The sequence below is a fragment of the Ascidia mentula genome, chromosome 2, assembly GCF_947561715.1.
Source record: "Ascidia mentula chromosome 2, kaAscMent1.1, whole genome shotgun sequence".
NCBI classification, from domain to species: Eukaryota; Metazoa; Chordata; class Ascidiacea; order Phlebobranchia; family Ascidiidae; genus Ascidia; species Ascidia mentula.
Genome location: NC_138567.1, coordinates 9,547,679 through 10,091,808, shown reverse-complemented (window position 1 = coordinate 10,091,808; position 544,130 = coordinate 9,547,679). Strand labels below are relative to the sequence as shown.

The 544,130-nt window shown below is 41.8% G+C and overlaps 69 protein-coding genes, 1 non-coding gene and 4 pseudogenes across 89 annotated transcripts; 41 read left to right on the top strand and 33 right to left on the bottom strand.

Moving 5' to 3' along the window:
* The first annotated feature begins 2,961 nt into the window (after positions 1–2,961).
* On the top strand, positions 2,962–8,757 carry LOC145889276 (alpha-(1,6)-fucosyltransferase-like). The gene is made up of 10 exons (XM_082980209.1): positions 2,962–3,209; positions 3,350–3,442; positions 4,176–4,276; positions 5,241–5,391; positions 5,452–5,560; positions 5,886–6,120; positions 6,282–6,525; positions 6,988–7,179; positions 7,485–7,635; positions 8,143–8,757. Exons 1-10 carry the CDS (start codon positions 3,121–3,123, stop codon positions 8,485–8,487), a joined length of 1,710 nt encoding a protein of 569 aa, XP_082836335.1. The 5' UTR covers positions 2,962–3,120; the 3' UTR covers positions 8,488–8,757.
* A 182-nt stretch (positions 8,758–8,939) lies between these two features.
* On the bottom strand, positions 8,940–18,983 carry LOC145890398 (protein transport protein Sec23A-like). Its single transcript, XM_082981387.1, has 18 exons — positions 18,722–18,983; positions 18,331–18,388; positions 18,109–18,264; positions 17,688–17,855; positions 17,377–17,453; positions 17,148–17,292; positions 16,815–16,973; positions 15,795–15,910; positions 15,214–15,337; positions 14,200–14,370; positions 13,645–13,751; positions 13,138–13,291; positions 12,352–12,429; positions 11,901–12,062; positions 11,028–11,114; positions 10,207–10,331; positions 9,826–9,925; positions 8,940–9,212 (listed from the first exon to the last, which is right to left on the bottom strand). The coding sequence occupies exons 1-18, from the start codon at positions 18,940–18,942 to the stop codon at positions 9,123–9,125; spliced, it is 2,298 nt and encodes a 765-aa protein (XP_082837513.1). The 5' UTR covers positions 18,943–18,983; the 3' UTR covers positions 8,940–9,122.
* Positions 18,984–22,277: 3,294 nt separating this feature from the next.
* On the top strand, positions 22,278–27,023 carry LOC145890056 (muscarinic acetylcholine receptor M3-like). Its single transcript, XM_082981097.1, has 5 exons — positions 22,278–22,672; positions 23,980–24,136; positions 24,537–24,673; positions 25,169–26,101; positions 26,300–27,023. The coding sequence occupies exons 1-5, from the start codon at positions 22,278–22,280 to the stop codon at positions 27,021–27,023; spliced, it is 2,346 nt and encodes a 781-aa protein (XP_082837223.1).
* A 1,155-nt stretch (positions 27,024–28,178) lies between these two features.
* Positions 28,179–35,930, top strand: LOC145888465 (uncharacterized). 2 transcript variants are annotated; one of them, XM_082979217.1, is made up of 12 exons: positions 28,179–28,731; positions 30,406–31,074; positions 31,448–31,597; positions 31,677–31,766; positions 31,833–32,132; positions 32,382–32,555; positions 32,672–32,869; positions 33,072–33,228; positions 33,504–33,702; positions 34,230–34,566; positions 35,046–35,261; positions 35,639–35,930. In XM_082979217.1, exons 1-12 carry the CDS (start codon positions 28,351–28,353, stop codon positions 35,762–35,764), a joined length of 2,997 nt encoding a protein of 998 aa, XP_082835343.1. In that variant the 5' UTR covers positions 28,179–28,350; the 3' UTR covers positions 35,765–35,930. The 2 variants fall into 2 exon arrangements, with proteins under 2 accessions (XP_082835343.1, XP_082835342.1); XM_082979216.1 differs by having other exon boundaries at positions 34,227–34,566; positions 35,639–35,929.
* An 84-nt stretch (positions 35,931–36,014) lies between these two features.
* Positions 36,015–38,872, bottom strand: LOC145888466 (fibrous sheath-interacting protein 1-like). The gene is made up of 10 exons (XM_082979218.1): positions 38,632–38,872; positions 38,178–38,465; positions 37,945–38,089; positions 37,802–37,884; positions 37,589–37,738; positions 37,413–37,511; positions 37,142–37,315; positions 36,954–37,082; positions 36,338–36,707; positions 36,015–36,268 (listed from the first exon to the last, which is right to left on the bottom strand). Exons 1-10 carry the CDS (start codon positions 38,752–38,754, stop codon positions 36,252–36,254), a joined length of 1,578 nt encoding a protein of 525 aa, XP_082835344.1. The 5' UTR covers positions 38,755–38,872; the 3' UTR covers positions 36,015–36,251.
* A 527-nt stretch (positions 38,873–39,399) lies between these two features.
* LOC145889212 (EKC/KEOPS complex subunit TP53RK-like) lies at positions 39,400–40,156 on the top strand. Its single transcript, XM_082980113.1, has one exon. The coding sequence runs from the start codon at positions 39,458–39,460 to the stop codon at positions 40,148–40,150; it is 693 nt and encodes a 230-aa protein (XP_082836239.1). The 5' UTR covers positions 39,400–39,457; the 3' UTR covers positions 40,151–40,156.
* Positions 40,157–40,592: 436 nt separating this feature from the next.
* On the bottom strand, positions 40,593–41,038 carry LOC145889213 (uncharacterized; annotated as a pseudogene).
* A 287-nt stretch (positions 41,039–41,325) lies between these two features.
* LOC145888667 (double zinc ribbon and ankyrin repeat-containing protein 1-like) lies at positions 41,326–46,513 on the bottom strand. The gene is made up of 15 exons (XM_082979468.1): positions 46,324–46,513; positions 45,940–46,087; positions 45,680–45,815; positions 45,394–45,493; positions 45,245–45,326; positions 45,061–45,172; positions 44,881–44,994; positions 44,553–44,759; positions 44,060–44,277; positions 43,613–43,794; positions 43,433–43,536; positions 43,005–43,116; positions 42,804–42,943; positions 42,326–42,609; positions 41,326–42,030 (listed from the first exon to the last, which is right to left on the bottom strand). The coding sequence occupies exons 1-15, from the start codon at positions 46,430–46,432 to the stop codon at positions 41,832–41,834; spliced, it is 2,247 nt and encodes a 748-aa protein (XP_082835594.1). The 5' UTR covers positions 46,433–46,513; the 3' UTR covers positions 41,326–41,831.
* A 7,418-nt stretch (positions 46,514–53,931) lies between these two features.
* LOC145888481 (hypoxia up-regulated protein 1-like) lies at positions 53,932–61,478 on the top strand. 3 transcript variants are annotated; one of them, XM_082979235.1, is made up of 26 exons: positions 53,932–54,039; positions 54,102–54,195; positions 54,317–54,395; positions 54,553–54,698; positions 54,760–54,848; positions 54,910–55,038; positions 55,235–55,339; positions 55,405–55,526; positions 55,600–55,725; positions 55,782–55,916; positions 55,977–56,059; positions 56,120–56,252; positions 56,468–56,586; positions 56,663–56,731; positions 56,797–56,944; positions 57,222–57,300; positions 57,497–57,562; positions 58,356–58,463; positions 58,536–58,653; positions 58,793–59,003; positions 59,221–59,313; positions 59,602–59,727; positions 59,878–59,985; positions 60,107–60,203; positions 60,267–60,392; positions 61,036–61,478. In XM_082979235.1, the coding sequence occupies exons 1-26, from the start codon at positions 53,976–53,978 to the stop codon at positions 61,122–61,124; spliced, it is 2,862 nt and encodes a 953-aa protein (XP_082835361.1). In that variant the 5' UTR covers positions 53,932–53,975; the 3' UTR covers positions 61,125–61,478. The 3 variants fall into 3 exon arrangements, with proteins under 3 accessions (XP_082835361.1, XP_082835360.1, XP_082835362.1); XM_082979234.1 differs by having other exon boundaries at positions 60,264–60,392; XM_082979236.1 differs by lacking the exon at positions 57,497–57,562 and having other exon boundaries at positions 60,264–60,392.
* Positions 61,479–63,074: 1,596 nt separating this feature from the next.
* LOC145889629 (poly(A) polymerase beta-like) lies at positions 63,075–69,945 on the top strand. 5 transcript variants are annotated; one of them, XM_082980619.1, is made up of 17 exons: positions 63,075–63,545; positions 63,687–63,878; positions 63,977–64,030; positions 64,275–64,476; positions 64,951–65,089; positions 65,160–65,343; positions 65,543–65,694; positions 65,771–65,893; positions 66,060–66,147; positions 66,326–66,388; positions 66,609–66,704; positions 66,927–67,508; positions 67,851–68,084; positions 68,405–68,506; positions 68,569–68,652; positions 68,979–69,039; positions 69,297–69,945. In XM_082980619.1, exons 1-16 carry the CDS (start codon positions 63,333–63,335, stop codon positions 69,018–69,020), a joined length of 2,550 nt encoding a protein of 849 aa, XP_082836745.1. In that variant the 5' UTR covers positions 63,075–63,332; the 3' UTR covers positions 69,021–69,039; positions 69,297–69,945. The 5 variants fall into 5 exon arrangements, 4 of the variants coding, with proteins under 4 accessions (XP_082836745.1, XP_082836743.1, XP_082836742.1 ...); XM_082980620.1 differs by having other exon boundaries at positions 63,076–63,545; positions 68,569–68,651; positions 68,993–69,039; XR_014399520.1 differs by having other exon boundaries at positions 68,569–69,039.
* Positions 69,946–70,517: 572 nt separating this feature from the next.
* Positions 70,518–72,622, bottom strand: LOC145889552 (centriole, cilia and spindle-associated protein-like). The gene is made up of 5 exons (XM_082980529.1): positions 72,350–72,622; positions 72,140–72,264; positions 71,829–71,974; positions 71,291–71,401; positions 70,518–70,930 (listed from the first exon to the last, which is right to left on the bottom strand). Exons 1-5 carry the CDS (start codon positions 72,550–72,552, stop codon positions 70,778–70,780), a joined length of 738 nt encoding a protein of 245 aa, XP_082836655.1. The 5' UTR covers positions 72,553–72,622; the 3' UTR covers positions 70,518–70,777.
* A 786-nt stretch (positions 72,623–73,408) lies between these two features.
* On the top strand, positions 73,409–86,889 carry LOC145888817 (RNA-binding protein Nova-1-like). 2 transcript variants are annotated; one of them, XM_082979680.1, is made up of 5 exons: positions 73,409–73,620; positions 77,084–77,266; positions 79,555–79,691; positions 82,200–82,292; positions 82,480–86,888. In XM_082979680.1, exons 1-5 carry the CDS (start codon positions 73,503–73,505, stop codon positions 83,617–83,619), a joined length of 1,671 nt encoding a protein of 556 aa, XP_082835806.1. In that variant the 5' UTR covers positions 73,409–73,502; the 3' UTR covers positions 83,620–86,888. The 2 variants fall into 2 exon arrangements, with proteins under 2 accessions (XP_082835806.1, XP_082835807.1); XM_082979681.1 differs by lacking the exon at positions 73,409–73,620 and adding an exon at positions 76,791–76,935 and having other exon boundaries at positions 82,480–86,889.
* A 655-nt stretch (positions 86,890–87,544) lies between these two features.
* Positions 87,545–89,568, bottom strand: LOC145889737 (protein stum homolog). 2 transcript variants are annotated; one of them, XM_082980754.1, is made up of 5 exons: positions 89,453–89,568; positions 88,581–88,741; positions 88,419–88,518; positions 88,269–88,351; positions 87,545–87,926 (listed from the first exon to the last, which is right to left on the bottom strand). In XM_082980754.1, exons 1-5 carry the CDS (start codon positions 89,562–89,564, stop codon positions 87,780–87,782), a joined length of 603 nt encoding a protein of 200 aa, XP_082836880.1. In that variant the 5' UTR covers positions 89,565–89,568; the 3' UTR covers positions 87,545–87,779. The 2 variants fall into 2 exon arrangements, with proteins under 2 accessions (XP_082836880.1, XP_082836881.1); XM_082980755.1 differs by having other exon boundaries at positions 88,581–88,732; positions 89,453–89,539.
* Positions 89,569–90,507: 939 nt separating this feature from the next.
* On the bottom strand, positions 90,508–93,107 carry LOC145889263 (uncharacterized). The gene is made up of 7 exons (XM_082980185.1): positions 92,674–93,107; positions 92,411–92,531; positions 92,107–92,343; positions 91,819–91,953; positions 91,423–91,744; positions 90,935–91,154; positions 90,508–90,870 (listed from the first exon to the last, which is right to left on the bottom strand). The coding sequence occupies exons 1-7, from the start codon at positions 92,925–92,927 to the stop codon at positions 90,783–90,785; spliced, it is 1,377 nt and encodes a 458-aa protein (XP_082836311.1). The 5' UTR covers positions 92,928–93,107; the 3' UTR covers positions 90,508–90,782.
* Positions 93,108–93,602: 495 nt separating this feature from the next.
* On the bottom strand, positions 93,603–95,964 carry LOC145889242 (protein dpy-30 homolog). Of its 2 annotated transcripts, none has more exons than XM_082980149.1 (5): positions 95,845–95,964; positions 94,815–94,903; positions 94,666–94,749; positions 94,399–94,538; positions 93,603–94,015 (listed from the first exon to the last, which is right to left on the bottom strand). In XM_082980149.1, exons 1-5 carry the CDS (start codon positions 95,852–95,854, stop codon positions 93,934–93,936), a joined length of 405 nt encoding a protein of 134 aa, XP_082836275.1. In that variant the 5' UTR covers positions 95,855–95,964; the 3' UTR covers positions 93,603–93,933. The 2 variants fall into 2 exon arrangements, with proteins under 2 accessions (XP_082836275.1, XP_082836274.1); XM_082980148.1 differs by having other exon boundaries at positions 94,666–94,752; positions 95,845–95,954.
* A 511-nt stretch (positions 95,965–96,475) lies between these two features.
* On the bottom strand, positions 96,476–97,720 carry LOC145889624 (mammalian ependymin-related protein 1-like). Its single transcript, XM_082980609.1, has 6 exons — positions 97,624–97,720; positions 97,533–97,567; positions 97,326–97,460; positions 96,909–97,101; positions 96,703–96,805; positions 96,476–96,638 (listed from the first exon to the last, which is right to left on the bottom strand). Exons 1-6 carry the CDS (start codon positions 97,688–97,690, stop codon positions 96,569–96,571), a joined length of 603 nt encoding a protein of 200 aa, XP_082836735.1. The 5' UTR covers positions 97,691–97,720; the 3' UTR covers positions 96,476–96,568.
* Positions 97,721–98,334: 614 nt separating this feature from the next.
* On the top strand, positions 98,335–99,592 carry LOC145888556 (ependymin-1-like). The gene is made up of 6 exons (XM_082979329.1): positions 98,335–98,435; positions 98,527–98,561; positions 98,639–98,773; positions 98,838–99,018; positions 99,090–99,174; positions 99,461–99,592. The coding sequence occupies exons 1-6, from the start codon at positions 98,369–98,371 to the stop codon at positions 99,525–99,527; spliced, it is 570 nt and encodes a 189-aa protein (XP_082835455.1). The 5' UTR covers positions 98,335–98,368; the 3' UTR covers positions 99,528–99,592.
* A 284-nt stretch (positions 99,593–99,876) lies between these two features.
* Positions 99,877–103,379, bottom strand: LOC145888555 (atypical kinase COQ8B, mitochondrial-like). The gene is made up of 12 exons (XM_082979328.1): positions 103,187–103,379; positions 102,683–103,127; positions 102,561–102,626; positions 102,325–102,447; positions 102,169–102,254; positions 101,994–102,083; positions 101,684–101,816; positions 101,527–101,620; positions 101,083–101,224; positions 100,910–101,017; positions 100,507–100,659; positions 99,877–100,180 (listed from the first exon to the last, which is right to left on the bottom strand). The coding sequence occupies exons 1-12, from the start codon at positions 103,328–103,330 to the stop codon at positions 99,902–99,904; spliced, it is 1,863 nt and encodes a 620-aa protein (XP_082835454.1). The 5' UTR covers positions 103,331–103,379; the 3' UTR covers positions 99,877–99,901.
* A 441-nt stretch (positions 103,380–103,820) lies between these two features.
* On the top strand, positions 103,821–104,991 carry LOC145890691 (serine/threonine-protein phosphatase 2A activator-like). The gene is made up of 2 exons (XM_082981826.1): positions 103,821–104,105; positions 104,232–104,991. Exons 1-2 carry the CDS (start codon positions 103,889–103,891, stop codon positions 104,840–104,842), a joined length of 828 nt encoding a protein of 275 aa, XP_082837952.1. The 5' UTR covers positions 103,821–103,888; the 3' UTR covers positions 104,843–104,991.
* Positions 104,886–105,398, top strand: LOC145890692 (general transcription factor 3C polypeptide 6-like). The gene has a single exon (XM_082981827.1). The coding sequence runs from the start codon at positions 105,018–105,020 to the stop codon at positions 105,396–105,398; it is 381 nt and encodes a 126-aa protein (XP_082837953.1). The 5' UTR covers positions 104,886–105,017.
* Positions 105,399–105,496: 98 nt separating this feature from the next.
* LOC145890690 (WD repeat-containing protein 54-like) lies at positions 105,497–108,115 on the bottom strand. Its single transcript, XM_082981825.1, has 10 exons — positions 107,977–108,115; positions 107,720–107,916; positions 107,404–107,501; positions 107,222–107,332; positions 106,571–106,656; positions 106,329–106,488; positions 106,073–106,164; positions 105,836–106,010; positions 105,692–105,757; positions 105,497–105,628 (listed from the first exon to the last, which is right to left on the bottom strand). Exons 2-10 carry the CDS (start codon positions 107,808–107,810, stop codon positions 105,497–105,499), a joined length of 1,011 nt encoding a protein of 336 aa, XP_082837951.1. The 5' UTR covers positions 107,811–107,916; positions 107,977–108,115.
* A 1,576-nt stretch (positions 108,116–109,691) lies between these two features.
* LOC145888542 (BRO1 domain-containing protein BROX-like) lies at positions 109,692–117,059 on the top strand. Its single transcript, XM_082979315.1, has 12 exons — positions 109,692–109,909; positions 110,122–110,336; positions 110,578–110,668; positions 110,828–110,923; positions 111,225–111,297; positions 111,356–111,461; positions 111,535–111,624; positions 111,864–111,949; positions 112,030–112,111; positions 112,429–112,579; positions 113,731–113,893; positions 116,076–117,059. Exons 1-12 carry the CDS (start codon positions 109,809–109,811, stop codon positions 116,160–116,162), a joined length of 1,341 nt encoding a protein of 446 aa, XP_082835441.1. The 5' UTR covers positions 109,692–109,808; the 3' UTR covers positions 116,163–117,059.
* A 4,622-nt stretch (positions 117,060–121,681) lies between these two features.
* On the top strand, positions 121,682–124,098 carry LOC145888991 (uncharacterized). Its single transcript, XM_082979860.1, has one exon. It carries the CDS (start codon positions 122,653–122,655, stop codon positions 123,781–123,783), a length of 1,131 nt encoding a protein of 376 aa, XP_082835986.1. The 5' UTR covers positions 121,682–122,652; the 3' UTR covers positions 123,784–124,098.
* Positions 124,099–125,140: 1,042 nt separating this feature from the next.
* On the top strand, positions 125,141–127,777 carry LOC145888366 (protein YIF1B-like). The gene is made up of 9 exons (XM_082979098.1): positions 125,141–125,177; positions 125,379–125,451; positions 125,566–125,795; positions 126,264–126,368; positions 126,451–126,529; positions 126,595–126,652; positions 126,708–126,863; positions 126,931–127,024; positions 127,134–127,777. Exons 2-9 carry the CDS (start codon positions 125,424–125,426, stop codon positions 127,290–127,292), a joined length of 909 nt encoding a protein of 302 aa, XP_082835224.1. The 5' UTR covers positions 125,141–125,177; positions 125,379–125,423; the 3' UTR covers positions 127,293–127,777.
* Positions 127,778–128,030: 253 nt separating this feature from the next.
* LOC145890674 (axin interactor, dorsalization-associated protein-like) lies at positions 128,031–129,828 on the top strand. The gene is made up of 9 exons (XM_082981811.1): positions 128,031–128,190; positions 128,246–128,303; positions 128,366–128,474; positions 128,534–128,612; positions 128,666–128,751; positions 128,808–128,933; positions 129,005–129,127; positions 129,428–129,545; positions 129,611–129,828. Exons 1-9 carry the CDS (start codon positions 128,084–128,086, stop codon positions 129,708–129,710), a joined length of 906 nt encoding a protein of 301 aa, XP_082837937.1. The 5' UTR covers positions 128,031–128,083; the 3' UTR covers positions 129,711–129,828.
* Positions 129,829–129,972: 144 nt separating this feature from the next.
* Positions 129,973–143,566, bottom strand: LOC145890671 (uncharacterized). 4 transcript variants are annotated; one of them, XM_082981801.1, is made up of 26 exons: positions 143,407–143,566; positions 142,843–142,976; positions 142,462–142,557; positions 141,960–142,019; positions 140,262–141,894; positions 136,749–140,153; positions 136,448–136,576; positions 136,076–136,294; positions 135,901–136,020; positions 135,612–135,836; positions 135,473–135,543; positions 135,311–135,415; positions 134,050–134,295; positions 133,735–133,812; positions 133,556–133,666; positions 133,331–133,471; positions 132,790–132,978; positions 132,661–132,729; positions 132,362–132,488; positions 132,164–132,302; positions 131,899–132,097; positions 131,732–131,799; positions 131,567–131,670; positions 130,877–131,500; positions 130,306–130,349; positions 129,973–130,249 (listed from the first exon to the last, which is right to left on the bottom strand). In XM_082981801.1, exons 1-26 carry the CDS (start codon positions 143,513–143,515, stop codon positions 130,103–130,105), a joined length of 8,592 nt encoding a protein of 2,863 aa, XP_082837927.1. In that variant the 5' UTR covers positions 143,516–143,566; the 3' UTR covers positions 129,973–130,102. The 4 variants fall into 4 exon arrangements, with proteins under 4 accessions (XP_082837927.1, XP_082837928.1, XP_082837929.1 ...); XM_082981802.1 differs by having other exon boundaries at positions 135,901–136,008; XM_082981803.1 differs by having other exon boundaries at positions 136,749–140,057.
* Positions 143,567–144,525: 959 nt separating this feature from the next.
* LOC145890677 (U2 small nuclear ribonucleoprotein B''-like) lies at positions 144,526–145,717 on the bottom strand. Its single transcript, XM_082981812.1, has 5 exons — positions 145,590–145,717; positions 145,346–145,518; positions 145,179–145,283; positions 144,912–145,054; positions 144,526–144,847 (listed from the first exon to the last, which is right to left on the bottom strand). Exons 1-5 carry the CDS (start codon positions 145,651–145,653, stop codon positions 144,688–144,690), a joined length of 645 nt encoding a protein of 214 aa, XP_082837938.1. The 5' UTR covers positions 145,654–145,717; the 3' UTR covers positions 144,526–144,687.
* Positions 145,718–145,734: 17 nt separating this feature from the next.
* Positions 145,735–146,698, bottom strand: LOC145890675 (serine/threonine-protein phosphatase PGAM5, mitochondrial pseudogene; annotated as a pseudogene).
* Positions 146,699–146,883: 185 nt separating this feature from the next.
* On the bottom strand, positions 146,884–147,655 carry LOC145890676 (serine/threonine-protein phosphatase PGAM5, mitochondrial pseudogene; annotated as a pseudogene).
* A 1,637-nt stretch (positions 147,656–149,292) lies between these two features.
* On the top strand, positions 149,293–150,762 carry LOC145890055 (equilibrative nucleobase transporter 1-like). The gene has a single exon (XM_082981095.1). The coding sequence runs from the start codon at positions 149,293–149,295 to the stop codon at positions 150,760–150,762; it is 1,470 nt and encodes a 489-aa protein (XP_082837221.1).
* Positions 150,763–150,925: 163 nt separating this feature from the next.
* On the bottom strand, positions 150,926–154,012 carry LOC145890678 (mitochondrial inner membrane m-AAA protease component AFG3L2-like). Its single transcript, XM_082981813.1, has 5 exons — positions 153,858–154,012; positions 152,941–153,060; positions 152,563–152,676; positions 152,258–152,332; positions 150,926–151,459 (listed from the first exon to the last, which is right to left on the bottom strand). Exons 2-5 carry the CDS (start codon positions 153,046–153,048, stop codon positions 151,259–151,261), a joined length of 498 nt encoding a protein of 165 aa, XP_082837939.1. The 5' UTR covers positions 153,049–153,060; positions 153,858–154,012; the 3' UTR covers positions 150,926–151,258.
* On the bottom strand, positions 153,913–159,327 carry LOC145890673 (uncharacterized). Of its 3 annotated transcripts, none has more exons than XM_082981808.1 (7): positions 159,019–159,327; positions 158,410–158,543; positions 158,029–158,124; positions 157,505–157,564; positions 155,806–157,438; positions 154,435–155,697; positions 153,913–154,054 (listed from the first exon to the last, which is right to left on the bottom strand). In XM_082981808.1, exons 1-6 carry the CDS (start codon positions 159,125–159,127, stop codon positions 154,475–154,477), a joined length of 3,255 nt encoding a protein of 1,084 aa, XP_082837934.1. In that variant the 5' UTR covers positions 159,128–159,327; the 3' UTR covers positions 153,913–154,054; positions 154,435–154,474. The 3 variants fall into 3 exon arrangements, with proteins under 3 accessions (XP_082837934.1, XP_082837935.1, XP_082837936.1); XM_082981809.1 differs by having other exon boundaries at positions 154,435–155,601; XM_082981810.1 differs by lacking the exon at positions 158,029–158,124.
* A 781-nt stretch (positions 159,328–160,108) lies between these two features.
* LOC145890508 (U2 small nuclear ribonucleoprotein B''-like) lies at positions 160,109–161,427 on the bottom strand. The gene is made up of 5 exons (XM_082981605.1): positions 161,201–161,427; positions 160,957–161,129; positions 160,790–160,894; positions 160,523–160,665; positions 160,109–160,458 (listed from the first exon to the last, which is right to left on the bottom strand). Exons 1-5 carry the CDS (start codon positions 161,262–161,264, stop codon positions 160,299–160,301), a joined length of 645 nt encoding a protein of 214 aa, XP_082837731.1. The 5' UTR covers positions 161,265–161,427; the 3' UTR covers positions 160,109–160,298.
* A 23-nt stretch (positions 161,428–161,450) lies between these two features.
* LOC145890506 (serine/threonine-protein phosphatase PGAM5, mitochondrial-like) lies at positions 161,451–162,343 on the bottom strand. The gene has a single exon (XM_082981603.1). It carries the CDS (start codon positions 162,278–162,280, stop codon positions 161,483–161,485), a length of 798 nt encoding a protein of 265 aa, XP_082837729.1. The 5' UTR covers positions 162,281–162,343; the 3' UTR covers positions 161,451–161,482.
* Positions 162,344–162,348: 5 nt separating this feature from the next.
* On the bottom strand, positions 162,349–163,267 carry LOC145890507 (serine/threonine-protein phosphatase PGAM5, mitochondrial pseudogene; annotated as a pseudogene).
* A 10,328-nt stretch (positions 163,268–173,595) lies between these two features.
* Positions 173,596–182,350, bottom strand: LOC145890490 (mitochondrial inner membrane m-AAA protease component AFG3L1-like). The gene is made up of 18 exons (XM_082981581.1): positions 182,309–182,350; positions 182,076–182,216; positions 181,593–181,704; positions 181,398–181,531; positions 181,142–181,312; positions 180,667–180,735; positions 180,466–180,584; positions 180,114–180,220; positions 179,646–179,821; positions 179,130–179,267; positions 178,362–178,515; positions 177,656–177,886; positions 177,179–177,289; positions 176,546–176,742; positions 175,620–175,739; positions 175,242–175,355; positions 174,937–175,011; positions 173,596–174,138 (listed from the first exon to the last, which is right to left on the bottom strand). Exons 2-18 carry the CDS (start codon positions 182,154–182,156, stop codon positions 173,938–173,940), a joined length of 2,310 nt encoding a protein of 769 aa, XP_082837707.1. The 5' UTR covers positions 182,157–182,216; positions 182,309–182,350; the 3' UTR covers positions 173,596–173,937.
* A 928-nt stretch (positions 182,351–183,278) lies between these two features.
* Positions 183,279–210,334, bottom strand: LOC145890626 (A disintegrin and metalloproteinase with thrombospondin motifs 18-like). 2 transcript variants are annotated; one of them, XM_082981744.1, is made up of 24 exons: positions 209,975–210,334; positions 208,631–208,724; positions 205,755–206,116; positions 201,855–202,017; positions 197,582–197,907; positions 195,390–195,473; positions 194,313–194,469; positions 193,528–193,633; positions 191,530–191,667; positions 190,658–190,817; positions 189,565–189,666; positions 188,541–188,753; positions 188,235–188,349; positions 187,996–188,126; positions 187,712–187,835; positions 187,494–187,605; positions 187,281–187,422; positions 186,843–187,005; positions 186,060–186,186; positions 185,766–185,973; positions 185,379–185,552; positions 184,719–184,991; positions 184,507–184,654; positions 183,279–184,349 (listed from the first exon to the last, which is right to left on the bottom strand). In XM_082981744.1, the coding sequence occupies exons 1-24, from the start codon at positions 210,056–210,058 to the stop codon at positions 184,231–184,233; spliced, it is 3,825 nt and encodes a 1,274-aa protein (XP_082837870.1). In that variant the 5' UTR covers positions 210,059–210,334; the 3' UTR covers positions 183,279–184,230. The 2 variants fall into 2 exon arrangements, with proteins under 2 accessions (XP_082837870.1, XP_082837871.1); XM_082981745.1 differs by lacking the exon at positions 185,379–185,552.
* Positions 187,140–187,211, bottom strand: Trnae-cuc (transfer RNA glutamic acid (anticodon CUC)). The gene has a single exon. It is a non-coding gene; the product is annotated as a tRNA-Glu (tRNA).
* A 6,311-nt stretch (positions 210,335–216,645) lies between the features above and the next one.
* Positions 216,646–227,585, top strand: LOC145890610 (disintegrin and metalloproteinase domain-containing protein 10-like). The gene is made up of 18 exons (XM_082981726.1): positions 216,646–216,778; positions 216,845–217,114; positions 217,191–217,341; positions 218,067–218,188; positions 218,267–218,462; positions 218,653–218,737; positions 219,043–219,285; positions 219,775–219,949; positions 220,545–220,708; positions 221,118–221,301; positions 222,017–222,179; positions 222,548–222,646; positions 222,928–223,024; positions 223,220–223,334; positions 223,894–223,998; positions 224,769–224,884; positions 225,502–225,628; positions 226,088–227,585. The coding sequence occupies exons 2-18, from the start codon at positions 217,057–217,059 to the stop codon at positions 226,177–226,179; spliced, it is 2,292 nt and encodes a 763-aa protein (XP_082837852.1). The 5' UTR covers positions 216,646–216,778; positions 216,845–217,056; the 3' UTR covers positions 226,180–227,585.
* Positions 227,586–229,046: 1,461 nt separating this feature from the next.
* On the top strand, positions 229,047–239,131 carry LOC145889797 (septin-7-like). 2 transcript variants are annotated; one of them, XM_082980831.1, is made up of 13 exons: positions 229,047–229,081; positions 229,211–229,316; positions 229,527–229,633; positions 229,803–229,903; positions 231,507–231,641; positions 232,003–232,120; positions 232,357–232,449; positions 232,530–232,626; positions 233,059–233,110; positions 233,283–233,402; positions 233,929–234,064; positions 235,516–235,658; positions 238,668–239,131. In XM_082980831.1, exons 2-13 carry the CDS (start codon positions 229,307–229,309, stop codon positions 238,696–238,698), a joined length of 1,143 nt encoding a protein of 380 aa, XP_082836957.1. In that variant the 5' UTR covers positions 229,047–229,081; positions 229,211–229,306; the 3' UTR covers positions 238,699–239,131. The 2 variants fall into 2 exon arrangements, with proteins under 2 accessions (XP_082836957.1, XP_082836956.1); XM_082980830.1 differs by lacking the exon at positions 238,668–239,131 and adding an exon at positions 237,423–238,644.
* Positions 239,132–241,242: 2,111 nt separating this feature from the next.
* On the top strand, positions 241,243–266,585 carry LOC145890672 (E3 ubiquitin-protein ligase HECTD1-like). Of its 2 annotated transcripts, none has more exons than XM_082981807.1 (48): positions 241,243–241,531; positions 241,695–241,929; positions 242,303–242,407; positions 242,494–242,616; positions 243,200–243,321; positions 244,129–244,282; positions 244,510–244,568; positions 244,840–245,066; positions 245,379–245,455; positions 245,928–246,150; positions 246,495–246,642; positions 246,905–247,091; positions 248,216–248,423; positions 249,262–249,519; positions 249,762–249,937; positions 250,583–250,732; positions 251,283–251,439; positions 251,663–251,805; positions 251,880–252,013; positions 252,318–252,525; positions 252,991–253,127; positions 253,505–253,674; positions 253,972–254,125; positions 254,953–255,160; positions 255,489–255,597; positions 256,085–256,299; positions 256,532–257,017; positions 257,232–257,344; positions 257,854–258,097; positions 258,554–258,649; positions 258,838–259,003; positions 259,229–259,387; positions 259,461–259,576; positions 259,857–260,100; positions 260,465–260,693; positions 260,928–260,976; positions 261,107–261,403; positions 261,845–261,972; positions 262,289–262,538; positions 263,127–263,264; positions 263,367–263,516; positions 263,810–263,929; positions 264,145–264,281; positions 264,563–264,712; positions 264,847–265,019; positions 265,329–265,479; positions 265,541–265,685; positions 266,097–266,585. In XM_082981807.1, exons 1-48 carry the CDS (start codon positions 241,392–241,394, stop codon positions 266,232–266,234), a joined length of 8,106 nt encoding a protein of 2,701 aa, XP_082837933.1. In that variant the 5' UTR covers positions 241,243–241,391; the 3' UTR covers positions 266,235–266,585. The 2 variants fall into 2 exon arrangements, with proteins under 2 accessions (XP_082837933.1, XP_082837932.1); XM_082981806.1 differs by having other exon boundaries at positions 251,877–252,013.
* A 434-nt stretch (positions 266,586–267,019) lies between these two features.
* Positions 267,020–269,169, top strand: LOC145888785 (tRNA (adenine(58)-N(1))-methyltransferase catalytic subunit TRMT61A-like). Its single transcript, XM_082979630.1, has 5 exons — positions 267,020–267,232; positions 267,304–267,445; positions 267,564–267,706; positions 267,770–267,893; positions 268,175–269,169. Exons 1-5 carry the CDS (start codon positions 267,050–267,052, stop codon positions 268,690–268,692), a joined length of 1,110 nt encoding a protein of 369 aa, XP_082835756.1. The 5' UTR covers positions 267,020–267,049; the 3' UTR covers positions 268,693–269,169.
* Positions 269,170–270,738: 1,569 nt separating this feature from the next.
* On the bottom strand, positions 270,739–278,019 carry LOC145888712 (uncharacterized). The gene is made up of 10 exons (XM_082979534.1): positions 277,814–278,019; positions 276,731–276,853; positions 276,425–276,654; positions 276,049–276,194; positions 275,795–275,980; positions 275,556–275,735; positions 275,361–275,481; positions 275,057–275,195; positions 273,400–274,966; positions 270,739–273,324 (listed from the first exon to the last, which is right to left on the bottom strand). The coding sequence occupies exons 1-10, from the start codon at positions 277,834–277,836 to the stop codon at positions 273,280–273,282; spliced, it is 2,760 nt and encodes a 919-aa protein (XP_082835660.1). The 5' UTR covers positions 277,837–278,019; the 3' UTR covers positions 270,739–273,279.
* Positions 278,020–293,509: 15,490 nt separating this feature from the next.
* On the bottom strand, positions 293,510–299,565 carry LOC145888791 (uncharacterized). The gene is made up of 10 exons (XM_082979647.1): positions 299,319–299,565; positions 299,010–299,250; positions 298,822–298,945; positions 298,246–298,449; positions 297,782–298,003; positions 297,497–297,646; positions 297,144–297,304; positions 296,306–296,404; positions 295,867–296,146; positions 293,510–295,383 (listed from the first exon to the last, which is right to left on the bottom strand). The coding sequence occupies exons 1-10, from the start codon at positions 299,467–299,469 to the stop codon at positions 294,400–294,402; spliced, it is 2,616 nt and encodes an 871-aa protein (XP_082835773.1). The 5' UTR covers positions 299,470–299,565; the 3' UTR covers positions 293,510–294,399.
* Positions 299,566–300,064: 499 nt separating this feature from the next.
* On the bottom strand, positions 300,065–304,423 carry LOC145890054 (uncharacterized). The gene is made up of 7 exons (XM_082981094.1): positions 304,333–304,423; positions 304,133–304,276; positions 303,742–303,870; positions 302,398–303,673; positions 301,829–301,935; positions 301,568–301,759; positions 300,065–301,500 (listed from the first exon to the last, which is right to left on the bottom strand). The coding sequence occupies exons 1-7, from the start codon at positions 304,385–304,387 to the stop codon at positions 300,065–300,067; spliced, it is 3,339 nt and encodes a 1,112-aa protein (XP_082837220.1). The 5' UTR covers positions 304,388–304,423.
* Positions 304,424–304,863: 440 nt separating this feature from the next.
* Positions 304,864–308,880, top strand: LOC145889180 (uncharacterized). Its single transcript, XM_082980077.1, has 7 exons — positions 304,864–304,923; positions 304,984–305,130; positions 305,242–305,370; positions 305,539–306,811; positions 306,864–306,966; positions 307,023–307,218; positions 307,276–308,880. Exons 3-7 carry the CDS (start codon positions 305,310–305,312, stop codon positions 308,694–308,696), a joined length of 3,054 nt encoding a protein of 1,017 aa, XP_082836203.1. The 5' UTR covers positions 304,864–304,923; positions 304,984–305,130; positions 305,242–305,309; the 3' UTR covers positions 308,697–308,880.
* A 1,578-nt stretch (positions 308,881–310,458) lies between these two features.
* On the bottom strand, positions 310,459–314,287 carry LOC145889194 (uncharacterized). 2 transcript variants are annotated; one of them, XM_082980096.1, is made up of 7 exons: positions 314,172–314,287; positions 313,961–314,107; positions 313,770–313,898; positions 312,444–313,710; positions 312,272–312,374; positions 312,018–312,213; positions 310,459–311,938 (listed from the first exon to the last, which is right to left on the bottom strand). In XM_082980096.1, exons 1-7 carry the CDS (start codon positions 314,230–314,232, stop codon positions 310,539–310,541), a joined length of 3,303 nt encoding a protein of 1,100 aa, XP_082836222.1. In that variant the 5' UTR covers positions 314,233–314,287; the 3' UTR covers positions 310,459–310,538. The 2 variants fall into 2 exon arrangements, with proteins under 2 accessions (XP_082836222.1, XP_082836223.1); XM_082980097.1 differs by lacking the exons at positions 313,961–314,107; positions 314,172–314,287 and having other exon boundaries at positions 312,444–313,334; positions 313,422–313,710; positions 313,770–313,902.
* A 3,651-nt stretch (positions 314,288–317,938) lies between these two features.
* LOC145890053 (uncharacterized) lies at positions 317,939–321,834 on the top strand. The gene is made up of 7 exons (XM_082981093.1): positions 317,939–318,034; positions 318,095–318,241; positions 318,446–318,574; positions 318,635–319,901; positions 319,972–320,074; positions 320,133–320,328; positions 320,396–321,834. The coding sequence occupies exons 1-7, from the start codon at positions 317,974–317,976 to the stop codon at positions 321,832–321,834; spliced, it is 3,342 nt and encodes a 1,113-aa protein (XP_082837219.1). The 5' UTR covers positions 317,939–317,973.
* A 2,211-nt stretch (positions 321,835–324,045) lies between these two features.
* LOC145889566 (uncharacterized) lies at positions 324,046–327,397 on the top strand. The gene is made up of 5 exons (XM_082980545.1): positions 324,046–324,050; positions 324,164–325,430; positions 325,486–325,588; positions 325,653–325,848; positions 325,925–327,397. Exons 2-5 carry the CDS (start codon positions 324,205–324,207, stop codon positions 327,361–327,363), a joined length of 2,964 nt encoding a protein of 987 aa, XP_082836671.1. The 5' UTR covers positions 324,046–324,050; positions 324,164–324,204; the 3' UTR covers positions 327,364–327,397.
* A 2,366-nt stretch (positions 327,398–329,763) lies between these two features.
* Positions 329,764–332,913, top strand: LOC145890051 (uncharacterized). Its single transcript, XM_082981092.1, has 4 exons — positions 329,764–330,989; positions 331,051–331,153; positions 331,218–331,413; positions 331,475–332,913. The coding sequence occupies exons 1-4, from the start codon at positions 329,764–329,766 to the stop codon at positions 332,911–332,913; spliced, it is 2,964 nt and encodes a 987-aa protein (XP_082837218.1).
* A 1,615-nt stretch (positions 332,914–334,528) lies between these two features.
* LOC145890050 (uncharacterized) lies at positions 334,529–347,542 on the top strand. Its single transcript, XM_082981091.1, has 11 exons — positions 334,529–334,921; positions 335,735–335,930; positions 336,042–337,349; positions 339,886–340,032; positions 340,376–340,504; positions 340,559–341,819; positions 341,872–341,974; positions 342,046–342,241; positions 342,302–343,654; positions 347,226–347,380; positions 347,531–347,542. Exons 1-11 carry the CDS (start codon positions 334,529–334,531, stop codon positions 347,540–347,542), a joined length of 5,253 nt encoding a protein of 1,750 aa, XP_082837217.1.
* Positions 347,543–348,216: 674 nt separating this feature from the next.
* LOC145889719 (uncharacterized) lies at positions 348,217–351,431 on the top strand. Its single transcript, XM_082980723.1, has 4 exons — positions 348,217–349,442; positions 349,505–349,607; positions 349,672–349,867; positions 349,929–351,431. Exons 1-4 carry the CDS (start codon positions 348,217–348,219, stop codon positions 351,314–351,316), a joined length of 2,913 nt encoding a protein of 970 aa, XP_082836849.1. The 3' UTR covers positions 351,317–351,431.
* A 1,260-nt stretch (positions 351,432–352,691) lies between these two features.
* On the top strand, positions 352,692–356,845 carry LOC145890049 (uncharacterized). The gene is made up of 6 exons (XM_082981090.1): positions 352,692–352,836; positions 353,408–353,536; positions 353,648–354,914; positions 354,969–355,071; positions 355,136–355,331; positions 355,407–356,845. The coding sequence occupies exons 3-6, from the start codon at positions 353,689–353,691 to the stop codon at positions 356,843–356,845; spliced, it is 2,964 nt and encodes a 987-aa protein (XP_082837216.1). The 5' UTR covers positions 352,692–352,836; positions 353,408–353,536; positions 353,648–353,688.
* A 5,835-nt stretch (positions 356,846–362,680) lies between these two features.
* Positions 362,681–366,671, top strand: LOC145890048 (uncharacterized). The gene is made up of 7 exons (XM_082981089.1): positions 362,681–362,744; positions 362,817–362,963; positions 363,307–363,435; positions 363,490–364,750; positions 364,803–364,905; positions 364,977–365,172; positions 365,233–366,671. Exons 1-7 carry the CDS (start codon positions 362,681–362,683, stop codon positions 366,669–366,671), a joined length of 3,339 nt encoding a protein of 1,112 aa, XP_082837215.1.
* A 1,385-nt stretch (positions 366,672–368,056) lies between these two features.
* On the top strand, positions 368,057–372,323 carry LOC145889717 (uncharacterized). Its single transcript, XM_082980721.1, has 7 exons — positions 368,057–368,123; positions 368,189–368,335; positions 368,689–368,817; positions 368,931–370,197; positions 370,253–370,355; positions 370,420–370,615; positions 370,691–372,323. The coding sequence occupies exons 1-7, from the start codon at positions 368,060–368,062 to the stop codon at positions 372,127–372,129; spliced, it is 3,345 nt and encodes a 1,114-aa protein (XP_082836847.1). The 5' UTR covers positions 368,057–368,059; the 3' UTR covers positions 372,130–372,323.
* Positions 372,324–374,529: 2,206 nt separating this feature from the next.
* Positions 374,530–384,386, top strand: LOC145890047 (uncharacterized). Its single transcript, XM_082981088.1, has 9 exons — positions 374,530–374,593; positions 374,666–374,812; positions 375,114–375,242; positions 375,297–376,557; positions 376,610–376,712; positions 376,784–376,979; positions 377,040–378,392; positions 383,833–383,984; positions 384,279–384,386. The coding sequence occupies exons 1-9, from the start codon at positions 374,530–374,532 to the stop codon at positions 384,384–384,386; spliced, it is 3,513 nt and encodes a 1,170-aa protein (XP_082837214.1).
* On the top strand, positions 383,711–387,670 carry LOC145889722 (uncharacterized). The gene is made up of 7 exons (XM_082980725.1): positions 383,711–383,767; positions 383,833–383,979; positions 384,279–384,407; positions 384,521–385,787; positions 385,843–385,945; positions 386,010–386,205; positions 386,281–387,670. Exons 4-7 carry the CDS (start codon positions 384,562–384,564, stop codon positions 386,754–386,756), a joined length of 2,001 nt encoding a protein of 666 aa, XP_082836851.1. The 5' UTR covers positions 383,711–383,767; positions 383,833–383,979; positions 384,279–384,407; positions 384,521–384,561; the 3' UTR covers positions 386,757–387,670.
* Positions 387,671–390,112: 2,442 nt separating this feature from the next.
* On the top strand, positions 390,113–393,263 carry LOC145890046 (uncharacterized). The gene is made up of 4 exons (XM_082981087.1): positions 390,113–391,338; positions 391,401–391,503; positions 391,568–391,763; positions 391,825–393,263. Exons 1-4 carry the CDS (start codon positions 390,113–390,115, stop codon positions 393,261–393,263), a joined length of 2,964 nt encoding a protein of 987 aa, XP_082837213.1.
* Positions 393,264–394,647: 1,384 nt separating this feature from the next.
* On the top strand, positions 394,648–410,054 carry LOC145890045 (uncharacterized). The gene is made up of 18 exons (XM_082981086.1): positions 394,648–395,088; positions 395,805–396,000; positions 396,654–397,397; positions 400,763–400,909; positions 401,253–401,381; positions 401,436–402,696; positions 402,749–402,851; positions 402,923–403,118; positions 403,179–404,531; positions 405,471–405,665; positions 406,536–406,610; positions 408,081–408,230; positions 408,800–408,928; positions 409,040–409,177; positions 409,251–409,488; positions 409,550–409,647; positions 409,717–409,911; positions 410,047–410,054. The coding sequence occupies exons 1-18, from the start codon at positions 394,648–394,650 to the stop codon at positions 410,052–410,054; spliced, it is 5,796 nt and encodes a 1,931-aa protein (XP_082837212.1).
* A 186-nt stretch (positions 410,055–410,240) lies between these two features.
* Positions 410,241–411,362, top strand: LOC145890044 (G-protein coupled receptor GRL101-like). Its single transcript, XM_082981084.1, has one exon. The coding sequence runs from the start codon at positions 410,256–410,258 to the stop codon at positions 411,360–411,362; it is 1,107 nt and encodes a 368-aa protein (XP_082837210.1). The 5' UTR covers positions 410,241–410,255.
* A 2,369-nt stretch (positions 411,363–413,731) lies between these two features.
* LOC145890043 (uncharacterized) lies at positions 413,732–416,889 on the top strand. The gene is made up of 4 exons (XM_082981083.1): positions 413,732–414,957; positions 415,013–415,115; positions 415,180–415,375; positions 415,451–416,889. Exons 1-4 carry the CDS (start codon positions 413,732–413,734, stop codon positions 416,887–416,889), a joined length of 2,964 nt encoding a protein of 987 aa, XP_082837209.1.
* A 3,898-nt stretch (positions 416,890–420,787) lies between these two features.
* Positions 420,788–425,371, top strand: LOC145889716 (uncharacterized). The gene is made up of 7 exons (XM_082980720.1): positions 420,788–420,929; positions 421,002–421,148; positions 421,488–421,616; positions 421,671–422,931; positions 422,984–423,086; positions 423,157–423,352; positions 423,413–425,371. The coding sequence occupies exons 1-7, from the start codon at positions 420,866–420,868 to the stop codon at positions 424,855–424,857; spliced, it is 3,345 nt and encodes a 1,114-aa protein (XP_082836846.1). The 5' UTR covers positions 420,788–420,865; the 3' UTR covers positions 424,858–425,371.
* Positions 425,372–426,469: 1,098 nt separating this feature from the next.
* LOC145890042 (uncharacterized) lies at positions 426,470–430,354 on the top strand. Its single transcript, XM_082981082.1, has 5 exons — positions 426,470–426,614; positions 426,882–427,010; positions 427,069–428,338; positions 428,399–428,501; positions 428,774–430,354. Exons 2-5 carry the CDS (start codon positions 426,950–426,952, stop codon positions 430,352–430,354), a joined length of 3,015 nt encoding a protein of 1,004 aa, XP_082837208.1. The 5' UTR covers positions 426,470–426,614; positions 426,882–426,949.
* A 1,613-nt stretch (positions 430,355–431,967) lies between these two features.
* Positions 431,968–434,025, top strand: LOC145890040 (G-protein coupled receptor GRL101-like). The gene is made up of 4 exons (XM_082981081.1): positions 431,968–432,099; positions 432,152–432,254; positions 432,326–432,521; positions 432,581–434,025. The coding sequence occupies exons 1-4, from the start codon at positions 431,993–431,995 to the stop codon at positions 434,023–434,025; spliced, it is 1,851 nt and encodes a 616-aa protein (XP_082837207.1). The 5' UTR covers positions 431,968–431,992.
* A 1,383-nt stretch (positions 434,026–435,408) lies between these two features.
* LOC145890039 (uncharacterized) lies at positions 435,409–439,508 on the top strand. Its single transcript, XM_082981080.1, has 6 exons — positions 435,409–435,532; positions 435,586–435,732; positions 435,994–436,122; positions 436,181–437,450; positions 437,511–437,629; positions 437,899–439,508. The coding sequence occupies exons 1-6, from the start codon at positions 435,472–435,474 to the stop codon at positions 439,506–439,508; spliced, it is 3,336 nt and encodes a 1,111-aa protein (XP_082837206.1). The 5' UTR covers positions 435,409–435,471.
* Positions 439,509–441,039: 1,531 nt separating this feature from the next.
* On the top strand, positions 441,040–444,626 carry LOC145890038 (uncharacterized). Its single transcript, XM_082981079.1, has 6 exons — positions 441,040–441,169; positions 441,286–441,414; positions 441,485–442,757; positions 442,816–442,918; positions 442,990–443,185; positions 443,242–444,626. The coding sequence occupies exons 1-6, from the start codon at positions 441,085–441,087 to the stop codon at positions 444,624–444,626; spliced, it is 3,171 nt and encodes a 1,056-aa protein (XP_082837205.1). The 5' UTR covers positions 441,040–441,084.
* An 827-nt stretch (positions 444,627–445,453) lies between these two features.
* LOC145890037 (uncharacterized) lies at positions 445,454–452,151 on the bottom strand. Its single transcript, XM_082981078.1, has 7 exons — positions 452,085–452,151; positions 451,881–452,027; positions 448,697–448,825; positions 447,374–448,646; positions 447,216–447,318; positions 446,950–447,145; positions 445,454–446,880 (listed from the first exon to the last, which is right to left on the bottom strand). The coding sequence occupies exons 1-7, from the start codon at positions 452,149–452,151 to the stop codon at positions 445,454–445,456; spliced, it is 3,342 nt and encodes a 1,113-aa protein (XP_082837204.1).
* A 1,963-nt stretch (positions 452,152–454,114) lies between these two features.
* Positions 454,115–469,961, top strand: LOC145889714 (HEAT repeat-containing protein 5B-like). The gene is given in 42 exon segments (XM_082980718.1): positions 454,115–454,354; positions 454,415–454,626; positions 454,682–454,730; positions 454,795–455,004; positions 455,062–455,230; positions 455,447–455,560; positions 455,641–455,777; positions 455,857–456,007; positions 456,226–456,381; positions 456,836–456,971; positions 457,226–457,340; positions 457,653–457,764; positions 458,330–458,482; positions 458,670–458,769; positions 458,960–459,069; positions 459,232–459,365; positions 459,591–459,695; positions 459,793–460,006; positions 460,462–460,651; positions 460,969–461,128; positions 461,532–461,721; positions 462,031–462,110; positions 462,585–462,674; positions 462,976–463,138; positions 463,468–463,626; positions 464,013–464,125; positions 464,240–464,384; positions 464,739–464,842; positions 464,994–465,071; positions 465,133–465,288; positions 465,581–465,670; positions 465,814–465,994; positions 466,200–466,379; positions 466,646–466,773; positions 466,974–467,109; positions 467,394–467,705; positions 468,157–468,281; positions 468,458–468,566; positions 468,681–468,826; positions 468,986–469,193; positions 469,259–469,422; positions 469,586–469,961. Coding segments are annotated over 42 exon segments (6,093 nt in total). The 5' UTR covers positions 454,115–454,228; the 3' UTR covers positions 469,769–469,961.
* Positions 469,962–470,022: 61 nt separating this feature from the next.
* LOC145889715 (protein jagged-1b-like) lies at positions 470,023–506,276 on the bottom strand. Its single transcript, XM_082980719.1, has 26 exons — positions 505,874–506,276; positions 505,056–505,373; positions 500,825–500,873; positions 500,478–500,747; positions 499,513–499,573; positions 493,080–493,210; positions 492,882–493,001; positions 492,226–492,339; positions 489,649–489,762; positions 486,833–486,946; positions 486,713–486,759; positions 485,450–485,623; positions 483,731–483,881; positions 482,351–482,515; positions 480,046–480,159; positions 479,871–479,984; positions 477,564–477,677; positions 477,221–477,337; positions 475,148–475,175; positions 474,947–475,032; positions 474,675–474,788; positions 474,360–474,475; positions 474,013–474,285; positions 473,710–473,841; positions 473,477–473,636; positions 470,023–472,374 (listed from the first exon to the last, which is right to left on the bottom strand). Exons 1-26 carry the CDS (start codon positions 505,931–505,933, stop codon positions 470,771–470,773), a joined length of 4,860 nt encoding a protein of 1,619 aa, XP_082836845.1. The 5' UTR covers positions 505,934–506,276; the 3' UTR covers positions 470,023–470,770.
* A 2,195-nt stretch (positions 506,277–508,471) lies between these two features.
* Positions 508,472–510,938, top strand: LOC145890036 (testis-specific serine/threonine-protein kinase 3-like). Its single transcript, XM_082981077.1, has 5 exons — positions 508,472–508,612; positions 508,757–508,987; positions 509,433–509,666; positions 510,166–510,323; positions 510,758–510,938. Exons 1-5 carry the CDS (start codon positions 508,472–508,474, stop codon positions 510,936–510,938), a joined length of 945 nt encoding a protein of 314 aa, XP_082837203.1.
* Positions 510,939–511,040: 102 nt separating this feature from the next.
* On the bottom strand, positions 511,041–517,558 carry LOC145889720 (uncharacterized). The gene is made up of 17 exons (XM_082980724.1): positions 517,196–517,558; positions 516,849–516,984; positions 516,410–516,532; positions 516,234–516,338; positions 516,078–516,163; positions 515,763–515,867; positions 515,584–515,701; positions 515,284–515,449; positions 515,064–515,228; positions 514,664–514,853; positions 514,245–514,356; positions 513,122–513,220; positions 512,768–512,861; positions 512,597–512,685; positions 512,290–512,394; positions 512,018–512,194; positions 511,041–511,655 (listed from the first exon to the last, which is right to left on the bottom strand). The coding sequence occupies exons 1-17, from the start codon at positions 517,324–517,326 to the stop codon at positions 511,506–511,508; spliced, it is 2,151 nt and encodes a 716-aa protein (XP_082836850.1). The 5' UTR covers positions 517,327–517,558; the 3' UTR covers positions 511,041–511,505.
* Positions 517,559–518,389: 831 nt separating this feature from the next.
* LOC145889718 (peroxisomal ATPase PEX6-like) lies at positions 518,390–525,264 on the bottom strand. The gene is made up of 21 exons (XM_082980722.1): positions 525,070–525,264; positions 524,879–525,012; positions 524,339–524,503; positions 523,889–524,088; positions 523,564–523,706; positions 523,344–523,416; positions 523,081–523,284; positions 522,802–522,967; positions 522,649–522,691; positions 522,493–522,589; positions 522,093–522,220; positions 521,850–522,025; positions 521,557–521,777; positions 521,381–521,494; positions 521,048–521,124; positions 520,772–520,907; positions 520,270–520,483; positions 519,852–520,014; positions 519,421–519,549; positions 519,067–519,163; positions 518,390–518,804 (listed from the first exon to the last, which is right to left on the bottom strand). The coding sequence occupies exons 1-21, from the start codon at positions 525,174–525,176 to the stop codon at positions 518,547–518,549; spliced, it is 3,045 nt and encodes a 1,014-aa protein (XP_082836848.1). The 5' UTR covers positions 525,177–525,264; the 3' UTR covers positions 518,390–518,546.
* Positions 525,265–525,309: 45 nt separating this feature from the next.
* On the bottom strand, positions 525,310–528,354 carry LOC145889724 (alpha-2-macroglobulin receptor-associated protein-like). Its single transcript, XM_082980727.1, has 9 exons — positions 528,300–528,354; positions 527,900–528,058; positions 527,532–527,676; positions 527,273–527,367; positions 526,948–527,098; positions 526,743–526,877; positions 526,332–526,479; positions 525,984–526,104; positions 525,310–525,863 (listed from the first exon to the last, which is right to left on the bottom strand). Exons 1-9 carry the CDS (start codon positions 528,306–528,308, stop codon positions 525,795–525,797), a joined length of 1,032 nt encoding a protein of 343 aa, XP_082836853.1. The 5' UTR covers positions 528,309–528,354; the 3' UTR covers positions 525,310–525,794.
* Positions 528,355–529,358: 1,004 nt separating this feature from the next.
* Positions 529,359–537,807, bottom strand: LOC145889723 (transforming growth factor beta-2 proprotein-like). Its single transcript, XM_082980726.1, has 5 exons — positions 537,291–537,807; positions 535,081–535,229; positions 534,614–534,761; positions 531,211–531,324; positions 529,359–530,569 (listed from the first exon to the last, which is right to left on the bottom strand). Exons 1-5 carry the CDS (start codon positions 537,691–537,693, stop codon positions 530,070–530,072), a joined length of 1,314 nt encoding a protein of 437 aa, XP_082836852.1. The 5' UTR covers positions 537,694–537,807; the 3' UTR covers positions 529,359–530,069.
* Positions 537,808–544,130: the final 6,323 nt, after the last annotated feature.

Genomic DNA, 544,130 nt, shown 5'->3' with positions numbered 1-544,130 from the left:
GGTGTATGTATGCTGCCATAATGAGCTTCCGACATCAGATCAACTTGGTGTATTTGCGTGTATGTGATATACGGAAACACCTTGGTCGCGTGACGTCCGCTGTGCAAGGTGATCTTCGCGCTTCCAAGTTGAGGTTAACGATCTCGCACACGGTGGGTGAAAGTGATTTGTTCGTGCTTTTAAGTATCTTACCCAAACACGTTGGTTCGGATACCGAGGCATGTTAGTTCTTTTTTCAAAATTTTTGCTGTTGATGACCATGCGAGTTATGCTATACGAACTGACTTGAAACTTGTGTACTCGAAACTGTTGCCTAGTTAAAAAACATTAGACAAATAATTTTGTACACATTTTGGGAAAATCCTTACTGGCAGCTTGTCCTCAGCAAATCGACCGACGATTCTTAACGACCAACTGGACCATATAGATATATAGGTTTAGAGTCGACGCTTAACGACAACAAACAGACTTACGTTCGCTGGTTACTCAATAACCAAGTTATACGCCAGTGCAGTTGTCATAAGCGAACAGCGTTTTAGCAAATGCAGAATTAATTCAAATAGCAGGCGTATTCCAGATGGCGTTGCTAATATCTATATTATGTGTTTCTGTAAGGCAAATCAGGTGCGCGTGATCGCCACACCTACTATAACGAGATTGAATTTGGTATAGATATATTTAGAAATGAAGGTCGGGCCTATGTGTAATCACGTGGCAGATTCAAATCATAGTATCTGAGGTTTTTTTCATTCAAACATGTGTAAGGTTTGAACCTCACCAGCAAACCGTTGTATCCGAACCTCACCAGCAAACCGTTGTATCCGCATAAACAGTTTATTATCAGGCTGTGGGAATAAATTCCAAGCCGGCGAATAGCTTGTAGAGTCTCAATAATAACAGCAGTGTAACAGTAATACGATAGAACAAGTAGAATCGAATGGAATCAAATAGAATGAATTTACAGGTACACACTGGGCTTTAAAGCTCTCCACACTGAGAGCTGATTGGTCAATAATGTCACGTGATATCTTGATGCGTTTAAAGTAATATAATACAAGAACATAGGTGTGATGTGACATAAACATAGGAGAACATTTTACGTGGTAAACAGGATGTTGATTGAATCACTTTACTCGAGAACATTCGATGGTTAAATCATTTGAGTCACATTATGGGATTATGCAATACTTGTGCAAAGCTGCACGCAAAACATTACGCAATACAAGCACTGGTTTCTGTGACGTATGTTACACATGCATGTTAACAGCCGGTTACAGTCATGAAAGTCTTTTGAGAAATCACATATTATTTGAAAACCCCGAATTTTGATAACCGTACTCTAGATCTAAAAAGTTTTTGGAGTTTGAAAACATGCTTTATACCAACCTACATGCTGTCTTGTGTAACTGTCCAAGCCTTTGTCCGTCCCAAACACCAACTGGGCTTGTGATCAGATCAATAAATATTCGGATAATGACTAAAGTATTTGTTTGGCAGTCCAACGATATTGGAAAAAAACAAAGGGATTTTCCGATCCTGATTGGCAGCTAGACAATAGACAAAAAAAAACTATTCATTCCTGGAACACACGGTGTTTGCCACCAGAACAATACCTTGTGCTGTATTTAATACTGCAGACCGCAGAAAATTTAGGCCACATTGCTGCTCAAACCTTATAATGCGGTTTTAATATAGCAGTCAAGTCCATTACCAATATGAGTTTCGACGTAGAAAAGATATGTGTTTTACTCTTAACAAATATGTTCAATAAGGGAGTAAGTACAATTAAAAAAATGGCTTATAGGGTCTGCATCAAGGAAGCAATAATTTTCGAGTTGCGAAATTTTTGGTAGGAAAGTGATGTCATATCCCACCAGAGCCACGGATTAAACAGAAATAGTACAGTGCGTTTGTTTGCAATATACTGTAATAATATAAATTGCAGTACCAGTTGTAAAAATTACTAGGTTTTTCATATGCGTCGTTGATCAAACGGATTAGGTACAGTTTGTTGTATCAAACACAAATGTTTTCTGATTTGTTGCTTTGTCCAGCAGTCAGTTCGCAAATGTTGTGAAAAAAATCACACCTTTAAAGCAGGCAGAAAACTCGTTCGAGTTTCGTGCGTTGATTAATTGAAACAAACATTTATCTTTACACTGATAAACAAAGGTTGTCGAATTTTCTGCTGTTGGAGTCGCGTTGTGATAAATACGTCGATTATATTTGGTAGAAACAGGTTTAGACAGAAATAACAGTGCGTCGAAAAAAGCTATGCGAGAAGTCGGGCCAATGGCTGCTCGAGGCCAATGGCTCAGCATGGTGTCTACATGAACTGCACGCAATCAACGGTTGCATGATTAATGACAAACGTGAATTATCATTGCAAAAATGGGTTTGGTTTAACGGATGAGGTCTGCGGGGCAATAACTGACAAGCGCTGTATTTTGTTATTGGCGTGATGTGACAATTGTTGGGGGCCTCTGTTCGTCTATACTGCGGAAATGACATCCTGACTCGTAGCATGCTAATGTTGCCCAGACAATCTTTCAAACACGCGTGAAGGATTGTATCAGTTTCATAAAAACAGTTTGTTTTTTGTGGAAAAAATTAGTAATTGTACAGTGGTGCAGCGATTTCAATAAGTTTGCTCGGCTGCTATGACTAAAACTAAAACTGCTACGCGTGTATGTTGCCAAATTGACTCCGTGAGAAGACTTATTTTATTTCAAAAAACGACACGTTGCAGTATCAGGCGTCGTAACCTCAAAGAGTCCCAAGCGCGATACTGGGCGTGTAACTTCTTTTCAAGTGATCAAGTCAGATATCAGACGGCTGTGAGAGTTCTACAAAATGTCAACTAAAAAGTAGTCGAGCAGTTGAGGATTTTGTTTTCTACCACACATCGTACATTTTTGAGAAAGACGCAACGGACCAATGGCGTACAGGTAGTTACCAGGCTAAGTCCGATACAGAAGCATGGAACGTTCGATAGATATTAGGAAAATAGGTTTGAAACTGTAGTAACGTAGACGAGCCAGCACTGTACAGAACCAGCCGTTCACCCCTAGCCTAACAAATAGTACATTTTGTTCATAGCGCCACGATTTCTTAGTTGCCATGCGTTTGTTGGGCAGAGTCGCCTTTCTAATAACCACTGTGTTTCTGTGCTGCGTAATAATTATTCTGGTCATCACCAAGACAACCGAGTGAGTGTGAATTTTCCCTGCCTAACTTAATGTTAATATAACATGACTACCCTTTACAATACCGATGTTACCACAGTTATTGAACAGCATATGCGATATATTCTAAGACATGAATGTTACGTTTTTGTACTTGCTTGCAGGGAGGCCCAATACAGCCGAGCTATTAATTCACTTGTCTCCGACATTAGATTTCAACAGGCACGCAAGATTAACAATTCAAAACACGACATTCGGTAAGTGTATGTCAGGATTATTGATTCTATATAAACAAACGTGCTTGTTCAATCCCGTCAATACGACCAAACATGATGGATGTTGCAGTTCCGTGCATGTTTATCATTGTTAAGTTCCGGGAAATTCGGTAATGTTAGGATAGTGTATTGAAAACTGCAAGTCAGTTGCGCCTTGATACGAGCAGTTCTGTGGTGTGACAAAGCCCCAAATTTTGTTTACTGCAAACGTTATTCGGCCCATTTTCACTTATCCCCAACGCAATGGGAATTACATAGAAGGGTATATAAGCAGGGGTTTATTAAACACAAGATTTGTTAAAACACAATTTTACAATAACTTGCCCTTGAATGTTAAAATAAATAAACGACTTGCTTGCAGTCCCGGCGTCGGCTCTTAACAGTTTAAAACCGCAAGCAGTTGACGTTGACACGACTTACTTCCAGTTGATGATTTCCATTTCTCCCACTTCGTTCAACATAGTCACTGCTTTTTGCATAATTGTATATTTAAGTTATACGTGCAAATGCAGAGAATAACCTCAGAATGGTTTATTTGTTCAGTTTATTGTTTGGCACTAAACGACACCAAATTTTGATCAATTTCAAGGTGAAAGACTACATGAATTTTTTTCTCCAATACCTTTAAAAAGACTCAAACGCTTTGTAGCACTTTAAAATCTCCGTATTTTTTGCTCCAATGCACAAAGTTACTTAACCAAATAGATATTTTCAGGAACGAAAATCGGTTGCTGATACTAAACGAGGAACAAACAACATCCGCGATCAGTCTTTCGAAAACTTCGAAAAACACCCCTCAACGCCTAAACGATCCAGGTATATTTTAAACGGATCAATAAACTAACTTTTGCCATGTCAATGACACACAAAAACATGTCATAGTGCTACAAAATGAGTGGAGACTATCACGCATTTACTACATTTACTCTTATAATCTGTGTGTCTGTCGTGGTGTCCAATCAGTACGATGAGCATACAGAGCTCTACATCAGGGGTCCGCAAATGGTGGAACTAGCGATCCAAATTGGATATCGAAATAACATCGCTTGAAACGTTGGTTACAATAAACACTTTCGAAACTTAAGTGTCAGAAGAGCAAATTTCTATTAATTACTATGCCTGGCAGCAAAAAAAATAGCAGTATGCCAGTTATGCTGTGTTGAGATTGTCGTGAACAGAAATGATTGACAGTCGTGTCGCATATGCTCTTATTTGGGTCACGAGACATAACCAATATTTTTGTGAGCCCTGCTCACACCTCTTGCTTTGTCGATAAATATGTAGTGCAGTGATAACCGATCACCCGCTTGAATGTCATTTAGAAATACTTCGGCTGTCCCATAACAGTTAAATCGTGCTGGTATCTGATGAATTGTATCGAGATTTCGCAATACGTGAAACGATCTTCTCATTTCCTCGTACTCTGCTCCGCCAATATATGCTATGCACCAGATAACTATGCGGATTTTGTCTAAAATTCTCAACTGAGTTTCTATACATCTACATTTGAGTTTCCGGAATAAATAGTACTTAGTAACGGTATATAAGACCGTCACACCGAGGGGTATTTCCAAAGACAATTTTCATAATCTTCACTGGTGTTGATTTGTAGATAATGATTTATGATGACGTGTTCAGGCTAATGTTGATATATTTAAATAAAATATCCGGTTGAATACAATAGCATTTGTTTTAAATTGATTAGGTGGTTACCTAAATATATATAAAATCAACGATGTTTCGGGGTTCGGTAACCACTATATGTATTTATGTACAACAGATCATGTGCCGAACCATGACCACGAAGCTCTGACGCGAAAGATTTTCAACGGGGTCGTTGAGTTGTCCTACGCCATTGAAACTGAGATTTACAGTTTAAGTGGAACATCCTCGCGAGAAGAGGCGATTTCGCGACTACGTAACCAACAAAGGTCAGAAATTTGTCACCACATTTGCGTGGGTCTAATACAGCACCTTGTTCATCCTTATAGGTCGGTGCTGTTGGACGTGGAAGATTTGGCGAATCAGTTCGGCGGTTGGCGGGAAAAAGAATGGAATTCGCTGCAAGATTTGGTGCGACGGAGAATCGAATACGTGCAGGTTTAACCACGATATTTATTGCTCTCGATCAGCAAAAATATGTACAACCACACGCCCGACCGCCAGCGGTTTCCAAACGCAGCTGCAATTTGGTTTCATCTGGAGAACATAACGGTTCTGTAATTCGGACAGTGGAATTTAATCCAGGGCTGTGTTCAATGACATAAAAAAGTCTGGGCAACGTTTAAAGGAGACTCACCTATAGCATTATACTGCACACTGCACGCTATTATTGCTTATATCTTTTTTTTTGCTCATATAAATTGTCAAGAAATATTCGCCCAACAGACTGCAGTTTTATGATGTTTATGATCTCCACGTGCAGAATCCGAAGAATTGTTCGAGCGCCAAAAAGTTGATGTGCTCTTTCAAGCAAAGCTGTGGCTTCGGTTGTCAGTTGCACTACTTGTCCTACTGCTTCATGGTGGCGTACGGATTGCAGCGAACTCTGGTAATTGACCATGGCTCGTGGTCTTACGAGCCGAGGGGTTGGACGCACGTGTTTCTGCCGCCTAGCGAGAATTGCACTCGCTCCTTTACCACGCCGCGCAAATGGGGAGGTATGTAGCAATGTATGGCACTTTATATTCCCGCATATTTTTAAGTGAGACCCTATAAAACATACCTTGTGTTAAGGTACATTTGTCGATTCCTCGCCTACTTCTGAATACCAAATCAGGTGCAGAATCTATGTGTATTGACAAACTGTACATTGTTACAGGCGAATTCGACCCAACCAACGACGAGACTATCCTGGTAAACCCGATGCAATTTTCGACTTTGCCTGATTTTGTGCCCATCGCTATTCCTGAAGACTTGGCGCCGAGGTTGATGCGACTCCACGGAGCTCCATTCGTCTGGTGGATGGGTCAGTTTGTCCGTTACCTTCTTCGACCCCAACCTTGGCTGCAAAATTATCTGGTAGCCGCTGAAAAGGATTTGGAATTTCAGTCTCCGGTCGTCGGGTGAGCGATATAAGATGTGAAATCGATGTTCTCTATTCAGGACTAATGCAAAACAGTGTTGGAATGTTGTTATGGGCAGTGGTGTGTCAAGTTGTTCATACAGATGAAGGCTCTGATACTATACTAATGGTCATATGAAGCGTGGGAATTACGACTTACTAAGTATGCAATGTACAAGGTTTTTGCTAACACATGTTTTCAAACTGAATATCACTTGAGTATTTGAACAAGGATGTCAAAAGCGCAGGACCTCGATAAATTCAAAACATAGTCCGCGTGTTCCAATAATGTTAAAATCTATATGTTAAAGTTTGATCTAACAAAGGCGACCTTGTCTTTAAGGCTGTTTGAAGGATCTGTGTATGTACATTGTGTTTATTGAATTTGTAATTCAAGGACTTTCTTTTCATCAGACTTCGCATTACAACGCAACTGATGCATTAATACATCAACACATTTTAGAATCCACGTCCGTAGAACGGACAAAAGAAGCGAAGCAGCTTTCCACGGTATCGAAGAATACATGAAACACGTGGTTGAGTGGTTCGATAAATACGATATGCGTCTTTCGCGCGACAAAACCTCCAAGAAAGCCGTTCGCCGGGTCTACATTGCCACCGACGATCCCTCAGTGCTTCCCGCCGCCATGAAAAGGTAAGTTGGGTAGAGTTTAATAAAAAACGCCCTAAAAAACAGTGCACCTTTGTTGCGGTGCGAAAATATACTCTACAAACAAAAGCCATGCATTTGACATGTCAATGAGACTAATTAAACAGACACTTGGACCAACAGGCCCAAGCTTGCACCGAGGGGATATAGATGTAGATCCTTTTTTCGAAAACGTCCAGCGAGTTTTCCGAGTAATTGCTAAAGCTGTATGTTTTCCATCGTCGCTCAAAATTTTAAAAGAAGATTATGAACAGACAAATCGTTTGATAATAAAAGTACTAATCTTTCAGGTATCCTGAGTACACGTTCATAAGCGACACAAACATCAGCAAATCGGCGTCCTTGCATACTCGCTATTCCAACAATTCCCTTCGCGGTCTGCTGGTTGACGTTCATCTCCTGTCAAAATGCAGTTATGCTGTGTGCACCTTTTCCTCACAGGTAGGTTTATAAATTCTTAGTGAATGAGGGCGCTGGTGCAGTTATGCTTTGAATTAGTGAAAATAAACACCGGTCCCTTTTGTACATTATGCAAATTGAAGTAATGTAGAAATGTTTTGTTTACTAATTTAGAGTGGTGTTTTGCGGTAACGTGGTTCAAACCGATTATCTCATAAAGTTCTTCAAGATTAGGTTTAAACATAACTGCATCTGTCGTGAATAGTAGTAAATAAAAAAGCAGCTAAGACCGTGGAAACTTAGTGGGGGTTCATAGTTGTTAACGGTTCATTGTCCGCAAAGGAGGTCGCTCGCAAGTAGGCTGGTGTTTGTTTGCATTCTATCTTATGTGATATCGCCATTCAGGAAATGCCTTGAGATATGAGATCGTTTGTACTTCCATATACGGTGCATTGTAAAACCATTAACCATAAAGTCGTTGGGAAATTATTTCTGCATCAATGTTGGCCAAAATCGTTAAAACACACACATTTTTTCACGGACCAACAGATATGCCGACTAGTGTACGAACTGATGCAAACCCGTCGCCCAGACGCGTCCACGAACGCCCACTCCCTCGACGACGTTTACTTTTTTACTGGGATGACTCGAGGACGCCCCCACGTGGCAATATACGATCATAAAGCGCGTCCAGTAAGCGATGAAATCGATCTGCTAGTGGGCGATAAAGTGCAATATGCCGGCAACCACTGGGATGGATTTTCGAAGGGCAAAAACCTACGTACATTAAAAACAGGACTTTTTCCTTCCTACAAGGTTATGCGACAGATACCGCTTGCGAAATATCCAACATTTCCACGGACAGACGTCGATTCTTATTCCGACAGTTTATAGCGCAAATAATGCCTGGAAACAAGAGGAACTCTAAGCGTGAGTGCCTTAGCAAACGCCTTTTCCTTTCAAATTTGCACAGTTTAAGCCAAGCGCCAACAAAAAGTACAAATTGCTTCGTACGTAGTCGTTTAGTTTTGCCAATACTTTTCCGCCCTATGAAACAAAACGGCGTAAATAATATTCATCCAAAACAAGGCACGGCAAGTAAATATTTCAAGGATTATCTCTTATCATGGACACCACCAGTACAAATTCGTAGATTTGTATGTTGTGCCTCGTTTTGGACGTACACCGAGTGGCTGTTTTGCCTTTTAACCACATACTTTATTTCTATGCAGTTTCGATGTGTACTACGCATGCTTGCACCACCCCTTTTTAATACATATTTCCGTCTTTCTTCGTGACATGCCAACCTCAACAATGTTGCATGTAAACAGAAATCCCTCCAGCAGTCCAGTATCAATTTGTTTATTGCGGTTATCTTGCAATTCGACGGTAAAATAAGGCGAATTTTAGTTTCAACAAAGAAAACACATGAACACGGTATTGCAACGAAAACGCTATTCAAGCTGCTACGTCAGAGGTCGTTCCTTCCTCGCTTTTTTACTTCTACACTTCCCCGGAATCTTTTTTCACTAGGTGGCGCTCGACACCGCCAGCTTCTTCAGGTGATCCATGAAAACTTGCAAGCTGACGTCATCCGTCAACACCGCAGCCGATCCGTCCTGATAACAAAAATTAGTGTTGTTGGCTGTCAATGTCTGGTGCTCATGTTTAAACACGAGCAGATTATTATGTTGCAGTCACGTTGCGCTATACAGTGGTCCGGTGAAGATTTCCAAGAACATGTGACACTTTGTTTGCGAATGCAAATTTGTCAACCTCTGCTATTAAGTACTTTACCCGGATATGTAAGCATAGAATGTAACATTTATCATCAGAAACTTTTAAAACACCATTTGGAGAAATCATGGGGCCCGTTTCAGTCCACACAAAACACTTATATAACAATAATGCAGGTGTTATTAACCAGGTTTTCTGTTCCTGGGGGTGACTGGGTGTTCAATCAGCATGGTAATTATCATTAAGTTAAACTCATAAAAGCAGAAGAGCCATAACTCAGCTGCACACCATTTCGACCTGTAATGTCTTACCGCTTGCTATACATTACGGAAGCGGGTTCGACAACTAGTTGGTGATTTCAAAGGGGTGCTGACAAAACTTAAACAAACACTATCCTCATGCATTTCGTCGAAACCATCCAAGCCCAAATATTCTCGGCTCGCAGGTAGCAAGCGTGACCAACTTCACTTAACGATTATTTGTCACCAAACTCACCTGCTGTCCGCCAAACATCGTGTTGTTGTAAGTCTGTGAAGGGTTGACTTTGTGGAAGAGAAAACGCGCCTGGCTCCCTCCCTGCTGTGTTTCTATGTATCTACAAACAGAGTGCAAGCGTTTAGTTAAACGCAATCTGATCTAAAAACGCAGGTATTCGTTCGCAAACTTGTGCAAACTCCTAAAAATGACGATCTGCAGATGAATTAAATGTATCAGAATCCCTTCTTGTCTAGTTTAAAAAAAACATTGAAAAATGCGCATGACTTAAAAAAACCTTCCAGTGTTAATAGATCATGCTAATGGTGTGCAACCACAATTCAGGTAGTTACGTGACTGGACATCAGTACAACATCCGTAACTGGTGCAAGTCAAACCAACCTCGGAATGGGGAACCTCGTGGCGAGAATATCTTGAGCGTCGTCTACGGGAGCTTGCATCAATTGTCGGAAGTTTTCGTATTCCGGTTTGTCGTGATAACCGGCCTTCTTCCATTGGGCGATCGTCTGACAAATCAAACAACACATTTTGCACTTGCTCATGTAGTTACTGCAAATAGCGCAGTTTATTTATAGCACTATAAACAGGGCTAGTAAGCGCAACCGTTAAGTGGCGATAGAGAGCGTATGGATAACACGAAACCATTCTTTTCAATCAAACTGTCCAGCAATGTAGCACATCAGATAGTACGACAATACAGTTGGTGCTATGCTCCGTGTTGTGACGTAACACCCAAAAATAACTGTTTGATCAAAACTTGCATCACAACCTGGGGGCGACTGTTTGATCAAAACGGACGATTTGGGGTTAATGTCCGGTTTGTAAAAATAAAACTTCCAACCACAAAGATCGAAGTTTCAGATAGTTCGGCCGTGCGTCAATCAAATGGTTTAAAGAGCGAATTATTTATAGCTTGCAGGGGTAAGAGGAAGACAAAAATCAGAAAAAACAACATTTTTCGTTGCAAAACGGTTTACGTCACGCGGCTGTGGGTCGCGAAGACGGGGGCCATGAATTTTTTAACGGGATCACGACAGACTGTAACTAAGGGGCAACGAGATAATGATGTAATTTCCTCCAAATTTTCAAAGCGGTATTTTTTGTACGTAAAACACCATTGTGGTTTCATTTTACACAATTGGATTTTGAAGTTTCACAGTCATTATCAGTGGATCTAGTTGTTCATTTGAAAGCCGACTTACCTCCCCATGGAAGATGAGAACTTGGAAGAATGTGTCAAGCAGCAGGATCTTATCAGGTTGGATGCTGGTGCTGTCAAGCAGTACAGGCTGAAAAATAAAAACACACATCGTTTGAAGGTTTATAAAAAATTTTATTTCTCTTTGTTTCGAAAAGGTTCACAGTTCTTAACTAAAAGGTGCCAAAAACATGAATGTAAACGGGACCAAGTCCATTAACCCGTGCGTCGATTTTCAATCAAGGAGGTGGGGAGTGTTACGTGCGATTGGCGCTAAATATTTAATGGCAGATCTCGGTGGTTCGTAACAGTGCGACGCGCAGATTAATGATCAGCGAAGACGCGTCGCGAAGTAAGTCGTTCGCGCATTAAGAGGCCTCGCGGCGCACGCAGATAATGGAGAAAACGGCGAGTTTGTCCTAGACCGGGCGCACGCGCCTAGTTTTCCGGGTGAAATATGCATGAGCGCACAGCAAGTAATCAGGTGCGTGATCCCGCGCAGCGCTGATGACGTGTTTTGGAATTCAGGATGACAAGTTGAGAAGGACACGACACCTTATCGCTAATCCACGAAAACGACAACAAACCTTACGTTTACGTAGAGCAAGAAAACACGGCTTCGAAGAAAACACGGCAACGCCGCCGTCTGACCACGACATTAACAAAGCAAAAGTGGATATTACGGTTGTCGTATTTTTGCAATCTTGGTTGCTATGACCTATCTTACGGTTGACCGTATGTTTGAGACCTGAAGCTAAAAATCAAATGTATTAAGTGTTATGAAAGTTTTTGGTCAATATTCGCTGACTCCCATAGTTCACGGCAAAACAGGTTGTTAAGTTTGCAAGGAAAACGTGCTTTCGCGACTGCAACATACCTCTGGCGGGCCGTTGAAAGAGTAGCTGTATAAGACCGGTTGAATCATGATGAGGGAATTGGTGAGATCCTGCCGATCGAACTGGTAGCGGTAATAAGCCGTCTCGTCCGGGCTGTGGCCGAAAACTTGCAGGAAGCTGGACCGACGAAGGTGAAACATAAACTACCGGAAGAAAAATTGAAACAAAACATTTTATAGGTTCATAAAATCCGTTAGGGGGCGACATGCATGCAGCACCAGACACAGTTGGAAATTTCTATGAAGCACAACCGCCGTTAGGGGGCGACATTATTCGAAGTTTCGTTGACAGTTTGGGTCATTTATGTTGAAAAGCAAATTATTAAACGTGCAGCGAATTTAGCACTCCATACAGTTGTTAAATGGTACAAAGGTGTTACGTCTACTGCAATCGTATTCCAGTCGGCGGAGTTTCAAAGCTTTTAAATCTTACCTGAGGGTACAGCGAGAAGTTCTCAGCGAATCGGAAGGTTTCGGGGGCGTCCTTTTGGAAGTCGCCAAATTTCTGGCACTACGCAAAGAAAAGGTTGGGTCAGGCGGTTTGTTCTGAGTTTTAGTTGGGTTCGATTCGATAAATCAATGAAGGCAACAAAATGTGCCCGGAGTTCGTGTGACATCATAAGGGTGGGGGTCAAAGCGTTTCGTTTCAGTTTCAATCAATTAATAAGTGACTCGAATCGCTTTGCTTTCAACAACTGTTTGAGTGAAAACAATATGAAAAAAGCCGGATTATGCAATAAGCCATTACACAGTGTGTCTACACAGTGCTGCAACAATGATACATTAAGTATGCACTTTCACAACACCATATTGTCGCCTTAGTAAGCAGACAAGACAAGAATCTAGTAATCCAAGGACATGTTTTGATTCCAAGTGGGACTGACAACCGTGGAACTCCAATTATGGGAAAAACAACTTTGCGGCGTAATAATTTATTTATGGCCCAATCACGCACACCGCCGCCCTATTTCGAAAGTCGCGTTACACGAAGTACGACAAAATTTCAATGACGGCCTAGGGTTGATACGGCGCATTTATTGCCTCCCGTCTATCGCTTCACGTTAAAGCCAACATCCCGCCTGGGTTTAGACGTAAAGTCAATTTCAATAGCAAACCTAACAGCACTCGACGTACGTAAACGACATTAATCCAATGTACTTGTGAGCTAAGAGCTGCGTACATTTGTACGTTATTCAGGTGTTGGAAAATGAAGACCTACCAGTCTTATGAGCATGCGATCCAACCACCTCAGCACATCTTGGCCTTCGTCGTTCTGGGAGCGGTGAATTGCGAGGCGGGACATGAGGACGGCGGCCGCCTCCTGGTCAAACCCAGCTGCGATGTGAGCCTGCCCCGTGTTCGGGTCAGCCCAGCTGCGGAAAAATACATTTGCGTTTGTAAAAACAGTTCATTCTGATGCACAGGCCTGAATTGTGACTGGAGCAGGACAAGATCATGGCACTCCCGGTGCAACGAAATAAAAGTTATGACATGTCATATTGCGTGACTGTATTTTACGTTGTATAATTTATACTCATTTGCAGAATAGATTTTGAAACAATCCCAATGGATTTTTAGTTTTGGCGAACAACCACTAAGCACTTATTTGGCAAAACGACCGCCCCTGCTGAGCAAAAAATCAATCGATGCTGATTGGCAGGTTTGGTCGACTGCTTTAAAAAGTGCTAAAAGGCTCCTTAGGCAACAGAAACGCGTTTAAACATACTTGCGTGCGATGGTGGTGACGCGCACTCGCCGCTGGCCGCTCGAATGTACGTACTGTGTGATGAACTGCACCGTACCTCTCCCGCCCTGTGGTATGGGAGCGTTGTGCTGGGGACACAAATTAAGACAATTGGAAAATCGATGCAACCACTGGCAACTTGTCTCTGGCGGGCGTTGCAAATAGACTTGCGGACAGTGGAAAACTCTCATAGTTGCTCGTTACCTGACGAAACGAACGAGCGAACGCGGGTGACCGGTAGAAGGTCAATAGAAAAACAAATTAGCGGCATCTGATTGCGTAACGTTTTAAGTGAAAAAGGATGACTGTTTTCATCACACGTTAAGTGCTTGTTTGCCTTCAACGGCCAAGTATTGCTGCCCTAAGCAATATACTTCGATTGTTAGGTCATGTAAAACTACTGGCAATGTGTTTTTGAAACAGATATGTATATGTATATATTACGTATATTGTATATACACTAATTGCCCTGTATTAATTTTTGGAAAATACGCCATAACTTTAGAAAAGCAGTAATAAGTGGAACATGATTTATACCTGGTTGACAATTTCCAGGAAAACTGCGAGTGTGGTGGAGGGGTCAATCCCGCTCGCCTTCCACTGACTGGTTCCTCCGATCCCTATCTCCGTCTCCGACACACTTGCACTTCGCACGTTGAGCGACACACACGGGCCAATCACCCCGTTCACTTTGATTTCACGGGAAGTCTAAGATAAAAAAAATATTGGTACTTAGTGAAATGTCGGAACATCTAATGTCGCTGCAAGGCCCTAGGCCATCACAAAAATCATCAAAAATTTAATCAAGCAAACTTGAAACGCATTTTAATCGACTTTTCCTGTTCCTGAAGACTTTGAACCGCGGCGTCGATAACCGGATATATATGGCAATGACGTAGCCAAGCATAATGCTCATGTTGGATTTTTAGGTCTGCTGTGGGACAGCGCAATTTTTGATTTCGGGGTAATATTAGATGCTATACTATCGCAAACGCACAACCCACCGGCAACTCTTACACACATCGTTGAGGGTTTCACGTCAGTCTCTGAGCTAATTGAATAAACCTTGGAAGCTGCGTGGGCTCATTTTTGGCAATACGATAAATAAGTGATAGATATGTAATCCATCACTAATAGTGACTATGCGTCAGGACTAGGATATGTGCGTCAGACAGCAATTCAAAACCAATCGCCAAGACGATGTTAAATTATTTTTGTATGCACGTCAAGGAGTGCCGGGACAGTAGCACTGCACCCCACAAAACTTTAAACTTTGTTTAAGCGCATCAATGACGGATCAGATTATTTCCATTGAATCAGTTTCATTGCAAGGTACATCCTACACATAACAGAAAACAATGTTTTTTTGTCATTTGGAAAACATACTGTATACGATGATACTTATATTTTAATGTAGGCTGAAGTTTAAACTTGTGGGAACTAACTTGATTGTAACTGTCCCAACCCAGTGCAACCATATCACGATAACAAACATAGTTATGTAATTTTCAAGGGGATATTTATTGGAAATTTCAATAAAAAATGCCTCACCTTGATTTCCAATGTGGCGTTAAAAGCCATGTTAAATTCGCCTTTGGAATCCTTGGAAAAAACTTTCTGGAAGGTTTGCTTGAAAAGCGAAGTGTTAAAAGAATCTCCCATCACCATAAGACCCCTGCAATTAAACGCACCTGGGATTAAATTCCTGATGAATTTGTCTATCGTGGAAGGACTTGTTTGTAAATCCCTCAAATCTCCGTTAAGGCGATTAGAGTTCATCAAAATCCGCAAGATAAAGTTATCAAGGCTGCAAACCTCGTCACTTATTTAGGATCGTTCTATTTCGAATAAAACCATTTGCCCGGAGTTTAATTTAAGAGGGAACTCATCACGTTAGGCGATTTTAGGACAATAGGGAAACACAAGTTGCTTCGACACTTAAGGCGCATTACGCTTAGTTTAATAATGCCACAACTCCATGATTATTAGTGTTCATTATTTTGAGCGGTTATTATTACTTAAGATAAGTTTCAAATAATGAGCAAACATTAGCTGAAGCTAAAGACACGCGTAAGTTCCATTAAAAACAGTCAAAAGTTTCTTTAAAACATTGAAGAGAATTTTGTCTTTACCCAGTAAGATTGGTGCAGCATTTCATCTCATGTAGACCGCTCTGGTCGAGAGCACACGCATATATGTCGATGGTATGTCCGTTGTTTGCCGCGCGGGTTGAGAGCGATTCGTAGTGCTGCGTAAAGAACACGTACATGTCAGCGTGAGGGTGAGAGTATACGTGTCCACACCTCACAAATGAACCCGGATTTCGGGACATTTTACAGCGCACTTCCCAATGTACTTTGGATTGAAAGGAAATACATAGCGACAAAATGTGTTTACCTTAGACAACTAATGGTGGGTATTGCGCTACGAGAAAACAACACTGACATGAAACATTTCGTTGGGTGAAATTTCACAATTACATTGAAGTAAATTGTGCTAAAAGTCTTTTATTGTGCACATTCTATCAACACATTCAAACAATGCAGCTAATCGCGTATCCTTAATCTAATACAGTGATTTTCAACCGGTGTTCCGTGAAATGTCGGCAGGTGTTACGCGAGAAATTTATTAGTTTCACTGATGTTCCGTGGAACACGGGTCGGAAATCACTTGTTTATCGCAAAAGGGCGTAAATAGTTTTATGAAAGTAATCATCCACTATCACCAGTTTAAATGTTCCATCGTGAATTGCTTTGTTTAATGTTGTGTAACAATAAGACTCGTTTTGTTATTATAAGATTGTAATTGCGTGAGCCTGTTGCTGGTTAAGTACAATGCCGCAGTACTTCCAACATTATGGTGTTCCGCAAGATTATTTTAATAAAAAAAGTGTTCCGTGGCTCAAAAAGGTTGAAAAATAATGATCTAACAATTGGTAAAGTAACTTTATATCAGGTTCACATTTGAAATCAGGTCAGGAAACACAAATTTAGAACTCCCGTGTGGCCTTATGTCAAATGAATTAGTTAACTAGGATTCTTTATCAATGGTTAACTAATATTGCCCGAAAGCTCCTGTATATCATTCAACCTTAAGATGGGTGTATCCAGGTTGTGGAAGTTGTAGGTAATTCATTACACATCACACTTTACCTTTACAGCCTTTTTAGTGTACTTGTTGTTGTCCTTCTCGATATCGTACCACGATCGGATCGTGTTCTCCAAGCTATCGTCGATGATCATACCAGGACCTTGTGTGCAGGGACCACCCATAAACAACATAACACGCGACGGGATATTGGGAAAGGCGCACTGCCAAAAAACAAGCATTATATCATTGAGAGGTTCAAGAAACTGACGCCTTAAAAACGACAGCAAATCTATTTCTCCGAACCGTTGCTTGAGCCAGCAGTGGCTCAAGATCCAATGCTGAACCAACGCTATACGGATGTATATTATATTAACATAATGTTTGGGTGTGCATACCTCCAACAGACCAACGGCAATTGACAGTGCAGTGCCTACGGAGCGAAGAGGACGCTTGCCCTGGCTCACAGGCCATGGATCCCGTTGAAGCTCACCCAGTAGATCGGTCACAAACATATCGCATTTATGCAGTGGCTGCAGGAACCTACACAAAGCAGGGTAGTCATAAAGTGGTGGTTGTGACAGATGGGTGTGAACAAATTAAACTTTATTTTGCTGTATGTTTTACCTGTTTGCTGGCAAATTTGCAGTATTGGTTTGTCCTGGCTGGCCACCACCTGCTACTTTGTTGAGTCCAAGCATTTCCTGAAGTGAACGTTGTTTTATTGTTTACCCGTGACAACATATACCAAATTAAATATTAAACAGAGAGGAAACCATTAAAACCATCATGTCTCAATTAAAATATTATCATTCATTTGACTATATTATTTGGGGCTTCATGTTGTATGATTCATATATAAACACCAAACAGTTTATCACGAAATTGGTCAAACTATGGAGATGGAACCAACACATGATGAACCTATATCTATTTACCTGTATCTGTTTTGCAGCTAGATCTTTTGTTCCTCGAAAAACATAAGATTTGGAAATGCCATCTGTGCCCAATTCATGAACTTGCACCATTTTGCCATAAGTTATCAGACCCACCATCGCATTGTTGGGCAGAAGACTGAGAGACATTTGAAGCGACTCCTTCATAGCCTAAAAAATTAGATACATTTTAGCTTCAATAGAAAGCTTAATTGGATGTGGGCCGATTCTGCCAATCATGCCATTGCATGAAATATTACTGCTTAACTGGATACTAGAGGAAACTAAATAGGGACCTATAGCATGATTTACACCGTGTAAAACAATCCTATATAAGTGTCAAGATTTTTGAACTAATGAACTTTAAAAATGTTTAAACCATTTCCACTAGAGTTTGTTACTTAATAAAGCAAAAATCACCAACCTGCAAGTCTTCATCATCCATGCAAGTGTCCAAAACAAAAAGAAAAACTGGACCTATTGTTGGTTGAGATGGTAGTTGGTATTCAAGTGTTGTAAACTGTGGGATTAGCTCAGCTGGTTGATGACTCTCAGTTATAGCAGCATAACTGGCCGGAAACTATAAAAATGATGTTATACCAAAAGAGAAGATTGGAAAACAGTTTAATGTGTATATATTGCTTACTGGGTTGCGTTGATAGCAAAAGTTGCATGTCCAAATCTTGCTTCGGTAATCCACTTGACTGCAAAAAATATCAGCCTTGTGACATCAAGGTAAACAAAAAACAAACGAAACAAACTACAACTTGAATCTGAAGTATGTGTGTTGTCTATGTAGGGGGCATTTTATTTGTGTTCTAAACAGCTTGTTCAAACAACCTTCTATTAAATCTAAAAAATTTGTCACATACAAGAGGATGGCCAATTTAAAGAAATACATTTAGTATGAATAGAACCACTACATTAAAAAACAGAAGTTTTTATATGTACTAAATCCACTATTCTGTAATTCACATGAAAATAGTGACAAATGGTAGAACGCTTTTATAAAACTGACAGTGGCAAGAAATACTCACCACAAAGGGTTCAGAACTGCCCTGCATGTATGTCTGGTGCAAAGAATTGGCTCATATTGGATTGGAGGCATGTCAACTCTTTCCTTTAATGGTGTGAACAGGCATGATAAGGGGACAACCATTCTTGTGGCTTCCAGTCTTGATGAAGGCCATACATTCCAGCTAAGTCGAATTCCATCGCGCTCCTCATTTTGAAGGATGTACTCTTGGTACGTTGTCATGGCAAACTTTTAAGAAAAACTCCTACCCAATTATTTTCCAGGTAACTGAAAACGGGTTAAAACAACCAAAATTACTCACAGAGTAGAAGTCGATCAGCATTAGTGCGATTTTTAATTTCGTATATTAATGCATGAGCTAATTTTTATTCCACGGATTGTATGTAAATTTTTGCAAAAGTGAGTGGAGGACACTTTTCCAATCTGATATTCAAATAGGGTTAAAAGTATGGATATCCACAAGTCAGCCCAGCAACATTAAATAAGTTTTTGGAAGACAATATATACCGCAATACCGGTAGCAAGCCAGACAAACTCCACAGGAAAACAAATCATTTTAAAATTTCTTATTTGGGCTCACGCCAGATGAACTACAGAAAAATTAACGATTACACTAAAATTTGTTTTTCTCGATGCAAAACAACCAATAAGACGCATAATTTTTATGGGAATTTGCCTGATTTGGTTCTGTGAGAACAATACCAACAGAACAGTACATTTGACTACAGTTAACTAAAAAGTTGCAATACAAGGTAAAACTAATAAATTATTAAGTAATATTAGCTCCACTAATAACAATTAACAGTAACTTTAGGTCAAAATATCAAACAAATAGTAAGCCAGCTTATGTTTATGAAATTTGCCAAGAGAAGGGGAAAGCCAAAAAGCTAACCTTGCATTAGCGAGCGGTATTGTTACGAACAAAAGATTAAAAATACGGTTTACCGGTAATTGGTGTATAGTTTACACGTTTTATTAGATACAGGGCAAGATAAAAGAATTGTAATGATGAATTGCAGTAATGTAATTGAGAATAAATTAATTTATTTTTGCGTGCAATAAAATAAATTCTAACGTATTCAGATGTCTCATCCACTTAAAAGTTTTACGTCATCACTCATTGAGAGACACGTCGCAACACCATAGAAATAATAATTGTTTTAGTTGGATTGTAAAAACTCATAAGATCAATTTCTCATGCAAACAACACACTTTATGTTAATAGTATTGTATTCCTTACTTACATTCTGTACGAAATTGTGTTAGTTTAGTTCGTTACACGGAATCTAAACCTTGACGTAAATCAATGCAGATTTTTCAGCTTTCTTTTCGACGCCTTCCTTATAGTATAAATCAATATTTAAACTGAAGTGTTGTTAACAGGTACATTATATCGTTAAGTTTTTATTTTTATATTTGTAAAGGTTAAGAGTTAAGTCGGTGAGGAAATTATACCTCAGGTATTTAGTACCGTAACCCGATGCGATTTGTATCAAAATCAGTTTCAAGATAACAAACGAAGCTTTGCTTTGATAGGGCTTGATGCTATGATATATCTTTCAGTGTTCTAAAGCCGGACCGGCGTGCAACTGACAATCATTATGACGCCAATGCGTACTTCCTATGATCATTTTCTTGCTACCTGATAAGGGCAGATACCCCAGGGTGAGAGGAGGGCGTGGGGGCACAGGGAACTACTCCCCATGAATAATTTGGTTGGTGTTGACATATTATAATTTTGTCCCTCCAATAATCCATAATTTTTAATGTTCGGTGTTTTAACTCCCTCGAATTGTAAAAATCGCCTTTTTCGGAACATTAAATTCTTTGAAAGAAACGTGTTCATAGCTCATCGTTCGCCTTTCTGTAAAGGTTCATGTATCCTTTTTGTCACAGGATGACCTCACAGTTGTCCATTATTTTTACATTATAGTTAGTTTTCTGGACAATTAAACACTTACGAAACAAGACATTATTTGAAAAACTAGAACATTTTTTCTTTATTTCATGATTGTTCCCCCAATAATATACACGGATCTCCGCCACTGCACTATTTCCCACTTCCCCTTTTTGCTGATTCATCACGCTTGAGCATGGGGTTAATTTCGACAAAAGGATGGGGCAATCAAAACAACATAGGCAAATTTTAACACTTAGTCTAAAGCAACAACGAAAAATAGTTTTGTAGTTATCTCCAAGGTACGGCCATTAACTTAAACAGTTGCGAAAGATCTTTATTTAGAAGCGTTAATAACTGTCCCTTATGACTTGATGCGCAAACAAGTTGGCTAATGAATGCTTTTTTTGTTATTGTCGGTGGCTTACAGCTGTGACACGCTTTGCTGCAACAGAAATAAATGTCTTGACGCTGGCCACGCTCGGTTGTGTATCGATTGCCATTGTTTCGGAACAAAACTTCGCTAGAAGAAGGCTGTTCTCGTTATCAATCGACTGCCGCATCAGCTTCGACTAATTGGCAAAATATGAGCGAGAGAGTCGTCAGGTGCCCAGGGCTTGTTAATTGCGCCCGGAGTGGTCCCGAGACAGCCCAGCCGAATTTAAGCTAGGAACCGCGCTGTTTTGTTCATGAAGCAGTTATAAGTTGGAAATGCTGGTATTTACAGCGAAGAGAAATTGCTAACTTAGTTAGAGTGACGTAGGAGCAAAGCACACGGAAGTAAGCGACAGGCGCCAGTACTGTTTAGCAATATACATCATAGGGGTCGGTAGCAAGAATCCTACAACAAAATGTCAAATGACGGCACATTTCCTGTATTATCTCATTATAGTGATAAATAAATGCAATAGCTCGAAAATATTTAAGCTAGTGAATTTCCTTTTGTCCGGAAGATATGAGGAGGAAGATTTCTTTTAGAATTTTTAAGCGAGGAAATATATTAGCTAGACGTTTTGCATAACTTCTCCCAACAGGTACAAAGCTGCTATTGATTGCATCGACCCCGAAGTGGCATCCCGTTCCTTAAACTGTCTTGTCGTTGCCGTGCCAGACTCGATGTTCAGTCCGCACGCGAGGTGGCAAGCTCCATCACTCGTCAAGCATTCTACTTAGTTCTTTGCGTAAGCAAGCAATAGCGACACTCGTTTTCGCTTGAATTTAACCGCCACCACTCAATTTCCGCGCCAGGTGCTGTATGCGGACAGAGATTTTAAACAGAAAACAGAAACTAGTCTATGAAAGGGCGAGACTTGCAGAACAGATAACGTTGAAATTGGAGCGTTTTTTGTCGCAACTCAATCGCTTGCTAAATTAATAGCAGTAAGTTATAAATGTTTAAACAGGTTCTTTGTTGTTTTAACACCACAATCGTGTTTTTTTTGTTCTTTATCTAAAAAAAAATTTTCACTTTATTCAAATTCACCAAAGCTTTTGCTTTTTTAGTGTACAGCCAATTACCTCGGTCGCAAAGTGGATCTACTTGTTTTATTTGAAAAAAAAATGCAAAGATACTAGATTTCACGTTTCGTGACAAAACGTTAAACCCGCTAACACCAAAAATTGAGCCAGGTTTAAACAAACGTTCTTCGGAACATTCAAGATGCCAGTAAGCAACTTTACCCGCGTTTTCTGGCAAGGAAATCTTCAGCAAGCGAGTAACTGCACCGACGCTGGCGCTGACACGACCGGAACAGTTTCCATTGTTTTTATCTGCATCTTCTCCGGCCTGGCAAGCCTCTTAACGATTGGAGGCAACTTGTTGGTCATCCTTTCGTTCGCCATCAACCGTTCGTTGCGGATCCTCAACAACTACTTAATCCTGAGCCTGGCGGCAGCGGATCTTCTTGTTGGCGCCGTTTCCATAAACCTCTTTACAATTTATATCGTGCAGAATGGTTGGTACTTGGGGAACGCATTGTGCGATTTGTGGTTGGCGCTCGACTACACGGCCAGCAACGCATCGGTGATGAATCTGCTGATCATATGCTTCGATAGGTAAAACCGGATATTTGTACGTTTCTGCGATTAAGCTTATAGAAAGGGTCATTGCAATCAAGAAGCCTTATTGTTAGCGCACCGCGTTTCGCTATAAGTCGTGCGTTGGCTAAAATATTCATAAGTCCCCAGACGATTTGTTTTGCTCGTAATTTCTTGCTTGGCTCGCAGAGCCGATTCGTTGTTTGTCTGGCGAAATTGAGCCGTACTTTATAAGCTATTAAAGAAGAATGTGTGTGTCATTGGTAACAATATCAGGGGGTGGTTTGGGCAATAAAACAGGCGACTGGAGTTTAACCAAGATATTTGTTACTTCGTTTCTCGTGGTTCCGATTTGCGTGTCGCTAAATTATTTATGACTTGTTCGATCATCGCCCGAGCAACCGTTGATTAAATGCAGAAATGAAGTTTTCACACCGTGAAGTCGATCCTTGTTTGGGTAAATTGACCGCAAAATTGTCTTGTTACAAAAGCATTTCATGCTGCTCAAGTCGCCAGACCGAATGAAATCGTTTTCGACAATCCCAATGGTTAAGAGATTCATTCCCAGAACTCTATGCAGAACTTCAGCGTTAATTGGGGATCAGACCGTATTGTTGCTATCTATACATAAGCTTCTTCTGCCATTATTTACGGGTTCAATGATCGCCACACTTAAATTTGATTTTGCCAGTGAATGGTGTATCCCAAACTAGTTTATTGACCTTCAATGTTCCCCTCCAGAAACAAAATGTGCTGATGTGGTATTCCGGATTAGTTACACTCTGGCGATAATCATCATGGAAAAAACGCCCCGCTTAAATCTTGATGGTCCTTGCCAATAAGAAAATCGTTTAAATGTCGTACATGACACTGCGTTCTTTGCACTCGTGTGCCGGAGAATGATAGCTTTCGAAATCAATACAAGTCATCTGCAACCTTTAGCGCACCGGCACTTGCACTTTCTGCTTGCATGAGGGCAAGTGCGTCTAAACGGTATTTACGCGTCCGATGGTGGAGATTATGTCACCTGGAAAGGCGTTGGTGTGACTGAATCTCCCCCCTGTCGCCTCGTGTTAAGCACACATGGGGAATGCCGCGGTGTAGCGATGACGACAACTGAAACTCACAACAAAACGCAAGACCAGTAAACACGACCCGCCTCATTGCTGCGACTTGCGCAACATACATAAAAATTAAAAAAAGAAACAGCATTCCTACAAAGACAGTAAAAATTTAAGTAATTTAAAGATTACACTGCACACTGTTATTACACAACGAACGAAAAACCCGCATATTTGACAGAAGCTTGCAAATTGTTGTGGCAGATATTACTCCGTGACAAAGCCGGTGGAATACCGTAACACCCGCACGCCAAAACGCTTCATCACGGCCATCGCCGGAGCGTGGACAATCTCTTTCATCCTCTGGGCCCCCTGGATACTTTTCTGGCAATATATATTTGGAAAGAGAACGGTGCCAAACGTACGTATGCCCAACTTTGTGGAAAACAAACATTAATGTTTAATTTTTATTTACTTGCAAATTAGAAAGTGCTTATACCCAAAACTATCACAAATATTTTATGTTCGAACACCTTGATTTCATTTTAAATGAGTGAAAGCGTAATATTATTTTTTCCACAGAAAAAAAACTTAATAAAAACAGTTCCATTTGTTTCGTCACATTTGTGTTTAAAAATCACTGCATATAGTCGTATGAGGTTTAATTTCTTTTCTCATTCGCACCCACATGGTTTGCGAGGCTGTGACCTTTGATATTAATACAAATGTGTTTGACTGGATCGATCGAAGTCATTATGGTAATCAACGTAAGGCCTTGCCCATATGACGAAACGTCAACTTCGTTTCCCTATTTTTTGCAGAATCAGTGCTACGTACAGTTCATTAAGGACAGCAAGACGATGACCGTGGTGACAGCAGTTGCTGCTTTTTATCTACCGGCCGCGGTCATGTGCTATCTGTACTGGAAAGTCTACTTGGGCATCCGCAACAGGCGAAAGTGAGGCCCTAACTTGATTATGCGCCATTTCCAATCCGATTTAAGACTTATTTAATCACGCCTAAATTTAATTCCAAGGAAGGGACAGCAGCTCGTGGCTTTTATTAAAAGCGCCGCTTAAATCATGACGACAAGAATTGTGTGTTATTGTGTTTACTGTTTACAGCAGTGGTAACGGGGAACGGTCTCTCCTTTTATGATGACATTTACTCAACTAAAGGGTATAAAATTACTGCCACATTCCGTCACATACATTGAACTCGTAGCTGTACTTGTTAATGTTAATGTGAAAGAATCGATAGCAGGCAGACATTGTTTATTAAACCTGCGTAGCAGTGCGTGAGCAACATTCAACGAAGACAGGGCCCATTGCCTTCCACACATTCCCCATCACATTAAATAATTCTTAAACAGTTGAAGATTTGTATCTCCGTATACTTCTTTGGTTTGTTGGCGAGAAAACAATTTGAACATGACACGTTGTCTTGTAAACAGAAAACTTCTTGGAATGAAGGAAATTCGGTCTCCCAAGGAAAACCCGACTGCTATTTCAAACAGTGAGGACATAGAAGGCACCAGCAGTTCCGACTGTCACCACGAGAAAGCAAATAAACCGAAAAGAGCGGATGCCCGTGGCATGAACTGTTGCCAAATGGTTTGGAGCGCGCTAATTTGCTGCTTGTCGTCGATGAGAAATCGTTCGGACGAGAAAAGTAATAAGTGGGCTCTTCACAAGGCGATGGTCCCCAGTGGCGAAAATAATGAAGTTAAATCGCCCGAGGAGAAAACCTCCTCCTCATCACGCGAACAACAACATGACGACGGAAGCCAGAGTCGCCCGCTTGATTTCAAGCTGGTTGGCGCCAGCGGCGACGAACAGCACCAGCTTAAAAACGATTTACCCCAATCTGCGATGGCGGAGACGCATGGCAACATATCAAGTAAGGCTGGAAACCAGCAAGACCCGACAAGTGATCCAGTTGGCGATCCCGCGAAAAAGAAGGCTGTAGAAATTTCAATACCAACGTTAGCCGTAAAGGACGCCGTGGACATACAAGAAAACAATCGTATCGAAACAGAAGCTAGTATAGGCGACAAACCTAACAATGAACAAGATAAAACTGTTCCGTCGTCACCACAACATCATTGCAACCGCATCGTGGCTGTGATGCGACACGGATACTTCCAGGAACAAGTGGTTGGTCCGGGGACGGTGGAGAACCGACAATGCGAAGCGGAGGCCGACGTGGTGGTGGAATCCACCCATCTTGGCGCTCTGTCTTCGAAACGTTACCGAAGGTCGTCTTCAAAGAGGCGTCTGCTACCTACTATACCGACCGAACCGTCTTCAATTGCTCCCATGCTTGAACACATGGCGAAGGAAAGGGAATACCGCGAAAAGGAGAGACAAGAAATGCATTGTGACAGGTAAAGTATAATTGTTATTTTAGAATGTAAAATGGCGTATGTTTGATTGCCCGCATTACTATATTTGTTGCATGGTAGTTTGATTTTTATGCTGTCATCGTACGAGAATGTAAATTACCTTTGATTCTCACTCGTTTTTTTACAAAAATTAGACTCATTAGTTAACTGATTTGTGGTTATTTCAATTTTAAATTGTAGTATTCCCCACCCGGCGCACAGCACCGGAGTCGCCTCTAATGAATCCCCCGATACCAACGGAAAATTGCAAAGCAATCAACCGGAGATCTCAGGTAATAACCTCGCCAAATTGGAAGATGGCAAACCTGCCCACGAAACCTTAGCAGCGCAAAAATTACCCAAGCAACTCTCAAAAGCGGAAGGCAGTGATGATCGGTTTGATCAACCGCGGTGCGAAATGTCACGTTCACCGCAGCAAAAGCAGGAAACTTCGCCTTGCAAAGCGGCCGGCAAGACAAGTGAAGCAAAGGAGGGATCAAAACGCAACAAGCTCGTGAAATGGTTGCAGAAGGAAGCTTTCCCGGGCTTCGGTGGTCGGAAAAAAGGTGGCGGAAGTGGCATCACCAAAGCCGCCGAAAAACTAAAGAACCAGATGGTGCGCAAAAAACTACAGGCGCTCAAAAAGGAAACGAAACTTGCACGCCTCCTAGCGTCCATTCTGGCTGCTTTTATTATCCTCTGGTTGCCGTACAACATAATGGTGATCGTTGAGGCATTCTGCGGCACCAGCGACGCCACTTGCATTCCGGACGTAGCGTGGAACGTCGGGTATTGGTTGTGTTATCTGAACAGCACATTAAACCCTGTATGTTACGCGTTCTGTAACAAAACCTTCCGCAACACGTTCAAGTACATTCTGACGCTGCAATGGATGGGACCCAACCAAAGGAGGGTGCCTTTGTGAAACTTATGCTGTACTCGTGTGTTACAATTTGAATTATATTGCGATCGTCTAATAAAGTTTCAAGCACACCCGTCTTTTTTTAAATATATTGTTTCAAAAGGCAAATAAGTTGCTAATTTCGAGCTAGGACACAAAACTCACCTTAAATCGATTAATGCTATGTATGCTTCGCATTTACTCACAACGAGGGTAAAACAAACATTATCTAACTACAACGCGAGTAGTAAGGTTATCCGCCCATCTGTTTATGTTGTTGGCTGAAGCAATTTCCTTTGCCAAGTTGCCGGCTTGCAATAACAACGCAAGCGTGTGTATAAAAGATTTCGCTACGCAGTACATTCTCTTGGCAACCTCACATATAGGGGGAACCAAATAATCATAACAATAACAGCACGTCAGTATCACGCAACAGGTCAATACACCCCGTTTGGCAAAAACAACAAATTCCATACGCTTCCACACAATCGCCAATGCCCTTCTCTCGTTATATCAGCCAAGTAGTTTACCGAGACGACGAACAAACTTCTGAGTTGACGCACGAGAATTCCGCTTTAATTTAGTTTTAATCGGGACGTGGATCCCGATCTCGCCGAGGTAAACACGCGCCGAAGGTTTACGGTGGCTACAGTGCTTTAACCGGGGCGCTTGTTTATGCAACCCGTTGTGAACACAAGCGCAATAACCTTCGAAAATGTAACTGTCGGGTCGCGGCGTTTTAAAAACACAAAAGTCTTTGGGCAGGCTAGGACTCGCTGGGAGCGTTTAAATCCTGTAGCAAGCACCCATGGGCGGGCGTGTTATATGTGGAGGTCGAGCGCTTATCTCTTATATGTTGTGTACAGAGGTTGTGCCACAAGGCGGGTGTAATTTGCGAGCAGCTCCGTCACAGCGGAGGTCGGTTAAGCGCTAGTTCAAAGAAGTGATGTTAAGGAGTTATGTGTTTGGTGGCCACTCAAGCGCGGTTAGCATTATTGATATCGTTTAGCTTGTTTTATCGATCATTTTTTTCCGTAAATCACATCGCCAAGCCTGGGTAAACGTGAAAAACCGTCCAGGGCACGATTCGTTTATCCTAAATTATTACCTAGGATGACTCCGGAAGGCTGCTATCACGGACAATGAAACTGAGATTAACTAAACAGCGGTTTTAGTGCGCAGGTGGTGGAGATTAGAAACCGAATCTATTTAGCTCTCTGATACAGTTGTATGGTAAAGTTATTGTTGCTGGCAGTGCTTGCGGGAGATTAAGTAGCGGTGCGACAATGCGCACCAACACACATCTGGGCGGTGATTAGAGCTAGCGTTGAGTGCCACTCGAGTTATTGGAATGGATAATCTCGCCGCATTACGAAGGGCCCGCGAGTCGAGCCAGCGAATTTGGACTGCCAACAAAAGCAACCTCAGCTTTCCGGAGTTGCGTGGCGACTATCGAACTTTCGAGCTATGTAACAAGTCAGAGGATGTGGAATGCGACGTGATGGAGTCTTCCACTGCCAGCATGACGTCCCGGTTTGGCGACATGATGCCTTTCAGTGTGTGCCGGATGGATATACAGAATGCCTACGCCGTAGCCCTGTCAGCTGAGGTGTACGGCTTGCTTTCATGGCTGAATGTCACGGTCGAACAGCTCAGTAAAGTAGGAACAAGTTTACAGCACCCCGATCACCGCGAGAGACTGAACAAAGTCTTGGCCATGACCATGATTGAGGTAAGTACCACAACTACATACTTCACATATTCGTCAAAAACTATCAATTTACTTACTCTGCTAATGTGTTTATTGTAATTTTCTGAGAAACAACAGGCTTTAAATAAATACGAGGTGGTTTTGTCATAAATACAGGACAAGTAACTTTCGCCGGACATTCTGTCATCATTTGTGCAAAATATAGAAACATCGAAACGCAAATTGGTTTACTTAAAATAAAACCAAGTACTTAAACAGTTACTTATGTACAAAAACTCCATTTGTATTCATATGCCGTGGGAGCGAAAAGAACAAATAGGCAAAAATTTAGGCGTGAAATAGTACAAGGCAACCAGAAGGAGTTTCATAGTGAGAAACCACTTTTCCCAACATGCGAATAAGTCGGTACTGTTTGGTCATATACGTGTTAAACCAATCACAACGACGTGGAACCATTCAACCGAGCAGCGTAATTCTTTCTTCAATACTAAAAAAATCGATATTTTATCATCGCCTGAACATTCCGGCATATCAATCATTATTTTTACGCCAAAAACCCAATTAAGCTTGCACCAAGGCAATGTCCAGGGCAATTAGCCGTTAGTAATTTGCATTCCTTGTTTACCGCGAATTACATGATGAATTCACATACATTAACATAGACTTGCCAAAGATAAAAATGATTTCACTTTGCCTGATTAAACATTTTTTCTGCCACCCAATAGCCTTTTTGAAGTAATGGAGAAAATGCAAACACATTTAATCTGTCAAATGCCTGTCTACACTTTTTTAACGAAATCACCTCTACATTGAAAGTAGTTTGGTCTATTTTAGTTTGATCAATATGTCGGTAAATCACCTAAAGCTAGTTTTTGTATATCTAATTATCCTCTATTGTGAAAAGTAATTTCAACAAGGATGTGGATGTGTTATGTGTTAATTATGCGTTTTCGTAAGAACGTTTTGGTGTGTCTTTTGAACATTTAAATGCTTTTTATGTAGTTATTTCAAAATAAAGCTTTGTAAGTCACAAACATTTTAATGTGACAATTCCCGCGTAGTTTCTCCAATGATGCTGCTGATAGATTTCGCAACTTTTCAAAACAAGTTTCGCAGCAAAAGGTTTTTTCGAATTGTCAAAACAACTTTACAAATACAAACACGCGGGGACATTCTTCCCCCAAATGCTTTAGGCTACGACAAACATTCAAGTTCCGCGAGTCAAATCAATCAACATCGCACGACAAAACTCAGCCCGACTTTCATTTAGATTGATCGCGAGCACGATACACGAAACCGGGTGCGCGGGAAGTTTTCAAAGAACTCCAGTGTTTGTCCACTGGTATGTTGAACCCCATGCCAAACAGTCCTTTGTGTATTAGAACGAAAGCACTCGAGATGAATTTTAAGTGGTCCTGAGATTTCACCTCCACGGTTTTCATGACATTTCGCTCCTTCCGACGTCTTTGTTTACGCGACGGAGCCTCTCAAGCCTAATGTATTTAACATAAGGCAACTGCGATTGTGTGTAAAGAGTGCGATAAAATACCTGCCTTGGTTTGCTCTTAATCATTAACCGGCAATCGAACAAAAACATGGCGTATATAGGAATAATAGTGCACGGTTTGCAGTCAACAGCGCATTGTTTGTGGGTAGGCAGCGAGAAAAAAAAATCATTGAGCACTTACTTTTCAGATATCGAGAGTGGATTTCATTAAAAGGCTTCAGTTCTACCAGCACCTGTTGCGGGAGGCGCGCCATTATCTCGATCACTGTAATAGCGAATTTATTGAGAACGCGGAACCGGGACAAAGGAACAAGGAATGTGTGGAAAGCGAATATGAAACATTACACGACAAAGGGGTCAGGTCGTGTCTGAATAGCTTGGGTGGGGCGGACGCAAGGCAAGACCCGTTATTTGCGCGTCTGGACTACGTCGGCGCAACTGGTACCAGAAACTGCTGCCGCGTTTCATTCACCCAGCGCCATTTGGAACGTATCGAAAACCTGTGGAATCTGGTCCGTGTTCAACTGCAGATACTGAGCGTACAATTGCACGGGCACCGAGGGATTTTTGGCAAAGCGGAAACTTTGTACGCACAGGCCCTGAGCGGCCATTGTAAGTCCACCGACCTGAGCCATTGCGAGCACAGTAGGCCAGTTGCAATGGCGTACTACCGCAAGAAGGGCAGTTCAGTGTCGGACAGTTGTGATAGCGGGTTCGACCGCGGGACCGGTTCGTTGTACGATGGATCGACTCTCTCCGTAAAGGACGACGGTTACTATTCGAAGAGCGCTGGAAGTGAGGTGACGTGTATTCATGAAGACGAAAACGCATCAGCTGAAGTTGAAAGTTTGCTTCAGGTTGGGTCGAAATTGTAGAGTGTTTATTGAGATAATGTCGTTTGTTATAAAACTAAGTAATACAACTACAAAAAATGTATTGGCAACCTAAACAGTTCAAACCAATGCCTAAGTTTTTGTATGTCATTTCCGATTCAATCCTAGCAAACAGACATATATTCCATGCGACTATATTAGGCTGTTTCGGACAAACAAAAGGCTTTCAGGGTCATTGGGCAAGTCTCCAAACAGGAATAGGATATTTTCGGAACCTTCGTTGCACTGCATTCACAAGTCGTTGTTGATTCAATTGCAATCATTCATAAGCTGGAATTAGTCCATTTGTTCCTTGGCGGGAAACAATGCCCTAATACGGGTATCGTTTTTCGCGCAGGGATTAAATTTCAAGAGCAAGAACCTCGAACTAACAGGAGGTCACAACACGGAGAGCCAGTCGGACGTCACGCCTACGTCGGCAAACCACAAGTTTGCTGGGAGGGAATGCGAGGAAAAGCACTGGGATGCCGTGTATGAAAGACTGGAGGTGACGTATATACAAATGGAATCCTGTCATAACTGTGTAGGCATCCGTAACAAGACGTTGTTATTTTTGTCGCACGCAGAGATTTTCTCAAGCCACGCTTTCGCTTTTGAGCTGGGCAGAGGAGATAAAAGATATTCGTGAAGACGAAGGAGAGGGCGGTGAAACCTACGTAAGATAGAACACATTTTTGAATGATGATGTTGTCCTTACAAATTACACCATTCCTTTGATACAGTTCTACGAATCGCTGAAGGAGCGCCTTCGCCAATCCACGGCGCACGCTAAACGACTATACTGGGAAGTCAAAGAAGAAGCCGACCAACTGGCTGATATTTTGCCGAGCGAGGGAGAGACTATCGCCTCCGTCGTGGAAAGATTGGAGATCGAGTGCTCTGGATTAGAAATTTTTGACCACGAGGTTTATGTGAAAAAATCGAAGCCCAGAACAACGCCTATGAGTGGAAAAGAAATGGCTTCAACTGATAGATTCCGTTCGCATCCGCTTACTTCGACTCCAAAGCCCAATGCAACCTCTGTAAGTATTTTGGGTTACATGAAAGTTGAAATAACGTTTTTTTTGCTGTTTTTGATGGAATTGTTCGGAATTTTTGGATGTGCACAAATTTAAACAAGCTTGTAAATGTATTGAAAAAGTACATAGATTTGAATTTAAATAAAGAGTTTAGGAAATGACTTGGAACTACTTATACGCAAGACATTTTACCATCAACTTGCTTTTACTTTGTCTTTGTTGTTTCACGGAATTTTTTTTTCCCAATTTCAGCTTGTATCGTCGCCTTCCGTATCGTACGGACTGACAAATGTTTCGAGGCGTGTTTGGCTCGACTTTATCGACGAATACAACAATGCTCTGGGTTGGATTTGTCAAATGGAAAGATACACGGACGCAGGAGACAAAGGCGACTTCACCGATTTGGAACTGGAACTGTGGCACAAGGTAAGACATGGTTGTTGTGTATGAAAAACGGGAAAGCAGGACTTCGAAGTTGTTCTGTTTGTCACTGAGATGCGTAAAGTAGGCAAACGTTGGTGAAGGTTTATGATTTGTCCCAGGCTCACCTAAAGGAAATCGGGGACAATTTGGAAAAACGCGAGAGAGTGAAAGCAAAGGCGGATTACGTTTGTCGACTCTGCCCCGAATTCAAACACGACGCCCGAATTCGATCTGCTGAAATACAAATGCTGTGGGAGAGTTTGGAAAACAAAATTCGTATGAAAATGGTTGACAACTCGTATGGTCGAACACTGAGAGTAAGTTAACTTAACACATTTATTTTGCATGAAACGATTGACAAATAAATCCTCTTGTATATTTCAGTACATAGAGCTTGTTTCTTGGGCTTATTGCCTGATTTGTAAAACATTTAAATTCAAAACGTTTAGTTTTATTCCCTGGTGTTTCGTTGTTTATTTTGTTATATTCTTTTTTTAAACAACTTCCAACTTTATCCAGAAGTTGCACAATGGATGGTCCGGTTCCAGTTCGTTCGGATCTAGTACCTTGCGCAAGGATGATTGGTCAGTTTCTCCGAAAACCGCTGGTCCGAGTCGGTCCATCGTGCCACTGGAGGATCACTCATTCAACCAGATCCGGGACAAACTCGGCTTCGGTGGGTTCTTCATTACCAAGGAAAACTATGTCAATAAAAACCCGCGTACCAGTAAATGAACATGGCTTGGTTTTGTGAGAAGCTGGCTCGTATAAGCGCTATATATACCATATGTCTGTGTTTTTTAAACTTTTCTCGTGATACGCATTTGGAAAGATTCTCCGCAATTGCTGAGCATCAAGAAACCTACATATTAGAAAAAAAATTTTCCACCTTCCGCTACATATCACACAAACTGTAGCTTAATATTTAAAATAATTTTGGCAAAATTTCAGATAACCACGGGTTCCGGAATGCAATTTCGCCAGAAAAACTGGAAAGGAATCAGTTTTTGATGGAAAAGTCGGCGAATCCCAAAACGTGGCAAGAAGCCGAAGTTTCCGCGCGATGGGCTGTTTCGGTTGCGACCGGGTCCGATTTTGCAAGCAGCGTGGATGCAGAAAATCCACGACGTCCGAGTAACTTTGACAAAGAGTAAGTGCCAACAATTATTACCCTTCTATGGTAGTTGAGGCGCCCGGTTCAGGCTTATCTGTAAATATGTGTTGTACGGCTTGGAAGACAGGAATCTTGGTGGGCCACAGATCTTGATTTTTGTTTATTTTTACGGTGTATTATTCCAGGTGTTGCGGAAAACATTTCAAAGATCCAACTAAAGAAGTAATTCAGGAATATGTCTAGCAAGGACGTAGGCTCCTTGCTCTTGCACCTAAAGTAGTGGCGTTCATAGAAACAATATTTTCTCATACGATTTGTATATTTCTCGCCCAGTGGTTTTACAGCATGAAAACTACACTTCTTTTAAAATCACATAGCTTGAAAATTCCCGCTGTCAATTCCGCCCGGCATAAGGGCGCATATTTATAGCTGCCTGCGTAGTAATTGATCACAAAAGTTTTCCCGCCCAATCCTGTGCATGTCCCGTGTGTGTATGTGTGTGTGTGTATAGGGATGGCGTACTTCATGTAGATGGTCAGTTTGAACCTAGTTTCATGTAGCAGTTTTTCGCCGGCTTGGAGCAAGGACGTTGGGCACGTCGCTGCCCTCCTAAGTGCAGAAAATTCTCCGCATTCGCCAGTCGATATCGACGAGAAACTACTAGCTGAGATTGCCGAGACCGACTGGGATCTGGAACTCAGCGACGTTGACATCGGCGACCTTGAGGTGGACGGAGCCGATTGGTCACAATTTACCGCCGATCCCTTGCTTCTGTCCAATCAAATCGCGCAGTTCTGCGCTTGGCTTAGCTACGAAGAGAAAGTGGCATTTGCCGTGACCAGCAACAAAGGGCTCGGATGGTTTCCCAGGCAACTTAAGGAGACGCGCTTGAACAATCAGGTAAACGCCGTGTCTATTTGATAAGTGTTGACATTGCGGGAATGGCAAGGGCTATTTTTGCGCAGGTGTGCTGATGTATTTCTTTCCGCCTTTATGTTTACAGACCTGGCATATTGCCTGTCTGGCTGTTACGCTTCCTTGCATTTTCTCAGAAAAGCTTTTGTGTTGGTGGTTATAGATTTGCCTGACAACTTTCAAAAAGCGAGACAATACTCATCACTTTGCTTAAACGTTGTCTATAGAGCATTATGCCTTTTATTTGCTTGGCTTATTTCTGCGTCTCCGTGCCTATAGCTTCATAGCCGTAACCTTTTATTTGCTCAAATATAATGTGTTTGAACTTGTGTGTATGGGGGGAAAAACAAATGAACGAATAACAATAACAGTACTGTATTTCAGTTGGCTTTTAGAGCCAACAACCTGAATACTCTTATATTGCAAGTAACAAACTGGCCCAATACATTTACGCTGTGTTTTAGGAGCAACAAGTTCGTCTGACCAACCGCCGCAAAGATCTAAACGAAATTTTGGCTGGCGCAAATGTGGTCGTGAGCGCCGAAAGTGTCGGCAAAACCATCAACGTGTTGTCTCTCCAATGGTCGTGCGTCATGCTTCACCAGCGCTTCCTTATTTTGATCTTGTATTGCGCCGACATCGACTGCATCGTAGATCGAAGAATTGACGTTTTGTCGAAGGTATTCAGACTTTTGCTTTCGCTGCGAGCGAACCTTATTCGAATTGTTTGTTGCATTCACTGACTTAACCAGACCGAATTTTGGTAGGGGCAAAATATTTTATGAGCAAGAAGAACTTTTGATTTAAATCATCGCCACAAGAAACAGAAAACGATTAATAAGCGTGGCTCATGTCAAATTATCTTATTTCCAAAACTCAAAAAATAAAAGCAATAATTTCCGGCGTGAACGGAATTACAAGAAGACATGTCAGTCTGTTATGAGTTTTTCTGTCACAAGTTTCAAAATTCGAACATTTTCCAATTTTAACATGTGAAAGTTTTTTTTAGATTATATGCACGTTAGTAAAATATTTCACCTTTTTGGTTTTGTTTCAGAATTGTGACATGGACCGCGTGCTCGCCCATCCGCCAGACGGCGTTTGGAGCGACAAAGGGGAACCTGAAGCTGTTTGTGGCGAAACAAACGAAGCAGATTACAATATTTTGCATGACGTAGCATGAGTGTTCACTGCATGAGGTTTCGTAACTGATCATTGCCACGAAGATTACTGCGCAAATGAGCTTGCTGTATAGTTACCTGCCCCAATACAGCGTTCTAATTTCTAGTATTAGCTTTTGTCGGCCTTGTGTGTGTTTGTGCTTCTCCTGCCCGCGTAATTTTGTGCATTTGTATTGATACAGTGTCTGCATTGAGACTGTCCAATAAAAATGGTATTTTTTGTAAATAAGACGTTTATGTTCGCGCGTGTTGTATTTAGGGTTACTGTCCGAAAGGTAGAAGTTGTATATAAAAGCGTTGCAGTCAAAAATGTAACTTTAAACATCGTAGAGAGAATTGGGAACAGCTGAAAATTGTTTAACTTCAGAAACTGCCTTGATAGATATTTTTTGAAATAATTTGTTGCGTAACAAAACAAAGTAGTAAATACTTCTCTTTTATGAGATAATGAAATCAAAAATATATAACAAGTTGTTGAACCAGTAATCATCATCTGTCCTCCAAACCTGCAGAGCAAACATATTCCAAACGTTAAACATTTCATGTTCTGCAATTGCACAAAGAAAAACACGCACCTTTCATTTGCGGTGGCTGTTCCGTCTCTTGCGACGCCCTCCCTGATGCACACGAGTCGGAATCCTCGTTCAAACCCAAACAAGAACGAGCATCCTCTAGCAGCGCATTCAAAGTATCTCGCGTCAAACCCTGAGTGTCCTGAGGTGAAATCTCCTTTCCTTCACTTTCCAACCCCGACTCGGATTCAGATCGAAGCGTGGCGGAGCTCAAGCGTGATGATGATGACGTCACTGTTTCGTCATCATCGTCGTCGTTCCATCTTCGGCTATCCAGCGATGTGGTGAGGGAATTGGGGGACGTTGTTCGCGAACATTCTTCAAGCAAGTGGTAAAGTTGTTCGTCAGTAAGATGAGGGCCGGTGACTGCGAACTGACAAAACTCGATTTTCTCAACTTATCAAATCATGCACTTCGTGAAAAGTAGACACTTTGTTACGCGTTTATTACACGTTTTCATCAGTTCTTTGTTCGCTCATACTTGGCAAACTAAAAATAGTTCTATTTCCTGTTTTTTAGCAATAATTCCACACAGAATTCCAATTTAACACGGCGGCGGATATTAGTATTCAAGCTTATTTGGTCGCTACTTAAATCCCGCACTTTTTTCGTTCCCAACCTGATCTTTCCACTTTTCATCAAGTTTTGCCAATTTCTCTTCAACATCCTGCAGTCTTTCGGTTGGATTCCGAGCTTCTGTCAAGTCTGCCCGAGAGAATTTCATGCCCAGCTCAACATTTGCGTGCATCTGTTAAAAAAACTCATTAAAAGCCTGAACGGTCACACAGCATTGAATAATACACATACCAGGTTTTTAATATGTTCCTTTGCTCGAGGTGTGCTTGAAATTGAACGATATACATCTGGACTGAGAAGAATTTGCAGTTTTTCGTCGATTTTTCTTAACCTTTGCAGTTCATCTTGTGCTGGAAGGTAACCTTCGCCAGAGGATATTGGAGCAAGTTCCTTGGGTGAGTCAGTCTAAAATTAGTAGGCTTTGCATAATAAACAAGTGAGGAAAGGAAAAAAATCATGTATGTCACAAAAAAATGTTCCTTTTTGTATCCTTATTCCTTACCAATTCTAAGTCAGTTTCATCAATGTCCTCCAAAAGTTCAGACAACCTTTCTTTTTCTTCTTTTGTCATGGAAACAAAATTACCGGCTTCTTTTGCAAGCTAAACAAAAAAGTGTGACAGCATAGTGAATAAAGAGCATTAGATATCCTTTTCTGCTCCATGCTTTACTTTCCTACCTCAATGTTTCTCTGTATGAAATCAGTGTCTTTATTTGGTTTGTTGCTTTGATGTGCGTGGGCTGCTGATGATGGCTTCTTCGGAAGATCACCAACATTTTCCATTTTGCTACCATGCAACTCATCAGCAGACTTTGGCCGAAAATCATCCTTAATAAAAAGAATAATTCAAGGTATTTGATAAAGAACCAAAAACCACAGTAAAATTCAAACCCCAACTGAAGATCCGTGCAATTGGAATTGGGTCTGAAATATTGGTTCGAATTCATTGTTGTCATCTTGTTTCTCCAAAAGTACTTTAAAAACATTAATAGTCAACATGTAGTCAGTTAAATATTGAAAGCAACTAAAATTACCATCTAACTGTTGTGGTGGTGGAAGTAAAGACAAATACTTGGAGGTGTTGTTTTCAACATCACTGTAGGTGGAGCCGTTTTCAACTTTCAACAGGGCAAGACCTTCATGGAATGTCTTCTGATACAAAAGCCTTTGCTTCTTAACCTGTTAACATTTACACAATATGAAGACACATCCAAATCTAGCCATTGTTTGCTATTGCCAACAGTAGTAGCAAATAAGTCCTACATACTTCTTTTTCCAACTTTATTTTCTTGAGTAATATTCTGTCTAACTTCTTCATTTTCTTTATAGCCTCTTGCATTTCATAATCTTCGGCAGTAGTTTCTGTTGTTGGCGCATCAGAGGAGTTGGAAGAACAAAAAGAGGAATTCAGGTTAACATGTCCTTTGGAAGCCTTAGAAGTATTGTTGCTTAATGAGGTTTTGGATAAGTTTGCATCTTCATCTTCAGCAGAAAAATATTCACTGTCATCATCTTCAGATGGCTGTTTGTTGTTTTGTGAAGTTTGGGGGCTTGTCTGTAAAAAATCATTTTTGAAAAAGCCTGAAACTAGGTTGTTGCTGTATTTTGTTAAATTTTTTAAGGTATCCACAGAAAAATAAATACATAACGTACTATATACGAAAAATGCTTCGTTCCATGCATTGTACGTGCAATTAACAGTAAATAATATAATAACTTACCACTTCAGGGGAAAGAATTTCCAGAGATCCAGTAGTGCTTCCGCGGGTTGAAAGTCGGCTCCCGACCCGAGAAGATCGTTGGCTTGATGAGAAATCTTTAAATTCCCCTCGGGTGATATCCATTTTCGAAACTTCACTTTACTGCATGTGCTTGGGACACAATTAAATTTTTTACCATTCACCTTCAAAATAAATATTGAAGATGCAGCTAAAGTAAAAGTCGTAGAAAATGCGCATTTAACTTTGAATGTTTGGTTACCAATAGCAAAACAAAACGCTTGACAAGACATACTTTTACGTAACCGCAAAAATTACAAGTTTCAATGACGTTACTTATACAGTATTCTTTGCTCCCTTTACCCCAAAGCATAGAAAGTGTAGTAAAAATTAGAAGAGATATTTCTGTGATAGTTCTGTATAAATCACCTAAAAGTTTAGAATAATATTTATTACGTGGTTGCTGAAGTTCTGTATTACTACAAGTGCGTATGCCCACGTGCTGACGTGCTGTCATTATTTGTTTTGTTTTTACATCGAGAGCTACATACAAATGTTGTAGCATTCGATCAGAAGATGCTGTTTCAGAGAATTTTTAGAGTATAAAAGAGTAATGAAAATAATAAATTTAAATGTAGAAATCTTTAATTGATCTGTAAAATGTATATATATAATATATATATATATATATATAGGCTATAAAAAAATATTCGATGTGTAGCCTACATATACTTCTAAACTTTACTTTTATGTTGTTTTTGTGGCAGCAAGAACTTCATTTTAGTCACATATTGACTTCCAAGTGTTTCTACATGGTGTATTTAAGACTATGGCATCATACTGCAATGAAATGAACGTGATTAGCCAAGGTGCTGAAGCCAAAGTTTATGAAGGAGTATTTTGTGGCCGGCCTGTTGTGGTGAAGGAGCGTTTTCCAAAAAAATATAGATTGCCGGAAATTGATGAAAAACTGACAAAAAAAAGACTTACTCAAGAAATCCGTGCTTTGCAGCGATGCCGAAAAGTGGGAATTTGTACCCCTGCTCTTTACCTTGTTGATACAACTCACAATGTTTTATTTCTTGAAAAAGTGGAAGGAGTAACTGTAAGAGAACTTGTATCAGATGACAAGTGTCGAAATCCTGACAGTGGCTATTCTGCGGTATTTCCAGCTGCAAAATTGATTGGAAAGATTCTTGCCATAATGCATGACTCAAATGTTATACATGGGGACCTAACTACATCCAACATGATTTATCAAGCAGCTAATAAACAATCTGGTGACATTGGCAAAATTTTTATGATAGACTTCGGATTAAGTTCTTCATCTGGAATGGCGGAGGACAAAGGTGTGGATCTGTATGTTCTTGAAAGGGCATTTCTAAGCACTCATCCAGGATCAGAGGAACTTTTTAATGCACTTCTTGGTGCTTACAAAGACAGTTCAAAAAATTCAATACCTGTCATTAGTAAACTGGATGAGGTTCGTATGCGTGGGCGAAAACGCACTATGGTTGGATAAGCTTTATAGTTTATAGAGTTATTGTATTGTCCCTGCATGTTGTTCTTAAACTGCCATGTTTTATACTTCAAAAAATATTCTGTGTAGTAATTCTGTAGATGATTGCAACAAACATAGACGGGTACGGAAATAATAAGACTCACTGAATTTCACAATCATATAAATATAAGTGCTAAAATTAACACAAAAATATGTTACTTTCTTTATGGTGGCTACTCCATTACCCTAGTTATCTTCAACATCAACACTTAACAACCAGTTGATGACATTTATACATTTTAATAGCAAAAGTTATTTGAAGCACATGTGCCAAAAAATTAAAATTCTTGAAAAACATCCATTGAACAAGTAATGTTTAGTGCAGGCGGGTAGAAGATGGGGGTGGAGATGTGTACAGCCAGGTAGTACAAAGCATTCCTGATGCATGCAAAGAACACTTGAAAGAAAGGACTGATCTTTATTCCTCTGCCCCAGGATTAAGCACTAACTGCTCCAATCTTCCCTCTTTATTTAGTGCCTTCGTCTCATCACCACCGCCAATGCATTTCCCATGGACAAATACCCTGGGCACAGTACGTGCGCCTGTCTTTTGCAGCAATACGTCTTGGATGATTTGGCAGTCAGACCTTCCCGTCAGCAGGATTTCCTCGCAATCAACCTTGATGCTTTTAAACGACGAGCGGGCCTTGTAGCAATACGGCGAAAACCTCTTGGTGAACATAACAACTTTGTGGGCCTTAATTGTGTCCTCAACATACGCTTCAGCCTCCTCCGGAGTATTGTAAGTTTTTCCTTGGTACCCACCCATGTTGCAACGCTGCAGCTGTCTTACTGAGATCGAGCGCTCTGCTGGTGAGTTTAGTTACTATGGTGCTTCGCCGCTCTGCGAATTTGATACCGTCATGACTAAGCAAATTTGCTCAGGCAACGCCCGTCGCTGCTTCCAAGTGACGTAATGGTCACTCGGGGCAATCACTTTCAGTGGCTATTTTGTTCAATGCTCTGCCTCAAAATCGAATCATTACCCGATCAGTGTAGTGTTGTTCATTAAATCGATATCAAAATCAACAAACCCTGTTTAGAAAGCTTATAAAATGGCACGAACACGTTTTTATTTGGAACAAAAAGGAACATTGATCTATTTAGAAACTATACTGTTCCAGACCTATGTGTGCACATACGTTTTGTGTTGGGTATGGGTTGGTGCATTTTATGGAAGTAGTGAATATGACTAAACACCTTAAAACGACTGTCAATCTTCGTCCCAAACGAGTTAATCATGAACTTATGGAATCCAACCTAAACAAACACCACATACGTCCTTTCCCGGCACCACACAGGGTACCTATACAACTTCCCTCGTCATACATCTTGCGATCACAACGTGTACGTGCGCCGCAGTTCGTGTAAACCTCTGATAAGTGAAACAGATTACAAAGGTATATCTGTGTTGCCAAACTGCAATTCAAAGTACACATGCACCAACACAGTTGTTTCGAGTCACACTTTAAATAGTCTGCTATGTACAGTTTAAGATTGTTAACGATACATGACACATCCAAAAAGCACCAACACATGAAACGAGCCACTTTTGCCGAGGTCATTGGGTACCACTGCAACATTTCCGTCGGGTAACTCGAGACATTACATTTAAAACTAAAGCACTTCCACTTTCGTCGTCTCAAAACAAATCGCTGTCACTCTCGCTGCTGTCTTCGTCTGAAGTTGGACGTTTCTTACGCAGTTTAGCTTTGGGCTTGGTGCTTTTCTTGCCTTTCGGTTCATTAAAGAGAGCCACTATAGTGTTGTAGTCTGATCGCACCGCAATATCGTAGGGACTCAAGCCCCGTTCATTCTTCACGTCCGAACGTGCGTCGTAGCTAAAAACGGAAACAGAAATTTGAAAAAAAATTGTGATGCCAACCAATTCATGTTGGCAAAACAGGATGAAGCCTTGCATTTAACACAGCCAAAACATAACAAAAATATGGTCGCTCTGTGAGAAATAAGGACGTTTCTTAGAAATATGGACAACAGTATTTTTTAAGACAAACCCACCGATTCTACATAAACAGTGATTATTCCCGCCAACGCAATCAGAGATAGGTCATACCAAATCTTACCACCTTCGTACACAGCCACCACCCAACCGAAATGATTAAACCTTATACTTACTCGAGCAACAGCTTCACAATCTCCTTTCCATCTGGTCCCAACTTCACCGCATGGTGGAGCGCCGCGTAATGTTGGGGCCCAGATCTTCGGTTCACATCAGCTCCTCCTTCCAGCAGGGCCTGGATACCCTCGACCCGCTTATTCCGTACCGCCACAGACAGGACAGACCGTTTTTCCGGGTCGCAGCAGTTCGGGTCGGCACCTTCCTTGATTAGCTGTGATATTTCGCTCGCTCGGCCGTCACCCCTAGGGCCAAGCTCTTTGATCAGCAGCCGATCTTCTGGCTGTGAAACAAGATGGTCGCTCTTAAAACATTGGGTGCATTTAAGGTGGTGTGGTTCTTGTTGGACAATTTTTGCTTGTATGTTACACGAGGTGCTTGTATGCAGCTCTAAGTTTGTTAGCTCTTTGCGGTTGGACTAAATACGTTTTGCCATTCACGCATTTTTCGTTTATTTTTAGTGCAGAAAAAACTTACGTTCATTTTCTCTTCCCTAGCCAGGGACGCTGACTTCTTTTTTCCCTTCTTCTTGCCTTTCTTTCCCAACTTTTCGGATTCGTTTTCATCCTTTTCGAATGTGCTCCCGAATGCCACTTTCTTCTTAGGAATGTATAAATCTGAAAACAAACAGCTTCGCGTTATTATTCATCAGGTGGATGAAATCATTGTAATAAGTACCTCGCTGCAACCCATGCACTCCCCCATCTGCAAACTCCGTGTGGCCCTTCAGTGCGAAAGTGATGCTCAAGATTAATTCCTCTTCGCCTTCGTCGATTGCAGTTCCAAGAATCTGCAAGAATTAGTGATTAGTATTTGGTTTGTACATGGCGCCACCTTTTTGATATACTTGTGAAGTTGATTTACCGAGCTTTCAGGCATAAGATATAACACCGAAGTTTGTATTTTATTTTATGGCTGTAATGCAACCTAAACATATGGAGTAAATGACATACGCTCTTAACTTAAACTGCAAAAATTGCGTCATACTAAAATAAAATGATCTTTTCGCATTGTAGTAGTTGGGCAGTTGCATATCTTTTAGAGTCATAGTGAATTAGAGCTACATTAGGTTTATTTTTACAGCCAACATACATTGGTTAACATACCTTTCCAAGCTTTGGTTCGCCAATCACAGAACGAAACTCAACGTTGTTGTTTGTGTAACCACGCAAATGACCGCAAACATGGTCCATCTGTTTTCTCCAAAATCCTATGACCAAATACCGACGGCCATTAGAAGTTTGCTGATTAACATGGTATGGGACCAGGCACTGTTATCAACAAACCTCTTCCAGGGCTGATTGCGGTGAGCGGAGGTTGCTTGTCGCGCATGCGCAGTTCCTGATTCATCATTTCTTGCATCATTTGTTGCTCTTGGTTGACTTTCTTCCCGCCGGGGTAGAAAAGACCGACAGTCTGGGTCTCGACCTCGCGGCTTGAGGCTTTTTGGGCGCGAACGATTCGTGTGCTGCAATGCATTGGAAAGGGAATCTGTGTTATGTGGGAGATAAGGTGGTGGCCAAGGCAGCATACAACTACCAGTACCATTTTGTTTTATTGTGTCTGTAAATATTGTATGTCTTCTATATCCTTACGTTTTGTCCCCAAAACTCTCAACATGCGATGTGAACCACTGTTCACCAAATTCTAACCAAATTGCAGTGGGTTTAAGTTTTGAAAAAAACAGCACTGCACATCGGGCGTAGTGGAAAGGAAGAAAACAGTACACTCACTTGGTGGGTGATTTGGGTAAGGTAGGAAGCGGAACGGTCTGCCACATTGGAAGTTTGTCGAAGGGTGTCGTGTGCAGTTGATCACCAAGGTCTAAGTTTCGTGGATCCATGCGGTCAGGTGCCATAAACTTTGAACCACATTGTGAACAGAATTTGGAGTAGGGTCGGTTGTTGTGCTTGCAGAGCGAACATGCCAACGGGCTTTGCTCCGGAATAGGCTGCAAACATTAAATAGGCGTTTTCGATCATTTTGCAATTTGGAGTTTTTTTCTTTAAACACTGAAAACAGTGCATTAAAAATGTATTGAGACTAACTAATACTGCGTTGTTGACTTTCATGTGACAAGAAAGAAAAGTATAGCACAAATACATTCGGAATATAAAAAGTATAAGCAAGAACAACGCAGCATTATTGGGATCATTTTGCGTCAATAAATTTCTTGCATGAGAAATGAGCAGTTAAAGAGGTTTAAAAATCATGTTTAACACTCACCTTTTCACCACACCAGTCACAGAACCGAGCGTCAGGGTTATTCACACGTGTACAGGAGGGGCATCTGACAAGTTCACCATCCAACCTGGGAAGTGGTGGCGAATTTGCGCCCGCATGGATGGGTGCCGGAAAACGGTGTTCACATGATGCACAGTGAGTGAGGTGTGATGGATTGTGAGTGCCGCAGCTGCCGCAAATTATTTCATCCTGCAAGAATTGAGTGTTTAGATTTTGGAGTGATTTACCAAATGTTGCATTGCAGAAAGCTCAAAGGTTTCTGGACAAACGTTTCTGGAAGTTTCTAGAAGGGTATTTGCTTTTTACTAACCTGCAATCTGACACTGGAAACAGGTCGCAGCTTTGGTCCTATTGGTTCTTCACAAACAATGCACTTTGGTTGATTTAGAGGAACATAAGATCTGCACTTTGTGCACATGCCCATCTAAAATGAAATATCATAAGAATGATGACAAAAAGAGTCGAAAGTTGATCAAGGACAACCACTTACACTTCCACTTTCATTTGGAAACAAATTTTGGTCAACAGGAACAGGTTTTCCACAGTCAGCACAAAACCTTGAATTTCTACTTCTTGGTTGTGGGGCATCACAATGCACACACCTGCACATTATGTACACATGTATAGTTCAGCAAGGATGGTGAACCAATACCACAGTAAGTTTTGTTGTTTACCTCACTGCATGAGGATCATCAAAATGTCCTTGATTTCGTGATGACATTGGTGAAGTCAAGGCAAGTCTGGTATCTACAGCACCTAACACAGTATGATATATACAGATACGGTATATACAACACATTTTTGAAAAAAATAATGCACTTACCATGCCCTAATGTTGAGTCATGCATGTCATTCCATGCTTCCATTCCCCTCATTGGTCCTCGTCCACTCAATATGGATGATGTCATTACTTTAGATTCAACCTGAAATGTCAAACGTATACTTTACCGTCACACTAAATTTCAAGTTGTAACAAAACATTTCACATTTAGTTTTCTCCAAACACTCATGAAAGCTATAGATCTATAGATATTGATTTTGTCAAAAAATCCTGCAACTCCTAACATATATAAAGTTGAATGAAGCTAAAGTAAAACAAATGAACACACTTTTTCATTTCTACTCATCTCCCTTTGAAAGTTTGTCAGATCATCCATTCCTTCCAGTTCTGAATCTGAAGTTGTGGAAACTTCAGCGTACTCTACACTAAACACTTTGGTCACAACATTGCTTTCTCTCCCATCCCTGCAACATTATTGAGAATTAAGAATAACAAAATTGGGATACAAAAAACAAAAACAGCATCGATCGGTACTGCAGGATGGTCAGAATGGTCAACAATCCTATGTAGGATTTTGTCATGTGGTACCTTGTTCTGGCCAAAGCTTTGACCGATCGTTTTCCATCTCGAAGCATGAAAGGTTCTCTGTAAAGTAGAGTTGTGTTTTCTCCTAGTTTTTTATCGGGATCTGGCCTTGTGTTGTCAACTGTATAGTAGATCTTGGTTCCTGGTGTCTCTGTGTATTAATACGATAAACGTTAAGGCTGTCAAATAACTGTACATATTTCTCTGCTGATACTAACAGGGCTAAGGCTAACCAGATCTTAAGCAACTCTGTTGGGACATATCCTCCACGTACATTTCGAAATTTTACATTTCATATAAATTAAACGTCAGCTAGTCCGCGCAATCAATCTTTGTTGAAAAAATAATCCATCGTGCAAATCAAAAACGCTTCAATTTAGGCCTTACCTGATCGAATTTCAATTCTCGTGTTGGAATCAATGTGATTTTTCGGTTTTCCAGCAACTGGCAGCCGCAGGGGCATGACAGTCGGTACGCTAATTGATCCTGCAGTCATGATTACCTTAAACTTATAAACAGCAGCCAAGTCCAACCTCCTGTTGCCTTCATATGCATAAACTGCAACACAGTGGTAAACAAAGCGGGGGACCTTTTTTTCAAAAAATCCAAGTCTGTCTGGTGTATACGTCTGTCAACCTCAAAAGTTCACCTTTATTACAGATACTCTACTAACCTCAGTAATTAAATATATCTTTTATGTGGTCCATAAATTGTATTGCTAATAATTTAAAAATAGTAACAACAAGTAAAGAAGCGTAACCTCATTTGAAGCGTTGAGGATTAAAACATTATATTATCACCGAGGAAACAACAATCCAAACACGCAAACAGCGTTTAAAGTGGTTTATTTATTTCAAGCTGTTTGTGTAGTGTAAAGAAAATCTGAACGTTTGTTCCTTAAAGATTTTTCTAATTGTTCTTAATTTTTTTGTCGCCTTTGAAGCACAGTTTAAATCTTATGATGTCCAGTAGATTGAAGTAAATTAGTTAACATCGATATTCGAGCTTTAAAGTTAGTCTTAAGTTTAATTTTAAATCGGAAAATGGCACCGCGTTTTGCAATCAGAATAGCATTATGGTATAAACTATGTCATGTGGGCTGAAGTGTAATATGAATGTGCTGTTGTGTTTGGTAATTTCGGTTGTAAACAAACTCTATTCCTTTTATTGGAGTTTATCCCTGAAGTTAACATTTCATTTCTTAAATTTGGCTCTGGGGCAAAAATTCTTCAACTACATATATCAGTTTAATTTCATCTCATTAAAATAAACACCTTGATTATAATTATAGCTTTACGAAAGGTAACGATCATTTCCGATAAGATGGTGGCGTAAGTAAACCACGAAAATATTGTACCCATAAAACGTTATTTTACTTTTTTGTATATATTTCGTGGTATATACATAATGGTATATGGTGTCAAATAAAACATACAATTCTAAGCCAACCACGATTGCAAAACATTCTAATAACAACGCAAAAGTAATTTCGCAGATTGTCTGTTTAGCAGGGTTGCTGCTGCTGTACCATGTTTTTCGCCCAGTTGTACGGTAGTTGAAGTCCTTTCTGCAGCAAGTTTGTAAAGCTAACACAACCGCTGCAACAGGCACTGAAGGGTGATATGATCACATATAGAATGGCACATAGAAGGCCGACTGGTAATCCAATGATGAGCAGGGCCAGCAGCCAAAAGATCGACCAAAGCCATCCGCAGTTTGCCATCTTCGTGTATTTAGTTCCCTTAGATTGGAATAAATCGAAGATTTCTGAATGTCAATTCTAAATGCACAACCTGTACAGAATATGATGTGTTTCCGTATTAATTATTTAAAAAGAAGCCTACCAGTTTTTCCTCGATCCAAACACAATACCTAAGAAGCTACTCTAAACGTCATGCATTCATTCCAAGAACACAGGAAGTTTTGGTAAGTTATGAATAGAAAACGTTAACATGACGACAGATCGCCATTCGCCGCAATGAACTTAGCTTGCGTGAGCGTATTAAAATTAAACAGACTGAAACCCAAATGCACTATCTCTTTATATAGCATTTATATTATAGTCCATTACAGCTAACTGTACTTTGGTCAGTCGACTACTTCCAATCTGCCCCGCCTTGAACCGGCAACCTTATGCTGTAACCATACTGTCTGAGGCGTATCATTTCGCATTGGCGGACCAGCCGAATGCTGTCTCAAGCGTAAAGAAGATCGAATTACAATAGCCTTAGGTCACATATCTGCGTGACCGGCGTTAAAGGAAAGGTTGTATACCACCTCGCCGTCTGCTTCGTTTGTATTCGGCGCCTTTGTAGGTAAAGTTATGTTGACAACAAATTGCCTCCACTCTGTCCGTCTTTTATTTCGATACATTCGGAACTTTAATGATGAAATTTAACACGACTTTCGCGGAGGACACATGATAAAGTTCATAAAACACCTTGACGTGTGATTCGGCCATCACAAGCAGAACGTTTTAGAGATTGACTTATAAAATTGCGTGATGCGTAACGGATGACCTCGATACGATATCCGAAATATTTTAATCTCTTGCACGCACCATTGGTTTTAGTATTTTTTCGGTGTGTTGAAGCGGAAAAAATATTACGCGGATTTTCACACATTGTTGTTTGAAAACAGATGTTACAAATGTGATTTTCGAAAATAAACGGATAAACTGTTATTGTTTTATTCAATAAACGAATAAACGTAATCAGGATATTCCTCGCCTGGTGTTTTTATGCATTGCTTTTTTTCAATTCTTTTATTTTTTACAAAAATATATTGCAGACATTTTTCAATATTTAACAAATTAATTTTAAACTCAATTTAATAATAATAATATGCGGCTATAATAATATGCAAAATTATTGCTGTACAGCAAGTACGTACTTTTGTTACATACAACTGCTATAATGTTGCCAAACCGTAACGTATCATGTATGTACAGTATATGACTATAGGTTGTTCGGTAAACCACATTCCATTGTATTTGCAGGCGTCGAAACGTTGATGTTAAATTTGCAACTCCATACACAAGAACTGACAAGAGACCAAAGCATATGAAAGTAAATGAGAAAAGTAAGTGTCGCCGATTTGCGTATTCTTACGCGTATTTTTTTTTAAAACAAATTGAAAAATAATTCAATGTCCTAAACAGACTTATGAGGGGCAACTCTATCATATTATCATATAAATGCAAACGAAATATCGAGTCTAATAACGAATCAAAGAATTTTGCGATTTTCGTAGTGTTTTCACGTAGATCAAATATTTCCTTAGCCGCACATCTCTTTGCCCTCCTTCATTTGCTCGGCAAAGTAAACTGGCAGTTTGACACATTTCTCCAGAAACTCCACTATTGCTTTGCATGGTTCCACGCAGACGACGAATGGCAGGCAAAAAATGTAAAACGCGGCAAGAATTCCGGCTATGGGCCAGCCCACAATCAGCAGTCCGATGAACCAAACGATTGACCAAAGCATGTTACCCATGGTTATGACTTTATTGCAACTTCTAGTCAAATGAGCAAATCTCCACGTGTGCCTGTGTCTAAAGTAAAGTGGTGAATTACAGAAAATGACAGTTGCGATCGTTCGTTTATTTTTACAAAGCATATCCTTTAATAAAGCAACGCGTTAAAGTTAAGTCTGACTAACCCTGATATGTTACTTTTTACACAAAGTTACAAACCAGACAACTTTGCACTAGATTTCCATTTGTATCTAAACTGTTTAGTGTAACAAACCGGCATGTTACTGGAGTCTTTTCAGCAACATTTGTGTCGCACTCTTCATATTTGTGGCGGTCGAACACGTAGCGTGATGACTCGAGACATAAGTACGGTGGCATATTAACTGTATTCCATATAGTCGTGTGCTTGTATTGATGTCGCACAATTTTATAGCTCGATTGTTTTGTAAGTTATTAACCCGGTGTTTGCGTAACCAACAAGTCAACGCATCACGACATGCTCCTTTGGTTTCGGGACATTTAGTCGATCCGTGTTTGAAGTATGCGTCCAATTACGCAACAACAACATGTAGTTCTCGGACATAGATTAGGTCATTACAAAGAAGGGCCCATTTGAGGCCCTTCGTTGTACAAATCAGCAAGAGGGAAAATGTCGAATTGTATGAGCCAAAGTAGTGGTGAATACATACATCATTTTTAGGCTGACAGTGTAACCGAAAATATTCAATACGACGCCTAAACAAGCATGCAAGGTGAATTATATGTGCTTTTGGGTGAATTTCAAAATTTTATTTTCTAAACTAGTTTGAGATGCGAGGCTTCAAGTGATGGAAAATGGCCACTTGCGGCGCCCGTGATCTCAAAAGAACAATCATAGCAGACGTAATGGTTTCGCTTTATAACAATCGATCAGCTAAAACGAAAGTATATATGTCGTACGTGTAACATCCAATATTCACATAGCAAAACGCCAACTTGTAAAACACACATTTGTAAACTATATGGTGACAGTGACACACAGAAGAATTGTTGCAGTAAAACTTATGTATGTTCTTTTATTAGCAGTTTAGAGCTACTGTCCCGTTCGCCGTGTCCATTTATCACAAGCTTTGGCACCGGGTTTCGAGGCAGTAGATGGGATGTGCCTGCCTCGCTGATGATTTGCGAACAAGATCGAAGGAAGGAAACAGCTTGTGACTGTGTGATTATATGGTGAACGTTGCAACCCACACTCGTATATGCAGCACGCATCGGGTGTGTATGTGATATTGTATATGCCAACAACCACTTTAGTGGGAACCAGTTCTTCAAAATCAGTACAAAAGCTTATCACGACTAAATGGAAGCACACTACAAAATTTCAAACTAAGCCACAATAAATTGGACGATGCGTAAAACGTAACAAGCATAACTCGTATATCACTGGACCCAATAAACCACACTATTAATGGACGTTTGGATACTTTGGGGCTGTACTGAAATGCCTTATATTACTAACATCTGGCAAACGCCTGGATATGACGTGTAAGCGAATACATCAGTTAGTCCGATACTCGCAACACGAGATATAAGTTACTTGTTAGTAGCGTCGTTAATACGTCCTTTTTAATTTGATTACCAGAAGGTGAAAATAAAACAGAAAATACAATTCAAAAGTACAAATTAACACATTTCCTTCTGGGCGACCATGTTCTCGGCGAAGAGCTTTGGCAATTGGACGCCCTTGAATAGTAGGTCTACAAAGCCTTTACAAGGTTCAATGCATACTGCGAACGGCAAGCATAGGATGTACAGTCCAGCAAGAAATCCAGCAACAGGCCAACCGATGAACAGCAACAAGATGCACCACACAATGGCCCAGAGAAAGTTTCCCATATCGTTTGATGAAGTTTCAAGTAGCTGCTATAAGCTCTAACACTGTGTTTATTGTTGTTGCTGGGGTAATTCTGAAAAATAACCAGCACAAATTACAACAATAGCACTAGGATTAACATAAATACTATCATTAGTGCAACAGAAACTGGCCTAGGGCACTTGTAAATCGCACTTGGCACAACTAATTCAAGGCCAACTTCAATTTCAATTGTCGTCGTACGCTGGCTCCGTTGCTACGTAAATAACTGCTGGTGTTATTCTACTCCGCTAACAACAATCTCGTTCGGCGCACCTTACCGGTGGTCGACTTAACAAAGGCCTTTGCAAATACTATCTAAACGCTTCACTGCTTTGGGAACAATGGTGCCTGTTACGACACTCGCAAAATCTCCGAGGTTTTGCGTCAGCGAGTATTGCGTAATAACGTTTCTTTTCGTTGAACGCAAACCGCCAGTTAACAAACCTATTTATTAGTCAATGGTCACTTAAGGGTCGCTGAGTGATGGGCTGAACACTCCTGAATATGGCTGGCGACTTGGTACGGTACGTCTTTGTCTGACAAATACGCGGAATCGACTAAAAGTTGCCTTTATTTGTGACAAAACGTCAAAGTTCTACGTACACTCGACTTGGTCCACGCCCAAGTTGAAAACAGGCCTACAGTCCTGACGTAACGCATACCGGCGAGAGAGGAAACTACTCGTGCGCGGCGCTGAAAAGGTCAGGAGTTAATTTTCATGACGTGACTTGTGCACATCCCACAGTCCCACTTCATGCTCCGTGACAAGAATTTTACGCTCCACGCACTGTAACAGGAAGCCCAAATAAGCCGATTGTTATTGTCACCCGTACGATAGGCATAATTAATGCATGTGAGCCCGGCCATGCTGACTGTTTTGATTTGAAACCTCTCTGTGTAGGATACAAAAATGCAAGCGGGTAATGCGGCAATTCCTGCTGGGACATTTCGAAACAAACAAATCTCATTGTTAATTGCACTTTGCAACTGCAACCACAGGATAACGACTTTTTAAACTCTTTTAAAATCTTCAAAAGAAAGCCAACTGTCTTGACCTAGCCTTACGTGCTGTTTGCCACGACAAAATAGGTTTGTGTTGCGTTGCTTCAGTGATGCCTACGGCTATGAATGATCTGGTCAGATCACGTTTAAACTATTAGATTGGATATAAACATCACTGGCCACTGCAGGCAAACAATATATAGAGTATTATCAATATGAATTAACGTCTTATGGCACAATCACAAAACAAAAAAACTATTTCCGATGAAACAAAGTCGCATGAATGTGAATAGAATCTCTAGAAATGATGTTCCGACGAATGCTGTCGCGCACTTTTCTTCTCACTATCACCACATTGGATCTTATTACACTATTTACCCTCCCGTGAACAACAATGGCGCAAATTCGTCGAAAAAATCCGCAGTGTAAGACACGCACTAGCGAAGAACATATTCTCTACGCTCTTGTTGTTCCATCAAACGCCGCACAGACAACGGAACTAAAATTACATGCATGACTGCTTGAGCACAGAATTTAGTGTTAAATCTTGAAAGAACTCTTAACCAAGTAATACAAATCTAGAACTCAGCCCATCCATGGACAAAAGGCAATTTTTTAACAGCCTCGTAAACCCTTTGTGTAATAGTGATGAAATTGTGAACAAACTCACTTTAATTGGATTGTTGTTTGAATAGGAGCTTGTAAAATGAACTATTTTCGGGAAGTTAAGCGTTATGTGACGCAACTCACTTTTAAAAACAAAAATGTGTTTGAAAATTTTTATAGCCTACAGTGCGATGTCCCATTTGATAACCTCGAAGTTACCTGAATTACACAGTTACCAATAATTATTGATATACTGTATATGATGTGGCAAATGTGTCATTCAAAAATCCAAGGGATTTCGACATATTGTAATATTTCGCCCTGAAACAAATTTTGATACCAAATGCCGGACTTGTCAGAGAAAATTGTGACGTGTTGCAATTGGCAATCCTACAGGCACAAGAATATCTGCATTTTTTTAGATCTCTACTAATACCAATTAAATAATAAGAAGGGTTTCAATGAATGATGGTGCCGTTGTTTGACGTAAAACAGATGATAAACGGCATTATAAAAATCTGATGCAATTTACCGGTAGCAGGTCTGGTTAGGGGATTTTATTTTTCATGGCGCACCGAAAAGTACACGTGTACATAATCGCTGAACTGCTGTTAATCTTGTTGGCATAATAGTGGACCTATTTTGACAGGTGCATTCCAGCCTGTTAGTCTTTCTTTTTACCAAGCCAACTTTTAAACTTGACTATATTTCTCTAATTATGAAAAATATTCAGTGAGAAAAGCCTTGTGACGTCATATAGATCTGACCAACCACGTGTTGCCTAGTGTTATGAACTTACTACCGCGACAATCAGCTGATCGGTCTTTGGAGCAGTAGCGCGTTGTGAATGGTACAACCGCCTGGAAGTGTGTAAGGGAGACGTGTTTGTATTTGTAAACTAAATCTGCAGTATGATGCAATCCTGTGTTACAACAGAAAATTTTTGAATGTGGAGTTAGGATGATGTGTCCTTGACTTGGTATTGTATTTTCTACAGTTATCATACAATTCTCTATTTCAGAGGTTTAATCTTTATTAAAAAATAATATACTAAATACATATAATGAAGACTAGGTTAATATTGATTCTATTTGGAGCCTTGTGGCTTGGACTGTGTGGCAGAACAGGTGAGTGATATAAATTTGTGGAGATTAAATATAGAGATTTAAAATTTATTTTTGATTTCAAGATGGTATTGCTGTTATGTCAGTTGATTTTGGTTCCGAGTGGATGAAGATTGCCATTGTTAAACCAGGAGTGCCAATGGAAATTGTTTTAAACAAGTGAGTTTATAACATATATATTCAATTCAAAACAGTGTAATTTAATTCACATCCAGTAAACATATGCTATGCCTACACGGTGGACAGTTATAAAGAAGTTTACACTTGCTATTTGTCACAGAGAATCAAAACGAAAGACTGAAGTTGCAGTGTCATTTGACAATGGAGAAAGGTATTTTGGAAGTGCTGCTATGACGAAGGTAATGACAAATATTCTTAAACATTTACTGAGAAGCTTCTTTGAGCTTCTCTTAGAATGGTTGGCATTGTAGAACAAATTGTTTATTTGTACAAAGAATGTTGCAAGACTGTATATAAATTTAGTTGTCTTTTTATAATGTACTTTTGTTTTAACAGGGTGTGAGGCTTCCCAAGACTACCTTCTTGTATTTGTCAGACCTACTGGCAAAGTCAGTCGACAACCCCATTGTGAAGCGTTATCAAAAGCGATTTCCACACCATAACATCCAGGAGGATCCAGACACAGGGACTATAGTATTTGTGTAAGGCAATTAGACAAAATTTAAGTAAATTTACCATAATTTCACAAATTTTCTGATGCAGCAACGAAGAAGAAAATTTCTCATACTCTCCAGAGGAGCTTGTTGCCATGGTACTAAATCATTCTCGGTCATTGGCCGAGGAGTATGCACGTATGTATGTTTGCATTTATACCAAGGGGGCTTAACTATATGTGCTTATTTTTTGCTGCAGAACAGCCCATAGACACCTGTGTTATAACTGTACCTGCATACTTCAACCAAGCTGAGCGCAAGGCAATGATGTATGCCACCAAACTTGCTGGCCTTAAAGTGACTCAACTTATGGATGGTCATACTGCTGGTATGTATTTTCATAATTTGCAATTTCGTTTTATTTTTTGTTGTCTTGACTTCTGATTGATACGTTGAAGCCAAGCAAATTTATTGGTTTATGAACACTGCTTGTTGAAAAATTACACAATTTTGTTGTCGCAAAATTTAATGATACCCACCACTATGTCATGTGTTTATTTACTTGTAATTTAAATATTTTACAGCTGCATTAAATTATGGAGTGTTTCGCCGACATGATATCAATAGCACTGCCTCCTACATGTTGTTTTATGACATGGGGGCATCCAGTACTGTTGCATCTGTAATAGGTAATGTATATTAAACAACAAATGCATTCCAAATCATCAAACCAACCAAAAATATGTTTCTGCAGCATACCAAGTTATGAAGGTAAATGGTATCACTGATCCACAACTGTCTGTAAAGGGCATTGGACATGATAGGGGGCTTGGAGGCCTAGAGTTGGAATTTCGATTAAGGGATCATCTTGTGAAGGTTTGATATTGCTGTTGTTTGTATGGATGGTGAGTTTTTGACAAGTCCAAACTCATACATGATGTTTGTGCAGCTTTTTAATGCTAAAAAAAAGACCAAGAGTGATGTCACAAAAAGTCCCCGCGCCATGGCCAAACTGCTCAAGGAAGCAAAACGTTTAATGAAAGTGTTGAGTGCAAATGTTGATCATGTGGCCCAGGTAAAACATACAGTATTCATAGCCTTAAATATTCCTAATAACTAATTGACATGTAGATTGAGGGATTAATCGATGATGAGGACTTTAGGGCAAAAGTTTCAAGGGAGGAATTTGAGAATTTATGTGAAGATGTATGGGAGCGTGTCCCGGGTCCATTGATGGAAGCTCTTGCAGCCGCTGATATGACCATGGTATGTGCAGCCATAAATTGTTTTCATGAAAACAAAGGAAAAACACTGTTTTGTTATTAGGACTCAATGAGTCAAATCCTTTTGGTTGGTGGAGGAACGCGCATCCCCAAAGTGCAAGAAAAACTCCTGAAAGCCTCTGGAAAGTAAGTTCTGCACTGGATTGGATTGGTTCCGGTAAAAAAACTCTTGTATGCACTTTCCAGGTCAGAACTTGGGAAAAGTATCAATGCTGATGAAGCTTTTGCTTTGGGTGCCTCTTACCAAGCTGCTGCTTTGTCCAGTGCATTTAGGGTCAAAACATTTCATATTAAGTCTGGTGCAGTTTACCCGATAGAGGTGAGTGACTATGTTTGAAACAAGATCCTGATGACATTCTGGGACTCTGCAAATACACAGTGACGAAAGTTGGCTGGTGTTTTTCTACAAACCAGCTCTTTTTTTACTGTTTCTTTGTCTGTCCAACTTTCAACATTGTGCTGTCAACTCTCTTGGCAACTTGTGTCTGTGACAAAAAAAAATGTCTTGTTATAACTTATGGAGGTACTTTGCAGATTGACTTTGATCGTTTCAACACACAAGAGGATGGAACTGTTGCAAAGAAACACATAAAAAGAACTCTATTCCAAAGATCAAATCCCTATCCACAAAGAAAAGTCATCACCTTTAACAGGTTTAAATAACAAATGCCAAATAAATTATAATAAATAAGTTTGACAGTCTTTTCAATTCAATGAATTTATTTCCAGATTCTATGACAACTTCAACTTCAGTGTAAGTTATGGAGACATAAAGTTTCTGTCAGAACAAGAGCAAAAGTGAGTACACAGTTGAATTTATAATCTTATGGAAAGCTGGGTAATGTTCCTGTTTATAATTTCAGAATCTTTGGTACCACTGATCTGGCAGTTGTAGAAATAAAGGGTCTGGCTGCAATTCATGACAAGTATCAGGAAGATAATAGTTCAGAGTCAAAAGGAGTAAAAGCCCACTTTCGCATGGATGAAAGTGGAATACTCAACCTTGAAAGTGTGAGTGTGATGCTGTCTAATTTAATGAACTTTACATTTGGTTGCAGAAAGCAAAATAACACAGTGTTTTGGCTCATCAGAAGTGACACAGGTTTTAATGCATTTCTTGACATTCGTCTATCGATCCTTTCTGTTTATGATCACAAAGAGAAAATCTGTTATATTCAAAAAATTATTTTTACCAATCAACTGGCAACATGTTATTCCAATATCAAACATTGGTTAACCCTACTTTCTCTTAAATTCCTATAATTGTGGCAACATTTGTACTGTTTAGGTGGAGGCTGTTTATGAAGTAAATAAAACAGTCGAGGAGAATGCCACGGAAGCCACCACTGAAGAATCCACTTTACAGAGTAAGTATGATGGTTTGGGGTGGATATGTTGTAATGTATATTTTGTTCTTTCCATTTTTTATCCCTTGCATTGTAAAGTGATTACTGTGACACAATAATGAAAGTGATTTATGTGTTCTGTAATATTGCACTAAAGGTTGGTGAGGGAAATTAGCTGCAATTTTCAGTTATTCAATGAAAATAATTTCTTTGCTAGAAATAAAAGATGGTATTTCTAGTCTCTTTGGTGGTGGAGACACTGACAATGATACTAAATCCACAGGTAATTATTAAAATCAATTCCAAGTAATTGCATTGCTGGTGGCTTCTTGGATAATATTTATGTGATTAAACGGAAAGGTGAATAACATGATAAAGTGGGCTGTAAACAATTTGCTGTTTTGTCAAACCATTGGATGGAGTTTACTTTAATGTCATAAAACTTATTTTATAACTGTGGAACTTGGTTAATCCCGATTTGGTTTATCCAGAAATTAGCTTAGATTCCTGTGAAGTTGTAGGTTAAATGATTTGAGATATTTTTAACTGCATTATTCTCAATATTGTAACAGACTCACTAACCACCGTTGCTGCTGCTTGTTAAACATAATTATCAATTTTCCCAATACTTTTAAGTGATCAGAGAGTAAGGTTGGATACTTATGTGTTGCAGCGCTTTTTTGCATCTTTAGGTCAGAGATGTCATTGTTGTGTTCAATTAGGGTAATTTTCACCAGTATCCTACTAACTACACAGTGTTCGGGTTAAAACCAACATCTTCGGACAGTCAGGACAAATCGAATCAGAATTAACTGAGTTCTACTGTAGTCTTAGTTGGGGGTTGTTGTAGTTTCTTGCAATAGTACAAATGTAGTGTTGTTACTCACTCCACTACTGTATTATGCTTTGAAGATAAGACTTTAATGACAGTGTTATTCTTGGAAAAATTGTGTTTGTTGATAAAGTTTCATGAAGTTTTTGTGTCGTCACATGTGTAAGATGGTTCACTTTTCTCTTTGTTTAAAGAATGGTTCATACTCAGTTTGTGGTCAACCTATCATGTTTTTATCATTAAGATGGGACTGAAAAGCAAAATAAGACTGAAGAAACTACACCAGATGACAAAAATGCATCTAAAAAAGAAGAAAGTGCTAAAGTTGATGAGAATGCTAAAGAGAAAAATGGTTTGATTTTTTCCCTGTTTTTGCAGTGGTTTACCTCACTTCTTACACTAACTAAAACATCATCCACTATAGATACGAAGACAGTGTCTAAGGTTGTGAAGGTCAAAAAATCAGAAAACCTTGAACATCATATTGTGATGCTTGATCACAGAAACCCTTCAGATGAGCATGAGGAAAAGTCTGTGGCCAAGTAAGCAGGTTTTTTTGACAGCATTCAGATGTCAGATTTACGCACTTAATTTTTCGCCCCTATCCAATGAAGAATTGCAAATTTCTTATCTGTATGCAGTTAACCGTGGTCTTTCTGCTTTACCAAATCACATTTTCAGGTTGAAGGAATTGGCAGATAAGGACGCGTACAAACTCGCGCGCGAAACAGCCATGAACAAACTTGAAAGCTACATCTACGACAAGAGGGACAAACTTTACCTGGAAGAATACGAGGAGGCGCTCACGGAAACCGAACAGGAAGAAGTTTCGGCAGCTCTCGACGCTGCCTCCGAGTGGATAGACGACCTGGAAGGGGAACCCCCCGCAGAGGTAGATCACGTCAAAGAATTGATTCTTACTGAGCGAAAAACCGAAAACACACAACGTTAGCTTGCGGTCGCCATTGCGCTGTGTTTTTGAGAGTTGATTGTCAAAATACAAGTAGAATCGTCGCTATTACTTTTTCATGCAGCGTCTTACTAAAATTGTCGTAAACAACTGTGTAGTTTGCGTATTCTTTCATTTTTAAACTTTATTTGCTGTTCAGGTCTACAATGAAAAGCTGAAAGCACTGAAGGACGTCGCTCGTCCCTGGTTGACCAGAGTCAAACTGCGCAAGGACAACATTCCTTTGCTAGAGGTATGTCTATCCAGCAGCATGCAATGCAGTCTTTCCTGATAGAATAAAATATAATATATACACACAAAAAGGAATGGACTTATCTCCACTGGAAACAAATAGCACATCAGTTTAAGAATGGGTTTGGCCAGTTGTTCACAAAATGTTAAGGGGTCGGACGAAGTTTATTTCCAAACTTTACTGCGTGACCTTACAGCTGTACTATTTTGTTATGTATGAGTGTGTCACCTGTTTACGAAACTGGTGGATTAGGCAAGTAGTTACTATTAACCTTGTGTTTATCTACAGGAGATGGAGAGCCTCTTCAACTACACCAGACATTTCCTTACGGCCGTGAAGTTGTTGCCTGAAGACGCTCAGATCTACACCGAAGTTGAAATCAAAACTCTGGACGAAATGTACAATAGCACTGTTGTAAGTTGTGCATGACGTAACTAATTGCACCTTTTGAATTTGTCAAATAGCTAAACATCATGTGCTGGTATCGCATAAGATTATGTACATCGTAAAGAAATTTTAAGCGGCTGCTTCCCGGATTTTTAATGGTTCCGCTTCGTTGTGCAGACTTGGAAAAATGAGACCTTGGTAAAGGAGAAAGCTCTTAAACCTTACGAAGATCCGGTTATGAAGCCTGACGATCTGAAGCACAAGTTTTACGAGTTAAACCGCGAGGTGGGAACACACTTTTTGACTTGACTACACGGGAAATTTTCCTTAAATTAATTTTTTTACGTATACCAAACAAACCGTAAAATGATACCGTTATTTATAGGAATGTGTTTTTAATATTTAGGTGCAGTACATGTACAACAAAGCTAAAACAGCCAAACCGAAAAAGCCGAAGGTGGAAGTAAAGGATGATATGGACACGAATAAAACAGCGTCAACCGGTAACATTTCTGCTCAGCAACTTTTCCGTATTTCGAATTTGCATCGATAAAATTTTTAAGCAGACAAAGAGGCAAAAGAAGACGAGGCGAAACCGACCACCGAGGGGACAACGGAAGATCCCACTGTGTTGGAAGAACCAGAGACCGAGACAAAGGAAGACGAAAACGTGGAGAAAGAGCAAAGCAAAGGTACGATGTTTCCGTGTAAGACTGTTACATTATAGCACGTTTTGTACGTGTTTGGGGGTTAAGCACTACAAAATTAAACGTGTCAGACATAATACTAAAATTTCAAGAGTTACCGCAGTAATATTTCATGCAATGGCATGATTGGCAGGATCGCCCCACTGCGCAGGTCCTTGCTTGGCGATCACTGCAGTGGGGCGATCGTGCCAATCATGCCATTACATGAAATATTACTGCGTTATCTGATACGGTGGTAGAGATCCCCTAGGTATATGTGAAGGTTGCCTGGCAAGTTGTGCGCTTGCGCACCAGTGTACCTTGGCCACAATATACCCCGTGAAACCACTGAGCTCCTGTAGCTCAGTTGGTAGAGCGTTGGGCCTGGTTAGCTTAGGGTCGTGAGTTCAAACCTCACCGGGAGCTTGATTTTTCAAATCTTGCTCCGACTTGTCAGGAAAAAGTGGCTGAACCAGCTAGGCTGCAATGCCTGGGCTGCCAAGCCTGCAAACCTAATAATTTCATGAGTTGGTCATTTTTGTCCTACCTCATAAAACATATAGTCTTCCCGGGCTATTTTGGACCCTTTGCCCATTTAAAAATGTGCCACTCTTCGTAATACTGCTGTTTTGGACGTTATATTTTGTAGATGAGCCCACGGAAGAATCGTCCGAGCCAAAGACAGAGCAAGCGACGGAAGATACGACGCACGAGGATCACGACAAAGAGGAACTCTAACCTATTGCGACAGTTATTAGCTTTCACGTTTTCTTAGGCTATTTACATGGAGTACACGCACCTCCCATACCACGAGATTGCGAGTCGGGACCACCTGCAAATTTGTTTTGTTTCCGTTTCTTGAGTATTTGTGCGCGCTTTTGCAGTTCCTGTCCTGAAGTATTTGAGCTCCTGAAAGGTCGGTCCACTGCGTTCCAAGCAGGTTACCGGTACTCGCCAACCACACGTCTCAACATTGTGCACTACATGCCGAGACGAGTTTACTTGCAAAAACTTTTAATTGTTGTTTACTGTTGTTGGTGTTGAAAACATCTTGACGTTACTACGTGTACCCAATAGAGAATTTCAGGTGCACCGTCCGAGTCATATTTGTAAACTTGTCACCCCAGACCAGAGGAAACAAACGTTTCCAACAGTTTGCAACTTCGTGTTACTCGCCATATGAAAGCTGTGCGAAGCCAAAAAACTAAACTTGCAGTCTTGTAGACCCACATGGCAATAAAATTCAAGACATCCTGTAGGTCCTCGGCAAATGCACCTGTCGGCAGTTCTGCTTGTTTGCCGGTAATCGTTGCTGTGGCTTGTATGGGGCTTTATATTCTTCAAAGTTAATAAAAATTTAATAACAAAGAAAGTACACAGCAAGGATTTGTATAGAGCCTCTTAGAAGATCTTGTGGTCTATAGGGCGCCACAAATAAAATAATTCTTTGTTTGATACAAGGTGTTTATTATAATTACAGTAATACATTTAGTCGCTATATGGCAGTATAAGGGACCACTATAGATGACGCTGAATTGATCACATGATCGCGTGACAAAATACGCTATGCTCAAATTCGCTCTGGCAACTTGCAGCACATACATGTGTGCTCAATTAACTGTTTGATTTGTCACGTCATTTATGGATTGTGACAGAGGACAAAATACATGGTGGGCATTTCCCGTAGGCAAAAGTTGTTTTTATAGAAATACAGATATACGACCTTGTAAACAATTTTGTAAAACCTTATCTAATAGGTGTTGCACAACCTACCCAGATATTGTGCAATTTGTTGACAGTTTATTTTAAACTCATTTCTCAGTTGTCGTGCATCGGCGTGTCATCAGTTGACAAATGCACGACAACGGAAAATTGAGTTTAAAATAAACTGTCAGCGAAATGCACAATATCTGGAAAATGTACAGGACTATTGGTGTTGGAAGAAAAGAGACACATCATCAGCGATCGAAAAAAGCTTCACCAGCACAGCTGGAGTCGATCAGAACTTCACATGTACCCAGTTGCTTGGGCTATAACTTTGCATATTGTTATCATACTGCTGTTTATTTGCGAAAATGCCGCAATGAACAGTTTCAGGCTATCGACAATTTTGCACAGTGCACCCGTTTTCGAGGATAGGTGAGTTGTTATTCCGTGTGAGGTGTTTTCAAACTGTTTTGTGTTGTTGGTTAGCAGGACGGTCCTTGGCACATTTGACCCCAAAGTGTCACAGAATTTTTATCTTTTTCAAAATAGGTACAGGTAAGTTATTTACCGGGCCCCGGACTAGCCTGGACAAGACAAGATTAAAATATAGGCTTACACGCGAGCGCAGGGAAATGGGCAAAATTAATTTGCGTCTCGGACAGCAGTAAAGAATTATATTATGCGTATCTGGACTGGACCTAATTGCACGTTTTTATCCAGTTAATAGCTACAATTTTGGTAAATTTAATCTTCACGTCCGTTTGTTATTTATAATTTCGCTTTGGTATTTCAAAACTTTCTCCTTTCTAGATACATTATAGTTAACGTATTCCAATAAAATTTGCTTCTTGATTACTTTATTTGTCATATTTTTCAGCCAAAATATGTAACTTTGTCAAATAAGCACTGTGGTGGTACGGATTGCTCTCAAATTTATACCTTGTTGTTTCTTCCCTCCACGATGGCGAAAAGGCGGCGGTTTGTTTGTGTCATTTGTTGCTCGTTTTTGTTGGGTTAAGTTCGTATTTTTTGGTGGTTGACACTGTATTACCGTGCGAAACACCGTTTAGCTTGAGTTTTTCCAAATTCTAGAACTGATTCGACACAAGATCAGTCCTAAAATATACAGGTTTAACGGTAATGTCGCAGATGTCGAAAGTGACTTTGTTGCATGCTTACAAAGATATTGTCGTGGTAGATATTTAAACAATTCGTTTTGTAGAAGTTTTATTCGTAGTAATGGATCAGCAAACCAGAACCTATGGGATAACTTCACCTATAAGTCTTGCTGGCCCAACCCAAAAAGATAAAGCCTTGACCCAAAAGCTTATAGAAACAGTTGAACCGTTTGGAGTGTTCGAAGCAGAAGAAGAACTACAAGCACGGCTCAACGTTCTAAGCAAAGTCAATGAACTTGTTAAATCCTTTGTGAAAAAAGTCAGCGAAGAAAGGGTTAGTTTAAATGCAAGTTGTTTCGTATTTATTGTAAGTTTTATTTACATGCCAGTAATTGTAACATATCTAAATAAATCCCCAAGCATCCTGCTTATCCCAGTTTGTGTCTTAAGTCCTAATACCGTATTTGTGATTCAGAAACTCCCACAGACTCTGATCGATACTGTTGGAGGCAAACTGTACACATTTGGCTCTTACCGGTTAGGAGTATGTGCACGTGGGGCTGACATTGATACCTTGTGTGTGGTTCCAAGGCATGTCAACCGAAGTGATTTCTTTTCAACCTTTTATAACATGCTCAAGGAGCGAAGAGAGGTTACAGAATTACGAGTAAGCAAAAGTTGTTAATTATGCCTATTATATCAATTGTTATGTTTTGTAGAAGTACATGAGGTTTTAAAATTTGCAAGTAAATGCTTTATTTTCAGGCTATTGAGGAAGCATTCGTCCCTGTCATTAAACTCAAGTTTGATGGTGTTGAGGTATGCGCTTACACATATTATAGATATTTACCTGCTTCAATCCTTTTGCACATTAAAGCAAATGTGATAATGTTAAATGCAGCATCAGTTTAGGTATAAAATATTTTCTTTACTTATATACTTCAAATGTTTTTCTTCATCTAGATATATTATGGGCAAGGACAAATGTGATTTTATTTGTGTTGCTATTCTGAGATTTACTAATGGCAATACCCCTGTCAATGTTGTATCTTTGCACACACAGATGGATATACTTTTCTCACGACTTGCCCTTCAAGTCATTCCAGGCAACCAGGATCTCAGAGATGACAGTTTGTTAAAAAACCTTGATATCCGCTGTATAAGAAGTTTAAATGGTTGCCGTGTTACGGATGAGATCCTCCATCTTGTTCCAAACATTGAAAATTTTCGCCTCACATTGAGAGCAATCAAGTTATGGGCCAAAAGTATGAATACAACTTTTAACATTCTAAATTGCAACAAATGATTTAATGCAAATTTTGTAAAAGTCCTTCAGTAAAGTAGTTGGAATAGTAAAGCCAAAGTTAATTATATTAATCATGTTGAAGCTGATATTTCAAACTCTATTGTGTTCATCATCAGTGCTTAGGGAAGATTTAGTTGCAGTAAGGCATATAAGGTTGCTGTCACATGGTGTGTTTCAGTTGGATTGCCTTGTTTGTTTATTTAGTTGTCTGCCTACCTCTGCGCTCGCCTTGCTGCAACTCAGTCTTTTCTTAAGCACTGATGATAAACACAGTGGTGTTTGAAATGTCTGCTTAATGACTAGCATATTAGCTTTGGCTTTTCTTTTCAAACTAGTTAACTCCAAGTTGTTTGCATCTTTCAATAATTATGTTTAATTATATAATTGTACAGTTGGTAAATTTAACTATATATATATATATACATTTTTACAGATAAGGGGATATATAGCAACATGTTGGGTTATCTCGGTGGTGTGTCATGGGCCATGTTGGTGGCTAGAACATGTCAGCTCTATCCTAATGCAGTTTCAAGCACTTTAATTCACCGCTTCTTTTGGGTGTTTTCCCAATGGTGGGTAAAATTATTCTGGTAAAGTTCACTGGACCTACAAATAATTTAAAACCGAAAATTTCCCATACAGGGAGTGGCCAAGGCCAGTCTTGTTACGGCAACCAGATGAGAGCAATAATCTAAATCTACCAGTTTGGGATCCAAGATACAATCCATCAGATCGTTTACATCTTATGCCCATCATCACTCCAGCTTATCCCCAACAGAATTCAACTTACAATGTTACTCGTTCATCTCTCACTGTTATGAAAGGGGTAAGTTCGATAAAAACCATTGCCTTGCTCCATTAGGCTAGTTCAGCGATAATCCCATGCGCCAAACTGTACTAATCAGCTATTATCCATGGTACTGCATGCAGGAACTTCTGCTGCTGTACATAAAATTGGTATTAAAATGTAAGTTGTGCTTCAAGTTTTGGGGACCAAATTTTTCATCATTTCTTGATACATGCAGGAGTTCATTGATGGATATCGGGTGACGATGGAAATTCAAGAAAACAAGGCTTCTTGGTTAAAGCTATTTGAGAAATCAAATTTTTTTAATGAATACAAGCATTTTATTATTTTAATGGCCAGTGCAAGCTCAGATGAGCACTTCAGCTTATGGTAAGTCTTTTATTTCATTTGCTTTGGGAGTAATAACCCTTTGGCATGCATATCAAAACCAATATACATTTTACAGGACTGGCCTTGTTGAATCAAAGATACGTATACTTGTTGGTTATTTGGAGCGCAATGACTACATTCTTATCGCTCACATTAACCAAACTTCCTATCCCCAAGTGATCAAAGACAACAATAACAAGTAGGGAGGCTTTTGTTAACATATATTTTTAAAATATAATTATAGCAAGCCAATAAAATATACTTTGTCACCGTCAATGTAATACAATGGAAAAAATTGTGGTTGTTCATTTTTACTAAGTACTAGCATTTTTCAGTGTGTAATAAATTTTTAATTTTTCCAACAGGGATGTCCATGTTTCGAGATGGTTTCTCGGTCTTCGGTTTGTGAAAGATCTCATTCGCACGGATATCAATTTAACCAACGACATTCAGGTGCATGCTTATATCAATTTGTTTTGTTAGAAAACGAATTTTAAACAATATTTTTGTGGTTGTCAAAATGCTATACAACTGTCATGTATAGTTTGATCCATGCTGTGATATACAATTTTAAAATCGATGTAGAAAACATGCTTGGTTATTAAACTGTTTGTTGCTTGTTCATGCATAGGCATTTACTGACACGCTACATCGACAAGCCCACAACTCTAAAGTGTACAAAGATGACATGAAGGTATTTACGCCACTGTGAACTTTATCTATGCTTTAGAAATACCTAGCTGGATCAGCCACTGGGCTGAACCTAATGATCTCAATATGGTAGCTGTGATTGCCAAGTTAGGACCTGTGTAGTGGGGCGATCCTGCCAATCATCCGATTGCATGAAGCGTTACTGCTTAAAAAATATGTTGGTAAAATTTATAATTTATTACCAACCTTTACAAAAACTCTAGGTAGAGGCAACTTATGCTCGGAGGAATCATTTGTCTCAGTATCTACCTGACCATGTTGCTGCCACAATCAAATCAAGCAGAACCAACAAGAAAAGGGTACTACACTATTCCTCTTCAAACATATATAAATGTAACTCACAAATCTTGATAATTCAATTTGACACCTAATGTTATTTTGATGAAGTTATTTCTCACGAACATCAGTAAATCACAAACTCATTTTCCAAACAAACACCAGCTCCTGCATACTTCACGTGGAAGCGTTTGTGTATCTACCTTGTTGCCCAACTATTCTTCCTACATTTTCCTTTCATGCAGAGTGCTTCAAACGCCATGGCGAATCACGTGAACAGCCCTTCTTCAGAGAGCCAGGTCCGCACCGATTCCCCCATCCCCAGCGCCAACTCGTCGATGAACAACGTCTCCATGTTGTCCGTTGACTCCGAAGTATCTCGCGTCAATACGCCGACGCCTCCGCCCGACATCCCCGCCGCGGCTCCCGAACAACCACCAGAGTCGAAGCCCGACGCGGCCGCAGTGTCCACCTCGTCAGAAACGCCAATGGTGACGTCACCTTCCAAGCCCAGTGCTGCGCCACCATCCAGCACCACTGACGCTGTGGTAAAAATCGTGGAGAGCACGAAAGGGGATTACGGTATCACGCGGACAGTGAGTCTGGACGATGGTGCAAAGTTCGATGTGCTTAATGACGAACTTCCCCCAGGGGTGGACGAGATGCCCCGTTCCGCTATCCCCACTGTACTGAACAGCAACCGAAACTCTTCTCGACTTCCTCCAATGAACATTCAGACGATTCCAGTGTTGTCGCGAAATAGTCCGATGGGTGCCAAAAGTCTTCCGGTGTCGGCGGTCATTTCAAGCCTTTCTAATCAAACGCAGGTATATGATTTCAGTACGTTGTCAAGTTTAGTGCATGTCTGTTTTGTGTTTGTTATATGACCTGTACATTTCCGTAATTAAACCAAATTTAATCGTCAATTTCCACAAAGACGTGATCGTCTTCTTGATAAAATGCGTTAAGAGCCTATGTCACCTTGTGCAGACCTGAGTCCTCCTTGAGTCTCTGGAATCTTCGGTACTGTTTGTTAAATCCACGAGGAGACAAAAAACTGAAATGCCACAGTTTGGTGGCATAATGTCAACGCCCTACTACACTTACCTTGTAATTCCTGCCAACCATTTTCTATCGATTCTAATTTCAAAACAACTTTCGCGTTGCAGATGTCGCGCGCCGCGGCCGCGGTTTACGTCACCCAGCAGCACATTCCAACCGTTCAGAACAGCCACGTGATGGCGCCACAGTTTGCTCAGGTGCCCCAACCCATTTCACCCACCTACAGCCAGTCGTATCAAACTATCACAACACATTTCCCCATCCCCGTAACGCACCGAATTGTCCAGGGTAACAGCGTTCAAGTTCACAGTTATCCGGTTCAGTCTGCCCGGCAACAGGAAGTAAGAGTTTGTTTTCTGTTTGTTTGTTAAAACACGAAAAGACAATTGCGAATATATTGGCGCGCTATGAAGCTCATTGTATGTTTGTGTGAAGTGTAAAAATGTATAGCCTTTGAATTATGGGATCACGTGTGCCATATGCTCACCGTCAGTATAGTACATGTAAGAAGAATTTATATCTTGGAATCCGTTATTTCCAAGCAAGGTCGCGCTGCAGAAAATTCATTAAAAGATAAAAAGAAGAAAAACTGTTGGATAGACTTCTATATCGGGCTTCACGAGTTCTACTCTAACTTGTTTGTTTTGTGTTCTGTACCAAGGGCGGATTCCGCAAGCGTCCACATTCCCCCCAGCAAAACGACGTCACCAACGTTCCACCCAAGATCTTTAGCCCCGAGAGAAGTTCGGCTATTGGCAGCGCGGTAAGCTGATTCCAGGCGACCAAATTCATCCGCTCAGTTGGAAATACGTTTTTTCTTTCCAGAGAAACAAAGAGCTCTCCGATTCGCCAACTTCCAACTTGCGAGTCGTGCCGCGCTTAAAGGACAACATAAAATTTAAAACCAAGTTAGCCAGTTTGTTTCACTTTTCGCTTTTATTCTGTTTGTGTTGCGCACTCTGACCGACCGAAAATCGGAACACTTTCCTTTAACGTACTAGTACGTCTAGTTATAATATGAAGTAAGACAGTATAAAACTGCTTGATTTTATTTTTCGTAAATGCCTAACATCGAGGAGATACCTTTAATTAGACTGTAAGAGAATACAATTGTATTTCTCGAACCTATTTGGTTAGTTGAACCTACCTGTTTTATTTTTGACAAACAATGGCTCAGCCTCGGCAGTGTTCTGCAGTTTTTTTGACCCAACGTAACCCCGTCCTTCTTTTGCATGACGCGCATTTCCAGGGTCAATTCCAACACAACTCGTAGATGACGATACTCGGAGTTGAACGGTGAGTTCTATTTGTACGGCTCCCTTTACGTCATAATACATTGGTCAAATGCGCATAAACACTACAAGGCAGTCATCAAGACCGTTAATATCTTGACTACCTCCATACCAGTAGCAATTGTATAGCTCAAATAATTTACAAAAATAATGAAAATGCAATCGTTTTTTATTTACTTTTCAAAACTTGGACCCTGTCGTTGCAATTGTACTTCAAAGTTTATTACAAACTCATACACTGCCGTGAACGTTCTTGTTCAGGAAACTGTGGCGCTTGGCCACTTGACCACAGGTTTTTGTGAAGGAATGGCGCTCCACGTGGCTGGCCAGGTGTTGAGAAGTCGCTCTCCCGATGTTCGGGTATGTATGCTCGCCGTCTCGGGGTAGGCAACCGCTCAGCTAAACAGTACAGCCCTATACATATTTTACGATTTTTCTCTTTTCTCCGTTCACCGGCCATCGAGGATTTTTTACGGGAAATACGAAAACCTGCTTCGCGACCTCAAGCGATTGGGCGAGAGAAGTAATTCTATTGTGACTTTGGCACCATCAAAGACTCCATAAAACTGTGCCAGCGAACAAGAAATTATGCGGAGAACTATACCTTGATTTTAATACAATGTCCTTGGACAGTTCAGCGCCGATGGTACATTGTTTATATACACCTTGCAAGTAGACAATAAACTAAATGGAAAATTGTGTTTTACGTTTGCTCGCGCGTCTTTTGTTCGTCGCAAGTCATTTTGATTTCTTTCTCCCCCCCCCCCGTCTTTGTTTTCTGCAGGTTTCTTTTATGACTTATTGACCTCGTCAGTATCGCGTGTTCATTTCGCTGCTCTGTGGCGCCCTCTGTTTTATGCGTGCGTTGTACAGGATTTGTAAAAAAAAGTCAGAAAAATAAAATAAAACCCAGGACAAAGATGCTTATATGTGTGATTATTGAGTGATTTGCTGAGACTTTTAAACCGAAAAGTGGGAGAAAGAGATTTGCAAAAAACGTGTGGATATCGTTTATTATTGTGTTTGTGGAAGGTGAATTTAGGCCTACGATTTTGTGCTTTGATTTAAGGACCAATGCAACAGTTTGTCATGAAATGTGCAAGAAGTAAGGTAACAATGTTGCACACTAACGGATGATCCGTTCTGCCCTATTGGATGTTGCGATATTACATTTGCCAACATGGGGAGCAAAATACTTTTGGTCTCGTAACACAAAAAATGTATTTTGCTTTTTGGCAGCACCAACTGTATGAATAACTTGCGATTTATGGGGAAACACCCTGCTACGAACCCAATTCGTATTTTGGACTTTGAATTAAGCTGTGGACAAATGCGGTAGAAGTTGAGACTTTCAACAACTGGACTTAAATTAAGTACCTTACTTTGTTATGAACCCTTTTTCAGGTCCTTAGTTTTATGTGCTTGTAAAAAAGTACGTAGTATACTGACAAGAGGGTCTAAAAAAACACACAACTGTAATGATTTCTAATTCTTTGATAAAAAGGTTTAACTACGTAATGTGCGAACACGAGATAAATGAACAACTTTTTTAACTTCTGCACATAACAGTTGCAAAAAAATGACAAATTTACAAACATAAACTGTTATTTGGCACAACTTGGTCAATTACTTCTCGTAATTTTCACTTTACATTCTATAATCATAACTAACACATATTTATGAGAACATACACATAAAAATTTAGGCAAGCAAAAAAACCCTGAAAGTATCACGAAAAAAATTCAATGCAACTGTTTCTTGCGACAAGATCTTTGAGAACACTTTTTCCTTGTATGCTTGGATTTCGTCGATATTGTGGAGTCAGGTCTTGCAGATTGTCTTGAGAAACATCTCTGGTATTCACTTTGCCACACAGATGCATCAGCCTGTTGTTTCTATGTAGAAAAGTAGGTTTGTTGTGTCAAATCACACCACAATGAATTTTGGCACTTTTAGGTATATATGTTTTCAGAATATGATATCCAAAGCTATATGCCTGCTGGTAACCATGGGTATGGCAGACGTTTCAAACACTATGCTGTGTTCACCCTCAGCATTAGTTATTGAATAGATTCACTTGCTGCGGACAACAAGGCCTGCACAGTATAATGTTTGCCATGCCCATGTTTACCAGTAAACTTATAGCTTTCGCTTTCATATTCACAATATATTCATAACAAGTATTTTGCATCGATATATGTTTTATTATCACAAACAAAGACTTCACTTAAATGTGAAATATATAATGTATATACCTGAAACAAAGCCCTTGACAACACAGATGAAGCTCTGCTAAGGCACTTTTGTTTTTGCTTCATTTTTTCTTGTTGTTTGTAGTTTAGACGTTGCAGGGCCCCAGAGTGTACCTTGATAAAAAGAAACATTTTAGGCTGCGTTTTAAAACAAACAAAAGTTTTAAAGAAGTTTAATTTAAGAATAATACTCTAAACCAGTGCTTCCCAACCAGTGGGTCGCGAAGCTATTTTAGTTGGGTCTCGAAGCATTTCTAAATGTTACAGTTTTCTAATAGATCACGAAATTATTGCACTATCATTACGTAACATTTATGTCTATATCTCATTGCGGGTCGCGCAATAAAACTTGCATTAAAACTGGGTCACGAACTGAAAAAGGTTGGGAAGCACTGCTCTAAACTATTGTGTTTTAGTGTCAACTGTTTTCCCTTTTCAATCAGTATCATAGCTGCTGAAAAAAGACAGTAGTTAACGGTTATTGTGTTGAAAATCAACTAAAAACCAATTAAAAGAATCCATTTTTAACACTTTTACTTACTGCTTGTTTTGGTGCCTGGACGTTATGTGTTCTCTTCCGTCCAGTTTCAATCTGGTTGTCAGCCCACCCATAGCTCATGAATGGTGGTTTCTCATGTGGTGACTGTTCTGACACTCTTGGATATCTGGCTGTAGACTTTCTTGACCCTTCATGAAAATATTTTCAGTGACCCTTAGTTACACCAATTCACAAGACAGTTTTTTACAATAATTTGCCAGAATAATTTAAACAAAATTGTAAGGTGACATTTTGCCAAAGTAACTCAATGGCTTGGAGCAAATGGTATGTTAGACCACCAGAAACACACATACTTTTAGGTGTTTGAGTTGCAGAATCCACCGTAAAGGTTTTTTCCTCTTCAGCTGGCATTTCTTCTTCCTTCGTTTCTTCAAGTCTTTTCTTCAGTGGATCTGCATTTTCTGCTTCAGATTGAATTCTGAGTTGTCATGCACAAAAATGGAAATAATTTAGAAAAACTAAATAAGTTATGAGAAAAAGCAAGGCTAATTAAACAAATATACTCTTTTGTTGCTTCATCCACATTTGAACTTGTTTCACTGGAGGCACTGCTTTCAGATTCCCATTTAAATGCCAAATGTCCATTTTCTTTTTCCCTGCGTTGCATTCTGTAATTCACTTGATCTTTGTACAAACTTTCAACATAATCTTTCCCGGGAGAAGCAAATGCATGTTGATATTCTGACTTTCGAACTCGTAGCTTCATTGTGAAGGAAATAATTTCAAAACGTGCTTACCAACCTAGTTTTCCAAATTTAGTCAAAATCGCTGAGACTGTTACTAAAAAAGTCATATATATTGTAGATAAGTGTGTAGAATTAGAAACATATCGATGACGATCAAGTCCCACTCCTAAAGTTACGCAACAACAACTAAAATAGGAAATCATTTTAATAATATAGCAAACTAAGAATAACAGCTAGGTATCGGTAATAGTTTTTGTAAACAACACGACGGTTTAGTTAAACTTGCTTTTGCAGCAAACGTCAATCGATCTTAAATTCTTTTTATTTCTTTCAAGCTGTCGACAAAAATAGACGGTTTGTTTTACATAGAAAACGTAATTATTCATCGAGCTCGATACACGAAATATTTACTATACACGGGATTTCTAAAATTGTAGTAGACTTGTTTTGAAATAATTGACATAACATGCATAATGTACGTTATTTGTTGCTTCTCTAGTTCTACAAGCGAACGTAATTTGTCAAGACAAAATTACCATTTCTTTTGTTGGCTCCGTTGCATAGGTATACATTATTTTCAAGACCTTTTTTCATTCTGATAGTCTGTACAAACTTTTTGAAGTTTTAACAAATAACATTTTGCAATAAAACATGTTCTGTTGATGGTTTTATGTTTTCTTTGCATCACAAAATCAATATGTAGTTCGTGTATGTTGTTCCAAGGCTCGCTAAAAATTTCGATACTTTTGGCCAGCCCATCCCAAGAGCCACATGTTGATGAGTTCGTTCCACATAATAAGCTCGTCGCCGCGTCGCGCGTTCTCTTGGGATGAGCAGCGAGAGGGCGGGCGGGAGAAGCACGAAGAACGCCCAGGTCAAGCACAGAAAAAATCACAAGCCAGCGTGAGATCACTTAGATTGGGGGGATAGTTGTCGAATCTCAGAAACATTTTCACAGAATGTGTTCATAATGATGATGGCAGTAGTACCTATGCCGAACGGGACTTTTCTGGTTGAGTCGCGCAAAAGGCCATTGGACGAACCCCTTGAATTAGTGGACATCAAGAGAGAAAAATCAGATATGGATGGTAAGTCGATGTGAGGTTTTATTGAAAGTAAATTGCTTTACCTTCAGCTTGCGTTAGGCGTTGATTTATGTTGACCTGAATTGTTCTTGAAATGTGTGGCAGGTGGCCCGGCCGCGAGGCTGCTGTTTTTGTCATGGTTTTGTCCATTTGCGTCAATCGACGCTGGTGTGATGTTGGTGAATCGTTTTTACCTTTCATGTTGTGAGGTTGGCACAATTTTAATAAGTACATGTTTTTAAAGTTATTACTAGTAACGGTTCTTACGCGTAACCGTTCAAAAGTTTCCTAGCTGACACGCAATGTGTATTTGCACTACAGTAAAATCTGCTACAAGCGACAGTAAACAAGCTTCGCTACCATAAGGCGTTAAACGCGGCCCAAGCTGGGTATTGTCTTGAAACATTGTTTGCCTTTGCAAGGCCATCACTGGCACAGCAGGGGTTTTGTTTCGATTTTTTGCAACCGCGCAACTGAATCAATCAGAAACTGTGCCATTGTCAGGCGCTGACCCATGAAGCATTATTCGGCATTTTTGTCCATTGTTAATCACCCGCCTGTCGCAGAACCGCATGACTGGTCTTACACTATATAGGGACATTTAAATAGTGCGAATGCAAAGTAAAATTTGAACTCTTATCCTTTGATCTGATCGGAGAGCATCTAAAAAACCCTGCGGGAATTGTGTTGTAGTCGCCTACGCGGGAGGCTTGTCCGCCGTGCTGCGTTTTAATGTCAGCTGAGCGTCAATCCCCTAAACTGCGTGTTGTCAAGTCACTTGCAACTTCCTGTATCGCCCTCTGATTTATGCCAACAATATGCTTGAGTCGCGATCATTACTCGCGTCGTATAGTGGTTGTTTGTCAAAACTTAGCTCCGACAATGTGACGTAACTGGTCCAATCTGTCCCTGTAAACACATCTGCATGTTTTCCGCCATTTTATTTTAATTAAAGTTAAATTGGGAAACCCCAAAAAATAGTTTCACCAATCGTGAATATTTATATTTTGGTGTTGGGCCACATTCTTGAAAACACAAAGCAGATCTGCAACTTTTCAGCAGAGTCGGCCTTCAACATTTTATATCCGTGCAGCTTTTATCCCATTTCCTAGTTTCTGTTCCCATTGTTTAGTTGTTAGTTTTGTGCATGCTGTCGTTTTGGACAATGGCCTACACTTTCGCAGTGCCGCCAATTTTGATGCGTCGTATTTTGGACTAAATTTACTCATGAAGCGAAATATTCTGCAAACAATTTCCTGGTTTGAATAACCCCAATTTTTTTTCCAACAAAATCCATGTGATAGTTGCGTCAGTACAGAAAGCGTGCGCGCAACGTTTAAAACGGTCTTGATAAATGATGTCGTGATCGTCTTGAGTGCGGATCGTTATCAAACTGCTGCCTCAAGGAAATGACAAACATTTCGACTGTTGGTCTTTTGCTGACTGGCGCCTGACGAGGCATAAGCTTGCAGTTTGTGCTAAGCAGTAGGAACCGACCCCGAGTTTATTGTATTTGTATATGTAGTGTTTCCAGCCAGAACAGAGACAGTGGTGTGGCCGCGCACTTCGTACACTGAAGGGATAAGTTGCCGCGAGGGGGGATGCAGTGGAAATTCTTTGCCCAGTTGTATGACAAAACTTTCAACGCTGGGAGGTTGCGCCTAGATTGCAGTTGGTCTTCAATTTGCGGCGCCGAGTGGTTTGGTTTGGACTGCAGTTTCCTTGTCCGGAGACTTTTCGTTCCAATTGGATCGCACCATTCGGGACCGCATGAAAAGTCATTTTCAAACGATTTCCTGCCGTGCCACTCCGTGACTGAGGGCCTCGTGACTGTGCCAGGGTTTCATACTTCTTTTTCACGACTAGTTTCCTTTTGGGTGCGCCCTGCATCACGACCGCACGGAAATCTGCTCGTAATTCCGAGCTTCGCCTTTGTTCGATTACGTTGTTCTTCAAGGCGTTTGGACAGAGTGGGCTTAGCGAGGCATTATAGCAGCTCTAGGATGTTTTTGCCTCTAATCAGACTTTGCCGACAACGCGTAGGGGAGGATTTATAGTATCGGGCTCTTTTGCTGTTGTCGAACTCCCGTGTTTGTGGTCGTCGTCTTGTTGCGGAGTCAGGCCAGATAAGAGCAAACGATGGCGTGCATGGCTTGCTATTGATCGCGGATCGATGTTGTGCCGAATAGTTTTCTCAATGCACATCTGCGTCTAATAAGCGCAAGGAAGTAGTATTCGCCTGTCTGTGAAATGGTGGCCAGTACGACTTTGACACTTGAAGCGTTAGCGCCACCACAAGCGCTGTCGGAAGAGACCAAGTTTCCTTATTTAAGATCACGCAAATTACTGCACCCACGAAATTGTACTCAAGCGAAAGTAAGTTGATGAGGTGCAATAAAAAAATCCGTTAAATTCAGTTAATGTTTAGCCGTCTGTGACCGTGCGTTCCAAACTCTTCTGTTCCGAAAAGCCCAGCATGTCGACCCCCCTCCGTTTAAACTTTAATGGGTAACCAACCTTTGAAAAGCGACGCGCAGTCCTAAAAGTTAAATCAACGTTGTAAAGCTCGGTCGCTTGGTTGTCGTACCTCGCCTGGCGCGGACACCGATTGCATTTTTCATTAACGAATAACTAGCTCACTTCGTTTACGAGTCACAGTAAAATTCAAAAGGTATGCGGCAAAAAAAACGCCAGCTTAGTCGTATATGACGCGTCACAGGGCGCCTGACTGGAAAGCAACGTCAGCAAGCTATTCCAATTGAAAGCAGTGACAGTGTGATGCGGGATGCAAGGAAGCGAAGGGCCTTCCTGATGTGCGTGTTTTCCAGTCCAACAGACGAACGACAAACCTAATTGCAGCGGTTTTTCTTACGCAGTACGGCCCTTGACTCGCAACGACCGCATGTTATTCTTTCGTCGTTATCAGACGCGTCTTCGCGGCGTATTGCAGGGCAATAGGTGTACCAGTGTTCATCGGGTTAGCGGGTTGGCCGGTACTGAAGTTTTACTGAGTGTCCCAACCCGGAAGAAGATATGGAGGTCTTAGTAGCAGCCTGCCCACGCTCGGACAATATAACGTCACCACATGTGCGTGGCCGGGTGTTGTGCTCTGTCGGCTTTTTGTTCCGTTGTCAAAGCTTCATGGGCGTTTGTATATTGTGCTTTGTAGGGCGCCTTGTGTTAGGTAGACGGTATCAGGTAGCTGCTTGTACAAAGTATTGCAAAGCAATCTGCGGCTCGCGATGGAATACCGATGCAACGGTTATGAATACATTCAGGAGAGCGATTATTGTCCGTTTGTGCAAAGGATGCACTACGGTGAGGCTTGTTTTACATTAAAAAGCGTGGGCGTTAACTACTGACGTCGGTCCATGTTATCGATTCGAAAAGCATGCAATCGAGTTGTGTTTCTAGTTAGAAAACAGGAAAATAGCATATTGAACTAACACAACTTACTGTTTCTCAGATGCCTCGGTGGAAAATGGACTCGCTGCCATCTCTCCACCGCCAGGACAACTCATCCTTAAAGTTCTAATACCAGGATACGCTGCAGGAGCGGTGATCGGCAAGGGTGGTCAAATTATTGTACAACTACAAAAAGAGTCGGGCGCCATCATCAAACTATCCAAGGCAAAGGACTTCTACCCTGGTAAGTTCCATTCCGCGGTAGTGTTTATTGATGTAGGAGAGTCCGCAAAGCTCTTGTCTGCAACGCATATTATCACAGACCAAGATCACTGTGCGTAGTCCCGTAAGTTTGTTTGTGAAGCAGGTGATGGCATGGTTAAGCGCCCTGGAAATAGACGGTGCGACCTTGGGGCATGGGAAAACGCGTCAAAAGCAACCTTAGGCCTATAAACTGCTTGAATAGGTTCGATTTGCATTAGAGGTTGGATCCCTTTTTGGACATAACGTGTTCTTGCGTCATTCTAATAACCTACACTTGTTTTGACAGATCAACGCTATGCAAATTACAAGCTTTTCTAACAGTTTGCAATAAATGGTATTAAAAACTATTTCGCTCAAAAAGCCATGTAGCAGATAAGGCACCGACTTCCACATTGGTCGCGACCTGTCGGATAGCGGTGGCCAATATTTATTTTCTTTTCACGTGAGAAGAGTGGTTATGGCAAGCGAAAACAATTGTGCCCTTAGGACAAGCGTAGCTCCGAGAGAACGATTCGAATTTTGATACTCGATACGCTAACTACAGTACCCCTGCCGTGCGATATGACGCACGCAGTGGCCTGGTCGGAAAACCGTTTCAGGGCTGTGACTTGTACAATCAAAGAAATATTCCAGTGCCCGCAACCTCAGAGTGATGCTAGGTGCAGAACCCAACCGCTAGTTTCCTGGTGTGGAATCCCAGCCTTAGTGCCGTTCATCCAAGCGCACGCACGCCTATCACGTCGTGTAATGTGACGTCATAATGCGTTCGCGTATCAAAACGCGATGTCGCCATTGTTGCGTTTGTTCTGCGCTACAAGTTGCCTAGTGCAAGCACGTCGATGTTTATATTCAATTCGCACCTCGGTAATACGGGAACTTTGCGCGAATGTTGCTTTGACCACAAGAAGCGGGCGATCAGCCAACATACATCTTCGTCTGGTCACTGCCGGTAATGAGCACGCTTTGGAGGGATTGGCATTAAAATTCATGCGCGCCCGACGAGCAGCGGCCAGATTGTCACGAGGTCCAGTGCGAGCCTTTTCACTCTTGTTCAGCTTCCTCATGTGCGTCATTAAACTTCCAGTCAGTGGTACCACTGTTCCCATTGCGCCACGCAGATCAAACCATGCGATTTTACTGCCTTTCAACGCTCAAGAATTGCTTTAGTTGCGCTCGCCAGCTCGCTCGGGAAGCAACAGTTGCAATGCGGCGGGTGGTGGTGGCATTGTCATGGTGTAAGAGAGTGATTGTCGAACAAGCGATTAATTCGCAACAGTGTTTGCAGTCAATATTTAAACGCCGCCTCCTATTTACGCCGGTCCGACAATGTGTTGAGCTCCGCAATGCGCCCCGAGGTGTCTGCTGGCGAAAAGTCAACAGACAAGCGTGTGGAAACAGGAAACTTAGGGGCGAGATTTCCCAATGGCCAGTTGTTTGAATCGCACAATCTATGGCGGCAAGGGAGTCGCTCGACCTTACTCCGACATATCCAACAACGTTTGAAATGTCGCCACCCTTTGGCAAAACATTACAAACCCTTTCCAAACTTCCTCGCCTATTCCACTAATTTGTGAATCGCGCTGGGCACTGTCGCTGTATTGAATGGCGTGTTGTGGTACCAGAGAGGGGCGGGACACATCTAAATTCGTGGAAGGTCGGTTGGCGTCCATACGGAGAGCGATCGCGCCAGATGTAAAAGCATTGTGACATGAGGTCGGTTCCACCCTTCTAAGTTTGAGGGGTTGGAACGGCCTTAAGGAAAATGTCGGAAGCACTCGTCAAGTTGTCCCAAGCAGTTAAGCACCGCTGCCCATCTGTGTTCGATTGCCGCGCAAAACGCACAATGGCCGCTTCATTGGTGACGAAGGCCGCCATTCCATACAATTTCGCGTCGCCTTTCGTGAAAGTACATTTGAGTGTTTCGACAAGTGCGCAACGGGATGCACTGGGCGGTAGATTTTGCGTGAAGCGTTGCCGGCGAACAGGACTCGAACATGGTTGCCTGTCCCCTAAAGCAGAAGCGCCGTCACGTTAAACCCTTCCCAACTCTGCCCGAATGACACGCAGTACAAGATGCCTATCTACGACGATTTCACATAACCTTATCGTCAATGCCGCGTCGCCTCCGGGGCACTCGGACAAATTGAATTTCGACGAGAGCGCGGTCTGTTGCGACAATTGAAAATAATTTTTCGCGCAGGCATCTTGGCTTTCCTCTGTCGGTCGCTGCCAATTTAACCAATTTACGCTTTTTCTTGATCGACGCAGGTACCCAGGATCGCGTAGTGCTGATACAGGGCACGGCCGAGGGCCTCATGATGGTGCAGAACACGATCATCGAAAAAGTGTACGATTTTCCAGTGCCTAAAGACCTCGCAGCGATTATAGGAGACCGGCCGAAACAGGTGAGCTTTCCCCTCGCTTGTAACTTGGACTGGGTTGTGTTTATAATAGATTGTTTGCTGTAAAAACCGACGACACTTACGGTACGCTCCAGTGAACGAATTCACAGCTTTTGGGTTGTCTTGAGGACATTGACGTCTGGCAAAAATCCGAATAACAGTGGATTGAATCAAGAAACGCGGTCTTGTCCGCTGCTTGGGAACCCGCAGTGATTCTTTCCACTCGGCTGCCCCTTTTCCTTGTGACCTCAATTGGCGCGCGGCAATTACTAGCGGTTAATCCTCAACAGTGGTTTTATCTATCTCAAACCAAGAAATTGCCCGATTTCGAGGCGTATTTCCCATAAGGGAAGGCTGCACATCTCCAGAGACGAACGTAGCGCTTCCGTTGGTGTTTAGACGACGGGAAAGCCGCGTTTAAATGTGATGCAAACCGATAGCAGGCTCCAGGGAGAAGGAATATGCAAAATAATGCCAAACATTGATTCAGTATCAATATAATATTAGAAAAGTTCGAAACGTCGCTGGGCTTCGACGGGATGGCGCGCACATATTCCTAGATTGAGGTCCTTGCGCTCTGCGGCTTTAAGTACCCTTGAAAGGAGCCTGCTGCTGGCGGAGCGCTCTCCAGGGATGCTTTTATTGAGTTGCGTCACTCTCACTTGTTTGTTCAGCCGCACTGCAAAAGGCAGCCAGCGATCAATAGGAAACTTCGTTTTCCGAGCCCCGCCAAAGCACAGTGACGTTCTGCTGGCTAATTGTAACTTTTTCAGCATATACTTGGCAGGCTTTTTCATGCTTCTTGTAATTGCCCAGTATTTTGTTTGTAATAATCACGTGTTCGGTAAATTTGAGTGTCGTACCGGAGTCATTTATTTCACTTTGTTGGATATACTTCGTAAGTTTCGAATATGTATTCACCCAAACCGCAGGTGGGTAAATGATCTTTTCGCGGTGATGCGTAAAACAATATGGAAAAATAAGCAAAGGTTCCACCCACAATCCTTGGACCGACATTCTGCTCACCCATTTTTTCACTCCATGACGTCAAGAGCACAATAGAAATTGCCCGCGATGACGCTCAACATGTCGATCGTACTGCACAATTAAAAACGTACCACCAATTTATTACAGTTCGATCTGTTATCAACCGCTACTCGGGTTAAAACCAAAGAAGCTGTTTTTGCTCTTATCCGCTTCCACAGCAGTTCGTCTGGCCGAGCGTGGCGCTGAATCGAATATCGATTTTGTTTTGTCCCGCTTGCGTTCAACAGCACACAACGCAATGCATCGACCCGACTTACTTCGATGCTGACAAGTCAGCACGCTGCACAGTTGTTGGAGAAAGCTTTTCCACAGTAAGGGCGTAGCCTGCGTGTTCATTGTAAGCCATAAAAACCAAACAATTGAAACATTTGCCTCGGTCGTATACCAAACGACTGCTTGAAACTTCAAACTAAACGACGACTTTTACTTCCTCCAACTATAAAGTTGGTTCGTTCCCACAATGCGGTGCTTTTTCCCGATTTAATTACGCTTTTTCGTACTCGCACGTTCAACTTTCAGCGGTCAGTCAAGATTTATTTTCTCGCCATTTTGTTGTCGTTCGCAGTGAACCCAATTCATTGTAATGTTTCGGCCTTTAAAAGCAACCAGTTCAATTTCGCACTTATGTGATTGTTACCCTTTCGGAAAAGTCACAACACGAACGCATGTAATCGTGCAATGCGCTTCCCGGTCGTTTGTATGCAGATCTTTCGCCTACTCTCTATTTGTGGCTCATGTGTACGTTGCGTTCTAGTAAAGTCTATGTACAGGCCCTACCCGTCTTAATGTAGCCTATCTTCGCTAAGATTAAGCTGACATTCTTAAGGGCTGTGTATGCAAGCAGCAATATCCATTTTTGTGTCATGCTATTGGTTTTCAACCCCATGAGAAGATTATGGAACGAATAAACTGAGGTTTAGTTCAATGATCTAACGTCATAACCCCATTGGGTTGAATGGGCGTTGATTTCATCCTTAAAAATCCATTTTTGAAAATACATGCCCATTGCTTTGAGGAATGCTTTGTTTTTCTTGATGTTGGCAACGCTTGCCTTCCTACGTTGGTTCAGCTCCTTGTTTCTTCGCTTCTCCAGAGATTCCCGAGGGAACCATGGTGCATTCAGGGCGTAGCGCAGCTGCTCGGTGAGGAAATATGACCAGAGCGGGCCCCAAGAGATTCTTCCATCATAAACAGGGACCCTTTCTATTGCGTCTCTCGCCGCTCTGGCCTTCATATCGATCCCGTTCAAAATTGACTTAATTAGTTTCGAGCAGTGCCCTGAAAAGCAGTCACCCATTGTAAGGTTTCTGTTTGACAAGGTGTGAGTCTTAGGAGAACGAGCCGATGGGTATTTATAATCAATAGGAGGTATTTTAAATATCGACTGTGAAATTTCCGAAATCCCTCACACATGACCTATATACATCGGCGTGCCTGTAAATACATGTTTTATTTCCTTTCTAGGTGAAAATGATTGTCCCCAACACCACGGCTGGACTCGTGATTGGCAAAGCGGGCGCAACGGTAAAAACCATAATGGAGGAGAGCGGTTCAAAGGTGAGATAAATCGACCTGTAGTGACATCTAGTGGCAATCTAATGTATTTTTTGTCAAAATCTTATCTTGGTGGGTGCGGCGGTGTGCCTTTGTTCAGCAGAAAGATGCCACCTTAAAATGAAATGACCTATTATGCACTAGTCAAAGTTACGCCAACAGTTTAATAAATCTCAACCATTTCTCTCAGGTGCAATTATCACAAAAACCTGAGGGACTTAACGTCCAGGAGAGAGTGATTACCATCAAGGGCGAGAAACACCAGCTTATCGCTGCTTCCAACATTATTATCGACAAGATTAAGGACGACCCACAGAGTGCGAGTTGCCCGAACATCAGTTACTCGGGCATTGCTGGTCCTATCGCTAATGCCAACCCTACGGGGTCGCCCTACGCGGCTGGGTCAGCGGCAATAGTTGACGCCACCCACCCGGCGGTGGCTGCCATGCTCGGACATTATGTGATACCAGGCCAACACCCAACAATGTTGCAAGCCGCGTTGCCTACATACGGCCACCATGCAGCGGCTGGGTATCCAACGGTTTCGGCGACAGCCAATGGCGAATTGACCACCATTAATGCTGCAATGAGCACACTGGGGTACACTGTCGGTGGTGTTAACTACAGCGCTTTAGTTCCGGGAATGCACGCGACGAGTGCAACGCCTTCATTTGGAGTTATCCCAAACGCGTCATTGGGTGGTAGCGTGAGTCCGCTTTCATCGTCGACTCCTATTTTTTCGGCCGCTGCTTTGCCGAACGAAAACTCACTGGCAACTGGGTTTGGTGCAGCTATGCCTGCTCAGACCCTTTCGCTTTCCAACAACAATTACCTTGCCAGTCTTGCCTCAGCCGGCTACTTCACCGCCGCAGCCGGCAATCCCCAGCTTCTTGGAACCGCCGCGTCTCTGCCGTACGCGACCAATGCGGCACCTCAGCACCCACCATCAGCTGTAACCCCTACCAGTATTTCTGTTGCTTCAACCCCGTCGACTCCGTCATTGTCGGTTGGTCTGAGTCCACCGTCCGGTGTCGGTCTGCTCAGCATGGAGAAGTCAAGCGACGGACAGCGTGAGACGATTGAACTGTCGATACCCGAAAACCTGATTGGAGCCATTCTGGGCAAGGCTGGTCGGACGTTAGTCGAGTACCAGGACATTTCAGGCGCAAAAATCCAGATATCGAAGAAGGGCGAGTATGTGGTAGGGACCAGAAACAGAAAGGTGTCCATTACGGGAAAGCCACCGAGCCCGCAAACCGCCCAGCTATTGATTACTCAACGAATAGCAGCTGCTCAGACAGCGCGCGCGCAACAGGTTAAGTTTATGTGAGGCCCAGTCTGCAAAGCATCGTTTGGCCGTTCCCCTGTGTAGCAAGTCAGTCTTCCCGCATGATGGTGTGTTGGTCGCGCGATGCCAAAACTCGCCTGAGCCTTTTGCTGTGCCCAATATGTTACCTTCAGGTTGCGTGTGCTTAGGAACCGATAGCAATGATCAAGGCAACCTCTTTCCAAAATGCAGCACTGTTGTGCCTCGAAGGTCAGCTTTCACGCATTGTTCAAACAAGTTTCCGTTCCTTGCATGCCGACTCACCGTGTCTCCCTCTGTATGTATCTATATATCCACTCACATTCTTATACAGTGTCGATCAAGCAAACCGCAGCAGCCTTTTTTACGTTACTGTGCCGTCGCCACGAGATAGTACAACTCGCCCAAGACACACAGCATTCATACTCACCGCTTTCGACTTCTATTTATTCCACTCTGCGTCTTCCGTGTCATCTCCACCGGGATTGTGCGCCATCAGCAGCATTCATTTTGTCCATGTTTGGCTGTGGGCTAGCGAACGGGAGCAGCAAGGCACTTGACGTTTCCTGATATACTTTTTGATTACGCTGTTTGGAAGTAGTATGCCCCGGCGAGCAGGAACTCGTTAACCTCTGCGAGTCAACAAGCACAACGTCAACATATTGTGGGGTATTCACTTCACGTATTTGTGGTTTGTGGTTGAATTGTGCGTACTTTGGTTTCCCCGGGTCGGATAAATCTCCATGGCGCGTCACGTGGAAAACATCTTATAATCTGGTCTAGTTGCGATGCCATTAGTTGCTCACAGCCGACGTAACCCACTGGGGAGTGTCAGGAAACTTCCAAGCGCCTTCTGCAAACTTAATCAGATCTCTGCCTGCCAAATCCCGTGCAGTCCCGTGGGGAAGAAAATCAGTTGCCAACCAGTCACAGCAGACCTTAAGGCTCCCGTCTCAAACTTCCTTGTGGTCTCTTCCGTGTGTTCGCCCATATGTGTGCAAACTTACAGATGTGGAAAGCAATTGCCATTCGCTGGTGTATCGCACCAATCCAAGCGAACCCTAACCGTAGCAAATTTAGGCGGTTGTCTACTCGTACCAAAACGCTTGTATTTTATCCAATGCATGTTAGCCCGCATTTAGTGTCGTTTCCCTGTTATCTATTTCGCTTGCTGCCATATGATTTCTATCCCCTCTCTTCCGCATGTCGCAAGCTTTGTGTGGCGTGCGGCGGGGATCGTCGCACTCACGCTCAAATGAGCACACATTTTTTTGTTCTAGATTGTTCCAGGTGTCTGTGTTGTCGTCATCGTCATCATGATCGGTATCCCGGCATCCCACTTCGCTGTCATGTCCGTAGATAATCACAAGCAAACACAATAGATTAAAGTGATTTCAGTATCTCTCTCTCTCTCTTCCTGTCACACACAAACGCACATCGGTCGAGTTTCTTTATACGCCCATATGCACAGCTCCTTTCCCCCGTCTTGTAACCGCTCACGCACATCATTAATCCTCAGAATCAAGCGCCCCCTCAGATTCTTCAGTCGTCTGTTCACCACACGCAGACATATTGCGCCGGCACAAGTCACCAATTAGCTTCATCACTTGACACTGTGTAGCTCAAAGCAGCTTAAAACGTCCCTCAGCTAAATCACCTAAAACATCTCGGGCAAAGTCCCGAGTACAGTTTCACACAAGACAACACAGTAATGCAGTTTTGTGCATAGATTAGGAAGCGAGAGTTTTTAAAGATCTTATACAACGGACGTGGCAGTGGCTGGGAACCTGGAAGCCGATCATGATGACGGTGAGTAATTTGATTTTTTATTTGTGTATCTTCACGTGTAAGCATATAGCGTTTCTGTGTTCCTGCTTGCTAGCGCCCCAAGGGTCGCATCAGAATGTATTTCCTACACATACTCGGCAATACTCGTTACAACGAAAATTTAACGAGCGCCGCCACTGTGAAACCTTTCGACAGAGCATTAAAGCCACACCACAATTGATGTCATTTCAATATCGCAAGCCCCATACAACCCACACATGTTTCTTCAGTGTTAGACATTCTCACCTATTGCGCCACCACCATTTGTAGTGAGTGCGCGCCTGCATTTTGGCCCTTCTATCGTTTTGTAGGCTTTTTTACTGCAACAAATGTACACCAAAAGCGTGGTGTCTTGAGTCATAACTGCTCATGTATTCAGTGCTTCCCTCACCAGTACGTACTTCCCGTCGCTATTGCTTGTCATCCGTTTAAACGTGTTTTTTAAGTGAAATGCTGCTCTGTGGCGTTGCGAGGGATCCCCGCATATACGTTTGTTACTCCCCGCTTCGCATGTCGCTTTTATTCTTTCGCATGGCTTCCCGCGCGACCTTGGGGATTGTTTTCCAGTGTTTCCGATGTATATTTTTTTAATAAATCGAAACACGCGACCTTCATGCTTTCCAACCGCGCAGTCCTGCGACGCGGCAGTTTCTGACTTGCTGTGTCTGCTGTTGTGAAGCTCTCTATTTGCTGTGTCATTTGTAAAACGTTGCACAGCTCGTCACACCGTTGTTGCCCCATGTACATATTTATCTCCCACACGCATTCCCATTTCAAACGCGACAATTTCTACTCTGAAGCCCTGCGGCAATTGTACTTGAAATGGTCGCCGTCGTTTTCATCGTCATGTTGTCACAATTTCACGATCGCATTATTGTCGCCGCAGCCGCCGATCGCCGCAACCCCTTACAGTGCTACTACTAACAGCAAGACAACTTGTTCTAAACACTAATAACAACCCTATGGTTTTCGTTGCCAAGTTATTACTTCGCGAAACATCGTGCATGCATGGATGTCACTCTATCCTCTTCCTCTGCTCATTTGCCGTTCGTCCTCGTCACTCTTTGATCTGCTGTTGTGTGGTGGACAATAAACGTTCGTGAAGTGTAACTTTCGCCGCACTGTGGCGTACCTTACGTCATGAGCCAATCAAGGGCATCTTTCAATTCCTCATCACTCATATACCATCCCACACCGGTTATCCGGCAACCTTTGCTAGGCAATATGCTTTGATTCTACATCTCTCATTCTAACGTAGCTTGCATGTTTGCTATGCACAACCACAAGTAATTGGCCCTTTCATCACGTGATTACTATTCACCTCTTTGGCCGCGCAGCCATACGGAAACTCAGGGGAGATTCGTGTTGAGTTCTGTTCTTTTGACGACGGAGATACACAGGAAGTGGTAAACGTTATCAGTTGATTACTGTCATAATTATACCGAAAACGTGAGAAAGATTTAGTTTAATTATCACTTGGAGCAAATAAAAAAATATAAAAAATGCTAAAAAAAGGAATATAAACTAAAATAAAAAAGAATAATCGAAACATGCAGGAAGAATAAAAAGTTCTGAGCAGAAACAAGAAATGTATGGTAAATTAGAAAAAAAACTCATATGGAACATCGCTTCAGGCCGTATCTCACAATTAAATCTTGCAAATTAGGCTAAGAGGTCATTCGCCATCACAAACAGCCCATGGGGGCTCCATAAACAGTTATGAGACATCTAATTCTGAATGCATTGTGGAGAGGAGGGTTAGTGACTTAACTTTGTTGCAAATAGAGGGTAACTTTCTGTGATTCATTTTTTTACAAAACAAACCTACACTTTTTTTTGCTTTTTTAGCCAAAATAATGTCCAACAGGGGGGCAAAATGCCCCTGAGGGAGCGGTTAAAGTAGTTATCTCGAATATAATTTTGACCAGAATTCCTAGACAAGGGTCGGGACTAACAGAAAATCACTAATTGACCATACTTTCTGTAATTCATTTTTCCACACAATCCACCTCAATAGTTTGGTAGTTTTTCAGCTACATGTTCAACAGTACCCTTTATCAATTTACTGCCTGACCTCTGTTACGCAGGAGTTCGAGAAGGATATTCCATAGAAATACAGAGATACGACCTTCAAAGTTACAAAAAAACATTAATGACAAAATACATTTGCACGTATAGTACAAGCGTGTAGTAGTTCATATCTCAGCAAAAAAATCTATTTCTCCATAATTTTATTATGGCCAAAAAACAGCAGTGTAAGCGACGTGAAACTGAGGTTAAAACAATAAGAACAACGAATATTTCTTAAAAATCACGCTCGATGACAATGATTTCTATTGAAGGAACCTTGATAAGTATCAAGGTCGTTTGGTTGGTGATTGAGACCGTCGATCAATGGCGAGGTAAACCATAGTAATTCCCCACGATATGCTCCAAAACCAACCGACAAGTACGAATATCACCGTCAAAAGTTGTGCAGCTCCAACACACAGATTTGTGGCGACCTATGCACGATAAAGCGGACGTTGGCACGGTTTTAAGGCAGTTTTGAATTTTGTTGGAGCGCAGATGGCAGCGGTTTGTGACAAATGGTGCGTGGATTTTATCGTGAGGTTACGATGGATATAAATTTTTATTAGTCTATTGGAGACATTGCCTCATTGATTTTTTCAGATAAAAAATGTCAGGCGAGGGATAAAAATAACAGTAGCTTTGATTATACGTTATGCAAAAACTTTCCACAAACGTTTTACTGAGCGATTTAACAAAAATCTGTACTGTAGATTAAGTATAAATAAAAATACTTGAAATTATCGGACACCGTATCGGTATTATTAACAACGTACCAGTCCTGGAATCGAAATGTTTTCCCGGTCCTTGTCGTAAGTCGTTCCAATACAAATTAGCGTGAAACCAGAAACAGTAGTACCTAAAAACATAAGACATTTGCATCCCAGGGAAAATTCTTTGGGGTGCATTGAGATGTACTCGTTTACCTAAACCGGGCACAAGGCAGTTAAGAATTAACATTAAAACCGCCAGCGGAAGGGGGAGGACGGGAATTGCTGCCTTTGATCCGTACATTTTCCGATGAATCTGTCAATAAACAGTTCGTAAGTGAAGGAGGCAAAAATACCACCAAGGTTTTAGGTCTGTACCCGTTTGCGTTTGTCTCGTTCAGCAGCTTGTTGAAACGCCGTGTTTGCCGCCCACGTGGTGCGTAAAGTAGTCCATAAGTGCTTCCCTGTTGATTGGGTCACTTGAGGGCTTTCTGGGGCAAGTGGGTCTGGATCAACAGCAATCTCCGCATCTAAGTTACCTTGAAAAAAATTCTGTTATTAGTTTTTATAAATTATTCTAACGGGGTATCGTAGCAATTCATCAAGGGCTTTTAAATAAAAGAGTTGATGAAAAGGTTAACAATCGCATCGTGGTCAAAAATATAGGCTTCAACGTCACATTATCTTCAAAGGTTTAATAATTTTTTGCTGATGCCAAAACTCTGCAGATATGGCAAAAGAGGGGCCATTGCATTAAACGGCCTTTAATACTTACATGAAAGTAGTTTTTCCTATTACGGATACAAGTTTTCAAACAGGCAGCTTCAAATATTAAATTGTGTGAGCTGCATGCAGATGGCCACTGTTACCAACTAAAACCAGCTGCACTAATGAGACCTTATAGGTCGAAACAGTGGCCATCTGTATGCAGATATTACACAATTCATGTTATTGACTCCACTTTGCTCATCAAATATTAAAGTTTGTATCATTTAGTAACAGTGACGCTATTTGTCAAACAGTCAGAAAAATCAACAGACTACAAAAGCTGGATCTCGATATAGGGTATGCTTGTTAGTTCTGTTTACAAAACAGAATCGAACTACAATCGCCAGACTAAACCCCCGTCACTCATATGTTTATAGCGATATGCACAGTATCGGATTTCAGTAATCAGTAACCCGATCCGCACACGCATCAAACTTTGAAAAGGCGCCTTGTTTCAACTGTCAACATCAAATATTACTTACCCTGTGCCTCCCTGGTGGCGGTTAGGTTTTCCATGACAAGGATTTGTTCCGTATGTTCGGATGCGACAATCTTAACTGGTCTATCTCCATTTTGCGTGGTTGTTTTTTCCATCGGTGCAGCACGAGCCTTTTCGGCTTCTTTGACAATTGAACCAAAATCCATTAAGTTGCTGCATTACTTTAAGCAAGTTGCTGAGAAACAAACAGTTCGTAACGCCCTGAGTAAACTGCATCATAAAACAAAGCTTACACAGTACCTGCTGTGGCGCTATTTCTCTCCGCAAAGTCGCCTATATGCGAAACATTACGCGCAGCTTTTAACAGCCCCAGCCTCACAAACCAGCTTCGCCGCAAACGGAGGCGACGAAGGCCAGGCAAAGAAGGCTGAATAAGATTGAATTCCATATCACAACAGCGCTTTGACGACCGATGACATAAACGCGAAAGGATCCAAGTGGGTCGACTAAGCAAATAAGTAAATCTTTGCCAACACCAAAGCAAGCTGTAAAGTCGCCGTAGGAGGCCTCACCAATGCTGTGTTGAATGATGTCGTGTTTGTCATATTGGCTCGCAGGAGCAAGAGGTGCTTGAACAACTTGGCTGAAACAGTATCTTTTGTGCTGCCTGATTTTAGCATCATGCGTTTTTTTTTATTCTGCTAGCTTTGTAGCGCCGTTTAGTGTGGGTCCACTATCTTACTTTTTACAATTACCCTGTGTTATTAGTTTTTAGACACTGTTCATGACAAAGGTCGTAATCTTTTCGGACTACAGACCGGTAAGGTAGTTGGTATTTTCACGGACCGGCGTTTTAAGTAATAGGAAATAAACATAGCATCTAAAAATGACGAATGTAAGTGCACGTTAAATTACTACTATTCAATACACTGTTATTGACTAGACTCATTTTGCAATCTATTTTGGGGCAGCGTGATGTGCACGGGTGGCATCTTCGAATTATGTTGTTCTATCTGTACGGCCCAGTTACAAATGCCTTACGGGCCGGTACCGGTACTCTGTGGGTGTTTGGGGACTCTTAGTTTATGCGAATCCAAGCATACAAGAACTTTGTAATGAAATGAAGAAATTGAAACTTTAGGATTTAATGTGCAAGTTTCGAAATGCATGTGTCTTTATAAAACAATGATCACCAAGCACAGACATAACAGGGAAAGATACAAATTGAATTACTGAAGGAAGTACCAAGATCGAACAGAAGTATTATTCACAGTACAAAAACATAGCATAAAATGTGAACCCATAATCAGTAAGACTGTGTAAACAGATACAAAGCTGGCATTTAAACACTTCTCTTCGACTGAAATCCTGTGCTAAGACTCGACACCTCTGAACCTCAATTGGTTGCTAGGTTCCCCAGTCGCATCCAGTGGCCCATCAGTGTTGCCTTGTGCCTCTTCACTGAAAGAAGATGCAAAAAACAAATCAAGCACAAATATGATTTTAAAACATGGCTACAAATTACCAAGGAGGCAAAGTGCTTTCAGCTGCTTCTTCCCCGTGTTGTGAAATAGTTAAGGATGGAGTCATCACAAAACTGACTTGGCTACTTATCATGTCATCTTGGTTCTCAGGAGTTGGTGCCTGTCCAAGCATTTCAATCGATGAAGAAGATGACCTCCTTGACACTGTCCTGGTATCCTGTTGCAGTTGATCATTGACGAGTGGAGTAATTTCAGCAAGATCTGAACAAAATTGACAATGAAATAGTGTTGTTCCCTTATGTCAAGTGTGATAGAAACTATTTTAAAAACATTTCCCAATGTTTGTCACTTTGTTCTAAGCAACAAATATTACTTATAACAGCAGTGTAAATTGTCTGTACATTATTTTTTATGTTATTCGACTTAACTTTTTAAATTTTTTAGTACATGTTTTCCTGAGATAAAAGGACACACTTTTTAATCACATGTAGAGCTACATGTAAATAGGTTTTTTTTTCAACAACATTACCACAATCAGCAGGTCCTTCTTGGCCATTATATTGCAGTGTTTGTGGTGGGTGCTGCCTCCTGGTATTTCTGTGTCTAGTTGGTGTTGGTGCAGGAACTGTTTCAGTAAACAATGATCTCCATATAAAAAAGTAAGCCAGCATGCTTACAACAAACAACACGGGAAAGAAAAATAAGGTTGTCCCAGCGATGAATGAAACAACAGGCCACAGATACAGAAAGTACTGAATCCCCTTAAACTGGGCAGTGACATCCATGTATGAGGACGTTACCATAATAGCTGGATGGTCCAAATAAATCATTCCATGCCACATAAAATTTTTCTGAACATCATAAAAACAAATTACCAAATATTCAGAAAAAAATTTCACAAAAACTAAAATGAAACACTGAAAACCTTTTCCAAGACCATTTCCTCGAAAAGTACAACATCTACATTTTGTGTTTCCTTCTTCAAACCAATAGCATACAGGGGCCATGAAAACATCAGCTTGATAAGTTTAATGAGTGCAGATGTGTGTTGTAATGAAGCCTAAAAATCACAAGGCACAGCATTAAAATGTGTGACACTCTACTCAGTGCCATGTGGTAGCTTTACATGTAGGTAAAACATCTATATTATTGGTGGTATAAAACCACATGCAGAAAGACCTAATTAGTCTTTGCATGTTACACACAACCTTACCGCCCTTTCAGATGAAAAAGACACAACATTTTTTGAAGATACTGCTTTTCCATAAAACCATGAGTTTTTGTTTCTTTCATTTTCATCAGAAGCCATTTCCACAGGTTTTTTTTCAACTGGTACTTCTTTTCCTACTACAGCCATTTTGACCATAAACATTCCTATTTCCATGTTTAATTTAGTTTCTGGGAGTTGCAATCTAATTACAATACTGTATGGTTGCCCTTCTTGAAGCAGCTGAGAGTAACAGAAAAGTAAATATTCTGAAATATAGGTTACTTGTTAGTATATGGTTTTGACTTACATGGTTATGCTTGGGTGAAGAAAGATCAATTTGTGATTGGGGATAGCATTCATCAACATACAACATTCTTGAAAAGTGCTTTGCATTTGTTTCATAAATTTTGTGGTTTTCAATGCATGATCTGAAATTTAGACATGAAACAGGTGTTTAAGTTTTTTTCCACTGGTTTATATCAACATTTAAAAACAATGTTAGAAAAGGTGCAATCGCCATAACATGCTGTAGCGGAACAATTCATGCAGATGTCATACAGAAACTCTCACCTATTGTAAACAAAGTTTAAAGGAAAGCTGTGGTAGACTGTTGGCATGTGATAGAAATAAAACGTTCCAAACATGAAAGCAGACATACACAGGGACACAGAAATGACATTGAAAGCAATCAAGAAGGCCACTGCTGCTTTTTTAGAAATGTCATAATGGGGCTCAAATTTGCTCCATATGAAAAGAATCGTTGGTTGAACAAGGTGGATATTTATCAAACTAAAAACTCCAACAATTAAGCCTGAGAGTGACATTGCACTAACCCTCTAACCTAAGAAAGGTTTTTACAGCAGGATGCCTGTAAAATGGTTTCGTAGCACTGTTAGTTTTTTAGCTATTTCATTTTTGCAATTAATCTTTTTGTATGATACACACACTTCCGTCGCGTCTTTGTTACAAGTAACCTTGCTTTTTGTTGTTTTTATTGCATCTGGCTGGAAGCGTCAATCATTCAAAGCGTGCTGATTGGTTGATAGTTAAATCACGTGATTTTTGTAAACAAATGCCACAAAAACACCTTTTGTGGAAGAGCAAGATCAAATACGCTTAAAAGTAAGTGATACTTTTAGCGGTGATTTGTTGTTAATTTCGATACTGTAAGTTTGCCTTAAAACAAGTTAAATGTGGTGTGTGCCTATACCTATAACACTAAAAATACACTATACTTTTAGCGGTTTTTAAACATAAGGAAAGTGACAGCATTTTACATAGGTTTTTTAAAAATACAATATACTTTATAGCGTTAAGAACATAAAAAATATGTAAAGGTCAGTTACGACACACTGAAACCGCAGAGCCACGGCCTAACATCAGCTCGATACGTCATTTGTCATGGCGGGACCGCCTGCCATCAACAGAATTGTAAAGCACGTTTGTAACCAGTTCATTTGTCCCAAACACATCGTGACCACTGACTTCCGACAAAGCAGTTGAAAAATTCTTTTTTGTTTATTAGCAACTGTGTACATAAACGACATTTAAGTGTTGAAGGGTATATTTTGGTGATACGTGTATATGCATATACGTACTTGCTGTGGCTGCACAATTTAGCATGCTTACACGTCTGATACAACATCCAATATCATTTAATCACGAATTCGACAAGTACCGCCGCCAAATATTGACAACACACTACACATGATAAGACTACCGGAAAAAAGCATATTTCTAACCAAAATGGGAATTCAAAGAAAGAAACGAAAATTGAAATGTCCACATGAAAACAAGAAACTGAATTTCCTGAAAGCCATAAGTTGGCAATTACTCCTTTGGAACCCCAGCCTTAAACTCATCTTTGTTTTTCAGGAGATATGCCGCAAGATATTCAATTGGATTTGGTGGACTGCAAGAAATAAAATGTGTTAGTGATATTCATTTCACTATGAAAACATTGGATCTGGAGGTTGAAACTGTGGCCTTGTCAGCAGCTTAATACAAAGCTCATTGTGTAACTCAAAACATATTCTTTATGCATACAGGAAGATGTGTTTCGTTTCATTATTTGTGTAGGCAATTCAGAATTCCAAATAGCCAATAGACTATTACTAAATTTGAACAATCTTGACAACAAACAAAGATATATCAGTTCAACATTACTAATCTTGATCTGCATGGTAATTTAACATTTGGAGTAAATAAGTGACATAAAAAAAATAGCGAAATAGTTGCATAACAAAGCCTGCAATAGATGTTGATTGCAGCTTGTCCTGTCTCAAAGAGGGTTACCGTTCTTTGGCCAAAGTAGATAGACCAGATAGCAGAATTGGAACCACAGTTTGATCCAGATAAGCTCTGGTTGGCAAAGCTTGCACCTCCACTGTATTCGGGGTCTTTGTCACAGCTTCTTTTTCAGTGTTAACTATCTCCTTTAAACAAAGCAACAGAATCTTGACTTTTCACAAATAACAACATCACTAAATATAACAAGACTTTTGATTGTCATGTTCACCAAAAAATTGCCTAAATTATCACCATTCAAAAACACATACTTACTTGCACAGCAGTGGCAGGGCTTGGCTCAGTTGGAGCTGCTGGAGCAGGTGCAGCTAGCTCAGCAGGAGCAGCAGCAGGGGCTTCCTGCTAAATAAACCAAAAAAATACAATTTTTAAGCCACACAAAACAAAAAACAAATATTTCTTACAGCAGGCTCAGGAGCTTGGGCTGGAGCTGGATCCTCTGCAGTATCAGCTTCCATTGGTGTTTCTGCTGGTGGAGCAGTTGTTGCTTCAGCTAATACAGCAGGAAACAAGCCTTAAACTATGGCTAATGCATTGGAATCATATACAAAATCTCATTTTGACCAGTGCTGTATGTTTACCATGCAAAGATGCATTTTTTTATTGTTTTATATTTGGACAAATTTGACTGGACAATATATTCTGGGTACAAATAAACATTTGCTTGATTTTGCAAAGGAATTAACAAAAAAATCATCAATAAAATTCTTTGCAAGCAAATTCTCTGTCTGAAATGAGCATGCTTATACAGTTATTCCAAATCCAGATTGGATTTTTTTGATGATTTTGTGTGCAGACAAACTAATGTTTTTTGTATATCTATGGACGAATCCATTACTCTTTTATATCAGAAATATATTAAACTTTAGGACTAGCTTGGATTCTTGGTTAAGAAAATTGAAAATAATAAAATAAAACAAACCAAAAAGCATCTTATTTAAAGAATTCAGACAAACATGGGGTAATTTTATTAAAAACATTATTTTCAACCTAATTTGACACAAAAGCAATGAAGGGAGTAACTCAGAAATTCCAAGTTGTTTATGAACAGTTAATTTGAGCTGTGAAACGTAGAAGTGTAATCAACAGAGAGAAGTATCATGGATTTAATGCACCTCATTGTTAATATGTAGCCTATACCTCATTGAAAATGGGTGTGGTTTATAAAAGTTTACTGGCAATCAGTAATCCACTTTGTAGTTTTGACCAAATAAAGTACCAAACATCATGGAAAAAATACTTATGCCACTGAAAAAGTATCCGAAAAGTGTGTAGGCATAGAACATGGCAAGAATTTTATGTTAAAAATACCTGGTAACAGATACTACCGCATGCCTAAATTTCGTTACAATATGGAATTAATTTTAACAAAACATTTGTTGGGTAGTGCCAGTATATGGTGCTTAAAATTGAAAAATTGAAACAAAAACTTACCGTCCGCCATGGCTACCGTCTGTGAAGATGAAGACAAATGGCACAAATTATCCAAGTCTTTCGATGTAGTATGTGTTTTTTTCTCTACATTTAAATTAAAGCCAACTATAAACTCGTTATTATTTAACTTGAAAATAAAACATATCGATGTCTTAAAATTTAATTTTACTTTCTGATCTCATAAAACACAAGTGATCAAATGTTTATGGATAAATTCGGGAAATATTCAGACTACTTTGCTACGGACTAACATGATATGAAACCGCGTTCTTGTACCGGAGAATTGTTCAAGCGGAAAGCACATTCTCGTGAAATGATTTATCGCGTCTTGAAAAATGGACTTCTTATTTCCGTTTGAAACTGTCTTCTATCTAACACTTTTTATTGTTGTGCTGCTTATAATCAATATGGAGTTTAACAGAATGAATAAGAGAATTGCCCGACAATCCCGTCGACGGCAATATGATCAGCAATTATACGCCTTGGTTGACTTCAAAACTTTACCCCGCCCAAAAGATTAAATGCGTTTGTTTGTTTCCTCTAGACATTAAAATTAAACAAACGAAAAAATATCAAAGGCGACAAGGATGTTTGAAATTTCATAGTTTGTTTATTTTTGAATCATTGTTGAATAACAGTAACACATATTTTTGTGTAATTAACTGCAGATCGGAGACAACGAGCCCGTGATCAACCAGGCCCGTGATCAACCAAGCTCGTACGTTTACATCATGCACTCCTTTGGTACATCGAAGATATTGGGGTCACTCAACCCGATGGTGACGTCAAAGAAACTACAAAACGTTGGTTTGTTGAAAGGCTGTTAGATAAACTTTAACGACAAACGACACAACATACGTGCGATGATAGTGCATCTCCTGTTTGGTCGATTTTGACATTCCGTAAAAGGTATCGGTAAACGGAATGCACTCCCGAGTGGTAAATGAGATAGTAGAGTTCCCTATGAATATTTACAAAAATACGTAAAAAAATTCGAATCACAAACACACAGGCCTTTATAATTTATGAGATACAAAGTTACATGTTTGTATGATAGCCATCACCTTCTGCCACGGAGTCATTTACATGGTATCCCCACACTGAGATTTCAACCCCCTCTCCGATCGCATCCAAGCTTCCAATGATTTCCCTGCCAAAGAATCTTGAGCCCTCTGGAACAGCAATACGATGAAAGGGACGTGTCAGCTCCTTATGCGTACACTTTCTCGTTTTTAGGTCGATGCTGTACACCTTTTTCTGTGATAAATATATAATGGACCAACGAAGGAATCGATATATTGGGCAAATAGTTTAATGAGGCAACTTCCAAGCTTACGAGTTTTATTGCTTGGCAACATGGATGTCTAATTTTATTTATCTTATAATAATCGCGTTTTCCTTGTAATAGTTAAAAACGACTGTGGGGTTTTTTAACGAAAACTTTGAAATACTTTTACATTTATTTTTATTAAAGAATATACCTCACGATAATCGAAGATCTCATCGACTTGTGGGCGTGTTGCATTTTCTTGGACAGCTTCCAGAAAGCGAACTTTTTCAACCACAGCGTCGTAAGCGAAATACCCAGCTCGGAAAAAGTGGGTTTCGTGGTCGTGCTGTCAAAACGATTGTGAAAAAAAATTATAACAAGGTCAGTCGTAATACCGTATATAGTATACACGTCTTACCATATTTGCATGGGCTTCGAAGTGTAAGGGTGCCTCTGCGAAACATAAACGATATTTTACGTTTACGATCATATGTAATATAACAACTTACCGCATCGATGCTCTTGAGCACAGGCGCACACCAAAAAGACGGCCACGGCCAATAAATGCTTCAACATACTTTTTTGCAGCTAATACCTTAAACCTCTAAAAAAAACTCGCGAATTTTAGACAAGACAACCCAACTTTGCTGGCTGCTCTGCCAGCTGATATGCAGGCAGTGTTTCGCTTTGGTGCATGCTGAGCTTGCAGCAAATAACCAAATAACTTTACCTGCAGCGCAGCTACAACATTAGAGGGCACATGATCAACTGGTTAACTTTACCAGCAGCGCAGCTACAACATTAGGGCACATGATCAACTGGTTAACAAACACTTCATTGTGTCGCTTGAGTTGAACAGCCGACTAACAGCAGTTATTGTGGCTTAACAACAAATATTGAAATGCATTTCGCACCGGTACCGAGTGTTTGCTTTTGCAACGTAATTGGCCGATTTCCGAAGGTTAATTGACTTAGGTGCCAAATAGGGCATTGAGCCGGCCGAAAAATCACATGACGGTTACCCAGTAACCCGAAGTACAGTCGTTTTTTTCGAAACAATACTATTTGCAAACTGAGGTTTGCTGCAACCTTGGAGCAAATGTGAGACGGGGACGCAGTGCACATAGAGACAGCAGATAGCAGAAGCAGAATTACAAGCAGAGCTTTCAAAAAAGTTTATACGACTAGATTTTAAAACAATTTGCATTTGCTTTAGCAGAGTATATATCAAAAAGCAAAGAAATAAAAAGAATAATGCGTTTTCTGATTTGCATTCTTGCGCTGGTGTGTGTGGTTGCAGCAAGGCCGAGGGCTGGTTGTGGTAAGTGAACTGAATTAGTTTTTGTATTTCAATCTAAAACTACCATGCTATAAAGTGACTACATAAACAAAACTAATAAGATCTTTTGCAGTTGCACCAAGGAAAATGGAGGCAGTCGTCTTTGGTGTGAGTATAAAGCCGTATGTATTTTTCTCCAAATTTTGACTTGACAAGTTTTAAATCGCCTGTTTGGTGATTTGCAGATTGACCATAAGACTCACCTTTTCGCACATGGCTATATGGCGTACGACGCTGAAAACGAGAGGGTTCGCAGGTTTGATACAACCTACTCCAACGGGACGGAGACAGAATACGACTCTTTGTTCCTCTTCAAATCGGTTGTAGCATTTTTACAGTTTCATCTTTTTCGACTTGCTTTATTTACTCTGCGATGTTTTGCAGGATGCTCGCTACAGCGTGGATGTGAAAACACGCAAATGCACCAAGTCAGCGATCGGACAAAAATTTTTCCCCATAGAAATCCATCCCAACTCGACCTTTCTTGGCGAAGCGATTCTTGGATCACTCAGCGGACCGGGAACTGGTGTCGTAGTGCAAAACTGGGGCCGCTCAGACTCTGATGGTAAGTGGTATTGATATATATAGTTGTGTTTTATTTTTCAAAGTTGTTACAGTGGATTTTCTTTATAATAGGTCATGACTTTCAGCTTTTCACTGCACACAACTGCATACCTGTTGAGATGTCCCACTACAGCGAACAGTATCATTTCCATTATGAGTAAGTGATACTTTCGTATACTTGTATATGGACTAACTTGTTCTGTGGCGCCCCAGCACCAAACTCTTTGAATCTGTGATTTTGTTTACGCAATAACTATTGTTTGGGGAATACGAATTCGGGCCAAGTTTAATGATATCTTTTCAAGAAATAACAAACGTTGAGTAAATTATGGGAAAATTCGACTGTTTTACCTCAATTCGCACAAACGCTATATATGGAAGAAATAAAGTTAAATAATCTGATAATATCTCACATAGGGCCTTTCGTGTATTCCATTCTGCAGGTACCTGAACGTCACAACCACTATCAAAGACGAGAAAGTGTTTGACGTCCCAAAAGAATGCATGTAGCCAATATCGCCGTTGCAACGACAGCAAAAAATTATGTCATATTTGGTTACAATAAATTCGGTGCCTTGGTGTAATTAGGTACAAAATACAATCACCGCTAAAATTCAAAATGATTGGTCTTTGGACAGTGATGTAAACTGAGATGTAACTAAAATACGAAAGCTTATCCACGACACCACAGTAAAGTTTGACAAGAACAGTTATGAGACAATCAACAACAGCACACTAGCACTGTTGCATTGGAAACCACGTACATCATATTTTATTCCACTCGCATTGTGCTTATATTCTATTTAGCAGTGCAATAAACTTCAACAAAACGACAGACCGTAAGTACAAGAACACACAAAAAACAAAAAATCGGTTAACAAACGCTAAGAGCTTTTACGCCAGTAATCTTGGTAAATGTTGTCAAACATTTGCTTGCACGCAAACTTGGCCTTCAGCTTGCAGGCTATGAGGAAAACCCCGGACAGTTTGCGGTGAAGAGAATAACTTTCCTCGGGCGGGGGTGTAAGACGGTGTTTCAGGAAAGTAGGAATGTGTTGCATGATGCGGTGTGAGGTGTTTTGTGCGCCGAAGTCGAACACGTCATCAGTTTTGAATGGCTCACCAAGGATCATGATGGCGCCGACGTGTGCGTCCGACATAACCTGGCATAAGTAAATGATGTGGAGAATTGAGTCGAGATTCTTGACGCAGAAGCCGAGCAACAAATTCGCCCCTAGTTTATACTTGAAACGTTCGTGGCGGGAAACTCCACAGGAGCAAATGTTACAGCTTCTTCAACTTTTTGAAAAAAAAATCGCATTTTGTGAAACAATTTTTGGAAAGATAAAATCCACGTGACCGATAATCTATATTACGTCATGATTTTGTCGACATACAATTCGGCCCACGCGTATGGCATTTTTTTAGAATCAATGTTTGTGCTGTGGCTTGTGAAGATTCAAGTTTGCTTGATTCCTTTATAACAAACCTGCGTTTCATATCCCGTCAGAAAGCCGAGTTTAATCGATTTTTCGTGAACTTTTTCTACGTCCTCTTCTGCGGCTCCTTTCACCACTTCGATGTAATGATCAATGAACTCTTTGGAGTAGTTGCGACTTGCCCCAAAATCCAGCAACCATATCTGCAAGTGCCAACATTTAAACAACGTACAGTTGTAACATAATGTGTTCATCTGTATCTGTATTGTTAAACGTAAAGAACAACAAGATAATATAGATGATTGTATAACAGATTTTAACCAAACAAAATGCGGCATATTTTAGTTTACGTGTCCAGTACCCAAATTGGATATACCTAGAAAACGAAAAAATTACACTGGCACGAAAAAAATTCAAAACCGACGAAACTGCATTTAAAATGTGGCGAATCACCTTCTGTTGATCCACGTTATAAAAGAAATTGGACCAGTTGGGGTCAGTTTGCATGCATCGCATCTCGAAAATCTCCCTCAGGACGAGGCGCAAAAGTGCTGCCGCGATCTACACGAATGTTGTATGTTTAAATCGCAACCCTTGGATTGAAATCCGTTGCCAGCAACACGTACGAAATTACGCTCGTCCTGACCAAGTTCCACGGCCTCGTTGACTGGTATTCCACTGATGAGTTCGGTTGTCAACACCCTCTTTGAGCTTAGCTCCGTGATGACTTCTGGCACGCCGTACATCTCTTCTCCTTGCAACGCCTTCCTACATCAAGACGTCGAAATGTTCAGGAGTTACATAAACGTCGCACTAAAGCGTTTGTGCCATAAGTTAGCATATACTACAGATGTACAATAAATGCTCGAGAAATGCAATGCCATAAATATGTACCTTATAGTAAAATGCTACGAAAGACTGAATAATTGCTTTTTTTATTACAAGCTATGCTAATCCCAAAATCAAACCATTCAAACCTCTGTTATATTCACATATTCACGTCTCATATCAAACAGTTTCTCGAATTGTGAAATGATTGATAAAAAGAATTAGAAAGACTTTTTACAAACCTAAACATGTTGGAAAATTCTGCTTCTCTCTCATAGTCACATTCCCATGTTAATTCCCTTCGTGCAACGTCAACAAACTTATCCATGTACAGTTCTAAAAATGGAAATCAACGAAAACACAATTCCAATCATTCACAATTACAAAAATCCTATTTACGTTCAGGAAAAACGTCCCAGAACTTAAGAAGAGTGACCAAGTTGTCAATGTCACTGTTAATACTGTCTGCAACTCCTGGGTACTGGATTTTCATTGCTACTTCTCGCCCATCCATTGTCACAGCACGATGGACCTTAAAAAAACACAACAATGATAAATCTAATGGTAAATTGGGTCAAGCCTAAAGCAGTTCTTTTTCTCTTCCCAATTTTGTCAATTCAGTCCACCAAAAACGGTTTTTACAACAAGACTAGTCACATCCCAAAAAGTAAAAAAATGGGTTTTTAAGAATTAAAAATCAAATATTTACCTGGCCTATTGAGGCCGCTGCAAACGGAGTCTCATCGAATTCTTTTACTTTGCTTCTCCAATCAGGACCAAATTCTTTCACCAAGACTTTCTGTCAGTAAAATTGTATTTAGTCTGCTATTGGATTTTTACAATATACTTATAATATTATAATAGACTGAAACAAAAATGTACACCTTCATTTGTGATGCAGGCATAAAATCAGCACTTTGGCGAACTCTTTCAAACACCTCTAGTAATTTTGGGTCAATCACAGAGTCATCTGTTATCAAACATGACGATTTAATAAGAAAATTGTGTATTGAGAAATTTATAATCCACTTAAAGCAGACCTTGCATGCTTAACATCTGTCCCAACTTTAAAGCAGCTCCTCGCACTCTACAAAGAGTTGCGACAATTTTTGCCAAATTGGCTTCACTTAAGAATGTGGAAGATGACTTGCTTGCTATTTCATCTAAAAATCATTTAAGATTAAAAGAACCTTTGTGTTTTAGTGACACTAATAAAATGAGTAGGCAAAACATATAAATCGCATGACAAAAATATATCCTAATGTCTCTATCTTACCACCAAAACCCATTGTTCTTTTAGCAGCATCTGTGATAGAATTGACAGCCAGACCAGCAGCTAACCCTGAACATAGAATGTGTAGCAAAGATCTAATATTAAAACTTTTATGTAAAGTTTACCCCCAAAAGAAGCCAATCTTTCTATGCGAGTTGATGGCACTTTTCTTTCCTGTGCTTGCCTGTTCAGATTTTGTTTCATTTCATTTACACGAGTTGTTAAAGGTTTTTCAGTGTCTTTGTCCCTGGGAGCATGCCGCATTTGTTGCACTTTGGCCAGTATTGCCAATTCATCTGATGTGATTGCACCACAGCAGTTTGTTGTGTGCAATTTACGACAAAAGGAAGCATGAAAGTTGTTTGAGGATAAATAGGTTTTGCTTTTCGATCCTCTCGAGAAAGTAGAAAATTCCCTTTTTTGAACTATGGTGGAGTCGAGGTCATTTTTAATATCTGTTGACTCATTGTCTTTCATGCTGTAGGTTTTTTCCTCACCAACATCAGGCATCTCATCAGCATCAAAATTGAAAGCTGAGCTGTCTGCTTCCATTGTTGATGAACCACAGGCCTATACAAATTTTGTGAGAAAATGTAGCACTAATAGTAAACCAAGTTAGGTCAACTTACTTTGCTACAAGCATCCACCAATGACCGTCCTACTGAACTTGTTTTAGACAAATGTCCAATTTCGTCAAAGGCATGTTGCAGGGCAGATTGTCCAACTTTCGTAAGACCACGGCCAATCCATACTATATCAGATAACCGCTGCATAATTTATTACAAGCTGGTGACGAAGAGACAAGTTTAACGCTGTTGCTCGTACGCGTCTCAATAACTGAATGCACAGTTGCACACTACAGGCGTCAGGCAACACGCCACAATGGTGAAATAGTAAACAAACGTTACGCACAGCCGAGCAAAAATTAAAGATCGTCCAGTGGGTAATTCGACGAGCGTTTAGAGCGTTTGGTAAAGTCATGTTCATTGGACTGGCCATGCAAAATTTTCAAAGGAGTAAAAACAAAGTATTGCGAAGCTATTTCGTCAGAACCTTCATACTTTGCTTTTCTCTCAACATGTCTTGGAGTGTGAGAAATGAGGCATGACGAATTGTCAGTTGTTACCATAATTGAAATCAGAAAACATTCGTTCTCGTTCGTAACCCGGCAAGTTTAAAGTATTGTCTCGAAAGACCGGTAAACAACAAACATGGAACGAGTTACGTTTTTTATTTCATCATTTGCAACCAATTTGTAGGAATCTGTAGGCCTAAATGTGCTTAACGTTTGAACAAATACTTTGAATAACATTGGCAATTGCATAAGATCAATGGAGAAAGAGGAGCATTGTAGTGAAACAGCAGAAAGCCCATTGGCAAATCACCAATTTAAAGTTCCTTGCACCCAAGTTAAAACTGCTCCAGACATGCAAATATGGCTCAAGTCTGAGGCCTACAATGATTATATAGGATTTATAAATGTTCTAAATCAATCCGTTAAAGGTAAAAATTTGTCTACAAGCTGTGTAATATCAGAAACTGTTCAATGTCTGTTAAAGATTCTTGAAACATTGTCAATTTGGGTAGATGAAATACCTCCAGTAGATCAAGCGCAGCGGTTTGGAAATAAGGCTTTCCGCACTTGGATTCAAAAACTCTGCACAAACTCAATAGATTTGGTAAAAAATGCTTTACCCAGCAATTTGCAACATGCCTGTGAAGAGATTGCAGACTACTTGAATGAGAGTTTTGGCAATGAAACTCGAATTGACTATGGGACTGGGCATGAAGCAGCCTTTGCAGCATTTTTGTGTTGTTTATGCAAAATTAGAGTACTAACACCTGAAGATCATGTCGCTGTGGTGACCAGGGTGTTTAATAACTATTTAAAACTGTCAAGAAAATTGCAAAAGACTTACAGAATGGAACCTGCTGGAAGTCAAGGAGTTTGGGGTCTGGATGATTTTCAGTTTTTGCCTTTTATTTTTGGTTCATCACAGCTGATTATGCATGAACGCATTTCTCCAAAGGATTTTGTTGATGGAGCCACTGTTACACAATATCATGATGATTTTATGTTTCTTGAATGCATTAGATACATCAATGAAGTCAAATCTGGGCCTTTTGCAGAACATTCTCACACTCTGTGGGGAATAAGCTCTGTTGCCCATTGGACCAAAGTAAATTCAGGGTTGCTCAAAATGTACAAAGCCGAAGTTTTGCAAAAATTTCCTGTTATTCAGCATTTTAGATTTGGTTCGATACTAACCCTAACTGAGAAATAAATTAAAATTGATGTTGAGTGTTGTATACCCTCGCTATCACAAATTTCACGCCAAACATGTGTCATCCTCAATTTAGTGGTCTTTGTGATGTGCCATGTCTTTCATACGCATTGATTTTAATTCTATGATTGTCCTTTCTCCAGATAAGATAACTGCAACATAGTAAAATAGAACTATGGCTAATACATCCAATCAAGATGACGAGTGGGAGTTAGTTGGAGAAGAGTATGTGGTCATTGATTTAGTAGGAATGATTGACAAGGACGTCATCCAGAACTCTGACAAGTCAAAAATTAAACTAATTGGCATGCTTGATGCTCAAGAGCCAGTACTTCAGTTGGATAGTAGTGTTTTTATTGGTAAAAGGGAAGATGCCCCTGGAACGTGTGTGATGTTTCGCAAAGAAGTGGGGCAAAATGACATATCTGACGAGGAGAACACTAGATACTTATCAGAAACTACGGAACTACCCAACAAAACTTCTCTGAATTACCACTGTTGTACAACTAAAAAACTAATAATGCATCAAACTTATTTAAGTGAGAAGCCAACCTGATATTGCTGAAAATTGCCTACTAAAAATAACACATAGAAAATATTTTTGCACATACTTTTATTACATCCAAAGTGCTTTGCTACAAAACCGAGTAAAGTTTATGTTTTTGTAAAAATCACAATGTTCTTGCTGTCGTATGTTGTCACTGCAAGAGTAGAATCATCTTTTTCTATGAACTTTGCACCACAAACTTGAGAATCCGCTACAGTTGAACACCATTCATGTGACACCTTTACACAGTATATATGTTGTATTTATGTTGGGTTTACAAAAACTTGTTTCTGGCAACCAACCTCAATAGTGTTGTTTGTTGACACTTTCCAAACTCTAATAAAACTGTCTTCACTGCCAGAAACAACCTATAACAAAGAAAATATGAACTGTGGTTTGTATTAGAGCTATCACTTATGGATGAACACGTGTTCTAGACAGCTTACCACTGCACTGTCTTCAGAGCAGCATATAGAATCCAGGCAAGACACTGCTCTGACATGAGCAGCTATTTCACAAAAAAGGGTTGCTGTGGGTGCATCATAAATACGTAAGTGACCAGACAGGTAGCCAGCAACAACCAAGTTGGATTTTAAAAGCTTTACAGATGTGCAAACATCACTGTTGAAATAAAATAATGTGTTACTAAAAAACCCAACCAGAACAAACAAGCATAGTTGCACCTGCTGCCAGGAATTTGAGATACAAAAGAAAACTTGTTTCCGCCTTTATAACAGCAAATTGAACCACCATCATCAGCACTGACAAAGTCAACCTGAAAAGCACAAACACCTTTTTTGAGATGCAGTTGCATTTTCAACTAAGGTTTTTATTGAAGTAGGTAAGTACAAAAAGCATGGGTACAACAGCAAAAAAATCAACACAAATTCTATCAATTGCTAGAATACAAAAAGCATCCCTGAACATGTAAAGAAATACCTTATTGTTGACTTCATCCATTCCACTGAGGGAAGTAATGGACTGAGAATGCATGGACAAAGTTTCATTGATGCTGAATGTGTTTTTGGCAAATGTCAGCACAATTACGTTGTCTGCACTTCCCACACAAACATACTTTGCTGCAACACATGCAATTCCCCTGGAAAGCATCAAGTCAAATGTTACAAAAAACATCCAAACAAAGTGACATGTATGTCTTATGTGCATTTATAGTAGGTTACCTGCAGTAGGGTGACATTTTGTCATTCTCTTCAGATTCTTCTGGGCTGTACCAATACATAAGTAGTTGGCCAGGAGCATCATATATCTGCATATCACAGAAATTGTATAAGTCCTGATCAGGTGTGCTATCTAAATAAGCTACTGAACAAGGCAAATCAGACTTCCAGAGGTAAAGAAACAATGATCTATAGAAAGGGTTCCTATCAACCAGGACCCAAAAAATAAGCACACTGCATTTTGATGTTAAAATTTATTTATTTTAGAAAAATTTCTAGATTTTGTAGGATATCGTGTTTGTGTAAATTAGATTATGATTTTTTCAGACGGCGAACAGTGATCATTTCTAAAAATATTTTTCAGACTGGCCTGACAAAAAACTAGTGATCCATGTTAAATGAAAAAGAAGCACATTTTGGTGAGAAAATAAAGCACATTTATACTTTTTAAAGATACTGCTTAAAAAATAATCACAAATCTTTGAAATGAGAATAGTATGACAACCCTATACATAGACCATGAAGTTTTGTGGGCAAGATTTGGTACTGCAGAACTTGGCTGAGGTTCAAGTAAAGTAAACAAGATGAAATTGTTTATTATCTCTTGTATAAGGCTAGCAAGGACATTTTTGTCCCAATCGAAGTAGTCCTTACCAGCAATCCTTTGTTGTTGACAATCACTAAAACATCTTGATCTCTGAGTCTGCACCACCTGGCTTGTATTATGGGACATTCAGACATGGATGAACTTGTTTTATTTAAAACCTTAAACAGAAAAAGTAATTATCGAACTTAAGTAAAACTTTTTTGTTCGAGATTTGTTGTTGCCTGTCTACCTGGGAAGTTTTTGTCTTTCCACCAGTTGAACATTGAACAAGGTTAACGTTATGCTTGTGAACAGAAACAAAGTGACTTTGGACACAATCCTGTTCTTCTGCAAGTACAACCAATCAAAACTGATTAACTTTATGAAAACACTGAAAAAGTTACACTTACGGCAAACAGTGCCTTGGATTATGTGGTAAGTGATAAAATAAAAATAATGTATATGTCACACATTGTGCTTTGACAATGGACAAAATCATAATCCTCCATTGTGGAGTGCAATTATAATTGTCAAAGTACATATAAAGCAACATTATAAAAACTAACCTGTATCATCCTTTACAGTGATGCAATCTAGGTTGTCATACAGACTAGAGCAGCTTTCTTTAAACTGATGAGTCCGCTGTTTGGTGTACATTGTACACTACTTAAAGACGTTTTCACTGTTGCTGTTTTTGCGAGGAATTGCTGACAACTTCTCTTTTATATTCGTCCCACGCTTTCCGTCGAAGGAAATGTTTCACCTGAAAATACGTTTGATTTTGTAAGTGAAAACCTTTGAGCAGGAAAGACTGGAAATTTACCCAAACTTTTGGACAGGAATTTTCAAAGTCTTTCCTCTCGGCGCTGCACTTGTTTTCTATTTCGTCCTCGGATTTGCACGTAGAAGCGCAGGCCAAATATATATCTCTCGTTTTCCAACAATTCCGCCTTGATTTAGCGTCTGGCGCTGCAGGACTGGTTTCCATAGCCTTCCTTGGACTCTTAACAAAACATTACCATACACAGAAGCGTAGCGCCCTTCAAATCTCCATTGTCCACAAAACAAATAGGATTCAGCACGCACGATCGTGCGTTAGCTCCCCACCACGTTGTGCCGGATTACAAACACCATTAAAAAATCACAAAAGCCACATTGATGTGATTTTGCGATACAAACCATGAGGTTTCGTTTGTAAATTGCAGTCTCTTGTACTTAATTCAAAAATTGATTCTATGATTTATACTTAATTCAAAAATTGACCTGACAAGGCAACAAGGACGACACATGAGGAGATGGACCATGTGGCGTGTAATCCATGAGGAAAACATTTTTTTTAGTGTTTCTTTAAATGCGTGTAAAATCAGGAATGGCCAACGTAAAACGCATATGTTAAAGGTGTAACCTTATCTCATTCCTAAGATGCCTTTTTTAGCGCTCATTCTTGCTGGCTAAAAGATTCCAGACCTATAAGACAAATATAAAGCTGATACTAAAGTCCTTTTGGTGAGTTACAATCCCCACGAATGTCAAAGTATGCCAGTATACAAACTGCGCCATGCAGCAAAAATGTTAGCTATTATAGCAATTTGAATCACGGCGTACTTCGAAAAAGGTGACATACCTATAGGCTATATTAGGGTACGTACGTACAACAAGGTGGCTATATTGTAGCCTACTATGGAATCACGGTGGTGACATTGTACCACTTCAATATTCACATGAACTATAATGACATATGTGATATTTCAAACGCCCCAGACATTTAACTAAACATTGCAACCATGGTAGAAAAAAGTACTGCGTCATAATATGCGATCTTTTCCTACGCGTTTTTACCCCCCGAAAGCTTCGAAACAATAAACGCAAAAATTGACGAGAGACCTTGTACGCCCAGTAATAATTATTACGATGTTACAAGTTGCATATAGGAGGACACTACTGAAGCATTGTACGCGTACCAGTACCGGTACGTAAGCAGACGACTGCGGAAAGTCCACTATCCTGTATTAAAAAGGTGAGATGCCACACTGTTGCAAAACAAAATGTAGTTAAGCAGGTGTCCAACAGAAGGCAGTTGTTATAAAAAGTAAAGATGTTACTGCAACTTGACTAAAGAGTACGAGTACGAAAGCACAGTGGAACCAGCAAAATCTGGTTCACGGGATGTAAAACATGCATCTTTCAACCGAATTATCGAAAGCGTTTTATTGAGGAAAACAATAAATCATTTGTACCACCACCTTCATACTAAGTGATAAAAAGTTAGCCGGACTGAGCGACAGCGGAATAATTGAGGTTCCCACTAAAACTATGTTGTTGCAAAGTTTAGGACAACTAATAAGTTACCAGAGGCGAACTTCTAAAATTCAATGCGAACTTCTAAAATTCAAAGGATATAAAGCTTTAATCGAATTTTGGCTGTTAGCTCTTTTTAAATAATGATGTGTGTTCCTTTGAAGGCGCTGTATTTTGTGTTAGGAGATTTTTGTCACGTGATTCTTAGTCATAAGCATTATGACGTCATTTTCACAACAATAGTTCATGTGATGGTGATTGTAGAAGTTAGGGAGTGAGACGTTCATTTATTAATTGAATTTGGAGTATACCAGACGCATTTAGTTGCTACAGAAAACACAAGATAAAATTTACACGATGGCTCACTGGTTTCATCGTAATCCCTTCAAAGCCACTGCTGTGCAGAACTTTGATGTGAGAAAAATTGCAATGAAGTCGGATTTCAGCAAAGTTATTAGGTTGGTAAATAATAACCTTTGTGGGGTATTGGTGTGATTTTATATTTTTAACTTATAGGCCTGTTGAAACATTAGTGAAAATGCTTGCTGTGTTTTAGTATGTCTTGGTAAAATACTAATTTAATAATATATCTCACATCAGGGCAAAATTAAAGTAAGTTAATTTGGATTTAAAAATTTACAACTTCTTTAACCAATTATTTACCTTATAGTGATCTGCGAACTGCTCGTACCAACCTTCTTGCACTATTCAATGATCCTTTGGCTTCTCCCGACAAGATGGAAACTGCCAGCAATGAATACTTTGCTCTAATCCAGGGTTTGTTTGAAGTACCTGACAGCAAAACCCCATCAGAGTCTACTGAGGAGAGCACTGAGAGCACAAGCAAAGAAACAACGAGCACAGAAACAAAAAAGGATACAAAAGGTAAATGTGTGTTGTATGTTTGCCACAGCCAAAATAGTTAAAAGCGATAATTTATTATAGGACACTGTTGGGTTAGAATGGAAGCATCTATATAAACTTTTTGCATGTGGTCCAAACATTTTCTTAAGCTAGTATTTGATGAGTGTATAGTTAACTCTTATTTGTGCTGTAAAAAGCCTTTTAATGAGCTGATTTTTTTGGGGTGGATATTTATTAGCAAAATAAAAAAAACATTTTGCAGCTGAAGACAAGCCAGTTGGAACAAAGATTGTGCTGAACACATTCTTTAAATTCAAGTGGACACAAACACTTTTTGTTGGAAAGTCACCACTGTAAGATTGATTGCCACTATATTTTTAAACAGAGTTGTAACTTTGAATTAAGTATATCTCTATATTTTGTATGTATATAGTTTGTAGAAGACAACTTAGCACCGGATATTACTGATTTTGATTGAAATTGTCGTAGATTTTGCACAATTTGTTTCACAGGGTTGAAGATGATGCAAGATTTGATTTCATTAACATGGGAGTGAATGTTGCATTGTGGTACACCAAACATTCTGCAAAACTTTCTGCACAAGCAGAGTAAGTTCTTGCAGCTTATGGGATTGTTTTTGTTGAGTTCTATAATGTGATGAAAAAAATTTAACTAAATATATGCAAAAACTTTTTCCCAACTTCTTCTTGTGTCCTGGTCAAATACATTTAGGCAGATATTAAATTTGTGAATAATTAGAACAGGATGATGAAATGTTTTGCAGATGTTTGTGTGACTTTTGAGAATCACTTGACATGCATTGTACATTGAAATTTTCATTTATTTGGGGAGTTCCTTAGGCAAAAACTTGAACACAAGTTTTTGAGATCAAAATTATTATTGTCACAGAATCAACATGGAAGATGCGAAAGAAATCCATTCATGCTTGAAAAAGGCAGCAGGAATATTTAAAGATTTTAAGGTTGGTCGGTTATTAATCACTAACAAGTTTTTTCATGACTCTGATACATTTTTTGTAGAATAATCATGTTGGAATGTTGTCTAACCCACCTGAAAAATGCTCTGATATGGATTCCAAGGTATTGGATTGTTATGTTACATGCTGCCAAGCTGAAGCTCAGGAAGGTATACATGTTTATGTTTACGTGGGTTTCTGCAAAAAAATTATTGTTTCCTCAACAATATTTGTTTATCACAGTTACAATTGCAAGAGCTGTTGAGAAGAAGCACAAACCCAGTCTGATTGCCGGCCTAGCGAACGAAACTTCCAAGTTGTTTCAAATGGCTGGTAAGTAGTGACTCTCTTTTACTGTCGAAGCCATAATTTTGCTTGCTTTTTAACAATATATCTTGCCATTAAGCATGCCTTGTTGTTTTCCCTTTTGGGAGATGTTTCAAAACAAAATATTAAACCCATTTGGCTTGAGTCCAAATTTTGAACTGACATTGTAACTGCCTCTGCTGTGTACAATTTGTTGTGGCAAGACATTACTGTTTTAAAAACCAATACCATTTTTTCTTGTGTAGATGACCACTTGAAGTCTTTGGATCAGGGAATTGTGGGCAAATGGAGAAAATACCTTCAGCTGAAGCAAATGTTCTACAAATCTTATGTAAATAAAACCTGATGTTAAATTTGAAACTATGTTGTTGTTGTTATGGCGATGTTAATGTGTCTATATTACTTCCACAGGCTCTTTGCTATCATGGTGGTGCATTACTAGCTGAGGAGAAGTGTGGACTTTCCATTCGCTGTCTGCAAGATAGTACTGACAGTATGTCATGTGAAAAGATTCTAGCTATAAGAAAATCCATTGTTTTGCTAGAAAATATTTCCTAAGTCGAAAATGTTTGATGAAGAAGAGATCAACTATAATGCACAATGCATGTTTAACTAAATACTAATGTTGGGTTTAAGGTTTCCTAGTTTTCTTTAAACTCACTTTATGGAGGCTTTTACCATACTTCTGTAACAAAGCACTTTTACATGTGTTCTTATTCAAAAAAAGACTCAAGCATTAGCATGCCTACCAATATCATCACTATTCACTTAAAAGTTTACACATATATAACCCGTTATTTGTTTGTGCAGCTCTTGATAAAGCCACAGCCCTCTGCAAGGAATACATTTCAACCAAAGGTGCCGGGTCCACCATTCGCCCCAACGAGCACGAGTTTTACCGCAACTTCCATAAGGACTTGCAACGCAAGTTCGAGAAAAGCAAGTCGGAAAATGGGTTTATGTAAGTTGTACGTTAAAATGTTGTCTTGTGATCGACAATTTTAAGCTAAATTTGGAATCTTTTTAAATTGAAAAATTCGGCGGTTTTAAAGTAATCACAGCGGCCAGAGGTAGGATATCTGCCAAATCCATTATGATGTTAAATATTTGTCAGCTGGTGGCGCTGAAGGGTAGTTTGGCACTTGGCAATGCCATGATTTTGTCACGCCACAAGTCGACGGCACGTTGGAGTAAATGACGTCAATTCTTTTTTGACGCATCACTTCCTGTCTGACGTACGTAGAATTTGGCACATCATAAATAGTTTACACGTATTACACAAAAGTACCATATCCGCTTGAGAAATATATCTTTTTTGGCCATAATGAAACGTTTTATTAGATCACCAAAGATATTTGAGCATTTTAATCATGTTTTGGTCACTAGGCTTCCTGAACCATTTTTTGCGCATCGTGAAAATATATTACTAAGATTTATTCATTAGTAACTGCTGACGTAAAAACGTTTACTAAATATGGCAATTCTCAAAGGAATGTAGAAAATAGTGTCATTTTGGTAGGCCCTCACAAAAAAGGTATTTTTAAAAATTATCATCTATAGCTTTATTGGATTTTGCGAGTAGAATCTGTCATGTTTGCATGGATGTCATATTTGGGATAAAAATGCGGCGTAAATAAAATAAAAACTGCTGCTGTAGATCGGCACGTGGAGGTAAAGACCACTCACCGTGAAACGATAGATGTGCGAATGTGCGATCCCTTTCTCACAATTTTTACAAATTATATCACAACCAGTAGAATAAATAAGCAAAGTGGAGCCAATACACAGCAGAATAAATTTTACGACCCATGGAAATCTAATTATAAGGTGACACCCGCCACGATTTTCACTACGCCCTTCACGCCACATTACATTTGTTAAAAGTGGAAGAATAGAAGCGTTTACGGTGATTGCGCAATATATCGTAATCCTCCAAATGTCTTATCTGCAATAGTAGTGTGCACCCCAGCACGCGATTTAGTTAATTCGTCGATGTGCACATGTAGTTCCAACAAGAGACAATATATAAACGCGTTTCGTTCAAGTTTGAACAGACCTACGGTCGCTCAACAGTTTCCTGAATGAAGTGAACTTATAACCTTTTTTATTCAGATACCATCAGAAAGTTCCCCCAGTTGCTCCCAACATTGATTTCCAGGCCACCCACGGGTTGGTGGACCCTTCTCCTTATTTGGTACCGGATAAAAGTAGTCGTTGGACGTCGGGCGTTTACGCCGGTTTCAGCATCAGCAAAAATGTACAGAACGATAAAAAGGTGGGTGTATCCGTGACATTCTTACATTTTTACAAAACGCGTGGTTATTTTTGACAAATGTGAGTCACTATGTGGTTTGTTGATGGATTTATGTTTTATTGCAAAAAAAAGTGTATAAACCTCATTATTTCGGATTATCGGATGGATGGTTTTCGCTGTTTCGCGGAACGTCACAGAAAATAAATTTCACGACGTTTTCTTTCTACGTTGGAAAACATTTATTAATAACGTGGTAAACTTCTTATAATACTGACACATTGGTAAAAACAAGTTAGTGAAGAAGTTATTACTTGCTATCGCTAAATCTATTACTCGACTTGTTACATGGGAATACAGCTTCTTATTGTGCAACCACGTTAATGACTTTGAACCGAATTGTTTCTGCCTTAACATATAACGAGCAGTTTATATGACAAGCGCTTGACGTACATAATTTGAGAACGACCGCGATACTGCGTAGCATTCGGTATGTGGGTAGTAATTATCTACACTCCCGAGGTACGAAGCGCGCACGGTTTTCCTTAATTGTCACCGGAAGCGAGGTTTGGGCGGGGTCGAATTTCTTCTTCCGCCCATGTCCGTCCGTGTCAGGCGTGCGATGTGAGCGCATTTAACGGTATAACCGGCTGTAACGTGCTTTACCAACCAGTCAAAGTGACTGTCAAGCTCCTGTTGCAAGGCGTGAGATTACTCATCGCGAATAACTTCGAACATTTAATTATAAAAAAACGTCAGAATACGCTTCCGTGCAAACGGGTAGAAAGTTGATCTGGAGGTTATCGTGCATTTAGGTTTAGCACTGCCGAGTCGTTGCCACTGTCCATCATTTCTCGTTAAATCTACCCGGTGGAGTGACTGCGGCAATTTGTCATGGCCAATAATGAGCTTTTGTAACCTATGAATGATGTGAAATTAACTTGTTCCTGTTTCGCCCAGTTACACAATAACGACGTACCTTAAGGTTAGCAAGAGAATATGAGATCTTTGGGGCCTGCGTGCAGTGAAAATAGGTCAATAAGAGTATTTATATAAAGTTCTAGTCGAACCCTGAGTAAATATGCTTTCCAGTGTAAACTAAGACGTTACATAGCGCGTAATATTCCTGCTATCCGCGTGTTGTATTTTTCCATTCACACGTCGATAGTTCAAATATTCCGCGTCTTGTTTTTCCTTTGTTATTTTTATAAAACATTGATTTATTGTAACTTTACTGAACTTTACTGAAAAACTTCCAACTATAAACCAGTCAGACATCGAACGCAGGCAATTTTCTTGGCACGCAAACAAGTTGAAATGCGCTCATGGCACAAAAATGTGAATCACGTAATGAAACGAGTGAACTTCACGGGGCTTTTCATAACCCATCATACGTGTTTTGGAGGCGTGTGGGTATAAAGTAGCAACAGGTAAATTTCGAACTTATGACATTAATGTACTCTATATGTATTTCGTCGTGCGACCCCCCCCTCCCCTCCCGCAGGGTCGCGGCCTTTAATTTGGGGCGCCTGCCTTAAATTACGGCGCCAAGCTTTGGTCCTTTGACCCTCTCTCTGTGCGTTGCTGGTGGATCATGTAAAATTTAAATTCGCCATATGTATTCTGTCCGCATCAATTTGTCAAAGTCAAAAATTGCATGGTTTGCCCACGGCTGTTCCAAGCTCCTGCTTTAGATGGAAGGTCGCATATGTCGTTTCTGTCCAACACGCTTGCGGCGCAACCGAAAGATGAGCGAACGTAATCAAACACAGAGGGCAGAGAGAGCAGAGGGGTGGCTGTGCCCATCATGACAAACAGTGATCTACAGATGATCACCAATATGTTCCAAATGCTGCTGCATTGAATGATTAAATGCGAGTCTGTTGGTCCTTTTTTCGTGAGTTATTATTGTCAGCTTCGAGGTTTATTCCGCGTGTTGGTTGTGCTAGTGTGAATGCAAGTTATAATAAAATGTACCAAATTTTCGTGCATCGGCTTGTTCTGTAAATCGCTGTAGTTCAAGTTATACTCAGGTATGCCACATTGCCAAACTGTCCTTGATTCTAAAATTTGTCCCGCCTTTGTTCGGTCGTTCAAATTTTATAATTGCCCATATTTTCGGTTTCGGATCGATGGCAACTCTGTTGATGACCACCAAATCTGAACTACCCGTCATATAACCTTGCCTAAACTTTTTTAATTGCAGCTCAAACCCGAAAAAGAACAAGACGTGAAACCGATCAAGGAACCCGACATCAAAGTGACGAAAGACAATGCTTGCGTCATCTCGTGATCAACGTCATCGCACGAAAGAATCTTCCTAAGCACACCATCCCTCTGCCCCAACCTGTCGGAATCTTACTATTTGTCTACTACGTCACGCGGCGTGCGTCTGCCCTTCTGACCCTGTGACGTCACCCAATTAACTGTTCGGACTTACGTAAAAACGGATAAATGCCTATTTTTGGTACATCCCCTATGCAAGCGGCAATTAACGACCGACACACCGTTACCACGCACCTGCAGAGGGAGGTGAATTTATTATAAAAAGCGATCGATGCCAAACATGTGCTGATATTTCATGTTGGACATGTGTTTGACAAAGCAGCTGTTTTTTCGTTGTCATGTATTGTCGTACTGTATGTGTACAAATGTATTTAATAGTGTAACAATGCTTGATACGAACTCTAAACGCGTAATAAACTGCTTGCGTTGTTAAAAAAAATTTCCATAAAAGATTGCTTTACGCGAAATCACCACAGGGCGTGTTACAAATTTCAACAGAATTGGTTATTTTTTAGTTGCTCTCTTTTCCAAGGTTAAAAAGCACCAAAATTATGTGGCGCAGCACAATATTACGCAATATTACCCAGGAAAGGTGGAATAATTGATTTAACTCGAATTTGTATGCTAATGTACGCACTCAGGTACAAGCACAAACCCTTGTGTACTTTTCACATGATCGCATCTATGACGTCACGACCGTTATTGAAAATACGATCTATGTTTAAAGCGCTTTTAAATAAAGTACATCGAGTACATACACCCAGCATTCCCACGCTAAGACGTTTGCACGCAATGTCCCAGTTGTTCGCGCCTTGTATTTTTCCATTTATCCCGCATGCAGTTCAAATGTTCTATGGCTTGTTTTTAACTGTGTACGTGTAAATACATATCGCTTGTAACTATATGAATGCTGTGCTTTCTTTCGTATATAGTCGAAATAATTTGGTAAAGAGATCCAGGCTTTACATCGCGGATTTTCGCCACAGTAACACGAACTGAGTTATATGTTTAACGAGGGCGCGATCAAATTGTAGAGCGTCCTTACGCGCGTCATCAGTGTTGATTTTTCGTTTTCCCTTCGGGCAAGAACGAAAGTGAATGGGGGACGTTGGGGGCGTGGTAGGACTGGTACGCGTATAAGCACGGCGTTTTTGATACAGTATCTGAGTGGCTTTTTTTTGCTTGACCGAGTCTGAGTCAAGCGGAAACGGTAAACCTTCGAAACTAAAAATAATCCTGTGATTTAAAAATATCTCAAAAAAAGCTGTTGTTCCGATATTTGGGGAAGATTTTTAGTCGGTTTTTGAGTTTCGAACCGACACCCGTGTTCAGATCGGGTCTTTCCACGTCTCCGAATCCGCTATTGCAAGCGGGTATTTTCTGAAAAACAAATCAACGGTTGGTGTTTCTGGGAAATTCCCGCATAGCGCGCGTGTGGTAAGGTGTAACTGCGCCCCAAGTTCTCCTTCCTGACAAAGAAAGGGGCAACTTGTTCGGTTTCAACATACCAGACAGTTCAGAATTTTCAGTAGAAAGCAAATATTAGTCGGTGTGTAGACTTGAGTTTCAAAAGTGGGCCTAAAAATTCCGACAAGTTCACGGTTTCGAGCTTACATTGAAGGGAAATTATTAGATTCTCACGTTCAAGTGCCAAATGTAAGTATCAGAGTCGACCTGTACTATGCTTGGTAATGATTTATGTTCCCAGCAGCAGCAGCAATATACGTTACATGAAATCGGTCACCGTGAACCTTTTTATAGACAGTTACAGTTGTTCTTTACCTTTAAAAACGCAAATAAAGACTTTCTGCGTAACAGCAGTACAAGCATTATTGACGTCTAAAGCGAAACAAGGGCACTCGTGCCGAAACATAGTGCCAGAGCATCTCGCCGGAGAAAGGCTCGGAGAAAGTTAAGAGAAGATTTGAACTGGTTTGACCCGAAGACTAATACTTAATCCCACAACGAATTCTCATATGTTGTTCGATGCATGAGAAATGCTACCAACGAAAGGGACGAGGATGTTTACTTAACAGTTGATACGAAACGTGTTTGTTTTGCTGCACAAAAGGTGATGTAAGTCTACGCCAGATAGGCCTCTCCTTTGTTTGTATACGCTACTGGTTGTCGGCGTCCCTTTTGTTTGTGTTTTGTTTTCCATCAGTTCCTGTAGTGGCCCGGTAAATCCCAAAGATAGATGGCACCTTCACGGCCCCGGAAAAACCCTCTGTGCTGTTTCAAACTTTGGCGTTTATTCTCTCTTGAAAACAGTTGTGGATTCCAGCGTTAATGTACTTTTACTTTTTAGTGTTGTTTACTCAAAAGCAAAAGGTTTCAAATACATTTGCTGAAACACCAACTTGGCGTTTCTCCCAAATAGCGTCATATGCATGTCTCGGTGCAAATTGGCCGTATGTTCGGTTCGAGTTTGACAAGTGCGCCCGTTGATCTGCCAGCAACACTGACACCTAATCGATTATGCCAAATACGTTTTTTCGTAAGCATCTGCTATAAATAAGCAGGATTATCGCCAATAGCGCGAAAACAACGGTGTCAGTCAGAAGTTAAGCAGCAGGAGCAGCAATCATGCTTGGAGCGAAGGCGCCGTTTAACTTTTCTGTGTATCTTTCCTTACTTCTTCGCTACAATTGCACCAAGCGAAATGCGCAACCGCAGTGGGAACTTCTTGGAAGCTTGTTATGTTGGCGGAGTCAAGTGTGTTTGTTGTTCTGAGAAAGCAAGGTTTGCGCCTTATATTAGGAGTTATCAGGTGGGCGTATTGGATATTGCTGATGAAAGGAGTATAGCATAACTATGTGCTGAATTTTTAGTTGCTTTGTTTGAAAATCTTTGTAATCAGGCATTGGGTTTGCACATTAGTCACAAGTGTTGTGTTGTGATCCTGGAATGCAAATGATTTTGTTGGTTTTGCCACGGATAAAGATGTTACATCCGATTTGATGTTAACTTTTAACTGGCGTGCTAGCGCCGGACGCGAGACATGCAAGTGTATTTTTTGCCAATTAAACTTGTAGTACCAGAGGTGATTCACGAAAAAACTGGCGTCGGATGAGTGAATCACGCCAGTTATTTATACAGTATGGCTGTGACCGGATGGACCCGTCTGCCATGACCGGCATTTTTCCTGACCTTTTGATTAATACAAACCTTCGTCTATTACGTAACACGAACGAACAAAGCTGTTTTGTTTTATTTGTTCGTTCATTACCAGGGTAATGGCGCAATTGGTAGATAACACTCTGATCTTGCATGCACTCATTGTAGTACTGATGATGAACGCAGTTAGTGTTCGAGACGTTTACTAATGTATAACAGCATTTTAGCTTTGGCTTTCATTTTCAAAACACTCTGATCCCTTCTTAGCCTTTTGTTTTCAAGTGGTCTTATATCACCGTGATTTCGAGGCAAACCAAAATGCCACTAGGCGCTGTTAAATTTAAATTTGCCGTATTCATATATTCGTTTGCATTTATTTTGTCGGAAAATCGCGTCACGAATCGTTGCGATATATCAGGCGCCACCAGTCCGGTGAGTGTATGCAAATGTGCGCCCAAACTTTTTGTTTGCTATGCTTCCAGAGACGGTGCTTGTGATAATCATACAGTCGCCGCGCGCTGTCACAGTCATTTGTTGCTAATACGTAGCGTAAACAAGACGATGCGCATTATTTACACCACAGATCTTGTTTTGACTTCGCCGTAATCGCGGCACGCGCGGTGTTTACGCCATTGTGTATAATTATTGCTTAGTTGTAGCATTTCTGCTGAGGTGGCCCCTAGGTAAGGCCACGATTTTTATGATAGGTGAGTGCAGTGTAGTGGATCATTAGGATAGTTGCTACCTTGTAACTGGTATGAAATAGCGATGCGCGTTCATGTTTAAGCTGACGTCTGGCGTTTAATAACCGGCAATCTCGCGCAATTAGGGCTAAATCTGATGGCAGTGTGTTGTAATATAGCGTGGCCCGCACGACTCGCTATTGGCTTAACAAGTCTCATTGGCGTCAAAAACAGCAGTTCGCAGGCAATGGTTGTCTTTCGCGGAAAACAATGCCAGCGCACGATAAGGCAAGCAACGACGAGGGAGAAAAGAGGGGAGAGTTACGTAAGCTAAATACAGTTTTCACTCGCTGTCTCGACAGACGGCCCCTCGATCGCGACTGGGAACCGTTTCAGTAGTGCTAAAAGTTCTGGTGCGAATGTGACAAGTTCTCGCAAAAGTTTGACCCGCTGCTGTGGGAAGATTTTTTCTGTGAGCGTTCCGCGAGCCTTATATGGAAAGCAACAAAGCCAAAACCAGTTGTGACCGCAGATGCGTTTTGGGCGACTGCAGCTTGTTTACGGCCCAGCGCGTAAGTGAACGTTTACAATTTGATCAGGTAGAACAAGCATACTGCTAGAAGAGTTTTATGAATTTATGGGGTTAGGTATTTAGAGATTAGGGCAAGTGAAGGAGCATGTGACGAATGATTTGTTTCAAAATGCGGAGTCGGCCTGATAGCCCCAGGCGATCGATTGTATAGAAGTTTTTTCATCAGTCAGTGCGTCATATAATTTGCCTCGTCATCCAGTGGAATGTTGAGTTTTTTTTCCAAGGCAAAAATTGCGCCGCGGGGTTTCTCTGACGACAGGTTAAGTCACTGACGGGAAAGCTCGACCCGAGGCTAGCTGTATGCTGAAATAGGATGCACTGATACAAGATATCAACAGTTCCCGTTGACGTGGCAACAACGCGACGAGCTAGCAGCTCGGTAGTATTGTTTTACGCTCCGACCCTATTGTGGCGTGAATAAAGGGTGTGAGGACTCCTGTAGAGCAAGGGGAGGTGTGTCGCGGAGTCGTCTGGAAATTAAACGACACGTCAGCTTTCGCAACGCAATAGGCGGGTATTTTTGCTTTCGATTGTGGAGTGTTTGCGAAGAGGCACTTGACCGCATCAGACAAAAGTATGGGAAGCTGACAAAAGGGTCCATAGAGTAAGCATCAGTTAACGCTTGGTTTACAGACGACTTATAAGGCGTTTTCGTGACCTATTCAAGTGAGATGTGTCTTTGTGTGACGGGCATAAACTCACTTGCGGCTGACGTCACAAAGTAGTTGTTTGTGGTGTGAGTAACGGCTGAGTTTGTTCGGTGGGTGCGAACTGAGTCAGACGTGGGACGGTAGGCATTGGCGTGTTTGTTTTTTAAAACGAGGATGGTGTTTTTCGGCGAAGGTGCGTGTGTATTTGTTGTTGGTCGAAAATTCGCCAGCTCAGCATTTCGAATAAACGTTTTTATTTTTACGATACAAGCTTAGGGAAAGCAATACAAACTATGGAAACGCCACTCGTGGTCAAAGGGTTTACTCTGCAGAAAGCTGTACGGTTTAACTTACCAATCCCCCTATAACAGTACTCCGACAACGGGTGCGAATTTATAGAAGTATGGTGTTAAAAACCTCGTGTCGCACAAAACTGTGTTCTGAACCAGGCACAGCAAAATCTTGAACAAGGCACAGCGAAAAGTTTCAATGGGTTTCATATTCAGTGTGATATGACAAGTGTTTTAAATTGTAGCTTGTTGCGCTCTAACGTACCGCGTGACCTTGGTTCGGTTGGCGCCTGATTGCGCCAGCGACGAAGAAGCACCAACCACAACGGAAGTGCTCGTGGCGGGAGTCTTGTGTACAACTCTGACGTCACATGAGAACACGTGGACTGCGCGCGCACTCCTCTCTTTGTTTGGCGCGTGACTCCGCGTGAGTAAAAGGCAGGCTGGGCCGCTTAACAACAAACGTGGTATCGTTGGCTACGGGGCGGGCCAGTGTAAGGTTACAGACGGTTGGATTGGGATTTGCTGAGAATCAAAGCTGTTCCTATTGATCTTTGTCTTTTGAGGTGTTGTATCAATACATGGACTGTTTTGGTATTTTTAGCTCGGGCGACCGAGCAGAGATGACACAGAGGCGTTCGCAGAATTGTGGGCGGCCCACGTGTGGCGAGGTTGTTCGTAAACAAGACAACAAGATTTGTGCGGGATTGAACTGCACAAATATCCCACATACGGCTAACAATCTTATAGATGTTCTGGATGTTGTAGACAAGCAGTTTAACAGACGATGCTATTCCAATAGTATGTCAGCAAAGTTGCCCTGTTGGTTAGAAACAATGGTAGGATATGCGTTTCCCACTCCAATTTAGCCACGAGTTTTGCTGGGAAGGGTTTTCAAAGAACAGGCCACACAGATAAACTGTCAGTGCTATTGTGTAGTTAGGTCCCTCGTCGCACAGAAACAGGAAACGGTTAACCAACGCCCTATTAACTGCGTGCTTGGTGTTTCCACACATGCGTTGGGATCAGCGTTAAAACGCAGTATTTGCTCTTTTGTTGTGTCTTAATACAGCTGTGTGGGCAAATGTATAACTTATTGTTTGTTACGTTTCAGATATCAAAATCGCATTATTTATAACGCCAAGATATTAAAGCTGTGCCAAAAATGAGCTCCGCCAAAGCAGGACCGGCGGTTGTGCAAATGGACCCGACGGCACCCTTGGGAGTGCCTTACCCAGCGGTGGATCCCACACGAGTGGCTGGAATGCAAAACACTGGATCGTACGTCGTCTTGTCGCCGATGTTGGTGCCCTATGTACCGGTGCGTTACGTCAAGCAGAAATCAAAGAAACAAGCGGAAGTTGTAATTCCCACGCCTAGAAGGGCGCGGGTTGCTGTGCGCTACGTTCCCACCATATATTCCTGCAGTCCACAGTACGTGCCAGGGGCCTATACTTCGCCTTTATACTGCAAGCCGGCTGTCTATGTACGAAGTGTCGCCCAACCCGACGTCTATCCGGTCGTGTATGCGACTGGCACAAAAAACAGTCCAGTACACGGCTACGTGGCAGCTGTAAGCAATGCTGTCATCCAGAAATCAAAATCAAAGTCTCTTAACCCGTTAAGCGAGCCATACATTCCCGTGAAAAAGGAAACTCCGTGCTTTTGTGATCACAAAGAAGGCTCCCAAGACGAAGTGTGGTGTTGTTGCAAAACCAACACCGACTCCTCCAGGTCTTCGACTCCGGATTCGTGGGGTGAGGAGGCGTCTATGGACGTCATCAGCCGCTGTGCGTCACCACAAACACACTCCTACAAGTGTTGCCACAGCCGTAAGAAAGATTTCAGCGACAGTGATAGCGGCGTGGAAGCGGAGAGCGACTCGGAAAGTATCTTTGCATTCGACTGCGGAAAATCTCGATTAAGGGAAGACAGCGAAGACGAAGAAAGCGAATACCCGGATTTGAGAATACCCCGTTGTCAAGAAGACAGCGCTCTTCCAGACGACTCATCGCACCTTGTGGATTTTGCCTGTACAAACCTCCGCTCTCACGAGTGGCGAGCAGTCGCCCGTGAGCTGGGCGTTGACGACGTCATTATACAAAGCGTCGACTACGACATATACGAGAGTTTCAAGGACGAGATGCGCTATGTGTTTTCCTACTGGCTACGTTCCGACGATTCCGTTGAACTATCCGAGAGACGCCAACAGTTGAGAGACGCGCTATTGGAAGTGGGACGAGTCGATCTCATCGAACGGTTAAACTCACAGGAAGGGCAGGAATCAACGGAATAAAAGTGCGCAGAGTTCTTATTTATGCAGAACAATCATCTCCTTTCCAATTGCGACTTTCATATTTTTTCCAGTGTTACGTCAGTATGTACATATATGTGCGACCTGACCAACTGTGTTTCGTGGTGTAAATATTCTTGTTTTGCTCGTTGTGTTGGTTTCACCCCCTTGTTCCCTATTTATTTGTACATATTTGCGCTTTTTGCTGTCACCCTCCAGGACACGCTTTTTGATAACACCCACACGCTATGGGGCTGCTCGGCTCGCACACTTTTTTATGTCGCCACTAACAATAAATGAAACAGAAGTGGAAGTTTATTAAGTGTGCATTGAGCGTTTCTTCGGGGAGAAAGCTGAGCCTTAATTCCATAGATTTAGAAAATGAAACGGTGCAAAGCTGTTACTGTAGACAAGTACCTTCCACAGTATCACGGTAGTTTTTTTCATATCTTCATGGTAGATATTTTTGCTGCAGTATCAATATCGCACAGCAATATCAACTTCGTGTGTATTGAAAGGGAATATAATACTTGCCTTCTGATCTAACTTCATGCGTTGGTGAGACGTTGGTGAATATTCGGCATCTGGCTCTTAGGCGGCATCTGAAGCTTTTTTCCATTTCTGTGTCATTGACACTCATCAGTACAAACAAAATACGAAATCATGCAGAAAACAAACAAAAACACCAAACTTTCTTGACTATCTGAATAAAATTTCACGCATAAAAAGAACATGGGCTAATTTAGACTTAGAACAGGGGTGTCCAACCCGTGGCCCGAGGGCCACATTTGTACCACAAAGAGGTTTGGCGTGGCCCGTGGGGCAATTTTCGAAATTACGTAAACTTGTTTGCCAAATTTCATAGTATTAAATGCATCATTATTGAACTAATCATTATTTGGGCACAATAATGAACAAGTAGCACAATTGATCGACAAGCATTAGCCTATACTCTTTCAAGCTCAAATGTAGAGCGCTGTAAAACATCGTCTGCATAATTCCGTCAGAGTGTGTTTTCTGCTTTTGCATATCGTGCAATGAAAACAAGAGCATAAATTCCCTGTTAGGCTCCCTGTTAACCACGAAATTTTTCCCTGTTAACTACGAAATTATTTCCAAAACTGCATGTGGCCCTTTAGGCAAAAAGGTTGGACGTCCCTGATTTAGAAGAATGTCCACAACAAGTAAACTCTACATTCGTTTGAGAGAACAACCAAATAAATGAGCGTACTTTAATCGATTACAAATTCCTGTTGTTTTGGTTCTGGAACAGACTTCAGAACAAATAAGCAGCAAAAACTGTTTCTGTGTGAACTCTTTCATAGTGTACCGTTTCGCTTCACCAGGCATGGAACTTGGACGACACGTCAAAATGAGAAACCAAAATTTTGTGGAAGGTTTGCATACGCGTGTATATCTATTTTAATACGTTTGTTGGTGGAGACTTTATAAGAATGAAGTAGCTGTATTGTGTTAAATGTTGCGTACACCTACAAGATGTTTCAAAGCTATTTTCAATTTGTTCAAAAAATTTGATAAACTTTTTCAATTTGCACTAGGCTATACCGCTATACTAATGCACACGATTGATGATTTAGGTAATTGATTAGTTATCTCAAATAGAACAAGTAACTTTAAGAAAGATGGATCCTAACTATGGGCAAAGAGCAAGTATGTTGTTGTTTTTTGTCATATTTTATACTTAAAATTTGTTTTAAATGTGTAGCCTATATGTAATGTATTTTAAACACATTTAGTATGTGTAAAGGTTTCCTGTTTCGGTAGACTCACAAGCTCGAATGAGAGGCCCTCCACAGGAATCTCAACTATTTGATGACACAAGTCAAGCTCCACCAGGAGTGTATAACAGTGGTGTTCCCATGCAGCAACCAGGCTACAATATGCCTGGTGGACAGTTTCCTGGTGCAAACCTTATGGCTGACCCAATGGCGAACATGGCCATGCAGTATGGACAGACTTTGGCTGGCCAGGGAAAGGAAATGTTAGAAAAAAATGTGAGTTATTTTATTTTCAACCTGTTTTTTTTTTATTTACTGAAAAATTTCTGTCAAATGACCAAAATGCCAGCAAAAATTTATTTTGGTCATTACGATATAATGTTTTTGACTGTCGTCCGCTCGAAAACAATTCGCGAAGAATTATAAAAACGCTGTCTGGGGCAACACAAAGGGCATTAAGGGCATTTTCGCCAAGCGATGAGACGCTCGAATAATCTACCACAATCAATTTCCTTTGGGACATTGTGTCCGAAATGGCTTTTATTTTTTGTGAAATTTCTAAAAAAATTGGGTCAATGACAGACAAATGACACAAAAAAAAAACAGTTTTCAAATAGGTTGAGATATTGCCTGACCACTTTGTGTGGTATTTTTTTCTTTGTATAACAAATACAAGTTAGCAATGTGCTGTGGACAAACATTGAAATCTGCCAAGTTAATATTAGTCACTTTTTGTATTTGCAGGTGGACAAATATATTTCTGTTTCAAAACTAAAGTATTATTTTGCTGTGGACACAAATTATGTTGCCAAGAAGCTGTTTTTGATTTCTTTTCCATTTACGCACCAGGTATAAAAGGACTTTTACAAATTACAATTCCATGAATCTATTGCATATTCTATCATGTATATATAATTTTGATACTATGTAGGATTGGAGTGTTCAATACCAACAAGATAATCCTGTTGCACCCCGTTTTGATGTGAATGCCCCAGATCTCTATATACCAGGTATGAAAATTTTTAACATTTTGCAATATTTTATTGGTAATGACTAATTCACTGGTGTTATGTAGTCATGGCCTATGTGACATACTTGTTGTTGGCTGGAATTTCTCTTGGATTGACTGACAAGTAAGCTTTTGTCCCAAATACTGTGGATTAAATTAAGTACAAAGTTTTTGTGAAGATTTACCCCAGAGGAACTTGGTATCCAAGCCAGCAGTGCTCTTGTTTGGATGGCAATTGAAGTGGCCATAATTGTTTTTAGTCTTTACCTAGTAAATGCCAGGACTGATCTGTCAACTTGGGATGTTTTGGCCTTTTCAGGATACAAATATGTTGGGTGAATACACTTTTTCTGAAATTTACTGTAATTTTTCTTTGTAAATAGCTTAATGATGGGTTTTTAGGATGATTGCCATTGTTATTTGCGGATTTTTGTTTCATTCATATGGATACTGGATTGCACTACTTTATGCCAGTATCTCAATTGGATACTTTTTGGTAAGTTTGTTTCAATATTCCAAAATGTACATTACCGTCCTACAACTTAAATATTTGAGGCCGAGTATATTTTGCCCGGGTATATTATTATTATGCACACATATTTCAGGTAAAAAGTCTTCGTCTTAAAATTCTGCCACATTCAGCAACAGACGGTTTTGGTCAAAGTGGTGGAACTCGAAGAATGTATCTTACATTTATTATTGCAATTATTCAGCCATTTTTTATGTTTTGGTTGACCCGTCATTTGGTGGGTTATACGCCCTAAGTGAAGCTTCATGATGGAAAGTCCAACTTGCCCTGAGCACGAGTTTGCCCAGAGAAAGATACTAGGCTTTTGCTTGCATGTTTCCCCTTTCATGTGCATTATGTTAAAAATGTAAACAAAATCTTTACTGTTGTTCCTTCTTTAACGACCAGCAATGAAATGTTTCAACACATGCAATGTCTTTGCACTAAATGCGACTCTTGACCAAGAGGGTTAATTATCACTATATAAATCACATAGTAACTTCTTATATAAATTTAACGAAAATCTGCAAATTGCTTTTATGGAAATGACTATTTCTGTGGTTTTGATAAGGTTGTGATTGGGTGCTACCACTTTTTTCAGAGAAGAGATACATTTGCTTGCTTCAAATACATTTGCTTGCTTGTTAGTGGTGAAGATTAGGATAAAATATTACTTGCCTGTGTGAACTACTGTTGTTTTAACACCTTCTGTATTACTGATACATATCAGTAAACAATAAAAAACGTAACTAAAGAACATCGACCAATTAAGCTAAAATATTTGGAGAATTGTCAACAAACGGTTTATAACAGCAGTATTTATTTATTTACATTGTGAAAAAATGCGACCAGTGAACCGTGTACAAGGTACGCGTCCAACGCATTGGTTAGATATTTTTTTTACTGCGTTGGTCAGAAAATAGCGCTGGCGTGATCATCTGCAGCTTTGTACTCTTATCTACTGACAAACATGTTTTACAATGTACACAGGTAGAAAGTGTGTTAGGCATGGGGTATATGCAGTAATGTAAGTTTAATTTTGTCAAAATGGAGCACACAGACCAACTGGCAGAAAAGTGGGTTGCTTGCCTTAAAAAAGCAACGGACTTTGATTCGTGGGGCCAGCTCGTTGAAGCAGGAGATGAATATTCACGGTAAGATGAGGTTAAGTTACAGCAATGGAATATGTAATCTGATCTTCATGTACAGACTTATAAAAAACATTAAAGGAAGCTTGGCCAGTGAGCATGTGGACGAAGAAAGCAAGGTAGTACAAAATTTATTCCATGTCAGTTGAGAAAATGTTGTAAGGACATTTTTTACTCTTAGACAACCTTATCAAAAGTTGCCTCATGCTTGGAAATAAGAGCAAACTTTCTTATGCAAGGCAAAGATGAAGAGGAACTTCGGTTGGAGGATGTGAAACCATTAATAAAGGGTGCGCATGACACCTACTGTCTCCTTATTTCCATATAGGCAAAAAAATCTTCTTTTTAGTCCTGGAAAGTTTTCAAAGTTCCTCACCTTCCCTACAACGTTTGCCCAAGGAATTAACAGCTCCTGTTGATAGATTAAGGTACTTTTGGGTGAGAATAAACTTTTTTATATGTACACGTTCTTATTTTTTAGAAAACAACAAGCAGCTGGTAATACTCAGTTAAATGAAGCCAAAAGTGAAGACCCAGCGGACACCACTGTTTCCAGTCAAGACAAATGTTTGTGATCAATGTTATTGACACTGTCTGTCATTTATTAATTTTATGTTTAATAGTAAATTCCCTCCTTCCAAAGCCCTTTGTAGAGCCAGGTTTGACACTGGTCACTGTAAATATTGTGAAGATTGGCTTAAAAGGTGCTGCAGGTCACATAGATCCTGTAATTACAGTTGCATGTCGAGGTTAGTGGGTGTTTTGTGGAGGTTATGAATAACTCATGATAGAGACTTCAACTGTACATCTATATTTTAAGATCTCAGTGGTGTTGAATTGTGCCAAAAACAAACAACACCAACACCGTCCAACAGAAATGACACTTATTTGACATATGATGTTAATGTTTACTTGCAAATTCCCCTGGAGAAAATGTCAAAAGGTTGGTTGGGTTAACTACTAGTGCAGGGGTTCTTAACCTGGGGTCCATGAACCCCCAAGGGGTCCGAGAAGATGCATTAAGGGGTCCATGAAACGAAATACAATTATTCCAAAAATCCACGTATTTTCCTCTGTCCATAAGGTTTCGCTGTCCACGAATTTAAATTTTTCGACATTTGCAATGTGTTTCTTGCAAAGGGGTCCATAGCTTTTCAAAGAATATTTTAGGGGTTCGTGAACCAAAAAAGGTTAAGAAACTCTGTACTAGTGGTTTTGTTTTTTTATTTGACACTTTTGGCAGGAACTGGAGTAGTATTTGAGCTGCATCATTACAAGCCAAAAAGAAGAGCCACCAGTTTGAAGTGTTACGCTTTCATGGAGACAGATGAGCTAAAGCCTGGACCCTGTGTAATTGAACTGTAAGCAGGAATTATGCTACAAACTACCGAAGGAATTGCAGTCCATTGTGCATTTATTTTTACAGATACAAAAAACCCTACGACAACCGTCGAAAAAAGCTGACATTGCTGACCAACAAGCCACTCTATTTACATCTTAACCTATCCCTGGAGAAGCAGCACTGACACAATTCATGCAATGCACTTAATTTTGTTGCATACTCTTTTATTACAGTATTCTAAAACGCTTTTTTATCTTTGCAAATAAAACTGACCAAATGCACTGCTATGCATACCACACCGACATTGTCTAGTATTATCATCACCTACTTTTCTATGCACCGCACAACAGGTAAAGTATTGCACACGAAAAACAGAATTTACCATGCAATTGCACAATATCCAATTAGGTTGACACAAAGTTCACCCCTGTGTGTCATTGTGTGCAGAAATTCAGTGGCAGAAAGAACAAACAACACAAAATTGGCACTGTCCTCATCATTTTAAACACTGGTAGCAGTAATTGACAACATACTGACAAAATCCATTGCTGTAATGCACCAGGGTTGGAAAATTTATCAAATCATGTCCTGGTTGTATTGTCTTCCAGGTGGTGGCTGATTTGGGTGGAGTTTGTCAGGGTGTGTATGGGAGTGAAGAGATGAGGCCTGATACGGACCTTGTGGTGGGGGAGGTGGGCGTAAAGGGGACTCCGAAGCAGGAATCTTGTAACGTTCAATAATTAATATGCATGTTGGTAAAAACTCATGACAAAACTTACCATGGGCCTGTCCATGTATGGAGATGAAGTCATCGGGCCAGAATCTGCAAAAATAGTTCAATAACAAAATGCATTAGGAACACAAATCACGGATTTTCTCATACTCGTAATCCTAAGAATAAAAAAATGGCCCATCACCCATACTATTATTAACATTGTCATGTTTAAGATGTTTCTGCAATAACCTATGCCTCCTAACGTTTACAGAAGTTTCGTTTGTCATGCATAGGACAGCGTGGTGATAAAACAAAATGCCACACAAGCTTGCAGATAAAAAGTAGCAGTACATAATACACAGAAAGCAATGGACTGAGGGAACCATTTCACCCAAAACAAGATATGTAAGGCGGTCACAATGTAGCAATTTTAGGATCAGATATTTTAGCCTCAACAACAGGGTTTACATGATTTATTGGGCAGCGACTGGTCAAACTGATGACAGCATAAGTTATTGCCAAAATGTATTAAACATGACAATGTTAATAACAGTATTGGCCAGTTTTTTTATTCTCAAAACATGCATTATATCTGTTTATATTTTGCAACTTAACAATCCTGCTGTTGTTATTACCTGGTTGCGTTGGTCTTCCTGGTGGTCCATTTCTCATACGAGGGCCACTTCTAATGGCATGAGGAGGACCACCTCTGATAGGTGGTGGACCATCCCTGATCATTGGTGGTGGACCATCCCTGATCATTGGTGGTGGACCATCTCTCATCATTGGTGGTGGACCATCTCTCATCATTGGTGGTGGACCATCTCTCATCATTGATGGCGGACCATCTCTCATCATCGATGGTGGACCATCTCTCATCATTGGTGGTGGACCATCTCTCATCATTGATGGTGGACCATCTCTCATCATTGATGGTGGACCATCTCTCATCATTAGAGGAGGACCATCTCTCATCATTGGTGGAGGACCGTCCCTCATCACTGAAGGAGGTGAACCATCTCGCAATGAGGGTGGTCCCCGTCTCATTGGTGGTGCAGAAACATTTAGGTCTGGAAAACCCTGGGATGGTGGTCTTCGTTCAGTATGACTAGGGACGCTAGGAGGCCTGCTAGGTCTGGAATGATGTCTCATTTCATCTTGCAAGCTTCCTGTTGGGCTTCGTCTGTTGTCTCTTGGTGGAGGAGTGGCATGTTCCCTCATTGGTCCATTTCTAATTGGCAGTGGACTTTGTGGATGACCTGTAATATTTAAGTTATAAATTAAGCTCAAGTATGTGTAATGTGTATCCAAACAACAGTTTTTACCATGTCTTCCTGGAAATGGACCTTGGGGTGGCATTGGTCTGGGTCGTATTATAATTGGTTCTCGTTCTTCTAGTTCACGAATACGTTGCTGGTAGTCAGCCAATCTAACCACAAAACAGAGTATGAGAAATAATTTAAGTTCTGCAGGAAATGCAAACAACTTACTCTATGCGCAAATGGCTCAATTCACGAGTTGCTTCATCTAACTTTCTTTCTGCCTCACGGCTTGCCAACTGAAAAAAACAAATACAAATATTAGTAACTGTACATTTAACACATATTTTTACACATACATTTTACACCTCTTACAATGTTACTTTTACAAGTCATACCCAATTTGAGTGAGCCTTTTTCTCAAATTGACTGATTTCCCCCTTCCTCTGTTTTTCTGCTTCTTCGTATTCCTTCTTTGCTTCTTCATTCATTCGTTTGTAAACTTGCAGTTGTTCCAGGAGCTTCTCAGTTTGGTCACCTTGCTCGGCTAACTGAGACTGTTGCATTTCCTTTTGGGTTTGTTCTTTGCCCAGTTTACTGTAAATCAAAATGGTTTTGAGTGCAAAGTGAGAATGATTGCAGACTTTGATGCTTTGCACTTACCCTTGCATTTCAACCTCTCGTTTGGCATAAAACTCCTGCATCACATTCAACTTGGCTTGCAGTAATTGTAAGTCTCTTTCAGTTTTTGCCTTTATTGTCCTTTCATTTTCACATTTTGCCTCAAGTTTACCAATGCGTGCTGGACAAAAATATGAAAATGGACGTAACAGTTTAAGAAAGTTTTCCACAATTACATACCTTCAGTTTCTTCCCTTGACTTTCTTTCAGCTTCCAGTTCAAAGTTCACCCTTGATTTGTCAATTTCAGTCTGTTTTAGACGGCGCTGTATTCCTGCCACATCAATCAGGTTCTTCATTTTTTCTTTCTGCAAACACAGAGAATTGAAATTTTTTTAACAGCATATCTAGTAGCAACACATTTACCAAATAGTGTCACATTTATCTTTCAGAGCAAAGTATGTTTAAATTTATGAATAAATTAGAGGAACTGAAAATTTTTATCATGAATATGCAGAAGAAACACATGTTTCAGGTTACTTGTTTTTCATTTATTTCATCAACTGTTAAATCTTCATCACCATCTTCAGCCAAAGCATCTTGTATACCCTTTATAAAAAAAACAAATTGATTCACATGTTGGCATCTTCAAAGCAAAAACTCCCTTACCTTAAATTGAAGAAGACAGTCTTTAAGCACATCAACCTCCTGCTTCGTTGATTGGTTCTCACTGTTTAGAGAAGCAAGTTTTTTATTTAGCTCTTCCACCTCACTTGACAGCCCATCTTTTTGTTTCTTAAACTGGTCAATTTTTTGCTGTCTTTCCTCAAGTTGTTTCCCTTCCTTTTTCGATCGTTTCTGAACATACCGAACATATATTGAACATATGACACCACAATTTTACCATCTTTTAACTTAACACCTGGTTTTTTTTGTGTCATTTGTCTGACATTGACCCAATTTTTTTAGAAATGTCACAAAAAATAAAAGCTGTTTCGGACACAATGTCCCAAAGGAAATTGACTGGTAGATTATTTGAGCGTCTCATCGTGAGGTGAAAATGCCCTTTGTGTTGCCCCCGATGTGTTTTTATAATTCTCGTTGTCATAAATGACCAAAATAAATTGAAAAAATCCTAAATTTTTGCTGGCATTTCAGTCATTTGACAGAAATTTTTTAGTGAAAAAAAAACCTAGCTTGACACACATACCCGACTGTCTTGTATTGTTTCTTCAAGATGTTTTTTCTCTTTTTTAGTCTCTTGAAGGTCAGTTTTCAGCTGTGCCACAGACTTTTCAAGTTCCGAGATTGTTGATTTTCCCTCTTTGGCCATTTGTGATATATGCTGAGACTGCATGCAAGAAGAGGTTTTAAGCTTATTGTCAAATAACACATACACACAATTTGGAAAAATCTTTCATCTTGAAATGCACACCTCTTTGATAATTCTTTCCTTGTCATCGAACACCTGCTTATATTGAGCATCATAAGTTGTTAATTTGTCTTGAGATTGTTGGTAGTCATGCTGAAGGAGAGTTAGCTGGTCCTAAAATTGAAATGGTGAGACAAGGCCTGTTACTTGTTAGGTTTTAACCCATAATGTGAAAAACTTACTTTAAGTTCTCCGATGCTTTCTTCATGTTTGCGTAATGTTTGTTCTCTAATCTGTGCAGCTTGTGACTTTTCTTCAAGCTAGAAAGAGGGTCATTTGAGGGGACAATTCACAATACATATGTTCTATTTTGCACTATGTAGTGGTATAATAATAACACTAGTGTTATGCATTGCATTTATAATTTTTCGGTAAAACTTTCAATTGGAGGCAAGAAGAATTCTTGCACATGAAATATATGCATCTTGTCCACATCTAAATTAGAGTGCAGACATATAGCTGCAACACACATGTATGTGAAAGTTACATTCAATTACCTGCGATTGGGAATTTTTTAACTCATTCTCCTTCGTAAGCTTTTCACTAACAACATCTTCCAATTGTTTTTTCAATTCAACAACTGTTTCGCTGAGATTTGCAACCTTTCTTTTTCGTTTGGATACACCTAATCTCCACAAAAGTATCCACATCAAAACAAATCCAATGACAGTTGAGGATAAAACAATATGCCATGGAACTCCCAACAAGTCATCTTGATATTCATCGGGAAGCAGTGAAAGCCACTGTAAAAATCAAGATAAGAAGTTGTTAAAAGTTTAAATACACAGGCCTGCAGCCAGACATTTTGTCCAAGAAGCGCAAATTTATTGGGCACCGGTCACATAAGACTTTTTCAAATGCTACAGGGCAAAAATATCCATTATTAGAGAACAATTGAAAGGCATATTATCACAAACATAAAGTTATTTTTCCATATTTTTTGTACTTACAAGATCTAACTTTTCTGTAGCTCTATCACAGGATAATTTAAAAGCAATACCTAATGATTGATGCATAGCAGAATCCATATATATATATATATATGTTTATATATTAGCAGCACACACAGGATATATTATTTACTACAGGCAGCTTTGCTCTAAGCGAAACACAACAAAAAAGGGATTTTTTTTTAAATAGCCTTACACATGTTCTTGTTTGCTGTAATGCCAGTCTAATATTGTAAACAACCAGAAATCCTGTTCAATAAAAACTAAAACAAAAAAAATGGTTGCATAACCACACACACTTAAACATAAAGCCACCAGCAGGCTATATCTCAATCTTGTCTGTTTAAAATTCAAGAAACAGTTGTAGTAACTGCCACCTTACGCTTCACTTCCCTAATTGTGTTTATTCAGTGCATTTAAATACCAACTCAATACGACGCCAACTGCATCACCTCACAAAAACTTGTTATTTGTTTGACCGGAACGAGATGCAGCCACGCGTGGTACAAGTTTGTCTTGTCACCGATATTGACACATCACGGTTCTCGCGTGGAGAGCTCGCGTAGGTCAAAGGTCACACAGCTGAACATGGTATCCGGCATAGAAAGTGCTTGAAGCGGAACGTCGCTTCATTTATTCGCGCAATAATTTAAACTTTTAAAAATGCTTATTCATTCGGACAATATTACTTGTTGTTTGTTCAATTACACTTGTATACTGCAACGTTGGACATAATAGGTGGCTCATAACTCTATTGTTAGGCGTTGCAATACCTTGTACAAAAACACAACAAATTGTTAACACTTACCCAGTGTCCCAGAGGAACAAATACGTATATCAAGTCGTATGGAAGCTGACCGAACAAAATAAAAAGCTTGACAACAACGCTTTGCAAATTTTCCTCTGCCTCTTCCTACACACCAAATAAAACATAATTAAAAAATACATACAATTTTGACAAAGTGACTACCATTTCATGCACTTTGTCATCTAGGTGATGCACTTCTTCAAAGTCACTTTTCTCAGTACTCAATTCTGGTTCTAAAAACAACATTTAAGGTTTAGTTTAAATTTCTAGTGCAAAACATTCACTTGTAAATCAAAGTGACCTTTTTCATCAGTTTCGGGCTGATCCAAACTGACTGACTGCTCATTTTCAAAACTTGGAGTTTGCACACCATTTACATCTATTTCAATCATTTCTTCGACATCGTGCTCTAATGCTTTTTCAGGTATTTCTTCAAAAATTTTTGTAATTTCATCTGTTTTTTCATTCATTTCAGAAGTAACATCTTTAGATTTTCCATCTGTATCATTGGTCCCCTCTTTAATCTCTGTTATATATCAATTCAATATTAAGTGACAATGAATTTGAATACACAATTGCTGCCTTTTAACCTTCTGCCAATGGCTCATGAGTTGTAGTAGCCGTTTCATTTGTTGTCAATTTCTCTGCAATTTCTGGTTCGCTTTCTTTTTCGACTTCATGAGATGTTTCATTTTTCTCTGTATTAAACACTACACAATAATAATTATACTACATGCACAATTACCCATTGACATTTAAAATTACCATTATTTTGTCCTTCATCAACATTTATTGATTCATCCCAAGTTGAAGTCTTTTTTTCATTACTGTCAACTGATTCATCCCAATCCACCATTTGACCCTCGTGTAGTTTATTGTAAGTTTTTTCTTGCTTTATAACCTCTTCTTTTCCTGAACTTTCAGGCTTTGCATCAGGCGACTTTTCATTAGAAAGACCTTTCTTTATTTTGCCCATTTGACTGCCTGCAATACCACACAAAAATATATTGTTGTAGAATTTGTACAAGAAAATAAAGATGAACCAAGAAAGAAGGGAATTAAAATTAATGCTAATTAGTTGCTAAGCAGCAAACTTCACAAATTTCAAAGGACAAGACATTAGAACTAAACCCATACGTGAAAAGAAACAGGTTGGAACTGATGATTTTTCGTGGGAGGACCAACAACACTGTAGATATTTGCACATTGTCTGTGAAGAGCTACCGACACCACAGCGCACCCGGTATTCTTCTTCTACCATGCACTCTTCACACGAAAAAAATTAGTTCACACAGATACACAAATAGAAAACAAACAAAACCATGCATAAAATAAAAACAAGATAGTACTTTCAAAATGCTTTAAAACTAAGAAAATAATTTTCCGGTCTTGACAAATACAACATATGATATACCAGCATTTATCTGTTGCGAACTACCTGATGTTTCAGAAATATCTTCTTCATTTGCTGATATATTGGAGGAGTTGATTTTTCCATCTACAGAGAGGGCATCCAGGTCAGCAGCTTTGCACTGTTGCTTTGATTTCATAATTCCCCACATGTCTTGAAAAAAACTCTCTTCTGGTTGGGGTTCAATTTTATCATCTTTACCTTCCTGAAAAACAGCCATTATATCCTCTTTCCTCAGCTTTCTGTCTCCAACATCTTGCATCTGCTTTTCCAGTTCCTTGATACGAGCAACCAACAGTTCCGTCTCAGCTGCATTGGATGTAACTTGCTTCTCTTTAGCTGACATTTGATGCAATTCTTCTTCAAGTTGTTTGATGCGGTTTTCCATTTGCTGTTCTTTTTCACTTGTTGACTGTGACTGAACGACATCCTTTTCTAAGCGCTTATTAAGATCTTCTTGGATTCCTAAAAGGCTATTTTTCAGGTAATTAACCTCTTCCACATGTTTATTGTCGAGTGATGTATCTTTTTGTTCCTGCAACATCTTCTCTAAATTGTCAATTTTTTCTTGTAGCTGCTCAGACTGTTGCTGTGATTTTTCAAGGGATTCCTTTTCAGCAAGTTTTCTTGACTGCAACTCTTCATCAAGTATCTTTAGTTTGTCCCCGAGTTCAGGATTATTTGACTCCAAGGCCATTTTCAGTTGTTCTTCCAAGCTGAAAAGCTTTTCTTTGAGGTGTGCAGCTTCTTTTTTATTTGACAAAATAGCTCCTTCGTCTTCTTTTCTTTGTTCCAATTCTGACTCCAAAGTTGAAATCCTTCCAAGCAGTGCTTCCTCTCGCTCTATAGATAAGGTTTTTAAATTCTCCTCATTGCTTTTCCGCTGATGGATTTCTTTCTCTAGTGAAGACAAACGATTTTTTAAAAGCTCAGCTTCTTCTTTCACATGTTCCATTGTGTCATCATTTTCAAAGGTTTGTTCCTCCAGCTGCTTCTCCAACTCACTAAGTTTGTATTTTAGTAAATCTGTTTCATTGACAGTTTCCTCCACAGCCTTGGTTTCTGTTGCCTTGCGCTCCTCCAACTCTGTTTTCAATTTTTCAGCCAACTCAACAAAGTCTGATTCTGGCTTGTATCTTTGTTCATGCAACATTCTTTCAAGTTTTTGAATTCTTAATTTTAAAACGGATGCTTCTCTGCGAGCTTGAAAAAGGTCATCTTCCTGGCGGTCACGCTTTAAAAGGCTTTCCTCAAGTTTGGCAATTCGACTTTGGATCTCTTCCTCTTTCACACTTTTGCCCAAATTTTCCTCCATTTCTTTCCAATTTCCCAACTGTGTTTCAAGACTTTGAAGTCGCTGTTTTAAATCTCTAGCTTCACTTGAGACAAGGTTGTTTGAGTTTATCCCTGGCTCCTGTTTTATTTCTTTTATTTTCTTGACAATGCTACCCAGTTTAGAACGAAGGTCAATAGCATCATGGTATGTTTCATTTACAAACATTGCCTCATCTTCCATTTTTGCCTTTAATTCCACCTCAAGAAATTGCATTTTTTCTTTGGCAACATCGTCTTCTTCATTTTCACCAGTCTCTTCATCTTCAGTTTCTTTTGGTGGAAGTGTATTACTACTTGATTCAATCACAATATCATCATCATCAGAAACAGCCGTAGTTTCTTCAGATGGCAAAACATCAAAGCTCAGTGTGTTTGTATCTTCCTCTTCATGCTGTGATTCTGTAACACTAATTTCCGCAGATTCCGTTTTTTCCGGAGAATCACTTTGTAGCCTTCCACTTTTGTCAGGGAAGCCATCTAAAGTTTCCACTGGAGTATCTTTAATGTTCTGTTCTGGCAGTTCATCTAGAATCTCCTTTGCACTTTCTGATTCTGATGTATCATCCTTGGCTGATTTGATTTTATCGTACTCAACACCAGGATCTTTTTCAGTCTCAGAGCTGGGCATTTCATCTTCCTGCATGGTTTGCTGTTCCTCAAACTTTTCTGGACTGACTTCTTTATCATCTTTTTCTAATCTGTTGTCATGTTCTGTAGAATTATTTTGGTCCTGATGCTCCTCAAAGTCAACTGCTTCATTGAGTACAGATTCGTCATCAGGTTTCTCATGTTTATCCCCATCAGTAATTTGTTGTTTTTCATGTTCTTCATCCTTCAGAGCTCCATCAGCATCTGGCAGTTGTTCCACGCTGTCTTCCAAGTCAATGTCCATCTTGGAATTAGTTAAATCGGGTGCATCTTTTGTAACCTCATTGTTAGGATCAATATCATTCCCAGGTTTTAGTAACTCCTGTTTTGTTAGTAGTGCATCCGAATCAACAGTTTCCTCAATTTGGAGTTTCACCTCATTTTCCAACTCAATATTATCATCTTCAAGGGAGGGTGCAGTTTCTTCCTGTTGTTCACCAACATCTGGGGTTTGAAAATCTTCACCTGCACCAGCCAGAATTTCGCTACCATTCCCAGCCACATCCTCACTGGAATCAATAAAACTCTTTTCAGTTTCATTTTGCTTTAATTTTGTATTTTCCAAAGGTTCGTTTGTTTCCTGCTTTTCCTGTATGACTGATGCTTGATCTTTGTTGACATCTTTGGAATCAATGTTTTCGTCAGAATTTTGTAAATTTACGTCACTTTTCTCATGTGGTAAAACAGTGTTGTCTTCATTTCCACGTAACTCACTTTTTGTATCTTCTTTTAAACTTAACTCCTCGTCAGTATCACTGTTTTGATCATCACTTGCATCATTAGTATCATCATTTTCATTGGATTGTATTGCTGGATCATTTTTTTCAGATTCCTCCACGACCACTTCAGTTTCGACATCATCATCATCTAAACTATTTGCTTTTTCTTTCATGACAGCTGCATCAATTTCTGTCTTCCGCTTTTCATCCAATACCTTTTCCATATCTTGCGATAGATTTTCATGCTCCTCCTGCAAGTCGGATGGCAAGGTGTCTTCTGTTTCTTGTTTCCCATGTGTGGAACTATTGGCAACATATTGCATTCCATACAATGTGTCCATGTCATTTGTAAACTCAAGCATTTCTTCTTTCAACTCAAGGAAGCCCTTGATATTGTCTTTATCTTTCATTACAGTCTTCACTCTTTCCTGTTCTTTAACATCGACATGGTGTTCTTTTGTTTCGCCACTTTCTTCTTTTAATCCTTCAAGATCTTTTCTCAATTCCTGGAATGCTGCTTCATCAAATTCTTCACTTTTCTGTTCATCACCTTCAGATTCAACAACTTTAACTTTTGTTGCCTTGATATTTGGTTCATCGGTTTCCACAACAACCACAACTTCATCTGTTTGTTCTGGATAAGAATAAACATCCAATGGCGTTTTGGATTTGAAAAAATATTGCAACAACTCATGGTCACTCCACAAGCTTTTATTGCCACCCACATTTTCTACAAAAGGAATAAAATCATTGCCAGCATGCTGTGAATTTGGCACAACAAAAGACATATCATCCACAACATGCAAATTAGGCAAGCTCACAACATCATCACCCATACCTGTATCAAGATTTTCTTCTGGCTCCTTTTCACTTTCATCTTTCTCTGGAGGTTCTAGGACTTTCAGATCATCAGTTTCCTTTTCACTTTCAGATGAATACTCAGGTTGAGGATCTTGTGATTTGGGTTCAGAGGTGTCATCTGCATTATTTGTTTTAATGCTTTCAACAGCATCATCACTTGGTGGCTCTGTTTGAAGTTCGCTGATTGGTTCTGGTTCTGCAAGTTCATCAATTTTTACTTTTTCTTCTGTTGTAACATGTTTTTCTTCATCTCCTATTGGCTCTGAGAGTGTATCATTTTTATCTTTTTCTAGTAAGTTCACTTCTATTTGTGTTCTTTCATCTTTAGGAGCATTTTCACCAACTTCCAGATCTTTTTTAAGATCATGATCATTTTGAAGTATTTCTTCAGTTTCGAGGGTTTTTGGTTTACTTTCCTCAGATTCAGTATGAACATTTTGCGCTTGTTTATCTTCCTCAATATTGCTTTTATCGGCAATTTCAAGAACTTCATCTTTTTCCTCCTGCGTTTTATCAGCTTCATGTTCTGATGCTGCTGTGACATTGTCTTGATTTTCATTGCTTTCGATGCTTGCAGTGGTTTCAGTTGATTTTTTGCTCTCCCCAGCATTGTCAGAATTGACGTTGTCTAAATGTTCTTCAGTTTCACCTTTGTCTATGTAATCCTGATCTTGCTCGGGCATCATTTCCTGGTCAGGACTTTTCTTAGTTGTTTCTGATTCACTTACATGTTTCTCTTTATCTTCATTCATGTCATTAAGATTATTGTCATTGACAATGTCTACCTCACCATTACCATCACTTGATGGCAGTACATCACCAGATTGAGCAGGAATTTCATTGTTCGTTTCTTTTTCCTGTTCGCTGACATCAACATTGCTCTGATTATCATCATGTTCTTCAGAAGGTACTTTGGCATCTATGCTTTGCAAGTCTTCAGATTTATCTTGTTTTGAATCAACACTGAAGGTTGAAGAGTCTTCTTTTTGGACTTCTGCTACATCGTTTTCAGTTTGTTGATTGTTGGGTTTGTTTACATCAGAAGTTTCTTTTTCTAAAATCTCTTCCTTTTCTTTGGACGCCTCTGTGTGCTCATTGTTTTCAACTGACTCAGGCACTTCGTTGTTTGAGGTTATTTTGTCCCCATTTTCCTTGTTAGCACCACCTTCAACTGCTGAATTATCACTTGTCTCATTTCTTGAATTATCTTTATTTGATTGAAGACTTTCAGGGTTGCCACTTTCAGCACTTACCCCCTTTTCTATTTTTTCTGCACTTGGGGTGGTGGGAACATGTACTGCTTCACCATCCTCTGTCTCTTGTTTGTCTTTATCCAGTTTTTCATTTGATTTTTCCTTACTTTCTTCATTGTTTTTGGCATCATTTTGTGTTGTTTCATCATTAGGTTTCTCTGTGTTTTCTTTGTCTCCATGCAAACTACTATCAATGTCATTGCTGGAGGCTGTAGGTTCAGCAGCATCTTTTCCATCCATGTCTTTCGTCTCAGCAGAAATAGGGTTGGTAGATGCTGGAGCATCCTCGGTCGTTTCAACATTTTTCTCAGCCTCTATTGTGTTGTTGTCCTTTTGTTTTTTATCTATTGTTATTTTCTGAAAAAAAATAATAATAACATTTAGCATGGTCCCAAACAAAATATTTGTGCTTAATTACTTACAGGTCCCTCTCCAGACAATGATGTCAGCTCTTCCACGCCATTTTCTTGGTCTAAAAATTTCTAACAAAATCACAAAAACAGATTTAGTCCTGCAGCAGCCAAACAGATATCAATGTTAGTAAATCACATGCAACATGTATGTACTATTTGGTAAAGAATGAATTCAAAATTCAACACAGTCTGTGAAATAAAAACATGAAAAATTGTAAAAATAGTCCATGCACCAGAGTATGTTAGAGTTGTTTGCATCAAACATGCATATACTTCAGTTGTTAACAAAAAAAATTGTCCAATGACTAGTTCGTACTTCAAAAACTACTGGTATACATTGCAGTATATGTTGCATGTAAGAAATGCAACATCAATCACCCAAACAGTATCTGATCTCAAACCTTAACCACCAACACCAACTAATTTTTTCGATGATGATTAAAGCAATGAGAAAGTTAGTAAATTAGATGTATAAAGATGAGCATGGTCAAGCATTAACCCTTTTTTTCACCTTTATATTGACAATCACTGAAGGGTTTTGGTGAATTATCATAAACTCTTTGATAAAAGCGCTGGGAAAGAAACCAAAAATCTCACTACCCAGAACCTAAAAGAAATTAAAAAAACATGCAAAAAAATAATGTTAAATGAACAAAAAACACATATGTTTTGACCAGAATTAGTTACCTTTATATTGAAAGCAATACCAAAAGCAAATGAGGGCAAAATTATGGCTTGTTTGTATAATCGTAAGCATTATTTTTCGTAAAAAAATAGTTATCAATAGGGATATACAAGCAAAATCATAATGTAGATGGCCTTGGCATAACAACAATATTTAATTGTTTACATTTTTAAATCATAGATTCGACGTTTGTAAAAGAAATCTTACCTCCCCTCCCCACAATTCAGTTTGTTCCCCAGCCTTTTTTCCTTTGACCAATACAACATCCCCTTTCTTGAGTTTAAGGAACTTGCTATCCCTGGGCAAATACGCAAGCTTTGCCTTTCCTTGCGATACAGTTTCTGCAACGAAAAATTCATTGCAATTCATTAAACAACAAAAAACATTACAAATTTTTATAATTCCTTACCTTATGTCCTTTGATCTACATCTTGATCTATAACTTAATTTAATTTGAAATCTAATCTTAATTGTTGTGCTTTGAAAACTTACTTACTTCTTTCCTTTATTTACTAGAACTTCAAGACTATCTTTACCCATAAGGCACAATTTCTTATCTTGTTCTGGTAAACAGCTGACAATGATTAAAGGCTTTTGCCCTCCACTAATTTTTCTGAATCTGAAAGATGGCTGAATGATGCATTTATCTGCCACACAAGTCATCCGAGTTTAAAATACATTCCTTACAACAAATTTGACAACATTACCACACATGCAAAGTACAAAAAATTTACTATTTTTTTAAATTTTTTCACAATAATTAACACTTACCAGTGCAGTCTTCATTTGCACATTTCATGGTTTCTGCAAGCTTTGCATAACCAGTGGCTTTGTGGGTCCATGACAAAACAACACAGACGGCAATCAGCACGAAATTCATCTTTTCTTTGACAAACCCTACTTACATTTTACATATGTGCAAACAAGTGCATTGACCCTACATCAACCAAAAGCAGTTCAGATTATTTCTTAGTTTTAAAGGTCTCAAAACAATACTGATGCTGCTTTGTTTTATAAAATACATCAAGATTTTGGGAGAAAATCTACTGACTAGCCTTAAGCAACTACCATGCTACAATCGGACATAGCGAAACTGTGTATAATTGGGTGTTTGCTATGCATATGCAACTTTACAAAGAACACGTCAGCAATGCCCAGTTTCGTTTGTCCGAAAGGTGCCTTCGTTTCAGGATCTACACCTTGCTCATCTCACTTTTCATACGTCTCTCTTCGTTTCCTTGAGAGCATTTAAGGGTTACACTAAAATGTAAGACTTTTTTCTGCTATTTGCGTTGAAACTGTTCCACGCAGCGTTTTGTATCCGGTATCGTAAGCAGCTGTTACGCATGAGTAATTCCAGCTTGTTACGTCACAAGAGCTTGCCAGCTGACTGCGACTGGTCATTGATAAATTATTGATGCTGAACTTGTTCCATATTATGCCATAATGTGACCGTGAACAAATGTAATTGATGTTTGTGTAAAAGAAGTTATCCACATTAAACTTCTTGAAACGAATAGTAATGGTGGAAGAAGTTACTGTCCACAGTATTTCCTGTTTGACAGGATTAAAAAAAATCCGACTAGCTAGACGAATTGATGAAACTAAACTTGCCGCATTACAAATCTATCCAATCCGGCGATTGTAAAAACAGTTTTCCTTACCACACACAGAAATGTAAACAAACTGGCCGCACGCCTCCCTTAAATATAAACACGTCGGTTTCAAAATCTATTGCGTTCCTGTGCCTTTTTAGGCTGTTGCCATCTTTCCCCAACAATGGCGTTTTATTTTCCTATACTTTTCCCAACGGTCTGTCAAATTTAAAGGACTTGACACAGAAACCACACGTACATGATCGTTTAGTTTATTTTGCAAATCTGCGACATCAAGTGTGCAATGCCGTGGCCTTGGGTGCAGTCGCCGACTCGCATACGAGGCTGGGGTACCTCGAGTGCAATTATAAAACCGTATGCAACACCTACCGACCAGCATCAGTTGGAAAGGGAGCAGCTTTGCGTAAGTTATAAAAGTTTTGTAAAACCAGCGCCATTACTTCTTCGCAAATGTGACCTTCATGGCATGGTCAGGGGATATCTTGAAGCCTTGTAGGGAGTTTCTGGCATCGGCAGCCTGTGCCTCCATACCGAATTCAACAAAAGCGATATCATGGCGCCCTGGCACTAATCTCACCTCTTTGTAGCCCATAAACCTGATGAAATGTAGGAACAATGGGTAACGTTGCCGCAATTCTGGAAATTATACAATGAGCTTACCTGTTAAATAACATGGTGAGCATCTCTTCCTGCGTTTCTGGTGGTAAGTTTTGTAGGAACAAAATATGATTCGGGGGGTTTTTGCTTCCATCGCCTTCATTGCCTTTTGCAACGGTGCCAGCAGCTGACGCCTGTGGTTTTGGCTAAAAACATTGCGACTTTAAATATTATACTCCTTACAGATTTTCATATGCAAAATTCCAGGTGTTTTCTTATGCTTTTGATTTGAATAATTGTGGAGACAATCAGACAAATGTCAATATGTACCTTCTTTGGTTCCTTCTTTTTCTTTTTTTTCTCCTTTGTACGTTCTTGATACGTTCCTTTCAGTTTTGAAATCACATCAGAATCCTTTTTGGAATATGCAAGTCTCTGAAAAAGTTGAAGGAAATTAAAAAGCATGAATAGTTGTTTCCCAAACCACCTCATCTCACCATAGGTTTGTCATAAAAAGGGAATCCCTGCATTGACCGTAGTGCGCTTGTGGCACTATTGATGTCTTTGAAGACAACAAAGGCCTGACCACGCATTTTGAGAGTTTTTACTGCAACGATTTCCAATATTTGTCCAAATTGTGAGAAAATCGCATACAGAGACTTTTTCAGCTCTGCAAAATATGGGGTTAAACAGTTGCATGCAAAAAAACAAAAATTATCAATACATTTTTTACAAACTCACCTTCCTTCTTGATCTTCTCATTCAAGTTGTTACAATATACTGTATGATTTGGTTTGATATCCATGATTAGTTAGCATCTATCTTTGAAATTAGGATTTCAACCTATTTTTCTGCTAAACCAAAACAATGAATAGTTAAGAAGAGGAAAAAAAACAAAATACTGTACTGCACACATGTTTACAAAAATCAACAACACAAAGGATTGATTTGAAAAACTATATTGTCACTAATTCACAGAATAAATGGCCACTGCCCCATGCAGTAGTGTGGTAAGTTTGGTCCTCACTCAAATGTGAGTTTGTCTGGTGGCATGTGACCAGAGTCACCCAAACATTTAAGAGAGACCCTGCCATTGGGCCGAATGGATATCCAGGTAATGCTAGCATGTCGCAAGCTAATCCTTAGCCAAGCTTCAGGCTGAAGTTGCAATGCCCTGCACACCAAATAGCGGATGACATTAGCATGGCAAACTAAGAGCTCAAAGGTGTCATCTTTCTGATCAGGATCAGCACGATGGATAAAATGCCGAAAAGCAGTTTCAATTCTAGCACCATCATTGAAGAAGGTTTTGGGATCTGGAGTCCAGTGTGGCACAGGTGGGTCAGGCTCCACTGGAGCACCCTCTCTAAGCAGATCAGTTTTTTCCAGATTGATCGGAGCATCGAGCTGTTTGTAAATTAGGTCACAAGTTTCTTGTGCTCTTCTCATGGTAGAGTTGGTGATCAAATTGAGTTTCTTATCAAGACCCAACTCTTTTAGTCTTAATCCTGTAAACAGGGCTTGTTCTTTTCCTAAATCTGTCAAATACCTGTCAACATCACCTTTTCCATCTAAATTATATTGTCCATGACGGACTAATATAATGTGTCTTGTTGCAGAAGACCTATCACAAGACCGCTTGTCCCAATCACTGTCCCATTTGGTGGCCTCAGAAACTGCTGCATGAGCCACTTTTGGAAAGGGTATCAATGACTTTATCCGTTCTTGGCCATCTCTGCCTTCCGTTCTGTTGTTTAAAGTCACAAAGGCAGGATAACCTAGTGCAAATATGCCGGCAACTTTTAAAACTTGACGCTTCATCAGGCCCTATCACTTTTAAGTGTTTTCTAGAAAAAGTAAGACATGATTTATAAATCAGGAGTGAAATGAATACAAAAATTAAAAGAAAAGATCAATCAGTGTAACATACACAGCATAGCAAAGAAAGTCACTTTAACAATTATCAACTGACTGTATATATGCAATAAATTTGGCATTGTTGTGGTACTTATGTGAATGCAATGCAAATGAAACATTTCTACTCAAACGTTAACTTATCCGGAGGAAGATGGCCAGTGTCCCCAAACATTCGCAGTGAAACATTTCCACTAGGTCTAATGGTAAGCCAAGTTATACTGCAGTGCCTTAGGCGCCACCTGTGCATGACACTAGTGGGCAGCTGAAGGAGATTACAAACAAAATAGCGAATAAGGTTTCCATGGCAGACAAACAGTTCATAAGAATCCCCATCCTGCTCTACATCAGCACGATGCATGTAATGTTCAAATGCAGTGTCCATTTTTTGGGAATCACATGATATCCTTTTCTCATCAAAGACACAGTCAAAAGGGGGGTCAGGCAAAACTGGTATACCCTCACGGAGTAGATCAGTCTTCTGAACTGGAATAGGGGTTTTTAGTTGTTGGTATATCAGCTCACTTGTTTCATGAGCACGTGTCATAGTGGACTCATGCACAATATTTAACTTTTTGTCAAGTCCTAGTTCTGTCAATCTTATACCAGTGTAGACTGCTTGTTTTTTCCCCAGTTCAGTAAGTGACTTTTCCTGGTCATTCTTTCCTTTGAAATTGTATTGACCGTGACGGATCATGATAATGTTTCTGGTTCCTCTTGGCTTCGCATGCTCTCTTTTGTCCCAGTTGCTGTCCCATGTTTTGCCAGTAACGTCGGGCAATGCTGCTGTGTTAGCATTGCTGAATAAATTTGACTTAAAATGAGAAACTAGTAAACTGCTCCCTGTTACAACTCCACCAGTAACGAGTATTATTGTCTTATAATTCATCATAAATTCTGCAAAGTAACACACAATTCAACTTGGTAATTTATCATTACAAGCACGATTGTACACAATGAGGATCTTACTTATGAACATGCCTTACTAAAGGAATTACATAACACTTAAACAAACGGTTTAATTTTACCTTAGCTTGAATGCTTTTAAAGTATGCAAATACAATCGAATCTGTCAAATTTAAAGGAACCCAAAACCAACGTTAACAAAACGACAGTAGGCGTCAGTCGTAATGTGTAAAATGAGGTAACGCTCCGTTAAATCGACACGCATCAAGTCACATTGTTACTCCCGAGGCCAGTTCAGACTAGAACATGTGCGTTCCCAAAACACTGGAGCATCTCAAAATTGCAAGCAAAATAAATCACATTTATAATTTTCTTTTTACATATAGTAACTACTTATTTGGATGATAATCAAATTAATAAAGAACATAAAATTGCTGAAATTACAATTGCGTGCTTTCACGCAATGATGCGTGTTAAAATTATTGACGCTGAAAACGCAAAACGAAATGCCGGTGAAGGTAAAATAAGCGCGGTCCAAATGAAGCCGAACTCAAAACTATCTACAACCGCACGAGTGCACACGTGGAAAAAATAAATTTTGTTGTTGTAAATCATTTCTTTCCGAACGCTGATTTAAACTTGAATGCGTTTTTATGTATTCCGACATACCTGGTACCTTGATAACCATTTTCGTTGTTTGATTGTCTACAAAAAATCCATCCAGTATTAAAATGTATACTGCTATTTGCAATGCACGCCACTTGCCTGATGTTTAACTGCTTTGCTCCATTGTTCGAAACTCTGCTGCGTGGTTTGTTGAAGATGTTCGCCTATTCACTTGCCCCACGCTAAAGGGTAGGCTACAGCTCACTAGCTAGGGCCATATGTGTTTCGGAGGCCAATAAAGCTGAAGGATTTTCGCAAAGGCTGCTTGGTTCCCCCTATAATTTCCTGTGACCTCCAAAAAATGGTCCTTATACCGGCAAACGTTTTGACTTTTTAATAAACTGATGAGGTGTTTTACAAATTTTCAATAAAAGTTTGTTTACTTTGGATATGCTTATCCAAGATTTTGCATCACCGAATTTGCAGTGACTATATGGTTACCAATACTAAAATGATATGACAGTACAAGCAATGAATTTAAAGGCACACAGATGAATGTCATGTTGGAGTATCAACAACTGACCGTTCCCAGGATGCTGAATCATCAGGATTGGTTACATGAACACAATAATTACGTCATCTTAGAAAGAGCGAGAACTGGTAGGGTATAATTTTAAATTCCTAAGGGCCGAGGAGGAAGAAGGTTACGGATCACAGTTTTTTTTAATTTTTTTTGTTCAACCCTTTTTTTTCTCTTTTCCTTTCCAACTTTTGTCAAAACGCATGATATGTTTTGTGCTAACCAGAAAGCGCTTTTTCTGTTCGTATTTTTTTTTCAATTTTTTTTTTGTTCATTTTTCGTGCGCTTCTCTGGTTAGTATAAAATCCGGAGTACACTGTAGATTCAAGCAGTTTGTGCAGAAGGGATAGTAATTGTAGTTTTGCATCATATGTAGAATTTTGCGGCTGCATCGGGAGGAGTGTTTTGCATCAAAAGTTGTCAGAGTACAAAAAAAACATGCAAAAACCGTTGCATCTCGCTACTCTAGTATTTGCCTTCTTTGAAAACTTGTTGCTTTCAGGCCCATTTCTGGGCTGGACGTTTTTGAGGAACACGCTGGAGACCGAAGGGATGTTCAGTCACTTATGCAATTCAAGCAGCCTTCGTAGCAACTTGTCAAACGCAAACCAGTCAAGTCACTTCCCGACATGTCACGCTCAAGCAGAAGTATTTAATCTAGTTTTTACCATTGCTACATCAGTCGCATCCACTTCTTGTCTCATCAACGGAATACTATTCAAAAAACTTGGCACTTGGTTGTGTCGGGTGGTGGCTGTGACAAGTTTTGCGACTGGAGCTCTGTTGATGGCCAATTGCTCTTACCTATTACCGGGTTTACTTTTCCCTGGAATGATCCTGATTGCTTACGGTGGATCAATTTTCTTCATAACCAACGTACAATTCGCTAATCTGTTTCCGAGAGCGCGTTTCTCAATCATTTCCATTCTCACGGGGGCGTTTCTATCTTCGACTGTTGTTTTCTGGGTGTCTCAGTTTGTTTACGATGCCGGCGTTCCTTATTCCTCTCTTTTCTATTTTCTGGCCGCCTTGTCCGGAGTCAGTTTCGCCAGCACATTCTTGCTGACATCACGCCACCATGTTCCGCATCCGCTCCCAGCAGATTTCAGCTACGGTCTTGCAGATGTCAGAAAGGCGTTAATTAAGGCAAAGCAAGGGAGATGCGAGAGATTTCAATCGCAGGAATATCAAAGCGAAACACAGGGGAGCGTATGGAAACATATCAAGAAGCCTTTCTACTGGACAAACCTGTGGCAGCTGGTAACATTACACATTTGCAACGAGTTTTTTATAGGCACTGTGGACTTGCGACTTCGGGGCCGTACTGATGATGCCAGCGAACAGAAAACTTACACCAACGTGCTCGGTATATTTGTGTTGGTAGGTGGCTTTCTCGCGGCCCCAATCACTGGACTTCTCGTTGATGCCGTAAAGGCCTGCATAAAAAAGCCCTTTGATCCTTTGGTTAAAGATTACATGGCGCTGATTATCAGTTCAATATACACCAGTACGATTAGTTTGATTTTTTCGGCAACGCTTTTCTTCCCAACTTTGCCAGTGCTTTACGCCACTTACCTGTTCTACGTCGCCTTTCGCGTTGCAATTTACGCCAATTCGTCCGTGTCGATCGCGATGTATTATCCAACCGAAATCCACGCAACGCTTTTCGCGTTGGCGTTGGTGATCAGTGCTGTTCTGTCGCTCGTCCGTTATCCTCTGTTCACTTTCCTAATTCGAACGCTAGGCGGAGATTTTACTATGGTGAATATCCTGTTCATGGTCTTGTGTGTCACATCCTACATTCATCCAGTGTACATCGGCTTAATCCTGCGTTCTGCGTTTAGACAACGTCGTGATGTCCAACACTTTCCCAAACAAGTGGTGGCTACCGTTACTGATCGCTTATAACTTGCATGAGCAACGTTGCCGTTTTTTATTGTAACGCATTTGAAAAATAAATATTGCTGGCGTTCCAATAACTGTCTCTGTTCAAATAACAATTACTGCTGCTGGTTCGGATATCCGGAATGAACGAGAATTTGAGTGACTGGAGAGCTCGATGAAAGCGGGGGCGAGCCTGCACCTTCTGCATATAACTCCGTTAAGCTGGCAAATGAACGAGGCAGTCAAAACCAATTACGCTTACATTGGGTCAGGTGAGCCTTTAGTACGAAAAGCACAATCTTGACAACTTTGCGAAAAAAACATCTGTATCTGGGGAGCGCGTTATAGGAGCTGCGATATTTTTATATTTTACTTGGGAGCGAAAGGTCGCGACAAGTTCTGTCTAACAATTGTCAAACCAAGTGTCGCAAGGACGTATATAATCCAGCTGAATTTCATAATAAGACCACATGTCGTTGCTGAAGTTTCAACGACGGTAGCAACACAAGCTCTGACGTTGTTACGACGTCTTCAACTCCGTGTCTTCTGCCGGTTTGTCCCAGTCCTTAAGGCCTTCAGGCAGTTCGGTAACCTCATCTTCTCCGCCGGTTCCCTCGACGAAGTCTTCGTATGTTGATTTCTCCTTAAACGGTCGCTCGCCTAGTATTTCTTCAAGGTCTTTTCGCTCGAGGTGTTCTTGGTCGAGAAGTCGTGTCGCCAACTTCACGTTCAAAAATAAACACACTTTAGTTTCTCACAAGAGAGCAAAGGGTATTCAATATAATGCTGGACCAAAACGGCACGCCATGATATGTAACTTGCACAAACCGCAATAAAAGTGGCACCACCAATGGAAACCCATGTGCTGCTTGATATATTTAAACGTGAGTATCCGGTTCTCTGATTAAACTTGTAAACCCGGTTGAAGTCTGGTTGTATGGCAGACGAAACGTTGATTGAACAAAAACTACGTTAATTTTTTCCAAAATGACAGGTATTTTTAAATTAGTGCTTTGGGGTCAACTGATAAACGGCACGGTTGCGGGATGCGCCAAACCAGAACCGGGCGGGTGAATTTTGGGGTAAACAATTTTGTTGAGCCAAAGAGGACGTCGAACGACAACACGGTTCGTTGGGACCACAGGTTCGCCGAATTCGGGAGAAATAGTTTTCCTCGAATATGGCGGAATTCGATACCACGCGTACATAAAGCCCCGAAGAAAGTTGCCCGTGTTTGAACTTGGCCAGGAATTGTTCCACACCGCTTCAAAAAGCAAGGGTGTCGAAACCTAAGTACCCTGGTCGCAAAGGTTATTTCGAGGAAAAACGTATTTGACGTTTTTGTTGCGATGGGAACTGGTGACAATTGCAGTGAAAAACACAGGGATATGTTTATGCACAGACGAGAAATGTAGATGATAATTTGGGTGATCAGTTCAAATAAACGTTGTGTTTTAAATAACGTGAATCAAACATGGTCTGCCAGATTGAAATCCATGTACAAAAGTCCCACACTCACCTTCTCAACCAGGCTTTTCTTGTCTTCGAGAAGGGCGATTGTTTGGTCATAGCAAGTGTTGATGATTTTCCGCACCTAAACAGAATAGGTAGAATAAGTCGCATGTGATGCCATGCGGTCCACGCTGAAAGGTGGCTGTTAAAATTACTGGATGTAAAGCATTTTTCAATTTAGCATTGCTTTTCGCTCTCGGTTCGAACTTTGTTTAGGCGTACTGTACATAGAACAAAAAAACGTTTTGATGTGGGGAGACGTAAGTGCGTGGACAACAAGATCAAATTAGCTTTTAGGCATACAACACTCACCTCTTCATCAATAAGCTGCGCAGTGGCTTCGCTAAACGGCTTCTGGAATTGCGTTTCGTTTGACTGGCTAAATGAGATCTGTCCCACAGCCTTGCTCATACCGTATTGAGTTACCTGAACGCAATAACCACATAAATTTGGTTGGAACTTTTGATTGATAAGAATTGTTCTTCTGGCATTTAAGTTTCTAAAGTTTTATTCGAAACCAACGTTTCGTCTGCCATCCGGCGAGACTTCTTCAGGGTTATGTCAACAGTGGAACTTATGATGTGTTTTGATGCATGTCGTGTAGTTGATTTCTCACTGTCGTGGCCAGTGGAGCGTCTAGTGGGGCGTGGTTGCGGTAAAATTGTCTTATTTTATGACCACAGCACGAACCTGAGCGTAAGCCATTTTTGTTACTTTATCCAAGTCGTCCTGTGCTCCGGTGGTAATCTTGTCGAAGAAAACTTTTTCAGCGCACCTGCCGCCAAGCAACGTACACATTCGGTGCGACAACTGAAAGAAAAGTAAATGTTTCCATTGCCTTGTCGTGTTAGTTTATAAGCTGTCTATGTCTATACTTATGCTCTAAATATGAAAAGTAGTTTCGCACTCTATAAATTGCTGATAATAAGTCGAGGATGTTAATTTTAATTCGTAATTTTTTGTTCGTTTTGGTGAATGAGACTGATGCATTAAAGTGCCAAGGAAGGATCGTCTACTGCAAAGGCCATTTCTAGGAGATATTAGCTGTTCAGATCATTAGGTTCAGTGGCTTCGCAACAAAGGCAGTGTGGCCATGTCGGACGACCTTCAAATTTATGTGGAGAATCTTCACCACCAGACTATTCTAAATAGTATTACTTTGTGTTTTCTTCAACAGATTCCTAACAATAGCTTTTGATTAATTGAGAAAAAAACGATACTTGATTGCAGAAAGGCTTTGAAACACCTGCTCCGCAAAATCTCACTCGAGGCAGTCGTCTAGCGCCACACAGTGGTTGAAAATCATTGATTTGAGGGTTTTATTTCTAGTCTACAGTTGCTTAAGTTTCTGTTGTGCTACATTTTTTAGAAATCACTAGAATTGCAGCCAAGCTGGATATAGCACTTTTCCCCGAAGTTTGAACTGGGCTAACCAGGTTCTTAAATGATGCGTCGTGACGCCCTGTTGCGTCGTTTCCTGTTTCCAAGGGCATCGTCCTGATAGATTCATAATTCATGCGCCGAAAGTGCCGTGAATCTTCATCAAGTACGTCGCACGCGAAATAGTTTAAGAACCACTGACATCTACACGAACCTAAACAACGCACCTGTTCTGTGGTGTAGAGGTACAATTCCTTCGGTTGGTAAAGCGCGTAACCAAGTCCTTTGCCCCGGGGAACAATTGAAACTTTAAGCAGGGGGTCGGCGTGCTCGAGGAACCAACTGACGACGGCGTGGCCGGACTCGTGATAAGCGACCGTAGTTTTCTCGTTTGGTTGAAGGACCTGCGTCTTCTTCTCTAGGCCTGGGATTTGGTAAAATTAGGGGAAAGTTCAGTTGAAAATCACAGGTTTTTTTATGTAGGAATTGTGACATCGCACAGGAGTCTGCGTTTAAGAAATTAAAACTTATGGGACAATTGGTTTTTTAATGCTGCGCAATGTATGTTACGAAGGAATTCAGTGAATTTTAGGTTCCCATTTCACTCGCATTCGTATAGAAAAGCAAATATTAGATACAAAACACTTTCGCAGGACATTGAAAATTATTTCTTGCAGTGGTTTCCAACCCGAGGTTCGTGGACTCCCTGTGAAGTCCCAGGGTTAATTAAGGTGATGTTCTTTACGACTCGTTACGTCAAACTAATTTTGTTTGTATTAGAAAAAATATATAAACTGTACGTACAAGTGATTGAACAAAGGTTCGAAACCACTGATTTGGATGTTCATGGCAAGGAGTCAATATCCATCTTGGAATTAGTTAAATCGGGTGCATCTTTTGTAACCTCATTGTTAGGATCAATATCATTCCCAGGTTTTAGTAACTCCTGTTTTGTAAGTAGTGCATCCGAATCAACAGTTTCCTCAATTTGGAGTTTTGCCTCATTTTCCAACTCAATATTAACATCTTCAAGGTGGAGTGCATTTCCTTCCTGTTTTTCACCAACATCTGGGGTTTGAAAATCTTCACCTGCACCAGCCAGAATTTCGCTACCATTCCCAGCCACATCCTCACTGGAATCCATAAAACTCTTTTCAGTTTCATTTTGCTTTAATTTTGTATTTTCCAAAGGTTTGTTTGTTTCCTGCTTTTCCTGTATGACTGATGCTTGATCTTTGTTGACATCTTTGGAATCAATGTTTTCGTCAGAATTTTGTAAATTTACGTCAATTTTCTCATGTGGTAAAACAGTGTTGTCTTCATTTCCAGGTAACTCACTTTTTGTATCTTCTTTTAAACTTAACTCCTCGTCAGTATCACTGTTTTGATCATCACTTGCATCATTAGTATCATTATTTTCATTGGATTGTATTTCTGGATCATTTTTTTCAGATTCTTCCACGACCACTTCAGTTTCGACATCATCATCATCTAAACTATTTTCTTTCATGACAGCTGCATCAATTTCTGTCTTCCGCTTTTCATCCAATACTTTTTCCATATCTTGCGATAGATTTTCATGCTCCTCCTGCAAGTCGGATGGCAAGGTGTCTTCTGTTTCTTGTTTCCCACGTGTGGAACTATTTGCAACATATTGCATTCCATACAATGTGTCCATGTCATTTGTAAACTCAAGCATTTCTTCTTTCAACTCAAGGAAGCCCTTGATATTGTCTTTATCTTTCATTACAGTCTTCACACTTTCCTGTTCTTCAACATCGACATGGTGTTCTTTTGTTTCGTCACTTTCTTCTTTTAATCCTTCCAGATCTTTTCTCAATTCCTGGAATGCTGCTTCATCAAATTCTTCACTTTTCTGTTCCTCACCTTCAGATTCAACAACTTTAACTTTTGTTGCCTTGATACTTGGTTCATCTGTTTCCACGACAACCACAACTTCATCTGTTTGTTCTGGATAAGAATAAACATCCAATGGCGTTTCGGATTTAAAAAACCATTGCAACAACTCATGGTCACTCCACAAGCTTTTATTGCCACCCACACTTTCTACGAAAGGAATAAAATCATTGCCAACATGCTGTGAATTTGGCACAACAAAAGACATATCATCCACAACATGCAAATTAGGCAAGCTCACAACATCATCACCCATACCTGTATCAATATTTTCTTCTGGCTCCTTTTCACTTTCATCTTTCTCTGGAGGTTCTAGGACTTTCAGATCATCAGTTTCCTTTTCAGTTTCAGATGAATACTCAGGTTGAGGATCTTGTGATTTGGGTTCAGAGGTGTCATCTGCATTATTTGTTTTAATGCTTTCAACAGCATCATCACTTGGTGGCTCTGTTTGAAGTTCGCTGATTGGTTCTGGTTCTGCAAGTTCATCAATTTTTACTTTTTCTTCTGTTGTATCATGTTTTTCTTCATTTCCTATTGGCTCTGAGAGTGTATCATTTTTATCTTTTTCTAGTAAGTTCACTTCTATTTGTGTTATTTCATCTTCAGGAGCATTTTCACCAACTTCCAGATATTTTTCAGGATCATGATCATTTTGAAGTATTTCTTCAGTTTCGAGGGTTTTTGGTTTACTTTCCTCAGATTCAGTATGAACATTTTGCGCTTGTTTATCTTCCTCAATATTGCTTTTATCGGCAATTTCAAGAACTTCATCTTTTTCCTCCTGCGTTTTATCAGCTTCATGTTCTGATGCTGCTGTGACATTGTCTTGATTTTCATTGCTTTCGATGCTTGCAGTGGTTTCAGTTGATTTTTTGCTCTCCCCAGCATTGTCAGAATTGACGTTGTCTAAATGTTCTTCAGTTTCACCTTTGTTTATGTAATCCTGATCTTGCTCGGGCATCATTTCCTGGTCAGGACTTTTCTTAGTTGTTTCTGATTCACTTACATGTTTCTCTTTATCTTCATTCATGTCATTAAGATTATTGTCATTGACAATGTCTACCTCACCATTACCTTCACTTGTTGGCAGTATATCACCAGATTTAGCAGGAATTTCATTGTTCGTTTCTTTTTCCTGTTCGCTGACATCAACATTGCTCTGATTATCATCATGTTCTTCAGAAGGTACTTTGGCATCTATGCTTTGCAAGTCTTCGGATTTATCTTGTTTTGAATCAACACTGAAGGTTGAAGAGTCTTCTTTTTGGTCTTCTGCTACATCGTTTTCAGTTTGTTGATTGTTGGGTTTGTTTACATCAGAAGTTTCTTTTTCTAAAATCTCTTCCTTTTCTTTGGAAGGCTCTGTGTGCTCATTGTTATCAACTGACTCAGGCACTTCGTTGTTTGAGGTTATTTTGTCCCCATTTTCCTTGTTAGCACCAACTTCAACTGCTGAATTATCACTTGTCTCATTTCTTGAATTATCTTTATTTGATTGAAGACTTTCAGGGTTGCCACTTTCAGCACTTTCCCCCCTTTCTATTTTTTCTGCACTTGGGGTTGTGGAAACATGTACTGCTTCACCATCCTCTGTCTCTTGTTTGTCTTCATCCAGTTTTTCATTTGATTTTTCCATAATTTCTTCATTGTTTTTAGCATCATTTTGTTTTGTTTTATCATTAGGTTTCTCTGTGTTTTCTTGGTCTCCATGCACACTACTATCAATGTCATTGCTGGAGGCTGTAGGTTCAGCAGCATCTTTTCCATCCATGTCTTTCATCTCAGCAGAATTAGGGTTGGTAGATGCTGGAGCATCCTCGGTCGTTTCAACATTTTTCTCAGCCTCTATTGTGTTGTCGCCCTTTTGTTTCTTATCTATTGTTATTTTCTGGAAAAACAATAATAATAACATTTAGCATGGTCCCAAACAAAATGTGTGTGCTTAATTACTTACAGGTCCCTCTCCAGACAATGATGTCAGCTCTTCCACACCATTTTCTTGGTCTAAAAATTTCTAACAAAATCACAAAAACAGCATTAGTCCTGCAGCAGCCAAACAGATATCAATGTTAGTAAATCACATGCAACATGTATGTACTATTTGGTAAAGAATGAATTCAAAATTCAACACAGTCTGTGAAATAAAAACATAAAAAATTGTAAAAATAGTCCATGCACCAGAGTATGTTAGAGTTGTTTGCATCAAACATGCATATACTTCAGTTGTTAACAAAAAAAATTGTCCAATGACTAGTTCGTACTTCAAAAACTACTGGTATACATTGCAGTATATGTTGCATGTAAGAAATGCAACATCAATCACCCAAACAGTATCTGGTCACACACCTTAACCACCAACACCAACTAATTTTTTCGATGATGATTAAAGCAATGAGAAAGTTAGTAAATTAGAAATAGATCAGTTTTTTCAAAGATGTTTAAAGATGAACATGGTCAAGCATTAACCCTTTTTTTCACCTTTATATTGACAATCACTGAAGGGTTTTGGTGAATTATCATAAACTCTTTGATAAAAGCGCTGGGAAAGAAACCAAAAATCTCACTACCCAGAACCTAAAAAAAATTAAAAAAACGTGCAAAAAAATAATGTTAAATGAACAAAAACCACATATGTTTTGACCAGAATTAGTTACCTTTATATTGAAAGCAATACCAAAAGCAAATGAGGGCAAAATTATGGCTTGTTTGTGTAATCATAAGCATTATTTTTCGTAAAAACATATTTATCAATAGGGATATACAAGCAATATCATAATGTAGATGGCCTTGGCATAAAAGCAATATTTAATTGTTTACATTTTTAAATCATAGATTCTTCGTTTGTAAAAGAAATCTTACCTCCCCTCCCCACAATTCAGTTTGTTCCCCAGCCTTTTTTCCTTTGACCAATACAACATCCCCTTTCTTGAGTTTAAGGAACTTGCTATCCCTGGGCAAATACGCAAGCTTTGCCTTTCCTTGCGATACAGTTTCTGCAAGGAAAAATTCATTGCAATTCATTAAACAACAACGACAACAAAAAACATTACAAATTTTTATAATTCCTGACCTTATGTCCTTTGATCTACATCTTGATCTATAACTAGCAATACAATTTCCTCCTCTTTTAATTTAATTTGAAATATAATCTTTATTGTTGTGCTTTGAAAACTTACTTACTTCTTTCCTGTATTTACTAGAACTTCAAGACTATCTTTACCCATAAGGCACAATTTCTTATCTTGTTCTGGTAAACAGCTGACAAAGAATAAAGGCTTTTGCCCTCCACTAATTTTTCTGAATCTGAAAGATGGCTGAATGATGCATTTATCTGCCACACAAGTAGCCGAGTTTAAAATACATTCCTTACAACAAATTTGACAACATTACCATACATGCAATTTGCCTACGTCTAAGTACAAAAAATTTACTATTTTTTTAAATTTTCTCACAATAATTAACACTTACCAGTGCAGTCTTCATTTGCACATTTCATGGTTTCTGCAAGCTTTGCATAACCAGTGGCTTTGTGGGTCCATGACAAAACAACACAGACGGCAATCAGCACAAAATTCATCTTTTCTTTGACAAACCCTACTTACATTTTACATATGTGCAAACAAGTGCATTGACCCTACATCAACCAAAAGCAGTTCAGATTATTTCTTAGTTTTAAAGGTCTCAAAACAATACTGGTGCTGCTTTGTTTTATAAAATACATCAAGATTTTGGGAGAAAATCTACTGACTAGCCTTAAGCAACTACCATGCTACAATCGGACATAGCGAAACTGTGTATAATTGGGTGTTTGCTATGCATATGCAACTTTACAAAGAACACGTCAGCAATGCCCAGTTTCGTTTGTCCGAAAGGTGCCTTCGTTTCAGGATCTACACCTTGCTCATCTCACTTTTCATACGTCTCTCTTCGTTTCCTTGAGAGCATTTAAGGGTTACACTAAAATGTAAGACTTTTTTCTGCTATTTGCGTTGAAACTGTTCCACGCAGCGTTTTGTATCCGGTATCGTAAGCAGCTGTTACGCATGAGTAATTCCAGCTTGTTACGTCATAAGAGCTTGCCAGCTGACTGCGACTGGTCATTGATAAATTATTGATGCTGAACTTGTTCCATATTATGCCATAATGTGACCGTGAACAAATGTAATTGATGTTTGTGTAAAAGAAGTTATCCACATTAAACTTCTTGAAACGAATAATAATGGTGGAAAAAGTTACTGTCCACAGTATTTCCTGTTTGACAGGATTAAAAAAATCCGACTAGCTAGGCGAATTGATGAAACTAAACTTGCCGCATTACAAATCTATCCAATCCGGCGATTGTAAAAACAGTTTTCCTTACCACACACAGAAATGTAAACAAACTGGCCGCACGCCTCCCTTAAATATAAACACGTCGGTTTCAAAATCTATTGCGTTCCTGTGCCTTTTTAGGATGTTGCCACCTTTCCCCAACAATGGCGTTTTATTTTCCTATACTTTTCCCAACGGTCTGTCAAATTTAAAGGACTTGACACAGAAACCACACGTACATGATCGTTTAGTTTATTTTGCAAATCTGCGACATCAAGTGTGCAATGCCGTGGCCTTGGGTGCAGTCGCCGACTCGCATACGAGGCTGGGGTACCTCGAGTGCAATTATAAAACCGTATGCAACACCTACCGACCAGCATCAGTTGGAAAGGGAGCAGCTTTGTGTAAGTTATAAAAGTTTTGTAAAACCAGCGCCATTACTTCTTCGCAAATGTGACCTTCATGGCATGGTCAGGGGATATCTTGAAGCCTTGTAGGGAGTTTCTGGCATCGGCAGCCTGTGCCTCCATACCGAATTCAACAAAAGCGATATCATGGCGCCCTGGCACTAATCTCACCTCTTTGTAGCCCATAAACCTGATGAAATGTAGGAACAATGGGTAACGTTGCCGCAATTCTGGAAATTATACAATGAGCTTACCTGTTAAATAACATGGTAAGCATCTCTTCCTGCGTTTCTGGTGGTAAGTTTTGTAGGAACAAAATATGATTCGGGGGGTTTTTGCTTCCATCGCCTTCATTGCCTTTTGCAACGGTGCCAGCAGCTGACGCCTGTGGTTTTGGCTAAAAACATTGCGACTTTAAATATTATACTCCTTACAGATTTTCACATGCAAAATTCCAGGTGTTTTCTTATGCTTTTGATTTGAATAATTGTGGAGACAATCAGACAAATGTCGATATGTACCTTCTTTGGTTCCTTCTTTTTCTTTTTTTTCTCCTTTGTACGTTCTTGATATGTTCCTTTCAGTTTTGAAATCACATCAGAATCCTTTTTGGAATATGCAAGTCTCTGAAAAAGTTGAAGGAAATTAAAAAGCATGAATAGTTGTTTCCCAAACCACCTAATCTCACCATAGGTTTGTCATAAAAAGGGAATCCCTGCATCGACCGTAGTGCGCTTGTAGCACTATTGATGTCTTTGAAGACAACAAAGGCCTGACCACGCATTTTGAGAGTTTTTACTGCAACGATTTCCAATATTTGTCCAAATTGTGAGAAAATCGCATACAGAGACTTTTTCAGCTCTGCAAAATGTGGGGTTAAACAGTTGCATGCAAAAAAACAAAAATTATCAATACATTTTTTACAAACTCACCTTCCTTCTTGATCTTCTCATTCAAGTTGTTACAATATACTGTATGATTTGGTTTGATATCCATGATTAGTTAGCATCTATCTTTGAAATTAGGATTTCAACCTATTTTTCTGCTAAACCAAAACAATGAATAGTTAAGAAGAGGAAAAAAAACAAAATACTGTACTGCACACATGTTTACGAAAATCAACAACACAAAGGATTGATTTGAAAAACTATATTGTCACTAATTCACAGAATAAATGGCCACTGCCCCATGCAGTAGTGTGGTAAGTTTGGTCCTCACTCAAATGTGAGTTTGTCTGGTGGCATGTGACCAGAGTCACCCAAACATTTAAGAGAAACCCTGCCATTGGGCCGAATGGATATCCAGGTAATGCTAGCATGTCGCAAGCTAATCCTTAGCCAAGCTTCAGGCTGAAGTTGCAATGCTCTGCACACAAAATAGCGGATGACATTAGCGTGGCAAACCAAGAGCTCAAAGGTGTCATCTTTCTGGTCAGGATCAGCACGATGGATAAAATGCCGAAAAGCAGTTTCAATTCTTGCACCGTCATTGAAGAAGGTTTTGGGATCTGGAGTCCAGTGTGGCACAGGTGGGTCAGGCTCCACTGGAGCACCCTCTCTAAGCAGATCAGTTTTTTCCAGATTGATCGGAGCATCAAGTTGTTTGTAAATTAGGTCACAAGTTTCTTGTGCTCTTCTCATGGTAGAGTTGGTGATCAAATTGAGTTTCTTATCAAGACCCAACTCTTTTAGTCTTAATCCTGTAAACAGGGCTTGCTCTTTTCCTAAATCTGTCAAATACCTATCAGCATCCCCTTTTCCATCTAAATTGTATTGTCCATGACGGACTAATATAATGTGTCTTGTTGCAGAAGGTCTATCACAAGACCGCTTGTCCCAATCACTGTCCCATTTAGTGGCCTCAGAAACTGCAGCATGAGCCACTTTTGGAAAGGGTATCAATGACTTTATCCGGTCTTGCCCATCTCTGCCTTCCGTTCTGTTGTTTAAAGTCACAAAGGCAGGATAACCTAGTGCAAAAATGCCTGCAACTTTTAAAACTTGACGCTTCATCAGGCCCTATCACTTTAAAGTGCTTTCTAGAAAAAGTAAGACATGATTTATAAATCAGGAGTGAAATGAATACAAAAATTAAAAGAAAAGATCAATCAGTGTAACATACACAGCATAGCAAAGAAAGTCACTTTAAACAATTATCAACTGACTGTATATATGCAATAAATTTGGCATTGTTGTGGTACTTATGTGAATGCAATGCAAATGAAACATTTCTACTCAAATGTTAACTTATCCGTAGGAAGGTGACCAGTGTCCCCAAACATTCGCAGTGAAACATTTCCACTAGGTCTAATGGTAAGCCAAGTTATACTGCAGTGCCTTAGGTGCCACCTGTGCATGGCACTAGTGGGCAGCTGAAGGAGATTACAAACAAAATAGCGAATAAGGTTTCCATGGCAGACAAACAGTTCATAAGAATCCCCATCCTGTTCTACATCAGCACGATGCATGTAATGTTCAAATGCAGTGTCCATTTTTTGGGAATCACATGATATCCTTTTCTCATCAAAGACACAGTCAAAAGGGGGGTCAGGCAAAACTGGTATACCCTCACGGAGTAGATCAGTCTTCTTAACTGGAATAGGGGTTTTCAGTTGTTGGTATATCAGCTCACTTGTTTCATGAGCACGTGTCATAGTGGACTCATGGACAATATTTAACTTTTTGTCAAGTCCTAGTTCTGTCAATCTTATACCAGTGTAGACTGCTTGTTTTTTCCCCAGTTCAGTAAGTGACTTCTCCTGGTCATTCTTTCCTTTGAAATTGTATTGACCGTGACGGATCATGATAATGTTTCTGGTTCCTTTTGGCTTCGCATGCTCTCTTTTGTCCCAGTTGCTGTCCCATGTTTTGCCAGTAACGTCGGGCAATGCTGCTGTGTTAGCATTGCTGAATAAATTTGATTTGAAGTGAGAAACTAGTAAACTGCTCCCTGTTACAACTCCACCAGTAACGAGTATTATTGTCTTATAATTCATCATAAATTCTGCAAAGTAAGACATAATTCGACTTGGTAATTTATCATTACAAACACGATTGTACACAATGGGGATCTTACTTATGAACATGCCTTACTAAAGGAATTACATAACACTTAAACAAACGGTTTAATTTTACCTTAGCTTGAATGCTTTTAAAGTATGCAAATACAATCGAATCTGTCAAATTTAAAGGAACCCAAAACCAACGTTAACAAAACGACAGTAGGCGTCAGTCGTAATGTGTAAAATGAGGTAACGCTCCGTTAAATCGACACGCATCAAGTCACATTGTTACTCCCGAGGCCAGTTCAGACTAGAACATGTGCGTTCCCAAAACACTGGAGCATCTCAAAATTGCAAGCAAAATAAATCACATGTATAATTTTCTTTTTACATATAGTAACTACTTATTTGGATGATAATCAAATTAATAAAGAACATAAAATTGCTGAAATTACAATTGCGTGCTTTCACGCAATGATGCGTGTTAAAATTATTGACGCTGAAAACGCAAAACGAAATGCCGGTGAAGGTAAAATAAGCGCGGTCCAAATGAAGCCGAACTCAAAACTATCTACAACCGCACGAGTGCACACGTGGAAAAAATAAATTTTGTTGTTGCAAATCATTTCTTTCCGAACGTTGATTTAAACTTGAATGCGTTTTTATGTATTCCGACATACCTGGTACCTTGATAACTATTTTCGTTGTTTGATTGTCTACAAAAAATCCATCCAGTATTAAAATGTATACTGCTATTTGCAATGCACGCCACTTGCCTGATGTTTAACTGCTTTGCTCCATTGTTCGAAACTCTGCTGCGTGGTTTGTTGAAGATGTTCGCCTATTCACTTGCCCCACGCTAAAGGGTAGGCTACAGCTCACTAGCTAGGGCCATATGTGTTTCGGAGGCCAATAAAGCTGAAGGATTTTCGCAAAGGCTGCTTGGTTCCCCCTATAATTTCCTGTGACCTCCAAAAAATGGTCCTTTCCCAGCAAACATCAAACGTGGAAGGAACGTTTTTGTTACGTTGACTTTTGGTTGAAACGTTCATTAACGTAAATCGAACCAAAAAATTTTTACTGGTTGCATGTTTTCCAAATATTAACGTTGATTCTACGTTTCCTTACGACGTTTTTTAAACCAACCAAATATCAGCGTTGAACTAACGTAGGAAATGAACGCCTTCTAAACCTAACCCAATTCCAACGTTCTTTTGTTGTTAATCGCAAAACGTTGTATCAACCAACCAAAACCTAACGTTTATTGAACGTTGTTATGATAACGTTATAATAAAGAACCAAACATCAACGTTATTCTAATGTTATCGGAAAAACAAAAAATCAACCAACCAAAACCTAACGTTTATTGAATGTTGTTATGATAACGTTATAATACAGAACCAAACATCAACGTTATTCTAATGTTATCCTAAAAACAAAAAATCAACCAATCAAAACCTAACGTTTATTGAATGTTGTTATGATAACGTTCTAATAAAGAACCAAACATCAACGTTATTCTAATGTTATCCTAAAAACAAAAAATCAACCAACCAAAACCTAACGTTTATTGAATGTTGTTATGATAACGTTATAATAAAGAACCAAACATCAACGTTATTCTAATGTTATCGGAAAAACAAAAAATCAACCAACCAAAACCTAACGTTTTTAGAATGTTGTTATGATAACGTTATAATAAAGAACCAAACATCAACGTTATTCTAATGTTATCGGAAAAACAAAAAATCAACCAACCAAAACCTAACGTTTATTGAATGTTGTTATGATAAGGTTATAATAAAGAACCAAACATCAACGTTATTCCAATGTTATCGGAATGACGAAAAAATAACCAACCGATGCGTAACGTTCATTGAATGTTTGTTAAACAATTGCGCGTCAATGTTAACGCAACAAGGACGTTGACAAGACATATAAATAAACAATTAAGTGTGAGTATTATAGCAGGTTAATGTTATCATAATTAAGAGGTTTATCTCATACCATGTCTTTTCATATCAGAATGACTGTTGATACCAAATAAAAAAGGTGTTGTGAAATATCAATAAAGTTTGAGACGAGGTGGGCTGGCGATTAGCACGTGTATGAATCATTGTTCACAAAGTCAAATAGCAAACATAACTTTTTTCATTTGTTGGTCGAAAAGCGTTTCACATAGGAATAACCTATTATCAGTCAAAATCTGACAGTTGTTTACGCTTCAGATATTTCTTTGTCCAACGTCGACCGACTCCCACGGCAACAATTCTAGTACAATGGAGGGGACAATTTTTTAGGGTTGCCATTCATAAGGAAATTTTGCTTCAATTGAAATCAAACTAACGCCTAAAATACAAACATTCCCATTACAGCGATTACATCCGAAATAGGCATGCATTATTCGTTTATACTGATTGTAAATAATGTTCAAATAATAATAGGTTTGCTATCGACTGGCACATTGAAATGCTTGGTCGCTTGGCTCTCAAAGGCCAATTGAAATAAAAGAGAATCGGTTTTTACAGTTCAACTCCGAATAGAGTGTTTTAATACTGTGCAAATTTTTGTTTCGATTGAAGTTGAAACAAACGAATGAGAGACTGACAACTTGATTGAACACGAAGGCACGACCCGCGCGGTTTGGTATCTACTGTTGGCACATTAAATTACTTGGTCGCTTGCCTCTCAAAAGTGAATTAAAATAAAAGAAATCAGGTTTTACTGTTCAACTCCGAATAGTGTGTTGTAATACTGTGCAAAATTTTGTTTCGATTGAAGTTGAAACAAACGAATGAGAGACTGACAACTTGATTGAACACAAAGGCACGACCCGCGCGGTTTGGTATCTACTGTTGGCACATTAAAATACTTGGTCGCTTGGCTCTCAAAAGTGAATTAAAATAAATGAAATCGGGTTTTACAGTTCAACTCCGAATAGTGTGTGGTAATACTGTGCAAAATTTTGTTTCAATTAAAGTTGAAACAAACGAATGAGAGACCGACAACTTGATTGAACACAAAGGCACGACCCGCGCGGTTTGGTATCTACTGTTGGCACGTTAACATGCTTGGTCGCTTGTCTTTCAAAAGCCAATTAAAATAAAAGAAATCGGGTTTTACAGTTCAACTCCGAATAGTGTGTTGTAATACTGTGCAAAATTTTGTTTCGATTGAAGTTGAAACAAACGAATGAGAGACTGACAACTTGATTGAACACAAAGGCACGACCCGCGCGGTTTGGTATCTACTGTTGGCACATTAAAATACTTGGTCGCTTGGCTCTCAAAAGTGAATTAAAATAAAAGAAATCGGGTTTTACAGTTCAACTCCGAATAGTGTGTTGTAATACTGTGCAAAATTTTGTTTCGATTAAAGTTGAAACAAACGAATGAGAGACTGACAACTTGATTGAACGCGAAGGCACGACCCGCGCGGTTTGGTATCTACTGTTGGCACATTAAAATACTTGGTCGCTTGTCTTTCAAAAGTGAATTAAAATAAATGAAATCGGCTTTTACAGTTCAACTCCGAATAGTGTGTTGTAATACTGTGCAAAATTTTGTTTCGATTGAAGTTGAAACAAACGAATGAGAGACTGACAACTTGATTGAACACAAAGGCACGACCCGCGCGGTTTGGTATCTACTGTTGGCACATTAAAATACTTGGTCGCTTGTCTTTCAAAAGTGAATTAAAATAAATGAAATCGGCTTTAACAGTTCAACTCCGAATAGTGTGTTGTAATACTGTGCAAAATTTTGTTTCGATTAAAGTTGAAACAAACGAATGAGAGACTGACAACTTGATTGGACGCTAAGGCACGACTCGCGCGGTTTGGTATCTACTGTTGGCACATTAAAATACTTGGTCGCTTGACTCTCAAAAGTGAATTAAAATAAATGAAATCGGCTTTTACAGTTCAACTCCGAATAGTGTGTTGTAATACTGTGCAACATTTTGTTTCGATTGAAGTTGAAACAAACGAATGAGAAACTGACAACTTGATTGAACACAAAGGCACGACCCGCGCGGTTTGGTATCTACTGTTGGCACATCAAAATACTTGCTCGCTTGGCTCTTAAAGGCCAATTAAAATAAAAGAAATCGGGTTTTACAGTTCAACTCCGAATAGTGTGTTGTAATACTGTGCAAAATTTTGTTTGGACTGAAGTTGAAACAAAGAAATGAGAGACTGACAACTTGATTGAACGCGAAGGCACGACCCGCGCGGTTTGGTATCTACTGCCGGCAGGTTAACATGCTTGGTCGCTTGGCTCTCAAAAGCCAATTAAAATAAAAGAAATCGGTTTTTGCCCTTCAACTCCGAATAGAGTGTTGTAATACTGTGCAAAACTTTTATGATGTGATAGTGGAGAACCCTTTCCAAAATTCTATATACCGTAAACGTAACCAAACTGCTCCTGTATGGCTATATCGAAATGGGACTAAATCAGTTGTTTTTCGAGATTTGTAAAGATTAAATTGTCATATACGCAATACTTCGTCCTATACAAAACCCAGTTCGAAAATATCACATTCCTTGCGACACCACACACTGTGATTAATTGGGCTCTCCACCGCGGACCTCGCTACGCTTCGTCCCTTGTGGATTTGCCTTAGCGTGTGGTCGAAGACCTCAAAGGCGACAACGGACAATGGACAGCGCACCACATACCTCACGTTTTCGCATAAGAAAATTTGCACGTTGACTTTCCTTGTTGTGCAGGGAACAACATCGTTTGATTGCAATAACAGTTTTTGTACCGCATTTTTGGTTTTATTTCTAGCAAACGATTAGGACATGGTTAGTAGCCTATCAATTGTTATCGTATCTTCCTGTTTATGTTACACTGAATTTAAGGGTTTAGGTGCTATCTGGCCCGCCGCGGCTTGTGGGAGTGAAGCCGGTTGGCGGGAAAGTTTTTCAAAGTACTGTTGGATTCCTCTCGGGAGGGATATTATTGATTTTGGTTATGAGTCATACTTAGGTTAGTTGTGTATTTTTATAGCTGAATAAATCCAATTGTCATTTAAAAAAATAACTATAAAAATTAGAAACTTGCTTCAATATTGACCTAAACGCACATCGTGCTTAAAGCTAGCCAGTGCGGTTTTTCCACTTTTTAAAGTCAACTGGTTTAGTTGTTCAACAAGTTGTATAACGCATGTTAATCTTAAAGTTTGTCCCAAGAAAAAACTCTGTCAGCGCACGCAAGTGTACAAAGAGTAATTGCGGGCCACCGCAAAATAGTTTGTATTCGTGCTTTTTTTTTGACTGCAGGTTTTATTTAGAAATACGAACCAGGGCCGGTCATTTGAACGCATGAATTCTATTTTCGACAAAGGCCATTTCGACAAATTCTGTATTCCTTGCGACACCACACACTGTGATTAATTGGGGCTGTCCACCGACCTCGCTATAGTTCGTCCCTTATGGATTTGCCACAGCGTGGGGTCGCCTCGCATCACATATTTGCCTCGCATCACATATTTGCAAAAGAACATTTGGCGCTATCTGGGCTTGCCGCGGCTTGTGGGAGTGGAGCCGGTTGGCGGGAAAGTTTTTCGAAGTACGGTTGGATTCCTCTCAGGAGGGATATTATTGGCAGCGAGTTAAACTGATGGTTAGCCTCAAGTCATGTCAGAAATAATATCAGAGTATACCATAGCATAACCCCAGAACACATAATTTGTTTAGTGCTATTTAGCAAAGGTTGTGTTTTGTAATGACTGTTGTTTTACACAGGTTGTTTTGCAGCTTAATGTTTCTAAATGACTTGAGTGTGAAAGTAATTTGTTGGTTAAAGTTGACAATAAAAGTTCCATGGCAAATGAAAGACAATGTGATCCGCTTGAGAAAGTAAGTAAATCATTTTATATTAATGCCCAGATTGTTGTTATATTTTCATATGTTTTGCAGATTAATGACCAATGAAGCAATGGCACAACTTAGCATGAAAGGAAGCCATGGAAAAAGAACTTTCACCACAACATAACTGTATAAAGTGGCGATGGGTGAGTGAAACATTAACATTTCAGCTATGCTCAAGGGACAAATCAAGGGCCATCACTATTAGTTTGGGATTGTTCAAATAAAATTGCTTTTTGAGAAACATAGCCACAAAGAAAACATCAGAAACAAAAAACTATTGATATGGTTTTGTTTTTTTGCTGCAATGGTATTTTGAAATTTTTCAATAGGCCTATGAGGACTAATGCATTAAATGTAAGGCGAAATTCGTTTCCAAATACTTGAACCGCCACAATTTCCCTGTTAGTTACACAATAAGCTTCAAGGATATTCAATTGTGTTATTCACTTTGGCCTTAATAGATCACTAGATATTTACTTTTAGATGTTTTCTAATACAACCTCACAAATTGGTGGGGTTGTGGCAATAAGAAAAATATGTTTTAAACAAAAAAATCTTTTAACAACCTATATGAAACACGTTTTAGTATGTGAAATATAACAGCAGTTCTTTGGCAGAACAACAACCATGATTTGTTTTGTTACAAAAAGTAATGCGAACTTCTCAATTTTACAGATTACATGATGAGGTGCAGCTCGACCACCAAAAAAGAAATAAACGCGTATTGGCGGACTGGTTTCAAATTCGCCCCGTTTAGAAAATCGTCTTTGTGTGCATCTTCAGACGACTCGTTGTCGCAATAAGGTTATATGTGTTTGTATGATGCATTCTAATAAATTTACTTCTGGAAATATTGTGTACCTATGATGTAGCTCCAATGTCAAGGTACAGAGTTTCAACTCAACAGCTATTGTGTATTGGTTATCAGTTTGCGTCTACTACTGGCAAAAGGTTTTATGTTCTCAGAACAAAACAAACACAAGCTGAGCAACAAACGAAAACTTGAAAGTTACGTTAGTTCAGCAACGTTCTACAAACAAACAAAAAACAACGTTAAGAAAACGTCCATCGAGTTACGTTGATCCAATGTTGCTCAATTTACGTTAGCAAAACTTTCAAAATCAACCTCGTGGTAACACGATAACAACGTTATGATTCTAATCAGATTCTAACGTTCAAAAAACCTCCTTCAAAATACGTTGATCTAATGTTGCTCAAATTACGTTAAAAAAACTTTCAAAATCAACCTCGTGGTAACACGATAACAACGTTATGATTCTAATCAGATTCTAACGTTCAAAAAACCTCCTTCAAAATACGTTGATCTAATGTTGCTCAAATTACGTTAAAAAAACTTTCAAAATCAACCTCGTGGTAACGCGATAACAACGTTATGATTCTAATCAAACTTAAACGTTTAAAAAACCTCCATCAAAATACGTTGATGTAATGTTGCTCAAATTACGTCAAAAAAACTTTCAAAATCAACCTCGTGGTAACGCGATAACAACGTTATGATGCTGATCAGATTTAAACGTTTAAAAAACGTTCATCAAATTACGTTGATGAAATGTTGCTCAAAATACGTTAAAAAACCTTTCAAAATCAACCTCGTGGTGACACGACAACAACGTTATGATTGTAATGAGATTTCAACGTTTAAAAAACATTCGTCAAAATACGTTGATCTAATGTTGCTCAAATTACGTTAAAAAACCTTTCAAAATCAACCTCGTGGTAACACGATAACAACGTTATGATTGTAATGAGATTTCAACGTTTAAAAAACATTCGTCAAAATACGTTGATCTAATGTTGCTCAAATTACGTTAAAAAACCTTTCAAAATCAACCTCGTGGTTACACGATAACAACGTTATGATTCTAATGAGATTTCAACGTTTAAAAAACATTCGTCAAAATACGTTGATCTAATGTTGCTCAAATTACGTTAAAAAACCTTTCAAAATCAACCTCGTGGTAACACGATAACAACGTTATGATTCTAATGAGATTTCAACGTTTAAAAAACATTCATCAAATTACGTTGATCTAATGTTGCTCAAATTACGTTAAAAAACCTTTCAAAATCAACCTCGTAGAAACAAATTTTCAACGTTGTGGTTAGAACCAACTTCATACGTTACTTAAACGTAAGAATGTTTGCTGGGATTATACCGGCAAACGTTTTGACTTTTTAATAAACTGATGAGGTGTTTTACAAATTTTCAATAAAAGTTTGTTTACTTTGGATATGCTTATCCAAGATTTTGCATCACCGAATTTGCAGTGACTATATAGTTACCAATACTAAAATGATATGACAGTACAAGCAATGAATTTAAAGGCACACAGATGAATGTCATGTTGGAGTATCAACAACTGACCGTTCCCAGGATGCTGAATCATCAGGATTGGTTACATGAACACAATAATTACGTCATGTTAGAAAGAGCGAGAACTGGTAGGGTATAATTTTAAATTCCTAAGGGCCGAGGAGGAAGAAGGTTACGGATCACAGTTTTTTTTCATTTTTTTTGTTCAACCCTTTTTTTTCTCTTTTCCTTTCCAACTTTTGTCAAAACGCATGATATGTTTTGTGCTAACCAGAAAGCGCTTTTTCTGTTCGTATTTTTTTTTCAATTTTTTTTTTGTTCATTTTTCGTGCGCTTCTCTGGTTAGTATAAAATCCGGAGTACACTGTAGATTCAAGCAGTTTGTGCAGAAGGGATAGTAATTGTAGTTTTTCATCATATGTAGAATTTTGCGGCTGCATCGGGAGGAGTGTTTTGCATCAAAAGTTGTCAGAGTACAAAAAAAACATGCAAAAACCGTTGCATCTCGCTACTCTAGTATTTGCCTTCTTTGAAAACTTGTTGCTTTCAGGCCCATTTCTGGGCTGGACGTTTTTGAGGAACACGCTGGAGACCGAAGGGATGTTCAGTCACTTATGCAATTCAAGCAGCCTTCGTAGCAACTTGTCAAACGCAAACCAGTCAAGTCACTTCCCGACATGTCACGCTCAAGCAGAAGTATTTAATCTAGTTTTTACCATTGCTACATCAGTCGCATCCACTTCTTGTCTCATCAACGGAATACTACTCAAAAAACTTGGCACTTGGTTGTGTCGGGTGGTGGCTGTGGCAAGTTTTGCGACGGGAGCTCTGTTAATGGCCAATTGCTCTTACCTATTACCGGGTTTACTTTTCCCTGGAATGATCCTGATTGCTTACGGTGGATCAATTTTCTTCATAACCAACGTGCAATTCGCTAATCTATTTCCGAGAGCGCGTTTCTCAATCATTTCCATTCTCACGGGGGCGTTTCTATCTTCGACTGTTGTTTTCTGGGTGTCTCAGTTTGTTTACGATGCCGGCGTTCCTTATTCCTCTCTTTTCTATTTTCTGGCCGCCTTGTCCGGAGTCAGTTTCGCCAGCACATTCTTGCTGACATCACGCCACCATGTTCCGCATCCGCTCCCAGCAGATTTCAGCTACGGTCTTGCAGATGTCAGAAAGGCGTTAATTAAGGCAAAGCAAGGGAGATGCGAGAGATTTCAATCGCAGGAATATCAAAGCGAAACACAGGGGAGCGTATGGAAACATATCAAGAAGCCTTTCTACTGGACAAACCTGTGGCAGCTGGTAACATTACACATTTGCAACGAGTTTTTTATAGGCACTGTGGACTTGCGACTTCGGGGCCGTACTGATGATGCCAGCGAACAGAAAACTTACACCAACGTGCTCGGTAAATTTGTGTTGGTAGGTGGCTTTCTCGCGGCCCCAATCACTGGACTTCTCGTTGATGCCGTAAAGGCCTGCATAAAAAAGCCCTTTGATCCTTTGGTTAAAGATTACATGGCGCTGATTATCAGTTCAATATACACCAGTACGATTAGTTTGATTTTTTCGGCAACGCTTTTCTTCCCAACTTTGCCAGTGCTTTACGCCACTTACCTGTTCTACGTCGCCTTTCGCGTTGCAATTTACGCCAATTCGTCCGTGTCGATCGCGATGTATTATCCAACCGAAATCCACGCAACGCTTTTCGCGTTGGCGTTGGTGATCAGTGCTGTTCTGTCGCTCGTCCGTTATCCTCTGTTCACTTTCCTAATTCGAACGCTAGGCGGAGATTTTACTATGGTGAATATCCTGTTCATGGTCTTGTGTGTTACATCCTACATTCATCCAGTGTACATCGGCTTAATCCTGCGTTCTGCGTTTAGACAACGTCGTGATGTCCAACACTTTCCCAAACAAGTGGTGACTACCGTTACTGATCGCTTATAACTTGCATGAGCAACGTTGCCGTTTTTTATTGTAACGCATTTGAAAAATAAATATTGCTGGCGTTCCAATAACTGTCTCTGTTCAAATAACAATTACTGCCGCTGGTTCGGATATCCGGAATGATTTGAACGAGAATTTGAGTGACTGGAGAGCTCGATGAAAAGCGGGGGCGAGCCTGCACCTTCTGCATATAACTCCGTTAAGCTGGCAAATGAACGAGGCAGTCAAAACCAATAAAGCTTACATTGGGTCAGGTGAGCCTTTAGTACGAAAAGCACAATCTTGACAACTTTGCGAAAAAAACATCTGTATCTCGGCAGCGCGTTATAGGAGCTGCGATATTTTTATATTTTACTTGGGAGCGAAAGGTCGCGATAAGTTCTGTCTAACAATTGTCAAACCAAGTGTCGCAAGGACGTATATAATCCAGCTGAATTTCATAATAAGACCACATGTCGTTGCTGAAGTTTCAACGACGGTAGCAATACAAGCTCTGACGTTGTTACGACGTCTTCAACTCCGTGTCTTCTGCCGGTTTGTCCCAGTCCTTAAGGCCTTCAGGCAGTTCGGTAACCTCATCTTCTCCGCCGGTTCCCTCGACGAAGTCTTCGTATGTTGATTTCTCCTTAAACGGTCGCTCGCCTAGTATTTCTTCAAGGTCTTTTCGCTCGAGGTGTTCTTGGTCGAGAAGTCGTGTCGCCAACTTCACGTTCAAAAATAAACACACTTTAGTTTCTCACAAGAGAGCAAAGGGTATTCAATATAATGCTGGACCAAAACGGCACGCCATGATGTGTAACTTGCACAAACCGCAATAAAAGTGGCACTACTAATGGCAACCCATGTGCTGCTTGATAAATTTAAACGTTAGTACCCGGTTCTCCGATTAAACTTGTAAACCCGGTTGAAGTCTGGTTGTATGGCAGACGAAACGTTGATTGAACAAAAACTACGTTAATTTTTTCCAAAATGACAGGTATTTTTAAATTAGTGCTTTGGGGTCAACTGATAAACGGCACGGTTGCGGGATGCGCCAAACCAGAACCGGGCGGGTGAATTTTGGGGTAAACAATTTTGTTGAGCCAAAGAGGACGTCGAACGACAACACGGTTCGTTGGGACCACAAGTTCGCCGAATTCGGGAGAAATAGTTTTCCTCGAATATGGCGGAATTCGATACCACGCGTACATAAAGCCCCGAAGAAAGTTGCCCGTGTTTGAACTTGGCCAGGAATTGTTCCACACCGCTTCAAAAAGCAAGGGTGTCGAAACCTAAGTACCCTGGTCGCAAAGGTTATTTCGAGGAAAAACGGATTTGACGTTTTTGTTGTGATGAGAACTGGTGACAATTGCAGTGAAAAACACAGGGATATGTTTATGCACAGACGAGAAATGTAGATGATAATTTGGGTGATCAGTTCAAATAAACGTTGTGTTTTAAATAACGTGAATCAAACATGGTCTGCCAGATTGAAATCAATGTACAAAAGTCCCACACTCACCTTCTCAACCAGGCTTTTCTTGTCTTCGAGAAGGGCGATTGTTTGGTCATAGCAAGTGTTGATGATTTTCCGCACCTAAACAGAATAGGTAGAATAAGTCGCATGTGATGCCATGCGGTCCACGCTGAAAGGTGGCTGTTAAAATTACTGGATGTAAAGCATTTTTCAATTTAGCATTGCTTTTCGCTCTCGGTTCGAACTTTGTTTAGGCGTACTGTACATAGAACAAAAAAACGTTTTGATGTGGGGAGACGTAAGTGCGTGGACAACAAGATCAAATTAGCTTTTAGGCATACAACACTCACCTCTTCATCAATAAGCTGCGCAGTGGCTTCGCTAAACGGCTTCTGGAATTGCGTTTCGTTTGACTGGCTAAATGAGATCTGTCCCACAGCCTTGCTCATACCGTATTGAGTTACCTGAACGCAATAACCACATAAATTTAGTTGGAACTTTTGATTGATAAGAATTGTTCTTCTGGCATTTAAGTTTCTAAAGTTTTATTGGAAACCAACGTTTCGTCTGCCATCCGGCGAGACTTCTTCAGGGTTATGTCAACAGTGGAACTTATGATGTGTTTTGATGCATGTCGTGTAGTTGATTTCTCACTGTCGTGGCCAGTGGAGCGTTTAGTGGGGTGTGGTTGCGGTAAAATTGTCTGATTTTATGACCACAGCACGAACCTGAGCGTAAGCCATTTTTGTTACTTTATCCAAGTCGTCCTGTGCTCCGGTGGTAATCTTGTCGAAGAAAACTTTTTCAGCGCACCTGCCGCCAAGCAACGTACACATTCGGTGCGACAACTGAAAGAAAAGTAAATGTTTCCATTGCCTTGTCGTGTTAGTTTATAAGCTGTCTATGTCTATACTTTGCTCTAAATATGAAAAGTAGTCTCGCACTCTATAAATTGCTGATAATAAGTCGAGGATGTTAATTTTAATTCGTAATTTTTTGTTCGTTTTGGTGAATGAGACTGATGCATTAAAGTGCAAAGGAAGGATCGTCTACTGCAAGGCCATTTCTAGGAGATATCAGCTATCATGTTCATATTATTAGGTTCAGTGGCTTCGCAACAAAGGCAGTGTGGCCATGTCGGACGACCTTCAAATTTATGTGGAGAATCTTCACCACCATCTAATCACTCTTTTCTAAATAGTATTACTTTTCTTTAAAAGATTCCTAACAATAGCTTTTGATTAATTGAGAAAAAAGCGATACTTGATTACAGAAAGGCTTTGAAACACCTGATCCGCCCCAAAAATTTCACTCGCGGCAGTCGTCTAGCGCCACACAGTGGTTGAAAATCATTGATTTGAGGGTTTTATTTTTAGTCTACAGTTGCTTAAGTTTCTGTCGTGCTACATTTTTTAGAAATCACTAGAATTGCAGCCAAGCTGGATATGGCACTTTTCCCCGAAGTTTGAACTGGGCTAACCAGGTTCTTAAATGATGCGTCGTGACGCCCTGGTGCGTCGTTTCCTGTTTCCAAGGGCATCGTCCTGATAGATTCATAATTCATGCGTCGAAAGTGCCGTGAATCTTCATCAAGTACGTCGCACGCGAAATAGTTTAAGAACCACTGACATATAAACGAACCTAAACAACGCACCTGTTCTGTGGTGTAGAGGTACAATTCCTTCGGTTGGTAAAGCGCGTAACCAAGTCCTTTACCTCGGGGAACAATTGAAACTTTAAGCAGGGGGTCGGCGTGCTCGAGGAACCAACTGACGACCGCGTGGCCGGACTCGTGATAAGCGACCGTAGTTTTCTCGTTTGGTTGAAGGACCTGCGTCTTCTTCTCTAGGCCTGGGGTTTGGTAAAATTAAGGGAAAGTTCAGTCGAAAATCACAGGTTTTTTTATGTAGGAATTGTGACATCGCACAGGAGTCTGCGTTTAAGAAATTAAAACTTATGGGACAATTGGTTTTTTAATGCTGCACAATGTATGTTACGAAGGAATTCAGTGAATTTTAGGTTCCCATTTCACTCGCATTCGTATAGAAAAGCAAATATTAGATACAAAACACTTTCGCAGGACATTGAAAATTATTTCTTGCAGTGGTTTCCAACCCGAGGTTCGTGGACTCCCTGTGAAGTCCCAGGGTTAATTAAGGTGATGTTCTTTACGACTCGTTACGTTAAACTAATTTTGTTTGTATTAGAAAAAATATACAAACTGTACGTACAAGTGATTGAACAAAGGTTGGAAACCACTGATTTGGACGTTCATGGCATAACCTACCTGCAACTACTCGTTCAATGGCGGAAGCAAAATGTTTATCTTCGATTGAGGTCGCAGCGTCTCGAGCAGCGATTAACGCTGCTTCATTGCATACGTTTGCTATGTCAGCACCTGCACGGAGAATGGCCGGTTAAATTTAAATGGACGATATTGCAATATCATATACGTAGGAGCAAAACACAAATCATACTGAGCCACTGTTTTACAGCTTTGTAGTGTAGCCACTTGAAATGGACACTTTTCTTGAATGGAAATAATATTGCCTGATGCCGCACTTTATACAATGAACGTGCTTTTTGTCACGTTCAGCCAAACTCTAATGTTGGATGAGAGTAAAGTGTAGGAATTCTTTTGTTACGTGACAGTCCAAAAGAAACTGCACACAAGAGCCCCTGGTATCGGAGGATGAGCAAAGAACTAACACACACGCACTTACGCAACCTTCCAAAAACAAATCTAAAAACGCATGCAACAAACCGGAGAATCCGGGCGTCCTTGCGGCCATCTTTCGGGACAGTGCGTCCTTATCGACGTCGGTTCTCAGTGGCTTCAAATGCACTTTGTAAATGGACGAGCGACCTTTGATGTCCGGCAAACCCACGTGGATCTGACGGTCGAAACGACCTGGCCGCATGAGGGCAGAATCGAGCACGTCGCTGCGATTGGTTCCGGCCAATATCACGACATTCGAGCCGATGGTATTGAATCCTTGCAACAACAAAAAACATATGATTGGGAAAGTTGTGAGAATTTATGGATTAGGAAGTGTTGTTTTGAACTCATCTGGCGCGAGTGCTGGCACTTAACCAATAGTGAGGTCCAAAAAACAGTTTACTTGTAAATGTTGAGTTGTATATTTAGCATAACTGGTAGTAGCACTGGATTGTAAAAAGATTTTTTGAGCTGCATACATTTGACCACCGTTTCGACCCAGGTTTCATTTAGGAAGATCGTCCGTAGTCACACCAAGCTACACGCCTTATAGGTCGAAACAATGGTCATCTACATGTAGCTCAAAAAATTCATATTATTGGCTCAATGCTCATTTGCCAAAAGAACCTCGGTATGTATAAAAATGACTTGAAAGCAACCAACACAAAGCACCACAAGCAAAACTGTTTCAAAGCGATATTCAGAATTAGGCAAACCAATCCGTGTTGTAATTATACATAAGGGAGTTCACCGTCCATTTCGACAAGCAGTTGGTTCAGTGTCTGATCGGCCTCTGAGCTCCCGCCGATGCTTGAACCGCTTCGCTTGCGTCCAATCGCGTCAATTTCATCGATAAAAAGAATGCACGGGGCGTTTTTACGGGCCAATGAGAACATGTCGCGAACCTAAAGAAATAAACGTCGAAATTTTTCGAAGCATGAAAACTGTGGTTCGCGAAAAACTTTCAAACAAATCTTTGGATTTTTATCGAAAAAGCCTGACGAAGAAGCAGAAGAAACGCCTAAATATGCACACCTTGCTGAAATACAATTGTTGGAAATGCTTCTTTTGCTTTTGTTGCTAAACATTTCTGGTAATCTTTACGGTTTCCCTCTATTGGTTTAGGTCTCAATAACGTTGTAAACAAAATAACAACGTATTATATTGTATAGCGCGTCACCACGAACATATATCCTCTTGTGGTTACACGGAATGGGCAGAAAAAATCGATTATTCGTTTATTTTACACAAATGCAATTAAACACTAGCTTTAAAAGGATCAGTCTGGTGACATTTAGGAAACTACGTGTTTATTACGGAAAGAAGAGTAATCACTAAGCCAGCATCTTTAGTCTATGGCTAGGACCCCTACTTTCCATGCTAGAAGTCATTCAAAACGAAATAAGCATGCTTTCTGTATTGCTACTTATGTTGGACATCTCGGGATGCATTTCAAACGTCCTAATCGCCAACATTCGGTTCATCGTCTTTCGCTTCCTTCTGTGACACATCAACTTACACGTGAAGCTCCGACTCCAACGAACATCTCCAAGAATTCGGATCCACTGACGGTAATGAAAGGTACGCTTGCTTCCCCAGCAGTTGCCTTGGCGAGAAGCGTTTTACCAGTTCCCGGAGGCCCGGACAATATTGCACCCTGGCAGAATAAAAAATATTTTATTCAGATGAAAACACAAACTTTACTGGATCAGAGAACCATGCCACCCTGGGAGGATGTCGACCGATATCCATAGCTGTAGTTACTTAGTAAAACTACAAAATCAATCAGACAGACAGCTCTAAAGATGTTAGGAGAAAAGTATATTTTGCCTTAAAAGAGGCATCATCAGTTTCTGCAGAGTGTAAAATTTTTTTCTAAATTTTTGATAGGATAGTGGAGCTTTTTTTCAGGTGGGTAATCAAAAAACGTCCACGGTATAGTATAACCATGCCTTTATAACTTATGACTGGTATTATGTTAAGAGTATAACGTAACTCGTTGGGTCCTAAGATCACACAGTAATCAAAAACTCACCTTCGGTATTTTGGCGCCCAGCTCTTTATAACGCTGCGGGTGTTTGAGGAAATTGACAAACTCCAGGATTTCGATCTTCGCTTCCTCGCATCCGGCGACGTCCTTGAAAGTGACGTCAATGTCGCCACGTTTCAGCACCTTCGCTGTCGTCTCACTCACTCCGAAAGGATTGAAACCTTAATAGAATACATAGATCTGAGCGTTTTTTTAACATTTCTGGGACGTCCAAATGGTGGACAATACATGTAAGTGACTAAACTGTATCCACGCCAATTTTTTGCAAACTGTATATATTCAGCACATAATTTCAATGTAGAAATTAATTACGCACTTCAAAACTCCCGGTTTTGCACTCAACCACAACAATATAAGTTCGGTCAGATCATGCGGTTGGCATGACAACCAGATAACGTGTCAGGCTTATAAACTTAAAAAGTGTTGTACATACAAAATAATATAATGTCTTACTTGACATTGGTCCCCCGGACTTTTTGCTGCCCGATTTCCTGAAGAAGGCGAAGTACATGATACCCATCATTATCACAGGCGGCAATAAAGACCCCACCCAGGAACCCCTGTTTATCAAAATAAACGGTTAATATTTATCCATTCATATTTTATTATACTTTATGTATTGACAAAAATCTCTGTCCAAACAAGCCACAATTTTTGTGGTCGAATAAGTCCGAGAAGTACAAGTTAACTGGAACTATTGGACGAAACAACAAAATCGAACGATAGACACTTTTTGAACAAACGTTAATAAAAAAACCCATCAAAATACATAGATGCAGTTCAACGTTTAGCAACAGCTTCTCACAATTGTATGCTGTCCTCGTACTGGATGTATATTCGGTCACGAGGAGCGATGCCCAATTCTTCTTGTATGTGTTCCATGTTTCGCTCCAGCGAGTCCACACTTCCGACGTTAAAGGTCAACTTGAACAAAACAAACGGTTGAAAATTATTGAAAGACCAAGGTCATTTGGTTCTTACGATTTAATAGGACACGATTACTTACGATTTGATCGGACATGCCAGAAAGCGTGGCTTCTGCAACAGACTTGTTTTTCACAACTAACTTTTCCACCTTCACATAACAAAAAATGGCTCATTAGTGATTTGAAATGCTGCCAATGAAAGTTTCAGGGAGATGTGCAATAAACAACAATGCTTCAACTTTGTAACTGTCATTTTTTTTAAAGGAAATGCTGTTGAATCATAAAAATCATGAGCCATTAAAGAACAAGCACGATTTTTTTTCACAGCAAATCATAAGTAGTTCCAAATAGTACATATGTTTTTTCTAAGTGTAGATTACCAGATCAACCATCTTTGACGTTATGGGTTGGATAATTCTTATCATTTTTTTTGTAATGTTCAATAGTCTTAGTGGTGTGAAAAAAGTTTTTATATGGTTAAAATACATACCTCAAAACATATCATATCTATCAAATTTTTCAAAGTTGGAAGTGTGCAGTTAAAATATATCTTACCATGTTCTTGGATATGTAGTCTGTGACAAACTGTTTCCATGTAATTTGGGTATAGCGGGCATTTTTCGTGTTGTAGTAATGCAAAGCAAATGCAATTGCACCGAGTATAGCAATAGTGATTAAATTTCTTTGGTTTTCAGGGTTCTTCCAAGTTGGGCTTTCTTTAAAAAACTAAACGACAAGAAAACATTACCCATAAGCAGCGAAAACATGAAATAAAATGGTAGAACATAGATAAATGAGTACTCTAACATACATCTTGCATTCTTTTGTCAAAACCTAAGCCATTATTTGCTGATGACTGTTTGGGCTCCTTTGCAGGCCCTGTCTTCCCTGTATTTGATGGTGCTTTGTTATTTTGTGTACTCTCTTGCTTTGGTTTTTCAGCACCTGGTGAACATAGCTTGGGGATTTACAGAAAAGAAAAGTAGGTAACTTTTTAGTTGAATACCATTTTTCTTCCTTCCTTTTGGTTTGAAAAACTTTTCAAAGCCTTTGGGTACCTTCGGTTCATTGCTTAATATTGATGTGGTTTTGACATTTCTCTGCTGTAGAAGAACCCACTAAAAACATACAGATATGCATTAAAAAAGGCAAGAAAATTAGAAAATCAGCTTTGTGAAGGGACCAAATGCAAATAATAAGTTTCCAAAGAAAAAAAATTGTTAAAAATGTTGCATGTAGGATTCTTTCAGTAGGAGTATTATTTTATCTCTAAATTCACTTGATAACACAGAACAACTGAAGGCATTGTTAAAGGTTTGCTTCTGAAATATATATAACTTTAATTGAGTAATACGACCATTAAATGATTAGCAGGTATAAACAGACAGCTATTTACATCTTTCATATTTAAAAAACTACTTGCTATTCTATTCAAATTTCCTGTGGAAAAAGGGCTATGTGAATTAGACTAATGATAGTAAGTTTTTACCTGCAGTCCCTTTTTACTGGACAGGTTTCTCCAAGCAGTTTGTTGAAAACCTGGTTTAAAAAACTTGAAAACAAAAGACATTCTGTGCTATTTATTTTGCTAACGTTTCTCACGTCATCTCCAACATACCCTCACTTAAATCTGAAACAAAAATCGCTTGATAAATAACCAACCAACCAACCAACAAACTTTTCAAACAACTTCTTTTTAAACAAAGTTGGCTGCTATCTTACCTCCAACATCCAAAGGTACGTGAGCGTGACATACAGAATTTCCCTTAGTCACCTTCTAACACTTGCACATCGTTACATCAGCAATCTTAAATTTCTATTGTATTTGCGCTAAAGGCAAAAACATCTCTTCAAGGTGGACCGCTTGTTTATTCAAAAAAATATAGTAAAATTTTATTCAAAAATGTACATTATTCGCAACTAGAACAATAAATTATTTTCGAATTGCATCTGTTCTGTGTAGCTTTGTGTTCATATGACCATGTCGATCATGGTTCCTGATCACAGTAAACACATTTATCTGCATAAAATATTGTTTTTGTTGAGAGCATTTTGTTTTGCAATGTTTATTTCTATATTTGTGACAGAAAAAAATATTTTGGCAATTAATGCGCTTACATAGATCATAGAATGCTAAAACATCACAGAATATTCTATGACAGTATACTGTTTTAGTATTCTATGCAGAGAGTTTTTGGGCGCTTCAGAGAGAGAAGCGCGACTATACTACAAACCTTGAAAACGAATACATCTAAAATATATATCATAGGCCTACATTTCTCATGAAAAGCTCATTCTCAAACCAGTAATTTTTTTTGAAAAATAGAAAATTTCCGCGTCAGTGCAAAAAATATTGCCTATGTCACAATTGCGTCTGGCAACATTTTTGGAATCTCTAGTATTATAGCCAATAGAATTATCGTGAGCCGGGTTGACGCATCCATAAGGCGAACTAGGCCATCTACTACAGCAATTGAATGCAAAGCGATTTGGGTTGCAGAAAGTGGTTCAATGGGACGAGAAGACGAAACGTCAGCCAAGATGGTAAGTAACTAAAAGCTGTGGTTGTACAGGCAAATAAACTCGTCTTTACGATTGTCTGTTAACATTTAATCATAACAAAACATCTACCACACTCTTGTCGACGCTTTCTACTGTGAACCATCAAGAAACATCAAACAACCAATCATTTTAAGTTGGTGTATTTGCCTACGACATATAGGCTACAATAAGAAGAAAAAAACAACAACACCGCGAGTCGAATTAGTGATATACGACACAGATAACAGTTGAAACTTATGTAGAACATTTACTAGCATTCAATTGCTTTGAAATAATGCTCATGCCTTTGTTTGATGCGTTGAAAATCATTATTGCGTAAAACCACTTTACGCACTGAAGATTTGCGTAGCAAACATCGACAAGCTGGGTAGCGCGTGGCCATGCAAACCAATATTACAAACAAAAAACATAAATAATTTCTTGCGTAGAACAGTGGAAAATGAAATAGATCTGCAACAAGGCCTTTGCATTAAATAGTAGAAAATGTGGTTAGAAATGAACTGCAGGTTAGAACGCGACATTTAACCGGTAGATGTCGCTCGCGGGCGCTGGTGGAGCGACGCAAAGCAATAAAAAAATAATAATAATAATAATAATAATAACATGTGACAAGGCGAGCACGACGTGTAAACAAAGTATATGCTGATGGGGTGGCAAAGAGGACTAAAAAAGAGGAGAATGTTAAAAGCTGCCTGCACGACTTAAGGTGTTTCGGAAAAACTATTTCAAGCATATATGAGGTTGTGATATGGGTGTCGGACTCGAAGCTAGCACTCCAACGGCAAGAAAGCGGGCAGTGGAACACGATTTATCGCCGCAAACCGTGATTTTTCTCTTTTGCGTGTGTATATGTATTGAATTTCTGAGCTGTGGAGCTGTGTTGGCTTTCGTTTGAAACACAGACGTATTCACGACAGCAAAACTCAAGTTCAGGCCAAAAACCAGCTTGTGACAAGCAATGACAGTCCAAGGCTCGCGCTCTTGGTGTTAACCTGGAGCCGCTGCAACAATTTCTCTATTTAATCTTTCGTCCTTGAAGGTTTTGCGTCTCAGCTGCGCAAAACGTTCCGAGCTTTTTTTTTCTATCTGCTCTTGGCAGTCTGGCAGGTCTTGCAACAGTTTTTGCCGAAGTACTTGTGGTTGCATTGGCCGTGCTGCGGCACGAGGTAACACCAATCGAAATTGTCCTTGCATTCTTCATCTGCAAAAATGCAAAAAAAGTTTAAGCTTTGGCTTCATTTTTTGCATTTAAACACTTCCGTGAATCACATCTGAACACAGTTGATTGTACAAGGTTTGCGCATTTTTGAAGCAGCTTATCCCTCGCATGTGGGTTTTGGGAAGAACAATATACGCACCTTGTGCTGGTTTGACCGAACACTTGTAAGTATTGCATGATCTCCTGCTAGTTGGTTTATGGTGGTGCACACAGGCGTGGGACGGTCTCCCCGCTTGCAAGCAACGAACCGCTCGAGACTGGGTTCCGCCGCCACAACTCACTGAGCACTACAAAAAGATTTTCATCATTAATTGGCAATGTAAACTAAATAGAAAATTTCGGATAATTTACCTTCTGCCAGGTCCCAGTTATCCAACGCGCACTTCTGTGCGAGTAAGTGCTTCCGCGCCTGTAATGCTGATAACTTCTACGAGTCGAGACGGTCGGGGCGGTGCTCCGACCAGTCGGGCAAGCTGGCTGAGTACACACATGCTGTAGCGAAACAGCGGGTCGGCGTGAACTCTTGCATCGTCGTTCGCTCACAGAGCGGTGCTGTCCATTCTTCTTCTTATATCGGCACAAAAGCTGTCGTCGTTGGACTCCACTACCGCAAGTTACCGAGCACTGCAAGTAGACACGCAGGTGGTAAATATGCGGTTTGGGTATTTTGCTCATATCGCTTAGTGTGACAGGACATTAACAACCGCTTTATCGCCATTAAGCATTCCTGTCTGGCCGCAACACCACTGCGTGGGTCAAACACTCCAGCAATGCGGTCGCATTCCCCACATGTCAGAAATATATCATGGAAATGTCTTTCAACATTTTTACAATCGAGTACACAAATATCGGCTGACTTTAGAACGAAGATGGTTGTACATTACAAGCTTGAAACTTCGGGACAAACAACAAAAACAGCCAAAGCGCAGGGAAAATTTCAAATTGCATATGAACTCAAACAAACAAAACATGCAAAAACACAATGGACTGGCGGCGTTTTCTACGTCCTACCTGATCCCATCCGGTTATGAACCATTGGTATTTTCGTGCACAGTATGCAACCAGACATCGTTCCCTTGGTCTCGGCCTTCCGCGTCGGTCGCACGAAGAATGTGGAAGTGTGCGGCCTCCGCTCATACAGCTTACAGTTCTCGATCTGGTCCCGCGGCCGCATTGCCTCGAACACTGCATTATTTGGTGTGATAATGGTGATCATTGGTGTTGACATGAATACGTGGCACACAATCATTTTATCATGCCATGGAAGTTGTTTAAACGTCAAGAAGGCATCGATTCGCCTTGTGACGATTCAAGCGTTCAGCAACCAACAATTGCACGCGAAAATGCAAAACCTTTCGGCGACACACATGCTATACGGTCAAACGCGGCCCAACCCACCTTGGACCATACTCCTGTCTGCCACTCTGGGGGGCATTCAGCCTGTTGACACGCCTGGGAGGCTGGTGGCTTCCGCGAAATGTCGCAACGCGACTCCTGGGTAAACACTTCCCCGCCTGTGGTGAGAGTTTTACACGTGATTCGACGAGTTTGCAATCCACCGTTGCCGCAAGTTAGCGAGCAGGCTCCCCATTCGCTGGGCTCCCATCTGCAACGCAAACATTGCTTTAGAGCTTGTTCTCAATACAGACATGACAACCAGTTTATTTTGGGCCATTGTGCTTGGTGCATTACCTTGGTGGGCAGTCTTGCGCATTGCACTCCTTGGGCACCGCTGATGGTTTATCAGATGGCTCGCACTCCGAATCATCGACTACGTCAAGGTTGTCGCGCAAACAGCTAACAGTGGGAACTTGTTTTCCTGCACCAAGAATAGATTGGTAAAGTCAAAAACAATTTTAGATGGTGATGCACAAGCACGTCGCCCAACATTCTCCGTAATGAGTTAAAAACGAGCTATTATGCGAACAAGCCCCTGATCGTACTAAACAAGACTGACTCATGATGTTGTCGATCGTACAGCTCAAACGATGTAATCGCAAGGGCCGAAATGGGCTGCACTACGTTTGTTTGGCTGATTACAGCTTGATGTGTTGGTTCCTTGTTGTGTTACGCTGCTTTTCTACAGCTTTTCTACGTGTTTTCATCGCAACACATTCGATCAACGTGATGTTTTATGAATTGGAAAATTTTCTCAAGTGCTGAGGCAACGCCGCATAGTCTGCACGCACCCTAGGCTTGGCGTGAATTTTGTTGAATCTGTGCACAATCAATTGCCGTAAACTGTGCGTGTAGCCCGACAATCGGAACTGCTTTAACAATGGGCGCTTTTCAAAACAACTAGTCATGTGTACGAGATTAAGGATCTCCGTGTTTTCACTACGTTTCCCCGAAAGCGCTGCATCATTCGTTTACGGTAAGGAGAAACCGTCAGGTTATACCCTAACTTGTAGGTTGTAAACAGGCTTCTCTACACAAAAAGCAATATAACAAATGGTCTGCTGTTTTTTTGCATACCTCCGGCACAACTCTTGGAGCATTCGCTGTAGTTGACTTCCCATTGGTAGTGATATCTGTTTACTGGTACCGGCCTTCCTATGCGATGACCGGGTATTCGGTTATCTATGACAGGGAGGGTGTAGGAATACGTAACACCAGGGTTTCTTGCCACGACCAAAAGCTAAAACAAAAAAGATGGTTATTTTGTGTGCAAAGATGGTAAGTTGAGGTTGTGTTATATGTTCTGAAAAAAACTCCTTAAATTTTAAAATGCAATATGTCTATAACATCAAGTAAATTAATTCAAAAAAAATGTTCCCAGACCGGGAATCGAACCCGGGCCGCGTGGGTGAGAGCCACGAATCCTAACCACTAGACCACCTGGGAGACGCCAGCAAGCGTCAATAGTCGCTTTATATACAACGCGTATCGGACAAGCCGCCATTGTTCATTTACCTCGATAATTATGTCAGTGTTAGTCGGCCCCATCGATGAAATTGTCTCAGGTTTAAATGCCTTTCTTTGATAAGACCACTGAGCACCGGCAAAGGATGTTTCGCCCGATAGATCAATGCGCCAGCCGCCATTCAAGTAGTAACTGAAAAGATAGACTATTACGCATCGAAGCAAGCTTTTTGAAAAAAAAAAAATTGTAACAACAAAACCCACTTATTTCTGTTATTTGCTTCACGAATAGCGAGGTAACTGTGTGTACAGCATCGTTTTTCGGTGATTCTTATGCTACGTGCGCCTCGAGGAATTCGCACCACCTGATAATAACCTGAAAGCAATCGGAGGTTATTTATCTAAATTTACAATACACGAAACTGCGAGTTACTATAATCGGCACACAGGGGAGACATCAAATAGGTTCCGATTTGACTCACCACTGTCGCGTACTTGGTCGTCGTACGATCCTTCTACACTCTGGCAAGTTGTGTTGTCGCCGTTGCAGATTCCACATGCGTCATAAGTCGCGTTGGAACCGAGAACAAAGTCACATCCAACATGCTGGAAATACGCATAGGCACATTAGTCTATATTTGCAACCCCAGGGTATACAGATTGCCGAAACATGATTTGCGGGAGAATGTAAAATTGGATTTTTTGTGATTGTTGTTCTACGTTGCAAATGTTCTATAGCATGGAACATTATTGTGTGGTGTTATACCTGACATTTTCCTTCTATGCAAACGTCCGATGATGAGGCGTCACAGGGTGTCCCATCAGTCACCTGGTCCGCGAGCATATCGAAAAAATCATAGCCTTCAGCTTTGCAAAGTAACTCACACTTGTCACGACCTGTAGAAATAGGAAGTTGTAACTGTGAGTTCTAACCAAAATCTTATTTGTTAACTGTAACCCGATACGTTTTACAGAATCAGAGGACAAATAGTTTGGTTGACTTACTGAAAGTCGAGTACTTCGTGAATGGGATCCAGGTAAAATACTGACGTCTGTATGGCTTCTTGTTGAACTCGGCACACTGTTGGGCGCGAAAATCGATTTGGGAAGGCGGGCAGGTCTGCGTGAGAATATAAGTTTGCCAAGGGGGTCAGAGACGGGCATAAATTTCACGGATGAGCCACTAAACCGTCGATCAACAGCATTTAAACCAGACACTGGCGCAACAGCTAAGTTCACACCAGCCGATCACGCAGTAAAGGTTAAAGGGCCGACATGCCTTTGTTCGACCGCAGTAACAGCACGACGCACCTGTGTATTGCACATCTGGTATATTTTGTTTTGTCCTTCACAGTGCATTCCTCCGTACTGTGGGCGAGGGCTGTCGCAATTCCTGACGCGGAATTGAACTCCGCCGCCGCAAGTGCGCGTACAAGACGACCAGTGACCGTAATCGCTCCAGTTTCCGTCGATTGCGTCAGGACCAGGGCTACCGTATTCGACGCAAGTACCACGCCTGCACCACTGCAAGTAGACACGGAAGGTTGTTGATCATTTTGTCCCACAGCCCACATACAGCATAAAATGACACGACATTTGGGAATATCAAGTTCTTATCACAATTTCATGTGCTCTGCGACTCGCATGCCAAAAGATGTGACGCACATTACGTGTGAAAGCGCGTAAGCCATGGTAACCAACAATTGAACGGGATGCGGCGCCTTGTTGATTTGCAGCTTAGTGTGCCAATATGCGCTTTGATACATTGGAAAAAGTCGCTTTGATACAGGCATCGCTGGAATTTGGCGCATGCAGCACACAGCTGCCAATCCCACCGACGTGCGGTCGAAATCCGCTCGTTTTCGCAGGACTCCGATTTCGCGCCCGTCGTGGGATATCTGGAGGGGCGGCCAATACTCAATTACGGCTTCACGGCCAGTTGTTGCCATGGCGACTATCTCGATTCGTTGCACAAGGGGGTCTTAAAACAGACTTGGTGGCACTTCGAAGTATGCCACCGCGAACAGTTTGTGACGTAAAACTTGCAGAAGCACAAATTTCAACGAGACCATGCAATCCACAAATTATGCTAAAAATAGAAAAATTAACCACAGGAATTGGTGTTTGCTGCTCAGTGGTGCCCATGGAATTGCGTATGAATCACTAAAACTTTAAAAGAGTGACAGGCGATTAGCATCCGTGCGATTTTGTATGTTTAGGAATAAACATCATTTTCACCTAAAAAAACATCATCAGTTTCTACCGTACCAGTACAGACTGAAAGTAAATTCAACGTTGACTGACTTTATGCTAATTAGTCAAGCATTTCGCTTACCATATTTTCTCCGCATGGCGTTCCCTCAGCTGCAGGCATGTATTTCGTTTCACAGACGCTTCTTCCGCGACGCTGACACCAGAGGACCTTGCACATGCTTGTCTGTAAAGCAATACGCCAGGTGAGATTGAAAGTCAACTCGGCGTATTATTCACGGCCAAATCCAATCACACGCCCCGTCAAATTCCTTTGGCAATTTTGGCAACCGCATAGCACCGAGCGTGATCAATACCCCGGGTAAATTTACACGTTGATCTTCAGACAACTGCGGAGGGGTGTCGGGTTTTTCCTAACGCCTTGCGGTATTTATTGTTTATTCCCCCGCTAAATTGCTGCCTTATCGCTGTGGGCTCACAGAGTCAGCATTAATCTCGCAGGACGTACCGCAAACTAATTCTCACCAGCTGCAAGACATAATTCAACTAGATTTTTTCATATTCACAAACGCCTGAAATCACAAATATTTGGTCACGAACTAACAACGGGTGGTCTGGACTCAACCCCGTGCTATAAATCAGCCTAATCCGCGATACTTTTCAAGGGTTAGTTCTCTATGTTTCACCCCACATGTTGCCCGACTGGACCACGGCGGAGCGGCACACAATAGCAAACGTTTCATATCCTATTAATCACCGCATCCCCGGCGCGATTCTGACCCAAGTCCTTATCGTCCTGTGTAAACAATGCTCGATCAATGGCGGCGCGGTTTATTAAATCCCAAATAAACGCCGGCGTGGCGCGAAAAAGCAAATGCGCTCACAAACAATAGGGGCTATAAATATTTGGACAGGCCGAAGCTGTTTCTGCGCATGTGTAAAGCTTTGGTCGTGAATGTGGCATCAGAAACGACGTGGGCGAGAAATCAGAAATAAACGATTATGCCCAGCTTTTATGGGTGGTCCATCGAAATGTTTCCCTGCTTCCCCCTATGGTTGACTAGGCCTATACGTATGCGGTACCGCTGTCGAAATTGTTTTCACAGCCTTCGCAGCAGACAAAACAATGCCGATCGCTGATTGTTTATCTAACTATGTTGACGCCATGGGCGACAGCGTTTTCTTATGACTCCCGTTAGGTAATAAGTTGCATCTACCTGTGAGTGCTGGTAGCGGAACGCGCAAGTGCTCGCTTCCACGCCGAATTGCCACTGACACTGCGATCCTGCACCGTAGATCTCACCCGGAAGTTGGTCGGGGTAGTTCAGACTACTCACTGGAGCCGGATGATCATCGAGACACGTGGACACCGGACTCCTGTAATGAACAATCAAAACGCGGACTTGTAATTTGGTGGCGACACAAAAGACGGGCAGCAAAGCGTGACGAGAGGGGATTTATTTGTGCTAAAGCGCGCGTCGCGTTAACGCTTTTTCAGCGCGTCGATTGATTTCCCCATTCAAAAAGAACTTCTTTATTTGAAACCAGAACACCCATCGCTTGTTCAATGGCGCTCGTTAGAATGACGTAATGTTTTCAGGTTCCCAACCAGTGAAGAGGAAAGCACTTTGGCAGTGAACGGTGTCCGACTTACGGCGGTCGAGCATTGTCCCGTTCAAGTACCCAACGCGGGTCCAATTGCACAGCAAGTCCATACCCTCCCTATATGGAGTAACTAGCCGTTTCTGTTGCCCGCGCGTGTCGTATCGTTGACAGGTTGGCCGCTGTACAAGGGCTACAACCACCCTGTCGAGTTGTGATGGGCACGCTTTGCCGAGCATGGAAATCATAGCGGTGCGACTTAATTGCGTTGCTTATGCCGCTGTCAAGTGGGCAGGTGAGGAAGGAACGGATCCAGTTTCAAAGCCAATGACGAAACCGCTTTCGGATGGTTAAAAACACAAGCGGCCGGCGCAGCGCTTTGTGCTTAAAACAGCAACGCGCCTTGTGTATCCATCAACAGAAGCGAGTATAAGCTCGCCGCCCACAACAGGGTGGATTTCCTGCGAGAGCTCGCAATTATTGTTACCTGAGGAAGTGCGAGAGGGAATCCCGGCTGCAAGACGACCACGTGAAAACGCCGTTGAGACCGTTGAGTGTGGGTGACATGATGTGCCCGTCTCGTTTGTTGCAGAAGTTGCCTTGCCCGTCGTGTTTCATCCCAAAGCTGCAGAAGCAAACATAAATTTTACACGCCAATGCAAACGTTATGAACTGCTCAATGGATTCGCAATAACAAGTAAGAATAAATACAGACAGGAAAAACAGCGCTGAACCGAAGAATGTAGGTCAACCTTCAAACAGTCGCAGATGTCTCGAGTCCAAAAATGAGCAAATATTCGCACTATTGAGCACGTATTAACAACAAACACGGGTTTCACGCGCCTTTCAGTGGCTGCCCTAAGCCAGCAATGAGTTCAAAATCACATTCGCTGCCGCCGAGCCGGTGACAGGAGGACAAAAGGTTGCGAATCTTAGGGCTTTCGTCTTTCTTTCGGCTGCAACCTTGGCCTTTGAATTCAACCGAGCTGGGCCTGGTCACAGGGGGCCATCAAAACGACACGCAAGTTGAATTGCCGGATTAGCCTTAATGAATGATGTCCGAAGCTTCAGTCGCTTCAAAGCAAACGACCGACGCCCGGACGCGGGCACGCGCCGACAAGCGCAACCGTGGAAGTTCAAATGCCACACACGAGGTTATTTGGTTAACACTGGACCTGGAGCTCGTCATAAGTGCAAGGAGTGAAGCAATGCGTAATTGAACAAGTGGCTTCGTTGGCGGTTTTATAATGGAGCGGCTTATATGGCAATAGCTGGATACTTGACGACTGATATTCTTCCCAACTGTTGAAGGTTCCCTCAAGGCCCCCACATCCCTCGGGTATTAGCCCTTCGCCGCTTACAGGTCTAGGTGTTCAACCGGCAATGGAATTTTGACTCGTCATTGTCCACTGCCTATCACTACGGACTGACAACGAGTAGGGCGCCAATTGTTAAGCAGGTGATAGGTTTTAATCGCCCACAGAGGCCCATTACCGTTCGCAAAGCGTCGAAAAGTGCATCGGCTCGCATTCCCGCGGCAAGCACGGCTTTAAACGTGCGCAGGGGGCGACGCGGTCAACGGCACCATTCCTAATTCTTAAATGTTCCGTATCGGGAATCGTACATGAAAGTGCGACACGGCCCATCCGGGTCTGCCTTCACTTTCACTGGTGGGTGAAAATCCTCTTGAAGCCGCGCCCCGAGTCGCGGAAACGGTTCTCGCGCCGCAAAGGGAGGCGGTCATGGGCCACGGCGGCCCAATAGTTTGCTCGTCAAGATTATTACTGAAACGGATGCGCTCGCGTTTCGGTCGTCCCATTCAAACCCGAACAAATCCGTCGCTTGCAGGAGCTCTAATCCCACACGGGATAGTTTCTCCCAGCCAGAGCAAACTTTACCCAACCCACTCTTAGGGTTGTATTGTCTTGTGGTCAAAGCGCCGCAGTTCTCATTACCGGGTGCACAAGCGCTGAAGACGTGCAGTTTCCGGTGTTTTCAAAAGCCTGATTGACCGCAACAAACATTCGGAATCCTTAGTTTCGCTCCAATATACCGCAATAAGCTGTAGCTTTAGCGTTCTCGAAACTCTTTAAACAGCAGGAGTCGTTCGTAAACAACTTTTATCTCAAAATCTCTGTGTCAAGATCTGCGAACCCTTTGGCTGCCGCGTTATGTTCAAGATGGCGTGGAGGACCCTTTCGCTTTTAAGTGATCGTAGTCCGTTCAAAGCCCGTGCTGGCTGAAGTGCTCCCGGCGAGAGTAACTTTGTTTGTGACTTTGTTGATATAGCAGCTGGCGCATATTGATCGCGAGCCGCAAGGAAACCCTTTACCATATTCCCTCCCCACCACCTCAGAGCCTGGACGTGGATTAATATTTGGCGCACGTCAAATGCCAGCTGACTAGAGACAAAGGAATGTCTTGCACCCGATCTAAAGGGAATAACAGCGAGACTAAGTAATTGCATTACATATAGGACGTTTACCTGTGCCCGGTTTCGTGTGCCACTGTAAAGGCGAGGCCAAGTCCCATGTCTTCGTTGATGGTACAGCTGTCGCGGTACGAACACATCCCACCAATCTGCGCGAGACCTGTAAATAAACACACACCAGTTACCATCCGTCTATGCAAGAGGAAATTTCATCACGGTCTCGGCGCACGCACGAGCAGTATAACAGCGCAGAGATTCCGTCTCGCGAAGGTACAGCACGAGGGGCGCTTTAAAGGCGAGCCAACATTCCAGCGTTGGAAAGCGCGCACGCCTTGGACTTGTACCGACGCGAGCCCTCCCGCTGCGCCATAGCTCGTTGGTTTCCTCAAGTTCAAAATCAATTTGCCAGCTAGGTCTGGGCGTCTTAGTTTATAAGAGAAGGCGTTATGGCTAGCTTGCGGTCAGAACAGTTGGGTTTTCCTTATGTGGCGCTGTTCATAATGGCGAGAGTGCCATGCTGTGAGGGAGTGTACACGTGTATTGCGAGGGAAGTTTCTGAGGCAATTCACTGCAGCGTTCGGCGACTTCGGGTGCTTTCCTCAAACAAAATTGCTTCAAGGAAATCTAATCGAGCGACCTCAAGGTTACATAATTCATTGCCAAGCGCCGGCAAGTCATGCAAACGTAACTCAATTTAACCCCGCAAGAGCGACGTCGACATTGACAATAAATGGATTGAAGCGCACCTAAGGCCAGAGCGCCGTTATTCGATTTACCGTTAATGGGTAGAAGATCAGATCTCTTTACAATGCTATATCCATTAGGACGACTAGACTTACCTAAGGTCTCACAGGGACTGTTCTTATTCACGCAAATGTCGATTCCGGTTAGCAAGACCGAATGGTCTGGACGTCTGCCGTTGGTGTAGTTGAGGCCTGTTTGCCACCGACAAAAATTGTTCAACGATACGTCCGCTTTGTGCTTCAAATCAAGATTCTAAAAAATAAAACAGGATTTTCAATCTTATACACCCAAACATACGCGAGGGTTTGAAATAACTTAAAGGTGTTGTTTATTTGCTAGGAGTTTCCGGTGTCACACTGAAAACCACATTAAAGAAAAGGAGAGAATCGAATATAATCTGCGTGTGGACAATTCTCCTCGCGGTAATCGGCCCCACCGTCCCCCGCAGAGATATGATACCATCTCCGTTCGTATGAGACCTTCATGCGAGCAAATATCGAGTTAATATTTACTCGAATAAGCTGCAAGACAAGCGCACAATCGGCGATTGTTCGGTGACAATGCGCTAATTATGCGTGCTCGCGACAACGCTGCGAGCGACTCGAGTGTTTGCGGTTGTCGCTAATCGCCGTGTCAAGCGGGCAATCACCGAATTCCAAATCCAAGAACCCGGCGTGGCCGAGCAGCAAATATTATCCCACCTGTCTGGTTCTGCGGCCTTTATGTAGACAAGTAGATCCAAATTTATAACGTCATCGGTCACGTGTTGTGGATTTCTGGTCGCGTTTTAGGGCTTAAGACGCGGTTTACATTTGAAAGGCCAAGACCATTTGCGCCGGCTCATCATAGGCGCGTCCCGACACTTAAGCGGCCTATCCGCCACGCGTCGGACGTTAAAACGCCGGTTATACGCGCAATTGCCCGGCGCTAAACCGTTAAGAATGGTGTGATCAACCATAAGGGCTTTATTCTCAATATAGCTGCATTGGGTCATGTGTATAATATAAGTGGTAAACATATTTATTGTTTCTATGGTCGTATCTCATATTTGTTTATGTTGGCACGGCGATACTTGAAACGGACTTTGATTTTCTGTACAAGTTTTACGATTATGCTCGGAAATAGATCGTTTAAGGTCAGCAAAATTTTTTGTGAAACACCGTACGACGAACCTCGTTATCCTCCATGAGCATCAACCCCACCAGGACAACATTGACTTGGCCGTCGAGGGATCGATCAGAAAACAGACCAGATACCTGAACGTGTTGTTAAGATGGCGTCGAGTTCACGTCGGCGACGAAGCGAAAACATGTAAAGAAGAAAAAAACAATGTTTAGTTTCTTGTTGCACAGATTTTTCCGACGTCACTGACGACCTGGATCAGGAAAACATGTCCGAAAAGAGTGACGCGTTTATGGTTTGCAATGCGTTTCTGAAAGTGGTAAAGCATGATGTTGACGCAAAACCCGAATGACCTACAATAATCTCCCGCCCTGTTAAAGTGGCGCTGACCTTATTATAGATTAAATGTCAAGCATCTATTAAGTCATGTGGGTTGGTTGGTTATAGGCAGTCACCGAGCCGCTTTGTTTTGTTTTACATAACACGGTATGAACTTGGCTCATCGAGGCGCCGTTTGCTTGCAGCTAAATGTCAAAGTTTTGCTATCGGCTGCGACCCGAGCACGTCCCGATACGACCCACAGTTTCAATCGTTGAAAGCAAATTCCCGTAAATCATTGGCCTTTGTAGCTTATAATCGGCAAAGACTGGCCGGAAAAAGGCGTGCCAGCCTCAGACATGATAGGTTTTTCAGCCGTGCTTTTGATCGTTCAAAGTTCGAGCGAGCCTATACATTTCTCGTACATTTGTCTTCGCCGCCGGTTGAAAGCAAAGATTGTATTTGGTTAGTCGCAAAGCCGCTGCTTTCAAGGTTACGACAACACTAATGTTTACACAGAGGGTATCGGGATCCAGTATTTAAACATCTCGCATCCGCTTCGCATTGCGCCCAGCCTCAGATCGTGCAGCTTCGGGTCGTTTTCTAGCGCGACCTCAAGCCCCTGTTGTGTTCTAATGGTTCGCACAATGGCCCTTTGCGCCTTTCGAGCCGCACTTTGCTTAAAGGGGTAGCAAGATTTATGACAACCGCGATAAATGCTGTCGTCCTGCGCTTTTTGTGCGAGGAACGTTGCAGCAACTGAACGCGGATTTGCACATGTTTTGTGAAGCGCGTACACATTTCACCTGAAAATTACGTCATAATGTTTTCGTATGCCGAAGATCAATGTACGCCGTTTGTTTTCGTTTCCCTTGAGGCACTAATTGCAGTCTTAACCTGTCAACACACAGTCACCATGCATGGCTGCCTCATTGTTTGTTCGAAAGCACCCGATCAGTTTCGCAGTTTGCTACCTCAATATCCACGGGAGAGAAAATCCAAATTGCCCGCGAGGAGATCGCTTTACAAGTTGCAACTCGCGATGGTCGGCCAACGCCGCGCCCGCGAGTTCCTGCGAGACTAAACAAAAATCCAATAACTGCTGTTTGCGCCGCAAAGCAAAACAACCGTCTATGGGCCGAATCCATCAACTCGAAATTTCACGCTAAATTCTCGACGGGCTCCTGCGCGTCTCCGAGCACGGATGCATCAAGCAACAACACGTCGTAATGCATTACGTCATCATCTACACAACTTCGCGGCGTCTGCTAAGCGCTATGTGCGGCCCGCAATGTTGTTTGTTATTTCAATAGAACACCGCCGCGATTATTTTTCACTGAAGCGAGATCAAAGCGAGTCGACGTATTCAAACAAAAAGCGAACTGAAGCAGGCGCGAATATGTTATGACAGCATCGGCTCGGGTGCGTCATATTCAAGAGCGTCGAAGCGCACAGTCGCTGCACGAATCGTGCAGAATTTGCGTGTTATAGTGGTGACACAGGAAGGACGGGAACAAAGGTGCTATCACGACCCCCGTTCCGTGTGAAAACGCATGTAGGGATTCCTAAGCCGGTGGTCCCATGTTCGATTACCTATCACTATAAGACCCAATGCGTGTTGAGGACTGATTAAGTTGTAACGAGTTGGGTAAACGAACGAACAGGGGTAAAGACGCCACAAAACTTGTTACTGGCAAGTTTCCGACGGTCGACCGAGTCCGGCGTCAACTGATACCCGGTATCGATGCTTACAGTAAACCAACAAGTGGGGCAGAGCGATTTACGTCGACACGTTTGGATTTCTTGCAAGGAGGTCCTCGCCCGAATTTCTAACCCTACATTTTCTTGCCGGGAGACTCTTGCCCTAATTTTTAACCCTACATTTTATCGCCGGGATTCGCAGAGTAACATCTGCCGCACTTACCATGTTCATGACCGTGAGAACGTAGGTCGTGATGTCACGATGATCACGCTCGTGGTTGCGGATCATATCTCTGTCGGCTACTACGAGGGTCTCCACATTCTTGTCCGACGGGCGTTGTCGTTTGAACGGACTCGCAATACGGTTCAGGTCGTTACCAGCACTGCGAACGACTCGGTCAGCCGACCTGCGGCTTCGCGAGACTTGGGACTCAGACTGGACATCGAAGTCCTCTTCTCGCTCCGCTTCCCTCTCCTCAAGCTCGATTTCGCCATTGGAGAGCAGTTTCATCAACTTTGGTTCGGAGGATTTGGGGATGCGGACGGGATCTGCGATAGAATATTATGTTAATAATCTATATTTAACTAAAGTAACCATTTTACTGTGCTTTGTAATGTATTAAGTGGTTAAATGTGCCATTAAATTCTGCAACCGGATTTTAACAACTACGAGATGTACATGTATGTGTGACTCATGGCGGACGAATTTCATGCGAGATACAGCGTCGTGAAATTAAATCTGCAATGAAGTGAAATTCTAACTCCACTCTTTCAAGTTGTCACGCTTGCGGATGGACGCCAAACCCTTCTTCCTTGCTGGAACGGATTCCGCTAACATCAATGAGTGTCTCATAAAGCTTGATGCGCCCCGATTTGGTTTCACGCACTGAGCACTTTCTCCGCGCATATCGCGTGTGTGATATTGCTGCTGGATATCTACCGACAGTCGTAATGCACAAAATCGGCCGCTGGACACGCTTGGGGCGCGGCAACGACAATGGCCCCGGCCAGGCTGGGGACTAACTGGGATTTCCGCTGGGGTAACAACAAGAGCGGAAAGTCAACGGGCGCGGGAATTACTGCGCGGCTTCCGTTATTGTTTACGCCGCTTTCCCACAGGCCCAAACGGCGAATGAGCTACGACTTGTGTATGCAACCTAATCCCCTCCATTCGCGGCAGGATGAAGACCCCGAGGCGCGAGTTTTGACTTTTGTTTGAGATCTAAGGAACACTGAAGGCCGCATTCAAGTGAAGGATGGCACACGATTTTTCTTGCTTTTCAAGATCACGCCAAACCACAAAACAGCTCCCGGCCGCCGGTATTGTCTTTTTAGCCAGAATCGCGGTGGAAATATCCGTAACGCTAATCGGCTTGAACCGAAACCCATATGCGTAGTTCTTGTTATCACCGAGATGATCTAAAGCAATCTTTTTTGGAAGCAGCGCTAAGCCGACTGCAGTAAACTATAGTCAATCGATAAATAATGCGACCCTTTGCCTCGTGACTATCCAGGCGGGAAAATGAATTATAGGCGAGCATGCGAAGACCCCACACAAAGCGAAGCCCTGCTGGTTATTGCCTTGTGGTGGTATGAGCTTAAGGCAAAAACGGATCTGAAAGCAAATCCGTTGTCCTGGCAACGTTTACTTGAGCCCTATTGTGACGCGCGGGACGAGATTCATTGTCACACATGATATGCCCCGGAACACAATGCCTTTACGTTGGTCTTAAAGATCGACGACATCGCGCGCTCAAGGTGGGATTTGTGGCGCGCATATCGTCGAAAATCTCCGAGTCGAGCACTTAGGATAAAACAGCCTTTCCAATAAGGACTATTTGTCCTAAACTTTCGGGATCTCTGCAACAGTATTGGGCTTCGTTGCGAAAACAAGATCAACACTTCACGAACTCCAACAGGATATCTACCAAGCAAACCCTAAAGCACGGGACCGAATAGATTTTTAATGCGTTATTTATGACCCGACGAAAAATGAGATTATGTATTGAATGAAGAAGGTGGTGGTGACAGAGCTTTTAAAAATAGGAGCTACGTAAAATTAGATCAACACGCCCAACAGTTCAATTTTTAATCGGATAATAATCATTCGCGCACCCCACCTTCTTCTCCAAGGCCACCGTTAGCGCCATGACGTAATTAACCACCGCCATCAATGGTGACGTAATTTCACGCGCGTTTGTTCCTCGCAAAGGGAGCAATGCACAAAGTGGGTGAAAAGGGCAGAAGGAGCTTCCGGCCCGAAGAGTTTTCGTAACAAAACGGCCCTGCCTGCGACCCAAGGGGCTTCAATGGCACTTAAGCGAGTACTAGATGTACTCGGTCTTATTGTGCGCAGTCCCTCAGTTTACGAACGGCGGACATGGTCGGTCTTCGCTTGCTCCGAAGGGGCGCGGCCTTTAGCCACTGCTCGACGTCGCGAGGGAAACAATATTGCCAGTCACAAAACAAAACGCTTGTTTGTCGGAAGGGTTGCCATAAGTCGTTGTTGCCTTGATTACATCCAAAGTTGGGGTTTTGTTCAAGGACGCGGAGGCTTCTCCGAGAAACCTTTGCTAGAACGCTGAGGGCATGACGTGATCGAAAGTAAAATACACGATTACGTTCGAACCGAAATGTGAGGTCGTACAAAAGACCATTTATCATCACCAGGTGACTCGAAAACTATCCATCGTACGCATTCAGGTGATGATTCCCGACTAATTACGTAACTGGCTGTGTTCCAACTTCTCTTCCAGTTAGACTCCAGTTACCAAACACAAATACCCCACGTGGGCGGCCAGTTAATCACTCGGTTTGACCAAAACTCGGACCTGTTGACGCGAATAACGCACAAAGGGACCACGCCGCAACAGTATCTCGTTACGTCCCGATGCTTTCACAAAACAAGCCCCGTCGATTGTAGACTACCTCATCAGGCTCATGAGGAATGCAGCACGCATGTAAATGTTTAATGAATTACCTAAGAGAAAATGGTTTTTGCCAGGAGTGTCGCGCACACAGCGTCGGCGGGATGACATCAGCGACGATGTCCCATTGCCAAGTCACGTATATGGTGGGCGGAGAGACTGCGCAGGTCACCGGGAAACGTGGATGTGCATTTGTGCATCGCGAGTTGTGTTTTTAGAGTCGGCCGGACGCGAGCGGTGGGCGTAATCGAACATGTCGGGCCATAATTGTCCGAAATCGAAATGTCGAGAGCAAAGAGCAAAACCCACATACCTTTGCCATGGTTGCGATAAGAACCGTGGATTGGTTATTGCTTGGAATAGTTCCAAATGCGACGCGTACACGTGGGAATGTAACAAAACGACAGAGGGAGGGTTTGAACGCGGTCACGAAGCTAGTTTCACCTGATCAACGTACATCTGACTCATGCGGTTTTGAACCGTCTACGTGTTACATGGGGTGGAACCAGTCAAGCAAAACAAAGTCATTACGTCAACCTTGTTGACTTGTGGCTCGTGGGAATGCGAAAAAACATGACTCTAGATAAAGGGACGCGTGGCTTGGCGACAAGCAGATGCACAAAGGAACAGGAGAGATTGGATCGCCGTGAGACGGCTGTTGGGTAAATTCTCAAATAATGGACTTCGGGGTATTCTGACCTTGGTTTTCATGTAGGAAACAACAATGTCTTGAGTCCGAAAATCCGCTACGGGGAAAAGACTACATGAAAGCAAGAGTAAACCACTTGACAGACCTGTGAAAATTCGCCCTTTCTAAGCGGCGACCCTGGGCCCTTGCGCAATTATCTACTTGACGTTTTGACACCCAACCAGAGCGCTGGGCGGTCACATGGGAAGAAAGTGAATTGCGCTCGCGAACGCATAATTACTCACTGGGCAATTGCTTCCGAATCACAGGCCTATTACATGAGCTTATTAATATCCTGATCAGCGGCTAGAGTGAAGCACTCCCCATGCGAAGATCTTCTTTAACAAGCGCCCCGAATGCGCTGCCAAGCCTCTGTAATTGCACACTTGTGTTAGCTGCGCCGGGAAAGTGTGACGCAATTACGGACCTGGTTCCTAAAATGTGACTTTTAATTGCGACCAGCGTTGTCTTGCGCTCTATGCTAAAGAGGTATAATTGTTGCCCCGAGTTCGCGGCAGGCGAGATCGTAATAACCTATTCGCGCGGACTCCGTTCGACCACCAGCAATCTTCCAATTTGCCAACGCAGTAACAGCGAGGAAAGTGTAGCAAATTGCCAAGCACTTAATGCACCACAATTAAACCCTTCGACGGTCAACAAACTTGCGAGTTTAACCCGGGTGAGATGTCTTTGTTTACCCCCACGTGTTTGTTGACCTTATTACGACGTTTGCCAGTGTGTTAATAGAGTCACCTGCGTCGATAAATTACCCGTCTGTTACGCTGCATTGTATCAACATTGTGGTATCGTAAACAAACATGCCACCCTGAGTAAGTGGCCATTAATTGGTGTTTATATGCAAGCAAGAGAGATGAACTTACGTCGACGCTTTTTTCCGCAGTAATGAAGACGGTGTTTGCCTCCGTCCAAATGTCGGCGCTTGTAGAGTACGTGGGGATGCTGGGGAGATGGGAAGGAGTGGTTGACGTGGATGGGAGCAGGCTCCAAAATAAAGTCGTCTTCTTCTGTACGGAGGAGGCCCGTCTGCGAGCAAAATTGATCTTTACTATCTGGGTGAGAAATCAGCCACAAATGAACAAAAACATTGCGTTTCCGAATCACTCCGGCTAACCACTATACGGTTTGTACTTATTAATGTTATGCGCTGCTTTTCCTCTGACAAGCTTTTGTCGGGAATTCAAGCGAACAAAATACTATTTTTTGTTGTTGTCGGAAAACTGGTTGAAACTCGATCAAAGTGCTCAACCTAAGCTTACAGGCGGGCGGTCCAGGTGTTTCCTTCGCCCAATGTACCAGATCCCTAATTTGCTGCCAAACAAAGACATCAAAGATTCTGAACTAAATAGAAAACGCGCCCAGGGGCCCATTGTCATAAAAAGTGTAAAAAAGGTCGTCGGCCCAACGCAAAGACGCAACAATTGTGACGTAGTGGGTAATTGGCCATCGGAAGCTGTGACGTAGAATCCGCGAAATCGCCGAATTAATTTGTCTGATTATATGGTTTATTTCATTGCGATAAGGGCGCGGCTAATGTCTGCAAATCCCTTTCACACGTCGGGGTTTTCATGCAGAAAGGTCGCTGTTGGTTATGACGAGGGATCCAGCTCATAACTCGTAAGTCGTATTGCGCTTTCCAAGCCATGACAGCAGTCCATTGTTGTGAAAGTGTGCGATCGCCGCGTGGCCCATCGACTTTCCCGTTGGCTGTAAATATTTGACTTGGCAAACAAAAGTCGACGCAGACCGGAAACTATCAGCATGGCGCATTCGGGAAGGCGGAATTGCCAGACTCACATCCATCGGCGCAACTTACGTAATAAACGAAGCAAAGTAATCGTAATAGTTCGTTGGATAATTTACACAAATAACGCAAATCAGCTGAGTTCCCATCGCTTATTTGACATTTGAACATGGTAAGCGCTGACGTACAAGAGCAGATAACAATCCGAACGAATCAGTAACAGCGTTTAGAATTCAATTACAAGCATCTCTGAGACAAAATCGTCGAGCTGACGTCGGATAATTGTTGAGTTCGTATAATCACCAAAAACAACAGGCTTAATCGAACGGCATACAGATGTACGATTGCGTTGCTGAGAAAGTATTCTTACAGTCCTAACCTCTGAAAAACGCGAGCGCGGACACTATTTATTTTGGATAGCCAGCGAAGATCTTCCAACTGATTTCCGAAGCCATTTATTTGTCTTTGTGGATTTGGCGGTAGAGCACACAAGAGTACTAAAACTGAATAGGCGTTATCTTGATGTGAGCGCTCAGCGTTTAACTGACTTTACATGACTTTTAAAGCGTCACGGTATAATTACTGCCCTGGCAAGATCGACGTGGGCCACTTGGAAATAAACAGCGCTGTATCGGTGACTTAAGGCCTCTGTCAGTCATAAGCAAGGATTTGGCAATTTACTTCCTCCCGATAACAAAGTGTGTGCGGTATCTGGCGACCACAAATCAAAAGTAGTTTCGCATTCAAAGATGTTCCTGCCTGGCCCTGTACATATATGACACTGTTGCGGTTAACATTGTTATCCGGATAGGGCGTTGAAATTTTCCACCTTGTTGCTTCGTCACCTTTCAATGGGCATCATAACAATTTGCGAGCGAAAATCATTGTTCGTAAAAGAGAAAGTGTTATTTAACTTGACGTTGTATAGGTCAACGCAGCCTTGCGCGTCCTACATTCCTTATTCGAATAGGGCACACATTTGGCAACGCCCAAAAACGTGCTATTCACACCGGAAACTGAGCGTTGAGTCCTCAAATCGGCGGCAAATTCCCCCCTTGATCGCCACGAAAATGTGAACAATCCACAGGCATTCCAGCGGTCAGGAACAGCGCTGCCAAGACCGCCACTCATAGAATAGACGCGCGTCAAAGCGTGTACACTGTACAGTCGCACATGTGCACACCCACCGCATTTCGTCATGAGGTATCAAGTTATACGATCGTGTGCTAAATCCATTCAATGCTAAACCCAGGGCGTTGCAAATTCGGCGAAGATGTAATCGAAAAACATGACCTCATCTGTTTTTCAGCCGAACGTTTTCACCGCGTACTGAACAAACACATTTGAATCGACTCTTTTGTGGCAGCTTATTTCTAGTCAACGCGCCGGGGGGTACGGTCTCGTTTAACTATAGGCCTTGACTGAGCGCTCGTAAAGCCACGAACATCGTCACCCAAACACAAAAGTGCAACTGATTTAGTCCCTTTACGATATTGGCAGAGCAAAATCAGATTGCTCTTGGCTCAGTTATCGCCAAGGTGGGTAAATGCCAAGCGAAAAGCCATCGCAGATTTACAAAGGAAGACAAGGGGGGAAATATCCGAGGCCCGCAAACTTTTATGTACTTCATGTAATACAGGGAAGTTATAACAAGACCCCTAAGGCAGTTAAATTGCCTATCGCACTAGGATTAATAAGTGAAATGCCTATGTTTTATGTCTGTAATGTTCAAAGTCACAAAAAAAATTACTCATGCTGATACACTAATTTGTTGACACTCACAATGTAAATGAAACAGGATTGAAGGTGCTTTTCACACGTAAATTGTTAGCGGTATGTTTATCGTGGGCATGTGCACATCTTTGACAATGTTTGACGCCAATGTTCTCGGTAAACCACTGTATCGACGAGCACGTTTTCAAACAAGGCCGCTTCGTCAATCAAACATTCAAGCACTAACGTCCGCGCACCGTATCGACCTGGCTTAGCCGGGGAAGCGAAACCGACGAAGAGAGGCCGATTCTACTCATTGCACCCTAGAAGTCATTACGTAATGCCGATGCCCTTTGCTGCACCACGTGCTCGTGTCAAGTGACGCTACATGAGCCCGATTGCTCTTCAACGAGCCAATGCGCTTGTCCAGCGCAGGGCAGCAAAAAAATCGATGTCCAAACAAGTATTGATGTAGATGCAGATAATACGTCCACAATGGAGTCTTTCTTTGGTCTACTAATACCCATGGATACGTTCAAATGTTGGGTAAACTTTGGTTGCACGAACTGTTGTGGATTTTGAGGGGAACTTCAAAGACAGGTATAATTGGAAAAACGTAATAACGTAAACATCGCGGAGTAGACACAAAAGCACGTCCGCAGTCTCCCGGTTATGCTCCACACAAGGCTTTGGACGGAAGAATAACAACGCAGGGGCGAACACGCGGAAGATTATTTATAGAACAACAAAGGGACTGTTGATTGCGGACGGGCCATCACAATGGGAAAACCAAATAGTCTTGAGGCCAAGTTTATTCAACCAGATTGTGTTCTCTGAATTACTTCAATCCCCCAGGCGTTACCGCCAACGTGTACACTACCGACCGTATCCAATCGTAAAGCGTTAATTTTTCCGGCTAGTGATTGACGGGCGTGGTGCGAGGGGTTGGAATTAGGCCGACGACGCCAGACGAAATCCTCTGCTCCACGCGCAATTTCTCGCCTGCTTCGATTTCAGTGATTTCAAAGTGCCCTGGAGCGCGTAACAATACTCGAGTGCAAATTAGCGTCGCGCGGAAGGGTGCGCTTTACGCCAGGGCGATTGCTTCTTTCCAGACAGCGCGCCGGTGTGCAAAGCCCGTTAAGCGATTGAAGCTGTCGAAAGGTGAACCGTTACAACAGCCGAACACAAGAGCAAAATTGATTGAAACGCGGCGGTAAACGATCCGTAGCCAAAGCCAAGTCTTACCAAGGATTTGGAAGTCAATATTGCTACCACTTAACGCTGGTGTGTTTTGAGAACTTACCAGTCCTTCACATGTGCTCACGGCGGCCATTGCGCCATCATGGGACTCCAATCTTCCGTGGTAGTGGCATCCCAACTTATCGCTTCCCTGTTCCTCTTCCCGGAGCGTAGGCGGCTCTTCCGGTGCATTACGTTTCATCCTTCGCACAGTGAATCCCGGAGCGATCAGCGCTCTGTTCGGCTCCAAGTGCACCAGAAAATTCTCTCCGAAACCGTTGACTCCGTAGCGAAGTCCGGATTCCTCCTGGCGGATGACTTCCTCGGCTGTGTCCCGTCGCATCCGACTGCTACGGCGATGACGAACCTCGTGGCTTTTGTGGATCCCCCTTTCATCGACTACAGAGGGAACCACTATTTGGAAATCTGCAACCATAAAAAGCGATGATGCGCGAGGAACACGAAGGTGAGCTTTGATAACACAGAATGATGATATCATTTAACCACCATAAAGAGCAACTGTTGAGTCGTGAAAGTTTTGTGTGCGGAGGGAAATTGCAAAGCAAACAAAACACACTCGGCCTATGACAGAGACGAATCCACACATAGACTTTGGAAAATCCAAATCCATCAACAAGTCGTATAATATGGCAAATTTAGCCACCGACGTCATATTTTATACCATCGCAGTAAAACTGTGGGTTAATGGAGTGCGGAGGAAACGAGCAGGGGGCCCCACTCAAATAAACTGAGGGTCTTGTTGTTGATAGAAGGTCGGCGCAGCAAAAGCCTTCGCGCTCTATGTCTAATCGTGTTGTGGTGGAATTGTTAAATGATCAGGAAGCCGTCCCAAGGTATAACTCAAATGAGTCTTGCTGTGCACCTTCAATGAAGCGACATAGCCAACGAAAGTTACCCTAGGATAACAATGTCCTATTGGGAATGCTTTGAAGCCTGTATGTGGTCCAAAAATTCAGGCGTAATTTGCATAACTTTGCCACATTTCGATTGCTGACAATTTTGATGCACGGCTGCTCTAGGGTTTACGTTCGTCTCGCCAAGGCGGCGGCCGAACCAGAATCCTATGTCCGAGAACGCGAGGCCCAGGGAACTGCACTGATGCGAATCGCGACGTTTACTTAATGCGACAAAGGAGAGTCGCCTTGGTACGAGAAAGAGTCTGTGAGCATGCAAGGTCGACAAAAGGCCCGCTCTCTCATTACAGGTGGTTCGCAGGAATTACGGCATTATTTCGACGCCAGGTGATTGCTCGTAATGCCGCGCCGGATTACAGCCAAAGAGCGGAAATAGCATGATCTGGTAATTTAATCAAAAACTTCCCAGGCACAAAGGACGTCGTTACCGTTATAGGATGCGATGTTACCGTAGCAACGCGCGTTTGAGTCGCAAGCTAGTCGAAGCCCGTGTATAATGCTTTCGCGAGCGACGAACCAAAACAGAGATCACGGATCTATAAACCTAATCTTCTCGTCAAATAAACAGGGGCCTTCGATGGTGAATGCTTGTATACAAGTACATGCCTCTCTCTCGTAGCGAGGTGCGTAAACTCCCAGGCACAAAAACCTTATTTCCCGTTCCACAAAAATGGTTTCTAAAGTTTCGCGAGTTGTTTGCGCGAAAGTGCAAAGGTGCAAGGTTAGCCGCAACACTATTTACGGTACCGCGGCAGTGCAGCGCCAGAACGGAAACAGCGTTATACGCACGGCTAAGTCCCAAAGATCAGGTCATCCCGGTATTTATCTTTAGGTCGGAGCGTAACAAAGCGTACAAATATGAGGTAATCGCAGAAAAATGACGTATGCTGCAATGGGCTGCTGGTCCAGCTTACACCACAAACTGGGAATGAGACCTAAGAAAACGCCGGTAAAGTATCTACTTGTTGACTGATAAAGGAACTAAGTGTATACTTATAGCGTCGTATCCAAAACAACTCAAAAAGAGTGATGGTCGATCAGCGTCAGTGCGGCCTGTTATTTAAAATTTCACAGAAATATATACTTCGCCTTGGTGCATCTTCAGTTTCTGTGCTTATTCAAATAGAATGACATTTTTCGCTCATAGTGTCGTTGTTGAAAGTTCAATTGAGGGAAAAATGTGAGTAAAACGTCACGATGAGTGAGGATAAAATCTCGCCAAATCATCGTTTGGTCAAGTTTCTTATCCAACCAGGTTACGAGGGTCGCGTTTCATCCCAAATCCGACTGTGAAAACTCCGGTCCGTCGATTGGTCGGGAACGCGGCTCGATCAATCGGACTCGAGTGATTCGAGCGCCCTGCACTCTATAAACTCCTCCTTTCCGCGCAAGAAGTGGTCCGACCTTGCTTCATAAGCGACGCGCAGGTGTTTACGAAACGATGCAAATCGCGTTGGAAATTGCCCAGGTGCAATACAGAGCGTAGGAAACGAAGCTTTTTGACCGCACGCTGAAGCGAAACGAACCCACATTCACGTTTGGCAACCGATTAGATCAGAATCGGGTATTGGGAGACATCTGCGACTTAAGGGCGTTCCGAGGTTGCTCATTTCAATTGGGGTCTTTACCGGCGGTCGATCAAGCCAAAAATTTTCATGTATTGCAACATGGCGATATATGGCGATGGCGAGAGGAGCCACCTCTTGTTGTCGCGTATCGCAATTTCCAGGCTACCTGCTGTTTACGGGGGCACTCGCCACGTGCGTCCTCTCAGTCCTTCACGCTTAACCGCACGCGCTAATGTTGCTTTTTTCCGGCAGTGAGGCCTGTGCTTTCGTAACAGTCAAGTAATTTGGGCTTCCCACAACAGGGTCTTTATGAAACCGCGGATGTTGGCCTGTCCCATTGTTGTTTTACTACATTACCCCACAGATACGGGTATATGGTCATGGTTACGATTGACGGACATCAGTTCAAGAAATGTCATACAAACGCCTCTACTCACCCTCTAAATGTGCATGTGTGGTTGATCTCAAGCTCCTGTGCAGTTCTGCGTGGGAGCTGGTGTAATGTGCCGGCCACGTCTCTGCATTGGCCATCTGAACAACAAGGGTCAGGTTTAGTAAGCCATAAGCGTTTACCAGGACCGAACACCGCAGGGGCCCTCCGGGAGCGGCATATTAGCGAATTCACGCCGACCGCAACTCCCCTAGCAGCCCTGCAACATATGTGCCCGAACGAATTCGGAACTCGATCAAACGCGATGGGATTGCGAACGTCCCCGTTTCCCGGCGGCAGCAGTGATGGGTTTCTGGCCTTGCCCGCCCTAAGAAAACTCGTGTCACCCGCAACGTCACCATCACAATCCACACGAAAACAGAGTGTTTGACAAATTGGTGGTTTGCTAACAGTCGCCCCTTTGATGCGCCAAAGCGCAGGTAAACGTCGGGCCGACCTGAAAAGGCTTAGAACTCGGCCGATCGCAATCTTGTCGTCGTTGTCAAACAAGCAACCGGAGTCGATCGCCCAGAGCGGTTTTGCCAGACAATGAAACGGGGAAAGTGCGGTAAGTTGCCGTTTCTTCCACCTACGGGAGATCGGTCACGGATTAAAGACTTCAGACAATCCGTCTCGGCTACTGAACAAAGTAACGGTACCGGTATAAGGCCGTCGTTGTTTTGGTCACGTTTACCTGAAGGTGTACGTATAATCCCTACGGGTAGTAGTGTGTTGTCGGCGAGATTACTTCAACAGTAAAAACGGTCTAGGGTGCAGGCCAGACGATCTTTTACACTTGGGACTTGACCACGGCGCCCGTGGCAATGTCAGTGCTCCTCTAATGCGCAAAGATCTATCGCGGGTGTGTATTCTAGCCCGGCGCTCTAGCAATTACGTAATTCCGAGCTCGGGTGGCGCAGAAACGACAAGGCCGAATCTAATCGTCGCTGTTTAGACTCGGGCAACAAATCAAAACACGATTTTCGTGCCCTGACAAACGAACACGCCAGCGGGCCGCGCTGCTTTTGTTTGCACAGCACACTGGCTGCACTGTGTCGCCTGGCGAATCATTAACCCGCGGGACAAGCGTCCCTTTAACGGCCGAGTCCCTCACCTCGGCGCGTTTAAATCGGCTCTGCTCGCTGTTTAGTGAGATTGATCGTCGACGGCCGACCGTGCGAAATCTCACCTTGCCTTACGTATATTTTTTTAATATGCTTAACATTCATTTTCACCAACCTGAACATGAGTTTAATCGTTGACTTTTCTTTTGATTGCGACCGAAATAAATTTAATCCGCCTCAATTTTACAAAGTTACGTTTCGTGACAAATGATCCAACTAAAACTTACGCTTTGGCAAGGAAGAAAAAAACAAATCCATATCACAGTGACGAGCTTGCTGAAATGTTCCACGCGTGCAGTGCGAGCCTCCATAACGTCTTGCGGCTGACGGGAACAATCAACATACGGCGACGGGATCGCGATTGCTTAATCCTGGCAGACGAAGAAGCTTTTCTCCGAAACAGGTGCGGCGTCGAAGGGGGTAAGATCCACAAATTCTGCCTCTTCAGAAATTCAATGACATCCGAATTTTCGCGTTGCTTGGGATGCGTTGGACAAAGTGAAAATGCTTGTAACCGGTTTCTTACATCCAAACAGTTTCCTTAGGTGTACACGAGCGAAGTCAATTTTTACAACTGTAGACGTTCAAAGTCTGCAAACAACGCATAAAAATATTGCAACATATATCCACCAAGTCAAGGATCATTCAAAGTAAGTTACTTCGGGTTACGTAGTTCGGTCCCAAACCTCGCTTACGAGTGCGCCATTGACCGCCGTGCTCTTCAACTAACTCGAAGCCGCGCACTTTTTCTCGGCGAAGCACAGGGCGGCTATTTCTTCGCGCGCGGGGCGCTTCTCTCGCCGCTCGCCAGACCAAACTCAAGCACACAACTGGCTGCGGGGAACTCGATTTTACTTCAAATGCAAACAAAAGCACGGCACATCATGAAGCAAACAACACGCACATTATTACAGACCCCCTCGAAGCCGCGCCAAAGGCCCCACAGTGTTACTAGTGAATGTGGTTGCAACCTAACATTCGCCCACTTGCTTCTATACGCCGCGCTGGCCAAACATTTCGCTTCTCTGTGGACCAGACAGAAAACTTCACATTTATCAATCTTCCTTCGTTTGTTTTAAGGTTTGCGCTGTTAAAAAAAGCTTAGACCAACAGGAGTCCGTCCTCTGCTTCTCGGAAACCACCTATTTTGGCCTCACTATCTTCACCATATCATTTTTCGAGAAGGCGCATACATCTGGCACAAATTGCGTGTGGAAAAATCCCGAACGAAGTCTATGGTACTTATCGCTGCTGCTGCCTTGAACGCATATTGAAGTGTTAAAACGTGCGAAAAAGCAAAACATTGCTAATCTCCCGTTACCGAGCCCCATTGGCGCGACCAAACATATCTACAATGACACAGGCTTAGGGATCAATTTGTTTCCTCCCAACCTAAGACTGACAGTCGCCCCGTTTCGATTTGCTACTGATGCCGCTCGAGCCGAACAAAGGGTTCAGATCCAAAGCTGCGTTTTGGGCGTTCAGGGCAAAAGGCCGGTTATAAAAACAAACCGCCTTTCGCTGTATCCAGTCGCTACGCGGAGTGCTGAAATCCCTCCACGGAAAAAGGGAATACGCGGCGACAAGTCGACGGTCAAAGGAAGGCTCAAGGGTTGCGGCCAAAGATCCGAGCCCGGCCCACCCTAAACAATACTTCTTATCCCAGTTTTTAAGTGTGGTTTTTGAAGTCACCATTATTTGTTGCGAGTGTATTGGCGTTGCCTCGTTGGCAACCGACCTTGAATAGCAACGACCCGTAGTTTGTGTTGTGTTGTTCTGCCATAGGAAATACACCGGAGCAGATGAAGAAGATGCAGATGTTTGGTGTCGTTTGACTTGAACCACGCGCCGGAGCAAATCACTTGCAAGCGTAATCGGCTTAGATTTGTCACGCGGCGATGATCTGCGGGAAGCCACATGAAGAGGCTTGTAAGTTGCGACTTAATTTTCACCGGGCGCTCATCGAGAAGACCAATTCTCCCTCACATGCTTCTCACTTCGACATTGATTGTCGGTCGGAGTCCCAAAGCGCCATCTGGCCCCAGCAGTTTGTGCTGCACCAAAGTACAGAAATATATTTGCATTAATAGCGAACAACTCATGCTTCTGACGTCCACAACAAGGTAAACTGTGTAAACCGCAGGTGCGCAGTCAGTGTCTTCAGAAGAAATTCGCTATCATCAGGTGGCGGGTTGCCGTATGCAGGTGGCACTGCGAGGCTTTTCTCTCAGCCCAAATCGTCCGATTTTGATACGATTACACAGTCCCTTTGTCAAGGATCGGCCGACCAAAAGCTCCTCAGAATATGAGCGCTGTCCTACATTTGTGTTGTTGTTGCACGACCCAAAATTAGCTCGTGTTTAATGAAGGGGGCATAAGGGACAAGTCATCCACGGGCGTTTGCGTTCCCTGTGCCCACTCGCGTTGGACGACCCGGAAAGCCGATCTCTGGACGGCAAAAGACCTGCTGATTGACAACCTGGCCAGAGATATCGTATCAAAAAAGGCGGAACCGATTTGGCGAGATCAAACGCCCTGACGCCCATCAATCGCATTACCGGCAGACAAAGCACGCTATTTTGACATCGAACCAAACCGACGTTTTGATAAATTCTTTAGGCCTGGTGAAACGCGAAGCGCCAAGTGTTCCATGCGATTTTTTCTCGAACAAAGGCTGGGGGGCGGCGCCCAGGTGGCACTTTTCGCGTCGGGTTGCGGATTATCTGGGGCCCGAGTGCGCTATAAATCTCTCCACCACAATGGCTTCTCGAGTTTCCAGTTTCCGATAATCTTTGTCGCGAAGACATTACATTGTTGCCGACCACGCGCGCAACTGACAAACCAGATATGGACCTAGATAAAGAACATGTCGCGCGCGGACAAAGTGCCAAGCAGGAAGTTTTGAAATCCCGCTTTAACATGTTGTAGCAGCAAGGCGCGCGCGTCTGCTCGCATGCCAAGAACAAGCCGTGTTTTCTACATCAAAAAGAACATCCGCCGGTTCTCACGTTCACCAAAGCGCCCCCAGTGCTTCTGTCACTTTTAAGGGGTCACACGCGCCGTGCGTTGGCGCCACCTGGTTTCTGAAACATGTCCAGCGACCCGCAGAGCAAATGCTTCTGCGCGGACCGTCTCACAAACGGAACCCGAGTGCCTGAAAGATGGCAATACCGCGCTTATTGAGGACATATTACTTACATACCTGCCGGCGGTCGATTGGGGGACACAATGCCGGGACTCATCCGCGAATAAACCGTTTATTGACACGGTCCGGGCCGCGTCGTCGGTCTGCCAATTCACAACAAGGAACCCACATTAAAGCTGGCGCCCGGTGATGGCCACGCGTCAATCAGTGTGGAGATGGATGGGGTAGTGAGCCTATTGATATTGTTTCGTCTAGCGAGGGTCGACGTGGCTCAGGGATGAATCAGGCTGATGCATAAAACTTGTCAAAGAAGATGGTGAGGCGACATATTTGATGACATACAAACAACAGGAGTAGTAACCGTGGTGTGGCGATATACTGCAGCATACATGTTGTACGAATACAAAAAACAGTAAAAAAAAACAGTAAATGCTTTTCTCCTGTTTTTGCCACAAGATCGCCATGTTCGTATGCGCAAAGTGTGAAATTAATAAGGAACTGGTTTCGGGCAAACACAACTTTCGAGAACGGAAACGGACAGGTTTAATAACGCACGACTAAGTTTGCGCCCAAAAGGACATTCATCATCACGACCTTCCGGTCCCTCCTCGCTGAGCAAATACTCATAGCAAGGGGCCTCCACAAACTCGTCGTCGCCGGGGTTATTCAAAGACACTTGAGCACATTCGTAGCTACCTGGTGCCGTTGTACGTTAACAAAACTTGCCCGTTGTGTTACTTTGTACAAATAGGCAAAGGACATACTGTTTGTTAAAATGCGAAAAACATGTCGTGAACTTGCACGTGTGTAGTCCACAGAACCCACGACGAAACGTACGACCGCGTGTAGCAATTATACTAAACCTTTCATAAAACTTACTTATAAACGTGCCTTCATGCGCACATTTAAAAGTGGCTAGAAATGTTGTCAGCAACTTTCTTAAAAAAGTTCGGCGGTAAAATTGAAACCGCGGGGGGTGCGGGTTCACTTTTTGTATGTAACTCCTCTTATTGTTGATTTGGCAAATACACGTTCGCAAGGTGGGAGGTTGCTGTGGTTTAGTCGGCTTTATGTGCGCTCAGCAATCAACACAATTAATCGAGCCTTCCTCGTGTTAAGGTCACAGTCTGTGTGGTCTGGGGCGGAACCCATACACGGCGACCTGTTGGTTACACAAACCCTGTTTAAACATTGGCCGCCATGAAGCTTCCCATTGTTTTCTTCCTGTTGGCGGACAGAGACCCTGTAACTGCCCGCTCTCGCGTAATGTTGCCTGGGAAACATTCCGGGGTCCTTCACCCCTGTATGAATCCACAATGGACAGTAAGGTGTGTGCGATAACTCGAATTTGCAGATTAAATTGTGTTGTCACCTCTTTGTCCTTTATATCACTAAAAGGATTCTGGATGACAATGCAAAGACTCGTTGTGCTCCAGCTGACGATTGCCGTAAGTTTGCTTGCATTTCTGTGATAAATCAGTCACACCAAAGGAGCCGAGTCGGTTCTAAAGAGCTCTATAATTGTAACCTGCAACGCACGGCGCGATAAATTAAACCGCGGCCGGGTTAGTACCAAAGTACCAGCCAACACAAGCTGGGGAGCTATGAATTACTTTCGGCAAACACGTACTTCAAACAGAGCGACATGACCTATCTCTCCATTACTCAAATACGACTTCAAGCCAAGGTGAGCGCTGGACGAAAGGCATGAGGCTATATGGTGTCGCTGGAGCACGCCGAGTTGTGAATTTCGTGCGGCAATTAGCGCTTCGAGGTGGCCGAGCGTGATTTATTACATCCGTCGGGGCTTCTCCTCAGCCTCAGCGGCTAGACCTTAGTTCCCAGGAAAAAAAAAACGGCGAAGGTTTGAGAATGCACGTTGCTCGGTATATACTCCACCATATACTGCGCACAATGGTTGAGATTCTTCAATGTGAAGAGCGCATAAATTTCGGCTGTCTGTCATTTGTGACTTGCCCCTTGACTGTCACCGAATTAAGACAGGCAGTTTTAATTAAGCGTATAGCGACTAAAAAACGAAGTAATCGAGATTCGTTTTCAATATAAGTCAATGATTGCCGGTGCGCGCAGAACAATTGACGGTCTGTGTCAGAACTCGTAACTATATTCTCGACGATGATAATATACGAGCGAAGGTCCAGGTGACGCAGGTATGAAAACCGCTCACTATGTCAGGATTTCAGGAAACAAACACCAGGTGTTTAGTTTCTAAATTCCAAGAAGCACAAGACAGCGGTTAAGCAAACCCTCCCACACCTGGAACTAATGCACAGCATCCGAGCTCAGTTTCTGTGGAGGCGATTTATGGCGCGGAAACAAACCGATGGTCAGCCCGAACAAATAGCGCGAAATGGGTGACAAACGGAATCTCGTCGTAGCTGAAATGGGTCGTAAATCGCAGTGGAGTCGCTCGCCAACGCGGGGGTCAAAGTGGACAATACGCAACGAAGGCCTCTCGACAATCAGTGCGCGCTAATGCACTAGCCGCTCGTCAAGCAGCAGAGGTTGTGCAGGCCATATCTTCAAGATCGCTATTTGCCATGCCGATACGAATGCCTTAAGTGACCGTTACGTAGTACGACTTTAAATCTTGCTGGGAAGTGTCATAAAGAAATAACCAAAAAGGCACAACTAAAAAAAACACAACTTTTGTTTTACTCGGGGTTTTCCCTGATTCGTGACTCAAATTGTTTCTACAACCAACAATAGCATTTTATCAACATGCTATCAAAACATTTCTTTTCTCAGGAGACAGGTGATATTTTCATAATCAAAGATAAAGGACATAACCCTGGTTTTAGTATTTAATCGATTTTTTTTCTCATGCTGAATAAGACGACCTGAGCTTTCTGCTACATCGGTTAATAAACTATTAACCTGCATTTGGCTGAAAAACTGAAGCTTCTTGATGCATATGATGATTTAATCTCTGCTAAGTGCCAAATGAAGTTGGTTTATTCCTCTACGATCGAGTGTGCGCATTTGACTGATTGATAGAAAAGTCGGCGAACAATCAAACAATCTTCCACAATCGAGTAACGCCAATTTTAGGAGTTCTACTTTTTGATTGCACAGTTTGCATTGAACCACTGCAAACACACACAACTAATCAATTCAAGCTCAGATCAAACATAAAAGCAATGAAAGAATGCATGACATGACCTATGGCATGTTAGCCTTGATAAGAGTGGAGTGGGACAACATTCAACACAACGTATTTTAAATTACGCGATCGCATAGCGACCACCAGCGGTTGCTTATTCTTGTGAAAGGATCATCTTTCAGGTGTCAAACGGCGACTGTGATATCAAGCAAATTTACATCACGACGTAAGATCGCAGTGCTAGCAATAAAACGTGATTGAAAACACTGATTGCATCACAATTGGCAAAGAAGTCTTGCCCGTGTAAAATTTTAGTTGGCAAATGTGGCCAACTTTATAGTTAGAGTTGGGTTTAATAATGAAATTAAACTTGGGAAGTACTAAAGCTGAATATGAAGTATGACAGATTTACGGCAGATTAGTGTACTTGTGGTTTTAACAAGTAAACTGAAATTTATATTGCTAAAACCTGTTTTATATGTAGGATCCGCTTGATGTCGCACTTCAGATATGTATAGATATATATTTATAAGTGGGGTCCCATCAGTAAGAGTGGAGCAGTTCTGTATTTGGTGTTTGTTGAAAGTTATTGTCAACATAATTTCGGCTTTGTCATTGGGTGAAGACGTCAACAATCAGCCTGAAAGGTTTTGCAGTTACTCATTTGCCAAATCACTGGAAGAAGGTTGTAATGCGACAACGCTTATAAAAGTTTATTTATCGTTTTTGTACAAGATATGTTGTAAATGTACATAGAGACAGGTAGCCTATACATAAAATGCAAATTTGTTACAATATTTTTTAACAGTTTGTTGCATTATTTCCAAGGGTCATTGGCTGTCCCTTTGCTTGGAAAGGAAAATAATTTCTTATGGCTAAACAAATTCTTTACAATCATTTTGGATGACAACAGCATTTACAATTCTTGTGTCTTTTCCTCCATTATGCCAGTGCATTTAGGAGGTTTTATCAAAGCTCTGTGTTTCTTGTTCACAGTGTAAAGGCCTTTTAATGTGCTTTGTTGTAAAAATTACCTAGAAATGAAGAATAATCAATTGTTGTTTGTCTTGAATCTTGTTGTGCAGCTCATCTTACAAGGTAAATACTTAAAAAATTTTTTACATAAACAAGTAACAAAACAGATGCTTATACAATACTTCATCCTACTTTTTAGACTGCAGAGTGAATGGCATGAGTGGCCATGTGTCTCACTTTGAACATTTAACATATGACATTCGTGCTCTAAACAATCAGCATGAGAGATCAAAGCGTTCAATTTCTGATGTGGAAATTCCTGTAAAGCTGAAGTTTAAAGCTCATGGAAGGTTTGTGTGTACCAATAAGGTTTTATTGGAACGGGATATGTCAAAATCCTCCATATAAATTTTTCAGTGCTGTTTGGTTGATCATGCTTTCACTTTAGACTTTTTTGTGAATTTAATAAATGAAAAAGATTGCAGTTAAAATACTAGATACATGTTAGATGGGTAAGCATTCAGCAGTAAAACCATCTTACTATAGCAGACGCTTCAAATAGTGCACACCGCTTATATACCCAGTGATGTCATTGTGTGCGCGTGCCCACTGATGTGAAGCCTGTGTGTCACAGCTATAACAACACTACCTCACTGGAGTCATTGTAGAAATTACTTGATTAGCAGGGTTATTGGGTGTATGACCTTTTTGTGCCACTAATGCTATTTTAAACATCCCTAATTGTTTGGAAACCAACTGCATACAATTAAGATGTATGTTGAATAATTTTTGTTGGCTTTTATTTAGGGCACGAAAATTATGCACATCAACCAATTGTACTTGGCGACCTCATTAAACTTTAATGAAACAGACTAAGCCTAACTGTAATATTGGTTAGGACATATTTAACAATGTCAAAACTTGTTTTTTTTTTGGTTTAATTCAGGTCGTTTGATGATCTCTTGTATCGTACATACATGATGTTACTTTGGATGTAAATGATACTTACAAACTGTTTTGAAATATTTTGACGTTAAGGGCTTGTTTGGGGAATTGCATGCACATTATTTTGCAGGAATTTTGACCTTCGTCTTGTTCGTGATGACACTATATTTCATCCTAATCTCATTGTGCAAAACAGTGATGGCAACCAAATTGATGTCAATATCACACACATTTACCATGGCTCATTGTATGGTAAGTGTTAAGATCAAAGTCATGAAATGCCTGTTCGATTTAATATCAAAATAAGTGCAATGTATTTTACGGTCACAGGCCAGAAAGATAGCTTTGTTCATGGAAGCATAATTGATGGCATATTTCGGGGTGTCATTCATGAACCCAATCGAGGGAAGTTTTACATGGAAGAGACACATCAGTTTTTTGGAGGTAGTCGCGGTCAATCACCGATGTCAGGCTATCGAGGCCATTCAGTGATATACCATGAAAGTGCCATTACACATCCTTCATTGTAAGTTTGACTTATGTTTGTCTATTATAACATAGTTTGCATGTATGTATTTCCAGTACCATTTGTAATCAAACCCTTGCAACAGTAAAATTATTGAAAGGCTGTTGGGTGCCTTTCAGACTGTATTATACTGTTGGATTATAAAAACTCATGTTTACAGTACGCATTGTAATACAAGCCTTTTTTATAGGACTGGCAAACAATCTCACTGTGGCGCTTCAAAAGCTGATATCCGAAAAAGAATGAAGAACTTTCAGAAATCCTCCCTTGATCAAGTAATAAAATGTGTTGAAAGTAAAATATTGGATACGTAGTCTTTTGATATGTTTTTATTACAAATGTTAACTCTCAAGATAAAATTTTATTTAGGAATATCTTTTATGACAGCTGTGATCGCAGCCAGAACGTAATGATATATTATTTTATTCTTGAATAACTGTGTAGATGTTTTTCATAGATTTTGCTCTCCCCTTTTTTCATTATAATATCTGTATTATTGTGTTGGTCTTACACAGTACCTACACCTAGTATTGTTTACAATCACATCTTTACACTTTCTGCTGTTTTCTGTACCATGTAGGGTTATGAAGAAAACACGCCACACTCCAGACATCGCAGAGCACTTGACCCCAATAAGATGACGTGTTTGCTCTACATTCAAACTGACCATATCTTTTTTGCTGAATTTTCATCAAGGGATTTGATAATTAGTAAAATAGCAGAGCATGTGAAGGCAGTCAACAAGATATACACAGACACAAAATTTGAAACACCTGGTGGGGAAACTATCCAAGGTCTCAATTTCATGGTCCAACGATTAAGGGTAAGAGCTGTAGGATGTCTTTGTGCTTTTGTATGAGGGAAATATCTTGAACATTTTCATACTCAGTGTGAATATAATGGTATGCTTATCAGGTGTTCTTGGCTGCATTGCGCAAGTGTACCGTGTACCTTCTTTTATAACATTTTCAACAAATTTTAGATTATTTCTTGTCCTCAAAAACAAACAGAATGTGGAACAATAATCTTTACCAATACCCACTCACACATTGTTTTGTGTTGGTTAGGTACTACATCATTTTTTTATGTTTTCTTGGCTTATTAAAGACCACGAACATTTAAACCAGCTTGTAGCAAAATAATTACATGAGTCCATCACAACAGAACTTCCAATTATACAAGTACACTCGAAATGATCCACATCCTAAATCTAAATGCCTTAAAACCAAAAGCGACATCCATCACCAATAAGAATTTACGAGCTCCCGTCAGTAGCTGTAACCTATTCGAAAAACCTGTGAATGCATTCCAGATTAACGACACGTCGAATCCCGATGACCCGTTCAAGAGCCCCAATATCGGCGTTGAGAAATTCCTGGATATCGTTTCCCTTGCCAACCACAACGATTACTGCCTGGCTTACGTGTTTACGAACAGAGATTTCGACAATGGTGTCCTCGGGCTTGCGTGGGTTGGATCCACTGGCGGTAAGTGATGTCCAATTTAAAATTATTTGCCATTAAAACGTATTCTGTGTAGTTTTTTTTAAAGCACTTTATATGCGAAAGATGTCTTAAGTGACACCTGAATGTTTTGTTCGCAAGTAAGCTCAGCCGATTTCTTGCACATAAAACTACAGAGACAGTTTGAGATGTTTTGCGTTAATTAGAGTATTGCCTGCCGTTTGAAACACATGTAGATACTTTGTTTGCTCAACTTGTCCATGGTTGAAGGTAAATTGGTTACCTCCAGACATGGTGTGGTTGTTCAGTTAGCGGAATCATTTCGTCTTGTGAAACATCTGTTTGCTAAACCTAGAGCACGCAGTTCACGGAAGATTTAATCCTAAAACGAATTATAAATTGTTTTGTTCTGGATTTAAACTTTGCTCCATCTCGACGTTGATGACATATCTGTGTATTGTGTGTGTGTGTGGATGTAAACCACAAATGCAGATTCTTTGAGATTCCAATACGCTTGGAACCAACAGCAATATCATAGCCTATATAACATGTTTGCCAACATTATATTTCCCACTTATAAATCCCGAAAATGCAGCTCGCGTGTTGTGTGTGTTGGCAGGAACGAGTGGCGGAATATGCGAGAAGTACAAGACTTACACTGACGGCTCGTCGAAATCACTCAACACCGGTCTTGTGACCTTCAAGAACTACGGATCCATCATGCCGGCCAAGGTCACTCACATCACATTCGCCCACGAACTTGGCCATAACTTTGGTTCTCCGGTAAGTTGACACCGTTCATTTTAAATCAACTTCCTACTAATGCGTAGACAGGATAGCAACGTATGTTAATTATGTGTGGGGTTTTTGTACAGTTCGGCTAGAGACGTTTCCTGTATATCCTAAGTGCCTTTAGATGTGTCATGTGACAAAAAGCATGCTTTGACACTATGCGTGGTTGTTTAGTCTGATATTTGAAAACGGGAAAGTCAATATAAACCACGTGGTTGTTTTACAAAGGCGTATTTACTGATCTAAATTACGATTGTAAATTGATTGTTCTCAGTATTACTGTTTAATTCACGTCGTTGAATGCGAACATTTCAATGTTTTCCAGTCAGTAGGCACCTCATTATCAGTTAATTAACATCGATATTGCCCCAAAAATCACCATGAAACCTTTACACGACAGCACGACAGCGGTTTGTTTTGCACGCCTGGAGAATCGAGGGTAATAACAGAGAAGCAGAAAGGGAACTACATCATGTTTGCGCGCGCCACCTCCGGTAACGATCCATACAACACCGTCTTCTCACCTTGCAGCAAAGGGAATATGAGCCGAGTTCTGGAAGCGAAGAAGGACATGTGTTTCGTTCGTGAGTATATGTGTCTGAGGTTGATCAGTGGCTTCAGTTTGTTGAAATTTTACAGACACCCTTTTAAAACGTGACGTCACGCCTGGTGGCCCTAAAGCGCAACGGTTTTAAGACGCCAAATTCTCAGTAATTTATCGCCTAATTGCCTCTGTAGCATGTGGTTATATTGAAATGTTATAAAAAGCTGATGTAATGTTCACACAAACAGTTATAGCGACTTTGCTCTTTCCAGTTGCTGAGAATTTGACTGCCAAAAGGTTCCGAAACTCGTCGTTAATAATTCACCAGGTCGAGGCATTGAATACCGCGCACGCCCATGCTTCACAAGCCAATACATTACGACACTCGTTTCTATATTTTTTTCTTACCCTGACGTAATTTGGAAAAAAATATTGAAATCGCTACCTTAAAAGTTGTTTTTTCTGTAGAAAGTCTTTTTTTGAAAGGGGGGCGGGACTGGATTTAAATCCTCTGGCCACTTCGGTTATCCAACTATGTTCATTAACATTTTGCCAACACTATCACCAATACTGGTGCCTACATGTGAACACGAAATGACAACTTCACCATGCAATTAAAATTCCGCCCTGTCTCTGCAAACTGCTGCCTAATTTATGATGATTGTCATTTCCATCTTTCGTGGCCTAAAAAACAACTGGCGACTTTTTTCGGAAAAGTTTTCCACCATACCCTAACTCTCCCTGAACTTTTCCAGCTTCTGATCAACCGATCTGCGGCAACAACATTATCGACGCCGACGAGGATTGTGACTGTGGTTACCAGGATTCGTGCACGGCCCTCAAGGATACTTGTTGCTACCCGGCTGATTACGCAAACCGTGATCTTCGTTGCAAGCTTAAGGACGGCGCTTCTTGCAGGTGGGAAAAAAACTTAGCTTGCCTAAATGGCGCGCTGTGAGGGCTAAGAAAACCTTGTGCGATTTGTACGTGTTTGTTGTTTCTTGAGCTACAGACAGCAGTGCACACGCTGCTGGTTCTGTGCAATAGTCAACGACTACACTGAGAAGATCTTATTGGTCGAAAGCTCAATAAATATTATGACTCTTTCCTTCTTAATGTTTGTTCTTTATTGTCTGATTGTTGACAAAGAATATCATAAAGGTAACACTTACTTAAATACAATTACCGCCGATTGTCCAAACTTTCAGCAGTGCATAACCTAGCATCAACTTTATAATGTTTACAATTTGCGGGGCGGTATTATAATTTAGAGATTTTTTGTTCAGCCTCACCCAAGGTCCCTGTTGTGATCTGGATTGCAAGTTCCGTGACTCCACATATGAGTGCTCTGCTCAGAGCGAATGCCAGATGGCGCAAGTTTGTGCATATCCTTTTTAGTCTGTGGCTTGGTTGATTATCGGATTGACGACATTTTAGTGCTTAAGATTGTTAGATTCTAAACTATTATTTCAGAAAATCATGAAGAAATTTAGACAAAAAGGGGTTTTCACAAAACAGTTTGGCAGGCAACGTTTTTTCTGTATGTCACTCAAAAACACCCACCAACCGCCGTTGCAGTCATGTTTCAATGTCGCATTTTTGTCTACCAATGTAACCCCGGATACTGCCTCGTTTTACCTTGACTGGCCTTGTTTCCGATGTTTACTGGATTCAACGCGACATGTCCTGACGCAGTTGCAAGAGGAGGAAGCGGCAGCATGGCGCTCGAATGCAACCATAACACACAAATCTGTGTAAACGGAGTAAGTCCTAGGTCCAGTGGCGCTCCGCCTACCACAAATTATTCATTGTTGTATCATTTTCTGTTACCATGGGCTTTTGTGTATGGTGTATGTTAGTTTAAAAAATGGTTTTCCATATGGTTATGGTAAAAATTGTATGCGTTCCACAAAGAAAATTTTCGAATTTAAGTTGACGGAGATCATGTTTTTTTGCAGGAATGTTCGGGTTCGATATGCAACAAACATCCAGGTCTGGAACCGTGTTCGTGTACAGTCCCTAACGACCAGAAGGATCGCTCTGTGCTTTGCCATACCTGCTGTCAAATAAAAGGTATATGTGCAACAAAAAATAAACTGCATTCGCATCAACATTGCAGTGCATTGTACTATTTTCGTCGACATCAAAAAGCCACAAAAACGCTTTTGGCACATTACAAGTTAATGCAGCTGAAAATTGGCTACAGAGGGGTTGTAACAGGGATTGTACCTAAGGCAGTGCCTTTTGTTTATGTTGTATGTCAGGACATTAATTTGATGAAACATACTGTACTTAGGAACACAAATCACGGATTTCCTCATAATTCTGAGTTAAACGAGACAATGTTAATGACAATATGGGCCAGTCTCTTTATACTCAGAATACTGTACTTGGTATAGTGTTTGGATAATGTTTTAAGTGTTGTTTTTATTTTTTTATTCTATCATTCGATTTTGCGAAAAGAAATATATGCAAAGAGGCCATGGTCGAACTAAAAGATACTTTGGAATGCAGTTTTGGCTTTTTTTAAACTTACTAATTGTCGAAAATTTAAAAAACAAAATTCTTGTGGTAATGGGGCAAGATTATAAACAAGCTACTGAAAAACAACTCAACCGAATGTTATTTTTAGGCAACGAAAGCACGTGTAACAGCATGGGAGACCCCTCGTTCAACGCCGAATTCAACGGGACGGTAATATTCCTCCAACCTGGCTCGGCATGTGACACTTACAACGGTAAGCCGACACCCTTAACTTACATTTGTGGTTCGATACGAATTTAATTAAAAGAGGACCATTCCTATGGTTTGTTGTTGTACTTAGCACTGTACAATCTCGGCGCTTTTGATATATTTGGCATCTAGAGTAAAGGCTGTTGTGTACGGTAGGAAGTACGTCAGCCTAACTTGTCAAACGCGCTGATGTATATAGGCTTGCCCCAGTGTTCCGCGCGTGTATGCAGTCCATCGCAAACAAGCTTCGCTTCGTGATTTGACCGAATCGGGTAATTGCTACAAAATCTTAATAATGGCACTTAAAAATCTTCAGTTACGGCAATTATTATAAAATATACAGCGCTTACGTATAATTTTGTTTTGTATGCGGTTACTTCTGGACACCTGCTTTCTGATGTAGGACATTTTAGTGTAGGAAAATATACGCGCTTATAATAGTATTACAGATTGCTTGGGATTGGCTTGTGCTTTGCATATAGTTATACCGTCATGAGTCCAGTCACACCGTGTTATCGACGAAAGCGGATGATCCGTTTCTCTCACCAATCACCTCAATAAAACCATAAACGTAAATCGCATTACGTCAATCCTATCCCCACGCACAACCATATCATGTGACCAACCACTGTTTAATTACAACTTCGTCCGTTTTCGTTCGACCGATAAACCATTACTCATACGCGCACTGTATTCGCCCTTTTCTGTAAGTGTACAGTGCACACGTCATGCGTCGATTTCTTTTGTGTAACTCCGCGTGACGTCACATTACAGGGTATTGCGACGTGTTCTCAAAGTGCAGGCTCGTGGACGCCGACGGACCCTTGTCGAGACTGAAGAAAGCTATTTTCAATCCGGAGTTGTACAGTACCATAAGGAACTGGATTGTGGTGAGTCGAGCAGCTTGTTTTGCTGAATTTCAGTCAAGGACTTCCGTTGTTTACACAATCTTGACTGATATGGCGCTTTCAATAAGAAAGGGTATGCATCTCACTTGGATGTTTCCCTGTCAGAAATCCATCACAATACATTATAAAACTCAACTGAACACCGTGTATTCTCCATTGTAAAGTTACCATTATCTTGTTACTGCTTGGGTGTGTTAGTTGGCTTGGTCGTATTATGTTGCTCAGTTTGTTGCGTCATTCGTCCATTGACGAACTTGTCCAACTAAGCGTATAAAATTGTACGTTTAATGACAGGGTGTGGCTTACCTATTTATAGCAGAATTTACACAAACACCACGTTGCCATAATGAATTTTCTATTTTACTATGATTGTCAGCATCAAGCCTTCCATTAACAACTAATATATTGGCAATGAAAACTTATGTACCAAAATTTTATAAAATGTTTCGGAGATGAAACGATACTGTTAGCTAAGCACTCATTGTATTTATTCAACCAAAAAGTGGTCCATAATTATGTGCCAAATATATTCGAATTTAAAAATCCATTTGGTTCAAGACGTTTCGAATTAATCCATTGTACACCATCTATTTCCTCAGGAATACTGGTGGGCTGTAGCGTTGATGGGTTTGGCTCTGATTCTACTCATGGCAGGTTTTATTAAAGTGTGCAGCGTCCACACACCCAGCAACAACCCTCGGCTCAAAAAGCACAAGCAGTTACCAGGTATGTTTATAATAAGCTGCGCTGGATTGCCGAGGAAGTGGGCGCATGTTTTGCCATTGAAGTTGTTTAGGACGAGCTTGCAGATTGTTTTTCTGTTGGGTCCGCTTGGGAATAAATAGATTTTTCGTGTTACCCAATGCCTTGGAAAAGCAATGCATTGTTTGGCATTTCAACATACCACGATGTTAGTTAAGTTATCAGACAAGCCGGTACGTTTGCCAACTGTTAACGTTTTGTTCTTGCTGCTTTATTCAGGGTTTTATTTGCATTTCTATGCAAACCAATGTTTAGTGTTGGGAATAATATAAGTTATTTCTCTGTTGAACAGTTCTGTTTTAACATGAACTCTTTAAGGTTTGATACAATTTATTTGCATGCGTTGTATGAGTCTCCTTGCTGTTTTTTAATCCTCTATGACCTTGAACAATCTTGTGATGTAAACCCTTCTTCTTTATCAAGGTGCCGACACGCTTCGTCGACGACGCGCTCGCCAACACAGAGTCCAACATGGTGGTGCCCAAAACTCAAGGCAGAACTTTGAGATGAGATGAAGTCATTGGTTAAGCCAACATAACTGGCACCCCCGTACAGTGATTTGTGGAGCACTAAGCAGCGCCATCTGCCGACAAACGATCGCGGTAATCGTCACGCCACTGACCTCCATGCGCGATTTACGTGTGATCAGTTTATCTTCTTGTTGTACTTGTTTTGATAGCGCACTTCACATTTAGGCAGTATAGACATATGGACCTGGCCGGCAAAAGATGTACACAGCGATATAAGATAGCAACACTCTAGTAAGCGAGAAACCCTCAGAATTCAGCGGACAAATTCTCGTAATGTATAGAATTATATTAAATTATAAAGTGAGTAACTCCCGACAATGCAGTGTGCGATTCTGTCGGCCACGTTCAGGAATTTACTAGAATTTTCTTTAGCATAACTTTCACGAACCCAGGAACCGTGCACCCCGATTTTGCTTCGCGGTGTGCTGTACATTCATACCCTGTAACTCTCAAACTATGGTTTTCTGTGTCCACTGTTGTTTCGTTGACGACCTTTTTTGCCCTCAGTGTACATTTTGCGACACCTTCATCTCGCTGCCTCCCAACAGGCCTTGTCAGAGTACAGCGTTTTGGTGTTTTTTTCTATTCAACCAAATAGTAATTTACTTACAGTATACACATCACAGCTACGATGTTTTATCCAGTGCTGTTAACATTCCTTTAACCAGTTTTTTAAGTTTGTCAAGGTCGTTTTCCTTTCAAACGTTTTTATTTCAAGAACTGCATGTTGTGTAATACCTGAAATAGACAGACAAAAACAGTTTATTTCTTGACTGTTTTTTGGGGACATTTGGCATCTACAAATGAACATGCTGTTGGTTTTTTGAAGTAATTATTGAAACTTACATATGAAATGTTGATCCAAAAACTATACTTTAGTTTTACCTGATTGACATTTGTAAGTTGTGGTAACGCTGATCTGTAACAATTCAATCTTTAATTATTGCTTGTATTTTTATGCCGTTCATATCATACTCATATTGGCTCGACTTCGAGAAAGCATTTCCCTGCCATGTTGGCAATTGTCGATATTATTTACCGTTGCAATGTATACAAAAGCCGCACTATGGTAAACTATACAGTGTACCTGCGAAAAATATGGTGATTTTCGTGGTACAAATGCTATTTGTATTTTACAGATTATTCGCGCGTTTTCTACTTGTGTTACTGCTGATATAAGCCATCAGGTATGCCTGTTGTGCGGTGTATTGTAACCCATGGTCTTGGCTGCCGTTAACTTGCTCAGGTTGATGAACAAGCACCTGGGCTGTTGCTCATTCTTGTATGTCAGTAGGGGTGCATGTCGGACATGTCTTCGTTCGCTTCGTCACTTTAGAAATTAGTTGCTCATGTCATTTTAGTTTACCAGCAGTGTATCATTTTTTTACTATAATAACAATAAATGAATTTCACTGAAAAGCGACTGTTTTTGTTATTAGGGGGCTTGTATTTTTGGTTCCATGTAGGGCCTATGGTTAATGAGCTGGTGAATTGGTCGACGGCAAATTTTATTCACTGTAATGTTTTTAATTACACAGCAAAAATGACTTACCCACTAAAACAAATGTTTTTATTTTCTTGTTAGTTTCATCGTAATTACCTTAAATATTCGACCATCTATAACTGACCTTTTTGTGGTTGCGTACCACTTGAAGGTAAAATAATTTCAACGCGTAACACCTAGTTGAGTGTTACAAAGTAACATGGTAGTATCGAAAATTTTGAGAACACTTCGCAAATTATATCCGCAAATTACGGAAAGGTGCTCGCGTACAATTTGGATTGCGGTACCACCGCGGTTGGGAAACACTGCATGATCTACAACCATAGAATACTATATAAGCTATAACCGTTGCCATCTGCAACATCATATTATCGTTTATAAGTTTTACCTTCAAAAAGCTGATACAGGGTAGTCAGAAACATGCTTTGAGATAGGACATGTTAACGCAAAACACTGATGAGAACCGAAAGTGACTTGCCAGGGCAGTCCATACTATCGTTGTTTCGTTATCTTTAGGAATGTTTCCAACGTCTTACCCTGCAACAGTTAATACCTTCTGTGCAGCGCAGCACATAAAAACCACTTTGTAAATATAAAACACCTCTACCAACCAAATATACAAAAGCTGGCACGTTTTCCTGTCACGAGTTGGTTGGAAACGTGCTATCGGTATATCTTAGCATGAAGAGGGCGTTGCCGGCCGCATCTGCCAAGATGGCGCTGTGTGGCTGGCGACGTTTTTTTATTACTTGCTATGCGCAGCCATCCGAGGAAACCGTAGATCTTCTGGTATTCGTAGCTTCACGTTTGAAGAAATGTCATCGATTAGTTTTAACGAAGCAAAACATTTTGCATGCGTTGCGTTATGTTAATTCGCGTGATCGGTGTTAGTTACGAACCGTGACAGTTCGAAGTTTTTTAGTTATGCTATGTGGGTTATTCACTGTTAGCGGGCCGGTTAAGGAAGGAAGCTTTATCATCACTACTATAGCTGCCTACATTTCGCAAATGTTAACTATTTTATTGTAGATTATTGTAGGAAGTCGAAGCTTTAAGTACCGTTGGGTTTTTGTAGCAGTTAAGCTTGGAATTGAAAGTTCAATACAGTTATATACTTGTGGAAGTGGTTGCAATCCAGAAAAGTAAAGTCTCTGTTCTGTTGGACGCTCATGGTATTGCTCAGTGGGGAAATGGGTATGTTTTTGTAGAAATTTGTGTTTTCGTTGCACTTTATTTTGTTATTCAACATACCTTGAGAGATTGGTTGTATTTTGTTTATGAAAACAAACATCACTAATGCCAGTTTCAAATACTTATTTTCTTTGCTTTTGTTTCATATTCTCATCTCTACAAACACCTGGACTTACTCGGATTTTAACAGCTGTAAGTAGAAAGTTTTACGAAACCTTAGCTATAGTATAGTTTGTGCTGCAGTATTTACTTCAGATTAAAATATCGGATTGTCGAAAATTCCCAAGCAAACCTGAAGTAGTTTTCATGTGCATTTTACAGCAACAGCCGAAGGCATTGGATAGCTATGTTGGATTCGCGAATTTGCCCAATCAACTGTACAGAAAATCTGTCAAGCAGGGCTTTGAATTTACTCTTATGGTTGTAGGTAAGTAAAATAAATTAACCTAAATACAAGATTTGCACTACTAATTATTTTTTACTATTTCAAACACATTTAACATAGTAGCTAAATAAACATAAACTGGTATATACATATGTTCCGTAGAACAGTGTATGGTCCTAGTATTGATTGTGTTGCATGTTGAAGAAATGTAATCAATTAAAACTAAGTCATATGACCAGTGTGTTTGTTTAGGTGAATCTGGCCTTGGCAAATCAACACTTATCAATTCCTTGTTCCTCTCTGACCTTTATTCAAAAGACTACCCAGGACCTGCATTCAGAATTAAGAAAACTGTCCAGGTATAAATAACGGTTAAATATATTCAAATCAAAAATGACATTTATAAATTTGGTTACTATACATGGCACTTTTTTGCTAATGGAGTATGCATATAATTGTATTTCTATTAATAATGTAGTTAGCGAATTTTAACGGTTAACATTTTTATGATTGAACTCTTTTTTGAAGGTGGAAACAACAAAGGTTTTAATCAAAGAGAATGGAGTATCACTGAGACTCACTATCTGCGACACTCCTGGCTTTGGAGATGCAGTTGACAACAGCGACTGGTAAGTCAACATTTGTCACTTCTACAGAACAGAAGACTTTGTTTTGATCAGTTTGAGCCAAGTTCTTGGACTGTTTTACTTTCATTAATGATTAAAGTTACAGGGAAAATACAATGTCTGTCTCCTTGTGTACACATGCATGATGTATTGGCCACAGAGTTTGTTTTATTTGGGCCACTGGTTGTTTAGATAAATTTAAGTTCAATATTTACATTCCTACAACGTTTACACAATCAACAGTGAACTCGCAGACAGAACCATCCCTGTGTAGCATCTGGTAAAAAAAACCTTCAAGCGTACAGTTTGCTATAATTTTGTGGTCACCAAAATGTCAAGTCGTTTGCGGCAGTGAAAGTATGCCGCCTGCAATTTGAGCTTCTGCATATAATAAAAGTGACAGCCCATTTTAGCCTCAGGGTAGAGGCATGGTCATTTATCATACTGTGGCAAATGATTGCACAGGAGTTGCATTTGTTACATCTGAATCATATACCATTTGTGAGAAATAGTGTTTTTGTTTTCTGATTTTTGTGTCTTATAAATTACTGTAGAATATATTTTACCTTTTTATGATATTAATTGATTGGGCTGACTTGGAGCAACCACAAGCAAACTTAACCTCATTATACTGCTGAATTGCTAAAACCTTAGTTATGTTTTACTGTGTATTTTGTTGACTGTGGGTTATTTAAAAACAAAACAATTTTTTAAAACTTCTGTTCATTGGCCACACTATTTCCACTTATCAATTTAAACACACTTTGTCTGGTTTGTTCAACATTTTGACTTCATAGCTATAGTTTAAGCACCATGCTGGTTTTGCAACTACTTGGTTTAAAACAATTGCAATTAGTCTCCACAACTTGCCCTCATATATCAATAAAAGTATCATAAATGTCTTTAAAAAAAAACATTTATGCAAAATGGTTTGCCATATTCAGAGGGTCTGCATTTATATAAAGGCTTTATTATTTCCTTAAACAAAATTGGCATTTATGTGTCTTAAAGCACTGAAACTGAACCCATCACTGATGACCCAGGTTTTACTCATGGTCATGCAAGACTTGCCCCATTGTTATTTGATAGGTTTAACCCAAATATGGAGGCAAACTAATGCGCTGCAGATTTGGAATATTTTAACCCTGCTCAACAGTAAAGTCATGATTTTACATATTTAGATGTATGAACATTTAATCAGGAAAAGGCTTGTATAATGAAGTATATAGTTTTAATTGGTGCTTTAGTTTTGTCACCAAACCTAGTAAACAAATTGCTACTTGTTAAAAGTTTGTGGCATGACCTTTCAGTGAACCTTTTTGTGTAAGCATCTTTATTGTGACTGCAAACCGATCAAATTCAAATTTTATCTCACTACACTGTGCTGTACAGTAACAGTTCAAGTGCATTTCTTTTTTTTTGTCATGTCAGCGCTAATTTTGTCAATGCATTTATATTTTTTAATCCGCAATATGTTACAAAAGTATCTGTTATAAATTAAATCAATGTCGGTTGATGTTTTAGTATTTTAACATTTGTAAATCTTGGTGCAGTGGTGCTTGTTTAAGAATATTTATAACATACATATTTTTTTTGTTATTTGCAGCTGGCAGCCAGTAATTGGGCACATAGAAAGCAAATTTGAGGATTATTTAAATGCTGAATCTATGGTGAGCCGAACAAAGATTGCTGATAACAGAGCTCACTGCTGTCTCTACTTTATTGCTCCTACTGGACACGGGTCAGTGAATCTAATTTTTTATTGTTATTGCAGGTCTCACCCCCTTTGAATGTGACCAAGCGTGCTAAAAATTCCAAAGATACAAAAATCTTATGAATAACTTTACTGTCTGTCAATCATTTCACCAACAAATGTTAAATAAGTGAATGAAAAAATGATACTTTTTAGACAAAACTATGTGCATTGGTAGTTCAGCAGCAACAGTTTGTTTCAAATTTATTTAGTTCATTTGATGTTTTCCACAAGACCTAATTTGCCTGAATTACTTTTTAGTTGTTGAAAAGTGGTACGAAGTGAGTGCCCCTGCAAAGACCTATGTTATTGCGGACAAGTTTTAAGTGCCCTTTGTTTTACATTTCAGCCTAAAACCACTTGATATCGAATTTATGAAGCACCTCCATGACAAAGTCAACATCATACCTCTCATCGCAAAAGCAGACACAATGACTCCTGAGGAATGCCTGAAATTTAAGCAACAGGTTTGAGTTTACACAGTATTATGCTGTTTGCAGAGGTTTTTCTGCTGGCTGCTGATTGGTCAAACATGTTTTTGAAAGTATTCTATATATCTAAAGATGCAGCAACTGAATCAATGCCAACAAAATTAATTTTCTTTGTATATATATGACTTATAGCTACATTTTTATTGCAATATAAAGATTGCTTTCAAACTTTTTGGTCACACATTGTTTTAGTAGTATAATGTTACAAACAGATCATGAGAGAAATCCGTGAACACCAAATCCAGCTTTACGAATTCCCAGAGTGTGACGACGAAGAAGAAAACAGGCTAAACAAAAAGCTTAAGGTGAGAAAGCTAGACAGCACAAAGAAAGTTATTTTGTGGTAAACAGAATTTGAAGCTGACCATTATTTTCTATGGATCAGAGTCGAGTTCCCTTTGCTGTTGTGGGAAGCAACACGGTGATGGAAGTCGGTGGGAGGAGAGTCCGAGGTCGACAATATCCGTGGGGCATCGCTGAAGGTTGGTGTGCTGATTTTTTGCCACCTTGTTTTCTAATCTTTGAGTTTCGTTTAAAATACTGGGAGCGCATTAATTATTGTTTCATATGTTTTTCTTTTATCATTAATAAGCATGTTTTTAAATTTTCTGAGGAATTTTCTGTTTCTTACATTACAACCAAATATGTATTGTGCTGTACGTCTTTGATGTTCATTTGCTGGGCAAGTATTGAAGTGTCTGAGAATAATTCTATTTTCGTCCCAAAGGAGTCCCATATGGCATGCCGGGTGTATGTGCTTGGTTACATATGGCATCTCAATTGTTTTCTTGAGCTCTGCCTTGCAGTGTGAAACATATAACCCAATGTTAACCTTATTACATATATATGTGATTGCCTGCCTGGTGCATGTATGGTTGTAAGTTCATTTAAACTTTTTTCTTGTTTGTTTGCAGTCGAAAACATCGACCATTGTGATTTCACAGTGCTACGCGACATGTTGATCAGGTGAGAATAAAGTAGTGCTTAATAGCTCTTTTTGCAATAAATCAGTGTTTGTTTGGTAATAGTTTTCATGCCTCATTGTGAAACTTTAACTTTGTGGCAAGCCAAGTACTAAGCAGGCGCTTTGCTTTCAGCTTTCCGCATGTAAATAATTAATGCTTGCTCTTTTCCACAGAACGCATATGCAGGACCTAAAAGATGTGACCAACAATGTGCATTACGAAAACTACAGAAGTAAGAAGTTGAGCAGTGTCTCTACCACCACAAATGATGGAAGGACGAAAACACAAACAAAGTACAAAAAAAACGAGTAAAATTGTTTAAGCTGCGAAAACAATGTACAAATGACCTGTAAAGAATAATATGATGAGGAAATTGGATTTGTAGGTTGTTAGGAATGGCCACCTACATAACATGTTACACTTCAGTTGCTATTAGCTCTGGTGTGGCATTTCCTTTTGCAGTACTGCTATTGCTCCATATATGAACACACATCCAGTTTGGAACCTTGAGCTGATATGGGCATCATGAATAATGTTTATTTCTCACAGCGTATTTTGTTGCCATATATATGTATGACATCAATGCAGTGGAGTGTTATGTCATAAAACCTATTCGGCACATTTGTGGTCAATGTAATATTGTGTCTTTGTGTAAGGTTTTGAAGTAGTTGTCCATGTGCATTGTATGTGATAAAATAAGGTTTGTAGGTAGGTACTCACAGTAAATAAATTCAACTTCTTTCAAAAGTATCTGCTGGCCACAAAGGAACAAGCCAATGGACTTTACACAAGACTTATGAAAGCCAATGTTTTTTCTAGGAGTCCTCTTGCCCAGATGGAAGAAGAAAAGATGGAACATATGCAGAAGATGAAGAAGATGGAGATGGAAATGGAGGAAGTGTTTAAGATGAAAGTGCAGGAAAAGAAACAGAAGCTTCAGGACTCTGAGGCAGATGTAAGTAATATTTTTACATACTAGTTGGGTGGAGTCTTTCTATCTCAATTTAACAAAGCATGCATTAACACATGGATTTAACCACATAGAAAAGTTTATAATCTCACTGATATCCCAATTTAAAAAGTCTGGGACACTTTTCAAACCGCAGTAGCATACTGGTTTCCATTCTGGTTGATACGGTTAAGGGAATATTAGCATGCATAGGGAAAACCTTTCCCTTTGGCAGCATAAGGGTGCGCTTGAAAGGCACGTTTCGAACAGTTTCCGGAACTTCAATGGTGTAGTGAACGCTGGCTTGTCATTGGTGACGTTTGGTGTGACGTAAGTGCGACGATTAGGGCCTGCGTGTTGCTGGGCAGCAGAGTGCAGTAAGTGCTGTCCTGCAAGGATTGCCCGACGGAATCGAAAGAGCTTTTAGTGGTTTGTGCGAACTAATCGCTCGCCTGTTCGTATACTGTTAACCGCTAAACTCAGGGTTATTGCATGCACAATATTGCGAGGAGATACATAAAAGAAATTTCAAGAACAATATTGTTAGGTGGTAATTGGTTTGTCATTGGTTTCACAACGTTTTGATGCAATTCTATGCACACATTGTCCCGCAATTTGCAACTTTAAACACGAACCAACGAGCAAAATTCATTGTACTTTAATCTATTTTTTTTATTAGAATTTAACTTTTTCTGTATTCGATAAATTGCTTGAAATATTATGTCAGTGTACGACATGGGCCCATGTTTGCAAGTGCAATATTTTGTCAATCTATGGCCCAAGATTACATTCTCATCACAGCTAGATCAAAGTCAAAGCTCCTGCTGTTTGACTGAAGCATTCACAAACGTATAAAGCCGTTGAATAGAGATAAATTAAACGTTAAAACGGACGCAGCTCCCGCATTCGAAACACAGCACAAGATAGTTTCTCGGTAACCCGCCATTGTTTCAACGCGATTTTCATTTATATGCTGAGCAACGGTTATGCCAAGCCAGTAAGTTTTAAGCGTATACGCGATGGCTTCTAATTGTCGGCCAATCCTGTTGCTTCCTGCTCGGTTGTTCTTGTGTTTGCGGAAAGAATTCCTTCTTGGCCCATTGGGAGTTGGTTTCTGTCCATTGCGCCTGCACGCTTCACTGCGCACCGGGATTACCGTGAAAATTTGACAGCAATTTCTTCGTAGTCATTTTCTGGTACATTGTTGACTCCTCTGTCACTGTCAGCAGTTCGCCAGTCGCAAAGGAACACCTGTATGGTTTTGTAACTACTTTTGACAAACTTAGGAGGCGGTTTTGTGATTGTAGCAAAGAAAATAACAAAATCTTACCAAATTTACCAAATGCTTGTGACAAATCAGACTGCTGCACCATGTAACCATCTTTAAACAAAATTCCGGAAAAACGAGACTGCATTATTTATATCACCAGCCTGTAACCCTGAATATTTGTGTGCAGCTTTCGAGGCGCCACGAAGCCATGAAGAAGAAGTTGGAGCAGGAATATGCGGCTCTCGACGAGAAACAGCGCCATTTCGACAAGGAGAGGCAGGACTTCGAGGTGCAGCAACAGCGTCTGTCCGAGGAAAGAAAAGGAGACAAGTAAGCTGAAGCTTTAACCGCTTGCTGTAAAATACGCTTCTGTGTTATATATAACCCTGGTTAGGAATGTGACCTGTGTAGTAGTCATAGATAGCGTTTTGATTTAGCGGTTGGTTTTTAACTCGTACAAAGAAGGGAGTAAATCGCAAACCGTCACGTTATGTCTCATTTATAATAAACAAAAAAACTTGGCATTTGAATACCCACCGGTGTAATGCGTTTAAACTTCCATAGATTTTAAACGAACGGGCGATATTGGAGAACTTAAACCAACTTTCAAAAACAGACTGTGGATTATTCTTAACTTAAAACAACCGCTTAAACACATGTACATATGTAATACACGCGCATGTCTCTACTCATACAAGCTTCTTAACAAGCCAATACCCGGCTTGTTCGCTGCCCATATATCGATCCAGGGTTGCAGGCGTGTGCCTGGACGTAGCGTATGACTTTAACGGGCTGCGTTCCTTATTTATATACCGTAGTGGGTTCGCTACACGATCGATGATTGGGCGCACACGCGTGTTTTACACTTCCGTCCGTTGTCGCGTCTTCCCCGAACCACAACTCAATGCGCGATATGACGTCATACCATGGGTCGCCGCGTAACGACGGGTGATTAAAGCCCCGAGGTCCATTTAAGTAGCGCTGGAAAGATACAACGGAGGTTGATACCGCGAAATTTGCCTTTTAACGCGAAACCGCTGCTAACGCTCAACGATACGTATGCAGTTGTGCATATGGATGAGGTCATCCGAGGTCTGGCTTTAATACGGTAATAATTATGAAACCCTTTGCGTAAAGTTGAGCGCCATTGTTTTCATTGCAAACAGTAAATTTGTTATTTAAATTTCTTGAACAAGCCATTTTTCCACCGAAACACATTTTCTCCCCAGTTTCGTTCCATCTTACCAGTAATCAAAAACGCAACTACACAAAGTTTTTACTAAAAGCGAGTAATTCGTATGGCTGCTGCACGGGTTTTTGCGTGTGTTACTACTGCTCTGATTTGCATGCGTTTCTGTTGCACCACTTCTGCGGGCAATCCTCAACGTTCAGCACAGTTCGTAACGTCTTGAAGGCCAATCGAGGTGTCGCAATTGCCTGGTCGATTAAGACAAATCGCTTGTGTCGCGAATCAAGTTCACTTTGTTTAAAACTCAATCCAGATCTCGAATTCATCCTGTTGGTGTTGGTGACACTTAGCTCGCCATCGAGTTTGGTAAACAATTCGAGTTCGCAACACTGACATTGAAGTAGTTATGGGTTAAATTTGAGTTCGGACAAAAAAGAACAAAGCACGTAACTGTGAAAACAACCGAAATCTATAATTTCCTTGGTAAAAAATAGTTTTTTTCGTAACCTTGGTCAACTAGGAGAAATCTCAACATGATTTACCAAATAAATTGGTGTAACAAAGTTAAAATTGGAGTTAGCAATAACAGCATTCCAGTTTTTTGTAATCACCACACCTCAGTTTACCTAACAGTGTGATCACGTATGGGGAACCACCGGTTAAACGTGTGACGTTTATTTTGCCTGCTCAATATAGCATTGATGTTTGATTACATAGATGCACATGCATTTGATTGACTTACATTTACGTTATGTTATTTGTTTCCCTCCCTCCCAATCCTGTGTTTCCACCCCAACCCCGAATTCCCCAAACCTCCTTACATTCCCCGGTCACGCTTCACTGCACCTCTCGCATGGCTTACCTGCCCGGACGTGATTGACCGATCTCGCCTTCGTCGCCTACAGGACTCTCGACAAGAAGAGGAAAACCAAAACGCTTTTCTAAGCCCGGCACCTCCGTTCTGCCTCCCGCATGCGTCTTCCAGACTCATTTTAAACCGAACACGCCAGCCTGTGGGCTCAAGTAGCGCACGAAGAGCCCAGAGACCTTTTCTAACCTGCAGAATGCAACGAAAATAACCTTATTCGTCCCCATGGCAACCTCCAGCATGGCGTGTCACAGACCTTCTTTTGTTTCTCACCCTCTTACGTGCTGTTTGCGTTTTGTGTTGTTTTTTTTGTGTTGTTCGAGTTAACGACGCCCTGCATGTGTGAATCATATATATACATATGTTATATTGCGCGCCCGCCGATAGTGCTTTATATATCAGCGTGAATTATATTCCAAACATCCCATACAATTGCCGGGGTGTAAACAGACACTGCCGTATACGTAGGAGCAAACAAGCACATGTTACGGTAAACAAGATTGTTTTACGCAAAGCGTGATCATTAAAGTTGTATCAAAGTAATCGGCAGTGCACGTTGCAGACTTCTTTTGACTTTTCTCTCATTTTTCGACGCAAAAACCGCCTTTTTTCGCGAACAAAGAAACAATTTTGCTCCCCGTGAAATATATAGCCGCTGGAGGGCGCGCATGGGATTTTCCGGCTTTGTTTACCAACGCCAGGTTCCCGTTACTTCGTTAACACCACGTACCACCAGCCTATTTTTTCGTCATATTGCATGGCGCCAGACCTTCTTCTAATAGGACCAAACTATTCCAAGTATCAAGATATTGCCGTGGGCCCAAAATATTGTCGAAGTGGCGCCTCGTTTATTGGGAATTCGTTCCGAGGCCTGCTGTAGCAAAGGGAACTCAGGCGCCGCTGACTAACCCCGCCGTGCCATTTTACCTGTCCTCCTTATATCTAAACGTCTTGTCTATCTAGCCGCGTATGTGTAAATACATCCCATCTATATGCACTCACCCTCATGCATTGCCCGCACGTTTAAGTTACTTCATTTCGAATCCCGAAGTAAAGGCGAACGACCCGTGCGCTGAAGGCGAATCAAACTGTTGCCTCGCCCCGTGCCGTTACTGTCGTGCCGCCTTTTAACAATGCTCCAAATCACCTTGTCACTAACATTATTGGCTGGTGTCTCGCCACTATCGAGCCTTCGTCGTTTGTTTTCACGACTACGGTTTGCGAATAAAACCTTAATATCATACACATGTGCTGGTTTGGCTTCATTTGTTTTCAATCGCAGCCGCACCCTCGGACGCAAGAAGAAGTGGTAATCTGAAGATTTTCTTGGACGAGTTTCAAACATTCCCTGACAGTCGCAACGACCTACCCTGTACTTTCAGGTTCTGTAAATACAAAGGCAATCACTACGGCCAACCTTTGCCTCTCAAACGTTTTCATTAGACAGTTCGATCATGGTTTGGTTGCATGAAGTATTTCAATTCCAGCCTTCATAACTGTAAACCTGCAGACCTACGTAATGTTGACTTGCCATTGTTACGCATATCGACACAAACATGAAATAAGTGATTTGAACTAAATCTTTCATATTTTGAAAAATGTTGTTAAGCATGAGGTTCTCTTGGCGAAAAAGGGTGTATTGACTTCGTCGCTGATGACTTCTTATTCGTGTGACATTTTTTTCCTCCGAGGCCTTTTGTTATGGCTGTATTACTGCTCTGTGGCAAAATAAACAATATTACCATGCGTTTAGTAGGTTGTGGTATTGAATTAAGTGATCAAAACAAGAGGGGTGGCAGAATAAAACTTAGAGCCAAGCAAGATACTTATTCAATCAAGGGCATTTTCGATCATTGGCGAAGTCAGGGGGGCTAAAAAAATCCATCGCCCTCTCCGATATCTATCCAAAAACTCATATGATGTATGCCTAATATTTTTGTCGCTAAATGAGTACATAGCTATGGGCCTATACAGGCGCCAGACAGAGAACGCCTGTGATAAGCTGAGACCAATCTTAGGATAACCCTTTTGTCGGCCACTGTACCGTTTTTTTTCAGGGGTGGACCGGCCCAACGCCCACTCCGGGTTCCGCCTCTAACTATTCAAACGATCGAACAGCAACCTAAACTCAATTGAGAACAAGTTTTCAAAACTAAAATAATGCATACCGCTAGTTTGTTAAAGTTTTAAAAGGTGCACAGTTGGCCATCCACAGAGTTTCTCACCAATGAAATATGCTTTTGGGGACGAAGCGTGTAGTAATTACTCCATGACAATATACAACGACATATTTGTTTAATCACACTGGCAACGTTACAAATTCTAAAAAGGAAAATAGTGTGAGGTTACGGTCATGGGATATGTAATTTCAACAATGAACGTGCGTGATTGAGCAGAAAGAACTTGTTCATTCTGATTCTGTGCCCAGTCAGTCTGAATCTGAAGTGTGGCTGTGGGTTGCTGAGCTGGGCTCGTGTTGTTCTTTTGTGTTGCAATTTGCCTTGTCATTCCCTGGTTAATTGCTAAATGCATTAGGTCATTGTTGTTATTTGTATGCTAAGCATTGCAAGTTTTGTGAGAAATGAATTTATTATGTTTAGTTAGTGATACAAACAATTTAATAGTATTTTAAGGTAGGATACATAAACCTTGGCTATTTCGGATTTAGTTGATAATCCAGATCTTCACGTAGTTTAGACAAAATTAGAGGTACAAATAATTTGTCAAACTGTGTTTTTTTACAAAAAGCATTGGATATCATATATCCCTGGTAAAATTGTTTTTTTTCACATCTTGATCTTGTAATGTGGTTTGGGTGGATTTTCCTGAATCAACTGTACATTTGGACATTAAACCACTGTTCCAGTTAATTATATATATGTGTGTTTATTCTATTTACAGTTAGATACTTGCTTCACTGCATCGTTCTCAACAACATTGTAACATCTGAGTCACTTGACTACCATTATTGCTGTGCGTATGAGTTCAAGTCAACAGTACTATTCATCACCAAAAATAAATGCATTCAGTGTGTATGGTCAGAAACATGTGTTCCCGTGTTTTTTAATCTTAGGTTGTAAAAATGTCCACGCTGTGGGCAATAAAGGCGATGTCCTACTATCCAAAAATGTCAGGCTTGAAACAAACGTCTTATGCAGTACCTTGGCTAATCCTGATGAATTTACTAGTCAAATTGAATCCGGATTCACAAAATTTACTGTAGTTATTATAATTCTGCTTTCTCAAAGCCTGGATCAGCTTAATATGTTTTTTTGTTTAAAACTCTAATGTTAACTGGTATAAGATACCAACAGCAAACATGTTTGCACAGAATCCAGACGGACTAAAAAATGTTTTGTAATTTCCATGCAGAAAAGTTTTGTGACTGGGTCTTAGTGTCAGGAATTATCTGTTTTATTACCTTGATGTTGCTGTGTTCATTTCATTGACTTACTGTGAAGTGTTGTGTTTGAAGAAATATATGTTTTGTTTTGGTCCATGCTAGAATTAAGTGGACAAAGAGTGTGCACACTGCAGTTTAAATGAATGAGTATCATGTTGTTGCAGGACAGGATTATCCACTATGAAGGTCCTCACATGGTGATCTCAGCTGTCATATTTAGATTATTGGCATCATAGCAAAGTTAGATCAAAGCTACTTCAGTTCATGAACTGCCATATTTACAACATTTAACTTAAAAGTTGCAACAACTAGTCAAAACATGTGCACTGTGTTTACATAAAACTGTAGTATGAACAGTTCTTAAGTAAAGAATACGGACTCGCAGGCAAGAGTTTGTCCATTGTCAAATTCATGACTCTAAAATGTTTCTTGCACTTTATCTTTTTGCAGGACACAATATATACACAGTATTTTACTCGTATAAAGGTGATTGATTGGATTACCTTAAAGTAGCCAAACATCCTGAAAATGAAATTTTGAAAGCTTGGGACAACTATTTAGAGTGCTCAATTTCATTGAGACCAAGCAACAGCAATCAGCACGATGGCTGATGTTGATCCTGATACGCTGTTGGAGTGGTTGCAGATGGGATTTGGGGAGGAGAGAGACATGCAGCTCATAGCACTTGAGCAGCTATGCATGTTGCTGCTTATGTCTGACAATGTGGACCGATGCTTTGAAATGTAAGTAAAAATGAAAAAAACATGAGGCACATACAGGATTATAAAATGTCATCTATCTTATCATATATAACTTTTGGTTGGTAAAATAAATTTTTAATGCCATGCGTCAAGTTGATTAGAAGTAACATGTTCTATATTTAAAAAAAATCATATTTTGTTTCAGGTGTCCACCAAGAAGCTTTCTTCCAGCTCTTTGCAAAATATTTTTGGATGAATCCGCCCCTGATAATGTCCTGGAGGTGACAGCACGGGCTGTTACATACTATCTTGATGTGTCTGCTGAATGCACACGCAGAATTGTGGCAGTTGAAGGTGCCGTGAAGGCTATCTGCAACCGATTGGTGCTCGTTAATCCTGACAGTCGCACTAGCAGGGATTTGTCAGAGCAATGTGTCAAGGTAGTGTTTTTAGTTATGTTGTGTTTGTTAGGCATTTGGTCCCATGCAGTATGGTCTTGTCTAAGTGGAGCAATTTCCAATAAGATATCCATAAACTTTCAAAGGGTTTTGCTGCATAGTTTTAAATGACAAATTATGTTTTCCTGAAAATGCAAGTGCCCAATTTCCCAAAAGTTTAACTGCTTGATGTATGTTTGCCTGTCTGTTCCACATTTTCTTTTGTATAGAAGCAATAGAGCCCATGTTGATATGTAAGCTACAGTCTGTGTCGATGTTTCCACCTGTCAGGTCTCATTGTCCTATAACCACTGTTCATGCATATGTATGTCTATGGGTAATTTTGTTAAACTTTTTATTAAATTCTATTGTGTAGGTCCTGGAGTTTATATGTACGAGAGAACCAGGATCTGTTTTTGATGCCGGTGGGCTCACTTCCACACTGTCCTTCATATGTAACTGTGACAAAGTTATTCATAAGGTATGACATCATACAACTTAAAAGTGGTAACCTTCTATGGCCTTGCAGTTGGACGTATGGTATAGTTATACATCATGTCTTTGTAGGACACCCTACACTCAGCTATGAGTGTAGTAACCAAGCTTTGCAGCAAGATTGAAGTGGGCAGCTCGACCTTGCCAGATTCTGTTAAATCCCTGTCGACTTTATTGCACTCTGATGACCCTCATGTAAGTTCTTCACTGATGGTTTTTGTACCATAAGTGCTTTGTATTATTACAGTATTCCTATCAAATATCCAACCAGCAGAGTGGCAGACAGCTCTGTAGATGTTATATTTAAAAAAATATATTTCACTCCAAAGGAGTTTCTACAACCATCATTACATGTGTACATTGTCATGATGAAATGTATATTGTTGATATATAATTATGTATTTAAATGTTTCACCATTTCTGTTGCACCACTACATCAATGTAAATTCAATTTACCTACCATGGTCATTATATAGGCTATTTACTCAATGTAAACCCATTGTACGTAATATTCATGCCTTCATCCAATATAACTGTCCATTATAAGCATCATTTAGAGATGTTGATTAAGTGACAATATGTGCCCTGAAGGTTGTGGAAAACAAAGCTGTTTTTGCTGATGCAGTAGTTGGTGACGTGCAGCTAATTCCCACATGGCATAATTCAATGCCAACAGGGCAAGTTTTACTTAGTTGGCTGTTTCCACAAGTCACAGCTTGCGTTTGGCATTTTTGTTGTATGGGCAAGAATCAGCAATCTTTTGTATGTTTTTTAAAAGGTATCAGATGGTGCACTAAGGTGCTTTGCTACAATATCGGACCGCTTTACAAGGAAAATGGTTGACCCCTCCCCACTGAATGCACATGGTCTGTTGACAGAACTCGTCAGGCGACTTGCCAAGTATGGTGCTATAAATAGCATGAAATTAGCTGATCTTTCACTATAGGGTGTTAACAATAAATCCCCAGTACATTATATCAAGTACCATGCTTGTTTGTGTGTTGTGTCAGGGTTCACTGGTTATGTGTGGTTTTGTGCACAACAAAGGTGATCCATTAAACTTAGAAGCCAATTCTGATTCCAATAAATTTAGCAAGGATTCTTGCCAAATAAGGAGTATTGATTGGGTTTGCCCATCTGCAGCATTGCTGATGGGTTTAATTAGTTGTTCTCTCCCTTCACTATTGTTGTTGACACCAACACAAAATGAACAGATCATATTAAGGAGATATGCTAATTTATTACTTCAATTTTATTTGAACATAATTTAATGGGTGTGAATTGTGGCCCAGTGGGGTGATTTACATTCAGATTACACAAACATGTATGTTGTTTTGATTTGCATGACTATTTGTTCAAACTTGTTAAAAAAATTCTTGTAATTCTTGTGAGAATTATAAAAACGATGTTCCGGGCAACACAAAGGGCAGTTTCACCTAGCGAAAACAGTGATGGCACAGTTTCTGAGACCACCTAAAACAAAGAGGGCTTGGCTGTGCTTCCGAAATAGCAAGCCACACAAATTTTGCCACAATAACTCTGGGCCATGACTCACCGGTTTAGAAACACTGATTTTGGAGCTTATTGTTTGGGAATACAAGCTATGCGAACAAATAAGTCCGAAAAATTTACATGGTTACTTATATGTTGAACAAAATGCCAGTGTAATTTAGCATCAAACGGTTACACTGAATTTGCTTTTTACAGCTGTGGCAACAGAAATCAACCTCAAGCTAAAAGTGTGAGTGGTACTCCTGGTGGGGCGCACGGTCAAACTCCAGATTCGAAAACCAATTTTGGAGTCACCACAATCATCAACCTTCTCTCCATTCTCTGTCGCGGTTCCTCTGCACTTACTCATGTAACTTTCCTAACTATTATTCCTGTTTTAAAATTGTGTATTTAAAATCAACACCTATGTATCATGCATGTTGCCCGATGCTTTGAATTATTTTTCTGCCATTCTCTTTCTGAAAAAGACAGAAGTTATGCAAAAATGTGCTTTCATAAAAACCCAAATCCTGACAGAATTTCATTCGGTTTAAAGTTAGGATTTAACAGCCAGAAAATTTATTTATTTTGTACCAGGACTTGTTGCGGTCTGAGCTACCTCAGGCAATTGAAGAAGCTTTGAAAGGAGATGAAAGGTTTGCCATCTTTTTATAAAAATATTTTGATTTGCACAGCACATTATGCCATTGTGTTTCATGGCAGTCGCCTGGTTGTGCTTTTTAGGAAGCCATGTAAGGCAGGTGCAAATTTGTATGTTTTGAAATAATCTCAATGAAACACACAAACAAATTCCATTAACTGTATAAAATGCATGGCATACAGGCTATGGAATTAAGGGATTTATCTGTATTTAGTAATCCATCACGTGCTGTAGGTCCGATACACGACCCTTGCGTATTTGCACAGATGTTGCATGGACACTCTCCGACTGTGCGACCTGCTGCTTATCCTACTATACGAGGGACGCAAAGCCGTACCAAAACACAACATGGCCCTTCTAATGGGTGCCCGAAGCCTTACAGGGGGTGTGCGTCGCCTTGAGCTCTTCGACGGGGAACGTACTCACCGGCAACTAATCGATTGTATTCGAAGCAAGGATACAGATGCGTTGGTTGATGCTGTGGAAAGTGGAGGTGTGGGATTTTTTTTGATATTTGTAACGTAGTTTACGCAGTAGAAAGTTACGACTCCGGACGTGACATTCAAGTACTCTATTTGATTCGTTCTATTTGAATAAGCGTCGTTTTTTTCTGAGGGTACCAAGAGTAAATGTACATATATCTACTTTCATATTTTTATGATCTGATTTTATGTCAACGACTTTTTCATGTAAGATTAAATTAAAAATCGAATCCCAAATGTTCGACGCTCACTGACAGGATTTACAAAGCTTGGCAAATCGTCGCTCGATTGTCAACCATCGTAATGATTGCTATGTGTTTCAGCTTATGATGTCAACTTCATGGACGACGTGGGTCAAACCCTTCTTAACTGGGCATCGGCATTCGGAACTCAGGAAATGGTAAGAGACAGTCTGACACACGTTTTCATCGCATGTTTGCATGGACAGTCCCAACCCCGCTGTAGACACGAATGTTTTTCAGAAAGATTTATTATTGGCTCCCAACTGCATCACTACAGTTGAAAATTAATTAGGCCCCTGTCAGTCAACTTTCAACTCAACCAGCCGTAATGCTATTTTTTTACCGGGAATGTGACAAATCCTATCCCTGTCGTTGCCAGGAAACTTAAAACCGCATATTTACCCGTTATGCTTTGTTGTTGTTTATGAAACTTAGGAATTTCCCCCAAACCCTTGCCTGTATTTTTAATTTAAAACTCTCACATTGTAAATATAAACCCAAGCTTTTCACACTGCGCGTACGTGTTCCACGTTTTTTACATATAGATACATAAACTATACCGCCATCAACATGAAAGATTTTTTTTGTGACGTGTTGGACTGAGCTTATCATTTATCCCATCTTGCACAGGTCGAGTTTTTATGCGAAAGGGGAGCCGACGTGAACAGAGGTCAGCGATCTTCATCTCTGCATTACGCTGCATGCTTCGGTCGACCTGGCGTGGTCAAAACCCTGCTCCTCCATTCCGCTGATACCTCGTTGCGTGACGAGGAGGGAAAGACCGCTCTGGCCAAGGCCAAGGAGAGGAATGACGACGGTCATAAGGAGGTTGTTAAGATTTTGGAAAACCCAGGTAAACAGCAGCTGTTTACATTTGAATGTTTGAATGATGTCGTGATAAGGTAGTATTAAAAGTGGGGAATTCTATAAATCCGACAATTCTAACAAGTAACGCGCAGCACGCGGTGTTATACATGTCCTGTTTAGTTAATGTTTAAACCAGTGTACGCTGCCACACACCATGGATGGAACTTTTGTCTTCTACAACAGCCAATACTTGGGATTAGTTTTAGTATAAAACAAGACAGTAGCTCATGGAACCCTTCATAGTTTGTTGTGGAACCCGATAATAGTAGCGCGTCATCTGTATCATATTTTTTGTTTTTTAACTGATAAATCGTGACGTCACTGATACAGATACTTGGATCTCGTCGGATGAGGCGCAGCAGCAGAAGAAGACGAGACAACAGGAGAAAAAGAAGGAAGAAGAGAAGAAAAAACAGAAGGAGGAGGAAAAGGCGACGGTGAAAGGGGATCCGGAGATGGTTCCGGTTTATCTGACCAGGTAAACACATTTGTATTGTATTTTAGCAGTGTGACTTCAACAAATCGAACATTAAAACAACGTTTTCTGTTATATGTAAACTTTTTCACAAATTTTTGTTTTTTCTGTTTTATTTTTTTATTTTGTTGTTTTTGTGTAAAATCGTAGTTTTTCTGTTGTTTCGGCTTTTTTTTAGAATTTTATAATAGCAATATCTTTTGATTTGCATTGATTTTTACCACAAAATAATGTTTGTCTTGAATAAAATGCCTTTTCTTTTTAGACTCCTGCCTTTGTTCATTAACACATACCAGCTTGCCGCATCCCAGACCGTATCATTAGCTGTACTCGGACTTATAAGAAAAACAGCAAAGTACGCCACCGGACAACAGCTGGCAGATGTCGCTCAAATCTACCCTGACGTAAAGGAAAATCTTGCAAGTGTCGTCTCCACCGCCTTGGATCACGAGGTAAAGTGTTTACGTGAAATATTAAAGTGCCGCGAATGGTTGCTTTGTTTATTTACAGCGTGTATGGCATAATTGCCGTTCTGTTTCGTTTAAACATGGCCAATTTGTTTTAATTAGCGCTTCGGTGCGGTTTCTAGGTACGTGGGCGACATGATTTATGTATAACGGTTGTTTATGGGAAATGGTCCTGAACACTCTTCAGGTAGCTTTGCGGGTGAACCAAGGTCGCCTGACAAGTTGTATTTTGACCCACCCCGGGTCCTCGCTTATAACATTATACCTAGATATGCTCCGAAAAACCAAGCTACTATTTGACCGTAAACCAGCAAATTTGTATGCCGTGCCCATGAAATGTGGTGAATGTAAATGAAGGAGCCAGTACTGCTTAATAATGTCTACACAAATCGATCACGTCATTATCGCATATAATGTGTTTCGATTTGTGCCGAATTTAATAGAAAAATTTATGTGAAGCCAAATAATCGTAAAAACCTTAGTTTTGGCAAAATTGATTTGGAAAATCGCATCTATTTACGACATCTGCTATCTCCTGGAGAGAGGGGTTGGTGCTGTAAACAAATCGACATTTTAGTTTTGATAAAACAGCTGATCACTGGTAATCGTGGATGCAAAGTTTTTCCACATCTGCAAATTTTTAAAAGCGCATAAAGGCCCTCAATTCCTTCTATTAAATTATATTGTAATCACTGAAATGTTTGAGTGCGATCAAGTGTCATGAATCGAAAGCCGCAACTTGGTTTTAAATTTGATCGGAATGCGATTTGGTTGCCAGGATTCCGGTCTTTCTCGATTGTGTTCAATTTCAGCAGCCTTTAGTTTTTCCTTTAATCATATGTTATTCCTTTAAACTCATGTACTGTAATTATGGTATACTTAACTATTGCCAAACTAATCTGGAACTCTTCGATTTTTCCACGTGAAATTGACATAATCTGTTCTTTTGCATCTTGCTAAGTCAACAATACTGCGTGTGATATGTGGTTAAAATTTCGCGTTAATTTTTCTCAATGCTATTAAAAGCGCTCAGTCACTATTGACAGGGCGCCACTCATCATGTTTCAGCAGAGTTCTCATGTAGCCTTCACTAACCACCCTGTATTTAGGGCGACGACGAGGGGCGTTTGGCAGCATTGGAAATTGCGCAACATCTTTTGAGCAAATGCGCCGCCACTTACTCGGACTCGATAACGAGAGATTGGATCACCAACAAAGTGTTTTCCATATCGGGTGGAAACGATTCTTACATTTGTGATAGTTCGGACAAACAAATTATGCCAGATCCAGAGAAGGGAACTATCGGATCTTCTGGAGGTACGTGGACTTTTAATTATAGGATGTTTGGCGTTTTAAAAGGAGCGATAGAAAGTAGAGTAATGGTGGCTTGAAAGCACGATGCATAAAAATTTTTGGTTGTACAAAATTGTAACCCAGTGACAAACATTGAATAACGACGCTTCACAATATAAAGACGAAATCTAACTTTCGGAAAGCATATATCTGTAGTATACAATATAACGTTCACTTAGCGCACAAAGTTAGTGTACAAAGTTAGTGTACAAAAAAGATCGTAGACTCTCTTTGTGAGAGGCTTTTTCAATGATTTTTGGACAGAAATTTTTTTTTTACAGTTTACTTTCTTATAGCACAAAAATTATTTATTCACCCAAAATGTCTGCAAACGTATCTGTTTGCCTCACCCCATCTAGTGCAACATGCGTTACTAAATCGCATCGTGTAACATAATTTTGGATGTGATTGATCTATGATGTATGAAAACCATGCAAAGTATTTTAGTATCATGACCCCGTTCACTCAAAGCACTCTTGCTATTTGACATTAAACGTTTTAACCAATGAGCCACAAAGCATGTTAATATGCGGATAGGTCATTTGGTTTGTGGATGTACAAATACAACTGTGTCTGTGTGAATGGATCTTTTAGAGTCTTATTGTTAACGTTTTATATCCCAAAGGTGGAAAAGTTGCTTAATATAAGAGCAATCTGTATAAAAAGCAACCCCATTTAGGTAAAATATTGCCGAATATCTCTCTAAAATTGTCCGCCAAAAAAAATCCCATTTAAATGTGGGAAAAGAATAAGTTGAAAAAAGTTTTTTTCTGCCTTTAACGATCTAACATTTTCCCGGCAGAGGACAAAAAGTCTGACCCGAAAGCCGAAGTGAAAACGGCCGACGTGCCAGACGCCACGTACATGAAGACTGGAACATTGTACAGGTGGCTGGATACGTGGACGCTGGCCCGAGGTAGGGACTGTCTCTACCTGTGGAGCTCGGCGGTTGCCCTGGAGCTTTCGCACGGAAGTAATGGATGGTTTCGATACGTCCTCGACGAAAAGCTTTCCACCATGTATTCCAGTGGGAGCCCAGAGGATGGATCGGACAGCTTGGGTAAGTGCATTGCTTTGGGTCTGGACCAAGCCTTTTTGAGGAATATCGCAAGTTTTTGGAAGTAACGCAAAAATGGCGAGATCCATTCATTTCTAAGCGGCTTTTTGTTTTGATAAAACTTACAAAATTTTATTGCCCTGTTTCTAAATTTAGCAAACTTATGACACGACTAAATTTGCCTCTGCATTTTTTACTTTCAAAAATTTTAGGCCAACACGCTGAATATTCACTTTTATCCACAGAAAGTCGAGCCGAGTTTTACGACAAACTGCGTCGATCTTACGTAGAAGCGTCACAAGGTGGCGTAGCATTGCCTATACTCTCACAACCAAGCTCTGTTTCGATCACGATTGGGAATTGGGTTCTCACTTGCAAAAAGCAGGACCACCTTCTACTCACCAATACCGACGGCCAACAGGTTGTTCATTAAGTTGTTGAAAGTCGAAGGTGCCCGCAAGTCCAAAAACCCCTACTACTGTCAGTTGTTTATTAAGCGTTCCATTTGCATATAGTTGTAACTGTAGGCAGACTAAACACACTGACAGGAGTAGGGGTTTTTGGACTTGTGGGCCGAAATTGAGGAAAGGGTTAAAGTACCGCTGTCATACGTGACTCGTTCGAATATTTGAGTCGTTACTATAGGAATAACTTGGCCAAATACTGCGTGGCAATAGTTTTGCCTGTGTTTTGATACAAACCTTCACAAGAAGCAACAACTATCCAAATTTGGAAAATTTTCCACACTTTCCAAAGAACACCTCTTTTCACCACTCCATTGCCGTTAGAATAATTTGTCTGTTGCTTGGGTTTGTTATGAAGCAAATTTTTAACAACGAGGCAATGTTTTGACGCTGGGTCCATAGAAAAAAATGGTATTGCAAGCTTTGACTCATTTATGATTAAAACATACCTAAAATAACCCCGGTTTTTCTTCCATTGCCATTGGTGCTGGTATCGAGTAAAATGCAAACAAATCAGGGCTTAAACAAGACTGCAGCCTCCTCGAATAACAGGCGACATATTACGTTTCTTGTAACGTTTATCGCTAATTGTCTTATTTCAGTCGACGATCCTCAAGAAAGAAATGAAAGGATTTAAGTTTGAGTCGAACAGAGGAACCCGCCACACTTTCTCACCAGACAGCAACGCCACCTTCGACTTCATGAGTCAATCTGTGGCAAAGAGCAACATTTCCACACAGAAAAATACCGAAGTAGGTTATGCTATGTAGGTTATCTTTTTAGGGCTGTGTCGTTTTCAACTTCCGTTTTCATGCGTTACTTTCACTATGTATTGTAAATTGTTAATATTGTAAAAATCGATTTGGTTCGGATTTCCAAATAAGGTTTTAATTCTTGACTGTAGAGGCGTTCCGAAACACATTAACTCTACACTGAGGTAATTTCAAGCAGCAAAAACATGTTGAATTAGTTATTAGTAATGGGATTATTCACCGCAACTCCACCATTGTTCCTTTTTTTGTGTATTTTATTTGGCATTGAAAGGTCAGCATGAAGAAATATCGCTTTTTTGCCCTTCCAATTTAGATTTACAAATCAATTGAATGATATTTTTGTGTATATTCGATCATGTAAATAATAATCAACAAAAACATCTTACAAGCCTTTACCAACGAGGCAAAAACACTTTGGTTTAATTTAAAACAATGCAATTAAGCATACGATTCTTCCATGTGGTCTGAATTTGTTCTGTGCGCTCTTTGATCTTAGCTTTTAATGTGAAACTTGTATCGTTGTTTGTAGGATGAGCTGAAGGAAAAGGTACGGAACCTTGCCAAAACCTTGTACATCGAATACTTCAAATCACGTAACGACGCACCTCGAGGAATCGTCACTCAACTTAAAGAGATTGCCGTCAAACTCAACCAACTCTGTCCCGATGGAGAAGAGTTCACCAAAGGTAATGTACATGGATTTAACAATGAAAATGTTTTTACTTCACGTAATCAAAACCTGACTACCAACACTTGTGACACAAGTGAAACTTCAATGTAAATTTCAAATTTTACTGTGGTAATATTTGAAATTTACATGCATTTAGTTTGTATTTTGCAAAAAGTGTTTCGTGCTCAATGCAACGAATGGGATGAAATGTAACTTAATCTTGTTTTATTTTCCAATAGATTCTCACGACTTACAAGCGGAGGCGTACAAGCGATACCTCAACGAACTTAAAACATTGCTTGCCAACGACAAATCGCTTTCCCCCTTCGATCTCTACAGCAGTGGAATCATTCGTTCGCTCCTCCGTTCACTGTCCAATGAGGTACAACCTTTGGCAGACATACAGTGTCAAGTTGAACATTAAAACATGTGAACTTTTGGGTTTATTTTTAGCAGAACTGCGGAAGAACCGCATTCGATGTGGAGCAAAGATTGAAGATTTTCGCGTCAACTTTTTTTCGCGATGGTTCGGACAGCACAGTGCGCATGCTGGTGAAGAAGCTCATTTCGGTGGTGGAATCGATTGAAAGGTTAAATCGATTAACTTTTCATTTCACAATTTCAACATAATTTGGTTGTAGTTAGTTTTGATAGACGGATCGTCAATAAATCGTTCGCGTCTGGCCAAACTGGGAATTATTCATTAATCATGCAAGTATTGGTCGAAACAGACTTACTTGAGTAGACATCGAAACTACATCCCTAATTTCACCAACAATTAACGTACCAACTTGTAACTTACAATGTATCGGTCTATTTCTGTTTCTTACTTCGGTGTCCATTTAACTCCATTTAGACAGCTTTTGTTCCAACCCAATACTATTTTCCATACAGGCTCCCTATGTATTTGTACGACACACAAGGTAGTCTGAGCGGACTTCATCTTCTCACGCGCAAACTGCGTTTCGTGCTCGAGTGCAAGTCACCGCCAGGCGGCGCCAAGGAGAAGAAGGATGGTGGCCTGGTTGATTACAGCGGACGAACACTAAAAATGGAAACCATGGCAACGGCAAGGGACCTTGAGAGATATCTTCTCAAAATGGTCAGTGCGACTTTATTTTACACTGTGCCATTATAATTAGGACTTTATGTGCGTGAAAATTACAATATAAAGTAACCTCGTGTCAAGACGCAGGTTTATTTTAAGGAAAACATATTTCGCTAAACACTAAACACTCATTTTATATAGTATTTTTAAATGTGAAGTTTCCACCTGTGTCACGCACAACAAGTGGCGTTGGAAAATGGTTCATTTCAGAAAGAAAATATTAAATGTTGTATATGTGGGATAATCACCATTGTAAGAGGAGAGTTTAGATATAATTAGCACATAGGTTTTGTCCACGTCTTGCCTAAACTTTTAACAAGCACATTTTGTCGAAACATGAATATGACTTGTATCCACTTGATAGCGAAGGTTGCTTTTATTGTTCCAACAAAACTCCCGTAGCTTTCAATACGTAGGTGGTAGTTTCATGTTTTATTGGCTTTTCGTCTCGTTTTTAAGGCGTCCAAACAGTGGCACGACTACGACCACACGAGTCACAGTTTCGTGAAGAAACTGCGAGAAGGAGAGACGAAATTCAAATACGCGAGCGACTTTGACGAGAACGGAATTGTTTATTGGATTGGAACAAACGCGAGGTGGGCGATCATGATGACTTCTCCCAATTTGTTAAGTGGGTCAGGTGGTTGTTTCGCAAACAATCAGTTATAGCTGGCTTTTCAAAAATGGAGGCTTTTTTGATTTGTTATGATAAGAGGGGCTAGTAATGAAGAATGGATTCCCCGTTCTGTTTACTTATAACCAGTAAAGATTTATATTGTTAAATACAACCGAACTCCCTCACCTCTTTTAAACTTAATATCAGCTGAAGGATATAAAACGTTGCAAACAACTCTATAACTACGTACAATACTGAAAATCAACATCTTTTTAGTCAACGACTCATTAGCAAACTCATAGGTTGTGAAAAAATCCGACACAGTAGTGATTCTTAACCGTTGCTCGGTTTTTACAGAACGTCGTACGACTGGGTTAATCCGGCTCACCACGGTCTACTCTTCCTCACTTCTTCCGATGGCCGCAGTTTGCCTTACGGTCGTTTAGAGGATGTTTTATGCAGGAGTGTTTCACCACATAACTGCCACACGAGCGACAGTGTGAACGCTTGGATTGCGATTGACTTCGGTGGGTTGGTGGTACAGTTATAAACAAAACTAAGCGTGGAGTAGTCGGTCTAAAGAAAATCTTCATTTTGATCCCCATAATGCATAGTGAGCATATGTATTCATACGTAGCAATAGCATGAAAATTTGTGGTTTCCGCGTATGCTTGGACAATTGGAAAGGTTTCCGAGGCCAGGTTTTAAGAAAGAATTTAGTCAAAAACGATACACTCATTGCGAATTCCATCTAACGATATCTGAAGAGTATTGTTGACTGGTCTGAGCTGTGAAATAATTTACTAAAGCGAATACAATGGCAGGTTTATGGATCATTCCGTCCACTTACACTTTGAGACACTCGCGTGGTTACAGCAAGTCGGCATTGCGCAACTGGCTTTTCCAGGCATCCAAGGATGGGAGTAACTGGACAACTCTGCTCACTCATACTGACGACCAGTCGCTTAACGAACCCGGGTAAGTCCAAACTTCACCTCTGCGCGCTTCAAGTTTCTACACTGTTACCATTTACATAAATATAGCCATACTTCACATACAACTGACCTTGTTTTCTATTTCGAGTTTTCAACCGTCTTCACTTTTGCCTTTGGTTGTCGCAACAAATGCATTTATTCGGTGTTCCTGCTCTATGATTAATTGATTTCTATGTTTATGCCTGGCAGCGTTAGCGACAAGTTGATTTCTGTGGTGTAGCATTTAGATAGTGTTTGGGACTTTTGTCAATGTGATAGAGGTTGACTCTTTAAACCATACCCATACCCTGCCGCAAGAACCGCCAGCAATGTATGCAGTCAAGTATATCTGGCACTGGCGTAAAGTATGCCGTGTACCCCTGGCCTTTTTTCTAAAAAAGCAATAAAACCGCATCGCGTCTTTTCGGCTTTCTTCGGTTCCAACCGAATAAAAATGAAGGCACATTTCTCTGATTACACGTATGAAGACGCTTAACATGCAGTTTCGTATGGCTCGAAATTGCGATCTACAATTACGCAACACAAGCGAAATCACGTTATCGTTTGTGCAAAGAAAATTGAGCACTAAGTTTGTCCCAAAGGCAGTTTTTTTAAACCACGTTTCCAGCGATTTTTTCGATCGGCAGTTACTTACATCGCCGGTCAAAACACTTGTTACCATGAAAGATGCTATAACCTGTATAATATAGCGTGCAAACAATCTTCTGAAGTTAGCATTTTGTGATCGCCGCACCCCCGTAGAGAAGCACAACTCTACAGCAATGATATCTGGTATTGCCACCTCTTTCTCTGCACAATTAACATTCACAGATCCACGGCGAGCTGGGAAATCCCATTGCAGCCTGGCGAGACCAAGGGTTGGCGTCACTTCCGTTTGCAGCAGAATGGGAAAAACTCGAGCAAGCAGATGGCCTACCTGTCTGTGTCCGGCTTTGAACTTTACGGATTGGTCACTGGGGTTTGCGACGATCCGCCAGGAGCCAGTCTCAGAAAGCAGAGGAAATTGCTTAAATCCCAAGTATGCAGAACTTATCAGTTTGGCGTTGGGTAAAGTGCATCGAATTTGTGCTGCTATGTTCTGGTGTTTGTTAGACGTGTGTGAAAGAATATTTTCATGGGGGAATGCACATTTGATGACGTGGAATTTTACTTTTATCCAATGATTGATATAATTTGATCACATATAGGATATAGTCACTTCGTACAATTTTGCGAAACGCGTAAACAACAAAAAGACATTCAGTAAGTGTTCTGCCAAGTCGTTGTCAGTAAAAAATAATGTCATTTTCAAAATATTTTTACGAAAATCAGAGAAAATTATTAATTAAATCTTCTATTCTTTGCAGACATTGAAACAGATGGTTCCGGGTGCGAGAGTAGTGAGAGGTCCGGACTGGAAGTGGAGAAACCAGGACGGAAGAATGACGGGAACTGTTAACGCCGCCGTCGTCAACGGTAAAAAGTGTTTTTTTTATCACCAACGTTAGCTTTTTGAATAATATTATGACCAAGTGACCGCATACAAGTTGTCGGTCGCAGTATAACCTTAAATCTTGTGTTTATCATTAAATCCAAGGCTTGGTCAATAATCCCCAAAACGAGTGTAATCCATTTGTGTCAATTTTCATTTGTATTTGAAACTATTGTGACTTTTTAAGCTAGTCTGCATGAAATTGTAACAGCAAAAAACAAAAGTTGTTTTCTTCTGCCATTTTAATGCACTATAAAACTCGTACATCGCTGCTAATATTTGTCGCAAGGAACCACTCACGAATGCAGATAAACCTCCACAATACTCCGCGTTCACGGAACACAGAAAATGAGAATGTCATTGAAGTGAACGCAAAATTAACATCATTTGAATTTCGCACACACACCTTACTCAGTACATCCTCCTGATGCTTTCACACAAACAGGGTGGTCAACACATTGCTGTTTGTAGGCTGGCTAGACGTGACTTGGGACAACGGCGTGTCCAACATGTACCGCATGGGGGCGGACGGCAAGTATGATCTTAGGCTCGCTTCTTCCAAAGACGACGATGGAAAGGGCGACACCCACCGGCCGCCCACTCCCTCATCAAGACACGGAGTTTTGTCGTCGTTGATTCGAAACAACCGCTTCCAGAGCTCGGGTCGCCACCCAAGATGCGAACAGGTAAATTGCAATCAATTTCACGGCCAAGCTTTTGGTGTAAACGTTTGATGATTGATTAAAATACGGGTGGTAACTTATATTAATAACATCTATTCGCACATCAATCGCATTTCGATTACACTAAGAAAACGAAATATGTTTGCAAATCGTTTAAAATTACTTGACTGACTGTGATTTGAAATTTGTTTTAACTCCATAAATTTTTTTATTTCTTTTTTTTTTTAATTCACAGTTCTATTCGCGACACTCAACTGCTGACGCACCCGTCGGCTCATACCGAAATTACCGCCTCAACCACCGGAACAGCAGCTCACGAGGTGGAGACTCCGGACGAAACTCGCAGAAAGATGGAAGTAACAACGGGGAGTCGCAGAAATCGCAGCGATCCGTCCTCTCCATGGTTAAAGCATTTCGATCAAACCGGGACGGCAAAAAATCCTCTTCCAAGTCTTCCGGGAAGAGCCACAAGGAAGGATCGGCCTCTTCCAAGAAATCCGAGAGCGGAGATGCGCAAGACGCGGCGAGGAGCGGATCCAGCTCCTCTTCGTCTTCTTACGGAGGTGCAGACGAGATGCCAGAGGAGGATAAGTACGTGGATCTGGCGCTGGATCCGAGCAAAAGTCCCGACCTTTTGGATGGACGAACTTGTCAACTTGGGTCGTACCAGAACTTGGAGCCAGCTTTTGTTAGGAGGAGAATTAGAAAGCTCTGTGCTGGGGTAAGTGGGGGTTGTGAGGATGTATGGACATTTTGTGGTTGTGTCCGGAAGGTCTATTAACGTTTACTTGCTAATAGTTTTACTAACAGTCTTTCTCCAAATAGCAGTCTTAAGTTGATTTTTTTGTATGGCCGTATGCCAGTTGTATAAACTATACAGTAACTTCTTTAGATTGTAACGTAAATTGTGGACAACATTACGTATTTATCTGCAGGAATCTGTGGTGTTGCCAAACATACGTCGGCCGATAAGTTCTCCGAAGCTCTTGGATGGAGCGGGTGACACCGAAAAATCATCAGATGCAAATGCCGCCCTCAAGACATCATGGTACCGTATATGGTTCATAAGCCTGTGGCTATAGTGCACACACGTTTGAGTTGAAACATCTTGCATTAAACATCATATCGCAGTTCGCAATGCACAGGGTCTAGAATCTAAAGCATTCGTTCCCAACCTTTTTTCTCCAATTTACCCCGGGCAGCCTTTCAAGACTAAACTTAACTCAATATTTTAACATACTAAGTTTTGCAAAATTGTAGTGAAAGCAAAGTGAGGTTTTGGATATATACCCGAACAAAATTGTGACAATCTTAAAAATATTGCATCGAAGCAAATAATATAGGAAGTAAAAAAGGCCTCTGGTTTTGCCAAAACATTTTGCCCAAAACCGTTCAAAAACTACACGGCGTTCAGTGAAAAGTTTGCGAATTTCTTGCTTACAAAATTTACCCCCGGTTGGGAACCCTTGGCTCAATATTATATTAAAACATCTTGCATCAAACCTATTACCGCAATTTAATACAGAGTATAACATTGAGCCAAAATTCCATTCGCAGGAAAGTGGTTGCTCCCAGCGGGGCTTCGAACAATTCCTCGTCGGAATCTCTTCCGGCCGAATCTCTGAGCGAACTGGACGTCCTCCAGATGCTGGTGCAGAAAAGTGAAGAGCAGGTGGACGCACTCAGCTCCACTAACGCCATTACGACCTCCTTGCCGTCATCGCAGGATAAGGAAAGCCTCTCCCCTTCACCAAGTCAGAAAAGCATTTCCCTCGAGTCGGTGCACGGTGACGTCGACAAGGTATAATTAACAAAAGCATATGATCTCTATGGGGGTAAGCAGAACAGCTAAACGCGTATTAAAGATTGTCGTAAACAATATTCTTCAGAAATAAGTTATAATTTGAACTGAATTCTCTTGGTTTGGCGTTCTGTGAGAAGACTGACTTTTACTAGCTGTCGCAAGAACCTCTCGCTTCATCAGATGTAAAACGAGAGGTACTCGCGAAAGCTTGGGTACTTTAGAATACAAAAGTCAATCTTCTTGAAGACTGCAAAACCAACAGAAACAGTTCGTAGACATAAAACTGATACTGCACATTTATTAAGTTGTAATTTATAACTTTAACCATTTTCAAACGGGTTGTAACTGTATCCAAGTAACATATAAAAAAATGACTGAGCCGAAACATCTGAACACGATCTTCTTTTTTATTTAAATTGTTCGGATATTTGCTACAAAAATCTTTCCCAACAGAAGTTCTCGCTCCGACCAGCGAGCGGTTCAACATCTGCCCATCGATCTGGAAACGGTACTGAGGGGAACCACCTTCTGCTTACCACAGGAGAGCCGGTACGCGAAGTTCCCAGTCGTTTTACGCTTGTTGTGTCAATTTTTTGGGAGGTTTTGTGTCTTTGGTAACGAAGCGCACGGAGAAAAAGCTTCTGTCTTTGCTCAAATACACACAAATATTGATATTCGATGAATACGAACGCTTTGCAACGAACTGTTTCTTAATTATTTCTCGGTAATTCTTCAAGGTGAGCGCAAGTGTGAGTGTCCCGAACCTTTCCTCGTCCCAAGAAGCCTCGCAGATGATGGAGAGCTTCTGCCACAACATGACGCGCGCAACGGCCGTCCTCAACGTCAACAACCTCAGCAACAGCGAAGAGGACTCACTCGCCCGTGACGTCACTGACACTACTCGTACGTTGTTGTGTGATTTTGTCGTGACGTATTTGTTGTCCATGTATCGACCAACATCCGTGCTAAATTTGCGGGATTTCCGTGTTAACTGCTCCGCGCTATCAAAAAGCGTGCTTTGGCATTGAATTTACATCGCTACTAAAAGCATTCGTGCACTATTTACAACACTGAAAACATAGCGTCAGTGAATTAGTGATTTAACAAACAAACCTTTTTTTTATGCAGCTTCGAATCCGATAACGACGGCTCACAGTGTTCCAAACCTCGCCATGCCTGTTACAGTGACAAGCGAGTCGATCCAGACCTCTGCAGTCGTGAGTAGCAGCTCTGTGCTACAAGCGCTCAGTCATGCATTATCCGGTAATGGGAGCAACGATAGCGAAGGTAACTTATGGGAATGCTCACTGCCGAGTAATTTTATGAACGATTGTGTCGAAATGCAACTTTTCCTATGTAGACTTTCTCCGTTACTTGGTGAGTGATTGCGATACCAGTGCCGCCATTCTCGCTCAAATGGATGACGACAACCTGGACGAAGAAAACGAGGATGACGACGAGTTTGATGACGTAATGGTATGTTGTTTTTTGCGTTTTTTTACAGAAACGTGTCTAAAATAGGGGCTTATTTTTGGTCGTAAAGTAATTGGTTCGTAAGAAATGGACCATATAAATGAGTCTTGCAATGGTCGTTATGGTGCACTGCAAAAAATTATTGTGTGACCGTTACCTTTATTTTAGTGATAAATTCGAGTTAGAAATTTGTCGGAAAGTGCAAGAAGCTGAGTCGTTCTCTTTTATCAAATACAATTCATCGAGTAAGCGCAAAACTCTAAACTACATCGATCACCCTCAGATGCAGGACGAGGAAAACGAGGAAATGTCGGAAAACGATCTCGCGACGACCGCCGCACTGCTTGGAGTCGAATTCACCGGAAAAAACAACCGTGGCGGCTGCAGTGGAAGCAGTTCATCCAACAGAGGTTGGGATGACGATTACACGATCAAACGTAATCTGCCAGCCCTGATACCAGCCTTCGACCCTCGGCCGGGGAGGATGAACTTACAACAGACTGTGGACCTCGATATTCCACCACCGGGTAACGAGTTTGTGCCGTTTTTAGATGCTTCGTATTGTTTAATGTACAGTGTTTATTTAAAGCTGTGTTATTTGGTAATACCATGGAATAAGGTTATGCTGTAAGCCGCTTCAGTCACTCTCGTTGCCATATTTTCATCTGTCAAATAATCTCTTTATTACAATTTAACAACGAAAGAATTTGCCGGTTCACTTTGTTTCTTTAAGTGTAAAACAAGTTCATTCTAAAGGACCGTTTTTCCCAAAGGTATATTTAATACATATTCATCTCATTAAGTTTAGGTGTTGCATTTCTTTGCAGTATTACGAACAAAGAAATACCGCAGGCAACGTATTTACTATAGCTAGTATGATTTTCTTTGCAGGAACACCAGAATCCGAGCTGCTGTCGGAGTCGAAGCGACGCGGTGCGCCCTCCTGCGGCAAACGTTTAAAGTTGGTCTTGCGTGGATCAAAAGAGGGCGGCAAAGAGCCGGTTGAAATACCTTTTTCAAGGGACACAACTGTTTTTCAGTGCTTACAACAACTTCATATCGCCACGACTGGTTCGGCCAAACCGACCAAGTTGCGCAAGATCTGGGATCCAACATACACGTAAGTCATCCATTGCTACAGATGTAGAACCGGTTAAAACCGGAATACGCTGGTTTGATGCGAAGGCAGGAAATGCCTTACTCTTTTGACATAATTGTGTAAGATAGAAACAAATTCGAGATGAAACTAGTTTGTTGCTAATGCTGAATTTCTTGCTGGTTTTTACTACTACTGACTATTTTGATTTTACTGCTTTTGTTATTTCTACAACCCGTGTTTTTGTTGAATCTCCAGGGTTGTTTACTGGGAGGAGAAGAATGAGAATCATGAAAAACGAACAAAGGTAACCAACCCAAGTATTTACATGTTTTAAATCCTCTTTTCAACAATGAAAAATCTGCACGAACACGAAAAAGGAAGATGATTTTAAGTAAGTTGCATAACCGTACCGTATAACATTTGATTGTATGAAGGAGTCCAAACAGTGGAAGAGGAATAATCTATCACCCATCCTCCCATCCAGCGAGCCGACATCCTTTACTTCCAAGGGGTTCGACCAAAATAAAAGTGGCAACCTCCGCAATCTCGAGCTCTCAAAAGGATGCGGATCGGACGAGGAGGAAATAGATGACGTCCTCCAGTTCCTCAAGGTTCTTTATACTCTCTACCAGATGGAGGATTGTGATGAGGAGCAAAGCAATCGATGTGGACTTTCGAAAGAGGATTTTGTCAGCAAGAAAGTCACGACGAAACTACATCAGCAAACAGAGGTATGGAATCGTTTTGTTTGGTTTTATATGTAGGGAAGGGTTGGAAGTGGTTTTCAAAGAAGTAGGTGTACATCAGTTTCTAGCCGGATCCTGATACACTTCATTGCTGCAAAACCAACGTTTTGTTATACTTTAAATACGAAGTGGTGGTTTTCAGTTATACTCGCATACTTAGCTAATTGGTACGAATAAGTTACATGTATGTTACCTACCCTACAAAATAGATAATTTGCAAAAAAAGGCAATGTAACAATATTGATAAAAAAACGGCAAAGATCCTACTATTCCTGACTTAACTTCTTGGATTAGAATGTACACTGGGCTCTACAGTCTACACCACGAAAAATGATGATAACACATACCCTCCAGATCCTCATTTGTTTGTTTCAGTGAATTTAGCTTTTCTCTGACACTCTTAACCTTTGTGTGTTCGATTTCCAGGACTTTCTTTGTCTCGCATGCGATGCTCTGCCTCGTTGGTGTGGCTCGTTAGTGAACAAATGTCCTTTCCTTTTCCCGTTCGATACAAGACACAAATACTTTTGCTGCACCGCGTATGGGACTGCAAGGTTGGTCTTTTTACCTTTCTGGAAAACGTGCCTTATACAGTTTCGGTGTCATTTCATCATATAGTACATCCAAGCTAATTTCATAAAAAGTACATCCAAGTTTCCTGGCTAATTTTATAAAAGTACATCCAAGAACGTTGTACGTGAATTTGCGCGATACGTTGACACTTTAAATTAGATAAATTTACAGTCGGAGTGGTTAAGAGGGCAGTAATGTCGGAAATTTGTAATTATTAAACGAAACTCGTACATGTAGAACTGTAAAACTCTTCCTAATCGTCCTACACTCCGTTCTATAACGTCGTAATTTCGTCAGGTCGATCGTGTGGCTTCAAAACCGCGCCGAGCAACAGTTCGAACATTCCCATGGAGCTCGCAATACCGGGTTGAGCGCAGTTGCCATGGCAGCCGCAACCGGACGACGCGAGGACGGAAGTCTTAACGATCTGTTACAACTGGGAAGACTACGTCACGAGCGTGTGAAAGTGCCGCGTGACCAGCGGAAGTTGCTTGAGTGGGCGATGAACGTGCTTACTATTCACGCACGCAAAAAGTCTGTGCTCGAGGTGAGAATTAGTGACGAGACAAAATGGAGTCTCACTTGGCATCTTGCAGTTTTTGCTTTTGACACAACTAAACGTCAATCAATGTGCAAAAAAAGCCATAATAATATTGGTCAGCTGCAGACAGGGTGTGTACACGCACTGTTTCGACCTGTGAGGTCTCATCAGTGCAGCTGTTGCAGTGGCACTGTGCTAGCTTTTACACTAGCAGGCACGCTAGATTCCACTTTGTGGTACCTGTCCGGTCAACGTCGATCTTGAGTACTTAACAACCATCAATCAATTGTTACTGACGTTGCCAGGCATGTTTTATTGCCAAATACTGCTCTTCTGGCAAATTTTATTGTGTCTACGTTTCTCGACGTTTCGGATGTTTTGCCGCAGTCTCTTATATCTATATGTATGCAATTTCTTAAGTACATTGCTGTAATGCACGACAACGAAAAACACGTTGGGTTATGTCATCAATTTAAACGCAAGCCTTCATGTATACAATAAAGACATGTTTCTATGTGTCGCATATACTGTAAGTTCATTTTGGTGTTGTTGAAAAGTTGAATGAAAAAAAAAGAATAATTATAACTTTCGCAGGTTGAGTTTATCGATGAGGAAGGGACGGGACTCGGACCAACTCTCGAGTTTTACGCTCTCGTCGCAGCCGAACTACAGAGGAAAGACCTCGGCATCTGGTTGGTCGACGACATGTTCATCGAACCGGAACAGCGCGATGTAAGTACTAGTGTCACAGTTGCGCTATGCATATATTACAGTTTTTCTGGTTTTAAATAAACGCACGGATATGCGGTAACTTTGATGCCTCTTTTGATACAGGTCGACATAGGGGAAGGGGTGAAAGCAGCCGGGTATTACGTACAACGCTCATGCGGTCTATTCCCCGCTCCCCTGCCACAAGGTGGCGATATTAGGCGGGTGGTTTCCCTCTTCCGGTTTATTGGCTCCCTTCTGGCCAAGTGCCTTCAGGTATTTTACTTCACTATTTTATTTTATTGACGAATTAGTTGAACTATACTGTCCGTCTCAGAAGATCAGGAGATTATTAAAAATAAGGGATGCGAGGAAGTGACAAAGTAGGGTTCAATTTGTTGCTTAATTCATGTCAGTTACACTTATATAATTCCTTTTACGTAACTTGCAGCAAGCAAAACTTTGAAATTCCCAATGGCTTTCTCGTATTGTGACAAACTTTTTTCTAAATTGCAACGCGTTTCGCGTTTCATGCAGTTACCTGATCCTAACAATGTTGTTTGGTGCAGGATAGTCGTTTAATCGACTTGCCTCTGAGCGATCAACTTCTAAAAATCCTGTGCACTCAACCGAGCTCAATTCAGCGGCGCATGACGGATCGGTCAAGTGTAACATCCAATGAGCCCGAAGTAAGTCGTGTCACTGTGGCAACTACTGTTGAGTTTATAGCTGGTAATAACGAAATTATGTGTGTTCCTTTTGGCTGATTTGGTGATGTGAAAGTTATGGTGGTTTATGAGCAAATAACTGCAACATTTTGCCGTTGTGCGCACATGCAAGGATTTAACACTATCTTCCTCACGTTGCGTGGAAACTGTCGATTTTACAATACTTTTTTTTCAAGGAGAAGTCGGATGATGCGAAGGGCAAGTCGGCAGATGAGGACGAAGATTCGTTTCATCTTTCGATCGCAACCGAGAGGATTTCCTTCCTTAAAGGTCTTCTTTCAATGGAAGATCTGAAGGTCGTGGATCCGTCGAGGTAAATGGCTTGATTAAAACACAGGTGGTGAACGTTGATCTTGAAAAAGCAGTTAAACATTAAAATATAAGTTGGACACCATGTGGAAACAAACAGAATAATAGCTAATCAACGTTTGTTAGGAGGAGGCAGAAATCTCAGTAAATTAAAGTAACAAATCAATGTCTAGAAACCCCATGCACCATTCAAATGGATATCACATCACCTACTGAATAAACCACACAATACTTCTTATTCTATCTAAGTGGTCATTGTGGTAACTGTGGTATTGCTGATTTTAGGCATCAGTTTCTGGCAAAGCTGGAGCAGATTTGCGAACAGAAATCATTAATCGAGAGTGACCACCTTCTCACTTCAGATGAAAAACGAAGAAGGGTCGACAGCTTGCAGTTGGATTACAACGGCACTAAATGTAGCGTCGAGGACCTCGGGTAACAAATACAATTGATATCACACATTCAGTCTTTGTGTCGAAATAAAGAAGAACTTAGCGTTGTCATTGCAACCGGTTGAGTGTGGTAGTTACTTTGCGAGAAGTCCTCTTCTAATCCAACTGTTCTCTAAGGTTGACCTTCCAATTCCTTCCGTCCTCGTCTGTCTACGGCTACTCTTCACATCCCCTAGTGGATGGTGGAGACGACGTGGACTTGACGCTAGAGAACGCCAGAGAGTACATTGATCTCACACTCGACTTCGTGCTTTACAGTGGCATTCGCAAACAGTTGGAAGCATTGAAAGGTGAAAAGTATTTTAATGGGGAAAATCGTTTTAAGAATTATGGACACTTCTACTTGTCACGCAGTAGTAAATTCCCATTGTTTTGTCATAATTGACTTGTTCTGAGAGCTTGCAAACAGTGCCCAAAAAATTTCTATGCCTGCTAGTTAAAAAGCTCCAGTGCAACGGTTACCAGTTGTAGCTCTCAATGGTTATTATGGCTCTTGCATATATGTGACTAGTTCCGCCGATACAAATTTGGAAAGGAGTGGCGTACTTTTAATATTCACTGATACACCACTGAACCTTTACCTTTCCTACTTTCTACAGATGGTTTCTGTAGCGTCTTCCCGGCCTCCAACCTCCTGCTCTTCTCTCCAGCCGAGTTAAAGGTAATGTTGTGCGGCGACCAACGACCAACCTGGACGCGCGAAGACGTTCTTAACTACACGGAACCAAAACTCGGCTTCACCAAAGAAAGGTTGGTCACTGAACACTTGCTGATTTGTACATTGGTGACCCCGATTTTTTATTTTGCTCAGTCCCGGTTTTCTCCGTTTCGTCAATGTTGTTTGCGGTATGACGGGCGACGAACGGAAAGCCTTCCTGCAGTTTACCACTGGCTGCTCTTCGCTGCCACCTGGCGGTTTGGCGAACCTAACACCGCGACTGACGATCGTACGCAAGGTGAGCTACAGCTGTCTTGAAACGTATGGAATCAATGCGTCGCGACTTCTGCGTATTGTAACGCCCAGAAAGTTCATAGTGAGCCTGTTTAACGTTTCATATGTCATTGCAATGCAGAGGTTCGACGTAAGGCTTGAACTATAATATTGGGGTTCGGCGTATTTGCAAATGTTTAAACTGGACTGAACTAATTAAAAAGCCGTTTCAACAATGTCTACATCAACGAAAGAACGTTCAGTGTTCAAAATAACTTTTTTCCGCGTTGATATGCAAACAAGTTATGCGATGATAAAATTAAGGAATAAACGCCCAATATTTTGTGGGCTTCAGTGTTATTTACGAACTCTGTTCGTGACTCGTTAAACTATACAGCAATATGCAGCCTAGCAACCATATGTCGCACTTATACAGGTCGACTCAGGAGACGGGAGTTTTCCCTCCGTCAACACGTGCGTTCATTATCTAAAACTTCCTGAATATTCGTCGGAGGAGATCCTCAGACAACGCCTGTTGGACGCAACCAGAGAGAAGGGCTTCCATCTGAACTAAAAGCCCTTCCATTCTTACCTACCATACGCCCGCCAAAAACATAGGCAGCTTTCGCTTCGCTTGATTCTAACCTGTGTCATATTTTCTGTACAACTACGGCTATTAGTTTTATTCGCTGTCGGCTGACTGTGCACCGACTTTCGCCTCGCATGTCTAATGTTATAATTTTTCACATTGATTTTCTGCCAACCGATGGCTTCTCCTTTGCAAGTGGATTTCTCACTAACTATAATCCGACATTTGCGTGTGTGCTCGTGTTGTTCTTGTTCATCGTTTTACTTTTCATGGCTGAATGCAACTTGTGCACCCCCTACTTGTTTGTATTGCGCCGTGTTCAATAAACCCTGTGCATTAAAAATATATGGGATTGTTTGAAAGGCAGAAGCTCTTTATGACACAAGCCTGTCGCATGGTCACGTGGCGACAGGACAGCCAATCAAGAGCAAGATTTTTTTTCTTCTGTTAGTCAAACGCAGAAAGCAGTATTAGACCTAATTAGTAGATGACTATTGATTAATCGAGGTATTACCAAGCACATGTTGCGTACTATCAGGAAATTTACTCAAATTTGAGTCATAACATGAGCACAGTGTTGCAATTCTGTGGCAATCGTCCCGAGAGTAGGCCTACATCAGTTCACAAACACAAGAATCCCATTTGTTTTCTTTTTTTCATGTGCTCCGAATCTGGAAGATAAACAAGAGTTCTTTTCATAGCTTTTTGAGCTATATTATATACACATTTACACTATGTTATTGTTGCTTATACTCTGTTTTGACAGGACGTAGTTTTAGGCTTACACTGTGTTTTGAGTTATGGGGTTCGACGCAACAAAACCTACCGTAGACTACGAAGACCTCGTCATCGTATATATGGGACACGACTCCATGCTGCCCCTAACGACCAAGCCGGGCGAAATTACTCAAACCAAATTTGGGGCGATTAAACACGACGAACTGGTCGGCCACGAGTTCGGTACTAAGTTCACTTGCTCAAGAGTAAGATATGTTTATGCGGGCACTTTAGAAAACAGCTAGGTTGTTTTAATAGTTGCATTGTCTTTGGTCAGGGTTGGGTTTACATTCTTCAACCGACCCCGGAGCTCTGGACCGTTACGTTACCGCACAGAACACAGATATTGTATGCGGCCGACATTGCCATGATTACTTTTCAACTAGAACTGAAACCTGGCTCTGTTGTGTGTGAATCGGGTAAGTATATACGTGCAATGAAATAGTCTCAAATTTGAATGCTTCTTATTTGATCTTAATGTTGCGGTTGTTACAGCGTTACGTGGTAAATAATGTACTGTACACTATTGTTATCAAGGAACTGGTAGCGGATCGCTGTCTCACGCAATCATCCGCACGGTGGCGCCGACGGGCCACTTGCACACAGTTGAATTCAACGAGTTCCGTTTCACAAAGGCGAAGGCTGAATTCGAGCAGCACGGCCTGGCAGACCACGTCACGGTAAAATTTGCATACTAGTTGGGGAGATACGTGGGCGTTGTTGAAAGCTGTTGTTTGTTACAGACGTACCATCGGGATGTAATAAGGGACGGTTTTCCTGTGGAAGATGCTGCGGATGCCGTGTTTCTTGATATTCCGCGCCCGGACGAGGCTCTTCCTTCAGCTGCCAGAGCGCTCAAACGCGCAGGTTGGTTAATGTTGGGGCGGCTTTTTCTTCTACAAAAATCTTCGGCGGGGCTCCTTGGCTCCATCCTTGTCAAGATTGTGTAATCTTGTTTGGTTAACACCTTTGAACTCGTAAACAAATCTACTGATGCTTGGCATTCAACTGGTTATACGTAAAAAAGCCTTGGATTTATAAACATCACTCGATGCTGTTTACTCATCTTTATATATTACTGTAAGACAACCCTCACTTGCTTTGAATGTCTGGCTTTCATCACTTACGTAACCTTCTACATTAAACAGGCGGCCGCATCTGTTCCTTCTCCCCATGCATCGAACAAACACAGCGATTCTGCGCTCTCCTCCGCAAGCCTGGTAGTGGGTTCCGTGACGTAGAGACCATAGAAATTGTGCGGAAGTCCCACAATGTCAAGCGGGTTAATGTTCCTGTGGCCGACTTGGGATTGGACAATCCGACCGTTAGAGAAAAGGTGTTGTCGCGCGAAGGTCCGCTATCCTGCGCGTATGAAACTGGAGATGAGCTGTCGTTGGGTCAGATGATCACGAGGACCAATCAGGAAGCGCCACAAACGTTTAAATCATCAAAGCGCCAAAAACGCGACGAAAAGGGGGAGGAAGATAAAACAGAGGGTCGCAAAAAGGGCCCAGATGACAAGGGTTACACAGCGCCGTCTGCCACCAAATACGCGTTCGCATTTCGCACCTGCGTTGCACCAAAAGAAATTTACGGCCATACCGGTTACTTGACTTTCGCAAGCTACTGCCCAGAAGTTTGTCTCGACCTTCACTGGGGCCATTAACGTTGGCTGTGTAGCGAAGCGAACCCGTTTAGCGCTGGTTGTGTGGCCCAAGCCTTACAGGGATCTTAGTTCACTTGGTATTTGATACGCCTTTTTGCGTTGCACCTCACCCGTATACGCAACCCCGAAACTCAATTGCTGAAGAACACAGTTTCAGTGCACGGCGATAGGCGATTTTTTTCGGGAAACTTTGGCTGGAAATTTGGATTTGCCAGTTAATCCACTGACCGCAGCTAACAGCTAACAACCTGCACGTCGATAAAAAGATTTCAAATCGCCAAAACGACAGGGCATTTGTCGACACACCAAATCCCTCCCGAGCTATTACCATATTTTGCACGCCGACGGGTAATTTTGTTGTCGGGTTATTGCTTCGTCGAACTTTTCCACGTTAAGACCAGTAGAACTCCTTTTTGTGGCTGTGGAAAGCACCACCGCCACCACAGTGCGAAACAAGCAATAAAAACAGTAATCTTTGATGTTCTTGGCGTTGTTTTTTACCAAAAATGCTTTGCAGACGGGCGCGTTCTATTTAAATGATTAGTTTCCAGGTGTGAATATCGTGCTTTTGTCGAAATTTAAGGTGGTTTTTGTGTAGCGCAGTGGCCATGCACAGTCCCGGTTTGATCACGTTTCGCTTTCCCGCAAACAGATTTTCAGTTCCTCAAAATTCTCCAGGCGAGCGCCCGAGGCAGCCGCTGCTTACATTGTGCTTCCCTCCTTGGCCTTTTGTCCGATGTTGACACATAAGTAAGCTTCCTGCTTCTTTCGCACGGCATCTTTCTTTACCCACCACCACACAGGGGCGACACGGTCAAGGCAGAACCAAGGGTGCATTGTGGAACCCGCGATCCATTACAGCAAGATAGTGAAGCAAACAAAAGGAAAACTATTCACACCAAGACCACGGTGACTTAGCGTTCTGTGACGCTTGGGCGCAAAACTGAAAAGAGGACGTGCCGGGTTTCACAAGAACACTTTAATTCAACACAGTGGGGTTTCGCTAATATGTGCATTGGGGGCCTTGGTGGTGAGCAAAATGATGAAAGATATTTTCGGAGCAAAGTTTATGTACACTCGAATTAGCCCAGGAAATCGGGTACTTGACTTTCGACTCTCTACCTTGATTTTAAGGTTCAAAATCCGTTTGTTTAATCTACTCGAAAGCGACCGACAGACGGGCCGAAATTACTAGGTGCTTTTACTCATAAAATTAAAGCTTTTCTCGCTTTCAAGTGGCTTCCTTGATGGTAATAATTTAGCGTCGCTGGTATGGTATTGCCGTAGTAATTGCCACTGAAATCAATAACATACGACCACTGGCGCCGACTGGTGTGTGGAACAAACGCCCTACTTTCAGTTGCATGGTGGACTTTAATTTCGGTCAAGTGCAGATGCCGGAGTCTCTTCCTGGCAAATTGGTACTGACCTGGGAAACAGCAATATAACAAACCGCGAGGTCTGGTTTTTCCTGGGTGTGGGAAACCCGCATATGCGTCAGAAAGTTGCTAACATCTGTTTAAAATTTCCGTGGTGTTTTGCCATACCTATATGTCCAAGGTATAAACGCGATTTTTGCAAGATTATCAGCCGACCGCCATTGTTCATTGTTGGCGTTGAATTAAGTTTTCACTTGCCCTGTTCACCACAAAGGCGGAAAATATCTCGAACTTTATGCTGGCAACGAATATGCAAATTCCCATGCCTATATTTGGTGCTGCTGGCGTCCTCTTGCCAGGAACGAAGGTGGTATTTTTTGCCGCCTCACCGTGGGCGATTAAGTCATCGCAATTAGCCTGGTTTTTCGCGGAAAGTTGTGTCGATCCGCGCACGTCAATAAACTGAACTGCACGTCGTGGACGACCCGGCACCCTGTTGTATGCGTATTAACCTTTAATGGTGCCAAGTATATACAAAGCTCAAGATGTTTGTTGTTCCACCCATCGCCGCCATTTTGTTTGGTTTGTCCTGATCAGAAGCCGCACTTTTTGTCAAATTTCTTAAGCTCATTGATTGGAATTATCGTAAATTTGTTTCCAATAAATGTAATTGTTCAGTGAAGCGTTTATTGCGCGAATGACGTAAATTCTGTACAAACAAAGAAGAAAAAACGAACGTCTAATAAATAAACTATTTGCACACCAACAAACCAAGCTTGCGCGCGCCACAAGCGGTGCAGGACGCAGTCTATAGCTACAACATAACGAACACAAGAAATACGAAAACAACGAAAATTTAAATGTAGTACGGGTACAATGCACACATAATGCGCTGTGCTGCTGCGCATTCAAGGCACTACCAGATATGGCAACGTGTTTCACTTGGAGGGGGGCATGCACTAATACATACCACATATACACCTTGGCAGTATACAACTTTTTGGCAGATTTCGAACGTTCGTACGTATTTATTTACATACCGATAACGTCCGGCCCTGTACAAAGGCGCACTTGCTCAGTTTTGGCCGTCGTTCAGTAGTTCAAAATCAAAAGAGAAATTTGCGACACAAGGTAAATTTGGCGAAACGAAACGAACGGCAACAATAGCGAAACACCAGAATAGCGAACTCTTATTACCAAAGTTCGCTATTATGTACATGTAACGTTATTACCAACGCTGCGCGGAAGAATACGGAACGAAAAAGTAAACAGGAACCTAGAAAATTAAAAATGCGCGCACGAAACCGGAAGAGCGAGAAGCAGTGGCGCCGATTCGTGATTTTTTAGTTCGACGGTGATTTTTCAGTCACGCTCCAGCGGTCACAGCCACGTAGCCGATCGCGCGGAACATTTTGGAGAAATCACTAGACCGTGGCGCGCCCACAGAACTTACCTTCTGCGAGCACACCCGGCCACGTGACACTTTCGAGAGAGCCGATTGGCTGTTAATCGATCGACAGGTGCGACTCGTTTCCGGGCGTGATGCGCAAGAACAAAGAACAAACAAAAAAAGTAAAAGTAAAATGAAAACAAATGTGAAGACATGCAATCGGGATAAAATGATAATTCTGAAACCAAAATATTTTTTCGTTTTTCCTCATGCAAACTTAGGTCCCAAACTTGAAATTAAAGCAAATTTAAACGGGCAAGCGAGGATTGTCGTGATAATGGCATTGTGTTGACCCAAGCCAAATTGAAGTTGCGAGAATAACATCAACAAAACGCTTTTTTGCCTATGCTATTGTGATTAGTGCGAGCGGACTCGATACGCTTCGTGAGACCTGAAATGAGATCGCGCAACGAAACGCAGGTAAAGAGGAACGCATTCCGATCGGGTCAGGCCGTTTGTTTTCGCCTAAGAGGAGGCCTCATCCCTACGCGCTGGCCTTTTTCTCGTCCGGGCCGCGGTCTAAGAGCAATGACGTAAGCTGGGCCTCCAGGCATCGCGTGACAAGCAGTGCCTGGCGCGGAGACGGATTTAGCTTGGGTTTGTCACGTTTTTTTGGTCAATAAGGCCCGGCAAAGTTGTGTTTTGAGTTGACTGCGAAGAGGGGCCCCAGGCGATGAGAAGAGGCAATGGCGATAAACTGCGGTCGGCGCTGACGAAAATCCGGCGAGGTTTTTGACAGCATGATTGCAAATTCTGTTTGCTTGTGGCCACGAGGTATTAACGGCGCAATAATCCTGGCTGGCCGGCCATCGAAGAAACGCAGAAGAAGCCTTTAATTTTGATGCGCGGCGAAATGAAACGAAAATAGGCTGAGGTTTGCTATCGTCCATAAAAACGCAAATAAAGGCGGAAAACGTCCAGGGCTCTGGGGCCGCCGAACAAAATGAAACGAAGGCAACGGAACGAATTCCGCGCTTACAGAAATATGTGTTGTGCCGCGAATTGCTCAACCACCCTACCGTGCGCTTAGATGCCGTGCTGTGCCAAGATGACGTGCGAATTTGTTGAGATGTGATGTTAATTTTGGGAGTTTAGTTGTACCTAGTTGTGGGAGATGGGGCTGTACCGAATTCCAAGACGCTTATTCCCTCGAACGTTTGCTTATCCCTACATGGGCCCGAACGAAGGTTTTAAACCTCGTCCGGCGCCCTCGGTTTCAAACTATCACTTTATCCCGATGCCATGACTTCACAAAATGGAGGGCAGGTGCCGACGGAACAACCACACAGTGGCGCCTGACGTCCGCCCGACCACATTACCATGGTAGAGCAAGACGCTGGCCGACCGTGCGACTTCCCGTGCGGACCCGACGCTTCTATTACCGAAGCGACCCGCGACAAGGCAGGGTCCACCGCTAGGTGGCGTTCAAACCAGGTCGCGGTGCCCACGAACGGTGTTAGTTGCAAAGTGAGAAGCCGTTAGTAATCGATAAAAGCGAAAGCGTTGAACACTTAATATTAACAATTGAAGACGTCGCGAGTTGGAAACTCCGCACAATGCCCGAAGCGGGCAGCGGCAGAGGTCGGACGCTTGCAAGCCGAAAACAAAGGGAAACAGCTGGACTTTCGTATGGTACAGGATAGGTACATCTCCTATTGTAGGAGAACATTATTTTCCGTAACTGACTGGTTACGATTCTTGGCACGAGAGCAAAGCCCGCCGGTTGCCACAAGTGACAGGTGACGGGCGCCTCGTCGATCAAGCAAGATAGGGGGAGCCTTCCGATTCGCAAAAGAGCATCTCCTGTGAACAAAAATCACCACCCGTTAAAAATGTGTCAACTTGCATTTGGCTGGTGCGCTAGTTAGTTGTACTTACGGTGGCGGTCATGTTGCCGTACTTCTTCACCCATTCCACTTCACTCTGGCGCATATCGACCCGCGGGTGGCCTTGCTGCGCTGCTGCGTAAAACGCGGCGGCAGCGGCTTGGTATTTGTGCATAGTCGAAGGGTGCGCAGGCGAGATGGAGTATTGGACTTGGTAGGGCTTCTCAGTAGCGACGTGCTGCTGGTTGGGGGACGCGCACGTGCCGGCTGAGGAGTAGAGGTGTTGTTGCTGCTGATGTTGCTTGAATCCAGAAGGGGAGCAGCGGGTCGGAGAGCCTACGTCATAAGCCGAGTGGGAGGGGCTGTAACGCTGTTGTTGGACAGGGGACATCACGTTATTGTAGTGCTGTGGAGAGCCGACGGGTTCTTCCTTCATGGATGTCTGGCACATACCATTAGGCTGCGGGATGACGTCGGAAGCGCAGCTGGATCTGCTGTAAGGCGAAGTGCTGTGCATCTCTGACTCGGCCTGGAGGCGGTTCTGCAGGGAGTATTGCCACTGGCGCGCACCACCTTGCTGGCAAGAGGTGACGGCGTCGTAGGCTTCAGAGCAAGGCTGCATGATTGCGGCGTTGGGGGAGGTGGTGATGCTGCCGCAGGATGAGGTCGCGTGATGAGAAGATTCGCTCTCGATGATGTCACCGACTTCGCAGAACAAGCCTTCCACTTGGGGTCTGACGACATTTGAGGGAGTGCGCTTGGGGCTGCGACCAGGCGACATTTGCAGATTCAGGGGTGAGTGGGGCGACTGGTGGGCAGGCGAATGAGACGATTGACTGCATGGGGATGGATTGCTCTGGTAATAATCAGTTTCGCGCGTCGCTGGGGAATATTGCTGCGAGTAGGATCGCTGTTGTTGCATTTGCTGCTGATGTTGATACTGTTGATTGATGGCGGACGCTTGCATCCCAACGTTGTTGTTCTGATTCAGCTGGGTCACGTGGCCGTTGACGGGAGAGGAGGACGCCACTGGCGATCGGTCGGACACTTGCCTCAAGGTCAGGGTGTCCGGACGCACGGGAGCAAGGGTCGTGTACCCACCCTCGTACAAGTAGCCCGGTGCAGCGGCGGTGCCTTGCAGCTGCGACATAAAGGATTCGTCTGTCGGAAATCCGGGTCTGTAGAAGACGTGAGGGTGGTAAGAAGCCTCTGGATAGGAAGAGGAATGCTGGAGAGGCGAGTGGTAGGCGGACGCCGGGTAGGTAATGTCGGAGGTGGCGCGGATGAGCATCTTGTTCGGGGGAACTCCAAACATATCAGTGTTGTAAGTTGGTGTGTCGATGGAGCTCATCTTACGTTTGATTTGCTGGCGTAGTCTCGCCTTGGTGTCAAGGTTGTCGGCGAACACCTGTTGAGCATAATGTGCTGACATCGGGTCTGGATGGCTCATTGCAGTCGGCGAGGTCATTGGTGAAGTGGATCCAGAATTAACGTCGGAATTGACTGCAGCGCTGAGCAATGTCGAGCGGTAGGCGAGGTACTGGCGTTGTTCTTCTGTGTAATGCTCAGGGAATGGGAGGAGATTGTGGTGGATGCGGAAGTAGGGTACGTCTTCCTCACTATTAAGGGAAAAGGGCGGTTAGTGGCTTCTAAGTTCTGCGTAAGTCAATGAGAGCGAAACTAACTAAATTGGGCTGAGCGAAACTTACTTTATGACGATGTAGTTGCACACGAATGAGCTGCTGATGCTCTCCTGGGATTTTTCGGCAGTGATGTCAACCCATACGAGGCTGCCGTCTTTCTTTACCATGCGCAGCACGCAGGCGAACGCCGAACCGTCTTCTTTCACTGCGATTTTCAAAACAAAACAGGTTTCAAATAATTGCGCTTACCGACCGGACGCGCCTGACCGCAAAATCATATTAGCTGTCGGAGAAAATACCAATCGCGCGGCAAAATTTACCCAGTTATGCCCCACCGAACGCGCGTCAGTATTTACGTCACACGGCTTACCGAATTTGAGGTGTTGCTGTCTTGCTTGGGCGAGATCCTCGGGGTAGACCCATTCGTACCAGCTGGTGTTTTCCAACTCCTCTGGCGCATATCCGAGAAGGGTTTCAACTGTGTTGGGAACCTGCCAAGCGGAACAAACCACTGTCAGTCCAGTGTTCGCTCAACAAGAAAGTTGGTCCATGAATTGTTTCTCACCTCAAGAAATTTCATGTCTGGACCGTGGACTGCTTTGAATTCGGTGGCGCGCGGGCTTGGATGGTGGCGCACGTCTGTGACTGGTTTCGACTCGATTGGGGTACACACGGCAAAGAAAACTGTGTCGGACCAATCGCTGCTCATCTCTGGGCGGTGGTAACGTCCAGTGACGTGTACAATCTGAATGAAATATATATTTTTAATGCACTTGTTCAATGCGTCGGTTTGTGATGTCTTACCTTATTCTTCCACGATCGCATTTGTGTCTTCATGTAGCGCGATGTGGACATTCTGCAGTAAAAGGAAAGGCGTCTGGCCTCTCCCTGATCGTCGTGTGGCGGCATGTCAAGCTGGGCCCGGATCTGATCGTGGTCTTCTTTGTCCACGAAGTCGTAGATGCTGTCGCCCTGACTGGCCAACTCAACCTTCAAAATGATAGCGATAAATTGGTGGTTGAAATTTTCAATTCGCAACGGAAAATCCGGGTCCTTACCACTGTGTTGCCGAGATAATCAAGGATGTTATCCGATGAGTAAAGGATCTTGCCCTCTCGGTTAAAGACAAGAAGGAAGCCACATAACGAGGACGAAAACTCGGGGACGAGGGTGCAGCTCATCGAAGCGTCGCAACTGAGGCATTCTGCACATAAATGAGCAACAATATAGAAATGCGTCATTGGATTCCACACAACAATAGACGTCACGTGTATTCAAAAGTGCTAACGCTGCGAATTGTGGCGATGTGTCTGCACTCATAAGGTCAGACGTGGGCATGTTACACAAACACATAAGGAGCGATAATCTGGCATAAGTTTGTTACGCGAGGGAAGGCGATTAGACTTGGGAGAAAGGAACGGACAGTAATTGTACCTTTCTTGAAGAAAGTCGCTTTGCGGATGAATGTGTTGGTAAGCGCGAGGATTCCAAGATAGGAAAGTCGCTCTCGTGCGCTCTTCTTCAGTGGCAAGAGGTTTTGCAGTTCCCGGATTTCGGCGTTAATGAGGTCGCGCCTCTTCTTGGAGAGAATACGAGGCTCCGGGCCATCGGTTGTGGCCGAAGTTGGCTCTACTGCTTGTACGTTGTTAGCTGGGTTCCACCGACTGTGAGGTGAAAGAAAAAAAATTACTTCGCATGAAATTCTTAATTAAAATAAAAACTATGAAATGTGGGTCTTACCCGCTCATGATGGATTGTGAAAATAAGATGCACTCGTTCTTAACTCGGATATTAGATTCTTTCTGTGGGGCAAGATCAACAACTGGTTCCAATTGCGAACGCTGATGTTGCATTACGAAGCTCCTGTAAAACAAACGTCCCTTGGTAAAATTACATTTTTTAATGCATTTCTCGTTGGGTTCATTAGTGCAGGATGGGCAGTGACGTAATAATTAAACGACTTGATCGAGGAATGTGACCGCCTCGAAAAAGTTTTAAATCGTGGTCGGAAGTAGTGAGATTTCGATGTCGGGTGACAAGATGCCAACTACGTTTCAAGCTAATCCATTGCTTGGTGCATTCGTCATGATGGGCTGGCATTGCAAATTGCAATCCGAATGGGAAGTGACAAGACAAATCGTGAAAGGCCCCATGTCGTGCGTGTTAATGTGGGTTAGCGGGCTCTCCCATATTTGGGGCGAGCCAATGAAAAAGAATATTCGCTTCGGAAAAAAGGCGGACGTCCGCGATAGCCTGAACCACCAATCGCTGACCTCCTCGCCGTAAAACAAAATTTTCCACCCAAACGAAAAAGGGCCGCATTCCTGTGCGCGGAGCCAGCGACTGTGGGGCCTGAAAGGAGAAGTCGATCGCTTCCAGGAAAAGCCTCTTCGACCGTCGCAAGTCAATTACCCCCATTACCCGACAGTTTAACGCCATAATGATAAGCCTCGCTATCTTTCCCACACTCGGGTGGACAGAATACGTCACAAGTTTCGCACAACGTTCAAGTTCAAAGAAGCAAATTAGCTTTTAACTGTGAGAACCAGACGAATCGCCAGGTGCCTGTTTCGGTGAATACGACATCAATTACGCGCGTCGACACTCAACGCGTTTATTTTTTTTCGTTTTTTTGCAAAGAGCTTACACCGAGCCGAACCATTAACATACGCACTTACAAAAGATGTAAAAGCATGTACAGAAATTTATGTCAAGTAAAGTCAACACAAGGGGTTCAATCATCGTTTTTTTTTCACAACACACTTTCTAGTGAAACAAACTCCACGCCGATTTGAAACACTTTACTTCCACACAAAAACTTACGCTGGTTTTCCGTTTGGTGCCATCTTGGTTAAGTTTTGTTCTGTCCGGTCGCCGTTAAAAATTCCACGGGGGAAGACAACAGTTTCTAAAAAGCTTTCTTACGCAAACTCGATCGAGTAGCTATCGATAACTCGGTGATGTTCACAAACGCTGCTTACTCTGAGGAAGTCTTGTTGCTCTGACTCAAATCGCGACGAGTCGAGGCAATTTACCTTGCCGCGTTTTTCTCCCACCCGCTCACCAGCGCCTTTCTCTTTTTTTCAGCACGCGCCTCCTCTCTTTTTCTCTTTTCTCTTCACGGCCCGTTGACGCGAAGGCGAGGGCGGATAATTTTAGAAAATTTTTCATCGTCCGGACGAAAATTAAGATCTCTCTGTTGATTTTGCGATCGCGGGCCCCCGCCCCATAAAGCGCCCAGGCCAAATTAGAGTGATTTACTTTGTTTTTGTTCTTACACCAATGGGCCAATTTCCGTCAAATGATCTTGGAGTAAGAGTGCTATTACTTGACTTTCTGCGTTTGAACAAAAACATGTATTTTTTTACATTCGCCATAACGAAACAACAACTCTTAAAACTTGACTTTCGAAACATGGAAGCAATTATCATAAATGTTAAACTGCGGTTTGTGAATTTACGAATCAATGGCCAAGCACGTGGTATCATTAAAGTCCCTCACCCTATTTTGGCTCAATTAGGCGTTCTTTTACCGAGGCCACGCCCAGACGTTTGGGTCCCCAACAACATTGTTCCCCTTATACGCTCGTCCTATTTTTATAAGTGAATCACATAGAACGACTACAAAAACACTCGCAAATATGCCGTCTCATCTCAGTGGCGGAATTGAAATAACGACACGCAAAGGTGCAAGCCAAAGGCATCGAAGCGGTTCCGCCCAAGTGCATTTGATAGATAGCCCTCACTACACTGGAATATCATCGAGTACAACAGGTTCCGGCTGGGGTACTTTCTTCTCCGGATGCTTAGCGCTAACATTTCAAGGCGCTCGTTTTGTTAATGGGCTGCTGCTGTCAACCCAGCAGCATCCACAATAATAAAAGACATGATCAAATATGCACACGTCAGAAGCCTACTACCGGTGAGGCAATTTTTTGGACATCGTTTATGTGCGTACCGGACACGTCTGCCTTTGCCTGAAACTCCCCCTCATACACAACTATTACGCTTCCTGGGGCGCAAGGACTCACAACACGATCGCCAACCGTCACAATCTACAATTTTGTCTGGCACAAAATCCCCACGTATTATACTCGAACTACGTACGAGTATTCAATCAGCGGTGTCTTCCTGTTGAGCTAGCATCCTCGATTTGATTGTTTTGCCTACGAGCGGTTATGCTGTGCTGTGGGCCGCGGCAAGATGATGCCCGGAACTCATTTATCGTCGCGACCAGGGTGCATTGTTCGGTGACAGGCGAATACGATTAATTAATGCGTCCGGTTTCGCACAAATATAATGAAACTATAAACTAAGCTCGTCGGTGATTGAACGTTTTGTAACGTTGTAAACATAACACGCGTAATTAAAGTCGTCGCACTCGTGTTAAGGGCCGTTGCCCCATTTGTTAGATACAACAAACGTTTTATGCATTTGTTCCTGCAAGTTTCAGTCAATTACTTGACCCCAGGAGCTTTTGCAGCATTTGCATTCTCCGGGTGGCCTTTGTTCCGAGTGAGAACAATTGCTTTTGTTTGCTGTTGCGTTGTCCCATTACAAGAAAAAACAAGTCATTCAGGCTGCTGGTTTTGCATACAAGCGCAGACCTCAAGAACCAAAACGAAACACAACCTTGTCAAAAGAATCTCGATCGAAAACAAGAGCGCGGAAATTTTCCCCAACGCCAGAAAACTCCGAAATCCGATCGCCTTGTGGCGCTGTTAAGATCCTCTTCAACACACACACACGAAAACCCCGGACCCTGTCTTAGACCCACCAAAAAGCTTTTCATATTCCTAATAAACCGGAAGCAATATTTCACTTACCAGCGCTAACAGGCTGCGTCGAGCTCTCCATTTTCCGTATAGCGTGCGAACGTTTCAGATGCAGTGCGCGAAACCCGAGAGCGCGGCGCGATTTTAAGCCAACCCCACTTCTCAGCCTGGCACCTGCACGCATGGACGGGCATCGTACCTCAATGACGAAAATAAATGCACTTTTCCGGTGTAACCGAGCGCGACGGGGAATGGGGTTCTAATATGGGGCGGGTTTGAATACGCAACGCGCAGACAGCGTGGTGGGTCCTTTCTCCGACATCAAAAAGCGCAAGCGTAGCAATCCCATAAGAATGCGAGATTCACTGGAACGATGGATTCGCCTTGGGGCATTATATCATGAACGTGATTTTTGGAGCATGAGCGCAAGAGCTATTCTAGCAACCTGACATAAGACGCACCCTCCGATATTTTCCCGCCTGGGCTCTGCAGCGGTTTGAGATAAACTTTATCGTTTTAACGAGTCAATAGCGCTTATGCGCGCCCACAATATTTCGCGATAGACTTATACGGAGGTGGAACCGATTGCGATTAAATATCGTTATTTTCCGATTTCGAGAACGCACGTACACAGAGCTGTTTCTCAATCGTTGGGTTTGCCAAATTGCTTCGGAAAAAAACAAATACGTTTTTTGGATATCGCGCCGCGAAAGATTTTATCGTCTGATATCACGTTTAAAGTATGCTGTTGTTTGAGTGTCCATCCTAATGCTTTTTCATCGCTCAACAAATTTCCGCTACACAGTCAGTAGAGCAATTAATAACTCATTTATGTCGGGAAAGGTGTTTGCAAAAGGCCTTTGCCGTTTAGTCCTTCCAGTTTAAGTAAACATGTTTCATTATGACAAAACAAACACATCTTTATTGCCTCAACTTTTCACACTTCAAGTGTGAGGATAATCATATTTCACGCAGTAAACATAGCTTTATGGTTCCAACATGGATACTTAATAATAGTTAAAAATAAAAATTAATTGTAATATTTAATTTTTTCATGGACATTTCATGATTATTATTACGACAATTAAATGTTTTGGTTGTTACGACTTCGATCATATTTCTATGCATTCAGGTCGGGAATATTTCATATTTGCCCAACAAATTAATAGTCCGACCGATACGCTGCACGCCCGATTTTCCATTTGCAAAGAAAACAAAACACTCGAGGCGCTTGACTTTTATGTAAACTTTTTTAAGTGCGCGTAGACCTTCACCACATCAGGTAATACCAGCATTAACGCTCGAGCTCCTCAAAATCCGCTTGCTGACCTTTGCGCATATCGAACAGCATGGTGACGTATGTAAATGGCTTATCTTTGCTTTACTGGATTGGACAATATCGTTTCGCGGGGTTAGAATTGACGCACGAGGTTGATTGTAACTTCCGTAAACACTTTCTATTTGTGCGGGTCAGCCACGGGCCACGAGTCGCAGCGGGGGCCAAGCGGGGTGTGTGCATCCTTGACTGTTTTGGTTGGCATTGGCGATGTCTCAATTCAATAGGTTATATAGCGCCATGTTCGTGAAAGCACCATACGCTTATTATTGAAGTGTTTGGCCTTGAGTTGATGTACGGGCCCAATACATAATTGCTGTTTTGCGATTTGCGCCGTCGAATTATCTATTAGCGGTGTGTTTGTAGCAAATCCGTTGCAACGAGCTGACAGCATTAAGTGTTTCAGTGTTTGTAAAGTTGCCGATGATTAAGGTTGGGCCTTTCGCAAAAATGCGTTTTCAATTACAACGCAAGGTGAGGTGCGGTGGCGACTGTATTAAAACACCGTATTTCCAGCGAACATAAATCGTCGTGCGGTGAAGGTAATCCCGTCGTTGGTAACAGGCGAGGCCGAGCGATAGCAACGCGAAACGATATTTATCTCCTAATACCTGCCACAACAGACCGCACTTTAATAGGATTAACAAACATTCGACCCGCGACTTCGTCTGCGATGGCGCTGGCCCACAGCATCCGATTAGATTTGCCAAGGACTGGCGACGACTTCTCGGCCGGAAACCGAGCTCCAGCCTCCGGGAAGTTTCTCCCGAAGATCGTCTGTTAATTAACCGCTGAAAATATTTTTGCCGCAGTCGCTTTGCGCTTCGTTTCGCCCTTACAATGCAGACAATTTTTTCTTCGGGTTCACGCGAAAGTGCTGTCTTCTACCTTTGACGCAAAAAGCTCTGGTTGTGAGGCAATGTACTCCACAAAAGCTTTGAAATTGTTTGCTTTGGATTTACGTAGGTGTCATTGACAGTAAAACCGTGGGAAGTTTAAGGAACAAAAGCTTAGTGATTTTGGCACAAACTCCGTTTTGTTGACAACCACCATGGTCTAGTTAATTGACGTCACAACGCCAGGTGGCGCCCTACGCTTTTCCTCCGTTCGTCTCCGAATTGTGGACAGAGACGGAAATTAAACATAAGACATTGCGACGTTTCCATCGGACCGGTGGCTGGAAAACAATGTATTTTTACTCGGTTATTCCCGTGTGATGTCCATAAATTGACTCATCCATTGACAGACTTCAGGAGAAATCCACCATTGGTCGCGAAATAACACCAGTGGTTTAAATTTCGGTGTCCGGTCCGCTAGGTCAGTTTCCGAACACAAATGCGCTGCTGAGCAAAGCGAAAGGTCTCTGCGCTTAAATTGTCATGGATGCCGTAAGACGTCCATAATAGCACTTCAACGTAAGGCGTAGCGTCGTGACGCATGGAACTTCGATGTAAAATTGCTAAGGAATGCGTTTAAACGTTTTGCTTAAATGCGTACCAGGTGGATTTTGCCCTTTACGCCGCAGCGTAAATTACCATCGCCGTATGCGCACGACTGGAAATAGCACGTTAGCTTGCGTCGGGTTTACGCTTGCCCGCGTACCCGGTCGGCTGAAAACAGTTAGAACTGCGTAATATGTTTTGGGTGCCTATATTGAGGCGTTCGTGCGCAAGACGTACTGGTTAATTGGATTATGCGGCGAAAGCTTTGTAGTGTTGCGTTATTTGAAGGTGAGGAATCGCTTTAGACGAAGTGCAGCATTCCTTTACCCCCTCACAACCCTCCATGTTTTCAAGCAGCATATTTACAATTGCCGGAAAAGGCGCACAATCGTCAATCGCGCAGGAATTTTTCCAGCAGCGTTCGTGTGTGCGCTGACAATGAGAAAACAGCCAAGAGGGTATCAGCGCGCCCCGCTCACGTGGCAGTCCTTAACCATTCAGCTGCCCATCCCTTTGTTGGCGTTATGCGTATATATTGCGATAATGCACATAGTGTAATTCCCATTCAAACGTGTCGCCACTTCCTCGTTGAGCGGAGGTCGGGTTATGGTAGTCATTGCTCCTTAGACCGGGCTTGTGTTTGCTTCTCGATTGTTCGACGTTCGGGGAATAACGTATTCAGGTGGAAGGGTTTCGTTGTGGCGCTTTTCAAAATTGGAACCCCACAAGAAACTCCACTTCCTCGATAGCTGATGCATTCCTGGGTTCCTGCCTCGTATATCACTTGCGTTATGCGGAAAGATGGCCGCTTACAATCGAGGTTTAGCCACGAAAACATCCGCAAATGCGTCACAGAAAATTCCCGCCGCCTCTGGAAGAGATGTTTTTAAACAATGCACAAGGCGCCGCTTTGCGGGTGGGTGATGCTATTTTTTTTATCGCCTCTGTGCATTGTCAAATGAAACACAAAGCGACGATCTTCGAAGCTGTTTCTCATCACTCGACGGCCCATCGCCGCGAAGTGTAAACAATGAAGGGAGATTGCCATCAATAAAAACCTCGCCGAAGTTGCTTTTCCAAGAAGTGTTGTTTTGCGATACTGCGCAGGGCCCTCTGGCGCGTGGGTATTGATATACAATTGACGACAAACGGATTTCGGGAGCATTACTGGGATAACATAAAGCTGTAAGCGATCACGCGCCGCGAAATGCTGTGTATTCCTCGCGTCACCTTGTATGGTCGTAATTGACGGGCATGGGACTCATCGGTTTATGATTTAGGACACCAGACAGAATTTAAGAACTTATAAATCGGTTCGTATTTTTCCATTACATAAAGTCCGACATTGCGATCGGTTTATAGCGCGCGCTGAGAATTTTGCGGATTGTAGTGACATTAAACAGCCCGTCAACACTGGGCCGCTGAAAGTCCTAATTTCTTCTGAGAAAGGAGTCGCGCTTCTGCTACACTGGGCAACGAACCAATCAGCAAAACGCACGTCGGTTGCAGCAACGAAATCGTTGTCTTCTCGGGCGGGAGGCAGCCCTTCCACGAAGGTCGGCGTTTCTTGGGACCATGTTTGGGCGGAGACCAGCCTGGCCACTTGATGAAGCTTATGCCTTTGGCCAATATACAAAGCACGATACACTCGCAAGCGTGAAATTGGCTGCGGTTGCCCCGACGCTGTGAATAGCAATGCATTGTTGTCCTGTGGTGCGTTGAAAGATCTCTTTGTTCGAGAAAGTAACAAATCTCCTTTTTACAAAAATATGTGAGGCATCAGGGTAGATTTGGATCGTTGCATAAATTTGGTACAGGTTATGCTAATACAGTATGCCAACATGTTGTTTCTCCAACACCCGAGAAACATAATTACACAAACCACGGGCCGTCATCCCTATTAGGGCAAATCACTTAGCTGGGAAACTTGACACTTATAATTTACCAAGAACTAGTAAGCAAATCCTTGGCATGTTGGTATAAATTTCCCCTCTTCCGACCGTGTAGTTTCGATCGCTTAACAGGTTTTGTTTTTGTTAACGTCATGTGTTTATGTCAAGACACACCCCTCAAAATCCCCTTGCCCCGCCCTCTGTACGCATTTCCGCTGCGCACGAGATTTTGAACAAACAACAAACTTACATGGGCAGTTGCTAAACTATTTCACAACAACAGAAATAATGCAGGAAGTGCTTGTTGATTTTCAAAAAGCGGCCTACGTGCATGCGAGCGTGTAGCTCAATAGCGCCCGCCCGCGGATACAATTGTAAAACTTTCAATTACGCTCGTCATTAGTCGTGCGACGCCAAATGGCTGTTCCGCGAAGCCGTTGGAGCGTGACCATCATTTGCTCTTCCAATAATTGCCTGACCTTTCGGTGCGCCTGGCTGGGCGCTCGATTGGGGTTCGATGCAAATTGGAGAACTATGGTTTGGTATTAATCAACCTTTTGTCACGCGAAGTAAGAAGAATTGTGATACGCGCGGATTAATAGTTTACATCTAAAGTCTTAATTATTTATTCCCTTTCCACCGTTACTGGCAATGCAGAAAAAATATATACAAAAACAAGCCTACATCGTGCCACCCACCTACCTACTACACACCTATCACCTGTTGTCGCCATGTCAAAATTATGCTATCCCATCAATGCAGTACCCGTTGCAGTGATACTTGCCAAACGGAACAGCGATAGCGCAACATTTAATCACCAATGTTCGTCTTCGAAGGATGTGTAACAGATTGCGAAGACTCGTCGTTGATGGACGTTGTGTACTTTATTGCCAACACCATCTCACGCGATTACCAAGAGCCCATTAACCTTTAATGACAATCCATGCTTTGTTATGCGCCATATGAGGGCCAGACGAGCTTTACTAATTCTTGGTATATGAATGCTCACACATGTACTGCGTGGACGTGAACTAAATTGCTTTGTGACTGTGCATTTTTCGCATAGGGATTTACATATCCCGGAATTGACGACATGTTTGAAATCTTATTATATTTATTCATTAAAGGGGGAAAAATTAAGAATGGAACACTTCATATTGAACAAAGGCTGTTATACAATGAATGATGTGAAATCCTATTGTTTCTGCTGATTCGCGGTAATTTTGTTTTGTGTTTGCTCATGAAGAACGCACAGAGCAAAATATCCGCGAACATTTCTAGTTTTTTCTAAACTCGGAGTGGAGAGGAGACCATTTCCGTTGATGGTCTTTCGCGAAAAGACTTTCGCGGAAAATAGTGCCACTTCAAAAGCAATCAGTCTGGCTCTCGCGATTCGATTTATCAAACCACGCGGGCTTGTCAGTGAAGCCCAAAAACCGTACGCAGATTCATCACCAGCAATCGGCCACAAAGACAACTGACCCTGCTGTGACTTTTCCACTTAACGCTAAGGCCCCGACTGTTAACTGCGTGACGTGGCTGCGGAAATTATAGAACGCATTTCTTTTCAGTGCTTCGGGTGCGACTGAATATTCCTGCCGATGAAAAACGTGCGACTGGGGGCAAAGTTTTCTAAATGCGCGATTAAAATAAATTTAGTAGTTGCTGGGTGACGATGTTTCAGCCAATTGGTCGCTTCCCAATGCAAATTCTCGTCAGGCCAAAGAGCGGGAAGACGTGGATTTAAATCCCCTTGTATTAAAATACATTCAACCCAGCTCCTTTGTAGAGAAGTGCGTGGCTGTACTCTACTACAATTGTCTATGTAGCCCATGCATCACTGGGTAGTATGCAGCCAGCACTGTGTGTACGGGTCCGGCCATTTTGATTTTACAAACACGCTAAACGAGGTATGGCTCTCCGGTGCAAGAAAAACGTACCTCTATTGGTAAATACTTCACCAACTTTCCTACATCGTTCTTTTGCAATATTCAACGTCCCCTATATCACTAAACTATTTATAGTACATTGCAATTATACATGATCATCGTTTTTACGACGCGATATATCGCAATTACGCATTGAAGGACTTACTTCCTAAAAGCCGAAATGTCACAACGGGTATTGGCGGGCGTGGCTGATAATCTGTCAGATTGGAAAAAGTAATTTCATTCGCACGACACGCTCTCGACCAAAGCATCGTAAACAGTTAGGGGCAATTTGTGACTTCTGCGTATGCTGCTGATCTGGTGACCAATTCGTCGACAGCACAAAGCTTTGTTCGCAGAAGTCTTTAGTCTTTACGTAGAAACTTTAAAAAACGTATTTCCTACATCCCGGACGTGACGGCCGCTTACGAGACAAATTCATTGTGATTACTTGTGGGAAAATGCTCGTGGCAAAAACGCAATCTTGGCTCTGTTGAGCATGCGCGGTCGCATTGTCTTTATACTTGGCATTTGCATTGTCAGTTAAGCACGTTAAACCACTTAAGTCGGTCACAGCTACTTGCATTTAACATTGTTAAGAAGTATAGAAGCAAAAAACACAATTTACTGATAATCGGAAACTTGGCTTGGGGCTGGTTAGACGATTAATCGGAGTGCCCTAAAGATGGCTCGGAGAAGGAAAGAGAAGGAGCGGGTCGTCGCCCTTTAAAACGAAGAAAAGTCCGAAACATCCTTCAACGCCCAGCCCTGGTGTAGATAGCGGAAGCGTCACATCCGAGCAGCAAACCATACGAAGGAAGTTTTATAAACAAAACGCCGGTGGATGCTGTGCAGCAACAAGGGTTGGTGCTGCGGCTAAAAAATGGAAACAAACTCGGCGAAAAACAACGGGTCACGGAGGCCGTAGATCACGCCGCTAAATCTGTCAGCCGGACGCAGAATCGCGATGATTACTCGTCGCAAAACCAAAACAGGATCGCGCGTCTTTCCGAGTTTGACAAATGGCAGCGGGCATCGCGCAACCGGAATTCGAATTCTTCGATCCCTCGCGATTGCGGCTGGCTTGTTTATGATTTCGCGACAGCACCACAACAAACCGCGTCGCGCGCGACCTTTTCACTCATAAGTCGTGATTGCCGATTTAGCGGAACTTTGCAAAAAGCAGGAGTCGCAACATATGGGACTTCAGCTGCAACCGTCGTCATTTGGCGCTAATGGTGTCGCTCGGGTGTCGATTTACGCGTCCTTACACGGGAAATACTTGCGAAACGACCGCAGGGATCCTTGCTGTTCGATTTTGAGTTGTTCGAATTCTTACCGCCGTATGCGCGGAAACGAAAATATCGGCAGCCAGTCACAATGTCACAATGGGTGGAAATCCGTAAAAATCGGCGGAATCTCACACGCATGATGCGACGCGAAGAGGTGCGAACAAAAACCAGCGCCGGATCGCGAAAAGACCCGCCTACAATGACGGCGCCTGTGACCGCCGGGCGCATTTGGTAATCAGCCGAGCTCAATCTAAAAACATGTCGCCGAATCATGGCGAACATCACCATGTTAAGAGCCACGTGTGTCGCGTCACTCACAATCACGTCGTTCTGTGAATGAAACGGTCAGCGCGTGGCATCGATCTTCTTCAATCACGGCGCGCGATACACGACTATAGTCGTTTATTGATCGCGGCAAGTCACGATCTATGTTTTGCAGGCTGCAGCGAACTCGCGATATACGTTCCATGTGGTACCGTTGCACAGGAGCCGTCATGCAAAAAAACAACCAACGCTGGTTTTAACTACAATTGATCGCCTTGAATAGATGTGATATTACGTTTTTGACATCTCTTATTCAAACAGAATCAAATGGGTTTACAGTAGTGTTGATTTTCCCACAACGATAACCCATCCAATAATAGCAACGTATTGTTTACGGTAGATAGGTATTCGTACCCAAGAAGCGAAAGTTAAAATTTGTCAAAAAAAATCCAATGACTGTTTTGCAACACAGATTACCCTTATCCCGGAAATTAGACACGTGCCGGTTTCTGGCAGCTGCTTGCCTGAGTCCACAGCCAGTGAACAAAGTTTGCTGGAGTTTGTTGGCGCATTTTGAAATAACAGAGTATGTTATTTGCGATATCAGACTTTCGAAACAACACCCCACGTTCACGTCATTTCCTGCCAATCGGCCGTCGGTCGAAAATTTGTTTTGCCCTGCCACACTGGACACATGCGTCATGGCGTTTCCGACAGAGTGAACACTGACGGAGGCGTCAAGCCAGTCAAACTGATAAACAACCGAATTTTCGACCCGCAGAAGGTTAGAATCACAAAATTATTGCAACCACAAAGGTCAGAGTTGCTGATTGCATGTCTAGTGTGCAATTCACTAGGCGAGGGCTGCAAAGGGAAAGACAAACAACAACAACGACCCAATAGATAAAAAATCGCCTAATTTAGCAATCACAATACACCTAACTACGAGCTTTCATGTTGGACAACTTTTTGGCACTGTATTGCCTTATCATTTCGAAAGCAAAGGTTCAAAAATGCAAAAAGTGAAACTTTTCCTGCAGACAGTGGTCAAAACGTTTGGTAAAGGAAAAAACCTCTTTGTTTCAAAGCAATAGTATCTACCGAATCGTGTGACAATATATGACGGTTAACGCATGCGTTTAAAATGGACAAAAGTTTGTTGAATACTGATCACATTTTTCGAGGCAGAGGGAAGTGCATTGCCGACTAGTTGCATTAGAACCCGCCACAACAACACGCTGCAGCTTCAATAAAAATAAACATGATTCGCGCTGTGAGCCAGCGGAAACTGCCTATCCTCCGCCCCAAAAATCAAAACAAGTTTTGCGATGCACCCAGAGGACAGCTCGCCGCTCAGCCAATCAGAGGCCATGACGAGGGATGACTCCAGGCCTGACGCCATGGCGTCATTGGGTATTGGGATCCGCGAAAGTGGACAGACGAGCCCATCCGAGGCCCGTCGCTTCCGGTTAGAGCTAGAGGTTACATCATCGTTATGATTCTCGCATAACTTTGTAAGGTTTCTTTGTTTTTGGCAAAATTCAGGATTGATCAATTGCACAAACGTTTATTTGCTTATCCAAATGCGCGTTATTTAGACAAAGAATTTTTTTCTTCGGGTATTTGTGTCAAATGTATAAGATGTAAATATACACGTTTTCAATGCTTGTTTTTAGATTTTTTTGTACCCAATAGTGGACTCGGTCTTTGTTCCTAAACCAGACGTTTTTGACTTACCGAGAATCCAAACATTGGAATTAAGTACTTAAAATATAAATTGAGTTATTTACATATTTCATTTGAACTTTTTATTTTTAACATTTAAAACAGTGGCAAGTGGTGAATCAGTGACCCGCGGAAAGATCGGTCATTAACTGTTGGATGCATTGACAATTCCTGCAGCACGCGGCTGGCACTCACTTCCATCAAAAACCTCGGCCAAAAGTTTTAAAAGAAAAAAACAGAAGCTTGCCGGGCGGTTGGTCGCCCGATGTGAAACCAAAGGCAATTTAACAAATGACTTACGTTTCCTGGGATGAGACGATCTGCGTCAGCTGCCTAGACAGATTTCGCGCCTTCTCTTCCGGAAATTTTCTGCGATGATTGCGCAAAAATCCAGCTGCTCCCGACCGACTCCTCTGCTATCAAAGTGCAAGTTTCACAATTTGAATTTCTAGATTGCCAAATCGGGAAAGTTTGGATGCGCTTTTAGTACGAAAATGTGGGATGTGTTCCAAGCAATTATTACCCATTGCGAAACCACACCATTTCGGGGTGTCGCGCGTCAACGGCCATTTTATTCAGAGAAATGCCCAGTGTGACTCACAAACCATTTCTCCGAAACACCACTCTAGATTTCAAGCTAAACAGAAGATAACTGTCTGAAAATTGCTAAACAAAACAAACTACTTACCGAAGTAGTCTTGATCCCAAGCTACTCGACGCGGGCACCAAAAACTACAAAACAAGCCTATGAACTGAAATATAAAATAAATTAATTTAATAAGTGTACTGTGAGTAGTGAAGATTGGTCCCCGCTACCTCTCCAACCAACTGCTTCCTGTCATGCATTTATAATTGTCTTTCCGCAAGGTAAATATTAAAAAACATGCGTAAAATATGCGAGAGTGAATAATGCCGTCCCATCACAGCCTCCCCACGGACACCACTCGCCGTTGTAATCAGAGGGCAAGAAGAAGCCCGCATGACCATTTGCATCTACGTAAGCGTCAACTTACATGGAAAGCCCCCAGCGAGTACGGTGTGCGGGTAACCGTGTGTTGCGCGACAACCTTGAAACAGACGAAGGCGTGACTTTACCAACAGAAAGTGCCACGAATGACACGACTTACTACAGCGCGTGTCATTTGCGCTACCGGTGCCACGACGTCCCTATATTTGGACGCTTTGGATGTCAGCGCTGGGCCCTGGATCGTGTAGAAATTATTTATTCCCGACTGCGTAGGGATTGCGAATGTAAACTGGCCGACTTGGTCAAAAATCTATATTTCAAACTAACACCAGAGTTTGTCTACAGTTGCGAGGAAAAACGTATAGCGTGAAGTTCAACAATTACATCACTAAATGTATCGTCATTTTAGGTAACTAGGAGTAAACGGAGAACTTTATATTTAAATGAGTGGTCGAAATATGCAAAACTCGGTCTTTAACTTTTTTCCGGCGACAACCGTATTTATTTCTGCCCTGCTTTTACGAACATTATTTTTCACCTACCTGCAGCCCTGACAAGTTTCATGCAAACAATCTTTGCGTATTTTGAAAACAGCTCATTTCTGTTATTAATTTTCTCGACATAAGCCTTGCGGTAAACAACTGATGCGGATGCCCTTGTCTTGTGGTTTGTATGATTGTTAGCCAGATTACAGCTGTGCGACCACTTTCCTTCCTGAATGCAAGAGCTGCTGTATGCAAAAGCCAAACAACGCACGGTGGCCCAAGATTTGAATTCCTGCGCCGGTAAAACTACAATGCCCCTGTCTGATTCAAACCTGCTGTTCTGAGCAGCTCCGTCAAGAGCGTTAGGCACTGGTTGTTTTCATACGAGCCCCGGCCATCTAGGTGCGCGTACAGGCGACATCCGTGTGATTTCCCCCATATCCCGCGCACTCGAGACAATAGCAATAACAGGGGGAGCGTACGCGCTGGGGTGATCGACTATCAATCAGCGCAGGTGCTTGTTTAAAAGGCCGCGAACGGAGCTTTTCCCGCGGGCTCTGCAAGCGCTACACCGGCCAACATCCGCTCACCGCCGTCGATCACTTTTCACCTTGCGTTCCGGGGACGGAGAACCAAAACACAAATAACCTGCCTCCGACCCCTCGCACCTTCCTTCCAACAACTTACAACCTCTGCCTGACATGAATTGTCGGTAAGATTTGGGCACTGTGCGCGCGAGTCGCCCGACCCGCGCGTTACGCGCGTTACGCGCTTGCTAGACTGAGTGAGACACATCTCCCCTCGCGTCTGCACACAGTGGAGTACGCATCAGAGGGCGTGCGAGAAAAAACTTTCGTTCAAAGGGCACAGTGTGTCTCAGCACCCCAGCATGTAAACAGATGTTCGGGCCATCCGTATGCGTCGCGACTTGGTTGCCGGGGTTGTCCAGGAACCCTACGCCGACAAAAGAACATCCCGATTCAACACCGCTGGAGACCTGATGGTTTTAAAGAGAAAATATGTTGATGCCTAAGTGATGACAGGTTTGTGTGAGAAAATGGTTAAGTATCATTTTTAACACAGACAAAACACAAATAAAACTAGACGAAATTAATGACTTTGCCTAAACTGTTGTGTATTGTGTCGGATAAGCTGATACCAAGTGGAACCTGATTCGAAATGTAATCGGAATCGTTATTACCAGTTTGATATCCTTGAATATATATCCTTGCGCTTCGCTTGATATCCTTGAATATATATATCGCTGGATATATAATTTGTTTTTTGTGAAAGTGCAATTTGGCCAGTTTTAAATGGCGACACACTCAAGTCTCACCAGTGTGGTAGATAATATGTTGCATGCAACATTCAGTCACATGTCGGATGGCAATCAGCCACGCGCCTTCGGAAATGACTGTTTGTCACCGCTCTTCGATGTATAGTTAACTGAATGATATCTGAAAGTCAACCCCGTCTGTACGCCGAATGGATGATAACAACACTTCTTACATGTTCTTGGTATGAATGCGCTTATTATAGGCCTACGCTGGTGACCAGTGAATGTCATGCAGCTAAATAAGTGTCAAACAGTCCCGGAAGCGATGACCTACAATCAAGTCGGGTTGTTTTAAATATTCCAAAGTGCGACCTATATGCTGTAGAACCGAACAGCCTTATTGATGTCCCCCAGTTCGTCTGACATGCTACAGATCCGATAAAACTTTTTGATGACCGATGACAACACACAGTTTCGTATAGGAACTGCATTTATGCCTTTAATGATGACTCGTCCCCCGCCCCATGTGCTTGCTAAATAGGTTTGACGGTATACACGACCCAATCCATGTTCATGACACGAGTCAGAGAGATATCCCCACACAGACTGCCTTATGTTAGGTTGCTCAACAGCATTAACTGCAGCAGCGCAACGAGTGGCAAAGGGCCAATTTATCAAGAAGGGGTCGCGTCGGCTGAAACCGAATTTCCCCCAAACATACCCCGATTTCCCCCTCGAGCTAATCGTGGATTAAACGCTGTGTATGCGTGCATTAGATGTAGTCTTACGGAAAGTCTTTCCAGTGCAACAACATGTGCATCACATGCACGAAAAAGGCTATCTACACGAAAAATTAGCTGTCATTAGCTTTCCGATTGGAAGCATTCAAGTTCGCAGCGTTTTCCGCACTCAGTTTAACCGCTGACATTTCCTCTTGTGGTTACTGCAAGAAACAAGCTTCAAACTTGACTTGTTGTTTTTCGGTTGATCCAACATTCGTACAAGCATCGATTGTCAATTTTACGGTGCACGCTTTTCTATCCATGTTTTTCTGGCTTGAGTAATATAAGAACTTCCAAATTCATCAGGAACTATGCATTTCTATCGAACTCCTTCGCACAGCCTTAACGCGTTAGGATAACAGTTATAAGTTTATATTTTGTGTACCAGAGACGGTAAACAGAAAATGCTACAGTACCGAACATAATATGTAGGAATATGAAGGTGGTCCAATCAGTTATTGGCCCCGAGATAATCAGTGTAATACTGTCGATACACAGGAATGACGAACGCAATAAAGGATCGCACATAATAGTTCAGCGTAGTTAGAAAAATATAAACCAGCACCAAAATAGCCTAATTGAGAAGCAACACGATGGCTTTGAAACATGATAACAAAGGATCTTTGGCGAGCAATTAAAAATGTGCGTTTTAACGAGCACAATGCCGGCAAAGGAAATAATGACAAGCTCCATTTAGCGTGAAGTTATAAACAGCATCTGGCGGCCAAGACTGCTGTATGCGAAGATTGAGATATCTCACGCTATGCCCTCACCCAGCCAACAAAAACAAGCCTTGCGCAACACCACTCTGGCGCCTCGTGTGAACGAGTCAATTGTTCCGTTGAGCTGATGCGTCAGCACATTTGCATATAACAGAGAAATTCGCGCGCAGAAGTGGATATTTTAAACTCGGCATTTAGTGTAGGAAGAATAGTCGTGAAAGGGCGAGTAGAAGTCAACTGAACCGTATTGACGCTTCGGTGGGTCACTTTTCCTGTGTTCTACCGGCACAAGTTTATGCGGTATATGAGACAAAGGTAAAAAACGGCACGGGAATATGCAAACGTTAAAAAAATTTTTATATGAAAACTTGATAGAATGCAAGCACCGCACAACGGGTGGAAATCTGGTATAAAAATCAACAAGCACAAAACATTAGCACCGATAAAACGCACAAGTTATATGAAAAAGTAAAATATAATAAGACGTATGCTAAACTTCATTCCATGATTTAATTTTTGGACACTCATATCCAGGCCTGTTTCCAGCCTGGATGTTCATTCGTTATGTCTTCATCCTGCTCCCTGTTCCCCACCTCTTTTCCACGATCCTCGCTCCTAGGATGACTAGATTCCGCTGGAAGACCAGCAGCAGCAGAGCGATCTTCTCTTTCACGAGTTTTTCTGGAGGAGGAGCGATCAGCATCCCGGGATCTCGACGTCGAACTATCATGGCTCCTCCGACTCCTCCCAGAATTTCGAGAAGATGAACTCCTTTCGTTTCTCGCTTCTCTGTTTGCATCCTTGTTTCGTGAAGAGCGCCTGTGGGAACCGTTGGTGTCACTTTCTGCTGCAGAGGAAGTTTTCTCATGGTTTCTTCTACCCGAACTGCAAGGGGCATCAACACTACGGTGTGGTCTTCGTGGTGGAGTCCCTTCCTCTGCAAGCGGCTGCTGCACAGGTTTTTGTACCTCAGTAGGGCGAACATTATCAGTGTCCACGTCGTTTACCACAACCTCATCCGGAGAAGTTTCGCGATTCTTACTTTCCCTGTAAGGAAGACTCGTTTCATCGGAGGCTGGTGCTCTAACACGTTTAATAGACGTTCGAGCTTTGGGCACTGGTTTTAGCACCGGTACCGGTTCCGGTTCTGTCGCTTCCTCGGTGGACCTTATGTCTGCCTCGACCGCAGTTCTCTCAACCTCCTTAGGAGCAGTTTCATCCACTTCGAAAGACACGCTCCTGTCCATCTCCCTTCTATCTGAAGAAGTCCGTTCATCCAAAAGTGCTCGACCTTCATCACGGAGGATGTCGTTGTGGACGGGATCAGGAGAGGACGTGTCCTTCAACCTCCGGAGGGAGGGGCGAGGAAGAGAATCGGTGTTGAATCCTTGCACAGTCATTTTGCGCATCTTGGAACGTGGGGCGTAAAATATCTTGCAACGATCGTCGATAAAACACTCCACTGCTCGTCCCTTCAGCCGATCCTTGCGCACCACTGTGTTGTACGTCTGGAGGGAATAGAAATGACAAAAAAATAGTGCTGTTTTCGAATAGACGCGAGGTTGCTGATATTAACTTTGTCAGATAGAGCTTACGACCTAGTAGCTCAACGTAGTGAATCTCAGCAATGTGTTTTGTTTCAATAATTATCTACAGCGCACTGCATACCACAACGTGGAATACATAAGGTTGGATCCCTCGATTTTCCTGAAAAGGTCACAATCACAAGATAAAACCAACCAAGTAACTTGTTCGCCAAGCTCTTGTACAGAAGTCTGAGTAACATTATGTAAAAAAACAGGTTTACAATTAAAGTTCTGTTAATGACTTAAGATTCTGTTCGAGTTGCGGGTCTCTGCGCAAAAGTTTCGGCGTTGATGTAATTGTCACCAACCCATTAACTGTAAATTTGAATCGGATAGCGTTTCCTATCGGACCGATATATGTTCCACACAGACCAACTAGATATAAAAAATGACCAACAGCCCCACCTGGTGGAAAGACTTAAGTTGCTCCTTTGTCAGAAAAAAGATTTCACTCGTCTCTGCCTGCTTGCACACTGTCCACCCACTCCTCACTGGAAGCCACAAGTCCTCTTCCTCGTCCACCACCTGAGGATCAGAACGACAACAGCAACACAACATCCCAGCAGCTGTTGGGTAAGCGTGAGCAGTGAAGGCTCTCATCTTGTGCACGGCAAGATAGTAGACAGTGCAGAGTGCACAGCCTGCGGCGTTGAGAAAGAGGTCGGTGGCCATGAGGGCATAATACCTGTGTGTGGCGGATAAAAGACTTGAGAATAGATACGTTACCTGTATGTTTAAACCAACTGAACTAGAATCCAACGGTTGTTACCATAGCGGAATCGTCCCATATAACGAAACTAGTTTAAATTCGCACAAAAACGTATTTGTACCGCAATTTACTCACTCATAGTACTTCAGACTGTCGTCCTTCCCTTGCAGCGAATATATTATCCCAGGGAGCAAAAACAATGCTATGTTCTCCGTCACATAAACGACGTAGTACCTGTAGAAAGTCAAGTGACGATTAATGACCTGTGGTAACCTGGTTAGTCGGCCGACAAGAACACCCTTAGTCACCTATCTGCTCTGGTGAGACGTAATAGGACAAAACAGGGTCACTGTCCGTAGCTCACCGAAAATATGTTTTACACCAGTACGGGTAAATCAAGTTATGGACGAAATGTTTGAACTGTAATTAACAGCAAGAGACACCTGCTATTGATAATGATCTGTTGCAACTAAGTAACATGTGCACCAGTCATGGTGGGAGAATTGCCCTTACAAAGGAAGTACTGGAGAATAAATTGGTAATAGTGGGATGCAGAGAAAAAATATATTTTCATGACTGAAGTCATAATATATCCCCCGGTATATTTTTAAAATAAGTCTGTAGGATACAGATCCTTAATTGCCGTGTACTTTTTTATATGCGTGCAATTCTCAACCTTTTATTCCAATTTGCAGTTTCACGGCAAACAGATAAACAAAACTAGAATAAACCTGATTTAAAACTAAATGCCTACACGGCTCCACCTTATTCAAATAGAATGCAACTGATCACAGCCAAGAAGGCATTAAAATAACATACAAATAACTAGATTGCAATGGATACACTAACTCAACATTACAAGCACGCGCACAACCCAAACACAAAATAAGTTTCCGCGCATGAGTGCACCCACAGAAATCATACTCAGTTCTGTCCGTTACATAAGTCAAGTTGCTTTTGACTATGTGCTCACCAAAACATGAAGCAGTATGGTTGGTCAATAAATGCATGATAGTAAGGACGAACATGGATGAAGATGGCCATCAGGCTGGCATGAAAAACAGACATGAAGTCGTGGCTTAGGAACAAGTAAGCTCTGTACTTGTAATCTGCCTGTTGAAGCTGCCGACTGACCTGCACAATTAGAGCACAAATGATTGTTTCATAAGAATATGCGAATAAATGATTGGATTCATCTAAGATCACAATTGTTCTATGTGACCAATTTCAGTAACATGGGATATTTTGACATATTTCCTATTCTCTACATTGGACTTGCATTGGTTTATTTTGATAAAAACACAAAAAACAGACATACAAACTTACTTTGCTGAAGTCAGGATACCAACGGTACACAAAATAACACAGGATGATCCCCCAGTGGATTAAAATAGGAATAAGAATGTACCAGGAGTAGAACAGGGTAAAAAAGACAAATGCCAAAATTCTTGCTGCCAAAAAACTTCCCTTGTACATCTGCAAGTAATATGTTGATTAACAGCTAAACATATAGTATATATACACCACAAATCTGATCAAACCTGAAATTTTTTTACAGTGCTATAATGACAGTGAGAGTTATAACATAAAAACAAAATGTTTAAGACATACTGCTATAAAAAGTATCTGCGGCCATTCCAGTCTTGTATGTGAAGCCCTTGAATGCAGTAAAGTTCGGTCCACCATCCACTGGTCGGCCTCATTATCCTTGCGTGTTTTGTCGTACCTCACCACCCCACCACACAGTGACAAGTACGACAACACTGCAGACAGATATTGGATAGTGTAGGATTCCTCCTTGTAGTAGGCAATCACATAGAGATTTATGAGAAGCTGTTAACAACAAACAAACGCATAAGATCAACTGTCTTGGTTTGTTAATCCTATTACACAGATTATAATGTGATCCACTTTTATATACATGCTAAGTAAACTTTTCTGGACCCCTACAAAATCATTTGGATCCATCTTATTTGTTCTGTAGTGAATGCACTTAAAATATCATCACTTTGTGAAACAAAAAATAATAAACACCAGGGTATATATATACTTGTTTTGAGAGCCAACATATATACCTGTGGTAGTGATTCCAGCATGCTCTCAGACAGCTTAAGGGTGTTAAGATGTGAAAGCCACTGTTCCCTGGTAAGCCTCTGCCACCAACTGCTCTTCTCTCTTTCACCTTCCACCCCATCAATTGCTGCCAAAGAGGGCAAGCTTAGGGATAGATTGGCGGGGGCTGGTGGTGATACAACAGCACTTCCTTGTATGTTTGAATCCTGAAGAAAAACTATTGGATCAGAATAGGTGTTATCCAATCCTTTTTGTCCCACAGATAACATGACATGTTTACATGGAAATGATTTATAGAAGTAAATGCATGCACTTAACCATCCTCAGGTAATGAGCAACATTGAAAATGACAAACAATGCTGTTTAAAACACAATCTAACAAAGTTCAAAACACATAGTACATAGTAGAAATATATTCTGCAGGGGCAATTTAGGTGTGTTGATTTTTTTCCATTTTACACCGACATGTGATGAAAACAAGAACATAAGTTTCCAGCAATATCATTTGCAAACCAAACTAGGCTCTTCAGTCAAAAAGACTGGACATTCCCAGTCTATAATCACTTTGCAACACCTACCTCATCTTCAACTGTCCTATGATAGAAATCCAGCTCATTTAAACTTGACAGTGAAGCCCCTCGCGACCTCTCTAAAGTGGTGGGACCATACCACTGGGAAGTTGTCTTCTCCTTATCTACACCTCTATCACGAGAAACAAAAAAATATTTGTAATTTTCATCAAGGAATTTTGTGTCAAAAAGAAAACCTTATGTCATCCAGCCAGTTTGAGAAAAATGTGTAGGTCAGTCTGCAATGGTACCAGATAAGTGTGAGTTGAAATGGGACATTTAAAATAGTGCGAGGTAGTATTGTCTTCCATGTAAACGATTTGCCATGAGTTTTCTTTAGAAAGCGGTACTCTAGCACAGCCAGAAGGATTGATGGTAGGATTATGAACGTCAGTGAAATAGCAAAGGCATAATGCCAATCATTTATCCAGTAAACCCCTGCCACAAAATAAACACCAAGTTAAATAGAACAGTTATCAATATCATTTTCATGCTTTCAAACATACTTAAGGTGACGACGTCCGTCACAATATCAGCAAAATAGACGATAGTTGTTCCAAACGTGAAAGCGAATTCGATGAAAAGGAGCCAAGGTGTTGGTATGTCAGGAAAGTCAAACGTGCAGCATTTGTCTTTTTGTTTCCGGCCCGGAGACATTCTGTGTCCAGATTGCTTCACTTGCAAACACTACGGTGGTGGGTCATGTTTATTTAACTAAAAATTAATAGTTAAATGCACACACCCCCAAATTGCTTTTACTTTTACAAAGTTAGTGCCAGTCAAGCGTAAAATGTCGAAATCCCACTGTATTTACTCATAGAAATGTAAAATGTTGATACGGCTGCACAACTTCTGCAATAATTCTGCAAAACAAGTATTATCGCTTTCACATCGATGACAGTCCGTATATTATGACATTAGCCACATTCCATCAAATCAGTTATTTTACAGTTTTGCCTATAGTTGCCTGTTGTTGGTCCGGCGAATAGAGTAGAAGCGTAATATTGCACAATTGCAGTTAAAACTTGTCTTTATACGCTGCATTTTCACGACAGTAAGCTACACATTACCTACATCTGTATATTTGGCTGAAAATATAATATTACGCCCAGCTGTGTAACACACATTTACAAACAGATGTTTCTCATACGTCAGATAGAAATTTAAAGACCATAAAAATGGCCATGTTTTTCAAAAATAATTGCATTTTTTCGGCAATATAAAATATACAATCAGTTGCGAAAAGAAAGGTTTAAAGTGGGGTGGTTTGGGGGTTGGAAAGTGATGCTTGAGTCACGGAATTAGGCTTCTTCTGAAATTTTGCAAGCAAAGTAGAAAAACATTTTCTGCCTGATTTCAGCACAATCGAAAATAGGTCAGTGTAGATAATAGGATTAAGCGAACTGTTAATAGGCAAAAAAACAATAGCCGACACAGAGTAGGCAATCGGTGGAAGAATTACCTTTCCCATACTTAAAAATGTCATAAAACACAACGGAAACCAACAAGTGAGATCGGTGGCTACAAGGATGGTAATCTTTTTGTGAAGTTTGTTAGATTTTTTTGTGGCAGAACTTGATATCTTATTAGCAGTAGATCGTCTGTATATCAACACATAGGCAATAACAATATACATTAACGCTACAAAATTGAAGGTCATCACTGCAGAGGTCATTGGGTTGTTATCGTGATCTGGACTAGTTAGGTAAAGTCTTGGAATGCATACACTGCTTTCGCTATAGTAGCCGAAGTAACCTTTTACTGTTGGAGCAAAGTTGGCAAAGTTTTCGCGCAAGTGTTGATCAATGCCGTACCAGTCGGATGGCGATGAAATTGTCGACTTGTTAACAGAACCAAGGGCAGAAATTCGTTTAGAAAATTGCTGGTAAGGACCGAGAGCAACTGTGTCGGATAGAAAGAAATCACTAGAAGAAATCCAAACCCGGGTTACCATGGAGTTAACTAAGGCAGTCGACAGAGGAAGTAGTGCCATCAGAAACGAAACAAGCCACACAACACCGATCCAAACATATACAACACGTAAGCGCATTTGCTGGCTCTTGATTGGGTTCCAAACTGTGTATAGTCGGTATGAAGTAAGAGCAACTAATGTAAAAACAGAGCACTGGCTTGACAGAACGGTGGTAACACCCACGGCTGTACAGGCTCTACTTGTGCGCCACGATTTATCGAACAAGCAATACTTTCCTTTGTATAATTGTGAACTTATGGCAATAGAGAAAAGAACCACGCCCATAAGAAAATCAGCCACTGATAAATTCACAATCATAATGTCATTGGCAATAGCCACGTTTGATTTCTTTTTTGGATTATTTCTACGTTTCCAGAGTTTTTTTAGGATTTTATAAGCCACCGACATGTTACCGAATGTAGAGAAGAAAGCCATAATCCAAATAAGGCCCTGAAGGAAGGAAGATTTGATGAGTTCCTCGCGTGATGATATTCCACCCTCATTAAATACGCCTTTTGGACATTCGTCTGAATAATCTGAGCAGTCTTGCTTTCCATCGAGCACTTGACTCCTCTTGACGAAGAGCGGATTTCCATTTTCACAATAGAAATGAGTTTTATCAGGGCAGTTGATTTCATCTGACTGATCAACGCAATCTGTTGGAAGTTTTGCATCACATCGTTTCTCCAGGGGGACGCTAACGACCTTCGCAGAACCTTAATTTTGAATGAACATGCGCACTGTGAAAACAGGTTAAATGTGTTTTAATTGCATGCGAGTCACCTCGAATCCATTCGGTTGTTCCAGCGTCACAGGCAAATCTTGTCTCAGAGCAGTAAAGTTCATCCAGTTCATTGCGACACTCCAAAACTCCATTACATATCGACCTGCCGAAAACTACGTTCTTCTTGTCACCGCATATTCTTACCTCCACTGTGAAAGGCACGAAAATACCGAAGGATCCAGCAGGCTGTACTGTTTCCTGTTGTGAGGCGAGACCTTTGTTTATCATTTACGCCTTATACAAACCACGTAGTTGTCAACATACATTTGTGCTTGGTATAATATCGCATATTGGCAGGCGAGTGGAACAGTTTGCTCTCAAACTACATTCGTCTTCGAAGTTTAGGCACTCCGTTATTCCGTTGCACCTAAAACCAAGCGTCTTTTGTTGAGTTTTTAATTATACTTTAGTGCTAAATTTAATAAGAGAATTCTTCAAAGATTTACATTCTTTCCAGCGAAAAAACAGCTTTACATTCTTTTACTTATCTCTTTCATAATTTGCGCATATTTAATCGAAAAACGCTCCACATATCTAAATTACCACTGCAGTTGATGCAATTTAATATCCTCGGAACAAAGTATAATTATTGTGTACTATGAAAAATCCCTCGGGGATACGCCTCCGAATACGATCTTTCGTGGAGGTTATCGAGGTTTGGACGCCGAAAAAATTAGTAATTTACAATTTGCGTATTTAAGATAGGGGTTTTTGCTTGTCAAAAAATTTAAAGCCGCCGTCTTTTATACTCTGAATCACAGTAAAAAATGTGAGTTTTTGTCTCAAATCTGTCATCACATAACTTCTAGAGTAGACCAAAATAGCCCACCTGGTAGCTAAACGAGGCACAAATAATTCAACCGACGATTCAAAGCCACTTCCAGGCAAAGCTGCTGATATAACTGGATGCAGTGGGTCACATTCAAAGTCGCGCACCTGACCGCTTTTCCTGTTTCTTACTTGTTTGGTGCACAAAATTTCATCTATTTTTGACAATGAACAGTCAACCTTTCCGTCACATACCACATTTTGTTTCAGGCACTTAATATCGTGTTCAAAGCACTTTACACTTCCGATGGGACAGTTATTTTCTTTATTTGTGTAAGACACTCCATTACAGAACTGTCGGATGGTTTTGTCGCTCCGTCCGTCTGAACAAAGACACTCGTCAGAGAAGTCCTGGCAGTCTATTATTCCGTCACAAATCTGCCGGGATGCAATCACCGTTTTTCCGTCGAGACAACGTGTGCAAGTAGATGTGTTGTTTTCTCTTAAACATAAATCCGAATCATCGTCGCAGTTTGCAAAATCATCATGTAGCATCCACTGGGGTACGGCGCAGTATCGCTGAGTTGAGGTATGATCGCGTCTACATTTGAAACCATGCATTACCTTTATGTCATCAGTTCCATTTGCACAATCTGGAAAAGCGTCACATGCAAACCCCCAGAAGATGCACTTGCCTGGTTCATTCGGACAACGAAACATTCTCGGTTCATCGCAACTTTCTATCTCATCACTGCAATCGCCACAATGATTCATACCATCACATAACAAGTAAGTGGGAATACATCTTCTATCGTTGTGACAACGAAACTCTCCCTCCACACAGCTCTCATTCTTAGTCATGGGAATTTCGTCACTTCCGTCTTTGCAATTGACAAATCGGTTTCCTCGCCACGAACGTGGAATGCATCGCCCGTTGTCGAGACAACGAAATTCTTTGTCTTTAATGCAGGAAGTCAATGGCCCGGTTTCGTCTAATCCGTCAGGGCAATCTGGATGACCGTCAAACACGCGGTATCTGAGAACACATCTTCCATTTACTCTGCAACCAAACTCGGTTTCATTATAGCAATTCTTCAAAGGTGACGTTTCATCTCTTCCGTTTTCGCAATCTTTGTAGCCGTCCATCACCCATTCACGTGGTATGCACCTTGTTTTTTCGTCTCCTGTTTGGTTGCAACGGAATTCAGTAGCCAAACATTCCTGAAATCCTTCCATTTCGTCGCTTCCGTCGGGGAAAAGATCTGCATTGCAGTTGATCGTCCCATCACCTACCATCCACCTCGGAATGCACGTCTTTCCTTTTGTACATTGAAACTCTGAAACAATTGCATTCTTTTGTAAAATTGTGTCGATTTTTTTGGTTGCTGTATCATTTGACGCCTACCGTCTGGCCTACACTGCAAGTGTATCCCCTCCTTTACTTTGCAGCCGACTTTAGTGTTTAGGTACCGACGCAGCTTACATAGTTTGGATCCACGGCATTCCCATTCGTCGTCGGTGCAATTTAAGGCTTCTGCGAAAGAAATTAGATACATGAAAATACACAGGGTTGATATAAAGACACCTGTGTTGTTTGTGTTATTTTTAAACGAACGAGTCTAATCCTCATCAGCAAATTTTAGATTTCTCGAATGCTAAAAAGTATGGTTGGTTCATGTAGGCAGGTAAAACTTGGTGTATGCAAACACTTTCTCAAGCGCACATACTATCCAAGCCAAATATATCTGTGACGATAAAGTAACTAATTTTCAAGTGTATCTTCGCAATGGCCTTGCCGATATTTTCGTCACTTCCATCTGAACATTCCTTTCGACCGTCTCTGACACTGCCCCGGTGAACGCAATCCCCAGACTTGCACCGAAAAAATCCATCCTCGGCCCTGCAGCCTTTTGAAAACATTTTTAATGTTTTGGAGTCTCCTGAAATGTATCACGTTTTGATATGGTGCAGGTATTATTAAATATAAATTTATAACCTTTCGGCACAGACCCAAGTATGACACACAAAGCAAACAAAATCCTCGCCATCATGTTGAGTTTCCAGTTTAGCAGACGCTGTTTCGTCTTTAAATCTGTTGAAAGCAACAACAAGCGAGACTTGGCTTCATACACACCCAGGAAGCGCTTTGTATTGGGTTTCCCACTCAACACAACATCATAAGGACGGGGAAATTCCCCATACAAACCTGCAGCCACACATCCAACGTGTGGGAAAACGGTTTGATTTGCCTTGAGTGAGACCACGCAAGGTTACACGAACAAAGTAATACAGAAACAAACAGTTAACATCCACAGTACAAAGACTTCATTTGTTACAAAAGTGTTGATTAATCAGTAATTCATACTTGCCAAGTAAAAATGGACAAGTCTAGCCATCTTTTGTGTTGTGATTATGACTGCCTGTTGCCCTTCTCAACTCCACCCACTTGTGTTAAGATGTTACCCACGCCATAAGAACATGCTGAGAAATAGAATGCCTGCACAGTTGCCGCCGCAGTAATACAGCATGAAGACGACTTCCTGGTTTATCTTAAGTTTGTGCATACTGATACAGTTCAGCAAGAAAAGTGAGACAATTTAATAATTTTATTGATTTTAAAATTGAAACTAATTTCATGTTATTGTAGATGAAGCCAAGCCGGCTTCACAGCTCGCCCGGGGATGCAGGGCAGAGGACGGATTCTTTCTGTGCAGTTCGAAAAGATATTGCATTTACAGAGGGTCCGTGAAAACCGCAAACCCTGTGTGTCCGGACGGAAGCGATGAAATCGTAGGTCGGTAAACATGGTTTAAAGGTGATAACATGTACATTGCTACTTTTCGGGTTCTTAACTAATCCAACAACGTTTTTTTAAACGTGATTTTTGTTGAAAATTCGTTTGCAGATCCGCTCCAGTGCTCAGACGACGAAGTGCGGTGTCGTGCAACAAAGCGCTGCGTTGCCCGCAGATTTATGAACACGCCCTTCGGCTGTCAGATATCGGAAACAATTAACATACCCTGCCGCTCTAATGGTAAATGTCCAAAACGAACTCAATGATTTAAATCTCCTCTGGCAAGAAAACTTGTTTAAACGACGTTTCGGTCATTATACAAATACCTTGCAGCATTAGCAACAAGCTGTCAAAAACAAACAACAGTTGATAACAACAACAACAAATACAATCTATTTTTGTTTAAAGAGTTCCAGTGCGACCGAAGTCGGATTTGCATTCCGAGGTGGATGGTAGGTGATGGACAAGTGGACTGCAACAGCACTGTATTGTCTGATGGCAGCGACGAAATAGAAGGATTTGAAATATGCCGAATATACGAATTTCGTTGTGAAAAATCGATTGGGAAAAAGTCGCGATGCATACCACGTGATTGGGTAAAGGACGGATACAATGATTGTGCGAATGGTACGGATGAGAAGGTTGCCTTGAGAAGTTGTTTCAATCAAACGGAGTTTCGGTGTCGAATAAACGGCAGGTGCATTCCAAGATATAGAGTTTTCGACGGTTACGGTGATTGTCTTGATTGGTCAGACGAAACACGGGCGCTTCCTGCATGCATTACTGATAAAGAGTTCAAATGCACAGATAGCGGGCGATGCATTCCTCGTTCATGGCGAGGAAACTCTTTGGTCAATTGCAAAGACGGAAGTGACGAAAATCCAATGCATAAGAATGAGAGTTGTGTGGAGGGAGAGTTTCGTTGTCACAACGATAGAAGATGTATTCCCACTTACTTGTTATGTGATGGAATGGATCATTGTGGTGATTGCAGTGATGAGATAGAAAGTTGTGATGAACCGAGAATGTTTCGTTGTCCGAGTGAACCAGAAAAATGCATCTACTGGGGTCATTCATGCGACACATTCTCGGATTGTGCAAATGGAACTGATGATATTAAGGTAATGTCGGGTTTCAAATGTCGACGTGATCACACTAGTACTGAAAGATACTGCTCCATACCCCAGTGGATGCTACACGACGATTTTTCAAACTGCGATGACGATTCAGATTTATGTTTGAGAAAAAACAGCACATCGACCTGTATTCGTTGCATGGACGAGAAAACGGTGCTCGCTACCCGGCAGATTTGTGACGGAATAGTCGACTGTCCAGACTTTTCCGACGAGTGTCTTTGTTCCCAAGGTCGTACAAGCAACCGAGTTAGAAAATTCTGCGAGAAAGTTAGCTACACTAACATGAATCCAAGCTGTCCAGTCGGGAGTGTTACATGCTCCGATAAATTCAAATGCCTGAAACCAAGCATGGTGTGTGATGGAAAAGTGGACTGCATATCTTCTAGTTTGGACGAAGATGTTTGCACTTCGGAAGAAGAGAAAACCCAAATCATCAAAAAAACTAACTTTCAGTGTGATCCTCTTCCTGCTCAACTAACCATCTCAGTTCCTGGAAGTGGAATCGAGGATTTGGTAAAAAATCTCGCGCCGTTTGAGTCCACAAGGTGGGTACCATGTCCAGTTTGTTCATTTGTATTAAACCACAATTATTCTCAGGTGCGATGGGATTACAGAGTGCTTAAATTTTGAGGATGAATGTAGCACAAGATCCAATTGTTCCAATCGTTTACCCATTTGCGATGCTTTGCCAAGTGCAAATGTACATTTAACTGTTTTGTTGAATAAATCCAATGAGTCATAAAATACTTTTTACAGCAAGTTATCCCACCTGGATTCTACGGACTGACAAATTTTGTCACTGTTATGTTACGTCGCTGCAAAGGATTCCTTAACTTTGCGTTTGGTAAGTCAATCTGCAATGGCGTTTTGGAGTGTGAAGACGGCATAGATGAACGCAATTGTTCTGCGAGAAGATTTGTTTGTGATGCTGGAACAACAGATTGGCCAACAGGTAAACTCTTGTTAACCAATTGTGACCCAATATTATCAAGCGCTTGCATTTTTGTAGGCCAGAAAAAAGTCGTCAGCATTTCACTGGAAAAACGATGCGACGCAAAACTTCCAACTGATTGCGTTGATCAGTCAGATGAAATCAACTGCACAGATGCCACACATTTCTATTGTGAAAACGGGGATCCGCTCTTCGTCAAGAGGAGTCAAGTGCTCGATGGGAAGCAAGACTGCTCAGATTATTCAGATGAATGTCCAAAGAACGTGTTCAGTGAAGGTGGAATATCGTCTAGGGAAGATCTTATTAAGTCATCGTTTCTTCAGTTTCTTGTCTGGATAATGGCTTTCTTTGCCACATTTGGCAACGCCTCTGTAGCCTTTATTATTTTCAAGAAATTTTATAAGCGACGTAAACCAACTAATAAGAAGTCAAAGGTAGCTGTTTCAAACGATCTTATGATTCTAAATCTATCTGTGGCGGATTTTTTAATGGGCGTGGTTCTGTTTTGCATCGCAGTACGCTCGCAGTTGTACAAAGGTCGATATTGTCTGGTTGATAAAGTGTGGCGCACAAGCACATCTTGTACAGCCCTTGGTGTTGTCACTGTCTTGTCGAGCCAATGTTCTGTGTTCACTTTGGTAGTTCTATCATCCTACCGGTTAGTCAGCGTTCTTAACCCAATGAACAGTCAACAAATACGCCTACGTTTTCTTTATGTCATCCTCTGCATTGTGTGGCTGGTATCGTCCTTTATAGCTCTCTTGCCTCTTTCGTCCACGTTAGCAAATTCTATGATAACAAAGGCTTGGATCACGCCTAGTCCATATTTTCCTTCTGATACTGTTTCCCTCGGTCAGTACCAAGAGTTTGCGAAGCGCGTTACCGCATTGGGTTCCTCTTTAGAGCACTTTAATCAACCTCCCACAGACTGGTACGGCATAGAACAACATTTGCGCAGTAATTTCAGCAATATTGCTCCAACGGTAAAAGGTTACTTTGGATATTATGGTGAGAGTGGTGTATGTATTCCAAGACTTTACCTCACAAGTAAAGATGACCGCGATCACAACCCAATGACGTTTGTGGTGATGACTTTCAACTTTGCAGCACTTTTGTACATAGCTATTGTTTACTTGATAATCTATCGACGTTCAACCGCCAACAAGGTTTCAAGTTCGGCTTCCAACAAAAAATCCAGCATGCTCCAAAGAAAGATAACTCTTCTTATAGCCACCGATGTTACGTGTTGGTTTCCATTGTGTTTCATGACCTTCCTAAGTATGGGCAAAATCATTCTTCCTCCAATTGCTTATGCTTTATCAGCTATTGTATTCCTCCCTATTAACAGTTCGCTTAACCCCATTATTTACACCAACCCTTTCTCTATATTGGAAAAACACTTTAGGAAGGGCTTGGGTTGGCTCCGAGCTCGTCTGACAATTTGCTCAACAGACCAAGAAGCTTGCTCCAACAACTAATATACCATTCTTACTTGTAGTGTTTCACATTATTTAAATATCGAAAAAAAATTGCGGAAGAAAGTTTTTTGAGTTGCATGAAGTTGGTTGATAAATTATTTAACTTGGCGTCGCTTCTTGGTAAATATTCAAATTAAACTACATTACTTAACTCTAATTGTTGATTTTCTTTCTTTGTGCTTACTGGGCAATAGCGTTTTCCTTTGGTCAATATATGGTGTGTTGCTGGTTATACGTATTTGAGATATCCTTAAAGGGGGCAAATATACTGCTGTAAATTCTTCGACATTTTGGAGTACCATAATAATGTGTGTACGCGTCTGAAGTATCGGTTAATGTAGGCGGTATTAAAATCCAAACCACAAGCATTTTAGACTTTGGCAGGACATTAAAAGCGACTATAATCTGGTTCGGTTATGTGATACGTTCATATTAGCTGCGAAGGTCCCGGTTCAAACGCCTTGTCCCGACGTCCCATTTAGTTAGTCAGTATGGCCCGGCTGTTTGGGCTGTCAATTGTCACAGCATGGTTCCCACACTTGTAAATTAAAGTAGTGTAAAATATTTTGTTGCCTGTTTCCCGTTGCGTAAATGAAGTGATCGCCATCGTTAAATTCGAAATCGAAATGTATGACAACGCTCGACCGCCTTGTGACATGGAAAACATCCAACGTCTGTCAGTCTTTGATAATTTTGAGTTGATTTCGTCGAAAAAGGACAAATTCTGTAGTGTTTTTTTTTTGGCGTGCATATCTGTGTGAGTAATGGTTGGATCGTGTGATTAAAAACAAGCAAATGTTAACCTAAGCTCTATATACGCAGGGTTATCATCGACGTGGACCAAAAAATAGGCACTATGCTTTTAAATGCAGAAATATTGGATTTATGATGATTGACCTTTTTTCAGGTGGTTGATCAGAAAACGTCCAGCACCGCGCCATATAACCAATAATCTGTATTTTATAAACAAATAAGCGCGCTTGGTGACGAAAACTTAGCACATTTGCATTTTTTATGACACTGTTAATGCAAATAAACACGTCTTTAAAATAAGCACGGTATTGTAAATCTGTCTATACGTCTTTACATAAAAACTGACTGCAGTTTGGTTTGGATGTACGTCATTTCACAGAGTATAGAACGAAACACTGCTGACACTTCCTTGTCCCCAGTTACCGCGGTCACAGCAATACAGTGACCGAGTGTAGGAAATTTATCATGAAGTTTATGCGGGTGCAGGTTCTTAGAATTGTTTCGCACCGAAGGGACGTTAGAAATGAAACACTGCTGATACTTCCTTGTCTCCAGTTCCCGTGGTGACAACGACAAAGCAACCGATTACGGGAAATTTGTCATGGTTCTTGTGCGGGTACAGCACGTTCTAAGAATTGGTTTGCACCGAAGCGACGTTACTAATATTACCATTTGCCACTATTTCGTGTTAAAATAAGCAGGAATATAATCAGGTCTGCGACATTAATCTGTTTTTGCTGATGTTACGTAAAAAATCGTTACAGATTTGGGTGTACTTTGCGTCCTAACAAAAAGCCATTTGCCTTGGCATCTTGTTTCAATTATCATATTGAGACTAACAAATAGCCAAACAAAGTTTATATATTTGATTTTTATTCTGATGAATATATGTAGTGATCACATACCATTATGCAAAGTCATAATTTTTTAAAGAATGCAAAAATAACATTTCCAAAATACATTTCACCAAGATCACAATTGTCTGTCACGACGTTTGATAATAAAATCGTACCCAGATACAGAGTTAAGCATACGAATTCCTTTAATTATTTTACATATTAGTTGAGACTTGGTGATGGAAGAGGGTACTTAAGCTTCTGCTGTACCAGGTAAAAACCAAGACCAAGCTCTGTCTAAACATCTTTTGAACGGTTTCACCAATGGAGAAAATGGGTTGGTGTAAATGATGGGATTAAGCGAGCTGTTGATGGGAAGAAATACAATGGCCGACAAGGCATAAGCAGTAGGAGAAAGAATGATTTTGCCCATACTTAAAAAGGTCATGAAACACAATGGAAACCAGCATGCTAGATCGGTTGCTATCAGAATTGCAATTTTCTTATGAAGCTTATTGGATTTCTTTGCAGCAGAACTTTCCACCCTGTTTACCGTTGAACGTCGGTATATCAAAAAATAAGCAATAATAATGTACATGAGCGCACAAAAGTTGAAAGTCATTACAGCGGAAGTCATCGGGTTGTGCTCTTGGTCGTTGTCATTAGTTACATAAAGCCTTGGAATACAAACACCACTGGCGCTGTAGTATCCAAAGTAACCTTTCACTTGAGGGGAAATTTTTGGGAAATTGCTGTTTAGGTAATCTTCAATGTCATACCAATGCGTAGGATAATTTGTTGTTGGTTTGTGAAAAGAATCCAATGCCGAAATGCGTTTGGCAAATTGCTGATATGGGGTAAGAGCGACAGTATCAGATGGAAAGAAATCATTTGACGAAATCCACGCCATGGTTACCATGGAATTTGATAAATGCTCTGAGAGGGGAAGAAGTGCTATAAACAATGCAAACACCCATACTATAAAGAGCCAAAGGAAAACGACACGTACATGCATTTGACGGCTTTTCATTGGAAATAAGACACCGTACAACCTATAGGAAGTAAGAACGACCAACGTAAAAACGGAACATTGGCTCGACAACACAATAGTTACTCCCAAAGCTGTACAAGATGTGCTTGTACGCCATTCTTTATCAACGAGGCAATATTGTCCTTTGTATAGTTGCGATCGAATGGCAATAGAAAACAGAGCTACGCCCATAAGGAAATCAGCTAAGGAGAGATTTAGGAGCATAAGGTCATTTGCAATAGACACCTTAGACTTTTGGTGTGGATTACGGGGTCGTTTATAAAACTTCTTCAAAATAATGAAGGCTACCGAGACGTTGCCAAATGTGGCAAAGAAAGCCATTATCCAGACAAGAACCTGAAGAAACGATGACTTGATAAGATCTTCCCTAGATGATATTCCACCTTCACTGAACACATTCTTTGGACATTCATCTGAATAATCTGAGCAGTCTTGCTTCCCATCGAGGACTTGACTTCGTTTGATAAAGAGCGGATCCCCGTTTTCACAATAGAAATGTGTGGCATCTGTGCAGTTGATTTCATCTGACTGATCAACGCAATCCGTTGGAAGTTTTGCGTCGCATAATTTCTCCAGTGGGATGCTCACAACTTTCTTTAAACCTGTTTGTCAACAGAAACGCTTGTATTTTTGTCCTGAAATTTTCTCAAATATTTTCTCAAAGCGTTTTGTTACTCATACCTGTTGGCCAATCTGTTGTACCAGCGTCACAAGCGAACCTTGTATCGGAGCAGTTGCGTTCATCAATTCCATCTTCACACTCCAGTATTCCATTGCAGATCGACTTACCCAAGGCAAAGTTGAAAGGACCGGCACAGCGTCTTAAGTTCACCCTCGTCCCTTCGGTAATATTGTATGACCCGGATGGAACTGTTTCCTAAAAATGTAAACTTACTTTTAACTGTAATCTGTGTATTATTAACGTGTGCACTCACAAAAGCAGATGGCAGTTCGTCACAAATTGGCAGACGGTGGGAACAGTTGGCCCTCACACTACATTCGTCCTCAAAGGTGAGACATTCCGTGATATTATTACATCTGCAACACATACCGCATTTCAAGTTTTCAAATCACACGATTATTTTTTTCAAAATAATAATGACAAACCTAATGGCATTTGATGGAGCCATCTCCTTGTAAATATACTCCAAACCGGCTTTAAGTAGAGCTGCGGCAATGCCCGAAGGGAATGCGTCACATTCAAAATTAAATTCTTTTGTGCTTATAGATTTGTCAGCTTTTATTGTGCAAAGATTTTCGTCCAGGTCTGAATACTGACAATCAATTATTCCATCACACACGTTGCTTGGTTTTATGCATCTGCCATCGCATTGCAAACTTCCGGTCAAACAATCGGGATCACCTCCAGAGTAAACAACTTTCTGACAAAACTCGGAAACTTTCTTGCTCTCTCGTCCTTGGGAACAAAGACACTCGTCAGAGAAATCTTGGCAATCTATAATTCCGTCACAAATCTGTCGGGATGCAATCACAGTTTTTTCGTCGAGGCAAAGGGTGCACGCCGATGTAGTGTTTCCTCTCAAACACAAATCTGAATCATCGTCACAGTTTGAAAAATCGTCATGAAGCATCCACTGGGGTATTGCGCAGTATCTTTCTATCATGGCGTGATCACGTCGACATTTAAAACCAGGTGTTATTTTGATATCATCTGCACCGTTCGCGCAATCAGAATATATATCACATGAATGACCCCAGTAGATGCAATTGTCTGGTTCACTCGGACAACGAAACATTCTCGGTTCATCACAACTTTCTATCTCATCACTGCAATCGCCACAATGATCCATTCCATCACATAACAAATAAGTGGGAATACATCTTCTATCGTTGTGACAACGGAACTCTCCCTCCACACAACTCTCATTCTTAGTCATGGGAAATTCGTCACTTCCGTCTTTGCAATTGACCAAAGAGTTTCCCCGCCATGAACGCGGAATGCATCGTTTATTATCTTGGCACTGGAACTCCTTGTTGCTAAAGCATGAAGGAAGTGACTCTTTCTCGTCAGACCCGTCCGTGCAATCAAGATAACCATCAAATACTCTGTACCTTGGAACACACCTTCCGTTTGATTTGCACCGAAACTCAGTTTGTTCATGACAAGTATCAAGAGATGACAATTCATCCCTTCCATTTTCGCAATCTTCGTAACCGTCCATCACCCATTCACGTGGTATGCATCGCGACTTCACGTTGGTCTGTAAATGGCAACGAAATTCCCATTTAAAGCACTCTTGATAACCTTCCAATTCGTCGCTGTCGTCAGCCAACAACGAACTATCACAATCAACTCTTCCGTCGGCCACCATCCACCTCGGAATACAGATTCTACTTCGGTTACATTGAAATTCTGCAGAACATCTCCGTTTTGTATTTCGCATTAATTTTTGATAATGTATTACAACTCACCTTGATGGCGACATGGATAGTTTACCGTCTCCGATGTCTGACAACTCTCAGCTTTGTTCATAGTGCGTCGTTGAAGGCACCTTTGTGTTGTGCGACATTGAACTTCGTCATCAGTACACTGAAGTGGTTCTGCAGAAACTCAAACAACTTTGCCAAAAAAGTGTAACAAATTTAACTATGAGAATTTTCACCATCATTTTGGTCGCTTCCATCTGAGCATTGGGTATATCCATCTTTCACTGATTGTCTAGGTATGCAAATGTTGCTTGAATTGCACTTAAAAAATCCGTCTTCCGCTCTGCAAAGTCGAGATAACTCCTCGAACGGTTTGGCATCACCTGGAATGCCAGGAATTTACAAGTTTAGGCTGAGTGGTAATTATCAGACACAGACTATACCCACCTGTTTGCCCACTTTGCAAAACCGCTACCGAGGTTATAGCAAACAAAACATACAGTTTCATGTTTATTGTATATTGGTTTTAACAACTACTGTGTTTGAACTGCTTAACGTATGCTGCAAGAAACAAAACAACAAAACCATCAGAGCTCCGTACATTAAATACATGTTTTTGGTTTCTTGCAACTTGATAGCTTTGCACGGGATAACCACTGCATATACCTTTTAGAATTTATCACTATCTAACCTCACTACTATGATACACAGGAAAAAAAAGAAACGTTACTTCCTTTTAGTTTTTGATCATCAAAAATCTTTTCGTCTTCCCTATTGACAGACAAATCCTCTTTTCGATGAAGATTACCACCCTTAAAATACATCACGAATAGCCCTCGTTTAGTTTCGAGTTCTTTGTATCGAAGGAAAATGTCACGCGTCCAAAGGCAATTTAATGGCCACAGAAAGCGAGGAAAAAAGGCAGGTTGAACGTACGGTCCACAACCTACTTACAAACATATATATTTTCATTACTTGGTGCCGTGAATATACTAAATTATTAAGACGCGTTGTAATGATTTATTCGCACTATACATTCCAATTTTATTAAAATCTTTTAACAATTTGCATTGCCAACTTTGTCGTTTGTTTGTGAGAAGAACGTCACCACCTCCGTGGCTTATATATGATCAAACGAGAAATTTATACCTTTTACAGCTTCGGAGGTTATGAATTGGTATAAGTATGGAAATCGATTGCTTGGACAATATTACACCAAAATTAAATGTTTCGCGCAAATTTAAAGTCCAATCTTACGGGTAACACGAAGATTTTGTTTTTTCAAATGTTACGTACAAGAAACATGCACAAACCTAAATATTCCTTTTTATCCGAATTACAATCAATCGAATTACTTTTACTACTAGGTTGAATAATATATATTTTTCAGGTCCTTGCAATTTTGTAAATTTGATTGAAAATTTTGTGTGACATTTCCAGAAAGATAATGACAGATTCCATTTATTCTGACTCTGCTATAGAATCATTGAGAGATAAGTGACATGTCCTAACGCTTGCGAATGTCACTAGACCAAGTAGTTTGAGCAATGCAAAACACGTTGGTATGAAGAATGTTGATTAATGCCACGAACACAGTGCCATTAATTTGTGTTCGTTACCTGTCCTGACCAGGGTATGTGGTTGTCACCGATTACAGAAATGAATTCGATCCTCAATTGTGATGTGGCACTGAGTGACACAGTTACAACATTATTATTTGCGGACTTCCCTTATGACCGAGCTTGTCGCCTTTTTGAACGCAATGTCACAGCAGGTTACAAATTATATCCATATGCGCTACAACGTTTATTTCACAAAAACATGTTAGCCTTTTTTAAAATCATAGCGCTGCGACGCCACATTGCATAAAGTGTCAAAATGTCAAAAAAATGCGGTCATTTAGACACTTTTCAAAATTTGTTCCCCACACAATACTTAAATCCCTTCAGAACCACATGCCACGGAAAATCCTTACGTGTAGTAATGTTTGTGCTATAGGGCCTACTTTATGGTATTTAAAATTGGCGGCCATGCACATTCTTAGTATGCAAAAAGTCATATGGCCAAGTCATTAGGGAAGTCCACAAATGATTATGTTATAGCTGTTTCACTCATGTCTCTAAATGTTCTGCCAAGTCTCACTAAAATTGGGGACCGAATTCATTTCTGCAAGTCGTGACATCTACATACTCTGATCACGACAGGTTATGAACACAAATTGATGGCAATTCAAGGGTTCGTGCCATTAATCAACATTCTTCCAACTGTTAAAAATTTTCAATAAAATCGTAAAGCCTGTTGTGCGAATTATTCATCAAAACACGCCGTAATTATCTCTTTTATCATGGCAATATGTAATCAAAATATATGTTTGTATGTAAGTTATGTAACGTACGTGCAACCTGCCTTTTTCCAAGTGATTCTGGCCTTTAAATTATGATTGTACAAAATAAACCCTGGCGAATTTAGCGCATGAATAACGACACTGCAATAGATGTAGGTCGCTACAGCGAAAACACAAGCGTTGCGTGTTTTTTTTTTTACAACGAGTATGCAAAAATAATGACGTCATTAAATATTGGAATCCTTAGTAGTTAGCATCTATTGATAATTTACCTTTTTACCTTTGTGGACAAGAAGTGAACTGGGATCAACGTTATCTCCCGTTTGCCAGTGTAACATATTGTTTCGCAGTACGGGAAAAAGATACGCTACATTGCCACCACCCTTTTCGTGGTTATTTGTAGGAATTATTTTGGTATTTTGGTAATGCCATGATTCAGAAAATCGTGCAATTGTTAGCGGACTATATCCACAACACGGGTTCTTGAGTCACAAGGTGGTGTGGGCAAAAATACTTCCGAGTTTTGTCAGAAAGTTGATTCCAACTGTTTAGTTGGAGGCCCGATAACAAGTGGAAAGGAGCAAAGCAAGGAACTTGAAAGTAGCAAAGCAAGAGTGTTATAATACCTTTACACTGCGTCATCTGTAAGTAGCTCAAGTTTTAACTTCAAATGTGGCCGTCTTCTTTGTAATTTGAAAGCAGCACTTCCAAGATAGACTTTAGGAAGCTCGTAGGTAAGTTTTGCCGTGCAACTTTTTGGATGATTGAAGTAAAATAGTCAACTGTTCGTATCCCCTAAACATGTGACGACTAGTTTTAGTCACAAATACCAAGTTAAAATTGGTTTTAGTGTATTTTCAGCACTTTTATCAAAACCAAATGTAATCCGTGCACATTTTTATTTGTGCTTAATTGAGGCCCTAAACAGGTAGTGGGACCTTGGGGTGGGAAAGTCAAACTGCAATGCAGGCCGGGTGTGTGAAGTTAGATGAACGAGAATGTTTGGAAACAAAGTTTATGATGTTGAAACAGCAAAGTGGCCTTCACAGACAGGAAGATCTTTTATCAATTGAAAATCGAGGGACATTACCCATTTTGTATGTTTTTGAATAGCAGGTTAACAAAATTCTTGTTTCATTGCAAAAGTATGATGAAAATAATTGTAACGATAGTAATTTTTTTCAAGAAAACAACATTTTATTCTCGCAATGTAAGTATTTGGGGTAATTACAATAAGACGCTCCGCTAAAAAGTGCAATGCTAATTTGAAGAACACTCTCAAAGCCTCAAACGGATCATTTGAGTATGCATTCCTGGGGTTCAAATTACGTGCCAGGCCAAACGAGTGTCACGAAATTAGTAGGAAAGTGTCTAAATATAGACTGCGAGTCCGTATGCAGAGAGCTACTCGTAATATAGAAACCTACATGTAATGTGCTACTATGAAAGTTCCCTACAACGAAAACACATAAATTTTGTGTGATGACGTTGGTGGTGAGAGTTTTTGTGATTCTCATAAGGAATAGTTTCGGTGTTTTGGTAATATCATGTCGTGGAGTTGTTATAGCTGACACGTTCCATTGCACGGATCAAGAGAAACAAAAGAATGAATGGGGCTGTTGTGTCACAATTATATAAATTGGATGACGATGGCAAAGCAAATGATTGTAAGCTCTGGTTAATAACACTGTTTTGCTTGGAAGTTGCAAATTAACACCTTTTACGATGTATACAAGACTTTCAGCGTTATCTACTTCGGACTTGCTACCTTGTGCATGATTGCTTTGTTTGTAGCACCCCTGCCCTCCTTGGTATCACAATTAATCCTCTTACGTTCAATATTTTCTTACATAGTTCTTGTATCACGCAGCACAAATAAACTAACTGTTGAATAATCCTAAAAACATGCGACAGCATCTTTTGACTGTTTTGAAATTCCATTTGATTTTGCGAAGCTGGCAAATAGGTAGGTATAGTGGATCATTACAACCAATTACTCAGAATTAATATTTTGATGTACCTCTAGGCGATGGTAAACCGTTTGAGGAACTATCTAAGCATTGCAGAGCGGAAGACGGATTTTTTAAGTGCAATTCGAGCAACATTTGCATAAATCGAGAATCAGTGAAGGATGGACGTGTACAGTGTCCAGACGGTAGCGACCACAACTTCGGTAAAACAATCAGGCTTGCATTTTGCCACTTAGAACTGTATCAAAATAAAATAAAGCAAACGCCTCATGGAGCTGAATTCAAAGTGATTCCAACCCATTTCCTTCAAACGACCGAGCATTGGAAAAAGAAATGCAACCTGAAAATCTGTTCTTTCACCAGGCTTTCATCTTATTTAAAGGCGAAATTTTATTTTCTCATTGCAGAACCACTAAATTGTACTGACGACGAAGTGCGATGCCGCACATCAGAACGCTGCGTTCTACGTCACACAATAAACAAAGCTGCGAGTTGTCAGACATCGGAGACGGCAAACTATCCATGTCGCCCTCAAGGTAATTTTGCTTCATTCGCAGAAACATGCGTGAAAATTTCCAAAGAAAATTAATTTTCAGAATTCCAATGTAACCGAAGTAGAATCTGTATTCCGAGGTGGATGGTGGCCAACGGAAGAGTTGATTGTGATAGTTCGTTGTTGGCTGACGACAGCGACGAATTGGAAGGTTATCAAGAGTGCTTTAAATGGGAATTTCGTTGCCATTTACAGACCAACGTAAAGTCGCGATGCATACCACGTGAATGGGTGATGGACGGTTACGAAGATTGCGAAAATGGAAGGGATGAATTGTCATCTCTTGATACTTGTCATGAACAAACTGAGTTTCGGTGCAAATCAAACGGAAAGTGTGTTCCAAGGTACAGAGTATTTGATGGTTATCTTGATTGCACGGACGGGTCTGACGAGAAAGAGTCACTTCCTTCATGCTTTAGCAACAAGGAGTTCCAGTGCCAAGATAATAGACGATGTATTCCGCGTTCATGGCGGGGAAACTCTTTGGTCAATTGCAAAGACGGAAGTGACGAAAGTCCCATGTCTAAGAATGAGAGTTGTGTGGAGGGAGAGTTCCGTTGTCACAACGATAGAAGATGTATTCCCACTTACTTGTTATGTGATGGAATGGATCATTGTGGCGATTGCAGTGATGAGATAGAAAGTTGTGATGAACCGAGAATGTTTCGTTGTCCGAATGAACCAAGCAAATGCATCTACTGGGGTCATTCATGTGATACATTCTCCGATTGTGCAAACAGAGCCGATGATATCAAAACAGCGCCTGGCTTCAAATGTCGACGTGACCTAGCCAGCACCGAGAGATACTGCGCCATACCACAGTGGATGCTACATGATGATTTTTCAAACTGCGACGATGATTCGGATTTGTGTTTGAGAGAAAACAGTACATCGACTTGCACAGGTTGTCTCGACGGGAAAACTGTGATTGCATCCCGGCAAATTTGCGACGGAATTATAGATTGCCAAGATTTCTCTGACGAGTGTCTTTGTTCCCAAGGACGAGAGAGCAAGAAAGTTTCCGAGTTTTGTCAGAAAGTTGTTTACTCTGGAGGTGATCCTGATTGTTTGATCGGAAGTTTGCAATGCGATGGCAAATGCATTGGGGCAAGCAAAGTGTGTGATGGAATAATTGATTGTCTGGAGTCCGGTCTGGATGAAGACCTCTGCACAATAAAAACAGACATAACTGAAAACACAAAAGAGCATAACTTTGAGTGTGATGCATTGTCCCCGGCCATGGCCACAATCTTCCGTCTAGCCGGTTTACAGACCATTTACAACGAGATGGTTCCTTCAAATGCCACTAGGTTTGCAATCAATTTTCTTTCACAAAGAAATTGTTTGATTTGAGTATTCTGAAAGTCGTGTATGTTGCAGATGTAATAATATCACGGAATGCCTCACCTTTGAGGACGAATGCAGTGAGAGGGCCAATTGTTCCCACCGTCTGAAAATTTGTGACGAACTGCCATCTGCCTTTGTGAGTGCACACGACTAAAATATATGGATATTAGTTAAAACTTAGCTTACGTTTTCAGGAAACACTCCCAACTGGGTCATACGGCATCACTAAAGTAATCCAATTGAACTTAAGACGCTGTGCTGGTACTTTCAACTTTGCCTTGGGTAAGTCGATCTGCAATGGAATACTGGAGTGTGAAGATGGAATTGACGAACGCAACTGCTCCGATACAAGGTTCGCTTGCGACGCTGGAACAACAAAGTGGCCAACAGGTATGAAAATGATTATATAAATAACGCTAGAGAAACTTATACCAAAGCAATTTTGCGGAACAATTAGGTTCAAAGAAAGTTGTGAGCATCCCAATGGAGAAACGATGTGATGCAAAACTTCCAACTGATTGCGTTGATCAGTCAGATGAAATCAACTGCACAGATGCCAGACATTTCTATTGTGAAAACGGGAAACCGCTCTTCGTCAAGAGGAAGCAAGTCCTCGATGGGAAGCAAGACTGCTCAGATTATTCAGATGAATGTCCAAAGAACGTGTTTAGTGAAGGTGGAATATCTTCTAGGGAAGAACTTATTAAGTCATCGTTTCTTCAGGTTCTTGTCTGGATAATGGCTTTCTTTGCCACATTTGGCAACGCCTCGGTAGCCTTCATTATTACGAAAAAGTTTTATGAAAAGCCTCGCAACGCAATGAAGCGAAACTCAAAGGTTTCTACTGCAAATGACCTTATGATTCTAAATCTGTCTGTTGCTGATTTTCTCATGGGCGTAGCTCTGTTTTCTATTGCCATCAGATCACAGTTGTACAAAGGACAATATTGTCTGTTTGACAAAGAATGGCGTACAAGCCAATCTTGTACAGCATTGGGAGTAACTATTGTGTTGTCGAGCCAATGTTCCGTATTTACGTTGGTCGTTCTCACTTCCTATAGGTTGTATGGTGTCTTATTTCCAATTAACAGCCGTCAAATGCATTTACGTGTCGTTTTCTTCTGGCTCTTTATAGTGTGGATGTTTGCATTGTTTATAGCACTTCTTCCCCTCTCAGTGCATTTATCAAGTTCAATGGTAACCATGGCCTGGATATCGTCCAATCCTTTCTTTCAATCCGACACAATTGCACTTGGTCCATATCAACAATTTGCCCATCGCATTTTGGCCCTAAGCTCTCACAATATATCTATCGTCGAGCCTCCAACACATTGGTACGATATTGAAAAGTATTTAAATGATAATTTCCCTAATATTTCTCCTCAAGTGAAAGGTTACTTTGGATACTACAGCGCCAGTGGTGTTTGTATTCCAAGGCTTTATGTAACTAGCCATAACGACCAAGAGCACAACCCGATGACTTCCGCTGTAATGACTTTCAACTTTTGTGCTCTCATGTACATTATTATTGCTTATTTTTTGATATACCGACGTTCGACGGTAAACAGGGTGGCAAGTTCTGCAGCAAAGAAATCCAATAAGCTTCATAAGAAAATTGCAATTCTGATAGCAACCGATCTAGCATGCTGGTTTCCATTGTGTTTCATGACCTTTTTAAGTATGGGCAAAATCATTCTTTCTCCCACTGCTTATGCCTTGTCGGCCATAGTATTCCTCCCCATAAACAGTTCTCTTAATCCTATAATTTACACAAACCCCTTCTCTCTGTTAGTAAAACCGTTTAGAAAAGGCTTGAACAGAGCACGCGCCCGTTTTAGGTCCGAAATAACAGATACGCTTGCGGCGACTTCCATCCCACAAACCTCTCAGATGTGAAACAATCAACGAAACTCCTTTATCTGTGCCCTTGAAAATGGATGAATATTGTGTTGTTCATCGCTTGCTAAAAAATGAATTATGTTTATGAATTATGCAGGCATTTGTCAAACTTTTCACTGTTGATTTTCGTTGCTGTTGTTGATTTTTGTTGTTGTTGTTGTTGTGTAACATCCGCATATTTTGTTTTATTTCCATCGTACATTATTACCTTATACAAAACATATCAAAAACTGATTCGCTTGGTACGCTTTTGGTGTCAAGTGCCCGCTCCTTGTAAAAGGCAGATCTTACGTAAAGGTTTTACAAAAAGTATTTTAGTCTGTAGGAAAATGTCAGGTAAATTTACCAGAAACGCCTTTTATATGTTTTGCGATTTTTTCATGCTATGATTGTAAAACCTCTATTTACCGACGCAAGAGTATACAATGAAATCAATAAATGCTTCCAAAATCAAATCATTTAATTTCCGTAAAAAGTTAGATGCCGGTTACGCGACGAGACTGCCATGAGGCCTCTGTTACCATACGGACAAGAACGTCTGTATTAAGGTCCATGCTCTGCCGAATACTCTGTGGGAGTTGAGTGATTAACGAGCGTATTACTTCAGGATCAAAATACTCGGAAACATATTAATAACAAGCATGTAACCTAATCTCTTAAGCAACGCAGAAGTAATACTCGGGAATAGTGGCTGATCCAGCTTGGCTGCGAAGCCTGTGAAACTTCTAATGTCTTAAGTGGACAGAATCCAACCCCTGATGTGGCACTGTCTTTAAAACCAGCAACAGCAATAAGCGGATAGGAAATGTTTGAAACAAAGTGTTGCTGATTATACCGCCAGTCGGTATCGGTATGACGTCAGTCGGCAATGACGGTAACTGACGGTAATCAGAAACACTTTGTTTCAAACATTACCAAATCTGTATCAGCAAGATACGTATTGACTTTATGCAAACGGAATATATAAGAGAAGAAAGTCAAAAAACACATCAGAGAAAAGTAGGATTATCCTGAAACAGCATAAACATGTTGTTGATTAGAAGAAGTGCTAGAATGTTATTTGCGAAGTTGGGCGTATATGCTGATGACGTATTATCCAAACGTGGTGGCCTTCACTTCTCGAACAGATAACGCCACGTGTAATAGAAACTGTTGAAAGAATTCTTAAAAACAGAATAGCCTGGTGAATAAAGAAATCGAATTTTACTGAAGCAAAACAAGACGTCATCAAATTGAACACCTATACCCATATTCGGTTGCCAGTTTCCTGAAAGGAACGTAATGATGATAAAGCAACCAATAACGTGATACTCATCACAAAAGCGCCATAACTGTGTTGGACTTTCTGGTATGTCGCAATGCAGAGACGTGACGTTTCTCACGTCGGCAGTTTCCTTCAACGAAACTTTCCCGGTAGCGTTGATGAAAACATCATTACAACAATTGCAGTATGGATAGACACGTGTTTCTCATTTTTACGCTTTTTGCGTTTACTGTTGGAAGCAGTCAGAAAGGTGGAGGTTTTTTATTGGTGTTTTTGTGTATGCAACTTTTATGAGAGAACAATTATTATTTGCAGGAAACGCAAAACCGTTTTCGGAGCTAGGAAAGGGTTGTAGACCGGAGGATGGATTTTTTCTTTGTCGCTCCAGGCGTTATTGCATATACCGAGAGTCTGTGAAAGATCTCGGTGAACTGTGTCCAGATGGAAGTGACGAGAATATTGGTAAGGTTATGTGTTGTGAGATACACACTCGTTTTGTAAATCACAGATTAAAAAGGTTGAGAAACAAGGCTCTAATTTCAAGTACCAATCAAGCGATTACTAAGATTTGAAATTCGCGTTATTAGACCTGTGTTTCATAATCTTTTTAGACATCACACTAAATCTTTGCCTTATTAGAAAATTATATTTATCGATATCAGACAAACTTTGAAATTCCGCATTCGTGACTTTTTAAACAGCAAGCAATGCTTTTGAGATCTTGTTTCACCAGGTTATTCTTTCTAGTATAATATCCATTCCAGGAAACCTGAATTTCCTATCGTAACATTGGTTGATATATAAGAGTTAATTCTTTCAGAGCCACTGGCGTGTTCAGACGATGAAATCAGGTGTAGAGGAACCCAAAGATGCGTTCTCAGAAGATTCACAAACACCAAAGATAGCTGCCAACTATCAGAAAGTTTAAATTATCCCTGTCGCCCAAATGGTATGTTCTAATAAGGCTTTAGTGTGTAGGCTACATGTTAAGTGTTGGTAACGTTAAAAAATCCTGTGTATTTCGGCATGTTGACATTTTTTGAAGGATAGTTATGTAATTAGAGTTCGAGTGTTCCAAAAGCAAGACCTGCATTCCGAGGTGGATGGTGGCTGACGGCAAAGTCAACTGCAATAGCGTTCTCTTGCCCGACAACAGCGACGAAAGAGAAGGTTTTCAAAACTGTCTTAAAAACGAATACCGCTGCACTGCATCGCCGAATGAGAAAACAAGATGCATTCCACGCGAATGGGTAATGGACGGTTACGAAGATTGCCAAAACGGGACGGACGAATTTTCAGCACTAACAAGTTGTCACAACGAATCAGAATTCAGGTGCCACGTCAATGGAAGGTGTATTCCAAGGTACAGAGTCAAGGATAATTATTGGGATTGTTCTGATCGATCCGACGAGTACGAACCACTCAAATTTTGCATCAGTGAAAACGAATTTAGGTGTAATGACAATGGGCGATGCATTCCACGTTCGTGGCGGGGTAACGCTTTGGTCAATTGCAAAGACGGAAGTGACGAAATTCCAATGCAAAAGAATGAGAGTTGTGTGGAGGGCGAGTTTCGTTGTCACAACGATAGAAGATGTATTCCCACTTACTTGTTATGTGATGGAATGGATCATTGTGGCGATTGCAGTGATGAGATAGAAAGTTGTGATGAACCGAGAATGTTCCGTTGTCCGAATGAACTAGGCAAGTGTATCTTTTGGGGTCATTCATGTGACGCATTCTCGGATTGCGCCAATGGAACTGATGACATAAAAACACTACCCGGTTTCAAATGTCGACGTGATCATGGAACATCTGACAGATACTGCTCCATACCCCAGTGGATGCTTTACGACGATTTTGCAAACTGCGATGACGATTCGGATTTGTGTTTGAGAGAAAACAGCACATCGACTTGCACACGTTGCCTCGACGGGAAAACTGTGATTGCATCTCGGCAAATTTGCGACGGAGTTATTGATTGTCAAGACTTTACGGACGAGTGTCTTTGTTCCCAAGGACGTGCGAGCAAAAATGTTTCCGAGTTTTGCCAGAAAGTGGTTTACGTTAACAGCGATCCCAATTGTTTAGTTGGAGATTTAAAGTGCGACGACAAATGCATATCAGCAAACGAGGTATGTGACGGGAAAATAGACTGCGGGGATACTAAAGTCGATGAGGACCTTTGCACCCTGAAAACTGTGAAAGCCGAAAGCAGCAAAAAATATGACTTTAAGTGTGACCTTTTCCATCCTGATTTGGAAGCAGCACTTCCAGGAAGTGACCTAGAGTCATTTATAAAGGCGTTTGTTCCACCAGAGGCTACTAGGTTTGTTCTGTTTAGTGTTATTTAGTTTAAATTTTCACCTTTTTTCCTTTTTCAGGTGTGACTACGTAACAGAATGTAGCAACTTCGAGGACGAATGTAGCGAAAGGGCCAATTGTTCCCATCGTCTGTCAATTTGTGACGACTTGCAAACCGTTAATGTGAGTTCATACTGCAAAACTCATGGGCATAGCTCAATTGTAACGAATCTTTGACAATATTCAGCAACTGATACCCCCTGGATACTACGGCATTACCAACTTCATCACAGTGAAATTGAGGCGCTGCGCTGGTCTGTTGAACTTTGCGTTCGGAAAGTCAATCTGCAATGGAGTTTTGGAATGTGAAGATGGAATAGATGAACGAAATTGCTCAGATACAAGGTTTATTTGCGATGCTGGAACAACAGAGTGGCCAACAGGTATGAGAAGGGCGTTTCATTTTCTACACATTTAAAAATCAGCAGCATTCACTTACTTTTTTTCTCGAATTTCCAGGTTCAAAAAAAGTTGTGAGCATACCATTGGAAAAACGATGTGACGCAAAACTTCCAACTGATTGCGTTGATCAGTCAGATGAAATCAACTGCACAGATGCCACACATTTCTATTGCGAAAACGGGGATCCGCTCTTCGTCAAGAGGAGTCAAGTACTCGATGGGAAGCAAGACTGCTCAGATTATTCAGATGAATGTCCAAAGAACGTGTTCAGTGAAGGTGGAATATCGTCTAGGGAAGATCTTATCAAGTCATCGTTTCTTCAGGTTCTTGTCTGGATAATGGCTTTCTTTGCCACATTTGGCAATGCCGCAGTAGCCTTCATTATTTTAAGAAAACTTTATACACGACCCCGTAACCCATTGATGCGAAGATCTAAGGTGTCTATTGCAAATGACCTTATGATTCTAAATCTGTCTGTTGCTGATTTCCTCATGGGCGTAGCTCTGTTTTCTATTGCCATCAGATCACAGTTTTACAAAGGACAATATTGCCTTGTTGATAAAGAATGGCGTACAAGCACATCTTGTACAGCTTTGGGAGTAACTATTGTTTTGTCGAGCCAATGTTCCGTATTTACGTTGGTTGTTCTCACTTCCTATAGGTTATATGGTGTCTTATTTCCAATTAACAGCCGTCAAATGCGTTTACGCGTTGTCTTCTTCTGGCTTGCTACTGTGTGGATGGTTGCATTGTTTATAGCACTTCTTCCCCTCTCGGTGCATTTATCAAGTTCAATGGTAACCCTGGCCTGGATATCGTCAAATCCATTCTTTTCATCCGATACTGTCGCTCATGCCCCATATCAACAATTTGCACAAAGGATTTTAGCATTGAGCACTGCTAACATATCCACTGTAGAACCTCCTACGCATTGGTACGATATTGAAGATTACTTAAACAATCATTTCCCTAATATTTCTCCTCAAGTGAAAGGTTACTTTGGATACTACAGCGCCAGTGGTGTTTGTATTCCAAGGCTTTATGTAACTAGCGATAACGACCAAGAGCACAATCCAATGACTTCCGCTGTAATGACTTTCAACTTTTGTGCGCTCATGTACATTATTATTGCTTATTTTTTGATATTCCGACGTTCGACGGTAAACAGGGTGGCAAGTTCTGCTTCCAAAACGTCAAATAAGCTTCATAAGAAGATTGCAATTCTGATAGCAACCGATCTAGCATGCTGGTTTCCATTGTGTTTCATGACCTTCCTAAGTATGGGCAAAGTCATTCTTCCTCCAATTGCTTATGCTTTGTCTGCTATTGTATTCCTCCCTATTAACAGTTCGCTTAACCCGATCATTTACACCAACCCCTTCTCTCTGTTAGTAAAACCTTTTAGAAGAGGTTTAGACAGAGCACGCGCCCGTTTATGGTCTGAAACTGCGGATACGCATACAGCGTCTTCCAGCCAACATACCACTCAAATGTAAAACAGGGTTGTGTTGTATGACGCTTGCAAGTAATTGATATACGTTGTTATTGGTTGGTTCGTGCAAATTGTGTTTTCTTGAAACGATTTGTCAAGGTTTTTACTGTAATATTGTTTATGCTTTTGTGTTATTGTTGTACATTCGCACGTATGCTTTTTTAAATGAAACCATCGTTCAAAATTATTATTGGAGTTTACCAAAAAAAAACAGTGGCCATTAGTCTGCAGCTTACACAATTCATATTATTGGCTCCACTTTCCTAAAAAAAACAATATGACATTTGCACGCACAATATTTTTTGCGTCACAATGTAATCCAAGACGTGACATTGCACCATCCTCCTGCTTCGACCCTTAGTTCACAGACACGTTTGCAACAAAAATACACCAATTACCAAAATTGTGCAGGAATCAGTACATTCATTAACACGGTACGGGTGTCATTTTCGATGCTGTTTACGGTATTGATGCGGTATCATTGCCTATTTCAAGGTAAGGTTGAACAGTAAGTGTATATCAGTAAACTTCTGAAAGGTCCGCAATCCTAATTGCGAAAATTGTTAAGAACTGTGGTTTGTTGCTTATCAAACACCTAATCCTCTGTTTGTCAGAGTTTCAATGCTCACGGAGCAGGAACTGCATTCCCAGGTGGTTGGTGGCTGACGGAAAAGTTGATTGCGATAGCTATGTGTTTCCAGACAATAGTGACGAAGTAGAAGGGTTTAAACATTGCTTACCATCAGAGTTTCAGTGCTTGTCGGCAAACAAAATGCAACAATCGAGTAGCATGTTATTTGTGAAGTTGGGTGTACATACTCGATTTGATGACGTATTATCCAAACGTGGTGGCCTTCAATTCTCGAAGAGATAACGCTACATGGGATAGCAACTGTTGAAAGCATTCATGAAAACAATACAGCCGCGTGACTATAGAAAATTAATTGTACTGCAGATATGAAAAGCTTCATCCAATTGAAGGCCCCTCGCGACTTATCCATATTCGGTTGCCAGTTGTGTGAAGGGAAAGTAGTGATGATAAAGCTACCAAAAACTTGATGCTCATCACAAAAGCGCCATAGCTGTGTTGGACTTTCAGGTATATCACAATGTAGAGACGTGACATTTCTCACGTCGTCAGTTTCCTTCAAGGAAACTCTATTGATATAGGTTAATGAAAATACCATTAGAACAGGGCTCCTGACTCGAGAACCTTCACGGTTTTGTCAGTGCTCATGCCATCATTTGATTTGATTTAAACAGCACTTTCGCCATGGATAGACACGTTCGTCTTATATTTACGCTTTTTGCGGTTACTGTTGGAAGCAGTCAGAAAGGTGGAGGTTTTTCATTGGTGTTTTTGTGTATGCAACTTATGTGAAAGAACAGTTATTAATTGCAGGAGACGCAAAACTGTTTTCGGTGCTGGCAAAGGGTTGCAGACCGGAGGATGGATTTTTTCTTTGCAGCTCCAGGCGTTATCGCTGCATATACCGAGAATCTGTGAATGATGGAGCTGCACAGTGTACAGATGGAAGTGACGAGAATATTGGTAAGGTTATGTGTTGTGAGGTACACACTCGTTTTTGGAAAATCAAAGATTAAAAAGGTTGACAAACAAGGCTCCAATAACAAAAATTTCAAGTCCCAATCAAACGATTACTAAGATTTGAAATTCGTGTTAACAGACCTGTGTTTCTTAAACTTATCAGACATCAGACTAAATCTCTACCCCATTAAAAAATTACATTTACCGATATCAGAAATCTTTGGAATTTCCCATTCGTGATTTTTCTGAGGAATTACTTCTATGTTTTGGTAAATTAATATCTCAACGATTCGTGCAGTTGCAATTTGACGGTTCAACTGTTCGAATGAAATGATTGTTTTAACAAAACTTCATTCAATCGAAGAGAGGATTGGTTCTTTAGTCACGATATGTAAATTGGACATAGATACAACAGTTGAATACTGTTTATTGAAGTAAAGTTTTTTCAAAGAGCAAGCAATACTTTTGAGAACTTGCTTCATCAGGTTATTCTTTCTAGTGTAATATCCATTCCAGGAAACCTGAATTTCCTATTGTAACACTGGTTGATACATAAGAGTTAATTCTTTCAGAGCTTCTTGCGTGTTCAGACGATGAAATCAGGTGTCAAGGAACCCAAAGATGCGTTCTCAGAAAATTCATCAACACCGAAGATAGCTGCCAACTATCAGAAAGTTTAAATTATCCCTGCCGCCCAAATGGTATGTTCTAATATGGCTTTAGTCTGTAGGCTACATGTTAAGTGTTGGTAACGTTAACAAAACCTGTGTATTTCGGCATGTTGACATTTTTTGAAAGACAGTTATGTAATTAGAGTTCGAGTGTTTCAAAAGCAAGACCTGCATTCCGAGGTGGATGGTGGCTGATGGTGAAGTCAACTGCAATAGCGTTCTCTTGCCCGACAATAGCGACGAAAGAGAAGGTTTTCAAAATTGTCTTGAAAACGAATACAGCTGCAATGCATCACCGAATAAGAAAACAAGATGCATTCCACGCGAATGGATAATGGACGGTTACCAAGATTGCAAAAACGGGACGGACGAAGTTTCAGCACTAACAAGTTGTCACAACGAATCAGAATTCAGGTGCCACGCCAATGGAAGGTGTATTCCAAGGTACAGAGTCAAGGATGATTATTGGGATTGTTCTGATCGATCCGACGAGTACGCACCACTTACATTTTGCATCAGTGAAAAAGAGTTTAGGTGTTATGACAACGGGCGATGCATTCCACGTTCGTGGCAAGGAAACGTTCTGGTAAATTGCAAAGACGGAAGTGACGAAATTCCCATGTCTAAGAATAAAAGCTGTGTGGAGGGAGAGTTTCGTTGTCACAACGATAGAAGATGTATTCCCACTTACTTGTTATGCGATGGAATGGATCATTGTGGCGATTGCAGTGATGAGATAGAAAGTTGTGATGAACCGAGAATGTTTCGTTGTCCAAGTGAACCAGAAAAGTGCATTTTCTGGGGTCATTCGTGTGACGCATTCTCGGATTGCCCCAATGGAACTGATGACATAAAAACACTTCCTGGTTTCAAATGTCGACGTGATCTTGGAACATCTGACAGATACTGCTCCATACCCCAGTGGATGCTTTACGACGATTTTGCAAACTGCGATGACGATTCGGATTTGTGTTTGAGAGAAAACAGCACATCGACTTGCACACGTTGCCTCGACGGGAAAACTGTGATTGCATCCCGGCAACTTTGCGACGGAGTTATTGATTGTCAAGACTTTTCAGACGAGTGTCTTTGTTCGCAAGGACGCGCGAGCAAAAATGTTTCCGAGTTTTGCCAGAAAGTGGTTTACGTTAACAGCCATTCCAATTGTTCAGTTGGAGATTTAAAATGCGACGACACATGCATATTAGCAAACGAGGTATGTGACGGGAAAGTAGACTGCGCGGATACTAAAGTTGATGAGGACCTTTGCACCCTGAAAACAGTGAAAGCCGAAAGCAGCAAAAAATTTGACTTTAAGTGTGACCTTTTTCATCCTGATTTGGTAGCAGCACTTCCAGGAAGTGACCTAGAGTCGTTTATAAAGGCGTTTGTTCCAGCGGAGGCTACTAGGTTTGTTCTAGAATCTTTTTTGTGTTATTTAGTTAAATTTTCACCTTTTTTCTTATTTCAGGTGTGACAACGTAACAGAATGCAGCATCTTTGAGGACGAATGTAGCGAAAGGGCCAATTGTTCCCACCGTCCATCAATTTGTGACGACTTGCCAACCGTTAATGTGAGTTCATACCTCAAACTTCATGGGCATAACTCAATTGTAACCAATCTTTGACAACATTCAGGAAGTGATACCGCCTGGATTCTACGGCATTACCAACTTCATCAAAGTGAAATTGAAACGCTGCGCTGGTGAGGTGAACTTTGCGTTCGGAAAGTCTATCTGCAATGGAGTTCAGGAATGTGAAGATGGAATAGATGAACGAAATTGCACAGATACAAGGTTTATTTGCGATGCTGGAACAACAGAGTGGCCAACAGGTATGAGAAGGGCGTTTCATTTTCTACACATTTAAAATCAAAAGCATTCACTTACTTCCAGGTACAAAAAACGTTGTGAGCATACCATTGGAAAAACGATGTGACGCAAAACTACCAACGGATTGCGTTGATCAGTCAGATGAAATCAACTGCACAGATGCCACACATTTCTATTGTGAAAACGGGGATCCGCTCTTCGTCAAGAGGAGTCAAGTCCTCGATGGGAAGCAAGACTGCTCAGATTATTCAGATGAATGTCCAAAGAACGTGTTTAGTGAAGGTGGAATATCGTCTAGGGATGATCTTATTAAGTCATCGTTTCTTCAGGTTCTTGTCTGGATAATGGCTTTCTTTGCCACATTTGGTAATGTCGCAGTAGCCTTCATTATTTTAAGAAAACTTTATACACGACCCCGTAACCCATTGATGCGAAGATCTAAGGTGTCTATTGCAAATGACCTTTTGATTCTAAATCTGTCTGTTGCTGATTTCCTCATGGGCGTTGCTCTGTTTTCTATTGCCATTCGATCGCAACTATACAAAGGACAATATTGCCTCGTTGACAAAGAATGGCGTACAAGCACATCTTGTACAGCTTTGGGAGTAACTATTGTGTTGTCGAGCCAATGTTCCGTATTTACATTGGTCGTTCTCACTTCCTATAGGTTGTATGGTGTCTTATTTCCAATTAACAGCCGTCAAATGCGTTTACGCGTTGTCTTCTTCTGGCTTGCTACTGTGTGGATCGTTGCATTGTTTATAGCACTTCTTCCCCTCTCAGTGCATTTATCAAGTTCAATGGTAACCATGGCCTGGATATCGTCCAATCCATTCTTTTCTTCCGATACTGTCGCTCTTGCCCCATATCAACAATTTGCCCGAAGGATTTCAGCCTTGAGCACTGCTAACATATCCATTGTAGAACCTCCTACGCATTGGTACGATATTGACGATTACTTAAACAATCATTTCCCTAATATTTCTCCTCAAGTAAAAGGTTACTTTGGATATTACAGCGCCAGTGGTGTTTGTATTCCAAGGCTTTATGTAACTAATGACAACGACCAAGAACACAACCCGATGACTTCCGCTGTAATGACTTTTAATTTTTGTGCGCTCATGTACATTATTATTGCTTATTTTTTGATATTCCGACGTTCGACGGTAAACAGGGTGGCAAGTTCTGCTGCAAAAAAATCCAAAAAGGTTCATAAGAAAATTGCAATTCTGATAGCAACCGATCTAGCATGCTGGTTTCCATTGTGTTTCATGACCTTCCTAAGTATGGGCAAAATCATTCTTCCTCCTATTGCTTATGCTTTATCGGCTATTGTATTCCTCCCTATTAACAGTTCTCTTAACCCGATCATTTACACCAACCCCTTCTCTCTGTTAGTAAAACCGTTTAGAAGAGGTTTAGACAGAGCACGCGCCTGTTTAAGGTCTGAAACTGTGGATGCGCATACAGCGTCTTCCAGCCAACATACAACTCAAATGTGAAATAGGGTTGTGTTGTATGACGTTTGCAAGTACTTGATTTACGTCGTTGTGATTGATTAGTTCGTGGAAATTGTGTTTTTTGTCAAGGATTTTACTGTAGATTATTTTTTGCCTTTGTATTATTGTTGAACCTGTTTGCACGTACGTTTTTTTAATGAAACGATCATTTGAAAACATTTCTAAGTTTAGAAAAAAAAAACAACTTGGCATTTACAGGCACAATATTATTTGCGTCACAATGCTTGGCGTCCAACAAGATAGAAACTAATGTCGTGATTTCCGTCGTACGCAGTTGCCACAAGTCGCCTTGTATATGACTTTTTTGGCTAAGCCACATTTGTTTGACCTTCATGAGTATTTACAAAGTCATTTTTTTAATTTTTCGAGACCACCTTGTATTGGGCGTCATTTGTGCACGTGATTCTGAATAATCGGGTATTTTTTCGTTTTCTTCACGTTTTCTCGTTTTTTTTTCGTGGTTTAAGTTGCATCGCATTTACATCAACAAGACAGAACATTTCGATGCAGTCTATTAGCTTTTTTACTTTCAAAATTATTCATTCAATACGCAATAAACTACCAATATATAATATTTACGATAAGCAATGTGGAGCCAATAATATGAATTGTGTATAAGCTGCAGACAGATGGCCACTGCTGTTTCGACCTGAAAGGTCTCATCAGTGTAGCTGGTGTGACTATAAGACGACTTTGCTGACCAAACGGCCAAGCAAAGACTTCCACTTTGTGGTGACTATGCAATCACCGTCATCCGTTGGGCACCAAACTAGGTGCAACCAAAACGGAGAAAACAAAGTGGAAACACTATTTGATTTCACCTAGTTTGGTTTCTCTTCACACGCATAAATCTTTCGCCTTTTACTAAAGATTACCTTTTCCGAGGTATACTCTTTTCTACGAGTCGTTTCTGTTTATTAATATTCTGGTTGGTAGAGGACAGTGTTCAAAGGACTTTACCATATCATTTGGAACTCCTTTCGAGACGAGATTTGCTAACCGTTATATGAAAGTGCAGAGGAGGCTTGAGGTCACTTGTTTAGTTAGCCCGGCCCTTTTTAGGGATACTATATTGCTTTGTAGTAGTGGTGAGCGGCAAGTGGCCAGCGTGTGTTTTGTTTATTTGACACACAATTTTGTTACGAGATGGATTTTGCCAGAGCTGTAGCCGGGCCAAATGTGGCGGCTCTTTCTGTGCCAGGAACTGATCCGTTCGATACAGACGAGAATCTTGAAGTGGACGCCCGCTTTAATCCGGGCCTGAAACGTCCAGAAATACACCTACTGTTGCGCCAGTTGAATGTTCGCTGGCGAAATACCCTAGAAGGTATTTTTCAATTCCCTAATGGCAGGGTCAAATATTTTTGCCCGACTATGGAGAAAGCCCGAAGTTTAGCCATGACGTTAAGAGCTAGTGGCAAACCAGTTTATGCAACCGCGCACTGCGAGGATGAGGAACGGTTTTTTTTTAACGAGGGTTCCCCCGCGCGCCACGATGCAATCTCTACTTACATATTTTTCGAAATACGCCCCGACACTTCGCGGGTGGAAGCTTTTTGATGACTTCGGTCTATATGGAGGCAGACGAGTTATTGTCATGAAGGCCTCAGTGTTAAGGGAGAATCCAATTCTCGAGCGTCTACGCCTCGGTAGAACATTTGTTGAAATCAAATATAACGGTCAGCCCAGGAAATGTGAATTTTGTGCTGAAATGGGCCACACGAAAGGCGATTGCCCCAGCTTCGCGAAGCACGTAGAAGACCGTAAACGGGCCGCAGCTGCAAAAGGTGGCAACACCGACGATAACGCGCAGAACGTACAAGCCGACGCGCAAACCCCAACGAAGGATTCACGGAAGCTCGCTCCCGCAAACGGAAGAAGAGCCCAACCACCCCAAAGTCGAAGAAGACACCCTGCTGCAGTACAGCATACACAACAGGCGAGAGCATTAAATGCCTTTGTAACAACTTGCACCTTAAGTGCAGATGTGGTAATTGGGCCTCAGAAGAGGCTTACCTCAGCCCTTCACGCTGTCTTAACATTAAATGTCAGCGACTCTTGATAGAATGTACTTGCGGATCATGCCACAACCTTGCGCCGGGAGAGAAATTAGTGTGTAGCTGTAAAGCAGTAATACCAGATGATTTTAATGCATCGTGTTTTTAAACAACCACAACCCCATTATTTTTGTCCCGTTCTTGTTTATTTTCTGTTGCCCCCCCCTTTTTTTTGTTTTCTTGTTTTAATTTCATACAATGGCGTCGTATTTAAAGATATGTACCCTTAATGTTAACGGCCTTGGCCAAGCCCCCAAGAGAAAAGCCCTGTTCCGGTACCTTTCCTCTTTAAACTTTGACATTTTTTGCCTCCAAGAAACTCATTCTACCCCCCAAACCGAATCCCTGTGGAAGTCCGAATGGACTTCTGGCCCCATCCTCTTAAACTCGACACCTCTCAAAGGCCCAGCCTGCAGGGGTGTCGCAGTTCTTTTAAATTCCTACAATCTTCGAATTCTTAACTCTGTTTCTGACTCTGACGGTCGCATCATTGCGGCCGACATTTCAACTCTGACCCACACCTTTCACTTAGTTAATATATACGCACCCTCTGGCACAAATCAATATACATACTCAATAATAAATTCTTCGATTCTCTCTACCCCTACATTTCTTCTACCTTCTCCATTGTGTTTACTGGTGACTTTAATTGTGTAACTGACCCTACCTTGGACAAACACCCCCCAGTACCCAATCGACAGCCCAGCTACAACCTTATAAAATTATTGACAACTTTTAACCTACAGGATTCCTTTCGACTTCTTCACCCAAACCTCCGCCAATTTTCCCGTCGTGCCCTAAATACACAGTCCAGAATTGATAGAATTTATCTTTCCTCTTCGTTAATTCCCAACAAACATTTATTCATCCCATGCCCTTTTTCGGATCATGATTCAGTTTCGGTTTCCGTCAACCTTATCTCTGCCCCACCAAGGGAACGAGGTACCTAGAAGAATAATACTAAAACCCTTAACGACCCTCTTTTTCGCCTCGATTTTCACCGATTTTACCCTCTTTGGCAAATTCTCGCTCCATTCCACTCTAACCCCATAGACTTTTGGCTAACGCTTAAATTTAAATTTAAATCATTGATAAAATCCCACTCCAAACGCCTGGCTCAAGAATCCCGCGACCAAACCTACACCCTACAGCAACAACTCGACACCGCCTGCCAAATTCTCAACGACAATCCCTCTCCCGTTAACTTCCGTACTTTCCAATCTATCAAAAAAAAACTAAATTCTCTTTACCTTTCTAAATCCCGTTCTTTTATTCTAAAATCCCTTTCCTCCGACGCCCACTTTAAGAATATAACTGATAAACTTCTTTACTCCCAATTGCTCCCCTCGCGCCTTCACAGTCCTATACTAAAGCTTCAAGACACTCATGGTCTCCCTGTTTCTACCCCCAAGGAACTTCTTTCCCACACCCGGCAATTTTTTGAAACTCTTTATTCTGATCAACATCTTCCAGTTCCCGACCCTTCTAACTTATTTGTTAAAACTCCTTTAAAAGTAATACCAGATCAATTCCTTACAACCTTATCGAACCCCATCACACTGCACGAAGTAAGGAAAACACTTTCCCTTTTTCCTTCAGGCAAAACCCCCGGCCCCGACGGTCTCAGCAGCGAGTTTTACTCGCTTTACTGGGACCTCATCGGGGCTGACCTCACCCAAGCTCTCAACTACGCGTATTTCAATTCCTACACCCCAACAGAATTCAACCTTGGCCATCTTACCCTTATCTTCAAGAAAAATGACCCCACTCTCCTTAATAATTATAGACCCATTTCTCTGTTAAATACTGATCTTAAAATTCTCCACAAACTTTTGAACCTAAGACTCAAACCGTTTATACCCAAAATTCTTTCTTTAAACCAATTCGCTACCCCCGGCTCATCTTCATCCGACGCAACTTCACTCTTACGCGATCTGCACCACCACGCATCCTCCATCAATTCGGACACTTTCTTCATTTCCCTAGATTTTCAAAAAGCCTTCGATTCTGTTTCATTCTCCTGGTTACTTCTTCAGTTTCCCGCTTGCTTTACTAATTACCTTTCTGCCCTTCACTCTAGCGCCAACTCCCGGGCCTTCGTAAACGGCTTTGCCACAACGGACTTTCCGATCAGGAGAGGTATCAGACAAGGTGACCCCCTTAGTCTGAACCTCTTCCTGATTGCCCTAGATCCGCTTCTCGTTGCCCTTCAAAACAACCCTGCTATCACTTCAACTCCAGTGCCATGCCGCAACACACCCAAGGCAATCGCTTACGCCGATGACGTCACCCTAGTGGTGGCTCATCGGCACTCCCTCACCAAAGCCCTCGGCCTCATTGACAATTTTGCTAAATTTTCTGGTTTAAAACTCAACCCCACCAAAACCGAAGCGATTGCCATCCTTCGACCTCCCCTTGACGACCCAACCTTGTGTAATATAAAGTGGAACCCTAAATCGATAACTCCGTTAAACACCCCAATAGGCGCACCATCACATGGCACAAAGCAATCACCTCTTTACAATCCCGCGCCAGATCTATCAGCAACCCTTTTCTTACTTTTGACTCTAAATGCATCCTCTCAAAAACTATACTTTTACCCCAAATTTCATACCTTGCTAAAACTTACCCCTTACCACCCCAGCAACGAGAACGGATCGACGGCATTGTGGTAAAGTTCGTCGTCGGCCCAAATAATCCAACCTTGTCAATTAACATCCTGGCAGCCCGTCGTAACATGGTGGTTACGGCGCGGCAAACATTCCCCTCTACGCTGACCTATCACTTCTCTATTCTATCAAACAATATTACAATCACCGCCTTTTGGATTCCCCAACTACTCCGCAACTTTCCTTCATAGAATATAATCTTGGACCCCCCTCAGCAAACTTTTCAACCTTCGTACTAGAAATTACCTCCCACACGCAACAACACCTTCTCCCCACTATCTATATATTCTAAACCTCCTCAAATCTTTAAACCTTACCGAAACTGAACTCATGACCCATAAACTAAAGCCCCTCTATCACCGTATCGTGGACGAATCCAACACACCCCATCATTTTAACGACTGGTCCCAAATCCACCACCCTATTTTCCCCAACTACCTTAAAACTTTTAATTATCGCCTTACCCTTAAAATTCTTCCGCTAAAATGCCAACAAACTTACCTTGCCCTGGATCAAGAACCCCACTGCTACCTTTGTAATTCCTCATTCGAAACCTTCTCTCACCTTTTTCACAACTGTCGCTCCATTCAACCTCTTCTCACCCAAATTAAAAATATTTTCCGAACTTTAACTAACTCAAACTCTTCTCTATTTGATACACCTTTACACATCGTCTTTCCACAACTTCATAACACAACACCATACACAAAAACATTAGCAGCATTCCTTAACACCTCACTTACACACACTATTTGGAAAACACGGAACAGAATTAAACACGACATACGACCCTTGCTTCAGCACTTTGAGCAATATCGTTTTCTGTTAAAACAATGATCAAAAACCGTACATACACGAAAAAAATGGGTATCTCACACCGCTTGTGAATTCAGGTGATATAATTCAAAGGCGGGAAAAACAGTTTAAACAAGTTCCTAAAGCACGGGGAAATATACCCACTGTTCCCTGTCATTTACACAGAGATTGTTCCAAATTTTATATGGAGTAAAAACAAATTCAACCGAAAGTTTGTGAGGGCGTGACATTATAAATATGTCTTAAATCTGGCGTGGGTACAAGTACAGCATGACAAACGAAAACAATACTTCCTGGTTTCTCGTTGGGCATCCAGCTTCTTGAAAAAAGAATCCAAGACGTGACATTGCGCCATCTTTAAGACGTGACATTGCACCATGCTTCGACCATCAGTTCACAGACTTGTTTGCAACAGAAATACCCCAATTACCAAAAAAGGGCAGGAATCGGTACAGAGTTTGTCAGGCTTATATTGAGACGGTATTTCGATGCTGTTTACGGCATTGATGCGATATCACTGCCTATTTCAAGGAAAGATTAAAATAGTGAGTATATATCAGTAAACTGAAAGGTCTGTAGACCAATTGCGAGAATAGGAGATTTTGATTTTCGTATTTTTGTCAGTGTTAGCAGTGTTAGTGGGGATTGGCATGCAAAAGTCCATGGGATCCTGCCCATGGGTTTATACTGCGATATATTTGAGCATTAATGTTGACAACCAATCCATCAAAGTGCATACAGAAGGTCTGTTTTAAAGTAATTCGTTCCAAGTATCAGCGATACTAAATCCTTTCATTGCATGAGGCAATTCATACATCCCTTTTTCGGCTGCAACTTAGAATGTGCAGAAAATTAGGCTGTAAAATTTCGGGTTGCAGTTAATATCACTGGATTTCTAAAACTATACGGACGAATGCAGTACGGAAGCCAATTGTTACCACCGTTTACAAATCCACAATGACATGCCCCCTCTGATACAAGTCTATACGTGATGGAAATCACATGCCATTAGGTGTGTGTGAGTTTTCCCGCTGTCATACCAAGGTGAGTTTCGTTTCAGTTTTCGACAGGTTCTTATGACATGGTCGCCCACATTTCCGAACTCAATGACCACAGTATTCGTAACACTCTCCCACGAGTTGCGTCTTGCATGTATTTGCATTGCAAGTGTTGTGTCCATAGTTAATACGCGACAACAGGAGGAATCAAACGTGCGACATACAAGACAAACAAAATAATACAGTAATTTTACAGAAGAATAGTACACTGAAGAGGCATGTCGCAACTGTTTGGAGAATTTAAGTTTCTTATACTGCTGTTGATCATATGGGAGAAAAAAGGTGCCTGGTTGTGGTTTGTTATCACAAAGTAACTTTATGGGCAGTAAAGTTTACGATAGGTCTTTGTTGCAGTTGATACTAAACCGTTTAAACAACTTTCGAAAGGCTGCAGAGCGGAAGACGGATTTTTTCAGTGCCAAACCGGCGCCCAATGTTTGTACAGAGAAGAGGTGTTAGATTCATATGCACAATGTACGGACGGAAGCGATCAATCCACTGGTTGGTTGAAAGTTAATATAGTGGAAGTTTCGCGGAGATGTTCAGTTGAATGCCTGATAACAATCAACAAACAAACTAAGAGTGAATGTTTGTGACCAAACCTACCTCATACTGCAGAAAAGTCGCTAATAGTGAACCAAGACAACAAGCGGTATCAAATATGCGACATACAAGACACATACGACAATTAGTGACATACCTGTACATAAAACAGGAATAAAACGGAAACGACAGAGGAGAAAACACACGCTCACAAATTTATTGTTAAACATTGTTCACTATTTATTTTTCCTTGACTCTGCCAGCAGTGCTGCAGTGATTGACATGTTCGCATTTTTGGCAGCTCTCAATTGCACAGACGATGAAGTGAGTTGTCATCGTGCCACGGGGCGATGTGTACATCGCAGATTCCTCAATACACGTGCCAGCTGCCAAATTTCCGAAACTCTTAATTTTCCGTGCCGTCGAAATGGTTTGTTGGGAACTGTATTATGTTGTATCTAAAACGTAATCCTCTTTTTGTCAGAGTTTCAATGCTCACGGAGTAGAATCTGCATACCCAGGTGGTTGGTGGCTGACGGGAAAGTTGATTGCAACAGCTATGTGTTGCAAGACAATAGCGACGAAGTAGAAGTGTTCAAATATTGCTTACCATCAGAATTTCCGTGCTTGTCGGCCAACAAAATGCAACAATGTATACCACGGGAATGGGTAAGGGACGGATACGACGATTGTACTGACAGAAGCGACGAAATTTCCACATTGGTTTGCCACAACGAAACGGAATTTAGGTGCAATATAACTGGAAGATGTATTCCAAGGTATCGCGTAATGGACGGTTTTCCCGATTGCAAGAATGAAACGGACGAACGATACACCCTGCCTTGTATCGAAAACACCGAGTTCATGTGCAAAGATAACGGGCGATGCATTCCACGCTCATGGCGAGGAAACTCTTTGGTCGATTGCAAAGATGGAAGTGACGAAATTCCAATGCATAAGAATGAGAGTTGTGTGGAGGGAGAGTTTCGTTGTCACAACGATAGAAGATGTATTCCCACTTACTTGTTATGTGATGGAATGGATCATTGTGGGGATTGCAGTGATGAAATAGAAAGTTGTGATGAACCGAGAATGTTCCGTTGTCCGAATGAACCAAGCAAATGCATCTACTGGGGTTATTCATGTGACGCATTTTCGGATTGCGCCAATGAAACTGATGATATTAAGGTAATGCATGGTTTCAAATGTCGACGTGATCACGCCAGCACTCAAAGATACTGCGCCATACCCCAGTGGATGCTACATGATGATTTCTCGAACTGTGATGATGATTCGGATTTGTGTTTGAGAGAAAACAGCACTTCGACTTGCACAATTTGCCTCGACGGGAAAACGGTGATTGCAACCCGGCAAATTTGCGATGGAATTATCGACTGCCAAGACTTTTCAGACGAGTGTTTGTGTTCAGCTAGTAGAAAAGACGACCGTGTAAACGAGTTTTGCCGAAGGGTATCTTACGTTGATAACAATCAAAGCTGCCCAGCCGGAGATCTGAATTGTTATAACGGAGAGTGCGTTAAACCGAATATGGTTTGTGACGGAAAGGTTGATTGCCCGACATTTCAAATCGACGAGGCCCATTGTACTGCAAACCACACCAAAACGGAGAGCACAAAAATGCTGGACTTCGACTGTGATCCTTTACCCAATAGAGTAAGAGATTCAATTGCCGGAACTGACCTCGAAAGTCTCATCGACTTATTCTTGCCTGCAAGAGCCAAAAGGTATTGTGCAGTTAAATTTTGTTTCCTGCATATAAACCAATGATGCTTGCAGATGTGATGGAGCCACGGAATGCGCAAACTTTGAAGACGAATGTAGCACAAGAGCAAACTGTTCCCATCGCATTTCCATATGCGACGAATTGAAGACCGTAGACGTAAGTATAACCAGTAAGTTCACGCCCTAGTAATACAATAAAAAATACTAATTTTTCGTGTTAATGTGCAGCAATATTTCCCAGTCGGATTTTTGGGGGTTACAACCAGCTTTACACTGAGATTGAAACGTTGTAGTGGGCCTTTGAATGCAGCGTTTGGGAAATCGATTTGCAATGGAATTCTTGAGTGTGAAAATGGAGAAGATGAACGCAATTGCTCGAATGACCGATTTCTGTGTGATGCTGGAACAACTGAGTGGCCGACAGGTAATTGTTTGAAACAACGCTTAGCAATAAAAACACGCATGACTTGATTCTTTACTGCAGGGTTAAAAAAAGTTGTAAGCATTCCACTTGAGAAACGATGTGACGCAAAACTTCCGACTGATTGCGTTGATCAGTCAGATGAAATCAACTGCACAGATGCCACACATTTCTATTGTGAAAACGGGGATCCGCTCTTTGTCAAACGAAGTCAAGTCCTCGATGGGAAGCAAGACTGTTCAGATTATTCAGATGAATGTCCAAAGAACGTGTTCAGTGAAGGTGGAATATCGTCTAGGGAAGATCTTATTAAGTCATCGTTTCTTCAGGTTCTTGTCTGGATAATGGCTTTCTTTGCCACATTTGGCAATACCGCAGTAGCCTTCATTATTTTAAGAAAACTTTATACACGACCCCGTAACCCATCAAAGCGAAGATCTAAAGTGTCTATTGCAAATGACCTTATGATTCTAAATCTGTCTGTTGCTGATTTCCTCATGGGCGTAGCTCTGTTTTCTATTGCCATCAGATCACAGTTTTACAAAGGACAATATTGCCTTGTTGATAAAGAATGGCGTACAAGCACATCTTGTACAGCTTTGGGAGTAACTATTGTGTTGTCGAGCCAATGTTCCGTATTTACATTGGTCGTTCTCACTTCCTATAGGTTATATGGTGTCTTATTTTCAATCAACAGCCTTCAAATGCGTTTACGCGTTGTCTTCTTCTGGCTTGGTACTGTGTGGATGGTTGCATTGTTTATAGCACTTCTTCCCCTCTCAGTGCATTTATCAAGTTCAATGGTAACCATGGCCTGGATATCGTCCAATCCATTCTTTTCTTCCGATACTGTCGCTCTTGCCCAATATCAACAATTTGCCCGAAGGATTTCAGCCTTGAGCACTGCTAACATATCCATTGTAGAACCTCCTACGCATTGGTACGATATTGAAGATTACTTAAACAATCATTTCCCTAATATTTCTCCTCAAGTAAAAGGTTACTTTGGATACTACAGCGCCAGTGGTGTTTGTATTCCAAGGCTTTATGTAACTAGCAATAACGACCAAGAGCACAATCCAATGACTTCCGCTGTAATGACTTTCAACTTTTTTGCGCTCATGTACATTATTATTGCTTATTTTTTGATATACCGACGTTCGACGGTAAGCAGGGTGACAAGTTCAGCTTCCAAAACGTCAAATAAGCTTCATAAGAAGATTGGAATTCTGATAGCAACCGATCTGGCATGCTGGTTTCCATTGTGTTTCATGACCTTCCTCAGTATGGGCAAAATCATTCTTCCTCCAGTTGCTTATGCTTTGTCTGCTATTGTGTTCCTCCCTATTAACAGTTCTCTTAACCCGATCATTTACACCAACCCTTTCTCTCTGTTAGTAAAACCGTTTAGAAGAGGTTTAAACAGAGCACGCGCCTGTTTAAGGTCTGAAACTGTGGATACGCATACAGCGTCTTCCAGCCAACATACCACTCCAATGTAAAATAGGGTTGTGTTGTATGACGCTTGCAAGTAATTGATTTACGTCGTTGTGATAGATTGGTTCGTGGAAATTGTGTTTTTTGAAACTATTGTCAAGGATTTTACTGCAGAATATTTTTTTGCTTTTGTATTATTGTTGAACCTGTTTGCACGTATGCTTTTTTAATGAAACGATCATTCAAAAACATTTCTAAGTTTTGAAAAAAAAAACAACTTGGCATTTACAGGCACAATATTGTTTGCGTCACAATGCTTTGGCGTCCAACAAGATAGAAACTAGTGTCGCGACTTCCGTCGTACGCAGTTGCCATAAGTCTCCTTGAAGGACTTTTTTGGCTAAACCCACATCTGCTTGACCTTCATGAGTATTTACAAAGTCATTTTTTTAATTTTTCGAGACCACATTGTATTGGGCGTCATTTGTTCACGTGATTGTGAATAATCGGGTATTTTTTAGTTTTCTTCACGCTATCTCGTTTCTTTCGTGGTTTAAGTTGCATCGCATTTATGTCAACAATACAGAACATTTCGATGCAGTCTATTAGTTTTTTTACTTTCAAAATTATTCATTCAATACGCAATAAACTACCAATGTATAATATTTACTTTCATCGGACTAAAATTATACGGTTTAGAGAACAGGAAGTTAGATACGATGCAGGAAGTTGTTTGAGGTCTATATGTCCCTCTCGTTATCCTGTTTCCTGTTAAAAATTTAAATACATTGTGCGAAACGATGAGAGAACGGCGTCAAACCGTTCTATATTTCAAAGCCAAAGTTTGTATTTTGACTATCTGCCCTTCTGGTACACTTAACATTACTTTTATTGTCTCACGTTTCACCTGCTTTTCAGCAACCACACTTCCTGGTTTCTCGTTTGGCATTCAGTTTCTTGAAAAAGAATCAAAGACGTCACATTGCACCATCTTCCTGCTTCGACCCTCAGTTCACAGACCTGTTTGCAACAAACACACACCAATTGAAAAAAAAGTTCATGAATCAGTACAATCAGGAACACGTAGGGGTGTCTTTTTCGATGCTGTTTACGGTATTGACGCGATATCACTGCCTATTTCAAGGAAAGGTTAAACAGTTAGTATATATCAGAAAACTTGTAAAAGGTCTGCAATCCTAATCAAATTACAAAGAAGACGGCCACATTTGAAGTTAAAACTTGAGCTACTTACAGATGACGCAGTGTAAAGGTATTATAACACTCTTGCTTTGCTACTTTCCACTTGTTATCGGGCCTCTAACTAAACAGTTGGAATCAATTTTGTGGCAAAACTCGGAAATTATTTTGCCCACACCACCTTGTGACTTACCAGCCCGTGTTGTGGATATAGTCCGCTAACAATTGCACGATTTGCTGAATCACGGCATTACCAAAATACCAAATTAATTACTATAAATAACCACGAAAAGGGTGGTGGCAAATGCAGAGTATCTTTTTCCCGTACTGCGAAACAATATGTTATATTGGCAAACGGGAGATAACGTTGATCCCAGTTGACTTCTGGTCAACGAAAGTAAAAAGGTAAATTATCAATAGATGCTAACTAATAAGGATGTACCAATGCAGAATATTCTGCAATATTTGGCCGAATTCCAATACTTAATGACGTCATAATTTTGCATATTTGTTGTAAAAAGATCACACGCAACGCCCGTGTTTTCGCTGTAGCGACTTACATCTATTGCAGTGTTGTTATTCATGCGCTACATTCGCCAGGGTTTATTTTCTACAATCGTATTTTAAAGGCCAGGATCACTTGGAAAAAAGGCAGGTACTTTACATAACTTACTTACAAACATATATTTTGATAACATATTGCCGTGATAAAAGAGATAATTAAGGCTTGTTTCGATGATTTATTTGCACAACAGGCTTTACGATTTTATTGAAAATTTTTAACAGTTGGAAGAATGTTGATTAATGGCACGAACCCTTCAATTGCCATCAATTTGTGTTCAATAAACTGTCCTGATCAGGGTATGTGGTTGTCACTACTTGCAAAAATGAATTCGATCCACAATTTTAGTGAGACTTGGCAGAACATTTGGAGACATGAGTGACACAATCATTTGTGGACTTTGTGGACTTCCCTAATGACTGGGCCATATTACTTTTTGCATACCGAGAATATGTGCATGGCCACCAGTTTTAAATACCATAAAGTAGTCCCTATAGCACAAACATTACTACACGCAAGAATTTTCCTTGACATGTGGTCCTGAAGAGATTTTAGTATTGTGTGGGGAATAAATTTTGAAAAGTGTCTAAATGACCGCATTTTTATTTTAAATTTAGACACTTTATGCAATGTGGTGTCGCGGCGCAATGATTATAAAAAAGGCCAACATGTTTTTGTGAAATAAGCGTTGTTGCGCCTATGGATATAATTTGTAACCTGCTGGGATATTGTGTTCAAAAAGTGACGAGCTCGGTCATAAGGGAAGTCCGCAAATAACTGTGTTGTATGTGTCACTTAGTGCCACATCACAATTGAGGATCGAATTCATTTCTGTAATCGGTGACAACCACATACCCTGGTCAGGACAGGTAACGAACACAAATTAATGGCACTGGGTTCGTGGCATTAATCAACATTCTTCACAACAACGTGTTTTGCAATCCTTCTGCCATGTGATTGCTCAAACCACTTGGTTTTGTGACATTCGCAAGCGTTCGAAAGCGTTAGGACATGTCACTTATATCTCAATGATTCTATAGCAGAGTCAGAATAAATGGAATCTGTCATTGTCTTTCTGGAAATGTCACACAAAATTTTCAATCAAATTTACAAAATTACAAGGACCTGAAAAATATCTATTATTCAACCTAGTGGTAAAAGTAATTGGATTGATTGTAATTCGGATAAAAAGGAATATTTACGTTTGTGCATGTTTCTGTACGTAACACTTAAAAAAACAAAATCTTCGTGTTACCCTGTCAAAATTTTAAAATACATTGTGCTAAACGATGAGAGAACGGCGTCAAACCTTCGATATTTTAAAACTAAAGCTTGTATTTTGATATACAGAAAATAAATTGTACTGAAGCAATAAAAAGCGTCATCCAATTGAAGACCCCTCGCGACTTTTCTCATATTCGGTTGCCAGTTGTGTGAAGGGAAAGTAGTGATGATAAAGCAACCAACAACGTGATACTCATCACAAAAGCGCCATAGGTGTGTTGGACTTTCAGGTATATCACAATGTAGGGACTTCAACGAATCTCTATTGATAGCGTTAATGAAAATACCATTATAACAGGGCACCTGACTCGATAACCTTCACGGCTTTATCGGTGCTCATGCCATCATTTGCTTTGATTTGAAAAAACAATTTCGTCATGGGTAGACACGTTCGTCTCATTTTTACGCTTTTTGCACTTACTGTTGGAAACAGTCAGAAAGGTGAAGGTTTTTTTATTGGTGTTTTTTTGTATGCAACTTATATAAGAGAATAGTTATTATTTGCAGGAGACGCCAAACCGTTTTCGGAGCTAGCAAAGGGTTGTAGACCGGAGGATGGATTTTTTCTTTGTCGATCCAGGCGTTATCGCTGCATATACCGAAATTCTGTGAGAGATCTTGATGCACAGTGTCAAGATGGAAGTGACGAGAATATTGGTAAGGTTATGTGTTGCGAGATACATACTCGTTTTTGGAAATCAAAGATTAAAAAGGTTAAGAAACACCCAATAACACTAATTTCAAGTCCCAATCAAACGATTACTAAGATTTGAAATTCGTGTTAGTAGATCCGTGTTTCTTGAACTTTTCAGATATCAGACTAGATCTCTGCCCCATTAAAAAATTACATTTACCGATATCAGAAATCTTTGGTATTTCGCATTCGTGATTTTTGTGAGGAATTACTTCGGTGTTTTGGTAAATTAATGTCTCAACGATTCGTGCTGTTGCAATTTGACGGTTCAACTGTTCGAATGAAATTATTTAACCGAAGAGAGAATTGGTTCCTTAGTCACGACATGCAAATTGGACATATATACAACAGTTAAATACAGTTTATTGGTCAACCCTTATTTAAAGTAAAGTTTTTTCAAACAGCAAGCAATACTTTTGAGAAATTGCTTCATCAGGTGATTCTTTCTAGTGTAATATCCATTCCAGGAAGCTGAATTTTCCTGTCGTAACACTGGTTGATATATAAGAGTTAATTCTTTCAGAGCCACTGGCGTGTTCAGACGATGAAATCAGGTGTCAACTAACCCAAAGATGCGTTCTCAGAAAATTCACCAACACCAAAGATAGCTGCCAACTATCAGAAAGTTCAAATTATCCCTGCCGCCCAAATGGTATGTTTAATATGGCTTTAGTGTGTAGGCTACATGTTAAGTGTTGGCAACGTAAACAAAACCTGTGTATTTGGCATGTTGACATTTTTTGAAAGACGGTTATGTAATTAGAGTTCGATTGTTCCAAAAGCAAGACCTGCATTCCGAGGTGGATGGTGGCTGACGGTAAAGTCAATTGCAATGGCGTTCTCTTGCCCGACAACAGCGACGAAAGAGAAGGTTTTCAAAATTGTCTTGAAAACGAATACAGCTGCAATGCATCACCGAATGAGAAAACAAGATGCATTCCACGCGAATGGGTAATGGACGGTTACGACGATTGCAAAAACGGGACGGACGAAGTTTCAGCACTAAAAAGTTGTCATAACGAATCAGAATTCAGGTGCCACGTCAATGGAAGGTGTATTCCAAGGTACAGAGTCAAGGATGATTATTGGGATTGTTCTGATCGATCCGACGAGTACGAACCACTTACATTTTGCATCAGTGAAAACGAGTTTAGGTGTTATGACAACGGGCGATGCATTCCACGTTCGTGGCGGGGTAACGCTTTGGTCAATTGCAAAGACGGAAGTGACGAAATTCCAATATCTAAGAATGCGAGTTGTGTAGGGGGAGAGTTCCATTGTGACAACGATAGAAGATGTATTCCCACTTATTTGTTATGTGATGGAATGGATCATTGTGGCGATTGCAGTGATGAGATAGAAAGTTGTGATGAACCGAGAATGTTTCGTTGTCCGAATGAACTAGGCAAGTGCATTTTCTGGAGTCATTCGTGTGACGCATTCTCGGATTGCCCCAATGGAACTGATGACATAAAAACACTTCCTGGTTTCAAATGTCGACGTGATCATGGCACATCTGAACGATACTGCGCCATACCCCAGTGGATGCTTTACGACGATTTCTCGAACTGTGATGACGATTCGGATTTGTGTTTGAGAGAAAACAGCACAACAACTTGCACACGTTGCCTCGACGGGAAAACGGTGATTGCATTCCGGCAAATTTGCGACGGAGTTATTGATTGTCAAGACTTTTCAGACGAGTGTCTTTGTTCGCAAGGACGTGCGAGCAAAAATGTTTCCGAGTTTTGCCAGAAAGTGATTTACGTTAACAACCATTCCAATTGTTCAGTTGGAGATTTAAAATGCGACGACAAATGCATATCAGCAAACGAGGTATGTGACGGGAAAACAGACTGCGCGGATACTAAGGTCGATGAGGACCTTTGCACCCTGAAAACAGTGATAACCGAAAGCAGCAAAAAATATGACTTTAAGTGTAACCTTTTTCATCCTGATTTGGTAGCAGCACTTCCAGGAAGCGACCTAGAGGCGTTTATTAAGGCGCTTGTTCCAGCAGAGGCTACTAGGTTTGTTCTAGAATCTTTTTAGTGTTATTTAGTTTAAATTTTTACCCTTTTTCCTTTTTCAGGTGTGACAACGTAACGGAATGTCTCACCTTTGAGGACGAATGTAGCGAAAGGTCCAATTGTTCCTACCGTCTCTCAATTTGTGACGACTTGCCAGCTGGTAATGTGAGTTCATGCTGTAAACTTCATGGGCATAACTCAATTGTAACGAATCTTTGACAATATTCAGGAAGTGATACCCCCTGGATTCTACGGCATTACTCACTTCATCACAGTGAAATTGAGGCGCTGTGCTGGTGGGTTGAACTTTGCGTCAGGAAAGTCAATCTGCAATGGAGTTCTGGAATGTGAAGATGGAATAGATGAACGAAATTGCTCAGATACAAGGTTTATTTGCGATGCTGGAACAACCGAGTGGCCAACAGGTATGGGAAGGCCGTTTCATTTTCTACACACTGAAAATCAAAAGCATTCACTTATTTCCAGGTACAAAAAAAGTTGTGAGCATACCATTGGAAAAACGATGTGATGCAAAACTTCCAACTGATTGCGTTGATCAGTCAGATGAAATCAACTGCACAGATGCCACACATTTCTATTGTGAAAACGGGAAACCGCTCTTCGTCAAACCAAGTCAAGTCATCGATGGGAAGCAAGACTGCTCAGATTATTCAGATGAATGTCCAAAGAATGTGTTCAGTGAAGGTGGAATATCGTCTAGGGAAGATCTTATCAAGTCATCGTTTCTTCAGGTTCTTGTCTGGATAATGGCTTTCTTTGCCACATTTGGTAATGTCTCTGTAGTCTTCATTATTTTAAGAAAACTTTATACACGACCCCGTAACCCATTGATGCGAAGATCTAAGGTGTCTATTGCAAATGACGTTATGATTCTAAATCTGTCTGTTGCTGATTTCCTTATGGGCGTAGCTCTGTTTTCTATTGCCATTCGATCGCAACTGTACAAAGGACAATATTGCCTAGTTGACAAAGAATGGCGTACAAGCACATCTTGTACAACTTTGGGAGTAACTATTGTGTTGTCTAGCCAATGTTCCGTATTTACGTTGGTCGTTCTCACTTCCTATAGGTTATATGGTGTCTTATTTCCAATTAACAGCCGCCAAATGCGTTTACGCGTTGTCTTCTTCTGGCTTGCTACTGTGTGGATGGTTGCATTGTTTATAGCACTTCTTCCCCTCTCAGTGCATTTATCAAGTTCAATGGTAACCATGGCCTGGATATCGTCTAATCCATTCTTTTCATCCGATACTGTCGCTCATGCCCCATATCAACAATTTGCCCGAAGGATTTCAGCCTTGAGCACTGCTAACATATCCATTGTAGAACCTCCTACGCATTGGTACGATATTGAAGATTACTTAGACAATCATTTCCCTAATATTTCTCCTCAAGTAAAAGGTTACTTTGGATACTACAGCGCCAGTGGTGTTTGTATTCCAAGGCTTTATGTAACTAGCGATAACGACCAAGAGCACAACCCAATGACTTCCGCTGTAATGACTTTCAACTTTTGTGCGCTCATGTACATTATTATTGCCTATTTTTTGATATACCGACGTTCTACGGTAAACAGGGTGGCAAGTTCAGTTGCAAAGAAATCCAATAAGCTTCACAAGAAGATTGCAATTTTGATAGCAACCGATCTGGCATGCTGGTTTCCATTGTGTTTCATGACCTTCCTAAGTATGGGCAAAGTCATTCTTTCTCCTATTGCTTATGCTTTATCGGCTATTGTATTCCTCCCTATTAACAGTTCTCTTAACCCGATCATTTACACCAATCCCTTCTCTCTGTTAGTAAAACCGTTTAGAAGAGGTTTAGACAGAGCACGCGCCCGTTTATGGTCTTAAACTGCGGATACGCATACAGTGTCTTCCAGCCAACATACCACTCAAATGTGAAACAGGGATGTGTTGTATGACGCTTGCAAGTAATTGATGTACGTCGTTATGATTGATTAGTTCGAGTTCCTGCAAATTGTGTTTTCTTGAAACGATTTGTCAAGCTTTTTACTGTAATATTGTTATTGCTTTTGTGTTATAGTTGTACCTTCGCACGTATGCTTTTTTCAATAAAACCATCGTTCAAAATGTTTTTTGGAGTTTTCCAAAAAAAACAGTTGCCATCAGTCTGAAAAAACAATTTGACATTTGCACGCACAATATTATTTGCGTCACAATGCAATCCAAAACGTGACATTGCACCATCCTCCTGCTTCGACCCTCAGTTCACAGACATGTTTGCAACAAAAATACACCAATTACCAAAAATGTGCAGGAATCAGTACATTCATTAACACGGTACGAGTGTCATTTTCGATGCTGTTTACGGTATTGATGCGATATCATTGCCTATTTCAAGGTAAGGTTGAACAGTAAGGTCTGCAATCCTAATTGCGAAAATTGTTAAGAACTGTGTTATGTTGCTTATCAAACACCTAATCCTCTGTTTGTCAGAGTTTCAATGCTCACGGAGTAGGATCTGCATTCCCAGGTGGTTGGTGGCTGACGGGAAAGTTGATTGCAACAGCTATGTGTTGCCAGACAATAGCGACGAAGCAGAAGTGTTCAAATATTGCTTAACATCAGAATTTCAGTGCTTGTCGGCAAACAAAATGCAACAATGTAATATGTTATTTGTGATGTTGGGCGTATATACTCGATTTGATGACGTATTATCCACACGTGGTGGCCTTCAATTCTCCAACAGATAACGCTACATGGGATAGAAACTGTTGAAAGCATTCATGGAAACAATACAGCCAGGTGACTATAGAAAATTAATTGTACTGCAGATATGAAAAGCGTCATCCAATTGAAGGCCCCTCGCGACTTTCCCATATTCGGTTGCTAGTTGTGTGAAGGGAAAGTAGTGATGATAAAGTAACCAAAGCCTTGATGCTCATGTTGGACTTTCAGGTATATCACAATGTACGGACGCGGCGTTTTCACGTCGTCAGTTTCCTTTAACGAAACTCTATTGATATAGGTTAATGAAAATACCATTATAACAGGGCGCTTGACTAGAAAACCTTCACGTTTCTTTCGGTGCTCATGCCATCATTTGATTTAATTCAAACAACACTTTCGGCATGGATAGACACGTTCGTCTCATTTTTACGCTTTTTGCGCTTATTGTTGGAAGCAGTCAGAAAGGTGAAGGTTTTTTACTGATGTTTTTTTGTATGCAACTTATATGAGAGAACAATTATTATTTGCAGTTGACGCAAAACCGTTTTCGGTGCTGGAAAAGGGTTGTAGACCGGAGGATGGATTATTTCTTTGCGGCTCCAGGCATTATCGCTGCATATACCGAGAATCTGTGAATGATGGAGCTGCACAGTGTCAAGATGGAAGTGACGAGAATATTGGTAAGGTTATCTGTTGTGAGATACATACTCGTTTTGGGAAATCAAAAATTAAAAAGATTAAGAAACACCCAATAACATCCAATAACACTAATTTCAAGTCCCAATCAAACGATTACTAAATTTAAAATTCGTGTTAGTAGATCTGTGTTTCTTGAACTCTTCAGATATCAGACTAGATCTCTGCCCCATTAAAAAATTACATTTACCGATATCAGATTTGATTTTTCTGAGGAAGTACTTCGGTGTTTTGGTAAATTAATATTTCAACGATTCGTGCAGTTGCAATTTGACGGTTCACCTGTTCGAATGAAATGATTGTTTTAACAAAATTTCATTCAACCGAAGAGAGAATTGGTTCTTTAGAAAACGTGCAAATTGAACGATACAACAGTTAAATACTGTTTATTGGCCCTTACTTAAACCCTTATTTAAAGCAAAGTTTTTGCAAACAGCAAGCATTACTTTTGAGAAATTGCTTCATCAGGTGATTCTTTCTAGTGTAATATCCATTCTAGGATGCCTGACTTTCCTATTGTAACACCGGTTAATATGTGAGAGTAAATTTTTTCAGAGCTACTAGCGTGTTCAGACGATGAAATCAGGTGTCAAGGAACCCAAAGATGCGTTCTCAGAAAATTCATCAACACCCAAGATAGCTGCCAACTATCAGAAAGTTTAAATTATCCCTGCCGCCCAAATGGTATGTTTAATATGGCTTTAGTGTGTAGGCTACATGTTAGGTGTTGGCAACGTGAACAAAACCTGTGTATTTGGCATGTTGGCATTTTTAGAACGACAGTTATGTAATTAGAGTTCGAGTGTTCCAAAAGCAAGACCTGCATTCCGAGGTGGATGGTGGCTGACGGCAAAGTCAACTGCAATAGCGTTCCCTTGTCCGACAACAGCGACGAAAGAGAAGGTTTTCATAACTGTCTTGAAAACGAATACCGCTGCACTGCATCGCCGAATGAGAAAACAAGATGCATTCCACGCGAATGGGTAATGGATGGTTACGAAGATTGCCAAAACGGGAGGGACGAAGTTTCACCACTAAAAAGTTGTTACAACGAATCAGAATTCAGGTGCCACGCCAATGGAAGGTGTATTCCAAGGTACAGAGTCAAGGATAGTTATGCTGATTGTTCTGATCGATCCGACGAGTACGAACCACTCATATTTTGCATCAGTGATAAAGAGTTTAGGTGTTATGACAACGGGCGATGTATTCCACGTTCGTGGCGAGGAAACGCTTTGGTAAATTGCAAAGACGGAAGTGACGAAATTCCCATGTCTAAGAATGAGAGCTGTGTGGAGGGAGAGTTTCGTTGTCACAACGATAGAAGATGTATTCCCACTTACTTGTTATGCGATGGAATGGATCATTGTGGCGATTGCAGTGATGAGATAGAAAGTTGTGATGAACCGAGAATGTTTCGTTGTCCGAATGAACCAGGAAAGTGTATCTTTTGGGGTCATTCATGCGACGCATTCTCGGATTGCGCCAATGGAACTGATGACAAAAAAACACTACCTGGTTTCAAATGTCGACGTGATCTTGGAACATCTGACAGATACTGCTCCATACCCCAGTGGATGCTTTACGACGATATTGCAAACTGCGATGACGATTCGGATTTGTGTTTGAGAGAAAACAGTACATCGACTTGCGCACGTTGCCTCGACGGGAAAACTGTGATTGCATCCCGGCAACTTTGCGACGGAGTTATTGATTGTCAAGACTTTTCAGACGAGTGTCTTTGTTCCCAAGGACGCGCGAGCAAAAATGTTTCCGAGTTTTGCCAGAAAGTGGTTTACGTTAACAGCGATCCCAATTGTTCAGTTGGAGATTTAAAATGCGACGACAAATGTATATCAGCAAACGAGGTATGTGACGGGAAAATAGACTGCGGGGATACTAAAGTCGACGAGGACCTTTGCACCCTGAAAACAGTGATAACCAAAAGCAGCAAAAAATTCGACTTTAAGTGTGACCTTTTTCATCCTGATTTGGTAGCAGCACTTTCAAGAAGTGACCTAGAAGCCTTTTTGAAGGCGTTTGTTCCAGCTGAGGCTACTAGGTTTGTTATTTTTATTGTTATTTAGTTTAAATTTTCACCTTTTTTCTATTTCAGGTGTGACAACGTAACAGAATGTAGCATCTTCGAGGACGAATGTAGCGAAAGGGCCAATTGTTCCCATCGTCTGTCAATTTGTGACGACTTGCCAACCGTTGATGTGAGTTCAAACTGCAAACTTCATGGGCATAGCTCAATTGTAATGAATCTTTAACAACATTCAGGAAGTGATACCCCCTGGATTCTACGGCATTCCCAACTTCATCACAGTGAAATCGAAACGCTGCGCTGGTGAGGTGAACTTTGTGTCAGGAAAGTCAATCTGCAATGGAGTTCAGGAATGTGAAGATGGAATAGATGAACGAAATTGCACAGATACAAGGTTTATTTGCGATGCTGGAACAACAAAGTGGCTAACAGGTATAAGAAGGGCGTTTCATTTTCTGCATACTTAACATCAGAAGTACCTATTTACTTTGTATCACGAACTTCCAGGTACAAAAAAAGTTGTGAGCATACCATTGGAAAAACGATGTGACGCAAAACTTCCGACTGATTGCGTTGATCAGTCAGATGAAATCAACTGCACAGATGCCACACATTTCTATTGTGAAAACGGGGATCCGCTCTTCGTCAAGAGGAGTCAAGTCCTCGATGGGAAGCAAGACTGCTCAGATTATTCAGATGAATGTCCAAAGAACGTGTTCAGTGAAGGTGGAATATCATCTAGGGAAGATCTTATTAAGTCATCGTTTCTTCAGGTTCTTGTCTGGATAATGGCTTTCTTTGCCACATTTGGTAATGTCTTTGTAGCCTTCATTATTTTAAGAAAACTTTATACACGACCCCGTAACCCATTGATGCGAAGACCTAAGGTGTCTATTGCAAATGACCTTTTGATTCTAAATCTGTCTGTTGCTGATTTCCTCATGGGCGTTGCTCTGTTTTCTATTGCCATTCGATCGCAACTATACAAAGGACAATATTGCCTCGTTGACAAAGAATGGCGTACAAGCACATCTTGTACAGCTTTGGGAGTAACTATTGTGTTGTCGAGCCAATGTTCCGTATTTACATTGGTCGTTCTCACTTCCTATCGGTTGTATGGTGTCTTATTTCCAATTAACAGCCGTCAAATGCGTTTACGCGTTGTCTTCTTCTGGCTTGCTACTGTGTGGATCGTTGCATTGTTTATAGCACTTCTTCCCCTCTCAGTGCATTTATCAAGTTCAATGGTAACCATGGCCTGGATATCGTCCAATCCATTCTTTTCTTCCGATACTGTCGCTCTTGCCCCATATCAACAATTTGCCCGAAGGATTTCAGCCTTGAGCACTGCCAACATATCCATTGTAGAACCTCCTACGCATTGGTACGATATTGACGATTACTTAAACAATCATTTCCCTAATATTTCTCCTCAAGTAAAAGGTTACTTTGGATATTACAGCGCCAGTGGTGTTTGTATTCCAAGGCTTTATGTAACTAATGACAACGACCAAGAACACAACCCGATGACTTCCGCTGTAATGACTTTTAATTTTTGTGCGCTCATGTACATTATTATTGCTTATTTTTTGATATTCCGACGTTCGACGGTAAACAGGGTGGCAAGTTCTGCTGCAAAAAAATCCAAAAGGCTTCATAAGAAAATTGCAATTCTGATAGCAACCGATCTAGCATGCTGGTTTCCATTGTGTTTCATGACCTTCCTAAGTATGGGCAAAATCATTCTTCCTCCTATTGCTTATGCTTTATCGGCTATTGTATTCCTCCCTATTAACAGTTCTCTTAACCCGATCATTTACACCAACCCCTTCTCTCTGTTAGTAAAACCTTTTAGAAGAGGTTTAGACAGAGCACGCGCCTGTTTAAGGTCTGAAACTGTGGATGCGCATACAGCGTCTTCCAGCCAACATACTACTCAAATGTGAAATAGGGTTGTGTTGTATGACGTTTGCAAGTAATTGATTTACGTCTTTGTGATTGATTAGCTCGTGGAAATTGTGTTTTTTGTCAAGGATTTTACTGTAGAATATTTTTTGCCTTTGTATTATTGTACCTGTTTGCACGTACGTTTTTTTAATGAAACGATCATTTGAAAACATTTCTAAGTTTAGAAAAAAACAACTTGGCATTTACAGGCACAATATTATTTGCGTCACAATGCTTGGCGTCCAACAAGATAGAAACTAATGTCGTGATTTCCGTCGTACGTAGTTGCCACAAGTCGCCTTGTATATGACTTTTTTGGCTAAGCCACATTTGTTTGACCTTCATGAGTATTTACAAAGTCATTTTTTTAATTTTTCGAGACCACCTTGTATTGGGCGTCATTTGTGCACGTGATTCTGAATAATCGGGTATTTTTTCGTTTTCTTCACGTTTTCTCGTTTTTTTTTCGTGGTTTAAGTTGCATCGCATTTACATCAACAAGACAGAACATTTCGATGCAGTCTATTAGCTTTTTTACTTTCAAAATTATTCATTCAATACGCAATAAACTACCAATATATAATATTTACGATAAGCAATGTGGAGCCAATAATATGAATTGTGTATAAGCTGCAGACAGATGGCCACTGCTGTTTCGACCTGAAAGGTCTCATCAGTGTAGCTGGTGTGACTATAAGACGACTTTGCTGACCAAACGGCCAAGCAAAGACTTCCACTTTGTGGTGACTATGCAATCACCGTCATCCGTTGGGCACCAAACTAGGTGCAACCAAAACGGAGAAAACAAAGTGGAAACACTATTTGATTTCACCTAGTTTGGTTTCTCTTCACACGCATAAATCTTTCGCCTTTTACTGAAGATTACCTTTTCCGAGGTATTCTCTGTTCTACGAGTCGTTTCTGTTTATTAATATTCTGGTTGGTAGAGGACAGTGTTCAAAGGACTTTACCATATCATTTGGAACTCCTTTCGAGACGAGATTTGCTAACCGTTATATGAAAGTGCAGAGAAGGCTTGAGGTCACTTGTTTAGTTAGCCCGGCCCTTTTTAGGGCTACTATATTGCTTTGTAGTAGTGGTGAGCGGCAAGTGGCCAGCGTGTGTTTTGTTTATTTGACACACAATTTTGTTACGAGATGGATTTTGCCAGAGCTGTAGCCGGGCCAAATGTGGCGGCTCTTTCTGTGCCAGGAACTGATCCGTTTGATACAGACGAGAATCTTGAAGTGGACGCCCGCTTTAATCCGGGCCTGAAACGTCCAGAAATACACCTACTGTTGCGCCAGTTGAATGTTCGCTGGCGAAATACCCTAGAAGGTATTTTTCAATTCCCTAATGGCAAGGTCAAATATTTTTGCCCGACTATGGAGAAAGCCCGAAGTTTAGCCATGACGTTAAGAGCTAGTGGCAAACCAGTTTATGCAACCGCGCACTGCGAGGATGAGGAACGGGTTTTTTTAACGAGGGTTCCCCCGCGCGCCACGATGCAATCTCTACTTGCATATTTTTCGAAATACGCCCCGACACTTCGCGGGTGGAAGCTTTTTGATGAAAAAAGGCGATTTCCCCAGCTTCGCGAAGCACATAGAAGACCGTAAACGGGCCGCAGCTGCAAAAGGTGGCAACACCGACGATAACGCGCAGAACGTACAAGCCGACGCGGGGAGAGAAATTAGTGTGTAGCTGTAAAGCAGTAATACCAGATGATTTTAATGCATCGTGTTTTTAAACAACCACAACCCCATTATTTTTGTCCCGTTCTTTTTTATTTTCTGTTGCCCCCCCCCTTTTTTTTGTTTTCTTGTTTTAATTTCATACAATGGCGTCGTATTTAAAGATATGTACCCTTAATGTTAACGGCCTTGGCCAAGCCCCCAAGAGAAAAGCCCTGTTCCGGTACCTTTCCTCTTTAAACTTTGACATTTTTGGCCTCCAAGAAACTCATTCTACCCCCCAAACCGAATCCCTGTGGAAGTCCGAATGGACTTCTGGCCCCATCCTCTTAAACTCGACGCCTCTAAAAGGCCCAGCCTGCGGGGGTGTCGCAGTTCTTCTAAACTCCTACAATCTTCGAATTCTTAACTCCGTTTCTGACTCTGACGGTCGCATCATTGCGGCCGACATTTCAACCCTGACCCACACCTTTCACTTAATTAATATATACGCACCCTCTGGCACAAATCAATACATACTCAATAATAAATTCTTCGATTCTCTCTACCCCTACATTTCTTCTACCTTCTCCATTGTGTTTACTGGTGACTTTAATTGTGTAACTGACCCTACCTTGGACAAACACCCCCCAGTACCCAATCGACAGCCCAGCTACAACCTTATAAAATTATTAACAACTTTTAACCTACAGGATTCCTTTCGACTTCTTCACCCAAACCTCCGCCAATTTTCCCGTCGTGCCCTAAATACACAGTCCAGAATTGATAGAATTTATCTTTCCTCTTCGTTAATTCCCAACAAACATTTATTCATCCCATGCCCTTTTTCGGATCATGATTCAGTTTCGGTTTCCGTCAACCTTATCTCTGCCCCACCCAGGGAACGAGGTACCTAGAAGAATAATACTAAAACCCTTAACGACCCTCTTTTTCGCCTCGATTTTCACCGATTTTACCCTCTTTGGCAAACTCTCGCTCCTTTCCACTCTAACCCCATGGACTTTTGGCTAACGCTTAAATTTAAATTTAAATCATTGATAAAATCCCACTCCAAACGCCTGGCTCAAGAATCCCGCGACCAAACCTACACCCTACAGCAACAACTCGACACCGCCCGCCAAATTCTCAACGACAATCCCTCTCCCGTTAACTTACTTTCCAATCTATCAAAAAAAACCTAAATTCTCTTTACCTTTCTAAATCCCGTTCTTTTATTCTAAAATCCCTTTCCTCCGACGCCCACTTTAAGAATATAACTGATAAACTTCTTTACTCCCAATTTCTCCCCTCACGCCTTCACAGTCCTATACTAGAGCTTCAAGACACTCATGGTATCCCTCTTTCTACCCCCAAGGAACTTCTTTCCTACACCCGGCAATTTTTTGAAACTCTTTATTCTGATCAACATCTTCCAGTTCCCGACCCTTCTAACTTATTTGTTAAAACTCCTTTAAAAGTAACACCAGATCAATTCCTTACAACCTTATCGAACCCCATCACACTGCACGAAGTAAGGAAAACACTTTCCCTTTTTCCTTCAGGCAAAACCCCCGGCCCCGACGGTCTCAGCAGCGAGTTTTACTCGCTTTACTGGGACCTCATCGGGGCTGACCTCACCCAAGCTCTCAACTACGCGTATTTCAATTCCTACACCCCAACAGAATTCAACCTTGGCCATCTTACCCTTATCTTCAAGAAAAATGACCCCACTCCTCTTAATAATTATAGACCCATTTCTCTGTTAAATACTGATCTTAAAATTCTCCACAAACTTTTGAACCTAAGACTCAAACCGTTTATACCCAAAATTCTTTCTTTAAACCAATTCGCTACCCCCGGCTCATCCACATCCGACGCAACTTCACTCTTACGCGATCTGCACCACCACGCATCCTCCATCAATTCGGACACTTTCTTCATTTCCCTAGATTTTCAAAAAGCCTTCGATTCTGTTTCATTCTCCTGGTTACTTCTTCAGTTTCCCACTTGCTTTACTAATTACCTTTCTGCCCTTCGCTCTAGCGCCAACTCCCGGGCCTTCGTAAACGGCTTTGCCACAACGGACTTTCCGATCAGGAGAGGTATCAGACAAGGTGACCCCCTTAGTCTGAACCTCTTCCTGATTGCCCTAGATCCGCTTCTCGTTGCCCTTCAAAACAACCCTGCTATCACTTCAACCCCAGTGCCATGCCGCAACACACCCAAGGCAATCGCTTACGCCGATGACGTCACCCTAGTGGTGGCTCATCGGCACTCCCTCACCAAAGCCCTCGGCCTCATTGACAATTTTACTAAATTTTCTGGTTTAAAACTCAACCCCACCAAAACCGAAGCGATTGCCATCCTTCGACCTCCCCTTGACGACCCAACCTTGTGTAATATAAAGTGGAACCCTAAATCGATAACTCCGTTAAACACCCCAATAGGCGCACCATCACATGGCACAAAGCAATCACCTCTTTACAATCCCGCGCCAGATCTATCAGCAACACTTTTCTTACTTTTGACTCTAAATGAATCCTCTCAAAAACTATACTTTTACCCCAAATTTCATACCTTGCTAAAACTTACCCCTTACCACCCCAGCAACGAGAACGGATCGACGGCATTGTGGTAAAGTTCGTCGTCGGCCCAAATAATCCAACCTTGTCAATTAACATCCTGGCAGCCCGTCGTAACATGGTGGTTACGGCGCGGCAAACATTCCCCTCTACGCTGACCTATCACTTCTCTATTCTATCAAACAATATTACAATCACAGCCTTTTGGATTCCCCAACTACTCCGCAACTTTCCTTCATAGAATATAATCTTGGACTCCCCCTCAGCAAACTTTTCAACCTTTGTACTAGAAATTACCTACCACACGCAACAACACCTTCTCCCCACTATCTACATATTCTAAACCTCCTCAAATCTTTAAACCTTACCGAAACTGAACTCATGACCCATAAACTAAAGCCCCTCTATCACCGTATCGTGGACGAATCCAACACACCCCATCATTTTAACGACTGCATGGACCCAAATCCACCACCCTATTTTCCCCAACTACCTTAAAACTTTTAATTATCGCCTTACCCTAAAAATTCTTCCGCTAAAATGCAACAAACTTATCTTGCCCTGGATCAAGAACCCCACTGCTACCTTTCTCGTTGGGCATCCAGCTTCTTGAAAAAAGAATCCAAGACGTGACATTGTGCCATCTTTAAGACGTGACATTGCACCATGCTTCGACCATCAGTTCACAGACTTGTTTGCAACAGAAATACACCAATTACCAAAAAAGGGCAGGAATCGGTACAGAGTTTGTCAGACTTATATTGAGACGCCATTTCGATGCTGTTTACGGCATTGATGCGATATCACTGCCTATTTCAAGAAAAGATTAAACACTGAGTATATATCAGTAAACTGAAAGGTCTGTAGACCAATTGCGAGAATAGGAGATTATGATTTCGTAATTTTATCAGTGTTAGCCGTGTTTGTGGGGATTGGCATGCAATCAGTGTTTGTGGGGATTGGCATGGGATCCTGCCCATGGGTTTATACTGCGATATATTTTAGCATTATTGTTGACAACCAATCCATCAAAATGCATATAGGAGGTCTGTTTTAAAGTGATTCGTTCCAAGTATCAGCGATACTAAATCCTTTCATTGCATGATGCAAGTCATGCATCCCTTTTTCGGCTGCAACTTAGAATGTGCAGAAAATTAGTCTGTAAAATTTCGGGTTGCAGTTAATATCACTGGATTTCTAAAACTATACGGACGAATGCAGTACGGAAGCCAATTTTTACCACCGTTCACAAATCCATAATGATATGCCCCCTCTGATACAAGTCTATACGTGATGGAAATCACATGCCATTAGGTGTGTGTGAGTTTTCCCGCTGTCATACCAAGGTGAGTTTCGTTTCAGTTTTCGACAGGTTCTTATGACATGGTCGCCCACATTTCTAAACTCAATGACCACAGTATTCGTAACACTCTCCCACGAGATACGTCTTACATGTATTTGCATTGCAAGTGTTGTGCCCATAAGTTAATACGCGACAACAAGAGAAGTCAAACGTGCGACACACAAGACAAACAAAATAATACAGTAATTTTACAGAAGAACAGTACACTGAAGAGGCATGTCACAACTGTTTGGAGAATTTAAGTTTCTTATACTGCTGTTGATCATATGGGAGAAAAAAGGTGCCTGGTTGTTCTTTATTATCACAAAGTAACTTTATGGGCAGTAAACTTTACGATGGGTCTTTGTTGCAGTTGATACTAAACCGTTTAAACAACTATCGAAAGGCTGCAGAGCGGAAGACGGATTTTTTCAGTGTCAAACCGGCGCCCAATGTTTACACAGAGAAGAGGTGTTAGATTCATATAGACAATGTGCGGACGGAAGCGATCAATCCACTGGTTGGTTGAAAGTTAATATAGTGGAAGTTTCGCGGAGATGTTCAGTTGAATGCCTGATAACAACCAACAAACAAACTAAGAGTGAATGTTTGTGACCAAACCTACCTTATACTGCAGAAAAGTCGCTAATAGTGAACCAAGACAACAAGCGGTATCAAATATGCGACATACAAGACACATACGACAATTAGTGACATACCTGTACATAAAACAGGAACAAAACGGAAACGATAGAGGAGAAAACACATGCTCACAAATTTATTGTTAAACATTGTTCACTATTTATTTTTCCTTGACTCTGCCAGCAGTGCTGCAGTGATTGACATGTTCGCATTTTTGGCAGCTCTCAATTGCACAGATGATGAAGTGAGTTGTCATCGTGCCACGGGGCGTTGTGTACATCGCAGATTTCTCAATACACGTGCCAGCTGCCAAATTTCCGAAACTCTTAATTTTCCTTGCCGTCGAAATGGTTTGTTGAGAACTGTATTATGTTGTATCAAAAACGTAATCCTCTTTTTGTCAGAGTTTCAATGCTCACGGAGTAGGATCTGCATTCCCAGGTGGTTGGTGGCTGACGGGAAAGTTGATTGCAACAGCTATGTGTTGCAAGACAATAGCGACGAAGTAGAAGTGTTCAAATATTGCTTACCATCAGAATTTCCGTGCTTGTCGGCCAACAAAATGCAACAATGTATACCACGGGAATGGGTAAGGGACGGATACGACGATTGTACTGACAGAAGCGACGAAATGTCCACATTGGTTTGCCACAACGAAACGGAATTTAGGTGCAGTATAACTGGAAGATGTATTCCAAGGTATCGCGTAATGGACGGTTTTCCCGATTGCAAGAATGAAACGGACGAACGATACACCCTGCCTTGTATCGAAAACACCGAGTTCATGTGCAAAGATAACGGGCGATGCATTCCACGCTCATGGCGAGGAAACTCTTTGGTCGATTGCAAAGATGGAAGTGACGAAATTCCAATGCATAAGAATGAGAGTTGTGTGGAGGGAGAGTTCCGTTGTCACAACGATAGAAGATGTATTCCCACTTACTTGTTATGTGATGGAATGGATCATTGTGGGGATTGCAGTGATGAAATAGAAAGTTGTGATGAACCTAGAATGTTCCGTTGTCCGAATGAACCAAGCAAATGCATCTACTGGGGTTATTCATGTGACGCATTTTCGGATTGCGCCCATGAAACTGATGATATTAAGGTAATGCATGGTTTCAAATGTCGACGTGATCACGCCAGCACTCCAAGATACTGCGCCATACCCCAGTGGATGCTACATGATGATTTCTCGAACTGTGATGATGATTCGGATTTGTGTTTGAGAGAAAACAGCACATCAACTTGCACACTTTGCCTCGACGGGAAAACGGTGATTGCAACCCGGCAAATTTGCGATGGAATTATCGACTGCCAAGACTTTTCAGACGAGTGTTTGTGTTCAGCTAGTAGAAAAGACGACCGTGTAAACGAGTTTTGCCGAAGGGTGTCTTACGTTGATAACAATCAAAGCTGTCCAGTCGGAGATCTGAATTGTTATAACGGAGAGTGCGTTAAACCGAATATGGTTTGTGACGGAAAAGTTGATTGCCCGACATTTCAAATCGACGAGGCCCATTGTACTGCAAACCACACCAAAACGGAGAGCACAAAAATGCTGGACTTCGACTGTGATCTTTTACCCAATAGTGTAAGAGATTCAATTGCCGGAACTGACCTCGAAAGTCTCATCGACTTATTCTTGCCTGCAAGAGCCAAAAGGTATTGTGCAGTTAAATTTTGTTTCCTGCATATAAACCAATGATGCTTGCAGATGTGATGGAGCCACGGAATGCGCAAACTTTGAAGACGAATGTAGCACAAGAGCAAACTGTTCCGATCGCATTTCCATATGCGACGAATTGAACACCGTAGACGTAAGTATAACCAGTAAGTTCAAGCCCTAGTAATACAATAAAAAATACTAATTTTTCGTGTTAATGTGCAGCAATATTTCCCAGTCGGATTTTTGGGGGTTACAACCAGCTTTACACTGAGATTGAAACGTTGTAGTGGGCCTTTGAATGCAGCGTTTGGGAAATCGATTTGCAATGGAATTCTTGAGTGTGAAAATGGAGAAGATGAACGAAATTGCTCGAATGACCGATTTCTGTGTGATGCTGGAACAACTGAGTGGCCGACAGGTAATTATTTGAAACAACACTTAGCAATAAAAACACGCATGACTTGATTCTTTACTGCAGGGTTAAAAAAAGTTGTAAGCATTCCACTTGAGAAACGATGTGACGCAAAACTTCCGACTGATTGCGTTGATCAGTCAGATGAAATCAACTGCACAGATGCCACACATTTCTATTGCGAAAACGGGGAACCGCTCTTTGTCAAACGAAGTCAAGTCCTCGATGGGAAGCAAGACTGCTCAGATTATTCAGATGAATGTCCAAAGAACGTGTTCAGTGAAGGTGGAATATCATCTAGGGAAGATCTTATCAAGTCATCGTTTCTTCAGGTTCTTGTCTGGATAATGGCTTTCTTTGCCACATTTGGCAATGCCGCAGTAGCCTTCATTATTTTAAGAAAACTTTATACACGACCCCGTAACCCATCAAAGCGAAGATCTAAAGTGTCTATTGCAAATGACCTTTTGATTCTAAATCTGTCTGTTGCTGATTTCCTCATGGGCGTAGCTCTGTTTTCTATTGCCATTCGATCGCAACTATACAAAGGACAATATTGCCTAGTTGACAAAGAATGGCGTACAAGCACATCTTGTACAGCTTTGGGAGTAACTATTGTGTTGTCGAGCCAATGTTCCGTATTTACATTGGTCGTTCTCACTTCCAATAGGTTGTATGGTGTCTTATTTCCAATTAACAGCCGTCAAATGCGTTTACGCGTTGTCTTCTTCTGGCTTGCTACTGTGTGGATCGTTGCATTGTTTATAGCACTTCTTCCCCTCTCAGTGCATTTATCAAGTTCAATGGTAACCATGGCCTGGATATCGTCCAATCCATTCTTTTCTTCCGATACTGTCGCTCTTGCCCCATATCAACAATTTGCCCGAAGGATTTCAGCCTTGAGCACTGCTAACATATCCATTGTAGAACCTCCTACGCATTGGTACGATATTGACGATTACTTAAACAATCATTTCCCTAATATTTCTCCTCAAGTAAAAGGTTACTTTGGATATTACAGCGCCAGTGGTGTTTGTATTCCAAGGCTTTATGTAACTAGCGATAACGACCAAGAGCACAACCCAATGACTTCCGCTCTAATGACTTCCAACTTTTGTGCGCTCATGTACATTATTATTGCTTACATGTTGATATACCGACGTTCGACGGTAAACCGGGTGGCAAATTCTGCTGCAATGAAATCCAATAAGCTTCATAAGAAAATTGCAATTCTGATAGCAACCGATCTAGCATGCTGGTTTCCATTGTGTTTCATGACCTTTCTCAGTATGGGCAAAATCATTCTTTCTCCCACTGCTTATGCCTTGTCGGCCATAGTATTCCTCCCCATAAACAGTTCTCTTAATCCTATAATTTACACAAACCCCTTCTCTCTGTTAGTAAAACCGTTTAGAAAAGGCTTGAACAGAGCACGCGCCCGTTTTAGGTCCGAAATAACAGATACGTTTGCGGCGACTTCCATCCCACAAACGTCTCAGATGTGAAACAATCAACGAAACTCCCGTATCTGTGCCCTTGAAAATAGTTGAATATTGTGTTGCTCATCGCTTGCAAAAAAATGAATTATGTGGCTATTGTTGATTACTTCAAAGAAATTATGTTTGCTGCAAAGCATTTGTCAAACTTTTCACTGTTGATTTTGTTGTTGTTGTTGTTTAACATCCGCATATTTGTTATATTTTCATCGTACATTATTACCTTATACAGAACATATCATAAACTGATTCGCTAGGTACGCTTTTGGTGTCAAGTGTCCACTCCTTGTAAAAGGCAGATCTAACGTGAAGGTTCTACCTAAAAATATTATAGTCTGTGGGAAAATGTCAGGTAAAATGAAAAGACTTACCATAAACGCTTTTTTCATGTTTTGCGATTGTTTCATGCTATGATTGTAAAACCTCTATTTACCGTCGCAAGAGTATACAATGAAATCAATAAATGCTTCCAAAATCAAATCAATTAATTTCCGTAAAAAGTTAGATGCCGGTTACGCGACGAGACTGCCATGAGGCCTCTGTTACCATAAGGACAAGAACGTCTGTATTAAGGTCCATGCTCTGCCGAATACTCTGTGGGAGTTGAATGATGTACAAACGTATTACTTCAGGATCAAAATACTCGGAAACATATTAATAACAAGCATGTAACCTAATCTCTGAAGTGGACAGAATCCAGCCCCTGATTAGGCACTGTCACAGACCAGCGACAACAATAAGAGGATAGGAAATGTTTAAAACAAAGTGTTGCTGATTACCGTCAGTCGGTGTCGGTATAATGTCAGTCGCCAATGACGGTAACTGACGGTAATCAGAAACACTTTGTTTCAAACATTATCAAATCTTTATCAGCAAAATACGTCTTGACTTTATGCAAACGGAATTTTATATATGAGAAGAAAGTCAAAAAACACATGAGAGTAAAGTAGGATTATCCTGAAACAGCATAAACATGTTGTTGATTAGAAGAGGTGCTAGAATGTTATTTGCGAAGTTGGGCGTATATATTGATGAGGTATTATCCAAACGTGGTGGCCTTCACTTCTCGAACAGATAACGCCACGTGTAATAGAAACTGTTGAAAGCATTCTTAAAAACAGAATAGCGGGGTGAATAAAGAAATCGAATTTTACTGAAGCAAAACAAGACGTCATCAAATTGAACACCTATACCCATATTCGGTTGCCAGTTTCGTGAAAGGAAGGTAACGATGTTAAAGCAACCAATAACGTGATACTCATCACAAAAGCGCCATAACTGTGTTGGACTTTCTGGTATGTCGCAATGCAGAGACGTGACGTTTCTCACGTCGGCAGTTTCCTTCAACGAAACTTTCTTGGTAGCGTTGATGAAAATATCATTACAACAATTGCCGTATGGATAGACACGTGCTTCTCATTTTTACGCTTTTTGCGTTTACTGTTGGAAGCAGTCAGAAAGGTGGAGGTTTTTTATTGGTGTTTTTGTGCATGCAACTTATATGAGAGAACAATTATTATTTGCAGTTGACGCAAAACCGTTTTCGGAGCTAGCAAAGGGTTGTAGACCGGAGGATGGATTTTTTCTTTGTCGCTCCAGGCGTTATTGCATATACCGAGAATCTGTGAAGGATCTCGGTAAACTGTGTCCAGATGGAAGTGACGAGAATATTGGTAAGGTTAGGTGGGGTATACACTCGTTTTGTAAATTGCAGATCAAAAAGGTTGAGAAACAAGGCTCTAATTTCAAGTACCAATCAAGCGATTACTAAGATTTGAAATTCGTGTTGTTAAACCTGTGTTTTATCGTCTTTTTAGACATCACACTAAATCTTTGCCTTATTAGAAAATTATATTTATCGATATCAGACAAACTTTGAAATTCCGCATTCGTGACTTTTTAAACAGCAACCAATGCTTTTGAGATCTTGTTTCACCAGGTTATTCTTTCTAGTATAATATCCATTCCAGGAAACCTGAATTTCCTATCGTAACATTGGTTGATATATAAGAGTTAATTCTTTCAGAGCCACTGGCGTGTTCAGACGATGAAATCAGGTGTAGAGGAACCCAAAGATGCGTTCTCAGAAGATTCACAAACACCAAAGATGGCTGCCAACTATCAGAAAGTTTAAATTATCCCTGTCGCCCAAATGGTATGTTCTAATAAGGCTTTAGTGTGTAGGCTACATGTTAAGTGTTGGTAACGTTAACAAAACCTGTGTATTTCGGCATGTTGACATTTTTTGAAAGACAGTTATTTAATTAGAGTTCGAGTGTTCCAAAAGCAAGACCTGCATTCCGAGGTGGATGGTGGCTGACGGCAAAGTCAACTGCAATAGCGTTCTCTTGCCCGACAACAGCGACGAAAGAGAAGGTTTTCAAAACTGTCTTAAAAACGAATACCGCTGCACTGCATCGCCGAATGAGAAAACAAGATGCATTCCACGCGAATGGGTAATGGACGGTTACGACGATTGCAAAAACGGGACGGACGAAGTTTCACCACTAAAAAGTTGTCACAACGAATCAGAATTCAGGTGCCACGCCAATGGAAGGTGTATTCCAAGGTACAGAGTCAAGGATAATTATTGGGATTGTTCTGATCGATCCGACGAGTACGAACCACTCACATTTTGCATGAGTGAAAACGAATTTAGGTGTAATGACAATGGGCGATGCATTCCACGTTCGTGGCGGGGTAACGCTTTGGTCAATTGCAAAGACGGAAGTGACGAAATTCCAATGCAAAAGAATGAGAGTTGTGTGGAGGGCGAGTTTCGTTGTCACAACGATAGAAGATGTATTCCCACTTACTTGTTATGTGATGGAATGGATCATTGTGGCGATTGCAGTGATGAGATAGAAAGTTGTGATGAACCGAGAGTGTTTCGTTGTCCCAGTGAACCAGGCAAGTGTATCTTCTGGAGTCATTCATGTGACGCATTCTCGGATTGCGCCAATGGAACTGATGACATAAAAACACTACCTGGTTTCAAATGTCGACGTGATCATGGAACATCTGACAGATACTGCTCCATACCCCAGTGGATGCTTTACGACGATTTTGCAAACTGCGATGACGATTCGGATTTGTGTTTGAGAGAAAACAGCACATCGACTTGCACACGTTGCCTCGACGGGAAAACTGTGATTGCATCTCGGCAAATTTGCGACGGAGTTATTGATTGTCAAGACTTTACGGACGAGTGTCTTTGTTCCCATGGACGTGCGAGCAAAAATGTTTCCGAGTTTTGCCAGAAAGTGGTTTACGTTAACAGCGATCCCAATTGTTTAGTTGGAGATATAAAATGCGACGACAAATGCATATCAGCAAACGAGGTATGTGACGGGAAAATAGACTGCGGGGATACTAAAGTCGATGAGGACCTTTGCACCCTGAAAACAGTGAAAGCCGAAAGCAGCAAAAAATATGACTTTAAGTGTGACCTTTTCCATCCTGATTTGGAAGCAGCACTTCCAGGAAGTGACCTAGAGTCATTTATAAAGGCGTTTGTTCCACCAGAGGCTACTAGGTTTGTTCTGTTTAGTGTTATTTAGTTTAAATTTTCACCTTTTTTCCTTTTTCAGGTGTGACTACGTAACAGAATGTAGCAACTTCGAGGACGAATGTAGCGAAAGGGCCAATTGTTCCCATCGTCTGTCAATTTGTGACGACTTGCAAACCGTTAATGTGAGTTCATACCGCAAAATTCATGGGCATAGCTCAATTGTAACGAATCTTTGACAATATTCAGCAACTGATACCCCCTGGATACTACGGCATTACCAACTTCATCACAGTGAAATTGAGGCGCTGCGCTGGTCTGTTGAACTTTGCGTTCGGAAAATCAATCTGCAATGGAGTTTTGGAATGTGAAGATGGAATAGATGAAAGAAATTGCACAGATACAAGGTTTATTTGCGATGCTGGAACAACAGAGTGGCCAACAGGTATGAGAAGGGCGTTTCATTTTCTGCATACTTAACATCAGAAGTACCTATTTACTTTTTATCACGAACTTCCAGGTACAAAAAAAGTTGTGAGCATACCATTGAAAAAACGATGTGACGCAAAACTACCAACTGATTGCGTTGATCAGTCAGATGAAATCAACTGCACAGATGTCACACATTTCTATTGCGAAAACGGGGATCCGCTCTTTGTCAAACGAAGTCAAGTCCTCGATGGGAAGCAAGACTGCTCAGATTATTCAGATGAATGTCCAAAGAACGTGTTCAGTGAAGGTGGAATATCATCAAGGGAAGATCTTATCAAGTCATCGTTTCTTCAGGTTCTTGTCTGGATAATGGCTTTCTTTGCCACATTTGGCAATGCCGCAGTAGCCTTCATTATTTTAAGAAAACTTTATACACGACCCCGTAACCCATTGATGCGAAGATCTAAGGTGTCTATTGCAAACGACCTTATGATTCTAAATCTGTCTGTTGCTGATTTCCTCATGGGCGTAGCTCTGTTTTCTATTGCCATCAGATCACAGTTTTACAAAGGACAATATTGCCTTGTTGATAAAGAATGGCGTACAAGCACATCTTGTACAGCTTTGGGAGTAACTATTGTGTTGTCGAGCCAATGTTCCGTATTTACGTTGGTTGTTCTCACTTCCTATAGGTTATATGGTGTCTTATTTCCAATTAACATCCGCCAAATGCGTTTACGCGTTGTCTTCTTCTGGCTTGCTACTGTGTGGATGGTTGCATTGTTTATAGCACTTCTTCCCCTCTCAGTGCATTTATCAAGTTCAATGGTAACCCTGGCCTGGATATCGTCCAATCCATTCTTTTCATCCGATACTGTCGCTCTTGCCCCATATCAACAATTTGCCCGAAGGATTTCAGCCTTGAGCACTGCTAACATATCCATTGTAGAACCTCCTACGCATTGGTACGATATTGAAGATTACTTAGACAATCATTTCCCTAATATTTCTCCTCAAGTAAAAGGTTACTTTGGATACTACAGCGCCAGTGGTGTTTGTATTCCAAGGCTTTATGTAACTAGCGATAACGACCAAGAACACAACCCGATGACTTCCGCTGTAATGACTTTCAACTTTTGTGCGCTCATGTACATTATTATTGCTTATTTTTTGATATACCGACGTTCAACGTTAAACAGGGTGGCAAGTTCTGCTTCCAAAACGTCAAATAAGCTTCATAAGAAGATTGCAATTCTGATAGCAACCGATATAGCATGCTGGTTTCCATTGTGTTTCATGACCTTCCTAAGTATGGGCAAAGTCATTCTTCCTCCAATTGCTTATGCTTTGTCTGCTATTGTATTCCTCCCTATTAACAGTTCTCTTAACCCGATCATTTACACCAACCCCTTCTCTCTGCTAATAAAACCGTTTAGAAGAGGTTTAGACAGAGCACGGACCCGTTTATGGTCTGAAACTGCGGATACGCATACAGCGTCTTCCAGCCAACATACCACTCAAATGTGAAACAGGGTTGTGTTGTATGACGCTTGCATGTAATTGATTTACGTCGTTGTGATAGATTAGTTCGTGGAAATTGTGTTTTTTGAAACTATTGTCAAAGATTTTACTGTAGAATATTTTTTTGCCTTTGTATTATTGTTGAACCTGTTTGCACGTACGTTTTTTTAATGAAGCGATCATTCAAAAATATTTCTAAATTTAGAAAAAATTGACATTTACAGGCACAATATTCTTTGCGTCACAATGCTTTGGCGTCCAGCATGATAGAAACTAGTGTCGTGACTTCCGTCGTACACATCTGTCACAAGTCGCCTTGTATAGGATTTTTTTGGCTAATCCCGCATCTGTTTGACCTTCATGAGTATTTACAAAGTCATTTTTTCAATTTTTCGAGACCACCTTGTATTGGGCATCATTTGTTCACGTGATTCTGAATAATCGGGTATTTTTTCGTTTTCTTCACGTTTTCTCGTTTTTTTTCGTGGTTTAAGTTGCATCGCATTTATGTCAACAATACAGAACATTTCGATGCAGTCTATTAGTTTTTTCATTTTTAAAATTATTCATTCAGTACGCAATAAACTACCAATATATAATATTTACGATAAGCAATGTGGAGCCAATAATATGAATTGTGTATAAGCTGCAGACAGATGGCCACTGTTTCGACCTGAAAGGTCTCATCAGTGTAGCTGGTGTGACTATAAGACGACTTTGCTGACCAAACGGCCAAGCAAAGACTTCCACTTTGTGGTGACTATACAATCACCGTCATCCGTTGGGCACCAAACTAGGTGCAACCAAAACGGAGAAAACAAAGTGGAAACACTATTTGATTGATGACGGTGATTGTATAGTCACCACAAAGTGGAAGTCTTTGCTTGGCCGTTTGGTCAACAAAGTCGTCTTATAGTCACACCAGCTGCGCTGATGAAACCTTTTAGGTCGAAGCAGTGGCCATCTGTCTGCAGCTTTTACACAATTATAATATTTACTTTCATCGGACTAAACTTATATGGTTTAGAGAACAGGAAGTTAGATACGATACATGAAGTTGTTTGAAGTCAATATGTCCCTCGTGTTATCCTTGCTTCAGCACTTTGAGCAATATCGTTTTCTGTTAAAACAATGATCAAAAACCGAACATACACGAAAAAAATGGGTATCTCACACCGCTTGTGAATTCAGGTGATATAATTTAAAGGCGGGAAAAACAGTTTAAACAAGTTCCTAAAGCACGTGGAAATATACCCACTGTTCCCTGTCATTCACACAGAGATTGTTCCAAATTTTGTATGGAGTAAAAACAAATTCAACCGAACGTTTGTGAGGGCGTGACATTATAAAAATGTCTTAAATCTGGCGTGGGTACAAGTACAGCATGACAACGAAAACAATACTTCCTGGTTTCTCGTTTGGCATCCAGCTTCTTGAAAAAAGAATCCAAGACGTGACATTGTGCCATCTTTAAGACGTGACATTGCACCATGCTTCGACCATCAGTTCACAGACTTGTTTGCAACAGAAATACCCCAATTACCAAAAAAGGGCAGGAATCGGTACAGAGTTTGTCAGATTTATATTGAGACGCCATTTCGATGCTGTTTACGGCATTGATGCGATATCACTGCCTATTTCAAGAAAAGATTAAACACTGAGTATATATCAGTAAACTGAAAGGTCTGTAGACCAATTGCGAAAATAGGAGATTATGATTTTCGTATTTTTATCAGTGTTAGAAGTGTTTGTGGGGATTGGCATGCAATCAGTGTTTGTGGGGATTGGCATGGGATCCTGCCCATGGGTTTATACTGCGATATATTTGAGCATTAATGTTGACAACCAATCCATCAAAGTGCATATAGGAGGTCTGTTTTAAAGTAATTCATTCCAAGTATCAGCGATACTAAATCCTTTCATTGCATGATGCAATTCATGCATCCCTTTTTCGGCTGCAACTTAGAATGTGCAGAAAATTAGGCTGTAAAATTTCGGGTTGCAGTTAATATCACTGAATTTCTAAAACTATACGGACGAATGCAGTACGGAAGCCAATTGTTACCACCGTTCACAAATCCATAATGACATGCCCCCTCTGATACAAGTCTATACGTGATGGAAATCACATGCCATTAGGTGTGTGTGGGTATTTCCGCTGTCATACCAAGGTGAGTTTCGTCTGTTTAAGTTCGACAGGTTCTTATGACATGATCGCCCACATTTCCGGACTCAATTACCACAGGATTCGTAACACTCTCCCACGAGATACGTCTTGCATGTATTTGCATTGCAAGTGTTGTGCCCATAAGTTAATACGCGACAACAAGAGAAGTCAAACGTGCGACATACAAGACAAACAAAATAATACAGTAATTTTACAGAAGAACAGTACACTGAAGAGGCATGTCACAACTGTTTGGAGAATTTAAGTTTCTTATACTGCTGTTGATCATATGGGAGAAAAAAGGTGCCTGGTTGTTCTTTATTATCACAAAGTAACTTTATGGGCAGTAAACTTTACGATGGGTCTTTGTTGCAGTTGATACTAAACCGTTTAAACAACTATCGAAAGGCTGCAGAGCTGAAGACGGATTTTTTCAGTGTCAAACTGGCGCCCAATGTTTACACAGAGAAGAGGTGTTAGATTCATATAGACAATGTGCGGACGGAAGCGATCAATCCACTGGTTGGTTGAAAGTTAATATAGTGGAAGTTTCGCGGAGATGTTCAGTTGAATGCCTGATAACAACCAACATATACTGCAGAAAAGTCGCTAATAGTGAACCAAGACAACAAGCGGTATCAAATATGCGACATACAAGACACATACGACAATTAGTGACATACCTGTACATAAAACAGGAACAAAACGGAAACGACAGAGGAGAAAACACATGCTCACAAATTTAATGTTAAACATTGTTCACTTTTAATTTTTCTTGACTCTGCCAGTGCTGCAGTGATTGACATGTTCGCATTTTTGTCAGCTCTCAATTGCACAGATGATGAAGTGAGTTGTCATCGTGCCACGGGGCGATGTGTACATCGCAGATTCCTCAATACACGTGCCAGCTGCCAAATTTCCGAAACTCTTAATTTTCCGTGCCGTCGAAATGGTTTGTTGAGAACTGTGTTATGTTATATCAAAAACGTAATCCTCTTTTTGTCAGAGTTTCAATGCTCACGGAGTAGGATCTGCATTCCCAGGTGGTTGGTGGCTGACGGGAAAGTGGATTGCAACAGCTATGTGTTGCAAGACAATAGCGACGAAGTAGTAGCGTTCAAATATTGCTTACCATCAGAATTTCCGTGCTTGTCGGCCAACAAAATGCAACAATGTATACCACGGGAATGGGTAAGGGACGGATACGACGATTGTACTGACAGAAGCGACGAAATTTCCACATTGGTTTGCCACAACGAAACGGAATTTAGGTGCAGTATAACTGGAAGATGTATTCCAAGGTATCGCGTAATGGACGGTTTTCCGGATTGCAAGAATGAAACCGACGAACGATACACCCTGCCTTGTATCGAAAACACCGAGTTCATGTGCAAAGATAACGGGCGATGCATTCCACGCTCATGGCGAGGAAACTCTTTGGTCGATTGCAAAGATGGAAGTGACGAAATTCCAATGCATAAGAATGAGAGTTGTGTGGAGGGAGAGTTCCGTTGTCACAACGATAGAAGATGTATTCCCACTTACTTGTTATGTGATGGAATGGATCATTGTGGGGATTGCAGTGATGAAATAGAAAGTTGTGATGAACCTAGAATGTTCCGTTGTCCGAATGAACCAAGCAAATGCATCTACTGGGGTTATTCATGTGACGCATTTTCGGATTGCGCCAATGAAAATGATGATATTAAGGTAATGCATGGTTTCAAATGTCGACGTGATCACGCCAGCACTCAAAGATACTGCGCCATACCCCAGTGGATGCTACATGATGATTTCTCGAACTGTGATGATGATTCGGATTTGTGTTTGAGAGAAAACAGCACATCAACTTGCACACTTTGCCTCGACGGGAAAACGGTGATTGCAACCCGGCAAATTTGCGATGGAATTATCGACTGCCAAGACTTTTCAGACGAGTGTTTGTGTTCAGCTAGCAGAAAAGACGACCGTGTAAACGAGTTTTGCCGAAGGGTGTCTTACGTTGATAACAATCAAAGCTGTCCAGTCGGAGATCTGAATTGTTATAACGGAGAGTGCGTTAAACCGAATATGGTTTGTGACGGAAAGGTTGATTGCCCGACATTTCAAATCGACGAGGCCCATTGTACTGCAAACCACACCAAAACAGAGAGCACAAAAATGCTGGACTTCGACTGTGATCTTTTACCCAATAGTGTAAGAGATTCAATTGCCGGAACTGATCTCGAAAGTCTCATCGACTTATTCTTGCCTGCAAGAGCCAAAAGGTATTGTGCAGTTAAATTTTGTTTCCTGCATATAAACCAATGATGCTTGCAGATGTGATGGAGCCACGGAATGCGCAAACTTTGAAGACGAATGTAGCACAAGAGCAAACTGTTCCGATCGCATTTCCATATGCGACGAATTGAACACCGTAGACGTAAGTATAACCAGTAAGTTCACGCCCTAGTAATACAATAAAAAATACTAATTTTTCGTGTTAATGTGCAGCAATATTTCCCAGTCGGATTTTTGGGGGTTACAACCAGCTTTACACTGAGATTGAAACGTTGTAGTGGGCCTTTGAATGCAGCGTTTGGGAAATCGATTTGCAATGGAATTCTTGAGTGTGAAAATGGAGAAGATGAACGCAATTGCTCGAATGACCGATTTCTGTGTGATGCTGGAACAACTGAGTGGCCGACAGGTAATTATTTGAAACAACACTTAGCAATAAAAACACGCATGACTTGACTCTTTACTGCAGGGTTAAAAAAAGTTGTAAGCATTCCACTTGAGAAACGATGTGACGCAAAACTTCCGACTGATTGCGTTGATCAGTCAGATGAAATCAACTGCACAGATGTCACACATTTCTATTGTGAAAACGGGGATCCGCTCTTTGTCAAACGAAGTCAAGTCCTCGATGGGAAGCAAGACTGCTCAGATTATTCAGATGAATGTCCAAAGAACGTGTTCAGTGAAGGTGGAATATCATCAAGGGAAGATCTTATCAAGTCATCGTTTCTTCAGGTTCTTGTCTGGATAATGGCTTTCTTTGCCACATTTGGCAATGCCGCAGTAGCCTTCATTATTTTAAGAAAACTTTATACACGACCCCGTAACCCATCAAAGCGAAGATCTAAAGTGTCTATTGCAAATGACCTTATGATTCTAAATCTCTCGGTTGCTGATTTCCTCATGGGCGTAGCTCTGTTTTCTATTGCCATCAGATCACAGTTTTACAAAGGACAATATTGCCTTGTTGATAAAGAATGGCGTACAAACACATCTTGTACAGCTTTGGGAGTAACTATTGTGTTGTCGAGCCAATGTTCCGTATTTACGTTGGTCGTTCTCACTTCCTATAGGTTGTACGGTGTCTTATTTTCAATTAACAGCCGTCAAATGCGTTTACGCGTTGTCTTCTTCTGGCTTGCTACTGTGTGGATGGTTGCATTGTTTATAGCACTTCTTCCCCTCTCAGTGCATTTATCAAGTTCAATGGTAACCCTGGCCTGGATATCGTCCAATCCATTCTTTTCTTCCGATACTGTCGCTCTTGCCCCATATCAACAATTTGCCCGAAGGATTTCAGCCTTGAGCACTGCTAACATATCCATTGTAGAACCTCCTACGCATTGGTACGATATTGAAGATTACTTAAACAATCATTTCCCTAATATTTCTCCTCAAGTGAAAGGTTACTTTGGATACTACAGCGCCAGTGGTGTTTGTATTCCAAGGCTTTATGTAACTAGCGATAACGACCAAGAGCACAATCCAATGACTTCTGCTGTAATGACTTTCAACTTTTTTGCGCTCATGTACATTATTATTGCTTATTTTTTGATATACCGACGTTCGACGGTAAACAGGGTGGCAAGTTCAGCTTCCAAAACGTCAAACAAGCTTCATAAGAAGATTGCAATTCTGATAGCAACCGATTTGGCATGCTGGTTTCCATTGTGTTTCATGACCTTCCTCAGTATGGGCAAAGTCATTCTTCCCCCAATTGCTTATGCTTTGTCTGCTATTGTATTCCTCCCTATTAACAGTTCTCTTAACCCGATCATTTACACCAACCCTTTCTCTCTGTTAGTAAAACCGTTTAGAAGAGGTTTAAACAGAGCACGCGCCTGTTTAAGGTCTGAAACTGTGGATACGCATACAGCGTCTTCCAGCCAACGTACCACTCCAATGTAAAACAGGGTTGTGTTGTATGACGCTTGCATGTAATTGATTTACGTCGTTGTGATAGATTGGTTCGTGGAAATTGTGTTTTTTGAAACTATTGTCAAGGATTTTACTGCAGAATATTTTTTTGCTTTTGTATTATTGTTGAACCTGTTTGCACGTATGCTTTTTTAATGAAACGATCATTCAAAAACATTTCTAAGTTTTGAAAAAAAAAACAACTTGGCATTTACAGGCACAATATTGTTTGCGTCACAATGCTTTGGCGTCCAACAAGATAGAAACTAGTGTCGCGACTTCCGTCGTACGCAGTTGCCATAAGTCTCCTTGAAGGACTTTTTTGGCTAAACCCACATCTGCTTGACCTTCATGAGTATTTACAAAGTCATTTTTTTAATTTTTCGGGACCACATTGTATTGGGCGTCATTTGTTCACGTGATTGTGAATAATCGGGTATTTTTTAGTTTTCTTCACGTTTTCTCGTTTTTTTCGTGGTTTAAGTTGCATCGCATTTATGTCAACAATACAGAACATTTCGATGCAGTCTATTAGTTTTTTTACTTTCAAAATTATTCATTCAATACGCAATAAACTACCAATGTATAATATTTACTTTCATCGGACTAAAATTATACGGTTTAGAGAACAGGAAGTTAGATACGATGCAGGAAGTTGTATGAGGTCTATATGTCCCTCTCGTTATCCTGTTTCCTGTTAAAAATTTAAATACATTGTGCGAAACGATGAGAGAACGGCGTCAAACCGTTCTATATTTCAAAGCCAAAGTTTGTATTTTGACTATCTGCCCTTCTGGTACACTTAACATTACTTTTATTGTCTCACGTTTCACCTGCTATTCAGCAACCACACTTCCTGGTTTCACGTTTGGCATTCAGTTTCTTGAAAAAGAATCAAAGACGTGACATTGCACCATCTTCCTGATTCGACCCTCAGTTCACAGACCTGTTTGCAACAAACACACACCAATTGAAAAAAAAAGTTCAGGAATCATTACATTCATCAACACGTAGGGGTGTCTTTTTCGATGCTGTTTACGGTATTGACGCGATATCACTGCCTATTTCAAGGAAAGGTTAAACAGTTAGTATATATCAGAAAACTTCTAAAAGGTCTGCAATCCTAATCAAATTACAAAGAAGACGGCCACATTTGAAGTTAAAACTTGAGCTACTTACAGATGACGCAGTGTAAAGGTATTATAACACTCTTGCTTTGCTACTTTCCACTTGTTATCGGGCCTCTAACTAAACAGTTGGAATCAATTTTGTGGCAAAACTCGGAAATATTTTTGCCCACACCACCTTGTGACTTACCAGCCCGTGTTGTGGATATAGTCCGCTAACAATTGCACGATTTGCTGAATCACGGCATTACCAAAATACCAAATTAATTACTATAAATAACCACGAAAAGGGTGGTGGCAAATGCAGAGTATCTTTTTCCCGTACTGCGAAACAATATGTTATATTGGCAAACGGGAGATAACGTTGATCCCAGTTGACTTCTGGTCAACGAAAGTAAAAAGGTAAATTATCAATAGATGCTAACTAATAAGGATGTACCAATGCAGAATATTCTGCAATATTTGGCCGAATTCCAATACTTAATGACGTCATAATTTTGCATATTTGTTGTAAAAAGATCACACGCAACGCCCGTGTTTTCGCTGTAGCGACTTACATCTATTGCAGTGTTGTTATTCATGCGCTACATTCGCCAGGGTTTATTTTCTACAATCGTATTTTAAAGGCCAGGATCACTTGGAAAAAAGGCAGGTACTTTACATAACTTACTTACAAACATATATTTTGATAACATATTGCCGTGATAAAAGAGATAATTAAGGCTTGTTTTGATGATTTATTTGCACAACAGGCTTTACGATTTTATTGAAATTTTTTAACAGTTGGAAGAATGTTGATTAATGGCACGAACCCTTCAATTGCCATCAATTTGTGTTCAATAAACTGTCCTGATCAGGGTATGTGGTTGTCACTACTTGCAAAAATGAATTCGATCCACAATTTTAGTAAGACTTGGCAGAACATTTGGAGACATGAGTGACACAATCATTTGTGGACTTTGTGGACTTCCCTAATGACTGGGCCATATTACTTTTTGCATACCGAGAATATGTGCATGGCCACCAGTTTTGAATACCATAAAGTAGTCCCTATAGCACAAACATTACTACACGTAAGAATTTTCCTTGACATGTGGTCCTGAAGAGATTTTAGTATTGTGTGGGGAATAAATTTTGAAAAGTGTCTAAATGACCGCATTTTTATTTTAAATTTAGACACTTTATGCAATGTGGTGTCGCGGCGCAATGATTATAAAAAAGGCCAACATGTTTTTGTGAAATAAGCGTTGTTGCGCATATGGATATAATTTGTAACCTGCTGGGATATTGCGTTCAAAAAGTGACGAGCTCGGTCATAAGGGAAGTCCGCAAATAACTGTGTTGTATGTGTCACTTAGTGCCACATCACAATTGAGGATCGAATTCATTTCTGTAATCGGTGACAACCACATACCCTGGTCAGGACAGGTAATGAACACAAATTAATGGCACTGGGTTCGTGGCATTAATCAACATTCTTCACAACAACGTGTTTTGCAATCCTGCTGCCATGTGATTGCTCAAACCACTTGGTTTTGTGACATTCGCAAGCGTTCGAAAGCGTTAGGACATGTCACTTATATCTCAATGATTCTATAGCAGAGTCAGAATAAATGGAATCTGTCATTGTCTTTCTGGAAATGTCACACAAAATTGTCAATCAAATTTGCAAAATTGCAAGGACCTGAAAAATATCTATTATTCAACCTAGTGGTAAAAGTTATTGGATTGATTGTAATTCGGATAAAAAGGAATATTTACGTTTGTGCATGTTTCTGTACGTAACACTTGAAAAAACAAAATCTTCGTGTTACCCTGTTGAAATGTTAAATACATTGTGCTAAACGATGAGAGAACGGCGTCAAACCTTCGATATTTTGAAACTAAAGCTTGTATTCCGATATACAGAAAATAAATTGTACTGAAGCAATAAAAAGCGTCATCCAATTGAAGACCCCTCGCAACTTTCCCATATTCTGTTGCCAGTTGTGTGAAGGGAAAGTAGTGATGATAAAGAAACCAAAGCCTTGATGCTCATGTTGGACTTTCAGGTATATCACAATGTACGGACTTAAACAATCATTTCCCTGATATTTCTCCTCAAGTGAAAGGTTACTTTGGATACTACAGCGCCAGTGGTGTTTGTATTCCAAGGCTTTATGTAACTAGCGATAACGACCAAGAGCACAACCCAATGACTTCCGCTGTAATGACTTCCAACTTTTGTGCGCTCATGTACATTATTATTGCTTACATGTTGATATACCGACGTTCGACGGTAAACCGAGTGGCAAGTTCTGCAGCAAAGAAATCCAATAAGCTTCATAAGAAAATTGCAATTCTGATAGCAACCGATCTAGCCTGTTGGTTTCCATTGTGTTTCATGACCTTTTTAAGTATGGGCAAAATCATTCTTTCTCCCACTGCTTATGCCTTGTCGGCCATAGTATTCCTCCCCATAAACAGTTCTCTTAATCCTATAATTTACACAAACCCCTTCTCTTTGTTAGTAAAACCGTTTAGAAAAGGCTTGAACAGAGCACGCGCCCGTTTGAGGTCCGAAATACCAGATACGTTTGCGGCGACTTCCATCCCACAAACGTCTCAGATGTGAAACAATCAACGAAACTCCCTTATCTGTGCCCTTGAAAATAGTTGAATATTGTGTTGCTCATCGCTTGCTAAAAAATGAATTATGTGGCTATTGTTGGTTACTTCAAAGAAATTATGTTTGCTGCAAAGCATTTGTCAAACTTTTCACTGTTGATTTTGTTGTTGTTGTTGTTGTTGTTGTGTAACATCCGCATATTTTGCTCTATTTGTATCGTACATTATTACCTTATACAGAACATATCATAAACTGATTCGCTAGGTACGCTTTTGGTGTCAAGTGTCCGCTCCTTGTAAGAGGCAGATCTTACGTAAAGGTTCTACAAAAAGTATTTTAGTCTGTAGGAAAATGTCAGGTAAATTTACCAGAAACGCCTTTTATATGTTTTGCGATTTTTTCATGCTATGATTGTAAAACCTCTATTTACCGACGCAAGAGTATACAATGAAATCAATAAATGCTTCCAAAATCAAATCAGATAATTTCCGTAAAAAGTTAGATGCCGGTTACGCGACGAGACTGCCATGAGGCCTCTGTTACCATACGGACAAGAACGTCTGTATTAAGGTCCATGCTCTGCCGAATACTCTGTGGGAGTTGAGTGATGAACGAGCGTATTACTTCAGGTTAAAATACTTTGAAACATATCAATAACAAGCATGTAACCTAATCTCCTAAGCAACGCAGAAGTAATACTCGAGAATAGTGGCTGATCCAGCTTGGCTGCAATGCCTTGGCTGCGAAGCCTGTGAACCTTCTAATGTCTTAAGTGGACAGAATCCAACCCCTGATGTGGCACCGTCTTTAAAACCAGCAACAGCAATAAGCCGATATGAAATATTTGAAACAAAGTGTTGCTGATTATACCGTCAGTCGGTATCGGTATGACGTCAGTCGCCAATGACGGTAACTGACGGTAATCAGAAACACTTTGTTTCAAACATTACCAAGCATGTATCAGCAAGATACGACTTGCCTTTGTGCAAACGGAATTTTATATATGAGAAGATAGTAAAAAAAACATATGAGAGAAAAGCAGGATTATCCTGAAACAGCATAAACATGTTGTTGATTAGAAGAGGTGTTATTTGTGCAGTTGGGCGTATATGCTGATGACGTATTATCCAAACGTGGTGGCCTTCACTTCTCGAACAGATAACGCCACGTGTAATAAAAACTGTTGAAAGCATTCTTAAAAACAGAATAGCCTGGTGAATAAAGAAATCGAATTTTACTGAAGCAAAACAAGACGTCTTCAAATTGAACACCTATACCCATATTCGGTTGCCAGTTTCCTGAAAGGAACGTAATGATGATAAAGCAACCAATAACGTGATACTCATCACAAAAGCGCCATAACTGTGTTGGACTTTCTGGTATGTCGCAATGCAGAAACGTGACGTTTCTCACGCCGGCAGTTTCCTTCAACGAAACTTTCTTGGTAGCGTTAATGAAAATATCATTACAACAATTGCCGTATGGATAGACACGTGCTTCTAATTTTTACGCTTTTTGCGTTTACTGTTGGAAGCAGTCAGAAAGGTGGAGGTTTTTTATTGGTGTTTTTGTGTATGCAACTTATATAAGAGAACAATTATTATTTGCAGGAAACGCAAAACCGTTTTCAGAGCTAGCAAAGGGTTGTAGACCGGAGGATGGATTTTTTCTTTGTCGCTCCAGGCGTTATTGCATATACCGAGAATCTGTGAAGGATCTCGGTAAACTGTGTCCAGATGGAAGTGACGAGAATATTGGTAAGGTTAGGTGGGGTATACAATCGCTTTCAAGCGATTACTAAGATTTGAAATTCGCGTTATTAAACCTGTGTTTTATGATCTTTTTAGACATCACACTAAATCTTTGCCTTATTAGAAAATTATATTTATCGATATCAGACAAACTTTGAAATTCCGCATTCGTGACTTTTTAAACAGCAACCAATGCTTTAGAGATCTTATTTCACCAGGTTATTCTTTGTAGTATAATATCCATTCCAGGAAACCTGAATTTCCTATCGTAACATTGGTTGTTATATAAGAGTTAATTCTTTCAGAGCCACTGGCGTGTTCAGACGATGAAATCAGGTGTAGAGGAACCCAAAGATGCGTTCTCAGAAGATTCACAAACACCAAAGATAGCTGCCAACTATCAGAAAGTTTAAATTATCCCTGTCGCCCAAATGGTATGTTCTAATAAGGCTTTAGTGTGTAGGCTACATGTTAAGTGTTGGTAACGTTAACAAATCCTGTGTATTTCGGCATGTTGACATTTTTTAAAAGACAGTTATGTAATTAGAGTTCGAGTGTTCCAAAAGCAAGACCTGCATTCCGAGGTGGATGGTGGCTGACGGCAAAGTCAACTGCAATAGCGTTCTCTTGCCCGACAACAGCGACGAAAGAGAAGGTTTTCAAAACTGTCTTAAAAACGAATACCGCTGCACTGCATCGCCGAATGAGAAAACAAGATGCATTCCACGCGAATGGGTAATGGACGGTTACGAAGATTGCCAAAACGGGACGGACGAAGTTTCACCACTAAAAAGTTGTCACAACGAATCAGAATTCAGGTGCCACGCCAATGGAAGGTGTATTCCAAGGTACAGAGTCAAGGATAATTATTGGGATTGTTCTGATCGATCAGACGAGTACGAACCACTCACATTTTGCATGAGTGAAAACGAATTTAGGTGTAATGACAATGGGCGATGCATTCCACGTTCGTGGCGGGGTAACGCTTTGGTCAATTGCAAAGACGAAAGTGACGAAATTCCAATGCAAAAGAATGAGAGTTGTGTGGAGGGCGAGTTTCGTTGTCACAACGATAGAAGATGTATTCCCACTTACTTGTTATGTGATGGAATGGATCATTGTGGCGATTGCAGTGATGAGATAGAAAGTTGTGATGAACCGAGAATGTTTCGTTGTCCCAGTGAACCAGGCAAGTGTATCTTCTGGGGTCATTCATGTGACGCATTCTCGGATTGCGCCAATGGAACTGATGACATAAAAACACTACCTGGTTTCAAATGTCGACGTGATCATGGAACATCTGACAGATACTGCTCCATACCCCAGTGGATGCTTTACGACGATTTCTCGAACTGCGATGACGATTCGGATTTGTGTTTGAGAGAAAACAGCACATCGACTTGCACACGTTGCCTCGACGGGAAAACTGTGATTGCATCTCGGCAAATTTGCGACGGAGTTATTGATTGTCAAGACTTTTCGGATGAGTGTCTTTGTTCCCAAGGACGTGCGAGCAAAAATGTTTCCGAGTTTTGCCAGAAAGTGGTTTACGTTAACAGCGATCCCAATTGTTCAGTTGGAGATTTAAAATGCGACGACAAATGCATATCAGCAAACGAGGTATGTGACGGGGTAACAGACTGCGCGGATAATAAAGTCGATGAGGACCTTTGCACCCTGAAAACAGTGAAAGCCGAAAGCAGCAAAAAATATGACTTTAAGTGTGACCTTTTCCATCCTGACTTGGAAGCAGCACTTCCAGGAAGTGACCTAGAGTCGTTTATAAAGGCGTTTGTTCCACCAGAGGCTACTAGGTTTGTTATTTTTAGTGTTATTTAGTTTAAATTTTCACCTTTTTTCCTATTTCAGGTGTGACAACGTAACAGAATGTAGCAACTTCGAGGACGAATGTAGCGAAAGGGCCAATTGTTCCCATCGTCTATCAATTTGTGACGACTTGCAAACCGTTAATGTGAGATCATGCTGTAAACTTCATGGGCATAACTCAATTGTAACGAATCTTTGACAACATTCAGCAACTGATACCCCCTGGATACTACGGCATTACCAACTTCATCACAGTGAAATTGAGGCGCTGCGCTGGTCTGTTGAACTTTGCGTTCGGAAAGTCAATCTGCAATGGAGTTTTGGAATGTGAAGATGGAATAGATGAACGAAATTGCACAGATACAAGGTTTATTTGCGATGCTGGAACAACAGAGTGGCCTACAGGTATGAGAAGGGCGTTTCATTTTCTAGACATTTAAAATCAGCAGCATTTACTTACTTTTCATCACGAACTTCCAGGTTCAAAAAAAGTTGTGAGCATACCATTGAAAAAACGATGTGATGCAAAACTTCCAACAGATTGCGTTGATCAGTCAGATGAAATCAACTGCACAGATGCCACACATTTCTATTGCGAAAACGGGGATCCGCTCTTTGTCAAACGAAGTCAAGTCCTCGATGGGAAGCAAGACTGCTCAGATTATTCAGATGAATGTCCAAAGAACGTGTTCAGTGAAGGTGGAATATCATCAAGGGAAGATCTTATAAAGTCATCGTTTCTTCAGGTTCTTGTCTGGATAATGGCTTTCTTTGCCACATTTGGCAATGCTGCAGTAGCCTTCATTATTTTAAGAAAACTTTATACACGACCCCGTAACCCATCAAAGCGAAGATCTAAAGTGTCTATTGCAAATGACCTTATGATTCTAAATCTGTCTGTTGCTGATTTCCTCATGGGCGTAGCTCTGTTTTCTATTGCCATCAGATCACAGTAATACAAAGGACAATATTGCCTTGTTGATAAAGAATGGCGTACAAGCCCATCTTGTACAGCTTTGGGAGTAACTATTGTGTTGTCGAGCCAATGTTCCGTATTTTCGTTGGTTGTTCTCACTTCCTATAGATTATATGGTGTCTTATTTCCAATCAACAGCCGTCAAATGCGTTTACGCGTTGTCTTCTTCTGGCTTGCTACTGTGTGGATGGTTGCATTGTTTATAGCACTTCTTCCCCTCTCAGTGCATTTGTCAAGTTCAATGGTAACCCTGGCCTGGATATCGTCCAATCCATTCTTTTCATCCGATACTGTCGCTCTTGCCCCATATCAACAATTTGCACAAAGGATTTCAGCCTTGAGCACTGCTAACATATCCACTGTAGAACCTCCTACGCATTGGTACGATATTGAAGATTACTTAAACAATCATTTCCCTAATATTTCTCCTCAAGTAAAAGGTTACTTTGGATACTACAGCGCCAGTGGTGTTTGTATTCCAAGGCTTTATGTAACTAGCGATAACGACCAAGAGCACAACCCGATGACTTCCGCTGTAATGACTTTCAACTTTTGTGCGCTCATGTACATTATTATTGCTTATTTTTTGATATACCGACGTTCAACGTTACACAGAGTGGCAAGTTCTGCTTCCAAAACGTCAAATAAGCTTCATAAGAAAATTGCAATTCTGATAGCAACCGATCTAGCATGCTGGTTTCCATTGTGTTTCATGACCTTCCTGAGTGTGGGCAAAGTCATTCTTCCTCCTATTGCTTATGCTTTATCGGCTATTGTATTCCTCCCTATTAACAGTTCTCTTAACCCGATCATTTACGCCAACCCCTTCTCTCTGTTAGTAAAACCGTTTAGAAGAGGTTTAAACATAGCACGCGCCCGTTTATGGTCTGAAACTGTGGATGCGCATACAGCGTCTTCCAGCCAACGTACCACTCAAATGTGAAACAGGGTTGTGTTGCATGACGCTTGGGAGTAATCGATATACGTTGTTATTGATTAGTTCGTGCAAATTGTGTTTTCTTGAAACGATTTGTCAAGGTTTTTACTGTAGTATTGTTTATGCTTTTGTGTTATTGTTGTACATTCGCACGTATGCTTTTTTAAATGAAACCATCGTTCAAAATTATTTTTGGAGTTTACCAAAGAAAAACAGTGGCCATTAGTCTGCAGCTTACACAATTCATATTATTGGCTCCACTTTCCTAAAAAAAAAATTTTGACATTTGCACGCACAATATTTTTTGCGTCACAATGCAATCCAAGACGTGACATTGCACCATCCTCCTGCTTCGACCCTTAGTTCACAGACATGTTTGCAACAAAAATACAACAATTACCAAAAATGTGCAGGAATCAGTACATTCATCAACACGGTACGGGTGTCATTTTCGATGCTGTTTACGGTATTGATGCGGTATCATTGCCTATTTCAAGGTAAGGTTGAACAGTAAGTGTATATCACTAAACTTCTGAAAGGTCCGCAATCCTAATTGCGAAAATTGTTAAGAACTGTGGTTTGTTGCTTATCAAACACCTAATCCTCTGTTTGTCAGAGTTTCAATGCTCACGGAGCAGGAACTGCATTCCCAGGTGGTTGGTGGCTGACGGAAAAGTTGATTGCGATAGCTATGTGTTTCCAGACAATAGTGACGAAGTAGAAGGGTTTAGGCATTGCTTACCATCAGAGTTTCAGTGCTTGTCGGCAAACAAAATGCAACAATCGAGTAGCATGTTATTTGTGAAGTTGGGTGTACATACTCGATTTGATGACGTATTATCCAAACGTGGTGGCCTTCAATTCTCGAACAGATAACGCTACATGGGATAGCAACTGTTGAAAGCATTCATGAAAACAATACAGCGGCGTGACTATAGAAAATTAATTGTACTGCAGATATGAAAAGCGTCATCCAATTGAAGGCCCCTCGCGACTTTCCCATATTCGGTTGCCAGTTGTGTGAAGGGAAAGTAGTGATGATAAAGCTACCAAAAACTTGATGCTCATCACAAAAGCGCCATAGCTGTGTTAGACTTTCAGGTATATCACAGTGTAGGGACGTGACATTTACCACGTCGTCAGTTTCCTTCAAGGAAACTCTATTGAGAGGTTAATGAAAATACCATTATAACAGAGCTCCTGACTCGAGAACCTTCACGGTTTTGTCGGTGCTCATGCCATCATTTGATTTGATTTAAACAGCACTTTCGCCATGGATAGACACGTTCGTCTTATTTTTACGCTTTTTGCGGTCACTGTTGGAAGCAGTCAGAAAGGTGGAGGTTTTTTATTGGTGTTTTTGTGTATGCAACTTATATGAGAGAACAATTATTATTTGCAGTTGACGCAAAACCGTTTTTGGAGCTGGCAAAGGGTTGTAGACCGGAGGATGGATTTTTTCTTTGCAGCTCCAGGCGTTATTGGATATACCGAGAATCTGTGAATGATGGCGCTGCACAGTGTCCAGATGGAAGTGACGAGAATATTGGTAAGGTTATTGGTTGTAAGGTACACACTCGTTTGGGGAAATCAAAGATTAAAAAGGTTGACAAACAAGGCTCCAATAACAAAAATTTCAAGTCCCAATCAAACGATTACTTAGATTTGAAATTCGTGATAGCAGACCTGTGTTTCTTAAACTTATCAGATATCAGACTAAATCTCTACGCCATTAAAAAATTACATTTACCGATATCAGAAATCTTTGGAATTTCCCATTCGTAATTTTTCTGCGGAATTACTTCGGTGTTTTGGTAAATTAATGTCTCAACGATTCGTGCAGTTGCAATTTGACGGTTCAACTGTTCGAATGAAATGATTGTTTTAACAAAACTTCATTCAACCGAAGAGAGGATTGGTTCTTTAGTCACGATATGTAAATTGGACATAGATACAACAGTTGAATACTGTTTATTGAAGTAAAGTTTTTCAAAGAGCAAGCAATACTTTTGAGAACTTGCTTCATCAGGTTATTCTTTCCAGTGTAATATCCATTCCAGGAAACCTGAATTTCCTATTGTAACACTGGATGATATATAAGAGTTAATTCTTTCAGAGCTACTAGCGTGTTCAGACGATGAAATCAGGTGTCAAGGAACCCAAAGATGCGTTCTCAGAAAATTCATCAACACCGAAGATAGCTGCCAACTATCAGAAAGTTTAAATTATCCCTGCCGCCCAAATGGTATGTTCTAATATGGCTTTAGTCTGTAGGCTACATGTTAAGTGTTGGTAATGTTAACAAAACCTGTGTATTTCGGCATGTTGACATTTTTTGAACGACAGTTATGTAATTAGAGTTCGAGTGTTCCAAAAGCAAGACCTGCATTCCGAGGTGGATGGTGGCTGAAGGTAAAGTCAACTGCAATAGCGTTCTCTTGCCCGACAATAGCGACGAAAGAGAAGGTTTTCAAAATTGTCTTGAAAACGAATACAGCTGCAATGCATCACCGAATGAGAAAACAAGATGCATTCCACGCGAATGGGTAATGGACGGTTACCAAGATTGCAAAAACGGGACGGACGAAGTTTCAGCACTAACAAGTTGTCACAACGAATCAGAATTCAGGTGCCACGCCAATGGAAGGTGTATTCCAAGGTACAGAGTCAAGGATAGTTATACTGATTGTTCTGATCGATCCGACGAGTACGCACCACTTACATTTTGCATCAGTGAAAAAGAGTTTAGGTGTTATGACAACGGGCGATGCATTCCGCGTTCGTGGCAAGGAAACGTTCTGGTAAATTGCAAAGACGGAAGTGACGAAATTCCCATGTCTAAGAATAAAAGCTGTGTGGAGGGAGAGTTTCGTTGTCACAACGATAGAAGATGTATTCCCACTTACTTGTTATGCGATGGAATGGATCATTGTGGCGATTGCAGTGATGAGATAGAAAGTTGTGATGAACCGAGAATGTTTCGTTGTCCAAGTGAACCAGACAAGTGCATTTTCTGGGGTCATTCGTGTGACGCATTCTCGGATTGCCCCAATGGAACTGATGACATAAAAACACTTCCTGGTTTCAAATGTCGACGTGATCTTGGAACATCTGACAGATACTGCTCCATACCCCAGTGGATGCTTTACGACGATTTTGCAAACTGCGATGACGATTCGGATTTGTGTTTGAGAGAAAACAGCACATCAACTTGCACACGTTGCCTCGACGGGAATACGGTAATTGCATCCCGGCAACTTTGCGACGGAGTTATTGATTGTCGAGACTTTTCAGACGAGTGTCTTTGTTCGCAAGGACGCGCGAGCAAAAATGTTTCCGAGTTTTGCCAGAAAGTGGTTTACGTTAACAGCCATTCCAATTGTTCAGTTGGAGATTTAAAATGCGACGACACATGCATATTAGCAAACGAGGTATGTGACGGGAAAGTAGACTGCGCGGATACTAAAGTTGATGAGGACCTTTGCACCCTGAAAACAGTGAAAGCCGAAAGCAGCAAAAAATTTGACTTTAAGTGTGACCTTTTTCATCCTGATTTGGTAGCAGCACTTCCAGGAAGTGACCTAGAGTCGTTTATAAAGGCGTTTGTTCCAGCGGAGGCTACTAGGTTTGTTCTAGAATCTTTTTTGTGTTATTTAGTTTAAATTTTCACCTTTTTTCTTATTTCAGGTGTGACAACGTAACAGAATGCAGCATCTTTGAGGACGAATGTAGCGAAAGGGCCAATTGTTCCCACCGTCCATCAATTTGTGACGACTTGCCAACCGTTAATGTGAGTTCATACCTCAAACTTCATGGGCATAACTCAATTGTAACCAATCTTTGACAACATTAAGGAAGTGATACCGCCTGGATTCTACGGCATTACCAACTTCATCAAAGTGAAATTGAAACGCTGCGCTGGTGAGGTGAACTTTGCGTTCGGAAAGTCTATCTGCAATGGAGTGCTGGAATGTGAAGATGGAATAGATGAACGAAATTGCACAGATACAAGGTTTATTTGCGATGCTGGAACAACAGAGTGGCCAACAGGTATGGGAAGGGCGTTTCATTTTCTACACATTTAAAATCAAAAGCATTCACTTACTTCCAGGTACAAAAAAAGTTGTGAGCATACCATTGGAAAAACGATGTGACGCAAAACTTCCAACGGATTGCGTTGATCAGTCAGATGAAATCAACTGCACAGATGCCACACATTTCTATTGTGAAAACGGGGATCCGCTCTTCGTCAAGAGGAGTCAAGTCCTCGATGGAAAGCAAGACTGTTCAGATTATTCAGATGAATGTCCAAAGAACGTGTTTAGTGAAGGTGGAATATCGTCTAGGGATGATCTTATTAAGTCATCGTTTCTTCAGGTTCTTGTCTGGATAATGGCTTTCTTTGCCACATTTGGTAATGTCTTTGTAGCCTTCATTATTTTAAGAAAACTTTATACACGACCCCGTAACCCATTGATGCGAAGACCTAAGGTGTCTATTGCAAATGACCTTTTGATTCTAAATCTGTCTGTTGCTGATTTCCTCATGGGCGTTGCTCTGTTTTCTATTGCCATTCGATCGCAACTATACAAAGGACAATATTGCCTCGTTGACAAAGAATGGCGTACAAGCACATCTTGTACAGCTTTGGGAGTAACTATTGTGTTGTCGAGCCAATGTTCCGTATTTACATTGGTCGTTCTCACTTCCTATAGGTTGTATGGTGTCTTATTTCCAATTAACAGCCGTCAAATGCGTTTACGCGTTGTCTTCTTCTGGCTTGCTACTGTGTGGATCGTTGCATTGTTTATAGCACTTCTTCCCCTCTCAGTGCATTTATCAAGTTCAATGGTAACCATGGCCTGGATATCGTCCAATCCATTCTTTTCTTCCGATACTGTCGCTCTTGCCCCATATCAACAATTTGCCCGAAGGATTTCAGCCTTGAGCACTGCTAACATATCCATTGTAGAACCTCCTACGCATTGGTACGATATTGACGATTACTTAAACAATCATTTCCCTAATATTTCTCCTCAAGTAAAAGGTTACTTTGGATATTACAGCGCCAGTGGTGTTTGTATTCCAAGGCTTTATGTAACTAATGACAACGACCAAGAACACAACCCGATGACTTCCGCTGTAATGACTTTTAATTTTTGTGCGCTCATGTACATTATTATTGCTTATTTTTTGATATTCCGACGTTCGACGGTAAACAGGGTGGCAAGTTCTGCTGCAAAAAAATCCAAAAGGTTTCATAAGAAAATTGCAATTCTGATAGCAACCGATCTAGCATGCTGGTTTCCATTGTGTTTCATGACCTTCCTAAGTATGGGCAAAATCATTCTTCCTCCTATTGCTTATGCTTTATCGGCTATTGTATTCCTCCCTATTAACAGTTCTCTTAACCCGATCATTTACACCAACCCCTTCTCTCTGTTAGTAAAACCTTTTAGAAGAGGTTTAGACAGAGCACGCGCCTGTTTAAGGTCTGAAACTGTGGATGCGCATACAGCGTCTTCCAGCCAACATACTACTCAAATGTGAAATAGGGTTGTGTTGTATGACGTTTGCAAGTAATTGATTTACGTCTTTGTGATTGATTAGTTCGTGGAAATTGTGTTTTTTGTCAAGGATTTTACTGTAGAATATTTTTTGCCTTTGTATTATTGTACCTGTTTGCACGTACGTTTTTTTAATGAAACGATCATTTGAAAACATTTCTAAGTTTAGAAAAAAAAAACTTGGCATTTACAGGCACAATATTATTTGCGTCACAATGCTTGGCGTCCAACAAGATAGAAACTAATGTCGTGATTTCCGTCGTACGCAGTTGCCACAAGTCGCCTTGTATGTGACTTTTTTGGCTAAGCCACATTTGTTTGACCTTCATGAGTATTTACAAAGTCATTTTTTTAATTTTTCCAGACCACCTTGTATTGGGCGTCATTTGTGCACGTGATTCTGAATAATCGGGTATTTTTTCGTTTTCTTCACGTTTTCTCGTTTTTTTTTCGTGGTTTAAGTTGCATCGCATTTACATCAACAAGACAGAACATTTCGATGCAGTCTATTAGCTTTTTTACTTTCAAAATTATTCATTCAATACGCAATAAACTACCAATATATAATATTTACGATAAGCAATGTGGAGCCAATAATATGAATTGTGTATAAGCTGCAGACAGATGGCCACTGCTGTTTCGACCTGAAAGGTCTCATCAGTGTAGCTGGTGTGACTATAAGACGACTTTGCTGACCAAACGGCCAAGCAAAGACTTCCACTTTGTGGTGACTGTGCAATCACCGTCATCCGTTGGGCACCAAACTAGGTGCAACCAAAACGGAGAAAACAAAGTGGAAACACTATTTGATTTCACCTAGTTTGGTTTCTCTTCACACGCATAAATCTTTCGCCTTTTACTGAAGATTACCTTTTCCGAGGTATTCTCTGTTCTACGAGTCGTTTCTGTTTATTAATATTCTGGTTGGTAGAGGACAGTGTTCAAAGGACTTTACCATATCATTTGGAACTCCTTTCGAGACGAGATTTGCTAACCGTTATATGAAAGTGCAGAGAAGGCTTGAGGTCACTTTTTAGTGAGCCCGGCCCTTCTTAGGGCTACTATATTGCTTTGTAGTAGTGGTGAACGGCAAGTGGCCAGCGTGTGTTTTGTTTATTTGACACACAATTTTGTTACGAGATGGATTTTGCCAGAGCTGTAGCCGGGCCAAATGTGGCGGCTCTTTCTGTGCCAGGAACTGATCCGTTCGATACAGACGAGAATCTTGAAGTGGACGCCCGCTTTAATCCGGGCCTGAAACGTCCAGAAATACACCTACTGTTGCGCCAGTTGAATGTTCGCTGGCGAAATACCCTAGAAGGTATTTTTCAATTCCCTAATGGCAGGGTCAAATTTTTTGCCCGACTATGGAGAAAGCCCGAAGTTTAGCCATGACGTTAAGAGCTAGTGGCAAACCAGTTTATGCAACCGCGCACTGCGAGGATGAGGAACGGGTTTTTTTAACGAGGGTTCCCCCGCGCGCCACGATGCAATCTCTACTTGCATATTTTTCGAAATACGCCCCGACACTTCGCGGGTGGAAGCTTTTTGATGACTTCGGTCTATATGGAGGCAGACGAGTTATTGTCATGAAGGCCTCAGTGTTAAGGGAGAATCCAATTCTCGAGCGTCTACGCCTCGGTAGAACATTTGTTGAAATCAAATATAACGGTCAGCCCAGGAAATGTGAATTTTGTGCTGAAATGGGCCACACGAAAGGCGATTGCCCCAGCTTCGCGAAGCACGTAGAAGACCGTAAACGGGCCGCAGCTGCAAAAGGTGGCAACACCGATGATAACGCGCAGAACGTACAAGCCGACGCGGGGAGAGAAATTAGTGTGTAGCTGTAAAGCAGTAATACCAGATGATTTTAATGCATCGTGTTTTTAAACAACCACAACCCCATTATTTTTGTCCCGTTCTTGTTTATTTTCTGTTGCCCCCCCCTTTTTTTTGTTTTCTTGTTTTAATTTCATACAATGGCGTCGTATTTAAAGATATGTACCCTTAATGTTAACGGCCTTGGCCAAGCCCCCAAGAGAAAAGCCCTGTTCCGGTACCTTTCCTCTTTAAACTTTGACATTTTTTGCCTCCAAGAAACTCATTCTACCCCCCAAACCGAATCCCTGTGGAAGTCCGAATGGACTTCTGGCCCCATCCTCTTAAACTCGACTTTTCTAAATGCCCAGCCTGCGGGGGTGTCGCAGTTCTTCTAAACTCCTACAATCTTCGAATTCTTAACTCCGTTTCTGACTCTGACGGTCGCATCATTGCGGCCGACATTTCAACCCTGACCCACACCTTTCACTTAATTAATATATACGCACCCTCTGGCACAAATCAATACATACTCAATAATAAATTCTTCGATTCTCTCTACCCCTACATTTCTTCTACCTTCTCCATTGTGTTTACTGGTGACTTTAATTGTGTAACTGACCCTACCTTGGACAAACACCCCCCAGTACCCAATCGACAGCCCAGCTACAACCTTATAAAATTATTGACAACTTTTAACCTACAGGATTCCTTTCGACTTCTTCACCCAAACCTCCGCCAATTTTCCCGTCGTGCCCTAAATACACAGTCCAGAATTGATAGAATTTATCTTTCCTCTTCGTTAATTCCCAACAAACATTTATTCATCCCATGCCCTTTTTCGGATCATGATTCAGTTTCGGTTTCCGTCAACCTTATCTCTGCCCCACCAAGGGAACGAGGTACCTAGAAGAATAATACTAAATTCCTTAACGACCCTCTTTTTCGCCTCGATTTTCACCGATTTTACCCTCTTTGGCAAACTCTCGCTCCTTTCCACTCTAACCCCATGGACTTTTGGCTAACGCTTAAATTTAAATTTAAATCATTGATAAAATCCCACTCCAAACGCCTGGCTCAAGAATCCCGCGACCAAACCTACACCCTACAGCAACAACTCGACACCGCCCGCCAAATTCTCAACGACAATCCCTCTCCCGTTAACTTACTTTCCAATCTATCAAAAAAAACCTAAATTCTCTTTACCTTTCTAAATCCCGTTCTTTTATTCTAAAATCCCTTTCCTCCGACGCCCACTTTAAGAATATAACTGATAAACTTCTTTACTCCCAATTGCTCCCCTCACGCCTTCACAGTCCTATACTAGAGCTTCAAGACACTCATGGTCTCCCTCTTTCTACCCCGAAGGAACTTCTTTCCCACACCCGGCAATTTTTTGAAACTCTTTATTCTGATCAACATCTTCCAGTTCCCGACCCTTCTAACTTATTTGTTAAAACTCCTTTAAAAGTAATACCAGATCAATTCCTTACAACCTTATCGAACCCCATCACACTGCACGAAGTAAGGAAAACACTTTCCCTTTTTCCTTCAGGCAAAACCCCCGGCCCCGACGGTCTCAGCAGCGAGTTTTACTCGCTTTACTGGGACCTCATCGGGGCTGACCTCACCCAAGCTCTCAACTACGCGTATTTCAATTCCTACACCCCAACAGAATTCAACCTTGGCCATCTTACCCTTATCTTCAAGAAAAATAACCCCACTCCTCTTAATAATTATAGACCCATTTCCCTGTTAAATACTGATCTTAAAATTCTCCACAAACTTTTGAACCTAAGACTCAAACCGTTTATACCCAAAATTCTTTCTTTAAACCAATTCGCTACCCCCGGCTCATCCACATCCGACGCAACTTCACTCTTACGCGATCTGCACCACCACGCATCCTCCATCAATTCGGACACTTTCTTCATTTCCCTAGATTTTCAAAAAGCCTTCGATTCTGTTTCATTCTCCTGGTTACTTCTTCAGTTTCCCGCTTGCTTTACTAATTACCTTTCTGCCCTTCACTCTAGCGCCAACTCCCGGGTCTTCGTAAACGGCTTTGCCACAACGGACTTTCCGATCAGGAGAGGTATCAGACAAGGTGACCCCCTTAGTCTGAACCTCTTCCTGATTGCCCTAGATCCGCTTCTCGTTGCCCTTCAAAACAACCCTGCTATCACTTCAACCCCAGTGCCATGCCGCAACACACCCAAGGCAATCGCTTACGCCGATGACGTCACCCTAGTGGTGGCTCATCGGCACTCCCTCATTGACAATTTTGCTAAATTTTCTGGTTTAAAACTCAACCCCACCAAAACCGAAGCGATTGCCATCCTTCGACCTCCCCTTGACGACCCAACCTTGTGTAATATAAAGTGGAACCCTAAATCGATAACTCCGTTAAACACCCCAATAGGCGCACCATCACATGGCACAAAGCAATCACCTCTTTACAATCCCGCGCCAGATCTATCAGCAACCCTTTTCTTACTTTTGACTCTAAATGCATCCTCTCAAAAACTATACTTTTACCCCAAATTTCATACCTTGCTAAAACTTACCCCTTACCACCCCAGCAACGAGAACGGATCGACGGCATTGTGGTAAAGTTCGTCGTCGGCCCAAATAATCCAACCTTGTCAATTAACATCCTGGCAGCCCGTCGTAACATGGTGGTTACGGCGCGGCAAACATTCCCCTCTACGCTGACCTATCACTTCTCTATTCTATCAAACAATATTACAATCACCGCCTTTTGGATTCCCCAACTACTCCGCAACTTTCCTTCATAGAATATAATCTTGGACTCCCCCTCAGCAAACTTTTCAACCTTCGTACTAGAAATTACCTCCCACACGCAACAACACCTTCTCCCCACTATCTATATATTCTAAACCTCCTCAAATCTTTAAACCTTACCGAAACTGAACTCATGACCCATAAACTAAAGCCCCTCTATCACCGTATCGTGGACGAATCCAACACACCCCATCATTTTAACGACTGGTCCCAAATCCAACACCCTATTTTCCCCAACTACCTTAAAACTTTTAATTATCGCCTTACCCTTAAAATTCTTCCGCTAAAATGCCAACAAACTTACCTTGCCCTGGATCAAGAACCCCACTACTACCTTTGTAATTCCTCATTCGAAACCTTCTCTCACCTTTTTCACAACTGTCGCTCCATTCAACCTCTTCTCACCCAAATTAAAAATATTTTCCGAACTTTAACTAACTCAAACTCTTCTCTATTTGATACACCTTTCCACATCGTCTTTCCACAACTTCATAACACAACACCATACACAAAAACATTAGCAGCATTCCTTAACACCTCACTTACACACACTATTTGGAAAACACGGAACAGAATTAAACATGACATACGACCCATCAACGACATTTCCCGGCATTTGGTTTCATCCTTCAAAACCTCTGTACACTTTAAGCTAGCTATCCAACGGAACAGAGGCAACCCTTTTCTCGAGGAAGTCTTGGCTGATGTTGTTAACCCCATACCCAACCAATGAATCGCAAAAACCGCGCTCTACCGCCCTATCCCGGATCACACCCCAAAATTACATCTCCGTGTTTTTCTTTTGTATTGTATACTGTATATATTGTAAATTGTAACTACATGAAAACTACTCTCCCGGCAAAATAGACAAAACCTCGCCTCAGCGCCCACTTGTGGACCTTATTGTAAGAGCCATTTGATCACCTTGTGTCAGTGCCCGTCAACCCGTATTTGTGTACCCGTATTTGTTGTGTTTTGTGTACCCGTATTTGTTGTGTCATTGCAAATTTCCTTAATGACCGATGCCCCTTTTCTTGTATACTTGTTGTGTTATTGTTATCTCCTGTTAATGTTCGACATTTCTTTACCACGTACATGTACTCGCTGTGTTATTGTTTATTTCTTGTTAACGTTCGATATTTCTTTATTACACTCCTGTACTTGTTGTTTCTATTGCCTCTTATTGTTAATGCTCGACATTTCTTTATCACGTACCTGGACTTCTGTTACTGTCGTATTTTTCGATATCGTCCGATATTCGTGAAGACTATTGGTGCCTCGAATAAAATAATCGCCATTTGTCTGCAGCTTATACACAATTATAATTTTTACTTTCATCGGACTAAACTTATATGGTTTAGAGAACAGGAAGTTAGATACGATGCATGAAGTTGTTTGAGGTCAATATGTCCCTCGCGTTATCCTTGCTTCAGCACTTTGAGCAATATCGTTTTCTGTTAAAACAATGATCAAAAACCGTACATACACGAAAAAAATGGGTATCTCACGCCGCTTGTGAATTCAGGTGATATAATTTAAAGGCGGGAAAAACAGTTTAAACAAGTTCCTAAAGCACGGGGAAATATACCCACTGTTCCCTGTCATTTACACAGAGATTGTTCCAAATTTTGTATGGAGTAAAAACAAATTCAACCGAAAGTTTGTGAGGGCGTGACATTATAAATATGTCTTAAATCTGGCGTGGGTACAAGTACAGCATGACAAACGAAAACAATACTTCCTGGTTTCTCGTTGGGCATCCAGCTTCTTGAAAAAAGAATCCAAGACGTGACATTGCGCCATCTTTAAGACGTCACATTGCACCATGCTTCGACCATCAGTTCACAGACTTGTTTGCAACAGAAATACCCCAATTACCAAAAAAGGGCAGGAATCGGTACAGAGTTTGTCAGGCTTATATTGAGACGATATTTCGATGCTGTTTACGGCATTGATGCGATATCACTGCCTATTTCAAGGAAAGATTAAAATAGTGAGTATATATCAGTAAACTGAAAGGTCTGTAGACCAATTGCGAAAATAGGAGATTTTGATTTCGTATTTTTGTCAGTGTTAGCAGTGTTTGTGGGGATTGGCATGCAAAAGTCCATGGGATCCTGCCCATGGGTTTATACTGCGATATATTTGAGCATTAATGTTGACAACCAATCCATCAAAGTGCATACAGAAGGTCTGTTTTAAAGTAATTCGTTCCAAGTATCAGCGATACTAAATCCTTTCATTGCATGAGGCAATTCATACATCCCTTTTTCGGCTGCAACTTAGAATGTGCAGAAAATTAGGCTGTAAAATTTCGGGTTGCAGTTAATATCACTGGATTTCTAAAACTATACGGACGAATGCAGTACGGAAGCCAATTGTTACCACCGTTTACAAATCCACAATGACATGCCCCCTCTGATACAAGTCTATACGTGATGGAAATCACATGCCATTAGGTGTGTGAGAGTTTTCCCGCTGTCATACCAAGGTGAGTTTCGTTTCAGTTTTCGACAGGTTCTTATGACATGGTCGCCCACATTTCCGAACTCAATGACCACAGTATTCGAAACACTCTCCCACGAGATACGTCTTGCATGTATTTGCATTGCAAGCGTTGTGCCCATAGTTAATACGCGACAATAACAGGAATCAAACGTGCGACATACAAGACAAACAAAATAATACAGTAATTTTACAGAAGAACAGTACACTGAAGAGGCATGTCGCAACTGTTTGGAGAATTTAAGTTTCTTATACTGCTGTTGATCATATGGGAGAAAAAAGGTGCCTGGTTGTGGTTTGTTATCACAAAGTAACTTTGTGGGCAGTAAACTTTACGATAGGTCTTTGTTGCAGTTGATACTAAACCGTTTAAACAACTTTCGAAAGGCTGCAGAGCGGAAGACGGATTTTTTCAGTGCCAAACCGGCGCCCAATGTTTGTACAGAGAAGAGGTGTTAGATTCATATGCACAATGTACGGACGGAAGCGATCAATCCACTGGTTGGTTGAAAGTTAATATTGTGGAAGTTTGGCGGAGATGTTCAGTTGAATGCCTGATAACAACCAACAAACAAACTAAGAGTGAATGTTTGTGACCAAACCTACCTTATACTGCAGAAAAGTCGCTAATAGTGAACCAAGACAACAAGCGGTATCAAATATGCGACATACAAGACACATACGACAATTAGTGACATACCTGTACATAAAACAGGAACAAAACGGAAACGACAGAGGAGAAAACACATGCTCACAAATTTATTGTTAAACATTGTTCACTATTTATTTTTCCTTGACTCTGCCAGCAGTGCTGCAATGATTGACATGTTCGCATTTTTGGCAGCTCTCAATTGCACAGATGATGAAGTGAGTTGTCATCGTGCCACGGGGCGATGTGTACATCGCAGATTCCTCAATACACGTGCCAGCTGCCAAATTTCCGAAACTCTTAATTTTCCGTGCCGTCGAAATGGTTTGTTGAGAACTGTATTATGTTGTATCAAAAACGTAATCCTCTTTTTGTCAGAGTTTCAATGCTCACGGAGTAGGATCTGCATTCCCAGGTGGTTGGTGGCTGACGGGAAAGTTGATTGCAACAGCTATGTGTTGCAAGACAATAGCGACGAAGTAGAAGTGTTCAAATATTGCTTACCATCGGAATTTCCGTGCTTGTCGGCCAACAAAATGCAACAATGTATACCACGGGAATGGGTAAGGGACGGATACGACGATTGTACTGACAGAAGCGACGAAATTTCCACATTGGTTTGCCACAACGAAACGGAATTTAGGTGCAGTATAACTGGAAGATGTATTCCAAGGTATCGCGTAATGGACGGTTTTCCCGATTGCAAGAATGAAACGGACGAACGATACACCCTGCCTTGTATCAAAAACACCGAGTTCATGTGCAAAGATAACGGGCGATGCATTCCACGCTCATGGCGAGGAAACTCTTTGGTCGATTGCAAAGATGGAAGTGACGAAATTCCAATGCATAAGAATGAGAGTTGTGTGGAGGGAGAGTTCCGTTGTCACAACGATAGAAGATGTATTCCCACTTACTTGTTATGTGATGGAATGGATCATTGTGGGGATTGCAGTGATGAAATAGAAAGTTGTGATGAACCTAGAATGTTCCGTTGTCCGAATGAACCAAGCAAATGCATCTACTGGGGTTATTCATGTGACGCATTTTCGGATTGCGCCAATGAAGCTGATGATATTAAGGTAATGCATGGTTTCAAATGTCGACGTGATCACGCCAGCACTCAAAGATACTGCGCCATACCCCAGTGGATGCTACATGATGATTTCTCGAACTGTGATGATGATTCGGATTTGTGTTTGAGAGAAAACAGCACTTCGACTTGCACAATTTGCCTCGACGGGAAAACGGTGATTGCAACCCGGCAAATTTGCGATGGAATTATCTACTGCCAAGACTTTTCAGACGAGTGTTTGTGTTCAGCTAGTAGAAAAAACGACCGTGTAAACGAGTTTTGCCGAAGGGTGTCTTACGTTGATAACAATCAAAGCTGTCCAGTCGGAGATCTGAATTGTTATAACGGAGAGTGCGTTAAACCGAATATGGTTTGTGACGGAAAGGTTGATTGCCCGACATTTCAAATCGACGAGGCCCATTGTACTGCAAACCACACCAAAACGGAGAGCACAAAAATGCTGGACTTCGACTGTGATCTTTTACCCAATAGTGTAAGAGATTCAATTGCCGGAACTGATCTCGAAAGTCTCATCGGCTTATTCTTGCCTGCAAGAGCCAAAAGGTATTGTGCAGTTAAATTTTGTTTCCTGCATATAAACCAATGATGCTTGCAGATGTGATGGAGCCACGGAATGCGCAAACTTTGAAGACGAATGTAGCACAAGAGCAAACTGTTCCCATCGCATTTCCATATGCGACGAATTGAACACCGTAAACGTAAGTATAACCAGTAAGTTCACGCCCTAGTAATACAATAAAAAATACTAATTTTTCGTGCTAATGTGCAGCAATATTTCCCAGTCGGATTTTTGGGGGTTACAACCAGCTTTACACTGAGATTGAAACGTTGTAGTGGGCCTTTGAATGCAGCGTTTGGGAAATCGATTTGCAATGGAATTCTTGAGTGTGAAAATGGAGAAGATGAACGCAATTGCTCGAATGACCGATTTCTGTGTGATGCTGGAACAACTGAGTGGCCGACAGGTAATTATTTGAAACAACACTTAGCAATAAAAACACGCATGACTTGATTCTTTACTGCAGGGTTAAAAAAAGTTGTAAGCATTCCACTTGAGAAACGATGTGACGCAAAACTTCCGACTGATTGCGTTGATCAGTCAGATGAAATCAACTGCACAGATGCCACACATTTCTATTGCGAAAACGGGGATCCGCTTTTTGTCAAACGAAGTCAAGTCCTCGATGGGAAGCAAGACTGCTCAGATTATTCAGATGAATGTCCAAAGAACGTGTTCAGTGAAGGTGGAATATCGTCTAGGGAAGATCTTATTAAGTCATCGTTTCTTCAGGTTCTTGTCTGGATAATGGCTTTCTTTGCCACATTTGGCAATGCCGCAGTAGCCTTCATTATTTTAAGAAAACTTTACACACGACCCCGTAACCCATTGATGCGAAGATCTAAGGTGTCTATTGCAAACGACCTTATGATTCTAAATCTGTCTGTTGCTGATTTCCTCATGGGCGTAGCTCTGTTTTCTATTGCCATCAGATCACAGTTTTACAAAGGACAATATTGCCTTGTTGATAAAGAATGGCGTACAAGCACATCTTGTACAGCTTTGGGAGTAACTATTGTGTTGTCGAGCCAATGTTCCGTATTTACGTTGGTTGTTCTCACTTCCTATAGGTTATATGGTGTCTTATTTCCAATTAACATCCGCCAAATGCGTTTACGCGTTGTCTTCTTCTGGCTTGCTACTGTGTGGATGGTTGCATTGTTTATAGCACTTCTTCCCCTCTCAGTGCATTTATCAAGTTCAATGGTAACCCTGGCCTGGATATCGTCCAATTCATTCTTTTCTTCCGATACTGTCGCTCTTGCCCAATATCAACAATTTGCCCGAAGGATTTCAGCCTTGAGCACTGCTAACATATCCATTGTAGAACCTCCTACGCATTGGTACGATATTGAAGATTACTTAAACAATCATTTCCCTAATATTTCTCCTCAAGTAAAAGGTTACTTTGGATACTACAGCGCCAGTGGTGTTTGTATTCCAAGGCTTTATGTAACTAGCAATAACGACCAAGAGCACAATCCAATGACTTCCGCTGTAATGACTTTCAACTTTTTTGCGCTCATGTACATTATTATTGCTTATTTTTTGATATACCGACGTTCGACGGTAAGCAGGGTGGCAAGTTCAGCTTCCAAAACGTCAAATAAGCTTCATAAGAAGATTGCAATTCTGATAGCAACCGATCTGGCATGCTGGTTTCCATTGTGTTTCATGACCTTCCTCAGTATGGGCAAAATCATTCTTCCTCCAGTTGCTTATGCTTTGTCTGCTATTGTGTTCCTCCCTATTAACAGTTCTCTTAACCCGATCATTTACACCAACCCTTTCTCTCTGTTAGTAAAACCGTTTAGAAGAGGTTTAAACAGAGCACGCGCCTGTTTAAGGTCTGAAACTGTGGATACGCATACAGCGTCTTCCAGCCAACATACCACTCCAATGTAAAATAGGGTTGTGTTGTATGACGCTTGCAAGTAATTGATTTACGTCGTTGTGATAGATTGGTTCGTGGAAATTGTGTTTTTTGAAACTATTGTCAAGGATTTTACTGCAGAATATTTTTTTGCTTTTGTATTATTGTTGAACCTGTTTGCACGTATGCTTTTTTAATGAAACGATCATTCAAAAACATTTCTAAGTTTTGAAAAAAAAAAAAACTTGGCATTTACAGGCACAATATTGTTTGCGTCACAATGCTTTGGCGTCCAACAAGATAGAAACTAGTGTCGCGACTTCCGTCGTACGCAGTTGCCATAAGTCTCCTTGAAGGACTTTTTTGGCTAAACCCACATCTGCTTGACCTTCATGAGTATTTACAAAGTCATTTTTTTAATTTTTCGAGACCACATTGTATTGGGCGTCATTTGTTCACGTGATTGTGAATAATCGGGTATTTTTTAGTTTTCTTCACGCTATCTCGTTTTTTTCGTGGTTTAAGTTGCATCGCATTTATGTCAACAATACAGAACATTTCGATGCAGTCTATTAGTTTTTTTACTTTCAAAATTATTCATTCAATACGCAATAAACTACCAATGTATAATATTTACTTTCATCGGACTAAAATTATACGGTTTAGAGAACAGGAAGTTAGATACGATGCAGGAAGTTGTTTGAGGTCTATATGTCCCTCTCGTTATCCTGTTTCCTGTTAAAAATTTAAATACATTGTGCGAAACGATGAGAGAACGGCGTCAAACCGTTCTATATTTCAAAGCCAAAGTTTGTATTTTGACTATCTGCCCTTCTGGTACACTTAACATTACTTTTATTGTCTCACGTTTCACCTTCTTTTCAGCAACCACACTTCCTGGTTTCTCGTTTGGCATTCAGTTTCTTGAAAAAGAATCAAAGACGTCACATTGCACCATCTTCCTGCTTCGACCCTCAGTTCACAGACCTGTTTGCAACAAACACACACCAATTGAAAAAAAAGTTCATGAATCAGTACAATCAGGAACACGTAGGGGTGTCTTTTTCGATGCTGTTTACGGTATTGACGCGATATCACTGCCTATTTCAAGGAAAGGTTAAACAGTTAGTATATATCAGAAAACTTCTAAAAGGTCTGCAATCCTAATCAAATTACAAAGAAGACGGCCACATTTGAAGTTAAAACTTGAGCTACTTACAGATGACGCAGTGTAAAGGTATTATAACACTCTTGCTTTGCTACTTTCCACTTGTTATCGGGCCTCTAACTAAACAGTTGGAATCAATTTTGTGGCAAAACTCGGAAATATTTTTGCCCACACCACCTTGTGACTTACCAGCCCGTGTTGTGGATATAGTCCGCTAACAATTGCACGATTTGCTGAATCACGGCATTACCAAAATACCAAATTAATTACTATAAATAACCACGAAAAGGGTGGTGGCAAATGCAGAGTATCTTTTTCCCGTACTGCGAAACAATATGTTATATTGGCAAACGGGAGATAACGTTGATCCCAGTTGACTTCTGGTCAACGAAAGTAAAAAGGTAAATTATCAATAGATGCTAACTAATAAGGATGTACCAATGCAGAATATTCTGCAATATTTGGCCGAATTCCAATACTTAATGACGTCATAATTTTGCATATTTGTTGTAAAAAGATCACACGCAACGCCCGTGTTTTCGCTGTAGCGACTTACATCTATTGCAGTGTTGTTATTCATGCGCTACATTCGCCAGGGTTTATTTTCTACAATCGTATTTTAAAGGCCAGGATCACTTGGAAAAAAGGCAGGTACTTTACATAACTTACTTACAAACATATATTTTGATAACATATTGCCGTGATAAAAGAGATAATTAAGGCTTGTTTCGATGATTTATTTGCACAACAGGCTTTACGATTTTATTGAAAATTTTTAACAGTTGGAAGAATGTTGATTAATGGCACGAACCCTTCAATTGCCATCAATTTGTGTTCAATAAACTGTCCTGATCAGGGTATGTGGTTGTCACTACTTGCAAAAATGAATTCGATCCACAATTTTAGTGAGACTTGGCAGAACATTTGGAGACATGAGTGACACAATCATTTGTGGACTTTGTGGACTTCCCTAATGACTGGGCCATATTACTTTTTGCATACCGAGAATATGTGCATGGCCACCAGTTTTGAATACCATAAAGTAGTCCCTATAGCACAAACATTACTACACGTAAGAATTTTCCTTGACATGTGGTCCTGAAGAGATTTTAGTATTGTGTGGGGAATAAATTTTGAAAAGTGTCTAAATGACCGCATTTTTATTTTAAATTTAGACACTTTATGCAATGTGGTGTCGCGGCGCAATGATTATAAAAAAGGCTAACATGTTTTTGTGAAATAAGCGTTGTTGCGCATATGGATATAATTTGTAAAATGCTGGGATATTGCGTTCAAAAAGTGACGAGCTCGGTCATAAGGGAAGTCCGCAAATAACTGTGTTGTATGTGTCACTTAGTGCCACATCACAATTGAGGATCGAATTCATTTCTGTAATCGGTGACAACCACATACCCTGGTCAGGACAGGTAATGAACACAAATTAATGGCACTGGGTTCGTGGCATTAATCAACATTCTTCACAACAACGTGTTTTGCAATCCTTCTGCCATGTGATTGCTCAAACCACTTGGTTTTGTGACATTCGCAAGCGTTCGAAAGCGTTAGGACATGTCACTTATATCTCAATGATTCTATAGCAGAGTCAGAATAAATGGAATCTGTCATTGTCTTTCTGGAAATGTCACACAAAATTTTCAATCAAATTTACAAAATTGCAAGGACCTGAAAAATATCTATTATTCAACCTAGTGGTAAAAGTTATTGGATTGATTGTAATTCGGATAAAAAGGAATATTTACGTTTGTGCATGTTTCTGTACGTAACACTTGAAAAAACAAAATCTTCGTGTTACCCCGTTAAAATTTTAAAATACATTGTGCTAAACGATGAGAGAACGGCGTCAAACCTTCGATATTTTGAAACTAAAGCTTTTATTTTGATATACAGAAAATAAATTGTACTGAAGCAATAAAAAGCGTCATCCAATTGAAGACCCCTCGCAACTTTTCCATATTCTGTTGCCAGTTGTGTGAAGGGAAAGTAGTGATGATAAAGCAACCAAAGCCTTGATGCTCATGTTGGACTTTCAGGTATATCACAATGTAGGGACTTCAACGAATCTCTATTGATAGCGTTAATGAAAATACCATTATAACAGGGAACCTGACTCGATAACCTTCACGGCTTTATCGGTGCTCATGCCATCATTTCATTTGATTTAAACAACACTTTCAGCATGGATAGACACGTTCGTCTCATTTTTACGCTTTTTGCACTTACTGTTGGAAACAGTCAGAAAGGTGAAGGTTTTTTTATTGGTGTTTTTTTGTATGCAACTCATATAAGAGAATAGTTATTATTTGCAGGAGACGCCAAACCGTTTTCGGAGCTAGCAAAGGGTTGTAGACCGGAGGATGGATTTTTTCTTTGTCGATCCAGGCGTTATCGCTGCATATACCGAAATTCTGTGAGAGATCTTGATGCACAGTGTCAAGATGGAAGTGACGAGAATATTGGTAAGGTTATGTGTTGCGAGATACACACTCGTTTTTGGAAATCAAAGATTAAAAAGGTTAAGAAACACCCAATAACATCCAATAACACTAATTTGAAGCCCCAATCAAACGATTACTAAGATTTGAAATTCGTGTTAGTAGATCTGTGTTTCTTGAACTTTTCAGATATCAGACTAGATCTCTACCCCATTAAAAAATTACATTTACCGATATCAGAAATCTTTGGAATTTCGCATTCGTGATTTTTGTCAGGAATTACTTCGGTGTTTTGGTAAATTAATGTCTCAACGATTCGTGCAGTTGCATATTGACGGTTCAATTGTTCGAATGAAATTATTTAACCGAAGAGAGAATTGGTTCCTTAGTCACGACATGCAAATTGGACATAGATACAACAGTTAAATACTGTTTATTGGTCACCCTTATTTAAAGTAAAGTTTTTGCAAACAGCAAGCAATACTTTTGAGAAATTGCTTCATCAGGTGATTCTTTCTAGTGTAATATCCATTCCAGGAAGCTGAATTTTCCTGTCGTAACACTGGTTGATATATAAGAGTTAATTCTTTCAGAGCCACTGGCGTGTTCAGACGATGAAATCAGGTGTCAAGGAACCCAAAGATGCGTTCTCAAAAAATTCACAAACACCAAAGATAGCTGCCAACTATCAGAAAGTTCAAATTATCCCTGCCGCCCAAATGGTATGTTAAATATGGCTTTAGTGTGTAGGCTACATGTTAAGTGTTGGTAACGTGAACAAAACCTGTGTATTTGGCATGTTGGCATTTTTAGAACGACAGTTATGTAATTAGAGTTCGAGTGTTCCAAAAGCAAGACCTGCATTCCGAGGTGGATGGTGGCTGACGGCAAAGTCAACTGCAATAGCGTTCCCTTGTCCGACAACAGCGACGAAAGAGAAGGTTTTCATAACTGTCTTGAAAACGAATACCGTTTGCAATGCATCACATGTTTCCGAGTTTTGCCAGAAAGTGGTTTACGTTAACAGCGATTCCAATTGTTCAGTTGGAGATTTAAAATGCGACGACAAATGCATATCAGCAAACGAGGTATGTGACGGGAAAACAGACTGCGCGGATACTAAGGTCGATGAGGACCTTTGCACCCTGAAAACAGTGAAAGCCGAAAGCAGCAAAAAATATGACTTTAAGTGTAACCTTTTTCATCCTGATTTGGTAGCAGCACTTCCAGGAAGCGACCTAGAGGCGTTTATTAAGGCGCTTGTTCCAGCAGAGGCTACTAGGTTTGTTCTAGAATCTTTTTAGTGTTATTTAGTTTAAATTTTCACCTTTTTCCTTTTTCAGGTGTGACAACGTAACGGAATGTCTCACCTTTGAGGACGAATGTAGCGAAAGGTCCAATTGTTCCCACCGTCTCTCAATTTGTGACGACTTGCCAGCTGGTAATGTGAGTTCATGCCGTAAACTTCATGGGCATAACTCAATTGTAACGAATCTTTGACAATATTCAGGAAGTGATACCCCTGGATTCTACGGCATTACTCACTTCATCACAGTGAAATTGAGGCGCTGCGCTGGTCTGTTGAACTTTGCGTCAGGAAAGTCAATCTGCAATGGAGTTCTGGAATGTGAAGATGGAATAGATGAACGAAATTGCTCAGATACAAGGTTTATTTGCGATGCTGGAACAACCGAGTGGCCAACAGGTATGGGAAGGCCGTTTCATTTTCTACACACTAAAAATCAAAAGCATTCACTTACTTCCAGGTACAAAAAAAGTTGTGAGCATACCATTGGAAAAACGATGTGATGCAAAACTTCCGACTGATTGCGTTGATCAGTCAGATGAAATCAACTGCACAGATGCCACACATTTCTATTGTGAAAACGGGAAACCGCTCTTCGTCAAACCAAGTCAAGTCATCGATGGGAAGCAAGACTGCTCAGATTATTCAGATGAATGTCCAAAGAATGTGTTCAGTGAAGGTGCAATATCGTCCAGGGAAGATCTTATCAAGTCATCGTTTCTTCAGGTTCTTTTTCCTGGATAATGGCTTTCTTTGCCACATTTGGTAATGTCTCTGTAGTCTTCATTATTTTAAGAAAACTTTATACACGACCCCGTAACCCATTGATGCGAAGATCTAAGGTGTCTATTGCAAATGACGTTATGATTCTAAATCTGTCTGTTGCTGATTTCCTTATGGGCGTAGCTCTGTTTTCTATTGCCATTCGATCGCAACTGTACAAAGCACAATATTGCCTAGTTGACAAAGAATGGCGTACAAGCACATCTTGTACAGCTTTGGGAGTAACTATTGTGTTGTCGAGCCAATGTTCCGTATTTACGTTGGTCGTTCTCACTTCCTATAGGTTATATGGTGTCTTATTTCCAATTAACAACCGTCAAATGCGTTTACGCGTTGTCTTCTTCTGGCTTGCTACTGTGTGGATGGTTGCATTGTTTATAGCACTTCTTCCCCTCTCAGTGCATTTATCAAGTTCAATGGTAACCATGGCCTGGATATCGTCTAATCCATTCTTTTCATCCGATACTGTCGCTCATGCCCCATATCAACAATTTGCCCGAAGGATTTCAGCCTTGAGCACTGCTAACATATCCATTGTAGAACCTCCTACGCATTGGTACGATATTGAAGATTACTTAGACAATCATTTCCCTAATATTTCTCCTCAAGTAAAAGGTTACTTTGGATACTACAGCGCCAGTGGTGTTTGTATTCCAAGGCTTTATGTAACTAGCGATAACGACCAAGAGCACAACCCGATGACTTCCGCTGTAATGACTTTCAACTTTTGTGCGCTCATGTACATTATTATTGCTTATTTTTTGAAATACCGACGTTCTACGGTAAACAGGGTGGCAAGTTCTGCTGCAAAGAAATCCAATAAGCTTCATAAGAAGATTGCAATTTTGATAGCAACCGATCTAGCATGCTGGTTTCCATTGTGTTTCATGACCTTCCTAAGTATGGGCAAAGTCATTCTTCCTCCAATTGCTTATGCTTTATCGGCTATTGTATTCCTCCCTATTAACAGTTCTCTTAACCCGATCATTTACACCAATCCCTTCTCTCTGTTAGTGAAACCGTTTAGAAGAGGTTTAGACAGAGCACGCGCCTGTTTATGGTCTTAAACTGCGGATACACATACAGCGTCTTCCAGCCAACATACCACTCAAATGTGAAACAGGGATGTGTTGTATGACGCTTGCAAGTAATTGATGTACGTCGTTATGATTGATTAGTTCGAGTTCCTGCAAATTGTGTTTTCTTGAAACGATTTGTCAAGCTTTTTACTGTAATATTGTTATTGCTTTTGTGTTATAGTTGTACTTTCGCACGTATGCTTTTTTCAATAAAACCATCATTCAAAATGTTTTTTGGAGTTTACCAAAAAAAAAACAGTTGCCATCAGTCTAAAAAACAATTTGACATTTGCACGCACAATATTATTTGCGTCACAATGCAATCCAAAACGTGACATTGCACCATCCACCTGCTTCGACCCTCAGTTCACAGACATGTTTGCAACAAAAATACACCAATTACCAAAAAGGTGCAGGAATCAGTACATTCATTAACGCGGTACGAGTGTCATTTTCGATGCTGTTTACGGTATTGATGCGATATCATTGCCTATTTCAAGGTAAGGTTGAACAGTAAGGTCTGCAATCCTAATTGCGAAAATTGTTAAGAACTGTGTTATGTTGCTTATCAAACACCTAATCCTCTGTTTGTCAGAGTTTCAATGCTCACGGAGTATAGGATCTGCATTCCCAGGTGGTTGGTGGCTGACGGGAAAGTTGATTGCAACAGCTATGTGTTGCCAGACAATAGCGACGAAGCAGAAGTGTTCTAATATTGCTTAAAATCAGAATTTCAGTGCTTGTCGGCAAACAAAATGCAACAATGTAACATGTTATTTGTGATGTTGGGCGTATATACTCGATTTGATGACGTATTATCCAAACGTGGTGGCCTTCACTTCTCCAACTGATAACGCTACATGGGATAGAAACTGTTGAAAGCATTCATGAAAACAATACAGCCACGTGACTATAGAAAATTAATTGTACTGCAGATATGAAAAGCTTCATCCAATTGAAGGCCCCTCGCGACTTTCCCATATTCGGTTGCTAGTTGTGTGAAGGGAAAGTAGTGATGATAAAGTAACCAAAGCCTTGATGCTCATGTTGGACTTTCAGGTATATCACAATGTACGGACGCGGCGTTTTCACGTCGTCAGTTTCCTTTAACGAAACTCTATTGATATAGGTTAATGAAAATACCATTATAACAGGGCGCTTGACTAGAAAACCTTCACGGTTTTTTCGGTGCCCATGCCATCATTTATTTAATTCAAACAACACTTTCGGCATGGATAGACACGTTCGTCTCATTTTTACGCTTTTTGCGCTTATTGTTGGAAGCAGTCAGAAAGGTGAAGGTTTTTTACTGATGTTTTTTTGTATGCAACTTATATGAGAGAACAATTATTATTTGCAGTTGACGCAAAACCGTTTTCGGTGCTGGCAAAGGGTTGTAGACCGGAGGATGGATTATTTCTTTGCGGCTCCAGGCATTATCGCTGCATATACCGAGAATCTGTGAATGATGGAGCTGCACAGTGTCAAGATGGAAGTGACGAGAATATTGGTAAGGTTATCTGTTGTGAGATACATACTCGTTTTGGGAAATCAAAAATTAAAAAGATTAAGAAACACCCAATAACATCCAATAACACTAATTTCAAGTCCCAATCAAACGATTACTAAGATTTGAAATTCGTGTTAGTAGATCTGTGTTTCTTGAACTCTTCAGATATCAGACTAGATCTCTGCCCCATTAAAAAATTGTATTTACCGATATCAGAATTGATTTTTCTGAGGAATTACTTTGGTGTTTTGGTAAATTAATATTTCAACGATTCGTGCAGTTGCAATTTGACGGTTCACCTGTTCGAATGAAATGATTGTTTTAACAAAATTTCATTCAACCGAAGAGAGAATTGGTTCTTTAGAAAACGTGCAAATTGGACATAGATGCAACAGTTAAATACTGTTTATTGGTCACCCATATTTAAAGTAAAGTTTTTGCAAACAACAAGCATTACTTTTGAGAAATTGCTTCATCAGGTGATTCTTTCTAGTGTAATATCCATTCTAGGATGCCTGACTTTCCTATTGTAACACCGGTTAATATGTGAGAGTAAATTTTTTCAGAGCTACTAGCGTGTTCAGACGATGAAATCAGTTGTCAAGGAACCCAAAGATGCGTTCTCAGAAAATTCATCAACACCCAAGATAGCTGCCAACTATCAGAAAGTTTAAATTATCCCTGCCGCCCAAATGGTATGTTTAATATGGCTTTAGTGTGTAGGCTACATGTTAGGTGTTGGCAACGTGAACAAAACCTGTGTATTTGGCATGTTGGCATTTTTAGAACGACAGTTATGTAATTAGAGTTCGAGTGTTCCAAAAGCAAGACCTGCATTCCGAGGTGGATGGTGGCTGATGGTGAAGTCAACTGCAATAGCGTTCCCTTGTCCGACAACAGCGACGAAAGAGAAGGTTTTCATAACTGTCTTGAAAACGAATACCGCTGCACTGCATCGCCGAATGAGAAAACAAGATGCATTCCACGCGAATGGGTAATGGATGGTTACGAAGATTGCCAAAACGGGAGGGACGAAGTTTCACCACTAAAAAGTTGTTACAACGAATCAGAATTCAGGTGCCATGCCAATGGAAGGTGTATTCCAAGGTACAGAGTCAAGGATAGTTATGCTGATTGTTCTGATCGATCCGACGAGTACGAACCACTCATATTTTGCATCAGTGATAAAGAGTTTAGGTGTTATGACAACGGGCGATGTATTCCACGTTCGTGGCGAGGAAACGCTTTGGTAAATTGCAAAGACGGAAGTGACGAAATTCCCATGTCTAAGAATGAGAGCTGTGTGGAGGGAGAGTTTCGTTGTCACAACGATAGAAGATGTATTCCCACTTACTTGTTATGCGATGGAATGGATCATTGTGGCGATTGCAGTGATGAGATAGAAAGTTGTGATGAACCGAGAATGTTTCGTTGTCCGAATGAACCAGGCAAGTGTATCTTTTGGGGTCATTCATGCGACGCATTCTCGGATTGCGCCAATGGAACTGATGACAAAAAAACACTACCTGGTTTCAAATGTCGACGTGATCTTGGAACATCTGACAGATACTGCTCCATACCCCAGTGGATGCTTTACGACGATATTGCAAACTGCGATGACGATTCGGATTTGTGTTTGAGAGAAAACAGTACATCGACTTGCGCACGTTGCCTCGACGGGAAAACTGTGATTGCATCCCGGCAACTTTGCGACGGAGTTATTGATTGTCAAGACTTTTCAGACGAGTGTCTTTGTTCCCAAGGACGCGCGAGCAAAAATGTTTCCGAGTTTTGCCAGAAAGTGGTTTACGTTAACAGCGATCCCAATTGTTCAGTTGGAGATTTAAAATGCGACGACAAATGTATATCAGCAAACGAGGTATGTGACGGGAAAATAGACTGCGGGGATACTAAAGTCGATGAGGACCTTTGCACCCTGAAAACAGTGATAACCAAAAGCAGCAAAAAATTCGACTTTAAGTGTGACCTTTTTCATCCTGATTTGGTAGCAGCACTTTCAAGAAGCGACCTAGAAGCCTTTTTGAAGGCGTTTGTTCCAGCTGAGGCTACTAGGTTTGTTATTTTTATTGTTATTTAGTTTAAATTTTCACCTTTTTTTCTATTTCAGGTGTGACAACGTAACAGAATGTAGCATCTTCGAGGACGAATGTAGCGAAAGGGCCAATTGTTCCCATCGTCTGTCAATTTGTGACGACTTGCCAACCGTTGATGTGAGTTCAAACTGCAAACTTCATGGGCATAGCTCAATTGTAATGAATCTTTAACAACATTCAGGAAGTGATACCCCCTGGATTATACGGCATTCCCAACTTCATCACAGTGAAATCGAAACGCTGCGCTGGTGAGGTGAACTTTGTGTCAGGAAAGTCAATCTGCAATGGAGTTCAGGAATGTGAAGATGGAATAGATGAACGAAATTGCACAGATACAAGGTTTATTTGCGATGCTGGAACAACAAAGTGGCCAACAGGTATGACAAGGACGTTCCATTTTCTGCATACTTAACATCAGAAGTACCTATTTACTTTTTATCACGAACTTCCAGGTACAAAAAAAGTTGTGAGCATACCATTGGAAAAACGATGTGACGCAAAACTTCCAACTGATTGCGTTGATCAGTCAGATGAAATCAACTGCACAGATGCCACACATTTCTATTGTGAAAACGGGGATCCGCTCTTCGTCAAGAGGAGTCAAGTCCTCGATGGAAAGCAAGACTGTTCAGATTATTCAGATGAATGTCCAAAGAACGTGTTTAGTGAAGGTGGAATATCGTCTAGGGAAGATCTTATTAAGTCATCGTTTCTTCAGGTTCTTGTCTGGATAATGGCTTTCTTTGCCACATTTGGTAATGTCGCAGTAGCCTTCATTATTTTAAGAAAGCTTTATACACGACCCCGTAACCCATTGATGCGAAGACCTAAGGTGTCTATTGCAAATGACCTTTTGATTCTAAATCTGTCTGTTGCTGATTTCCTCATGGGCGTAGCTCTGTTTTCTATTGCCATTCGATCGCAACTATACAAAGGACAATATTGCCTCGTTGACAAACAATGGCGTACAAGCACATCTTGTACAGCTTTGGGAGTAACTATTGTGTTGTCGAGCCAATGTTCCGTATTTACATTGGTCGTTCTCACTTCCTATAGGTTGTATGGTGTCTTATTTCCAATTAACAGCCGTCAAATGCGTTTACGCGTTGTCTTCTTCTGGCTTGCTACTGTGTGGATCGTTGCATTGTTTATAGCACTTCTTCCCCTCTCAGTGCATTTATCAAGTTCAATGGTAACCCTGGCCTGGATATCGTCCAATCCATTCTTTTCATCCGATACTGTTGCTCTTGTCCAATATCAACAATTTTCACAAAGGATTTTAGCATTGAGCACTGCTAACATATCTACTGTAGAACCTCCTACGCATTGGTACGATATTGAAGATTACTTAAACAATCATTTCCCTAATATTTCTCCTCAAGTAAAAGGTTACTTTGGATACTACAGCGCCAGTGGTGTTTGTATTCCAAGGCTTTATGTAACTAGCGATAACGACCAAGAGCACAACCCAATGACTTCCGCTGTAATGACTTCCAACTTTTGTGCGCTCATGTACATTATTATTGCTTATTTTTTGATATTCCGACGTTCTACCGTAAACAGGGTGGCAAGTTCAGCTGCAAAGAAATCCAATAAGCTTCATAAGAAGATTGCAATTTTGATAGCAACCGATCTAGCATGCTGGTTTCCATTGTGTTTCATGACCTTCCTAAGTATGGGCAAAATCATTCTTCCTCCAATTGCTTATGCTTTATCTGCTATTGTATTCCTCCCTATTAACAGTTCTCTTAACCCGATTATTTACACCAACCCTTTCTCTCTGTTAGTAAAACCGTTTAGAAGAGGTTTAGACAGAGCACGCGCCTGTTTAAGGTCTGAAACTGTGGATACGCATACAGCGTCTTCCAGCCAACGTACCACTCCAATGTAAAACAGGGTTGTGTTGTATGACGCTTGCAAGTAATTGATGTACGTCGTTGTGATTGATTAGTTCGTGGAAATTGTGTTTTTTGAAATTATTGTCTAGGATTTTACTGTAGAACATTTTTTTGCTTTGTATTATTGTACCTGTTTGCACGTATTTTTTTTAATGAAACGATTATTTAAAAACATTTCTAAGTTTAGAAAAAAAAGAACTTGGCATTAGCAGGCACAATATTATTTGCGTCACAATGCTTTGGCGTCCAACAAGATAGAAACTAGTGTCGTGAATTCCGTCGTACGCAGTTGCCACAAGTCGCCTTGTATAGGACTTTTTTGGCTAATCCTACATCTGTTTGACCTTCATGAGTATTTACAAAGTCATTTTTTCAATTTTTCGAGACCACTTTGTATTGGGCATCATTTGTGCACGTGTTTCTGAATAATCGGGTATTTTTTCGTTTTTTTCACGTTTTCTCGTTTTTTTCGTGGTTTAAGTTGAATCGTATTTATGTCAACAATACAGAACATTTCGATGCAGTCTATTAGTTTTTTAACTTTCAAAATTATTCATTCAATACGCAATAAACTACCAATGTATAATATTTACTTTCATCGGACTAAAATTATACGGTTTAGAGAACAGGAAGTTAGATACGATGCATGAAGTTGTTTGAAGTCAATATGTCCCTCGCGTTATCCTTGCTTCAGCACTTTGAGCAATATCGTTTTCTGTTAAAACAATCATCAAAAACCGTACATACACGAAAAAATGGGTCTCTAACACCGCTTGTGATTCACGTGATATAATTCAAACGAGGGAAAAACAGTTTAACCCTTTAAGCGCCACGCCCTATATTCAACAATTGAAGATTTTTCATTGTTTAAGTTTAGGAAGCTATAACTTTTTATCTACAAACGCTAGACTAAAAATTAAAACACAAAAATCATATACAAATTCATACTCTACACAGTCATCGCTTTTCCAGTTCAATAACTCCATGTTTTGGAGTAGTTATATCCAAAAATGTAACCACCCCTACTAAAATAGCTTCCAAGCCATAGGTACCCTATTTAAAATTTCCATAACTCCCGAAATTGTGCGAATTTTAAAATAATTCGACTGTTGACTGAATCAGTGTGAACACCAAGACGCAATGAAGCGAAAAAACTGGGTCGCTGCATTTGATATTTTTGAGCGACGGTACTGTCTAGTAAACTGAAATTTTAGGGAGTTATTTTGGTATAACCTACTTATACTGTTAGTTATTGCTTGTAAAAGGGCTTGTAAACTTTATAACACAGCTCAGGCGTTTGCTAACTGATAGCAGATGAATTTGACAGCACTTCTAAAAAAAATTTTTTTGTTTGTTTCTTTTTGTGTTCAACTGGTAGTGTATGTCAGCAAGTTGATGAAAAAGAAAGCATAACATCAAAGTATATTGATAATTGAATAGACAAGCCTTCTACCAGTGCATATAAACCTTTTCCACAACATAACAGAGACAATGTAGAAAAAAAACAAGGAAAAAAATCAGTTGTATGAAATTGAAGCTACCCTAATTACTGGGTGACGCCCACAGCCACACCCACAACTGTTGGATACTTGAACAAATTGCATGAATATGGTTCCATATATGATGCTTTGATAGCAAATTATACATCAGGGATGTTACATAGGTGATTGTAACATGACCAAATCATCATCATTGAACTTTTTGTGGTTCTGTTTTGGATATACCCTTCCGAAAACAATTGGCGATTGTTATGCAAAGAAAAGAATATGAATAATTGAATATACAAGCCAACTACCAGTGAAAAGCTTTACCCACAACATGACAGAGACACTCTAGAAAAAAGACAAGGAAAAAATCAGCTGTATGAAATTGAAGCGACCGTATTTACTGAGTCATGCCTTCAACGACACTCACAACCCTTTGATTCTTGAACAAATTGCATGAATATGGTTCAATATATGATGCTTTGATAGCAAATTATGCATCAGGGATGTTACAGAGGTGACTGTGACATGACCAAATCATCATCATTGAACTTTTTGTGGATATGTTTTGGATATACCCTTCCGAAAACCATTGGCGATTGTTATGCTGAGAAAAGAATTACTCAATTGTCTATTGTCCGGAAAGCAAAACCAGTGTTATGGAACCAGAATAAAAACCTGTAACTATAAGTAATGAAGGTGTTCTATTTTTTTTGTAAATTGGTGTTTTTTTTGCTTCGGCGAAAAAAAAAAAATTTTTCTTCTTTATTTATTATAATTTTTTTCTTTATTTTTTTTTTATACTGCACCCTCATAATGTTTATTTCATGTTATGTACATTTCTTCCTGCTATTTTGTTGTTTTGTACGCAAAAAATACAGCAATACCACCAGTCAAAATTTGCATGCGCACATCTCGCCATTGTGACGTCATAGAGAGAAACGGAAACCGCCGATCGAAAGCTGAGACCCTCGCGCACAATTCGTCTGTAGAACGTTTCGCGCTACTCCCAACGGGTAGTTGGCCATTTAATTGGACATGCAATCAGATCACCTGCTGTGCTGGTTTGTTCATAATGATAATCATCATCAAATGAATGACTAATTAGTCAAAAAATTTCAATGCAAATGTATTTTTTTTTTATTTTTTCAATAAACTTCACGCTTCAAGTTGTCTGTTGCTGAAAACCTTATGTCTCTAGGCCAATCACAACGGAATTGATAATTTATCAAAAAAGCACCTCTTTGGGCCACTTAAGTTAAACAAGTTCCTAAAGCATGGGGAAATATACCCACTGTTCCCTGTCATTTACACAGAGATTGTTCCAAATTTTATATGGAGTAAAAACAAATTCAACCGAAAGTTTGTGAGGGCGTGGCATTATAAATATGTCTTAAATCTGGCGTGGGTACAAGTACAGCATGACAACGAAAACAATACTTCCTGGTTTCTCGTTTGGCATCCAGCTTCTTGAAAACAGAATCCAAGACGTGACATTGTGCCATCTTTAAGACGTCACATTGCACCATGCTTCGACCATCAGTTCACAGACTTGTTTGCAACAGAAATACCCCAATTACCAAAAAGGGGCAGGAATCAGTACAGAGTTTGTCAGGCTTATATTGAGACGGTATTTCGATGGTGTTTACGGCATTGATGCGATATCACTGCCTATTTCAAGAAAAGATTAAACACTGAGTATATATCAGTAAACTGAAAGGTCTGTAGACCAATTGCGAAAATAGGAGATTATGATTTCGTATTTTTATCAGTGTTAGCAGTGTTTGTGGGGATTGGCATGTAATCAGTGTTTGTGGGGATTGGCATGCAATCAGTGTTTGTGGGGATTGGCATGCAATCAGTGTTTGTGGGGATTGATCCTGCCCATGGGTTTATACTGCGATATATTTTAGCATTATTGTTGACAACCAATCCATCAAAATGCATATAGGAGGTCTGTTTTAAAGTGATTCGTTCCAAGTATCAGCGATACTAAATCCTTTCATTGCATGATGCAAGTCATGCATCCCTTTTTCGGCTGCAACGTAGAATGTGCAGAAAATTAGGCTGCAAAATTTCGGGTTGCAGTTAATATCACTGGATTTCTAAAACTATACGGACGAATGCAGTACGGAAGCCAATTGTTACCACCATAAACAAATCCATAATAACATGCCCCCTCTGATACAAGTCTATACGTGATGGAAATCACATGCCATTAGGTGTGTGTGGGTTTTCCCGCTGTCATGAGGTCAGTTGCGTCTGTTTAAGTTCGACAGGTTCTTATGACATGGTCGCCCACATTTCTGAACTCAATGACAACAGTATTCGTAACACTCTCCCACGAGATACGTCTTGCATGTATTTGCATTGCAAGTGTTGTGCCCATAGTCAATACGCGACAACAGGAGGAATCAAACGTGCGACATACAAGACAAACAAAATAATGCAGTAATTTTGCAGAAGAACAGTACACTGAAGAGGCATGTCGCAACTGTTTGGAGAATTTAAGTTTCTTATACTGCTGTTGATCATATGGGAGAAAAAAGGTGCCTGGTTGTTCTTTATTATCACAAAGCAACTTTATGGGCAGTAAACTTTACGATGGGTCTTTGTTGCAGTTGATACTAAACCGTTTAAACAACTTTCGAAAGGCTGCAGAGCGGAAGACGGATTTTTTCAGTGCCAAACCGGCGCCCAATGTTTGTACAGAGAAGAGGTGTTAGATTCATATACACAATGTACGGACGGAAGCGATCAATCCACTGGTTGGTTGAAAGTTAATATAGTGGAAGTTTCGCGGAGATGTTCAGTTGAATGCCTGATAACAACCAACAAACAAACTAAGAGTGAATGTTTGTGACCAAACCTATCTTATACTGCAGAAAAGTCGCTAATAGTGAACCAAGACAAAAAGCGTTATCAAATATGCGATCTACAAGACACATACGACAATTAGTGACATACCTGTACATAAAACAGGAATAAACGGGAACGACAGAGGAGAAAACACATGCTCACAAATTTAATATTAAACATTTATCACTCTTAATTTTTTCTTGACTCTGCCAGTGCTGCAGTGATTGACATGTTCGCATTTTTGGCAGCTCTCAATTGCACAGATGACGAAGTGAGTTGTCATCGTGCCACGGGGCGATGTATACATCGCAGATTCCTCAATACACGTGCCAGCTGCCAAATTTCCGAAACTCTTAATTTTCCGTGCCGTCGAAATGGTTTGTTGAGAACTGTATTATGTTGTATCAAAAACGTAATCCTCTTTTTGTCAGAGTTTCAATGCTCACGGAGTAGGATCTGCATTCCCAGGTGGTTGGTGGCTGACGGGAAAGTGGATTGCAATAGCTCTGTGTTGCCAGATAATAGCGACGAAGTAGAAGTGTTCAAATATTGCTTACCATCAGAATTTCCGTGCTTGTCGGCCAACAAAATGCAACAATGTATACCACGGGAATGGGTAAGGAACGGATACGACGATTGTACTGACAGAAGCGACGAAATTTCCACATTGGTTTGCCACAACGAAACGGAATTTAGGTGCAGTATAACTGGAAGATGTATTCCAAGATATCGCGTAATGGACGGTTTTCCCGATTGCAAGAATGAAACGGACGAACGATACACCCTGCCTTGTATCAAAAACACCGAGTTCATGTGCAAAGATAACGGGCGATGCATTCCACGCTCATGGCGAGGAAACTCTTTGGTTAATTGCAAAGATGGAAGTGACGAAATTCCAATGCATAAGAATGAGAGTTGTGTGGAGGGAGAGTTCCGTTGTCACAACGATAGAAGATGTATTCCCACTTACTTGTTATGTGATGGGATGGATCATTGTGGCGATTGCAGTGATGAGATAGAAAGTTGTGATGAACCGAGAATGTTCCGTTGTCCGAATGAACCAAGCAAATGCATCTACTGGGGTTATTCATGTGACGCATTTTCGGATTGCCCCAATGAAACTGATGATATTAAGGTAATGCATGGTTTCAAATGTCGACGTGATCACGCCAGCACTCAAAGATACTGCGCCATACCCCAGTGGATGCTACATGATGATTTCTCGAACTGTGATGATGATTCGGATTTGTGTTTGAGAGAAAACAGTACATCGACTTGTACACTTTGCCTCGACGGGAAAACGGTAATTGCAACCCGGCAAATTTGCGATGGAATTATCGACTGCCAAGACTTTTCAGACGAGTGTTTGTGTTCAGCTAGTAGAAAAGATGACCGTGTAAACGAGTTTTGCCGAAGGGTGTCTTACGTTGATAACAATCAAAGCTGTCCAGTCGGAGATCTGAATTGTTATAACGGAGAGTGCGTTAAACCAAATGTAGTGTGTGACGGAAAGGTTGATTGCCCGACATTTCAAATCGACGAGGCCCATTGTACTGCAAACCACACCAAAACAGAGAGCACAAAAATGCTGGACTTCGACTGTGATCTTTTACCCAATAGAGTAAAAGATTCAATTGCCGGAAGTGATCTCGAAAGTTTCATCGGCTTATTCTTGCCTGCAAGAGCCAAGAGGTATTGTGCAGTTAAACTTTGCTTCTTTCATATAAACTAATGATGCTTGCAGATGTGATGGAGCCACGGAATGCGCAAACTTTGAAGACGAATGTAGCACAAGAGCAAACTGTTCCGATCGCATTTCCATATGCGACGGATTGAACACCGTAGACGTAAGTATAACCACTAAGTTCACGCCTAGTAATACAATAAAACTTACTAATTTTTCGTGTTAATGTGCAGCAATATTTCCCAGTCGGATTTTTAGGCGTTACAACCAGCTTTACACTGAGATTGAAACGTTGTAGTGGGCCTTTGAATGTAGCGTTTGGAAAATCGATTTGCAATGGAATTCTTGAGTGTGAAAATGGAGAAGATGAACGCAATTGCTCGAATGACAGATTTCTGTGTGATGCTGGAACAACTGAGTGGCCGACAGGTAATTATTTGAAACAACACTTAGCAATAAAAACACGCATGGCTTGATTCTTTACTGCAGGGTTAAAGAAAGTTGTAAGCATTCCACTTGAGAAACGATGTGACGCAAAACTTCCGACTGATTGCGTTGATCAGTCAGATGAAATCAACTGCACAGATGCCACACATTTCTATTGCGAAAACGGGGATCCGCTTTTTGTCAAACGAAGTCAAGTGCTCGATGGGAAGCAAGACTGCTCAGATTATTCAGATGAATGTCCAAAGAACGTGTTCAGTGAAGGTGGAATATCATCTAGGGAAGATCTTATCAAGTCACCGTTTCTTCAGGTTCTTGTCTGGATAATGGCACTTTTTGCTATATTCGGAAATGTTTTGGTGGCATTTACCACTTTGAAAACTATTCATTCGCACTTTCATAATCCACCAAACAAGAGATCTAAAATCGCAATGGCAAATAATATGTTGATTTTGAACCTCTCTGTGGCCGACTTACTAATGGGAGCAGCTCTTCTCTCAATTGCCATAAAGTCACAGTTATACAAGGGACAATATTGTTTGTTCGATAAATCGTGGCGCACAAGCAGCGCCTGTACAGCCGTGGGTGTTATCACTGTTCTATCGAGCCAGTCCTCTGTTTTTACCTTAGTTGCCCTCGCTTCCTATCGGTTGTACAGTGTTATGCATCCAATCAAGAGTCAGCAGATGCGCCTACGGGTTCTCTGCGTTTGGCTTGTTGTCATATGGTCGGTTTCATGTCTAATCGCACTCATTCCACTCTTTCCAGCTTTGGTTAACTCCATGGTGACAAAAGCTTGGATAGCGTCCAGCCCCTATTTCCCCTCCGACACAGTAGATCTTGGTGCGTACCAACAATTTTACAGCCGAATTTTTGCCTTGAGCTCGTTACGCAACAAAACCCAGATCCAACCTTCTTCCGACTGGTATGGGATTACAACCCAATTGCGACAGAGCTTTCCAAATTTAAGCCCGGTAGTAAAGGGCTATTTTGGTTACTACAGCGAAAGCGGTGTGTGCATTCCTAGACTTTACCTGACCAGTCCAGATGACCACGATCACAACCCAATGACCTATGTGGTGATGACCTTTAACTTTGTGGCTCTAATCTATATCCTCATCGCTTACACAATGATTTATCACCGTTCTACTGCGAATCGGGTTTCGAGCTCCGCAGCAAAGAAGAAAACAACCGAGCTACACCGAAAAATTGCCCTTCTCATAGCAACCAATCTTGCTTGCTGGTTTCCATTGTGTTTAATGACTTTTTTGAGTATGGGAAAGGTTGTTCTTTCGCCTATTGCTTATGCTTTATCGGCTATTGTTTTCCTCCCAATCAACAGTTCGCTTAATCCCATCATTTACACCAACCCGTTTTCTATGCTGGCCAAGCATTTCGAGGAAGCTCGTAAGAAACTTGGTGTCCGCGTTCAAGGCAAACCCGATGACGTCAGCGGAATTGGCTCCACCACCCAAAGTACTCGATTATAAGTGTAATTCATAATACATAGCCACAGAGTTTTCAAAATACAGTTTATGAAGATTCCCCCTATGAAAAGGATTTATTACCCGATAATCACAATGTCAATAACCATGCAAACGTTTGTAGAAACAAGACTGTATAAAAAGTCAACATAATTTTTTCTTTTTTGATCACATCGAGACTTGAACCCGGAATATCCTGGCCACGAATACAGATCGGGTTTTTTTCTTGGTATTTGGGTTGGGCGCTTGATCGATTATGCCAATCTCTCTATAAATTCACCTTGTCTGCAACCAGTTGCGCCACTTGGTGTTCATTCTTTGTTTTTACGTATCCAATTTTTATTTCATCTTTGGCATGAGTGCGTTTTCTTTTACCTGGAACCTGACTTGAATGACATGTTTGCCCTAAGCAGACCATCACGTTTTGCAACCATACGAAACATGTGCCTTAGAGTTTTTTAAGCGATAGGTGTATGGCTGCAAGGTTTTTGAGCTTTCAACACATCCTTAACCTCTATACTTACCCAAAACTATTCGTTGTGTAAATGTTATTGTTCATAACACTGAAGCGAAATGAATGAAACGACGTTGGCTTAGAACATATTTGAGAAAACGTGTAATTACAATAAAAAAGTGATCCCCTTGTATCCATCATATTTAAGGTACGTGACAAAAGGTAAATCTTCGTTGTACCAAACAGATATTTAAAAAAAAACGTCTTTAAAAGTATGTATACAGCAATGGTCGGCTAGATATAACAATCGCGGGGTAAAACGTGAACGGTGAAGAGTTCCTGTATCGAACTTTTGAAACTTCCAATACCCATCGATAGAATCGCAGCCTACTACAAACAGAACAAGTGAATAAACAGGAATAATAGGTGTTCTATACACTCAGTAATGGAGAAGTAAGATTAGCAGCATATGGGGACTGTGCTTGTTAAATCCTTAGCTAAACACATTTGTAGTCATTCGCGCACGTTGCGTATAATAAAAGAGGTGCGGCACACCTAATTGTGTTTGAAGAGTCGCTACAATAAAATGGAAATGTGCCGAAGCTTGTTCTTGTGTGTGCGAGGATAAACCAAATTTCAATGAAAAAATGGTTCCCTGTTCTGTAGTCGAGCAATAAATTTTACAGCCGATGTAAAAACGGCATCAGGAAGCACATTGGGAAAAACCGTGCTTTTACTGTTTAATGATATTCGAAAGGAAGCCATTTAGAAAGCCCTTCAGGTTAAATGGTAAAAAATCAGAAGATTGGCCGGTCGTATTTAGCATATACAGTAAGAAAGGTGTTATCCAAAACAAAGTTGTTTTGTTGTAAGACACCAAAGGCAAGATTGAACAATTTTGTTGTGTTCTTACTATATTGTATTCTTCGGTGGATTTTATTTTCCTGTCTCCTTTTAATTTTCTATCCTCAATAATACACAATAAATCAGCATAATGTTCAAGCATTGCATAGTATAGACAAAGGAAACCGTTCATTACTCGTCAAGCATGCTATCGCATTTTTACATTGCTTTAACCATCTTTGCGTTGTGGCGAAGTGGGGAAAACGGTAAGTGCTGTTTAAGCAACCAACTTATCAATGTTAATTGTTGCCCCTTTCAGGTGATGCTAAACCGTTCGAGGAGTTATCTCGACTTTGCAGAGCGGAAGACGGATATTTTAAGTGCAATTCGAGCAATAATTGCATACCTCGAGAATATGTAAAAGGTGGCTATAACCAGTGTGCAGACGGAAGCGACCAAAACAATGGTAAAATGCTGAAAACAATATATATATTTTGCAGCTTGGTTTTGCTTTCAGTTTTGCATTCCTTACAAACCACTATCAGCTTACCGTTGGATATATCGACCTCCAAAATAGATGAATTAGTCACAAAACAAGATACTGTGATTTATAATTCTAATGCTATTGAGCGCTACCACTAGACCGAGCATTTATAACAGATACAATTTTAGAAATCTTTCTTCGTGCAAGGCTCCATTCAGGATTAAACAAAATTTATTCCTGTGATTCCAGAACCACTTCGGTGTAATGACGACGAAGTTCGATGTCGCGCAACATACCGCTGTGTTTCACGTCGCACCATGAACAAAGCTGAGAGTTGTCAGACATCTGAGACAGCAAACTATCCATGTCGCCCTCAAGGTGAGTTGTAATACATATAAGGATATATTGCGAATTACAGAACGGAGATTTTTTTCAGAATTCCAATGTAACCGAAGTAGAATCTGCCTTCCGAGGTGGATGGTGGCCGACGGAAGAGTTGATTGTGATAGTTCGTTGTTGGCTGACAACAGCGACGAATTGGAAGGTAATCAAGAGTGCTTTAAATGGGAATTTCGTTGCCTTTTACAGACCAACGTGAAGTCGCGATGCATACCACGTGAATGGGTGATGGACGGTTACGAAGATTGCGAAAATGGAAGGGATGAATTGTCATCTCTTGATACTTGTCATGAACAAACTGAGTTTCGGTGCAAATCAAACGGAAAGTGTGTTCCAAGGTACAGAGTATTTGATGGTTATCTTGATTGCAAGGACGGCTCCGACGAGAAAGAGTCACTTCCTTCATGCTTTAACCACAAGGAATTTAAATGCACAGATAATGGACGATGCATTCCACGTTCATGGCGGGGAAACTCAATGGTTAATTGCAAAGACGGAAGTGACGAAATTCCCATGTCTAAGAATGAGAGTTGTGTGGAGGGCGAGTTTCGTTGTGACAACGATAGAAGATGTATTCCCACTTACTTGTTATGTGATGGAATGGATCATTGTGGTGATTGCAGTGATGAAATAGAAAGTTGTGATGAACCGAGAATGTTCCGTTGTCCGAGTGAACCAGGCAAGTGCATCTACTGGGGTCACTCATGTGATATATATTCTGATTGTGCAAATGGAACTGATGACATAAAAGTAATGCATGGATTTAAGTGTCGACGCGATCATACCACAACGCAAAGATACTGTGCCATACCCCAGTGGATGTTACATGATGATTTTTCTAATTGCGATGACGATTCAGATTTGTGCTTGAGAAAAAATAGCACATCGACTTGTACACGATGCCTTGACGGGAAAATTGTCCTTGCCACTCGGCAGATTTGTGACGGAATTATCGACTGCGTGGATCTTTCAGATGAGTGCCTTTGTTCTGAAGATCAGACAGGCGCGCATATTGCGGAGTTATGCAATAAAGTCAGTTATACCGACACAAGTGAATGTCCACCTGGGAGCGTAAAGTGTCATGATGATGAGAAATGTGTTACGTCACACATGGTTTGTGATGGAAATGTTGATTGTGAAATGTCGGAATTGGATGAAAAGTTTTGTACTACGAACTACTCAAGCGCTGCTAGTTATAAACAACTAGACTTCGAATGCGACCCAATACATCCAGAACTAAAGGCGGCCATATCGGGGAGTGAACTTGAATCGTTCCTTAACATTTATTTGCCACCGAGTGGTGTCAGGTATTTTGCGTGATTGTGTAATATCTAGATAAACCTAAGCAAATTCTGTTTATGCTTTAGATGTGACGGAAAGACGGAATGTATGAACTTCGAGGACGAGTGTAGCGAAAGGGCAAATTGTTCGAACCGTTTATCAATATGTGATGATTTTTCTACCGTCAATGTAAGTATATGGTGGTGTAAAATCTTCGAATCTTTATCGGCGTGCAAAAGTATAAGCCCGGTGATGCACAAAACACTTAACACGTGATGTGTTGTTAGAACGGTCATAGCTTTGTTTTCAGTACAACAAAAACGTATTGAACAAGAATAGCGATTACCGAGACAAACATTACACGTACAAATAATTTCAATGCCCTATATGCACTATTCATTTCAAGTGAAGTATGGTCAAGTTACCACATAACAGTTAAATTACAAAACACATATTGACAGATGACCCTTGGAGCTGGCTTCTTTGGCTTGGCTACCACTATAACCATGGAAATGATACGCTGTGCCGGACGCTTAAACTTCGCATTTGGAAACTCTATTTGCAACGGCGTTCTTGAGTGCGAAGATGGAATAGATGAACGAAACTGTTGGAGTGACAGGTTCTTATGTGATGCTGGTAAAACAGACTGGCCAACAGGTTCTAAAAAAGTAGTAAGCATCCCATCAGAGAAACGATGTGACGCAAATTTTCCAACTGATTGCGTTGATCAGTCAGATGAAATCAACTGCACAGATGCCACACATTTCTATTACGAAAATGGGGACCCACTTTTCGTTAAACGTAAGCAAGTGCTGGACGGGAAACGAGACTGCTCTGACTTTTCTGACGAATGTCCAAAAGACGTCTTTAGTAACGGAGGTATTTCCTCTCGAGAAGAACTAATAAGTTATCCTGCACTTCGAGTAATGGTTTGGATCATGGCTTTTCTCGCAATAATCGGAAACGTCTTCGTGGCGTTTTTAGTCGGCAAAAAGTTTCACAATCGACCTCGTAACCCTCTTGGAAGGAAAAACAAGGTTGCTCTGGCAAATGACGTATTGATATTTAACCTTTCCATAGCAGATTTTCTAATGGGTGTTGCTTTATTGTGTATTGCAGTTCGATCACAAATGTATAGCGGCCAATACTGTCTTTTTGACAAACAATGGCGTACAAGCCACACTTGCACAGCTTTGGGAGTTATCATTGTGTTGTCAAGTCAATGCTCTGTGTTTACCTTGGTCGCATTAACATCGTACCGTTTGTACAGTGTGTTGTACCCAATCGCCAGCAAGCAGTTACGCTTTCGTGTTTTGTTTTTTTGGCTTGTGATCATATGGCTGGTGGCTTTTTTTATTGCACTTCTCCCACTTTCGGCTCCCTTGGCAAATTCAATGATAACCAGAGCTTGGATTTCGTCCAATCCTTTTTTCCAATCCGATACAATTGCTCTCGAGCCTTATCAAAGGTTTGCTATGCGTATTTCTGCCCTGAGCCCCATTAGCAATATCACAACAGAGTCTTATCACAATACTTGGCTCGGAATCGAAAATTACTTGCAGAGTCATTTTGCCGAAATTTCTCCTTCAGTAAAAGGTTACTTCGGTTACTACAGCGAAAGCGGTGTGTGCATTCCCAGACTTTATTTGACCAGCCCCGATGACCACGATCACAACCCAATGACCTATGTGGTGATGACATTTAACTTTACAACGATCATTTTCATAATTGCTGCTTACCTTGTGATATATTGGAGATATACGGCCAACATCACATCAAATTCTGTTTCACAGAGAAAGTCTCAATTCCTGTCACGAAAAATTACGTTTCTAATTCTCACCGATGTTACTTGCTGGTTACCATTGTGTCTGATGACCTTTCTCAGTATGGGCAAAGTGATTCTCCCGCCTATTGCTTATGCTTTGTCGGCCATTATATTCCTGCCTATTAACAGTTCGCTTAACCCCATTATTTACTCCAACCCACTTTCTTTACTACGTAAACCATTTTCGAGCAGAATTGCCTGTAAAACTAACAGCTAATGGTAACAAAACAACCTCGGGCCCGAATCAATGAACGTGTTGCTGAATTGAGTTTAATTTATTTCAAACGTGTCTTTAAACTGAAATGTGGTACGTTTAAGTTTTATTGAATGTGTACACCGATATATCATGCTTTGAATTCTTAAAATCGTGATTGCTTGGCCGATGTTTAGGCGGAAAATGATGAAGTGTATATAGGAATGAGGAAAAGGAAGTAACGCTAGAGGAGTCTGGAAGAACAATTTGAATTCAAATATAGAAAAATGTGGTGCCCAAGAGCAACACAGAAAAGCTTTACAAGAGAGACAGACGTTTTATTGCTGTTCGGGTCGATGACTTTTATTGGCAGTTACGTATGTATGGTTGCAAAACCTAACGGTATGGAACTATCGTGGATAAGGTTATTGTGTTTTCATCGCCACAAATCGATGCACGTGGGTGCCCCGAAAGTGAAACACAATCAGTTACAAAAAATATCAGATAAACACGCCCAGGAGCCAAATGCTGTTTAACTATATCGACCTCCAAAATAGATGAATTAATTTCAAAACTTTCTGATACAAGTCTATACGTAACGGAAATTACATGGGATTAGGTGTGTATGGGTTTTCCCGCTGTCATGAGGTCAGTTGCGTCTGTTTAAGTTCGACAGGTTCTTATGACATGATCGCCCACATTTCCGGACTCAATGACCACAGGATTCGTAACACTCTCCCACGAGTTGCGTCTTGCATGTATTTGCATTGCAAGTGTTGTGCCCATAGTTAATACGCGACAACAAGAGGAATCAAACGTGCGACATACAAGACAAACAAAATAATACAGTAATTTTACAGAAGAACAGTACACTAAAGAGGCATGTCACAACTGTTTGGAGAATTTAAGTTTCTTATACTGCTATTGATCATATGGGAGAAAAAAGGTGCCTGGTTGTTGTTGATTATCACAAAGTAACTATAGGCAGTAAACTTTATGATGGGTCTTTGTTGCAGTTGATACTAAACCGTTTAAACAACTTTCGAGAGGCTGCAGAGCCGAAGACGGATTTTTTCAGTGCCAAACTGGCGCCCAATGTTTGTACAGAGAAGCGGTGTTAGATTTATTCCCACAATGTGCGGACGGAAGCGATCAATCCACTAGTGAGTTAACAATTATTATCATGGCGGTTTCGCAGAGTGTTTGTGACTATACTCCTATCTTATACTACATAAAAGTCCCTAAACAGTGTGCCACGTTTCGATGCCATTCAAAAGTTAGTGACATACATGTCCATAAAACACGACAAAAAACCCTACTATTGAAATGAAATCAGAAAAAAACACGTAAGTTAAAATTTTAATGTTCTGCATGGTTCACTAGTTACTGCTACTTGTCTCTGCCAGTGCTGCAGTGTTTGACATATCCGCATTTTTGGAGTGTTTGTGTTCAGCAAGTAGAAAAGACGACCGTGTAAACGAGTTTTGCCGAAGGGTGTCTTACGTTAACAACAATCAAAGCTGCCCAGCCGGAGATCTGAATTGTTATAACGGAGAGTGCGTTAAACCGAATATGGTTTGTGACGGAAAGGTTGATTGCCCGACATTTCAAATCGACGAGGCCCATTGTACTGTAAACTACACCAAAACGGAGAGCACAAAAATGCTGGACTTCGACTGTGATCCTTTACCCAATATAGCAAGAGATTTAATTGCTGGAAGTTATCCCGAACGTTTCATTGACTTATTCTTGCCTGCAAGAGCCAAAAGGTATTGTACAGTTAAATTTTGTTTCCTGCATGCAAACCTAAGATACTTGCAGATGTGATGGAGCCACGGAATGCGGCAACTTTGAAGACGAATGTAGCACAAGAGCAAACTGTTCCGATCGCATTTCCATATGCGACGAATTGAAGACCGTAGACGTAAGTTACACCACTAAGTTCAACCCCTAGTAATACAATAAAAATTACTAATTTTACGTGTTAATGTGCAGCAATATTTCCCAGTCGGATTTTTAGGTGTTACAACCAGCTTTACACTGAAATTGAAACGTTGTAGTGGGCCTTTGAATATAGCGTTTGGAAAATCGATTTGCAATGGAATTCTTGAGTGTGAAAACGGAGAAGATGAACGCAATTGCTCGAATGACAGATTTCTGTGTGATGCTGGAACAACTGAGTGGCCATCAGGTAATTATTTAAAACACACTTAGCAATAAAAACACGCATGACTTGATTCTTTACTGCAGGGTTAAAGAAAGTTGTAAGCATTCCACTTGAGAAACGATGTGATGCAAAATTTCCAACGGATTGCGTTGATCAGTCAGATGAAATCAACTGCACAGATAAAACTCATTTCTATTGTGAAAATGGAAATCCGCTCTTCGTCAAACGAAGCCAAGTGCTCGATGGGAAGCAAGACTGTTCAGATTATTCAGATGAATGTCCAAAGAACGTGTTCAGTGAAGGTGGAATATCGTCTAGGGAAGATCTTATCAAGTCACCGTTTCTTCAGGTTCTTGTCTGGATAATGGCACTTTTTGCTATATTCGGAAATGTTTTGGTGGCTTTTACCACTTTGAAAACTATTTATACGCACTTTCATAATCCACCAAACAAGAGATCTAAAATCGCAATGGCAAATAATATGTTGATTTTGAACCTCTCTGTGGCCGACCTACTAATGGGGGCAACTCTTTTCTCAATTGCCATAAAGTCACAGATATACAAGGGACAATATTGTTTGTTCGATAAATCGTGGCGCACAAGCAGCGCCTGTACAGCCGTGGGTGTTATCACTGTTCTATCGAGCCAGTCCTCTGTTTTTACCTTAGTTGCCCTCGCTTCCTATCGGTTGTACAGTGTAATTCATCCAATCAAGAGTCAACAGATGCGCCTACGGGTTCTCTACGTTTGGCTTGTTGTTATATGGTCAGTTTCATGTCTAATCGCACTCATTCCACTCTTTCCAGCTTTGGTTAATTCCATGGTGACAAAAGCTTGGATAGCGTCCAGCCCCTATTTCCCCTCCGACACAGTAGATCTCGGTGCGTACCAACAATTTTACAGCCGGATTTTTGCCTTGAGCGCCTCACGCAACAAAACCCAGATCCAACATTCTTCCGACTGGTATGGGATTACAACCCAATTACGCGAGAGCTTCCCAAATTTAAGCCCAGTAGTAAAGGGCTATTTTGGTTACTACAGCGAAAGCGGTGTGTGCATTCCTAGACTTTATCTGACCAGTCCAGATGACCACGATCACAACCCAATGACCTATGTGGTGATGACCTTTAACTTTGTGGCTCTGATCTACATCCTTTTCGCTTACACAATGATTTATTATCGCTCTACTGCGAATCGGGTTTCGAGCTCAGCAGCAAAGAAGAAAACAAACAAGCTCCACCGAAAAATTGCCCTTCTCATAGCAACCAATCTTGCTTGCTGGTTTCCATTGTGTTTGATGACTTTTTTGAGTATGGGAAAGGTTGTTCTTTCGCCTATTGCTTATGCCTTATCGGCTATTGTTTTCCTCCCAATCAACAGTTCGCTTAATCCCATCATTTACACCGACCCGTTTTCAATACTGGCCAAGCATTTCGAGGAAGCTCGTAAGAAACTTTTTCTCCGCGGTCAAGGCAAACCCGATGACGTCAGCGGGATTGGCTCCACTACCCAAAGTTCTAGATTATAAGTGTAATTCATAATACATAGCCACAGAGTTTTTGAAAATCTCAATGTCAATAACCATGCCAACGTTCGTTGAAACAAGACTGTATGAAAAATCAACATAATATTCTCTTTTTTGACCACATCGGGACTTGAACCCAGGATATCCTGGTCACGAATACAGATCAGGTTTTCTTCTTGGTATATTGGTCGGGCGCTTGATCGATGTTGCCAATTTGTCTATAAATTCACCTTGTCTGCAACCAGTTGCGCCACTTGGTGTTCATTCTTTGTTTTTACGTATCCAATTTTTATTTCATCTTTGGCATGAGTACGTTTTTTTTGCCTGGAACTTGACTTGAATGACATGTTTGCCCTAAGCAGACCATCACGTTTTGCAACCATACGAAACATGTGCCTTAGAGTTTTTTAAGCGATAGGTGTATGGCTGCAAGGTTTTTGAACTTTCAACACATCCTTAACCTCCATACTTACCCAAAACTATTCGTTGTGTAAATTTTATTGTTGATAACACTGAAGCGAAATGAATGAAACGACGTTGGCTTAGAACATATTTGAGAAAACGTGTAATTACAATAAAAAGTGATCCCCTTGTATCCATCATATTTAAGGTACGTAACATAAGGTAAATCTTCGTTGTACCAAACAGATATTTTAAAAAAACGTCTTTAAAAAGTATGTATACAGCAATGGTCGGCTAGATATTACAATCGCGGGGTAAAATGTGAACGGTGAACATTTCCTTTCTCGAACTTTTGAAACTTCCAATACCCATCGATAGAATCGCAGCCTACTACAAACAGAACAAGTGAATAAACAGGAATAATAGGTGTTCTATACACTAGGGTCGTGTAAAGTGGAGATGTAAGATCAGCAGCATATTTGGACTGCGCTTGTTAAATCCTTAGCTAAACACATTGGTAGTCATTTGCGCACGTTGCGGACAATAAAAGAGGTGCGACACTCCTAATTGTGTTTGAAGAGTCGCTACAATGAACTGGAAATGTGCCGAAGCTTGCTCTTGTGTGTGCGAGGATAAACGAACGAAAAAAATGGTTCCCTGTTCTGTAGTCAAGTAATAAATTTTACAGCCGATGTAAAAACGGCATCAGGAAGCACATTGGGGAAAACCGTGCTTTTACTGATTAGTGATATTCGAAAGGAAGCCTTTTAGAAAGCCCTTCAGGTTAAATGGTCAAAAATCAGAAGATTGGCCGGTCGTATTTAGCATATACAGTAAAGGTGTGATCCAAAACAAAGTTGTTTTGTTGTAAGATACCAAAGGCAAGATTGAACGCTTTTGTTGTGTTCTTACTATCTTGTATTCTTCGGTGGATTTCATTTTCCTGTCTCCTTTTGATTTTCTATGCTTAATAATACACATTAAAGCAGCATTATGTTCAAGCATTGCATAACATAGATAAAGGAAACCGTTTATTACTCGTCAAGCATGCTATCGCATTTTTACATTGCTTTAGCCATCTTTGCGTTGTGGCGAAGTGGGGAAAAAGGTAAATGCTGTTTAAGCAACCAACTTATCAATGTTAATTGCTGCCCCTTTCAGGTGATGCCAAACCGTTCGAGGAGTTATCTCGACTTTGCAGAGCGGAAGACGGATTTTTTAAGTGCAATTCGAGCAATACTTGTATACCTCGAGAATCTGTAAAAGATGGCTATAACCAGTGTGCAGACGGAAGCGACCAAAACAATGGTAAAATGCTGAAAACAATGTATATGTTTTGCAGCTTGGTTTTGCTTTCGGTCTTGCATGCCTTACAAACCACTATCAGCTTACCGCTGGATATATCGACCTCCAAAATATTAGTCACAAAACAAGATACTGTGATTTATAATTCTAATGCTATAGAGCGCTACGACTAGACCGAGCATTTATAACAGATCCAATTTTATAAATCTTTCTTCGTGCAAGGCTCCATTCAGGATTAGTCAAAGTATGTTCTCTTGATTCCAGAACCACTTCGGTGTAATGACGACGAAGTTCGATGTCGCGCAACATACCGCTGTGTTTCACGTCGCACCATGAACAAAGCTGAAAGTTGTCAGATATCTGAGACGGCAAACTATCCATGTCGCCCTCAAGGTGAGTTGAAATACTTATAACGATATGCTGCGAAATACAGAACGGAGATTATTTTCAGAATTTCAATGTAACCGAAGTAGAATCTGCATTCCGAGGTGGATGGTGGCCAACGGAAGAGTTGATTGTGATAGTTCGTTGTTGGCTGACGACAGCGACGAATTGGAAGGTTATCAAGAGTGCTTTAAATGGGAATTTCGTTGCCATTTACAGACCAACGTGAAAACGCGATGTATACCACGTGAATGGGTGATGGACGGTTACGAAGATTGCGAAAATGGAACTGATGAATTGTCATCTCTTGATACTTGTCATGAACAAACTGAGTTTCGGTGCAAATCAAACGGACAGTGTGTTCCAAGGTACAGAGTATTTGATGGTTATCTTGATTGCACGGACGGCTCCGACGAGAAAGAGTCACTTCCTTCATGCTTTAACCACAAGGAGTTTAAATGCACAGATAATGGACGATGCATTCCACGTTCATGGCGGGGAAACTCAATGGTTAATTGCAAAGACGGAAGTGACGAATTTCCCATGTCTAAGAATGAGAGTTGTGTGGAGGGCGAGTTCCGTTGTCACAACGAGAGAAGATGTATTCCCACTTACTTGTTATGTGATGGAATGGATCATTGTGGTGATTGCAGTGATGAAATAGAAAGTTGTGATGAACCGAGAATGTTTCGTTGTCCGAGTGAACCAGACAAGTGCATCTACTGGGGTCATTCATGTGATATATATTCTGATTGTGCGAATGGAACTGATGACATAAAAGTAATGCATGGATTTAAGTGTCGACGCGATCATACCTCAACTCAAAGATACTGCGCCATACCCCAGTGGATGTTACATGATGATTTTTCTAATTGCGATGACGATTCAGATTTGTGCTTGAGAAAAAATAGCACATCGACTTGTACACGTTGCCTTGACGGGAAAATTGTCCTTGCCACTCGGCAGATTTGTGACGGAATTATCGACTGCATGGATCTTTCAGACGAGTGCCTATGTTCTGAAGATCAGACAGGCGCGCATATTGCGGAGTTATGCAATAAAGTCAGTTATACCGACGCAAGTGAATGTCCACGTGGGAGCGTAAAGTGTCATGATGATGAGAAATGTGTTACGTCACACATGGTTTGTGATGGAAATGTTGATTGTGATTTGTCGGAATTGGATGAAAAGTTTTGTACTGCAAACTACTCAAGCGCTGCTAGTTATAAACAACTAGACTTCGAATGCGACCCAATACATCCAGAACTAAAGGCGGCCATATCGGGGAGTGAACTTGAATCGTTCCTTAACATTTATTTGCCACCGAGTGGTGTCAGGTATTTTGCGTGATTGTGTAATATCTAGATAAACCTAAGCAAATTCTGTTTATGCTTTAGATGTGACGGAAAGACGGAATGTATGAACTTCGAGGACGAGTGTAGCGAAAGGGCAAATTGTTCGAACCGTTTATCAATATGTGATGATTTTTCTACCGTCAATGTAAGTATATGGTGGTGTAAAATCTTCGAATCTTTATCGGCGTGCAAAAGTAAAAGCGCTGATGCACAAAACACTTAACACGTGATGTGTTTGTGATAGAACGGTCATAGCTTTGTTTTCAGTACAACAAAAACGTATCGAAAAGAATAGCGATTATCAAGACAAAAATTACACGCACAAATAATTTCAATGCCCTATATGCACTATTCATTTCAAGTGAAGTATGGTCAAGTTACCACATAACAGTTAAATTACAAAACACATATTGACAGATGACCTTTGAAGCTGGCTTCTTTGGCTTGGCAACCACTATAACCATAGAAATGATACGCTGTGCCGGACCCTTAAACTTCGCATTTGGAAACTCTATTTGCAACGGCGTTCTTGAGTGCGCAGATGGAATAGATGAACGAAACTGTTCGAGTAACAGGTTCTTATGTGATGCTGGTAATACAGACTGGCCAACAGGTTCTAAAAAAGTAGTAAGCATCCCATCAGAGAAACGATGTGACGCAAATTTTCCAACTGATTGCGTTGATCAGTCAGATGAAATCAACTGCACAGAAGCTTCACATTTCTATTGTGAAAATGGGGACCCACTTTTCGTTAAACGTAAGCAAGTGCTGGACGGGAAACGAGACTGCTCTGACTTTTCTGACGAATGTCCAAAAGACGTCTTTAGTAAAGGAGGAATTTCCTCTCGAGAAGAACTAATAAGTTATCCTGCACTTCGAGTACTGGTTTGGATCATGGCTTTTCTCGCAATAATCGGAAACGTATTCGTGGCGTTTTTAGTCGGCAAAAAGTTTCACAAACGACCTCGTAACCCGCTTGGAAGGAAAAACAAGGTTGCTCTGGCAAACGACGTGTTAATATTTAACCTTTCCATAGCAGATTTTCTAATGGGTGTTGCTTTATTGTGTATTGCAGTTCGATCACAAATGTATAAAGGACAATACTGTCTTTTTGACAAACAATGGCGTACAAGCCACACTTGCACAGCTTTGGGAGTTATCATTGTGTTGTCAAGTCAATGCTCTGTGTTTACCTTGGTCATATTAACGTCGTACCGTTTGTACAGTGTGTTATACCCAATCGCCAGCAAGCAGTTACACTTTCGTGTTCTGTTTGTTTGGCTCGTGATCATATGGTTGGTGGCTTTTTTTATTGCACTTCTCCCACTTTCGGTTCCCTTGGCAAATTCAATGATAACCAGAGTTTGGATTTCGTCCAATCCCTATTTCCAATCCGATACAATTGCTTTTGAGCCTTACCAAAAGTTTGCCATGCGTATTACTGCACTGGGTTCTATCAGCAATATCACAACAGAGTCTTATCACAATACTTGGCGCGGAATCGAAAATTACTTGCAGAGTCATTTTGCCGAAATTTCTCCTTCAGTAAAAGGTTACTTCGGTTACTACAGCGAAAGCGGTGTGTGCATTCCCAGACTTTATTTGACCAGCCCCGATGACCACGATCACAACCCAATGACTTATGTGGTGATGACCTTTAACTTTACAACGATCATATACATAATTGCTGCTTATCTTGTGATATATTGGAGATATACGGCCAACATCACATCAAATTCTGTTTCACAGAGAAAGTCTCAATTCCTGTCACGAAAAATTACGTTTCTAATTCTCACCGATGTTACTTGCTGGTTACCATTGTGTCTGATGACCTTTCTCAGTATGGGAAAGGTCATTCTTCCCCCTATTGCTTATGCTTTGTCGGCCATTATTTTCCTGCCTATTAACAGTTCGCTTAACCCCATTATTTACTCCAACCCTTTCTCTGTATTGGAAAAACCCTTCAGGAAGGGCTTGGGTTGGCTCCGAGCTCGTCTGATAATTTGCTCAACAGACCAAGAAGCTTCCTCCGACAACTAATATCCTATTCTAACTTGTAGTGTTTAACATTATTTAAATTATTTTTTCTTCCTCCTATTGCTTATGCTTTATCAGCTATTGTATTCCTCCCTATAAACAGTTCTCTTAACCCCATTATTTACTCCAACCCACTTTCTTTACTATGTAAACCATTTTCGAGCAGAAGTGCCTGCAAAACTAATAGCTTATGGTAACAAAACAACTTCGGGCCCGAATCAATGAACGTGATGCTGAATTGAGTTTAATTTATTTCAAACGTGTCTTTAAACTGAAATGTGGTACGTTTAAGTTTTATTCAATGTGTACACCGAAATATAATGCTTTGAATTCTTAAAATCGTGATTGCTTGGTCGATTTCTAGTTGGAAAATAATCAAGTGTACATAGGAATGAGGAAAAGGAAATAACATGCTAGAGGAGTCTGGAAGAGCAATTTGAATTCAAATATTTCTTGATAAATAATGCAGGCAATGTAGCTGGTATTTTTTTGGGGGGGACTCACAATGTCAATGAGCAGAACATGTTATGACGGTGGATTAAAATTAAGGTTCAAAAGTGAAAGCGATCAGTTTTTATGGATCCTAATTTCTCTCGTAAAAGGTTCAATTTGTCGGCTCCGCTTGCCGCTGCTGCGCGTTAAAAGTCTGGGAAAAATAAATACGTGATGAAAGGACCTATTAACACCACTGTTTGCTTTAAAACCCAACAGGGCCTCGGTGTTAACTCAACCTTGAGCAACACCTTCAGTTTGTTGCGTAGGGGTTTTCACAAAAAGAGAAAAATGTGGTGCCCAAGAGCAACACAGAAAAGCTTTACGAGAGAGACAGACGTTTTATTGCTGTTCGGGTCGATGACTTTTATTGGCAGTTACGTATGTACGGTTGCAAAACCTAACGGTATGGAACTATCGTGGATAAGGTTATCGCATATTGTGTTTTCATGGCCACAAATCGATGCACGTGGGTGCCCCGAAAGTGAAAGACAATCAGTTACAAAAAATATTAGATAAACACGACCAGGAGCCAAACGCTGTTTAACTATCGAATGGTTTTTATGTGCAAAGATAAACGGGCTAAATCGGTTGTCGAGTAACATAACGTAACAACACAGAAAAACCCCTTCGCGTAAACACAAAACAGTAAATTTGTTTGACGTTTCAAAGCACCCGCATTGTTTTTTTAATCATTGTTGAAACAGTTATGTAAATGGCGACAGACGCCGTATGGTTTTTTGAAAAGACATTGAAAAACATCTGGGTTTGTTTTATAGGTACAAAGCCCCCGCGAAAAGAAAGACGTAAGTATATTATTCCAAGCATTTACCAATTTCTGCCAGAACCGAAGTTCTGAACATCGGAATAAAATATCGAAACATGACTGATACGATATGGAACTGAGCTTGTGCAATTTAATTATTTTATTCGTTCTGCTTGGTGGTAATCAAAAAGGTACAGTATAAATTACACACATGAAAAACGTGCAATTTAACAACGATAATATTGACGATATTTTGTGGTAGTTTTTACAAAGCCGTTTGAATTGCTTGCACGGCTTTGCAAGGCAGAGGATGGCTTCTTCATGTGTAATTCGGGGCAGTGTATACATAGAGCATTGGTGAGAGACAGCAACCCCTCATGTCCAGACGAAAGTGACGAAAGTATCAGTAAGTTTGAAAATGTTTTTAACTCGCCAATCACTTAAAAACCGTCACCGAATTGCATTACATGACGATCCTATTACGTGTAAAGGTATAGATCAAAGATTCCCTTTATGTTGCAGAACCACTTCAGTGTACGGATGACGAAGTTTTGTGTCGTTCAACACAGCGATGTGTCCTGCGTCGATTCTTGAATACACGATACAGTTGTCAATTGTCTGAGACTATCAATTTTCCTTGTCGTCCTGATGGTTAGTTTTAAGTGATGACGTAACAACCAATCCAGTTTCCGTCAAATCAAGTTTTTTTAATTCTCCACAGAGTTTCAATGCGCCAAAAGTAGAATATGTATTCCAAGGTGGATGGTGTCCGACGGAAAAGTTGACTGCGACAGTTGGCTGTCGGATGACAGCTGCGACGAGTTGACAGGGTTTTCGCACTGCTTGGATGAGGAATTTCGTTGCGTTTCGTTAATAACAGAAAAAACAAGATGCATACCCCGTGAGTGGGTAATGGACGGACATAACGACTGCACAAACGAAAGAGACGAACTCTTTTCTCTCCCCGCTTGTTTGCTTGAAACGGAGTTTAGATGCCAGAAACATGGAAGATGCGTTTTGAGATATCGTGTGATGGACGGTTATAGGGATTGCCCAGACGGATCGGACGAAAAGCATCCAATTGAATGCAATGCAAGCAAAGAATTCCGATGCCAAGATAATGGACGATGCATTCCTCGTTCGTGGCAAGGAAATGGTTTTGTTAATTGTAAAGACGGAAGTGACGAAATTCCAATGCATAAGAATGAAAGTTGTGTGGAAGGAGAGTTCCGTTGTCACAACGATAGAAGATGTATTCCCACTTACTTGTTATGTGATGGAATGGATCATTGTGGCGATTGCAGTGATGAGATAGAAAGTTGTGACGAACCAAGAATGTTTCGTTGTCCGAGTGAACCAGGCAAATGCATCTACTGGGGTTTCTCATGTGATACATACTCGGATTGTGCAAATGGAACAGATGATATTAAGATGATGCATGGTTTCAAATGTCGACGTGATCACGCCAGCACTGAGAGATATTGCGCCATACCCCAGTGGATGCTTTACGACGATTTTTCTGATTGTGACGACAATTCAGATCTGTGTTTGAGAGAAAACAGCACATCGACTTGCACTCGTTGCCTCGAAGGAAGAACGGTGCTTGCCACGCGGCAAATTTGCGACGGTATTGTGGACTGCCCTGACCTCTCCGACGAGTGTTTGTGCTCCGTGGAACTTGCAAGCAAACCGGTTAGGGCATTTTGTGAAAGAGTTTCTTACTCAAACTCAGATCAAACGTGTCCACTGGGGAGTGTGCAATGCCAGGAAGTTGAAAATTGTGTGAGGCCGTTATCTGTGTGTAATGGAATAGCGGATTGTTTGGTTTCACAAGCAGATGAGGAAATTTGTAACAAAGACAACAACACTTTGACGGGGGCAATTGAAGAACCTGATGATTTTAAGTGCGACCCACTACACCCTACGTTGCAGGCTGCTGTTCCCGAAAGTCTTGAGACCTTCGTGGACTTTTTTGTACCACTGATGGCCAAAAGGTAGGTTATAAACATCATCTCGTGTGCTTAGTGCCAACTGGTAATCTATATGTTCCAGGTGCAATGGAATCACCGAGTGCATGAACTTCGAAGATGAGTGCAGTAAGAGAGCAAATTGCTCCCATCGATTGTCGATATGTGATAATATACCACTGGGGAATGTATGCTGTATACATAATAATATAACGGATCTCGTAATCCAATAAAAAAATCCAATATTATTTTTGATCAGGAGACTGTTCCTCCAGGTTACTACGGGATTACTGAAGAGATAATCACAGAATTGAGACGCTGTGGCGGCGATTTAAACTTTGCGTTTGGGAAGTCGATCTGCAATGGAATACTGGAGTGTGAAGATGGAATTGATGAACGAAACTGCTCCGATACAAGGTTCACTTGCGTTGCCGGAACAACAGAGTGGCCAACAGGTAAAAGGATGATGTCTAAATTATTACCATAGTTAACATGGAATGATGAATAATAGGTTTAAAGAAAGTGGTTAACATTCCCCTGGAGAAACGATGTGACGCAAATCTTCCAACGGATTGCGTTGATCAGTCAGATGAAATCAACTGCACAGATGCCACACATTTCTATTGTGAAAACGGGGACCCACTTTTCGTCAAGCGGAAGCAAGTCCTCGATGGAAAGCAAGACTGCTCTGACTTTTCTGACGAATGTCCAAAAGACGTCTTTAGTAGAGGAGGTATTTCTTCTCGAGAAGAACTAATAAGTTATCCTGCACTTCGAGTAATGGTTTGGATCATGGCTTTTCTCGCAATAATCGGAAACGTCTTCGTGGCGTTTGTTGTCAGCAAAAAGTTTCACAAACGAACTCGTAACCCGCTGAGAAGAAAAACGAAAGTTGCTATCACAAACGACGTACTGATATTAAATCTGTCAATGGCCGATTTTCTAATGGGTGTGGCCTTAGTGTGTATTGCAGTTCGATCACAAATGTATAAAGGACAATACTGTCTTTTTGACAAACAATGGCGTACAAGCCACACTTGCACAGCTTTGGGAGTTATCATTGTGTTGTCAAGTCAATGCTCTGTGTTTACCTTGGTCACATTAACATCGTACCGTTTGTACAGTGTGTTGTACCCAATCGCCAGCAAGCAGTTGCGCTTTCGTGTTTTGTTTGTTTGGCTCGTGATCATATGGCTGGTGGCTTTTTTTATTGCACTTCTCCCACTTTCGGCTCTCTTTGCAAATTCAATGATAACCAGAGCTTGGATTTCGTCCAATCCCTATTTTCAATCCGATACAATTGCTCTCGAGCCATACCAAAAGTTTGCCATGCGTATTTCTGCTCTGAGCTCCGTAAATAACGTCACAACGCTCCGTCATCACACTCACTGGTACGATATAGAAAAGTACCTGCACGAATATTTTATTGAAGCTTCCCCGTCAATAAGGGGTTACTTCGGGTATTACAGCGAAAGTGCGGTTTGCATTCCTAGACTTTATCTGACCAGTCCAGATGACCACGATCACACCCCAATGACTTATGTGGTGATGACCTTTAACTTTGTGGCTCTTATGTACATTATTGTGGCCTATGTGCTGATATATTTGCGTTCAACAAATAACATGCCAATTAATTCTCTCGCGCAGAAAAAAACTAAAATGTTGTATAGGAAAATAACGCTTCTAATAGCCACCGATCTAGCATGCTGGTTACCAATATGTTTAATGACCTTCCTCAGTATGGGAAAGGTCATCCTTCCTCCTATTGCTTATGCTTTATCGGCTATTGTATTCCTCCCAATCAACAGTTCACTCAACCCAATCATTTACACCAACCCGTTTTCTGTTCTGTTTAAGTACTTTGAAAGGTTTCGCGATCGGGTTCGCAAATTCTAACAAAAAGCAGAACAAATTTTCCCCTGACATATGACATTATTCAATGGAAGTAAAATTTCAACATTACAGCCACTATATTTTCTATCTTATATTTTCAGCCTATTGACGCAAATAAGCAAACTCACGGGCCCAAAGCGCTTTGTGTAAATGATTGTTATCGTTACCACTGATATCGTTACTGCGTGCCTTGTAATTACATTGTATATCATCCCCATAATATACCATATCCATGCGAGGCCTGTCTGTTTTGCATCAATAGCTAATCTTGTTTGAAGAGTCTTCGTTCTCACCACGGAATTATAAACAATATTCCCGTAACAAACATACTGGTTAGGTTTACAAAACCAAAAGTAGGCCTAACCACCCCAAATAACATCTGTATCTTTATCGATGAGCTCTTTCTTATACGGATTAAGTTTAAAATATTTTTAAATGTAAAAATTAACCATGCACAAATCATTCAAAAATACTGATGTTCATTGCTAAAACACACCTGAGAATTCTTACACTGTATCTGCAGGAAACAAGACTTAAAGCTACCTCTACATTTATTTTACCGAACTACTATGCTGCGAAACAAAAACCGACATGAAGTTACAAAACTACTCAATCATACTTTCAACTCAGCAATAACCATAAACAATTACATAGAGTAGATCTATGCATGAAATTAGAGACAACAAGTCGGCAATTTACAAGTAAAAATGTTGAGCACAGATTACTTGCTATTAAATGTGTGGTTGCATGTACATATTTGGAGGTAAAATCAGCAGACGTTTGGTCTCACGCCTTCACAAAATTAATTGATAGTAAATTTTGCTCACATTTCATTGGCGTGCAGTGGGGGGAAGCTTTGCCTCTGGCGTATCTTTGGTGATTACTGCACGAATCTTATCAAACAAATGTTTCAAAGAGTTGATGATAATCTCAAATGGGTTGGTGTAAATTATCGGGTTAAGAGAACTGTTGATGGGCAGAAAAACAATAGCCGATAAAGCATAAGCAATAGGAGGAAGAATGACATTGCCCATGTTAAGAAAGGTCATGAAACACAATGGAAACCAGCAAGTAAGGTCAGTTGCCACAAGAATGGCGATTTTTCTATGAAGCTTGTTGCTTTTTCTCCGAGATGTGGAACTGGACACCTTAGTTGTGATAGAACGTCGGTAAATTACCAAATATGCAACAACCATGTACACGAGGGCCAATGAGTTGAAGGTCATTGTGACGAAGATCATCGGATTGTGATCTTTGTCGTCCTGGGCGGTGAGATAAAGTCTTGGAATACAGACCGAGCTTTCACTATAGTACCCAAAGTAGCCTTTCACTGTGGGAGCAGTATCGGGAAAGTATTTCTTCAAATGCTCCTCAATGCTGTACCAGTGGGTAGGCGATTCGTGGGTGCTGGAGTTGTTAATAGCACTAAGGCCCGAAATGCGTTTGGCAAATTGTTGGTAAGGACCGAGGGTAGCTGTACCGGATGGGAAGTAGGGGTTGGGGGATATCCACGCCCTCGTTATCATGAAGTTGGCCAAGGGCACAGACAAGGGTAAAAGAGCTATGCAAAACGCAATAGACCATATGACGAAAACCCACACATAAAGCACACGAAGGCTCAACTGCTTACTTTTGATAGGGTAAATTACACTGTACAAGCGAAAGGATGTTAAGGCAACCAACGTGAAAACTGAACATTGACTTGATAACACCACAATCACACCCACAGCTGTACACGCGTTGCTTGTTCGCCAAAGGTTGTCAAACAGACAATACCGACCTTTGTATAGCAATGATCGAATCGCAATACACATTAGAGCTACACCCATCAAAAAATCAGCCATGGAGAGATTGAGAATCAGAATGTCATTAGCGGAGGCCACGTTTGACTGTCGTTGATTTGGGTTACGAGGTCGCTTGTAAAACTTCTTTGCGATTACGAAAGCAACCAGCGCGTTACCGAATATGGCGAAAATGGCCATGATCCAAACGAGCACACGAAGAAATGGTGATTTAATCAGTTCCTCTCGAGACGAAATCCCTTCTTCGTTAAAGGCATCCCTCGGACATTCATCGGAAAAATCAGAGCAGTCCTGCTTTCCGTCGAGAACTTCACTCCGATTGATGAAGAGTGGGTCCCCGTTTTCACAATAAAAATACGTTTTAACGGTGCAGTTGATTTCGTCTGACTGATCAACGCAATCAGTTTTTCCATCGCACCTTTTTTCCAATGGGATACTTATCACATTTTTAGAACCTTTAAAAACCGAAAAACAGGCATGAAAAATCTCATTATATTTGTCGCCTAAAGCATTTCCCAAGGTACCTGTTGGCCATTCAGTTGTTCCTGCATCACACAAAAATTGTCTTTCAGTACAGTTACGTTCATCTATTTCATCATCACACTCCACAACTCCGTTGCAGATCGACCTTCCAAACGCAAAGTTTAAAATCCCTTCACACCTTCTTATTGCTATAGTGTGGCGTCCTCTAATGCCGAAGTAGTCCAGTGGAATAGTTTCCTGTCGATAGAAGTCAAACAATTTACATAGTGGAATAAGATTTGTTCGCATGTGGGCGCGGGGAGCGTACGTTGTTGCTTGGTATCGAATCACATATAGATAAACGTTGGGGGCAGTTAGCTCTGACGCTGCACTCATCCTCGAAGTTAAAGCACTCCGTTATTCCGTCGCACCTGTTGTAAGCAACAAAAACTGTCACAGAAAGAGCAACAAAAATGTAAGAAATACCTGGTCGCGTTGGATGGCACAAGTAGGTGAAAAAATGTTTCAAGATCACTTCCAGGAATGGCGGCAAGCAATTCCGGATGAAACTGATCGCATTGAAAGTCAAGCACCTTCATGTTTTCGTCCAGTCGCTGCTCGGTAGTGCAAATGTCCTCATCTATTCCGGACGATTCGCAATCAACTTTTCCGTCACAGACTCTATGTGATTCAATGCATTTGTTATTTTCAGGGCAAAACAAACTTCCGACAAGACAACTATAACCACTATATGTGTAAGAAACTTGATCGCAAAACTTGCGAATTCGTTTCTCTGCGAGATTGCCAGAACATAAGCACTCGTCGGAAAAATCTGGACAGTCTAAGATTCCGTCGCATATTTGCCGAGAGGCAATCACCGTTTTCCCGTCGAGGCAACGCGTACATGTGGATGTGCTATTTTCTTTCAGACAAAGGTCAGAATCGTCGTCACAATTTGAGAAATCGTCGTGTAGCATCCACTCCGGTATGGAGCAATATCTCTCTGTGCTGGCGTGATCACGTCGACATTTAAAACCGGGCATTACTTTTATATCATCTGCCCCATTTGCACAATCTTCAAATGTGTCACATGAGAAACCCCAGTAGATGCATTTGCTTGGTTCACTTGGACAACGAAACATTCTCGGTTCATCACAACTTTCTATCTCATCACTGCAATCACCACAATGATCCATTCCATCACATAACAAGTAAGTGGGAATACATCTTCTGTCGTTGTGACAACGAAACTCTCCCGCCACACAACTCTCATTCTTAGACATGGGAATTTCGTCACTTCCGTCTTCGCAGTTAATTAAACCGTTTTGTCGCCACGAACGTGGAATGCAACGTCCGTTATCTTGGCACCGAAATTCTTTATTCTTGACACAGGGACCAAGTGCTTCCTCTTCGTCTGATCCGTCAATACAGTCAGGATACCCGTCAAGGACTCGATATCTTGGGATACATCTTCCATTTGTGTTGCATGTGAACTCTGTTTCCTTGATGCAATTTTCGAAAGGTCGCATTTCATCTCTTTTATTGATGCAATCGTCATATCTGTCCATCACCCAGTCACGTGGTATGCATCGCGTCAGTCCGCTCGACGATTCGTTACAACGAAATTCGGTGTTCAAGCAATGCTGGAATCCCATCGATTCGTCGCTGTCGTCCGTCAACACCTCTCCGTTGCAGTCAACCTTTCCATCAACTACCAACCATCTCGGAAGACAGATCCTGCTTCGTGTGCATTGAAACTCTAAAAAACATTCAACTATTGTATGAAGTTAAAGTGTTTGGAAAATCTACCATCGGGACGACAGGGAATGTTGATGGTTTCAGATATTTGGCATCCAAACGGTGTATTGATAAATCTCCGCAGAATGCAGCGTTCTGTTGCACGACATCGAACTTCATCGTCCGAACACTGAAGTGGATCTGCAACGAGATAGAGGATTAGCCAAATAGTTTCATTGGGTTTATGAGAAGAAGCGATATTCGGAGGACAATAAATTAGTGTCTTTATCTGTGTTTTGGAATCAGCCGTGGGTGGTACAAGTATGTTTTGATAGCGGTTCAGAATTGCTTGACGGAAATAGCACACGACACAAAGGATTATCAAAACCACCAATTCATCAAACGTCACGAATTTTTGGTCGTTTGCGAAGATTAAACAGGTTCCGGTATTTCCCTTTTCGCTGAACAGTCGCTCTTAGATCGATGTCAAAAAAACCCGAAGATTTTGCGATTATTTTAACAATGGTACTACGTCGCTATATTGGGCCTAGAGGACTTTCCGGTCAACTTAAAATTATCCATTCATCTCTGCCCTTTCAAGCTCGCTATGAAAGTGACAGCTTTACGCTAGTGGTCACGATATACTTTTACATCTGTCTGTGAGTGTATGTGCGATCAACATTAAGTTGTATGATGAAAAGCTGTACGGCAGCCAATATATCATTCACCGACAAGTAAAAAAGAAATGGATTATATTGTTTACGTTTTTTTACTTATCCAACGGGACTCATTCGTTGCAATATGTTGCACATTCGCTTTTGTGCTCTTTTGGGATGATTTTAGTTCAAAAATGCATGACAACAAGGGTGGTTTAGTCACCGAACAACTTTTTTTTACATATGATAGAGCTGTTTGGAATGACCCATTGGTTGTACAACAAACCAGTGCACTTGTTTTTACGAAAATTAAACGAATTTACAGAATTAAATAAGCGATAGTGTTTCAATATTTCTACCCAACGAACTAACGTACAGTATAAGAAAATAGAATTACCCGTTTATTTATATGGGGATGAACGCGTATAATAAGCTCATAAATTCACGTTTTTATAAGGTTCAAGCCACATGTAAATAACTTTTAATAGTTACTGGTGCTCTATTTTGGACAGACTGACATCACCTGATGAATGAAAGCTCGCGAAAGCTTGTGAAAATATAGTTTAAAAACAGTCATTCTGTCCAAAATAATGCACCGGTAACTACTGAAAGTTACAGACCTAAGACTGACATGGTGTATTGCAAAATATTTTCACACAATAACTTTGAGAAACGTAATTTTGGAGTATTTTTTTTCACTCAAATGACATAGCGTAAAAACAAAGATAATATTATTACACAATTGCTGTAGGTTTAAACAAACAAATGTATGTGTGGTTCAGACTATTACATATACCCAACGCGAATTTAGATTTAACACTGGGCATCATTCAGGCGCTGAGTGCACGTCCGAAGCTTGTTTTATTGCAGTTCAAGTCCATTAGAAAGAAATCAAATTTACACATAGTATTGCAAGATCCGCTACTGGTTTACCAACAGTTTCGTCGCTGCCATCTGGACACACGTCTATTGTATCTTTCACTGCGGCCCGAAATGTGCAATAAAGTCCAGAACTGCACTTAAAAAATCCATCTTCTGCACTGCAACCCCTCACAAGCAACGCGGGAGGCTTCGCGTCACCTGCAGTAAATGTGACAAAATTTCCCATCCACGCTTGGGTTAAACAGTAGTTTTTACATACCTTCTTGTCCAATCAGTAGCAACGCAAGTAGAGAAACAGCCACACAGTAATTGCTTGCTTCCCGCATGGTAACACGTTCAACCTTGTCTTATCCTTTCCCTCACACAAACTAAATTTAACGCCTTTTGCAGAGAAGTCCATTATATAGCCTTGACTCTGATGCTTCGATAAAGATATCGAAAATATCCCCTTTTTAAAATTATATCGTTTCGTTGTCGGGACGTTTAGCAAATATTCATTCTACTTTCATTTTTAGCTCAATAAGGGAATCTAAGATTATAAATTTGTCGTGGAAGAATATTTAAAATTGTTTAAGACTGATGATGGATTGGGGCTATTCAGTAGAGATTGATACAAACGGGGATAACAATACAATGCCCGTTAGGGGAAAAATATTTGATGAATGTTCTTATCGCTCTGTGCGTAAAAGTGCTACATATATATCTCACTCCCTTTCATTCTTTTATCACCACGTTCATCAAACAACTGTGTATATTTTTGTGGTGGGAGAATATATATTAAAAAAATACAGCCTTAAAAACGGAACCAATTTTGAGATTATTAATGCGATTGACGTCAAAAGTCACGGCACAAAGCCTCGACTTTCTTAAAAAAAGAAAGGTCGTTCCTTACCTTCTGCCAACGATTTGTCAGTCTGTCAACTGTACACTTCAATTTACAAATTAAGTAACAACCTGCTTTCTATGTAGGACAAAGCTAATAAAAGTTGAATAAAATGGTATTATATCAGTTCCACGTGGGTTATAAATTCTACTCCCAGACTGCTATGCCTGTAAACCTAATAATTTCGATACGATAGTTGTGGTCTCCAAGCAAAGATCCGCTGCGCAGTGGGGCAATCCTGCTTCATCATAAGAAAGCATGAAACACTTGCATTCCAGGCATATAAGGATGCGCTTTTATTTTGCCGAATTTCGCTTTCATTGTGTTGCCTAAAAACTTTCTGCCCCAAGACGGAGCCCTGACCGCGGTAATATCGTCATCTATTTCTCTCTGTGAAAAGCGTCTGTGTTGAAGTTAGTTTTGCCTACACAGCCTCAGATGCACTTCATGGCATGCGAACCCATGTTTGCATTTCCAGATTTTTGCACTTTAATGCATAGTATTTTTAGAATCTTTCGTCAGACGAAACTCACGCTGACAACACAATCTTATGCTTTATTGATAATCCCGACAATACAATGCGTCGATCGGAGTAATTTTTATGAGCAACTGTGCCCACGTATTTTAATATAAAGCAAGTAATATACGATTTCATTTTTGAACGCCGAAGTCAGGATTACGGCAATACATAATCTGCAATAGTTTGCGATATTAAACTCAAAGTTAACTTATTTTCGGTAGCGAAATATATGTAAAAATATAAAACACAATGCTGTATTTTCAAACATTAGCGCGGAAAAATAGGGCTTACCTAAAGTAATTTTCATGGACTCACCAACAATTTCGTCGCTGCCATCCGAACAATCAGGAAACGAGTCTTGTATCGCCTCCCGAAATATACAATCGATCCCCGAACTGCACTTGAAAAACCCATCTTCCGCTCGGCAATCTCGCATGAGCAAACTAGAGGCCTTTGCTTCACCTGCAATAATCCACATGACATAAGTTGAAGACCTTGCTCGTTTCCAACCAAACTTACCATTTTTTCCAAACAGTAGCGATGAAAGTAAAGCAATTAAAAGGAAGTGGTGACTTGCTGAAGACATGGTAAAACGTTTCATTGAACCAACTCGTATAGAATGCTAGATTGTTTAAAACAATTGGTTTATATGTTGTCCTGTTTAATTTTCACACAACTAGCCTTTATGTTGTCGATGCAGTTTCACCACATTCAAATTGTCAAACTTTTGGAAAAACGCCTTTCCTTCCTTGTGATGACTTTGCTTTCTAACCACACTCTATACGATATTTATTATAATGAAGATCCGCCGAACAGAAACAACTCCTAATATAAGTAAATCAAGTCGATAATAAACTTGTGTTACAGTTAACCACAATGATTATAGCCTTTACAGAACAACACGCTACAAGTGAATTTGCGAAAAATGGTTCAAGAATAGTGCTTGGGGAATTCAGGGGGTCTATTTTGTTGAAATTGTGTGTGTCATTGTGCCTCACACGCACCAACGGAAATATAATATTGCCTCATTTAAATGTACGTTGTTTGGTTCCCGTTTTGGGAACGACGAACAAAAGATATGATTCCTATTTTCTTTTGCTGGAAATTATGGGACTACACTAACTATTTTCATTGAAATTCGATTTGTTTTGTGTTTTTTTTTCTATACCGGAATAACTACTTTGGCTTTCTTGAATGTCACGCAAAAACGACGGGATGTTGAACTTTTTTTTGTGAAGATCCATCTGTAACGGAGTTCCGTGATGTCGTTCGTGGAATTAAACTAGCACCATTATAAACAAATGGTCACACAAACTCAGATCTATGAATTGCATCTGCTATAACCGTGTAATAAAAACTGTGCAATCTAACCAATGATTTTAAAAGATTTTACATTCAAAATCATTGATCTAACCCTCCAAACAGGTTTCTGTGACATGAGGAAATTAAACATTGAAAGTGAGTCCAAGTTCCCCGACTGTGCTTTTTATTGTTAAATGTAATTTTTGTTGATGATGTAGTTATTTCGGATATTATGTATTTCACATTTTGTAGCTGATTGGCACAGTTACGCAGATTTATATTTTACTGCTTTGTTTTGCATAATAAACTATCAAGAATTGTCCATCGCAATCGCCCATGCGCAACAAATGTCATAGCTCTTGGCACTGGACTCACGTGCATGTTGACAAAACCGAAAAGTTCAGTTCAGTGAGTGCCTGCCTGATGACAACTCTATGTTTCTTTTTTTCACTGGCAACCCACAGCACAGAGGGTGTAAGGAAAGATAAATTGTGAGTGAATTGTGTTTTGCTGATTATACAAACTCCTTTTTAGTCATTATGGGACTACACTAACTATTTTCATTGAAATTCGATTTGTTTTGTGTTTTTTTTTCTATACCGGAATAACTACTTTGGCTTTCTTGAATGTCACGCAAAAACGACGGGATGTTGAACTTTTTTTTGTGAAGATCCATCTGTAACGGAGTTCCGTGATGTCGTTCGTGGAATTAAACTAGCACCATTATAAACAAATGGTCACACAAACTCAGATCTATGAATTGCATCTGCTATAACCGTGTAATAAAAACTGTGCAATCTAACCAATGATTTTAAAAGATTTTACATTCAAAATCATTGATCTAACCCTCCAAACAGGTTTCTGTGACATGAGGAAATTAAACATTGAAAGTGAGTCCAAGTTCCCCGACTGTGCTTTTTATTGTTAAATGTAATTTTTGTTGATGATGTAGTTATTTCGGATATTATGTATTTCACATTTTGTAGCTGATTGGCACAGTTACGCAGATTTATATTTTACTGCTTTGTTTTGCATAATAAACTATCAAGAATTGTCCATCGCAATCGCCCATGCGCAACAAATGTCATAGCTCTTGGCACTGGACTCACGTGCATGTTGACAAAACCGAAAAGTTCAGTTCAGTGAGTGCCTGCCTGATGACAACTCTATGTTTCTTTTTTTCACTGGCAACCCACAGCACAGAGGGTGTAAGGAAAGATAAATTGTGAGTGAATTGTGTTTTGCTGATTATACAAACTCCTTTTTAGTCACCATAGGCTCAGAACATAAGCAGCATATGCTTAACAATGCATGTTGTCAGTTTTTGACTTTCACTACAAGTATAATTCCCTTGTAAAACGATGGAACTTGCACATGGCCTTCTGCTTAATGAAGAAGCCCTAAAAACTGTACCAGAGAATAAGAGGCCTATTTTTATATATGAGTGGCTCCGGTTTTTGTTTAAGGTTTTGAAAGCATCACAAAAGGTATGTTACATTTTTTGCTTTACTGAACTGTAAAATACCTTTTTTCGTTATCGTTTGCAGTCAGACATTAAGGAGAAGCAAAACAAGTTAGTGTCTCAGCTCAATGCTCAAATATCAGCCGGCCCTGGGCCCCCAACTAGGACTCTAATCGGTCAGTGTTTGTCGGCACTGTATAAAGTGGGGGATAGTTTTACCATTTACGAGACAGTCAACAAGTGCAATGAAATTGTTAGAAACAAGGACGACTCACCAAGCTTTTTGTTAACACGACTGTGAGTACTGTTATTAAAGGTAGTTATTCTTTCAATATATGTGTGGTTTTCTTAGGTCAGCCATCGTTTGTGCAGGCGTTCTGTATGAAAACAATGGCAGAATGGTAAGTGGGCAAATTTCAAAGTATTCACTCAGTGTAATTCTTTTATGTATATATTATTTTGCAGCTTGGGGGACTATTTCCAGATTCGGTGCAAGTGTTTGTTAAGGGGTTGAGAAATGCTGAGTCGCAAACTCGTGCAGAAACAATGGTTGCGCTCCATTCCCTGTTGGTTGGACTCGGTGCTTCTGCCACTATGTGTCATAGAGACATTTACAAAGCAGCCAAATTAGCGCTGGTAGATAGATCAATGAATGTACGAACATCAGCTGCTCAGGTATTCTTCAGGAGTCACTGTCAATGATGTCACCTGTAAATTCAAATTTGTTTGCAGTGCTTAGAAGAACTGGTGAAGGAATCAGCTTTTGTTTACACAAATGAATTTGAGTCACTGATACAGCAATGTGTCAGATCCCTGGATAGTAGTACATACGAAACAAGATGTGCTGTTGCTAGGCTTCTTGGGACCCTAGTAGCTGGCACTCAACGGCCAAGGCCTGCTGGTAGGGTTTCACATATTATAGTAACCACTTTTGGTTCTCAGCTGGCCCATCCCGTCAATTTTAAAATGTAATCTGTTTTTTGCTATTTTGTTTTTTGTGCTATATAGAAAAAATGTATGTATATCCAAGACCAAGTGGTGTTGAAATCCTATATTTTTTATTATTCCTTGCTTAAAGGCAAAGCATCTTGTTGAATTTTGTCCATTTTCCTTCCAGTAACCAAGGGAAGAAAGCCTACTTTGGATGAGGCACTTTCTTCATTGGCAAATGGATTTTTCAATGCAGGATCAACTGGAGGGGCCAGGGAGCTATTAAAGGGATCAGCTAGTGGTGAGCAGGAAATGATTTGAAGATATACATTTGCATTTGTTAAGCTTAGTATTTTGCTTAAATTAAACAACTACTTAAAGCTGGATCAGTGCGAAGTATCCGCATCGGTATCACAGAAGCCTATGTGGAATTTTTACGCGAATTGGGTACGGAATGGCTCGAAAGGCATTTAGCTCTTTTTGTCACCAAAGTCCTTGACATTGTAGCCCATCCTAAGGTAAAACTATCCTTGCCACTGGTCGTAATGTTTGAGTTGATTGATAGAAAAATTACCTATGTATTTGTGTTGGTTTTAGGCAACTTCCTCCCATGTTGAGGCTGTGTATTCTCGACGCTGTGTCTCGTTCATCCTACAGTCCACATTGGGTGCGATACTTGGGGAATCTCAACAACAGGCAGCAATCCGTGAATTGTGTCAAATCATCAATAAACACATGACCACTGTTGGTAAGTTGCTGCTGGTTTTGTAAAAAACGTGTCTATTTGAAATTGTTATGGACCATAGAGCATGCTTTTTTCGTCGTAAATGAAATTGTATTTCTGAAGTTAAAAAAGGAAAGATTTTGACCATGTTTTGTGTAAATGACAAAGTAAATCTGACAATCACTCTCGATATAATAAAGCTATTGCATTCCGTCTTAAACAAAGCAATTATTTGGTTTTAGACACATTTGCGGTTGATGGAAACAACCCTAACAGCTCATCATCGGCCGAGGTTTTTCAGATCCAGCATGTTCTTGTGTGCGCTTGCCTGCAAGTTGGTAGTATGATGAGATCACTTGGTACATCTGCTCTTCCACTGGTTAACGATGCTCAAAACAGTAAGTGCATTTGACATATTTTTGAGCGTTTTTCTTTTTTTCAACATTCCCCAAAGTAAATTCCAAACAGCCCTAGGGTTTCACAAAAAAATGTGGATTCTATGAGCTGTTAGATAGGCCTTTTGAAAGTGTCTATTAAGCTTTTTGTGTTAAGCTTAAAGTTCTATAATTTCATCGTTTGTTGTCGTCTAAATCTTTAGGAACTACTATTTAAGTGCAAAACAGGTTTACTTTATGCGTCTGACAATAGCGGCGTTCCTTGTCAAATAAAATAACATTGCAGTGTTCTTGGGACAAAAATTTTTGGAAACATTATTGTGGACTAAGCGTAATATATACCATTTTACTAAAATCCATAAACGTGAAAACATTAAAGCATTAGAATTAGTTTGTACCTCACAATATTTCCACATTGGTAAAGATTTTTGCAATCATATTGTTTGTTTGTTTTCAGGTGTGATTGACTGCATTATGAGTGTATTGCTGTTTCCTGCCCACTCAGCAAGGCTCTCAGCTGCCTGGTGTCTGCGTTGCATAAGTGTTGCCATTCCATCCCAGCTTACAGGTTTAATAGACAAGAGCATTGAAAAGTATGCATTTTGTCCCATCAATATATTGGTTCAAATGAACACAAGGCACCACATTTTAATTTAAATACATTTTTTAATATGCACCTGAATTTTTTTCTAGCTATGTTAAAACGCTTTCTAAACATTACATAAGAAATGCACTAGGTGTAAAACGGTTGTTTGGTGTGGCCAATTACCACACATTTCAAATTCCATTTTCTAGTTGTGTCATTATTTTTCGAGTGATTGTAATGTAATGGCTTGTTTATGTTAAGACTGCAAAAGCTGCGAGCCTCGGGGGACGCAATTTCTGGCTACAGCTCAGCGCTTTCAGCCTTGTTTGGGGCTGTGCAAGAATGTCCGATGGGAATTCCACAGGCTAAGGGCAAGGTAAAGCTATTGATTTTAGTTCGCACTTTTGTTGGTAACTGAAAACGTATCCACGCATTTCGGTTTGTTAAAATTGTAGACTGATCTGTAATGTTCATTTTTCGGTCAACTTAGCTTTAAGCGTAATTGCCTTTCTCGTGTGCGTTGCAAAAGACGATCAACGACATCTAGTTCTGAGTGATATTTAACAAGACATTTTATCCCCATAAGGATGATCAGGGCTTATAAAACGTTCCAATAATCCGCATCGAATAAACATGACTAGCTGATAAATACAAGCCGATTATTATTGTTAATGCAACTTAAACCCAGGTCGTCTTTACCATCGCCGAGGAGATGCTACGCTCAGTGAACCAGAATCGTCAGCTTTCTATTCACAGAACACAGGGCGCTTGGCTACTTATTGGCTCCATTATGACACTCGGTAAGAGATTGACGACGCGGATATTTTACAATAGAACGCCAAATGGGGGATGTAGAGGTTTATGCAAGGAAAACCGAGCACCGGGATCGATAAATATCGATTTCAACGTTCCTTTCCGGTCGACGCTAATCCTTTTAAAGCGCGTTTCTGCATGTTTTGAAAGGCCATTACGAAACGAAATCTGTGGAAAATGACAGTTTAAACGAGATCTATTATCCTTGTGTGCATGAAGATGTTTTACTTTAGAAATGGGCAACCTTTTTCTGTGTGTGTTGGTGTTCAACTAGTAATCGTGAAAATTAATCTATATCCATACACCGGACCTTTCCAGACCAATGCTAGTTACTTCGTCACGAAGCAGTAAGGCCTTAACGATTCTGCCTTCCGCTGCTCAAGTGTCTTCCGTAATTATGAACCTCTGCACCAGTGTATACTCGTTTAATTGCTGGAGAAAGATCATATCTAGCGCACGAACCCCAGTGTTTTTTGTGCTGCAACAATCTTCACCTGACATTGTTTCTCGTTTTCTTCTTTTTACTATCAAATAATACGCGTTCATATTTAGGTCCATCCACAGTAAAACATCTTATTCCAAAACTCCTCCTCTTGTGGAGGACCGCGTTTCCTCGCTCCATGAGGGAGTTGGATCAGGAGAAGCAAAGAGGCGACTCGTTCACTTGGCAACTTACGCTCGAATCTAGATCTGGAGCGCTCTGTGGTGAGTTCCCAGTCCCGATTGTTTCTTTTGCTGTATATGTAACATACCTCTTTTAGGTTACCTAACGCATTGTCTACTTTGCGTTATGGCATATACAGCTATACCGTCGTGTACTACACTCAAGTTTACCTGGTACTTCCACTGAGACTCGCCCTGTTGTTGAATTTTCTTACATGTGTTTTTACAGCCATGAGGAGTTTTGTGGCGCATTGCAGTGAACTCCTCACCGAAGACATAACACGTAAACTTATGGTGCCACTGGAGAGCGCTATGGCGATGATGGCCATGTAAGTAACACAGCAATGTAGTGCCAAGCGCCCATATATCAAGAAGAAAACCTGATCGGGATTCGTGCCCAGGACATCCTGGGTTTAAACCCCGGTGTGGTCAAATAATTTAAAAAAGAAAAAGAAAAAAATATAGGGTGAAGTTTCCAAGTGCAAATCACCTGATAACTGGACACGTTTTCTTTACAAGGTTGCCTCAAATCATTTCCATGCACGGGCCTCACTTGAAGGCCAGCTCTGCAATGGTTAGACTTCGGCTTTATGACATCCTTGGCCTATTACCGCCAAGCTCATACGAAGGTACGACACTTGCCTGTCTCCTACATATATATATATATATCGTCGCACAAGTAGCTTGGAATTTTTCTTATTCTTTCTCAAAATGTTACAGGAGAAACTTGTTTTTCCATGAATTATAATCGATCTTCTTGTGTCGCTACAGTCAACATGTTTCCTGTACAGGTAGTTTTAGTGCTCTTTTACGTGAGCTGGTAGCGGAATTCACGCTCACAGATAACCCGGCTAACACCACTACATCACTTCTTCACTCACTGTGTCATCAGGATGACAGCGTTCTTCTTGGCTCGTGGTTGAAGGTAATTGTATTTAAACTCACACGACCGAAGTTAAAACGAAACGATTCTGATGTGTATTTTATCGCACCATCAGAGAAAGTTTATATTGATAACGCTGGAAGACGTTTTAGCTGAAACTCGCAATAGCAGAACCTTACGTTATTATATTTATATTGTTACGTAAACGGTTGTGATTTCTTCAACCTGATACGTGATTTCTGGCATTTACGCAAGCTTCTGTTCAAGGAAACGGATCAATCTTTAATTGAAAACCAACTGCAAGGTCACAGTGCCTCTGGATCTGGATCTCTTGAGCATGACCCGACCTGCATTTACCTACAATGTCCACTGGTAACAATATGCATTGGTTATGTATTTTTATATTTAAACGTATAGTCCTTATTTTTGTGCGGGCTTCACTGACGTTACTCTATTGCGCCACCCTCAGGACAAATTGGCGCCTGGACCACTGCCGCTTGGGGTCAGCGTAATCGACGCTGCGATCGCACTTTTCGGTATCGCCTTTCCCCACGTGGCGATGAAGCACAGACTACAGATGCTGAAACATTTTGACGACTGCGCGCGTCAGGCTGAGAAAAACCAACAGCGCCACCGTGCGATTCAGATAAACGTTTTCACGGCTCTCATATGCGCCCTGAAAGGTGAGACTTAATATATAACATACAAAATAACTAACAGCAGTAAAGTAAATAATTTAAGATGTTACGGTCCGTTTGGCCATAGTGCGCTCCACAGTGGTTCGTCGTCTCTGTTGTTCGGTACCTAGTATAGGGTCCCCTGCAGATCGACGTTGACCGAAAGGTACCACAAAGTGGAGACTAGTGTGCCTGCTAGTGTGAAAGCTAGCACAGTGCCACTCAACAGCTGCACTGATGAGACCTTACAGGTCGAAACAGTGCGTGTACACACCCTGTTTGCAGCTTTGCAATATTATGGCTTTTTTTTGCACATATATTACTCTTCAATGTTTGGTAACTTCATAACAAAATCGGCTAAGAATCGCATTACAAATGCCAACAATGTGAATGCATTAGCATCTTACACATAATATCTATACTCATTTTGTAACTTATCTTCCTTTACACGTTCTTTACAGGTCTGGGCGAGAACAAGCGTCGTTTGGGAGGAGAGGAGATTCGAAACGCCGCCACCCAACTGATCATATCAGCTCTGGCGTCAACTGACGTCACACTGCGATGTGCGGCTGGGGAGGCGGTTGGAAGGATGGCGCAAGTCACCAACGACGCCGGATTCGTCGCAAAAACTGCCCAGATTTGCTTTGACAAGTTCGCGTTTTTTTTTTCTTCATGAAAGCAAAAAAAATTTTTAATTAGAAGAAAATGTGGATTTTTCGAAGTTCGATTGTGTGTAATTACAAGTAGACACAGCGCATAAGAACCAGATTAACTCTGTAACCGTGCATTTACCTTGATTCATACCATTCTAAAATTGCTCATAAGAGCCCAGTTAAATTTATTACCATAACATACGTTATGAATGTTTTCAAATTGGAGCAAAGTTATCCTGAAATAATTTAAATTTCTGAAGCAAATCTCTTTCTAATTTCTCAAAAAAAAAAGTCTGACTTCCCTTGGTTTTGCAGATTGAAGACCGCCCGTGACGTCATATCGCGGACGGGGCATTCCCTTGCTCTCGGCTGCCTCCACCGGTATGTTGGTGGGATGGGATCGGGTCAACATTTGCGCACGAGTGTGGGGATATTACTCGCACTTTCCCAGGACAACAACTCGCCTGAAGTCCAAGTATGTTCAATTAATCTCTTCTGTGCATGAGGATTTTGCGATAAAAGTAAACCTGCAGCAATAAAACATGCCCGGCAGCATCAGAAATAATTTTTTTATGTAGAAAAGTATACTGTTATCATGATATTATTATTTTCTTAAAACTACCAAATACAATATGACGTGTTAAGTGTTTCGTTTGTTGTAACACCGCATCAATACGTCCGCTAAAAAACAGATCTCCAAATCCATTCCCGAAAAGTAATCCATTCATTTTTGGGTCATTCACTTGTCTTGTGTCAATACATAGTAGCCTGACCCGCAAACAAAATACTTTAAGTAAAAGTTACATGCTTTTATATATAACTTCCGTCATCCGATTTTTGTCGAGCCTGTATCAATTCCCCTTCATCTACTGTTATAGGTTTGGTCGCTTCACGCCCTCTCGCTCATCATCGACGCTTTTGGACCCATGTTCCGATCCTACGTTGACGCCACACTCCAAGTTGTACTTAACCTCTTCCTACAAGTAGCCCCACATCACTTCCAAGTACACCGATGTCTTGGAAAATGTCTCGGAGCGCTTATCACCACCTTGGGTCCAGAGCTGCAAGGTAAATCCGTTGTGCGCAACTAGATGGCGACGTCACCCTGTTTGTGTTTGCCTCAATGATACATTGTGGTGATTGGCAGCATTGGTCAAGCGCCCGACCCATATACCAAGAAAAAAACCTGATCGGGATTCGTGCCCAGGATATCCTGAGTTCAAATCCCGGTGCGGTCAAAAAAAAAAAAAATTGTTGCCTAGCCCTAGGCGCTTGACCCATATGTCAAATAAAACACCTCTGTTTGATGTTCAGGATATACTGGGTTCAAACGCGGTGAGGAAAAAATATATTAAAAATATAATGTTGTTGTTTAAGGGACCACGGTTTCGATATCATCTGCTCGGTCGTCGTGTTTAACTTGTTGCGCCATCATGTCTCATTCCACCGATGCACAGGTAAGAAGTTACCACAATTAAAGCATTGCCATTATTCAGTGTTCCCTGAAAAAAGTCGTACTCGTTGCCTGTCGACAGAATAGGCTATAGTTTACTGAGTGCTACATAAAAGATCAGAGTAGTTTCATAGATTATTATTGTTTCCTCAACGTTGTTTTTATATTGCTTATCGGAGCTAATGATCTCCGTGTTAAATAATTCATGTCCCTTCAGTACAGCGCACTCATAATATTCTGTCGCCTGAGGTACAGTTTTAATATGAACAAATGTTAAAAACTTGCATCGCACGTCTATTTGAAGTCTTCCTGCTTCAACCCACGTAACCCACTGAATACTCCATGTATTTATACCCTTGGTGTCCTTGCAACGAAAATTGCCGTGTATTTTTGGCTCGACGTATAAGTTTACGGGTGTCATTGGACATGAACACAGACACTATGATGAGATTAACGCACGTTTGTTATTTCTATTCAGGTTCAGGCCGAGTCCATTTCGTGTCTTCAACAGCTGCATCTTTTTGCTCCGAGACATGTTGAACTCTCCAGTTTGGTGCCAAGACTTGGGGTAAGCTGAGGCAGTAGAATCATTTAAATGTGCGGACTGCATGCAATCCCACCATATTACTACACAAAACTGTTTAAAAATATCTCCACGCACCTTATTGTATTAATAATGTAAGCTATAGCTTGTTAAATGTTTAAAGCAGATGATGTACATTACATAAAAACCACGTAAATTATTAACGTTGGCAAATTTTTCATGAATTTCTTGCTTGCAGAACGAAATTCAAACAAACTATTACAACGACAGCATTAATAATTAAAAAAATATCAAGAGGGCCCGCACTAAAATTGTATGACCTTAGCGCTACTTGTCAAGTTGGCATCTCATTCTTCGTCGTGCAAGCGTCTCCTGCTTACGTCAGCTCTCGCAGAAGGAAGCAGCCGAGGTGTGCGAGATTGCCGCCAAATCGTCAACTGAGCGTGACATATGTGACGTGAAGCGTGGCGTTATGATCGGCGAAACGGGTTCGTAACCTTTTGCTTAAAGATTGAAGTCATGCCATACTAGTTATTGCAGGTCTTTTTTATTTCACGATATAACGTATAAGTCAACAACACGCGTTTTTTAGATGGTATTTACAAGTATTTGAATGACACAATATTGTGATTACGTGCCAGATTTTCTAGCTTTGGGCTTTTTTATTTAATATAATAAAATATACTTTTGGGCTAGTTTTATCTTCAAAGGCTACCTAGGAGTTAACGAAAGCAAAAAAGAATCTGACACATTGACCAAACTACCCAAAACGTCGTTGTGTTATCGGAATCCCATAAAGTTGTATCCCTTCTCCCAGGTTTGGAAGGCGCCTTGTTCTTTTTATTGGATCGCGAGGTCGACACGAAACTGGTCTCTGACGTTCGAGACTCGCTCAGTCACATCTTGCAACACCTTGCTCTGTCTAACATTGGATTCTGGCTCGACCTTTGCAAGTCGACACTCGCCGCTTCCACCGGTAAGCAAAGGCTGCTTGCTTTTTATGGGGTGTACCTTTAGCCGTTTTATTGTGACAATGTCAGTAAAGCAACAGGTTTGTGTGTGTAAAAGGTTGGTATACGCGAGATTGCACTCTATAATTTGTCCCAAATATCGATAATAAGAAATAGCTCAAGTTTTGAAATTAATTTTGGCACTTTTCCTGTATGCATACCACGTAAAGTGCCGAATCTCACAGTGGTTCAGAACACCCAACATTCATCATTTCGGAAACAATTTCGCAAAATATACAAAAAAATTAAATTGTGTTATATCCTATGAAATGAACGATTTCGCAATGCGTAATAGCTCCCACACTCTTAATAACTCGTGACTGGAAAAATCATCTTTTTTTCTGTGTCGCAGATCGCGTAGCATTAAAAACGATCGAAACTGAACAACAAGAGGCTGGTGATGACGAAACCAAAGACACCAACGACGATGACACATTTACCACCAAAAAGGAAGGAAAAGGAAAAGTAAGTTGAGATAACGCACAAAAAACTTACTTTAATTCTCTTACGTCCCTCTTCACAAGAGAGAGGAATATAAGTCGCAAACCTATAGCTATTGGTAACATCCACGTGTTTCAGAACGTGATAACACCTCGCTGGACGACCCGCGTATTCGCAGTGGAGTTGGTACGTCGAATCATCGCGATGTGTCGTCAGTCGGATTCGAACCCGGCACACTTCGATTTAGCGGCCGCCAGGAACATCGTCCGTGGTGGCAAACGCGGTAAGTACTACGTGGGCCCAAAAGCCCATTATTGTCGATTCTGAAGGCGGCATTATCGGTGAAAGCTTGATACTTATCTAAAGTAGGACCTGATCAGGATCTGTGAGCAGAATAGCCTGGGTTCGAATCCCAGTGCGGTATAAAATGTAGAAACAAAATAGTCACTTGTCGTTCTACACATGTATTTTTTTCACTCGCAAACATGTTGGTATCCGTGTGTAGTTTATTAAATCCATTGTTCGTGCAATGCTGTAATTCCATGTAATGCAAATGCCGGATTTTTCTTATTATTAACATAAACACCTACAGTGTTGCCTATCAAATTATGTTTTTTAACGAGTAACATGTATTCAGGAGACTTTCTGGTCCTTCACCTTTCCGACCTGGTCCGTATGACATTTATGGCTGCCACAGACAACAGCGCACAACTTCGCATGGCTGGACTGGAAGCCCTGCAGGTTTGTCCACTCTGGTTTTAACGCAACTTTCCCGACCATAAAACAAAAATTGATGATCTTATACGAACAACGTATCTTGCGTATAACTCCATGTGAATTTCCCACCCTCTTTAAAAAAAGTACCCATTAGACGGCATTTCATTTGTTCCAGGACGTGATCAAATATTTCAAGGACGTCCCAGAACCCGAGTTTCACGGCTCCGTTATTCTCGAGCAGTTCCAAGCCAACGTAAGCCAATATTTCTACCGAAACCTATTCATAGTCTCACGAATTTCGCCTTCTACTATAGGTGGGGGCGGCATTGCGTCCAGCCTTCTCAGACAACTCGCACGATGTGACGGTACGAGCGTGTGAAGTGTGTAGTGCGTGGATTGCCAGTGGAGTTGTGAGCGATCTCTCGGATCTCAAACGCGTCCACGCCCTGCTCGTCTCCAGCCTCGCTAAGGTGAGTGGGCGGTTTTTGATGTGGTTTGTGGTACGCTAGGAATGTTTTGTAAAACGGTCGTTAAACAAAAAAAAACTGTTGTATGGGTCGTGATCGTGATGTATTGGTTAAACCAGTGGTTCGTTACATGGTCTCCATTTATTTCAAAAACCTGCAACAATTTTTTGTGTAATTTGTTTCGCGACGTCCTTGAAAATTTGAAACGACGCACAGTTTGAGAACAACTTGTTTAAACTTTCCTCGTGTTTCTGTTGAAACGTCATAATTGTTTTTGTTTAAATCCTTCTTATAGGTCAGTCAACACGATGCAACGTCTGCTCCTATCTACAGCGAAAGCGCATCCACGATGGAAAAGCTCGCCGTGCTCAAAGCTTGGTCGGAGGTAAAATGGTTGATTATCCCGTGATAGCTATCTCCAACATGGTTGTTATAACTACATTTTTGCTACAATTGAATTTCGACCTAAAAACTCCTGCTTATGTCACTTTGCCAATCTCAAAAAGCACCTAAGTTCTAATTTTTTAGGTTTATATCGTGGCTGTGCAAAACGAGTCGGGTGCCGAAGAGAAAAAGTCTGCGGGAGGAAGCCTCCTTAGTTTGGTGGAACCCCATCTCAAGCAACTTGCCGACTACTGGCAGAAGGCATTGAAAGATCAAGCGATTCTGAAATTGCCACAAGAGTTTCACGCCCATTTACCGGAGCAAGGTATAGGACTTACCGGCTACCTGACCACGTTGTTATTGATATTAATTGTTAGTAGCTGCGAATCTTATGACGTAATCAAATGTTTGGAAATTTTATTTCAATGTTTGCAATCTTTGCAAATATTGCGTTTCGTTGAAAAAAAAACGTGACAATATATTACTGTTTTCTGCTGCGAACTGTCACCTAAAAATAAACTTCCTACTAGGTGGCGCCTTCTTTACCATGGAGAGCGCATCGCGAGTGACGTCACACTATCGATACGCATGGCCGAACATCCTCAACGCGCTTTCACTGTGGTTGGCGAACGTTGATTTCGCGTCCACAGAGGATGAGGTGGACGAGAAGAAGGAGGAGGAACGCGAGAAAAAACTTCACCTGGTCATGGGTAAATCACCGTTCCAATCCATCCTATTGTCCATGTTGAAATACCTTATACTCGATGTACGGCAGCTTAAGTAGCCGAAAAGCCTTTTTTCGTTGTGTACAGTTGTTTAGTTTATTATAGGGCGTTTATCGGTAAGTTCTAGGCCACAATCCCTCCACGATGCAGTGCTGGGATGAATTTATTTGTAATGAGCGACTTGGCCACTCAACACTTAATTTTGAAAAATTATGTAACTATACATTCACTTATAGTTTATTTTTTCACAGGGGTGTGTGTCGAGGCTTTGTGTTCGCCGCGAATATCGGACTCGGTCGGTGTGATCATAGCTTGCCTCTCCTCTCTGGACGCTCTCTTCTCGTCCAAGTGGGTACGAAGCAAAGTGGGAGAAAACCAGGTCAGTTCGACCACAAACCAATTTCTACCGACTCCAATGCAATGCAAGCATTCGTTTGTTTTAGTCCTACTGTATTTGTGGTGTATAGAAACGAAGTATGGTCATTGAAAAGTTGTAAATTACTGAACTTCGCGGTTTAAACATGTAGGAAGGCGTTTGTGTGCAAAATGTAGTTTTCAGCGTTCCTTGTTTAATCCCAGATACTTGGAATTGAAATCCTGAACGTCCTTCATCGCCTTCTCCTCACACGGGATTCTTTCTCCACCCAGAGGTTGGTCGTTGGAATTGTGAAGAAAATTTTACTCGCTGCCAAAGAGCACATCTTCCAAGACGGGGGTATGGTTTTTGATATTTGTCCCAATTAAGTAGATACGTTTTATTACCCTTCAATATTTCTGGTGTTATGCATCACATGGACGTATAAAATTTCGCCCTAGCGTAGTATATGTTTGGTGTCCAATTAACTGGAAGTGATATTTTATAAAGTTTTGGTCAATTACAGTACTTGCTGTGCTGCTCTATACTGTCGTCATACAGCGTTAAATGCTTTCGTCACAAAAATTACCAATAAAGATAGTTTTCGGTCGCATCCATCGTTAAACCCCGTCACATTTTCGTAGTTTTCGATGAAGTGAAAGTCGACGGAGAGGGGGGTGAGTCTGGCGGCATTGACGCGGGAAAGTCGACGGTGTTCGCGATTCTCGAAATCTGCATGTGTGTTTTGGTTCGACAAGTCCCAGCCATCAACCCCACCTTCAGGCAAGTGTGATATCTCGTTCAATATATGGCGACTTGTCTAACCCAACTTCCGCGCAGGAACAAATCACGTGACGCAGTTTCTACCAATAGGAAGCTTCCGCAGGAGGCGGCCGACTTAGTGGCTTCTGCCATCGGCCTGTTGAGCGATGTGTTATGCCTATGTTCACCGAGAGGTATATTTTAACATTGTTTATTAAACTGGTTTCTCATGTACTACAAACTCTGTGCAACTGTGGTTCATGTTTCCCAATAGCTCTGTGGCGAGTCTGTTAATGTTCACTTTACGTATTGCTAAAAAATGTAGTTTTTTATTAACCCAAAATTTGTGTGAGGCTTGTACATCAACCACCACTACTTGTTTTGTCTCGGTTATTTAACTTGTTTTGAATAAGAAATCCAAAGCTAAGATGCTGGACACATTAAACAGACGTTTCAGACACATCTGTGTTCATCATTAGTTCTATTGCTAAAACACATGCAGTTGTGTTTCAAACGTCCGCTCAATATGTTCAGCATCTTAGCCTTAGATTTCTTATTCAAAGCAGTCTCCAAGTTCTTTACACCTAAGGGTATTCGGATTGATAAAACAAGAATTTATTGTAATGTGTTTATTTGCTTTTGCAGGTAGCTTAACAATACTTCCCACTGTGTTATATCTACTGGTCGGCGCTCTTCGCGAAGGCTCGTCACGTGACGAAAACGGCCAATCGGAACCTTCGCTTGTCTCCGTGGCAACCTCGGCACTCCACGTAAGTCTAAACTCACCTGAATTGTGACATCAGTCAGAGACTTATTGCCTTATGGAAATATATGATACTAATAGTCATAATCTACTAGGGCCACATTCTTCTACCATTAAGGACCAGATCTTCCCACAAAGCATTTAATACCGTATCTGCACTGAAATTGCGAAAATTGTATTCAGGCATTTCGTTCGATCCTAACTTCCCCGTTTTTGAAAATGGAACTCTACCAGGATGAATGGAGGAAGCTTCTGCAAAGTGCTTTGTCGTCAATCCTTGATTTTGGAAAAGGTAATCAACGCATGCTTTAAAACTACCCACTGTGCGTGCAGAACGTATAGAACATTAGCAGAACAGTGTGCAACCTGAAAGTAAAAATGCGGTTCTATTGTTATATCTTCACAGACGTGGATAAGTTCGATGTATCTTCGTTGCTCACCTGTCAATCATTATTCCTCCTTACTGCGCCACCTAGCGTCTGTCAACACCCCAAGCTGCTAATTGAAATGCTCGACTACTTTGAAAAGGTGTTCACTTCGTGCGATGTTAAGGTATGTCAAGGCCAAAACGCCCGTTTACTGAAACGGAATGGCATTTAAATACACGTAAATCTGAAATGCTTTATACAACGACCTGTCCTGTTTCGAATGCTGTCATTTCAATCACTTGCTTTAGATAACAACTTTAAATACACAGCGACGCAATTTCAGGACAAACTCAAGTGTGCCACACTTCTCGCGCCAATATTCAAGCTGCCCGATCACGCAATATCACGACCTTTCGTCCACCGGATGGCACCCTTGCTCACCGCGCAGCTTGAAAGAGCGAAAAGCCTCGTGACGTCAGAAGACGCTGCCGTCGTCGCCGAATGCCTGAACCTTCTTGAACTGCTGATCGGTCTGAGCGACGACGAAAGCAGTGAGATTTAATTTAAGTTTTTAATCAGGGGTTCGCCACAGTAGGTAATGATTGGTTTTATGCAGGAGACGAGATGGTCCGATCGCTCATTCCTCTTTTCGTATCGTGTCTGAACGTGGAAGCGCACGGCAGTGACGCTAACGGAAATCCGACGTCACAAAACAAAGTGCACGAAAGCGCCCTCCAGCGGCTCCTGCAGATCGGACCCAAGTATCCAGTCGCTTTCAAGGTAACGTTTATGATTACAAAACGCATGTATTTTGTTTCTATAAATGATACGTAACGCTTTCATTGTGCTCTATCCATTGGCTGCCTGGATTTTCCTCAACCAGAAACGTAACTGCCCGTTGCAATGGTAACAAAACGCCTGAACGCGATTTTGTTTTTCCCAGACCACAATGCAGAAGGACTTGACCCTGAAGCAAAAGTTGGAGGGGGCGTTGCGTAGCAACCAGGCGAAGGTCCACCAGGCGCAGCAGAGAGCGACGTCAGCTGATAACGTTGCGGCAACCAGAAAAACCGCCGCTCAGCCCACTATTAAACTAAAGATGGACTTCTCAAATTTTGGAAAATAAACTTTAACCACGTATCCCAACTATATATTTGCGTCACAATCGTGTTTGTTGCGTCACACTGAACTAACGTCGGCGCGGATGCGCGGTTTTTAGTTGCTGTTTTTAGTTGAAATCGAACTTTATCCCCTACTGTTTGTTGTTATGAGTTTTACAACTTTTATCGAGCGGTATATAATAAATATCTATCTGCGGACATGTCGACCTGTATCTAACTCTAACAACACAAAACAGCCCAGACAGTCATTTTCGTCTGTCGCACATTCAAGTTTTATTTACATGCTTTTAAGCCGCACAAGTCAGTCGAGTGTACTGGAATAGTATCTGGTATTTACACACGCACAGCTGCAAATATTGGACCAGAGGCAATACAGTACTCGGTGTATAAGCTGTCCACCAAATGTGTAAAAGGCAGTGATACCGAATGACTTGCTACGAACCGCAATGGGGTGAAGGAAACTGGATTGCGTTCCACGACCGAGTTCCGTAAGCGGCGACAGACGACGTCGAAAAGGAATAATATTAAAAAAAGAAAAGCGCGTGCCGGCGGCGGCGTGTTGCAAAAAATAAAGAATAACAACGAACCACAAACAGAAAGAATAGCACAGGTCGGGGTGTGACGTCAATAGGAAAGTAGCACAAGTGCATCTCTCAGTTTCAGCTTGTCTTTGGATATAGGCCTCGACGAATGGGATGGGTTTACATTGTGACGTCTGGTGTGTGTGTGTGTGTGTGACGTCATATACATGTCGATTGTGTGAGCTCGAACACATATTTTTGCGGTGAATGTTTGTGTGGTCGGGGAGCAAGCGGCGTTACACAGAAGTTTTACACACGATGGATAAGATAGGTAATACAGACTGAAGCAAAGGGAAACGACCACACAGACTGCGCGCTACTGACTTAAATAATAATAATAATCGTAATAATAATTATGAAATAACAAGCATAAGGAAACCGTCATGAACTATGGAGTGGGATCAAGGGGCCGCGACGCGAATCCCGCTATACAGTCACTTCATGCGGGGTACGCTTACTGGCCAGCAGCTCAGTGGTCGAGTCGTCGCCCGGCGATGACAGCGATCCAGTCCTGCTGCTGTCCTGGCGCTCATGGAGAGCCGACTGTCTCTCATTGTTTGTGTACTCGCCGTCTTCCTCTCTTGCGCCACCGCGAGACGAGAATGTGCCCGGTACATTTTCGTAGCCGGGAGTCGAATAAATAGAAGTTTGTCGCTGCTGGTGGTGGCGACTGGAGTGGTCCGAGCCGCTAGGGGGCGCCGCTGCGGGAGTGGTGTTGCGGTACGACTGTGTTGGCCTGTGATAATGGCGGGAGTACGACGGCGGTGGGGACTGGTGGTAGGCGGACGTCACAGGCTGGTCCGCTTGAGCGCTGGAGGCCGAAGACTGGCGGCCTTGTGCGCAGTCACAGGGTGTGCTACTGCTCGACTCAGCGAGCGACACCACGCTTTCGTAAGGTGGCAACACTGCATCGCCGAGCGATGAAGCGTTAGCGCGTGCAGCGCTAGTGTCTGACGTTATGGGGTCGACGTCCGACTGTGGCAGGTCGGAGTCGCGATAGACGGCCGCTTGATGCTGGGGTGTCCTTCTTCGATGACGATGCCGATTGGATCGACAAGCGTCGGTAGGTGCATCGTAATGGTGGTGTGGCCGATGACAGCGGTGGTGCCGTCGGTTGTGGCTTTGTCTTCGTGGAGCCGGGGGACCTGAGGTCTGGCCCATCAGCATGGCAACCTCTTCCGATTCGGAGTAGTCTTCCTGTGAAGGATGTGAAAATGTGGAGCGACATGGGCGTTCGTCGCCGACGCAGGAGTCTCCGTGGCAATCGCAGCCGGGAAGCAGACATCGGCTTTCGGGGTTGATGCGAGACGATCCCGAGGTCTCGAACACTTCGTCCTCGTCAGACATTTCAGGTTGTTCTCTGAGGCGAGAGTGTTGGGATCGTGCGCCGTGATGGTGATGGCTGTGGGGCTCATGAGAATGAGTGTAATGTGGATTGGAACTGGCCGAAGTGCCGCTCATGTGTGCTCGGGAACTTGAATAATATGCGTCATCATTGCCCGTGACAGTGGTCATTGGAGCTGTGAAAGCAACCCCACTTGAGGAAATATATTGTCGTTTGGAGACTGCGGGGTGCTTGACGGTCGCACCGCGTGAAGATTGCAAGGATTTGCCCACTGCCATGCGCTGTGCGGCGGCTGCCGAGACGGCCAAGTCAGCTGTGGAGACCTTTTTTGGATACAGGTTGTTTAAAACCGGTTCCTTGTCACTGCCAGGCAGGCGGTTGACGTCAAGGGCCAGATTGGCGCATTGTTTCTCCTGCAGCTGCACGTTGTTGATTTTGCGCATATCGAGACCGATCACTTTCAGACTCTTTCCTCCAGGTTCAGGCTCGTCTTCTTGCTCGTTCAGTTTGTTATTGTTGTCCACGCGCTCCACGGAATCAACACGTCGACCCGATTCGACCATGAATTTAGAGTCGCGCGAACGTCGGTCGTTTCGCCGGTAAATGCACACGCAGATCAGAAGGGCCAACACCACGATGCCAACCAGCACAGCGGCGATGGAAGCCACAAGAGGGATAAGGTAGCCTGCGCGCAAAGACATAAGGTTAGCGAGTGGGCAGATGCGTGGCGGAGTTTGGCAACGGAGGCTGGCAATGATACAAACAAATAACACCTGGGTAGCGCCGTCTGGAAGTGGTGCTTATGGTCGCGTTACAAGGAATTTTGTCGCATCAGGCGCGATCTTGTGCCTTAAACGGTGCTGTAACGCCCGCGCCGGCGGTATTTACTAAACAGTCAGTTCCGGCGTCGCTTTTCGCCATCAAAGTTGTTGGGGGTGTCGCGACGCGCATCAATGTACGTGAAACAATTTAGCGTAACGCCTGTGCGAAGTTGGCGAATGTTTGGCACTATCGAAAACCCCTGAACCTTTAGTCACCCGAAGATCTATGGATTCATAGACCGCGGTTGAAAGCTAATGCAGCTGAATTCGGAGCCGTTTGATGCCGCCCTGGAGTTTACGTTCCGCCGATCAGTTTGCGAAGAGTCGACACGCGTTTCAGTAGCACGTGCTTGTCATATTGCGTGACCGCGTGGTTCGGATAACCCGAATGCAATGAAAAGGTCGCGAATTTTTGTTTTCGTTTCAAGCGCTTTGGTGCGAGTTCGCCATCACAAATTGGTTGTTCCGAGCTTCCAAAGCCAAAAACGTAGGCACAAGCCGGCGGCAGGTGTCTGTACACTGCGCCTCTGCTTGCCTGTTATTAAAGGCAGATTGGTGGGGTATTTTTAGGCGTTGCCGTGTGTGAACGGAAAAGCTATCCAATAATATCGGAGTGGGCATTAATTGAATTATCAGGGCTGCTCTTTCAGACTTGTATTTAGTATTGGAATGTCTCATACATAGAGAAGTACTTGCGCCTTCTACTTTGTGAATTGTATATCTGTATGCTGGAAGATACAACCCAACAAACGCCCTTATGCTTAAGGACTAAAAAATCACAATTGCTCGTGCTTATACACGTAATAAAAAGACAGACTTTGGTATGGAACGCATTTAGATTGATTAAATACGATCAGGCGACCCACGGTAAAAGTAAGCAATTTCCCAGGCGTTGTCTAATCCCAGCGGGCAGCAAGATTATTCAAATAAAAGGATTAAGTTTGGGAATTATTATTTCGGACTTACTGTCTTCATCTGTCCTCGGCTTGTAAATTGTTTTCGTCACTTGGACCTCCTTGATGGCAGCTAGAACGGATGCCCGGCTTTCCTCTGACTTCAAATATGTGATCAAAGCATCGCTGGCTTCGGCCGCCGTGTTGTCACTTGGGTCGCTCGTGTTGGACGACTGCAAGTGGTGGAAAGTTTTGGTTAAGCACAGTTCACAACTGAACGGTTCACACAGCAAAGCTGCAACTTACAATGGTGATATGGATGTCACCTCGCTCCTTTTCGCTCGCGCCACAGTTGATCACCAGAGTGTGCTGCTGAGCAAACGGATGAAACAACTTGAGGTTTCGTACTGCGACGCACACGTCATGCACGTAGAAATTCTGCAAAGTGAAGAAATGCAAAGGCCTTTAGATGTTGAAAAGATGTAACTATAGAATGTGTTGAATAATCGCCCGTTTTGTTTCCGACCCAATAGTGGCATCGTGTGTAACTACATTTGGTGGAAGCTACTTTACAAAAATAACCCGCAGAGATCTTCAAGTTTTTCCTACCTCTGGAAGCTGGTCAAGCCTAAAGGAGGTGGTGAGGCGAGCGCAGTTGGTTTTTGGCGCGTCGTCGCTGTCTGGCAGACAAGAGCGCACGGAGGCAACGAAACGCAAGCGCTCCGGATAAGGCGACAACGATTCGCTGCGGCACAAACCCCTGCTTGTACACGGCCTCGTAAAGCAGTCGTCGATGGTCAACGGTTGGCACGTTTCACCTTTCTGACAAACCTTCGTGTGCGGCATGCTAGAGCTGGAGCACTTCTCCGGGCCGCACCACACCTGTAGGGCAAGCAGAGGGTTAGAACAATGTGCATTTGTGATTGCTATGAACCCATAGAGGGCGTTATATATACCTTGGAGCAACGGACCCGCCCTGCGGAGCACTGGCACGAGTTACACGACTCCTTCCAACGATCACCGTCCTCGTGCACGTTGCCCTTGGAGACGCAGGCATGGTTTGGGTTATCAACTGCATCAAAAATTCACATTAGTTTCTTGTATGGTATTAGTACATGAAGGGCATTGCAGCGGAAAGAGGACTGTAAAGTTATTTTGAGAAAAAAATCCACGCAACTACCCGCTGGCTTTTCATTATATCCAAAGCAAATAAGCGCGCAGGTTGATACGTGACTTACAACAGGTACAAGAAAAATGATCCACATACGCACCTTGCTCGCAACGTCTGCCACTTCTTCCAGGCGGACACACGCACTTGTACGCATCGATCAAGTCCACACAAGTACTTCCGTAGGCGCACGGGTTCGACGCACATTCGTTTATATCTGCGAAAGGCAAAAAAACATACTCGGGTTAATCGTCGGACGGATTTGAAGCCATCGAGGGTTTCTTAGTATCGACCAATTCAGCGCAGCAGTATCCGCGTACTCGGGGTCAATTGCCTGCGGGTCACACAGCACTGGGTTGTTATATTTTAACTTACTTATGCGACAGTCGGGCCCGGCGAATCCAGGAAGACACTCGCACTTGTAGTGGTTGATGCCGTCGATGCACTTGCCTTTGTTGTAGCTGCAATAAACGAAAGACGGTTCGAATGTGTTTTGGGTCGTACTATATTACTGAACGGATCTTATAGAGTTAAAAATATTTCAGGAATTTAAATTCTAAAACAGAAACTACTTACCAAGGGTACGGACTGCAGTCGTCCAAATCTGAAAAGGCAAACAGAGAAATGTTACACAAAATAGCCGGCAAAGCGCAAAAAGGAAAATGTTTTCACAAAAAAACATCTACATGTCGGACAAAAAACTACAACGCGGACCCTTCAGTTCCGGCAAAACACTTGGTTCACTCATAAGTAAAAGACTGTGCCAGACTTGGCTGGAAATAGACCGACTAATGGGGCTGTTGTAATATAATAGCAGGCAGCCTTCTGCCAGTTGCCCAGCCCCACGGCCGGTTTGAGGCAGTTTGTGACGCGCCCCGTTGAGCGTGTCGCTCGTGAACTAACAGAACAGTCAGTCTCATGACTCCATGGCACACAGGCTAAGTCAGGTTTGGCCGAAAAATGACACATTAACTAATTGGGGGAGACTATCACCTGCCGTGTTTTAGTGTCGCTAAAAGGTAACAGTGACATGGTTTCTGTGGGCTGCGTAAGTATTTGCTCCAAAATCTCTCCATTTTAATCATTGTAAAATTGTGGCGACAACCCAAAAAAACCTTCCACATGTAGAACAAAGCCTTGTGCGACCAACATTTCCAAAAACATGATATTATAATGGCGAGCATTAACCCCGCTCTAAATTTTTCCTGTACAGGGGTTGGAAAATACCATGGAATGGATTTCATGGCACAGCGCTGTCATTTAAGTTCGAAAACTAATACAAGCGGTTCAGGCGCCCAAACGGATCGTGGCCAGACAAACATTACAATTTGTGCGCTCGTTTTGGGTACAAGCACTGGAATCGGGAATATAAAGTTACTGTGCTCTTTTGGGTGCGGCGGTCGCGTTCCTCGATCGTATGGAGGCCACACGATACGAGGCCCTGGCCAAATGTAAGCGAGAGGTGTGTTTTCAGGCGGAAGCCGCGAGAAACGGATCGCAAGACGGAAATAGTTGCTTCGCCACATCAGTGAAAAATATTTCGCCTTTGCTATTATTGGGCGATGAGCACATGGTGAAATACCTATATGTCCTTTGCAATGAATACGACGACGGAAATAGATTATGGACATAAGATTTATATGGAGAATGGTTAGGGTAATAACCGCATTGTTAGAATATGAGATTCTACAGACAGACATTTTAGTCTTTCATAAGAATCAACAGATTGGTGTTTTTTTTTCGATTTAACCTGTGCGAAAAGGCCAAGCCAAAAAGTTACAAACACTCTGTGTTAAGTGGTCCCAAATCACAATGTCACTGGGCTATTTGGGGTCACGCGCCAAATTAGGCGTTGCAAATGGTGATGTGACGCGTCGCGTGGCGAAAAATAGCTTCCTCAAATCACTCGTTTGACACCAATGTCGCGTAATCGGGTGCGAGTGCTCACCCAGGCGATTTATCGAAATTAGCGGCAATTTTCAGCGGTCTTCCCATGCTGACCCTTGCTGTCACGCCCGAACGACCGACACGCATGGCCGACTCTGGCGATATCCAGTTACCAGCGTTAATGACGATAAAATGTCGGCCTTGCAGAACGTGGCTAGAGGTCTCGCGCGGGTCCGCGATTCAAAACGCCCGCCGCCGAAACAGTGCTGTTGTAAAAGGATGCCAACGGACGCTAATGGATGTGAGGTGGTAAACAGCGCATCGCCAACACAGGTTTTAAATGATTGAGTCTCGCAGGGGCAGCGAAGGTATTCTCATTGTTACAGCCAGACACGTTGTGGGTATTTTCCTCAGAGCGCGGCGTTGATAGTTTAAACTTGCCACGATTTTCGGCAATTGACATAGCGGCGCCCAAGTCCCTGCCTATTTTCCCACAGTGTTTTGGGCCAAAATCTTTCGTCTAACTTTCAATAGAACGCTACTTCCGATCGAGATTAATTAGAGCTGCGCACAAAAGACATGAGAACCTGTAAGTGTTTTTACTTATTGCCTCAATCCCCTAAACGAAAAGCGATTCTCTGGGATCAGATTATAGACAACAGTACTCCGGTCCTAATACGATAAATCCATCCTTCTCGGTACCGATACTGGTGTACGGGCAAAACAAAGACCAATAGGATTTTAAAACCAGGAAACACTTACCGTCCTGGCAACGGAGACCGTCGAAGCCGTCCTTGCAGACACACTGATAAGTGTCTCCCGCTCCCACGCAGGTGCCGTTGTTCAGGCACGGGTTGTCGAGACACGGTGAACGCTCACCTGCAAAAACCGCAAATCACGAGGTTGGGACGATTTTCTTCAAACCTAATCTTGAAAACTGACTGCCCGAGGTCTTACAGCCACAAAGAAAAGCGGTACCAGCTACGTTCGAAGGAATTACACATGCACCGTCGTCGTCGCGCGTCTAAAGGTGTGTTGCGACCGCAGTAACGGCATGATTGCGGATTAAGGCTCGAACAAGTTTGCCTGTGAGGTGGAAACTTACGTGTCTGACAGGTGATCCCAGTCCAGCCAGTCGGGCAATCACACACAAAGAAGTCATCGGCAGCGTGGCAAACTCCCCCGTTCAAACACGGCTCGCCTTGGCACTGGTCTCTTTCTACACAAGAAAAAACAAACGGCTATTAGAAAATGTGAACTTGAAAGTAGCAAAGCGTGAATAATAATGACAGTGAGATCTTCCACTTGGTTCGGGTCCAATCAGGTGCGTGAACGTGTGTGGCAAATACGGACAGATAATATTCGCAGAACTTTGTAGGCCGTCGCGTGCGGTATGCGGACGGCCAGCGGGCAACGGTGCACGCAGCTGCGTTGTTTCCGGGCATACCGATGGCCCGCCAACCGTTATTAGTGCGTAATTGCCGCTTACGCGCTTGCTGGTTTTAGAATACTCGGACTGCACCGGTTTTCAATGGTCACAGACCCGCCGGACCTTCGACCTCGGCACGACCAAGGTACGACACCAACCAATTATTTTCCCACCTCTCGATGAGGATCAGTCGATTTGCACAGCCTGCTACAAGGCCAAGGCGCTAATCCGTGCGACTTCAAAGTCACGGTCGCGCGCAGGTGATGCCAAACGCGCATTTCTGACGAAAAACGCGACGAAACGACTCGTGACGTCAGAGCAACAGCGGTGGTCGAAACTCGATCCTGCGCAAGAGATCAAACGCGCGGGATGCCTCAAGTTTGAGTATCGTCATCCAACGCTCACCTGCTTTCGAGTATCGCGTTAAGGCAACTGGGCACCTATCCGACGCCACGGTTTTAGTGACGTCATCGTCACGTCATCGGGCCCCACTATGAGACGTCTGTTTTTGTATGTCCACGCGAGCGGACATCGAGCTGACCGACAGGGACGGCGGGATGCAGACTGCCTGGTATGCGGTTTAAGTGACAAGAAGGAAGTTCATACAGAAGGTACGGGTTAGACTGGGACCCGTGTAGGGCCCGATTGATTTTCGGGGGTGGATCGGGTGTCGCGCCGCGGGCACCTGTGTTTGCACTGCGCAGGCGGCTAGGGTTGACGGAATCCAGCAAGTATGCCAAAGTGCGCTGTCTCGCTCTTCTTCGAACGCGCTCATTAAGATACATATCCGAACAGGGTATTGAGCTCGCAGGCATTATTGTTCCACCACTGTTCGCTTTAAGTCATCAATCAATCAACTCTTGCGCTTTCAGTTGGACCCCAGTCTCCGCGTTGTTGCTGCGCAGGCCCAAAAGCGCCGCGACACCAATGACGCGTGTCGCACAGCGGAAGAAAGTCAAAAGCCCTGTGGGCGCGTGTCAAGGGGCCAAGAATGTTAATTCCTGGCGGTGGTGCAAGAGTTCTAACAGTGGCTCTTCTTTTAGCAACAACTACTATCGTGCACTGGTCGCTCACCCCTATTGAGAAACGACAATACATCCGATCGGTGATGTATACAAGCCCCGGTTTCGCGTAAACATAAAGCGACCAATGGCGAGACACGACCTAGCGTTCCCTGGCGCATAGCCGCGAGTCGAATCAGTGCCGAGTTTCCTGGGGGATTAAGCGTTTCATATCATCGAGTCGCGATATGCGATATCGTGGGACCAGAACGCGAGGGCCGGACGTGCCTAGACTCGCCGCCTTGTGGAAACTGCGGCTGGCCAGCCCATGATGAATGGCCCGACTTCCCTCGCTTAATTTTGCGGACAAAAAGCGCAAAAAATCGACTTAGACTCGGAGGATTTTTGGACAGCTGAGGCGGTGGATCGTGTTTCGAGGCACCCCTTAGACCCTGAAATCGCCGATTAAACCGCGACCTACGATATTTAACGCGACTGAAGGGTGATGCCGCCCGCGTCGTCGGTCATTCTCAAGCCCCAAACGGCGCCCTAGGCCCCAAAAAGTGACATGAAATGCGTACGACGCGGAGACGCCCCTCACCTTATGCGTAAATACAGTGCGAATTCTGTGTTGGGCAAAACACGTAACGCGACCCAACAAGTGTCAGATTTAGGGTAGTCGCGCCTCACTGTCGGTAGGGGTTACGTTACGAAGTGATGCGAGTGAACCCCGTGGAAGATGTTCAGATCAGACGGAAAGGTGAGGCACCTTTTCTTGCGGAAGTTTAGTTTTGATTATTTTGTTTAATTCGTTTCAATTGTGTCAAAGTCACAAATTATAAGACACGTCGCTGTAGTTGTTTTGGCCGACGTTTAAACTGCTGTCCTGCTCAGAGGGACACTTAAATTCTATCAATAATAGCCAAAACACTCGCAAGATTTAACTCGAAGCTGAGATGAAAAACCATCCACGAACACTTACTGGATTCACAAGTCCTTCCCATCCAGGGCGACTCGCAGCGACAAACAAAACCTTCCACCAAATCTTCACATTCCCCACGGCGTCGGCAAGGTTCGGATGCACAGTCGTCGACGTCTGCAAGAGGATTCAAAGGTCACATGCAACGTCACAGTGGTCACAGTAAATGCGAACTTACTTTTGTGGCAGCGTCGTCCTTCAAATCCAGGCGGGCAAAGGCAGGTGTATGAGTTCACGCCGTCGATACACGTGCCGCCATTTTCACAGCGGGATGTAAGGCAGTCGTCACTGTCTGCAAATGACAAATCCAGACATTACCATCTCTACAGGATTGTACAGCAAAAAAATCGTTTTGATTGCTCCAGAGGTAATAAGCAGACAGAGGTTATGCCTGAATGTGGGATACCGCGTGTGTGCATGGCTATTCGCCTTCGGCCATTTTGAATGAGTAACGCGTGCGAACTTAAATGCCTGTTGCGACGTATAGGCAGACGAATGTAATAGTCTGCACGTGGATCGCCATTACTCGGGCACGCGGATCCCCGTGACGACGGAGCAGATTATGAGTCGGCCCGTAGACAAACGAGTGCCCTGACACGGTGGATTGCATCCCTGTTTACCGAGCTAATTACGTCTGGCCGAGGGTTAATCGTGTTTTGCGTTGCATTCGCGGGCCATGCATTTCGCCGCTGTGATTATATATCACTCGGCGGTCGGGCAATTCTATACGAAGTCGAACGATCGCACCGGGGTCAAATTGCAGTTTGCCGTTTTCTCTATTTTAGCGAAGACCTCTCGGCAGTATTTCCTGCGTGACGCGAGAGGGCGCACCTTGTCAACCGACTACCCCTCTTCGGAGGTATCTTCGATCAATAATTGAACGACAGGTCAAGCCGGACCTACTCCGCTGACCACCAACGTGCTTTTACTGCTTTTGCAAGGTAACCTTACACCCCAAGTGGTACGGGCGACCACCTGCATATAGCCATAGCTAGCTGTCAGGCTACGGCCGGGCGGGTTTAACGACAAAATAGCGCGAGGCGGAACTAAACAGGAGGAGGGAATAAATTTCCGGGCGTGACGCGTGCGGGCAACTTGGGGCATGGGAAAATCGTCGCAGAGGGAATTTATTAGCGCGCTGGGGCAGCCGAACGAGCCGTATCGTAATCTGTTGTTTTTCACCCTTTGTGCTACCCGTGCGAACGTCCTGTTTGAAAAGTCGAGTGGATAAATAATGCTCGTGACGTGTGAGTTGATTTGGCGCTATTGAGGCGATCAACTGCCCGGAGCATAATTTTCTTGGAGGCTCGCCAGTTTGTCCTCGCTAAGGGCCCCATGATAAAAGGCAACAACAAGCACCCCCACGAGCCATAATAATAATATGTTCAACCAAAACAAAGACACAAAAGTTCTTGATATTTGTAAACGTAAATTATAATGAGGAAAACCAGTGTTTTTGATTTAAATACTGCAACTGATCGATGTAGTCTGGGAAAAGTAACGGGGTGGTGATAGAAGCTTTCTGATTGTGGTCTATGTACTTGGGTCGCCCACCCAGCGTTTAAAGTCCAGGAGACGCGTCACGCCGCATCGGGCGCGGGACCCAAACGTGGCGTTTCCGTTGCAACGGGCAATTAACTGAATACTTGCTCAGGTCCATCGGTCATCACCACCGCCTCACTGCAGTACAGCGGTGGCGTGGAGGTCTTGTTATTGTTGCTGGGACCTAGCGAACGATAATCCCCGCCTAGCGAGCCCCTGAGCAAATCCGCCGACAGACCCGTACACACGCGCGACTGCAGGCAGGCCTGTCCGGTTGAAGCTGGCAAAAGACAACATTGGGCGAACTCGACACCAGCGGCGAGTCCCGATAAGCGCGTTCAGTCATGGGAGAGGTAGCGCGTGGCAGGGACAGTTTCGCTTCGGCCCAGGACCCGCTTTCGCCAGGGCCTGGACCCCGGGCCGCGCGCTAACGTAAACATGGCAAAAGACAAGGGCGGTCGTTTGTCCGCCCCGGTGAAGTCTTCCCGAGCTCCGGTCACGGCTTGGCGCATGGTTGACGTTGTAAGGAATTACGTCACCGAGGCTTGCGCCGCCTTTCATTAAATGTTGCAAACGGAACAACCCGCCCCTGTCTTTCCAAGTCAAACACAGCCACAAGGGATGAAGGCAAATAAAACAATAGTCTGCCTTTTCACACTGCATCCCACATAACTGCGCTTGTCTAAACTCAGAGGGGTGTTAAAGACGCCAAAAGGGGGGTTCTTTATGCAAACAGCGACCGGCAACAGTGTATACGTTCCCGAACAGCGAGGAAGTGGGTCGAGAAAAGACGACAACGTCGCGATTTTCGCGTTACCACAGCGTGAGTCTCTACAGAAGCGAAACGAAGCGCGTCGAGAAAGGTACCGACAAAGTGTACAAAGTGTGCAGAGTCCAGCTGTTGCTCAAATCGTGATTAGGACATCGATGGAGACACTTACTCAGTTCGCAGTGGACGCCTTCGTATCCCGAATGGCACTGACACTTGTATTCGTTGTCATGGAGACTGACGCATGACCCGTGGCTCCCACACACTCCCGACCCCTGCACCACATATCCACGGGCGCTGTTGTTGGAGGGAACGTGTATTGTGCAGCTGTCAATCACTGAAAAACAAAGAATCGTTACAGGTCGAACTCGAGCAAAAAAAACAGTGACCACGTGGTGAATGGCAGAGCTCGCGAATTTCGCAACAATGACGCAAGAATGTGACTTCATCGCCGTAACGGACAGGTCCAAATCTGCGCGTCGCGTTTAAACTCTATTATACGGACGATTGAAGGGCGATGCGTTTTAGGCGCGTCGTAATTGGCCGCGAACAAATCGCGCAGGCCGACAAGCGTTCTGTCCCTGTCCGTCCGTGCATCGCGCGCAAGACTTTCTCCACACATCAATCGCGCGGGTTCGAGTTTCGAATTTTGTAAATCCGGCTTTGATGTGTGTTGTGGAAGATAGTGAAAATAGAATTCGAATCCTGGGCTGACGACAGCCCCATACACGAGTCGGTACTGCGCACAAGGTGGCCCCGTCAGTGCTGGGCTCAACACGACAGTCTGGCAATTGCGGTCCGAGCAACTTTTCAGCGTCGCGTTATTTAATCTCAAACCGCCGACGAGCACACAAGTTGATGCGGCGCTTTTGAAAGACCAATGGAAAGTGTATTGGATAGCGGGTGGGAGGCCTCGCGCGCGCATTCCGCGGCAATTAGGACGAGTGCGCGCACTCGAATTGAAGATGGTTCCCACAGTCGCGTTGCGAAAGGAGTGCGAAGCTAAAAGTGACCTCCACACGTGCCTCCGGCGATTGGATAAAAGCGTGAGATTAGCATTGGCGTGACCCCGTAAATGTAAATCCCAAGACTGCTAAGTCGCTATGATGAGCGCTCCAAGTTGGTAGTTATGTTACCGTCAGTTTAATTAAGCCGAAAGGCGCGCATGGTCTGGTAAATGTTTAATCCCGAGTTTCGCGCAACGACCAAAGCCGATTTGCGCGCCGGCGGAATTAGAAAGGCGGCAGCGGACACCTGAGCGGGCGGCAATTAACGGCGGAAGCGGTTTACCACTTGTTCTGTGCATGACGTAAGCTCGACTGGCACACATGCGAAATTGCCGGTTAGCAACTAAAATATTCAGCTATATCGTGCCTGCAAGCATCCTAATAAACCGTTCAAAGAAAGTAGACAAATTTCGTTTAATTAAATTGAAAATCAACTTCTTAGACTCAAAGACTCAAATTGTTCTGTGCGTTTATCCCAGATACAATTAACTGCTACATCAGAAAGGCGTTTTTGAAGGTCAAAAAAGCATTATTGCATTCCTTACCTTGACATATTTTGTGTTCACAGTCGTTGCGCAAACGCGAGCAGTTCTTCCCCTCGAACTTGGCGCTGCAGTTGCAATAATAATCGTTGTTCCGGTTGAAACACTCGGCGCCGTTCTCACACGGGTTAGGTTCGCAGTACCCCTCCTCCAGCTATACGAAAATACATCAATATTTTATGCAACATGAAAATGAAAGTAATAATCCACTTATAACTCAAGGATATGCATTTCCTGTTAAGTGGATATAAATGTGTATATTTAAGAGAAATTAAACGGACATTCTTAAATATAACGATTGTATTGTTAGGTATTACTAACAACAGTCTCAAATTGTCCCACAACACAAACAGAAAAGGACAGTCCACATTTAGCGATGAGTTATTTTGATACCACACAGTGTTATTGGGCTTACGATCCGAGCCAAGGCGAAAGCGATACGACGATGGGGGTCTACGCTCGCTCCACATATGTCATGTTTTCCGATTTAGGCCAGGAGCAAACAACGGCTGAGGGGCGGAAGGCTTTCGGTCCCCTTTGCGTGGCATTCCACACGATTTTGCTTTACAATGACAGGCGGGTTATATATGGCATTCAAGGGCGCTTGTCAGATGCTTGCAAAATTAAGAGATCGCTTTATCGCCCGAAGGTCGCCTATGAATAATGTATAACGGTTCTGCGTGCTTGTGGAATTGGACACGTTCCCGGCTTTGAACGTGCAATAATGGCAACGCACCTTGTCCCGAACAAGTGGTGGCTTTGGTGTTAAGCGCGTTCGCATGTCAAGGGTGCGGGCGATTATACAATTGCCAAGATTCCACGCCTACCGTACGCGACCTCCAGCTATAGTATATTGTGTGCGTGCGGCACTGGCGATGAATTATTCACGATTGCGAGCCTTGTCATTCGCGTTGAATGTCGCCGGCGGCTCGAAACCCCTCATTACTACTTGTATAACTCAGCCCCCGATCTTATATTGCACGAAGCTCACCCACCTCGCCAGCCTCCAGCCTTAACGCGGCAATGGGCAGCGACAATAAAGTCCCAGCTCATAATGACCGGTTCCAGTGCTCTGTTCCATATGTTCGTCACAATGGAGTCATGCACCCGCCTCAACAAGGCTGGCTCGCGTCACGACCTTATATAGATCCACGCTGTTGTTGCGCAAGGGCCCCCTCGCGACCCTGGCCAACGTCAAAGTCGTTCCCGAAGGGACGTGACAACACCTCGGGCGGAAACAAAGCAAGAATTCGAGACAACCGCGATAAAACGAGCCGACGCGATGATTAGTTCGAGCTGACAAAAGGGCGTTGTTCGCTAAACAACGAAAAACTACCAACAGTTGCTCAAAAGTGCCCGGTCGTGGCCTGATCTATAAAAGGCGGGTGAACAATATGGGCCGATAGCGAGGATTTCGCATGCGGGGGGCGATATTCTGTCAACACGCCTTCGAAATGGAGAATCTGATTAGTACTTCTAAGTGCAATACACAACGGACCGTCTCACACCCGTTTCCCGGGGAAAAGCGTTGGAGATGACGCGATTATTCAACAATGCTCCCCGCCAATAATGACTTCATCGTACCTAAGCTCTCTGCGTTTACGGGAAATAGCGCGTTTCTATGACAACGTATAGTGTTTTGTGTGTTCGTGCGGTAGATGGCAATAGTTCGCTGTAGCGAATCCAAAACTGCTTGCACACAAACAGACACCAGAAACATACCTGACAGCTCTTGCCAGAAAACCCAGCAGGGCAGATACACTGGAAGTCGTTGACCTCGTCCACGCACTGACCGCCGTGGAGGCAGGGATCCTCAGCGCAGTCGTTAGTGTTAATCTCACACGTGGGACCTTCGTATCCGGGAGCACAGGAACAAACGAAGCCATTGACGATGTCCTAAGCAATAAAGTCAGTGCTTCGTTTTAGAAATACGCGGAATTCGCACGTTGTAAACCCCGGCAAGCAGATGGCGGACGAGGTTAAACCGACTTCACTGCGAGACGAATCATAAAACCAGCAAACAGAAGGCCGGGAGAGCAAGAAGTGACCTATCACTGATTGGCGACAATTGCGCGGCAATCGGAGGAGTGCGAGCAAGTTCACGGTACGCCAACGCAAACTCAAGGCCAATAACAAAGGGTTAGAATAGGCGGCGGTCCCTTTCAACGCGTAGGCTTATGATGTTAGGCCCAAAATAGCGTATTGGCTTAAGAAAACGCGCAACTGCACAATCGCAATCATTGCCTTAAACTTTACTGTTTTTCGGGCGTTTTGGTCCCGGTGCCACCGTCGGCGCCATGGCGACCGGGCCCAGGCCACTTGACGTCGCGAGGAGATGCTGTAACCAGCGATATATACACAGGCCCGGGCCCTTGAAACGCATTAGGCGGGCCGATGACGCCACGCCGGGCGCTTACATTCGGCATGACAAAGCGGGCAGGTGCGAAAACAAGCAGGAAAGTCGCGATTCGGGGTATCAAAGACACGCTATTGCGCGGGCATTTACTTCACTAACGGTGTTACTTATGCGATGTACGAGCCACAAATCTGACATATCAATGTAGCGTTGCCCGGGCAACGGCGACGCTGGTCTAAAAGTGCTTGTGGCCGAGACAATAGCAGGCTGTCACAACTGTTGCCACTGCGAGGCTGCGTTTAGGCGGAAACGGAACTGTGGCCTTGGGTTGTTGCACAAGTATAAAAACTACTTTACCAGAAGTTTTAAGCGTGTTATGTTAGCCATCGCGCTTTGATGTATGTGGCACCCGCCGACGACGCGAAACTAAATCCGCCGCGTCATCGTGGGTCCCCGGGACCGCTGTAGGTTCCGGCAGCGCGCCGCGGGGGTTGTAATCCTTAACGGGATTACCCGTCCGCCGATTGGGAACTAATGAGCTTGCGGTGACATGCTCGGCACGATGTGGCGTAATGCGCTGCGGGTATAAGCGAATGGGAAAGATGCATGACGATATATAGCGTTCTTACCGTGCACGTCGCACCGTGCTTGCACTGGCCCTTGCAGTCGTTGGTATCTGAAACAAAAATACGTAAGTTGTCAAGGGATTTGCCTGGAGAACTTGGTTTATTGAGATGGCCTGTACTCACTGATGTCGCAGTTCTTTCCGCTCCATCCGGGCTCGCAAACACAATGATATTTCCCCGGTAGATTGTGGCAGCTTCGCGCGTGGACGCAAGGGCTGTTGTCACACTCGTCCTTGTCTGCAAACCCACAAAACACAATTTTAACACGGATCACTCCATTCCTCATTTCTGGGTGTAGCAAGTCAATCCCACATTACACTCAGTCGCGAGTAGGAAGACGTAATACTGTATATAGGAACAGGACTGTAAGAATGGCAGGACGCATACGATAGAGAAGATATGGGACAAGGATAACACGTCTGCGAACGATATTTCGGTGCGATTTTAAGCGGACGAAGGTTTGCCTTCGGACAGAACGTGGGAAAGGCGTGCGCGAACAATACACGTCCACATTCCTATCGCCCTCGGTGCGAAGTGTGCGGTGTAGCCTGGCCGCCGAGGTGCCTGTGGGCCGCTATATGGACGGACGTGCCCTGGCGTGTCAACCCCTCGCCGAAATGACGAATACCATACGCTTAAGAAAGCTTTCGCGGAATTGGAAAAATAAAACCAAAACAATCTGCATGCAAGGCAAAACAATCTGCATTATTATTTATATATTAATCCTAAACCTACTATCGGATGCAACGCCTTGAATATCGATATCGCAGCTAGTTCGATGGTATCGGTTTTAGGCTTTCTAGACACCCGTCTCGACTGTTCGTGTCCGGAACTTAGTGGGAAAACCGCAGTTTTAGGCTTCCATCACACTTCACGTTGATCTCTGGTGCGAATTCACAATATTGGGACGGGGCCGTGAAAATTAAGCTGAGGTCTGTTGCGCATCGTTGGCATTTCGTAAATGCCGGTTCCAAAATTAACCCAGTGCGTTGCGACAACGCGTCCCTTATTTAGGCAGCATAACGGTTAGTGCATGACGCTTGTTGCCAATCCCCAGGTCGCTTGTGTTAACCTCCTTGGGCCCCTAATGATCTATTGTGACCGGTATCGTCGACTTTTCAATGCTAATTCCTTTCCAGTTGGGCGAGCGCGGGCAATTCACGGGTGTTCGGCGAGGCAATGTTACACGATATCAAGACTCCCTTAACTTGAAGCCTGTCAATAAAGCGACCACCGTGCGAATTCTCAATTTGGACGTACTTTGCGAGCATTTTTGACGATCGGGCAACCTTTTACTGCCGAAAGCCGCTGTTTTCACGATGCTCCAATAACATTTGAGCGCAGTAACTCTTTCGAGTTGGATTTCGTTTGAGCCCGAAATGGCGAAAATCCTTTTCAAAGCGACTGAAAGCACGCGGCGGTAGCACCGACCCCCTTTCATTGGCCAGACAATCAGCGGATTCGTTTACCGGCGTTTAGACCGAAAGCAACTCCTTTCAGCGGCACTAAATTAACCGAATTGCGTCAACACGCACTTAAAAAGAGGGCGGTAATTACATCGCTTCGGCTTACAGTCGCGGTAACGAATAAAATCGGGTTGTGCATAGAAGCGCTGGTGCAGTTTTCTATCCAAAGCAGGGAAATCCAGCACAGACAATACCCGGCCGTCGCACGGACACAAAAGGGCCCGGATTTGGTTCCTCAGAAGGCCACATAACGACTAAATCGCTCAACGCGATTAAACGATTTCGACGAGAGATAAAAAAACGTCTCGTACCTGTTTTGCAAACAGAACCCCTTTTTTCGTGTTACAGCGCGGGGTTAAGGGTATCTGCACAATGTACACAGGGGTCGGAACCTCTATTTAAAGCTATATAAGTCTCGCCCTGGGATCACAGCCATTGCCGCTTAAGAATTCGCCGCGTCTCATTTCCGAATGAACTGGTTTATGCCAAGCTCAACCGTTGGACGCTAAACGTGGCAACAAGTGTCATTGCACGGCAGTTACCGAGCGTGAGGTATTCAATTTCTTCCATACGCTCTCTGTGGCCTTGTTTTGGTATAGCTCAGAGAGGAAGTAACCTCTCCACCGATGCTAGTTGGGCGGCAATAATCGATGGTAAAGGCGATAGCACTGCCGCGGTCACGCAGGATGTGGCCCTCGCTCGTCTTGGGGTCGCGGCTTTAATAATGAGGAAGCGAGCGACACCCCGCGCTATAGAGTTACGCTAATCCCAGCATCGGTTTTAATTAAACCAAGAGCGCTGTGGGCTTTGACCGTGGTGCACCGCGAAGGGATGCGACATTTACAAGTGCCACACTCTGCCCTTCGGCGTGGGGATACTGGGTGGGTGGCGCGGAGTAAATCCAGCCAGATCGGGCGGGGGTTATGTCGTTGATCTGTTCTCACGGGGCACTTTTATACGTGGGGGAGACCCCGGACGAGTAGCCGAAAAGCAAACGTCCACTAATGGATCTGGAACGTTTGATGCGTCGCGCGCGTCATATACACGGTCGTGCGAATACGCATCTCGCGGGCTCTTTGGAGGGCTTTTGGCCGCGCCTCAAGCAGGCACTTTGGCCTGCATTGAGTATTGATTGGCGCCGAGCGAGATTATATGCTTGCGGGTGTCATCGCTCTGGAGCTGAATCAACAGCCTTAAGACCGACTCGCGCGACACTTGCGTCGCGACGAGTGGTGCTCGGGTCGATGTTTGGGCACCACACGAAAGTGGACGCCGTACACAACTTATCTTATCATAAACAAGCACGCGAAAAAGCTTTGTGTGTGCGAAACTCATCGCATATCTGTCGCACGGAAGACACTTTTTATTCACAAACAACTGCCAGACATCCCTTTGTATGCACAGACACTCGCACTTTCTAAAGCCACAACAACAGGACATAAGGCGCTACGCCAGTTTCTTTCGGACACTTACCTAGTTGACAGGTGGCGCCCTCCCAGGGTTTGGGGCACTTGCACAAGAATCCATTCACCACATCCTCGCATACTCCGCCGTGGGCGCACGGTGCCGACGCGCAGTCGTCGATATCTGTTGCGATAAATAAAAAAAAATGAAACGTGAGTGAATCAGTCGCGATCTGTTATGGGGTTGAGTGGAAGTTGGACGCGTACTTCAGCGGCACGGACACTCGTTGAAGGCGCCAGAGGCCAGCGGGACAAAATAAACTGGACGGTTTTCTCCTCACGCCGGACGTGCGCGACCGAATACGTATCGTGGCCCGGGCGACAGAGATGGACCCCGAAGCGTCATCACAGGGTGCGATTTTGGCGCCTTGAGTGTGACCGAGCATCCTCTCGGCTTGTTAATAGCGATTAGCGCGGAGCCAGGTCGCGTTTTAGGCGCGGGATCATGGATGTCGACGACACTGAAGTACGCCCGGTGGGCTCCCGGGGCGCGAGAAATTAGCGTTCGCGAGCCCATGGACGCACCACTCGAACGAGTCAGCTGATGTCGCGATCAGACGTTCCCACGCCACTCCATGATCCCGTTGCGACAAGGGAACAGGAACGAAAGAGAAATTTGTTAACACAATGTTGCCGCTTCACGCCACCACGTTGCCATGGCGACGGGCGATGAAACCATAACGAGGAGCCGCCGAAAACGGGCCGCGATGGGCGAGAACAGAACGCGTATCTGCAGCGCTCCGGGTCAAGTAGAAAGCGGGCGCAGAAGAAAAACAATCAACTGGGGTCCGGGGTGAAACCCAATCCCCGACAGTGAGTGCGAAGGCGTGACGCGCTGCTGGAAAGACATATACGGTCGGGACGGAGCTATGAGGGGCGGCAACAAGACAAAAAACGTTTTAATTCGCAGCTCGCTCACTGACACAGACAATTAAACGCGGCGGGATGGCAAGTTTTGGCGCGTGTAGGTGTGAGTCAGGGACCGAAACATACGATGCCGGCGTGTGAATCAGTCGCATTCCCATGATGACGATAGTCGGGAATGCGAGATAAAGTTGTTTCAATTAAAAACGTCGCCGACGGATCGGGACACAACCTTTCGAGGGGTTCGAGTATCAAACCCACACGTGGTGACGTCACCGGTATACCGGATCCTCCGATGACCGCCCTGTGCTGTTTGTGTTTACCTTAACGGGTTCCTAATGGGTGAAGGATGTATATAGCGTTGCTTAAGGCGAGGAGCCCCTCTTGTTTCGAGTGTCGCTCGGGGCGTTTCATGTTTACCGACAAACGACGATGTGCTAAATGTCTCAAACATGAAAGGCGGCGGGGGGGTGGCGATTGTATGTCCGTTTTCCTTCCAACAACACATATCGAGTTAAAAGTCGCTCTATGTGTTTGTTCGCGTTTTTCTTTCCTATAGTTGAGGCTGCGCTCCTGATAATCTAAGGGGCCACAAAACGACCGCAATCGAGACACTCCATCCCGACCAAGACCATGGACAAGTTTTGTCGCGCCGAATTATCAGCTACAACCCGGCAACCGAATCCGCTAAAATTCTTCGCCTCCATTATCGTGGCGCGCGCGAAATGCAAATACGGCCTACCGGGCTATGTGGTGTCTGGCAAGGCTAGAAAGGGTTATCAGTGCCTCGATCGGCTGCAGTGTGCCAAAGCATTCGCGATTAGTTGAGCTGTGAAAGTCAGGCCATGAGCGAGAACGGATTGGTGCTCGTCGACGAACCGCGTCAAGCAATAGACGACCCATATAGCCGGTGCCGTTAGCTTGCTTCTGCCCCATCCTTCCCAAAGCGTTGGGGATTCGTGGGTAAAAGGTGGTGGGGACCGCATCGACACGCACGAAAACAATACACCGGGGCGGGAAGACACAACAGTGGAAACGGATGCGACAGGTGTTGAGTTGGAGAGTGGTTAAAAAAGGGGACATAGGTGGAATTATCGCCAACCGCGCCCCAAAAGTCCGCATTTACAATAACATTATAAACACGAGAAAGGCATTAACAGTTAGTACACATTTAAGCTTGGTCATAACATACGCACCAAATGTATCTATTACACAGCAATGTATAGCAAATTATAGCATATTATTCGCTATTCAGAACGTTTCACTGCATGTTGAACACAAGTGCGCAACCGATCCACGTCAAAGATCAACTTTTACTACTTAGCCTCCGGTTGCCCGGCCAATTTGACGCACACGCGGCCACGAAAACAAAGCGCGCGCGTCTGCCGAGTGGAAGAGTCGCCTAAGCGATTTAATAAAATTGCCGAGATTTGGAAAGGAGATAAGATCCCGATGATGGGCCGATAACTCGTGTGAATTATTTAAAAGCGGGTCGGGCCCGTGCCCACCTCTGTCCCCTAAACACTAATATTTGCGGCAGTCATTCAGTCATTGAAGGGATGCGGAACGACCACACGTTCATACTCGGCCTCTCGTTTCGATTCATAAGCTCGGTATTCGGCGCCCAGGCTTCAGTCCAAGATTAAAATCTCGATCAGGCAGCATCAGACTCGCGTCGTGTTGCACTGAGTTTGATGTCCAGTTATTTATTTCCAGAACTTACTTATTTCACAGTTCTTGCCGGTCCATCCGGGTTGGCACTGGCAGCGGAAACCCCGCCCCGTGTTATGACATGTTCCTCCGTTTTCACAAGGGTCCGAAACGCAAGCGAATTTTACTGCAAAACAAGCATATTACACAAACAATATTTTATTATGAGGTCTTTGATAGCGTACAGAGGGTATTAAACGTGGTGATAAGATGTGGCTCACTACACCGCCATATGCATGCAAGGTTGAAAAGAATTAAAATGTCGTGTCTGGCTCTTACAGTTTGACGATCAACAGTGTAAACATACCACATAATTTTATGCCACTAATCCAAAAGCAAAATGAAGAACACAGGCGAGTTACAGGAGAAGCATATTTTGCATATTTGTTGACCAAGGCTCTCAATAAAACATGGCCTTTACTCCTAATGACTACCGGAGGTATACAATCGGAGCTGATGCGTATCCGTTTAACGCTCGAGTCATCAATTTGAGATTAGGATCGGGCCCCAGGAATAGACAAGCGTGTGAAAGACGCGACGTTATCGACACACACACACGCGCTTATACACAACCCGTTCCTCTCAACAAGGGGAATGAGGCTCCTGAGATGCGCGAATAATACAGCAAGCCGTAGAAGTAGTCGCGGAATTAGGGTTTTAGGGACTTACCTATCTGACATCGGGGACCTTCATATCCTTCGGGGCAGCTGCATTTAAATCCGCCAGGAACGGGATTGGAACACAGACCTCCGTTAAGACAGGGTTTGTGGGTACCGCAGTAGTTCAAATCTGCACGACGTTTTGAATTTGTGAATGGGTGAAGGTATAAGAGAGCGCTTTAACTTTGGGATTTTGGGGTAAACTTACCTTTGTCGCATAGCAATCCTCCCCAGTTGGTGTCGCATATGCACTCGTACGTTTTGGTGCACGATCCGCGCATGCAACCAGGGTAAGTCACACAGTTGTCGCAACGCTCGCCTTGCCACCCAGGTGCACACCTGCAATTGCGAAAAAAAACATGTTTTAAGACCAAATGCCGCTGGACATTAAAGCGGGATTTTTCGACAAAATGTCCATCGCCAGTCGAATGTTAAACCAGCCCAAAGCATTGCGTGGGCGGAAATGGGAAAAGTTCACACACGCACTTATGAACAGCGGTGATTTCACGCACCCTCGATCGGTGCTCGTGCGCGCAATTAAGTCTCTGAATAGTTTAATCCCTCGAACTCGTCATGCAGCGCCTTACACTCACAAGGGTCCGGGCCTTATCTCCAGTTCCCGCGTTTTCGCGCATGTAAAACCTACGGGACTCGGTTAGTACCGTTAAGGTAAAATCCAACAGTTACTTGTTCACATTCTTAACTCCTTCGTGTGAATCATGGCTTAGTAACAAGCACCTCCCGGCGCAACATCATGAACTTGGCCATAAGGTCGAGCAATGCAAGGCAAGCACACACACATGCGGCTGTCGAGAGGCCATTTCGAGACGCTCCGCGCATGTAAATTTGGCAGACAAGAGTCTAAACAAATAGACCGCGGGTTTTTCATTGCATATAGATACCAAGCCGCGTAATATAATATGCGATATCTGGCGAATGATCGGTCGTAACCACGTGCAAGATTTTGTTGCGCATTTTTTTCCGCGCGTCAGTGGACGTAAACACTTGCACAAGCATTTTCCGCTTTAACCACGATTACTATTAGCCGACCGGGTCGTTGATATTAAACCATGCACGCCCCGCGTCCAGGAACGCGCTAAGAGTGATTACTATCATCGCGAGTCAGGCCGTTTCCCACGCCCAGCGAGTCGTTATCTGATCAACAAGCGAGAGTAAACTTGGCTTTGGCCGTCGATCGTGCGTGTGCACGACGACTTGGCACATGCGCGCCTTCGGTGTACTGGACACGGCGTTGCTTTAACTGCAAGTTGTAGATCGCGTGGGCCATTCCACATTTTGGACGCTAATTAAAACGCGATTAGCGCGTGTTTTTAGCTGGATGATGTATAAGTTTGCGCGACACCGGCACCGGCGTTCCAGCGCAAACAGCAGTACGGGTGCGGCGGCGGCGGACGGGCGCGCGTGCGTTAAGCTGGTAAATATTAGTAAACACGGCGATCAGCGAAATAATTCCTGTCAAGGCAGCGTCGCGACTCCTTGCATCGCCGCGCATAGACCAAGGGGTGTCTTAGGCCCTTAACCGATGAAGCGAGCGAGAGCGGGGGCCCCGTGCGGTCACACATGGGTTATTTTCCCACGCGCCCCCGACCCTCGCGGGGACGTGGAATGCGCGCGAGGAGAAAGAAAGAAACGCGACTGGAGGAAAAGTGGGGGGAGGTGCACGGCATTTCGAAAACACGAATTGGCCGCATCACTCCAGGCGCGGAACATGTCCCCGGCTTTGTAAACGGCCTACGGACGGCGCGCGATAACCGTGCGGCACAATTAGACCCATTATGTCTGGTATGCGGCGCAATCTCACGTCTAATGTAAACCGCTCGCATGTTGCAACGCGCAACTTTGACCGCGCCCGGTTTCGGGAGGACAGAGGAGTCTTTTTTGACAAGTTTTGAGTATGGCAGACACAAAGAGCCAGAAAAGTGAACTTGGCTGGCCAGAGCAATTCCACCCAAGCCGGCAGTGGCGATCAATTTATTGTTAACTAATTATGGTTTAAATGATTGCACAAGTTTCAAGGGTGCAAAGATCGCCAGTTGATGTTTTTGTTATATTTTAGTAAAACAATCAAAACAATTATTTGTTTAGACACTTGTCCTTCTTGGAAGTCGGTAAACCGCAATGTATTAAAATTATTGCGATTTGAGGACACGAAAACAATCGATTCACTTCCTCGGGCTTGCTTTTGACCTCCCACAATCCTAACAAACAATTTCGCGGATACACTCTTAACTCGCCGTGACCAACTTTACAAATCGTCCACTCGGGCAGAAGGGTTACGCGAGATGGGTTGAGCGAATCGGTCACGTACCAGATGTTGCACGCGTCCCAAAAAATCTGCGCCGATCCGTCCTTCTAACAGTGGCGCGCGAGTGGCATATGGCGGCGCGGGCCAGAATAGTAGAATTGCAACCATTAATTGATAATAAAGCAATCGTCCTCTCATTCGCTCGCGTGCGCGTCCGCTCCGGGAAGGGTTGCATAACGCCACAATTTAAATGCGACCCCATCGGTTTGGAAGGTCACCGCAGAGGAACGCGGCGAATCGATTTCTGGCAGAATCGAACGTGTAAAATAAACGCGACCGCGGCTATCGCGCATGCGCACCTGTGCCGCGGTCCGTCGCCTTAACGTAATTTGGGTCGCGGCCAGGAACAGATGGACGCGAGATAAGGCGTGAGGAATAGGGAGAGGGGTGGGAGGGGTCGATCGAAACCCATACCCACTCACAAGACGCTTACAGCACAGAGAGGGAGGTGCGTTAATGCGCCGTTAACAAACGGGTGGTCTTAAAAACACATGCATTAAAGTATTACATGCACGGAAAGAAACGTGTGCTCGATCAAAATTAGGCGCGGCCAAGACTGCAAATTAACAAATCACGTGAGATGGCAGGGCTTAATTCTGAGCGCTGGAGCTGTCCGCTACTCGGTGCACAGACACCTGCCTTTCGGTCGCCACGCCCGCGATAATAATGTACTACGACAAGCGGCACGGTGCGATGATTAGAATGGGTGGCGCGAACAACGCGACAACCCCACAATGAGGAGTTGCCGCGATTCGAAAGACTGTTTGATTTTGGCGCCGATTCCCATGAAAATGGATTGACACACTTTTAAATTCTTTTGTTTTGGAATTGTATAAAAACTCGCAGTTCTATTGACGCGATTTAATTAACGTTTAACGTAAAAATAATCAGTGGTTTCGAAGGAATAACCTGGGCCTTTGTCAAAACACAACATTGAAGTGAACGCATAGCCCGAGGACAAATTCCTGATGCACGACGGCAAAAACTCACACAGTGATTTACATCTTGATCTACCGCAAGATCGCTTAATTCTCGCCTCAACCGCATTTGCAGCCGCAGCAGCAACAACGGGCCCAGGGCCACAAACCACGTTCGTTGATTTAAACCAGCCGAATACTGGACAAAAAACACCAGCAGGGATGTTCGAAACCAGCCCGGATGTGTGCGTGACCACTTTATCCCCACATTAATGCCTGAATCAAGTTTGTTGTTCTTGCTACAAGGCGGCCCCATAATCCGTCATTTCGTCGGCGTGAACTGTTAAAGGGACGGCGAGGCCGCGCTGTTTACTCAGCGGCGTTCAACTGAGGTACGTGGGTAGACACTGGTTTGTCCAACGACAGGAGGGGACGGACAGGGTTGATTTCTTCGCGTGTTGGCGCGGGACCGAGTCATTCTAGTTTAAGTCCAAGCGATGTGGGAAATGCGAAGGTATGCTCGTTAACCTCCCGAGATGCGTTTGAGCGTGACCGAGACAAAACTCGCTCACGTTAAAATTCGCCTCAGTTTAGACTATACATCGGGTTCAAGTGGTCGTCCAGATTTGCGATAAGCGCGCAGATAACAATGTCAGATTTCTACAAAGCCCCAAGCGTATTGGTTTCCTCGCTGCTGCCGTATGTATTATCACAATGTCGGTGTGCTCATACCCGCTGTCGCCAAAGGGGCGTTTAATTGCGCAGCCGCAATACAAACTACGAGGGAAGATGGGGGGTAAACAGTGGCGTGCAATTAGAAGCGCGAGCTGTTTGGCGCCCGCACGTGCCACACCTCCGTTCAGGCGTCCGCTGCCGTTGTCGTGCACACACAACACCTAGGAGATACGCCGCTGTAAGGCGAAGGGCAAATTAATAGAGAACGCGCGTTGATCGGCGCGGGCGACAAAATATCCCGCGGCCCACGCGCCACCGTCCACTTTCTCACGGGAAAAGATTCTGCAGTGCGCATTCGCGGTCTAAGCGAGGAGAACACGGCTATGTACAGAAAACGGGAGCGGCGCGCGCACTCCGCCTGGAAAATAGCGACTGAGGGACTCGGTGTGTGTTTGGTTTCGCTGCTCTCACTTAGCCCCCGGCTACACAGCGTATAATGTAGCGCAGATCTACAGTGTGCACACACTCAAGGGCGTAGGGGAAATCACTCTGCCACTTTGGCTTTGACTCACTAGACGAGTTTTTTTTCCCAGTCGGGATACGACGAAACGTAAGGAAGAACGACTAAACCGTGTATACAAATCGGTCGGTTACGTCAATCAGTCCGGCGCAATTCACACAGGGTCACAGCCAAATATAGGCATTGGTCGGCGGCGAAAATGTTGATGCTTGCGCGACGCGGCGGTCGACCGCGCCAGGTGGGTCTTGTAGCCGCTCCTTGCAACACGTGTCTTACATTTCAAAGCGCAGCCACTTAACGACAAGCCGGGGCCGCGAGTTGCCGAAGCGGGGGTCGCAAGGGCTTGTGCTCTGCTTGCATTTACGGGAAGTCGAGTGTCGGCACGGAAGGCATGCAAACCCCACGCGGCGAACTCGCATAGCGCGACCTTGTCGGGGGGGTTAAATATAGGTGCAAATAGTCATATGAGGTGCGCATATTTGAAAGGTAACGCATTCCTGACTCTGTGCATTCCAACCTGCATGTCATCGTTACGTAACAGGCGCCCAATATCTATCGCGGGAAACAACCTACACAAAGAACAAGGAACCCGAAAACCAACACCGCTCTATTTGGTGTTGTACCCTCAAAACAATCGTCGTCTCTATGTGTAGCTCACATCATTTCCGACCACGCCAGGTATGCGATAAAATTACGTCACTCCCGAGGCACTTCACGTAAATATTCCCGAGTAATTTGGGACGAGTATGGAAATAACAGGTTTGCGCGCTATTGTTGTTGAGAGAATACCGCCCGAGGTAGACTTTTTCAACTCGTTTAATAAGAACATGTCTAAATTAGCGGTGAAACGAAAGAAACGATGCAGATTGTAAACAACTGGACAAGGTAGCTTTGTGTATGTGTGCAAACTCACTGGCTCGAAGAAACCCAAGAAACCGAGCAATGCAAAGCGATTCTCGGGACCCGGAATGTTGTTTTTGCCCCAAGCTACCGGGAATGTGTATCGTGTGCCAACTTGGCACGGCGCGGCGACGGCAAATGTGTGTCATCTAAACCACGAGCTCATCTGCGTGCATCAAACAGGCCACTTCAAAGAAGCCGCCGGATCGACTGCCCCAGTGGCCAGCCGTGAGTTTTGCATGTACAAGCGCTCGCAAGGCGGACAAAGGCGTTGCGGCCTAGTGTTGCCTTAATATCTCTTAATCAATCCCGGTACGTAATTCGAAGCACAGATGGTCGACCCTGGCCATTGTGCGGGCCAACCTAGTGTTGTGTGCCACACCGTACAGCGGCGCCGACTAGACTACGGTTTTTGCTAGGAGTGGCCACGACTCCCGTCTTCCCGATCGCTGCGTCTGACACTTGAGGCGGCTGCGGGCACTTGCATCCCTCGACAAGGCATTACACGTAACAGGTTAAGTTGGACTGGAGAATTTGGTCGTTTAGTAACACGTGACAGTTTCCAAGTAGGTCCACCTATTGGATTGAACTAGGATTAAAGTTACGCAGCTTGAAGAAAGCGCCTAGTACGGTTATTGGTAAATGGTGACTATACTTTTCGTCGTTACGTTAAAAATTATATAACAAAACAAAACAAAAGTATGCGAAAAAGTCACAATTTCGTATTCTTGGAACGTTTTAACAAACTACAATATCGTTGCAAAGCTAAAACTCCAGCCCGTTTACATTCCACATACAACTCAAAACACACAGAAGTTATAAAAGGAACTGCCACGTCGCAGAATTCGTGACACGACTGCGATTCCACCGTTACATTATTAAACCGTCGCTTAGAGGTTGCATTACACAGGGTAGCAATTAACGAGAGTACGCGGAAAGCACTAATAACTAGCAGCGTGCGACCGCGCATCTGCCAAATGACCGGGTATCAACGAAGAAATGCTCTTTGGCCGAGGCCTTGACCGTGCACGGTTTCCGGCTCTGGCCCGCGTCCCGGTCGCCACGCATGGCCGGGCGAGGGCGCACACGCCGACAAAGCCGTTTAGATAGTCTGCCCGGTCAAAAGTTAAACCGGATGGCGTGTATATCACAAATCGCTGGTATCTTTGCCAGTCGAAGTTCATATACGAAGTTTATGTGCAGTGCACATCATGTGTGTGTTAACAATACGGAGAGTTGGATATTATGCAACTATATACGCCGGCGAGAGACGCAATTCACATCATGCACTGTCGCGACTTACTTGCATTCCCCGGGGACTTCGCAGTCACCGTGCTCCGTGCTGCATCCCACCCTGCAGATGGCTGCAAATCAAAACATTCCGATGTTAGAATGGGGCCCTTGCCATTCACAATTATAAGTGCAAAGCGGTAGGGGCGATTGAAAGAAATTGAAAGCTTATAAACGAATTTAATTCCGCATTGAGTTAAACTAATCCCAGTGAACTACAACAGTCTTCAAAAACCATCCGATGGTCATCAAGTGACAACGTTTTTCCATTTTTTTCGGCTTCGGTGCTTTAAGATCAATGGGCCAAACTGTGACAGTCAGTTGTTTTGTTTATAAAACAACTTCAAGTTTGGTATGTTCCATATTATTTTTAAACCGAATTTATCATTTAATTACTGCACATCTTCATAGCAGAGTGTTTTGCAAATCACGTTGATATGTAAACGATCTGAGCCGTCAAACTTTGATCCGTGCGTGCCGTCGCTCGTTACTTGGTGATGAAAGTTACCGTATTGCCAAGGAACTGAAGAAGCGCGGATGAAACTTGGTAACAATTAACGCGCGTGTGGACATTACCACGCTTCGCATGCAAGTTTAAGCCAAAACATTGGAACTCACAGCGCGATTGTTACCATCAGATTTCATTTTGAAAAGTACGAATTGCATTTTCATGCAAGCTCCCTTCCTATTGGCTGTCTCAACGAACACGTGATTTGGCCATGGCGAACCAAGCGGTCGCATTGTGCCAGTCGTTAATCGGGTTAGCTTTATTAAATTACAAAATGACGATTTGGGTCGAGCGCGGGCGAACCCCCCACGTGCCAAATCCTGTTTCCAGGGGATGTCGCTGTCGTAAATCCGCCAGAGCGCGCCGACACCATGAAAGGGCGATTTGTGCGTTTTTAATAAACGTCCGAAATCGAATCAGTTTTAATAAAGCCTGTTAGGAAGCTTTACTGTATCACAAAGCATATGCACCTTGGTCGCACTTCTCCCCTCTCCAGCCTTCCATGCACTTCTTGTTGCCATGTCGGTCGCAAGTGTAGTGACCGAAGTAGTTGGCTTGCGGTTCGCAGAACTTGGTGCAGTTGAAACCGTACTGATGTCGGTTGCACCGAACGCGCACGCGGTACTCCAGGTGTGCGGCGCGTCCACTGTGGCGAATGGAATGCCACTCAGGTCCCGGGTTTAACATTCCAGTGTGCGTATGCCTGGCGATCAACGCAGAAGACGTGTCGTCGTTGTTGTCTACAAAGGTTGAACTCGTCAAGGGTTCGCCCGTGCAACTTGGGTAATTAAAATACAGATAGTGCCACCACTCTTACCAGATCTGTCGTCCCGATCAAGCACGTCCACAACAAGCGTGAAGGTTCTCTGTGAAAAACAACAAAACGCGATCACCGAGGGTCAACGAATCTATTGCAAATTTATATACTGTGTCTTAAGTGTGTGCAAGGGTTTTTCTGCCAAATGCAGGTGGAGCTTGTTTAAGTGTTTTCTACACCAGGCCGTGACTACTTATCAACCTATAGTTCGGTTGATTGTTTTGTCAACACTAAAGGGGCGTCACTCACTCTCCGGTTTTGCATTGGGAAGCCAACATTTTACCAGTTCCTACTTTTGCTTAACACATCGGTCCGGGAAGGGTCCGTATTTTTGCCGACGAAGCCAAAACAGAGCGCGGCGTCTGCGGAGTGAAATGCGACACCGCGGCCGATTGGTGAACGCCGCAAGCACCACCTGACGCAAGCTATACGGGAAAACACGGGAGGGTTTGTTTGCGACCCACATTGGCCATTGTGATCGGTCAACACCCTCACTCTTGTTGTCTCCAGATAATCCATTCTCCCGCGACAGTCGTTACTTGGGGAAAATGTTGCGGTGTTGCGTTACACGGTCGGGGGCCGAAGGACATCACTTTTTGTCGCGTTGGCGTGTAAAAAGAAACGCCCATCGCGTGTTCCCGCGTGTGTTGCCGTCCGACAGGCGACAGAGACGGACGCCATTTCTTGTTTTGAGGAATAAACAATACACCAGAACACGCCCGTCGCAATGCGTAACCGTGCGACCATTGCTCGTTGTCGATTACACAATCGCCAGCAAATAAATCGAGCATCTGGGCGAGTCCCGTTCAACCCGTTCGTTTATCACCATAAACGCGTCACACGGCTTTCGTAACGGCCTATATGTGCGCACGCCCGCGTTTATTTCCGTATTCTCCAGTGACTGGTGTGGGACACAATAACGCGTGCCTGCTAACTACTGCTTCAACAAAGCTGCACAGTCAAGCCAGATCATAGCTGCTAAACTTTTAAAAACAAGCCGTAAATTTGGTCGTTTTAAGGCCACTTGAAAAGAGGCCAGGTGCCGACTTGGCCGTGGGTATTAAACAAACAGACACTAAATCACCGACGACCCTAAAAACTATTAACCCGATGACCCAGGTATAGAAACTTTCCACTTAGGAACGGTTGGTGTTTTTACATACTGCGGCTGTCGGGAGCACCCACAATTGAATTTCATTGACTGAACTTTGAGGAGATCGTAAACGTGCTTGCTTTTCTCAGGCTTTACAGCTGGCTCATGCTTGCTCAGTGACGTCAGGCAAATTGGAGGGTACACATTGCCAACTGTAAATCGGGTCGGGCCTCCTCAAGGCGTGTTGGGGGGGAGGTAAACAGAAACGCGCGTTCTGTGAGGCTTTTAAAACTTTTGACTGATAAAGGTCCGTAGATGGAGTGTATTGCGCCCGGCGAAATGGGTGGCGATCCCGGTAATACGAGGTTCGAACTGCAACCTTTTATAAACGCGGGGGATTACACAGGGATTCGGGCGCGAGGTATGCCCCTGGCGCTGAACTTGCCATCCGATACAGACAATTAGAGGGAGCGGGCGTCTGGGCGCAAGGTAAGAGAATGGCGAGCGCAGCCGTTCCCCGGGAAGCAGGCAACACCTCGCTTTGGGTCAGAATCAACACAGACAAGCGCTACAAACGCGAAGGCCGGCGATCGAGCGATCGGGGGGAGGCACGTAGCGCGAGAGCGCATAATAAGGAGAGAACGCGTCGCTCGCAGTTTAGGCGGTCGCGGTCAAACAGAACCGTGGGAAAAGCAAACGAGCACCCGTCATTTGGACAAGCGGAACGGACGGCGCGTTATGTAGGTAGCGGCCAGGTACAATGGGAATTGGCGGGCGGGCATTTGTGGCGCAATGACTTCAGGTTTTGTTAACACCATAAAAATCATTTTTTTACATGGTATTTCCGCAACGACGAGAGTGCAGGGGTAAAATGTTACGGAAACTATTTATAATTTTCTTGGATAACCGGGTGATGGGCGTAAGCGAATTAATGACGCGCGATTAATTCCGCCACACAAACAGCGGAGGCGTCAACGGCGGAAGAGCGATTTGGCGTTTAATTCAATTTGTCCTCCATCACCCAACTTGCTCGCGCGGCAGTCAAAAGGTTCATTCGACTCAATCGGCCATTATTAGAGGCATCGAAGCGGAAGCTTGTCCATGCCCAGTGCTCACAACAAATTCCCTATAATTCGTCTGTCAATGATGTTGCCGCGACCAGAGGCGTGACGACAAAGGCGCGCGCAGCGGGTGCTGGAGGGACAGTTGATGGTTGCCCCCCGTAACAAGGCAACGTCGGGGGTGAGACTGGAATCAATTTGAAGCGCTCGCGCGTAAAAACGCCACAGTGGAGGCAAAGTGGAGGACAAGCTGTGGTGCCAAAGGCGGTAGGGAACATCTGGAGATTGTCAAAGGCGCAACCGTGACCGGCCCGGACATTGCCAGCTCCGTATGTACACATTCTTTAGGTCTGCGCCGACAGCGGACCATTGTGATGTGACAACGACAGGGTGACGGTTGATGTCGATGCACTTTCACGTCATGCCAATACGCAATACACTTTCGGCACCTGGTCGACCGTAAATTGTTTACTCTAGAAACGACAACTTGCCGAAAAATAAGACGAAAATTCATTTGTAGCCGCGCGCTGTCACGCACCTGGGCCTTTCCGCAACTACTTAGTTGTAATGTAAACGATGTGTCGCTGGTACACTGCCGTCGGGTAGCGTCGACGCCGGGCTGGGTGGGAAATAAAAGCACTTGGCGGTGCGCAATAACTGCGTTGCTCAATATTTACTAACAGGTTCTACGTCAGGCGTGTATATCGCGCGACACGATTTTCCACTTACAGGTGCAAGTCGACCGAAACCAAAACAATGCGACTTGCCGCAGTCACAACAACGCACCGGTCGAGAAAGTTCTTCTAATACGTCGGGCGATCGCGTGTAATCGCTCAGCGCTTGACGAAAGGTAAACCCTTGCAAACAACGGTCCGTCAGCGTCTGCGAGTGCCATGTACAAATGGATCAGGCCGCCTGCAACAGGCCGGCGTGTCGAGCGATTGCGACCGTAATGAATAACGTAAACAGCGGTCGCCTGCGAGTGCGAAAATCGGACGTGTTACGTACACAAAAGTTCTCAGCACGCTGAAACTCCATACAATTACTGGCCAACAGGCGTGCAAGACAAAAACGCCTTTTCGCCGGTTTTCCATTGTTTGATGTGAAAGTGGCGAGCTGTGCCTGATAAGAAGCCCCATTTGCCACGGGACCTGCCCAATCACAGCGTCGGGAACCGGCCCAAAGAGAGACAAGGGCCAAATTGGGCGCTTTCAGTAACGAGCTGTTATCTCGCTACAATGTGCCAGTTGGTCGATTGCGCCGCGATCAAAGCTCTGACGCAACAATGTCTGGGACAATACATATAACTGGAGCTTATCTCTACACGCAATTTTACCGCTGTTGCGCAGATGCAGTCTGATGAAAATTTGTCTGAACCGATTCAACGTCTATCCTGCGAAAAATATTTTCAAAGACGCAATTTTTTTTTGTTTTTATGCGGCAGCAGCTCAAGAAAACTGACACAAACGAACCAGGCACTGCGAAGCATCGCGTCATAAGGTGTTATTAGACGCGCGCCGCCAATTATCGCCCAATCTTGTGTCAGGCGTGACGCGAAATTGTATGGAATTAAAATAATGCGCGATCGCATACCTCGCGTAACAGAAAAACACGCGCAATACGAGATTTTTAAGTGAACGCAAACAAACGGAGAACTTTCATAAACACGCCAATGGCGCCTGTGTCCCGCCCCAATGCACGATGACTTATACTACGAAACGGATGCATATCAAACAAGGGGAATGTGGACCGAGAAGGAAAGAGTTTGAATCCGCACTCGGCAAACAACGTACCGCTGCGACCTTTTATTGACTTTTTTGGTGGTAATGGAAACTGTGGGAACTTGTCAGCAGGGCAGCGCCGGCGCTTGATTGCTGTTTACTCGTGTAGTCGTTTCGTGGTTAAGTCTTGGAGTGAGGCCCACAAACACATAATATTATGTTGGTCACAAACATTTCTTTTTCGGCTTTAAGAGCGGGAACAGAAACTTTCAAGTTTTTTTTCTTGAATGGGGACATTAGCGAGCTTAACCTACAGTGATATAACAAGCTAAGCGAAAGTCAGCGAGCTTACTCACCGGCCATGTAAACAACAGAGGTATCTTCATGCGGCCAGGGTTGTCAGGATCATCGACGGCTTCCACAGCAAGCGAGTTTTTTCCCAACTCGGGGCTGGTAGTCGTGCCAAATGAGCATTTACTCGCATCGGATTCGCTCTTTATTGTCTGGTACGCCTTCAAGCATACACGGAAGTAGGTATCGCACCTGTCGCTAAGGCACAATCCACTGTCGTTGCGTGTGCCGTCGCAACATGCGCCGTTGATCAGTTCGCCGGCCGTGTTTTGCAGCCGCACAATCTGAACTTCGAAGTAGCCAAACGGAGTTCCACGACACACCTATGTACAATGAATTAATGCCTTGTATATCGTTGCACACACACACAGTGTTTTAACATAGCAGAAGTATGTTCTTTCTGGCCATATGCGAGCAATTGTGTGTTGGATAGTAGCGCACAACGGGAATCAGTCATCGCGACGATGCAAGCACTCTGACAGGCCGCACGGGACTTTTGTAATATTCCCGAGGGCTGGATTACTTATATACCGGCGCAAGTTAACCAACCCTGGCGCACATTGACGCTTCAGCCAGTAGCTAACAAGGAGCCGTCGAATGATAATTACAGTCCCGAGCCTCGCGTGTGTGCGACGGCAATTTACAAAGCTTCATTAATGTAGCAAATAATCAAGCACCGAAATTTAGATATCAAAGCTGGAGCAGTGACCGTTAACCAAAAGTTACGCATTCGTACTGCAGGTCACGAATATGGACAAACACCTCCAATAACTTCGTGTTGCCGGCCGACGCCACCATTTGCGCCGCGTTTTGGGTGTCTTACCTCGGCCAAAATAATCCACAGTGCCAGACACAGAAAACGTCGAGACGGTCTTTTATCCATTATAAGTGGCGGACCACAATTAGCTTCTTGCAGATCTTTGAAGTAGATAAATCCAAAAACGTATATCAACACACGCTAGTAAAGCTCTTGTCACTTTGCTTTCAAGAACTTGCAATTCTGCATCATCAATTCTTCCTCCTTTTCAGAATATTTTCTTACCGTATCTTAAAGGGCTGGTCAGACAACGTGTATATTCGTAACCCTACTGCACCGTGTCATTGGCAGAATACAAACTGGTACTGTAGTAAAGCTGATATTTTGTTCGACATGGGAAAAAAAGGTAATATAACGGTAAACAAGCACTCGTACGATACTTGAAAATTCAATAAACGCCTCAAGAGGATAAAACCGCAGCGCATTTTTCTCAACCCTAGTTTTGCACTCAAAAGAGTCTGAGCAAAATGGTTTCCCTGTCGAGTCACTGTTTTCATTGTTTCCACTTATTCCAATAATACCTTCCGTTTTCCAACCTTTCTAGCCAATCGAAACTCACAGTTAAAATAACATGCCTTACTATCATTAACATAAGAAAGTGCACACTAGCACCAAGACTGTGCTGATACAGTTTTGCTAACGTTAAAGATGTCCGCGTAATATGGATACAAACGCTCGCACGCCAATCGAACGCGACGTAAACACTGAAGAAGAAATTAACTGTTTAACTGTCCGGCGATATTTGCAGCGTTTTCTTTTTTCAGCGATTCTCTCGGCGGCCTGTGCCGCGGCGCCTCGAGCGAGCAATGTGTTTCTTTCAAACCTCGACACCACCACGCGCCTAGAACTATCCAACTGCCCATTCTTCACTTGTAACACCTTGTTCACCATGTTGACTTACAGTAACCGCAAAGATCACCTACATTTCAGACCACGTTTTGACGATTGTTGCGTGACAATGCCAAGAGTTTACTTTAGGCCGCATGTGCGATTGTTTTTCTGCATTGACAATAATTGAATGCGAGTGAACGTACATGTTTGTTATTGTCTCTATGATACCGAACACTCAATTCAAATCATGTTTTTTGTGTTTTTTTTAAGTAATACACATTAAACTGATATAACATTTTTTACATTTATTTGACTAAAATGCCACAAGTAATTAATGTTTGTTAAATAAAGCCTATAACAGTAAGATGTCAATTGACAAACATTCTCAGAGATTCGTTTTGTTAAAGATTTAACTTGAAAATTCTAATCAACCGTATATAAAGAGCGTGAATTAGCTGACATATCACACTAAGAATGGGAATTAAAAGGCATTAGACATCAGGTTTTATGTGGTGCACATACTTGGCGTGACTGTATTGCTAAGTTACCAAACAGTCATTACCTCTTCAACAATATCCAAGTAATCCGTGTTTGTGCCAAATATTAAATGTAAAGAACCTTACGCGCTGTTTGTCAAATTTGTTTCGCATTTTTGACCAACTTTTTATTCGGTTGAAAGATGTTGAAATTGTATGAAAAATCAACTGTCGCTACTCGCAAGCTTTTTGCCTGTCTTGCTTTATTTACTACTTAACTCCATCCAGAGCCAAAACGTTTTCTTCTGATGTTATTTCATTTGCAACACAAGAAAAAAATAGCTCTTTAGTGCCCTCTGCCGACAAGCACTAAAAAATAAATTCCCTTGATATTTCGTAAGCGCATGAGCATAGAAAGCATACCGTTTTAGCCCTGAACACTTGTTGAGATTCACCGCCTGCTTGTGACTCATCACAAACAAAGCCTTTATTGGATTCGGATGCAATTGCTAGATCGCTTCTCAGTTTTCTTTTTCGTCTCAAAGAACCTTTGACATGTGTCTGAACGAAAATGCTTTGTATGCTTGCTACTAGATAGTGCACGCAGAAATGGTTCATACTATCGCATGACAAGGCAGAATTGCCCCACTGCGCATATCCTTACTTGGCGATGGTACTGGACATTGTCGTTTCCACAAAGCATACACTTCAAATTTACACTGATAGTAACATGGTCCATTTTAAAAAACAGGGAGGAAAATTTTCCATTTTTTGGCGAAAGGGGTGCAATATATGATACACCTGGAGTTTTTGTAATATTATTATGCAAGATTACTTTTGAATGAGGGAGTCGATAAATTAGTTAAAGCTAGTTAATAAATGCAGCCCTACCTGCACAAGGTTTACTTGTCCGAAATCGTTGTGTTTCTTCTCTGTTTGGGACTGGCAAGTTTGTTTTGCAGATATCCATGGTCGTAGATCAGTCGACCCCTTTTTGCGTTCCAAAGCACAAAAATCCTCGCACTTGCTACAGAAAATAGAAAACATCTTAGCAACGATCGCACACTTTCAACACGACTCTTAGCTTACACAGCTTTTGACATTTTTCCTTTTCAGAAATGTTAACACGGGTAAGTGAACTGGAGCTTACAATCTGTGGTGCAATTGACATCTCTCAATGACATCACAGTCGGGTACTATTTGCGAACAGTATAAAAACCTGTGCGTAATATGCAACACGTTAGGATTTGATATGATGGAAGTTTTATCATATAATCTGAATATTATTATTTAAAAAATGGAGGACAAAGTGGCGAATAGTGATTTTGCGGATTCTCCGCCCGCAAAGGTCCAAACGCAAACAACCAGAGACTTACTGCGTTGTAAGGGTTATATTGTAAGGAATACAGCTGGCGAAGGCACCTACAGCAAAGTCAAGGTATCGTCCAAACAAAATATTGTAAAATATAAACAAGTGGAGCCAATAATATGATTTCCGTGAGTTCCGGCATCTGTATGCAGCTCACAGAAAAAATATTGTTAGTTTGTTATTATTTTTGACAATAAGCCATTTTTACGCAAGCGGGCATGCTCAATTGCCCTTAAGAGAGACGTGGCCATCAAAATCATAAGCCTGGATGAGACTCCAGAGGTTTTTCGTGAGCGCTTTCTCCCTCGCGAAATGGAAATTCTTTCTATCATCCACCACCCTAACGTTGTCGAGACGTACGAAATCTTTCAAACACGAACACCGTCCAGGGTCTACATCGTCACTGAGTACCTTCATTGCGGTGACTTATTAGACCACGTGAAGGTAAATTGAAGACAATACGAAAAGTGATTGTTGGGACTTGTGAAGGTTGGGCTTAAATAACAGCTGATGAATGATTTCTGACTATACTATAGGTGCAAAGAAAAAAAAAATACAAATTCGACTGTCTGCTTAATTTTCCTGATTTCAATAAAATTGTGAAAAAAATGCCTAATTCAGACCAGTAGCGCAGTTGGTTGAGCGTTGGGCCTGGTTAGCCCATGGTCGTGAGTTCAAACCTCACCGGGAGCTTGATTTTTCAAATCTTGCTCCGACTTGTCAGGAAAAACCAGCTAGGCTGCATAGCCTGGGCTGCCTAGCCTGCAAACCTCATGACCTTCAGACCAGTAGGGTATATAATTTCTGCTCCGTTGCCCATCAAGAATAAATAGTCAGCCGTTTTAATTGCAGTGATGACCTTTGTGGTTTTGACCTTCATGCATTATAGGAAATGGGCGTTATGTCGGAGGTGGATGCCAAAGTTGTGTTCAGGGACGTATGTAAAGCTCTACAATATCTCCACGCCAAAAATATAGCCCACAGAGATGTAAAATGTGAGAACATTCTCCTCGATCGAAGTACCACCCCGCGACCAGGACTCGGTTTCATCGCCAAACTGTGCGACTTTGGATTCGCTCGCCAATTCCATGAACGTGTAACGACGGACGGTGAAAGATTTCAGGTTCTTCAGACGCATTGCAAAGTCATCGGCTAACAAATATAAATCTATTGTATATTTTAAGCCTGGGGTTCTCAACCACTGGGCTATAAGCAATATAACGCTCATGTAAGATGCTGCTGTTATTTGACGTTGCCGAAAGCAGTCATTTTGAATACCACTCAGTTGTACCTGTGTGACTGCACTCAGTTGGCAAATAAAAGCAGCATCTGGTCTTTATGATAAGGGTAGTGGCACTACTTTTTTTTACCACACCGGGGTTTTAAACCAGGATATCCTGGGCACAAAACCCGATCAGGTTTTCTTCTTGGTATATGTGGGTCGAACCCTTGACCAATGCTTAACTTATAGTTCTTATATACCTTATAGTTCACGTATCTCCTCCAGGAGTAAATTAGTAGAATGGGAGTTTCCTTCTTACTCTAAACAAACGGTTTTACCAACCCAGGATATCATCAATGTAACGCATCTTTCTCCCGTGTTCGTTTGCATGTTTTTTCAGAACTGCTCCAGTACCTTTTGCGGATCCATTCAATATGCCTCGCCGGAGATTCTGGAACGTAATCTTCATGACCCGATGTTGGGGGATGTTTGGGCGGTCGGCATCGTCTGTTACATAGCTGTCTTCGGCCTTATGCCTTTCGACGAAAGTGATATCAGGTCATTACTCAATGAAACAGTTTAAAATCTCCGTTTTCGGCTTTTGTTTTATGCAATCGCGCCGTACTTCACTCAACTTACTGGATCGAATTGTCTTATTTAGAGTTTTAACATTCGTAAATTATCCTAACCAACTGGTGAAAGAAGTCCAATCTTCTGTCACTTTGTATCTAAATTTGTGCCTTGCTGCCTTTAGCACTTCGCACATTTGAGTCTTCTCTTATCACCTGTAGCACGTTGTGTGCGTTTTTTTCTTATTTTTTTTTTTTTAGGAAAGGCCTCAATAAATCAACATTTTTGCTTTAAGCATCAGACCTAATGTAGATTTTCAAGTAAATTCCAAACCAATTTAGAGGTAGCGCTTACCCTGTTTAATAGCGCTGCAAGAAAAAATACATGGCAAAGATATTTACAGAAAACTTTCTGTCACGCAGAAAGATGATTTCCATACAAAAGCAAGGTGAACTCGTCAACCGACGTTTCCCAAAAGCAGGGCGTCGTTTGCGAGACTTTCTATCACAAGTACTACACCCCAACCCCGAGCGACGGCCGACAATTGATGCACTGTTGTGTCACAAATGGATAGCTAAAGACCCAAGCGCCAGTGCTGTTTAGCGTACAATGATGAAATACAACCAATCGTGTTTTTAGAGAACTGATCACTGACATTCGCTGTCAATTATGCGATGTTTTATTGTTGCAACCAATCAAGTGCCAGCAGTGTACAACTGTTTGTTGCTACATAACAACACGACAAACAACAATGTGCAAATTTTGACACTAGTGCGTAACATATCACGACATGAAAGTGCACTTTCTCATACAAAAGCAAACAACATTTCTTCAGTGCCCAAGGTGAATTCAAATATTCTTTTCGTAAATAAAAAATAAACGACCTGATTTTATCACTAAACTAGGGCGCGTATCAGTGCCGTATGTTTACAGCATACGTTTCATAGTCCACACTATTACAACCGATGAAGCCAACAATCGTTTTCCTCAGATCACGAGCGTTCGGCTCTTTGCCAGCTGTAAATACTACTGATGTAACGCAATGGCAACTCTTTTGTAATAAAAATGGCAAATTTTCACATGTAACTTTGCACGGCCCCGTTAGACAATCATGATACATCCCGATGCATCAGCTTTAAATTATACCACATACAAGTTCCGTCGATCACTTTAGAAAATTTGAATGCGGTGATTTTCGCGGTCGCTCACAGCGATGTCGTTGTTGCTCAGCAACGCGATGCCCTCAATGCCCTTCATCTGACCTGGGGCTGGACCCCATGATCCGAAACCGGCTACATAAGTTCCATCGCTTGTGTACACCTGTTGAGGGACAGACTTACTTTTAACCGCATTGTAATTTCCTGGATAAACGTGTCTTCACCAAGTTTTCCCAGTGTAAATTTGTTGTTCGAGTCATCAAACATTTATCTATTATTTTGTTTTTAAAGCAAAAACATTACTTGATTCCTTTCAATATAAAACACACAGCACTCCTGTCACGACATGAATTAATGAATAAATTACCAACATACGCGGCTAAAATTTATGAATTTCAAAATATTGGGTCGAATCTTGAAGTCATACATTTATCGGAATCACTGCTGCCAGACTGATGCAACTATGCAACGGTTTTAAACAAACATATCTTATAGTGGCAATATGGGTTGTCATGCAAGCTGTACCTGCACTCTGTTGTTTCCACTGTCCCCGACAACGATATTACCGTGTCGATCGACAGCGACACCACGCGGGTACTTGAGTAGTCCGTCGGCGGAACCTTCTCGACCAAACTTGAGCAGAAACCGACCGTATTTATCAAAGACCTGAATGCGATGGTTTCCACTGTCGCTAACCACGACCTGCATCGATAAACACGCATCCGTTTTTAGGGATATCACATACGAGCAAGGATAAATTATGCTAAACTTTAGGTAATCTAGTGCAAAAAGGGTACCTTGTTATCGTTGGTAACGGCGAGGTAGTGCGGACTGTCGAACTGTGAGTCACAGGATCCAATCCTTCCGAACTTGCGAATAAATTGGCCGTCCAGGGTGAATATCTGATAAACATAAAATCCACTGAAAAAATACGAAGAACCTGAGAAAGTGCAATATTTTGCAAAAGTCGACCGATATTTCGTCCAGCACTTGAATTCAGTTGAATGGAGAGCATATTTCACACTTATTAAAAAGTTTTCTGTCCCGTTTTATTCCAAAATTTGCTGAAACACTAAACAGACCAAACCAGACCTTACACAACACCTGTATTCGATGGTTGTCTTTGTCGCAAACGTACACGAACCCCATATTGTCGGTAGCGACTCCCCATGGATAGCTTAGGTCCCCTTCTCCTAGGAACAGTTGCCAAAATTTAATTGTACTGAATGCGATCATTTGTTCACGTAAGTTAAAGCTTAAATATACGAAACTTACCGCTTCCTTCTTGGCCAAACATTCGAATGAATCTTCCCATGCTGTCAAATATCTGAACGCGATGGTTGTAGCGGTCGGTGGTAATCACCCAGCCCTAAAACGTGTTTAACGTTAAGTCTGGCGCGTAACACCAGATACAACAGAACATCCAAATTAGGCTTAATACGTTTATCCCAGTGGGAACAGGTAATATCCTAAAATACTTGTTTTGCAAAGCGAGTGCCAATCGTCCCAGCGCCAAAGCAAACACTCCAGTGACAATTACCTCAATACTTATCGTTGTCCCCATGGACCTGTCTGTTGCCCCAAGAGGGTTTGCTTTCGGCAAAGTGCGGTTACCACAAAAGCCCTTACCTGGGCAGTGACGTGGACGCCCGAAAGACAGTCGAATTCGCCCTCATCCGACCCGTAGCTACCGAAGGTGAACGCGGCCTCGCCATTCGACTCGAACAACTGCATTAAGTTAAATAAACACGTTCAATATACAGAAGAGCAAACTTTGAGAGGAAGAGTAAAGTTGTAACGACGACTATGTATTCTGTAAAAGGTTTTAGTGCCACAACTTCGTGGTTTTATGACGTAATCAATGTCGTCATACCTAGGTTTTTAATTGTGAGATCAAACATAAACCCAAGAACAATGCGATTGGAGGTAAATTTGATAAAAAAAACTACGTTTAAGAACGAAAAAACACATGTTTTCTTCAAGTTCAGAAACATCAACGAATAGTTTGTGTCTAAAGTATTCATTACGGACGAGCCATAGTATTTCAGTGATGACGTCACCAAGAGAGATCTAATGCAACAACTTCATAAACCAACACAATGCCCTGCTATATTCATGGCCACCTCAAGAAATAACGGGAGAAACGGCGAGGAACATCAATGGCCGAGGCACGAAAAATATTTTGAGAGAGATAATTTTACCTCAGTGAGGCACATCAAAGGGCACAGGTGCCTATGCTGCCGCGCAAAGGCAACAATGAACGTGTTTTGTATACGAAGTATCATATATCCCCTACGAATGGCGACACTATATGAGTATTCGCAAAGACAATACCTACCATCTCAGTTGTATAAACATGGTATCTTGTCTACAACCTCGTATCGCAGAACACGATGATTTTTTATTAAACATACTTTGAGTTCAAAACAATGTACGAGTAAACGCGGCCAACCCATAGCGGTGTTTGCATTTCAAAGAAAGCGACTTTTGTGTGCATTGAGTAGGCGCTATTGAAAGTCAATACGTTGGAAACGTGCACCGTAACACATATTCTCACTGTCGTAAGCTTGTGAGACAACAATAATGAAAGGACTGAAATAAAAAAAAATAGGATACCAATTTCAATGTACTAAATAAACGCATCCAAACCACTCGTGTACGAAGTTAGTCTCACGCAAAATATACACATTACCTTAACCACTAGGTCATGTATTTGTAATATCGTACAACAGGGGTTGACTCTTCAACTCACGTGTATTCGGTGGTTACTACTGTCTGCCACCACTATCCTATCGTTGGAGGAGACTGCGATGCCTCTCGGCCAGTTAAGACATCCGACGTCGCTGCCTTTCTCGCCAAACCAGCTGTGAAGACAAGAATGTAAATTAAATATCGAACAAATTGTCTGGCGTGCTGTGTCATTGTGTCTCGACAAGGTTCATCCAATATTGATCAAACGCAAAAGGACGCTTTACAATTGGAGTCGGGACGCACTTGACTGTATTGACTGAAAATTAGAAGTTGCGAACAGTTCAGTTAATAATACCAACTTACTCCATGTTGTCCATTATACGGTAAATTTTCGAAAACTACTGGACCACTACGCTGAAAATGAAGCAAATGCTCTCTAAATCAACAGAATCCTTTCCAAAAAAGCAAAATAAACGCTACCTTTTCACCGGTCCCTTGGATCTGTATTGCCACAGTGTCCCCCGTATGCTCGCATATTGCACTAACGCGGGAGAATCTCCTGACTGAGTGAGATCATTTCCTCCTGCCATAATCCTGGCGTTGTCGGGTGCCTGCAATCGATACGACGTCCTCCTTGGCCGAGGCATTCTGTGCGGCTGGAGTGACGCCCCTGCAAATTTGTTGTTGTTGAAATATGTTAGTTTGAGGCATCCCGACTAGCATAGGATTTCCCGTCAATAATTTTGTGGCCGAACATAACGACTTGTTTGAAGTTTGTATTGGGTCATCTTGAAGAACGTAATAAACAAAACAAGAATCTTATGTTTAATGCATCACAGCAGAGGGAGAAACTGAAAAATCGGCGTCGGGAAATATTTACCAGGCACAGGAAGATTGGCAAAGCTTCTTTGGTTCGGGTTGCTTGCATCACCTATGCTATCACGTGGGCTGTGGCTTCCGTTAGATGGCGATGAAGCGTACCCGGGTACGACGCTGGATTCGATATGAGGTACAGAAAACGAAGGCACGTAGGACTCTGCAACTTCTGCAAAGTGGAACATAGGCCAAATTGTCGAAACTTATCCAAGCGTAAAACTCACCAGTCCTCCTGCGACCGTGAGGTGCGTGCAGGGCTCTGTGTATCTCCACGTCATTAATATCGGGATCTGAGCCCAGAGAGAAGGAGAGACGCGACGGAACGTTGACGGTAATCTCTCCGAAGGAACCCACCGCACTCAGCAACGATCGTTCGCCCTCGTTGCGGAACTTTATTGTGGCGAGAAGGTTGTTACTTTCTTTTTTTGAGCAAACATTTTATTCTTGTGTTTCAAGTGCAAACATGAGACCACACATCGCTGCTCCATTGTGAAACACATTGTGGGTCTTATGCAAGCACTTACCTTGATGTTGTGCGAAATCTTATCTTCTATGTTGGTGGAAATAAGCTTTAAGTTTCGCAAATGCTCGTTACATTGTTGAGTTAGAAGTGATGCTTCCGATGGCGTCAAAACATCGGGACTGAACCAAAACAAGACATGTCTTGAAGGTTTGTGATATCCGGCTTTAGGAATACACTCACTTCTCTGATTCGGAGAACAGTTTGCATTTCTTTTCAACTGTGTCACAATGGCTGTTTACCATGGCCATCTCCATTTCCATGTTTTCTTGCTCAATTCTCAATTGACTGCAATGATAAACACATATTTCAGTTTGCTAACAGCACCTAAAACCAGAGAGAATTTGTTTTTGTATGCCACACATTGCATGAAAACATTCATGTGGCATTTAATGCCTGTTATATGGACACAAACGTAGATTCATCCTACATGCTAACCTACATGAGCAAACATAAGATTCCAAACAAGGTAAAACAACAAAAATAAGCCTCACTTACTGTATCTCAGTTGCAACAAATGAATCAATCTGTTCATGCAAATCCTTTTGTCTTGCTTTTAATTTTGCCACACAATGATCAATAGCCTGGAAAGTCAACAGTAAAGTTTAGATGTTGTAGTAGGACAATCACCCAATTAGAATCAATATTGTATACCTGGTCCACATCACTTTTAACAACCACAGCTAATGTGTTGGACTTAACTTGCTTGTCCTCTAAATCTGATATCATGTCAGATAACTTTGGTAGCAGTCGTTTAAGCTGGGTATGTACAATATGAGTGTGTGCTAGCATTTAGAGAAAAAAAATATACATATTCTTTTGGGCTGTACCTGATTTATAGACCTTGAAAGTGATTGAACTAACTGTTGTGAATGAACTTGGGTGCATGATGAACATAGTTTTTTTTCACAGTGGCTACATTTTTTTGGTGCACAGTGTTCTTTCAAACATTCCTTGAAAAACATTTGGTTACGGTAAATAAATGTTCCAGTGCCATTTATTAGTGACAATCAATAATACACTATAGTTTTGTAGTATGTTTTCTTCTTTTTGAGTTTTCTTGAGAACATTAAAAAATTATATTTTTTTAAATGGTGGCCTTCACAGTTTATACAGTACAAGATAACACCAGTGGGTATTGTATTTGTCATCCACTACATACCCTTATCCAGTTTCATGAATCATAGACAACAATTGCCATTCTGATTATGGTGGAATGTGTACTTTCAATAAACTATGTAACTTTCCCATTGTAGTCAATATGTTTACCTGACAAGCTTCTTCAATTTTGGGACTCTTCTTCCCCGGCAGTTCAAGAATTGCAACCATAGTAAGATTATTTGGCAATGCAGATATACCATTTTTGGGCACTTTATGTGTTGACCTGCACTGTGGACATCTAATGCTGCAAACACAATATCGAAAGCCTTCAAGGCTACATTTTTATGCTTTGGTCTAACCTGCCTGTGGTTAGTTAATCTACTTACTAGTTTTTATAAAAAGTTTTATAAAAATAAGTTGGCAGCGAATTAAATTTGTTGAAGCTTATCAGAGAATTAACTAAATGCCTCAGAATTTGAGTTTTTCGTATTATTGTGATACTACTTAACAATTACCTTTTCTCTATCACCAACTTCTGTAAGCATGGTTTAAGGCAGAAAGTGTGCTGACAGGGCAAAATCTTCGGTTGTTTGTAGCGGTCAAGACACACGGCACAGGTAATAAGCTCCTCAAATTGCTTGTCCATTTCAGCGGACACAACGTTTTGCAACACAAAGTAAAGACGTGCGCCGTTGGTTAGACTCGAGAGCACGGGCAAGTACTTGAACTTTTTAAGTGGCTTTATATCACCCTATCTCCGAAGTCGTAGCAGTTTCGGACCCACATTGCAATACATTACCCGCTTCGCGTTGGGATCTTGAAGGGTTCCTTGAACAACGCTCAAAGGGATTTAGTGGCGCCAAAAAATGCCCTTTTCCTTGAAACGATACGCGCAATGGACGGTTAAGGCGGCGTGCTTAGTAACAAAGACACTCAAGTGTGAAGGGGTGAATTCCCTGTTTTGGCCAAACAATATTTTGGCATTATTATGAAGGTTAGAACATAAGTTTGATAAATACCGTTTGAAAATACATTGTTAAATCTAAGGAATATTTCATGCACCCAATTGACATTTTTGGAGTTTTAGAAGTAAGTTATCAAAACGATTTTTCAACATAGATCATTTTCAACATAGAAATTTAAAACGTTGCAATTATAGTACAAGCCCATGGTAGTAAGTGCAAACATAGTTTGTTGCAATAAACCAAAAAGGTCCCTATATTTCAGGAACCAAGTATGTATCAATTATTTTACAATTATATGTAGTAATTTGTTTTTTATGCCTTTTAGTTACCCATGTCGCTGTAGCCTTTGGTGATTTCCTATTCCAACACTGATTTTATAATCAAAACTATTGCTTTTTTACATAAAAAATTGACAAGTTAACTTCTTGACATTTGGACATAATTTGTCAGCTGGCACACCGCGTTCAAAAGGTTGCCGACGACTGCCTCCTAGATATCAAACCAGGTCAATTTAACTGATGTGAACTAAAGTGTTATTACAGTTTCCTACTTCCAAAAAATATGTTATGTACCTGACATGGCATAAGTTATACCAGTTTTAAGTAACATACGTTTTTAATTGTAAGTTTCTATAATCGCTCTGTTAACTGCGTTGGTTGTACCAGCAGTGTCACCAAACATTTCTTTTGCATCGTCGCTGTGTAGAAATTTAATTTTTTTGATTTTGCATTTATTATTGGCAGTAATTCTGTATAAATCTGTAACTTTTCGAGGGTTGCAGCAAAGAAAAATTATTGCAACCAGGTAGCAGCTTCATAATCACAGGATAAAATATGTGTGGCTGAAATTGACGCAAAGCCGAAAACTGGCGCGACTGTTTAAAAACTGACAAGCAAAGCAATTATCTCGCCATATCGGTCTTAACGCGCCTGTAGTTCGCCAGTTGCTCATCGTTAACACTTGGAACTATCATTTCGGCAGCACTTAATAAATCTTCTTGTTCAACTGCACACTCTGATTGGTTGTCCTCCAATTCACGTGATTCTTCTATGCGTATACGACGGCGAATGGCGTTCATGGCGGCAGAGCAGGCCAGCGCGTAGAAGTCAGCACCGGTGATGTTGAACGGACATCTCTCAACCACCTCTTCCAGGCATACCTAGGAGGTGACATAAGTTTGTGTAATTTAAGGCTACATATATGTACTTCTATTCAAACAGGATATAGGTGCGTGCCGAACAGTGATAGTCATATGGTGCTGTAAGTAGTGAATAAATGGTCTTGAAAGATTTTGTTAAAAACGTTTTATGCCGATTTTTGTTTTTCCTGAAAATCACACATAAACTATATCTTATCAACTACAACAGAGGGTGACTTTTAATATATATGTGCATATGAAGGCGATAATAATAATGAAGTACCGTGGGAGCGAGGTTCAATTTCCGGGTTTGAGCGCGAAGAATCTTCAACTGATCTGTTCGACTTTCACTGATACCAACATACAGCAACTTGTCAAGTCTAAAACAGAGATGAAATTAATAATTGTCAAGGGTGGAGAATTGCAAAACTGGAACAAGAGTCAAATGCAAAATACAAGGGGATATATTAATCTAAACCAGGTGTACTGTGTGATGTGAAAAAGAACTTTAACTACAAATAATCTTTAATTTTTGGCAACTTTTGCGTTAACATAGTTGGATAATTCGCTAAAGTGCTAATCCACACTCCACAGGTGTATCGCCGAACACTTGCGGTATGCGAAAATCTGTTCGAACCTGCCCGGTCGTAGCAGTGCGGAGTCGATGAGATCAGGGCGGTTGGAAGCAGCTATGACGAACACTTGTTTGTCGTGGTCGTCAGCTACGTTCACACCGTCCAGTTCAGCCAATAGTTGAGATACGACCCTGGGAAAATACAGTGAACGGTTGCTGCGAATTTGATTACATTGGGGATAAAAAACGTATAGTTTTCATTTTCGCTTGATTACAACAGCAACCTTTTTTCATTTGCGCTTGGTAAAATTTTCATGTTCGAGTCCTATAGCTGCAAAAAAAGTATGCAGCTATAGGACTCGAGCATGTCCAAGTTTAAAACAAACCGATCTACACATTATACGTGAACGCGCACTGGCAAACATATTTCACCATGAAATATCATATTTGTGGCCATGGTCTCCAACTCGCAGAAATATACGAATAATTGTAACCTGTCCATCACCCCTCCCGAGTCGCCGCTGCGTCCACGGTTCGGCGCTAGAGCGTCAAGCTCGTCGAAAAATATGACGCAGGGCGCAGCGTCACGTGCACGTTGAAAAACACGACGAACATTTTCTTCGCTTTGGCCGATGTACATGTTGATTAGTTCCGGACCTGATAAGATTATATAAACATTTGAATAATTGCGAAAAGTTAAGGCTATTAGTAAACATCTCTTTTTGTGTATTCATATACATTTCTTTGATAGTAAGGTAGTGTTCACTGCAAGGAATACGTTAAAGCATTGAGCGATCACGTTTTTGTTAACGTTTGATTTGAGCAAATCCAATATATCCGATGTTTTACGATATTTTTTTAAAAAGCCTCAAACCGATTTTTTTGTGAATTGTAAACTACGGAGGGCAAAACCTTTAACACTGAGGAAGCTGAGAGCGCACTGCGAGGCCACGGCTTTGGCAAGAAGCGTCTTCCCAGTGCCTGGCGGGCCATACAGCAGGACGCCGGACCGCTTTAGACCGGCTGATACCAGTTCTGGGTGGTCCAGAGGCAGTTGGATGGTATCCAAGATATGGTTTTTGACTTCTTCCAGACCTCCGATGTCGTCCCATTTTACGTCTGGTATCTGAAAGGAAGACATCTTACTTGATACCATGGATTTTGCAGATGTTTTGGATTACGACTTTGGTTAGCAGTTCTCTTATGCTTGTAAGGAATTGACGGGGCTGATTAACCAATCAATTCCAACGTGATTTGTAAATGTCGAAAAATACTATTACAAGCGTACATTGCAAAATATACATTCCTATAGTTGGTTTTGTACCTGAACACCATAAAACCTTGGCACAGAAACACTTCAAATATCTGTACGAGGTGAAAACAGTGATAATGCAATAGCCATAACAAACAGTACCTTTGGAACACCTATGGAGTCAGCTCTGTCCGCCTGCATCTGGTTTAGGGCTTCGGTTACATCTTCCTGGCCAGTCATCACACCTGACATGCATACGCACTGCTCGTCCCTCCACGACAGTCTGCTGCCGACAGCACTAAATAGGAAAACAACCGTGAATGTATGTAGTCACCACAAAGTGGAAGTCTTTGCCCGGAGTCACACCAAGGTGCACTAATGATATAGCAGTTCTCAGAATCTATATAACAACGTCAGATCGTCCAAATAAAATTTTACCATTTTTCAATGATGTTTTGATGCGAAGTTTGCGCTGCTTTATTGAACAACTCCCACATGTCACTGTAGACGAATCCCTGTTTAGAGGATATTGCTCGTAAATATTTTGTTTCTCTGGCCAAATACTCGTAGTAATGATAAATTCGCATGAGCAGTTTGTTATGGTCTAAGGTAGAGCATTTGCTGACGTGCACAACAGTGCAAACTTGCGTATCATTAACAATTATAGCCTGGAAATATTATTACGACCAAATTGGTAAATTTGTGTATGTCAGCGCATACTGACCTAAAACTTTTAGCCTCATTCTTCTCATAAACAAAATAAAGTCTTACAGCGGTGTGTTTAGCAATCCAATCAAACTCGACGTCTCTGGATAGCGCGAGGTGTCTCGAAGCGAAGCGAGCCATGAGCAGTCGTTCGCTCTCGCCTGGAGCCTCGATTTCAATCTGCAAACCACATCTATAAAGCCTCGACACACCCTGACTTAATCTCCCGATACCGTCTATACCTCGTGCAAAAACAAGGTGCGTATCTCGGTGACCACGCCCGTCTTGTTTGTTGTGGTTGCCATGACAAACACCGACTCGCGGTCGCCCTCTACCGACGCAGCGTTCTCAATGGCTTCGGCCAGCGCGATACAGACTCGATTTTCGGCCTGATCCGTCTCGCGGTTTTTGCCAAGACGGTCGATTCCTTCGAGAACGATCGCGCACGGTGTGTAGGCGGCAGCTGCATAAACGGGAATCAAAAATTGCCAACACTTTTTAACGGTCTTGGTTGCAAAAAGCACCCAACACCAACCTCTGCGGAAGGCTTCGTTGATTTTTGCCTCTGTGGATCCTGCAGTGTCCCCGATCAGACTCAAGCAATCGATTTCCACTGTATGTAGACAGAGTGACTCGCAGGCCTTGGAAACCACGCTTGATTTTCCGCACCCAGCTTGGCCGCATACGAGGACAGTGCAAACATTCCCAAAACTGCAAAAAACAATCAAAACCATGTTCTGTTTATAATTGCCGCCGTAGTGTGTTCGGGGCATCCTACCTTCTTGGTGAGAAATACGGCAGCATAGTCTGTTTCAAAGCGTTGGCGTACTTGTCCAAACCGGTTGGAACCGGTACGTCAAACACCTTGGGCGTCAAACTTGGCACAAGACTGTTGCAGGTCCCGTCCTAGGAAAAAAACACAATAACATGAACTTGGTTTTGACATGGTTTAAGGAAGTTTTTTCGGTGCTAAATCTTGACCGGGATTCGAATCCAGTAAGGGTGCGCCACCCACTGAGAACAAAATGTAGCTCCACAAAGGGAAAGTGGCTAACCAGTGAATTTAGCTGAAGCCAAAATCGAAGTCGCTTCTGTTATAATTTGTACTTATGGCAGTGAAAACAACGTCATATTATTCATTCTTCAGTACATTGGACGCAACACAAACAGTCATTTACCTGGAACAAGGACGTATGTTTTAGGTCAACTTTGAAATGAGCGTCGGGTGAAGCTCCTTCATCCAGCTTCATCACTTTATAATAAACCACTTTGGAACTGCAAGCAGGAAACTTGTGGTTTATCACAAACAAAAACTCGCAACTATTGAGTCCCACCTGCAACTCCTGGCGTCGGCTGCTTCGTAGAAATCAACGTCATCTGCGCACAAGTGAAACAAGTGGTAGAAATTGTCAACGTGGGCTTTTGTTTTCACACAAAAACCAGAAGGCAAGTGCAAAGTAATAAAAAAGGTCTAGAAATTTTCCTACCCGAAACGTCAATAGGAGTGACGTCCCCCACTTTTAGAATGCGGGTTGGCGTCAAATAATTCACCGCCGTTTTATCGAAGTGGCTGGAAGGTGTGTACTTGGGAGACAGTACAAGCGAAATGTGAATTTCCCTAGCGTATGGCAAACTCGTGTCAACTTTTCGAAGCTAAAATACAGAGGATTTTGTGATAACAATTGCTGTGTAAACTGTTTTCGTAATGGAATAAAATGGATCATTACATATAATTGTTAGGTTATAGAAACAAATTTCCAGCTCACCTTAACTTGAAAGTCGTCTGTTGAGGGTTGGGTTGAGGGTTGGTGCAGGTTAAACCAAAGTGCAGAGGAAAGTTGCACTGCTCTGAGACAGTTTTTACATGAAGCAAACCCTCTTGAATGGGATTGCCCACTGCCGTGCATTGTATGTGTGCAGAATTTCTCATCAGGAATTATTTTAAGCTGACATATTCTTGATTTTACAACCTGTGTGAGAAGTCTGTTTTCAACCTAGTTGGATGTTGAACTATTTTCAATGCAATTACCTTTCCTGACTTCAGCAACTGCAACTCCACTTCTTCCTCATCCGTAATTTCCACAACGTTGGCTAGGAATTGGCTGGGCAAAAACATATGCAGAGTCAACGTTATCAATGCACCAATGGTTAAATCATTATTTTCATGTGAACCATTATGCAGAACAATAAATACAACAGATTTGGAAACTACTGAAAAATCAATGTCACTTATTAAACTCCAATCATACCTGCACACCACAGTGGAAAGTATTTGAACTATCTGATGTGATGATGAATTTTCTGGATCCACATTACTATCACTAATGTAGTCACAAAGACGAACCAAAATGTTTTCTTTGTGAGCAGTAGTATCTTGTTTGTTTGAAAGGTCCTTAAAAACAAAATACTTTGGCATAAAAAAAACTAATAAATTATCAGCGTAAAAATATGTGTCCTTAATGACATCATGATGATAAATTTAGATAATTATAATCAACAATAGAGCCTTCCAAACCCTTTTGACAAAAAAAAACGTTTAAAAATAGAACAAGTATCCAAGATCAAAAATCACACCTGCATGTGTATGACAGTGATTGATGTTTTTGTGTTTATAAGTCCTTGTTGCAATGGTGAGCATTCTATGGTCACTAACTCCCTAAAGTGCTGAAGGACTTTATTATAATCTTGCCCATACATTTGATGCAGTGACGACAGAAACATGTCATTTTGTCGAGCAAATAGAGCATGGTTGCATGCACTGGACACCAGTAGGCCTGTCAAGCAACATACATAGGAGTTTAGTTATCTGAAACTTTGCATTTGGTATCAACATAGGGCATTTCCTTATCAACAATGAAAAGAAACAATATTAATAAAACCTCAAGGTTGCCTGGCATTGCAGCCAATCACAATTGAAGCCACTTTTTCCCAACAAGTGGAAGTGAGATATAAAAAATGTATTTTATTTTAAAGGGAAACCTAACTCACAGTAGCTCAAAAGTTTCAACTGTTATCAAATGTTACCAGTTTCAAACTTCTGCTCTTTGGTCCACTGAAATGTTTCTGGGGTTGTAGCCGCAAGAAGAACCTTTTCCAGTGGAAATGCAGAGACCACTGCGAAGGTGTAAGTCTCACATAAAGCAGTAGAAAGACCGTAATGCTCCACAAATTCCTTGCTGCAGTGAAATGCTGCAAATGAATAGTGTTGTCATTTGTTTATTTTTTTTTGGTTTCGATCAATTCAGAAAAAAACATATAATTTTTTCTCAATTTTTGCAGAAACAACAGAACAGAAATCTTTCTCATTGCTATGACTTAGAAAATGATTAGTGCGAACAAAAACCACAACAATAATAAAAGGTAAGGTCTCCCTTTTCCTTTTCAAACTTGAGCTTTGAATTTATAAAATAATAAAAAACATGAAATATTTCATAACAACTAAGGTTTTTTAGAAAAGAATTTATATATATTGAAATATTTTCAAACAAATTTTAGTTTTTGCTAATGATAGTCATAACTGGGCTAAAATGTCAATTCATTGTCAGAATGAATTGCTACACATACAAATCAAATTGTCATGAGGCTCTTCCTGTTCAGGGTAATTTTCAAGTTGAACCATGCACAGGTGTTCCTTTTTCGGTGGGTATGACAGAGCTTCTGTTCTTCTTTTCAGTGCAATAATTGCTGGGCTGATATATCTATGGAGTGGAACAGTGGTAATGATAATTGGCTGAATGTTAAGGAATATTTCTTACCTTCCATTTAACGTAAGCCACTTTACTTTGTCCACAATCAGGTGCAAAGGGTGGACGGTGTTTTCCCAAGTTTTGCTTTTAATTATCCGACAGGCATGGAACTCCATCACAGAAATTTATAGGTGACAGCTTAGTATACAGCTACGTCATTGCTACAAGTTAACAGAAAATCAAACTATCATTTAGCATCGGAACTTATCAACAAACCGAAAATCATAATTCCAATCAATGCAATAAAATTAAGTAATGATAATGTGTTAGGGTGTATAATCATGCTCCACGATAGGCAACGAAATCATGAATAATTACACAACTGTTTTTGTCGCTGTTCACAGTGCAGGTTCAAATTTAAGCACCTCGCATATTTTTCAAGAAGTAAACAGGAAATAATACACAAGTGGTATGAGACAAACATGTATCGGATCTTTGATAGTTTTTAAACAATAAAGCTGCAAACAACAAAATAAATCAAAAAGATATTAAAATTGCAATGTAAACACATGAAAAGTTACAGGGTGGCAGTTATGCGTACAGACACCTTTCGATGCTGAACAAAATTCAGTAGTGACATTTACACTTTGTTGTAAATAATTTAATACAAACAGCAAGTGAAAGATCACAAACTAACAACCAGTGCATAAAATAAAAAAGATCGCTTGGTCGTGATGCACTATAATGGTTGTGTTACAAATCAGAAATGTTAAACAAAAGCCAAATAAACGAGCTTACAGCTCATTGTGTGACATGACTCTAGATGACAGTTTTTCCTTTAAAGTGCCGAACATCTTCCTGGCCTGCAATGCACAAAGATACAAATTGTGAAATACAAACTAAAACAGTAATTTGTGAAGAATTAAAACGAGACTTTTTGTAGTTAATCAATTAAGTCGTACAAAGGTAAGCAAATTAAGAACCTTGTGTGCTAAGTCTTGAACTTTGTCTTGTAGTTTTTGGTGTCTGTTACGTTTTTCTTCAGTAACCGCATGTTTTCCACCATGGTGGTCTATTTTGGCAGCAGAATTTCTTAGTTCATCTCTGTAACATATAGAAAAGTATTTGTTTTAAACCATGTGCCTATTTAAATGTATAACCACATGCGAGCTTTTATTTTTTCACATAATCAAGACCAACATAAACAATTCTCCTTTTCCCAAGCACTGTTGTTATTTGGCCAGTATATGTGCAATGTTTCACTTTCAAAAGTAAGTTGGAAACAAAGAAGTTTTGGAAAAATACGCCGAAATTTAATATGAGCCTCAAACCTGAAATGTCTGTGTTTGTCTTGTCTGGTTTCAAACAACTGCAGTTCCTGCTTAATGGTTTCCAACTCAGAAGCAGTGTGGTTGCCTTCTTGGGCCAATTTCCACAGCTCCATTGCTTTTGGATCAGTGAAAGGCACTGTATCACCCACTGCACACAATAAGTACAAAAGTGGGGTTAGTACTATGCAAGTGATGGCTGAATGACAACAGTAGTTTTACGAGTTGTGCAAACAAAGAGTGATGGCACCAAAATCTGGTTGGTGTTAAACAGGTAATACATGCGTAATGCATGAATAATGCAAAATATATGTCTTTCTAGATTTTTTTTTACTTTTTAAACTACATGTTGATGTACTATAGAAGTGTACCATACACTTTACACCTTGTAAGTAAGAAAGCATCACAAACTACCTTTAGACTTCTTTGACAAGAGGTGCAAACGGTCGTAGCTGTGTTTTATTTCTTCTTTTAAATGCTCAAGTGACAACTCCTGTTCTTGTAGTTCATCAGCATATTCAAACTTGTCCAATGAGTTTTCAGATATTGCTGCAAAAGGACATTTGTATTAATACCTGAGATCAAACGTATTCATACAGTTTTAATCAGCAACACATACCCTTTATTTTCTCAACCGACTCTTCTAGTCGTTGATATTCATATAGCTTATCTTCATGACTCTTAAACTCCAGATGCATCTTTTCCAGTTCTTCTTTTTTTAAATTGCCCCCTTTTGTTGTTTGAACCCAAAGTTTGTTTAGCTGGACATCCTATTGTCACAAAATTTAAGATTGCCCTGCTGGACTTGGTTCAACAAATTTTTGTGTATAACTTTTATACAAACTGTAATTGATTGCCACAGGATCCCTGTAGTCTTTAATTTCAAAAGATATGCCCTTGATTACTTGGAATAGTAGAAGGGAAATATGTTACCAGCCAATGACCTTAAACACTGGTTTCTTGGAAGATTCTTTCCCATCCAAAATATTTGACTCTTCCACATCTTCATCCCGTATCAAGCTGTATTTCATCATTATTTCTGAAAAGGAACAAAAAGGAACACCTAAAATTACCATACTGGATATTTCTACATATGGTAACAATGTAATACACTTAAAAATTGGAAGTTGAACACAGTTAATCCATTAATTTAGGCCAACATAGTGTTTTAAAGTATCCTAACATACACTGTTGTACACCTACTTCTAAATTTGCGATCCAGAGTTGACTGTTCAGTGCCATCATCATCACCACCATTTGCTTTGGTTAGTTTAAGTTCCATTAATGCTTGGTCATGTTCCTTCAGCTCCGCAAAAAGATCAGTCAGAAGAATAGTGGGAATCTCTTTCTAAAATGTGTTCAGAGTAAAACTTTACCAACTAAATATACATGTTTACCAACTAACATGTCAGCTAATACATTAACATACAATTTTAATAATGGAACAAAAAATAAATGATTTGTCCGGGCACAAAATACTTTTCTAGTTAATAATAATACAAAAACTCCCACTGGATGAGTTGTTTGTTGATTTTTTAGTTCAAAAATAGGTTTTTACATAACTTTCTTACCCGGTTTGCTTTCTCCCATACTTGGTTAACTCGAGATGAGCGAAATTTGGTTTCTTGAGGTTTTTTGTTTTGTTTGAGATGCAAGTCATCTTGCGCGAATACGCAACCAAACACAACAGCAATCGCCAATATTGCACGAATCAACATTCTGCGCCAATCCTATACGTCAACCAACACCAACTAAGACAACTTAGTAAAACGTTTTTAGGGGGTAATTCAGGACTTTTTGAAACTACGTTCATGTGCGCAATAGCAATGGTGACTTGACTCTCCTATCGTTTATCATGGGGAAATACCCGTGTAGGCAACTATTTTATGCAACTTTTCTTTTTTGACGTATTATCTCTTACATGTTACATGTAAATTTTGCTCTGCGCAAATTTGTCATGCCAAAAATTACCAACTTCATCCACGTCCACAAACTTGTTTGCGTGCTCTCATGTTTCCCTTGTCTTAAGTTGTGCTGATAAGCCACCCCAAAAAGTAGCTTATGTTCCGACCACTGATCTCTGTTCAGTGGTTCCGACTTAGTCGGCTGCGAGTGTCCCTTCAGTCTGCTCACCCGAATAAAGTAAATTGTTCAATATACTATACGTAAGCGCCTATGCACTGGAATGTTGAAACAATAAGTTAGAAATGTAAAAGGGCTTGAGCAAATAGGTTCAAGCAGCAATATTGCGTGCGTGACCTTGGTGCAACAGTGGAAATTTTTCGTTGTTATGGAGCAACGAGAGAAGTGGTGCATACTTCAAGCATCCCAAGCTCAGCTTGATAAATCCAGACGTATCAGATCACGAAATACCCGCCAGGTAAAGTCAAATAAAATACATAAATAGAACAAGATTTCCCAATGCAACCAATTTGGCCACTGTAGCAAACAGTGCGATCGACCAGAATTTGCCAGTTGAAAAATCGCCATAACCTATTTTGTATTGCCTTGTATGCCACAAAAATTACGCCAGCGGGAAGCATTCGCCGAACGCGGTTGCAGACCATGTTTGATCCTACACTCGCTCCCGAGAGAATAATGATTCGCCGGTAGTGTCAAACAAGGCATTGTCTGTGCTCGTATTCTTCGCCAAACTGTCGCTCCTCCTTTTACAGTTGTTTATTTCGGCGGCGTCCAGATGGCGGTGCTTGCGGAACAACAATTATCGGATGTAATAAAAAGTTGCGAAAGCCGGTACAAGCCAGGTCATGCGCCTTCCTTCAGTTTATGGCTCTGGCATTGCGCAATACCCCAACCGAGCTTCTGCTCGGGCCACAGGCAGGAAGTAAAGTGCCTGTTATTCCGGGTGCAATCAGGAGAGCAGGCTGCAAACGGGAAAAACAACCTTGCTCCGTTAGCACGTCAATTCCTTCGCGTTTCTGCTCGTGTGACGCCCGAGCTCGTGCGCAATTACGTCACTACGGTAACCGGGAACTGAGGAAAACAAGATTACGCAAGAGATTTCTCTGTAACCGCCTGAATGCGGGTGGTTTCATGTTTTTATTTTTTGGGCACTGAGTCGACACACAGGGAAACTTCTCACAAAATCCGCGGCAACAAAAGGCACAAACAAATAGAAAATAGAAAGAAACTAATAAGTTATAATCACACAACACAGTGCGCCTAAAGAACGGCGCCAATTGATAACGAAAATAAGAAATGCGAGTAATGGTTTTGCTACGACAACGATATAAAAAGTTGTTAGAGCCTAATTGTTAAAATGAGCTTGTGCTTGCTGGAAAGTCCTGGCGACGCGTCTGTTCCAGCAGATGCGCAAGCAAACTTCCCAGTTAAGAACCTGGCGGATGCTACGTCACAGTAAACGGTAGCGGGACTCGTAGAGAGGCCAAGCAAACGCCATACCCACTACACACCATAAAGACACACACATACACACACACAAGCTAAAAAAAACTCACCAAAGGTTGCAGAGGCCAGAAACACAAAGGAAGTACAGGATACATACGTTGCATGACGGCAAGGTATATAAATAGGGTTGGGTGTCGGTGGAGAACAACATAAATACAAGAAAACGCAAACACGGACATAGACATAGACATCGACATCTTGCGGTAACATTGAAACAGGGGAGTTTAGGCGGCTTTGAATCTTTTTACGGCAGAGCGACGATCAATCTTCCCCGGCCAATAGTGAGAATGTCCAGCAACAAACAGTATGAGCTCAACTGCACTTACAAGAGAGCAAGATCATATCGGACATGTTAATGAATTTGTAAGAGCCATTTTTGTAGTACATGATAGTCAATGGGTCGAGGTCCTTGGCCGTACAACACGGTGCCGACGAGGCCTGAGGATTCATGGACTTGTAGAGGCTCAGTATGGTAGCGTACTGTGTGTCGCTGCTCCACATGTATGGGCAGGCGCCGCTGCAGAAGTTTGCCTTGTAACCAGTTGGAGAATGAATCCAGGTCCACCCAAGGTCCTTGCGGAAGTCTATGTAGAGCTCTCGAAGGCAGCAGTTGGTCTCAGTAGGATTGCGGCGAAAGCAGAAGTCGGCGTCCAACGCTCTCTTGCGCCGCCGCCTGGAGGTTCCTTGTGAGGCTTCGGGTGTAGCTGTTCGCACCATGATCACCAAATGGGGATTGAACTCTTTGCCCAACTGTCTGTCCACAGTCGGCCCGGCATCGCTATCCCCACGCGACTTGGAAATTTTCGTAGAACCTGCGTAAGCAATAATAGGTTATCCAACGACAAGGGAGAAGCCGCCGGAACTCGAATGGCCTCCCGAGTGCTTGCGGGAAATTTTAAAACGATTTACTCACGCTGACTAAAAGCTTATCCAGACTGGTTATCCTATTTGGGCGGTAGTTTTCGGAATAACGATTCTTCGGATTAATGGCACAAAGGCCCTCTCACCCGCAGCATAAGCGTGATGAGAAGGTATAAATATAGAAGGAGTTAGTTTCAAAGTGGTTCGTGTCTACAATACGACCCGAGGGATTTCGGTGTTTTCATCATTTCTCATCAATCCTCTGGTGTGACCGCGCGGGAGACACAATCCGGCATTTGCGAAATGTCAATTGCTAGCAACAACGCTGTAGGTCTCACGTACGCATGTGCCGAGCAGCAATGAGCAACATGGCAAAGAGCAGTGATTTCGGCGCACTCTCTGTTCTGACTCATTTGCCGCCGATGGGTGGTCGTTTAAGCGTGTAACACAAGCTGTGGATAGCTATCACATCAGTAAACACCGTTTCTGGGTTAAGTGGAACAGGGCAGTGCGTGTTGTCGGGAGGGGAATTACTGGTCAGACGAATTAGTCGAACGGTAGCAGCGTCGAGGCACCGTCTCGCTTCATTTACCTGCAAACATCACATCCAATTTGCGGCTTATGCCTCGGTTGGCGTGTCGTTTCGTGGTCGAGGGCGCCTCATCGTTCGAACACGGCACCGTCAACTCCAAGCCTTGGTTGAGGTCTGCGCGGGAAAGTCGAAGTTAAAAACGGGAAAGGGCATGAATAGATCATCCCAAGTACAATACTCAACATTCACATAATCAATAGGCAGCGGGGAGTGTTTGTTGTTACACAAATACCGTCGCACAAGGCCGACATCCACTTATTGGTGGGCAGGAAACATTAACCAAGGAGCAGGCAATTGAATGGGGGACCGGTGGCATCTCGCGGGTTCGCTACAGCGGCGCGCTCTGTGTATTTAGGATGTCCTGCCTACGTCATTGGGCGATTACCGCAGTCTTGTGGGGTTGCGGTCCAATTAAATTAATGAATGTCGGCTGTGCCACAGATACCGACGCAATAGGTGATGCTTGATGCAGTTTGGGTGCTGACAAACCGTACTTCTCCTAAATGTCAAGTTTTCGTCAGCGCAAAACGTTCCCCCTTTTTTACGATCATCAACAATGGCGGTGTGGAAAGCACTGCTTTTCCGCTAAGATCGACATTATAGGGTTAAGGCAAAACGAAGCCAATTATCTTCGCTCACAGCGAATCATTATTGCCTATATACGGTTCGGGACGATGTGGTCAACTTGCGTTTAGTCGCTTACACATCCTCTGACATGATCCCCTTTCGATCGTGACATGCCATATCCATAACCATGTCTGTAATCGTTTCACGTTTCAGAACCTATAGGTGTTTCAGTCGCTGCGGTCTCATGACTGGCAGCTGTACTCCCAAAGCCTCGTACATGTTTGTCGGAGGCTCGGGCAGCCACGTTTGATTTCGAGTGCGCGTAGATCGCGTTGCGATTTTCACATGGCCCCGCCACTTCAGATGTCAGCTACAGTGTAAACTACGGGGACAAATACAAAACCGTGAGTAACGTTCGGGTTTTGCTGTCACAGCGGGTCTAGGAACAGGTGCTACCGGTAAACTTGTTATCGCGAGGTTTGAACTTTAGCATGCATGGCACCTGGCTTGCCAATACCGTATGGAAAGTGACTCGTTGGTTGACGAGGCCGCCGGATCCAATTGCTCGGGACTGTGGGCCAATTAAGTCCGCTCCCCAAAGCGCACTCTGTAGCCTAAGCGACAGTTAGTTCAGATAAGCGTCAATTATTGTAGCTACATTACGCGGCGGGCGCTGAGACGAATGTTGGAGGCTTTTTAGTCATGCGCTATTGTTATCTAGGGAGATCGTCTCTCCCCCGGGTATTTACATTATGCCAGAAGTGGCCCATACTCGGCTTGATGTGAGCTATTACGGGCACGGGGACGATTTTAAAGGTCCTGATAAGTTTAAGTGACGGGCTTATGAGTTAACAGGGCTATTGGAGGGGCGAAACATGGGCCAAAGCAAACAAAGCCAGACGGGCAATGTGTTAAACGCAATTAGGGTCCCCCAACCTTCGGGGTTAATTCGCTCTGTGGGAACCACCTGTTGGCCCACGCTCTCCGGTTACCTTTGTCCGGCTGAATTAGTCAAGACCTCGCGTGGTTCGTTTAGGCAGGAACCAATAACCGCGTGGGCTCGATTGGCTGCCGCGCCCTGCGCAATGAAACCGATACAGAAATTTAACGGCCGTGTTTCAGTCGCCGCGCTATCAGCCTTCCATCAGCACCCGTTCAGGAGGGGTGAGTGGTTAGCGTTGGAACGCGATGAGGGTTTGTGTGAACGACGGGTCACTGAACCTCGGCCTAAAACGCGCGCCCTTTTTGACGAATCACCGTTCCACAACTGTCAAACCCACGTCGTGAGACGTGTTTGCGTATCTCTTTAGGCCGATCTGGGGCAGAAAATATTTGATTCGCCATTACAGGTTCGTGAAACTCAGCGGGGAGACCAGCGACGCGAAGTGGGCTGCCACGGCATCTGTATGACGCCAGGTTCGCAAAATAGAAACCGCGTCACAAAAGAAGCCTTGTGGGACCCGCTCGCGATGACTAAAACGTCACAGTTTTCTTTTCCCGCGGCGCACCACGTAATCATAGCGCCCCGCCGCGAAAAGTAGTGACGCGACTGGGGGAACGATGCCCCCTTTGAAGTGCAGCTTTGCGGAGTTGCACCGGAAAAAGGAACGATTGTTTACACCGTGGTGAGACTTTGATTGTAGCATCAGCTTCATTAAACGCCGATACCGCATGACGTCACACAAGCGCTGGCTGCCTGTAATATCGTTAAACCGGCGACCGCAAGAAAGACGCATTGGGTGGAAAGCAATTTGCGTTCCGAGATCGGATTTGAAACACAACGCTTTTGGCCCGGTCTATCTTGGCGGTGGATCTCCGTCCGGTTGACCGGTAACCGGGGAGACGGATGATTCCAGAAATAAGGTTTATTGCGGCGCGACCGCAGACCCCGAAGCAGGCGATCGATCATAGAGGTGCGTATTGCCGCACAGACACATGGCAATTTGCGGCAGTCCGATTCTCCCGGCAGCGGCTTAATGGTTGGCGTTGTTATCAGCTGTGTATCGCATAGGCCTTGGGGCTGCTCTTTGACCGCGACTTTAAGGGAGTCTGATTTTAGTTTCAATTTTCCAAATGACATTGGCCTTCGCCAAGCCCCAATGCCTTGGTCAGGTGGCCACTGTTTTAAGTTTAGGGATGTCAGGGCCAATTCCACCCGTGAGATACCGACCCCGGACGCTTGAGAATCGGAGGCGGACTGGAAGACGCGCAATTTGTTTCCAAACGCGAAATTTCCTGGCCCCTATAGTGAACTGACACCTGCGTTGATAGCTTAGCCGACTCGCCTTTGTCATTGGTTTACGGACCGCGGCGTTTTCGAGCGGTAATAAACGTCGGTTTGGAGGAGGAGCCTGGTAACACAAAAGACGCCGGGCAGCAGGTGTTCTGAGACCCGCCGGCGTGTGTGTTCCATCCGTAATCCGCTAAGCCTCGATGTCCTGTTCATTTTTGCCTCCCTTCAGTCAAGTGTACACTGCGTCTGCCTTCTGGGACCGGCGAAAGGCCCCGAGTGACGTCACGCGTCCGCCCGGAGAGGACCGTGTGAATTTGGCCAACTTCGGGCCGCGTGACGAGTTAAAATGATCGATTCTCATGCACTGCGATGACAGGACACTTCACGCGCTCTTTGACCGAATATGGAGTCAGATTTCTGGCGAATGAGCTTGCTGGGCAAACGCTAAGGTGCAGGGTTTCGCATAATTTGTGTATGGTAGACCGATTTAGCCGCACGTTAAACGGGCACTTTGTGGCCGAGAATATTCGCAACCGGTATATGAATCGACACCCCGCAAAGCAATTCACTTTGCAGGCCGGTTCACAATTCAAAGGAACTTACTGGGAAACTGAATCCATTGACGGACGGAAGATGTGACGTCAAACGTAACCCAGCCTTCATTGGCAGTATCGAGCACTTGCATCTGGAGAAAGGATTTCGTGGGCGATTGGCCGTCTTTTTGTGGCGACGAGAGGTGATAGAGCTCAACCTTTGTGCAAAAGAGGAGTCGGTTGACACCAGGAATTCAAGCAATGCGCTTCAAAACACAAGCGCAACAAAACAACATTCGGCGTATCTGCAACACTGTTAGCACGCGAGAACGTATTCGCAAAGCCACATATACGTCACAAGGCAATGACTGAACATATCTCCAAATTGTGTTGCCACTGTTAACCAATTTAGCATCAGTAAAATTACATGTTTGCGGTACTCTTCCCTCGTCAATGGGGTACTACGGCCGTCAAAGCGTGCTTTGGCAACGTAAGGGACTCGCAGATCATGATCAGAAATGTACAAATGGCTCTCACCTGTTCGTTGACGCCTTCGGCAGTGCTTGGAACCTGGTAGATCTGAAGGGTGGCACTGACGATGTTGTCCGGATCCAAGCCGGTCTGCGTCACGTCAAAATCGAAGAACTCTGACACACCGTATTGACTTTTCTGGTACTTGTAGCGAGCTAAAAACGTAACGATTCGGTTGGAGCACGTGGTTGGGGTGTACCAAATATAAAGATGAATCAATGTGGGTGGACAGGCGCGGTTTCCGTAAGTTCTGAAGACGTGACACGTCTTTTCGTCGACTCGGACATGACGTGGCAGGGAGCGGATGTGCGAGGGGGCAGAAACGAAGTCGCTAAATCCTGAACCTGTTTAAACTTGACCCGTCCACTTAGGCGCCTACTGTTCCTGTTCTGTGGCCCGATGCCCGTCTGTTAGCGACCTTTCCGAGTGCGCACTTCCATCGCGCAAACGTCACGGGAAATGCATAAGCGGACTGCGGTTTGCAAGGAGCGAACGTGCATGACCGCGCGGTCAAAGTTATACCTGCTTCGGTGCGTTACGTAGTGGGGCAAGTGCGTGTTGTCCGATTCTTTCGCCCAAAAGCGCACACGAAAACGAAAACTGGGATCAGGTGTTTACGGAGGCGGGCGCGGCCTCATAGTAGCTGAGTGTCAACAAACTTTTACGAAATCCACCCCGCCCTCAATAGACGCCAGCTGTATCCCTTTGTACCCAAACGCGCTGGCCTTTAAAGCAACTTCGGACTTTCCAACAGTGTTTTAGGCGAGAAAGATGTTTGGGAGGAGCGCTGATCGGGAAGGGAGGGAGCAGTGTCAAAACACCTGGCGTGCGATTTTTCCCACGTAAGCGGCGTAGTAGGTTGTACAGCTTAGTGGCTAACAAGCAGTATTGTGCGCCACGCTTTGGCGACTCACAAAGGACGTTAATCACGGACCCTTTGAGTCCCGCCGCGCCTAGCCTGCTCCGCGTGACCCGTGGGCGGGCGTGAATGCCTCTGATCTCCGTCGCTAATTTGACATCGGGTATACATGATACATTGGTTAATGCGCCCGTGAAACCAATACTCCAGAAAGGCCAATTTGCCAATCCTATTGAGAGGCACGCGTGCCGAAAACCACATTGCACGGAATGTCACCTTCGTGCCAGAAAGCGCGTTACTAATTGTCTACAAGCGGAACAATCTGGAACGATGGAGGTTTTTCGAACAATCGTGGGTAATAAACGCCGAACGCATCACGATCCCGCGCAGCCATTATGTCTGCTTGCAATCAATCGCGAGGGCCTGTACGACTTTATTTTTGACTGGTTGGAAAGCTCCTGGCCAGCATAGAGCTATCCAACGCTATCGCGCCCATCAGTCTGGAGAACGTAACTACATCTTCATTGCTACCGAAGCAGACGAGGTTCAGAAGGTGAACACGTAATTAAAAGAGGGCAATTGGGTTATCAGACTCATCTTCGAAACGCGACGACAAGAAGTCATTCTCCGCAGATTTACACAAGTCAAAAGAGGGGTAAATTGTTCTTGCCTCGCGGGCGGCAATTTTGAACAATGGGGAAAACACAACGCCTGCGCTCCACCACCGCACTTCACAACAAATGTGAAAACGGAAGGCGATGCGAGTTGCATAAACAAAGCAGCATCCGGGCCTCTGAGCGACAAAAAGCTTTTACCGCGCCCCACAAAAATAGGATTTCGTCTTGCGCCGTTTGCTTTCTCACCATTGTTTGTGCGTCACATCCACCAGTAAATAGCATATTACTCACAAGTGCAGCTGTACGGCTGCTAAACTCCAGCACTGCTGCGACCCAGCACCATAAGCGAGAGGTAAAGTGGGGGGTTATTTTGGGCGGTTATTTAGTCTAACTGGCTCTCGTGTCGTGTTATCGTGCTTATCTTGTGGCGCTCCGGCGGTTTTTCGACCCAGATGTCACGCGCAGTCGCCCGTGACATCGACGTTAGCGCCAATAATTCACTTTCAGCTGGGACCCCGTGCCACCTTTGCTCCCGTTTTCACGTGCTGTGTTTTTAGGAAAGGCGTTTGTTCAAACCCCGTCGGGTTTGCACAGTAGCCGCGGCTCAAAGAACCGGAAAAAGTGGGTCAAAAAATGACTTAACCGCCCGACGCTGGACGTACGCCAAACCCAGCAATACAGACCTCCGGCCCGGCTGAAAATTTACAAACGGAAAAAGGTCAAGAACGATGCCAACTCACGTGCTGTGGAACCGGTGATCGTGGATCTTGCTTGATTCGTGTTGCTTTTCATGAACACTGTGGTGATATCCTGCGCGTAATAACTGTCTTCGGGCTCTATGCAATCCTGGCGCTTCTTGCGTGCCTGCTCGAGCACGAAGTCCCTCGTGCGGTTGTACATTGCTTCAATCTCATTTGTCATGCTATCGGGGGGAGGCTGCTCATCTGTGGGCACGTGGGTGAGCCCCATTTTGCTAAGAATTTGTCCGCGGATGGCCTCGATGCGGCGTTTGCGCATTTTCTCGAAGTTCACGCCACACCCCGATGCGGTCGGCGGTGCGTGCATCGCCAACAGAGCGACGATAAGAAGGCAAGAGCACGCCCCTTTGCACCACGTAGGCCGATCTCCCGTCGTTTGACGCATTTGCAAAGCTTGTTTTTTTTTCGCACAACAAATATCTCAGAGGAATATGTCGCTAATAACTTCTCTGTAACTTATCACTGCTACAACAATCCTAATAAACATTAAGAGAAAACAAATAGGTGTCAATAAAGGTCAGCAAATCAGTTGCTGCAAACAGTAGACACGCACAAATTTCTACAAGTGGTTACAAGACTTCGCTCGCCGCACCTCCGTCCCGCGGTCGGTCTGGAAGCAGTGGCCTTTGAGTTTTTATACGAAGCCAGGCGCTACCTTTTTTTCCAAAGTGGTTGTGTGTAACCGCCGGGGAGCGATGTTTTTTCACCCGAGCCAGTGGACAGCGCCTCTGTGCTCTCTGGAATTGCGAGAACGCGTGGGGTTGGTGAACCTTGCTGAAATCGCAGTAAGGTTTGAACATATTTAGGCATTCTAGGTGACACAGACGCATCCACGATATGCGCGGCGCGTGGCAAAGTATTTGGGAAGAATAACGACCTGGCGGTGTTATTTTTCTCCTCGGTTTAGAATGATGCTTTATTATTGTAACCTTGCACAAGGGTAATATTAAAACAATTTTCAAGATGCTCATCGAAGTTTGTTAAATACAAGCTCTCTGCTTATATGTGTTTTCTGGATCTTAGCTCATCACGCCTGATTGAACGCAATCGCTCATAGCTCACCGTAATCCTAACGGGTTGTAAAAAATAGACTTTTAGAATTAAAGGTTGCTCTCCTACTAAAATGTTGTATGTTTTGACAATCTACCTCAACCGGTAATGCTATAAATCCTCACACAAAAACAGGAAATATTGCTGTAACTGAAAATATGACCAACTTAGGAATTGTATCCGCAGCAGAAATGCGATCACTGCTATACCCGCAGCAGCAAACCAGTTACTAATTAGTACAGTAATGGGATTAAAACAGCGGGCAAGCGTAAGTTTTTTCCATAGGATGCCTAAAATTACATGCGCTTTCTTGTACAGAGCAACGAACCGAATCAGCATGCTTCGTTTTCGCTTGATTGCCTGCAAATGGATGTGTACGTGATGAAAACGGGGTATTCCCCCGACCGCGTATGATGCCGTCGGCAAAATCATCCTCCCAGAAAATTTGCTCGCCCTTTTCGACAGATACTATCGTGAACTCGCGGTAACGTTTGATAACACATGGAAATTGATACGCGCTCGGTTTGATACGTTTTCGGTCGGTCATGGGATTGTGCGATTGCATGAGGTCTCGTCCCAAATCGACCTTTCACTTCGGGCGATATGAGATCAGCCATAAGGGCCTGGGAAACTTCTGTAGTAAAACGGAGCCTCGTCTCGCCGCTGTTTTCTTTAGGCGCGCGAATCGATACAGCTGCAAGACTGCATGTATCCGTGGGTCGCTCCTCTAACACGAGAGCACCCACGACCGATACATCAAGGCCGTAATTAAACACACTTTCGGCACCGGGGTAGTATTGCAGCCGGCGGCGTGGCATCCTTAAACTGCCCTGCGTCGCAACTATTCAGTAATTAATGTAAGAGAACCCCGCAAAAGGCGGCTAAGTGGATGTGACAGCAGCCGATTTAGGGAGCCCACAGGCCAAAGGCCGATACAACAATAGAACGCCCGACGCTCCAGAGGGCCAATACATATAGTTTAAAGTGGCAAGCGGCGTCGTGGTTCCCCACCCCTGGGGAGTCGGTCCACTTCAAATTTAAGCTACATGATGCGTTTCATTTGCGCGATGCGGACCTGTCGCAAATTCAGCGGCGTCCTGACAGGACGTTCTCACACTCGCACGTCCAAGTGTTTCAGCTGATGACGATCGCGTTTCACCTGCAAATTAGTTTTTTTTCTAACTTGGAGCCCGTGTTGTAGTTTGTGCGCCCTCTGACCAGCCCACACCTCTTTGAGTACCACTGCGATAACGTTTAGGTAACTTTCCCCTTCCCTTCCAACCTGGGGGCTGTAACACAGTCAGCATTTAGTTTTGCACCTCGCTGTAACAGAATGTAACTTCGCGCTGATGTGCACACAGCCCTTGCTGTATAGTTGAAGCACTATTGCAAATTGTTTTTTTTCTAACTAACTGCATTTGAAATATACCTAGCCCTAATATTTGGGAACTATCTGTATCGGCACTGGCATTTTGTAGGTTTTCAAATACATACGTATGTACAGAAAAACACGCAACAGGTGTTAACTGTCCACAGTATCTTCGTTTGACACCGAGCGGCTCAATTACTATAAAGCTTTTGCCTAAAGCTCGGCAAACCTCTTATCCAACTGACACTGAACATGAGACCTATTACACTTTTTCAATAAGTGCCCTGTCCAACATTCACCTCATTCCCTCACAGGCGCCGCTAAATACTGTATTTACCCGACCACACGCCCGATTAATCGAGCTCCCAAGTGCGAAGCGGCGCAATCGTGTCGTTCGAAATTGATAGTTGGCCTTGAGCCTAATTGCAAAATTGCCAGTTGCTCTGTGGCGCTGTGACGGCGAATCCCCTGGTTCTACTATACAACCACCGGGACTTCGCGTAGCCCACGGCCATCGACGATTAAAGCTGCAACTTGTATTTGGGAGATCAACTGACCGAACAACATGATCCTATCTGCGTGCCACGCCCTTAAGACAAAAGCAGCTTTTCATTCAAGGTCGTTGTTCAACTACTGCTCTCAGTTCGTACATAAGTGAACTAACAAGCACCCCCGCAATCAAGAATGTAGTTATATGCGGCTGCAAAACAGTATAACATAAACGTTCCTAACGATACACATCGGCTTTTTAGACTTCGTCCGATAAAGACAACAGATGCCTGAGGACCTCCGCAACGAAATACACACGCGATGCTGTCGGTTCGCGGCTAGATAAATCACAGCAACTTTTATGCAGAAAAGCACCAATTCCATTTGACGGCGTGGCTTGGAATTTCGGACCGGCAACACTATCTTATCATTTAAGCCATGAACGTGAGTGAGGGCAAATGAAAGCGCAACGGACTCGATACCTTTTAAAGATGAGCCATTTGATTTGTATCGTAGGTGGAATGAAGAACATGATTTTCGAGTCATAACCGAAACCGACTTTTACCGTTACATCACACATCAGTTTATATCTACAAGACAGGTGGTGTGGGTATGAGGGGTTCTCACCCATAAACATTACGTAATTTCCCACAAAAACCTGATACGTTTTGCTGGTGTTTATATTCTCGCCAGGGTTCCGTCGAAATGAAAATAAACAACCTGGCAGATGTATATTGCGCAATCTGTAACTGGCCATGTAGCTTTCAGATAACCTTTTGTGTCATAATACATCAAAGCAATCGACATTTTGAGTTTTTTTTTATTTTGACATAAAAGGTGCATTTTGCAGGCCTTGAGAAACCGAGTCCCCAAAATAGAAGAACGAAAGCGCCACATCCTGATGAACTCTTTACATCCTGACATGTGTGCTTGTCAAACTCAACAAGTACGTGCGGTCTGAGACGATCAAACGTTCCTGCTGCGCACACGGAATAGGAGAGATGTCCAATGACCGTTTGATGATTTAGAATTCCCCCCCCCCCCCCGATCATTATTACGTCACCGCCGCCCGGCAAGCGGTGGCGTACACTTAACTGCCACCACCCACCCACCCCTTCGCAGTGGTGAGGTAATGTTTACTGACAGAAAAATCACCGTCGTTGTTTCTTTTACGGCTTTTCTGTCAGTTTCGCGTCAGTTGCCCCATCGCCAGTCGAGTGCATCTTTTTGATGCCGCGGTTCGCGTCGAAATTCGAGCGAGGGGCGATTTTATCGCTATGGTGCAAGACAAAGCGCGCCCACGCAAAAGCCTTGTTCCTTTCGCGGGAAAGTAGGTCTAACGCAACAGGGTGAAACATGACGAAAACCGATGGCGTCATCCGCTGACTTGCACGGCCTCGCAGCAACCTGATGTTACAGACAGTTACTACCCGACGGCAAACACCGCTTTCCAAAACGAGATTAAAACGAACAGGTGCGACAATGTTCACTTCAATGGAAATCGTAAATCAGTGTGGGAACGACTTTTCATTATGAACGGAAATTTACGTTTACGACTATTGAGTCATAATGTAAAGCCCCGATGAAGGACAATGACGCTTGTTGTGAAAAGAGCACATGAGATACACCCTTAGGCAGGGGGCACCATTGAACAAAAGTGTGCGACCCAATGTCGTTGTGTGTTGTGTTTGGGCGGTTGCAAACCGAATGGAGAAAGGGATATCAAATTCCACCTAAAACTATATTCGTTTTTCTCAAAATCTGTTGCCTCACTACACAGTTCCTGGTTAACCTTCTCGCAAAAGCTGATAAGCCGCCAAAATCGCTTCGCCAAATTTTTAAATTCGACAAAAATTTGGCTTTTAAACGTGAGTGACAAGAGTTGACCCTGGAGACTTTCTGCTTTGTATAAAACTCTGCAAGTGTGGGAAATTGGCCATGACCTCGTTTCCGAGTTTGCGCTTTAACGTCGGTCAACCGTGTCGCGGGCGTTGTGGGGACTCTCGGTCGTTTACATTGCTGTTTGTCAATCCAGGAAACGGCAATAAACACGTTTAAGTCGCGCTTGGGCGGGAGACAATCGCGCGAACGCGGATGGGGCCGTCAGCTAAATTAGTGCGGCCGGAAAAACAAAGGGTTCGTTCTCCAACAACGTACATCGGTACTTTTTCCACGTCGGGACATTGGGAGTTCACGAGCCGCATCCGAATCACAAAAGGCGGTCGTGACGACTTCGCGTACCCGGGACGCTCGAATGCAAAACTTCCCGGGCATCTGCAGAGCCGCGCGATTCCGGGAATTCGCGATGCAAGCTTTCGGCACCGCCCGGCCGTGGCAAGTTTACATAGCGCGCGATACATTGACCATCACGTTCGCAGCGTTAATTGGGAGATGAGCTTTGTTCCTGTTGGAGTGTGTTTACAAAACGTGAGCGCCCGGCAGTTGGCAGGAAGTCACGAAGATTGAAAGCAGATGGAAAAAATACCTTTGTCCGGGAACTGGGCTAAGTCACGAAGGACATGTTTGTGGAATCCTGGCACGAAAGACTTCGGCGCAAGCCCTTTAGCGCCACCTGTAGGAACTGTATTACAAGTCGGGCGTATTTTAATTTCCTTGCGCTCATAAATCAACCTCACCGCAAGTGTAGTTTTCAAACAGGATTTAATGATTTTCAATTGATTCCACCTGACCGCCACGTTTGTTCGTCCTGCTTGTCTATTTTGCAAAGCCCTCGCATGTCATCAGGAAAAGTTTAATTTCATTTTGGTGTTTTCTTAAAAATATACCTACATATAAAATGAAAGGGTCCATAAAGGTTAAAATGATTTTTAAGTGAATAAACTGTTGTGTAATACTGTTTTCCGTTGTCATAATTTTCAATATGGAATAATCAGAAACTTATGCAGCCGTTAGGTGTCGCACAGGATCAACTAAAATGACTTTCTGTGTTGCCATGCAATGAAACCACTCAAACCATACAAAAAAATCTTTTGGAACTGGACAAAATTGCAGAGAAATTGACATTTGGTGGGGAATTTATTCTGAAAAGTAAGTTCCTCACACAGCTGGATTACTACACAGCTGTCAACATATATCCATAACCGTATATTGGCATGTACAACATTCCCAGTATAAGTTTTCCCAGGGCAATGCAAACGGGGTCGAATCTCGTACTAACATCATCGCAAGGACGAGCACAAATCCGCAAACACTGGTGAGATTAGAGAGACACAGACAATTTGCTTTCCGTTAAGGCGGTCGCCACCCGGTCAGCATCTTCGTCAATATTTGTGTTTACAAGCGGCCGCAGAGGCAGTTTATACCCGGTGTTAACGGCACACTAACTCATCCTGACTCTATGGGTCGCGGAAAAGGGCGGCGCATCCCCTTTTCCAGCGCCGTTTAGGGTACAGCGCACTTTTCGGCCAACAAAGGCGATTACATGAGGCTAAACTGCGCTGCGTGTTTATTTTGAAATCGATATGATTGGCATGCGTGGTTCATTCGAACTGTAGTAATTCAACGGAGCGCCGCAGTTGCTTTCCCGAAATTCGGCTTTCCGGAAATTGCGATTGCGTTTTCTGACAGCAAGCAAGGCGACCTTGCGTGTACGCCGTAGTACACGAACCTCGCGCGGGGTAATATTTCGACAGTGCCGTATTGCGCCGCGCTTACCTTAGAAGATGGAACGGAAGCGAGACGTCTGATCGAATGAAGGCGGCGGCCAAGGCAGACGAAGAATGGCGAACCAGTTACGAGACAGAAAAAAAGTGCCGAGCGGGTCTGCCAACTTACAGTCTTCTATCTGCTGACATGTCGACGGTGCGCTTCAATGCATACTTTGTGTAATAGCAGCAAGACGAAAAATCTTTGCGAGTACTTCAGACAACGCCTTTGTTATTTCTTCTGAATCG

Bases quoted from the DNA above. Each gene is read 5' to 3' on its own strand.
- LOC145890674 (XM_082981811.1), top strand. From the start codon at position 128,084: ATGGAGCACACAGACCAACTGGCAGAAAAGTGGGTTGCTTGCCTTAAA. The intron at 128,191-128,245 runs GTAAGATGAGGT...CTTCATGTACAG, and splicing joins GCAGGAGATGAATATTCACG to ACTTATAAAAAACATTAAAG. The intron at 129,546-129,610 runs GTAAGCAGGAAT...TTATTTTTACAG, and splicing joins GGACCCTGTGTAATTGAACT to ATACAAAAAACCCTACGACA.
- LOC145889552 (XM_082980529.1), bottom strand. From the start codon at position 72,552: ATGAAGCTACGAGTTCGAAAGTCAGAATATCAACATGCATTTGCTTCT. The intron at 72,265-72,349 runs GTATATTTGTTT...ATGACAACTCAG, and splicing joins GTGGATGAAGCAACAAAAGA to AATTCAATCTGAAGCAGAAA. The intron at 70,931-71,290 runs GTATATACATTA...TTTTCTACATAG, and splicing joins TGTCAAGGGCTTTGTTTCAG to AAACAACAGGCTGATGCATC.
- LOC145888785 (XM_082979630.1), top strand. From the start codon at position 267,050: ATGGGGTTCGACGCAACAAAACCTACCGTAGACTACGAAGACCTCGTC. The intron at 267,446-267,563 runs GTAAGTATATAC...ATTGTTATCAAG, and splicing joins CTCTGTTGTGTGTGAATCGG to GAACTGGTAGCGGATCGCTG. The intron at 267,894-268,174 runs GTTGGTTAATGT...TACATTAAACAG, and splicing joins CAGAGCGCTCAAACGCGCAG to GCGGCCGCATCTGTTCCTTC.
- LOC145888667 (XM_082979468.1), bottom strand. From the start codon at position 46,432: ATGACTGCAGGATCAATTAGCGTACCGACTGTCATGCCCCTGCGGCTG. The intron at 45,173-45,244 runs GTAAACAACAAA...CATAATGTGCAG, and splicing joins GATGATCCTCATGCAGTGAG to GTGTGTGCATTGTGATGCCC. The intron at 44,760-44,880 runs GTTAGTAAAAAG...CAATTCTTGCAG, and splicing joins TTTCCAGTGTCAGATTGCAG to GATGAAATAATTTGCGGCAG.
- LOC145889737 (XM_082980754.1), bottom strand. From the start codon at position 89,564: ATGGAAAAAACAACCACGCAAAATGGAGATAGACCAGTTAAGATTGTC. The intron at 88,742-89,452 runs GTAAGTAATATT...ATTTTTTTCAAG, and splicing joins CGCCACCAGGGAGGCACAGG to GTAACTTAGATGCGGAGATT. The intron at 87,927-88,268 runs GTACGTTGTTAA...TATCGTGCATAG, and splicing joins ACATTTCGATTCCAGGACTG to GTCGCCACAAATCTGTGTGT.
- LOC145889276 (XM_082980209.1), top strand. From the start codon at position 3,121: ATGCGTTTGTTGGGCAGAGTCGCCTTTCTAATAACCACTGTGTTTCTG. The intron at 3,443-4,175 runs GTAAGTGTATGT...AGATATTTTCAG, and splicing joins AATTCAAAACACGACATTCG to GAACGAAAATCGGTTGCTGA. The intron at 4,277-5,240 runs GTATATTTTAAA...TATGTACAACAG, and splicing joins TCAACGCCTAAACGATCCAG to ATCATGTGCCGAACCATGAC.
- LOC145889242 (XM_082980148.1), bottom strand. The intron at 94,539-94,665 runs GTAAGTATGTGT...CTTTGTTTAAAG, and splicing joins GCCCTGCCACTGCTGTGCAA to GAGATAGTTAACACTGAAAA. The intron at 94,016-94,398 runs GTAACCCTCTTT...TATTTCTTGCAG, and splicing joins TCTACTTTGGCCAAAGAACG to TCCACCAAATCCAATTGAAT.
- LOC145889212 (XM_082980113.1), top strand. From the start codon at position 39,458: ATGGCATCATACTGCAATGAAATGAACGTGATTAGCCAAGGTGCTGAA.
- LOC145890398 (XM_082981387.1), bottom strand. From the start codon at position 18,942: ATGACAACGTACCAAGAGTACATCCTTCAAAATGAGGAGCGCGATGGA. The intron at 16,974-17,147 runs GTATGCACACCC...GTTTTTTGGCAG, and splicing joins TTGCCGTTGGTCTGTTGGAG to TGCGCCTTTCCCAATATCCC. The intron at 15,911-16,814 runs GTAAAGTGTGAT...TTCTTTACGCAG, and splicing joins ACACTAAAAAGGCTGTAAAG to CACTACGAATCGCTCTCAAC.
- LOC145889180 (XM_082980077.1), top strand. From the start codon at position 305,310: ATGAACACGCCCTTCGGCTGTCAGATATCGGAAACAATTAACATACCC. The intron at 306,967-307,022 runs GTACATTTAACT...TACTTTTTACAG, and splicing joins ATGCTTTGCCAAGTGCAAAT to CAAGTTATCCCACCTGGATT. The intron at 307,219-307,275 runs GTAAACTCTTGT...GCATTTTTGTAG, and splicing joins AACAACAGATTGGCCAACAG to GCCAGAAAAAAGTCGTCAGC.
- LOC145890673 (XM_082981808.1), bottom strand. From the start codon at position 159,127: ATGAATTTTGTGCTGATTGCCGTCTGTGTTGTTTTGTCATGGACCCAC. The intron at 158,544-159,018 runs GTAAGTGTTAAT...TTTTCCTTGCAG, and splicing joins TGCAAATGAAGACTGCACTG to AAACTGTATCGCAAGGAAAG. The intron at 158,125-158,409 runs GTAAGATTTCTT...AATTTTTTTTAG, and splicing joins CTGAATTGTGGGGAGGGGAG to GTTCTGGGTAGTGAGATTTT.
- LOC145889624 (XM_082980609.1), bottom strand. From the start codon at position 97,690: ATGTTGAAGCATTTATTGGCCGTGGCCGTCTTTTTGGTGTGCGCCTGT. The intron at 97,461-97,532 runs GTAAGACGTGTA...TCGTTTTGACAG, and splicing joins TCGAAGCCCATGCAAATATG to CACGACCACGAAACCCACTT. The intron at 96,806-96,908 runs GTGATGGCTATC...AAATATTCATAG, and splicing joins AAATGACTCCGTGGCAGAAG to GGAACTCTACTATCTCATTT.
- LOC145889629 (XM_082980616.1), top strand. From the start codon at position 63,333: ATGGATCAGCAAACCAGAACCTATGGGATAACTTCACCTATAAGTCTT. The intron at 64,031-64,274 runs GTATGCGCTTAC...TTGCACACACAG, and splicing joins TCAAGTTTGATGGTGTTGAG to ATGGATATACTTTTCTCACG. The intron at 66,705-66,926 runs GTACTACACTAT...CCTTTCATGCAG, and splicing joins GCAGAACCAACAAGAAAAGG to AGTGCTTCAAACGCCATGGC.
- LOC145890691 (XM_082981826.1), top strand. From the start codon at position 103,889: ATGGAGAAAGAGGAGCATTGTAGTGAAACAGCAGAAAGCCCATTGGCA. The intron at 104,106-104,231 runs GTCTGTTAAAGA...CAAACTCAATAG, and splicing joins AATATCAGAAACTGTTCAAT to ATTTGGTAAAAAATGCTTTA.
- LOC145890508 (XM_082981605.1), bottom strand. From the start codon at position 161,264: ATGGATATCAAACCAAATCATACAGTATATTGTAACAACTTGAATGAG. The intron at 161,130-161,200 runs GTGAGTTTGTAA...CACATTTTGCAG, and splicing joins TGAGAAGATCAAGAAGGAAG to AGCTGAAAAAGTCTCTGTAT. The intron at 160,895-160,956 runs GTGAGATTAGGT...CAACTTTTTCAG, and splicing joins CTTTTTATGACAAACCTATG to AGACTTGCATATTCCAAAAA.
- LOC145890610 (XM_082981726.1), top strand. From the start codon at position 217,057: ATGAAGAATAATCAATTGTTGTTTGTCTTGAATCTTGTTGTGCAGCTC. The intron at 217,342-218,066 runs GTTTGTGTGTAC...ATTATTTTGCAG, and splicing joins AAGTTTAAAGCTCATGGAAG to GAATTTTGACCTTCGTCTTG. The intron at 224,885-225,501 runs GTGAGTCGAGCA...CTATTTCCTCAG, and splicing joins CCATAAGGAACTGGATTGTG to GAATACTGGTGGGCTGTAGC.
- LOC145890677 (XM_082981812.1), bottom strand. From the start codon at position 145,653: ATGGATATCAAACCAAATCATACAGTATATTGTAACAACTTGAATGAG. The intron at 145,519-145,589 runs GTGAGTTTGTAA...CATATTTTGCAG, and splicing joins TGAGAAGATCAAGAAGGAAG to AGCTGAAAAAGTCTCTGTAT. The intron at 145,284-145,345 runs GTGAGATGAGGT...CAACTTTTTCAG, and splicing joins CTTTTTATGACAAACCTATG to AGACTTGCATATTCCAAAAA.
- LOC145890506 (XM_082981603.1), bottom strand. From the start codon at position 162,280: ATGAAGCGTCAAGTTTTAAAAGTTGCAGGCATTTTTGCACTAGGTTAT.
- LOC145890046 (XM_082981087.1), top strand. From the start codon at position 390,113: ATGGTGGCTGAAGGTAAAGTCAACTGCAATAGCGTTCTCTTGCCCGAC. The intron at 391,339-391,400 runs GTTTGTTCTAGA...TTCTTATTTCAG, and splicing joins GTTCCAGCGGAGGCTACTAG to GTGTGACAACGTAACAGAAT. The intron at 391,764-391,824 runs GTATGGGAAGGG...ACTTACTTCCAG, and splicing joins AACAACAGAGTGGCCAACAG to GTACAAAAAAAGTTGTGAGC.
- LOC145888991 (XM_082979860.1), top strand. From the start codon at position 122,653: ATGAGCTCCGCCAAAGCAGGACCGGCGGTTGTGCAAATGGACCCGACG.
- LOC145890050 (XM_082981091.1), top strand. From the start codon at position 334,529: ATGAAGGCCTCAGTGTTAAGGGAGAATCCAATTCTCGAGCGTCTACGC. The intron at 335,931-336,041 runs GTACCTAGAAGA...CTAACCCCATAG, and splicing joins TGCCCCACCAAGGGAACGAG to ACTTTTGGCTAACGCTTAAA. The intron at 342,242-342,301 runs GTAATTGTTTGA...TCTTTACTGCAG, and splicing joins AACAACTGAGTGGCCGACAG to GGTTAAAAAAAGTTGTAAGC.
- LOC145889715 (XM_082980719.1), bottom strand. From the start codon at position 505,933: ATGGATAAAAGACCGTCTCGACGTTTTCTGTGTCTGGCACTGTGGATT. The intron at 480,160-482,350 runs GTAAGTGTCTCC...TGTCATTTGCAG, and splicing joins AGGCGTCCACTGCGAACTGA to ACAGTGACGACTGCCTTACA. The intron at 475,176-477,220 runs GTAAGTGTTTCC...TTGCCTTTTCAG, and splicing joins CGGTCTCCGTTGCCAGGACG to ATTTGGACGACTGCAGTCCG.
- LOC145889724 (XM_082980727.1), bottom strand. The intron at 526,878-526,947 runs GTATGTGTTGCT...GTCCTTTTGCAG, and splicing joins GTCGGTTGAGAAAATAAAGG to CAATATCTGAAAACTCATTG. The intron at 526,105-526,331 runs GTTTGAGGCTCA...TATATGTTACAG, and splicing joins GACAAACACAGACATTTCAG to AGATGAACTAAGAAATTCTG.
- LOC145890049 (XM_082981090.1), top strand. From the start codon at position 353,689: ATGGTGGCTGACGGCAAAGTCAACTGCAATAGCGTTCCCTTGTCCGAC. The intron at 355,072-355,135 runs GTGAGTTCAAAC...AACAACATTCAG, and splicing joins ACGACTTGCCAACCGTTGAT to GAAGTGATACCCCCTGGATT. The intron at 355,332-355,406 runs GTATAAGAAGGG...ACGAACTTCCAG, and splicing joins AACAACAAAGTGGCTAACAG to GTACAAAAAAAGTTGTGAGC.
- LOC145890053 (XM_082981093.1), top strand. From the start codon at position 317,974: ATGCGACAGCATCTTTTGACTGTTTTGAAATTCCATTTGATTTTGCGA. The intron at 318,575-318,634 runs GTAATTTTGCTT...ATTAATTTTCAG, and splicing joins CTATCCATGTCGCCCTCAAG to AATTCCAATGTAACCGAAGT. The intron at 320,075-320,132 runs GTGAGTGCACAC...TTACGTTTTCAG, and splicing joins ACGAACTGCCATCTGCCTTT to GAAACACTCCCAACTGGGTC.
- LOC145889263 (XM_082980185.1), bottom strand. From the start codon at position 92,927: ATGTCACTCTCAGGCTTAATTGTTGGAGTTTTTAGTTTGATAAATATC. The intron at 91,745-91,818 runs GTTTTCAGTGTT...TATGATGTTCAG, and splicing joins AGGAAATGGTCTTGGAAAAG to AAAAATTTTATGTGGCATGG. The intron at 90,871-90,934 runs GTAATTTGTAGC...ATCTTCTTTCAG, and splicing joins GAAAGCACTTTGCCTCCTTG to TGAAGAGGCACAAGGCAACA.
- LOC145890051 (XM_082981092.1), top strand. From the start codon at position 329,764: ATGGTGGCTGATGGTGAAGTCAACTGCAATAGCGTTCTCTTGCCCGAC. The intron at 331,154-331,217 runs GTGAGTTCATAC...GACAACATTCAG, and splicing joins ACGACTTGCCAACCGTTAAT to GAAGTGATACCGCCTGGATT. The intron at 331,414-331,474 runs GTATGAGAAGGG...ACTTACTTCCAG, and splicing joins AACAACAGAGTGGCCAACAG to GTACAAAAAACGTTGTGAGC.
- LOC145889720 (XM_082980724.1), bottom strand. From the start codon at position 517,326: ATGGACAAGCAATTTGAGGAGCTTATTACCTGTGCCGTGTGTCTTGAC. The intron at 514,357-514,663 runs GTAGCGTTTATT...TTGTCTTCACAG, and splicing joins TCCAAGGGACCGGTGAAAAG to CTGGTTTGGCGAGAAAGGCA. The intron at 512,686-512,767 runs GTAAGTTTCGTA...AACTGTTCCTAG, and splicing joins GTTTGGCCAAGAAGGAAGCG to GAGAAGGGGACCTAAGCTAT.
- LOC145890055 (XM_082981095.1), top strand. From the start codon at position 149,293: ATGCAAAAACCGTTGCATCTCGCTACTCTAGTATTTGCCTTCTTTGAA.
- LOC145888466 (XM_082979218.1), bottom strand. From the start codon at position 38,754: ATGGATATCACCCGAGGGGAATTTAAAGATTTCTCATCAAGCCAACGA. The intron at 37,739-37,801 runs GTTTGAATTTTA...CTTTTTATTAAG, and splicing joins TGCACGGATCTTCAGTTGGG to GATGATTTTCGGCCAAAGTC. The intron at 36,708-36,953 runs GTTGGGAACGAA...GAGTTTTGTCAG, and splicing joins ATGAAAAGTGGAAAGATCAG to TTCGCAGTCACCGGCCCTCA.
- LOC145890044 (XM_082981084.1), top strand. From the start codon at position 410,256: ATGGCTTTCTTTGCCACATTTGGTAATGTCTCTGTAGTCTTCATTATT.
- LOC145890038 (XM_082981079.1), top strand. From the start codon at position 441,085: ATGTGTAATTCGGGGCAGTGTATACATAGAGCATTGGTGAGAGACAGC. The intron at 441,415-441,484 runs GTTAGTTTTAAG...AATTCTCCACAG, and splicing joins TTTTCCTTGTCGTCCTGATG to AGTTTCAATGCGCCAAAAGT. The intron at 442,919-442,989 runs GTATGCTGTATA...ATTTTTGATCAG, and splicing joins ATAATATACCACTGGGGAAT to GAGACTGTTCCTCCAGGTTA.
- LOC145890036 (XM_082981077.1), top strand. From the start codon at position 508,472: ATGGAGGACAAAGTGGCGAATAGTGATTTTGCGGATTCTCCGCCCGCA. The intron at 509,667-510,165 runs GTTCTTCAGACG...ATGTTTTTTCAG, and splicing joins CGGACGGTGAAAGATTTCAG to AACTGCTCCAGTACCTTTTG. The intron at 510,324-510,757 runs GTCATTACTCAA...TCTGTCACGCAG, and splicing joins TTCGACGAAAGTGATATCAG to AAAGATGATTTCCATACAAA.
- LOC145888366 (XM_082979098.1), top strand. From the start codon at position 125,424: ATGGATCCTAACTATGGGCAAAGAGCAA. The intron at 125,796-126,263 runs GTGAGTTATTTT...TTGTATTTGCAG, and splicing joins AGGAAATGTTAGAAAAAAAT to GTGGACAAATATATTTCTGT. The intron at 126,369-126,450 runs GTATAAAAGGAC...GATACTATGTAG, and splicing joins CTTTTCCATTTACGCACCAG to GATTGGAGTGTTCAATACCA.
- LOC145890045 (XM_082981086.1), top strand. From the start codon at position 394,648: ATGGAGAAAGCCCGAAGTTTAGCCATGACGTTAAGAGCTAGTGGCAAA. The intron at 402,852-402,922 runs GTAAGTATAACC...GCTAATGTGCAG, and splicing joins ACGAATTGAACACCGTAAAC to CAATATTTCCCAGTCGGATT. The intron at 409,489-409,549 runs GTTTGTTCTAGA...TTCCTTTTTCAG, and splicing joins GTTCCAGCAGAGGCTACTAG to GTGTGACAACGTAACGGAAT.
- LOC145890039 (XM_082981080.1), top strand. From the start codon at position 435,472: ATGCTATCGCATTTTTACATTGCTTTAGCCATCTTTGCGTTGTGGCGA. The intron at 435,733-435,993 runs GTAAAATGCTGA...TCTTGATTCCAG, and splicing joins CGGAAGCGACCAAAACAATG to AACCACTTCGGTGTAATGAC. The intron at 437,630-437,898 runs GTAAAATCTTCG...TGACCTTTGAAG, and splicing joins CAATGTAAGTATATGGTGGT to CTGGCTTCTTTGGCTTGGCA.
- LOC145888555 (XM_082979328.1), bottom strand. From the start codon at position 103,330: ATGCAGCGGTTATCTGATATAGTATGGATTGGCCGTGGTCTTACGAAA. The intron at 101,225-101,526 runs GTTTGTAAAAAG...GTCTTGATGTAG, and splicing joins GAATTTTCCAACATGTTTAG to GAAGGCGTTGCAAGGAGAAG. The intron at 100,660-100,909 runs GTGATTCGCCAC...TGGCACTTGCAG, and splicing joins ATAACGTGGATCAACAGAAG to ATATGGTTGCTGGATTTTGG.
- LOC145889797 (XM_082980830.1), top strand. The intron at 232,121-232,356 runs GTTTGAGTTTAC...TGTTACAAACAG, and splicing joins GCCTGAAATTTAAGCAACAG to ATCATGAGAGAAATCCGTGA. The intron at 234,065-235,515 runs GTAAGTAATATT...ATTTGTGTGCAG, and splicing joins TTCAGGACTCTGAGGCAGAT to CTTTCGAGGCGCCACGAAGC.
- LOC145888465 (XM_082979216.1), top strand. From the start codon at position 28,351: ATGGATAATCTCGCCGCATTACGAAGGGCCCGCGAGTCGAGCCAGCGA. The intron at 31,598-31,676 runs GTGACGTATATA...TGTCGCACGCAG, and splicing joins CCGTGTATGAAAGACTGGAG to AGATTTTCTCAAGCCACGCT. The intron at 35,262-35,638 runs GTATTCAGACTT...GTTTTGTTTCAG, and splicing joins GAATTGACGTTTTGTCGAAG to AATTGTGACATGGACCGCGT.
- LOC145890040 (XM_082981081.1), top strand. From the start codon at position 431,993: ATGCTGGACTTCGACTGTGATCCTTTACCCAATATAGCAAGAGATTTA. The intron at 432,255-432,325 runs GTAAGTTACACC...GTTAATGTGCAG, and splicing joins ACGAATTGAAGACCGTAGAC to CAATATTTCCCAGTCGGATT. The intron at 432,522-432,580 runs GTAATTATTTAA...TCTTTACTGCAG, and splicing joins AACAACTGAGTGGCCATCAG to GGTTAAAGAAAGTTGTAAGC.
- LOC145890047 (XM_082981088.1), top strand. From the start codon at position 374,530: ATGTCACAACTGTTTGGAGAATTTAAGTTTCTTATACTGCTGTTGATC. The intron at 374,594-374,665 runs GTGCCTGGTTGT...TCTTTGTTGCAG, and splicing joins GATCATATGGGAGAAAAAAG to TTGATACTAAACCGTTTAAA. The intron at 376,713-376,783 runs GTAAGTATAACC...GTTAATGTGCAG, and splicing joins ACGAATTGAACACCGTAGAC to CAATATTTCCCAGTCGGATT.
- LOC145890692 (XM_082981827.1), top strand. From the start codon at position 105,018: ATGGCTAATACATCCAATCAAGATGACGAGTGGGAGTTAGTTGGAGAA.
- LOC145889719 (XM_082980723.1), top strand. From the start codon at position 348,217: ATGGTGGCTGACGGTAAAGTCAATTGCAATGGCGTTCTCTTGCCCGAC. The intron at 349,443-349,504 runs GTTTGTTCTAGA...TTCCTTTTTCAG, and splicing joins GTTCCAGCAGAGGCTACTAG to GTGTGACAACGTAACGGAAT. The intron at 349,608-349,671 runs GTGAGTTCATGC...GACAATATTCAG, and splicing joins ACGACTTGCCAGCTGGTAAT to GAAGTGATACCCCCTGGATT.
- LOC145890042 (XM_082981082.1), top strand. From the start codon at position 426,950: ATGAACAAAGCTGAGAGTTGTCAGACATCTGAGACAGCAAACTATCCA. The intron at 428,339-428,398 runs GTATTTTGCGTG...TTTATGCTTTAG, and splicing joins TTGCCACCGAGTGGTGTCAG to ATGTGACGGAAAGACGGAAT. The intron at 428,502-428,773 runs GTAAGTATATGG...ACATATTGACAG, and splicing joins ATGATTTTTCTACCGTCAAT to ATGACCCTTGGAGCTGGCTT.
- LOC145890048 (XM_082981089.1), top strand. From the start codon at position 362,681: ATGTCACAACTGTTTGGAGAATTTAAGTTTCTTATACTGCTGTTGATC. The intron at 363,436-363,489 runs GTTTGTTGAGAA...TCTTTTTGTCAG, and splicing joins TTTTCCTTGCCGTCGAAATG to AGTTTCAATGCTCACGGAGT. The intron at 364,906-364,976 runs GTAAGTATAACC...GTTAATGTGCAG, and splicing joins ACGAATTGAACACCGTAGAC to CAATATTTCCCAGTCGGATT.
- LOC145890626 (XM_082981744.1), bottom strand. From the start codon at position 210,058: ATGGAGGCTCGCACTGCACGCGTGGAACATTTCAGCAAGCTCGTCACT. The intron at 188,754-189,564 runs GTAAGCGAAATG...GTCTACTTGCAG, and splicing joins CGCCATGCGGAGAAAATATG to TGGTGCAGGCGTGGTACTTG. The intron at 184,350-184,506 runs GTGCGTATATTG...GCATTTTTGCAG, and splicing joins TTCGGTCAAACCAGCACAAG to ATGAAGAATGCAAGGACAAT.
- LOC145889194 (XM_082980096.1), bottom strand. From the start codon at position 314,232: ATGAAACTGTATGTTTTGTTTGCTATAACCTCGGTAGCGGTTTTGCAA. The intron at 312,375-312,443 runs GTTTGTCATTAT...TATGTGTTGCAG, and splicing joins GCTCCATCAAATGCCATTAG to ATGTAATAATATCACGGAAT. The intron at 312,214-312,271 runs GTGAGTGCACAC...TTACATTTTTAG, and splicing joins ACGAACTGCCATCTGCTTTT to GAAACAGTTCCATCCGGGTC.
- LOC145890690 (XM_082981825.1), bottom strand. From the start codon at position 107,810: ATGTACACCAAACAGCGGACTCATCAGTTTAAAGAAAGCTGCTCTAGT. The intron at 107,502-107,719 runs GTTAGTTTTTAT...TTGTACTTGCAG, and splicing joins CACTGTAAAGGATGATACAG to AAGAACAGGATTGTGTCCAA. The intron at 106,489-106,570 runs GTAACCTACTAT...GATGCTTTCCAG, and splicing joins AAAATGTCACCCTACTGCAG to GGGAATTGCATGTGTTGCAG.
- LOC145890490 (XM_082981581.1), bottom strand. From the start codon at position 182,156: ATGTCTTTTGTTTTCAAGTTTTTTAAACCAGGTTTTCAACAAACTGCT. The intron at 181,705-182,075 runs GTAAAAACTTAC...GTATGTTTTTAG, and splicing joins CCAGTAAAAAGGGACTGCAG to TGGGTTCTTCTACAGCAGAG. The intron at 175,740-176,545 runs GTGCGTTGTTTA...CTTTTCTTTCAG, and splicing joins ACCTCTACACCACAGAACAG to TTGTCGCACCGAATGTGTAC.
- LOC145890043 (XM_082981083.1), top strand. From the start codon at position 413,732: ATGGTGGCTGATGGTGAAGTCAACTGCAATAGCGTTCCCTTGTCCGAC. The intron at 414,958-415,012 runs GTTTGTTATTTT...TTTCTATTTCAG, and splicing joins GTTCCAGCTGAGGCTACTAG to GTGTGACAACGTAACAGAAT. The intron at 415,376-415,450 runs GTATGACAAGGA...ACGAACTTCCAG, and splicing joins AACAACAAAGTGGCCAACAG to GTACAAAAAAAGTTGTGAGC.
- LOC145888481 (XM_082979234.1), top strand. From the start codon at position 53,976: ATGAAGACTAGGTTAATATTGATTCTATTTGGAGCCTTGTGGCTTGGA. The intron at 55,917-55,976 runs GTATGTGCAGCC...TTTTGTTATTAG, and splicing joins CAGCCGCTGATATGACCATG to GACTCAATGAGTCAAATCCT. The intron at 56,945-57,221 runs GTGAGTGTGATG...TGTACTGTTTAG, and splicing joins GAATACTCAACCTTGAAAGT to GTGGAGGCTGTTTATGAAGT.
- LOC145890056 (XM_082981097.1), top strand. From the start codon at position 22,278: ATGCCAGTAAGCAACTTTACCCGCGTTTTCTGGCAAGGAAATCTTCAG. The intron at 24,137-24,536 runs GTACGTATGCCC...TATTTTTTGCAG, and splicing joins GAAAGAGAACGGTGCCAAAC to AATCAGTGCTACGTACAGTT. The intron at 24,674-25,168 runs GTGAGGCCCTAA...TCTTGTAAACAG, and splicing joins GGCATCCGCAACAGGCGAAA to AAAACTTCTTGGAATGAAGG.
- LOC145888712 (XM_082979534.1), bottom strand. From the start codon at position 277,836: ATGGCACCAAACGGAAAACCAGC. The intron at 275,736-275,794 runs GTAAGACATCAC...TATTTCATTCAG, and splicing joins TGCGATCGTGGAAGAATAAG to ATTGTACACGTCACTGGACG. The intron at 275,482-275,555 runs GTGAGAAACAAT...TCCGCTTGGCAG, and splicing joins CAGACATGAAATTTCTTGAG to GTTCCCAACACAGTTGAAAC.
- LOC145890672 (XM_082981806.1), top strand. From the start codon at position 241,392: ATGGCTGATGTTGATCCTGATACGCTGTTGGAGTGGTTGCAGATGGGA. The intron at 241,532-241,694 runs GTAAGTAAAAAT...ATTTTGTTTCAG, and splicing joins GTGGACCGATGCTTTGAAAT to GTGTCCACCAAGAAGCTTTC. The intron at 262,539-263,126 runs GTGAGAATTAGT...TAACTTTCGCAG, and splicing joins GCAAAAAGTCTGTGCTCGAG to GTTGAGTTTATCGATGAGGA.
- LOC145889717 (XM_082980721.1), top strand. From the start codon at position 368,060: ATGGATAGACACGTGCTTCTCATTTTTACGCTTTTTGCGTTTACTGTT. The intron at 368,818-368,930 runs GTATGTTCTAAT...TTATTTAATTAG, and splicing joins TTATCCCTGTCGCCCAAATG to AGTTCGAGTGTTCCAAAAGC. The intron at 370,198-370,252 runs GTTTGTTCTGTT...TTCCTTTTTCAG, and splicing joins GTTCCACCAGAGGCTACTAG to GTGTGACTACGTAACAGAAT.
- LOC145889722 (XM_082980725.1), top strand. From the start codon at position 384,562: ATGGTGGCTGACGGCAAAGTCAACTGCAATAGCGTTCTCTTGCCCGAC. The intron at 385,946-386,009 runs GTGAGATCATGC...GACAACATTCAG, and splicing joins ACGACTTGCAAACCGTTAAT to CAACTGATACCCCCTGGATA. The intron at 386,206-386,280 runs GTATGAGAAGGG...ACGAACTTCCAG, and splicing joins AACAACAGAGTGGCCTACAG to GTTCAAAAAAAGTTGTGAGC.
- LOC145889566 (XM_082980545.1), top strand. From the start codon at position 324,205: ATGGTGGCTGACGGCAAAGTCAACTGCAATAGCGTTCTCTTGCCCGAC. The intron at 325,589-325,652 runs GTGAGTTCATAC...GACAATATTCAG, and splicing joins ACGACTTGCAAACCGTTAAT to CAACTGATACCCCCTGGATA. The intron at 325,849-325,924 runs GTATGAGAAGGG...TCGAATTTCCAG, and splicing joins AACAACAGAGTGGCCAACAG to GTTCAAAAAAAGTTGTGAGC.
- LOC145888791 (XM_082979647.1), bottom strand. From the start codon at position 299,469: ATGTCTCCGGGCCGGAAACAAAAAGACAAATGCTGCACGTTTGACTTT. The intron at 299,251-299,318 runs GTATGTTTGAAA...ATTTTGTGGCAG, and splicing joins GACGGACGTCGTCACCTTAA to GGGTTTACTGGATAAATGAT. The intron at 296,147-296,305 runs GTGAGTAAATTG...CGCCACACACAG, and splicing joins GACAGTCTGAAGTACTATGA to GTATTATGCCCTCATGGCCA.
- LOC145890678 (XM_082981813.1), bottom strand. From the start codon at position 153,048: ATGTGTACGTTGCTTGGCGGCAGGTGCGCTGAAAAAGTTTTCTTCGAC. The intron at 152,677-152,940 runs GTTCGTGCTGTG...TATTGCGTTCAG, and splicing joins CAAAAATGGCTTACGCTCAG to GTAACTCAATACGGTATGAG. The intron at 152,333-152,562 runs GTGAGTGTTGTA...TATTCTGTTTAG, and splicing joins CGCAGCTTATTGATGAAGAG to GTGCGGAAAATCATCAACAC.
- LOC145890037 (XM_082981078.1), bottom strand. From the start codon at position 452,151: ATGTCTTCAGCAAGTCACCACTTCCTTTTAATTGCTTTACTTTCATCG. The intron at 452,028-452,084 runs GTAAGTTTGGTT...GGATTATTGCAG, and splicing joins GCTACTGTTTGGAAAAAATG to GTGAAGCAAAGGCCTCTAGT. The intron at 448,647-448,696 runs GTAGATTTTCCA...AATGTTTTTTAG, and splicing joins CATTCCCTGTCGTCCCGATG to AGTTTCAATGCACACGAAGC.
- LOC145888817 (XM_082979680.1), top strand. From the start codon at position 73,503: ATGATGATGGCAGTAGTACCTATGCCGAACGGGACTTTTCTGGTTGAG. The intron at 79,692-82,199 runs GTGAGCTTTCCC...TTTCCTTTCTAG, and splicing joins TAGGAGACCGGCCGAAACAG to GTGAAAATGATTGTCCCCAA. The intron at 82,293-82,479 runs GTGAGATAAATC...CATTTCTCTCAG, and splicing joins TGGAGGAGAGCGGTTCAAAG to GTGCAATTATCACAAAAACC.
- LOC145889723 (XM_082980726.1), bottom strand. From the start codon at position 537,693: ATGCGTCAAACGACGGGAGATCGGCCTACGTGGTGCAAAGGGGCGTGC. The intron at 534,762-535,080 runs GTGAGAGCCATT...TTTTGCACAAAG, and splicing joins CCGAAGGCGTCAACGAACAG to GTTGAGCTCTATCACCTCTC. The intron at 531,325-534,613 runs GTAAGTTCCTTT...TTTCCCGCGCAG, and splicing joins TCAATGGATTCAGTTTCCCA to ACCTCAACCAAGGCTTGGAG.
- LOC145888556 (XM_082979329.1), top strand. From the start codon at position 98,369: ATGCGTTTTCTGATTTGCATTCTTGCGCTGGTGTGTGTGGTTGCAGCA. The intron at 98,774-98,837 runs GTTGTAGCATTT...GATGTTTTGCAG, and splicing joins CTTTGTTCCTCTTCAAATCG to GATGCTCGCTACAGCGTGGA. The intron at 99,019-99,089 runs GTAAGTGGTATT...TCTTTATAATAG, and splicing joins GGGCCGCTCAGACTCTGATG to GTCATGACTTTCAGCTTTTC.
- LOC145890671 (XM_082981801.1), bottom strand. From the start codon at position 143,515: ATGAATTTCGTGCTGATTGCCGTCTGTGTTGTTTTGTCATGGACCCAC. The intron at 133,813-134,049 runs GTAATTGAATGT...CCCTCTTTCTAG, and splicing joins TAAAAAATTCCCAATCGCAG to CTTGAAGAAAAGTCACAAGC. The intron at 131,671-131,731 runs GTAAGTTGTTTG...TTTTGTGGTTAG, and splicing joins TTGAGCCATTTGCGCATAGA to ATTGGCTGACTACCAGCAAC.
- LOC145889718 (XM_082980722.1), bottom strand. From the start codon at position 525,176: ATGGAGTTCCATGCCTGTCGGATAATTAAAAGCAAAACTTGGGAAAAC. The intron at 522,692-522,801 runs GTAGGAAAATTT...ACTTGTGCGCAG, and splicing joins CACTCCTATTGACGTTTCGG to ATGACGTTGATTTCTACGAA. The intron at 522,221-522,492 runs GTAAATGACTGT...TTTTTTTCCTAG, and splicing joins AACATACGTCCTTGTTCCAG to GACGGGACCTGCAACAGTCT.
- LOC145888542 (XM_082979315.1), top strand. From the start codon at position 109,809: ATGGCTCACTGGTTTCATCGTAATCCCTTCAAAGCCACTGCTGTGCAG. The intron at 110,337-110,577 runs GTAAATGTGTGT...AACATTTTGCAG, and splicing joins AACAAAAAAGGATACAAAAG to CTGAAGACAAGCCAGTTGGA. The intron at 110,669-110,827 runs GTAAGATTGATT...TTTGTTTCACAG, and splicing joins TTTGTTGGAAAGTCACCACT to GGTTGAAGATGATGCAAGAT.
- LOC145889716 (XM_082980720.1), top strand. From the start codon at position 420,866: ATGTCGCAACTGTTTGGAGAATTTAAGTTTCTTATACTGCTGTTGATC. The intron at 421,617-421,670 runs GTTTGTTGAGAA...TCTTTTTGTCAG, and splicing joins TTTTCCGTGCCGTCGAAATG to AGTTTCAATGCTCACGGAGT. The intron at 423,353-423,412 runs GTAATTATTTGA...TCTTTACTGCAG, and splicing joins AACAACTGAGTGGCCGACAG to GGTTAAAGAAAGTTGTAAGC.
- LOC145890054 (XM_082981094.1), bottom strand. From the start codon at position 304,387: ATGATGGCGAGGATTTTGTTTGCTTTGTGTGTCATACTTGGGTCTGTG. The intron at 303,871-304,132 runs GCAAGGCCATTG...TTTCTTTCGCAG, and splicing joins TGGAAGTGACGAAAATATCG to AAGCCTTAAATTGCACCGAC. The intron at 303,674-303,741 runs GTAGGCGTCAAA...CAATTGTTTCAG, and splicing joins CTTGCAGTGTAGGCCAGACG to AGTTTCAATGTACAAAAGGA.